The 576716-nt window shown below is 39.8% G+C and overlaps 1 protein-coding gene and 2 long non-coding RNA genes across 15 annotated transcripts; 2 read left to right on the forward strand and 1 right to left on the reverse strand.

The window, feature by feature from the left end:
* Positions 1-55635: 55635 nt before the first annotated feature.
* On the reverse strand, positions 55636-429612 carry FHOD3 (formin homology 2 domain containing 3). 13 transcript variants are annotated; one of them, XM_061449096.1, is made up of 30 exons: positions 429096-429612; positions 395161-395267; positions 383511-383575; positions 258554-258621; positions 242386-242491; positions 208350-208444; positions 180480-180591; positions 173086-173180; positions 166281-166424; positions 163707-163945; positions 162399-162482; positions 150710-150811; positions 148032-148409; positions 144551-144676; positions 134272-134406; positions 130853-130903; positions 125977-126206; positions 119062-119355; positions 114770-115659; positions 108709-108867; positions 101784-101966; positions 95071-95190; positions 94430-94591; positions 83590-83780; positions 81368-81560; positions 76388-76411; positions 73602-73773; positions 71178-71339; positions 70341-70378; positions 55636-57079 (listed from the first exon to the last, which is right to left on the reverse strand). In XM_061449096.1, exons 1-29 carry the CDS (start codon positions 429258-429260, stop codon positions 70362-70364), a joined length of 4869 nt encoding a protein of 1622 aa, XP_061305080.1. In that variant the 5' UTR covers positions 429261-429612; the 3' UTR covers positions 55636-57079; positions 70341-70361. The 13 variants fall into 13 exon arrangements, with proteins under 13 accessions (XP_061305080.1, XP_061305077.1, XP_061305076.1 ...); XM_061449093.1 differs by lacking the exon at positions 70341-70378 and adding an exon at positions 70646-70722; XM_061449092.1 differs by lacking the exon at positions 70341-70378.
* A 60036-nt stretch (positions 429613-489648) lies between these two features.
* LOC133266395 (uncharacterized) lies at positions 489649-535545 on the forward strand. Its single transcript, XR_009742365.1, has 3 exons — positions 489649-489863; positions 515629-515693; positions 534988-535545. It is a non-coding gene; the product is annotated as an uncharacterized LOC133266395 (long non-coding RNA).
* A 16037-nt stretch (positions 535546-551582) lies between these two features.
* Positions 551583-564215, forward strand: LOC133266396 (uncharacterized). Its single transcript, XR_009742366.1, has 4 exons — positions 551583-551711; positions 560044-560144; positions 560637-560681; positions 563033-564215. It is a non-coding gene; the product is annotated as an uncharacterized LOC133266396 (long non-coding RNA).
* The last annotated feature ends 12501 nt before the right edge of the window (positions 564216-576716 follow it).

Consider the following 576716-nt stretch of genomic DNA (forward strand, 5'->3'; position numbering starts at 1 on the left):
TAGATGACCCAGTCCTAACTGAGATTGAAAGAGAAGTCCCACAGTCTTTTCTAGGACGCTTCCTGAGTGTCCCAGGTAAAGTCCTTTCTGAGAGAAAACCAAATGAAAGGATATAGTTCACATTATAATGACCTCTTTTTCTTCTTTATGGGAATAAACTGCAGAAAGTAGCTTCAGCACTGTGGGAGACATGCAGTGCATAGCAAGGATGCCAAATGATCATCTGTATCCTTCCATGGTCATGTTTCAGGACCTTCACATCTTTCTAAGATGTTTTAGAGAGCACTCTTAGATGCCTGAACAACCTAAGAAAAGGTGACAGTAGCTAGCGAGGTACTTTATAATATTATCAGCCCTCATTCACCTAACCAAACAGGCTCAGAGATACCTGAAAAAGAAACAAACAACTTCAGATAGATTTGCTATCCAATCCCCTCAGCAGCCCCAGGGTTTTGAAATTTGTTATTGCCTTTTATGCACCATCTTTTCCAAGACCAGCAGATGCTGATAACAGGAAATATGATGTTGTCCTAAACATGCAACAGCTTCCAGAAACCCCGATCTGTCTTAACTTTTGTCATGTGAAACCTGCAGAATGTGTTTCTAGCTAATATGTAGTACACACCATTGTAGGAACTGTTTTTATCTTGCTATATTCCTAACCTTCAACTTGTCCTTGCTGGGTCTTTGTGAATCCTAACACCCCAGACACCTGGGAGTACAGCCAGCATAGAACATATTTGGGAATTTGCCACCTGTCCAACTGAGAAAGGCTCATTAAGTGTTTGGAAATTAAGAAGGCAGATGAAAAGATAATGTAATGTTATTAAAAAAAAATATTTTAAACCAATATGATAGGGTTTTTATATGATCTGTGGGAAAAAGAGGTCTAAACTGTTAATTTGGAGCTGACAAAGCAGGAGACAGCACTTTCTATTCTAAACAAAACCAACACTAAAGCAAAGCAAGACTGTTAAGTAGGAAGGAACTACAGATTGAAGTTTGAAAACTCTGCTTTAATTCCAGCTCTTGTATTTGTGCATTAAAATAAAACTATGCATTATGTATTTTAAATTGAAATCGATTGAAACCAAATAGTAAGACTCACAGTTCCCTGCAACCTGTAATTGTTTATAGAATCTCTCAGACAGCAGCTCTGAGTCCTCTGGGCAACAGCTGCACTTAGCTGTGAGGAAAAGCTCTTCAGTCTGAAAAAGTGACATTTTTGAGAAATCTCTGCATTTCCTGTCCTGGGGCCTGCTGAAGAAGGTGTTAGGTCAGGACAGTCTGCTGGAAGAGAAACATTCATATGCTTTCCTTGGAGGAGGAGATGGGAGGAAGCTTTCTGAAATATCCTTGAGAAATTGAGGAGTGGGGAGGGAAGAAGGTGTTGAGTGTGTGGAAATGTTTATGAAACGCCGTATTGATTTCACTCTCTCAGTTGGAATTTCTTTCACAGTCTTCATTGCACAGAGCAGCAGTAGAAGAAAAGTTATTCTAAGCTCAGTAGATGTCAATCAGCTCATCACCTATGATCCTTCTGTAGTCAACAGAGTAAGGTGAAAAGTCTTCCAGAGCATGGCACTGGAGGAGCTCATTTTACACACTCTGGGTGTTTCCTCATTGACTGCAAACACCTTGGGACTTCCTAGGCTACTAATTTTGGCATCTAAGTTGATTATCTAAGTTGATTACCTCAATCACTGTATGAAGTATGGAGGCATGATTGTCAACACAGAAAAATGTCTTTCCTGGAGGCTCGGAAAGGTTAATGGGTCTGGGTCTTTCTGTGGTGCTCCATGTGGCCTCTTCCTTGCTGTGTTTCCAAGAATTGCTATTTGTCCTCTGGAAGACAGTGTTACTTTTTTCACTTATTTGAATTGATTGGTTGACATAGTCTGGATGGGTGCCAGAAGATGAGCCCTACTGTCTGGAACTGGCTCAAAAGACGTCTCTCCTCATTTCCCTCATACACTGGAGACTATGGAGGATCTTTACCCCACTGAACTCAGCTCTCATCCTAATTCTTACCTACAAACTGTGAAGCATCAAGAAAGCAGGAACTTGAGGTGTTTCATAGTTTCTGATTACAGCTGGAATTTGCTAATCACTTTTCATCTCATTCTTATTTTGCCTTACCAAGGGCTTCTGGTGACTTTGGACTTTTCCCATGTCCATGCAGGCTTTGTAGAGGAGTCTTTTAAGTTTGGAAAGTCGCCCCTGTATAACTTTGTGTCTTCCAATTTATTGCAGTAAAGGAGAAATGCTGGGAAAGGCTCAGCAGAACATTTTCAGCCTTTTTGTTGTTTCCTTAAAAAGTCTTGCAGCAACCTGACAGAGACATTGAGGAATAGAGTGCTCTCTTTCTCTGCTAGTATCTCCTGACCAAATGCCTAAACTCACTGCGCAAGAATTTTCCATACTGCAGTCCCTCTCTGGAAAACTCTCAGGTCCTTTTAGCAGGTTGAACATTAGCATGTGTTCTGTGTTGATTACCTTCCGCATACAGAGGCACCATAACAAAGCCAGTCAGCTGTCAATCTTTAGGGTTTTTAACTATTAGAACCAACAACACCCTGCTTTTTATAGAATTCAACCATAGGAAGCTGCAAAGGAACAGGCACATGTACAAAAAAATTCCATGTATTCAGTATTTTCATGTCATTCATGTTGTTGAGGGCTTGTACTGATACACACTGCAGGCTTTGCTATCCTGGCAAACAAGTCAATATGGAGATTATGGTAAATCATTCCTGATTTTTATGCCTGTCCCCTTCTTAGTTTGAAATCTTGTTTCATGAGAGTATTTTTCTCCAGATAAAAGCCTCATCTGAGATTCAGACATATTTGGGTTTGAATTCCAGACACGGACTTGGAAAATCTTGCATTGCACATGGAAAAAGTGATACCTGATTCTAATGGTTTGCTGTAGCTTTAGCATGCTCTCATCTAGTGGCAATGCTTTCTTAGCATACTGTGCTAAACAAAGCCCTCTTTAATGAGGGCCTGCAAATGATTTGCAAGCCTTGTGAGAAGAAGTCAGAGGTTTGCTTTAAGCAGTTGCTATCAGAGCTGAATGCTAATATGCTACAGTATGAAAAACTACTTTTGTACTTATGTACAGGGGTGTGTATGTGTGAGTATAAAGAAATCAATTCCTATATTCTGTGGATATTCCAAGCAAGACTGTTTTTCAGCCAGACTGCTAAATACATGTATAAATGTAAGCTATCTACCTTCCCACCTCTGTGATTTTTAACACTCACCTACCTATCTCCTGCCTGCTTGCCTGTTGATTTTCCAGCCTGGTTTCAATCAGGCTTGCAGCCAGTCAGCCATCCTCTGCGTGGGCAAAAGAGTTCAGAAAGTGATGCATTTGCAGAAAATCACTTAGCAAACTTAATGGCCCCTTAGTGTCATTGCCCTGTGTGCTTTCTGGTTTTCCATATCCTAACCAGCTAAATGAATAAGATTTTAAAATGTTCTTAGAAATGACTTAAAAATATAAGGAATGGAGGTCATTTAAAGTGACATTTGGAGGAAAGGAGAAATCATTAAATGAATGCAAGCCTAAATTTTTATTTATTGAGGCCACTTCTGCAGTGCAATTTTTGGCAAACCAAATTTCTACTTAAAAATGTAAACAAGATCTATCAGGACTTCACTCTTTGGATGATATTTTTCAGGAGCAAAATGGGTTCTGCCAATATCTCTCTTGCATTGTTAGGGAGGTTTGAAACAACATGCTCAGTTTGGAGTAGGGTGTTTTTTCTTTCCAATGACTATTCCAATAGATCAAAGGAAAAATCTGCCACAGCACTTGGTTTGGTCCCATTTAAAAGGAAAAATCTGCAAACTTTATTTGCAATTTGTCATTTTGATCAGTGTCTTCCTGACAGAAAAGAATAGCTGTTGGCTCAGGTGTCTAATGCTGAGGCCAAATGAGATTAGGCAAGGTATTATTAGCTTGCATATCCCAGAACAGTTCATGGTTCATGATAACCGTTGAATAACCAGGGTCAAATCAGTGTTATGATACTACTAATTTACTGCAGAGCTCCCACAAAAAAACAGTTGGGGCAAGCCTATGATAAGCCATGTGTCTCAGCATTGCTGCTGAGAGAAACTAGGTAAACCTGTCTGTGCCTAAGTTTATACGTCAATTGAATGGAAAAAATGATGCTCATTTATTCATTGTACAAGTCTTTTGCACGTTTAAGAGGTGAATATCTCTAAATGATTGAATAACAAGACCTGTAGAATCTTTCCGTTATTGTGATGCACATTTAATCGTTTTCTTGGCTTTACTGGTGACTTTTCTTCCTGTAACCAATCATTTTGCTACAGGTATTCTGAACAGTTACATGTAGTAAATCCATCTATATGTACCTTTAGCATCTCTTTGAGTTTCATGTTGTTTGATTATGGAACCAAGTGTCACTTTAAATTGAACAAACACATACATTTGTTTTCACTTTGGAGAGGACAGTTTCTATTTTGCTGTCCTGTCTACAGAATCTCGGACAATAGCTGAGGCTCAACTGTCTACAGCGAAGTTCTGTCAAGGCTGTATTGCCTATTTCTGGCTCTGCTTGATCTCTTCAGTATGGCTGGGAGATTTCTTTGAACTTCAATGTTTTCTTAAATTTCACTTCTAAGCTGATGGTACTGAGTCATTGATTGCTTTTCATGGATTTGAACAATGTTCCAGTTCAAGATATGATTGGAATTGCTTTCTCACACCTACTAAATATTGCTCACTTACGGATCAACAACTTCTAGCCTTGAGTTATGAATCTAGGCATGCAAATCCTTTAAATGTGGCTATTATTCTTCTTTTCACCATCCATATGTAGGTTTTTATCTGATGATCGCAGGCAGCCAAAAATGTCTGCAGCACATTTAGAAAACCTTTCCAAAACTACACTGTGATCCTTCCTCCCATTGCTATTCAAGTGTATGCTCCATTCACTTTGCTCTTTCAATGGCTTCATAGTCATTCCTTCTTAATTTTTCCCCTCTACCATTTGATAAAATGCCTACTAAAATACAGGGGCTCTGTATTCAATAGAATTATATTCCTTCTTCATTTTTCAGATTTATCCAGCAAGGTGATGAACTGCTAAAAGCCCTTGTGTTCTGTATGAAAACTGTGCAGACAGAACACCTGAGGATCATCCATTACATCTTACAGTTTTGATGTCCTTTCGGTCAGCCATTTTTGGATCCTGTATTTAAGTCAAGACCCAAAAAGTCAAGATTTAAGTCTGGAAGGGAAAATAATGGCTCAGTTAATGTCAATGCAAATGTTTACTTGAATGATTTCACCAGTGGCACCTAAGCTTACATATGCTTTTGCTTTTGCTTTTGCTTTTTTTGTTATTGTGCGAAAGCATCCAAGAGGCAAGATGGGACTTATGGAGAGACTAAGCACTGGTATATTTATACAACAAGCTATAGTTGGGGAATAATTTGTAACAAATGTATCTGATCAAAAAATCCTTTTTTTTTTTTTTTTTGCTGCAGCAGAGTAGTGATCTGTTCAGATCAGTATCTGTCAGCTCAGCCCCTCTTCCCATCAGAAATGTAGTTAGTGCTTTAAAAAAATAATGAAGTGAAAGAACTCTCTGAGGTACGAAGATGATCCCATAAATCTATTTGTGGTTATCAAATACAGGCAAGGTTGCTAGTTGTATTTTCTAAGATAGCAAGGTTCTTAAAGATTCAGGAAGACACTGCAGAATTTTTGGATGCACATGGACACTTAGCTCCACAAGATGCAGGTGGGTATAGAGATTCAAGTCTATTAAAAGAACATGGGTGCTATAGCATCTGCTACAAGAATACCCTCAAGCAGAACCTGTAGTTCAAGCTGGGACTTTCCACTCATTGCACAGAGTTGGGAGCTTAAGATCAAGAAGATAATAAAACTTAACAATAACAAGGCATTCAGGCAGCAGCAAGCCTTAAGTCCTTCCTTTGATGAGCTGATCTTTTCTACTTTGGATTCATTACACTGCAGTCTCTTTAAGACTGGTGTGTGGGATCATATTTCAGAAGAACAGAGGACAGTCCCTCTTTTCTTCCAGAAAACAGTTATTAATTACACAGGTGGCTTTCTGGGTACCTGTGAAGCTTTCCTATCGGAAACATGAACACTGACAGACTTTTAACGTCTAAACACCTACTGAGGATTTTGAGAATCTATGCTTTAGACTTGAGTGCCTAAACCAATCTTTACATATCTCAGTCCTTTCAGGGCCTAAACCTAAGTGGTATTTTTAAATTTTTGTTAAAGCTTTGGAGTTCTCATTGTAGTGCTTATGTATACTTTGAGGTAACAAAAGACTTTCAATGCTGGGTATGATTAGATTGCGCAAATATTGAGTTGAAGCAGGGATGTGAACCAAAGGCCCTTCTGATCTGAGTAGTTACATATGCAGTCTAGTTTTCATGAACACTAATATGTTAGTATATATGACCTGAAAGATTTGTTCCCACAAACATAAGTGCTGCTAAAACTCCATCACTTTTATGTTTCCAGAGAAGTGAATGTAAAAGGAGTGTGAGTTTGACCCATGCACCATTTAAAACTTTATATAGTTATTTACATTAAAAATGTTCAGTATTTGTCCAACTGTAACTGTAAGTGTAGCTTTTAAAGTATCTGAGACCCTGGACTAGTTATTTATTGTTCTAGGAAATGACTTTTATGAGAGCAGCACAGAAACTAAAGACTTTTGATTCTAAGTCTAGACTAAAGCTCAGCAAATAGTCCAGAGACAGTGACTTTCTGACTTAGTGCCCAATGTGGAGAAACAGCTTCAGTGACAAAATGGCTTACCTCAGATGAGAAAGTTGGCCGGCACCTCTATGGGATCTATTCTCAGAGGAAATACATGTACTGTAATGTCAAGCAAATTTCTCTGAGGGGGCTGCTGGCAGATTTCCTGATTTGGTGGCCACTATGTGCAGTATCATTTGAGAGCTCCTTACCAGAAATGTTGCTTTTATCCTGCTTTTTAGGCTTTTAGTACTATGAAATTGCCAGAATCAAAGAGATGATCCACGAACAGACAACAAGAAAGAATTAAAGAAATAGAGCAAGACATGATGTTATGAAAAGCAGCAAAGCAAACCAAAATGAACATAGAAGACAGAGCATACAACTGGTGGTACAGCTTGTGCAAGAGGTCTACCGTAAGACTGCCTGTCTGTGAAGGCAGGTAACATAAGCCCATCTCTATCACAGCAGACCAGAAATTTGTCTTTTCCAGTACCCCATCCCTAACAGTGGCCTCCAGTGGATGCATAGAGAAAGAAGCACAAGAGCAGGACAAACGCAGTGCTACTACCTGCTACACCTTCTCCACCTCCTCTGGTTTACAGCTGGCTGCCCCTTTCTTTGGACTTCATAGCTTTCCGTGAATCTTTTAAACATATTTCTTCAGTTATGTTTTTGAACTCATGCAGCCTTTGGCAGCCAGGATTTTGATTTTGAAAGTCAAAATCAACAAAAAAGCAAGTCATGGCTCTCTCAAATTTTGTGCCTGTTGTGGAGCAGGAACATGCTATCTACTTAGAGCAGTACCCTTCAGTCCTATTTGATTTGCAGGTCCTCACACATTTTCCAGTGGAGTTGCATTTTGCTGTATAGAAAATATAATCCTACTGATAATAGGCTTTTTGTTCTTAGTTACAGCTTGTGGCTTAATTACCAGTAGTCTGTGGACCCTCAGAAGTCTATTAACCCCTGTTTTTACTTTCTAACATCCCTAGGACCTCTCTTAAAAAAAAAAAAAGCCTGTTCATCTACCTTACAATTTTTTCAGAGATTTATTATCATTGCATCACTGGACCTTTATGTTGGAACAATTCGTGTTTTCAAAAGACATTCTGGTCAAGCAATAATGTCTTCATTATCATTAGCATCATGTAAGAAAGTTATTCTTAAAAAAATAGTCCATTTTAAAGTGAGTTTCTTAAAAAAAATGTGACTTTTCAAAGCAAAATTAATTAAGAATGTACATGAATTTTCCAAGTCAATCTTCAAGCAGGAAGAATTGAGAAAGTTATTAGATTAATTTAAGAAACCTGTATTTTATTTATGATCTATAACAGCAAAAGAATTGAGTTGTTCCTTCAAGTTTTACTTTCTATATCCATAAATTTCAGTTGGAAAGTATTTGGATATATTAATAAAAAGTCTTATATGAAGACTGAATGCTGTTCTGCTACTTAGTTGGCAAAGGCATGTTCTATAAGCGTATCAAAATAGAGACATATAACACTTTCTGTGGCAGGCTGAATCATAGCATAAAACTTATTTCTTAAGAAGGTCCCTACCAAATACTTTAGACAGAAATAAATTTCAAATGCAGAAGGCAGAAAAGCCTGCTCAGTGCTCCACAGCCATTTTGTGAAGTACCAAGTATTTTTGTTCCAGTAATGTCTGGCTATAATACTGAAACAGTTCTTCTTGAAGTGTCAGTAATATGACAGTGACTTCCAAAAGTTAATTAGGCATTGTGAAGATACAGGTTTTGTTGAGGGTAAATGTGTTGCCTTCCCATTCATTGCCTTTCTTCATGTTCTCATAATGTTCTCCAGCAGGAAGCTGAAGGCATCCAGTGTACAAAAAGCATTCATTATTTTCTAAACAGTCTGTAAAAGTTATCTACTGGAGCTCTTTTACCTTCATACTTGTTTGCAGAGAGAAGCCAAAACCAATATCCTGAATAGCAATAATATGTTTGGTTCTCTTCTGTAACTGAAACCTTGTTGTGCGGTTACAATCTAAGTTCTGTGTAAGTTGCCCAGGCAGTGGCTGGGACAAAGGGACTTAAACTTCACATTGTTTACGGGAAAGCTCTAGAAGCTTCACCAGAAAGGGTCACTTTTGATACTAAATAATCTGTATACTGTCTTGGTACTAGCAATTGTTTAATGCTTGATTATCCAAGACCTGGAAAGGGGAAAGATACAATCTTTGAGTAGGCCAGTGAGGTGGTGACTGTGCCCTGGGAAGCAAAGGACAAACAATAAAAATTGAATAAAAGAAAAAATGTACTAAACAAATGACTCAAAATCACATCACTTGTTGGAAAGCCCTCTTCATTTCAACAGGCACATACACAGGCCAGCTAAAACCTTCAGCAGAGGTAAATCAGCGCATCCTTCCATTAACATGAGTTACCTAATGATGACTTAATTTATCTGAGTATCTGGTCCTAAGCATTCAGCTGCAGATTAGATTTGGTTTTGTCAGTTTTGCAGCCTAATTTTCCTGCCTGGATAGTTGGAACAAATTTCCTCTAAGCACATAGCGTCTGTGTCATCATCTCAAACCAGCCAGCAAGTTCTGTATGGCACCAAAACTAGTACTGGAATGAGGCGCAAGCCAGAGATTCCAACTCAGACAAGCAAATGCTTCTACAATCACGAGCTCATTGTCCAGAGTTTGTGCTAAAGAACAAGCCTAGAACATCTGCCAAAAATCACAAGACACTTGTAGCAAGAAAAAGAGAAAAAAAAAAAAAAAACCCAACCTAGACCAAAATGAAACCCCAAATCTTAAAACTGTGCTGAAAACATAGTTCTAAAAATGACACCAGCTTCAGGAAAAGAATCATGATTATTTCTTTTTTTCCCCTCTAAAACAGCTATTTTAAACACACCAGCCCTCTACAGTATTGTCTTCCATTATGATCTCTCTCATTTTGGGGCCAAGAAGCTTGAAGAAAAGCATCAAATCAGACAAATGCAGATGATTTTTGGGCTGCTTCCAAAATGAATGCTCAAGGGTATTTCATGACTGTCCATTCTTTTGCTTTTAAACAAAGACCTGGTGAGAACTTACATGACAGCAAAACTGTTTTCATCTTGGACTGTCTCGTCTCACCTCAGGTATTGTCATTTCAAGCTTATTTAGTTTAGAGCAGCTAGACAGCTGCTGTAAAAGTGCTTGCTTGGGCAAGCAGCAGATACTGAGGCATCAAGTTGAAAGTGCTGGTAGGAGAAGGCTGGGAGTAGTGCCCCAGGTTGCATCCTCACTCTGCATGCAGCATGAGTGTGTTGCACAAGAACAGCCTGGATAAAATATGCATACACATTATGTAGGTATGGTGACTATCCAACCCTCAATGCTTTGTGGTCCTGCAAAACGAGGAGGGTTTTGGGTAGAATATGACAGTTAACAGGCACTTGGCCTTTGGTGGTGCAACATTATCTTCAGATTCCTGTTGGGCATTATGTAGAGGGTTATAATCAATCAGCCTTTGACTAGGAGGCACTTTAGTATGATACTAAATAGGAAAGCCAGCCTTACTCTGCAGAGGATCCTAGGCACTGTGCCACTACAAATTGCAACATCTAATCTGGGTTTCTCAGGTATTTAAATCTGTTATTCCCTTTTGACTAACCTCTTTCAGTGCAGTCCCTCAAACAGTGTAATTGCTGTGTGGTAGGGAGAGGAAAGAAGATGCGATTATCACCTGTAGGTGTGGACATTCTTCCAGGTGGGAGATCTGAGCAGCAAATAATTAAAGACAATTTGTAGCTCCCTGTTCCTAAGAAACATCATGTGTAGGAAATGAAAAATGTTTTTAGGCACTAGATGTCAAAAACATCTGGAAAACCAAGAGAACAGCCACCCTAAGGTAAATGGTTGAGGCCACTCTTGTGAAATTAACAAATAGTGAAAAAGGAATTTATTTATGAAGGTAGAGACAAAAGATGCAACATCTCAAAGAGCCATCAGAAACCTATCAGTGACTTGCATCCATTGGTGTATTGATAGGTCAATGAACAAAACACATCTAAAGGCTAATGATGAATGGAGAAGATGGGTCTGGAATTCATCAAGTAGCACAGGAAAAGCATGAAATTACACAAAACAGTACATTCAAACAAAATCAACAATTCAGAGCAAGAGAAAAACTGAGACTTGTAAGTTTTTTTAAAGAAAAGGTGGTATTGATAAATGTCTTGCTTTTAGGTCATGTAACTATGGCAACAGAAGTTGTGTCAAAGCTCACCAAAAGAGAAAAATTCAGGATGCTGTGGGTTTTACTTGTAACTGACGGGAGTGAAGTGCAAAGTAGCACATCAAATGGTTTTTAAAACAAACCAGGACCAGAGGCAAAGAAAGATGAGAAGACAAAAATGAGAACACTATGTCTGGCAGAAACCAGTGCTAAGGTATAAAACTTGCCCCAGAGTGCAGCAGGCATGTCCAGACTAGAAAAATACAATTTTGCAAGATAGTGTTTACAAAAGAAAAATGTGATTGTAATCATTCAAGAAGAAGAAATGATATAAGGAAGAGAAGATAGGAAGCTGCTAAGAAAGCAAAGTTCAGAAGTCACTGCTAATTGCTGAAAACACCTTCACTACAGACTACTGGTATGGTAATGCCACAGCTTAGGAGCAGTGAGGAGCTGAAAGAGGAATTAGTTTACGAAGGCAGAGAGAAAAGATGTGACATCTCAAAGAGCCATCAGAAGCCCATCAGGTTTTGTCCAATTAGCTTTGTGGCATGAAAATATGGTGACATGAAAGGAAAATAAGATTTTCATGTGATAAAATCGATACGTAATACAACATTCATAGCAAAGGTCAACATAGGCAAGTTTCTGCACAGTGGTTGTCAGGAATATTAGAGCAAACTACACAAAGTAGACTTATAAAAGCTCAAGTCCATCATACTGGCATAACAGCCAGACAGCAGGAGAGAAGCCTTGCTGACTGCCTAAGGATACTGAACTCAAGAGAAAACGACTGTCCAACATAGCATCATGTATATAAGCACCTGCGTAATCATACCTAGATCACTGGGAAGAAGAACTAATCACAGAAATACCTTGTAAGCCAGCTCAGGGAAAGGAGATTCTCACCAAAGCCAGATGCACTACCGACTCTCCAAATGTGATCAAAGCTGATCAGGGTTGTTATGTGGGGCAATGCAGGCCAACAGGCAGCAGAGAAAATCCAGACCAACACATCAGAGCACCCTGCCTCCCTCTCCCCAGAATACGCAGCATTCATAGCTGGCTTTGAAGGAAAAGTGGGAAATCCTCACTATAATGCACATATTTAAGCTATGGGGAATCAGTCAAGTTGTCAGACATTCCTGCAGCTATCACTAAATAAAATATTAAAGCTTTTCAGCTGCTAAAATAGACCATAAAGTAGGACCCAAAGAAATGTAATTCCAGTGAATTTCTACAGCTTACCTGTGAATGGCAAATCAATTGCATCACATCATCAACATGCACAGATGGTCAGAAGGCCAAGGTGAGCAGACTGTTATGATTGCTCCTATTCTGTTAATGAGTGCTGAAGAAAAAAGTAGCTGCAGCACCTCCAGCATGGAGGAACATTCCCTCCCAAGGCATTAACAGCAGTATGATACAGCGCATCATGTGAAGACATACATATAGCTTGATGCATGTACACCAACAAAAGTACACAGCTACAACAGAAGCCATGCAATTAAAAAAGTAGTAACAGAACCTCCCACAACCAGCAAATGAAAGACTTCAGATACTACTAATGGGGCAGGGGTAGTCTGAGTTGTGTTATTTTCACAGATCAAGCCATGCAATTGCATGGCAAATAGCTACAGAATTAGCTGATTATCATTATTATAACATGACTGATATATGTATTTCCCTGGAAATTCTGTCCTGAAAATACAAGATTAAAAGCACAAACAGGAAGAATGGTGAGCCGTATGCTCCATCAAGCCTGGACAGTGAGGTCTGGAAGGAATACAGCATTGGTAGATTCATGAAAGAGTGCAGCAGGAAAACAGGGAGAAAAAACAAAACCCAACCTATAAAAATCTGTGGTCAGTATAAGGAGATTCCAGTATACTCTTTGGAAGGTATACATGATATTTTGCATGACAATGCAGTGTGTACCTTCCAAAACTCTCCAGCAAATGAAGAATTAGTTAGTAAATTTCATTTTCAACTTCAATACGTCCAGTCAATAGCTATATAGGGTGTAGATTTAAAAATCTACATTTATGGGTCGGCATATTAAATATATCATATGTGGCCACCATAACCCACTCTCTCAGGCATTACTGCAAAGAAAATGTGCCACACACAGATTTCCAACAGGGACTCTTGCCTGTGACCGCAGGGGGGACTTAGGAACTGGTGGGTGAGAGGGACGTGGGTGAAAGGGTTGTGTTTATGGAAGCACAGGGACTGGGGGACTGCTATAGAATTTTGAACTCAGGGTTGGTGCCAGATGAGTTGTGTTCACCTTGCTTTGGGCTCATCTCCTCCATAGGGGCTGTGTATAAGGGGAAGGACTGAGAATTGGGGAAAAAGTATGAAAAGGAGCAGATGGGTGGAGGAAGAAGCAGCATATGTAGAAACAGGGTGACAGAAGGAAACAGCCTACTGATCAGAGCTTTTGTAGTAAGGTATAGAATACCAGTTTGGTCAGGGCTGGAAGGTTAATATGATGCAGAGCATAGCGAATGGTGTTTACTGATCATAATGTGGGCAGATGGCATATAATCATATCCTCTTGCTCATGTGAAACACAAATAGGGGTGCCTACACACTTTTTATCTATCTCCACAACCTTGGAATATCCGCTGTGGCACTGTGTGCCAAGTCTGTGTTTCCACATGCCACCATGCCTCCAGGTTGCCATAAGCCTGCTGCCTATTTGTCCTAACTGAGCACCCCTGACTATTTGTACAATTACCATTAAGTGAATCCAGGCTTGAAAACAGGCTGTGCTGAACTGAGTGGAAAAGTCTTGAGCTGTGTAATGAGAACTACAGAACATCAGGCATTTTGAAAAGTTATGAGAAAATGAAAGTAGCGTCTACTCCATTTATTTTCGGCTAGTTAAAATCTGACTGTGGAAAAGTTCAGAGAATCTAGTCCTGACCCAGAAAAGGGTAAATAGAGGAAATAGCTGGTTTGGACCAAGAGTGGAGCTTCCTGTGGAATAGGACTTTACAGCCTGGTTTTGCTCTGTAGAAATAAAAAGTCTGATTCTCTCAGTAACCTTTCTTGTTAGTTATTTAAAAGTTAGATACCTTCATAACAAGTAACCATGTTTGTATATGGGCCAGTGCTATCCTGTCTTTGAAGAAGGTCTCATGTATATTAGCTCCTTTGCTGGGTTGTCTAAAATGGCTCATGGGGGACAAGCCAGGGTGTTTGATCAGAAAATATTGTGTGGGTTTTTTTTCTATTGCTCTATGTCCTATCCTTGGTTTCTGGTGAAGTGTTATCCTCTGTCCTGCTTGTTCTGCAGATGCTGTTCATTACCTAAGCTCTGGCATGCCTGGCAAGCTTTGCCTGCTAAAATATGTTTTTTGCTCACCACACAGATTTTCCCAGGCTCTCTTTGCTCTAGTGAAAATATTTGCAGAAAAGCTGACTAGACGTCACTTCTGGCTCCCTTTTACCTTACATGACCTAAATTAGTACCGAGTTATATAATTCTTAGTGGTATAATGTGGTGAAGGCAATTCATGTGCCATTTTCTAGAAGGCCTGGTTTCCATTAAAGAAACTAAGAGATACTAAAAGACCTCCAAGTGGAGACATGTAATTTTATCAGGGAAAAGACCAAGAATCCTTTAAATTACATATATATATGTAAGCTGTTGCATATGGATGCATTTAAGCTTTTAGAGGACTAGTTATTTCTTTACAATTCATGTGTTTCTATGGCAACAGCAGTACTCATTCTGGTTCCTTTTGACATTCTTGCTTTGATAGCCAAAATCATATTGAGTGAGTAGTTGGTTTTTTAGTTCCATACATCAGTTTGCTTTGCTGATAGCATTGAAAATTAAGAACTGAGTCCGGTTCTGTTCAGGTTTAGAGAGGTGCAAACTTGTTCTCCACTGAAGGATTGCATAATGTCATCAGTAGCAAAACTTGGCCTGTCTAAACTGTGTTGGCAAAATTATCCAGTGAAGACAAGTCCTTACCTTGCAAGCTTTCTTAAATGAGCAGCACCAGAGAGCTAAAAACAAAAAGCTTTTCAGCTTTTCCAGAAAACACATTTCTCTCAGTAAAGCAAAGCTAACACATTTCTCTCAGTAAAGCAAAGCTCAGCCCCACTCTGTTCTTTGCAGAATGGAAAATAGTTTATGAATACTTGATTGAAAATCCTGTTTGGTATCACAATTAGATGTTATCATGTTCACCACTTTGTGGATGAGAACTTATGAATGTTCAGAGATCTAACTAAACAGTTTGGGAAACAGCCAGGTAATACTTGGCAGCACTTGGTGATTAACCCAGAGAATAACTATTTGCCCCGAAATGATGTTGATGAAAACAATTTGGCTATAGTGACTATAATAAGCTGCCTTTCCATACTGAGAAGGCTTAGCATTCACCTAGAACAAATAATAAGTTATACAGAAATGCTGTAACTTCTACCTGTGCACATTTTCACTGTTTGTGACAGATTTATGCAGCAATACTACCCTTATATTTTACCAAATAGTAATAATAAAAAATCTCTAATAACAGCATAGAAAAAGGCATCTATAAACATATCAAAACAATACCGGTGCATGTTTCTGTGTAATGTAATTTATAGGCCTTTTATTGACAACACAGTAACTCTTCATGTTTCTGGCAGAGCCTTAAGAATGCATAACGCAGTATAGGAAACAGGTGGGACAGTAATTTAATATTCCTAGTGGCATACTTTAATATCAGAAGAGGCCACTGAGAGTCTTGAAGGAAGTCTCTGAACAAGAACCATTCGCTGTATCTACTGTATTTTGCATCAAAGGATGTTTATAGAAGACCACTATAAAAGATGAAAACCCACCATTTTTATTGAGAAATCTATCTGTACAAGAGAAAAAATCCACCATCATTGCATTATCTAGGTAGCAGTGAGGAAGCATTTCAAGATCTGGGGTAAGTTTACAGAATAGTAGGTAAAACATTTAGCCACATAGTTCACATTAACACTGATGTCTGACAAGTGGTGCAGCTACTTACCAACTTACTGGAAAGTGATCTCTAATTCTATAATTGTATTGAAAATCTTAAGACAAAAAAATGGTGAATTATTAAACTAATGGATGAGGAGCTGGGTACCAAATTCCTGTTTAAAAATGGTAGGAGCTGTATGTGTGATTCCCTGCTGTAGTAGCAGTGCCATTGTAATAACGATGACTGAAGAATCTAAGTGATCCACAGGGCAAAATAATATATTTGTAGGCTATGGGCCATCACTAGGAAAAACATAAAAGCTTTCAGCCTTTCATGTGTGCCTGTGTGGGACATAAATTCTAATGCTGCCCTTCAAGGCAATATATCTCCTTTCACTCAGGAAAGGTTTACTTCAGCCTCAGTTTATACCCCTCTATTTGTTCCTCTGCTAAGGAGGACAGGGTAAGGCCTCATTAGGGATCAGGGCTTTCGTGAAAGAAATACACAGGTATCAGATACCCAGCTGAAAGGTGTGGGGGAATTCCTTTTGTGTTGCCCTTCATTTCATTTTTAGTCAAATATTTTCCATTTGCTTAATCAAAGCTGTAACCAACCCTCTAACCATCAACCAGGAAATACAGCTCCCAGTCAACTGCCCCCATTTAAAGATGAAATAGGTCTGTCACAAATCCAGTAGTAGGGTAACTGTTTCTGTGTTCTGTGCCAGTTACTGTCCTTTTTCCTTGATAAACAAGCATTTCTCTTGGTTTTGTCACAGACCCTTGCCTCATGCTGAGAGGAAAAACAGCCTGACAGTTACCATCAAGATGGTTTGTACAGAGCTGCAGAAGCCCAGTGATAAATGTGACATTAAAGCATTGCTACTTCTCATCAACTATAAAAATTCTGTGAGCAGTGGCTAACCATCAATTGCCATTACTTCTGCTGCTGATAGGAAAATTGCTCAGCATCCCAAAACTGTGTTGCTCTTTTGCCAGATTAACAGGCCCATCCACTATAACTTAAGAATTTGAAAAAATGTAGCTGCTTCTGTGAATACATAAAGTAATAAATTATGGGTGAGAATAATACTATTTTATTCTTTAGGTTTCCTCTTTGGGTTTGAGCACAGCTTTAAAAGACAATCAGCAGCTGAACGTTATCTCTGTTAAAAGCTTAATATACACAAAGTTAGGGCACAGCTCACCAATTTTATTTAAGCTCTATGGCTCCATGTCCAACTAGTTACAATGGATCTGCAGACTGTAGCACCAGAGTATTATAGCAATCTCTCGAGCCTTCTGTTATTAAACTTTAGTATATACTTTTGTTCCAGAAAAGCTTAAAAGAGTTTAAAGGCAATGCTACAATTCAGATTCAACATTTTGAGGCAGAAAAGGGCTTCCTACTCTTACTCTATATGAAGTTGGTAGAATTCACTTCTGACTTTTAGCAACTTCCCCTAGAAAGGCACATTTGCCAGTGCTGCATGATACCAACCACTATGGTACTTCAGAAATGCCTGTTTCCTACTGGATGTATAATGGCATCTTGCTGCATCTCAGCTATGTCTGCATGGTACCTGCTAGCCAGTGCCAAGCAGATCCACAGTTAGTGCACGTCAAGGCTGTGCTGTTCATACTAGCTCAGTACCTGCCCTATTTGTCATATTTTTGACATTCACAATACAATAATGGTTTCCTTGTCAGGGCATGGCTGTGGGAAGCTGGAGACCAGCTTTGCTGTGGCATCACTGGGGAAGGGACTGATGGCTCTGGGACCTGAGATAGGGTCCTGGACACTTGTCAGGATGGGGTAGCCCTAGGGAACAGAGACAGTAGGGTTGGCAGTGCCCTCTGGGCACAGATTCTGGTCCATGTGAAGAAGCAGAGATCTCTGAATCCAGCCTGACACACACAGTTCAGCAGCATATTCGAGAGCTTCAGATTTAGACTGACTATAAAGAGAAAATCAAAAAAACCTGAGGCAAAGGTTCATTTTCAACATGATAGCCTCTCTTGCCAGACAGGATATTCTAATGATGTTCTTGCAGTGAACAATAGGAAACATCAAACAAGTTGCTTTACAATAACATGGATGGATCTAACCATCTCCATATGCACATTTTTAAAGCATCATTGTTCAATTAATGCTTCATATGGTTAAAAAAAAAAGTAACAAAAATATTTCATCTGGGAGTATGATCAAAGATCCATGTCTTGCTGCTGAATATTGTGAATGTATAATACAGGACATAAGTCAACTTCTTTTTCCAAATGTCTTTTGGTTTAATACTTTGAAAGTCTTAACGGCTTTTATTGCAAAGGCTGCATCAAATGCCGGGGAGAGGGAAATATATAGATGTACATCTCAAATCATCCTGAAATGCTGCAAAGAGGGAGGGAAAAAATAGAAAAATCATATTGCAGGATTGTTCTCAGCTTTAGGAATGAAATGAGCATGATGTCATATTGAATAGTTTATAGGGTTACTGTAGTAAAAAAAAAGTGATTTTAAAGGACAAACTCCTGGATTTCTTGACTTTCAGCTGTTAAATTATACCTTCTAGTAAAAAAGTGGGAATATCCTATGATCACAGCAATAATAATCGTGTATACTGGAAACATGAAAGTGCATTGTTAACATGAATTTTCAGCTATTTGTACATCAGTGAAGCAACATCGATGAAAATTATGGCAGAAAAACAACTCTCCATATAGTGTTTCTTATACTATGTCACATTTCACATATACTTAGAGTAATACCCAACTATGCTAGTGAATGATAAGGTTATGGCTATCTATAACTTCCAATGATGATACTGCAGCAGAGACAGTATTGGCTCTGTGTTCTTCTGCCAAGTGAAACAAAGACCTTGCGGGTTAAAGGCTGCCCTGGGATTCCAGATTCCTGCATTCAATGCTTGGCTCTGTCATCTATGTGATGTGTTACACGGAGCCAATATATTCCACACTTTTTAACCGTAAGTTGAAAAATACGATAAATATTTCTCTGTGTCACTGTGGTGAGATATAAAAGAAATAAGATATCATGCACTGGGAAAATGAAGAGCAGAGAAACAGACTGACAAAACATAACTGAACTTTAGCGCATCCAAAGGTTATGCTCACCTTTAGATGGCTGTAAACACAGAGAACCTGCTGCCTTCCTTACAGCTGCTGAAGCATGCATCACTACCGAGGTAAACACACTTTTTCACCTCTCCCCACAGTTTACCCATAGAGCTATCGGCTATGCAACTGACAGGCAGCAATAGCTTGTGCCTCTTACACCTGCCTTTGCTGTATGAGGGTTCTCTGCTATGCCAATATAGGACAAGAGTTGTAGGAACTGGAAAGTCAGAGTAGCACATTAGACCTGCTCCTACCATCACCCCTCCAACTCATCCTTTTCAAGTAGGGAGAAGAATTGCTACAGACATTTCTACTCTGGATTCAGTAAATGCAGGCATCTCCTTCAACTTGAATTAGTTCCTTCCAGAGAGGGACAGAACCATGGTTGAAATAAAGAAAAGACCATAGCTTGACAGTGCCACTTTTTTCCCCCTGGAAGTCCACACATTGGGAAGAAATATGGTGGGCTCAACAACTCTGAAATCAACAGAGCAAAATAAGAATGATTTATCCAAAATTGTATCATATGATTCTATGATGAATAGTCTCACTATGGTGAAAATGAGAAAACATCTTTTAATATACATATGCAGGGAGTATATCACTACTTCCTGTCCCACTTGGTGTCTGTCCCTACCAAAGATTCATGTTTCTCAAAGCTTTTGTTTTCTTCTTTGTGGTTTTATAATTTTTAGTTTTGTACTTTTGGGGGTTTCATGTAATTCTTATTTGTTTTGCCTAAGTCACAACTGAATTTCTTATAACAAGAAGAGTTTTTTTGATATGTTATCAAAAATGTAATGGGAAAAGTTTTATGTTCTAACCACAAGCAAGATGCCAGATTTTAGTCTGCTGTGGACAAAAGGTATGGGTCTAAATAGACCTGAAGAAACATTTATTTTCTTCTCCTAGAAAGAGTAGGAATTCAGCTGCATATCATTTAAAGCAGTAGATTTGAGGTACCTTGGAATATAGCCATTTCGTGACAGATGCCATGTTTAGTACAGAGGCTATGATGTGCAATTTAAATGTCCTTTTACTGTGCTCATTCTAGACATATCCAACACTGAAACAAGGTCAAGGTGTCTATAAACTGTGTGTATTCAGGATTTTTTTATGTTTCACCTTAAAAAGACTCCTGGAATACAAGAGCAATGCTCTTTTATTTCTCACCTTAGAGTAAGGTGAAGCTGAGAAAAAAAAAAAAAAATAGCTGAATAGTAAGAGTATATTTATATGCCAAACATTTTCTAATTCAACTTTCTCTTGAAAATTTCACTATAAACTGAAAATTTATTTTACCCCTCCCAACCTTCTTGGGGTGAGCAATTTACAGTATGTGAGATATGCACTCTTCAACACATTTCAAATTGAAGATTATCTATCTCTACTCTTGCACCAAGCTTTCTGGCACACAAATCTGTATTGCACCTATGTAGACACTTTCCTGCTGCCCATATCTGTCTGCATCTCTATTGCAGTAAAGCTGGTAGTGTAAATCATGAATGAATGTCATGCATTTGATCTGCTTTTCAGCTGTGCATCCTCAACTACATAATGAACAGAAAGGCTATCAGGAGGAGACTGCAGCAAACTAGGGAAGAAGGAAGGTCTATACCACTGCAACAGGCAATCTACTGTTGGCATCAGATTAAAGAAGCTCTTCTAAATGTACCCAGCTGAGTGAGACAGGTGAGTGAAAATGAAAAACCTATAATCAGCATCATGCCAGCCTTTCTTCTCCTTCAGTAGAGTCAGGGTTTACACACTGAACTTTAAAAGTTTGAAAGCTTTAACTATTAAAACATCCTTAACTCAGCTAAGTATGGAACGTTGTTCTTTAATTCATGCTCATCGTTTCATTTCAAAGAAGGAGCAGGTAATACAAGTGTAATTTAAATTTTGCTATTTTAAAGACTGAATACTGGGTTTTGCATCACCATTGAAAAAAATATCTCCCTCAAGGGAGAAGTTGAAGAGAGTGGCATCTGGTGTGACTCATGGTGATTAATGACTTTAGTTAATGATTAATGATCTCTCTAATGGTAAGGCATGCTTGAGCTTCTTATACACCCTGAATGAATGTAAGCACACAGGGATTATCTGGCAGGTTTTGATGGTGGCTGCTGCTGGTTTTCACCCCTTTTTCACACGTATGGCTTCAGATGAAGAAGACTATAGAAATCCCTTACAATACACTATACAATAATCACAGAAGAAGCCACAGTTTTCAAAGCAAGTATGATCTTAAAGAAAATATGTTGTTTTGATAAAAACTGTCACCCTTGTAAGAATAACAGTTTCAACAAAACAGAAGTAGAATTTTTCCTATAATGGCAAGTCTTAAAATAACAGTGTGCAGTGGAGTGGCAGGGAGCATCTGAGCCACTTGTCCAAGGCCACTTGAGGGATGTGAGTGTTTATTGACATTAATTTAACTGCTTCCTAGAATCAACCAATACTCTTTTTCTCCTTATGTCATTTTCTCCTCATGTTATTCTTGTCACTTTAAATCAGGAGTTTCAGATAGATTTTTTTTTAGCACTTAAAAAATGAGACTCCCTACATGCTGGCAGAGTAGAATGACCCTTGATGACCCCTACCAAATGTAACGAAGTGGAGCAGCCCTATGGCCCAAAATTTGGTCAAAGCAGCTCTGAAATAAGCTGTTTTCTGGATGAACACTTCTTGCAAATACTTCCTTCATTATGTTGCTGTACAACTTAATTTCCAGATGGGGCTTGTCAAAGCAACAAAAATACGTGGCTGTGAACTCCAAATGCTGTCATTCTAGCTCTGCTGTTAGTGAGAAGCAGAAAAGATGGTACATACAAATGTACATACAAATGGTTGAGCCCTGAAGCAATCTACCGTGTTTAAAATATTTCCCTTCAGCAGAATGAAAATATTGCTCTGCTGGGCAAACTTAACTAATACTAATCTAAATACGATTCTCCAAGGCCAAGCTGGAAGGCAGCAAGACCTTTATTGTTTTTGGTCTAGTAGTGTCATAGTTTAAACCCACAGCACTCTACCAGGTACTAGAAAGAAAATTAACTCTGCCCCAGCCAAAACCAAGACAAGTAGCCTACTAAGGTGGTTTCCAGTGCTCATCTACATCCTGTTTACTTTAGACAAAAGTATGATAATTATTATAAAATAAAAATAAAGATGTAATCCATCTCAGAGAGTATTTTTTGATGCTGCATTTTTATGATGTTGCATGTGTTGCATACTGTAACTTTGAGTTACAGTAAAGGGCTAACATTTTGAAAAGATTAATTTTCCTGCACAGTATCTCATATTGTTTATTTTCAAATCTCTTCAGCTATAGCCTGTACTACAGAAGTGAAGACTTACTTATCTGTATCACTCGCAAGCACTGGCATGCCTTAATTCTCAAGAATCCCTCACCAGAGAGGTAAAAAGGAAAAAATCCAGATTATTTGCTGTGTAACTATGGAGTCTCACTCCTAGCAGAAGGAAGGAAAATTGGAGGTGAGACTTTAAATCAGTTCTTTAGCCCTAAGTATATAAAAAGAAATGTCACTTCTGTGGAAGTGATTCATTCATCCACATGCAGTTTGTCCATTTGGATGAATGTGCTCACAATATCCACCTGATTGAAGCACTATCTAGAAGTTAATCAAATTGAACTGTGATTTTTGTATATGCATTTTGTTCTCTTTCTATTACTTGATTGTTTCTTCTGATGTCTAATTGCCTTAATTTCTCAAGGCAGCATTTGTAAGAGAAAAGTTTTAAAACAACTGAATCTGAGGTTCTTTTAGACCTACCAACACATTGTGCCATATTCTCGTGTTGAGTCTTCACATGTGTAGCAGAGTCAACAAAGCATTTACAGCATTTCCCTACCTTTGGAAATTTGAGACATATATGGAGCCATATGTACTACTTCTTCCTTTTTTTATTGTATAAGATAAAGTCTTCCTGTTTTCTTAACATATCCTAGCAAAAATTACTGTAGACTTACAGGCCATCTGTATACTACAATATGAGCTTGTTTAAAGAGATGTTTACATGCAAAACGAGTACATACCAGATTGTATGTGAGACGGACTTCAAATGAGCTTTCACCTTGTCCAGTTCAGCATATGGCTGATTTACAGCACAAAATAACAGGTCCCATTGTTTGAAGTGTAGCTTCCCAGAACTTCCACCAACTCTTTCACTTAAGTGCTTTTCCTTGATGGCAGGGGTAATAAGAAAAAAATTGGTGTTTCTTAGTCCAAGGAGAGTGGTCTTTAGATACTGAAGGGAATGCACCATCTTCATCTCAACAGTAAATAAAGGTATAATAATGTAAGTTAGTCATTGGCATAATTCTCCAACTGAGAATAAGAGCCTGGAAAGACTTGTGTGGGAGGCTGTGACATCTCTTGAAACATGAGAACAGACTACATACATTCCTGCCATGGATGACTGAGGAAAGATTGGTCCTTCTGTGGGGCAGAGGATTAGTTAGGATGGATCTGAATGTTTTTTCCTGTTTTCTAGGAGTTCATCTCATGGTTCTAGAAACTAAATCAGTTTTCTGTATGGGCATATAAAGGTATCTGAGATACTTTGTCTGCATCCTGATTTACTTCATACCACCAGCCTACAACAGGGTACACACAAATATTGAAATGAAACTTCATAAACTTGTTTTGCTAATCAACTGCTCATCTGGTGTTTCACTTCTACAAAACAGTGCTTCAGGTGCACCTTAAACTACACTTCCATCTCTTTTCTCCCCAGTTCAACTATAAGTTCCATGCAACTACTGCTGCTGTCAGATCTGTGATGAAAGTACCAAGAAGATGAGAGCTTACCAAGTGCTTGCATCTCCTATCCCAAAGTTTTCTAAGAAAGAAAACTTGTCTGTCTACAAATTCAGGAGGAAGCACACAGGAGGTTTAAATGGGAAAGAGGTATTTTGAGAGTTTTTCAGATTTTCATTTATTGTAAAGAAATTGAGCAAATGATAAGAGAGTACAAGTGTGCTGAAGTATGCCTGAGCATCCCCCACCCCAATGTTTTTCCTCAGAGCTTTGAAGATACAATATGAAAGTGCTAAGCAAGGTTCCAGAAACTGCTGGCAGCATGCTGCAGTGCATTTATTTCCTTTGCATGGGCTTATTACCAATTTTGCACATAACTTGTGACCCGCTGTTTCCCTTCATGGCAACCAACCAAAGGGAATGTAGGTCCTTAATGAGAAACAATCCATTTTGCAAATGGACTTCAAAGCAGCTTTTACAGGGAGCAGGATCACAAGTGTTAATGCTGTGAAGATACCCAGGAAACATGCCCCACTACATATTTTTGGGTGTTAAGTACTTAAAAAAAAAAACCAAAACAAAAAGAGACATTTTGGCTATCATTAGGTATGAGCCATAATAAGGTTGTTTCTGCCATTTGTTGCTAGACAGCACCCTAAAGCTATTCAGTGAGATTATCTGAAGAACTTTGTCTTTAGAAAGCAGCTGTTCACCAGATGTTGTGCAGCCCATACAGCAAACTTACAGGTAGTTATATTCCTTTCTTTTCAGACAGAAAGACAGAGTACTGACAGGTTTGAAATCTGGCTTCAACTATCCTTTTAATATTGCCTTCTATAGTAAAATACAGCATAGTATTCATAAATGGTCACATACAAACATATGTAATGCCTGCCCATGGCAGTGGGGTTGGAACTAGATGATCTTAAGGTCCTTTCCAACCCTAACTATCCTATGACTCTATGATATGTATACTAATTACTTTTAAATATGTCATGAAGATGCCTTTCATGATGTACAAGCTACTGTGAATATGGAACTGATTAATCTATGAAAACTCTCTTATGATTCCAGAAATATCTGCCTACGACATCAGGATTCATTCTCTCAATTCTGTAAAAAAACCCTCACCTTTGATGTGTACATTTTTATTATGCACTGCAGCATAATTTATTACCAAATTCTAACCAAAAAAAAATGTTGAAGACATGCAAGTGACCTGAACACTTTTATATGGGTTTGTTTTAAAGTAAATTAATGATTTATAAACAATCATAAAAACTGTGATTGCTAATTAGAGCAGTGGTGCGGCATATAAAATTAAGAAGGGTTTTGTAGAAGACAAAAGCCTGGCAGAAGTGGTCGAAGAGATGATATTTTAGAAACAGAAGCTACACACCATACCAAGCCAAGAATATTTTACCCAGTGCAATATATAAGGGAAGACATATTTGTTTGCTACAACTCAATTTTTCCCCTTATTTTATCTTTCTTAAGATTACTGCTGTAAGTCTGAAACTTCAAAGTACATCTCCAACAACAAGAAAGATCTGTAGCCTCTGAAAAGAGGCATAAAAAGTTGAGCAGTTCCTAGAAAATGAAACTGAGAAATGTGGAAAGGATAATTAAGCCAAACAGACAGAGATATATCAATGAATGAAGCTGGCAGGAGGCTGAACCAGGTACAGGTAAGAGAAAGATCCAAAGGATGGTGATGAACTCAGATTGCTCATGGACTCACTAGGGACATTTCTGGAAGAATATCTTGAAACTGTTCAGAGAAAAATATTATCCTTATGGTGGGATGACAGATGACAAAGTGCTCTCCTTAGTAAGTCTTACAACAAGTTTCTACCATACCAGTCTCCTCTTTCTCTCCGTGTTTTAGAAGTCAGGGCAGAGGGACTGACACTAGCAGGCAAATCAGGCTGGCTGGAAATTTCTTGTTCAGAAATTTGCAAGGCAACCATGAAAACTACATATCTGGTGGAATACATGTTTGTTAACAAGAGTCCTGCAGGTGAAGCTAGCAGGAAATATACATTGCATAGGAAATCAAAGAACTACTAGAAAATCTTTGGTCTATGTAGGACTTTAAAGTGTTGAGAATGGAAAAAACTTTTGCTCCAAGGAAGTCTTGGCTACCCACCTTACAGAACCTTATGTAGCTTGAACAGGGTGACTACAAGGACTACTTCTCTATATTGCACAGGTGTAGCTGGGAATCCTTGTGTAACTGTGTGTGTGTATATTAATTTTTCCTAGAGGTCTGCAATACCCAGGCATAACATGTGACCATCTACTTACTGCGAAAAAAAGGAAAACACCATAACTTAAAGTGATTGAAGTATAAAATATAAGGGGAAGTTGTGGACCTTATTCATGTAGACCTCAAGATCAAGAAAACAGGTGTATTTCCATATTTGCATCCTAGCTTTTACAGAGGTCTGATTTGCCAGTAGTCATGGAGTAAGGATTTGCCCTTCTGTTGCTGAAGTTATGCCCCAGCCTCAAAAGAGCCACTAACTTTACATGAGGCATTAATTTCCTCCCACAGGTAGCATTAAGTTGGATCATATAGTGGAAGCTGTCTCTACCCATAGTAGGGGGGTTGGAACTAGATGATCTTTAAGGTCCCTTCAACCCAAACCATTCAATGATCCTATGATGTGTGGATACATTTACCATAGCCCCAGCTACCCTCTCCTTTGATGGCTTGGCCCAAGTGTACTTTCTTGCAGAACCTGTGCCTGCAGTCAGTTTCAGTAATATCAACAGAAATAAGCATTTGTTTGTGATATATTAACACAGCAAAAACCAGTTCGTATGTTTGTCTACCATCCAGAGAGTTAATTTAACACTGTCCATTGGCACTATGGACAACCCTAGTTAAATGAGCAAGTCTAGTATAGGCTAATTCAGTTTCACAAAAGCCAGAGAATAGCAGAATAACTAAGGACATGTTTACTTGCTGAAAAGACTGCACTGAGATCATCCATCTGTTCTCTGAGGAAATTTCAAGGGCATCTTTCAGGCAGTTGAACAAATGGAAAGCTAAATCCACTTTTACATTCATTATCTACTGTTACTGTCAAAATAGCAGAAAAAGAACATTGCAATATAACTGCACATTTGAAAGACTATATACATGCTCTGAATTTCAGTATTCCTTTCCTGGTGTTTTTCCTTCTTTGAGTGAGAGTTTTAATAAAAGTATTAGAAGGATGTAATAGAGTTTGCTGAAGATTAACGAGCTCCGGTCAGAGTGTATCACAACATAACTGTAATTAAACAGGATTCCTGAAAAGCTCCCAGATATCTACTAGTCCCCAGACTTCAGGCACTCATGGTTCTCTATATCCGTAACATAAACCCAGAAGACAGTTGTAGGCTTGCACTTGTTTTCTGCTCTGAACAGTAACTAATAAAATGACATTTTGTGAAGCTCCTGCTTCCTTTCACAGTGATTGCTGTTGCAGACATGCTTGGTATTTTTCTCTTGTCGTGGTTTAAACCCAGTCAGGTAACTTGTTCACTCACTCCCAGTGAGTGGTGCCAAGCTGACAACAATCAAGGTCCGTGTTCGTCTCCCCCCCCCTCCCTGCACCGGGGCTCTCCCTTTCCCCGCTCCCGGAGGAACGGGGAGGAGGATCGAGAGAGTGCAACTCCTACGGGTTGAGACAAGAACAGTCCAGCAACAAATCACCACCGTTACTATCAGCTAAAACAATGATAAGGGGAAAATAACAAGGGAAGAGAATACGATACCACCGGCCAAGAAAACGAGTTCCACCCGGAAGCTCCTGTCCTTCCGGGTCACTCCCAGTTACCCCCCACCCCGGGCATGACGTGCTGTGGTATGGAATACCTCCCCGGCTAGCCCGGGTCAGGCGCCCCGTCTCTGCTTCCTCACAGCTTCCCCTCCTCCCTGGCAGAGCATGAGCCTCACAGAGTCCTTGGTCAGGGTAAACATCACTTAGCAACAACCGAAAACATCGGCTTCACCAACGCTGTTCTCAAAACTAGAAGTCAAAACACAGCACTGCACCAGCTAACACAAAGGAAAAAACATGACTGCTACTGCTGAACCCAGGACATTATCCACCCCTTATTCCATACCATTCACGTCGTGCTCAGATCCCACATTTTCAATACACCATCGCTCTCCCACATATATACATCCATATACATACAGACCAAGAGGAAAAAAAATCATTTTCTTAGTGCATGGACCAATCCCTATAATGCTGCCGAGTCCATTCGGTCCAAGTTCATTCTCTGTTGGGATGATGCCTGGAGGGAAGTCAGGGCCAGTCGCTGGTGACCTGGAGACATCTAGTTGATGGGCTATAAAAGCATTACACAGCAGGCAACAGCATACAATTGAGTTCACTGGCTGTTTTCCCCTAAAATCAAATCCCCTTGAGGTATACATCGGACTTCCCCATCTTCCCGCATTACCCACCAAGTATATCCAGGTCCCTGAGCAAAAGCAATCCCACGAGTGGGTTTGCTTTTACCTGAAGCAGGAATAACCCAGACTGTCTTCCCCAGCAAATTCTTCATATGCACCACGGGAACTTTGTCCCCCTCTACAATATGTAAAAGTTCTGACTGGGCTGGGCCAGCCCTGTTGGCAGATCCTCTGGTGTTGACCAACCAGGTGGCCTTTGGTAAATGTGTATCCCAATGCTTGAAAGTTCCCCCACCCATCGCTCTCAGTGTAGTTTTTAACAGCCCATTGTACCGTTCGATTTTCCCAGAGGCTGGTGCATGGTAGGGGATGTGATATACCCACTCAATGCCATGCTCTTTGGCCCAAATATCTATAAGGTTATTCTGGAAATGAGTCCCATTGTCTGACTCAATTCTCTCTGGGGTGCCGTGTCGCCACAAAATCTGTTTCTCAAGGCCCAGGATGGTGTTCCGGGCAGTGGCATGGGGCACAGCGTATGTTTCCAGCCACCCGGTGGTTGCTTCCACCATGGTAAGCACATGGCGCTTGCCTTGGCGGGTTGGTGGCAGTGTGATATAGTCAATCTGCCAGGCCTCCCCATATTTATACTTCAACCATCGTCCTCCATACCAAAGAGGCTTTAACCGCTTGGCTTGTTTAATTGCAGCACATGTTTCACACTCATGAATAACCTGGGCAATAGTGTCCATTGTTAAGTCCACCCCTCGGTCACGGGCCCATCTATATGTTGCATCTCTGCCCTGATGGCCTGAAGTGTCATGGGCCCACCGGGCCAAAAATAATTCACCTTTATGTTGCCAATCTAAGTCCATCTGAGCCACTTCAATCTTAGCCGCTTTATCCACTTGTTGGTTGTTCTGGTGTTCCTCAGTGGCCCGACTCTTGGGTACATGGGCATCTACATGACGTACCTTCACCACCAGGTTCTGCACCCGGGCAGCAATATCTTTCCACAGTGCAGCAGCCCAGATGGGTTTACCTCTGCGTTGCCAGTTGTTCTGCTTCCATTGCTTCAACCACCCCCACAGGGCATTTGCCACCATCCATGAGTCAGTATAGAGATAAAGTACTGGCCACTTTTCTCGTTCAGCAATGTCCAGGGCCAGCTGGATGGCTTTCACCTCGGCAAATTGACTCGATTCACCCTCTCCTTCAGCAGTTTCTGCAACTTGTCGTCCAGGACTCCATACAGCTGCCTTCCATCTCCGATGCTTTCCCACAATACGGCAAGAGCCATCAGTAAACAAGGCATACTGCTTTTCACTTTCTGACAGTTTATTATATGGTGGGGCCTCTTCAGCACGCACCACCTCCTCCTCTGGTGACATTCCGAAATCTTTGCCCTCTGGCCAGTCCATGATGACTTCTAGAATGCCTGGACGACTGGGATTTCCTATTCGAGTTCGTTGTGTAATTAGTGCAGCCCATTTACTCCATGTAGCATCAGTTGCATGATGTGTAGAGGAGACCCTGCCTTTGAACATCCAGCCCAGCACGGGCAGCCGGGGTGCCAGGAGGAGCTGTGCTTCAGTGCCAATCACTTCCGAAGCAGCTCGAACCCCTTCATAGGCTGCCAGTATCTCTTTCTCAGTTGGGGTATAGCTGGCCTCAGATCCTTTGTATCCCCGACTCCAAAAGCCGAGGGGTCGACCTCGAGTCTCCCCTGGAGCTTTCTGCCAGAGGCTCCAGGTAGGACCGTTCTCCCCAGCTGCAGTGTACAGCACATTTTTTACATCTGGTCCGGTTCGGACTGGTCCAAGGGCTACTGCATGAACTATCTCGCGTTTAATTTGCTCAAAGGCTTGTTGCTGCTCAGGGCCCCATTTAAAATCATTCTTCTTCCGGGTCACATGATAGAGAGGGCTTACAATCGAACTGTAATTTGGGATGTGCATTCTCCAGAACCCCACTGCACCCAAGAAAGCTTGCGTTTCTTTCTTATTAGTTGGTGGAGACATTGCTGTTATCTTGTTGATCACATCTGTGGGGATCTGTCTACGTCCATCTTGCCATTTTATTCCCAAAAATTGAATCTCCTGTGCAGGTCCCTTGACCTTACTCCGTTTTATGGCAAAACCGGCTTTCAGCAGGATTTGGATTATTTTCCTCCCTTTCTCAAAGACTTCTTCCGCTGTATCGCCCCACACAATAATGTCATCAATGTATTGCAGGTGTTCTGGAGCTTGCCCCTGTTCCAGTGCAGTCTGGATCAGTCCATGGCAAATGGTAGGGCTGTGTTTCCACCCCTGGGGCAGTCGGTTCCAAGTGAACTGGACACCCCTCCAAGTAAAAGCAAACTGTGGCCTGCACTCTGCTGCCAAAGGAATGGAGAAAAATGCATTGGCAATATCAATCGTGGCATACCACTTGGCTGCTTTTGACTCTAGTTCATACTGAAGTTCTAGCATGTCCGGTACGGCAGCACTCAATGGTGGTGTGACTTCATTCAGGCCACGATAGTCTACTGTTAGTCTCCATTCTCCATTAGACTTTCGCACTGGCCATATGGGGCTATTGAAGGGTGAGCGGGTCCTGCTGATCACCCCCTGACTCTCCAGTCTACGGATCAGCTGATGGATGGGAATCAGGGAGTCTCGGTTGGTGCGATATTGCCGCCGGTGCACTGTTGTGGTCGCAATTGGCACTTGTTGTTCTTCAACTTTCAGCAACCCCACAGCAGAGGGATCTTCTGAGAGACCAGGCAAGGTGGACAGCTGCTCAATTTCCTCAGTCTCCAAAGCAGCAATACCAAAAGCCCACCGGTACCCTTTTGGGTCTTTGAAGTACCCTCTCTTGAGGTAGTCTATGCCGAGGATGCATGGAGCCTCTGGACCAGTCACAATAGGGTGCTTTTGCCACTCCCTCCCAGTCAGGCTGATTTCAGCCTCCAGCACAGTCAACTCTTGGGATCCTCCTGTTACTCCAGAAATATAGATGGGTTCCACCCCTTGACAGCTTGATGGCATCAGGGTACACTGTGCACCGGTATCTACTAGAGCCTTATACTTCTGTGGGACTGATGTGCCAGGCCATCTGATCCACACAGTCCAGTAAATCCGATTGTCCCCTACCTCCACCTGGCTGGAGGCAGGGCCCCTCTAATGGTCGTCACAGCATTGGACACTTAAGTCGTGTTGAAAGGGATTATTCTTCGTTATCACAGGAGCTGGAGTAAAATCAGCTCTTCCACTCCATCTGGGAAACTGCTCACCAGAAACTGAAGCCGTAGCTCTCATGGGACGATCAGTCTTGGCCCTTGCTCCCCTCTTCAGTTCACTCACCCGTTCCTCCAAAGCTGAAGTAGGTTTTCCATCCCACTTTGTCATGTCTTCTCCATGATCCAGCAGGTAAAACCATAGGGTACCCCGTGGCGTATACCTTCTGTATCTCCTCTCTTGAACAATAGGACGTCTTTTGTTAATAGCTGAGACGCGTGTTGGTACACGTGAGGAGCTGGATAAATCAGATACATCGTCCCTCAATTTGTCGAGGTCCTGGGACAGTTTTTTCACAGCTGAGATGATGGAAGGAGTGAGATTGTCTTCGAACTCTCGGAGTTTATGAACCATTTCATCCACTGTTAGTGGTACTATGTCATTCCAGGTCACTGTTGCCAATGAATGGGCATATGATGACGGTGCATTCCGTGTAAGTTTTCGCCACATGGGTCGTGTACATTCAACTTCATCTGGATCTATAGGTGTATCCCCGTTATTCGGCTTGATGTGATAGATCATCTCTACGATGGCCGATTCCCTCAGAGACTGGATGCCTTTGTCTATAGTAGTCCACTTGGCCGAACGACTCGTAACATCGTCCTTGTACGGAAACCTTTCTTTCACAGCTGCCAAGAGCCTCCTCCAAAGGCTGAGGGACTTTTTCTCTCTTGCAATTGCTTTGTCAATTCCCCCTTCTCTAGCAAGTGATCCCAGCTGCTTGGCTTCTGTACCTTCTAGTTCGTGACCATCGGCCCCATTGTCCCAGCATCGGAGTAACCAGGTGATGATGTGCTCCCCTGGTTGACGGGTAAAATCTTTTCGCATATTCCGCAGCTCGGTTGAGGTTCGAGGTCGAGAAGTTACCTCTTCTTCTTCTTCTTCGTCATGTGAGGATGACTCCTGATCAGATTCTGGACCGGGTGGTGAATTCATTGGTTCTTCATCTCGCTTCACCCTTTTTGCCTCCTTTTTGCTTGTTCTCTTGCGTACAGGGGCAACTGATATTGGTACGAATTGGTCCTCTGGTTTGGCTGCAGTGATTATCACTGTGGTTTGAGTAGCGACTGTACTTGTTGCTGGGGGTGGTGTAGCTACCGTGCTTGGAGCTGGGGTAACCGCGCTGTCTGTTGCAGTTGAAGTTTGAGCAGCTGCTGTACTTGCCACTGGGGTAGCTGCGCAGTTCATTGCAGCCAAAGTTTGAGTAGCGACTGTCACTTTGCCCTCAAATCCGCCAACATTCTTTTCCTTTTGAAGGTGCTGGATAGTGTTGAACAAGGCCCTGTAAGCATAGGCCAAGCCCCAGCACGTTGCCGTGATTTGTCCATCTCTGGTATGGCCAGAATGACCACACACCTCATTTAAGTGTTTTACTAATTCTTCTGGATTTTGCAGTTGTTCGGTAGTGAAATTCCAAAATACTGGGGGGGCCCACTGACCTAGATACTTGCCCATACTATCCCACACACCCTGCCACTCATGGCTGTCCAGCCTCTGGGAAAATCTCTCGGTCCTCCTACATCGTCGTTTGACCCCAGACAAGACCCAAACCTGAATCTGCTTAACTCTTGAAATCAGTAATGGGCAAAACACACTCTGTATGCGTGTTAGCATGGTGATTCCCATCACCATCAGCAAACAAGTCTCAAGAGCATTAAAAGGCCATTTAAAAAATTCGAAACTCTCAAATGTAAATGGTCTGGGGGGACGACTAGGAGGGTAAAAGGATGTCTCCTTCACAGGTTGAGCACCTGAGAAGGAGAAAAAAGATGTGTAATTGCTAAGCACCTCCATCATATACCTCCCAAAGTATAAAGGTGGTGACCACACTGGGAACATAAGCCAGATCAGTTTCATGATCAATGATTCTATTGTATTACAAGTCATTACCATAAAGTACAATGGGATAAAAACCTTAGCCCAAGCCCCACACTTGAAAAACACTAATACAGCCAATACCGGATGGACGTAAGATATGGTATACTGAAACTGTGAGATCAAGAGGAAAAACCTTGAGAGCCAATAAATCAGCATTGTGACGAGTGACTATCAATCCAGTCAGATCTGTTCTTATCTCAACCCCTCGTGCCCCACGTTGGGCGCCAAAAGGAACTGTCGTGGTTTAAACCCAGTCAGGTAACTTGTTCACTCACTCCCAGTGAGTGGTGCCAAGCTGACAACAATCAAGGTCCGTGTTCGTCTCCCCCCCCCTCCCTGCACCGGGGCTCTCCCTTTCCCCGCTCCCGGAGGAACGGGGAGGAGGATCGAGAGAGTGCAACTCCTACGGGTTGAGACAAGAACAGTCCAGCAACAAATCACCACCGTTACTATCAGCTAAAACAATGATAAGGGGAAAATAACAAGGGAAGAGAATACGATACCACCGGCCAAGAAAACGAGTTCCACCCGGAAGCTCCTGTCCTTCCGGGTCACTCCCAGTTACCCCCCACCCCGGGCATGACGTGCTGTGGTATGGAATACCTCCCCGGCTAGCCCGGGTCAGGCGCCCCGTCTCTGCTTCCTCACAGCTTCCCCTCCTCCCTGGCAGAGCATGAGCCTCACAGAGTCCTTGGTCAGGGTAAACATCACTTAGCAACAACCGAAAACATCGGCTTCACCAACGCTGTTCTCAAAACTAGAAGTCAAAACACAGCACTGCACCAGCTAACACAAAGGAAAAAAACATGACTGCTACTGCTGAACCCAGGACATCTCTCCAGCTGGGTTCTGAGGTGCAGACTTAGTTTTTTCTGTCTTCTATATTGCTATGACAGGAATGGGTGTGCTGGATTGCAGGGGAGGTTGCAGATGTGAAAACTGAGATGAGTCAAGGACATGTTTGTGGTGTAGACCAGGGACCAGTCACTGCCCTTTCTCCTAGCAATTGGGCAAAAGAAGAAACTCCAGATTTTGAGCCTGATTCTTGTCAAAGAAGAATATGCAGGCTGTAGCTCTACCTTCAGGACCCCTTTAGACATCCTCATAAACATGAGAATGCTTCCCACAGCTTCTAACGAGGTAAACAACACACAGATGCATACATCTGTAGTAAGGGAGGTTATCAGGTGTCAAGCTTTAATGCAAGGAGTACATATGATCAAAATGTCATTATGCCATGTATAACTAACAGTAAAAATATAACTAAATACTTGTGTTACCTGGATAACTTCTGGTGGTCAGTATAGCAACCTGAAAAGAGGAATTACCATACAAAAAGAGGAACCATTTAAATTATTTCAACTTCCAAATTTTTACCTTATGTATAGAAATAGATTGTCTTTTATGTGAAGTTTAGCAGGAGGTTGAGATGACAGCTTCCAGGCTACACAGTAGAGCTTTTCAAAACTCAGACTTCTTATGCCACTAAATACTGACGCAAACATACAGAAGGGACAACCACAGTTCAAAAACGTATGGTCTTTAGGGGTTAAGTTCCCTAATGCTTAAGAAATATGAGTCTACAGGTGGTGTATATAGACCATTTTAAGTTTGTACATCCAAGCAACCATAAAAGAGGGGAAAACACCTCCTCTGTGGCAGGTGAGAAGTGGATTGGGCCACTAATGTGCTGCAAATCAGCATATGGGAGTCACATCACGGCATTGCTGTTCCACAAACTCCTTCAATTTGCTGGTGTCATGCAGATAATAGAATCATAGAATCATAGATTAGTTAGGCTTGGAAAGGACCTTAAGATCATCTAGTTCCAGCCTCCCCCACCATGAGCAGGGACACCTCACACTAAACCATCTCACCCAAGGCCTTGTCCAACCTGGCCTTGAACACCGCCAGGGATGGAGCATTCACAACCTCCCTGGGCAACCCATTCCAGTGCCTCACCACCCTTACAGGAAAGAATTTGCTCCTTATATCCAATCTAAACTTCCCCTGTTTAAGTTTTAACCCGTTACCCCTTGTCCTGTTGCTACAGTCCCTAATGAAGAGTCCCTCCCCAGCATCCCTATAGCCCCCCTTCAGATACTGGAAGGCTGCTATGAGGTCTCCATGCAGCCTTCTCTTCTCCAGGCTGAACAGCCCCAACTTTCTCAGCCTATCTTCATATGGGAGGTGCTCCAGTCCCCTGATCATCCTCGTGGCCCTCCTGTGGACTTATTCCAACAGTTCCATGTCCTTTTTATGTTGAGGACACCAGAGCTGCACACAATACTCCAATTGAGGTCTCATGACAGAAGAGCAGAGGGGCAGGATCACCTCCTTCGACCTGCTGGTCACGCTCCTTTTGATGCAGCCCAGGATACGGTTGGCTTTCTGGGCTGCGAGTGCACACTGAAGCCAGCTCATGTTCATTTTCTCATAGATCAACACCCCCACATCCTTCTCCTGAGGGCTGCTCTCAATCTCTTCTCTGCCCAGCCTGTAGCTGTGCCTGGGATTGCTCTGACCCAGGTGTAGAGCCTTGTACTTGACATGGTTAAACTTCATGAGGTTGGTATCAGTCCACCTCACAAGCATGTCAAGGTCCCTCTGGATGGCATTCCTTCCTTCCAGCATATCAACCGAACCACACAGCTTGGTGTCATCGGCAAACTTGCTGAGGGCGCACTCAGTCCCACTGTCCATGTGAACAAGACCGGTCCCAACACCGATCCCTGAGGGACACCACTCGTTACTGGTCTCCAGCAGGACATTGAGCCACTGACCACAAGTCTTTGTGTGCAGCCATCCAGCACACAATCCAATCCCAGAGGCTTCATTAGAAACAAGATTTACTACAGGAAGGGATAGAAAATAGAATAAACCAAAAGGATCTGCTTATAGGTTACAGCAAATAAGAGACCTGTATAATGCTCCCTTAGCTATGACATAATGAAAACAACCCCCAAAAAGTGTTTTAAAACTAGCAAAAAAGTGCATGAACATTTATTTTAAACACAGTTCATACTATATTTATGCTCATCTTACCATCTGTTTGTAACAGGCCTCATTTCTACATATGGGGCCTTGCAAGTCTTGAGATCAGTATGATTTCCCTCTCCAATAACCAGTTCTGCTCTGGAAAGAGGGACTCCTTTTGTTTTTGTCAGCTCTTGGGCTGTTGCCCTTCTAGACAAAATCAGTCCAATAGTCTCAGCAGGAAATCACGCCAGTGCTCTTGGAGCCAGTTGGTCTCATATTATTCTATTCCTGTGGAATGGCTTATCTTGAGTCATTGTTTCCTTACAGCCTCTTTTTAGATTTAATCAATGTACTCATACAGTGTCTACCCTATAATAAGGTCAGCAGTGTATTTATACATTATTATGACCCACTCAACATCCATCACAATAACTAACTTGTCTGATTTCTGTCATTGTAGAGATGGGCCTTAGGCCCATAACTTCTTGGCTGAACTAGAAAATATCTTTTAGAAAGATACCCAAAGCTTAAATATTTTTTGGAAAATATGATCAAACACGTCATGAAAACAAATGTCTAATGAGGCAAAGAAATACAACTAGGAGAAAAAAGACTGGGCAGCCTTTTTTCTTCAAGAGATAGGAACGTGAGATTTGAGACAATATATAATATTAGAAAACAATTTCAACAATAAAGTAATAAAAAGGATCACGAGCAATACCCTGGAGATCATTTTGGTAGTATCTGGTTTCAGCATCAATTCATGAGTGCACTGTTACTACTCACTCTTGTCCTAAAGATGCCCCCTCCAAATAAGATGCCGTTCTGTGTAACCCAGTAATCCACCACATACCCTCTCTGCTGATTAAATAGCTTAAAGACGTGTATTTAGCCTCTCTAGCTTTCAAGATGAAAAGGTTTTTTGCTCAAATACTCAAGACTTGTAGATAGAGAAGGTTCAATCTTTGCTCCGTCTGTTAGCCTGGAATATCCTTGGCCAAGCACACCCTCAGGGTTCAAGCTTTGTTCTGTATGTTAGCCTGGAACATCCTTGGCCAAGCACATCCTCAGAATACAATCATCAGTGCAATGGGAAGTGCTAAAATGAGAAGGGACAGGATGAGGCTGCTTACAGTAACAGATCTTCAATTCAGGTCACAGTGTTTTGCTCTTGCAATACTGGCCTCCAAGATAATGAACAAAAAAAAAAAAGAGGGTGAGGAAGGCAAAAGACAGCAACCTTCTACTTGGTTTGCCAGCTTCATCCAGTGTAAATGAATATACAGTGGGAGATGCCACCCTTGGCTAAGGTTAATGTACTAAGTGGCAGAGCTGGTTAGTATTTCCGTAAAATGAAGGTAATATTCATCCAAGAGCCAAAGAAGATCTCAGAGGCTGTCACATATAGGAAATGTCCTTTATTATGCATGTGTATTTCTCCAACCTTGTGCTTTCTGGAGTACCTGACTCCAGAGGCATAAGGCTGCCATTAAGGCAAAAAGATAGCCTTCAGTCTGCTCTGGCAACCAAGGAAACACAGTGAGAACCAGCACCCTCCTCCCTCAGGGATGTTCTTTGGGTCATATGGTGGAGGTGGACACCACCTCTGAGAGCCACAAGCTGAAAAGCCCAATCCTATGGATGGGATGGATCCAAAGTCAGCAGGTTGTTACCAACTTCACAGTATCACAGTATCACAGTATGTTAGAGATTGGAAGGGACCTCGAAAGATCATCTAGTCCAATCCCCCTGCCGGAGCAGGAACACCTAGATAATGTTACACAGGAATGCGTCCAGGCGGGTTTTGAATGTCTCCAGGGAAGGAGACTCCACAACCTCCCTGGGCAGCCTGTTCCAGTGTTCCGTCACCCTCACTGAGAAGAAGTTTCTTCTCAAGTTTAAGTGGAACCTCTTGTGTTCCAGTTTGTACCCATTACCCCTTGTCCTATCATTGTTTGCCACTGAGTAGAGCCTGGCTCCGTCCTCGTGACACTCCCCCTTTATATATTTATAGACACTGATAAGGTCACCCCTCAGTCTCCTCTTCTCCAAACTATAGAGACCCAGCTCCCTCAGTCTTTCCTCATAAGGGAGATGTTCCACTCCCTTAATCATCTTTGTTGCCCTGCGCTGGACTCTCTCCAGCAGCTCCCTGTCCTTCTTGAACTGAGGGGCCCAGAACTGGACACAATACTCCAGATGGGGTCTCACCAGGGCAGAGTAGAGGGGAAGGAGGACCTCTCTCGACCTACTAACCACCGCCCTTCTAATACACCCCAGGATGCCATTGGCCTTCTTAGCCACAAGGGCACAGTGTTGGCTCATGGTCATCCTGTTGTCCACTAGTACCCCCAGGTCCCTCTCCCCTACACTGCTCTCTAACAGGTCATTCCCCAACCTATACTGGAACCTGGGGTTGTTCCTGCCCAGATGCAGGACTCTACACTTTCCCTTGTTATATTTCATCAAGTTACTCCCTGCCCAACTCTCCAGCCTATCCAGGTCTCGCTGGATGGCAGCACAGCCTTCTGGCGTGTCAGCCACTCCTCCCAGCTTAGTGTCATCAGCAAACTTGCTGATAGTACACTCAATTCCCTCATCTAAATCATTGATGAATATATTAAATAATACCGGTCCCAGTACTGACCCTTGAGGCACTCCACTAGTTACAGGCCTCCAACTAGACTCAGCCCCATAGACTACAACTCTCTGGCTTCTCTCCTTCAGCCAGTTCGCAGTCCACCTCACTACCTGATCATCCAGTCCACACTTCCTCATTTTAGCCGCGAGGATGCTGTGGGAGACTGTGTCAAATGCTTTGCTGAGGTCAAGGTAGACCACATCCACCGCTCTGCCATCATCCATCCACCGTGTTATTTCCTCATAAAAGGCTAAGAGATTGGTCAAACATGATTTCCCCTTGGTGAAGCCATGTTGACTGCCCCTCATAACCTTCTTATCCTTGATATGCCTTAAGATGGTACCAAGGATAAGGTGTTCCATCACTTTCCCAGGGATGGAGGTGAGGCTGACCGGTCTGTAGTTACCCGGGTCCTCCTTCTTGCCCTTTTTGAAGACTGGAGTGACATTTGCTTTCCTCCAGTCCTCAGGCACCTCTTCCCGTTTCCCAAGACTTGGTAAAGATGATGGAGAGTGGTCTAGCAATGACTTCCGCCAGTTCCCTCAGCACCAGTAAGAAGTATGTTTTGGGCAGTCAGTGTGACCGAAGGTAGGTGAGACAGAGTAAGTATTCCCAGTCTGGTGGTCAGAGGTGTTCATTTTCTGTTTGGATGACTTTGAGTGAGTGTGCAGACAGAATGAAAGGTACAAAAGCAATCAGCTTATGAGCCAATTTATTAAATTGGCAGAGTTGCCTAGCTTGCCCAGAAGCCAAGGAATCCACTTGCCCTCAAGTGTTTCAAACTGCTGAAGTGTTCACTCAAAAAATTCAGAAAAGAAAAGGCTTTTCAAAGCAAGTGATAGAGTCAAGAGGGGGCTTGCAGCCTGGCAAGAAGCAGGAGTATTTGTCATGTTCATCCCTCCCCAGAGAGGTGTGTATATGAGCTGGCTGGCACTCCATGCGTGCTTCCCGCTAATGTTCCCACAAGAAGATGCTATTTCTCTTCCAGTTGAAGGCAAGATGTTCCAATTAACTCTAACAACACCCAAAAGCTAGGAACGAGTAAGAGAAGGGAAAGATGAAGGAAGCAGTAAAAACCAGGGTATGACAGAAGGAGGGGCAGGAGCAGGAGCAGGGAGCCTGGGTTTGTTTAGACAACAAGTGATGGGGCTTGGGAGCATGCAGTGGTCTGAAAGCACCTTAACTGCTGGTAGATGAGCTCCCTGCCCTCCTTGACTGTAGTTCAGCTGAGCAATGCAGGTTTAATTCATATTTCCTGTCTGGGGGCTCTGAAGCAAGGAGTCTACACCTGACCTGAGTCTTCCTCAGTGGAAAACCAAATAAGACAAGAGGCAGCCACAGCTGCCTACAGCAACTGTGGGTCACTGGCTGGAGCAGGATTCTCAGCCACCATTTTATGGACTTTTAAGGTTATATTATATTTTGTTAGGGTTTCTGTTTTCTTTGCGTGGCTAGAAAAGTAGGATGCACATAGACATTTCCACATTAATGGGAAAACGAGTTCTAGGGTTCTAAATTTCTAGGAGAAGGAGTCTTAGACTAATCTAACCTACCCCAAATTGTTAAATCTGTAAGTCATGAGAAGAAAACTTCCTAAAGGTTCTTCCCTTTTATAGGTAATTTACAAATACATGGATTATCAATAGAATAAGAATTCTAATGAGAAGTGAAGTAGTGCTATGAACAAATGATAAAAATAAAACAGTTTGGATTAAATATGAAGTATTCTAAGTTAGACTCTAGGATTTGATTTGGGTAGGTATAGAGCTCAAACATGAAGATAATATTATCTGGAGTTCCCTGGTCTGGGGAATGAGTTGAGTGGCCTTCCCTAGTACACATGAATTTCTGCATAGGCAAACCTAGTCTATACCCAACAGGCCGGGTCCAAAAGGGTGTTCTCTCCTTCACTGGGCAGAAGCAAGAGCTTTACCTTGGTGATAAGCTCTGCAGTGACATTTTTCAAGCTAAGGCAAGAGTGTTAAGCTTTAACTGGCTGCATCAGCTCTAACTTATACAGGACTGCTACACAGAAACAGAAACTTGCTTTTAGTATGCTTTTAACCATGCCATCTTCTATTAGCAAGTAAAGACCATTAGAAACAATTATACTGTTCTTTGAGGGCACACTAGTACTCCATGAATCTGCTAAGCTTTTACTTCTGTAATTACCTTCTCCTCAAGTCAGTAGTCACAGAATGCACGGATCTAACTGGCAGGCTTGCAAATTGACTGGATGGAAAAAATGTGTAGTTACAGTGCTCATGATAGACAGTATGCATGTGGAGCCATAGTCAGAAAAAGTGCACTGTGATTACTGACGTTTTTATAATTTCACATTTTACCCAATAAATCTCATAGTAGATAAGTATGGGAATTTGTTCAAGAACCTTGCCATGTCTGTTATTTATGACCATGATTTTTTGGGGATTTTCACTGTAACTGCATTCCTCTTTGCCCCTATAACTCTCTAACACTTTCTAACTTTTGAATATTTTAATGACAGATAAAAATATATTAAATCACTGTGATCATAACCGGCTTCTGCATACAGAGATAATAGCTCTGTGTAATATTATTTTTGGTATTTAAGTCTGAAAGATTTTAAAGAGGGAAAAAAATTACATGGAAAATTTAGGGAGAAAACTGTGAATGAAAACTTGAGTTCTGTGAGAGCTGTTCATTAGATAATCAGGTTTTCTGATTTTCCAGTGAGGAAAGAAGATAAGTTTGGCTAAAAGCGCATCATTTTTCTAATTGTAATGTGAAATCTGTAAGGTGATAAATGTCAAATAAAAAAAAAAGGATGGTAGAAACAGAAATGATGACTAGCAGAGCTATAAATGTTAAGAAATTTGCATAGACTAGATATTAATCCTTCCAAAAGTGCAACTTATTAGCTGTTAATGTAGGAATGTTGATGGAGAAAAGGCAGAAGCATGCCATTAGTATTTCTGTTCTGCATTTGTAAAGAAGGAGAATGAGCTATTCATTTTCTAAGAGAAAAGTAAGTTTTTAACCACTCTGGTAAGTGGTATTCAGTAAGAGAAAGGAGAAATAATCAGGTCCAAAAATGTAAATCCTGAAAGTTTTTGCTGAGGAACTTCAGTTCAGGAGGATGAACTTTTAATAATACTTTGAATACCAGCAGGGCTCCAGAATACAAACATTGTGCAGGAGTCAGGGGTGGTGAGGGGTAAACCTCGTGCACTTAGGAAAATAAGTTTATTTAAACAAACTACAGATCATTGCTTGATGAGAAAACCGAGATTTGATTATAAGAGTAACGAATCAGATATAATCTATACTAGGCATTCTGGAAGGCATTTAACTCTTTAAAATGCATTCTATTTCAATACCAGTGGATACTATAAAATACCAACATAGCACTTGAAACACATCAAGAGCTGTTTTTCTTACGTACCATATTCCAACAGACTAGGATATCAATGCAGCAGTGATTGCCACACTAGTAACAAAACGAACATATGGATCTACACATGACAGCAAAGCATTAGAATAGCACAGCTGTATCTGTAAACAGTGGTATCTAAAGCCACTGTCCTACCCGCTTTGAATGTGGACCCTGTGATACTCTTTACTACATCAGGTTAAGGTGTTGTTGCAACATGCAAGTGAATTGAACCATCCCCTCAGTGCTCCACATCCTGTAACTGTTTTCCTAGGCTTTTCTGGCACAATGAGGGCAGCTGTGGTTACATGATTTCTATGATTCTGTGATTTTGGTCGATTATGTAAAGGAACTGAGTTATCAATTTTTTTTTAACGTATCAACGCAAGAGCCATTTTTGCCTTACTTACCTATACAGTGCCAAGCCCCAAGTGCTGTTGATGCCTATTTACAAAGGTGGCTTTATGCATAACTAGTATCTGCTGGCACATGTTAGAGGTTGAGTAGGTGCAAAAGGACAATATGAATCATAGAATCATAGAATGGTTTGGGTTGAAGAGGAGCTTAAGATCATCTAGTTCCAAACCCCCTGCCAAGGCAGGGACACCTCACACTAAACTATGTCTCCCAAGATTCTGTCCAACCTTGCCTTTAACAGTGCCAGGGATGGAGCAGTTACCACTTCTTTGAGCAACCCCTTCCAGTGTCTCACCACCCTCACAGTAAAGAACTTCTTCCTTATCTATGGTAAGTGATGATTACCTGTTCTGAGTTGGACTTCGAAAGGCACTAGTTTTGCCTTTCCTTCAGACACACATTCTGTGCTCTTCTCAGGTCTTTGGGAGCTACTCATGTAGACCTACAGCAAAATTTGGTCATCTGCTTGTTCCTGGCCAAAGTGTGATCTGCAGCATAAACAGAGGGAGTGCCACTCACTTTGTGCCAGCTGCCTTTCAGCTTCATAAAGCCTTGCCGAAGTGCTCCAGCTTGTCTCTATGAGGTGCTCCTCCAAGTGATGTCTGGACAACTTGACATGTCCTGCCACCAGTGTGAGATGCGGCATCAGCTCTGCTTTTCAGAAGCCTCCTTGATGAGTAGTTAATCAAACATGCAGTATACTACAGTGTGAAATCAACCACAGTCCCTAGGAGAGCTTTCAAGACCTTCTAGAATCATTTGGTTTGGTTGGGCTGGGTTTGTTTGTTTCTTCATTTCAGCTGCACTGTATGAACATCTGGGCAAACAGGTGCTCAAATAGTCATTGGCATATTGTATTGAGATGCAACTGGCCTACAATTAAATACTAAACCCCTTGTTTACACACACAGTGAAACTGTAGCAGTTGCAACTGATGCAGCACACAGGTCAGCAGTGACCAGACCATTATAACCTAAAAGACACATATTTTAGATGGCAGGGATATTTTGTAGCCTCATATACAAACTTTAAAGCTTTGGAGGGGACAGCTGGAGAATACAATCATTAAGACATTAAAAAGGTCTCCAAAGCCTCATGGTCTACTTCAACTCGAGTTACCCTCTGGGTAACTATATTCATGAGGTTTATCACAGCCAGAAACTTCAGCCAAAAGTTCTTTCCAAAGCTGTGGATAACGTTATTTCTGCCAAGTATAAGTAAAAACTTTGAAAACACATGCCACAGGGCAGTTATCCTGCAACCACTGTCCTCTCAGTTAAGAGACCTGAATTGGTTGGTTGCAACATGTGAAATGTTGACAGGGCTGCTCTTCAGGATCATGTATTTTTTAAGAGGTCAGTTTCTATGATGTGGTACAAAGTAGAAACATCTCAGAAAAGGATCTATGGTGGAAAATCCACTTAAGGATAATGTAGGCTTTAACGAGAGCCTGAAATTTTCTGACATCAATGCGCTCAAGATTGCATTCACATTTTATAATGGAAACAAAGATTTCTTCTTCCCCTTGTTGCTGTATCAAAGTGCCATTTTATACTGTAGTTATACTGAGCTCAAGCACCGGACTGATTCAACATCGGGCTCTCTATCAGTAACCATGACTAAGGGTTGTATAAACAATTTTGTATCTAATGGTGCTACAGTCTACTGTGACCTGCATTTACGGCTCCACATTGCAAAGATGTGGTTCAGAGGAAGAAATTCTCTTCTCCATTGGCTTGTGCTGAGAGGTCAAATATCAGCTTAAACCTGTAGCTCATAAAAGTGCAAGAAAATCTTGCTTGATATCAGAACAAATGAGCAGTAATTGAAACTCAAATTCTGTTTTCTGCTTATCTGCCAAGTCATCAGAGCTGAGTACATATAAATCCTACAAAATTTAATCCATCAACTCTTCAAAAATTATGCATCCATATACATAGTCCAAAACCACTGTGTCAGAGCAGAATGTTTTAAACTCCCTTTCTCTGAGAGAGTTCCTGAACTCTTACGATGAGTATGGGTATTAGCACTGGCATCTGATACTCTTTGAAACAGTAGTGTTACTTATAATTTTCTGTACTGTCTCTGTTTAATGGAAGAGATGATTTACGTTGAATTAAGATGAAGCTTTTGCCTCACTTGATTTTGATACTGGATTTCAACATCTGCAGTCTAACAAACATAGACTTCTAATTTTGACCTTCTTTTCTTCCAACTTGAGTTTTTCTAAGTCTCAAATTCCCAGTGACATGTCAATAAGATGTAGATAATAAGTAATTATTAATTTACATGAGCAATTAATATTCCATTGTGTCCTTATATCAATATTGACTTGGCTTTCCAATTTATCACCTCCATAACTTGACAGAAAATGAATTTTCATTAACACTTTTGAGGTATTATGGACGGTCTCAGGGTCTTAATTGGTACAAAGAAAGTAAAAAGCTTCCAATCTTTTGAAAACGAAAATCTTGATTGTTCTCCAGATTCTTGACGCTTTCTTCCATATTGATCAGAATTTCAATACTAATCATAGAATCATAGAATAGAATCATAGAATTGTTAGGGTTGGAAAGGACCTCAAGATCATCTAGTTCCAACCCCCTGCCATGGGCAGGGACACCTTACACTAAATCATATCACCCAAGGCCTCGTCCAACCTGGTCTTGAACACTGCCAGGGATGGAGCATTCACAACCTCCCCTATTCCAGTGCCTCACTACCCTAACAGGAAAGAATTTCCTCCTTATATCCAATCTAAACTTCCCCTGTTTAAGTTTGAACCCATTACCCCTTGTCCTGTCACTGCAGTCCCTAATGAAGAGTCCCTCCCCAGGATTCCATAATGTGTGTTGCTTCCCTTTTTTATCTTCTGCCCCTTAACATTTCTGATGACTTTTACATTCAAGTTCTCCTTTTCAAAGTCTCTACATTTCCCTGTGGCAGTAACCACAGAACCCAGCCAGAAAATTTTCTGCATGAAATAGAAAAGAACATCAGCTTATCTACCTTTCTTACTTGATAGCAATAGTTTCTGTATTGGGTATTAAGCTGACATTAGAAAATGAACATTTCAACCCAGTGGGCCTGTATGTGATTACTTATTTCTGGATCCCAGGAAGGAAGCATAAAAAGGGATTATAGCAATATTACTTGGGACATTGCGTGTTGTCAGGGGTCTGCTCTGAGGAGTCTGTTCTTACTCCTGGGTCAGCATACTAGCATCAGAGACCACACAAGGAAATGTATAGATCATGTGCAACAAATTCCTGGAACCTATTGCCAAAAAAACTCCCCAAAACCAGAAACATAAGACAATGAATAACTGCAACTTTTACACTGATCAAAGAGAAAGCCACCAACTACCTACCTGGAGTTAGAAATGTTTTTCAAGGACTTCTTTTATTCTCTTCATACTCAGACTGCAAGAAAACTATCCCTGAATACTGTAAAGATGGCAATGTTGTCAGGAACAATATAACTTCTGTAAAGTTTTTTAGAGTTTCCTGCAAACTGTGGTCCATATATGCAGAAAACATATACATTTTCTGCATTGCAGTAAGCCAGCTTTCTCTCCACAATTACACCCTTTTCACTGCCAAGGAGAAAGTTAAGCTGCTAACAGTCCGACTGGGGAGACCACAGAACTCTTTGACTCCCATCTTCCTATTTCCTCTGATCAGTTTTGGCAGCTGGAGATGAATTGTGCTAATCTCTGCCTGGTCTCTGCTGACCCAAAACGGTTTATTAGGTGAGATAACTTCATCAGGGGGGACAAAGAGTGACTGATAAAGGAGAAAGAAATCCCAAGTTTAACCAAAGGTTCTGTAAGTGGTATTTGTGAGGTTCCTGGCTACAAAGGGGAGCAACCAACTGCACGGTTTCATTGAGCATTCAGAACCACCTCTGATTTCCACTTGCACATTTGCCAAATACTCCCAGCTGATGACTGAAATATCTCTTACCAAGGTCTTGCGCAATTCAGCCATCTCCACAATATTCAATTCCCTTGAAATGAAAGGCCTCTCTGTGCTCTCTTGGCGAGGTTAAAAGACTCTTTGGCATTTTGTCTGCAGCCTCCAGCTTGTTCTCTTCCTTGACCTCATCAGTTCTGGTAGCACTTATAAATATTTTAGCCATCCTAAAGGTACAAAATGTACTTGAAGGTGCCCCAAGGCTACTTGATGTAAGAAAACGAAAGAGTATCCTTTACCAAGGAAAATAGCTGGCCATTTCTGTGCCCATTGCTGCTTAATAATAGATGTTGCAAGTAGGAGAGTCACAGGCATAAAGCTGACAATGATCACCCGAGGAAGAGTCCTGTACACTGATACCAGAGGTTGAGGAATCCAAGCTTCTTTTGCCAAATACAGAGGTGCAACACCAGCTGAACCACAACTTACCCCATGTACCCCAGTCAGGATTTTACTATAGTCCAACAAGAGGTGATATCCTCATTGGCAAGCATTGAAGTAATTTGTAATTGGCTGAAGGTAGAAAGGTCCAGAATGGCTCCTTTCTGTGACTGTTGCCTCATGTCACATTTATATTCTTGGTGCTTACTGCAAAAAAGGTATCTGTGAAATTATCAAACTCTTTTAAAACAGATTTTGGATAGCCTCCTTAAGGCAAATTAAGAAATATATGATGTCCCCTTTCTTATGCTCTCTTTTCATGCACAGTGCCCTTGCCTCCTTAGAGTCACACAGGTCATAATCTATCCCCTTCTTGTTTTCATGTAGTTTAATTGATACACAACTTCTCTAAAAGTTAGCCTTGGTATAAGATAACATTGTATGGAGGATGCAGGTTTGGAGAAGGAAGTATGGCATTAAAGAAAATTGCATGGCAAGAAACTTCTTGTACCAGCTGTTCTTAAGACCAGCCTTGAAGTCACTAGTTTCTAGTAACCTATCTACCAGTTCTTGTCTCCGAAGACATGCTAAAGAATTCTGTGACAACGATAGAGTTTCTACTAAAATATTATTTCCCTATGAGGAATTTTAATGGCTGTCATGTCTCACAGTGAAAAAAATGAAATACTGCAATTGACTGCTTCAGGTTGTTTTGTTTTCAGACTTTGCAATTCTTTGGCTTCCAAAAAGACATAGAATTTCCACACTATATAATTTTGGATGATAGCTGTGTTTCATCCCACATGCTTGTAATCTGAACACATTTGAGATAATTTCTCTGGAAACAAGGATTCACTCTTGTTTTTCAAGGCTATAGCATGCTATCTGTACTTGAAAGAGAATTCCCCAGTGAAACTGGTGAGATTGAAATGATTTAGGGCCTTTTTGTCAGAGAAAAAATTCAATTTTCCATCAAGTTTAACACTCTAATAGTTATCTTTGGGGGCTTGATTCAATCTCACTGAAGTCCATCAGGCTGTTTCCACTGCTCACAGAGCCAATAGCATCAAATTTTCATTTGGCTTCAGTCACTACTGATTGATATTCAATATACTTTCTTTATCATTATACATATACATATACAGCTAGCTTTATATAGATCATCACTGCTGACACTATGATTATATAGATTTTTGTTTATTAATCTCCACAGCTATTGTTCCCTATAGTTAACACAGCATTCTTGGGAGGTGTTCCAGACAAACCTATGTTAAAGCAGTCTAGTTCATGTTCAAATAGGTATCTTGGCATTTTGCAAGAAGTTTCTTTCTTTCTTGACTTTGCTATGAGGTCAATAATTTTCCATAAGTTTATGTGGGGAAAAAGTTTGTTGAAACGATATCCAGGGCCTCTTTTTAACAATCATTTTCCTTTGCTGTATCTGGCCAAGATTATTTAAGCCTCCCAATGCATATTTATAGGAAGCTTGGACAAGGATGGAAGGAGGATTCATTTTATTTTTGAGCTCTCGTTCAAGAGTCTGAGTATTTCATTGCTTTATTAAAAAGGAGAATTTCCACCCTCCCATACCTTTTGGATACCCACAAATGTGTTTTCACAGGTTGTTTCAAGGTTTTTAGTACAAACATTTATATTCATTCATGCCAGTCATGGCACATGCCTTTGAGGTGATGGATATGCTCCAGAGCCTTTGCCACCTGTCGGCCCTTCAGCTGAGCTCTGCCTGGTTCTGGAAGGGCTTTTGTGCTCCCTACACCAGGGAGAAGATTTTAAACCACCGCTGTTAAGCAAATGTGGGGCTCTTCCCAAGACAAGCTTAGCTAACGCTGCCTTGAGAAAGATCCAGTACAATATTTACTGGAAGCTATGACATGGTTTTGACCTCACCTTTGCCTTCAAGTTTGTCCAGTTTCAAGTGCCGTTAGATTTCACTGATGTTTTCGTCTTCTTTGTTACTTGTTAAACGCCTCTCTTCTTGTATTACCTTAAGTATGGATCAAACAAAGGAAAATCTACACAGAAGTTGAGACTAGTCACTTTGTCTGCTGTCTAGGCAGAGAGATCTGAACACTCACCAAGAGAGGGCTATAAACTTATTTTCGAGATTTTAATGTAAGCTTAAAGCATTTCTGGTCACTATTGCAGAAATAAAAGTGCAGGTTGTACCCCATGATCCCGTGAGTCCTACTTGGGACACTGAAAGGGTCTCACCCTCCCCAGTGCTGGTACACATCTTCTGTACACTGCTCCATGGTGTTTTCAAGATGGAATAGTAATAAAAAATAAATGGAGGGCTCTTGCCTCAGCTCAAACGAGAGACCAGCTTGGTGGAGCAGTGAAAGAGGGATGAGTGCTGGGAAGAAGAAAAGCACCCTTTGATTCCTGGGAACTGAAAAGCAGTATCATACACCAGAATACCTCTGCAGATGGGTAAGTGCTTCTCCTGCTCAAAAAATCACTGAGGAAGGGCTGGGAAGAGAGGCCCTCATTGGCATGACACCTCACGTAGACTGTGTTCTGTCAGGATTTCCAGCAGAGGTCCATCTCATCAGACAGTGGACTAATGGAATACAGCCATCATTCCTCATTTCTCATGAAGAAACTTGCAAGAGGTAAAGCTTCAAGAACAGCCCTCTCCCTTTTCCAAGCTGCGTTCCCATCAGAAAACTTGGAGAAGTTATAATAGGAAAAAAAAAAAAGTATTTTTTTCTTCAGTTGTGTGTTCTCAAACTGCTCTGAAGGGTCTATAAACCAGGGCATGCAGCTGTGCAATGGATAATCTGCATACTTACTCGTTCCCTGACTACAGGCCAGAGGCTTCTCTGTGACAACATATGAGTTCTGACTGGGCACCAGCTCTGAAAAATATGTGTACGTATTGTCATTGCACATCTGGAATTTAGAATTGCTAATGGATATGCTGTGATAGAAAAGAAAAGTGTCTGGCCAATAAACTTGGTTTATATATTTATTTTAGAAAGCATTACCACATTTCTGGCTAGTAGCCGTTCATCCTCTAGACTTTACACCCGTGCATCTGGAATGCTAAGCAGTTCTTTCAGGGATGCAGCCATATTGCAAAAGGTACCTTTTTTTATCTGAAACAACTTTAGAAGCTAATTAAAAAGAAGGAAGGTGGTATTTTCCCCTATTGGAGGCTTACATACCTAGCATTTTATATCAGCTCTCACAATCTCATAAATCACAGATAAAAATCTCTCTCAGACTCTCAGTCAACCTACTTTATCTTCCAGGATGCTGCTATAAACACATGTAGCTGTCTTCTAATAATGTATTTGACCTCATGTGCAATTCTAAAGAACAATTCTTTTCGAGTAGCTTGTTGCAGGACTTGCACTGAAAATCTGATCATTTTGAGTTTTGACATGTCACTTTGACAACCTCTCCTCATCGTAGTTACTGAACCTGTGGGCAGAGCAGATGCAAGAGTCCCTGTGCTATCGCTCACCCTCCACAGGACCAGGCCTGTCCTGTATCTCAGCTCGGCCTCCCTCAAGTGCTGGGAAATGGTAAGAAAAGGAAGAATCAGACATCAGGAAACAGAGAAAAGTGGAAGACCCCTGCCTGTCCAGGTGCACTCTTAGGTGCCACCAGAAAATTACACACCACAGTGATGCAAGAAATGTATTTCAGCCAAGATAAAGGCATGTTTCATTTACTGGTCACCTTTACATTTATGAAGCCCTAGCAGGCATGGCGAGTGTTTCACGTCTTGATGCAGAGGCAGTCCAAAACGCTCCCCTGCACACAGGTAGTCCTTTCATTTTATTTGTATTTACTTCTATAAATCTCATACATTTCTGCAATGTGCTCTGTGCACGGAGTATTTTTAAGGCAGGAACCAACCCCGAGCCAGTGGCAGCAAGCAGTAACCCTCTATGTTTAGTGAGGATTTGTAGTCTTGGATTACTGAAATCCTAGGGAACCAGAGACACATTTTCATTTTCTTCACTCAAGATGAGGAATTGTGCTCAAACTGTGAAACCAGGGGTAAAAGAACAGTTTTTTATGATCAGACCACCCAGATGGTTTAATGGCAGCTGTTTCATTGTCCACATAGTGGCTTTGCAGGTACTTAGAACATATGAAAAAGCACAGCTCATGACCCCTTTTCCCACCCATTTCCCACCATGATTGGCTTTATCAACAAAACCAGAATCAGCCCAGTCAGTGCTTTATAAAGCTTTATTGCAAGATGTGTTTACATAATGCTGTAGAGGTGAGCTTTTTAACTACTTATATCAAGAAATTTTGGACACAGGTCTGTGGTCAGTTTTCCATATTGACCCTGCATGGCACAGGAAAAAAAAAAAAAGGAAAAAAAATAAAAGAAAGGAAAAAAGAAGTGTGATTGCATCTTTCCAGACAGTAACGTGGGGAGAGTGGGGGTAGAAGAGGCAGGTGAGGGGTGCATTAAAAAGAAACACACACCACCACCACCTCCCGTTTACACTAAGTGTGACGAAGCCTCTGAAGGACAGATACAAACAGTAGGTGAGCTCTGTGTGTAATAAAACCTTAAAGAGTAATTCAAGTTCTTTATGAAATAAAAATGAGAAACAAAAAAATGCAGTTTCATGGACAATTAAATTTAACATAAAACAAATTCACCTAAAATGAGAAAACAACAAACAAAACCAAAAGCTCAACCAAAAGGACCTTTAGGTAATATCTCTGACCATGCATGGCTTGTTTTTTAAATTACAATTCACAGAATAACACTGCTGGAAAGCCTATTTTACACTATGCTACACAGAACATGAAAAAAAACCCATGAGTAGTGACATTTACACAATTTTACAGTATTTCTCCTTCGTCTAAGAAACACGTCCTTTTCTACTTTACATTTTTTTACAGTAATTCCCAGCTCATGAGAAAGGACACTATACGCGCAAAGACAGTCTTTAAAAAGGAGAAATGCTCCCAATGCTACAAATAAACCTTTTCTTTCACAGAAGCCTCTGTGTTAGATAGTGATTAAACAAAATATATCTCTATCTGCCACTCAACGTGAAACGGACTAATTAGAAATAATTTTAATAGGTTTATTTTTTGCGTAAACATAAAACTACACAACATTTCTGAAACTCCTCGCAGCACTTGCTATGTAACTATCAAACCGCTTGCCAAAAACTGCTTGGGATTGCATCTGCAATGCCAATTGAGCCAGTTGCTGCCCCAGTTGAAAAGAAGAAAGGTAGGCCTTACACCTTGGTCACATGTTTGCAAATGATTTTCAACAGTTCCCTATAACCAAACATTTTTCTCTTTCAAAAACACTTCAGTTTATTTTCTTTCAGAGTCTGTAAGTACCTGGCAGTTTTCCCTGCAGAGGAACACCAACAGTCATAGTCCTTGCAGCTTAGGCAAGTGTTTCTTGCATCCCAATAGTGGAAATACAAAGCCATCCTCCAAACACAGCAGAGGGTCAGGCTTTGCCTATGCATGCACACACAACCCGCCATGAAGATAATGAGAGCAGTGGAACATGTGTAGTGAGCATAGATGAGTGAAAAAGAGAGAAGAATATGCTTGTGCTTCTTTCTGACACCATCTGCCTGTACATCCTTCAGAAAAAGGCAGGCAGCATGTATGCCTACTTATGAGAGGTAACAGGAGGATAAAGGATGTGAAACTGGTAGGTTAGCACCTTGTCCCCATCTCCTCTTAGTGAAATCAAAGCATTGTAAAAACAATACCTACACAGTATTGTGTGGTACACTTAGAGCATAGCACACTGGGGATTTAAGGTGTCATCCTGCCACACTGTCTAGTACCTTGAGGGAGAATGGAGCACTCTTATCTAGATATCCATGTGACTTTCTATTAAGCTAAAGCCAATGTCTTGTCTGCCTATAAAACTGATGCCTTATTTTGCTGACAGTCAATGACTGCAAAGATTCACAATAAAAGGGTGTCAAAAGAGAAAAAGAAATGTATTTTGAAAACTGCTTTTGACGCTGTTTCCGGTATTTATTGGAGCAAGAAACACCCTCATTTAAAACAACACTTTTTGTTGATTTTGGATTATGGACAGGTAACTATCAAACAGAAGGGTCACATGTAGCAGCCAAGGGGGTATGAAACATCTGGAATCCATAAGCCTGGTGCCTGGACTTACTGAAAGGTGCAGAGTGATGAATGCAACTTTCGTGAGGGATCTTTCACTCTCAATTGGGGCACACAGCATTCCCTGGGGGTGTTTCTTCACCGCAGCCACATAACTGCTACTGAAAGTTATCCCTCAGCTGGGAATGAGGGAATACAAAGTATTTGTATGCAGTCTGCTTTTAAAAACCAAGGGAGATGAAAAGAAATTAGGATAGCTTCCCTTTGGCAGTCATTTCATATGCTAAAGTTTACCTCAGCATCCGATCAGGAAGGCGTTATGGTGGCAGATGGACAGACAAGTTATTGGCAGCAGACGGGTCTTGAAATGAACACCAGCAGCAACTCTGAGAGCTTGGTGGAGGTACAAAACTCCGGGCACTAAATTTGCAACTGACTGGTGCTATGACAAAGAGAAGGGAGGTAGTTATTATGGCCACAAGTGTTTAAAACCAGCCTTCATGGAACTATAAATGGGAAATGGGAACGTTGGCTCTTTTGATGATGGAAGGGCAGGCAGCAACTAAAAATTTGAAGGTTACAACCTGATTAGACAGAGTCATGCAAATGTAACCAATTCCTCCATTTCATCTGGAATCCACTAGTTAAGTGAAGGGGAACAAATATTATTCCCACAGGTAGGACACGCTGGCAAACTCTGGAGGAAATCCTGCCACCTTACAGATTAGCGTACCAGGCCACTGGCCACTTTTATCAGGAACCCAAATAGAAATCTCTTCTGTAGTTATTGCAAGTTACTGTGTTTGATGATCTGGTTGCAATAAACGTTGAGGATGTGGAATTAATCTGAGCTGTACACTACTGCAGAAACAAGACCAAGTTACTCTTCAGAAAAATGGGTATCAGTTTCACAGATAGAGAGAAGCAAGAGAAAACCAAACATAATGGAAAAATTGACAAGGGAGAATATGCTTCAGATGTGAGATACTTGCATCCAGAGAATATCAAAGAAACTGGCTGTTATTTTTTCCCCTGAACTTATTCTAACACCATTCCCCAAATTGCATGTTCTCCTCCATAAGGAGCATAAAAAGTTCTGCAAAATTTTTGCACAATTCCTGGAAAATACATATGCCCACTGTTAGTAATTCATCAGCTATGTTATATGTCATATTTCAAACACTGATACTGTACTAATGAAACACAAATTTATTTCCTGTTAGCAAGTGGTCACCAAGAGCCACCCACTTTGCACATTCAGCATATTTTAAAATATTCAGTTTTAAAAGTGTGTTTGATTTTCTCCCTCCAATCAAATACAGGACCTCTGTCAGCATAGATGTGTTTTGTTGCCTTTTTGCTTCTTTTATCATGCAGCAAGTATCGCAGTTTAACATAATCATTACATTCAGGGTGTCTACCTGTCATTTCAGACTTCAAAGACCTCCACAAACCCCCATAACCTTCATTTCTTTGTCCTAAGCATCCTCTCTCTTAAGAGAGATTTTAAAAGTCCATAATGGTGAGCAGCACATAAAGATCCACTTTAAAATCCAGATGCTCTTCAGTCTTGCTTATTTTACAGTGAAATTTATTATATGCCACTTTCTTCTGTATCTTAACCAGCCTCCTCCTTTCCATAGCTTTCAAATACACATTTTATTAATAACTACTGCCTTCTGCCTACCTGTAAAATCGACATTTTTAACAAGTTGAGAGGAAAACCACATCAAACTCATTGCTGTCCTTAAGAATCTTTACTCATCAGTGACTTTTTATCCCATGGACTTTGACATGTGAAGATCCGAGGCATCAGCAGATAAAGAATGAAATGTTATGATCAAAAAAATGGACAGCACAGATAGGATGTTCAACCACAAATCTCACTGCAGTGTTTTCAGCTACCTGGTTCTCTCACAACTTGGATGTTATGATCAATGTGATGTGATGAATGACCGAGGTTTCAAAGGTTTATAGTGTTTGGTTTAACTACCCTGAACAAACTTCACTGATTTTCCTCTCTTTAATGAGAGCTGAATAACTTGATATACCTGACCTAGCTTGGGTGCCAGAAGTAACACAGCTATGGCATAGGCTAGTAAACAACCCTACTTTTCAAGTGTGTTTTGCAGCCCAAATCAAACCCTGTTACCATGACTAAACTGCCGCAGTTCCCTAGTTAAATAGCTTGGAGGAAGCCTCAGCTGTTACTGCTGTGCAGACATACCCTTAATCTTGGAGGCTAAGGCAATGGAAAGAGAATCCTTGAGGATCAATTTGCCATATACAGACTTTGGCTTTAAAAGTTCCCTTTTATATTGTTGTTTGCAGTTCTCTTCAAAATGCTTCAACACTGGCTAGGGTGACTGCGTTCAATTCAATTTCACTGCTGTATATGCCCCTTCACTTAAAGGCAGATGAGTTGACTAAAAGTTCTTCAAACACACATGCTGAGGACAGTTATAAAAGTCAGTTACAAAAGAGCGAGATAAGGGCAAACATATTGGAGTGTTCACTGTGGTACCCTCTCCACTTGCATCAAAAATAGTCACAGAAATAAAGAACAGCATAAACACAGCAGGCTTTTAGCAGGGCCATTTCATATTCAGATCCATTAATTTGAAATAAAATCACCACCACATTATCTTGCAGCAGAGAAAAGCAGCATGAAGGGCACAGGCAAGTGAACAAAACTTCTTGATCTTAGCATCTGAATGCATTTATCAAGTATGTAAAATTGTTGGCATAGGTCTCTTTGAAACTGCACAAATGCACAGTACAACCACAGCTCAACAGGAGGGAGGCATACCATGTCCTCTCCTTTGTGTGCATGCTGCTACGTACAGTATAAGTGTGTAGTAATACATATGAATTCAGGATCCTAAACTTTGCCATCTCCTGCCCCACAGGGTGAATCCCACTGAATAACACTGAGTTCCTATGTAAAGACATTCTTTTCCTTCTGTCAAAGTGGAACGGTAAGGCCCCAGAGTGAAAATCATAGTCCAGCTAGCTTCAGCAAGAGCATGATTTCACACCATGACTGTATGCGTATAGATACTTGCACATATACGTCTACACATTCATTTTGTACATATACAAGGGTACACATACATTTTTACATTCTTTGGTGGCAAAATAATAAAAACCCCAACAAACCACAGGGTTGCACAGACTGTGCATCTTTGCTTAATGAATCTGATTTAGGGAAATCAGGGTTGCTGTAACAGGACTTATTTTGCCTCTTTAAGGACTATTTTTTGCATTGACAAGATGCCATACATTTACAATAACTAAAACGGTGCAAGGTAAGCCAACGTAAACACAGCTCACACAATGACAGATAACTCGGAGGGAGCCCCCTCCTACCCACACCAACACATCATGAGAAGAAGCCGCCATATACTTTCACCTACTTTCACCTTTCACTCAAACGTTTCCTTGGTTACTGTCCAGATGTTGTGCTGAGCTGCGGCACACCCTTCTTCTGCCCTAGCTGTGGAGTTTCACTTCTCATTGCTTATTAAAATTAAACAGACAGAGGATGGGATGTTGGGAGCAGCAGAGGAGGCTGGCAGGTCAATGCCACACTGAAGAGCTGTCAGCCTGTGTGCTTCAGATGAACGGCTTTTCCAGTCACCACCTCCGGGATGTCAAACCTGCATCTCAGAGGTGCTGATGAGGCCCAGTGCTTTGGCTTCTTCTGGTGTCAGTCCGCTCTTTAGTGTCCTTCTCACTGGATAGTCATAAGTTCCAAAAGCAGGCAAAAAGAACAAAACCAAAAAACACAGAAAATGCAAACAATTAGAAATGATTTTTATGCAAGACTTTCAGATGAAAAAAAAAACAACCCCATTAACATGCAAGCTGAGTCAAATCAAAAGTTGCTATGTACTCAGGGCTTTGAGTTCAGAAACACTGAGTAATGCCCTACGCCAAATCCATGGGAGCAACAAGTACCCAGCAACTCCAGTCAGGAGAAAAGACATTTGTCATTTGACATTTAATCAACCACAACATTAAAGAAAATATACCACAGCATTTTAAGATTTTTTTTTTTCCTCTGAAGTTGTATCAGTTGGTTTTCAGTCCATAGGAGGTATCATTTGCTGTATTATTTTACAGTTTTGTATAGATCTTTAAAGAGCTTTTGAATCTTTATAGGGCTCAACTGAATTTATCACTATTAAGCTCTATGTGACCCTTTAAAGGTGTAAAAAACCCCAACTCTAAAAGTTAAAAGATTAAAAATGTGACCAATTTTATAGTCAATTCAAATCATTAACACTACTGTCTTCATACACACTCCCCTTTCTTCTGTAAGGTTGCCCTGTCCTACTCCCATGTACCTCATCTGTGTCATTAGTAGTCTGCAGCATTTTACTTGAATTCAGATGATAGATCTAGTCTATAATCTTGTTTCTTAATTTTCTATCTGAAGTGTTCTGAACACCAGCCCTGACATAAAACTTTAAATTTGCAATTGCTCTTTCTATTCAGAAACAAGTGACTATGTGACTGCACACAATAAGCATTAGTGTCTTCCTCATTTTACTAGTGCCATGATTTTCAGGTGGATGGGCTTTAGTTCAAGACACAAATGGGGTGCTCACTCCACACACTGATGTTTCTCAAGTGCAAAACGCACATTCAGAAGTTTAAGCTGCATGCAAAGCATAAACAATAAATTTATGTTGAACAAAATATATTTGGAGCCTCCAAATAATCACAGAATCATAGAACAGTTTGGGTTGGAAAGGACCTTAAGATCATCTAGTTCCAACCCCCCTGCCATGGGCAAGGACACCACACACTAAACCATGTCATCCAAGGCTCTGACCAACCTGGCCTTGAACACCGCCAGGGATGGAGCATTTACAACTTCCTTGGGCAACCCATTCCAGTGCCTCACCACCACAGAATCATAGGATAGTTAGGGTTGGAAAGGACCTTAAGGTCATCTAGTTCCAACCCCCCTAATAATGAAGTTTAGAGGAAACTCTTTGAGAAATCATCTGCAAACAGTGGTTAACAAGTTCTTGCACTGCTATCATGCAGCACAATTAAGACCTCCAACTTATTGAGATATTCAAGTGCATGTAACGGAAACTGTGTGGTCACACTCAAGGGTCCAGCAGGAGGGAGAGGAGAGAATAGATCAGTTTAGAAAACAAGAGGATAAGAGAAAAGGAAAACATGGTGCAGCTGAACATTTGAAACCGTGCAGGTAGGACAAACGTGATCTATGTTCAACAGTCAAACCACTTTCACCAGTTACTGAGGTTAATCAAATGAGCTGGGAGTGACACAAGTATAATTGTTCATTATCAAAACCTTACTTTTTCTTCAAGGCTCACTCCTCCCTCCTATTGTATTTGCATACTTATTAAACACCACTCGGAGTCTGAATGGCAGCCTTTTATGACATCCCTTTTTCCTACAATACTGATCAACAATATCTTCCAAGTTTAACAATGCTTAGCTTAAAGCAGTACAAGGTTAAATGCAACTGATAAACTAAGATTAAGAAAGACTGACAAAGTACTACCAGAAGGCAATACCCTTCAAAAAATGCTCTGGTATCCATCGTGCAGAATACCCAACAGGTACTTCTGAGTCAGACCTCATTGCTGACACCCTTTTATGTTTCTCAAATTTGATATTCAAATGTCCACAGTAATAAAAGTTAATTTCTAGACATAAGCTATGAAATACCTTAGGGTCTTAAGGTTTCAGTGAATCACCCATTGCTTATTTCTGTATCAAAATGAATTATATCAGGAATGAAAGAACAAATCCAAGAAAGTTGAAATAGAAATATTTCTGTCTTACTAACAGCAATGACTTTCCTGTGCAGTGCACACACTTAGCTGCCTGCACTGCCTCTCCCCTGAACATGTTTTTTCTGTACCCTCTATCACATGCAACCAAACATAGCTAGTTTGGCCACCAGACAGTAAAATCATGTTAAAAAAATACCCATACAGGAGACCAAATTTTCATAGGATGACTGCCTGGATGACCTTACATCTTCCCACTGAAGGAAAAAGTGAACTGGAAAAATGAATGTAGGATAAATTCCTACATTTTAGACACTTCTGCAGAACTATCAAACCAAATGTATTCATGACTACTTTTAGACATATCCCAAACTCTCTCAGACCACAATCACTCACATTCACAAAGTAAGGACAATAACACGGCAAAACAAAGCTATTTTTCTTAGATAGTAAGTCAGGAAGAGTGAGGGAAGAAGCAATTGTTATTCCTGCCTGTAAACACTTAATAGGAACTGGGGTGCTCTTCTAACACTGGTCATGTACTGCAATAAGCAAAATTATAGTCTTATATATGACAATGTAAATCTGAAATAACTTTCTTTAGGTCAGTACAATTACTACTGAACAAACAACTGGGCTGATACTCCAACAACTGAAATGTGTGCCTCTGTCACTTCCACCAGGCAGAATACAGTTGTTAAAATTCCTCCATCAGCCTCACTGACAGGATTATTAGTTTACTAGGAAAAGCCAAATGGATTTACAATAACATATAGGTCTATTTGAAGAAAATTACAGGAGTTTATATTCAGAAGTCATAATCAGCAGTTAAGATACCACGGTAGAAACCATCGTCATGGAAAAACAAGGAGGAAAACAAAGGAGTCTTTACATAAGCAAGATTTCTTTCTGAATCTCCAGATGCCTACCTATCACACATACTAAAGTCTTAATCTGAGGACCTTGTATATTAACCCTTGGATGACTGAAGAACTGTTATGGGTCTGCTGTCTGACTCACGCAGTAGAGGCCAGCTGTGGGTTTGTACTTTTTGTGCCACTGCAAAATAAGTAGGAATGAAATTTTCAGTGAATTGCTGAGACAAATGCAGCTGTAATGAAACAAAACAACCTCTCTGCAAGCCTCTGTTGATTATTCTGACTTATCTCAGCCCTCCTATAACACAGAGAAAGATAACTTGGATTTAAGATACTCCAGTCACCCAAGTTTTTAAGGCCAGCAGTTAGGAGAAAAGAACTTCAAACAATGTGGGACTTTGGTAGTCATAGTAAGATTGTCAAGAAAATAGTTAATAAAAAGCAAAGATGCAAAGAGTCTTTTCAGTGTTGGAATGGCTCACATAAACACTGATGCCAGCTGACTTGTATAAACTAAGCATGTGGGGCCAAATACTGCAAAGTACTGTGACTACTGGAAAGATTAAAATGGTCCACTATCAACATGCAACCGGAAGGGTAACAGCTGACGGAATCACGGTCCAGACTCAAATGAGTAACTTCTTGCCCCTACAATGCAACAGGCTAGTCTGACACAGATTAATCCACTTCTAGTTCAATGTATTTTGTACTTATGGAGATGAATGTGGCCTGATAAATGATCTCTATATAAAATTTATATCTAATATATGTGAATTACTCACAGTAGATTTCCTCATCAGAAGATACAGTGGATGGATGCAGTATCAGTAGTAACACAAGAACAAGTTCCAACCCCACTATTCTCTGTAGTGGCTTATGGACTACAGAGGCTTGTGGGTGGTGAAGCCAGGAGAAAGTTATTTACAGGAGCAGGGACTACTCTGGGAGGCTAGTGAACCTTGTCTTGGCACGCTGTTAAACAGATGTCCTCAGACATTTGTCTATTTCCTCATAAAGAGCTTGGTAGGGGTCCTCTACATTAGGAAAGGTCATGAACATGTTCAGTCATCAAAATTGAATGCAGAGAGATATTTTCCTTCCATGTTTTATAGGCATTGCAAAATTACATTTCTTAAACTAGATCTTCACTCTCGCCTCCTCACTGAACTTTGTCGTGTCTCTAACTGGACTAGACATAATATCTTGGCTTGTAAAAATCTTGGCTTTCTGCAGATCACATTAAACTGAGTTATGGAATGTAATCTGGAGGCAGTGACAGTAAAAATAGGCCTTTCAAATGACCTTTTAGGTTCTTTAAGCAATTTTTAAAACATTTGGTAAAAAAAAAGTAACATAGAGAGAAAATAACTCCTACTCTTGTCACAAGCAAAGCCTGCTGAGATCCCATAACCAAGAAATTAAATGTTGTTTTTCTCGGTCAGAGGGTATGATATTCTTTGTTAATCGGGATATCTAGAATTTTATTTGCTATATTGTTAGAATACAGTGTGCTTATGATGAACTCGACTAATTTGACTTTGCCTGCTGGGTCAAAATCTATGCAGATACATAGCACTCACAGTACACTGGGAGTGTTTTTAAAGACAGCAATTCCCTAAGTGTAGCTTTGTCAGAGAATATAATGACCTGGGGTTGTTTTTTAAAGAGATTTCTACTACCCCACCTTTTGTTTTGAAAGGCTTCAATAAACAGCAAAGATCAGTCTGGCTGGCACCATTTATTTTAGCATTTGCAATGGCTTTTGGCATGTGTGCTTACACTTGCATGGATGAGTCACTTGAAATGCAGAATAGCTATGGCCATTCTCCTGCTCCAGAAGTCACAGAATTAGTGTCATTCCTATTACAAAGATGTGGCACCCACAGAACTTTTTGTTCTAGCTGCAAAGGTAGTGCAGCTGCTAGTTGCTGATTTGGAATGAAGAGAAGTCCAGGTAGCTGTAGACTACACAGTGAGGACAGCTGAAGGGCAGATTGTAAAACGCCATGCAGGACAGCTCCATCATCTCATTTCTTTTCATGTATCTCAGTTTTATTTTACCTATCCACACCCAGCTTGCACACTCAGTCTCTTTTTGATGTATTTACTTTACCATATTTTCTTGGACTTTACTCCAATGAGTCCAGCAACGGCAATTTTCAACTCAAAAGTTTAATTCAGAGAGTCTTGGTCATATTCTCTTATTTTAATCCTTTTCTGCATTTGTGTTTTTATGTCACTATCTATATACATTATACTTATGTTTAATTATACATATATCATTGCTTAATATGAGTAGGCCTAAATGCTTGATAAAAATACTAAACCATTATGTGTAGAGATTTTCTTATGGGAATTTGTAGGTGAAAATTTGGATTTCATCACACACTTCTTTTAAGAAGCAGAGCCAACTAATATGTGGTCTTTGGGTCAGCCTCACAGAAAGCTCCACGTATTATTATTGCCATGCAGATTTGCTTCGAGTTCTGTTAACACTTCATAGATGGCAAAATTCTCTTAACAAGAAATTCTGTAGCTCACAGCCATCTCCAGGTGTAACTTACGGGGCTGTGACATAGACAGGAATTGAGCAGTGGAAAAGGACAAAGTGGCATTCTATAAGGAAATCTTGTGTTTCATCTCCAGATGGCTTACGTTATAGGGAATAAAAGTAACATTGCTTTCATGCAGCCCAGAGAAGCTGGGCTGAGTGAAGAACATACGGGTTTTAAAGTAATAGTTAACATGCAATTGAAATTGTTAAAGTTTCCAATTTTATGTATTCCACAGATCATCATTTACGTAGTCCCAATAATAAAGCAGAAAAGTAGATTTAACTCCTTCCTTGAAAACCTCCTATGACATAAACCCTTCAATTTTCAGGACTTCAGTGAGTTCCACTGTAAAAAGTTACTACTAAAAGCAACCCTGCTGCCATCATTTCTTACACTTAATTTCATTAGTCAGAAGTGATTCCACTATTAATAAGTAAAGCATCAAGAGCATAGAGCTGACCAGCAACTGAGCCTGCATGTAAGCATTGTTTTCAAGACCAGACTATACATTAACAATGAAAGTAAGCCGTCTTACACAAGTGTTTTGGACGTGCAGCCTTTACATTCTACCTGAAATTTTAAAATGTCCCACTTAAGGAGGTAGCTCAGGCTTATGAACACACAGAGCTGTCTGTTGGAGAGTGACTCGGAGGGGAGTGTGACCACGCTTGACTGCCTGGGCTCTGTGGAATACAAATTAATTTTCCCCATTAGGAATCTGTGCTGGAAAATAAAGGCATCACTCTACGAGCCCAACGGATTAAACATAACTGTGATCAAACCAATCTTGTAATTATGCTAATCAAGTGGTGCTATTCTGCCTAGAGAAAGCCATACATATACATACACATATTGTTTTTTTGACATAGTGCTGGGGTAAGATAAATTCAGAACAGCTCCGTGTCAAACATTTATGTTCATCTTCTAAGAGAGCCTTCCCTCCAAACACATTTGAAACTCGCAGCTAGGCGCAGTCGAATTCCTGCTTTCACAGAACCTTGCGCTAAACTCCTTCGTGGCAGCAGAGGGCTCTCTTTGGCAGCTGTGACATCGAGATGCTCCTCTGGAAAGCCCCAGAAGAGACCACTTTTGATATTGCACTTCTTTTAAGGCAACTAGAAAAGCAACCCTGTAACTTCCCTGTCTTTTCTTGCTCTCAAATGAAGCGCTTTCCATCGCAGCTCTGTGATGTTGTCAGCCAGCAACTCACTGCTGCTGATTTCTTACTGAGATGCTGAATATAATCATCTTTCACAGGAACGAAGGACGATGTAAATAAGAAATAAATTACTAACAGGAGATAAGCCCAAAAACCCACATTAATACAGAAAGAAACCAAACAAAATACATATCTTACCAGTATAGGGCTAGCAGTGTATAACTCAACCACATGTATATTCTTAAAACTTACATATCCCACTTTTTGGAATGAATCCGGTGACACGCATTCAAAGCTTTGAAACATACCTTTAAAATATGGCAACTACAATGAAAACAGAGGCCAGTGTAAATGGATTCACTGACACAGTGAATGACAAACTGGCAGAATTGAAATCAAAAACAACTATTTGTATCTCTTGTAAGCTGCAAACAAATTAAGTAAAATTAGTTTTTTCTACAGAACTACAGTTGAAAAAGTATCACAAGTATATACCATACTAACATTATTTATACAGAAAATGTCAATACCAATACCAACACCCTGCGACCTGGGAATATGAGCAGCTTTGTTTCCTACTTATACTGACATCACTCGCTCTTTATCAGCTGCTCATCTCCTGCCAGTTTCTCTCACATTACCTTCAGCTTGTTCTTTCCTGCAATAAAATACCATTTGGCCCAGAAGAGATGGCCAGAGAAATTCCAGCACTCGTAAATCCTTGCTAGAATGGGAGCCCATGGGAGACTGCAAAGCACTCCCTTTTTGGTTCTCCCAGTGCCAGAGACACAGCACAAGGACGTGCCAATGGTCTGTAGGATCCTGCTGGGACAAAGGAATCACCTCCTACAAGGATGCAGTCTTTGCTGAGTGCATCTGAGCAGTGACAGTTCTGAGCAGTGGACACTTCTTCCTCCACAGAGCAGCACATCTGGGTGGGCATTTAATCCCATGAGGTCACAGCCACTATAAACGGACAAGCCATTACAGCAACAGTTTTCTCCTTGTTCCTACACCATGTCACCTGGGCTTGGATAATTCTAACATACATGTGCATGTGAATGTCTGTGTAGTGTTCAACATCTCTGTCCTCCCTCTGTGAACTGAAATAAACAGGGATTAAAAAAAAAATACGGATTTTCTATAAGCACCACATACTTAGTTCTGACTTCTCAGACCAATGCAGTGATTTCCCACTTTTTTCAGCTGCTGTATTAAAACAATGCTACTTAATTTTGAGTAAACACTAAATTGCACAATATATCTAAATACTGGTACTAGAATCCAATGCAAAGTTAAGGAACTTAACTTAATGATGCAGACTGGGTTAATTTTATATCTGACTTCCCTTACATAGAAAAGATAAAGCTGTTTCAAGCAGAGAGTTTGAGGATAGGAGCCCCAAAACAAATAATTTGTATCAGAATAAAACTCATTACAGAAATGACTCATTGATTCCTCTAAAAGAGTAACTGGAAAATGAATTTAAGCCTTTTTTATGAGCATTTTTTTTTACTGGATTTTTAAACAGGCTTTCAAAATATCTTTTGCTTTGAAGGCTACATGTTGTAAAGCTGTACAGAATGATGGCAATTTCACTTTCACAGCTCTAGGACCAGGCAAACATTCTTGAAACAAAACTTGAGATATGAAAGCTACAGTTTGAAACTCATGGAAACTGCCAACAAAACACACAGGTACTACACATTTGAACAGTTAACAAGAATGCCTGCCCCTGTCTGTCAAGATCAGTTACCTTAAAAGAAAGCTATAAAATACAACATTGCAACATGTAACAATGTAACGCAACATTGTAAAGCAGAAACTGAACACTTAAACACATACCTACTTAGAAATGGTATTAATATCAATAACCACAACTATATGTCGCCAATTACAATTGACAAAACTGAAAACATGGAACTATCTATTTAGCCTTCTGCTTCAAACAGATGCACTGAATTACAGCTATTAAAATGCAAGATGAGACCTATAGTCTACTCAACTTATCCCGCCTCTTCTGTGATTCTTCTACAGCCGCTGATGCTGGCATATGGCACAGATGAGATATGGGACTTCCCAGGCATCACCCTGATCAGGTACCTCAATTTCTACAGATCACTGTGATCAACTGTATGTATTATTCTTTCATTATTATGATTATTTTTTATTTATGGTTTTATTTTATGTAATGGAGATCATGGTTTCATCCTTTTATTGCAAAGATCTTGCCATCCTAAGGATGAAAGAATGTATTACTTGAAAGACATCCAAAAGACATTAGCTATCTTGGCATCTAATGGAGATAACCTTCCAGCTGCCAGAGTTTTAAGTGCTTTATCTCACACTCTGTTTTCATTCAATAATCAGATTTTTATTAACTGACTATTCAGTACTCAGCCTTCTGAGGGCTCAGTACTTCATGTGAGGACAAGCAGACTTTGATAGTGAATCTCACTTGTGATATATTTACTTTTTCTAAATGAAAAGAATTGTTGCTAAATGTGCATCACTAACTAGATTGCTCCCTCCTCTAACTTCTGATAGGAGCTACTCAAATTCTAAGTGAAGTTGCTTGCCTTTAAAGCATTTTATGTAGACTTTCTGTATGTAAGGTTTTTATTTTTTTAAAAGCATAATTTCCATTAACTCCTGCTTCTAGTCAGGCTATAAATACCAGAGGAACAGTCTCCCTCCTGGTATTTTGGCACTTCTGCATCTTTTCATAGCCAGAAAAAGTAAGTGGAGAGACATGAAAATAAAAAAGAATGAAAAAAACAAAGGACAGAAGAAGAAAAAGTTAACCAAAGCACCCTATGAATGCCAAATAAAAATTACACACCTTTGGATTCAAATAGTCTCCCGTGCCGCATTTTGTTTACTTACAAACGTGTTTATTCCAAAACAGCACCGCACACGTTACTAAAACTTGTCTCCAAACTTGTCTAAAGCTTGTCTCCATTCCTGGTCCTTTGGCAGAGCTCTTTCCCGTGTTTTGGCACCTGATGACAGTGTGCTAACTCTTATTTCACTTTGACTGAAGGTGCAATTTCATATGAAATACCCAGCCTGGGATGTTCTGCTGTTAAGTTTAAGCCACCGGCCCTGAGTGTATTTGTCTAGGATTCAGGTAATCTGAACTCAGTTCCTATCTCCTCCACAGTGCACTCGTATGAACCTGACAGACTTCTTGGGTGGTGCCTCCCATCCATTTCTGCTTAATGACTATACAAAGTTTTTAATCTCTGCAAGTCATCATGCAAATGCATCAATAAATCCTTATGAGATGTTTCCATATCTCAAGGGTCAGTCAGAAGGTATATTATTAAGCTTACATGTGATTCCAAAGCCTAATAGAAGAACAAGGCATAATCATGTCTCTCTCTTTTTTAAACATCACAATAATTCTCATCAAGTCATCTCACTTGAATATTGGATTAAATTCTTATTCAATTATTACCTGCTCCAAACACATTTCATACAGTCACAGAATAGCTAAGACTGGAAAGGACCTTAAGATCATCTAGTTTCAGCCCCCCTACGATGGGCAGGGACTCATCCCGCATTTCTCTAACTGACATCTAAAGCAGATTTTCAATGTTAATAAAATATAAGATAAATTAAGAGTGCACACAGAGAAACATTCTGAAATAAAACAAGCCTCTTAACTCTGAAGCATCCACATGGAGCATCTCTAGCAAAATCCAATACAGCCACCACTGTGCTACTCACCAACAAATACTAGTCATGCCTGGGCCCTACCAGATGCAAACAGTGCTGTATAGTCAAGCCATCTTTAAAGAGCTATTTCCTTGGTGCAGTTATCTGAAATATTTAAATTCAGCTCTCTGTATTAAATAGCCTCCTTTCTTGGCTGTTTTTTTGAAATCTCAGTGGTATCTCATGCAGAGAGTTTAATATTTATTTTCCCACTGGTGCAACGCCTGTAAAACTGTTCTGTAAACTGCTAAAATTAACTTGAGCAATTTTATTAATTAGAATTTGGACTATCAAATAAAGTGATTCTTAAAACTTCCATATCCAGATTTTCCTTTGCACTCATTGTTTATTATGGCATCATTTGTGAAGGTCACACTAATCCTATGGGAGAACCAGACAATCCTAATTATATTATTCTTTATTTCTTTTCTAAGTTGATGCTATAAAATACTGTTATAAAAAACTTTCTCACAGAAAGCTGCCCTTAGTCTTGAAGAGCAGAAACAGCCTATTTTCAACCTAATTTGTATTTTATGATTTTAAAATATGCTGAACTGACATCTCCGGAGGCTGGGGTTTGTTGTATACACACAGAATAAGGACATTAGAGCGAAACAAAACAGCAGAAGCTTCCCATGGCAACATGCCTTGAAACTGTCTTTGAACCACCACCTCGAGGGGTGACAGCATTTCAGTTTCTGTGGCTAATTCAATCCTGTGTCTTTCTGATGAGGCTTCTAATGAACGAATACAACTGTGAGACTGTTTTCTCCTATATAACACCACTCCAGTATTTCTGGTAGGCAGGGCACTGACCCCCCATCATGAGGTAATGACTTCCAGTTGGTTACTGTACTTCTAAATGTCAAATTTTATCCTTAAAAACCTCCACTGTGTAAAGGTCTAGCACAGAATTAAGTTCTCTCCCTGCAGATCATCACAGGAAGTCAGTTGCTATGGATTTACCATCTACCTTAGTTTTCTGTAGTCCATTTCAGCCCCCACTGAGCAAATTCCTCCCTACTAGGTCTCAACTGACTTCAGTCATATCTGGATATATCCGTGACCCTTCATATCTTCAACAAACAGACACGGATGTTTCCATCTGCCCTCTGTTGGATGACTCACTGCCTTATTCCTCTTACCCAATTTATAGTTCTGCTGATTACTCTGAGAGTTCAAACTCTTCTATGTCATTAAGATGTAACTAAGCTCTCTGCATACCGGATACAGTCATGCTGCTCAACAGTTACAAAAGGTAAAATGGTTCAAATGATCATGTCAAAATGTCTAATTTTCCCAACTATTTCTTGAACTTAACCTTTTCCATATTCCTGTTTCTCTTTTCCCCTAGTTATAAATGCCTCGAGCATCCTTTTTATTTCACTTCTGTCTTTTTCTTATTATGGCAAAAAAAATCCTTTGCCCATGAGAACCTTTTACTTGAACCACAGAAAACGTTTACAGTGCAACTGCATATGAATCTTGTGGGTTTCTGAACACGTACCTCAGGTCAGGTTCACTAATATCTTTGCTAAATGCTAAGTAAGCCTGACAAGATTTCCAGTTCTGCACTGAAAGCAACGAGACATATGCAATATAACACATAGTGAAAACCACCCCTTTCAACTGAGTTGTGCTTTGATGTCCCTGAATAGATTGACTACCAAGGTCAAGGCAAAAGCCAAAGGATGAGCATGGGAGCCTGAAGATTGCAGGTGGTGAATCAAACCCATCAGATAATAGGCTTTCTTTGCTCTGCAGATAATAAATAACTGCTAACCCATATCATTGAATTATGCCTAAAAAATTACTTTCTAACAGGTTTATGGAGGACCTGTGTTATATTTTTACCGGGAAGATCTGCTTGTTTAATTTGCATCATGCATTGACAAGGGCCAGCCTCTGTTCATTTCTTGGAGATGCCACATTATCAGTCCATTTGAGTGTATTTTAGAGCTAAACTACTTAATTTATTCATTATCGAGGTATACTGACTACCAGAGCGAAACAGTTCAGATAAGATACTCTCTTTTCACACTGTCTTTCACCACATGTCAGCTGAAAGGGACACTAAACTACTGAATTTTATGTTTGTTTTGAAACTGCCTTTTAGTCCAGTTGAAAGTCTCATCCAGATCTTGAAGAACAAACAAGCAAAAGAACTGGTTTCTGTCACAGAATCATAGAATAGTTAGGTCATGATTAATTACAATGGAAATCAGTCCCAGCCTAAACATTTACTGAATGCTTAATCCCCATTAATGTTTTTACTGAATGCAAAAGCCATCTCCATGGAAAAATATATCATATTCATGGAAAAATATATAATATTTTTATTATCAGTATCCTGAGAATATTTTTTTCTGGTTGGTTTGGTTTGGGTTTTTTTTTCTGCAGCAAGTGGTTCCTTGGGAAAAAGGTACCTGGTAAAAAGCAGAAATAAGACTTTTTGGTGTGCATGCATGAACGTAGCGCTGCTAACAGAGGAAATATTTTAGCATGGGATAAACCATGATAATAGGCAAACATACAGGAGGTTTATTTGATATGCACAAGCCAACTAGGGTAGTCAGCCCATGCAGAATGCCAGAACTCTCTGGGGAAGTGGGTAGCAGTAGAAGGTGATGCCACAAAGAGGTACGGAACAGTGTGTGACAGAAAGACAGACAATCCAGTGTCAGCTCATTTTCCTTGCTTGGAGTCTGGCTTATCTAACCAAAGTGCCCACTTTGCTTTTGCTCTTGTCACATGCAAGTTTCTTTCTTAGAATGCTGGGCAAAGTAAATATGCTGTCAGCACATACTAGTTTATAGCAATCACTTCTTACACCAAATGCTTTTGATCACCCACTATGTTAGAAAAAATCCACAAAAAAGGAAAATCTGTGTGATTTTTCACTCACTGTTGTTGTCTCCTCTTTGTCCTAACTTCCCAGAAATGCTAAAAAGACGGATGGAAAGGCAGTCAAAAAGCCACATATAGTGAATAACATTAAACACTAAAATCTTATGCTCTTTGGATGCTTATCCTTCTCACAGTAATGGCAGTAGTCTCTAAACATAAGGAATAAAAAACAATCAGAAAGACCATCACTTCTTAAACACTGTATTTACCAAAGTGTGAAATTAAATTGCTCAAACTTGTGTACCGCAGCTCAGCCCTGTCGCCACTCTACACTGCTGAAAGACCACCTTATAAACATGCTACCTTTTCTTCCCTGTGATGGTTAACCTCCTTTATAACTACTTTGCATCCAAGCAGCAGTGGATGTTTTGTTTCCAGAGCTGTGGAAGGATAGTACACAGCATGAGAGAGAAAGATTTTAAAAGGTGAAATATCTCAAAGTACTTTTTGCTTTATGAATAAATTCTATTAGAGATACAACTAATCATCTTTATGTCAGTTTACAGTACCTTAAAGTATTTTAAGCAGTCTCCATTTGATGTCCTGATCTGACTTCTCTAGGTACAAATAAGTACTGTCATCAGCTACAAAGCACCATAAACTATTCTTCTTCTTTTACTGGTATGGACATTTCAAATTCTGTAGAAGACAGAGTTACCCACTGCATACAACATAATTTAAGCAATAGTAAGAGGAATACACACCAATCGTAAGTATACACTCAAGCTACTATGAACTACTATGAACTGCCTACGAAAGGCCTAGTCCTTACATGAATACACATAAATATTTGCACATTTGCTTATTTTGTGAAATTTAATAGCTGTATACTCACATGACTTCCTATTTGCTCGTGACCGCTTCCTCTCTCTAGGCACCGCTCGCTGGCTTGGCACTTGGGTGGCAGACTTCACAATGCGATCCATGATCTCATCTGCTGCATCATCTGTTGCATTAGGTGAATCGTCGTTGCCAGCATTCCATGAACCAATACGGCCTGGAAAATCCAGCAAATTAATTGAGGGAAAAGAAGACACAGTCTCTTGCGTCACTTTGGTTTTGCAATTGGGTTTTGGGGGAATTACAGCAGGAAGCTCAGTCATCACTACTTCAAATTTGCCAAAGGAGAAGACTCTGCCTAACGAAGAACATTACAAAATAATACCCTAGAATCTCTGCTGTATCAGCAGAGAACAGAGAGCTCAAATGCAATTATAATTTTCTATTCCCTTCAGCCTCAGAGTCTTATTCTTGACCAGACTGGCAAAGGTCTGCTAGAGACTGACTATAAACCAAGTTTCCTTCCACTCCTATTACAGAGACACTAACACACATGGCACATATTAGAGATTGATGCAAATCAGCAAGACAAGTCCTATGCACCAAAAGAGAGAAAGAATCAGTTTCTGAGCATCTGTATCACGCAGCCTATGGCAAACACAACATGAAAAGGGCAAAAAGCATGTTTTGACATGTCTCATTGTCCTTTCCACAATGAAGAATTCACCTTCTCATCGCAAAGCTGTATGTGTCCTGGCACAACTGTGTGTACTCTGTTATGAACAGAAGAGCAAGAGTTGTTGGCAAGCTGAAAAGCTAAATAAGCAATTTTGGTTAAAACCACAAACAAACAAGTGAGCCATGTCTCTGAACTGAAGGCTCTGTCATTCCTCACTCCAAAGACACATCTTTGGGTTCCTCCACTACAGGCTACTGCTGCATGTGCTTTTTGGTTTTTTTTTAACGTGAAGGCTAGTATGCAGTGTGAACACTGACAGTGAGCTTTGCGAAAGAGTGGCTGTGGCAGAATTGCAAGCAGCTAAAAATTCATTTCCAAGGCCAGTCTACATCGGGAACCTGATACCAATAAACAACAGCCTTGATTAGCACTCTGCTCTCCTGCTTGTGTCCTGACTCTCATCAAGAGCAGTTCTGTTATGACAGTGCTCATGAGAAGCTTCTGTCTGGCTCACCCGTCCTCTGCCTCTGCTGTTCTTCAGGTGAACACAAGCTGACTCTTATTATCAGGACACACTGCCTGTTAGCATTCAGTGGATTACTTCAGCTATTCTGAATGTTGCAGTGCAGTCTGAATTATTTCATCTTTGTACTTTAAGTAGTTGACTTGCTTCTTAAACTGAGGCTGTGAAACCTCTAAATTAGACAGGATTGAGCCTTAATAAATTACACACACACAGACTCAGTGGTGGATGGTCTGCTTGTGCTATCAGTGGTACCAGAAAAGAATCAAGAAAGTGTAAGGTTTCCAAATGTGAGGGAAAAGAACTATCAGAAGAGAAAACTTAAGACTTGGTTTTTTGTGCATCACCTTTACTTCAAAACCATCTTTCTGGTATCATATGTATGGGAGGAGGTGAGGGGAAAATGAAGGAAAATAAACTGGTGAACCCACGGTCTGTAAAATGATTTAGCATAAAGAAAGCGGTTTAGTGGCTGCTTGAATGAAGAGGTACCAGCAAAATTATGTCTTGGTCAAAAACCAAGTCTATCTCATTGCCAAGAATGGTTGTACCAGTGAGCTCACGTGAGAGCATCAGGTGTTGGAACTGGTGGATTGCTTCAGGTTTTCATTTCTTCCCTGTCATGCTGTGCCATGCTGACACTTGGAAACAGCAGAGCACTGTGGACCACAGAGAAAGACGCATCAGCCAGGACAGCAAGGAGATGCAGGGCTATCCACCTCAGCTTTTTATGTTCCTAGTCTCCACTTAATCCACTATCTCTACAGTTTGGCAGGGAGGTGATTAAAAGATTTATCACCTCTTCCTTACACATTTTCCTCTCCCCACTCATTCCTAAATTGCAGCAAAGCCCTTTCACTTCAGTTTAAATTGGTACTTTCTACTTGCTTCTATTGAAAATAAAAAGAAAACCACATCACAGGTTCTCGGATGCCTCATTTTGCTTTCTTCATGAGAACAGGAATAATATTGGGGTGTTAGCTGGAAGCCAGGTTCACAGTGGGGCGAGAGGTGGGAATTTCTGCAGTCTTGGGCTCCCAGTGTCCCCAGGCACCACCTGGGCTGTGAGACACATGTTAAAACTTCAGGCAAATCCTTCTACATCTCTGTGCCCCATATCACAACTTCCAGCATGGAAACACCACTGGTGTGTTTTTCCTTCCCCATAGACCCTTTCTGCTGCAAGTGCTATGCAAGACAGCCACGACCCACATTTGGGCCACTGTGTGGCTACCATGCCACAAGAAATGTAGCCAAAGGAAACTCCTGGCACTTACCTCGGCTGGCCCGGCTTCGAGTGCGGACCCCAAGTGTTGTGGTGCTTTCCCCACCGATGGAGGAGGTCTTCAGTACAGCCTTCATGTTCTCATGCTCTGCAGCATCTTCGGCATACTGCAGGCCCTGGGGCTGGCTCTGGCAGGGGGGTGAGCTGCTGGAGAACTTGCCGGACTGAGGGAGAAAACAGGTTTATTGTTTTAACAGAAAACAGCATGGAGAATAGGCCAGAGATGTAATCGTGAATTGCAAGGAGAAAAGTGTCCCCCTGGGCTTGGAGTGCAGCTATTCCCCAAACAGTTGCTCCTCTCCCAGGGCACAAACCCTGAGCAGAGATAAACTGGAAACAAGGCGACAGCAGGGAGCAGATACAATCAGAGGGAAAACAGATGTATTGGCTTAGGCTTTAGAATTTTGACCTTCTGACAGTGTAAGGTACAAAGCAAGGACTTGCTTTGAAACCTTTCACCCAAGCTGGAGCCAGTCCGGGGTCAGGTATGACACTGAGGGGAACAGCATGAGACCTGACACGAATAAGGAATTACTTTTTTTCTGTTCAATCACCTTTCAGTAACAAGGCAAAATGTGGAGACTGGTCTAGGAAGAGACACCTTCTCCTCTTGTCTCTCTGCACTGCTGCACAGAAAATTCCCAAACTGGTCTAAAACACAAATATCCACAAGTAACCTTAAAATACATTACTAGTAACGCTGAAAAAATCCCCTGTCGCAAATCACCCAGCCAAATTATTTCATGGCCAACACACAAAAATTGCAGTCAGCAGTTAGAGGAACAAACAAAACCTTACAAGAGATTTAGGAATCTGCCCTCTGCTTCCCCAGCCGCCCTGTGATTTCACTGTCACCACGACTACATGAACAACAGCAGCTACATTATCTGGGCACACATAGTGCCTGGATGCAGCAGCTCCACTGCTTACTGACAGCAGCCATCTAGAAACTGATGAAAACAGCAGAAACAGATACTTTCTAAGGAGAAGAGCTTGCACTGCTGGGCTGCTCTCCCTTCCCGGCCTCAGCCTATAAAGGGATGTGATGTTTGTAGCTGCTTCACTGCTCTTAGCTACAAGAAAGGCTGAAGCATGTTTAAAATACAGTCCTGGCTGCAGAAAATACCATCTCTGTCAACAGGAAACAGGCATCAACAGATGATAATTCTCAGTCAATCAGTCCAGCATCAGAAACTGAAATATGTTTTCTTTTTGGTTTTAATCTTTCTCACTCTGGCCAATTCAGCAGAGACGAAAGGTGTGCTGCATTCTGTTCTTTCTTTGCATAATAAACAACATTAATTATTCTCTTGATGGTACCGAGCCAGGCAGGTGACGGGATGCAAACTTGCAGAGCCTTTCTGTCTAAGAACAGTAAAGTGGAAGAAAAGACTGGGCCCTATATTCCTAGCTTTGATCAAAAACTTGGGGCTGTCAAGGCTACAGATTAAAACTACTTAATCTGGAAAACAATGACAGGGTGATTCTATTTTAACATTATGACTTTTCCGGGTAGGATAGCAAGTTAACTGAGTAGCAAAACAATAATCCCTACAAGGCACTAAGATGAATATACCAGTGTGAGATTTATTTGTTGATAGTGAGAAGTTTGTTTTCTTCTTAAAATATTATCTTGCAACATTCTGATGTGGAAAGCAGGCAAGTGCTAGAACTTCATATGTGAAATTAAAAGACAGAAAAACATGAGAGAGAAATTTCTATGAGAGTGCATGCCATTTTTGCATTAAGAATACTCTTACGCACAATGCAAGCTAATCAATACCATCTCAGGAAAAAAACCCTAAAGGATAAAGCCTTCACGTAACTGTTATGTACTATTCACACAGGTTAGTTAAATATTGGCATAAACAGGTTAATTCATGTAATTTTCCTCCTGCACCCCAAGCTGTACGGCTAAAATCATCCCTGAGGCAGAAGCTCTATAGCTAGCCCTTTTATTTCACTTCCTTGATTTTCAGATGTTGCTGTAGATTAATGCCCAAACCCCAGACTCTTGAGCAAATGACTGCCATTATGACACAGTGAGCATTAACCCACATTGTTTACGTTTGGCGAACTGGAGAAAGCTGTAATGCTCAACAAAAAATGCATTGCACAATAGATGCTTCTCAAACCAGTACATTGTTTTATTATGAATACAGCTACCGCATTATGGTTCTTCAGTTATTTATTCACTCCTTTATTAATTTTCAATATCACCTGCAGGAACTATTAGTGACAAAGACATGAACTACTCCATGGCTCATCTCTATGGCGATTGAAGCATCTTATTTGCAATTCATACAATAAGGATAACCATTACAGTTTGCTTTGCATCCCTATATCCTGAGGCTTTGGAAAACTTTATAAAATAACACAATTTTGACTTCCACAGCTTAATGATGAGTATGAAAATACCATGGTATTCCATGGCCTGAGGTAACTAATGATCCCCATAACATTCAGACCACTGTTTCGGGTAGCAGGGATACTTTTCAGTTTTGTAAACAGACATTAAGGAAAAGAAATGAGGAAACTTAAAATTATTAAGGCCTCAGATCAGGATATCCTTATTCAAGAGAATAGGTATGCTTATGGTTAAAGGTGACTGTAAAAATGCATTCTTATGATTGAGCCGAAAAGGTATGAGAAAAATGTCATGGTTCCTAGTTGCAGTAGAGCAGATGGAGTTGATCAGTCCATATTATCTGTGTTAGAAATTAAGTGTCACAGAACACGGGGGACATGGAAATGACATGCTCTTTCAGAGAACCATACCTCAGCATCCTCTTCTTCATCAGTCTGCCACTGGAAACAAAGGACAGGGTAGAGAAGGACAAATAGGAAGATTAAGGAAAGACAGTATGGTCAAACCACGACAGAGTAAGAGGTAACCATGGTGCTGTTTATGCAATTGTAAGAGACATAAAAATACAAATTGTATAAGGAATTAATTCCTGACTCAATCAGCTTGCTTGTTTTTTTAGTGAACTGCATGTAGAACAGCCTGTGACTGTCAGTAGTGTACATAAAAAATGCTGATTTTTCTTAGAGAAGTTATGAACTGAAATTTCCCCTAACCCATCCTATAGAGAAATGATGAACTGAAACTATCCCAACCCATCCTATTTCTTTCCCTTGAGTCATGAGGTTGCTTGCCCACTTTCTGCCCTGTGGGAATCAAGAGCACTAGGAAGGAATCAGTCTCCTTTTTCCAGCTCTGTTCAGCACAGGGAGGTCTTGGCTGCTCTTCCTCCCAGTGCAGAGGTCAGCTTCTTGGCAATTCCTTTTCTCTACACTTAAGTACATCTAATTCCATTTTAAGACATGGCTTTTCAACTTCCAGTTTAACAGAGCACTCAAATCAAATGCTGAGTTGTCTCTGAATAGATGCTTACAGTTCTTCAGTAGCTGCTTAGTATCAGATCCTGGAAATTAGAGAGGTGCAGTTATCATTTATCATTCGAGGGCTTTCACCCTCTGTGACAGCAGGAATGTAAAAGTATCTTGACAGTTACACTACATAATGCAATGGACATATCAAAATATTGTGGCATATGGAGTGCTCTTACATTTGGGGATTTACAGGGAGTTAGGAAGGCCTTTAAAACTCTGTTCCCAAATGCCTGGGGAACTCTTCACTGGGTTATAAGATGCCCCACATGGAAGGTTCCCAAAGTAGAACAGTTTCCCAAGTATCTGGGCTTCTTGTTTCCATAATTTTCAGTTTCATTGCTTGTGAAGTACAAACATAGGCCAGAAATTTGATGCATTTTATATTTGTGGCTTTTGTTTGTTTTTTTAGAAGAAACATTCCATCAATTCTATTCTCCTCCCAAGTGTTACTAATACATTTTTTTGACCTTATCTCCATCTCAACTATGATTTCTGTCTGGGCTTGATACATTCTGTTCTAGAAACATTCATCATGAAAAATGAAAGCCTGATTTACTTTGGCCCTCAGCTTAGTTTCAGCACAATCTCCATAAGAAGATTAGCTGCGAGAGTGCTGAATAGTATATTAACATTACTTTTTAAGGGTATGTTTTATTCAAAGAGTGAGATGCTTATTTTTCTTTGGACACAGTGGCACTGACAGAAACATGGGCAGATGTTTTGCAGAGGGACCTTGGCAGGTATGTTCCCTTTACATTAAAAAGATCCATTTGTTTCTTTCCCAGGTGGCAGGAAGTCACACCATAAAAAAATTTGTCTGAAGAAGGCCACTGTTCGCTTTTTGGCATGAACAAGAAACAGAAGGGAGAATAATAGGCAGCAAGAACATACTTGTACTCTAATCCATGTGTACATCAATATATTAAATAAAAGGAGGAGAGCAAATTATGCTAAACAATATGCAAAAGGCACTCAAGAAAAGGTGAAACAGCAGAGTATACACATTACAAAGACTGTACTCCAAAAAAAGTGTATGATATTAATACTTTACATCAAGCTAGATTTGTACAGAGCAAGTCCTTATCTGCTGGCCTTCCTGCCCATTTAACTGAGCTAAAAGTGCTTTGCTGTGGACTTAAGTTTAGGGCAATGTGCTCCTCTGTTTGTAATATTACCAAAATTACTGAAAGAATATTGCGATAGTGAATGCTCGCAGGCACAAGATGTTAATTCTAAGAAAAAAAGACTGCTTGATTCTTCTGTCATCCAGTATTGGCTATTGCAGGACAATCTGAGAACTCCCTCCTTTGGTCTTATTTTTTCCTTTAGGCTAACATTTCTATGCAGTGGATTTGCTGTTTCAAAATATTATTTATATTACATAGCAATTTTGGAAGTGAGCAGAGCTTCATAAATCTGGGATACAGATGCTTATATTACCCACTATTATTAAAATTCATTACAAAGCTCAGACTTATATCTATAATTCCATTTTTTCTTATTTTGCTTGCTTGTCATTTTTAGTGTGCCTGAAGTGAGTGCTATCATTGGCCAAAGCCAGATATGAGGTTGCAGAGGCAGACAATTTTCCCTGTGAAACTGTGGCAACTCACTGTTCTCTTTTTTTTTTCCCTAATTCCTCCATCTTTCTCTCTTTTGCAGACAACATTCACCAAGATTTAAACTGACAGTGCTCCATCCATTTCAGCTATTAAAGAACATACAAACATAAAGATCTCTGTCGTCAAAGGCTGAAAGACTAGAAATATTCTCATTGTCTTTCTCAGCCCTACTCCATGTGAGCAGTTGCTAAAGCTGATGCAAGTTCTCCACGTATGGAGCCAGCAGAGTCTCTCTACACAAAAAGCCAGCACCCCTCTGCCATCCAAGTCTGCAGGGGGGACCATGGTTTAGGAGATACGTGCCTTCTTGTTAAGAACTGGCATGGTTCTGCCTTAATCCTTTCCCATTTTTGCTAAAATCCCTCTTCTTCTGCCTAAAGGCCACGTACTATAAGGTGATAAAAATGAGATCCTGAGGAAACTTTCTAAAGGACAGGGAGGTAAATATCAAATAACCATGCAATCCTTCTAAGTTACCAAAAGCAGAAATAAAAATTCCACAGGACTACTTCTTGTCTTATTAGAACTACTTTCTACTAAGTTTCTTTCCAATCTCAAGATCGGAAGTTTCTTCTACCAGTGTACTACAACTAGTTGAATACACTGTCAGTGCATTACTGATATCTCTTTCCTTTCCAATGCCTTCAAATATAAAACGCTATGAAAATCAAGACCAGGTACAAACCACAGCCAACACAAAACTACAATAAAACTCCCCTGTATCATCATTCTTCACACATAAATATCTTCCATCCTGCTGAGTTGGAAACTTGTTTTGAGGTAGATCTAACTTTGAAGTTCACAAAGGAAGCTGTGACAAATAGTCTGATGCAATTTTAATCCTGTTTTACCATGCATTGCAATCAAATGAACTGTAAATGCGACCGTATTGCTGGGCTACAGTTAAAGAGATTTAGGAAGTCCTGAAATAACCATATAGCCACCTGAATAATTCCCTTAAAGAACATCTCCATGAAGGGAATTTTAAAGAATGTGTAGCAAAAAATGTGGAGCTGTCTTTCTGGGGACCTGCAAGACATTTTTAGGTGGAACACTACCTTTCAGATGGCAACTAATTATTTTCAAATCTCAACACTAGCTTAAGACTGAACAAGACAACTTATTCCAACACTATTTTTTCCTGGGAAAGGCCTAGCTGTCTCCTTCCTTACATTTTCAGAATACAGCCACTTTCCCTGGCTCTGCTCCTCACTGACTAGCTGTCAAGCCCGAGCCTTCTGGCCTGAAAGGGTCCCTTCTCTCTGCTTCCTGAACTCAAATGCCAGTGATCAGATTTCCTTTTGCCTCCACATTTCCTGCAGCGACAGGACATAGAGAAGCTGTCTGTCCTGCCATAACCAGTTCTTCTGTACGGGTGATGCAGAAACACTACATGATACGGTAGGAAAACTGTAACTCCTTCTCAGTATTGTTTTAACTAATACTTATTGTTTAACCTAGTAAGTACTGAAGCTGAGGAAATGAATATTTTAATTTACCAATCTCTTTGGTTTAATGCTATCTTTTAGTTCCTCTAGAATATGTCAGGAAAACCAAGAAATAATTGAAGTGATCTCAGTTCCCCACTGGTAGTTTTGAAAACTTGTATGACTATATTAGACGCTTCACATAAAATAAGTGCCTCTTCCTTAACCTGAGGCTAGACCAAAAGGAAAATCTTCGGAGATAATAATACAGGTTTAATATTTTTTCTAGATGGGGCAGATTTCCAAATTTAAAGAGGATATTGCCAGGAAAAATGATCGTGAGTCAATGACTTAAATACAATCTCAATTTATATCAGTTTCAACACATATATATTTTTTTGACCCACACAGCCTGAGCCATAAACCTGTAATCAGCGTAGAGCTTTCCATGCCAAAGGCAGGGGTAGCTTCATGTGCAACGAACCACTCACATCTAATTGAGACTCCAGATTTGGATTTTGAGACAGCTGGAAACTTTTATTAAATACTGGCACTTCTTAAAACTTTATTTGGATTGAGCCAAACTACATCAACTTAAAAAAAAAAAAAAAAAGATTAAAAAAATCAAGGGGATTTTAAAGTTTACTATGCTGAGAAAACTAATCTTAGTTTAATTTATTCTATCAGCATGCGATCATACTTGCAATCAAAAAGTCTGCAAGGTAACAACTACTGTGAACATAAATTTGTCCGTTCTTTCAGAACCCCGAAGTAGTCTGTTCCCATAAAATTGGCTGCTCTGTCCTTTAAAGTTAAGAAGAAAATTGCTATGTGTGTGCATGCACATATATATATATACACACACACTAAAAACAGATAAAACACTGAGATTAAGGATTATATTACAATATTAAAAAATGGAGAAAAAATCCATTTCAATTCGGCTGTAACCATGTAAATGGCTACAATGCTATAATCTAAATGCTTTTTATTTTTCTTTTTCATATTCTTAGCTGATCAGGTATACATACAGCTCCTGGTGTTTTTTAGATATTTTGGCCACTGTCTGTGCAACACGCAGAGATGCACTTTTTGCATGCTTAATTTCAGTTTGCTCTCATTCTACTAATTGGTAAGGAAGCAAAAAACATACAGTCAAGGACCTGAAAGTTTTGTCTTCTAAGAGAGCAGAGTTCATTATTTACGGTAGCAGAACCTTTCAAGAATAAAAGAGTAACAGCACTTCATATATGACATTCACTGAAAGAAAGCTTTAAAACCCTGCACTGTGGGAGACATATTTTGCCACTTACATCTGTTATCATTTTCCCTCTGGTCTTGTTTCTTTCCCTGTGGTTTGCTCGTTTCTGTTTTTGCTGCAGAACTCGTTCCCTGGTGGTGCGGTATTCCAGAGCAAATTCACTGATGATTTTGCAGAATTTATTGATGTTCACTTCACGTATTGCATAAGGAGGATGGCCCATAAATAACAAAAATGAGTGAAACCTGGAAAACAGTGAGTTCATAAATGCAAAGGAAAAAAATCTTTATTGATGGTTTCTGGAAAATAAATAAATAATTAGTGAATCATTTATTACTTTATTAGCTCCCATCATTTCTTCTGTGCTACAGAATTTTCATGGATGCTTTGCATAACACTGGTATGTTTTATAATTAAAACCATGAAAGTCTAGTCTATGATAACTTCATCCCAGTCCACTTTCCCAGGCTGATGCAGGAGATTAAGATGTTTATGGAACTCCATCTACTTTACATGACTAATTTGGCATGTGAATGACCAATTTCATGTCAGTTATAGAAAAAATATTTATTAAGTTTCAATTCTATTTATTTGTATTAAGCGACTTCAAAGAGGCTGTTACGATGTTGGGGAAAGTCTAGACAAGAAGAATGCAGATTTACAGGCTAGCAAACACAAGAAGAAAAGAATTTCTGGTTCACAAAACTGACCATAAAATTATATTATCTATTAAGGACTTTAGTTTGGGATACTCTCAATTCACAGTTTTACTGCTTCTGTGGAATTCAGAGCTTTTGCACTATTTGCCACTTTTACTATTGCTTCTATACTGTATGATTTACAATAGTGCACTGAATGTTTAAAAATGTATGGGAATTCCTTTTAACTGCATCTGTGTCCCTGATAAGAATATGTCTTCCCAGTCCTAGAAAGATGCAAGTACATGGACACATTTTTTGAGAACTATAGTAGTAGCTTTAGGACATAATAGGAAAGTAAATTTTTTTCTTGTTTTTACAATGCATATGGTAAACACAACCAAAAACTGGTGAATTCACTTCCCTTTCACTGCAGTTAGGATTTCTGCTTACTTATGACAGGAAAACTAAATCATGAAAACAAGAGGAAGAGCTGAATGAACTTCTCAAGCATATATCCACAAATATGTCCAACTGTGTCTAGTTCTGGGCTTCTGAGTTCAAAAGAGACAAGGAACTACTGGACAGGGTCCAGTGGAATGCTATGAGGAGGATTAGGAGACTGAAGCATCTCTCTTATGAGGAAAAGCTGAGAGAGCTGGGCCTGGAGAAGAGATGACTGAGAGGAGATATTAACAATGCACACAAATATGTTAAGGGTGGGTGTCAGGAGGATGGGCCCAGACTCTTTCCAGTCGTGCCCAGCAACAGGATAAGAGGCAATGGACACAAACTGAAACACAGAAGTTTCATCTGAATTTGAGGAAGAATTTCTTTACTGTGAGGGTGTTGGAGCACTGAACAGGCTGCCCAAGGAGTCTGTGGAGTCTCCCTTTCTGGAGACATTCCAAACCTGCCTGGACACATTCCTGTGTAACATGCTTCCGGTGAACCTGCATTAGCAGGGCTGTTGGACTAGATGATCTCCAGAGGTTCCTTCCAGGCCTAATGGTTCTGCGATTCTGTGAAATCTGGGATCATTTGGTATCCAGATCCTAATTTTGACCACACAATTTAGAAATTATTCAGAAGTTGGACAATCTCTCAACATTTCACTAATAAGCAGGTACATAGATAAATTACTCAGTTGACTTAAGCTATATTTATGAATCTGAAAATAAAAAGCTCAGGTGTATTGCGTAAGTATCATGAGTATCCACATTTAAAGGCGCTACAATTACTGTTAACTCCACTGGATGAAACTAAACCCAAGAGCAAGTTCTAAGGAGAGGAATCTTCTGCTGTGTAGGAGTAAAACACATAGTTGTAGATCTTACAAATAGGTAGGAGTGGTGCTGCATATAGAAAAATTCATTATACAAGACTCATTTCAACCTCTGCATATGACAAATTTGTCATTAGAACTTAATGTTTTGGGTTTTTTTGCTACAGGCTGATTTTGTTTATCAGACAGAAACGGTAGCAGTCATAAAGCTGGTAGCTTTTGGAGTTAAAAGACCTGGTAACATTGCTTGCTGAAAACACTTATACAAAAGCATATTTATGCTGTCATAATTTATAATTTTAGAAAGTCATTTAGTATCAAGATATTGCTGTCACCAATCTAATTCTGTACCTGTTAATTATTCTTCTATGAACAATCTTCAGGATTATAATTCTTTCTGCACAGTCTTTAAGGAACTCAGACATTTTTTGCTTCAGAGTTGGCTTCATTTCATGCTTTGCTATAGCCTTCAGGTGATCCCACGATGCTTTGCACCGCCTTTCCATCTGACACAAGTTTTCCTGGAGTTGCTCAAAGTCAACCTGAAAAATAAAGAAAAGGAAAGAAAATGTAACACTTTAAGCAAAAACACTGTGGTAGCATCCTTGGATGTCTGTACAGTGCAATATATGTGTAAGAAAGTGTCAGCACACAACATTAATTCACATTATTAATTACTATTACCAAATAATTAAGAAATAGCTTCCTCGATTGCACTTGTCTAGACATGAAATATCACTTAAGAAAAACTGAAAACAAATAAATACCCATATACATCTAAATTTTGTTTCAGTCTTGGAGGCCTAGCACTAAAGGAAGAGACAATAAAATATTGTGATAGGTTTTTTCCTTGGCTAATAACTTCATGCCTGCACCAAGCAACTGCATGACTCAGTTATTTCTGAGGTAATACAAATACTTTCTTTTTTGTTAGTCCTTTTCTCTACTACTCATAGCTTTTTATACCCTGTTTACTGCTCACTGTTGTTCCCAGCCAACACTTCTCCAATTTAGGAAGCACTTGGATCTCTTCCATAGCCATGCACTGACTTTTTAATAGATGATCTACTTCTAATCACAAAATTCACAGGCCAGAATTTTTTAAAGCTCTACTGAAAGTAAGTGTTGTTTAGTGATCTCAGCACTAACTTTCATCCCTTGATATACAGTACAAATTTGCTGGCTTATAGCAAGATCATATAATGCCTTTGAAAGTCTCTCAACACAGTTAAACGAATGACTGCATCCAACAGTAACATTCATCAGTACAGAAGCCAATGCATTCCCCAGAAGGTGAGAGAGAGCTTCTCCTTTATTCATCAACCAAAAAAGGTGTTCAAGTAGCAACGGTCTACAGAAGACATTCAGGATGTGCTGCTAACGACTGGACAGAGTGCATTAATGACCCAGCCACAGCACACAACAGATGACATAGTAAAACTATTCAACATGTTCTTGAATTCTGAGGGAAGGAAAAATTTATTTTACAATACCACTTCACAGTTCAGATGAACTCAAGCTATAAAATACAGATTTAGCTCACAGACTCTAAACACGTCAGTGTTTGGGATGTTAGTCTGGTACTCCAGCTAATTCCTTAATGCTAAATGAAAACCAGTGTCAGAAACAGGTTTTATTTCACTCTTTTTAGCTGTGTGCAGTATCCACTGCTGAGACCTATACTGAGGATAGCCATAAGAAATGCATTATTATTATTAAAAAGCTCCTGGTATTGATTTGATTTGTTTTTGCTGTGATTTATAAAGTGATGAATTTTTCCTCTTCACAAGGAAATAAAAACATCCTTTGATCCATTCTGCTATTCAGAAGAGCCCTGCAGGCGGAGCAGCTGTGGGGTTTTTGTTTTCCTTACATCCATATCAATGCATATGGTGTTTTCCAGGTCAGTATTTTCACTGTTGATGATAAACACATTGCTGCTTTACAGATGGCTTATGTATATATACACATATAAAACACACATGGGGAAAAATACTAGCATTCCTATTAAGAAAAAAAAGCCAAGAGGAGGTATTTCTAGGTCTTAACTAATAAGAATTATTCAACCCAGTTGGGGAAGTCTCTCAGCCCCTACAGCAGATAAATTTAATTTTCTGATATTTTTTCTGACAGCTTTCACTGAAAAAAAAATGGATTTTAATCTATTAAAAAAACTGTTAAGTTCAAGAGATATTGCTGAAAAACAACGTATCTGCAGGTAAAAGATATGGCAAATTCCCTACCCCTTGAAATCTTCTAGCAGCCAGAGCATTCCCAAGAATGGGCAGTTCCAGCAAGGACTGGGGATGGCAGGTCGGCCTAAGGGTTGCACAGGAATGCTTTGAGCACAGAAATTCAGATCTCTGGGGAAGTCCTAAGAAGACTGTAGCAAGGAGGATGCCAACTGAGTTCCCCTGGAACTGAGCATTCCTCTGTGAAATGCAGGTGGCTGTGCTTGTTAACTCCTGAAAGGATTAAAGTAGGAAATCCAATACAGGATAACGTACCTGCACATTCCCCACATGTGAAGAATTAAAAATCAATTTTTTTCAGAGACAACCAGATACCCCACCTGTATTTCATGAAATGCTATTTCATCAGTGCAAATTTTGCAGGTAGACACAGAATCTACTGCATTTCAGTCTGCTCTAGGTCTTACATGCAAGGAATTAAGTGAAGCTTCTTCACACAGGATATACCATACAACATCCCTGCCCGTTACCCAATGTGTAGAAACTGCCCCCCCAACAGAGCACCACACAACAAAGCTAAGTCTTCAAATCTTTCTAAAAAAACCCAAAGCAACCAAACAAAAAGACCAGCATTTATCAGCCTGCTGACAAGATTTTTCCTACTAAATCGTGCAGAAGTGAGATTTTCCAGTGTTTAGGCTCGGCTAGCTCAAAAGGAAAATTCTCAAGTTAAAAATATCTGGACTCTCTCCTAGCAAACATCTCAAAACATTTGATAGCTTGCAGCTTGAGTACTACCTGCACGACATTTCAAACCACAGAAAGCAAGCTTCTGCCCCTTCTTCTTACAACAGCAATAGCACTAATGTGATGCTCTCCAGTGGGAAACAGTGTTATGTGACAAGCACAGTCACCCTCACTGTATCTCCTCTCTCTGTAATTTACATACCTTGCCCTTATGTTTCCTTTTTTAGTTCAGTGTTGATGCTCAGATAAGAAATTAGCCATAAAGCTCTTAGCACATTAAAGCCAAAGATCCACTGAGTGACCACTGATCTAACTGCACTCTCCTGCAATTGCAGACACTTGTACACAGGATCCAGGCGTAAAAGCAGTCACATTGTTCTGCAATATCCTAATTTCTTTTTTAGCAATTTTTGATGTTATTGTTGTTCTGTTTAGAATGTCTTCTAACACTTGAAGTGTTATATACAAATATAACAGTAATGATGATAAATGATCCCTCAACTAAGTGTTCCTATGATCAGAAGAAGAACTTGTGTGAAGCAATAATGACAATTATTATATCTAACATATACAGAGGGAACAAGAAAATAATACCATACTAACATAGATACATAATACCATACTAACTCCCTGCCAGTCCATAGAGCATTCCCAAGGGAGCATGGATTGTACCTTTCTATTTACGGGCTTATTTCCAACAGTTTCTTAAAAGAATGCTGCAAAAGAGTAGCAAGACATGATTCCTTTTTATTTTCATTCTTTCTTGAAAGGAAAAATGCACCAATTCTTGCCTGCAGCTGTAAGGTCACACTGGGACTAACATGGAATTCAGATGAATCGCGGCTCCAGGAGACTTCAGCATAAGAGGTGCTCGGATGAGAACTGCTGTGGTGTTATTCTGTTTTGTAACAATGCTAAACTGAGTAAAAGGAAGTGCTGGATAGCAATGTACAGATATTATGTCTGCTCCCAGGATTCGGAGGAAGGTGGAAGTACATATTCTTCTTTTTCCTCTTCAGTACATATGTGTACAAAATGCATGCAGCTTGCTTGGTCCTGCTTACCGTTACCCTCTGCTACAACTTTAAAACCAAATCTCTTCTTTTTCCTCAGGCAAAAGAATAAGCACTCTTAGACTGGTAAGCAAAATAAAAATCTCTTTTCTTTCAGACACTATGTAATGTTTATTTTCATTTGTAAACCGATTTAGAAAAAGAAACTTTTTAAGTGCTCCTGGGATATATTTGATATGTTCCTCCTTTCTCCTGCCAGGTTCCTCTCCATTCACAGCCACACCAGCTGTAAAATATTCAGAACTCTTTGTTATTTATCTGTGAGATCTTTTTCTAGGCCCACTCGTCAGTTTTCTGAGAGGTGCCTTTGTAGACACTGTTGCATTGGAGTGGACTGGCCAAAGACAGTCTATCCAAGTAGGATTTAAAGTCTAGTTTACAAGACACAAGCCCTGCAGGGTCAGCCTCATTCAGGACACCACTGCCATAAGTCACTAATGGGCAGCTTTAAAAATCAAAATAAAAATCTGTTTTTCAATTTAATGCAGCAACATATTTTGCACAAATAACACTCAGACCAAGAACAAACCTTCCAACCACATGCCAGCAATGCCAGCACTCATTTTAATCCTTTTGTATCATTATTTATTGCTTGCTACCATAGTAACAAATGACTCTGCCATAAACAACAACACTTAACTGGGCTGAGAATTCAATATTGCGCTATAAACCCACTGCCCCAAATGAATTCTGCATGGCTAGTTTTCATCTGACTCAAAAACTACCACCACCATCAAATAGCTCAACGTTTCTTCCCTGCCCATTCAGGTGCCATGAACACTGCTCCTTTAAAAGGTCTGTTTGTTTCAAGTTCAACTCCATGCTGTACATCCAGTATCACAGCTGGGTATTCAAGTTAAAAAATTTCAAACTCATGAAATACTAGACCATGCCCCTGTCATTCAGGCAGGACATATATCAGAGAGCCTTTCTGGTTATACTAAGGTATAACACAAACCGCTATTGCTACCACCAATAATAATAATGATAAGGGAAATAACAAGGGAAGAGAATATGATACCACCCGCCGAAATGAGCCAGACCGAGCAGAGTGCCCTTCTGGGTAACTCTCAGTTACCTCCACGGGCACGACATGCTGTGGTATGGAATACCTCTTTGGTCAGTTTGCGTCAGGTGTCCTGTCTCTGCTTCCTCCCAGCTTTTCCTCCTCCCTGGCAGAGCATGAGGCTCACAAAGTCCTTGGTCAGACTAAACATCTGAGCAGTAACTAAAAACAACGGTGTTATCAGCACTGTTCCCAGGCTGGAAGTCAAAACCACAGCTCTGCACCAGCTACTTAGAAGGAGAAAAAAATGACCGCTACTGCTGAACCCAGGACAATTCCCTGGGGCGGCATGTACAGTTCCAGGTATGCATGGCTATACACATCAAACAAACAAGCGGCTGTGAGATAACAGGTCATTTAAGGTCATTCATCATGCCCTTATCTGGAATGCGCTTTACACATTAGATCTCCTCTAGTCTCTGGGCTAAGCTCTACTGCTACTCAGAGTACAAAACTGTCCTAAAGTCAAAGATGCTGCACCTGATCATGCTCACATTTCCTGCCTCCTGTATTTACATTCAGCCCTTGAACAGTTTAAAAAGTGTTGCAATTGGATGGAAGTAAAAAAAAACCCAAACCAAATAAATGAAACTGGTGAAGCTGAGGTTTCTGCTTAAAAAGCACTTCTTTTCAAAATCACTGTAAATTATCCAAAGTTTTGTTCTGAAGGCAAATGAATAACTTGTAGGTGCAGCCTCAGTATCTCCGTATGAGTTTTCCATTGCCTGATACTATATTCATTTTTACTGCTACAGCTTGTTTCTTTTAGGGGTGAACATATCAAATCCAGATATTTTCTAAGACCTGGATGTTTGCATTTTTATCCTGCCCACAAGGTGCGTTAAACAGATGGCTGATGCTTTTATAATGGCAAAAGTTGCCTTAACTTCACAATAAAATGACAACTATTTTATCACACATCATAGAAAGATATACTTAATCACAGACAAAATCTTTCTCTCTTCAAAGTTCAAGATAGTTTCTGCAGCAGACCACAGCCGAGTCTGAACTGTTTACAATGTAGGGTCAGACCATTCATTCTCACATTATTACAGGGATGTGTTCTGGCACGGAACACAAAATCTTCCTCTTTTCCTGAGTTGGTTCAAAGCCAAAGGAAATTCTGAGAATCGCTCCTTGCAAACACACTGTCATCTGAGTACAGCGACCTTCTGTGGCGTATGTTCAAAACGCTGTCTCCTCCAGCATTTCCACACTGCCTTAAGTCTTGTGACACTCAGTGAAGCATCCCAAGACCAGTGTTAGTCCTACTTTCACTCTGTTGGTCATACGTTTAAGTGAAATAGATGCCAGCTCTCAAAAGCAAGCAAAATATAAAGGAGGCTCTGTCCAGACATTCCTAATCCTAGGGTAAGAGGTGGCATCCTGCCAAAATAATTTTGGAAATAAGAACACCTGCATCAATACACTAATTAAAAACTAAAGGACATAAGTGCTTACTGAGGTGTGACCAGCTGAGCCTACCCTCAGCATTTCTCTCTGAACATGGAAATGCAGTTTAAGGCCTCAAATCAGTATTTTACATTCCCACTTCATTTCAGTTCTTAAGCTATCTACAATAAACATACCAATATGGGATCTTTCTGCAGATGCTGTATGTGCTCCCACACTCTGGGATGAAGAGGAACCATACCAGTTAAGTCATGATATAGGTCCCTTCAGATGGTGTTACAGCACCTGCAACACTATTTGCAGTTAGAACATTACTGAAACATCACAGTGCGGTCAGGCACACGTACTAAATTTCATTTGCCCTCTTTCAGATAAAGCCTTGAAGTCCCATTTGCCACTGAAGATCCTTCCCCTCAGCCCAGTCTGCCCTGCAACTAGCAGGATCTGCCTTACCCTGCTCTGTCTTCATCTCTGCACCCGCTAGCTGATGCCAGGAACTGGAACAGCTGTAGCAGTCCTTGCAGCTGGCACCACAAAGAATGATACAACTGTAAGAAACTTGCATCCCCCAACCCTTTTTTTTTCCCCGTGGAAAATAATTAGACTTTTGGCATTTATTTGTTTGAATTAGGGAAACATAGGGAAAGCATACTTGAATGAAAATTGCACACAAATACTTCCTGTGAAGTAAGACGAGAAATCCTACTGAATCAGCACAGGAGGCAGCATGATCTTCTCTCCTTTCTCTGATTTCCAGTGTAGCAAGCAGAAGCTACAGCATGCCAGATACTTGTTTCAGACACTTCCTTGCTACCCCCAGCTCCTTGCCAAGCACCTCGGAGGGCAGCTGCAGGCTTCCTTCTCCCTTGTGTATGTCTTAGTCTCGTCAGGACTTCTTTTCTACCCACAATCCTTGCCCCTTCCCCCGTGCTGTTAACATTTCCTACTGCTTACTTTCAAAAGCTTCCTGCTTCTCTCCTGCCTAGTATGTGCCGATAACCAAAGCGTTCTGCTGCAGGGGTTAAAAAACAGCCAGAAGTTTGGTATCTTGTAAGTAAATGAAAATTAGGTTAAGAAAAGGACAATTACTAGTTTAGTCTATGGAGCAGGTCAGCTTTCATATGCATGGGGAAGATACTTTTGGGGTAGAGAGAGAAGATGAACTTTTTTAATAAGAACGTATTTTTATTAACTAACAGGGAAGAGACTAGTGCTGATGCAACCCCTCCTTGACGTACTGATAAGGAAATTTCTAGGAACAATACTGAGTTTAACTGCAGAAACCTGGGGGTCTGCTTCAGTATTAGGTATATCAGTCCTGGTACAGGTCCAGTGAATAAACAACTTGCAGTATGTTGGGGGGGAGGGAGGGAGAGGAAAAGAAAAGAAAGGGAAGTACTTTAAATCATGGCATGCTAAACAATCAGTACCCTGCACAATCTTATATACTCTTATACAACTATGAATACTTTTTCTTTATCTAGAATTCTTTTTTTTGTAATTTTTCCACTTGTGTCTGCTTCTCTTTTGCCATTTATGACTTCAGTCCTTCAACAAAACCCACAAGTTTTGCAATAGCTGTACCATTTTGTTTCTGGTCTAACTCCTTTCTGGTGAGGCAGCCTATTTTTTTTATGTTTTTTCATTTCATGACCTAAGACTCAGGAAATTTTCATATGATGCGCATCTCAGGGGAAGGGGCATCTCTATTTATCTACAGGATGGAAACTGCTCAGTCTTTGTGGTTTCTGAAAGATGTTTGTAGACAAAACGGAGCTCAAAATACAGCCTAATCCACAGTGAAATATTACTTCTCCTTTCCTGTCAGCTTTCCTAAACCAAGATTTCGCCTCGTCTATGAACATTCCCTTAAAGAAGGGCAGCTTGGATGGCTTCCATGTCCTAACTCTTTGATTTGTGGCAGTTAAGATCGAGTGGGAATAGAGTTTGTTACAGTAATCCATCAGTGGTATAACACATGGAGGAACATCCCAAGGAGGGAGACCTTGGGCATCAAGGGGAAGGTTAAGGCTATAATTTCTCTTAATGTGATTTTGTCTGGCCTTTTCAGAGTTTCATCCGCTTTGGGCAGGGCCACTAGATCAGCAAACCACAGACTGAAAGACTGTGCTCAATCTTGCATGCTCTTAGACCTAAAAATTGTTTATAAGTGACAGCATTAGGTTAAGCTTTCTTACACTTTCTAAGAGTGAAAAATACAAGATTCACTTGAGAGTACACCATACACAGTGGTGTGGATTTTGGAAAACAAAGGTTCTTCCTTTTTTTATGGTAATTTGAATTTTAGTGATTAATTTGGTCCCAATCTAAAACTAAAGTGAAATAACTTCTTAACAAAAAGAAGAAGCAGGAAAGTAGAAACCAATATAGTGAAATGTTAAGAGAATAAGAATCAAAGGGAAAAAAAAAAAGACAAAACCAAACCCTTCCAAACATGAGAGAAACCAACCACAGTGAATGCAATAAAACAGAGCCTAAACATAGGCTGTGCAAGAGGAAAATTAGGCGAAGAGAGATGGAATCCAAAGAGCAAATATCTATGGATATAAAACAAAAGCCACAAATTCCTTTATGGAATCCAAAAAAAAAAAAAGAAAATATGTAGGGGGTGCTGCATCACTGGGGATGAAAAAACTGAAGACAAAAGACAGGCAAGGAAGGATGTTGGGGAGAAAACTATTCTGGTAGCTGATTTTTCTGTATTTTATTTTTTGATAAAAGTGAATTAATAGCAAGGTTTGAAGACTTGATAAAAACAAACGTGTTGGAGGAGGGTATCTTACAAAGCACTAAACTAGCAGAAGACAAGAATTCTGACATCAAATAACATAAGGAAATTGAACCACTGGCTGAATGGGCATGCTTTCACTACACTTAGTAACTTTAAGAGTCAGAGAATAGCAAAGTTTCGTCTATCTTTACAAGAGCAGCAAGTTTGATTCAGGAGACTGCAGAGCTCCAAGCTTTATCACTGTACCTGGTAACCTGGATGAATAACAGGAATTTAAATACATCAGTCACTACATTCTGAGTATGTTTATAAAATAGTGGACAGGTAAGAGCAAGTAAAGAAAATCAGACTTCTAAAATTTTACAAGACCCTCATGGAAGGCCACCTATGAAGTGTGAGGTTAAGAGAGCAAAAGAAAAGGAATACATATTGATTCTCATCTGATGACAGGGTGAACAGCAGGTGTCTCATCATTTGTACTTTATAATTCAAAATTATCTGGAAAACAAGGAAGCAGATTGAGAGAGTAAAATGTACAGATGGCAGGAAATTATGTAGATTAGTCCTTATTTAAGATTATTAGGGAATTGAGAGATAAGCAGTAAATCTGTTTCAGCAGATCATGTTCATTACCGTAGATCACAATGAAGAGCACACTGCAGGCAGTACCAAACTCCTTTCCGCACTGGGCTGAGTTCTGAATTGCCTGATCAGCTCAGAAGGCTGCCTGAATGTCCTTGTGAACTGCCCAAAGACAACTGGTGTCAAAAGGATACCAACAGTCAAAAACCACAAAGAAAACCTCAGGACAGCTAACAAAATATAGCACAAAAAGAACAGGACAATATAGTAAGCATACAACATTTGTAAGAAGAGGATGGAATACTGTGTTTGCTATTGTTTAACCCATTGTAAAGAGTAAGATGGAGAAGTGTGGAAATGATCTCAAAAAGGAAAAAAAAATAAATGGATTATTTGAGATTCAGACACAGTTCTGAGCGCCTGGTTTTATTTCATCTTGCACTGAACAGGATGATGGAACAGATGACTTTCAGAGGTCCTTTCCAACCTAAGTTATTCTATGAAATAGAGTGATAAAAACCAAAGTTTTGACTGTTCAATATATTCACACAGTAAATCCTGGAACTGGAAAATTCAACAGCAGCCAAAACTAGATTATGACTTCACTGTCATAAGAACTGTGCAAGGAACCAAAATAAGATTGAAGTTTTGCATTTAAAAAAAAATTGTATTATTCAGGATCATGTTGTCCTTTTCCCCCGACAGCCAACAAGGTGCTAGCAACAGTAATAAATCATCTGCTTACCAAGCTGAGCCATTGACCGGACCTATGCATTAGCCAAGGGAATGCCACTTCTTAAAAACAGGTGCTGCTACAAGTTTCCTTTACTTCCAGTTATCTTCCCTAACTCCTAATCACAGAAATTATTGTTCGGAGGAGGACAGAAAATGAGTAAAAATATTTCAAGGACACTTTAATTCTGGAAATAATTTTATTACCAAAAAAGACCATTCCTTCCACTTAAAATACAATTAGTATCTGCCTTAAAAAAAAAAAAAAAGATTCCCCAAACCACAGAATAAAGAAATTTGAAGATATTGGACAGATAAAGTTTTAACCTGAAAATAGGTTCTAATAGTTGCATACATTATTAATAATGTATATAATATTAAAAGGGTTGTGATAACGAGGCTGCCTGTTAGTGTATTGTTAAGGAAACTACCTGACAATCAGAGATGAAGCTCAGAAGAGAGTGCTGGCATCTTTGAAATTCAGTGCGAACAACACAATGAATCCACATTCATAAAAAGTGCTGTGACCAAAAAGCAAAGATTCAAATAAAATCTTAAATATTTCACTTTAAAGAGTTTTTCTTAAAAAAAACACACACACACATATATATATATATTTACCCACTAGACATACCTTGGCTGACCTAGTAATGGCCCCGATCTCTGAATAAAGATCAGTACTGTCTGGGAACTTTTCGACCACCATAGTGCAGACATGGTGCAGGAGGGACTGCTTGTGCACTGTGTCCTTGACTTCTGGAACCTTCTCGAGGTAGCTCAACTCAAAAGCTTTGGCCTGTAAGGGGGAAAAAAGGAAGAAGTGAAAAAGAAAAATATTTACTCCTTCCCATGCAGATTACTAGACAAAAATGATTACCGAGTAGGGGCAGAGGGGAAGAAAGAAGAGGAAGAGTCTTACAGGAGAAGGAATTTACTGCTTTTACTTATTTTTAAGTTGTTGAAGAATAGGCCTAAAAATCAGTCCATCTGCAGTGAAATGACTCATGACACACTTCTCACAATTAGAATGGGAAGCATCAATATTGAACTCAAGGGAGTTATACCAGAAGGGTGCCTAGAGCCACATTTCCTTCAGGTTATACTAAAAGAGGAAAAGAACAACCTGACACACAATAAAAAGACAAAACAGATTCTTTTTTTCAGATTATTTTTCTGGTTAAAAATAAATACTGGGTTGCAACTGTCGTAACAGTTTTGACTTCTGTGTTTCTGAGGGAAAAAGGTGCAGGTGAAATGCTGGGGTATCAGACTTACGTTGGTTCCATTCAAAAAGTTGCCAATGGCTAGCAGAGTAGAAAGGATAAATCCCAAAGTTTTATTGTGCTCTAGTTGGTCCATTCCTTCCTTCAGGTCTAGAAGTGGCTCTGCAACTTCCTGCCATGAGAAGAAAACCAAGAAAGTGATGGCTGCAGTTGGCTATAGCTGCTTTAAGTTTTTAATTCTATGGTTTAGATTAATTACTGAAAAAAGCTCTGAGCTGGCATCTTGCAGAGTGCAAACTGGCCATGTGTGCTGGCTTTCTTCCATGTTTCAGCTAATAAATCACATGCAAGGAGAGAAAAAAAACCAAAACAACCCAAAACATAAAATAGTTTCCTAATGTTGTTTTTTATGTATGCAATTGCCTCACTTGTCCTGGGGATTATTCTCTGATTCTAAACGGGAAAGAAAATCAGAAGGGGCTGCTGCATTGGAGTTTCATGCATGAACATCCCCCTGCCCCAAATGATAAAAAAGCTTCTAATAAATAAAGTTCCTAATCATTGAAAAACTAATAAAAAAAGGTTAAACTTGGCATTTGTAGCCTGACCCTAGAACTTTCTTCCAATGATGGCCACCTCTGAGTTTTAGATGTGTTTTGTGCTTGTGTGACTTTAAAACTGAAAAAAAAAACCCAACTCGCTACTGTAAACATCAAGCTTTAGAAGCGTTCTCATTTTAATCTTTGAACTCAATGCATCTTCCATTCACACATGTTGTCTGAGTACAGGTATGTAAACTGATAAGGCTTGAAAACATAAATTCTGTTCCATTACCTCGAGAAGTGAACTACACACGGGAGAGTTTCAAAGGAAGAGAATGAGGGTAATTGAGTTGACAGAGTTTATTTCCATGTCTTTGTGTGAGGCCCACGGCTATTTATTTTGTATGCACAGTAACAGTTCACATTGTTTCTATCTCCAAATACCATCCTAAGCATCTGTGAGCAGCATTCTTTTCCCAAATTGCTACACTCTTTACGAGCCAAGAAGCCAAAATTAAGCTGTTATTTCAGACCAAGGGGCAAACCAGCCGAGAACTTCACCTTCTTAGAGAAATACAGTAGGTCATTCAACAACTGTAGTGCTATTTTACCATAACTAAGAGCACAAAGATAAAAGAAACAGACATTTCTAGTCACTAAAGAACAATGCATCCCTTGAAAAGAGAAAGAAATATAGCAAATTCAAGACAAATTAAGAGATGGCATAGTGAGCAACGTAATTTTTATATCAGAGGAGAGGTACTAAATAATCCAAGACTTTATTAAATTGAAACTAAAATCGATAAACTGTTGCACGTATTTCTTTGAATTGATTTAAAGTCAGGGCTGATTTAGTTGTTTTGTTCAACTGAATCAAACTGTTCTGCATCTGTACTTTGAACACAGGCTTTTGAACTATTTTACTTGTATCAATTTGCAACCTGTTAAAAAAAATCATTCCTAAAAGGTTAAGTTAAAATATTCTGAAGGTGAATAAAAAGATAACATTGAAGGCTTCCAAAGCAGGCCATGCTGTAGCCCTTCATTTAGCTATTTACATGTAAGTTATGCAAGCTGAGACTATGTTGCATAGAGTACACACTTATAAATAATCTTTATTTTTTATTTTATTGTAGCACTAAAACCCAACACAAACCAGTGTATAATCAGATGAAATACCTATTCTTGCTTCCTATAAAACTCACCTTCCATATAAAGAGAGTAGATGCATACTGCAGAGCTACTGCATATCCTTAGATACCTTGTATCCTTATTTATCACATATTTATTTTTCACCTAAAAATTATACTTGAATGAAATTTGAGGATTGGTCCAGAATTTCTGGCTGCAAGATATCTGATAATACCTGATGAATGCTTGATGCACATGCACAAATGAGCTCAACCATATGCATGCAATGAATCCACTGGTCCTGGGACAGGAAGGATGTAGCACACATGTTCTGCACAGCTGATCTGACACATGCACTGTTAGCAACCTGCTACACTAGCATTAAGCTCAGCTAACTAAACCTCTACAACTTCATGTCATGCTTTTCTGGGAAGGGTAAAATCTTGGCTGGGATGAGAACTTTGAGATGACCAAAATGTAACTTGCCATGCTTGCATTTAATTAAGTCTGGCCTGCATAAATTATCATACCCTTTTTAAACAACAGAAAGTATCAGGATGACACTGTAAAACTTAAAAAGCTCTGATGCAGTTTACAAATTTTCAGACAGTTCAAGCATCACCCAGAAGTACAATCTTTTTGAACACTTATTTCAGACCAAGAGGCAAAATAGCCAAGAACTTCACTTGCTTAGAGAAATACAGTGGGTCATTCAACAACTGTAGTGCTATTTTACTATATATAAGAGCACAAAGATCACACAGCACACTGTCCCTAGGGAGACTGAAATCAGGAATAATCTTTCTCCTCAGAAGAGAAACTGAAACAAGTCTTTTTCTTTACAATTTCTACTTTCTGAGCTCTACACCTGCTTATATTAATTTATGATCCTTTAAAGTTGTCAGCAATAAGGATATATTTGCCCACAGTGACCTTAAGAAAAAAAAATATTATTTAGGACAACTAAAGATTCTATTTCTTTTTCTAAGACCCTTAAATTCCCTTTGGGATAATGAAAATTGACGTCATCCACATCATAATAGTTTAGTACAAAGAACTGGTAGTAATAAAGTGTAAATTCTCATAGCAATCAAAAGTCTGAAAATGAAGATTTAAAATTGAAGCTCTTTTTTGTCTATGACTATAGCGAGAATAACTATTGTGCCACTGATAACCTTCAGTAGGCATACAGCACCTTAGGTACATATTAAAGTTTTAAAACAGTATACACGTTATAAAACAGATGATTGGAAAAGAGCTTTCTTTTTTATTTTCTGAAAAGACCAAAGAATGACCATCCATTCAGTTCAACCCTTCACAGTCTGAGGCTGCAAATGTACACTGACTTGCTTTAGTTAATTAAATTCAATCCAAGAAAGATTACTCCATTATGCACAGAAAGTTTTTCTGCAGACATGAACAATACCTCACTTAACCCTTCTTTTGAGCAATTTCATGCTGGTTTTCTTTCAGGTTGATAGAGGTGGAGCTAAGACCTGCTCAGGCAAAACTCTGTTTACCATGCCAAGTGCAAGGTCCTACACCTGGGTCAGAGCAATCCCAGGCACAGCTACAGGTTGGGCAGAGAAGAGATTCAGAGCAGCCCTGTGGAGAAGGACTTGGGGCTGTTGGTTGATGAGAAAATGAACATGAGCCGGCTTCAGTGTGCGCCTACAGCCCAGAAAGCCAACCGTATCCTGGGCTGCATCAAAAGGAGCGTGACCAGCAGGTCGAAGGAGGTGATCCTGCCCCTCTACTCTGCTCTTGTGTGACCTCACCTGGAGTATTGTGTGCAGTTCTGGTGTCCTTGTAATGAGTAAATTCCTGTTTGTTAATCAAATCTTGCTTGCTTAGGAGTTACTTGCTTAGAGTTACTTGCTTGCTTAATAGTTACTGGAAAATTATGGTGCTTTGACATGTTGCATATAGACCGCGGGTATCCGTTAAAGTAAATGATGCACGGGGAAGGCAATAAGGAGCCTTCCTCCCCACACCCACCGGGAGACAGAATGAGACCCCTTATCTACAGATCACACAGACGCAGAGGACGCCAGGAGGTGACACGTATATCGGATGAAGAAGAGTATAAAATCAGTGACTTTGGGGAAGTGGGGTGCGTGCTGTTGGCGGAGCAGAGACTCCCCGGCTGCCCAGCGCTGTTTTGCTTGCTGTCGCTTGCTCAATAAACCAATTTGAATCATTGGTCTGGCTCTCGTCAATTTATTTGAGCCACATTTATAACATCCTCAACATAAAAAGGACATGGAACTGCTGGAACAAGTCCACAGGAGGGCCACGAGGATGATCAGGGGACTGGAGCACCTCCCATATGAAGACAGGCTGAGGAAGTTGGGGCTGCTCAGCCTGGAGAAGAGAAGGCTGTGTGGAGACCTCATAGCAGCCTTCCAGTATCTGAAGGGGCCCTATAGGGATGCTGGGGAGGGACTCTTCATTAGGGACTGTAGTGATAGGACAAGGGGTAACGGGTTAAAGCTTCAACAGGGGAAGTTTAGATTGGATATAAGGAGGAAGTTCTTTCCTGTTAGGGTGGTGAGGCACTGGAATGGGTTGCCCAGGGAGGTTGTGAATGCTCCATCCCTGGCAGTGCTCAAGACCAGGTTGGACGAGGCCTTGGGTGAGATGGTTTAGGGTGTGGTGTCCCTGCCCATGGCAGAGGGGTTGGAACTAGATGATCTTAAGGTCCTTTCCAACCCTAACTATTCTATGAGTCTCATGAATGAGAACCCCAGCCTGACATCAACAACTCAGGTATTTCATGGTGTGTCCATCTAAAATTTCCAGCTCACAGTAATAATAGTAAGTTTCATTAAATTCTTACATAAAATATATGTGTGACTAAATAAATAATATAAATACATTTGAACTGTTTTGAATTTTCCTAATTTTAAAATAAATTTAAAAAAATCAAGCATATGGTGGATGAAAAAATTACAAAAACTGTGAAGCTGAGTGATTTGGCACCTAAGGGTTTGCCCATTTGCAGATGGATCTTCTGCAGAAACGTAGATTCAAGAACAGAAAAAGTTAGCAGATCATGGGACCCCTTTATTATGATAATCACTAATGCAGACTACTTCATTTTTTAATTGAATATGCTCATGGTACCTTATCTCAGTCTAAATAATGTTTATATTTATTGGTTACCAGAATTTAAACTCTGACTTTCAATTTTTGTTACTGGAGACACCCAGCTGCACTCTCTCTCTTACCTCTGATGTCTGGCCACATATCTTCCTCTTCAGTGAACTAAAACCAAAGTTGTCTGTCCTGTCTATGTTTGTCTGGTGGGCTTCTTATCACATGCTCCTCTTATTGTATCACAGTTATCATATGTTATTTCTTGCACCATTTTATGGTAAGTCCTGTACTTTAGCTTATCTACCTTTCAACAGGGATAAAAATATTGGTGAGGCACTGGAATGGGTTGCCAAGGAGGTTGTGAATGCTCCATCCCTGGTGGTGTTCAAGGCCAGGTTGGACAGAGCCTTGGGTGACATGGTTTATCGTGAGGTGCCCCTGCCCATGGCCAGGGGGTTGGAACTAGATGATCTTAAGGTCCTTTCCAACCCTAACTATTCTATGATCCTATGATTTTATCTTCACTCCAGCTATCTCTTCTCTGAGTAATTTACGTATTTGAAACATTTTATGCTAGCATTCATTCTACATGGATTTTAACTGGCAATTCATTAACTCTGTGGCATAAACATTATAGGATAAGCAACTCAAAAATTTCTTTACTTAAAATTTCTTTAACTTTTAGCAGTGCTTCAAATGTTATTTTCAACTGGGAGGAAGATAGATATCCTAGGTATATACACAGATTAACAACTACAGCTAACTCGGCTTATATGGAAGGAACACATTAGCCTTGTGGTAATTTCAAAGCAGAACAAACAGCTGTAGCAGAGTAAAAAACCCAACCATCCCCTCCCAAGCCCCTAAACCAGCCAACTGACAAAAAAATACCTTAATGAGAAAAAAAAGCATTCAGGTTAGATACAAATATTTTAAGTTTTACAAATCAGAAATATAAATGTCTTAGACGAAAATGTCACAATTGAAAAATCCTGAGTGACTGCATTTCCTAAAATCTAAGAAAATTAAGCAGAGGTTGAGTAATCTTGACACTATTGTCTGTGAGTCAATTCACTGTTGTATACCTTATTAAATAACCATGGCTAGGTAAACATTAGGCATTTTCAGAAGCGAGTTCCACCTCTCAGAATCCGTATCACATATAGTTATACTGATTTTTTAATATAAACATATGTGCACAGACACACAAACATTATTACTATATACAGGAAGGAATTGCTTGAAGAGAATGCATGGGCTATGCACCAGAAGTGCAGCCAGATGAGGTTCCTGTGCTAGACTGCTGAAAGAGCTTGTGAAAGTCAGCAAGCGGCTGAAATGGCCTAGAGTTTCATTCTCTTTCACCTATGCATCAAAGTTATACATTGCCATTTTGAAATGTTTATCTGGGATTCATCATTCATGACAGACAATGCAATTACATTGTTATCTGAATAAATGCCATCTGTGAAGAAGGTGACAAAAACTGTCTGTGACTTAACAGAAGACTCCTGAAGGTTGTCTTGGCTTTTGTTTATAACTTTGAATGCGGGTTATAAACAGAAGAAACTTTAATGGATAGTGTTTTCCTTAGTTCAAATGGATGTAAGATCAATACTCCCATTGTATGATATAAGGCTGAATACTGTAGTCCTCATTCAGTCTTTATCCAAAGAAAAATTCTTACTGCTCTGAAGTAAGAATTTCCTGAATAACAATATCTGGAGAAGATGTGGTAAGGATTTAGCCCTCTTCTTTGTTTTGATGTCATTGCTGACAAAGTAAAGGAAAGAAGACACAATCTCTAATTTTCTTTTATAAGAGGAACAGGTTATGAAGGATCATTTTAGCTGTTTCCTGGCTGGCCACTGAAACAGAAGTGACCCATTTACCATTTCCTCAAAATAGGCACTCATATAACAACAAGGTCAGGGAAAGATTAAAGCAAAGCCTCCAAAGAGTCTCCACCCCTGCCTCCCTGCTTTTTTCTCACCTTTTCCACTATCTCATAGTCCATCTTGAAAGCCCAGAGCTGGAGCCTGGCAGAGAGTTCACTGATGGAGGAGAGGGTGAGAAGGAATTGCTCGGCACTGCCCAGGGGGACATCGGGATTTGCCAGCTGTGCCTCCTGGATCTTTTGCTTCTCCTCCTCAGTTGGGATCATGGTCAGGATTTTCTGTGAAGGAAGACAAAAGGCAGGTGTCAGTGGAAGGGCCAAGAAGTCCACAAGGGCTGGACATTGGGTGACTTCATAGCAACAGCATTAGAAGTCCTCAAGTCCCTGGCTGGTAAATTAGGACAGCGCTGTAGTAATCAAGAACTAACCCACTGCACAAGAAAGCAGAACAAGGCTTGATATATCAATCACCTGCAGTTTGCAGAAAAAAACATCTGCATTAAAAAGCTTTTTAAAAACATTTGTGCTCCGTAGCATAATCATGGGATAAAACACAGAAGACATAGGGAGACTGGTTGGGACTGCTCCCCTCAGCTTTCATATGTTTAAGTCAAAACTGGCCACATTTCTGCAAAGTATATATGGATGTGAAGGTAGGAGGAGTGCAACTTTGTGCCTTGTGATTTACAGTAGGTCAGACTAGGCATTAAGGTCCATTTTAGCCTCAATATCTATGACTTTCACTGCACTTGTAGGTATACAGAAATAAAGACTCCTGTCCCTTGCTGCTATCAACATCTATTACTTTTTGTTCAATCTATTTTGGGTTTTATGAAGCGTGACAACTATTGCAGCTTATTAGGTACCTCCCAAAAATTTCAGCTGAACTGAGGATAACTGCCCAAAGAACACACACTGAATTTCAAGTTGAGTTATGCGTTGCATAACATATGGCCTCTTTTGATCTGAGAAGTCTAAAATATTGATGAAAAAGGATCTCATTATTTTCAGTTTCTGCTGTTGGTATGGCTGAAAACGTTCAAATTTTCCCTTTCACTCTTGGATTTTGCATGCTGGTTTACATGTAGCAGCTTTTCTCCTCAAAGTATTGCTCTCTAAGGTATTGCTTCTTAACTAGTTTTTAACGTAATAAATGCATTTAAAATCAAAAAGAAAAGCAAAGCATTATAAAGGCATCAAATAAGCTGAGGTCTTTACCCTGCTGATCAATACTTCATGAAAACAAAGCAGTAGATTTTCAACACAACTTATGTTTATTCATCTGAGGAGTGAGAAGTTATTGCTGTAGCCTTGCATAACGATAGCAGCTGTTTTGGAGGGGAGGAGAGAATAATAAAAATATAGCCAAAGACCTGCCAGTCCAAACTGAAGCCTTGTTCCAGAACTGAACATAGTCAATTGATCAAAGTAGCACAACTACTCCCTTCCCCTACTGCTAATCATCTGGCTGCTTGTGCAGCGCTACAGCTAAGCATGGAGAGCAAGGGACTTTTCCTGATCAATCAGGCAAAGAACAAAGAGTTAAGCTAGCAAATAATATTCAATTTGTTGATCTGAGACTTATTTAATTTCAGCCACAGCATTTGTATTGCTGTCCATCTTCTTACACTGACTCCCATAACATAAATAAGCCTTTCTTTCTGTTAATGTTGCCTCCGCCTTTCAGTAAAAAACAAAATTTAAAAGCGCCTCCTTGTTTGGATACTGCAAGCTTCTACCTTAATCAAGTAACATTCTAAGGGAAAAAAAAGAAGAGGAAGAAAATCCTTCAATATACTCTGGTGCTTTTCCTTCCCCTCTCAATGACTGATAGTACTTGATAGATTTTAGTATGTGCTATCCATCCGTCCATCCATCCATCCATCCATCCATCCATCCATCCATCCATCCATCCACCCACCCACACGTGGTGATATCTATATATTAGGAGACATCTAACATTAAACGAGATTTGTAAGCAGCTGCTTTAGGGCATTTCTCAGTGCTTGACCAATGCTCATCTAAAAAGTTTATACAAAAGAGAGACTGAGTCTGAAACTCATAAGAAACGTGGTTTTGCAGAGTGTCCTTTGAAGAAGTCAGGCCTCCTACTGCCTACTCCTAGCTTCAGCAACAAGAAGCCAACACCCTTTCAGCTGAGCCTATGCAAATAGGCTCATATGAACATCCATACATGGGAAGTTTAGCAGTAACCATGTGATGAATGTAAAAATGCTTCTGATGCATTTTTGAAGGCTAACACTTCAGCAGTAATTCTCAATTGCCTCCTACAAATAACCAGGACTTTTGGCAGCTACCCAGGGATCCCACAAGTATTTTGTGGTGGTGAAGGGCCTTCCCTCTAGAGATGTTGCACTGCTTTCGGGCATTTTAAAGAGAGCAGTGAAACAGCAAGCTTTATTTCCAAAGGGACTCTCCTCCTCCCTGAGCTTTATGTAAACACCATAAGCCAGATGGCAAAACGCATTCAAGTCCAATTGCTGCAAGGCTGCTGTGCTGCATACTGTAGTACGTGAAACAGAAAACGCCAAGCGAAAGAGCCTGTACTTGTGCCAGCTGCCAAGGATCACCCCTGCTGCTGAAAGCCATGCTTCAGTGGGACCAGCGCTGCTGGCAGGTCTCACACCATCCAGGGTGCAAACTGACCCCATTACAATGACCTACTCACCAGCATTTCTAATTGGCTCAGGCAAATAATTCTGATCCTGCTGGTCATCATCTTTGGTGTACAAGTGGCAAAATACTCCTATTCTTGATTTCCAACCTGTGACTAATTTAAGCCATTTGTTCAGTGCTGGAAACTGATGAGTACACTGACTGCCAGTTTATTATTATTTTTATTGTTTTTTAAACATCACCAACAGTAAAGTAGCATAAAAACACAGCAGGGCAGAAGGTTACTGGCACTCAGTGTGACCATTAAATCACAAATGGCCTTGAGTCTAATCATTAGTTCATAATGCTCTCCCAGGTATAGCATTCTTAATGCCAATTAAGGAAGAACTGGTTATCAACAAACTCTATGCTCATATCCTCTAATATGTCAGATATACGTATTTCACCTCTATTCATTCACACACAATCATTTGGGCCAGAGATTAATATTCTGAGGAAAACGAAAGCATAAATCTTTTCATGTAGAAAAAGAAGCAATTTTTGGAGATCCTGTTTACATGAGATAATGGATCCTAATGCTCCTGGACCGCTGGACCCAGCCACTTGCTTGATATTTCAACAAAGGGATCAAACTGCTTATTTCCTGGACTCTTATGTATGATCTCCAAAAATTTCTAAGAGGAAAGCCTTACAACTGTCACCGGGCAAAATTTATAAACCCCATATGCCTGAGGGTTACAAGCCCCAGTGTGGGGTGCAAAGAAGCACCTAACCAGAGACTGCAAATAGGCTGCAGCCTCTGCTGAAATTACGTGCTCAAGTTATCTCTTTCACAAGACAACGGTGCTTCTCAGTGACGATGAGGCTGCAGGGGTGCCTTGGTTTTCATATTTGGTTTCAGCTGACCTTACCAGGTGAATAGGAGCCTGAAAAAAAATTAGTAAACTAAATATCTGACTGTTGCTGGGTTCAAAGCTTTCTGCAGCTTGAGGGCCATAACCAAATAAATACACCTTAGTGGGTATTTTTCTGGATATTTGACAGGCTTTGGCAGATGATTTCGCTCCAAAAAGGCTCTCACATTTCAGCTCTCCAGGCAGCTACTGAGAGACGAGTGTCTGCAGAAACTCTAACAAAATATAAAAGTATATAAAGGTCACGACTCATGTCAAGTGAGGCTACCTGCACTAATTTTATTTCAATTCTCACAAATTCCCAGAAGGAATTTAATCTAAAATGCCTGTTAGCCATCCCTGTAAATGGGGAACTGGCAGCCATTGCCTTGGTCAAACTATTCCACTTCCTCAGCTCTCTACTGAAATACATGAACACACCATTGCTGATCACAGAAACTGTAGCAGATGTTTTGGTTTGCTGCAAGGAGTGCAAGTGTAGCTTTTTTCTTTCAATAAGGTCTGAAACTCGTTAGGGTAGGGATACGCTGATCATGGATGTACAGCCAGCAAGGCACCATTGAGTCCCCATCACACTTTATAAAGCTTCAGCTAAACAAACTGGAAACTGCAGATGCCAGCATACCACAGTGACTATCAGAACAAAACCTTAAATAAGCATAACAGTTTCCAAAAACCAAATCTTGTTTTTTGTTTATACATGTCACCATCTGCCTTTTTTACCACCAGGCTCTCATTTCTTACTTTTTTTTACATCTGAGGGCTACCTAGTCACTCCAGACACCTGGGCCTCAAATTACTTAACATGGAGGACCTAGCATACTTGTCAAGGCTTTAATTTCAAGTAGTGTTACTAAAAGCTATACCTAGCTGTGCATCAATACTGTGTAGGATCTCAAAGCTGTTAAGAACAAAGCAATTCACTTTAATTTCCTCACGGCATTACCCCAATTTTACTCTGCTAAATTAATAGTACCCTTTGGTATAATTAATTTGGATCCACATTCCCTTACTAAACAACACTTTACAGAGGGACTCTCCCATTTCCTTTACTAAAGACAAGTGCCAAAGACTGGTTTGGTAGACCCTATTCTTGCTGTTGCCCATGATACACTTCACAACAATTAGATACCAGGATTTTAAGCTCGCCTCTTTTGCTTAGCTCACAGAACGCCCTCATCCATGCTAAGCAGGCAGTCCTTTCTCCTGCAGCAAGCTCCAAGTTGTTTAAACACAATGAATGCCAAGCTTTCAAAGAAAGGAAAACACAACCACTTTGGCAAACATAAGGTGGCAAAAATTTTTTGGTTGAGTTGATGCATGCTTGCAGACACACATTGTGTATTCCTTTGAAAATAGGTTTCTAACAAGGCCTGCTCTGCATACTAAATGGACTACGTCTGCCCCTCTAGCACCATGCCCCCATTTACCGCCCTTTTTCAAAGCTACGGAGTACCTAACCACTTCAAACACATGGCCTAAAATTACACAACATACTTAGGTATAGAGGGCTTTAAAATACCTGGAGATTTCTTTTTCCTCCTAGTTATATATTTGAAGTTAGAAAGCAAGTATAGATTAATCATCAGAGTTAAATGTCTAATCACTAAGGTCAGTCTTAAGATAGCATTTAATCTGAACTTACCCACCAAGGTGCAGACCTAAAGCCATGCACACACTAACACAACAGTGGCAATGCTCCTTGGAAAGAGACATAGCACAGAGCTCACAGCTGAGGCAAAGGACGGCTCAGGTAACTTGCTACCCTGCTAGCGTCCTGCTCCATGTTAGACCTGCTAAAAAGCTTCACCCCTCAGGATGCAGAGTACATGGGTTCTGCTCCACTTACCCTTTCTCTAGATTTTAAATATCTGAATGATCACATCAGGATTACTCACATCCCTAGCTTCAAGCTGTGGACTCAAAACTCAGAAACCCATTTTCTTTAGCACTGGGCAAGTATATCAACAGCGTATCATTTCCTGGTTTCTGAATTCTTCCATTTGAAAGCTACCTGCACATCTATTTTAAATGAAATTACAGGTTTCTGGCAGCTAATGGGAAGGCCACCCAAAGCAGGGTGTGGTGGTACAAGGCACTCACAACTGTGGACACCACAGGCGGTTGTCAGATGGACAGCCCAGCTGCAGATGTTGGTACTAGAAAGGGTGAGCTGGGCAAAGCAGCTGAACTTCTGTTAAGCGTGAGAGAGAAGGACACAAATCGAAAGAGATAATGCATGGAAGATGTATTATCTATTTCATGTTGGACTTCGTTTGGCAACACCACCTGCAGTATTGAGATCTAACTGGTGGTCTGTGAGTTGGGCTTGGCTGGAGGGGTACTTTTCTCCAACACTTTAGAGCTTGGTACTGCAAACTGCACAGGTAGGCATATGGGCTGAGTCATGAAAACCTTTTTTAGCCTGATGTGTCACCTTCATAATATGAGTAAAGTATATATATATATAGCCAATAAATAATATAGCTCTGGGAAGAAACTACATTCTAGTAGGGATAAATCAGGCCTTGCCTTCTAGCTAGAATGATCTTTTTGCCTTAAGTACTTAATTTGCATGTCAACTGTTGGCAACTCTATTTCCATTCTAGCCAGCTTTTCTCATTTTCTTCTGTAGTCAGCGCAGTGAAGGTGGAAAGGGAGAAATCATGGAGCACAGCGCCAAACCACTGAAAGGTGACTGAATCAGTATACAACCTCTGCACCTCAGCTACTTGCTGAGATCTGTAGTTGTGTAGATTACTCTTACTAGATGATATAGGCTTATTAAAAAAAAAAAGATTTGACATGAATGCAACTACAATGGAAAAATAACAGGGGAGTAGCAGGCTTCTTTTACACTTCATAGAAGAAAAATGTTTTGATAAAAAAATAATAAACAGAGCTCATCTTGGATCTTGTTAAGAATATCTGCAAAGTCAAAATGTAATGGTAAAAATTACATCATCTGTAATCTTTATACCAACTGTTTTTCTTCAAACAACAGTAACAGAAAAATGCTATTTTGAGCAGAACTACTCACTGTATTTGTTTTCCATTAGATATACAATCTAGAATGACTCCAACAGCTAGCTGGGCATGAACTTTATTAAACCCTGTACCAGTTGCATCAGCCCTAGTAACTCCCTGCCTATTCTTGCTGCTCACAGTATTTCAGTCAAGCTTCAGAGGAACAGATAATACTCTGAAAATCCTGAGAGGAATTAACACCATTGTTACTCAGACACAAACAGAGCAGAGAATCTGTGTTTACTAAGCATGCCCAATCTCAGGTGAATACTACATGCTTCTGAGCATACTGCATTGATCTGACCAGTTTCAACACTCAGTCCCCTTTTCCCTCTTGCAAGAAAAGTCTGGCCTGCATCATGTATAACATCAAAAAGAAAAAATTAAAAAGTAAAGGAAACATTGAAAATACAGACTTGAAGACATTGACTATTCTTCCTTACCTCTATTCCTTCCTTGTTTAAGGCATATTCGTCAAAGTTCAATATAGCAGTCTTGATAGTGCGGGGAGGGGGCAACACAGTCAAGCCAATATTAATAGCATTGCTTCGTTTTGAGTCCAGTACAATGATCTCCTGTCGCTTCCCATCTGCAGCAGTTTTCTTGGTAAAGAAGAGAGCAAGAATATTATTCCTCCTGCCCATTTTATGAAGAAAAAGTCACTCCTTTCACTAATGACTTCCCCTACTCAAGGGTGATGATACTGGATGTAAAACTAGTTCATTTATAACCATCCAAAAAGCTGAATTCTTCTACCACATCCTTACCGTTATCAGCATGAGCTGCCTGTATTTAACCAGAGTGCTGAATGCAGTCTTGGATGCTGTGCAAAGCAGAGCTAGCCTGAGACACAGGATTGCCTGCAAAGGCTGGGAACACTGAAGTTTGGGGTAGGAGTCTGTCCGAAAAAAGCCTGAAGCTGCCTCTGAGGGGCAGCAGCTCTGCCACAGGGTCAGTACAGTAGCAGCTGGGCAGCTGATGGGCTCTGGGGCTCAATATCCCCTTGGATGAGTCAACCCAGAGTGGCCACTGACCCTCTCTTGCCTGTGTGGCTGGATGGGAAACAGACAGGGTGGCTTCTACCTCCCTGCCAGTCCTCTCCTGCGTTATAAATCCAATTTGGGCACTGACAAAGGAGCTGTAGAGGCCTTTCTGGAGACAGTGGCATGGTTATCTGACCTCTGGCTGCCAGAGGAAGGGTATTCTACATTACTGCTTGCGATATGTCTGTCAAAACCTTCTCAGGTGCAGAACAGGTTCAACCCTTCTGCTTTTTTCAAAGTTCTATTTGAGACTAGACATAATCTTTGGATCTTACCTCCAGTATAAACAACAATGAAAGCACAAATTCTCCACCTGTGCTAAGGATTGCCTTTTAGACCACAAAACTTTTTTTCTCCACGTCTAGTGGTCTGCACAACAGTCACCAAGTCAAAACATACCCTACTTTCAGGTCTATATGCTGTTTCTGCGTTGGGAGAACCAAGGTAGCAAATATGATTCAACCAAAATACCTCCAGCTGTGGGTCAGCTCTTTATGCGAATGATGTTCTCTCATTAAAAAGATGCCTTTTTCTGGCATAGCTCAGTTCCTTGCCTTCACAGGAAGAGGTTTGCCCACTGGTCATAGCACCCTGCCCAGCATGGTGCGTGGCACCACAGCACTTTTATCATACCTACATGATTAATGTGGTACGATGCAAGTTCTGTGTGCAGACGAGACTGAAAGCAAGTGCACTTCACAGGAGCTGGGGACTACCACATGGGTATGACCTCTGAAAGTAATAAGAGGGTTGGGTTTTTTAAAATAAAACACTTCTGCAGTAAAATGGGTAAGTTTTAGGAGAGCAAAGATAAAATTTGTTTTTAATTTTTATATTTCTGTTCTGTCAGAACTGCTCTCTTAATCCCTTAAAAGCATTCCTGAAGCCTTCTTGAACTTTCCTTTCTTTGAGTAAAAGAGCCCTCTTTTTCTCAGGAGCTACCTGAAGGATCTGAGATGCAACTTCTCCTTTAAAGCAGTCATGTCTACTTTCAGGGCCATTAATCACATTTTCAGGACCACAGTTAGAGGTCAAGGCCATACAAAAACAAGTGGGGTTTACCAGAGACTGCTTCCTCTTGAGTCTGTATTATGCTAAGCCTTTTTTAAACTACCACTTTTACCTTGTCCTTCTCAGCACAGAATTACACAGCTCCAAAGAATTTATGCAGAAGGGAAAAGGCTGGGGGAAAGGAGTTAAATTTAGGCTTCCCACATGCGGTATGGGTAAGTAAGCCTCAAAATCTGCAGCTCTGTTTTTAGGTTTGCAAGTCTGACAAGAGGGACATTCATTTGGGGGACATATGATGCTAACCACTGGGATCACTAAGATTGCAACAGCGCACTTGCTATTTAGCAGTGAGTTATGAAAGACAGATGAGCTGTACAGGGGATGTATGCATGTAGGTATTTTCCAGAGCTATAACTGCATATGGAATATAAGATTTTGGGGTAAGTGACTGTTCAGGAACAGGGGCAGAAGAGATTTTACATCCCTTCTGGGGACAACAGCTAAGTTACAAAAAAATACTTTTGAAATAAATAAAAAAAAAGAAGAAACGAGAAAGATTTTACTACTATGAACTTTATCACCCCACCACTAGGCAAAGAACTGCTTTTTGTCTGCAATTAAATTGCACACATGCAAGAGTCTGTTAAAATAAGCTACACCTATTAATTTCTATTGCAATATTAGGTGACTTCAGACCGGGCTTTATAAGTTCATTAACAGAGAATGACTTCAAGTGCTTGAGGGAACATTGCACTAGTGCCCTTGATTTTATATTTTATTGTGTCAGTATGTAACGTAATCCCTGAACTTCTGAATATTATATTGTTAACTGTAAATGTAAAATGAATTACAAATATATCAAGTGGTATAATTTGTGGGAAACAAATGTTCCTGCAATGCGCTAACAATTACAATGAATTTCAATCTTTACAAGACCTAACTGGCCAGATTCTGTTCTGCTTTCTGGATAGCCCAAACAGGTTACTTACAAACTGCCATCATCCCACAGAAGGTGATTTGCAGTCTTATGAGCACATGGTCTAAACTAGGCCTCTTTGCTTTAACTAAAATAGGAAAATTTAAAATGCTTTTCCAGTGATCACATAAATAAGTAATTATATATAAGCATTAAGTCAGAAATATCTTTCATTTCCATTTGCAGAACAACCTGCATCTCAGTAGTACAGAAAAAAATGGGCAATCCCTTAATAGCCAGATGGCATTTTTTCCTTCATTTCTATCTCAATTAACAAGGATTTAGCACTATGAGTTTAAAATGGAATCATTCACTCAGCTGCCACTGATTTTGTCCAGGATACATATATATAATCTTTTTCAGAAATTCTCATCAACATTTATGACTTGCCTTGGCATTTATTCGAATTACAACAAATGTTTTCAAAAGGAATATGTATCTAGGCATGTATATACACAAGCATAAGAAAACATGTGCCTTAATTTTTTCCTTCTACTAGTTTCTATGTCTGTGGGCATATGATGGATCGCTATATCCCACAGGGTATAGATGAATCGGCAAAACAAAGCTTTCATGCACAACCAAGGGCTGAACAACCACGGTTGATTCAGTAGTGTCTGTGTGTTTTCATTTCTCCTCACAGAAAAACAAACACTTTGAAGTGCTTTGTTTGGTGGAGTGAGAAAGAAAGAAATGCTAGACTGGCTTGGAGGGGATACCTGACCACTCTTTATATTCACAAGCATAATGTCGTGGTCCTGTATTTAGAAAGTAAGTGTTCTGCAACTAAAGGTGCTCCACTAACTATAATCATTGTGCAAGTTGTCCAGTGTGGCATAAGTTTTCCTAAAATCAAGAATCTCCCCTCCCAGCCCTCCTTCTCCCCAACTCCCATTTTACATCCTACAACTTAAAACACACTTTATTTTAGTGCAGTCTATTGTGTTTAATGAAAAACTTCTCATGAGCCAGGAAGTAGCTGTTTATAGCTGTGTGTTGTGGAAATCACAGTGAAGGATTAGAAACTGGAGTAAAATTGGTTACAGCTGTATGAAAGAGCATATGCGTAACACAGAGCCACCCCCCCGCCAACACATACCCCCTGACTTTGCTTTTCCTCTCATCCTTCTGGACTGTTACTTTTCTGTGCTCCTGGTTCCATCTATTGATATGAAAACTGGAGATTTGACTTTTGATTTGTTGCTCTCTGCTCTTTTCTTCAGCTGAACTGAGCTGTGAGTCAGACTTTACGATATTATAGAATAAACCTGTTTTGGATTGCAGCCATTGGACAGGAGAAACTAGACACAATGGGGAATGTACTCCCTGGAAATAAACCAAGCAGTCTGGAAAAAGAGAGAGCTACCCTAATTTGAGTGCAATATTCGTACCAAACCTCAAGTCTTTTATAGATCCACTGGTCTGCTTAATTATTCCCACTCTCACCTGACCTAAGGATCATCTCCTACTCTGGAAGATTTGCTTGTATTCTCCAAAACCAGGCAGGAGTCTAAGAAGTCAGAGTAAACTTCCATTATGGTATTCCTTGGTCACTACTGTCTTCCCTCCAGAGACAATGAGACTTCAATGTCTGTGTAATGGGACAGGGTGGAAAGAGAGCCAAAAGTATAACATCTCATGCAGAGAGCAGTTATTAGTCTCCAAGAGAAAAGCAGTCACCTAAATCATTCCTCAGACTTGCACTAATTTCAAAGAAACCTGCTCACTCATCTTCCTGCCAGAAGCCAAAAGCTGTGCCAAAGCATCAGGCAGGTTTGCGAAGCAAGTGTGAGGGAGGGAAAATGGCCAAAAGTAGTTTGGGAATGTGCAGAGTTAATGACTGTAAAGGTAAATATGTCAGAATTCCAACAATTTAACGTTTTATCAAAATCTTGGGTGAGAATAAAAGATTACGAGTCAGCCAGAGAGATCCATTACAATACTGGCATTTAGCACAAAGCTAAACCTTGGAAATGGCAAATATGTCATCATTCCACATTCAATTCAAGGAATTAAACGTTTTATGGATCTAAGAAAATGCTCTCATTCCTTCCATCTATGAACCATCTGTGGTAGATTTGTATTTACAGGGAGAGAGATGAGGAGTAACACACCACGATGTCACCAGCATTCCTTCCTCAGCAGAAAAGGAATTAGAGAAAGAAATTAATCTCAGCCAAATGAACTATATGTGTTTTTAGAGCTGCTATGCCATATGTTTCAGACCTACATGCATCTATGTCAGGTAAGAACAACGGCCGCAGGATCTATACAAGCCATCTATGTATGTACCTGCTGTTTGTCAGCTACTTAATGAGGGGCTTGATTGTTCAAATTGTAATGTTTCCACTTGGCCAAGAAGTTCAAGAAGGACTATTAGAAAATTTTGAGTTAATAACTCACACAAGTGACATGGAGCACTTTTACTGTGGGACATCCAGTCTCCCTAGATGACAGCAAACAATAATATGCACGATAGATAGCACAGATAACAACTTTGCCAGCCAAAGAGAAGTAAAATATTCAAGGTGCTGATGGGTTTTTGTGTCACTATAAAACATAGAGGCATACAGAAAAAACATGTAAGTGATTTATTTAAGTAAGAGAGATTGACATCTTTTACTAGCATTTTAATTGGAAAAAAAAATTGCTTCCTTGATACTGATTATTCTGCTTAGAATTTTATGTAGCCATGAAAAGCAACTTTAATAACTTTTTAAATGCCACTTCAAATTCCTACTAAGTGTAACTATAAAAGGCTCCCTTTTGTTGTTGAGTCTAATGTTAAACAGCCATGTCACCCAGCCTTTGTGAATTTATTTTATAACAATATTAAGGAAGAGGGAACCCTAGCTACAGAGGTATTTCCTGTGCCAGCTTCTATCCTAAAATTTGGAGAGCCACATTGTACAAATTAAGGATCTAAAATAGGCCTGTCTGCCAGTATAAAACAAAAATCCAACACCCCTGCAGAGTTCAGCTGTAAACTTGGTCCAGCTGATAAATCTATCCCTCAGAACAAAGCACATGTGTAGCCTCTTTGCAGCAGAGCCAGTTTGGTATTCTAACCTTTCCACATAATGATTAGGAAAATATTACCAAGTGAAGAACGGTCAAATTCACAGATATGAATCATCATGCCATGACCTTTATCTGACTGTAACAGAAAATATTTCAGATTTCAATACCTAGTTTGGCACTCAGCCACAAGCAAGCTAACGTAGAATGTGTTGGTATTCCCCACCTGAATTAATGTCCCAATACCGACAGACCTGAGACAGGAGGGCAGCTTGGCATCTACACCACCCTAAACTCATCTCCTAGTTTAAGGCCATGGAATATCACCCATCATAGGCCAAGTGAGAACCAGAATTTTCCACCGTTTTCATACAAACAACATAAATCACGTAGATCTAACTCAGAACAAATACCAATACAAAAGCAAAATAATAACAAGCTGAATACGAGCTGTACCTTTGTGACAGGCAGTTCCTTGGATTTAGACTCAAAGAGATGCTCCAGTTTGGAAGTGTCCACCTTAATGGGTTCCAGTTTCGACCACAGGAATTCTCTGCAGCGTTTGTTGTTTTTACACTGCCACTCAAATGGCCGTACCTCATTCCAAAACAGACGAATGGTTTTCTTCTTCTTTATAAATGCTGGCTGACCCCTAGAAACCTGGGGTGACCCTAAACCCTGAGGAGTGCTGAACAGCGGAGGAGGAGCCAATAAATTAGCAGAGGGTGGAGGTGGAGGCGGACATCCAAACAGTGGGGGAGGTGGTGGAGGAGGCAAACCCAGAAAGGAAGGTGGAGGTGGAGGAGGGGGAACAAGGGAGTCCCCAGGACCCATATCCATGTCCAACACATCTACATCATCCTCCTCCCCCAAGTCTGTAAAATCCATGTCTTTGATTTTAAGTTCTCTAGGATTAGCCATGAGCTGATCCCAGATGTAGTCAGATTCCTTCTTCGGCTGTGCTGGAGTTTTCTCAGGGACCTGCTCAGTGATTTCATCTTCAGGCACATCTGTCCCCTTGGCCAGCTCACCACTGTTGAATTTTTCTGCAAAGGCTTTCACGCTGCCTTGGTTGTCCAGATTTCCAATCTCCATCTTTTTGACGCTTTCGTCTTTGGCCTGCTTTGTGGCCTGAAGGATAGAGATCCTACTGGCTAGGCTAGTGAGTGACTCCTCACTTTCCTCCGTCTCCTTCTTTTCCTCCTTCGCCTCCAGCTCCTTCTCCTCTTCATCCTTGGGTTTTTTGTTATGCGCATACAACATGTCCAGCATAAACCGCTTGTTGTTGAGAATGTTGCTGCACTGTTCATTCACACCAGCATCCTGAATGGTCTGTGACCATGGACCTGCAATCACACACACACAGACAGAAAGAGTCAAGGGGAGGGAGCCAAAGCACCAAGAACACTCTTTAACGCACCAGAAAAAATGGGGGGACACATAGACAATTATTCGGAAACTGGGCAAGCAGTAGCTTTAAAAAATTTGAAGTAAATGAGAGTGCTGATACATGGCCCAATCTTGATGGGCTGGGAGTAATTCTCAACAAAGGAATGGAAGCTGAAAATAACCAGTATAGCTTGGGAGGTATTTGAACCCCAGAGCAGGCTGCATACTCATGGTATAGCTCTCAGGGCAACTTAATAAGTGTAAGTGTAAGCAAGATTTTAAAAGTTACTTCTAGGAACATGAGCACCTTCACAAAAGAGCTTTGAAAATGATGCCCATCATCAACCACTGTTACCCTCTCTATAATATATGACGGCATTGAAAGCTTAATGGCCTTCTTCCCACATCACAATCATTTAACATCACTGTAATGAAGCTTCATCTTTCTGACTACTATTTTTCTCAACAATAATCTGCAAAATACCATCTTTGAGACAGCACCATAAATAACAAACTATAGTGGTCAAATTGTAAAAATAAATGATGTAAGTGTCTCTGTGACTAAATTTCCTTTAATATAATGCTGCTAACCAATGTGGATAGGGTGTCTAAAAAGTATGGTGATTCTTTTTCCAGTGGGCATCCTACGAAATGATTAAACACGAACAAAGATAATTCTTCACACTTACTGTATTTCCTGTATGGGATTCCTTCTGTTCCCCATAGTCTTTGCACATTTTTTTAATGCATTTTTTTATAAACTCTATTTCTTAAACACATTTCATTTTGGTTGCTAGCCTATATTCTTTTTGGCCCCTTGTGGTTAAACATTTTCTTTTATACCTATCAGTTGCCCTTTCTCTTAAACTTCCATTTTACCTGTGTTTCTCCTTTTTTCCCCTTCTTCACCTGTTTTAATACTTTAGAGTTTTAAACATCTTTTATGGTTACCTTCAATGGAGCTGTTTTTTTACTATCTATTTCTGTGCTCTGAGAAGTGTCCCCTTGGCGAGATCCACATCCAGGGCCCCACAGCTCTCCCTTACCCCTTACACCACGTTAAGATGTAGGATGGGTCTCACAGCACAAAGTATGTGGAATGCAATGACTCTCACCTAAACCACATTTTAAGATGAGTCCAGCGATTTAATCCCAAACAAAAGAAAGAGTCCTTTTTCAGCAATGGATACAACCTCCAGAACTGTTTCTTTCAACTTTCCTGAAGAAGGGTTGACTGCTTCCATTACCTGCTTATTTTTCTTCACACCTTACCTATGGGATCGCTTTCTCACCAAGACTTGTCACCTGAGGTAGTTTCTTAGATTTCTCTTTGATGTGTGACAACTCCTTCCCCACACCACAAATTTTACCTGCTAAGCCTCTCCAAGGACTTCCCCCTACTCCCAGCTTTTCCTTCAAATATTTGTTCTTTGGATCCCTCCTGTAAATCCCTGATGACCTACCCGCTCTCAGTTTCAGCAGCTGGGATCTTCCATGATTTAACCCCTTTGCAAAACTGCTCATCAAAATTCCCCCAGACAAAATCTCCAACTTTGGCTCTCCAAGACTACTCCACGTGCCCTAGCTGTTCGAAGATCAGTGAAGAGTCTTGCTACCTTGGTGGCCTCTTCTGCACTCATCTCCACAGGTAAAGCTTTGAAATATCACTGGAGAAACATGGCTTGTTGGAAGCCAAATTCAGCAGGGTAGCTAATGAAGGAACAGCCAGGACTGAAGGCTTTACTCCTTTGTCCTTAATGCATCTGGGCAGAACAAATGGGCCACCTCAGAAATGGCAAACTGCTTGTTGGAAATGTGAGAACTGCTGAAGAAAGTGTTCGTTTGCTTTCCGAATCTCCTCAGTTACTAGACAGCAAACAAATCACTACATGAGGCCTCCTACATAGCACAACCTAGCAAATCTTTGGTCTACTGGTAACATAGATCAATTTTAAGATGTTGATTTTTCAATAACAGTGTACATTTCTTAGTTTTTAACAAAAAGCATGTAAGCACTTAAGAGTAGTAACAGCTTGGTACCTGACAAGATGAGGGCAAAACCCTTTAACCTGTTCTCCCTTATTTGCACTTGGACTATCTTGGAACATGCCACAGTGTAACAACATCCTTCACAGTGTAACAACGTCCTTCATCTGCCCTACCTCCCTTCCCTTTCCTACATACATATCCACCTACATTCTTTTAGACTACAATAGCATTCTAGGTAACTCAATCTCAGTGCTGGTTGAAAAAAAAAATAGCTCTTAAATTTAGAATAAATTGACGTTATTAATTGTCTGTGCCATAAAATTTTTCCCAGGAAAAAAACCCCACATCACCACCAACAAAAACCCCAAGAAGTGGTGGGGTTTAAACACAAACAATACAATCTGACAGTTTATCTCTGTGAGGTAATCCTTGTGATTCAGAGTTATCCCTCTTCTTTCAGGAAAGATCAAAACTATTTCAAACTGTGAATTTTTGTAATTCTTGTTTTCTTATCTAGAATTTAAAAAACTTAGAACAATGCACTCAACTGTTCAGCCTTAAGAAAACTTGAAACCAAATGCCCTAACAATATTAGATTCCTTCACCTCCCTAGAAAAAGGGGAAAAGAATAAATAATCAAAGGTTCAAAATCTGCCTTTCACTCCCTCCCTGCCTGGGCTGGATGACAAGCTCTAGTTGTCATTATCTCTCCAGGCAGAAAGCTGGCTCTTAAGGCGACTTCTAGGCTGGGCCTTTACAGGCGCCTGGTGGCACACCTGAATAGAACAACTGTTCACTGCAGAAATGGTCTTTTCCAGTCGAGGTCTACTTCATGTGCCTCCTCCACACCAGCTAAAGATGGCCACATATCTTAGTGGCTCAATGTATCCCTCTCTGCTTTCTGAAACCTAACCAAGATGGGAGAACTGGAGGGAAGGAACAAACACTCCAGCCCTCATTGCTCTTTCTCTTCCACTAAAAGGATGAGAAAAGATATCTGGAATCTCATGACAACTTATTTCAGCACAACCCCTTGTCTTACTGTTTTATGTGTAGAGGATTCTCTGGGAGCCAGAGTTTCAAGTTGCTGCAACATTATGATTCCACACTTAATATATTACCTTATGAGAAGAAAATTGTCTCAAATCAAAGGAAACCTCATTTCATCAAGGTGTTACAGTCCCTCAAACATAGAAACCCCATTCCATCTGTGATTTCCAAGGAGAGAGCAGACCAAACTTGGCCAGGGTGAAGAAAGTCTTACATAGGTGCAAAGGGTTTGCTAGCCAATTTACACAACAACAGAGATGCTAATTAAACATTTTTTTTTATACCAGAAACCCTTCATTATTGAAAAAACTTCACTTTACCAGTTTCATTGTCACTGGTTAACTTGTCCTCTCTCTCTTCCCTCTCTAAAGTGCTGCTTGCTGAGGATATACTGGATGCAGAGCAGTTGTCTTTTTCATTCACTTCCTCATTCTGCCTCTCTTTTTCACTGAGTATTGCACTTTCTTCTGGCTCTCTTTCTGGTCCTTGCTCCACCTCACTCTCTGGTCCCACCTCTGTAGTCTCTATTTCCTTGGGTGTCTCCGTTCCCTGCTTGGCCTCAGCCTCCTGTTCTGGTTCTGTCTCTGTCTCTGGTTCAGGTTCACTGGCACTCACTGGTGAAGAGAACAATGGGAGAAAGATATTCACTTAACAACGGAGTTATCTCAGGCTCACCCCTCTAAATGAGAGATGTGAAAGTTGTACAACTGCTTCACAGAAAGAAAATAAAAAGCAAGTCCATGGCATGCTGAACATTGAGAGCAACAGACTGATGAATGTTGTGCGACGACAGCATTGCACATGAGAGTGGCCTGGCAAACCCCCTTGCTTGCTGTCTGGAGCCAGCCTGCTATTTCTGTACATACTTCCACAGCTGGAGTGTTGGACACACATAAGGATTTGAAGCAACCAGCAGAAAATGGGCATTCCACTTGAGCGTGACTGACAACTCAGTGCCTAGACAGAGCCAGGAAGGAAGAGATCTTTTAAAAAGCAAAAAGGAGGGAGAGTGTGGCTTTTGGTTGAATTTTCTTTGGGTTCTGGAAGAATTCTTTTCTCACCTGATGAGGAACACTTCAACGAGAAAGTACAAATATTAGTTTTATTAACACAGTTGAATGGCACAGTCTGGAAATGGCACTGTCACACTTCTGGCTGACAAAACCCATATGTTTTTTCATGCACATTTACTTCAGAATAGCCACATCAAAAGTGAACAAAGTTTCCAACTGCTTGGCATACAGCAGAAATTCAGTTTCCAATTGGTTGGCATACGGCATACTTAGCTTTTTATCAGTTGGCACAAAGCAAACACTGTTGATAGTAAACTTGGTTTCTTCTTCCCTGCTTTATCACTGACAGTGAAATTCATTCACCTTTAGGCCTTTGAGCTTTAACAGCAGATTTCCACATGCAAATATTCTCTGCATGCTGCAAAGAAACTGAAAAGCATCTACAGATATTCACATCAAGCAGCTCACAATTTTCTGAAAACTGAAATGGCCATGCAAGAGTGATGAAAATGGGCATGCACGTTAGTTCTGCATACCTCCCAAATTCCCTCTGTGTTGGGTGGCTAAACTACAATGACCAAGTCATACTTGTTTTTTCCATCTATTAACGGTTTCATGTTGTGTGCCTAGACTCCTTTCTGAGACATCCCCACAAAAAATAATGATTTCTAGCAATGTTTGTGCCTATCTTTACAATAACACCTCTGTCTTTAAGCTAGTTTTCAGTAATGCATCTTCAGTACCCTATTATTCCACTTCATTTCATAAAATTTAAGTATACAAAATTGCAAAAGCTTTTTTTGCCACCAGTTTCACTGGAGCTAAGCCTCTACACTTTCACAATTGATTTTAAATGTTTAATGTTTAAATATTTAGATAAATAACCAGACATGCATACCTATAATACATTTATATATGAGAAATGTACATGTTTAATATACAGTTCATTCTCACTCAAATCCCTCTAAGATGTTTTGAAACACTCCCAATTTGAAGCCTATCTTTCCTATACATAAAGAGCATCTAAAAGTCTAATTTTAGAAATGCAAGCAGCTCTGCACATGCTTTGTCTCTCTAAATGTACCTTACCTATGGCTATACACTGGACACTGCCTATGAGAAAATCAAAATTATAGAGCTGGCAAGAAGCTGGCGGACACTGAATCCCAGTGGTGTTCTTCTGACAACAGCTGTCAGTGTGTAGGTATAGCACAAAACCAGTTTAAAGTCAAGCCAAGATTTGAATATAACTGAGATGGAAGCTTAGGAATCCTTCAGGAGTTCATGGAATTAACATAGTACTGTAGCATGAAATGCTGAGCTTGCCATGCTGTGATGGTCCATATGTACAACTGCCATCAAGTCATCCTAGAATAATAATGGTTTCATATGAATTTTATATGTTTCTCCCTAGAAACAGTGTCATGCAATAACCAAAAAAGTTAGCTGTAACAGCTCAGGTGGAAAAAGAAACTTACTAAAACATGGTCAGGACTGTTAATGTTTGTGGCACCTTTATTGTCAAGAAGCTGCACTGAAGATTCAATAGGATAAAGTAGGGGAGATGTAAGGAATGTTTGAGAAAAAGAGAATATTCAAAAGAATTCTGGATACTCTTCAAACAAGGAATATTCCACATATACCAGAAAGATACAGTATCTTAGCAGAATCTAATACGTGAGAAAGAGTAAAGAGCAATACACTGACACAGGCTGCTCTTTTGAGTTCAAGGAGTATCAAAATCTAAGCACTTCTATAACTAAACAAGGATGTGTTGACACTAATTTTCATAAAATCATAGAATCAACTAGGTTGGAAAATACTTCAAGATCATAGAGTCCAACCATGTCACTGAGGGCCTCATCTACATGTGTTTTGAACACTTCCAGGGGCAGTGATTCCACCACTTCCCTAGGCAGCCTGTTCCAGTGCCTGATCACCCTCTCTGTGAAGAAATTGTTCCTAATATCCAATCTAAACCTTCTCTGGCACAGCCTGAAGCTGTTACTTCTTGTCCTATCGCTTCTTACTTGGGAAAAGAGACCAGCTACTTCCTCTCTCCATTTAGCCAGTCTCTCTCTCTTTAGGGATAATATCAAGTAATTCACCTATAACCCAAATGACTTATAAATAGTGAGCTGAGTCCATTAGCATTTCCCTTAAAAGGCAGTTGAAAAATCAAATCTGTCAGCAAACACTAGCTAGAAGAACCAAGCCAGCAAGCGAGACCTGTATCCATTACTTGCAGTTCCATTGTGTAATCCGTTGTGATGCTATTGATAAGGACTTCTGAAGATGTTAAAATATACAGTTCTCAGTGAATGCCTGGTGGTGGCCTACTGAAAATGAGCTGGGACTTTTAGTCTCTTATCTATGGGATCCATCTTCACACCAGACAAAAGGAGTTCAACAGTAGAGGCAATCTTTCTTTACCTGCAAATGCCATTTTTCACACTTCTCTCAAGGCTTAGTTTCTCTCCCCCCCCCCCACTTAAACCAAATGAGAAGAAGTTTCATTTGCAATTGGATTAATCAGGAGGAGGAAAACTGAATGTATATTTAAGGACTAATTTTTGAGTTATATGCTCTCTTCTTTTTTAGCCAGAACTTAATCTCTAAAAATGTATAATTGGAAAAAAAATGCAAAGACTTCTCAGAAGACTGAAATCTCTCAAGAACCTAACCTACTCACTAAAAGAGACAGTGTAAGAGAATGTGTAACGACTTTGTTGTTTTGAGACATGGTGCAAACTGCATCTTTGGCCATTTTCAAGACTCGGTCATAAAAAAGCTCTAGCAACCTGATCGGTTATGATCTGAACAGATGTTGGTGACAGCCCTCTTTTGAGGGAGAGGTTAGAATGGGCAGCAAGCTGCTCTCTTCCGAAAAATTTGACTATGGGTTTACAGCATTATACAGGGACATGGAAAGTAGTGACTTTTCTTTTGATACTCAACTATAAATAAACTTTGAAGCAGACACAAGATGTTGCATCCCTAGTGCCTGCAGGTAAGACCTCAACCCCATAGTCCTAAAAGCCCCTTAGAGAGAACAAACATTCCTCTGTGTCTACATCTAATCCCCTGTAAGGGTAATAGATTAGGCAACCATCTGCTTTATTTATTTTCTCAGCTGTCTACTTGGAGCTGGGAGGTACATAGGCTAAGTTTCTCCTGAAGATACATACACTAAGTCTGAAGATGGCTATACCTACCTGAAGCTCCCTTGATTCAATTGTTTTGGCATTGCTTAAAGTCTTGATTGTAATCTCCCTTCAGTTCCTCCAACACAGGAATCCTCTTGCTATGAATTCATCATGGACTCTCTTTTATCATCCACCCCCATCCTTATCTTTTCTTCCCATTCCTTGTGATGACAAAAGCTAGCACAGAGTGATTACCAGTAGGAAACTGGCTCTTTTTTCATTAAGTCAGAAATTATCTTCCTTTCTCCCCCACCCAAGTTCCTTCTCTGACTTCCTGTACTCTAGTTCCTTTGGCTCTACAACTAGGGCTGCAATGGCCTCACTGCACCCTCAGACCCTGGTGCTTCTCCATTTACCAAAATGCTTTCACCAGTCATAATGTAGGCAGTGTTTGAGCTTTGCTCAGCAACTAATATGTTCAGAAGACTTCCTACTGTCCACAATGTGCACTTGGGTTGGCCTGCTTACTTCCTCAAGTGCTAAAAAATCTGCTTTTCTAAGAGAAGGGTTCATCTCCAATTCCTTTGTTGACTGACTTCAGAGATGTCTTGGTTATTGTGCTTCTTTGCACATGTGCTCTTCATAAAATATTCTCCAATGAAATTACAAAAGAGGAAGTAGATCTCTCAAAAAAAACATGTTAAGTTCCACTTTGCAGTTATGGGATTGCCTTCATTTCCTCTGAATGCCATACCCCAAGTTTTACAAGAGTAAGTCTTACAAGGCTTGATAACTTTAGTGGAACCAATTGTTTTATACAAGAAAACACTTCAGCTCAGTAATTTCAGATTTTTATATTGGGTAATGATATGGAGACGTTTCACAGCATGGGACAAAGTTCCACAGCCAAAATCCATTTCCTTCTTAAGTCCAGTAGATACTGGATGGCATAAAATAAATTTGACTTTCAAATTTTGCTAGTAGAGAACACACTTTCCGTTTGACTTCAGGTTCTGAAATCTGCAGATGAATATCACATACCCATTAACACCGTTCTTGCAGAGTCTTTGGAGGGTCCTATGCCCAGAACCAAGGAAGTGTTTTTTGCTTCTGAAGTTTCATCCTTGCTTGGGAAAATGGTGATTCCCCTGTTCAAAGCAACTGCTTTGGGTACATGTAATCTAGATTCTGTCCATGGCTGTATTTCAGCTTTCCTACAACTTCCTTAAGCAAGTTAATGCCTCAGTTTCTCTATCTATTAAGTGGGATTCATAACATTTCCTAAAGATAGTAAAAGTCGAGATTTTAAATCATTATGGAGCATAAGGAGCTTGGATAATAGTCTAGAGGCTATGGCACAAAATCTAAAAATAAGCCTGCCAGCTGTTGGCTGATAATCAATAATCTGGTCACCTCCAGATGAGTGAGCCTGCTCTGCCTACACGCTCATTACTTCATACATTCCCAAGGGTTTTGGTAGGCCTGAAACAGCATCCTTCCTCATGCACAGCTCCTGCTGAAGTATGCAGATTTCATGACCCTGTTCTGGTGCCAACCTGGCTATCTGCCTGTAGCTGCCCTTCGCTCGAGGCTTACTCTGCCCTGTCCATACATTCTCTCTTTGCTGTCAGCTTGCAAGGTGCTGCCCTCTGATGCAGCTGATATTGCCAGGAGTTTTAGTAGTGATGTCCTGCCTACCCACGTGTTGAATGGTTTGCCATATTCTGGCTGCCTGAAGTTGCCCTGTACACCTGCTCTAAATGCATTCTCCAAATGGATTGTGCTGCTCCATTTCATGCTGCATTTTTATTTTAATGTTTCCAGGAGAAATATGTTTAAATAATCATCATAAAGGAGATATTTGCTCCCTACCCAGCTCTGAAACCCTAATGGTGGAAAAATCTAGCTTATTTGCTTTAAAAGCAATATTGTACAAAAGAAAAAAGAGCATCTGGATGTTTCTTAATATCAGTATTACAGAAAAATACCCATGGTTTTTAAGTTCAAATGATTCCACTGAGACTTTTAAGGTGCCAGACAAGAAAACTGGGAATATAATTGTGAAAATATATAAACCTAAATTAAATAAACTTCACCTACTTAGTACAGTGAGGATAAATGTATGCAACATTCGGTATTTGTAACTTTTTTCTTAAATTGCCTTGCTTTATAGCATGCTACCAGCCATAACACTCAATAAAACCAAGCAGTGCAAGTTACAAATGCATTAATCACCTATAGCATGTAGCAGGAAATCAAATCAAATAAAAAAGAATGATGGTGATAATTCACCCTCAACATGCATTCTAGCTCCCAATGTTAATGCAACATCATGTGGCGCAAATATAAATCTGTATGGTGGGTGTTTCTTGAGGACTGAAGGAGGGGTACATGATGCAAGTAGCAGAATGACGTGCACACACAAAAAGTATTGCTCTGCACACCAATAAATTATATGACAGCAAACCAACCATGCAAACACTAATTATACATTCCTTTTTACTAATTGTCTGTGGTCTCTTTTAAGTCCTTTACTACTTGTGCTACAATTTTAAGAGTTTTTGTTGGTATTAAAAATAACCAACACACCCTCCCTGCCTTCAATTCAAGACCTTTTCAGTTTGTCCCATTCAGCCTTTGCTTGCTGGAAGGTTATTATAATCTTGGCATTCATCTGTTGCATTTCTTTCAGAGAATCCACATAAGCAAAATCTGCTGGCAGGAATATTATTGGTCTAGTATTCAGTAACTTCGAATATACAAGGAACATAATGCTAAAATTAAGACCCTCTGTATGCTCTATTTTCCAATTATTCCATTCTAATAGCAACAGACAATGGTAATATAAATCATAGCCCCAGTTAGCAGTGTGTTCGTTGCTTGAATAGACTAGAAGATATCCAAATCTATGCAAAAAACAGAGGAAATGTAAAAAGACAGCATGAAACAATACAAGATGACCCTTTACTTTGGCATCTCAGAGGTTATATTGGACTCATGCATCTAAAAGCACTGCTAGCCCAAAAGAAACTGTGATAAAATCACTGCTCTTTCCCCTGCCCTCCTTTTCACTTACCTTCTGAAGGCTGAGGGGTCCCACAGGGGGTGGAAGGGGTCTTCAGCTCTTCCTGGGACTCTATGGATGCTGGGCTGATGCACTTGGGTACAGGTGACGATGGGGCAGGTGAGGATGGGGCTGAAGGAGATCTCAGGTTCAAGGACAGCTCACTTCTGCCTCGGCTTATGCTCCGACTCTTCAGTTCCTTCTCATACTCCTCTGCTGCCAACCTCTCCAAGTATTTGTATCTGAAAGTTAAATTCCAGAGGGTTTCCGTAAAGAAAAAGAAGTCTGTGGCTGATGCTTGTTTATGGATGAAACACCTGCAGAGAATGAGCTGACTTCCTGAGACAAGGGGTACAGCACTAAACTGCCTGCCTGCTCTATCTGCGAAGGAATGCACACCAAAGCAGAGACTATTTCCCTGAAAAATGTTAAATTGCTCATGACAAAACAAAAGCAAAACCCAGCAGAGTTAAAGAGCCTTTAGAGATAGTATTGTGTCTGCACAGTCCTTCTCCTTTTGGAAGCATTTGCCAGTCCTCCTTTTCACCCTCCTCCTTCACCCTCCTCCTCCTCCTCCTCCTCCCAGCCCTCCCTTTCCCAAAACAAAACGGGAAGGAATAAAATCCAAAAGAAGGAAGAAAAAAAAAAAACCCAAAAACCAAAAAAGGGCAAAAGAAAAAAAAACCTCCAAAGCCAGAGCCCCTTAATACTGATGCAAACAGACAAAGTCTGAGACTTGCTGCAAGGAGAGGGAAACAGTTCAGTGCAGCAGACAAAAACAGATCTCCCTGAAAATAATACCAATAATAAATGTTTGGATTGACTATCTGAAGTCTCTGAACCTGCTTCTATTTGCTCTGAGAGCAATGCACTGGAATTCACTTTGTTCTCTCCAGAGTCTACAATGGAAAGTTTTCTTTTTTTTTTTTTTTTATTCTAAAAAATTTCTCTGCCCCACTCAGACATCCAATAGCTTGTACCTGACGTCACATGTAGTTTATTCATCAAAGTCACTTTAAAAGAACAAAGATACATCTGTTTTGCATTTTAGGCAGGCAGAACTCACTAACTGTTTATTAAGACCAGCTACCAATCATATTCTTCATAGTGTGCTTTATACATTTCGACCAAAATAACTTCGAAATATGTGCCTCTTCCAGATGTCTGCTAATTTTATCCACCATTATTTGCTAAAGAATAAATTCATGACTACAGCTGGATCGGGCTTTAGACTGTTTGTGTTACCCACAAGTGAACTGTTAAACAGGTTAATCAAGGCTACTGCTTATGTCCCCAAAACACTGTGGTCATCCTCCTATAACCCACCATTGTAAACACTTTGTAACAGGGAACACCACTCCTCCCCCCTTCTGCCTCATTGACAGCCCAGATTAGTGTACGAGGGTGCATTAAAAGCAGGCAGGGAGAAGTCAGCCACATGTGGTAACAAACATGCTTAGTGCATATGGCAGCCACACACACATGCATGCTTGCAAACATCCATATAGAGCGTAGAAACGTGTCTTTGAAGAGCACTCCTTGTGTTTTCAGAGGCAATTTGCTTTATTGCAAACAGCAATAATGAAGAACAAACTCATTTTCTTTTATTCCTCCAGAGGTATGCACAGGCTTTGAACAAATTCGGCAAGAAAAAGAACCCCTACAGACTCTGGATGAAAATATAACAAGCCACATACTTGTATGGTTATAAAATAGGAACTGTTTACAGTTCTAACATGAAGCCAATTCTCCAGAATGATTTCTTGCCTTTTCAGTAGAGGAGAACGCCTTTCACTGGCATCAGCTTAGTGTTACAGTTCATGAAGCCAGTCTTTCTTTTAACATTGGTCACTTAAGTATTGTGCCTTCCCCCCCGCCCCAGGTAGAGCAGATGGGACTTCAGACTCATAAAGAGACATTCAAATCAATCACTTGGCTCCAACAGGTACAGACCAGCTGGCTGCCGCTGAGGAAGGTTTTCCAGTTTGCCAACAGAGTACAACAGAAATCTGGACGGATCCTTCCATAAGAGGGGGAGCTACAATGTTTTATAGTCCTCAGCTCTTTTTAATCTGCTGTAACATTTTAGCTTCTGTAGCTGTATGCTGCACAGCCAACCAGTAAAGCAGAAGTCTATCATCAAGATGTGCCTTCTCAAAATATATCTGTTCATTATAGTGAACGAAAAAAGGGAACCAGAACAGCAACTCTCATAGCAGCACATCAGCAACACTAGTTATCAAATGGACAGACTAATAAGCAAACATAGCAGTGTAGCCAAGAAATAAAAACAATTGAAGAATCATTTATTAACATTTCACACTTGATAAATGACATTTATTTAGGTTACTTTTTGTTTCTGCCTGATTTCTCTAACAATGAATGAATGCCAGCATCAAATACACAAGGTCTCATGAAGAGCAAAACCTGAAGGAGTTGAAAGGATGAGCTACCATCCCACTGCTGTACTGTGGATGTAGTTCCTCCACTACAGGATTGACACATTGCCTGTGTATATACTGCCATGATCCTTTAAATCTTAGAAATCTGTCAACATCATCACAGCTATGCTGATTCTTCTCTAGAAAAGCTGGAAGTCTGTGGGCTATCCATCTGGTATACCTCATGAACACAGCATTCCACTTATCATCTTCAAGTAGAAGAAGATACCATTGTGAGATCACCAGGTCTCTGAGGAATACCCTGAAGGTGATTCATAGTGTTGATTTACTGACAAAGTCACGGGGCCTAGAGCATCTGAGCTGCGAATCACACTATGGAGAGCTTGGGAGCTCACCTTTCTTGAGCTTATTTTTAAATTACCAAAGGAAAACACCCAACCAAGCAAAGTAAAAATGGCCTCAAATCCTTGAATGTCAAGAACATGTGGAAAGAATGCTGCTGAATTACACTCAGACCCTTTGAAACTGCAAGAATCTTTCTCCCTCATATCACGACCACTCCAGAGCCACCAGGAAAGTGGATTCCTCTATTCTGGAGCTCCAGAGTGATGCAATAGCACACAGAATGCTCCTATATGCTCAATAGTATCTCCTTCCACTTTTACAAACTGATTCACAGGAAATGTGCAATCCAGATTTTAACTAGGTTTTTAGGACTTTGGCTATAGTGTTTTTTTTATAGTCCATACATTCTCTTAAGTCAACATGCAACTTGCTATAAGAAATGAAATTTCACTTGTGCAAAAGTGTGTGTTAAAAAGATAGTTGCAGAAGGCCAATGTAATGGACGACACGTGCAAGACTTCTGCAACTTGAAGAAGGTTTCTCCAATATATATGTGCTGTCAAAGCAAACGTGTCTTTCCGTTTTCTGAGGAAGAACTGATAATTTCAGTTCAAAAGAACCCTAAGGATAAAGACACGTTCCTACTGACCAGTGAAATTGCTTCGGATTGCACAGCAATGATGTCTTGCTGGTGAACACTTCCTCAAAAGTACTCCAGTTTACTTGGCATGTTCCCTTGTAACTGGAAAGTGCTGGAGAGCTTGCTTCTCATTTGTTTCAAATCTTGCTGACAAGCATGTTTGCTGTAAAAGCTTTTACTCCGCTATGATCTGTGTATGATGCTTACATGCTCGGACGCGTTTCATTTCAGAAAATGTTCTAAACTGTTTGTAATTGTTTTGGCTGGAAGGACAAAGGAAAGCCCATCCACTTATTGTCAAGAGATTTCAAAGTCATTTTCTAATATTAGCTACTTCAGCCACAACATATCAGACTTCAGTGGACAGAAACCAACTGCCTCCTGTATGAGGATTTTTTAGGAAAAAAAAAAAAAGGGAAGAAAAAAATCCCAAACAAAAAAAACCCAAAACAAATAAACCACCAACAAACCAACAACCAAAAAGCCTCCCCAAAAAACACAAACTGAAAAATCACCCAAACCCAAAACGTAGCAACACAATGATTTCTGAGATGGCTGCTCTCATACTTTGATAATGCAATTCCAGTTCTTTGTAATCCAAAAGTATCTCCAGAGAAAAATCTCTAGAGAACCATAAAAGCAGAACTGAAGCAATCTGGACGATTTTCATCTACTGTTTATTCAGTAACGCGCATACTTTCCAGGTAAAAACAAGAGCTCCCTCCAGGGTGCAATTACTAATGGAGGTAGAGATGAAGCTACTGAAAGGCAAAGGTCTTTTGTCAAGTATTCCTTGAAAAATGTGCTTTCATAAGCACATAGCTTCCAGTCTAGTCCAGAGTTTTTAAACCATTTAATAAAATTTAATAAAAGGAAAAGAATACCCCAAACCCTCAGTCCCTTTAAATACGTTATTTAAATAAAACTAAAACAATACCCCAATGATAAACACTGCTAAGCTTTGCAATTGACTCAGTGATGTTTAGAGAGTTTGGCAAAGAAAAATTGGCCCTGAAAGATAAAAATATGCTGGGAGAGGGTCAAAACCATTTCTATCAGCCTGTGACTGCAGTTTTGCAATGCTTGTGACCCTAATTTCCTTTATCCTCAGCTGCCTTTTCTGACCCTCCAGAAAGCTTGGGATCCACTGGGTGAGAAAGACATGCTTATTCAATTTATAACTATACTAAATTTTGGCCAATTTCTGAGGCAAATGGAGTAAGCTTTTTTTTCCCACACAAATAGATAAAAGATAGATCGTCAATCATTCTTATGCACTCCAGTCCCACTGCTCTTCATTTATTGCTGTGCTTACAGCTGGACTTAATTTTTCTCTTTAATGAAGAACTTTAATGAAACAACTACTTTCTTACAGAAGTCTTTTGGAATAAAAGCATTCTGTGCATGCAGAGTTAAAAATGTAAATACATGATAGCTCCACAGTAAAGAATACAGAAAGTGCAAACAATCAAAGGGAAGGATGGATGCATTATATACAAACCTCTCTTCTCTTGCTTGTCTTAGTTCTTCTCTTTTGTCTAAATAATCGCGGCTAGAAATAGAATTGCAGTAAATTGCAGAGGAAACCAGCAGAATAAGCTAACAGAAGTATAAGTACAGTAGGAGAAACAGATCAATACAAAGAAGCCGGTCAGAAACAATGAAGACTATTGCTGATAAAAATGATTAGCTTGTTTTTGTAAAATAGGCTGAAAAGTGTGTGCATATACTTATCCATGCATAATTCACAGGTATGTGTACACCAAATATGTAGTTCAGAAGATCTTTACACATCATTATAAATAAAACAAAACACCAAAAGTGAAGAACTTGAAGTACATTTTGAACCCTAGTAACTTTCAGTTACTATTACTCCATAATAAAATTAATTAAATACATGATGAGCAGGCATTAGTGGCTATTAAACCAGTCCTCATCTGCTCTATCTAGAATGCCCCAAAAGAGTGACCGCAGCACTTGGCAAGCCAGACCAAGGCAGGGAGCATACTGTATCAGCCTCTTTTTAATGTACCTTTCCTCAGTGTGTTTTAGTCGCCATAGCTGGAAATGGGACAGTGGACTGGCATTACAGAGTAGGACAATTCTTTGCTCTTACAAGGTGTATGCAGGATCACTGGACAGGTAACAACCTGTCACGTCTTTATTTTTCACCCTGAGTTTCAGATACAAGCATCCCTGCATCTCTGGGAGGAGCTGCCCTTCTCTCAGCTCCTCAAGCAATTCATATATTTGACTTTTGCCAGGTCAACTTTTCGGAAGCCTGAGCCCTGTGATCTCAGGCAGGCCTGTCAAATCCACAAATGTGGATGCAAATTTAACTCAGAGCAGAGCAGAATCCCGTGAACATTCAGCCTCCCTCAATATCACAGCAAGATAGTTCTTTACAATGTATTTTTAATATTTTGTTGAATCTGATAGACAAAACTGATGAGATTTTCACCTTATTTGTTAGATTCTTCCAGACTGTAACCTAAGAGTACCAGAAAGATTTTCAGAAGTATTCCATTTATGAATAAAACACTGTTTTTTCTTTTTAGATTCTGTCATCAAAGGAATTACTTTTCATCTACCATACCAATAGATATCAAACATCTGCTTGCAAGCGCTCTTCAAAAGTCCGACAATAAGGAACATATATTACTGTTTCAGGCTACCTCCACATTCTTTAAATCCCTGACCTGGTTATACTTCTATCATATTTTCAGAGTATTCTTTGGAATTACAATAGCTATGGGAATAACTCCAAGGAAAAAAAAAAATCTAGGAATTTTTCAGCAGGCATATTTTAACATTACTCTTTCCCCTTTGACAGCTTTCACCCTTCCCTACAGCTGAAGAAGAATGCCTGTATTTTAGGGCATACTGCTCTATACATGCAGCAGGTAAAATGGTCCTTTTACTGAGAAGAATGCTCATTATGTAAAGCATTCCTTTTGCTAGTAATAGCTTATAAAGCTTTTTGATACCTCTCCTGAACCCAAGCTCTTTCACAACTGGTGATGCTCTCCTTTAAATTATCTTCAGTTTGTCCATAATGGTGCCAGAAACTAGAGCAATGTTCTTGAGGCAGAGTTGGAAAGAATGAGATAACAAATGAGTCATGAGGGTAAATCCAGTACTGCTCACGAGTTTTAAGGCTGTGAATTGCAAGTGCTATTTTTAATCAAAAAATACATCTTCAGAGACTGGGTTTCTAGCCAGACTTATGATACAGTACTGTAATCCCAAGAACTCTTGCAAAACTGCCCATGACTGCTGTGGCTTTTCCTCCTCCTGCCAGACTGTTTAATCAACTGTGGGATGCTGTCTGTCTGTGAAGTTTAGTGACTTTAGAGACCTTCTACTCAAATGCAAGTTATAAGTTTGGGTGACCATGGAACTCAAATGTAGAAGATGAAAACACTGAGCATTGAAAAACTGTCATCTTAAATATGCAACACAGTAATGAAATTTAGTTAACCGTTTTCTGACTCGGGAGTAATGGTATGAAGCTGTATATTTAAAATTTTTTTTTTCCTGACTTTAAGGGATCTCTTTTAGTGACACAACAACTACTGTACCCAATCTCCAGTGAAATGTGCAGATCTGTTATTCAAACAGGTCAAGCTGCCAAATGTCCTGGTGGCTTTTTTGGTCTGGAAGTTTCCTTTCTGAAAGATCATCTTGGCTGTCCATGGCACACTGCTGCAGCCTGATGATACCACTTAGAGGGAGATTTTTTGGAAGAGCCTTTAAGACTGAGACCTGATTGTTTGTTTCAGGAGAACATGGGCAGCTGTTGGCTGCCAAAGATCCTATTATGGTGCTCTCCCACCTTCCCTCTGCCTCTCATTTTCTTCTAAACTAGCTATCTTCTGGAGCCAGGAGAGTATCTCCTTCAAGCAGCCAACCAACCAACCACTAGTAAGTTATTCCTTTTTCCAAATTCACTATGACACAGACCATTTCTTACCAAAGAGATGATTACAGTGAAAATAATCCTGCATACTAATAAGGAAGCTCAAATGAAACCCAGTGCCATGTTTTCCATAAATACCAACTCTGAGGCTACAAAACATTTATCCTACCATTCTTTAGATTACTACATTATCTGTTCTATGTTTACTTTTCACCCTGTTTATAAGGAAACAAACTGTTTTCTTAGTGTACACTCTTCAGGCAGTAGGCAGACTACTTCAGGTACAGGCTCCTTATTTATCCTAAGTCCACAGTAGTCTTTGTTAACGGCTGTGAAGGGATTTTCAGGCACGGATTTATCAGGAGGAGCGGGCTTGTCTCTTACTATCCTCAGGCAGCATACCCTGGGATTCCACAGCACACAACGTATTCTCAGATGTGAAAATGGAGAATCCTATATTCAGCTGGGGCCTTTGTCTGGCCACAACTTGAGCACTGATTTTGATAACTGCCTTCCATCAGTTGCTGTTTCCAGGAAGAAAAGATGCATGTTCAGAAAAGTGAGAAAAAGTAGTTTAAAAGCACTACCATACATCCCAAGACAGCAAAACAGTTTTACTTTGCAGAACCCAAAAAGTTGGCTCAGTGTTGTCCCTTCCTCCCTTTTAAATATCTTTCTCCCACTCTTTTGTCTTCAAACCCTGTGCCTCACTGAGATTTACTCTGAGGAGTACCCTAGCTAATAAAACCTGGCGTCTGCAGATACCCACATAGTATAACTGGCAAACACAAAGCTGTCCTCAAAGAAATTGCTGGTTTACTAAATGCTGGTTTATCATAATGTGTTCAGTGTATCGGTTCTTAAGATACTTAGATCAAGAAAAGTATCTAAAGAGACACACAAACTATTCATCAATTCAATAATTTTCCGATTGGATGTCTCAATGATTTAAAATCCATCACACATTAAAGCAACAGACTGACAGCAAATTTGGTTCCTACTTGAACTTGTTTCTTTCTTCACGTTCTATCCTTTGCAACCTTTCTTCTCTCTCCTTCCGTCGTCTTTCTCTTTCTGCTGCCAAGGACTCCTGGTGCAGCCGAAAAGATGATGTAAGAAGACCACCCAAAGCTGGCCTGTAGAGAAGGAAGATCGGATTTCTCAGTGTCACTTTTATTGATTATACTGCCAAAAAATTAGTAGCAATTATTCAGCATGTAACATAATCCCAACCAACAGAATGACATAGCAATATTTATGTCTGGATGCTTCAAAGCACTGGCTAAGTGTCTTCTTTTGAACTGATTTGAGATACTGTGGTGAGCTTAAGAATGACAGATAGGGTAGGTTTATTAAATTGCTAAATTTCTGACAAACAAATAAAGTACATGTAAGAATTCTTCAGCCTATTTCAACTGCAATATTGTCTCATTATTTTTTCTTACTGTGTAGTGTAATGCCATTAACTGAAAAGCTAAAAGAAAGACTAATCTGCTGTCTAGCCTATATTTCTGTGGGCTTTTTTTGCCATTTAGACCCACTCAATTCTGTCCACACCGAACAGAAAGTTTACTGCCACCTGTGTTACAGCTGAGCAAGAATTAGTCTGAAAAGGTAGTTTCTGTGCAGTCCTCCGACCATAACTATAAACTGGATGCTCCCTGGTAGAAAACTATAATGAAAAAGGCTCAGTGTTCCTATCAGCAATGTATAACAGACTTCCAGCTGCTGTTCAGGAGGCTGTTAAGATGCATGAGAGAAGATGAGTAAATGCCCAGTCAAAAAAAAGTGGAACTTTATTTTGGTCAGAAATGGTAGCCTTTATAGTAAAGGCTTCTCAAATATGTAGATTATTTTTTTCTTTGAGATTAAATAGGTTCAAGTAGCAAATACACTTTTAAAAAGCTACATTTTTATTCACTTACAGTTTGGTCTTGACTTTTTACTGCAAGCACTTCTTTGGCTAGGAGAGTGGCTTCTCTCTTTCCCCAAACACGGTGTTATTGTACCACCAAGCTCTCACATGGCAACTAAGTGACCTCAGAGTAAACATGTCTTTCTTTCTGTCTCTTAGACAGGAAAAAACTGCATTGTACAGGGTAGCTTTATACAGATGTAAATGTATCCACACTGATTGAATTAGATTGATAAAATCAATCTCATGCAGAGCGGTTTCTGTGCATTGCTGTAACATGAGTTTTGCAATGAAAGGATTAATAAGAGAAATATTGCCTTTTCTGAAAATAAACTAAATCCAGTCTAAAGGAAGGTTCCCAAACCAGCAACACAAACCTGAATAATTTTTTGTTATTTTTAAGAACTCAGACCCTTTCCCTTATTTATTTACATGCCTATGACTGCACAATGTAGTCACTTAGTGTAATGGCACCAGTTCACCAGTGAAAATAAGTGCTGGAGAAGACAAAAACATTAATGCAAACCTGTCTTTCCCGAGTGTCTATGTCTGTGCAAGCAGGAATGCCACAGAACATAGCTATTTCAGCCCCACTGGCAGTAAGGCAGTATGAATATAATTTCAATAATTTCAATAAACTGAATTTCAATATGTCATATCCCACCCGCATAAACATTACATAAGATGGTATAAAACTTGATATTCTGTAAGCCTCCCTTCTGGCACTCCTCCAGAGCTACAGTATCAATGCTGGATCACACTCAAACCCATAAAAATCCATAAGTCTCAGCACTAAGAAAAGCAAGAAAAAAAAATCCTGAAGCCCGACAGTCAAGTACGTGTGGTGAATATTCCCTTGAACATATTTTACATTTATTTTAACTTTTGACCTTTTAGTGCATGTTGCAAGAGAAAGCTCTTGGCAGAAACAGTAGCACTGCTGTACTTAAGAGTCAAAAGCTAGAGCTCCATCCCTGTGGTAGCATGAAAATCCGCATCCATAAGGTTGAATATATCATCAGAAATTGCTCTTGGAAGGGGAAAACTAGATAGTGCCTTCACATGAAGACTCTTGAGAATAAACTAGAAGATATGGCAGAAAGAAGGCCCCTCATACCTGTTCTGTTTATTTAACTTCCTATCCATCCTGACCCATCCTATCCAGCTTACCTGAAGTCTGCAAGCTCCATTTGGAGTCAAAGGAAGTTATGACATAATAAAACCTGAAGGAAAATTAAGGGGAAGGATGGGGTGATGCTGAGAGACCAAATGAGTGACTTCAATTCTGCACAGCATCTAGCAGGTTGGAAACCTTCAGCTCTGGCTAAGCTTTCTGGAGTTCCACAGTAAATACACATTCTTATCCAAGGGATTACAGGGGAACCACATGGAGATGTGCAGGTCAATCCTGCAGACAGGATTCTAACCTGACCAGTAGTATAATGTCTCCACGTGCCAAACCACCTTGTTTGGAGGTGTGATCTAGCCGTTTGGCTAACATTGCTCACTTGGCTAAAATTTGCAGATGTATGAACAGCAGCCTCACTATCTAAATGAAATTTCCACAGCCACATAGCCAGAAAACAAGCCAATGTCTAAGAAACTGAAATAAATATCCATGCACCGTATTAGTTTGCCACCTCTTGGGAACTAATCAAACCAATAATAATTAGGTAAAACTTGGTATTTCCCACTGGTTACTTTATGAAACCATATTTCAGCTGAGTTACAAGCTATAGTGCAGCGGGCACACACATACCTGATCCAACTACTTTGCCCACAGTTCTGGACTGCCAAATTGTATACAACAGTTTATTGCATGAAATGGTCAGAACTAACATTCAAAGCTGCAAGAAAGTTCTGTTAAAACCAGTCATAATTGAACAGACAGAACTGAATCCTTGTGTGGCACTGACTTCTTAGAACACCAATAGTCAGTCAGGTTTTCAGTCACATTTAGAAAAGGACAGGCACAGAAACAGAACTTCTATTGCTGAGTTAGTGCTTGCTTAGTGGTTAGACCCTGCCCATGCGACCGGACACATCTACCCTTGGTGAAGACCTCACCTCACACCAACTGCTGAGACTGCTTTGCGAAACCTCATAAACTCACAGCTTCACTGTTACTATCAGACTCTAACTCAACTGGTATTTGGGTGCATCAATACTCTTTTTAATGTGAACTGCATATGTAAATGAGCAGATTTCAGTATCTAGCAAATTCTATCCTTAATTTTCTACTTGTGTATAAACTAAATCTGGAGGAAACGGTGTCACTTTCAAACCTGTAAAACAGCCAAAATGAAAAGCAAGTGGTAAGAGGTGTTCTTTCAATACTCTAAACAATTTGAAAAGGGATTTGTCTATGTTTGGTTTGCCTTCAAAATCTGATTTTTTGTCTTTTTATTCCCCTGGCAATAATGCTTAAACATTCCTTTTTGCTGAACTCATACTTGAATTGCAAATGGCCAAATCAGCTGGTGGGAAGGCCTGACCTGAGCCTTCAGGTAATTTTGGTGTTTTGATGCTGTTAAAAGTGACAGTACCTTCAGACCTCAGGAATATTTAAGTCTTATTGCCACAGGCTGCATTTTACAATGGGTAAGCAATGAAAAGGCTAAAAAAAAAAATCTGGCATTGAATCAAAGCTGGTAAGAAATTTTAACAGAAAAGAGTATGCTCAATGAAAACATAATAGAGTTATCATTCACAAGACTGCATTACAGCTAATACATGCCAGCATTTTAATGCTGGTGTCATATGTTACCAGCTGGTAATATCAGCCATTTGTTCAATTCCACAAATACAATCCAGAAGGATGATTACTCTGACTACTATTTTTAGTCTTGCAGAGAACATAAAGCTATTAACAATGGACTGCTAATATAAAAATATTAAAAAAAGCTTTCTTCTGCCTGCTGTTAAAACCAGAAAATGCCAAACAAGCTATGTTATTACACTCATTCCAGAAAGAAAACACATGAGAAGAACATGTCTAATTCTGGAGATTTGTGAATATAGTTCCACACCATGGCATTAGGACCTGGGGGGAAGCCAAAACATTGATTGTAGGCCAAAACATTTCTCAATCAAAATTCAGCTAGCCTCATCTAATGCATTTAACACAGCAGTGAATTAGTAATCATTATTAAAAGCACAAGATCAGGGAGACACAAAATATGTTGCACTTTTTTTGCAAGTGTTTGTAGCTTTCTGGCAATACACCCGTCACAGACTATATAATGTGATGGGGAATGTGTGACCTGAATTACTCTGATCTTGTAGAAATTGAAGAAAATATTTCATCTTACTCAAAGCCACTTTGTTCAGCAAAATTGTAATCATCAAATTCAAACGTTCTTCATTCATGTTAACTCTGAAATACTCTTCTTTTGTTGCTGTGCTTTCCTCGAATTTTTAAAGTTTGCAGGTTGGGCAGAGAAGAGATTCAGAGCAGCCCTCTGGAGAAGGACTTGGGGGTGTTGGTTGATGAGAAAATGAACATGAGCCGGCAGTGTGCGCTCGCAGCTCAGAAAGCCAACCGTATCCTGGGCTGCATCAAAAGGAGCGTGACCAGCAGGTCGAAAGAGGTGATCCTGCCCCTCTACTCTGCTCTTGTGAGACCTCACCTGGAGTATTGTGTGCAGTTCTGGTGTGCTCAACATAAAAAGGACATGGAATTGTTGGAACAAGTCCAGAGGCTGGCCACGAGGATGATCAGGGGACTGGAGCACCTCCTGTATGAAGACAGGCTGAGGAAGTTGGGGCTGTTCAGCCTGGAGAAGAGAAGGCAGCGTGGAAACTTAAACAGGGGAAGTTTAGATTGCATAGAAGGAGGAAATTCTTTCCTGTTAGAGCGGTGAGGCACTGGAATAGGTTGCCAAGGGAGGCTGTGAATGCTCTGTCCCTGGCAGTGTTCAAGACCAGGTTGGACGAAGCCTTGGGTGAGATGGTTTAGTGTGAGGTGTCCCTGCCCATGGCAGGGGGGTTGGAACTAGATGATCTTAAGGTCCCTTCCAACCCTAACTATTCTATGATTCTATGAAATGGATATCTATAGCAAGAATACAAAATACAAATGAATATTTTTAGGAGCTATAAAAAAATTAGCATGACTTATGAGAGGAAATCCCTTTAGGTCATAATGTTAATATTCAGGATTTTCTTTAATATTGCAAGGGTCAGAACCATTAATAACCTTAATTGCCCATTTTCCAAAGTGCTCCTGCCCCTTCAGTCATAGGAATGTTACAGAGAAGGAACAACAGTCAGCAGTTCCTACTCAGGCCTTAAGTAACTCTAAATGCCTCTTGGCTTTAACAAAATAAATCCACTTTCAAACTTAGAAAGAGACAAAAGAGGAGGCAAAGTTGCCAAGAGCCATATTGCTTTTCACAGTTAAAGAAACTCTGTGTGTTATGTCTCCCTATGTGACACGGCAAATTCAAAAGTGTGTTGATATAAGATTTTGCAAACAGACTAAACATTACTTGAGGAATCTTTACAAAACTTCTCTCAAAAATAAACACAAAACTGAGAGATAAAACTACTGACTAATGCTTCCTTTGAGAAAGAAACTTGAGAATGACCAAGAGAAGATTGATTAATGTTAGACTTTTAACTGGCCTGAGGGGCTACACAAAATAAAGCTTATAGTGGGGCAGAGCTGTGCAGAGCCAGGGCAATGCCTGAGGACTTCCCACATACACACTCCTCTCACAGCATTATGTGTACAGGTTTCGCGCTGTGTTCCTGTCTTTCTCCAACCCACAGCTTCTCATGCTCATATGAATCACAGTTCACCTGGAAGTGGCTTGCAGAGCCTGCCCATGGAACCAAGGCTAAGGTGTCCCCTGAGCATCAGCACTGCACACTGCATGTTCAGCCAGCAACATGTTGCAATCAGAAACCATAATAAGGTTAAGCTTTCTGTTGAAATATATGCAATCAAGAATACTGTTTGCACAGTAGTTCAATAAGCAGCTAAGCCAGTGTAAGCCAGCACTGCTTCCCAAAAAGTAAATCATCGAGCAATTCCTGAGGTCGCTTCTCCTCTAAAAATCTCAGCAGTAAAGTTGAGGCTTTTGCCCTGGGCCACCATTATCAACTACTAAGCTATTCTTCCTCATTATGTCATTCAGAGTAAAAGGTGTGCTTGGCATTCACTACAACTAAAAATGGCCACTGTCTCTGGTATGAGAGCCCAGAGGGACCAGCCAGTGCTGGACACTAAATTCACAGTGACTGGCCATAAGGACCCAGAAGTGGATCTTTACAGGCCGAACTTTCTGGTGTTTGATTTAATGGCTAGAGTAAGAGAATGGTGACCATGAAATCCTGCTTCCTTGGCACACAGTGCCCTGAGAAGATAGCTTTTCTACCAAGGCTAAGTGCACTACTGTTTGACTATTATGCCCACTGGGAACTGTCTCCTGGCAAATGCATTTGAAGAAATATAACTTGGCAAACACCAGCAGGATTTTTTTTTCTGTCAACAGAATGAATTAAAGCTGGTGCTGAATTCATGAGCTCTTACCTTAGAAGTTAGACCCCTTCAGGGTCTCCTCTAACTATGGCCATGACCACCAATGCATACCCTTCATCACCAAAAACACACTATGAGGGGGTGTGAAGCTTTGCAAGTAATGAGATTGCTGTCCAGCTACAGACAGCCCCAGGCTGCAGCTTTCAATTTGAGTGACCATCTTATATTCAGAGTCTGAGAAGACAATCTTCAGCTAAACAGAAATAGTCTATGTGTGAGCACAAGCCATGGAAATATGGAAGAGTCTTAAAATACCTTCTTCCCCTAGGCAAGGAAAGAACTTGTAGGTACAGAAAAATTCTTCCTCCCTGGTGTGCTGTAGCCATGTCTTGCTCTTCCCCTTTGTTGCCAAAATTTATGAGGCTAAGAAACTGAGATAGATTTTTTATTTCTTCTTTAGGAACTGGGAGAGAGTTAATTAGTGATTTAAGTCATAAAGAGTGTGAGCAGTGTGTTTATGCAGTAAAGCAGTCTTTAGCAGTTGAAAACAGGAGGACTGGGTTATCCTTCTTATGCATTAGGAACAACTTCCACAAGCAGAGACATATGAGAAAACCAATACCCCTTTTTTTTCTCTCCCAATGAAGAGCTGAACAGAAAGTGCCCTGCAATTTGCCCTACTTCAGCAGGATTCCTAAGGCTGCAATATGCACTTCAGAAACATGCCTCTCCACAGGGGACCCAGACAAATGAGAGAACACAACAGTATTGCAAGAAGTTGGCAAAAGGCTGAAGCTGAATTTAGAAACCAAGGAACAGTCAAGTAAGCCTTTTCTTCTGCTGTACAATCAGAAATATATACATTATGTGGATTTCAAAGAATAAAGTCTAGTTACTTTGCACTCAATTATACTGCTTTTGGATTCCCTACTGATCTGAGCCAAAGAAGGTTTTAAAAGTATGAACATCAAAATGTCAACCATGCTGCTTCTTTCCACCTAAGTTCTACCTCTTGTTTACATAAGCAAAATGCAGCCAAGAGGTTTGAAAGGCCTGTCAGGGTAACTGAGTGGAGCATGAATCATTTTGCTGGGCATTGCTCTAAATGATGCTTCTTCCTTCCTCTTCATTCTCGAAGGTCAGATAAACAGTACCAGGAACTGCATCTGAAGCCGTTCCCTGCATGATAAAAGACAGGAATCTTTCTGCAGAGGCTTGGATAACTGTAATCGTTTACTGAAACCAGAAAACACACCTTGGAGCTAACCATGTATATGCATCTGCTTCTTATCAAGTGTCTTCCTCCCCACTTTTAACTATTTTTTGTGTTTGAATCCATGTAAATTTTTACCATGAGGAGGTAGGAAATAATGTTTACATAATCTAAGGGAAACACCGTTAAAAAAAGACTGTGAAAACTTCCACAATACTTTCCACTTACTAATTAGTGCCAAGCATTGCATCATGCACTACACAGCCTACTCCAATGAGCAAAAACTATCTGCTGATCTATGCGTAGCATTTCTGCAATGCATGTCTTTCAGGACGATGAAATAAAAGCAGTCTTCTGCCCTTCAAAGCAGTCACTCCATTAGAGCCTGCTGAACTATACAACAGCAATGGCGGCGTACTCAGAAAGAACAAGACCAAGACTTGATGCAAAAGGGCATCTGAACCTGTAAAATGGATTAACTTTCAAGAACTGCATCTATTCTGCAGGCAACATGCCTGTGGCATACACACATATTTCATCTCAGAGACTAATGTACAAAAAGCATTGGGCTGTAACATCCCCCAAATACAAATATTCAGAAATCCTGGTAAGTTAAACTACCATGAACAGCAAGCTGCACATTTAAACAAGAGTGCAGATTTCTAATCATGTGAGGTGGAAAGTGGCAAACGTGACCTGAAGGAAGGAAAAAGATTCAACTCTGAGCACAGCTTTCAGACACTTGAAACGTATGAGAGGTCTCATAGTTAAAGGTAGAGCTCTTTCCAGTCTCACAGAGTAAAGCAGGAGTAGGTGTAATGGCTTGAAGGTGCTGCTAGACAAACTGGCCTCAAAATACGAAATCTTTTTCTAGCAGTGGTGTTGAACACAGGAATGTTTTCCTGGAGAATCCATGAACTGCCACTTGAAAATACAAGAAGGTACGGGGTCTTTCATTTAGCTTCTGTGAGACCCACAACAGCTGATTACAGAGCTCCCTTGTGGCCTGACTTTCCACGAACCTGTGAATGTTACAGCTCAGCTTCATCCTGTGAGGCCAAGCATTCTGGCTCCAAAGCAGCAACACACTTACGCACATGCTGCAATGAAAGCTTGCTTCCTTTACTGGAGCAGGGCTAGAAAGATCAATCTCTTGCAGGACAGGCCCAATGATCTTTAGCAAACATTTGATCAATGTTTGACCACTTTGGGGTTTCTTTGCTGCAGCAGCAATCAGAAGCCTAAGATAGCAGGGGCTTGGAAACCTAAAACTTCAAAAGCAGCAGGATACTTTAAAGCCTTGCTTATCTTGCATCTAATTTGATGAGGTAAAAGAGGTTGAAATGAGTTTTTTATTATGGTTTCACTATGCAATAATGTAACTCAGATAAGGAGAGACAAACCGAGGCAAGTTATTCTAAGAAGATGAGCAAATGAAAAACAATGCCTTTATCCAAAGATAAACTTAATGTAATTACCCACTTGAAAAAAAGGGATTAAATCAATACCTCATGGCTACAAATACAAGCATGCTGGAATAGTCTACAATGAGTAGTAGACTGGAAAGAATGTGAGGCATTAGGTAGGCTCAAACATATACATACACACACAAGCACATATAGACGTATGTTCTGTAAACATGTAGAAATAATAATAATAATAAAGAATAAAAATTAACTGTAATATAGAGAAAGGATCCTGCAAAAGCCTTCAGTTGTAAAAAAAAGGGTGGGAGACGGCATTTTTATGAATTAGAGGCCAAGTCAGGAACAAACAATCCAAAGCCCATCTGGTCTAACTGGAAATTATTTAATTAAGTTATTATATTAAATTATTTAACTAAAAAATTTTACCTTTCCTCCTTAAACTCAGCATGACATCCTTTGAAGCCATCATCTACTTTCAAGTTGTAACACTGAGTTCATTTCTGATGGTCCAAATCTCTTGTCAAGAATTTCTTTCATGTATCCGTAACATTTTCCTATCGTCTATCACTAGCACCTTACATGATTCAAAAGAGTATTCTGATCCTTCTAAATACTACTTTTTTGCTGTTGATGTGGTGTGTGTCCCTCCCCCTGCCCCCCCACTTTTTGTATGTTTTTGTGTGTGTTGCTGTTTATTTTGTTTTGGTTTTCCCTAAAACCAGTTATCACTGAGCTGATAGCTGCTGGATTACTGTGAGTTTGCCTTATTTACAGCAAGAAACGTTTTGCCCTTGACAAAATGCAATTAGATGCGTCATGTATTTTCAAGGAAGGACAAAATTATGGCCTAGGAAATTCTGAGCTAAGCACATTTCTAAGATTTTGTAGCTGATTTAAGATGATAGAAGTGAAAATTGATCTGTCTGAATTTATTTATTTTTTAATGGAAAGAAATAAAATGTGCTTTAAGTCACCTTTTAATACTTAGAACAGCGTACATGTGAAGCAACTCTGTTTTACTGATTGAAGTGAAAGAAGCAGAAGTGGGGCAGAAAAACATCCAGCCTTTAACATCAAGTCAGAGAAAGGCTTGAGTGGGACCATGAACACATCTAGATTTTTGTCCATTTTCTTTCCAATGTTAGAAAAGATCTGGCTAGAAGATATTTCCAATAAACATTCAGAACACTTCTCTCCTGTATATAAAGAAACATATGAAAACACTGACTAATTTACAAACCTGTCAGTTTTGGTCTCTTGAGGCGGTGAAAGAGTTGTCCCATAACGAGAAGTGGGTGTTGCAGGGGCACTCACACCAGAGTAAGGTCGTGGAGAAGAGTAAGAGCTGCTGCCATAGCTATTGTATCTGAAAAAATGGGAAGGAAGGTAGGAGAAAGGGAGAGACAGAAAGAATCCATCAGCAAGCAGATATGCAACAGTAAATCCTCTTGTTAGGGGATGGCAGTGATTCCATACCCCAGAATTTCTTACACCTCCACCTTCTGAAAATATTGCTTTAATCCCAGCTTCAGAATATGCAACCTATCATCTCACTTTAGTATCTACTATGTCACAGACATACCTAATTCACATAGTGAGCTATTGGTATGGAAAATAATGAGAGATTATAATGGTCGTCTCAATTGACAACTCAGAACAGGAATAATTAAATCACTCCTCTGTTACTCAAAATTATTAGCTGCTTTGGGAGCCAATACCCAGCTATTAGAAAAGGGATCAAACCAGTCCAAGTCAGCAGCATTCACAGGTAGTGAAATTAAGGAAAACAGCAGTATTCCCTAGACATGATCTGAACATGGACGCCCATTGTATGACAATGTTTGCATTATAAAGGGAAAGCATCCACATTCTTTTTAATTAAAGCAGTCAATATTTTCTTTCCCCTCCCCCAGTATTTCGTATCTTATGCGCCATTTCTTACAATATCTGTAAAAAATTACCACCATGGTTAAAAAGGCATACTTCTGGAAGCCATTCCCTCCATTAAAAAAAAAACACCCTAGTCTTCTTGACTTTAAGCTTGCTTATCAAAGAGAAATTGTTTCCACAGCTCCTGGAATGACCACCTCTCTGGAGTCCCTTGTATCAGTGTTTTCACCCTGGCTACTGTACTGAATAGAAATGGCAGTCATGTTGCTTTGCTGTGACTTTTAACCATCGTACTTAAATAGCAAGTCAAGAGAGATTCCTGATTTGGTAAAATGTTAACTTTTCTATTCACACGATATTCAGATGATACTGTTTTACACATGGACAGCATATGATGCTCTGTAGGTGAGTACTCTGCAAGGCCAACTTACCCAAACATCAAAATTCACTTCAGGAAAAGGAGCAACATAATTTTTCTGATTATAACTCACAAGACATAATATACCTTCCTTCACTGTATCTTTTCTCAGCTGCTTCTTTTCTCATACACATCAGCACTCAGTAACTTCAGCCAGCAAATTTCTTTGAAAAGGCTGGTTAGTTTCCTTCAGCTCCATTTAGCACACTCATCTAGCCATGCAAAAATTCATTCAAAGTTTCAAGCTTCATTCCTTAGGGTACAACAGCATTGCTGCCTGCCAAGGCCCGTGTTAAAATCAAAGCAGATTTCAGTTAGGGGGTTTTATAATGGAAGCAATCAGCCTTTAGAGAACACGTTGCCTTCAGCAGCAATTCCTGGTTCAGGTTTTAGAAAACACCTTACCACCACCATCTGTTTTTGAGACACCATGTTGGCTGCCCAGGAACAGAAGAACAATTTTGGAAAAAAAACAAACACTAATATGCACATTTCTGAGCTACAAAAGGAATTTTGCAGGAAATAATTGCCCTCCTGGCATTCCTGCCCTCCAAGCCCCACTGTCTAGTGGCCTTGTGGAAGGCTGCGTAGATGGACAGCATGGGGTTCCTCTAGTAGCACAGACCTGGCACGGGTCTTCTGTATTCTGGCTATGCCAGTACTGAGTGAGCGATGAGAAAACTCTGCTGTCCTGACAACAACTCTGAGTTCATTTGGTATGTTCCTGACACTAACAGAAACCTCGATTTCCATTTCAATCAAATGAAAGGAAACCTTATCAACCATTACATTTGCCTTTCTTCTCCTCTTCCCCATGAAAAAGCTGAAACAGCCTTTTCAGAAGAAAGAGTCCTTTTTCAGACTGATTTCAATTAGTCCAAAGATAACTTTCATTCAAATGGAGAGAACATAACTTCTATGGACTCAGACTACAAGTATTAACAAAATCAAACTCAGAGGGACTAGCCTGGACATTCCATCACTAAATATCAAATTTAGAGGGAGAGAAATGCTGGAAGAGTAGCAAGGCAAAATAAGCACACCAGGTAAGTCAGTATCCTGTACACAATGTTTATCTTTCTAACCTTCCTCTGGTAAGGGTTGTCGCTTCCACTTTCCCTTCTTGTCTCACAAACCGATGCAGATGCAATGGCCTTGTCCCAGGACACTTCACTCTGAGGAAACCCCAGGCATTTGCCTCTTTTATGAACACATTACTGCCTAAATTGTGCAAGCTTTGCTCTCCTGTTTCTCCAGATAACCCCAGCACAATCCTCCCCCACACCATGCCCTCGATCCTGTGTGGTAACTGGAAGCACAAGGATGGGCAGAGTTGAAAAAACATCACTGCAGAAATACTAAATATTGCAGGAACAGGAGCTATTGCAGGAACACGAGACATTTAGAAATCTACTCTAAAAAATATAAAGAGCAATGAGAGCAATAAATGACTGTGGAGGCCTAAGGGAAAATTGCACTAATGTAGGAAAATGTAAATTTAGAGGAAACCCAGCATTCAAGCTGCAGGTAAGGCAAGATGTGTGAACTAAGTTCCTTGCCAACATCTACTTGGATTTACAGGCTTTCCAGCAAAAAGAAAAAAAGGCACAAAACACACACCTATTAGAAGAGAAAGATCAAAAATTAAAAGGATCAGAGGAATAAAAATGTTTGTTCACATGCAGAAATTCAGAAGGACTGCTGGAGAGAGGAAGAAATAAATACACTCATAATATACGTGTACCTTTTCAGCACGTAATTCAAAAAGCTCTGACCATTGGGAAAGACAGCTAAAAATCATCAACCTCTTTTTAAGGTTATTCTTTAGCATCATAGAACTGAGCATATGTTGTGGAGTGAAAACTGTCTATTCTGAGTGCTGTATTCTCTTTATAGGGTTTAATCTACTTCTTTTATTACAAGCATGAGTTGAAATTGCACATGACAGGGATATGCACTCTAATCTAACAACAAATTCGGGATCTGGCAGTTCAGTCTTTGAAGCCAGGATTTCACCCCTGAATTCCAACTGCTGATCTGATCTCTTTTGGTTTTATAGCAGAAAAGCCCCATTAATTTTCATGAAATAATGCCTGCAAATTACATTGCTGTAAATGAGAGCAAAATGGCGGTCGTTTCTGTGATCTTCCAAATCACAGGTTATTTATCTACTGCTGTATAAAGGAAGCCAGAATACATATTAACTGTAGACCTTTAAGAGGAGTAAAATGAAATGAAGGCAACAAAGGCAAGGGGAGAATATCGATCATGTTAAAATACAGGCTTACAGGACTAAAACTAATACAGTATGTTCTGGAAATAATACAACACAGAGTGCATTATTACCACTATAAAACTCTTGAAAGGTGTTATTCATTTATCTAAAAATTAATGTCAGCTGTATGAAATCTACCTGTTTTCCCTCATCACTTCTGCTTCCTTTTCCTTCACAGATGCTGGAGTCTCTTCAAAGTCATACGAGAAGAGGTGAAAAGGAGTATGTGGTACATAAGGTAATTTCTCCACCGTTGGAGATGCCTTTGGAGTAATGGATGCTGATGAATTTTGGGAAGAACTTAGCAATGCTGCTGCAGGTGAAGGTGGTGATGAAAGGACAGAATTATGATGAGAGACAGATGAGTCAGGCACAGAAGAGGAGCTGCTAGGAGAGCTCTTTGCTCTAGAGCAGGAGGGAGGCCTCTCAGCTGGAGAAATGGCACTGGAGATGGCTGAAGAATCAGAACACCGTGAGAGGTTTTCATTCACAGCCTCCCACGCACCTGGGACCCCACTGCAGGAGGAAAACATTGTGAGAAAGGGAAGGGAGGGAGACAAAAATGGGGAAAAGAGAGATCAATAGACAGTACCACTTGGAGGAAAAACCCTAAAGTCAAGGAGAGTCAGAGAAACAAAAGCTTCCAAAATTTAGACAATCATCTCTTTTTAAGTAAAGAAAACTCACATCTTTGTATGCCAGTGGGATTCTTCTTGGAGATGGAAATACTGAGGAATGGAAGCAATTCAGCTTAAAGAGAAAGAAGGGATTTAACCCACGGGCTTCAGAACTAATTTTCATGGACCTTTTCACAACCACTTTCTGAATGCTTTTCAAGTATTTCAAGTTAGGTTGTAAGCATTGCCAGAGCAGTTCAAAGCAGTTTCAACACGCTGGAGAACATGGTCCACAGAGTATAGATGCTTCAAGATACAATCTGCATGTCTGCCTCTTGAAGGCCAGATATCTGATTATCATCCTCCCTGTGAGCTGATATTTTTACTAAAAACGCTCATCCACCAAAGATGAAAATAAAAAAATACTCAATCAGCATTGTTCTGGCAAAATTAAGGTTTAGGATTATTTCAAAAGCAATGCCTTACCAGATCATTTGTCTAGGTATGAACACACTAATTTCTCTGAGTGTCAGCATCGTTACTGACTTGAAGAGCAGCATCAAGTGCAACAGAAAACACATCTGCTTTGCTCTAGTGAAGGCAGGTACTGGTGAGTGACAGAAGCAGCAAGGCACGTGAAAAGCCATGGGATCTGAACTCTGAGATATCTATTTTCACTAGCATCTCCAGCATAAATGCTGTGAATGGGCTCTGGGCTGGATCACTCACAGGTGGCTGATTTCATTCTCACCTCTGCAATCCATCTACAGGCATGCAAAGCATGGCCCTTATCTGAGGACTGTGGGTTTGGCACAGCGTACGCAACAAAAACATAATACATGTTATACACATGAGGATATTATGAATTTATTCATCAGGTATATACCAGGTAATCATTCTCAGAACAGAAACACCATGGGCAATCTGGAAACCTTCCTATATTGCACCAGCTGTGGTGTACAGGAGTCACTGAAGCCAGGTTAGTCCTACCAATCCTGACAGCATCTAACACAAACAACCAGGGTGCAGATCATTTCTGTTATTCTATAGTGATAATGAAAGGAGTATTTAGAAAAGCGATGGGAATATCACCCACTTATCTCGAAGTGACTATTGTTTTAAAAGATCAATAAGCTAAAAGCACATCACACCCTTTATACAACTCTTCCTTGTTGTTTTTTTTTTTTAAACAGTATTTTAGTATGTTCATGTGATCTAATAATAAGGTCTGCCTTAGCTTTGACTGTTAAGAATCGGTTTTGAGGAAATTATCACTTAATTTCAAAATTTCAGGCAGCCATTGGCAAGATTTGCAGACTGGAAGACACTAATAACAACAGTACAGTATTTTCTTTGGAATTTGCACATTAAACAGTTTCCTTTCTCCCCTCCATGCTGTACAGCGTCTGCATGAATGCGGTTTATTTAAAAGAAAAAAATCCAGTTTCATTTGCCGAGTTGCAAAGCCAAACAATTTAACCTAAATCAAGCGGCTGTCTGGAAGAAAGAAAATATGTTCTTTCTTCCAATTTATTAGGATAAAGTTGCCAGATGCCAAATCCATATATACCTCAGAAATAAGTGGAAAATTTTACATTAGAATACTTTTTTGAGAGGTGGTTTGTTTATATCCTTATATACACAAATAGGCAGGTATGTATAAAATGATATATATGTATCTATCAGCTTTCCCTAAAAGTAATTTTTTCCTATTAAAACATGAACAAAATTGATAAAAATCATAGGCAGCATTCAAAAAAATGTCACTTTTCTTCATAGTGACAGCTATTGTTAATAAGGTGGTATCAAGAATCTAGGGACACAAACCTAAGAAACCAAATAACTACCTCAGCAAAGAGGTTCCAGTTTCACCATTGCCTTAACTGAAAAGACAAACTTAATTCATGCTTAGAAGTCCTGCTTTCAACTAAATCTTTTACGATTTGTAAGCATTACTCATTTTGTACAAAGGAAGTGACTGGAGATGATTCTTACTGCATGGAACCTATATAATTAAACATTTTTCCATGAACAAACACACCAACAAAGCTTGAAATTGCAGAAATATATCCTTGTGGGGTGGGCCTTAACAGGTGACATAGGAACGTGAGTGAAAGGCAGATGCTGCTGCACACGGTGCTGGTGAGTTCATGCCAGAGCCCAAGGGAAAGGTGGAGGGACAATGCTGAACCCCGGTACCTGGCTTTGACCTGCCTAGAGGCCTCTTCCTCCCCCTCATCCTCAGTATTGGGTTCTGTGACTGGCTGTTCTTCTTCCTCCTCTTCATACTCTTCCTCCTCTCTGAGGTCAGACCAAGTAAAGAAGCATGCAGTGGGATGGAAAGAGAGAAGGTGGAAGAGAAAACAACATGAGTCCCCAGAAAAGGAAATGCAATGGAGTTAGAAATGGAAGGAAAGCATGTCAGGGAGGGGGCAGTTATGGCCGCCCTATGTTAGACAAAAAGCTACCTAAAACCTCCTGCTAATTATTTGTTGGTGCGAGGGTAGCTACCAATACAAAATTTTTATCCTTTCCCCTATTTACATTTTTTGTTATGAGTTTTTAAGACCCCAAGGATGCTATTGTTTTTTTCTTGAGCTTGACTTTCCAATTGCTGCTGCTCTACCTGCAGAGACATTAATGGAAATATTCATGACAGTACCACTTTGTTAGCCATTAAGCTATGCCTGTTTGGCTTAAAGGACAGTACATGTTGCGCTGGCATGGGAGAGCTGGCACTGACCATCACACTTTCTAAATAAACACAAATAAAACATTCCTGTTAAGCAACCGATAGCTCAAATGGAAAACAAAACAGGGTGAACCATTAAGTTAGAAGCAACAGGGACACAAAATCAGTTCAGGACTATTTGCAAATAGTAATATTTAAACTACTGATGCCAGTAAATGAATTATTTCAGTAAAGAATAGTTAGTATGGTCAAAACAGGCTTTGGTTCAGCAGTAATTCTGGCAGAGAGGAATTTCAAGACATGCATAAAGCCTCCATAACCTACAAACCACACAAGTAAAAAAGAAAACTGTATTAAAACAAAAAAGGCTACACTGTCTGCCTCTTCTCATTTATGTTTTTTTCCTCCTCAAACAAACAGACTCATGGAAGATTTAGAGAATATTCTCCTTTGGACTTATTTTGCATTTGCAGTTGATCCAGTTCTCCACTTGATACAACAATGTATACCACTAAGTTATGCTCCAGGCAAAAAATGCTACGTACAAACATTATTAAAGTTTGTAAGACACCCATATTCCTTGCATTTTCCTGAAAGCTGGTTTTCTTTTCCCTAATTCTGAAGGTATTCTCTGTGCATTTTTCTTCCCATTTAGAATTAGTTTCTGTGTCATAAGAATAACGAATAGTGATCAATGAGATCATGAACTCATGATGTAAAGGGTCAACCAAAAATTTGTTGCATTTGTATGGAGTTAGTTATGAACTAATCAGGAAAATGGCAGCACCTGGAACTTTTCCAACACTCTGGCGAACATCTACAAGGGTTTTCATCCACAATTCTTTCAACCATTCCTAAGGCATCACAGTGGCACATCTGTCTCAGCATCTCTCCATCTCCCTGTCCTCTCCACAAATATATACCTCCTTTACAGAGACACTTCCCAACTTCCACACATATTTTTCATATATATATATATATATATATGAAAAATGGAGCTGACCAGGGAATATTCACATCATCCCTTCTCCTTACAAGTGAGCAGCTCAAGACTATCTTTGTTATTCTTTCATGTAAAGGGCAAACATCTGCATCTGCCAGTCTTACAGCAATTACACTGACTGAATAACTCACGAAGCTCTGTGAGATCATGGTTCTCTGATAAAACCACAATGCATCTTATAATGCTGACAGCACGCCTATTACTTACAGGAACAAGAATGGCCCTGTTATTACTGTGTTTTAAGCTCCAACCAGGTTTCCAAATTGATGATGTCAAATTCCTCACTGACCTCAACTGTCTCAAAATGCTTAAAATTGTGAAATACTCATCTGATATGGTGGATCTCATAAATTTGGAAGGGTTCTTTGAGATTTTATTTGTTCACACAAGTGCATGGTAGTAAGGTCAGGAGTTTATACAATACTGGTTGAATTGGGAGCCACCAAGTTATAACTGCGCTGAACAGAAAGAGAAGCTGAAAAAAAAACAAACATCCAGAACCAAAAGGGTTAGGCCCACATTTAAGGACCACTTCATAACACAGTATCATCAGGTCCCTGAACTAACAGTTGCCAGGTTAGCAACCCATCCTGGCTATTTTCCTTGAGGTTTTGCCATCCTATTTTTACATCTTGTGTTTATAACCCTGAACCCACAGTCTCAAGTCTTGATATCAAGTCTTTCATATACCAGCAGTGAAAGCTGTTCCCTTCCCCATCTTTCAGAGTTTTCATAATCACTGTTTATCAGATTAGGGTCTTTAATTGGAGCCTGAAGGCCTGAATCTACTTTTTCTATACAGTCTATTTCCCTGGAGCCAGCTGAAGCTTGGAACTAAACGGGGAGTTACTATTCTAATTTTAGGCATCTATTTTTTAAAATGCTGAGCTTCTGTGTAGAAAGAGTACAGCTGTCAAGTGAACTACATATCAAATGCTACAGGTGTGCAGTAATCAGTTACAATACAGCCTTCTAGGGTTTCTTATTGCTGTGCAAAGTATTGCTCTAATCCATCACTGGGAAAGAGATTCCCATACAATTACCTTAATTATCAATATGAGCGCACTCTAAATTAAATCTACATAAAATGGCCTTCATAAAATTGGGAAATATTACCAGTGTCTCACAAAAAAAATTACTGTACCTTACCCTGGAAGAGCTAGTTGTCTGCAAAAAGTCTTGAAAAACAAGCAGGTTTTAGAAGTACAACAAAAACATCCATATAAGCCCAGGTTAAGAGTTTAAAAACAAACCAGGAAATGTAACTGTGATATATCAACTTCCAGAGCTATCAATGACATATTTTCCATAAGCACTAGCATTCCCTTAAAGCATATGCATATGCTTGCGCTAGCGTATGTATAAAGGACCTTACCTTTTTACATACACATTTCTTTCTGGTAAGCTGTGCAGTACATTCATGTGCTGATATTTTAATCTTTAAGTCAGTTACTGGACTGAAACTCTTTATCACCTGAAGACCAGTTTGGGACCTGTAATGTTTTGGTTTCAGTCTATAGGTAGAGACACTCTCTGCCTATGAGAAACAGAACTTGGACCAGGAGGTGATTTGACCTACATAGAGCTGAATGGAATGTTTACCCCTTGTCCTCCTTCATGATGGGTCGTGAACTATTAATAATGTCACATGAAGGAAATACTTTTGTCTGCTGTGATGTTTATCTGCAATTTTATCTCAGGAAGCAAAAAGTGAAGAGCCTGCTTCTCAGATGTTATGACTTGCTGGCCTCTAAAGGAGCAGATCAAGACTAACAGCCCCTTAATTTGTATATTTTTTTGAGAATATTATATTTCAAAAGAACTATACATGTGCAGAAACCCTGTGTGGCAGACTTGTTTCAACAGTTTATAATCAGACATTGACACGACCAGAATGGGCACTGTTTCCAAGCTGAGTATTTTGTTGGAAGTTAATCTCTTACTGGTTTTTGCACATATATCTGAACTGTGGATAATAACAAATAAAACTGAATTAACCGAGTGGGCCCTACGAACTGAGCATATGCAAATCACGCAACCCTCTACTGCTAGGAGCTCATGGGAGTACACCAAGCATTAGAGTAACGCAGCTGTTAGAGTGACTGGCTTGGTGGACTGGCACTTCCAAGGCTGCTGACAGTAGACAGCAGTGCCTGCTTGGCAAGAGCCAGCTGCTGAGATTTGAGACGGAAAAGATAATTAAATTTAGTTTATTTACTCCTGACCCCAAAAAAGGACCTCTCTAATCACCTGATAGCTTTTCTTCTGAAAGGCTGGAAATTAACTGGTACTTTTGTACCCTTAGGAACAGTGAAGTGGCTCTGTGCATCCATTGCCTTACCTTAACTGGTGGATTAATTTCAGAGATTCCAGCAAAATTATTTTTCTGTCAGGCCAAGGACTCTTTCCTCAAATCATCTTGAATTCTAGATCAGAAACTTAATTGAAGCTTTGATTGAAAAGCTCTCTTCCTCTGCTAATATTAATTCTAGCAGGACAGCAGGCAATTGGTTGGAAAAGGCAGGAGTGGGCTCCACATGTGCTGACTCCAGAGGTGACTGGTGCTGCGCACAGAGGAAGCACACTCCCCAGCATAGGGGAACCAATTTGATCAAGGGAAACTTCCACAGTGGAAAAAAGTGTGTGCTTGGAAGAGATGCTCAATGCTTGGAAAGTCCTCTTTCAGCAGCTAAACTCACAGTTTCAGACACCTGGCCTCTCCCCAGAAAGTGGATCAGATGCAGATCAGAGGAGAGGGGGGAGCTTACAAGCAGGAATCAAGTGTACTACTCTTAAATTGAAGAGACACAACCACAGATTGACAAAAGGAAATGATAATCAAGGGACTTATCCACAGGTTTAGCTGAAGGCAGGGGCAAAATCCATAAACCATATAATGATGGCATTAAGCACGCTGAAGACAGTGACTCACTCTCACAAGTACCCAGAACACCAAGAAATGGTCTCCATCTTACTAGTCCCTAGAGTTGAACAATGTTGTGCAGTCTCTGTCCTCTCCAGGCTCTCCCTAACCTCTACCCTTTGCAAAGTTTTGATGAAGACAGCTTGAAAAAACTCTGGCTTGCTTTCTTCTATTTTGTAGCCCAGAAACACAAATTTCTCACTTCCGCCCCTCCTCTCACCCCATCCCCAAAAAATCCCCAAAATCCAAACCAAACAAACCCACAATAAAAATCCCCAAAGATACAGTGAATAGAAAAATCAAAGGCTGTGCTGAAGCAACCAAACCCCCGAAAGCCAGAAAACAAGCCTGAGCGGAGAAACCCGTTCTGCTCTGGTTGGTATCAAAGGAAATTAAGATATGCTTTAAATCATTTTAATTCAGGAAGAATTTGACCACTAATGTTTGAATATGGAACAATAAAAAAAGTGATGGTCTAAGCCATAATTAGGCTATCAATGTTTTCGTCTGCACATACAAAGCACATAAAAGTTAATTCATGAGATAAGAGCACATTAAAGTGTCTCCCTTTTGGTATGATGCCAATTTGTGTAGGGCTCATTTAAACATTACTAAAGTCTTACTAAATATTTCCTTTTTAATTTTGCAGGTTATTAGACAAGGCCCTAAGTGTACTTCTGAGCCTTTTGTGACCATCCAAAGAATTATAAAGAAATTGCCAAGAAACATGAACACATGACTTCAGTGAAAAAAGGGTCCTAGGAGTTATGCAGTGACTCAAAAACTAAAGGACTGGGGAACTGTAAAAGTATTGGCCATTATTTCCACACTCTGAAAATCACCTTATGCACTGTTAATTGCTGATGAGGAATTTTCTCTCTCCCTTTCTTTTGTAATTCAGTCAAGTGCTTTTCAGTTTAGCTTCTTTAAATTACTTTCAGTCACCCTTTCACTGCCTTTCACTGGAGCAGCTCCCGACTGCGAGGCCTACAGGCCACATTTGGTGAAGTAAGACCACCATTAGCCGTTCCACAATATTATTCTACATGAAATACTACTGTTTATCTCACAATTTTTTCTTTCAAGGTTTCGTGTCCCCCCCCCCCCCCCAAACCTGTGTTACCTCTTGCACAACACTTTGAAAGCTGCTTCCCTGAACCCCTCACAGGTGAACAAACAGAAAATGAAAAATGTTCCATCAAAGAGAGATCTTTACAAGTCACAGTAGGTGTAATTTTTTTTTTTTTTAATTGCTTGCCATTGTCCTTAATTTATGAGTGAATTTCTACTTTCACAGGTTAGACAGCACAATTCATAGCCGAATTCCTAAGTCCTTGTAAAGCAAACAAATGCTTTGGTACACTTCTGCTGCTTCACCTTTTCTTCTATCCTGGCTGCCAAAACAGATTCCACTAGTCTTTTATGTGAAAGCCAAAAGTGGTTAAAATTTAAATTTATCGTTTATTATTCTGTATAAAGATAGAGCAATATACTTTCCTCCCCTATTAAAAACAAAACTAAAGAAACCACCTACCAACTCCCCTGCTCATTTCCATTCCACTGCTACATATGATAGACCACTGTATTTGGTGCAATTATGTGAAGATGAAAATACATTAAATCATATGAATAATAACTTGCTTGCAAAGCCTCAAAACTGGGCCTTCTGAACCGAAGGGAAAATAATATGCGTCATTACAGAGGTCAAAAAGCAAATTATCCTGGTGATTCTGCCCTAAATAAAGAAAAACGTTAAGAAAATATGTTGAGGAAATGACAATGCGAAGTATGTGTACTGACTATGCCTTTCTATTATGCGGTTCTTGAGGTTGTTGTTATTTTCTTATCCTTTAAATATGATCATAACAACATTTCATGCCTAAATAATATCTAGGTAACTCCTCCACACTTGTTTCATTGCTGCAGTTGGTTTATATAGGACACATCAAAGCAGAGTAAGAGAGCAGAGTCTTGCTTTGGCAAGGCTTTGCAAAGACCTCAAGAATCTCAACTCTCTGATCATTGAACAGCATCGCTGTTTTTACATTTGTATGAGCAGAAAGGTAAAGAAACAGAGTCATGATGTAGAGAGACTTTAGGAGCAATAAATACCAAAACATATACAGAAAGAGAGAAGAAACAGTGTTTTCAGAGCTTGGAGCTGCACATTGGTTGACACTTGAAGGTCACTGTGATTGCCCCTTACTTCAAAGGGAAGGATCAGGAAATGGCATCCTGCCAAATTGCTCTCATTTTTTCCTTCTCATCGCAGGGGATATGTAAAAAAACCACTTTCCTGACCTCAGAGGGTCATGTTTACAAATACTGGGAACATACTGTGGAGGTAAATTTTCTATGGCATGTATAATCCAGTGCATAAGACATTAACACGGACCTCCAGAGAAATGCGCTCACATCCTGGTTTGACATCGTATTTGCTCAGGTAGTTCACCAAAGCTACAAACACAGGGGAAAAAAAAGTAAAAAACCATTAGGCTAAGTCATGCTGTGCTTTGATTTGCCATGCAGCTATAACCTCATCTAAGTTTCAGTGCTTTCTTCATTCCTCTTAAAATTCAAACTGGGAAAATCTACCATTGGCTTTACACCAATATACAGTGCTGTCAATTGGATTCTGCCCATATACCAAGAGTAAAACATTTCCTTCCAGCAAGACCCACTGCCAGCAAAAAGTACCCCTACTACAAAACCTTACATTTCTACAGAGATATTTTAATTCAGATTAAAAGTGTTTATATCAACCTGAGACAGGACTAGGACTTGTAACTCCAAGTAATATGGAAAGTACTAAAATGAGATAAAATAAAATAAAAAAAAAATAAACCTCCATCCACCACGGTAACCAGCACTTTGATTTATAGCTAAAGTATTTACATAATAAAAACATTTCACACAGTGTAGTGGAAAACCATCAGAACTTGAAAAGGCATGACAAAACCCAGAATTTTGGCCACAGTAAATGCTAGAAAAAAATCAAAGATCAGTTACAGTTTGGGATGCTTGAAAATAAGGAAAATCATAACAATAACAAAAAAGTCTTAGCTGTATTTTGGACAAACCACCCCTGCAGGCCTGGCTCTACATGAAGCAATTTGAATAATCAGTTAATGGGGCATAATAGCCAGACTAAGGTCTCTGCTGTTGGTTGTTAGAAACTTGTCAGGAATCTGAAGTTAAACAGAAAAAATGCTTAGCATCAGAGGCTCAGCTGTGTTCATTGTTTTCTGGTAAAACCAAAATAACGTCACAATCTCTTCCTGCATCTTGACAATCCTCAAGCATCAGAAACATGCATTTCCTAACAAACAGATCCTTACGACTTCTCAGCACAGCTTTCCTTTATATAGACAATAATTTTCCAATCCACACTGTAAAGGGTGTGAAAGCCCCTGAGCCCAGTGTCCAGCAATGTTCAATGGCACTGTGTCCAGCCAGCTGTGAAATTTGTGGGAAACTTTGGAATTCCCTGCGCTACTCTTTGCTCAGAGGAAGAGTCGTAACAGCCTTCCAGACAGGACTCTTAACAAAAGCACAGTTCATAGGTACATAAATCCCTGCTGTGATTTTGCTCTTCTGCTGCTGGTTTCCTTATCACCGCAGTTCTGAAGGTCAAGTTTCTTCACACTGAAAAAAGTGGAAGCCCCAGGTGAACCTGGACAGTTGGTCTTCCTCATACCTTTTTAGCCCCATGGCCTAAAAAAAAAAGATAGCTTTTGAAATCCAGATTTGGTCACTGATTCAAATACATGCCCTTGCTCTGATGTGTTCTTAAGAAGAAAGTCAGTTCTTCCACTTGTTAGGTTTCAGACACAGGAATGCTGACAAGTCGTAACCAAGGCCTTATTATCTCTAGATGAACATGTATAGTGTTACATGATCAATCTTAGAAATTCTTTTTGTGATTTTTGATGATATAAAGCAAATCAAAGCTATGAAAAAGCAGAAGAAAATAGAGCCTAGTAAAGTGAGGTAGATATCTAAACCTAGCTATTCAAAACTTTATAAACCTCAGTCTTCAATTGTAACTAATTCCACAAAGCTTTAACAGAGGTATTCATTCAAATGTTGGTATGAGGCATCAGTTTAAATCTCACAGACGGGGATGGTTGCTGTGCAGTACTGAAGAAAGGGAAATGCACAGCAAAATGTGAAATATGCTAATTCAAAAAACTCAGAGGAGTACTTGCTTCTGGTCTGCAAGTATAGGGCTCCTGCAAAGTACCTGCTCAGTGTCAAGACAGCACTGAGAACTTCTGAATTACCTGCCTTCTACTCCCTTGAAGCCAGACATGACAAGACTGAAAGACAGACAGCCAATTTGTTTTTTAATGCTTATATAGCCAGAAATCACTGCATACAATAACACTATTGATCTAGTGCAAGTTCCATGCCACTCCTTACATTTTTCCCTGACTCTATCCATTGCGTGGTTGGAAAAAAATAGCTTTACTTTAAAAAGAAAAAAACCCACCAAACAACCAAAAACATGGAAGAATTTGTTTAAAAGTCTACCACTTAAGAAACAGCATGCTAGACCACAGACTGAAAGCACTCAGTTTGGACCAGGGCAGAAAACCTTAGGAGATGCCATCAGTGAAACATTTAAAACATATTTTAACAGGACTGACACCTCCACCAGGCTTTTTGGTGCTTTATGCCATCATGGTAAAAGAAAGACATTTTGAGCAAAGCAAACCTGTTGGTGGTCAGGACTGGCAGTTTAAAGTACCCTGCAGCAGCTACATGACCTTAAACCAACCTTCAGCCTTTCTTAGTCAGGAGTCGTTATCAACTTATTTATTTAGTAATGGACATATAAGACTGCGTTTCAATCTCCATGAAAACTATTTTAACACAAAGCAGATTTGGGTCCTTATTTGTTTTGAACCGCAGGCAAAAAAGCAATACATATAGTTTGAAAGGAAGTTGCCAAATGGATGAAAAAGGCCTGCAAGTCTTCCTTTTGGTTGCCCTTAGCATTTACGGTCAACTTTTCCCATCTCAAAACCCAAAGTCTGCTCTCAATTAGCTTGGCATAGATCAGAGCAGCTCCACTGACTTCAGACAGCTTTTCTGGATATAGAGCATTGTGAGACAGAACAGAATTTGGCCAATATTGTCCTTTTTTGTTTTACCGGCACCATGGATTTTAGTCTTTTTTGGAAGACATATCAGTTGACACAAAGCAGATGACTGTGGACAACCTGTTTGATGTGGTAAACAAAAGCAAAGTAACTGCCAAACCAGCTGACAGAGTTAGAAAGAAAAGAAACATGAACATTGTGGGAAGGAGAATGTTGAGGAAGAACTCGAACCTTCCTTCTACTGATTTTGGTAGTGAAGTCCAAAAATAACCAAGAATATTGCCCTAAATAAAATTTAGTACAGTATAAGAGTGTGACTTTAATCTCTAAGCATGTCCATCAGAAGCAATTCCACCGAACTTGATGGTGCTGATCCACTGTAAAACCAGACACAGACATCTACAACCACATACAAAGTTTAGATACCAGGAGGAGAAGCACAATAAGATTATCATATTAATATAGTTAAATGTTTCTTATTGGTAAATAAAATGTAGTGAAGGAATAAAGAGACTGAAACCCATTTAACAGACTATTTTTTAGAAAATACAGCACTGCAAAAACTTATTGCAAGCTTTTCTCCTTCCTCGAGAGGGACTAGGATTATGAACTAAAAGAAGGTCTTTAGGAGAAGAAAAATCTTTCCTGGGTAAAAAAAAATTACTTTCAGCTCAGAGAGGTAATAAGTAATTTTTATCCATTTGTAGATTCCTCTCTACAACATTAACAATGGAAGACGATGGGACAAAACATGCATTTCTTTAGACAAAAACAGGTGATGACTGCATCATGTTTCAACACCTGATTTTAAAATTTCATTAGAAATTGCACTAATTCCTAAACTTATGATGTTCTATTAAAATCCTTTAAACCAATCAATATGTTGCATCAGAGACCACGTGCTTTGATTTGAAAATTTAATTCCAGTAGGAATTCTGCAGAGAAAAAAAAATCTTTCCACTTAAGAGTAACTGAAACTTTATAAATATGTAAAAACCTCATGCGGATCACTCAATTTCACTATTTCTCTGTTTAAATGTTAATGAATGGAAGCCACAAAGTTTTTACTTTATTTTTTTTTTTGTCCCAGTTTAGCTATCGGGTGCAGAGATACTGTTGCATTCATCTGGACTATTTCACTGAAAGTTGAGAGACTCGCTGGGATATGATAAAGCAGGAATGCTGGTTTTCTTCTTCCTATGACAACTACAGATTTTGGCAGATGATGAGACTAAAAATGTGAAGGATGGAATCTGCTTTTCTGAAACGTTTGTTTACCAGAAAGCCAGTGGGATTTATAGAAGAGCCAACATTTAATTAGCATAGAACTTGCATCTTTGGGTACCAAAATATATTGTGTGGTCTGTAATGTCTGATAGGAAAAAAGCTGATTTGTTACATACAAGTAATACTCCCTTGTCTTTACCTGCTGAAGAATGAGGGGGTACGACATGCACAAGATTTTTATTTAACTAATATGGGAAGTAAAGATCAGCATTGCATACATTAATAATTGAATGCCTCATTCCTTACAGACACAGGTGAGCAAGTTAGAGATTTCAAATGGAGTTGAAGAGAATTTAATTATTTTCCTAGAGAAGATTCCAAGGAAAACTGCAACATGAAATTAAATTTGCTTAAATGTAGACTTCTTTCCTGGACTTAAACTTAAATTATTCTTTAACTTATGTCGCTGTGAAAGAGGGTGTGAAGCAGAACTGGATAATTTTATTTTGTTTCCCCCCAAAAACGTAGGCTAATTATTGAAATTACACTATGCTGCTCAAAAAAAAAAAAGAAGTCTTACAATACAAAAGAACTTAAAAAACTAATCTGATGTGGTTCTACCCCTCTGATACTAAAAATCAGCTCAAACACAAACTCATTAGGAGTTACTGAAGACTGCAAAATAAAGCTAATAAGCAAGCATTAACAGTGAGAAAGCATACTGGCATAAGCTGTTTGTCCTGCATGACTTGTATTTATTTAATTACAGTAAGAGAATTGACAATTTCTGTTGAGGTGAAGCATTTCCTCACTTCAGTGATATCTGCTCCACATCCATGGATACAGATCCCCATTCACATTAGTAAGTCATGAAGCAATGCCCAAGATCATGCACAATGTATCCCAGCACAGCAGCTGAAGCCCCCAGCTGTACTCACACTGAAGATGCTTTAAACTCGGCCTCAAATGCACTGTCATCCATGTCATCCTGTGAGACTACAGGGCTCTCAATCGCCAGCCCACTAAAGACCCGGCAAATAGGTGGTGATGGAAAACAAACATGAATGCATTGCCCAAATGCATGAAGAAAAAAAAACAAAGAAACCCAAACAAAGAAGCTATTATGCAGTATACAATACGCAAGTGCTGTTTAAATTATCTGGAGTCTTATATTTCCATATTGCCTGAAGCCATTAAATTTTTAGTCAACTCAGTTTGCTTTGCAAGAAGGGCTATTTCACATGTAACGCAGGATCTGAAGACTCACATCCAGTGCTAACCAACACAAACCTTCAAAGAACTTCCAAAATGTTATGATAAACACAAGATATGCTCTTCATGGAGCATGTTTTGGTTTTGCAAAATGCACCTTCAGCCATGGGATAAAAATGTCCAGATTTAGTTATCTGCAGCTTGTGCATCTCCACCTGAGCTAGTCAGCCAGATTCCCTTTACAGTCAACAGAGAGAAAGAGCTAGTTTCAGAGCATGACTCATCTTGGTTGAAATTTCAGGCACGTAGGATACGTTAGATAACTGAAGGCCTACCAGCACTTGCTGCACTCCATGGACATCAAAGGGAGGTGAGCTGATCAGACTTCTAGCTTAGGTAAAATTAATTCCAGCCCTCTTGTGCAGTAGTCAGACTTGCTGAGTATCTGCAGCTGCCTTTTTCTTAAGCATGCATGGCCCAAACCAACTGTTATGGGACTGGCAAAGACACCAGCTTTGACTGACTCCAGTGTTACAGACTGCTGCTTTACCAGTCTCTTTCAGTAGTTATAAAGAATTAGATATATTCACTATAGGAAATATATACAGTGTAGCCTCAAAGGAAAATATGCTGGAATGCTGACTGCAAAGGGAAAAAAAGCCTGAAAAAATTAACTGTAACATATATAGAACAAACAGCTCTGCATGAATGTGACTATGCCCTTGTTACAATCTCTTATAATGTGTGTATATTGATTATAAAATCTGCCAATAGATGAAATTATGCTTCGTTAGCTCCCATATTAAATGCTCTACATCATGTGGTTTGGATCCATTTACTTAGGGTATATGGTGCCAAAGAACTTAGCTACATAGATAAGTCACCGACAAAGCATTTTTTTATTGTTTGTTTGTTTTAACCTTAACGGAGGGAAATAAAGAAAAGCATGTCAGATTAATAAACTACATAACAACAAACACAATGGAAAGTAATAGAGGAAAAGGAAGGAGTATTTCTCCAGCTTATGCACTTACCTCTCACTGAGATCTTCAACGTGCTGTCCATGGCCTAGCATGAAGCTAGTGTTTGCCTGACTGCATGGGCTCGCAGGGGCTGATAAAGTGCTTTTGACATTCTGTACTGAGTGCCTGCGGCTACGTCTGCGTTCTAGCCCCCTTCGCTCATTTGTACCAACACTGGCCCTTCTTCGGTCCTTGCGCCCACTGGGAGGGAGGTCAGCACTCTCATCTCCATCCTCATGTCTTAGTGTCATCTGAGAAAGAAAGGAAGAAAGGTGAGGCTTCTGACACAGTTCCTTTAGGTACCACAGGTCTTCAAGTCTAGGCTTTAAAAGTTAATGGATCTCAACAGGACTGACTTCTATTAGCATCATAATTTCTGCAGGTAACCCTGTAAGTTGCTGTCTATCCATTAGTACAGTGTAGCAGCTCTAATAATGGAATTATATACTGATGCCTTGTACAGAACACTACAGGACCTGTAACAACACATGCATATATCTCCTAATTGTTTTTTTTTTAACACAGGACTTAATTTTCAAGGAAGCTGAGCTGTGTTGGACACTTAGCTCTATTTCCTTCCAAAATACTTAGCTGAAGTCTTGGCTGTAGTGAAATCAACAGAAAAAACTCTCACGCACTAAATAATTGAACATCACCCCATTTTCAGACATGACACTTGTTATGTTTGAGTGGAAGTTGCCGTCTGCTACTTTAGAAAGTGCTTTAGAACAGTGCCATCATTTCTTCCCAGCAAAGGAAGAGATCGGCAGATGTGTATGTAACTACATTCCTCTAAAAATTTTCATTCTGACAGAAATCCCTGCAAAGAAAACAAAGGAAAAAAACCCTAACAAACAAAACTATTTCTGTGGACTGGTACACAATGGATTAAAAGAAAAAAATGCAGACCACACGTCTCCTCTAAGCCTCCCAAGTTTTAGACGAGTGTAACTACTTTCACGTATGTCTTTCAGTGGAAAAATCAGTATTTCCTGCCAGTTCAGAAGTACTGTCAATACAAAGGAACATATGTATAATATCAGAAAAGAATGATGTTGACAATAGCGTGGCCACGGTGACATTTGGCATTAACTTCTGACACAGGGTCATCAGTTGGAAATAGTAGAGGAGTAAAATACAGGTGACACACCCAATATCTTGAACCACAGCACACTGCTGACATGCCAATGTGACATACCTCTAGCAGAAACAAAGCAAGTGCCTACCTCAGGATATATGAGGAGAGATATCACTGGCAAACACAACAGAGTTACTAGTGGTTCTCATGTTAAATGCAGCATAACATTTAAGTAACCTTTATATGAGAAAGTCCCAAATAGACAGAGTTATGGAAAAGGGCAATGTGGGTGATTAGAAGAATGTGTATCTCCTCGTTTCTATTAGTCTTGTTACTTGGATAATTCTTGCCAGAAATGACTTTAACAAAACAAAGGCAGGGGAAGTGTGATATCTCTCCTTAGGGCATAAAATGTATTTCGGTGGGGAAGAAACATTTTTCAGATGAAAAACATTGGCAGAAAAAAAAAAAAAAGACCGCGAATAGGCATGTCTAAATTCAGTCTGGTCATCAAGAAAAAGCTGGTACCCAACTAAGCCTACTGCTAATTTTGCAACCAAACCTTTCACTAGACACAGCATGAGCAAAAAACCCCCTGCTTTTAAGATTAATGACCATCTTTTAAAAAGGATTTTATGAGCTGATGCCTCTGACAATAAAAAAAGAACATGGAGCTCTCTCATTCTTATGTTTCAATTTTGGCCTGACTCTTCCTGCAAACTGCTATATACAAAACTTAACTGCTAAAGTTAGTGAAATGACATCGGTATAGAGTTGATGGAGAAAATGGAGAATCAAATCTACCAAATCCTTTGCTGAACTTAGACAGAGATACAATAATTTCATTTCATCACATCAGAACATGGATTCACATTTATATTACATTAACTTCAGCTTACACCTCCCTGCTCCGACACTTACTGAAGTCCGAAAAGAGGCTAATTATTAAGAAACTGGATATCCTACCCTTACATATAAATACTTCAGAAGCAGTTACTTTATACCTAGGTGGTGAATGTAGTCTCACTCATTACTCCACTGCTGCAAACTGTATAAGATCTGGTCCAGTGTAAACTCTTAAACAAGGACTTGCTGGGTATTCAGCTGCAGAATAAGTAGTATTTGTGAAGCTGAGCTCAGCCGAACCTTTTTCATGAGCTGAATACTTCTGCACATGGAAAGAACTTCTACTTACTTCAGGATGTGTAACGAGCAGTCTGAGAAAGTTTTAATTGCAGGCAGAACTGCCTCTAAGGAGGCTAGTAAATGTGCTTCTTTGGCTTGGAGTATGCCCCAGCTTTAGTACGAAATGCATTTGCATTAAACCCAACTATGTACCATAGCAGGTCATGTACATGAATGTGTATACTACTTCTAGCAACCAGATGTTTTCCTTTTAAAATAAAAGAGATAACAAAATTTCACCTAGGTTACATTCCTCCCCCCGCCTCTTGGCTTTGAAGTTTGCACAGGCTGTAAGATGCATAAAACAGGGCATGTTATGTTACCTCATAAATGTTAAATTGCTCAACTAAGTCCAAGTCTGTTCCTTTCTTGTTCAAGTGTCTCTGTGAAATAGCTTCAATGCCTAGCTCCTCCAGACAGTCCACCACGTCATAGAAAGAGTCTTGATCTGGCAACCCCGACAGCGTCTAAAAATCAAAGGAAAACCAGTTAAATCTGTTTGTTTTGAAAAGAACTAAACAAAGGTTTTAAAAGCAGGTGGCAAGTGGTGCTATGTATGATTTCAATAAAGTTAAACCCATGATGTAGGATTAGAGACACCGCTAGAAAATAAAAACAAGTGGCACAGCTTTTAACAAACAAATCTGTGCATGGTGCAGAAAAATGAATAATTGGCAAAACAAATCAATGTTGTTATTTCATACAAAAAAGTATGGAAAATGTGGGTCTTTAAAATACACAGTTGGATTCTTCCTGGCTTCATTCAAGTACATATTTAAAGAACAGAGAATGTTAAAGCATCGAACACAGGGATAAAAGCAAAGAGAGAGAGAGAGAAAAATGGTTCAGCTAAAACCAGTTAAGCTGATTTCCTACTGATTTCTCTAAATTTTGGCCTTAAGAAGAAAAATGCACAGCTGTGTGATGTCAGGACAGCAGGAAATATCCTGCACCATGTGCCTACTGTCCTCCACACCTGCAGCAGAAGTCATCCCCCCGGTGCACAAATCGTTGCATATTACAGGGATCTGACTCTCCTCCTCCCTCTCTCCAACTTGAAAAGTCTTACTAAAGGTGCACTACTTCCTTAACTCCTAGAAAATGTTAAGAGAGTTACTAATTCCTGGTTGTGGGGCAAGTTGTTAACAGTGACACGGGAGAAGAGCTTTTGTACGCTACAAAATAAAGAATGACAATAGTAACAGCTACTGAAAATGAACTGTTTGACTTTCAGAGCTTTCTATGGTAACTGCTCTATGTTCAAAAGAAAGCACTTTTCTTACCATAGTCATTTCCCTTTTCTTTTTTTTTTGTGAATCGAGAAAACTGAGAAAAGGAAGATGGTCTTCTGCAGCATACCATTCGTACCATAGTATGCCACTGCAGTGTATGCAGCAAAAGAGACTAAATCAAACCACTCACAGCTTTACTGCAGGGTGATGTGTGCACTGCACAACTTTTTTCAGAGCACAAGTGAACTTCATCCACCAGAGTCCGGCAGACACTCACAAGGACAACAGAAAACACTGCTATTCTGGCTTGCCACTGATTTCTGCTCATCTTGTGCTGATTTTTTACTGCTCCTTATGGATGACTCAGAAAAATTAATGTAATCCTGCGCATGTTGAGCAGAAACTACTGAACATACTGTGCAACCTACTTGCAGAGGGACATACACCTCATTGCAAGAACCAATTCAATTTGCAGAAACAGCAGTTTCTGCAAAATACACGACAGTGCAAACTGTAAGCAAATTATTCTTGATTGTATCACCAGATACGCTTACTCTGAAGTAGCTTCCTCTCTCCTATTTAATTAGCAAAGTAACTTGTCTTTGCTCCCAGTAGAGGAGAGAAAGAGCAAGAGACAGAGACAGCACATAAAAAAAGCAGGGCTCCTCAAAAAGTGTTTCATCTTCTCATGTCCAGGATGAGATGAACTGCACTCTGAAACTCCTGCTTTTCTGAAGCCTGGCTTTTCCAAAGAGGCTCTGAGCAGCAGAGTGCAGGAGGGAGCAGCTCCGCTAACTAACTCTAGGATGCTTCCCACATCAGGAACCTTTACATTCAGAAGAAGTGGTCTGAATTACGTGACCAACAAGAGAGAGGAACAGACAGCTGGCATACGGGTTAAAACTTAAACAGGGGAAGTTTAGATTAGATATAAGGAAGAAATTCTTTCCTGTTAGGGTGGTGAGGCACTGGAATGGGTTGCTCAGGGAAGCTGTGAATGCTCCATCCCTGGCAGTGTTCAAGGCCAGGTTGGACAGAGCCTTGGGTGATATGGTTTAGTGTGAGGTGTCCCTGTCCATGGCAGGGGGGTTGGAATTAGATGATCTTAAGGTCCTTTCCAACCCTAACTATTCTATGATTCTATACCCTGCCCTGTTAAAGTGTCTGATGTCTGGTGAGGTCCACCACAACAGAAATACAAACACCACTAAAGTGTTAGGATTATACGTTCAGGGTTATATGTTCAGGCTCTAATTAAGGATTTGTCTTGTCCAGGACAGTACTTAAGCCCCTGTATAAAGCCTACTGAAGACCATGAGACTAAATTTTCCTGAACAGTATTGAAAATAGATACCATGTATATTTTGTTCCTTCCATCAAGCACTGAATAAGCATTTGAAGGTTCAGCAAATGAAGCTATCACACTGTAAATTCAATGGAACTTTAACACCGGTATGGAAATACTATAACACAAAATGATATTCACCTATCTGTCTTTCTCTTGCTTTAGAAAGAAGTAGACAGCAACTACGCTGACCTGAGTATCTTCACGCACAGGAAGATTTGATGTCTTACATGCAAAAGGGTGGACAAAGAGTCAGATCTGTACAGATCTTCTTAAAATAACAGGAAACGGTCTTAATGTTGAGATGCAGATCACTCATTTTCAGATACAGCTTTTTAAAAATCTGAGCTAAGCCAGGGCATAGACAGGGAAAACAGAGGCATAAGGTAGTATTTACTGGCAAACCCTACTTTTTGTCAGCAGCCTTTTATTGGTTAATATAATTTTAAATCATGAAGTAGTGGAAATCCCAATTTTCACTGCATACTACTGGCCAGAACTGGGCAACTGAACTCCCAAGTACAGAAATCAAATAGTTTTCCTTTGCATAGTTTGTCATTAAATTCACAGACCCATTTTCAGAGCCTAGTGCATATCAAATTCAATTTCTAACACTAGAAAATTGGATGTAAAAGGGCACCACTGGTGTCACAACAAGGTCAGTTCAGTCTAGCACACAAGAAAGATTTTTGCAGTAACTAAACACAAGGGACATAAAGTGCTTGCATAAATGACTAACAAATTCTGGCTTGCGATATCAGAAAACAAGAGTGGGTTCCTATTTTCTTGGTGGCTTTATAAAGGAAAGAAAACTCACAAACAGTAGAGTGGAGGTCATAAATTGGGCAGGTCTTTCCAAGGTCCTTGCGCCTTCTTGAGTACCTGGTTAAGTTACAAACGATACTCCAATACAAAATACACATACAAGTCCCACATAGTTCCTCCTGCTCTGAAGGCTGAACCTTACAAAAGGAAAACCCATCTAGAGAATTAAAATTGTGTGTTTAAACCATACTGTGTGGTTTGCTTGCTGAACTATTTTATAGTCTTACTCGCTTAGACCAAAACTGGGATTTCAAATCTGAAACCATCAGAACTCAGGCATGCAAAGGAAGCATGAATACGAATGTTAAGACTCACTCATATGCCTCTCCAATTTTGGACTGAGTAAACATCCCTGAATTAAGATTTTTATTTGTTTGTTTTGTGATTTCTTTCTTGTGGGAAAGCCTGTGCAACTCTGAGCTCTTCCCTCTCAAGCTGCTCTTTCAGAACGGTGAACTAAACTAAAACCAAAACCCCACTCCAAGAGTTTTGAGCCTCCTATCTTTGCTTACCAACATTTTTACCAAAGCCTACACAATATGTTTCACCTACCACTAACTGTAACAGACCCAACAGAAAGAAACGCAAGAAAACTAATGAAGTTGTACTGGGGATAATAAAAATTAAATTAGAGTTTAATAAGAGTGTAACAGCGAAATGCTTTCCTAGATGATAAAACCTATCAGACAACATGCTCAACTGGCAATAGCAAAATATTCTTATAAATACATATCCTCAGTTATGTTTATGAACAAAACCTGGCATAGATTAGTGCTACGCTATGTGGGTCTTCAGACTGAAAGTCTCTGCAGTTTTTTAAATGCATGGCCCTGGATGATACTAGCTGGCAAAACTAAAAATTCGGTCTCATTTACAGAAAAATCACAGTATAAAGCAGTGGTGCTAAGAGGATACAGACAACAGAAAGTCCAACTGGTGTGCAATGCCTTATATGCAAATCGTAGACTTGTACTGCTTTGGTTACTAAACACCCAACAGACTGGGCTTCACTGGGGGCCCATGCACTAGACAGACATTAACTAAATCTTACATGCTATGGCAAAAAAACACTACACAGTTAACAAACATGCTTAAGAGCATTGGACAGGTTTTCAATTGCTTTGGGATAGGAAGAAGCCTGTCTCATGTATTTGTTTTATGGGGAACCACAACTTCTAAAACATCTGGTGCAGTCAATGTCAGACATGGGATATAAGATAATAATTTTTCCACTGTGGCATTTGTGATTTTCTTAAGGCAGGTCATCCAAAACTAATGTGCCAGCTTTAACATTAACACCACAGTGCCCTGAAACAGCACTTTTCCAACTACAGCTGATGGATGGACGGCTGCTGGCTGGTACTCTAAGCTCCCATTAGTAACCACTGGCCTGGAAGCTAGTGCTTGAATTCTAGTCTTACGCAGGACCTGATAAAAGCCCTTCAGTTCTTAATCCAACTATAGTAAAACATTAATTTTTACATAATTCATAATAATTTCTATCTATTTTTTAATGTATTTATGATATGAGAGAACATGCAATATTAAACAGAGGTAAAAAGAAAATCCACAGTAATCTTACACCTTCAAAGGTTCCAGTGTAATCTCAATAATGAAGAGGTTTTATAGTAGTTAAATAGAAAGGGAATTGAACGCAACACAGAATATTGTTCTGAATTTGACACATAGGTTGTGTTTTGTTTTTTTTTATAAAAAGGAAACACAAAGGCTTTAATCTGTCTGGACTTCAGTAATGAAATGAAGAAAGTAGAGATTAGAATAAGAAATAACAGATCACAGGAACTAACTGAAGGAAGATAACAAAGGTTATATTGGAACTTTACATAACCAGAAGCATTTGCATTGGGATTAATGCCATTTAAAACATTCATTAATGCCTAAATCCTATGAAATTAAGAGAGGGTTAATGAAATGTTAGTAAATTGGTTAAGCAACAAAAAAAGACATGGAAAGGATAAAAGGATTGGAGCAATTCTTATATCTGGGTAGCTGTGTTCTCTGCTCTTGAGCAGGAAGGAAAACAGTCTGTATATGTATACACGGAGAAAGAAAAAGAAGTAGAGGTATGCTTCCTTAAGAGAAATCTGTCGTGAGGACTCTGCCTGCATTGAAAACTTTGACATTTCCTCGCCTAAACAAGCTGAAACCATCTGATCCTTCTTTGTATTCTCTGGGGGGGAAAAAATTACAACTGTGACATGCTGCTTGCTGTTTTCTCTGTAATTATGAAAAAAATCCCATTAAAAACATCATAAAGCTGTCCATAAGCCAGATCATAATTATAAGTGTGGCATTGTGGGATTCCTCTCTTCCTTGATCTTCATAACTGCCTTGCTCCTTTGACTGCAAGATGCTTTTTCGTTTTGCGTGTATTTGAAGAACTACCTCCTCCTAAAAATAGCTTTAAATGCATCAAAAACCTCAGACTAAAGGAATCAACTATAGGATAATAAAAAAGTCAACAGAACAAAATTTCTGAAGAATTCAAACACCAAGCAGATTACAAGTGCAGAAACGATGAAGAGAATTACTTCACAAAGAGGAAGCAGTATGTGAAACAACAAGGTATAAAACTGAGACTTTAAAACTAATCGCCTCAGCTTTAATAGCAGCTACAGACAGAAGCATATAAAGCTGGTGGTGCTTTTCAGAAAGAGTACATTAGTGAGATAAGGTGGATTTTTAAAGTCAAGAAGATCTTTACTATCATGTAAGCAGAAGCAAGGGCAACATGGTACTGTACTTAAGTACAGTAACACCAGTGATGGCACCAGGAGAGGTTAGTCCCTCTTGGGCATCTTTCCTGGACAATATCTACCATAAGGAAACCATTTCATCAAAAAAAAACGACCCCAAAGCAACCCAAGGCCCCAATCATGTAGCCATAAGCGTAATAAGCTGGCAGCTTTATTTATAACCTCCACCAACAAACTCAGGATCTTTAAATGAACATAATGAATAATAATAATAATAATAATAAATTCTATAATACTCTGGCTTATTATGTACAACCATAAACACAAGCTTATTTTGATTTGCTAGTAGTATATTGATCTTCTGTGTGCTTTAAAAAAAAGCTACTTTAAATTTTAGTCATCCTAAGATTTGTTTAGGACTAGACATTAATTTTAAAGGATTTTATACTAAGAAATTTCTACAGCACAAGAGAATACTTTGGAAAACATTTGATTTTACTGCAAAATTATTACTACTAGAAAATATAAAGAAAAGAAAAAAAAAGTAACCTCATTTTTTTAAGCAGAAACACTCGTACTAGCACTCAGACCTGTGAAATTCATCATATTTGGTTTGCAGTAAAAAAAATTAAATGATCTGAACCAGAAAATTATGCACAATGCAAACTTATGTGAGCATGTGATCTTTTCACCAGTGCTTGCCTTCTTTTTCCCCTTGGATAAAGTATAGAGTTAGTTTGTTAAGTTTTGTTTTGTACTGGGTTGTCAGTGTTGGGAGAGCAGCCATATCGCAACCCATTTCTGCACAGCATTTAGCAAAATAGCAATTCTGCTCCCAGTTGCTGCCTCTGGATGACTGCAACAGAAGTAACAAGAATATGCCGATTGCTTGTCCTGCAGCTTCTCTGGGACAAGTCTCCTTTGTCATATATTCTCAACAGGGAAGACCATTATACAATGGAAAATACTAACATTATTTCCACCAGTTATGCTAATAAAGTAAACAAACCTTGTTAACCAAGGTCATGGCATAAACCAGTAGCTCAGTATCAACCCCGTCCTTCTCCTCCAGGATCTCCATGATGTTGGACCACGGCTTGGCACCTAGAAGAAAAGCAGAAACCATTGGTGATGGTGATAGAAATGGAAAGCTATAGCATCAACATTTATCCAAGACATAGCACAAATTGGAATGTTCCCAGGCAGAAGATCAAGTGGAAAGATCCAGCTTCCTCTACAGTCTCCCAGGCTTCACAGAGAGCAAAGTTAATGTAGACAGTGAAAGCTACAGTACATCCTAATGCAGGGATCTAAAATATGCCAGGTGGTACTTAGATGTACCAATTTCTCTCCCTTGATGATGAAGGAAGCTTTGTTAGACCAGTTAGATTAACCCTGAACTTCTAAAAATCAGGTTGGAGCAATTTTACCCTACCTGTCATAGGTTTACATAGGCTTAGATGAACCTTAAACAAAAACCTATAAGTTATGCTTTCAGTGTGCTTGCTGCTCACATGCCTACTGCTATTACTGAGTTACACTGCATTAGGATCCATCCTTTTAACAAAACAATGCAGCAGAGAATGACAGTTTTCACAAATCACAGCTTGTGTGTCTTGATTAAAATAAATGAGCAATGAGGAGGAAAGATTTTTGCTGCGGTTCCTACTCAAATTGTTTCAATAAATATTCCCTCCACAGAACTTTCTCTAATTTCTCCACTAAGGTCAAAATTTGTGCTTCTTGTTATGACGTATTTGCTTCTTTCTGCATGTTGATTTGCATTTGCATGGCCATCTGATGCCTAAACCAAGTGGTTTAGTGAGTTATTGTGCTGAAAACATTAGAGAGGCAACACCAGCCAGACTCAAGATAACCTCTTGCGTGGAAGGTGCCTTGTAAAACTGTCCTATTTTCTTTGACTAAAAGGCAGATAGCTGCATTTACTGAAGAAAAAAAAACAAACAACAACCAACCCACAAAAAAACACAAACAAAACCAACAGAAAATTCTTTTATCCAGGAAACTGAAGTAAATAATGGACTATAATTCAGGGTTTTTTTGGCGCAAAGCTAAAGGTGAGGAAAATGAAGCAGAGGGCTAACCCTAACTTAGAGATACCCAGCTCAACTACACAAGCATCCCTATGAGAGTCCTTGAATTTCAGAGGGAAACATGGAGAATATTACAATAGCCCACATCCCATAAACACTACAGGGATGACCATAGTTTGAGTATAATCAGGCAGTAAAATGCAAATGATTCCTCACAGCCACCTGCTGCTGGCTATAAGTGACCCTGAGGTTAGAAATCTACTACTCTTACAGTGGCAATGGCCACTGTTTATTCATGCTGATGTTTTATTAATACATATATAAGTGTGCTACACAAACATCAAATCTCTGCCTGCCCAAGGATCTTCATTTCCAGCGCAACTGCAATACACTGTGTGGAAAAACCTGTCTATTACTGAATGCACAGACAGCTATATTTCTTCTGTTTTCTCTTCCCCTCTTTTTGAGACAGTCTCTGATCTTTACTTCTGAATAATAAATCAGAGCTTCCTTATCTTGTGCAAAATCAAAGAAAGGGGGTGTTCACTCTCAGCTCTGCAGAGGTATTTATATGCATTACTAATTAAATACTAATTCAAATACATGGCTGTAATGAATATACACTCGACACTTCTTTACCAGATTCTTTATATTACCAGACATTTTGTGCGGTACATGTTCAAAGGACATGTGGAACAAATTCACTCGGCTCACAAATGATATATGATCAGCAGGAATGATATCCTCACTACAAAAATGTCTTCCTGTGGTTTCCAGTAAAAATGAAAATGGAAGAAAATAAGAAAGAGAAATTAAATGGGGAAACTGTGCCAGTCCGACTTATAATGATGCCATTTGGAAACAAATGAGTTGACAACAACATAAAAAAACATTTAATCCACTGCATTATTCAGTGAAAGTCCTTCTACTCAAATGTGCCTTTATTTTGCAGGCAGATTTTATGCTTATTGAATCAATTCTGTTTTGTTTTTAAAAGACAGCATCTTAGTGTTTGATTTTTCTTTTTCCTGAATATCTCGATACTTCTCCATTATCATAAAAGAGTATTTTCAGGATCACTTTGCAGTTTTCCTGTAAGGATGACATATCATTTTATTCTATTCATGCTCCTTCTCCATTTCAGAATACATTTTTTAAAACCCCTGTAATAGCTCATCCATCTTTCAAAGGCTTTAATTAAGGTGCTGCTGCTAAACAGAGGCAATTTCCAAAATCTGCCCTTGAATTTTAAATTCTTCATCTATCCCTAACCAAAATCAAGAGGAAGCAGTACTATCAAGTGACTTTGACAGAGCTACTCCAATTTGTACCAGATTAAACCTTTCTTTTCAAATCCTGTTTTTCCTAATTATGATCTCAGGCTGAACAGCGAAGAAGTGAACACAGAAATAACCGTAAGGCCATCTACCCATGTAGAGACAAGGCAGCTCTGGTGCAGAAGCCACACCATGAACTTACTGCATTACTATACTTGGGTTAACATTCCTTGCCAATATATAATGAGAGCCTGTAGTTTCCAACCTATGATCCAGACAGCATGGAATATGGGCAGATGTAGAGCAGGTGTCGGCTCTCATCTACTCTCATGCCTTGATTTACAAATATGTTGCTCCTGGAGAGTCACCATTTAAAGATGAGACCACAGGCTGATGTGATGAGTGATGAGGCTGGAGTCTACATGAAAAAAGATATTTTTCAAGGCAATATTTTTTGTAATGATAGGAAAACAGTGGAAAACTCCCTCTCCTTTCAAGCTGCATAGAAAACTTTGTGAAAGATACATTGGAAAACCATACAGTAAAAGAACTTGTTGACTTTCCTAAACACATTGGCTGCTGTAGTAAAACAATGATGGTCATAACAGAGATATGAAAAATATGATGCTCAATTTCCCTTTTCCTTTAAAAGGCTAATTGTATGGTGGAGAAATACCAAAAGCTCTCCAGCTTTTAATGGGGAGGAGCCTTAGAGGAACCTATTATGCAGAGCTAATTCTATAGCTTCCATTTTCAGTGTATTGGTCAGACTATTACAAATCCTGAAGTAATCTAAACTCAAATCTAAGTTTGGCAAAGTCTGTGTTAAAAACATAAATCCATTTAACATTTGTATATTACATTTTAAAGTAGTAAGTATAATCATTTACACTTCCTAATTCTCAAAAAGGTTTACTTTCCTGCCTGTCTCCTTCACCTCATTGTGATGTAGAAGAATGACGATGTAAAGGAATGGTGAGGTAGAATCCCAGTGATTCTTCTGGGAGCACATGGGGATGTTCCCATAAAGTTATGATTCCCGTGCAGAACTCTGGGCAAAATTGATGGGAGTGATAAAACAGGCTCACTGAAGTAAACCAGCAGAGGTCGAGTTTTGCATGTGCTCTCCTGCCTTCTAATGGGTAAAATGAGAACTGCCCGACTGCCTTTCACAGGCTTCTCACTGGTAACAGCTCATTATCGTGGCTACTCCCACAGGAAGGCAGGAACCTCAACCCTGATGCTACTTGCAGCACTCTGAGTAGTCATGCATGGTGCACAAACACAAGAGAACTATGGGGTTGCAACAATTAATCCTATATTAAATTAATATACTCTAAATAATAATGCTGTCCACTGTTCAAAGTCCCAGCCTTTTTTCACTTTCCCCTTTAAATGTTTTTATGTATTTAATTTAATGCTGTCATTTGTGTCTTACACAAAGTCTTGCTATCACAACTACTCAGTATGTGCACAGTATGCATAAAGCATGAAAAACTTTGCATCAGGCCAGACTCATACATAAGAACCACCACCATGTTGGACTGCCTGCCTCTAGTAGCCATAGGATGCAGAGGCAGTAATACTTTTGGAAAGACCTCAACATTTTGAGCTCCAGGCCATTTAAATATGAGTGAACATACACATCATAGCTACAAGCATGAGCATTCATTTAGTGGATATTAACCATGTGTGAAATGGTAGGAAAAATGAAGAATTGATGATGCAGCCCATTTACAAATAATATAACAAGTCAGGTAGCAGAAACTCAATTCGCTAACAGTATGAGATAGTGTCCAGGTCTGTCACAGGGCTTTAATCTGTCCTAAAAAATGCCTGTGATAAAGGAGACCCAGAGAACAGAGTGCAATGCTATCTCTACTTTCCAGAGCCTGCACAGTCCCAGTATGCTTAAAGTGAAATGAGATCAAATTCTCCTGGGACTCTGAAATAAGAAAGGGTGAAGGGAAGGGGAAGCTAGATGGAAATATTAGTAGCAGCTACTTCCTGTATGATGAGGGCCATGAAGTTATTCATTTACAGTCTGCTTGTATCTGAGAGTAAACCTGGTACATCCGTGGATCTCTCTTTGCAGATGGATGTATTCTCACGTAGAAACCACAGATGGGATTGCTTTGAAACCAGGCTGAATTAATATTGGGTTCTTTATGTTAATCATGTGTGGTACACATGTTGAGAATTATGTCATATCTCATCACCTTGTATGTACATGAAACGTTGGACCTTTTTCAAAGCAGTGCTAAACTTAATTATATACCTGCAAGATTTATGAGAACATTTCAAGAAAAGGCACATTGATTTTTCTTCCTCTGTATTTCTGTTCCATTAAATCAGTCATTAAAGGCAGGTACTCCTCAGTTACAAGCCACTAATTTCAAAATATAGCACAATAGAGCATTCTCCTGCAGAAACTGGCTGCTCATAGCTTGGATGGGTGTAGCCTTCACTGGGTGAAAAACTGTTTGGATGGCCAGACCCAAAGAGCTGTGGTGAATGGAGTTAAATCCAGTTGGCGGCCTGTCTTAAGTGGTGCTTCACAGGGCTCAGTACTGGGGCCAGTTCTGTTCAGTATCTTTATCAGTGATCTACGTTAGAGGATGGAGTGCACTCTTAGGAAGTTTGCAGATGACATCAAGTTGTCCATAAGCATTGATGTATTGAAGGTAGGGAGATCTGTAGAGGGACCTGGACACACTGGATTGATGGGCCAAGGCCAATGGTATGAGGTTCAACAAGTGGAAGTGCTGGGTCCTGCACTTGGGCCACAACAACCCCATGCAATGCTACAGGCTTGGGGAAGAGTGGCTGGAAAGCTGATCAGTGGAGAAGGACCTGGGGGTGCTTAATGATGGAGCTGAACATAAGCCAGCTTGTGCCCAGGCAGCCAAGAAGGCCAACAGCATCCTGGCCTGTATCAGCAATAGTATGGCCAGCAGGGCCAGGGCAGTGATCATCCATGCCCCTGTACTCAGAACTGGTGAGGCTGTACCTTGAATCCTGTGTTCAGTTCTGGGCCCCTTACTACAGGAGAGACATTGAGGTGCTGGAGTGGGTCCAGAGAAGGGCAACAAAGATGGTGAAGGGTCTCCAGCACAAGTCTGATGAGAAACAGCTGAGGGAACTGGGTTTGTTCCGCCTGAAGAAAAGGAGGCTGTGGGGAGACCTTACCGCTCTCTACAACTGCCTGACAGGAGGTTGCAGTGAGGTGGGTGTTGGTCTCTTCTCTCAAACAACAAGCAACAGGACAAGAAGAAATGGCCTCAAGATTCACTAGGGGAGGCTTAGATTGGATATTAAGAAAAATTTCATCACATAAAGCATTCTCAAGCATTGGAACTGGCTGCCCAGTGAAGTACTCATCATCCTTGGAGGTATTTGAAAGGTGTAGACGTGGCACTTAAGGGATGTGGTTTAGCGGTGGCCTTGACAGTGCTAGGTTAATGGTTGCACTCAATGATATTAAAGGTCTTTTCAGCCCTAAACAATTCTATGATTCCATTACATTATGACCTAAAAAAGGAACAAATACAAAACAAGACAAAAATAATCTTGTTCGTAGCTAAGTGCAACTGCTTTAAAAATAAAAATAACAATAACAAAGGAAAACTGGATATTTGGGGCTAAGTTATTTGCAAGAGTTCATGGAACAATGTGCCAACCCACAGGTATGAGAATCACATAAATCCTCTCCTCATGCTCCTAACATGTATCCATTTAACTACATGCATCACTTTTGTCACATTTTCAGTTGCTACTTAAGTTGTTTTATTTCTTTGGGGCATGTAAATGTTTGCCTAAGGCTATTATACAGATACAGAAGGGAACACACAGCACATGGTAGTGTGTTTAGGGTCATCTTTTCTTTCTGTTTTTTCTCAATGAGGTTTACTAGCATGTGAACAGATGGCAATCTGAACATGTTCAGAATACCACTGAGTTCAGGGAGCTGAGGAAATACTAAGAATGACTGTAAAAATAAATCATAGTGCTCACAATTACATTAATATTGCGATTACATTTATACTTATGGCATTGTAAGGTTTATTGGTTTTAATTCACAACAGAAAACCAACATGAAGACTTCACTCCTTGAAGTGCTATGCTGTTTTTTAATTGCCCCTGCCTGCTCCCCTGCCAGAACAGACAATTTAGAGTTTCTCTTTTCAATGTACTCATTCTGATAGCTGAAAGCAAAATCTGGCTACTTTCTCCAATTTCTGGCACCACCTTTCTCCCCATTCTCCAGCATTTTTTGTTTCACTTTTACCGTATCAAGTCACTCAAACAAGTTCAGCATGGAGGCAGTTGCTCCGCAGAGGGGATCTTGCTTTCAACCTCCATGTGTTTGAGACCACAACAATGGCTCTCCCAACCTCAAAAACTCTCCTTGAGGGAAAGGAATGTTTCTCATCAAGAGAGAATGCCCCAGGAGCTTAGCAATGGCTTTGTGGGAAGAACAAGAAAGAACCATTTTTGTTCTATTTATTTGTAAAAAATACAGTACACATATTCAAGTATTTTTCATAAGCCTGAAGGGTAACAGATTTCATAGTATAATATCTGCTCAAGGGCTTTATTTTAATGTAACAACAGATGGTTTTGCTTTTACTATAAAGCCTGTACTATTACTGACCTCATCTTTCTCTTCAAAGGGATTACACTGATTAGATATCATTTTCTCTTCTAAATCAGACTGCTGCTTCTCAGAAGGACGTGGAAAGGCGGCCTGGCCTGAATGAGCCTCTGAGGTTGGAAGATGCAATGAGGCTTATTTCATGTGTAGGTGCAGGGAACGGGCAATGAATGCAGTGCCCAGAAAGGCAGTCAAGTTTCTCAGCTTTTTGCTCCTCATTCCCACTGTAACTCATTCCTCAAAGCAATCTTAAATTGGATGAATACTTAAAACAGGCTTTTAATAAAGAAAATGAAGGGTATGTCACACAAAGCAGGCACCATGACAGCAAGTCTAGAACCACTGAAATCAGTGATGAAATGCCACCCTGACCTTGGTGGTGCTGGGATTTTGTACCCCCTCAAGTAAGGCTACTTACCTCTCTTTTCATCAACAGTAGATACTGCCTGGATTAAAAGTGGTGCGTTGGATTCGGTATACTCCACAAACACCACCAGCAGCTTCAGTGCTGTCTTCACCACCAGGCGGAACTGGAAGAAAAAAGTGAGACTTGTCATTCAGCAAGCCACAACATTTCCAGATGTGCTAAATTACACTGGGCAAGACGCAAGCGCAGTGCTCCAGATCTGGTAATAACGTGAAAGGAAGAGATTAAACTGTGCCAGGACCGAAAAAAAGGGAAGGTAGCCAGTTGGCTGAAAATTTTGTTCACGGGATAGTGCTCTCCTAGGGAAGTCTCAGTAGCCCATGAATCCAAATGAAAGCTTAACACCGCCACATACAATAAAAGGTTGAATATCCCACCTATGCATACCCCCAACATTGCTGTCCAAAGCTTGATGTACACAGGGCCTACTGAGCTAAGAACACATGTATTTTTTTATTTCTCAACACATATATTTCCCCCTTTCACTGTGAGCTTTTAATCCTGTCAAACTGCTGTATGATGGAATTATGTTTGCCTCATGCTTTCTTCTTTTTGCATATTACTATTTAATGCTTAAATTATTAAATAGATCTATCTTTACTATTTAACACAACTTGGGAGAAAGTGTGTTTAATCTCTGACTATCCCACCCTGTCACAAAATGTGTGATATCGTGGAAAAGAGCATTCTGCCTCCAAGTTTTCAAACTCAGTTTTTTGTACATCCCTAGGAGTGCGAGTTCAGCAAAAACTCAACATTGGTAAAATGCACCTACGGGAAATCAATAGCCAACCTATTACTCCCATCACACATCTCCCATTTCAAGAAAAGACCATCTATTAGATAATTTTCCAAGTGCTGAGTAAGAATTTTTAGGGAATTGCTTAGCATAGGTATGTAAAAATCCAGCTCTTTACAAGGGAATATTTGGAGTTTTTAATAAAAGGAAATGTGAAAGAGAAGGACTTTTAAATAGGCATACACTCTACATACACAGCTTAGAGGACTTTTACTGAGAGAACTTATTCTCGGTCAGATCAGCTATATCCTCAACGTAAATAATGGATTTAAAGAAAAATAAGAGGCGATACACCACTGATCCCAGATCAGTGGTGATACACCACTGATTCCAACCTACTGCTATTGAATCAAGCTCCAGAAAAGCAGGTATTTGTAAGCTTACTGTATTTTCTGTTACCTTGTTCTGCACCATATCTATCCAACAACGTGTAAGATTTTACTGCTACAGTAATGAGGTCATTGCTCCTCTGCCATTGACAGATTTTTAAATTCACTTTAGGATGCGGTCATGTAGACATAAGCCAAGCTCCTGGCTCCTGAAAATCCCTGTCTGTGCCTCATTACATTAAGCTGGTAGGCACTCTGAAATGTAACCACCTATAGGGAAGGGGAAAAAAAAATAAATCGGTACAGTATATTGATAAATTGTTTCAGGGATATATATAGTTTCTGTCAGTATTCACTCATTCCCATGCCCTCATTTTTTCAAGTCCTCTCAACACAACTCTCCTAAGAGACAAAGAATCGCTATTAATCATTTCATAGATGCACACAAAGACAGTGACTGTGTCTGTATTCTAAAGAAAGATTGCAAGTGTAACAGGCATAGACTCAAGGTATTGCATTCACAGAGATGTTCTAGAGCTCACTTCAAGGTAACGAGCTAAAATGCAATGTGCAGCTATAAACACAGAGTTTAGTATGAAGAGTGACCTAGGTATTTCCCTAGCTTCTTGGGGTTTACTTGCTCATGCTGATTTGAGCGTGATGCACTGCAATGATACTACCAGCAATGCAAAATACTCTGTGGTTGAACCCAGACTCTCAGACTTGATGTATCATCAAATCAGCTACTTCTAGGGCTGATGGCCAGGAAATCCCAGTGACAAACCTGACCAGATCCCTTAAGACACTTGTTTAGCCTTGGTTAAAGCTAAACTCCCTTAACCAAGATTTGACTACTTTGCAGTTGTATTGCTGCAGTGGTGCTTCACAGAAACATGAGGCAGTCAAATTAAAGGAAAATGAAATCTGATAACACACCTACAAATTACTTCTCCATGATTGCACTGGACATTTGTGTATTTGCCTGTCAGGCCAATACCGCACAGTTTCTGCTCTGCAATGACATTTCCCTTACCAACCAAATTCAACTGCTTAATAGAACATACTGAAAGAATTTCCAGCAAGTCTCCACTTGCTTTGTAAAGTAACTTTGTAAAATTGGAGTTACCAGATTGCTGTAAACAAGTCTAGCATTGACTTACTTCCCTGCTAACCACTTGTGTACTACCTACTAATCTGGTCAGGATCCTTTCCCTAGAAAGGAAATTTGGATATTACTTTTGATGATTCTTAAAACCTCAAGGCTTAATCACATGGTGACAAGGGGATGCGTTTACACATATGTACTCCATGGCAAAGTTCCCATACATTTCCACTTGATAGCAAGCAGTGTGGGACACATCAGGCTTATGTCTATTTATGCAAATCTCTTTCTATTCCAGAAAGAGGGACCTTTTGCAATACCTCTGCTCTCACTTTTGCCTGCTGACCATGGCAGCTGCTGTAATCAGGCACTAGTCCCCACACATGTTATATCTGCTGTGCTGCAAATCCTGTGAAGCCTCAGGACAAACCACTGCAATCGCACCAGACTGTGAATTGTTCGGGTGCCATGTGCAGGTGTGAACTTCCTGTGCTTACAAGCTAACAGATGACAGCATAAGGAATAAATACCACCCAGAAGCAGTCCTGAAGAAAACAAATTATTAGAAAAGCTGTTTTGCTTGCCATTTAGCTAGCAGAAGACACTTTAGGTTCAGGTCCTCAAACTGTAAATTTTCAGGGCTTCTCCAACTCCTCAAAATAGTCAATCAGCACTGGAAGTGGAGGTGTCTGTAGGTAAAATGGATGTATCTGTAGGTGAAAGTACATACCATGACAGCTTTCTGCTTATAGTCCTCACAGCTACTAGCTTTGAGACAAACTACATTTAAAACATGCTGTTTCCTGCTCAATAGAAATAGGATCTGAGACTGTTGCGGGCACTTTTAATCTTGCATGGTGCTTTGGACACCTTGCACAAGTACAAAACCAAAATACTGCAGCCCTAGACTAAGCACCACAACGCTTACACTGGGGACTTATTAGCTACCTGTGTCCCATACAACTTGTGCACACATTCTACAATAGGGCTTTTTAATACTGCTTTAATAGTGCTGCTTCACAGAAGCAATCACCAAGCAGCTGCACTGCCCCTTGGAAGCTAAGTCTTCAGCCAGCCAAAGCCTCTCTAAGACATCTGGTAACCTATCAGATAGTCAAACAGAAGGGCAGTCCAGAGCCGGACATGCTCACTAAAATCAACTTTGGTAATCCATCATGGCACAAAGAAGCCTCTGAAAAGTCTGCTCTAGGGATACTTGCTGGCAAGACCTATGTGAAACACGCTGTATTTTTATGTGGCCTCTAATATGATGCCCTACCCATTAAATGATCTCTTCATGACTGCTGCCTGTAACATCTCATACGTGCTTAAATGTTAAGTGTTGGGTATCACAACAGGAAGAGTTTTAACCAAACCAAGCCTGTTTCACAATGTTCAAAACACCAGAGCTATTTAGAAAGTTTCCATTTGTGATTAACTATGATGACTGTCAAAGTGGGAGATCCTTGTATCTTCATGAGTGAACTATAAAATGTGTTTGCAGGGCATGCCTTTTCAATTATTTATATAGTATACAACTACATTGCAAATAAAATAGTTGAAAATCTCAAAACTGGGAGATTGCTTAACAGGAAAAAAGAACAGCAATTCATCAACTTTTTTGCCTCCTTTTCTGAAGGGAAGCAAGAAACCAGTCACTGGTATCATTTCATTTCACATGATGTACCCAGATGGCACAGCAATGGGAGCAATAGAAACAAGTTTCATATTTCATTCATGAGTAGGCGAATTTACTATTCATTTGAATCACTGCTAAAAACTTCAGGAAGGTTTTTATGGCTGTTTCTGGGATTTATCGGGCTCTTATTTAGCATTGAAGAAGTGCACAACTGCTTGCTGAGTCAGCTTCAACAGCATCACAGTTCTTAAAATCCACAGCAAAATGACACTATTCAAACAGGACTAGATATCATAAGAGCAATAAAAGAGGTAGACATATACTGTGCTAGCTCAAAAAAAGTCCCGGTATCATCACTTTGCAAGCACTGGTGATTGCAATTAATTCCAAATTTCTATCCTAAGTATTACCACTTAGTTAAAAAAAGAAGGCTCAGTGAGGAATATATGCACCCACTGGCTTGGTAAAGGGATGTTTGTATAGTTCTGAGATTAAATCAGGATTCTTGAATGTCACAACATTTAAGAAATGTCAAAATTTTTCTTAAGCTAGAAAAGAAAGTCATTGTGTTTTCGTATCACATGTGAACCAATTTACTGAGAGGAAATTATGTTAGCATCTTCTAGCTAAAGATAAGACACAGCCAGCAGTGTAAAAGGAGGAAGAAAAATTATAAACCTTTTCCCTCTGACTTGCTTTATGTTATACAGTAGAGTTTGGCAGTCCCTTTCCTTTTTATCCCTTTCTATTTAGACAATCGGAAATGTGTTACAGACCCAGTTAAAGATACCACACAACTGGCTACAAAACCCATTTCTCATAGAAGGGCTTGCCCGAGTTAATCACTTGGCAGGAAAGGCTTTAGTCTTTACAAGGAACATTGTCAGGAAGTTCCTTGATTTAGAGACAAAGAAATATTTGAGAAGTTCTGATTTAAAAAATTAGGATTTTTAATTTTTTTTTTTATTTCTTTTTAAGGAAGAATGCAAAAGCCCAATTGAGTAAAAACTTCATATTTCACTGAGGGTGATGTAGTTGCTTTGGATTTATGCTATTCAAATTTAAAGGAGAAATGGCCCGGATTTTCAACTAAAGATTTACCATGGCCAAAACCTCCAAGGTCTAATCCAAGTGCAGACACGGCCTTGTAGGCCATGTACTTATCCTGTTGATACGACACAGCCAGGCAGAGCTGCAGCTAAAGAAACATGTAGTTTACCCAGTGTAGAACCCACTGGTGAGAGGTGCACAGAGAGCTCAAACCTGTCTTTCTTGTGTGATGAAAAGATGCCCCCAACTTTAGATCTAGGGCTGCAGGAAGAGCCCGCTGGCATCCCACTAACACCAGCAATGCAGCTCAGTTTTCTATTTCACAAGCAGATAAAAGCACCTTCTGTTCACAAAAGGAGGAAAGATCTTCCTGGAATGGAAGATTTTTTTAATATATATTTTAATATATATATATAAAATCATTTAAATAAACCATACAACATATATTTAAACACAACATTTACAATAAAAATATAAAAAGAAATATTTCAGATAATATACAATAATAGTATATTATTATGTATAATGATATATTTTAACATAATAATGTATTATTTTCCTCTGTAGAAAGGAAGGAAAAGAAAACATAAATATTGAGCTTGAAAGAATCTTCGAATAATTTAGGTTGGAATGGACTTAACGGCACTTTTCATCTTAGGTGAACAAACCCACTTCCCTCTTCCTCATATATGATGTGTTCTCACCTCATGAGGGGGCAAGGTTAAAATTGAAACTAAAACCATAACTTTTCTAAGTTATAATTTCTGATTCAACCACAGTTTTGCATCCAGCTGTTTGGTTTCCTCTCATATTTGTTGTTGCTAATAGCTCAAAAAGGTCCTTCAGCACCTGATAAAACTACAAATATATGCACACACACACTTCCACAGAGACAAAGAGACTAGTACATATGTTAAAAGAATATAGGTACTATACTACAAGAAAACCTTGTTTTCTCTATATACTTGTTTGCTACCAGCTTACTATTTTACTGTTGGTTTACATAGCTCTAGAAGCAACAGATTGTACTTCAGATTCAGCACTACTGGATATGAACAGTAAGAGCTGTCTGCTTGGTATGAAAGAAGGTTTGCCTCCAACAACCGCACAACACATTCATATCTTACTAATGCTCCAGCATAAGGTAGTCTGTATTTTGTAGCAGTTCCCAGAACCGTGTCTGTTTCTTTGTTTGCTTTCTTTTCCTGGAAGATAAAAAATGCACCTGGAACATGTCTGCCCTTGTTCTCAGAGAAACATCTAATCTGGAAATCAGACTGAAATCAGAAATCTAATATTGAAACCAGATGACGATGAGGAAGGACAATTTATAATCTTATGTTTGCATTCCCTTGCAGAGCACAGCTTCAGTAAAAATTAAGGAATTTACAGGCCGTAAGACAGGATGTGTACAAAGTGAAAGGAGGCTCTCAACCAGGTAGTCAGTGTCAGCTATGTGCATGCATGACATATAAAAGCCCTTCGCTGATAATGCATACATGTAGCCAGCCTTTTAGAAACAACCTGACACATACAACATCCCAGTATTTTCTGATATACATAGGATAAAAAGGTAACATCGACAGCTAGAACAAAGAGCTTTGTAAATGTGTTGTACAGAGCATTTATGTAACCTGCACAAAAATATACCAGAATGCGGGTGTCAAACAAATAAGGGGAGAGATATTAGGAGGTAAAACATTTGTAAACCTCTACTACTAGATTTGCAAATGCCTTACAGAACATAGAAGAAAACCAAGTTCTTCCTGTTCCGCAACCTTCTCCAAAACTGACATTTGAGGTCAATTGCTTCATTCCAAAAAAGGGTGATGACTCTATTTAGTAATCCAGTTCCTTTCTATTCATAGCTCCTGAATGCAAGAATGATCAGAAAAATGAGATCCTTCTGCATCACCTCAGCCAAGTCCTTCTAGTCAGCTTAATTTTCCATTCAAACTGTCAGCCTCTTTTAAGGAGAACGATGAAAAATGCGTAAGTCTAAATAACCTACCACAAAACTCCTAAAATGAGTTTAATCACCCTTTTCCAGAAGGGAGACAGAGTTCATATGTGCTGGGGCCTTATAGGCTGTTTTCTAGGCTTCAATAAAGACATATATTAAAATCATGCTAGACTCCATTTTACTATTCAGCCATTTTCACTCACATCTTCAAAGAGGGATGTTTAAATAAGGCAAATTAACTGCTGCTAAATGCTTTGCAGGCTCAGGACTGAAGGCACAACATGGAAGAAAGGACAGTTAGACAGAGGTTTAAAAGCCTATATGCTTAGATACAAGATGCTAAAAAATTATCAGTTAAACAACTGTCTTTTAATCTGAATGTTTCTTTAAGATTTTCTTTCTGCAGAGTGTATAATGCTAGGCATGGCAGAGAAATGCACGCATTTACTGCTTTAAACGTGAAGTTTCTCAGAACTTTGTAAATGTACTGCATAAAGATTATAAGGTCTGAGCACTGTTACATATGTGGTGTGCTTCTAACATTTATCTGTGGTGAGATTTCTGACATGAAGAGAAAGAAGGCTATTAAAAAGAAATTCGTCTGGCTTACCAACAAAACACAGGGATGAGCAAGTAGTGATTAGTGACTGGTCAACAGGAAAAGAAAAGGCTCATGCCTGGAAATGATTATTTACATCAGCAATCATGGGCCAGAAGCAGAAGGGGTAAAATGAAAAGAATCTGTACACAGAAGCAGGCAATTCATACAACAAATCAAAGCATATTATAGACCAAAGTAGCTCCCAAATGGATACATGCAATTGTGATGGGAGCTTTAAAAGAATATGTTGGGGGTAGAAATCAGCTCTGTGTTAAGCCATTTGTAACAGCTAATGATGCAGCTACATTTCTGATGCAGAAATCACTACGTCATACATAGATTTACAGAAATCACTATGTCATACAGACAAGTGCTGTAGAGCCCGGAATGAGACAGGAGATGCTAGAGGGGATTTTGGGCATTCCCCTCTCTCTCTTTTGGAATATCAATGGAATATCACAATCTTCCTGTGAGGTGCGAAGTGATTTTCTTATCCCATTAAATAGCCTAAAATGGCATTTTTCTTTGTTTTGCAACAGGATCAATGGAAGATGAAACACAAAGTGAGAGAATTATCTTGTTTTCCTCCCCTGCAATCAGACAAATCCCCTTGGTTTCTCCCATGAGAACTGTTTGTTGTGTGAAAATTACATATAATTATTCAGCCGGAATGGATGTCAGGGGAGGGCCTGGAGTTTATAGGACATAAAAGGATCAAACTTCTTTAGTCTCAGGTGACTCTTGAGGTGGTGTCACCTCACATTTGTGAAAGGCCCCAACCACAGATTTATCAGCTATTTCCCTGGTTTTGTCTTTCTCTTTTGCTTGTTCAGAAATTGCTGAAACAGAAGGTTTGGTTTCAATTAAATTTTTAGCTTTTCCCATTGCAAAACACAAAACAAAAATATTTCACTGGAAATTTGCCACCAGCTCATGTCCACAATAGGAATTATGCTTCAATTGTAAAGATTCACGCTTCTCACCTCAAATTGTTTTGTTTCATTGCATTCAACATGTTGATGTTTTTATTAACCCTTCCCAAATGCTGGTATCTTCTGGGACTCCATCCAAATGAACGCCACCAGGAAATGCAGACCTGCCTTCTATGTCTGGATAAAGATTGTCATTATATTATCTTAGATAATATGTAAAATACTTAGCTTGAGAGAAACCACAGTAACATGAGAAGCAACTTCTGCTAAAACTCATGCTAGCATGTAATGTGCTATCAAACAGCTTTTGATAAGGAACAGATCTTATTTCTTCTCTCTCTTCTTCTAGAAACATACACCTGAAATTGTTAATATAGAGCAAAGGTCCCTAGCATTTTCATGCTACGGATCACAGAGTAAGACTATCCAGTAAAGTCTGTTCATTTCATTAGACAACGTAACCTTGTCTGGGTACATACTAAACTAGCCTCATGCAAAAATAAAAGAAAACCACTGTGACGTGTATAATGTCATTCTAATGCAACTTAGCATCTGGAAACATACTGTCTGACTAGGTGTTTTTTCAGTAGTTACTGTAAATTCATGACCCTAAAGTCAAGATGTCCCATTTAAAGTAGTTTAAGAGTTCAACCCACTGTTAAAACAAGAGGGGTTTTTAGGATTGAGTCATATGTCTATTAAATAAAATGTGCATTCCTGATGGGCAGAATTAATGAAAAATAACCTTGTCTCTCTTGAACACTACCCTAATGATCAATTCAGCAACAGAAATAACAGTGATCTTTCATGTTTTGGGAATAGGAACATAAGTAGATAATAAGCAACAAGATATGAAACCACAGGGAATTAGAATTCCAGAAAATAGATGGATCTGCAGACTAAAATCAATCAGAAGAACGGCGTGTGTGTGCCTGCATAGGAGAAATTATTAAGGCCTTTTGGCACCATTTTCTTTTTCTTCTTATAATGATAAAGAGCTGCATGCCGAGCCTTCCCACCAGCCCTCTACATTGATGTATGATATCAGCCTTGAACTACTCTGTCCTCAACAGATGGTTATTGGGCTGAACCTCTGGCAACAGGAAAGGTTTGGGAATGGCAGTTTCAGCAGCTTCTTTTCCTTGGGCAGGGCCAAGCTGATGTTTCCTTAGCTGTGTTCCAAAACACTGGAAGACGAAAAGAGTTTTTATGAACTTAATTGCAGACAGGACTTTATTTTCACTCCCCTCTCTGAAATCCCCTTCATACCACACTATTTCAGCTTTTGTTATGTAGCTGCTAAGTGACATCTTGGTTTTTAAGGCATCTAATCATGTTGCTGTACTTAGTATACTCATGTCACTGTACTGAAGACAAAAGGAAACCAGTTTTAAAAGACATGGTATTAGATAACCTGTTACTAAGGCGAGTTACATGACGTGTTACCTCATGCAAAGCATTTTACAAGGAGTCGTGGAAATAAGGGGTACTGGGCACAAGTTACTCCTGATGAGATCCTGACTGGACACAAAAGCAAGATTTGTCACAATGAGAAAAAATAAGCCCTTGGAATAATCTCCTGAAGGAAGTGATGGATTCCCCAGTGTTGGATACTTTAAAAATTGGGAAGGACACGTACTGGGGAAGGATAGGGACATGTAGCGTAGGAAGGATAAGGTGCTGGGACATGTACTCTACCTCCTGCTCGCCTAGAAAGGTTGGACCAAATGATCCTTGAGGTCCCTTCCAGCCTGGTATTCATAGAATCATAGAACAGTTTGGTGTTGGAAGGGACCTTCAAAGGTCATGCAGTTCCAACCTCCCTGCAATGAGCAGGGACATCTTGAACTAGATCAGGTTGCCCAGAACCACATCCAGCCTGGCCTTGAGTGTTTCCAGGGATGGTGCCTCCACCACCTCTCTGGGCAGCCTGTGCCAGGATTTTACTACTCTCATTGTAAAGAAATTTTCTTCACATCCAGCCTGAATCTCCCCGTTAGTTTAAAACCATCACCCCTTGTCCTGTTGCAGCAGGCCCTGCTAAGAAGTCACTCCCCATCTTTCTAATAGGCCCCTTTCAAGTACCGAAAGGCAGCAATAAGGTCTCCCCAGAGTCTTCTATTGTATGATTCTATGAAGGATCCAAAAGCCAACTACAAATAATCAAGTCATACAACAATTCTATGAAGCATGCTGTGATTTATCACATTTTACATATGGAAAAGTTGAAGTACTGTGAACCTGACAGGCAAACAGAAGATGTAACATTGCATCATATTTTATTATTTTAAGCCTCCAAGTAAATATTTTACTAATGTGTTTTCTGAAATATTTTACATTGCAAATGCAGGCTTTAGATTTAAGATTAAATCACTACTGTATCATTTTCGTGAGTGATTAGAAACAATGTGGAAGAAAGTCTACCTGCCCCACATCAAATTTCCACACCAAACCAGTTCTTGTTCTGAGACCCACCTCCTATTATAGCTAGACCTATGATTTGCACTGGCTGGTCTGTAAGTGATGTAAAATAGAGTTTCCTCATAACAATGGTAGAGAGTGCCTCACAAGCCACAGATCTGCAGTACGTTTGATACAGGAATGCTATACAGAGCAGCATCTCATAGCTTCAGCATCTTCATGAAGTTAGTTTTCCTCCTGGCCAATTCACAGAATGGCCCAGGTGGAGCTGTTAGGTGACCCTGTCCTTGCTTGTGAAAGTCCTCACCAATAAAATGTGTGTCTGGCTTGGCTGAATTACAATCAAAGACAGGAAAACTGAGAAATAAGGAAATTACCAGAGACATTCTCTTAGAGTCTCCTTATAAGATTAAACCCATTCAAATACACGATAGTCATGAGGAGCACTCTATTTTCAGCCTTCTTTCCTTAGACAGCTGTGCTGTCTCTCCCATTGTCCTCTTGTAGACTAACTCTTCTGTGTAACTATGCCACCTGCCCACTGAATTTGGTCACATTTAACCGCAATTAAGCTATGCTCCTACCCAAATTGAAAACTGCATTACAAAAGAACCTAAGTCAGCATTCTCATAAAAGAAAAAACAGTTTCCAGGCATTTTTCAAGGAAGCCAGCCAGAAAATTAGTCCTCATGTAGCATTCCACCAGCCACACTGAAGGCTGTCAGCTGTACCATAGACAGGCATGGGACACATGGCAGAACTGATGGTTCTGAGAGCTTGTGGGATGGGAAGTTAAAAGCAAGGAAGGAGAAGAACAAAGATAACAAATTGCTTCATTAGTCTTATTGCTCATGAAACAATTTGCTAGAGTCAGTAGCCTTGGCGATGTCCTGTTTAAATAATATCAAGGTTGAGTTCAAGGGCCCTAGGGGAAAAAGCTATTTGAATCTGCAAGTACAGTGGAAAACTACTCTGTTATTATTCTGTGGTTTTATGCACGTGAAATTTGTTCTTTCAACAGTTCCATTAAAAAGTACTTATATTAAATACCAAAACTATGGCTGAGTTTATATAACTTCACCTGAAAACCCCTGTAAGTTTAATGATATGGTTGGCAGTGCTTTCCTTACACTGTACAATCCCATAGACAACATTTCAACAGCAAAACTCAAAATCAAGACAAGCTTGTATAAAATGTGTGGAAATGGTTGAAGACAATGTGTTAACAAAGAGTCCAAACTATGATATATTATCTATTGCGACATCTTTCTTAAGCAAATAGTTGTTAACAGGTTATCCTTTTTAGATACTCTAAAATGTAACATAGTAGTGGTTTCAACTACTGAAATAATAAAACTGTTGAAAGAGCAAATATCATACATAAAATCATGGAACAAACCCACCGCAAACTCCTCTTGAAAAAATAACCAAAGTAAAACTAGAGAAAGGAGATATATGTGTCTATATATCACTTATTACTGTAAGAGTACTAGTAGTTCACTGTGTGTATAGACTGTGTTCTCAAACTTCTGAGTATTGTCAGGCACAAAAAGGAACTCAGAAGAAGTGGTTTGACTGAAAAACCAGACCCATTTATGTACCTTTGGACAATCTGCAAAATAAAATTAATGAATAAAGCTGCTTTCTGAAGAGCATCTAAACACAAGGGAAAGAGTCATATTTCTACAGCAACCATCTATTTATCGCAGCATTCCCAAGTCTGGAAAAGGTGACTATTCCCACATCGAATTCACATCATCAGTATAGTCTAGATGCTGATTTTCCAAATTCACAGGACTCCATGATGAAAACAGAAATGTAACTAAGCTCAGACACATGTTGTGGGTTTCTGAGCTAAGTGGCAGAATCTTCCAAAGAGCTAGCATTTAGAAGCTGTATTTATGAGGGCACAAGTTACTGTGTAGTAGGTAAGGCACTGCTTAATTATACAGCCCTTCCAATTTCACATTATTCTAGCTCTCTCTTTCACTGGAAAAGGACACAAATTGAGATATTTTATATTTTGGTTTTCATAAATGCTAGTGGGTATGCAACTTCCGCATACAGCTGGAGAAGGGAAGGTTACATAATGTTATGGTAGGCAATAGTACTGTCATATCACAGTAATAACTATTTTGTAAGAGAAACACGTTTCAGTATTCAAGGAGATAATGTAATTCCTCTATCTCAAGCTACCTCCTTCCTATGACTTGTATGAACCAAACTCATCACATCCACCCTCGCTTTTACAACAATCAAACAAACATAGATGTATGCTTGGGTTGGAATCAAAGAAAAGAGGTTCCAAAGAGACCCTTCAGACTCCTGCTTCAATAATAAAAGTTGAAGTGTTTCTACATAGCTTGGGAAAATGAATTAAACCTAATATTCAGGTACTTCACCATGTCCAGATCCCACCTGCAGTTTTGACTAAAAGCAAATTTCTTTGTTAAAATGCATAAAAAAGATCTGGCTTTTACAGTTTTCTTCAAAGTATAAGACATATGTATGTGGGTACCACTCCAGCAGAAAAAGGAGAAGGAACTTTGAGTAATTCTCAGAAGGCTTGACATTGGAAGGGGCCTCTCTGGAGGTTATCTTGTCCAACTGCCTGCAAAGCCACCCACAGCTAGTTGTCCAGGACCATGTTTAAATGGTTAAATGTGATGATGATATGACAAGAACATGAGTAAAAAAAATGAGAGCCCAGGATTTTTGTTTTAAAGCACGCCTTATTTTTCAAAGCTTGGCACCTGTAACTTATTTCCTGTCTCACATGCCCATACCACCCCACAAACACACATATACTGAAGGGACATGAGGGTGCAGAAAGATCCATAACATCTGTTATTTTCATTAGATCACAGCGTTTACCTAATTTCCATGTAACGGAGGAGTCCCACCTGCATTAAGATTCAGATGCCCATACATATATCCAAAATGTATTTTCCAGTTCACAAATCACCTGTGACTTTTATGCAATGATATTTTGGGAGTTGTCTGTACACCAGAGTGTGGTCTGGGATTATAGTAAACATCTGTGATATTGTAGAGTAAGTGACTTAAGAAGCACTTAAGAGAATACTGTGTGGCTTGCTAATGAACCTCCTATGTCTCTCAGAATTTGTGCTTCAGTTCTCCAGCAGTACCACGGTGATAGCAATCCTGAATTTCAGCCTAGTTCAAGAGCACACCAAAAGGATTAGAAACATGTTTTCTACACAGCAGACTCAGAACATGGCTATGACAAGTATTCAAGACTTGGAAACTCACTTCCCAAACTGACAGGAGCAGTAGGGCTTCTGATCTCACACACATCTGCCTACTTTCCTGGAAATCTGGATGTACAGCTCAAAGATGAGCCTGAAATAGGCTCCTTATCTCCCAAGTGAGATAGCAGAGTCCCAGAAGTACCACAGGGCAACCTCCAAACTCAGCTGAAACACGACCATTCTTGCCACAGGTATAAATTATCAAACAGCAATGAACAATAACTGAAACCAAATATATGTTTGTATATTCCCAGAAGGCTGCAGCTATCAAGGTTTGCAGAAGTGGCAACCAGAAGGGAGCAGACAGCAGAGCCCAGATTCCTCTTCATTTACCTTCCTCTGCCCTACTCTGAACCTGAGGACCAAACACATTTGGTCGAGCCACTGCAGAGTCAGACACGCCTTTACTGTGGCACTATTTAATGCACAGTTCGGTTTCATTATTGTCAGAATGAAACATATTTGAGATGTAGCATTTCAGAATTATTCAGCATCTGGGACTTGTATAGTTTTTAGCCAAGTAAGTGCTACGGTCATTCAAAGAGCTGAACCCACAGAAGCATGAGATCATAATCAGCAGTGATTTGACTTGCATCATAGATCAGGTTTAGACTGTTGTTTTAGCTCTTTGGGAGCAGTACATATGGAAAGAGAGAGAGAGAGAGAAGAATTAAAAAAAACCCAAGCCTTTCTTTTCCCTGAAGTAACCACAACAGATTACTTCCGCTTTTTTTCTGAAGTCAAGAGTAACTGCAAGCAAAATCAGTAAATACAGTGATGCCCTAACGAGGGGCAGCAGTCCACAAAAGCAGTAAAATAAACTGCTGCAGAACATGATCCTCTGTATCCCAGAAAGATCAACTGAAATGCACTGCGGTAGCTGTGTAATGTCTGACGGCAATAGTTCCTATGGATTTAGCCAAAAGCAAATGTAACTGAGATTTGACCCTTTCAACTCAGTAGAGTTGAATTTTTGAAGAGGTGACTTTATTAAGAGCACTAAAATCACACTGAACTATTACTTTTGGTGTTATTTTACCTGCTTTTAGAAAATATTTTATTGTAGGCTCTCACTGCACTTGAAAAAGAACGTTTACTTAAGCATCTACAGAATTCCATAAAGAGATGAGAAGTAACATGGAGCAACTGTGTGAAGGTCATGATCACACTGATCACGGAAATACCAGAAAAAAAAAGTTTGTGGGTTTGTTTTTTTTTTGTTTGTTTTTGGGGTTTTTTTGTTTGTTTTTGTTTTTTGTTTGTTTTTTTTTAATTTTCCAAAGTCCTGAATCGGCACATTTCCTTTCATTAAAGGAATATCTGAAAGAATGTTTTAGGTGTCCACATACAGATGTTTTAGGTGTCCACATACAGATGTAGTTGTATAGTTCTTGTCTCTGAATAATAACTATGATTATGATGATTAGTAGCATTATCATTACTATTATTACATGCTACAGAGAAAATTCAGAATCTTGATAGCCAGTTGCCTGCTTTGACCAGGAAAATAAGATCTCTCAGCCTGGAAGAAACCAGATTTCAGTCTTTCTGCCAGAGATCTCTCTACTTCCTCTGAGTAGTAAAGCAGATGTGCCTACACGCATAATGCCAAATTAAAAACCTTTGCAAGCTGAATATCCTACTACTCTTTCCTACTACTGAGCCACAGTTTTTGTAACCCATATATCCACAGTACAATTCATAGGAGGATCAATGCTGCTCTAGTTCAGCATAACTGACTACAGCATGTGCTCTGAAATCACTTCTTGAATTGCAGTCCTTTGAGCTCCTAGATATCCTCTTCCAAGTGGGAATTGCTAGAGCCTTTCATATCCACCTGTTTAGGACAGCAGGGTGAAGGTTAAAAGGCAGTTTAAGGCACAGAGATGAACAAGATTAATCAAGTAAGAAAGTAAAGGCAAGAGGCTGCTGCAGTTTCACAAATGAATACTTTGCAGCCCAAAAGCAAGTTCATATTCGGTTCCCCCTAGAAAAGCAAACACATCAATCAACTAATTTTAAAAATGGAGACAGCCAGCAGTTGTAGCTTAACTGTTTTCTAATATGTTTTCCCCAGCCATGGAAGCAGGACAGTGCTCAACGCCTGGGCTCTGGCAGTATTCCTGAACAGGCTGCTGGGTGATCGGACAAATGCAAAGAACATAATTGGCAAGAAAATCAATGCTATCACTCTGCTTAAGCTAGGTATGTTAAAAAATACATGGGGCCAAAGTCAAAAACCCCCAAACATACTGAAGATGTATTTAATCAGCTATCCAGAGAGACTAATTAGCTGCATCAGGCTACAAATACCAGATAGTAAAGGGTAACGGCTCCATGAAGGAAGGACAGCACAACTCGGCTTGAATCAATGACCTGCACTACGTATTAGTTGGAACAGCTGTTTTAAAGCTCACAATCCTGCTCAACATTGTATTCTCCAGTAGCACTCTGTTCCACTCTTTTCCTCAGTCAGCTTATTCCAACCCGTCTGTGTCTGCTAGGTGGTGCTGTGGGATGGCTTTTCTAAGGCTGAAAGCTTGCTTTTTTTGTTCCCAGCACTGATATTTTTTTCCTTCTACATAAGAACAGCTGCAGTGTTTTCTGCATCTTGGTTGTACAAAATGTGTCCTGTCTAGTCTCCTTTGTTTGTCACTTGCTGCAGGCATGCGGTGGTCACCACTGATGATTCTGCTTCTCCCAAGCAGTCAGAGAAAATGTGTGTCAGTGTTCATCGGCATGAGTCCATACCGATGCAGGAAAGCAAGAACCCTGGATATAGGCAGGAGGTATTAATATCTACTATAAATGTTTCCAAATTTTCATTTTCCTTTGGTTCTAAAAATACAGGACATTTAAGCAAATGATTTTTTATTGACAAAGCCAGATTTAAAATTAAATCAGTCATGCACATTAGTAGCATGGTTTCAAGTGAAAGGGTAAGTCTAAAACCTCCTGAAGCTTTGAGTGAAGTATCTCCCTTTATTCCTTCAAAACACAACTCACTTCCATGAGGAAGGACAACCTACTGCAAAAACTTTAGAAAGCAGCCCTCTGAAAGGGGAGGTAATGGGAAGGATGCTTTTTTAGGCTTCATATTTGTACTGGAACTAGAGAATAACTGAAACGGCAGGATGCTATCAGTGCTTTAACATCCATAATGTTGTAACTGGTTCAGACTGACACTGAACTATTCAAACCTGTCAAAACATGCTGTGCTAATGACCTGTAGGTAAAGGCAGTCTGGTGATGTCCATCTGTTCCACATAACTCTGTGTTGGTTTAGCCAAAAATGACGACTAATCCTAACCCACCCTTCTGAGCAAAAGGGAAGAAAAACAAAACAATCCCCTAGATGAGTAATTGCAGTAATACTACATCAGGTGATGACATCAGGAAAATCTTGTGCTCAGTTTTGAGATTCTGTAGCCCAACGCCTTGAGACACCCTCTGAGCATTTGTCTTTCCTATATAAAACCCGCCCTAGTAAATGGCAAGGTTATCCTCTGACATATTCTACTTAGTGAACTGACATTTTCTGTCTGATGCTCTGCTCTGAATGTAGATGTTCCACTGTCAGAAGCTGAACTTGGACATTCACATTGCATTCCCACATAGAAGGGGATAAGAAGGGAGGAGAAGGGACATTGTGCAGGCCAGTAACAAAAGCTGAAGTATATCATGGTCGTAAGCAAGTTTGGCACAAATCTCACTATCAGATCCACAGCTGACCAAATCAAAAGGCAGTGCAGATCTAGAAGCAAACATATCTTCAGGTGGGCTATCACATCTTTCCCCAACAGTCACAGAGAAACCTTACTACAGGGGGGTTCTACAGTTCCACTATGCATGGAAGAGCCGCCCAACAGACACCAAACAGGAGAAGAGCATGTATATGGGGAAGCTAGACTGCAATGAGAAAGACAAAAAGGAGCGACCCGAGCGTAAAACACAGCAAACCGCAGAGAGTGAAGGTGACAGAGAGGAGAAAAAAATATGAAGCAGAATTCTATTCTCTCTATTTAAAGTAAAACAGGGTGAACAGAACCACATGAATTAACAATTCTGAGATAATTCCATATGTTAATACTGCAGGGGTTTCTTGTCCCATTTCACTGTTTCAACTTATATTCTGCAGGAAAGGCTGTTATACATAAAGCTCAACTGGGGAAGCATTCAAACTGCAAGTTAGCAAAGTGTTGCATTTCCTTCCAAAAATCACAACAATAAGATCCTTAGACAACCACACCGTGAAATCTAAAGCGCAGTGGAGAAAAAATGGCTTCTGAGAGGATGCTTTAATTACTAAACTAAAGAAGAAAGGAGCCACATGCTGCTGGAATCAAAAAAGACAAAGCATACATTTGCTATAGTTCTGTTTTTTAGTAAGAAACTCAAAAATCCTTCATGCTGGCTGAGGTATTAACAGCATTTTTTTATACTGAATACCATATTTTTTATTTTTTTATTTCATTAATATGGTCTTCAAAAAGAAAAACGGGAGGAGTGAGGAGCAGGGTGTAAAACCAGGAAGCATCTGAACTCCTTGTTCAATTGCTGTGATCAAAGAGGATCAGAATATGGAAAGAAAGTACACAGCACATCCAGACAAGACTCATTTCAGTGAATCCTGGGAGCCAGCTACAGAACTTGCTGGTGTCCTGGAAATTATCCTGAAATCTTCATATGTATAAACAGCCACTAGAGGACTGTAGGGGGGAAGAATAAACATATCAAAGAACCTTTCTATTGATCTTGATCTTACGAAAAGTAATTGAAGTCCACACAGACATCTTCCTTCCTAAGGACTAGTTCTGTAATTGAGAACAACATGAAATCTGTTAGGTAACCATGATAAGCCTTAGGGCAATAAGCCAGGGAGGAACATGACCCTTTTGAAACTCAAAGGTTTCTTGGGGTCCACTACCTGCTGCACGTGAAGCCATCATATATGTTTTGGTGGGTTCCATTTTTGATACAGCATATTTTTTACTGTTATCCAAGTACCTTTAGCTAGTAGCTGTTGCTTTAAAGAACAACTATGTCTAAATAAAGGAATGACAAGCATTTTTGAGTGATGCCAGAGGGACAGATATGGTAACAATTAGTATTAGGTTCAACTTTCACCTATGTATGTCTTCAACACATATAATCTGTCCTTCCACTCCCTCATGTTCTTCCCTCAGGGCTCTAAAATCTAAATACCAATTTTCCAGATGAAGGACCAGGGCACAAAGGGATTTGGAAACTCGTTCAAGAATGTGCCTGGAAGCTGGATTCAGGCTGGATCTCCCAATGTATGGACTCCGTCCCTAGCTGGGCCATTCTTCCAGGCTAAGCTACAAGCAAAACACTGGTATATTAACTGCTGTGTTGGCTGAACTGTCTCGGATCTGGTTTACATGACTCTGCAAAAAATGTTGGATAGCACTTTCTTTCCTGTAGGTAGGATTCCACTACTGCATTATATACACGGGAAACCAGCACAGAGACTGACTTAAGAAGAAAATTAAAGTGAACTTAAGAAGGCAATGCAGTATTCATTAATTCAGTTTCTATCTCAAGGAGCTTAAAAAGATAGGGTATTAAAACCAAACTGGAGAGATATCAAGCAGCACAGCTCTGCAGAAAAAGATGGACCCTATATGCCTCACATCAGCAGAAACAAAGTACACAGTGGATTCAATTCATACTTTTAGAGGAGCATGAGATCCTTGCACAACCAAAAGTTTGAACAGACTGTGTGGAACTTCTGTTGTTTCCTCATAGACTGCACTTGCGTTTCTGCAAAATCCTGTAAAAAGGATCCACACCAACAATGCAGGAAAGGCTACCTACAAGATAAGGAAAGGAAACCTACATTCCTCAAATCTGTCAGAGTAAGTAAAAATTAACCATAATTACCTTTTTAACAGTTATAACCCCCAAAGTATTAATATACACTGAAGAATGCAAACGGTTGACCACCACCTCTCTTCCTACAGAAGTGGAACTGCAGCGCACACAAGTATACATCCCTTTGCTTTCTGCTAGCAGAACGACCAAAAGCTCTGTCTAAAATCAGGACATGTAACTAAGCCTCAGGAGATCCGGATGCCAGGTTTGTTTCTTATACTGGTCTCACTACGCAGAAGGAAGAGGAACAATATAACAACTAGGTGACGTACCAGTACTTGGCACTTTCTGGAAACTTACCCATTCACTATGCTGCATTTTCTTAGTTTTCATAATGATCTATCTCATGTACTGCACATGGCATATACATGGGCCCTGCTCCCCATCATTCAAGGCCTTATTGCACAAAAGTACCTCTGCTGATCGTACCTGGAAGGACTTGCCCAGTGGGAATGGGAATACGAGGACAGAGGACAAATTATATTTGTTACTGACATGAGCCTATGACTTTGTTCTTTGACACCCATTTACTGATTAATATAAATATATAACACACAGTCAGTCATCCAACAGACTGACACAAACACTAGTTTAACATACAGCCGTACCTGATAATGCATACTATCACATCAGATTGAAAATGAATTCCTTACTCTTCTTACAATGCCAGAAGCTGTTGAGTTTGGCAGTACTGGTCTTGGAGAACAGGACTTAGGGGAGCAAGAAAGGATTGTCAACTGGCTTCCCACCAGGATGCCTCCACTTCAGGCCACATGGAGCTGCCTGCATGAAGAGGCAGTTACTTGTGCAGTTCTGCAGCAGTGCTAAAATCACCATGTAACTGGACATCAACACTACCTGGACTTTTCACATGCACTTATTTTAACTATTAAATAGATTAAACAAAGTACATCACTTGACCTCACTAAGCAAACAAATTTGAGTTTGGTGGCATTTCAACAACTGACTATGCACCACAAGAGCTTTCCCCGTTCTTCATCAAAACTTTCTAATAGCCCACATGCCCTCCACCAATCACCACGGCCACGGCCAGAAAAGATATATCCCTGTGTCACCTAAGAGAAACAGAGCCCAGAAAACAGGCAACCCTGCAAACTGAAGCATTATACATCTGAGTTTATGAAATAGTGCTTCCAGAAAATATTTAGACATAACTGCTTATTTTAATTTTAAATCACTTCTCAAAATGCAGCTCACTTAACTCCTGACTTAGGACTAATGGTATTTCTACTCTGCAAAATGATAACTCAGCTATCCCAAAAGGTTTGGCAAAATGACCATAATGTGTTTTACACTGGCCAAGCTGATTTCTGTGTTTAGAATATGCATAAAAATCTCAGTTGTGTACTGTAAGCTTGGATTATAACCAGCTGCTTTTTTAGCCTTGGAGAGACTACTTCATATATCTTCACTCTTTTCCATCTGACAACTTGAGATTGAAAATTTTGTATTTTTCTTCTTCAGGCAATTGATTTTCTAGTCAAAAAAGTTTTCACACTGGTGGCTTCAAGCACACTGGAAAAAGTAGGCTTCATTTTCTTCAGTCTCATCTCTCAATAGAGACAAACTTTCCAACTGTGCCCTCTCACAGGAATGCTGGACATAATGCCTGTTAGAAAACATTAGTAGCTAATACAAAATACTATCTTCTATTAGCTACTAGCTAGGGCCCAGTAGAACACAGTAATTTACTCACAACTGTTATCATTCACATTGGTAAGCACGTATCTGTGACACTGAACTACTGCAATGAGAGAGACAAAGGTAATTCTAAAAGCTAGTACTGACTTTAGGCTGGTTTATATGTTCTCCCCCCTCTTCTCCCCAATACTAGTACAACACTTGCTTTTTTCCTTCTTCAGGCCTTTCCTTCACAAGAAATCTGTATGTCTGTATAGATTACAGTATTTTCTGGAAATGTGTGGACATATTTCACTCATCGCTATCACAACATTTACTCATACAAATTTGAACACATGAGACTGAGTGAAAAGGTGGGCCTATACATTTGCCATTCTGTTGGCAGTTAATCATTACATTTTCCCATTCTCTACTTCAAATGAGTTGAAATCAGATCTCTGATACGATATGGGGGAACTATGTGTTTTCTAGTATCACCTTAATCTATGAGAGCTCATTTATCCCTTCAAAATACTCAGAAGTGAATGCAACAGATGGAGCTATGGGAATAGTTATTTCTGCAGGACTGGACTGCTGCAAACTCATGTTTGATGGACTGACTTTGAAACTCACCCACAAATAAGGTTGGTGAAGAACAGCAGCACTCATAACAGTCTGTCTGCTGATTTGGACAGACAAAAGGGAGTGCTTAACGTAGTCTGCACTGGCTGGCGTATCATATTCCAAGTTTATTGCAACATCCTGATCTTTATCTTCAAAGTGCTAATTAAATACAATTCAAAATAAACTCCCTTCGTGCAACAGCGGCATTACAGCTTCTGAGTGAAAGAGGACGGAAGCTCTCAGGCAGCCTGGGTGAGCATTGGCTCAAGCCCTTGAGAGGCAGGAAGTAGGAAAGTTACTGTAAATCTCGGATTTTGTTTCTTCCTCACACAACCATTTTCATAACAACAGTTCTGTGGCCAAATGCACAGAAGATTAAACTTAAGAATCATGACATGAATGTTCAGAGTTTCACTGAACTCAAAGAAATTGTACCTCTTCCCCACAGCTCAGGGCCTCAAGCGCAGGACAGCCCATGGGTGGGACCCCACTGACTTTAGGGCTCAAGGAGAGACCTCAGCTTTAAACAGAACCCTTGAAGGAAGCAAAGGAGCCTGAAAGCCTGTAAAACTGACATCTAACTGACATTTCTACCTGGCAAGACCTGAAAACAGAGCAAAACCAAAGGCTTACGAGAGTTGTGGCTTGAGGTAAGAGAGACAATACGATCTGAATAGCTTGTATGCTAGCTGTAGGTAGGGTCTTATTTGTCAGAGGATGCAAGAGTTTTAACTATCAAGGCAGCAGATTGAGAAGGCGACAACCTGTGGAATTAATCACAGTAGGTGCCCAAGTTGTGTAATTTTTCCTGGGTGCTTAATTCTTCTAACTGGCCACTTTTTCTAGATCACTTCCAAACCTCCCAGGAATAAAGTGCAGAAAAATTCTACAACACAACCACCTGCTCACAAAGATCGGACTGCATATTCATTCTCATCATCGAGCAATGTTAACTCAGACTAGGTCATCCATACACACAATATAATACCAGAAAAGTTAATGAGATGCAAATACATTGTATTTCCAGGATTCTCAACAAGAGAGTACACTGTATAGTTTTGGAAGTGATTTAATCCAACATGCTTTGGGCTTTAGCATTATTACTGCTACTATTTTAGCCCTATTCATTTCTGTTGAGCCTTTTACATTTGTAACTTTCCCCATGACTACAAACCATTATTTGGTATGTATTTGTAGACCCACTTTAAAATCCACTTGCATAAGATTTGGTGAGAAATTTCCTGAGGAAGAGCACAAATTCAAGTTATATGGTATTCTCTGCTCCACTTATGACTTCAATTGAACACATGCATAAATGATTTGTGAAATGGAGACAGATATAATCAAGTTCTTAAATTAAGTATTTATCCCTGCATACCTTAAATGATTCACTTGTAAAAACAACTTCAGGGCTTTTTGTGATGAAGAATATTATTTCTTTCAAAATTCTCTCAAAATGACTTACCAGCCATAGGTGTGTTTTAACATGTCACTGGCACTGTGTAGGAAAAGCAGCTCTCCTGGACTTCTCTTTTGAAACCAACAAATTCTCCCACTATAACCATGTTCTGTTTCAATGTTGAGGACTTTTTCCTTTTGCTTTGAAATATTTTTTGTTGAGGTTGAGTTTTGTTGTTTTTTTTTGATTGAATTACAATTTAAAACATTCAAAGAGTCATTACTTCAATAGTGAAGGAAGCAAAAGAGTCACACAAGGCTAAAGGAACAACTTGCTGGTTAAAGTTTATATTTAACCTCGCAATCTAGGATTCAGACAGAAGCAAAGTAGGAGAAAACAAAAATTAAAACAATATGTGAGATAGGAATCTTTAATCAACCCCTCTGCATCAGCCTGGGCCCAGCATTCCACCCTGTCTTCTGAGGTTACCGAGCACCACTTTGAAAATGGATTACTTTCCACTGAATACAATGCCAAAAAGGGGCTTTAGCTCCCCTGGGGGAAATTAGAACAGCCTGGATCATCAAATGGGAAAAAATAATCATTATCAGTAGCATTCAGAAATGGAGGGAAAGGTGAAACCACACTCAAGTTTTGGACTACTTAATGCCTTAGATGTGCCATTGAAGATTGAAGCAGAATGGCAAAAGCCTGTAGGTTTGTGATGCAAATGAACATTTGCTTCTCTAGTAGATGATAAAAATACCTGGGATTTTTCCAAGATCTTTGGTTCAGAAATGCACTTTTTGTAAACACTCGGTAGTTATTCCTGGAGAGGATACGGCACTGATACAGTGCTGTATGCTTTCTATTACCAGGGCAGAGGGAATACCAACACATCTGAAAGTATATATATATATAACCTCACAGATGCTAACAGATGAAAAATACATTATAAGGACTTAATATGGCTTAGTGCATGTATGTCTTTAACCTGCCGTCCCTTGCTTTGATTAAGATAAATTTTCCAACAGCCCTTGCCATTATTATCAAACCAAGACTCTAGCTGCAAGTGATCCACCATAGACCTCCACAGGGTTATGGGGTGCCAGCTGCCAGCGCAAACAAATGCCTCAGGTCCCTTTACAACCAGGTTAAATATAACTTGCAATACAACACAAAAACTTAATTCCAGCTTCAGCAGCAGCAACACACAGCTTGCAGAAACACCAAGAAAGTGGTGAAATATCATTTCCCAGATGTTGTGAGGTTGAAACATGTCAGTTAAGGCAACATCCTGGACAGGTTAGATTACTCACTTCAGATAGAAAAAAAGCAAAAATTAAGAGCAATTCTGAAAGCACTGTTAACTAACATTCATTGACTCCTAGATTTATCTTTTAGAAAGCAAACTATCTTGCATGAATGCCCCATGCTCCCAATGAATGCTAAAAGAAAAATCAGTTGATGCAAATATTTCCTATTCACGTAACTTGTAGCTTATATAAGATTGTCAGAGTCTTGGCCCTGCTGTAGCCCTCTTCTGCACTCCTACAGCAGTACACTGCTGAGCTCAATTATGTATTAAAGTTCACTGGAAGCCAACAGCATGAAACCATACACCCATAATTAAGTACATTCTTGAATGTTTTGTAAAACAAGGAAAGACTGATGAATTACTGCCTAAATAACTATTGATGAAATAGCAGTGATGCACATTTAAATTGGGATTATGCTGTAAATGTTTTATTCCAGGGATGTATTAACCATTGATGATTGAAAAGCAGTCCACAGACAGACTATGTAAGGTCAGTGGCAAACACTGGTGCGGTCACACATGGTTGGATGTGTCTTGCATGGAACCGGCAGTGGCTCAGAGATTCTGGGATGTGTGGATAATGCTCTTCTCTGTAAATAACATGGCAGAAGAAGAGTACCGTTATTTTCAAATTTCTAATCTAGTGCCTATACGATACCAGAGAAGGCTCCTTCTGCCCACTAACAAACAAGTCATTTAAGATCAAGATTACAAAAGTTTTACCAGACACATGCAAAGTGATCTTTGAACTGAGTACCAAATTATAGCATATTAAGACTTGTCAGAGCTTTTGAGAAGGGGAGAAAACATGTGTCACAGTCATGGCAGCAAAATTATCGTATTCCTCCTGCATCTTATCCCAGAACTTAACTGGCAATTTCACTATTCATTTTTTGTTCAGCAGTGTTAACATGATGTTCCACCACTTTTGCTGTGGAGAAAGCATCAGCATAGCAGGGCTGCACATTAGACTGTAGAAGCATTGCAAATTCCAGGGGCTCATTTTTCACAGAAAGTCAAAACCACCTTTAAGTGCATAAAGCAGCTGTCCCACCACACTCTGACAGTAAACCTGCCATACATTTGGTTAACTTCTGGGGGGACTTAGATCTCTTCCAAGACAGTCGAAGAATAACGAAAAAGCAACTTTGATGCTACCTGAAACCAAACTATTCAAAGCACATTGCCTGCATTCCTCAGCTGCAGGCACTGAGTCAGGACATGGAGATAATCATTCTGACTGGTGGTGGGGGAGGGAGAAAGGAGCTTAAGGACCCAAGAGCTGAAGTACTCTGGTCAAGAAAATCTAGAGAGAATTTAATCTACAAGGTAGCAAAGCAGTTGTGGTTCTCTCCCATCCCATTCCCACTAGGTGCATTAGAGAATTAAAATAATCATGGACATGGCAACACTTTTTTTTTTTTTCCTGTTTTGCTTGTTACATAACTGTAATTACCTTACTTTTATGTTTCTACCAATATAGGTGAACATAAATCAAGATAAATCAGTTCTTTCAATATCGCAGCATCTGTTCTCTGACTTGATAATCTGATGCAGCAGTGAAGTTTGCATATTGTAGAAAAAAATCTTTAGTGGTTAAGAAAGGCCCCTGGGACACCAAGCTCTTTTTTCTCCTTGTGTTATAAAAACTATCAGGGGAAAGGGGGAGAGCAGCAGCACATCTATGTCACTACACTATCCAACAGCAACTTTCTGCTACTCAGCCACTTGAGGAAACATTTCTGGAAATTTCTTAGCAATTTTTGAGCTGCTACTAATAGCTAACATACCACGTTCTGTCTATTGGTTCCCACAGATCTATCCCAAGCAGGTCTACGTGACAAGAGCAGCGGCAGTCCCTGAAGGCCTTAAACTTTCTAAAGCTGCAGAGCCAACAGACTGGAGAATGGTGTATTTGTGGTTTTACCTGCCCTATGGCCCTCCAAGATGGTGCAGCAGCAGATTTTGTATTCTGCTTTCTTTTTGACTTCGAGCAAAGACGACCTTCAAAGTGGGTTGTGCACTATATAAATCACTGCAGCACTAGAGAAGACAAACTCAAGTGGCATATATTCTGATCTTCAGCTTTTGCCTCCTTGTAGGCAGGGACCAACAAATATTCTCCTGTAGACAGGTACCAGACTTTGTCTTCTAGAAGACATTAAGAAGCATTTCTTTACTGAGAGGGTGGTCAAACACTGCAGCAGGCTTCCTAGACACGTGGACGATGCCTCAAGCCTCTCAGTGTTTAAAAGGCATTTGGACAATGCTCTTGATTAACATGCTTTGACTTTTGGTCAGCCCCGAACTGGTCAGGCAGTTGGACTACATCATAGGTGTGGATCCCTTCCAACTGAATTCTTCTATCTAATTCTGTTCTGGTCTAAGAAGGAAGCCTATCCTTCTCTGTTCTGTTCCAAAGAGGAAGTCACTCTGAATTGTCCTCCCTCAGTGCTCAACAAAGTTGACCAGTATAGAATGGTGAAACTGTAGAAAAGAATTGCATTCATAAAATAGAAAGGTGAAAAAAAAAAACAGCCCAAAAAAATGGTTCCAAAGAATGTCTTGGGAATGACAACTGCAAGACTAAAAAAATCTGTTCCATGGTCAACTCTAATGGCAGCACAGACAGTAATGAGGGCATGTTAGGTATATTTGCTTCTAAAAGTAGAGTATGTGCCAAAAGCACAAAAGAGTATAAAAGGGGTCAAAAAGAAGTAACAGCTCAGTGTGCTCTGGTTTCTATGAAGAGTGTTATGTACTCATTTAGAATCTCAAGGCAGTCTGTTTCTACCCTAAATGCATATGTAATACAAATAAAATGCATTTAAAAAACAGCAAAATCATATAAAAGAGAATTTTGGAGAGTGTCTTACCTTCGACCCAATAAGTGTGTACAGCCACTGGATGGTTTCATTATGATTTATTACTCCATTCATGCCATCGACATAGAGCATGATCTGCCCCAAAGCTATTGTAAAGAAAAGAGATAAAATGCAAATCAGACCTGGCAAATAGTTTTTAAAATCCTAAACATTGCTGGCAATTTTCTGTAAGCCAGGTTTTCCAGAGACGTGGGGAGCTCAACTAAAGAAACATATATTGGGCAAGATTGTGCTGGATGAAATCCTGGGCAACTGCAGTAACTTTACTGACTTCATCTGGATGATATAAGTGTGAATTTCATCCAGGGACAAGCACAGGCATGTGTTCTTTCCTAGAAGATACCACATTTTATTGCCCCAAAATCTGCAAACAGTATTCTACACGCTGCTTATTGCTGCAGAAGTTCCATCAGCTACAATACTCTACACCTTGTGAGCCAAGAGTTTTTAATTATTTATTTCAGGACCATATAATATTTGGAATTAATATATTTGGATTGACTGTTTCAGTGAATTCCCATAACATGAAATGAAAGCAGGGCAATTAACACCAATAAGGACAGCAAATATTCACCACTGCACAGTGCTTTCTTCCGAGTTTTGCATTTTAGGAAGAAAATTCAACAAACAAAGCCTGGTTAACAAAGAAGCACCACTATTCATCTATTCTAAAGCATATGAATTTCAAATCATGCTAGTAAAATATTTCCTAGCAGTAATTCCACAGTTTGCTATTCTGATAATATGAGACTTTCTAGAGACAACAGCTATTAAATCTTTCCTGACTGATAAGGACAGACATTTTTCGTACGGATTATGAAAAGTGGATTAGCGAAATGCATCTGTCATCTTCAAAAGTTTCCACTGTTAGATCTTCTGCTTTATAGCATGAGATCAAAGCACAGTGGGATGAAAAAGAAACCACTGATGTAACACCTTTCAGCACAGCCTGTTGGCATAACAACTCAATTATCTAATGCACAACCTGATGAGTCCCTAGTGCACTGCTTTATTGGGGGGGGGGGGGGGGAAGAGAAGGAAAAAGTCCACAGGGTGAGGAAAATTATGATGTTATTAATCTTCCAAACACATTCCAAATGTTTGCTAACTTTTGCACAGGTTGTGCACAGTGCAGCATCACTTTACTTGATGGCAGACTTTTCAAAGACATAATTGTTAGGCAAACCCTTAAGTACCCACTATGGCTAAGCAGCTAACTCATTTTTTCACTGTCTTCTCCTTTTACCTTTGCTTTAGTTGGTTGACTTACAGTTTAAAAAAAAAAAAGAACAGGTACTAATTTTAGGTACTTATATTCCTTATCTAATCTGTTACACCAGGCTAGAAACAAATTCACCCTACATAGTCAATGGAGATGGAGAAAAAGTAAGAAGAGGGCTATGGCAAGGAGATAACTCTTATCTTAGGCAGGCCTCATTGCCGCTCTACAGGAAGCAATGATTTACTACCCTCCAAAGACGTGTGTCTCAGGTGAATAAAATCAGGTGGCAGGGACACAGGCCCAAGTGTTTAAGTAAATTAAAAGATGCAAGCTAGCCAGTAAAAAGAGATAAGAGTTACACTACCTGAATTAATGGCTGCTTTGAAGCATTTCCTGGCAGGTAGAGAAAAGAGAAGAATACTGCTATCCCAGTGGTAATCAGAGAAAGTTTTAATTCTTGTTTTTACTTCCTTGCAATGCTAAAAAGAGTTGGCTGTTGATTAGAATGAGATCCAGTCATGACAAGGTCACTAACTTCCCCCTTTTTTTTTTCTCTTGCAAATTTTTGGTTGGGGGTGAAGGGATTTAATTTGAATTTGAAACAAATATGAAACAAATTTTACTATTTGTGCACGCTTTCCAAATTAATATAGAAATCAAAGACAGCAACAAGTCTGCTTTTAAAGGGAAAACATACACACAATATAAAATTACTCCATTGCTCATACTTAAGACCAGTTAGACTGAATGCATAAGTGAGATCTGGGATGCATTAGTCTTCAGCCTCTTAATGTGCCCCCCATCCCCCCGAGTTTTAAGGATTCCTGACAATTTTCATTTGCTACCACTAATCTTGCCCCATCCTTCACCCTCCCCTCCCCTTGTTATTATGATAAAAAATATACGGCAGTATCTCTGCCTTTCCACAGAATGGGTCTTCTGGATGAAGGTGACAAATTAGTAACACATAAAAAAAACTCCACTACTGCTGCCTTTTGAACAATTGACCAATAAGATTTACAACATAAAGAATTATAAAAGATGCCATGAAATGACCAGATGGAGATAGGTTTGCTGTGGAGCCATGCTGACCACATCCAAGTGATGATGATCCCAGTCATGACTCCAGTAATTATCTGTCACACATCGACTTATCAGCTGCTGAGAGACCTTAAGGTGGAACTTACCGCTATTTCCTGCCTTTGGGGTCATAAAAATGAAAGTAAGACATGATGAGCAGGGTTGAGAAGTCAACTTTCATTATAAGGAAGAGTAAATTAGGGAGGCTTTGCATATAGTTTGCAAAAGCCAATGACTTAAAAATTCTTAGTAAAAGAAATGCAAGAGAAGACTCAAAAGCAGGAAGATGCTGGTTTTCATACCATGTCAAGTGTCTGTGCTGACGGGGAAAAGGTAACACCTAGTAATCAGAAAACAGCGGCAAAATGGAAAAGGCCATCAAAGATGCTTGCGTAGGAGCTGGTGGACTGGAAGCTCTCAGGCTCTCCCAGGGCTCGGGTCTGGCTGAGTAGGACACATCAGTTTTACACCAAATGTAAACAGACTTGCCACAGGACACTGCTTTATATTCTTTCAGCTGGTCTACCCAACTGATAGCCTACCTCCCAGACCATGGTCATAGTCTGCTGAAATGGCTGTGGCTACAGTGCAAATTCCACATACTCACAGCCCTGCACGTGCAAGTTGGCATGCATGCATGCCCAACAGGCAGAACCTTGCCAAGACAGGGCACGTTACTTTGTAAGGCGATCTGAGGTCGTTTGGAAGGCTAATCTAGTCCAAAATCATTTAAGTTTGCATTTGTACGTGCCCGTTCAACTAAACTTTTTTTCTTCTCTTTTCACTGAAAAATGAGGAGGCTATTTAATCCACTTAATCCCATCTCTCAGTTAACTGGAATTCTTTTTGGAAGTATATCAACAACCTACTTGCATTAAAGCTTGCTATTGTGTAACAGGGGGCTGGGAAGGGGGGGTTAAATATGGAGCAGACTAAATTTGGAATTTCTTTGTTCCCCACTACCCTTGTCAAACCCTTAATCTTATACGAAAGTAGTGTGTGATTTTACCAATAGCTATTTTCAAGTGGAAAATTGCTGGATTTCTTAAGAAAGGCTTAGGCTACAAAGGGATGGACCAGCCAGAAATTTCACAGATTTCTGGGAAATAAGAGGTCTACAAAAGCCTCTCAAACTTGCCAGCATTGGCACTGATACTCTCCTGGGATCTTTCCTATATAATATTAACAGCACCAAAGGGGAAAAACTCTTGCACATCATCACAATGAATATCACTTTAGGTAAAAGTCTATTTTTCCCACTCAGAATGTCAAAAGTTTCAAAGCTGTTCCTTGCCCACATACCTGCTTCCCCAACCTGCTCTATCTACTTTGTATATTACCACAAGACTAACTTAGAGAAAACAGCAGCACTGAATAAGAATAAACACTTTTCTTAGTTTCCTATGTAGAGGGTGAAGCAGGACAAAACCAGACTGTTGCCACAGGTTTCAGCTCCTGAGGAGGCTTCCCGCCCAAGTTCATCAGGCACTTCATAACCAGCACCCATGGTGCACATAACACACGGTATAGGGCAACGGGTGCATGTGAATGGCAGACAGAACTGTGATGCAACTAATGAGGAAGAGTCAACTGCTGAAAGTCAGCTTTCTCATTGCTAGTTAAAATCTGATCATCATCAAGGAGAAATTAAACGTCTGTGTGGTTGCTTTCATTCCATCTGAAAGCAGACTACCAACTTACTTATGCTATCCTGGGCACTGAAAAGGTGTAAGTCCATCAATGTAAATGTCCCGCTGAAGAATAAAATTTCAGTAACCGTCTAGTGAGAGATCCCAGGAGAGACAAACAGTTGTTTAGCATTCTGTTACAAAGCACTAGGTGATATTTCTGAAGAAAAGAAAAACCTACCTCAAACTTCTTTCTCTGTGTTTCCTCACTAGATAGAGGCAAGAGCTCAGGTACCAAGCAGGACTGCCAAGAACACAAAACCACCAGCTCAGCTGAGCCCTTATACACTCAGTGTTGGAAGCTTCTACTTTTGCATGTAGCACATTCCTACAGATAGTGCTTGCATGTGCACCCTCAGGGAAGAGATTACCATCTCTGTAACGTCCAAAGATATTGAACAGTGTTTTCTCTGATGAGATATCATTATTAAATGCCACTTCTGTACCATCCAGCTATTGAAAATTAACAAAATTGCAGCAGAGTTCCTTCTTTCTAAGAGGTGACAGATAAAATCGATAACCTGGCCTCTCCACTGCTTCTGAAAGTGGATCTTGCAGAGCATCACAGTGCCAGACCTTATGAGTCAGTCATTCCACAGGGCTAGAACCAGCTAAAATTTTTAGGTTTGGGGTTTTCTTTGTTTCCTCTGTTACTATACACAAGGGTTGGTTTTAGCTTCAGTGAAAAAATTGCTGTTTATACACCTATTCCCATTTCTTTACTCCTGTTGAAGTTATCTGTAACATCATCTAGGAAGATATAAACAATCATATTCCTGGCCACAAATGCATGAATATTTTCTTAACAAAGCTTCTTTAAATCCCAGCTCTTTTCTTGATCTTGCCTTTTTGCCCTCTGTCCATTTGTTCTTTCCATTATCGCACACATCATGGTTGAAACATGCTAAGAAATTTATTTTCAGAACTCCCATATTAACCCCGTTCTGAACTTGTTATGAACTGTATTAACAAAGAACTGAACTTTCTCACAGAAAACCACATCACAGAACTAATGTTATGAACTAAAACTGCAAAGACATTTCTTACATTGCTAATGTAAATCGGAAGTTCTTATGTTAGCTGACACCATTTAAAGTCTAGCTTTTAATCCTACACAGTACTTTAATAGCTCTTAAGTACTTGGAAACTTCTGTATGCTACTTCTAGAGCTAATGTATTATTCAAGGTTGAGATCTCTTGCAGAGACAGAGTGTTTCTAGATTGAGCTTAATCTTGATTTTCTCCCCACCTACTTCAATGGCAAAACATACAAAGGCACAATAAAACTCAGCTGTTTTTTAATGCTGAAAATAAGTGACAGTAGTGACAACCAGATTTTTACCCTGGTTTACAGGCTCAAGAGAAGCTGCCATCCAGAGGTCACCCCTGGGCAAAGCCAAACAAACCAGGACGTCTGGACATGCCGCTCTCCCAGGCAGTCAATACAGATTTCTGCAGCACACTCAAGCATTACAATGTACATTGCTGGTTGTGCTTATAACTGAGTGGGTGCAATAGCAGCATGCTGTAACTTGCCCTTAAAAGAACATCTTATTTAAAAATCAAGGTCAAGCTCACCAAGGAACAAAAATCTTTTCTTTACTTGGCAGCTAAAAAATGCCTTTGCTGCTATTTTAATTCTACAGAGACAGCACATGTGTATCTGGACACTTATTAGTTTAATCAGTCCATTAAAACTCCATATTTAACACTGGGTTCTTAAATGGCACAGCATAGCAATAGTTTCCACTGTCCACAAAAGCAGTCAGGAAATACTGGAGGAGATTTATAACTCTGACATTCCTGGCACAATGGAGAGACCTTTAGATCTGTGTTATTATTATTACTCCGTACTACCTAATTATTTGCCTTTAACAATAAGCTTAGTTTTGGTGAACCCCAAGGGCTGCTAGTAGAGAAACGCTCTTTCATTGCTGATTACTACATGAAAACGAAGGGAAACAGGCTGCCAGCTCTGGACCCCAAGCAGAGTTTCAATCGAGCAGGAGTCTGGGAAAACACAAGTTTTGAAGCCTCGATGACATTTACAGTCATTGTGCTGCAGGTACTCAGAAGTCATCCACAAAGAACATAGGTAAACATTTTTGGTCCTCAGAAGTTGATTGTTAATAACACCTTGGCAGAAAAGCTGGTGTAGAGACCGCAGAACGTTTACAAGCCTAATTATTCACTTTGAAAGCAGGTTGTCACTGTGGTTTGGGGGGTGGGGGAAGGAAGGTAGTTATCTCTTCCCGTTCTCTTTTTCAGGGAAAGATACCTCCGTTGTCAGTGCTGTCATGGTTCCCTATTCTGAGGCTGCTTAACTAGAAGGGCCCTAGTTACCATTTCAACCTCTCACACGCATCCCCCTTTTCTCCCTAAAGCTTACCTCCCAACGGTTCTTAGTGTGCCCATTGTTCAAGCAGGAAGAAATGTAGCCCTTCCTCAAGGAATGGGCAACACACAGCACAGCAATGACCACAGAAAACTCTTACAGTAGAATTTTCTCTTCTTTATGTTTCTCTGCTACCCTTTCCCTCCAGTGTTTCTCCCTCTAAAAAACAGCACACAGCAAAGTCAAAGGGCCTAAGACAGCTTTAATCAGCTCAACAGCTCCAGCAAAAGCTGGTCCCTCATATGTACCATGCAACACCTCTGACATGGCACAAGCTCCCCAGAGGCAAAAGAGCACATCAGAATTGCTCCTCCTCCAGTATTTCTTTTGTGATATTTCTTACAATTTACTTGCGTGTAAAGGAAGAATAGACTTACACTTGACTCTGTCAGCAGTTAACCTGCTGACTGCCTTTTCATATGAACTGAAATCTGGCTTACATAGATGCATTATAAGAGCTTTGCACAATAACTCATAATCGTTTCAATCATTATTTTATGTTTTAGTCCTCAAATTTTAAATGCACTATATTACAGCATACTTTTTACAAGATTAATAACACTTACCAATGTACAATAAGCTGGGAAAAGCTTATATAGGAAAAGGTAAAAACATTTCCTCATTGAAAACAAACAGATAATTAAAATGCCTTATTAATAAATGAGCAAGTCTACTCCAGTTTTAGACCACTATATTGCAAGCTGACTAGAAGCATTAAAGAACAAAAAATAAGAAATGAAAGTTTAAGGAAGAAAGCAAGACAGGAGAAGGGAAAAAGCCAAAAGAAAAAAAAGAAAATAAAAGGTAAACTAAACGATTTAAAAAAAATCACCATTCACCCTTGGTGCTTCATGAAGAAAAATTCCTGTGGAAAAAGAAAATGTGGTAGCCCCGAATTAAGATGATATACTATAACGTGCGCAGGTAGAGCTGAATTAAGGCAGCTGGTTCTTAACAGAATCAATGCAGGCTGTAACACTGAATAATGTTATTCCAGCATGTGTATGAAGTTATGTAATTTTCTTAAGAACTTCTGAATTTCTTAAGAACGTCCACATTTCTCAAGAAGCCTTTGCACCTGTAGCAGAGAAAACCGGTGGAATACATGAAACAAACTTTTTTTTTTCTATTACATGCCAATAGGATCTTCACCGACTGCAGTCAGGACCTTTTTTGGTGATTATGAATAAAAGCACACTGTCTTGGGTCCCTGCCCTATGTGGAAATTGAAAAGAATCAAGGGGCAACACAGCTTGGGCTGTTTAACAAATGAACTAACACTAGAACAGAAAAAGAACGTACAATAGGATAAAAATGTTCACATACTGAGCATTTTTAGTCATCAACAGTATTTCTTGTTAGTGCAACAGTAAATCTTTTGGGATGAAACTGTCAGTTTTGAAATGAACAAATGACAGGTTCTCAATGACTGTTTTTTTTTCTTTTCTGTTTTTCTTGAAAAAAGCACCACACTTCCTAATATTTACATTTTTCCTAAACAAAAAGGAAGATTCTTGGGAAGCAAAAAAAAAAAAAAAGAAACATAGGAATTCCCAGCATTATTGTATAATAGGAGGAAGGGGGGGGGGGGAATTATTGTGCAAGTTGAAACCTCAAACATTAGTCTACCCCACAGAATACAGCACTTTGTAAAGCATAAACGTTGATCAATGATCTTCTGTTTTCATGTAGTAATGTGTTACTGCTGTCATAAAGTACAAATATTTCCCAAGATTGCAGTTCCTCGTTTTTAAGCTCAACTTCATTCTCCAAGGTGCTACACTGGGCAGGTAAACGTGGGTCCAGTTTCCCATTCTGAAATAACAGCATTGCAATTGGTAAGGTAGCAACACAAACTTGACTTTGGCAGGGAGAGTCAAAACAATTTCTGTAGGCATGTAAAGTTAATTCTGTTACTCAAAAGCCAAATGCCAATCTCCAAAAGTCGTGTTATGCACAATAAGCATCACTTCTAAAAATGATACACACTATATTCCTGAAGAACAAAAAAAGAAAGCAAAACAAGATGAATGACAGTCACTAAAACCAGTCTTTCAGTTCACTTCCCCTGGTAGTTTTTTCAGGAAACAAAGTATGCTGCCAGAAGTGACACTTAAGTAGCCATCCAATTTTTAGTAAAGTTCAAACGCTGTTTATTCTAGCTACTAGCATAACGTGAGCTTAGGGAATAGCATGGAAGAGCTACACCGAGAGCAAAAAATACAAGTAAATGTCTCCAGCTATATCATTTTTATATTAAGCTGGTCTTTAATCCTCACATACTTTCTTCACCTGGCTATGTATTCCAAATGCTGTTCCCCCTTCTCTCAAAATAAGGGGACAAGCGTGAAGAAGTTTCACAATAGAAGAAACATGCCACAAGGATGATCAGGGGGCTGGAGCACCTCCTGTATGAAGACAGGCTGAGAAAGCTGGGGCTGTTCAGCCTGGAGAAGAGAAGGCTGCGTGGAGACCTTATAGCAGTCTTCCAGTATCTGAAGGGGGCTTATGAGGATGCTGGGGGGGGACTCTTCATTAGGGACTGTAGTGATAGGACAAGGGGTAATGGGTTAAAACTTAAACAGGGGAAGTTTAGATTGGATATAAGGTCTTTACCGTTAGGGTGGTGAGGCACTGGAATGGGTTGCCCAGGGAAGTTGTGAGCGCTCCATCTGTGGCAGTGTTTAAGGCCAGACTGGACAGAGCCTTGGGTGAGATGGTTTAGTGTGAAGTGTCCCTGCTCATGGCAGGGGGGTTGGAACTTGATAATCTTAAGGTCTTTTCCAACCCTAACTACTCTTGGATTACTTTAAGAAGCAGTACAAAACACTTCAAGTAGGTATCACTTCAAATATTTCTCAATACTTGCTGCTAAAGTGACGATGCTACAAGATTTCAGAGAAGTCTGAAAGTTCCTATGAAGAGATGCACTGACTTTCTTCACCTCAACAGGAATGCAACAAGTGAACAGACAGCACATTAAGGTGCTTATTAAGTATTAAGGTAATTGTGGGACAGTTTAGTAGTATTTGCAATGTTAGTGGCTTTTTAAAATTATGCTTTTCAATATAAACAGTATCTATTCAATGCTTTTGTCACCTTGAAACCAAACGATTTAAGGAGCTTTGTAGAGGAGCACAGAAAGTAAATTTTTCCTAACTATATTCTAAACCATCTAAAATTGTGGATGAATAGCACAATAAAAGCTTCCACCACTGCTCAGGAATGACTGACCCAAGAGCAGAAATCAGCAGGATAACTAAGAATTCACTATGGTTTAAGTTCAGCAACTAAATTAAAATGGGTAAGTGAAGAGGGAGAAGGAAGTGTGTCTGTTTAAAGCAAAGACAAGAGTGGAAGTAAGGCTTCCAGTCCTTCCTCCTTACCATAGACTGCTGGCTACAAAAGACTCGAACTACACATCCTGAAAATAAAAGCTGGTTGACTGAAGCAAGATCTTTGTGTCTTTGTGCATTGAGAGCTGAATCCCAACATCAAATGATTTTATTAAAAAAAAAAAGCATCTACCACGTTTATTCACTGAGCCACCTTAAAAAACAACAGCAAGTATATACTCCTAATTTTCTTCACCATGATTACACAGTGATGGATGCTGAACCTGAATTCCTGATAGACTTTTCAGATATTTATTGCTCTTCAGCATGCCTAGCTTGTCTCGAACGTTTCATATAGACTCCACCCTGCAGTAATGTGCATGCCATTAAAGAATTCACTTTCATCTCCTGAATTTATGCTTGTTAGGGCAAATTAATGAAAGACTCCATTCTTTAAGTACTGGCTAAACAAAGCCAAAGTCAGCACTAGAAAGCAAACCGATACAACACTTCACTAAATGTGCTTTTTATTCTTTTTGTTTCAAGTATGTCTGCTGCTATGTGAAATTTAGGGTTATATAGTCTGCTTTCAAATCTCACAGTAAAGAACGTGCTCAAATCACAAGTTCATATCTCCCATTTGAAGTGGACTTTCTGTGAGAAAAAGGTGCAGGGAAGATAAATAATTACAAATCCCTAGAAGTACAGAGCTCACTCTTCCAAAATATTGATTGAAAATGCTGTTGTGTGTCTCTGTTCATTCATCTCAGATAATAAGCAAAGATTCCTACCAAACTAACTGTAATTCTCTCCTAATCCCTTTATTCTTTTTTTTTTTTTTGTTCCTTTAGCACGGTGACAGCAAGAACTCCTTTAAATACCGAATCCCACCTTATAGCAATACTGACAGAGAAACTGCAAAATCATCTTCATCAGTGTCATGCTCAAACTTTTCTCCTCTGACTGAATTTATATAGGTGAATAGCTAAGCAGAATGCATACCAATCCTATTTCCCCCCTTCTCAAAATTCTCAGGCAAAGATACAAAAATGTATTAAAACCTAATTTCTGATTGACAGAAAGACACTTTCCAGAATCACTGCTTTTCACTTTATTTCCTTATCAGCGAAATAGTGACAAATTTTTTTCAGAAGAAAAACATTTGAGGGCATAACCTTCATTTGACCTAAAAATGTAAGATCTGTCACTGGTGAGTAGCTGTCACCTGTGCGGTAGCAGGGAAAGGCAATCATGTATTCTCTGAACATGAAAGTGAAGGTGGTAGACTTATTCTAGTTTGATGGTCTACGTTACTTATTTTCCAGTAACTATGTAAGTGAAAAGCACAGCTGAGCAATCATATTATATTTCCAAAAGCATCTGGGGGTGATTTTGTTCTATTTTTTTTGTATTTATACAATTCAGTGACCACACAATTATTTATAATCCTCAGTATGAATGCAAACATGTTTCTCTGACTGTGTTATTGGTCTGTTACATAGGAGTGGGATCTTGGGATAACACTAACATTGAAGAAGATGGTGCAGAGGCAAACTGGAGACAGGGAAGTTTAAGAGCTCCTCATGTTAGGCAGTTCAGAGTAAGGTTGCTGAGGTTTGCTCTCTGAGCAGTAACCTTGGGCTCTGCATGGAAGCAGCTAAATTATTTCCAGACCCAAACCAGTCCTGTAAGTATCACAGACACTTCTGCGCAACTCTCTGTTGGTGTGTGATGTGGACTGAACCCAAACCATCTGTGCATAACTGGTGTAGAAGACTACGCATCTATGGCATAGTTAGTCCATGATGAAGACAAATCCACCATGGGTAATTAACAGTTTCTGGGTACTTAGAATTAAAAGAACATTAAGCATACAAAATTCAAGCTCTTGAAATTTAAGAAATGACATAATTAAGATTCCTGTAGAAAACTTCATTCAGCCTACTTTGCGCAAAAGCTTAACTATATGAATATTAATTTCAAGAAACATTATTCCTGAGCTTTGGAGTACTACCTCATTCAAAGAAATGTTGCCTAAAAAGCACTTTCTCAGTGTGTGGTACTAGGAAGTTTTTAGTGCAAACCTCCTGTGAAGACGGAATACTTCATTTCCTGCAGGGTTTTCTATGATGTTCATCAATATAGTGAACGCTTCACAGATCTGAATACATTTTTTGCATAGCACACTGATGAGGTAAAGAAATGACTCTGTTTTGTACAGAAGTCAGAGCTTCCATCAGCTCTGGATGTTACACCTGAGATGCGATAACCTGATTTTTCAGAATACCTTTTGATATAGTAGTAATTCAAATGTCCGCACAAGACTGGCAACCAAATTAAGGTTCAGCTCTGTGCAGTGTGGTCTCAAACTAGCCCCCCAGAAAACAATGAACACATGTGAATGGGGAACATGGTGCTTTCTTATAAGTCAAGTTGAAATTAGTTGCCTAGAAGGTAGATTTGCATACTAGTACGGGTTTCCCCCATGTCAGGAAACTTAATAACACAAGCATCCTTTTCTCTCCCTTAATTTTGAGGACTGGCAGACTTATTTCCAGTATCTGTAAAAACAGGTTTTCTCAAGTGGCATGAAGTTACTAATTCATCACTTCTTTTTTTTTTTTGCCATTTAACTTAACTCAATACATACTTCTATTAACGATTTACACACCCTAAAGCAAAAAAACAAGCAAACCTACAAACCACCTCTGGTTTATAATAAAAACCACATTGTCAGAAACTGGCTCACCAGACATGAAAGTTTAAGCCATCATTGAAACAACAGGTGGAGTGTGAAAAAGCAAGAGGTATTTTAGATGGACAATAATTCAGGTTGATACATCTAGAGGTACTTTGCAGATCAAAGAGTTTTGATATCCCTGAGCTACTTCCTACTTCCTACAAAACAACAGCCACCATCCATCATGCACAGCTTGGTCATCCTCCAATCTATTCTGGCATTGGGACAACTCCTCTCTTTATCCCTGTTTCCTGAATAGCAGCACTGATAAAACATCACTGAACTCCAGAACTTTTGCATCACCCCACTGAACTCTTAGAGAATGATGAGCACTCTGCTGCTTTTCACACCAAACTTTGGCAAGTGAGGATTATGAGATGCAGAGAGACAACAGACCTCTGATCTGCTCCGAGCCATGGTTCCTCCAGGCTACTATTTCAAAAGCCTCCTCTGCAGGCAGCAGAATTGATAACACTGCCACCTAGAACAACTTCTGCTTGCAAAATGAAAGGGCATTATTTATTTGTGTTCACATTAAAGTAAACTGTGAAAAGGTTATATGCTGTCTTCAGCTGAAAGTGTTCTTGCTCTTCCCAAAATGATCACAACTATGTGGGCTGTTATATAAGGCTGTTAATTTTGTTTCATAGTTGTAATTGCGAATTAGTTTTCACTAATCTCATCCCTTCTAATTGCTCAAGGCAGAAGGGTAGTTTTTCATTTTTTGTGCAGTAGAAATAATGACAAGTTAAAAATTAAATACCCGAGTTCCTTTACTGATGAAGAAAATAAAGTGGAACTAAAATATACTCATTTTGATTCACTGCTCGAACCAAAGAAATTTGTTAGCAGAAAGTGCAAAAGCAACAGAATAGCTTGAAAGCAACAGAATAGCTTGAAAGTCAGTAATTCATATTTTGTGGTCATATATAAACAAAAAATATAAACAGTAGTTATCAGTTAAATAAGGACAGCTGCTTGCTACTGTGTAAAATAATCTCTACGAGCTTTACAAAATCAACACTGCAGCACCATAGCTGATTTAAACCTGTAAAAAATTATTTCACAACCATTGCATACTAAATGTTAATCTGTCTTACATTTTCCCAAGAAATTATTCAGATTCCAAAATACTGCTCTGTGTGAACCTCCAAGAGGTCTTTTTTTGTAAGAGACCTTCTAACTTGGTTAAATCCGTTGCCTATAATACATCTCAATTCAAGGGACCTTACAAAATAAAATAAAATATGAAGTGGCGAAAGAATCAACATTGCTCATACAAGCATTAAAAAAATAGTCTATTCTTTCCCACCTTCCTTAGTCTCATTTCAATTGTAACATGTAGAAAGGCTCAGAGCCAAAAGACTTATCCAAACTACATAAATCTCTAGACAATCTCTAGAGACTATACAGCCCTGTCCCCATAAAACCTTCTGATTCTTCTTATTGCTGCTTTTCAGCAGGACAGGTTAGTAGGGAGCACATCTTCCCTTAGCAGATAGAATCTCCTTCCTTCCAGTGTGTTTATTAAATGAAACAGGAATGGAAACCAGCCCCTAAACCCACAATGAACCCTACAGGAACAATGTGCCCCACACCGCTGATGCAGCCGACTGTGAGAAAGACAACTGACCCAATTAATTCCCTTATTCCCTTCCTGAATTCCTGAGCAGGGTCAGAGGAAGGGAACACCATTTACCACCATGCAACCTATTTCAGGCAGCTGGTCCAGTTTATAATGTAAACATGGTAACACCTTAGGAAGGTCACTCAGAGGAATGGTAGCATTAGCAAAGCAATTAATTTGAGGTTGATCACATGCATTCTGCCTTTTCACTTTACTTTCTTCCTTTCCTTCGGTCACCTTGTAGAAGGAAACACAAGGAAGAGTTTTCAATCGTTCTTTGAACAGGAAGTTTCACGAGCTGGGAGATGGGATTTTCATGAACACTGAGTATGTCTTCGTTTTTTGGGATGATTTCCAGCGTGATACTGTATTAATCTGTTGCCAAAGGAAACACTTTATAGTTTTCTCATTAGTGAAAGGGCTTTAGAAACATGTTTGAAGGAAATGATCCAACTAACAAAACAAGCAAAACCTCTCCATGCACTTCACATGTTCCATGAAAAGTGCCTGCTTCATGAAAACAACACCTGTAGAGCTAACGGTTAAACCTGTTCAACAATCTCCTTAAAAATCCTTCTTCATAAATGCACATCCTCCATGCCTTTCTATCTTCTGACTGCTAAAAAATTAAATTCAAGGAAATGAGAAAAAAAAGATATGTTTAAACTCATTTGCTTAGAAAATCACCTTTCACTTCTTTGAGTGTTTAATTATACAATTCATAAAGCTGGAGAGTAATATGTAAAACAGACATAGTGAGGTACCAGAGTCCCAGGTGGATTTCCAAGGTCACACTGAGCTTGTCTGCCCTCAGAGGGCTCAGCAACTATAACGCTGAAATCAGATATTGCTGCATTTACCTCCATCTTCTTTCATTCTTTTTTTCTTAATCTAAACTGCCAACTTTAACAAGCCTCTGTATAAAGCATACACCTTACACATTCCTCATCTAATTTACTTGAAGAATATAGAGTTTACAGAATGAAGAACTCAAAAGCCAGCTACACTTTATTTTCTGTTTGATAGGCTGTCATGGTGCTTTCCTCTTGCAACTTTTCTATTGCGTGTTTCCTTTCATAACCAGTCAGAAACACTCTAGCAAGGTCAGTCGAGGCCTATGCAAAGAATTGTGCTTTCTAAATAGGATACTTTCCTCTTAATTTTCCAAACCCACCTACATTAGCACTTACAATTATAATTAAGCAAATAAATTTCAGAGAGCTAGAAGATTAGGAAATTACTAATTGCAGATTAGATGCACTATTGCAGTATAAATTACTCCTTCCATGTCTTTTCTACAGTCCAGCAATGTTTTGGTTTGTTTTTTTTTCCTATGTGTATCTTGCAGTAACACGTATTTGGGTTTGGTATGTTTGTGGACATTTTTTTGATTATAAATATACATTATGTATAAGATGTGTATCTGCAGATAAGGATATTTAACTATATGTATCTACATTTACACAGTCCTCTCTCAAAATTCAAGTCCCACAGTATCATAAAAACTCAAGGCCATTTCATGATAAATGCTTTCATGTTTGCATAAGCTCAATAAAGGATTCCTGTTTATTTGTACAAGACCTTTCAAATCATGTTTTCAAAGTCCAGACCTTCACAGTGGTTTCAGGATTCTATATGACAAAATGCATGCTACAAACAACTGATGATATTGCATTGTTTAGGGTCCAAGATAACAATGTGTGTTGAGAGAAAAGTTTATGTTTCATACCACTTCCATCACTGACGTCTACTAGAATATTATTTCAGTAATAGGGCTTCATAAATTACACAGAAGAGTTAAATAGCTAATAAAGAGGGAGATCCCAGAAAGCTCCAGAAAACTTGATTTCAAAACCTAGCCTTTCCCCAGCAATCTAGAAGTATTTTCCTCTTTTTTAATTCCCACTTCAATGAAGTTCAAAGTTAAATTTTATATCACTGTTTATGGCAACCTAATAATACTTAGTGAAGGCACAATTGTTCTGATGCTTTCATTTTCAGCAATTCAGTACAAGGCATCTTTATAGCCTGAATTTTGAAGAGCAAAAAGTCAACCAAATCAAAGTCACAACAAATGTTTCACTGTTAAAAAAGTAAACATAAGAGGAACTGCCACAAGAAGTGTCTGAAGCCAAACAAAAGAATATAAAAACATGTGAGCAACACCTGTGGCTTCCTACTTTAAAGAGGCCTAAATAATGAATTTTACCACACAACTGTCTTCTGTAAGCAGGAAGAACACAGTTTGCAATGATCTCCTAAAAAGCAGAAGGTATGTTATGCATAACTGAAGAGCAGGAAAGAACAATAAAGATACTGGAAATCTTAGTACTGCTGCTAGTAATAGGCACAGAGAGACTTTATAGAGGATTATATCAATTTAGGACCATGTTTGCTTCTACTGGCTAAAGCAAGCATCTGATTAATGGATTAATCATTAGAGAAATAAAGGTGAGCAGAAAACTGAAGTAATGCAGATCATCTCTCTGTTCCTGACTTTTTCTGAATGACTTACACAATAGCTATAAAAAAAACATAAAGGCAATGTCAAAAGTGTAAACAGCATGAGCCTACTGCTTCCTAATAAATTGAAGTATCTTTTCATTAAGTTTTGTTTTCAGGAGAGAGAATTATAGTAGCAGAGCTATAGAGACAACCCAATTTACCTAAATTATGGCAGTCTGTTACTACAGCAGAAAACAGATTTCCTGCTGAAGAAGGACAGGCCTTTCCTTTGGACAATTTCCAGCAGTCATTAGCTTATGGCCACTTCACACACACCCCCCCCCCCCCCCCCCCCATCCCTTGCACATATCAAGGAAGCAGGTTCTTCCATTGGAGGTCACAGCCATGGTCCTAAATTACCTCTTCCCATCCATGAGACAGAAGCTTCATTGATTAAGGACACAAATCAACTAGAACACCAGAAGAGGCTGACATTATAAGAAACCACATCAAAGTACATGCAAATAAATCTCACTGACAGCGCTGACAAAAGAGAGGCACTGTCACACCTTCACAGGCCTGGTAAGGGTGCCCCAGTGTTTTGAGGCCAAGCCCATGATGAAAAATCTCAATCTACATTAATTTGCAAAGACCAGCCCTCTTCTACTTGTTGTTTTTACTAATGAAAGGGACAATCCAGTTAATTAAGGCCAACTTTCACTTAAGTACTCCAGATGCCACATGAATCTGCTGTTAATCTCGCAACATGAGATATCAAGTGACGGTTGCTCACTGCAGTCTACGTGACTTATTAGCACTCAGTGCTGGAAAGCTGGAGTCCTGTCTCATTGGAAGTAGGCAGCCTGGCAGGATAGAGGGTAACAAGAATAGAGCACTAATAAACACAATTTTAATTTCAGGGTAATTCAGTCTGGTTCTTTTATTTGAAGGGCAATACGAAAGAAAAGTCTGAAGTTTTTCAGCTGCCATTTTTATAATTCACTTTCTGTTTAAGGGGTAAAAAGGATTATTAAAGTAAGAGCCTTATTTTGAGACCTAAAAACCAGGAACTGTAACTCAAAGAACACCAGTCATACACATAACCTTGGAGAAATATTGCACAACTCTGCGCCAGTACAGTACAGGGCTAGTTGCACTAAGCTCCAAAACAAAACCACAGGATTTTGTTTCAAATAAAAGGCAGGAACCAATGGACCCTCCACTGAATTAGGAATTCCCAGGAGATAACAAAACCTCTGTTTCTTAGGAGGCAAAGAGAGCACAGGTGGAACCTCTCTGAAGGGACAGGATTGGTTAAGCATGGCAATCAGGATGGTGGGAAGGGAATTTTGCCTTTTTTCCCAGCCAACATCTGTAATGCATTAGAGAGCTTCTCTCTATATTTTAAATCTCAACCACCTGAGTAAAACTGGATTCAAAGAAAGGGTGTCAACTTTCCTTTATCTTCACCAATAAAACTCCATTCAAATACCACTGATTCTGAATAAATTACACAGAAGAATTAAATGGCAAATGACTGAGACATTGTAATCTGTGTCTCATAACACACGTTAATAAGTTTTGAACTATTCCAGTTTAGTCTGATGCAGAAAAGCATTCCCGTAAAAATTTTAATCCTGCTTCATAGATGAGTTCTTAAGAAAAGGTAAATGAATTCCTGTGGGTATCCACCTCTTCCTCTCTCTCTGACACACTCTAATACAAATACTATGCCTATTTTGCATTGTGCCATAATTTTGAAAGCATTTACAGGTTTTCTGGCATGCTCTAGAGGAATTCCACGCTTTGTTTCCAGCACTTGTCTCTTTAAGTATCAGCTGGCTTTAGGCACAACAGTACCTAGTCTCCTAAAGTAGATGAATATAAACCTGGACTTTGCAGGGCTCTCTTGAGAAGTCTCGGTCTATCAGTCATGCAATGCCCCTAGGGAAGTTAGCTTCTTCATTTAGCTAAACTAGGTGTGCAATGTTGAATAGCATGAATATTTCATCTCTACCTTTTTCTCCAAATAAAAGGAAAAAAAAAAACACATTAACTTAGACATTCTCCTATCTTCCCTTTTTCTACCCAGTGTCTAATAAAACCAGTGGCATCTTCTGAAACATAGTGAAAGCACACAACCATTCTACAAGCACTTTCCTAAAACAATAGAGTTTGACTTAGAGGAGTTAAACAGCCATAGCTTGTTGCTTCCCTGTGCTAAAACAACCCCAATTGGTTTGGACTGTTGCAACAAAATGAAGAGGCAAGGCTGAAAGGGTGGTAGCTATTACTGGCGGATGTGATTAGCAGTAGCAACCATCGGCTGCTCTCCGTCATCTCTTCTGGAGCAACAGCAAACAGGGCTCTCCAGGTCACTTCCCAGCTCTCTCCAACTCAGCCCTGAAGTCTTCTCCATGCATGTTCGAGAAAACATTGTGAAGATACAATTTTGACCACAAACTTAGACTCCAACATATTTAAATATAATAATGCAAGATCTGACCCGTGGTCAAACTGAAACAGCTGGAGTCAAAACCATCTTGGTTAAGATCAACTAACAGGCCAGTAAAAGTGAGAAGAAAACAAAAGTTGTTTCAGTCCAGTCACTGGAGCAAAAAATTCACTCACACTTTGAAAAAGACACCACCACCACTGCAAGGTAATGGCTCTCTCCTGGCTCAAGTGAGCTGCTTACCCTTGTGCTCTTGCAGCTGTTTATACATGCCCATGAATAACTGGATCAAGAACTGAAAGTCCAACTGACGTACCAAAAATAAGCAACCGTCAGATTTTAACCCAGACCAACTCCACGTTCCAGACCAAAGATGTGAATGCTGTGGGATATGTGAACAAACAGCAATAGCGCACAAGGGCAGGGAGGGTCTGGCGTTTTGTTCTGGGGTTTGTTTTGGAACAGGAAAGCAATGCTTTTCTTAACTTCTTCTAGCTAGAGCAGAGGCAACAGAAACATCTTTTAACTGACAGACATATATAATAGCTTAGAATAGCTTTGGCAAAGTTATGCCAAAGGAATGCTTAACACCTGTTACGGTCAGAATATTCCTCTGTAAAAGCAAAGCTGTCTTAGAATTCTGATTTGCTGGATCTTATCTGCTGGCAGTAATGGTGACGTAAAGATGATGTGAATCAAGGAGAAGAAATTAAAAATTGAAAATTTATTTTCTCCAACTGAGAGCATTTTGAATTTCATTCGACTGGGAAAAGAACACAAGAAAAAAAAATTCCAAAAATAAATGCAATTTTCTTCTTTAGCAGCAAGAACATAGATTTAAAATTCTTTTAAGTTATTAGAGCATATAAAAAAGCCTTCAAACACAATGTATTTTTTGTTGGGAACATACCCATATGGGGAAAAGTAGAAATGTCCCCCCATATCACTGTATGTAGAGAAATCATAGTCCATGTATCTTATAGGAAGCATATAGCAAGACATCTACTGGCATTTCATGATGTACAGTAATGTGTTTGTGATTCTCACAGGATAATCCAGCAATCAGCTGTTTTAATCTTAAGACTTTTTAAACTTATAAATAAACGTGAAAGAACATTGTTGAAAAATGAGTTCTTCAACTAAAGCAGCACTGCATTACCATGAATATTTTTAATGAACTTTTCCAAAGCTCTCATGTTTCAAGAGAATGAAAATAGTGCATTGGAATTAAAAAAGGCCAGTAAATGTCCATACAAGCATGCAGGAAAAAAATAAAGATTACATTTTCAATATTAGCATAATTTTCATGATTACTGTGGTTTTGTTTGCTTGAACATTACAAGTGACAGCAAATAACCATGAAAGAGACTTCCATTTCTTATTATTTAAGAGCTCTGGACCCAATTTGTCTGTTTCACACCTATGTCAAGAGTTAACTCCTATTTGTGTCAGCACAGTAAACAAAAGTGCAGCCAAGCCCATCAGGTCTTAACTTAGTTTGAAATAAAATTTCACAAATTCCTGCTGGTAAGAACCATCCTGGTTTACAACATTTAAAGAGAGAGCTGCGCCTGTTCAGTCATGATGCACACACATCATGGCTCTATTCAGCAACAGCAGCAGCTGTTTCAAGGGACATTCGCATTCAGAAAGAACCTTCTCACACCATCCCCTGCTAAAAAGCAGTTCCTGTACTCCACAGAAATCTGTTCCTGTTTTAACTACAACTTCAGGTCTGGAGTGATGTCATTAGCTGAGAATCTTCTCCAAGTTTCCTGGTCTTTTGACTGCCGAGTAAAACTGAAAACTATTATACCTCTGATGTGCAGAAATGAGTCTGCAAGTGCAAATAAAGCAGTATGTTTTATTTCTAATAACACAAAGTTATTCAAGCTTGTTTTACAACTTCAGAGCATCAGTGTTCATCATGGTCTCCCCCTCAGTCTTGCAGGTAGAAAACCTGCTGCTGAGAACACATGCTGAATCAATGCACTCCTGAACACCTGGGCAATGCACCAATATATAGACAAAAATGTTCAAAAAATAACTTTATTTCTAGAATTCAAATGGTAAATTCAATGATTCCAGTAAATGCAAAATTACATGACATAGGAGCAAAGGGAAAACCTAGCTATGAATAAGTTTCCCAGGAACTTACTTTCACCCTAATTCATACATATGTTTATTTCAAAGGCCAACATCAGAATTGTCATGCCCATCCAATAAGCCTGGGGAGAAATAACTTTTTCTGGCAGTGTACCAGAAGCTGTGCACTGATTACAGTGCTGAAGCTGTGCTCAAGTATGGATCATTTCCCCTGGATCCACCATGACTTAGTGCATGGCTCTTTACTACATCATGCACAAAGAACGGAGAAGCCATAACACTTCTTTTATCCCCTGACAGTACAAGTGGGGAATAGGGGAAGAACACATAAATCAAGGCCAGAACATGTGCTGCCTTATTCACACTGTCCACATACCAAGAAATTAAATATCCTTGAGAGTAACCTTGAAGTTCTTTAAGCACCTTCAGCATTGGTATCAGTACACTTCCATATCCTTATAGTGCAATAGGAATAAGAAGCTTCAGCCTCTCAAGTTAATACTATTTTCCTGACCCAAATGCATCATATTTTTCTTTTTTTTTTGTACTTAGTCTTGTCTGAAGAAAGCAGATGATATCAACTGCTGTTAGTGAAATACTTTAGGATAGCCCCCCCCCCCAAGCAAATAAACAAACCAACCAAAAAAAAAACAGCAAAACAAACCCACAAACCCCCAATCTTTTTTTTTTTTTAATCACAACCTTTGCAAGTGCATGCTTCTAAGAACTTTCTTATCTATGGGTAACCTCAGCCAAACAGCGACCTGCATACTCTGGCTATAACTAAGTAATACATTCTGTTACACATCTGGAAGAAGCATGCCAATGTTTCAGCTACAAGTCAGCTCACATGAAGTTCTATTACCACTTGGGGACAAGGCTGCTTAAGATCACAGCATCACTCTGGTCAAATGAAGTATCATATGAAGTGCAGACCATGACTTCCTGAAACTCATTCAACACAGAAAGGTATTCAAATGGGTTTTCTCAGCACAAAGTGGGAAACATTCTTGGAGAAGACTCCATGAACACCTGAAGCACTTTCTCAAAGTTTCGGGCTGGAGTAGTTTTCTTTATCCGTCAGAATTTTAAGGGCCTTGAATAGCCCTGGACCAATTGCATGCAATGACTGAATATGGAATGCCTGTGAGAAGAAGCTTAAGAGGGTTTATCTATTTTACATGTTATTAATAATAACTGATTTGGCACTAACTGGGCAGCCTTACAAGACCTTCAACAATGCTGCCCTGTACAGGTCGTCACAGAGCTGCCCCTGTCCATGGTACTTGGCCAACCATGGGCCACAACATCAATGACTTTGGCTCTAGGTGGCAAATCCGACCGCACAGCTGTTACGTCAGATTTGGACAGACATGCTCTACAGTTCTGTTGGCCAAAAGCTGGCTTTGTTGGCATGGATTAGTGAACAGGATTCAGGTTTTCTTTCCCAAAAGACCTACTAAGGTCTTAGCTCAGCCAAGGTGTTCCAGAGATCGAGGATTCTAGGTGAGAGAAAATGAGAGACAGAGAGAGAACTCACAACTAGTTTATTAAAATAGGAAAATATAGAGATAGTAAAGGATACAGTAAAGGATACTTCTGATGTTTGGTTATCTTACCAACCCCAAGGACCATGTAATGATGATCAAAAAACCAGCTCCAAGAATCGTCATCACAGTGCGAGGTGGCAGGCTCAACCTTAGTGGGCGTCCCAGTGGAGGCATTGCTGACTTGGGTGGTATGAGATTCTGCCTCCACCACATTGCATGAGGCTTGGGCTTTTATACTGACAAAAATGCACACTCATTCCCACGCAGGGGGCCAGCCTACATCCGAAGAAGCGGCCAGCAATACCTAGAAATGTCTCCAACCATGGACCATGGGGTGGCATGTGTTAGCAACAATAGATAATGGTCTATGGTGAAACACACAAAGATAGAAAAGTACTGTTTGTCCGCTTTGGCTCCTCTCTGGAAAGTCCTGCTTTGACTGCTCCCCGGAAAGTCCAGCTTTGGTTCCTGCCAAGAAAGTTCCATTTTAAAATGCTCCAGAAAAGTCTCCAACTCTTGGAGACCTTTCTAGATATTGCTGGCCACTTCTTCTGATGTAGGCTGGCCCCCTGCGTGGGAATGAGTGTGCATTTTTGTCAGTATAAAAGCCCAAGCCTCATGCGATGTGGTGGAGGCAGAACCTCATACCACCCAGGTCAATGCTGCCTCCGTGGGGACACCCGCTAAGGCTGAGCCTGCTACCTCACTCCGTGATGATTCTCGGAGCTGGTTTCCTGATCATCTTCACAGGGTCCTTGGGGTTGGTAAGATATACACTCTTTAGAAATATTCTTTACTGTATCTGTTAGATTCTCTATGTTTTCCTATACTAATAAACTAGCTGAAAGTTCTCTATTTGTCTCTCGTTTTCTCTCACCTGGAATCCTCGAACTCTGGAACATAAGGCAATAAAGCTAAAACCCCTTGAAATGACAATTCTGTTATCTATGAATGGCAGTAATGAATGGCAACTAAAGCCAGCCTTTGAAAACAAAGGGCTCTTAGGTGTCATTCAGCTCCAGTGGAATCAAACACATAGCATGAGTCTTTTCTGACTGAGTCCAATGTGGCAGGCAAAATCCTGTCCTGAGTAGCCTGACAGTCCTAAGCATATCAGGACAGTTGCATGCCAGTTCTCTGTGATCCAAATGTCCTTCCCAGCTTGCTTTTTTAGAATCAGCATGGCTAAAAGGTATGTGCATAGGGATGGTTGTTTCTATAAATCACTAGAAAACTGTCTCCTAATCTTACGTTCTTTCATGCATTCTATTTCCTACTTGTCTATAGAGATCTAGGGAAATGTGACATTTACAGTACATAACATGGACTTCAAATACAGGAGCTTAGTCTTCCTGAGATGTCTCTAAATTCAAAGAGAAAGTTTTGCTCTTCTACTACATGATTCAGCGGACCATTACACCCACTACACACATGAAGGTGCCATGGCTTTTTATAATAAGCATTAACTATGCTTATTAGTTGCAGCAATAAGCATGTCACATCACTAGGATTCCCAAGAACTGAAAATGGTAGTCTGAGATGTTTATATTCTCTGGGTTCAGGAGCAGGTTGACAGGGGTTTGGGTGATACGGTTTAGTGTGAGGTGTCCCTGCCCATGGCAGGAGGGTTGGAACTAGATGATCTTAAGGTCCTTTCCAACCCCAACTGTTCTATGATTCTGTGATTCTTCCTAATTTCATTCCATCCCTCTCCCCGCTCCACCCTTCCAATTGCAGTGAAAACCACTGAAGGACAAATAATTTTAATCAAGCTAACTATAAAACAGCTTATTCAACCTCTTCAAGAAGAAAGAGACTAGATTCATTGTTTGATCGAAACGACCATGTGTATTCATACCAAAACATTCACCTAGGCAGGTGATAACATATAGAAGGAGGGAGATTAAGCAGGAGGAAACAGGATATTGCCCAGTATTGGCTGAAGTCTTTAAGACCTCACCTGTCATTTAAGTAAACCCACTCAAGACATACTATAGATATACTAAATCCTGAGTATCACTTAAGTGACTCAAGTCCATCTGTAACAGCAAAGGCATCTGATGGCACTCCTGCAGTAAACAGCAGTATTTTTAAAGACACACCATTTCAGGGAACTGTGAAATGTCAAAAGAAAAAATACTAAACTGCAAAAGAAAGTCTGTCCATCCCACACTTTCATTAAAGGCAACCTTTAGGATCTGCTCTTAAGCAGTAATCTGTCCTGTGGAATGTTAACACTCCTTGGCTTCCCAGCAGCAGGGAGATCTTTATGGTGATATCTCAGTAGCTGATATACCATTTTCCTTCCTTAATGTATCCTTGTAGGCCTGATACAATGTGAAGTCACTCAGTTGCAAATCTTAAACTCCTCTCTATATTGTCTTTCATCCAGAGATTTTTTGATTAATGCAAGTTCAGCATTAATACACTGCACCACTCCTATAGCTTACTAATTGCTTTCTGGAAACACCAACCTGAGGGACTGAAACATTCCAGCCTTAGTCTTAAGTCCACAGGCCTGTGGTCTTCCCTGTCCCATATACCCTGAACACACCCTCTATTTTTTTTAATCACTTTCATCATCTCCAGAAGAGTGTATGGGGGAACCAAAGTACTTACAAGGGTAGAAGACGGAAAAATATTTGCTCTCTCTTTCTGTCAACAAATTAAAAGAGGTAAAGGGGAAAAAATGATTTCATTTGCATGGTACCTACATCAGTAAAATCTATTCACAAAAATCTCTGGTAAGAATCTTCAAACAAAGTGATGATTACTGAAACCCCCACCCTAAACAACAGAGGTACTGTATTTTTGGCAACTAGTGCAACCCTGCAGTCCCATCTTGCAAGGGATCTGCAGCTGGACACAGCTTCACGGCACAGGCTTTAGCATCAGGAATTTAAATGGAAAAAGTTGGAAATGCCTCACACACTGAAAAAAGGAAAAAAATCCTTCTTGCCTGGAAATATAGTGAGAAAGAAATCATGTTACAGATAATAAATTCACAGTTTATTAGTCCCCACTTTTTGAGAAAAATTGGATAAAACCCCACTAAGCAGGCAGAGAGTCCCAGACACATATTTTCTCCCTCCGGCTTGCAGAGGAAAGACAAAATAACCTGTCTGCTTTTCCATGGCACCTCTGCTCAACCCCTGTCCGCGCATCTGCTGACAACCTTCATGTTCACTAGAGGAGTAGGAGGATGCCTGACCACATTTCCCTCTCTTCACTCCAACACCACCGTCAGTGGGACCAGCCCTGCATACGGGAAGTGGTGGAGGAAGAGAGAAGGAAGGAAGTAAGTTGCACTGCCAGTCAGTAAACTGGTCCTTCTACTTCTTTATAAAGCAGCAAAAAGGAGTTCCAACTTTTGTCATTCAACCTGTGTACACATGCAGCGATTAGCTACTTCTTTCCGAAGAGGCATGTGCTCCTCAGGGCTATGCAGAGGAGCAGACAAACAGGAACCCTCCACAGCAGCAAACAGAAACTTTAATATTCCTGTATGCTCACTAAGATTATCCCTCCCTGTCATCAGCCTACGAATATTGTTGTTCTTAGACACATATGTACGAACACAGCATTTATGATAGGTATAATAATGGATGCTGTAGTAATACGTACAAGTCTTAATGGCTCAGCTTTTAAATTCGTGGATTGTCTGTTTTTTTAACATTCTGCTGCAGTAGCAATCAGAGGCTTAAAGTAAATCACTGCCTCATGATAAGGAACTATTTTAAGAGTTTACAGTCCACTGCTCCCATTTTCTATTGCATCTATAAGAACATGATTGACAGAAATGCATATGCATGCACATTTGTAAAAGATACAGACAGAGCTAAGATGTAACTTAAAATAATCCATACATATCTGGGTATTGAAATTAACCCTGAGGACATTTGAAGAATCTCATTTTTGACATGTCCTTATGCCACACAATAGTCATCTTCATGAAGTAACCAGCAGCACTTTCAAATTATCCTACACATTTGCCCCTACCTCCCCCTCTCCTCTTTTAAAATCCTTAATTTTCCCTGCTTCTGTATCAGCATAAAGCACTCTGTGTAGCACCATCACAAATAACTGTGGAAGCAACTACTCTTGAAATGAGAATAATCAAGCTATTTTCCAACCATATTTTACAGTATTTTATGTGCATATATTCAAACCAAGTAATTCATAATGAAATCAGCAGCAGCCGCATACTTTGTGCAAGTGTTCATGTCTGTGCCGGCTTATGACTATCTTTATTTTATGCACATTTTCACCCTCTAATGGATCAGTTTTTGAATGCTTTCAGGCTACAAGATTACTACAAAAAGGCAGAAAAACTCTGTAAAATGTTTCTACCAGTTGGAGTCGGTACATTGTTTTCAAGACTACTTCATGAAGTTTGAGTAGTTAAATCATATAACATCCACAATGGCTTTAAAGGCCCCTGGGACTACTTCCCAAGTACTTATTCTTTGCTTAGTAGCTAAGGATGTACATTTTTCATGGTTCAGGTCCTCATTTTACACAGGGTCTGCACAGATTGAGGTGTCACATTTCATGGGAATTTCACGAAGCATAAAAAAACCTGAAGATTCATTTTCATGAAGACAGAAAACAACCCAAAGCCTCCCAGCCTCTGTCAGCTTCAAAAACAAGGGAAATCCATAATTTTATGGTGGTGTTATTCCTGAATTCCATGTAGACCATGAGAACCCTATATCCTCCTCATGAGCAGTCCCAACATGAAAGGCCATTTCTTATAACGCACAGAGCAAGGAAAAGCTCAGTTTATTTGTAGATGTGTAAATTACTATGGGGTAGTTAAACTTTTGAACTCAAATTTCTTTCAGTGCCAATTCCCATCCCAGACTGGGAGGACTTGCACTGAACGCTGTGTGTGAGGACCATCTGGCTCTGCTTCCAGATGGATCATGGATCAGAATCACAACCAGGGAAAAGGGAGGAAGGAGGAGGAAAAAGAGGAGGAAGGGGAGGGCAGTGCTTGCTCCATAAACTAAGGGAATGCTTAAGGTTATGGTTGGTAGGAAGCTCAGTGTAATTCATATACAGATCAAGTCTAATAAATATGACTTTTTAAATATGCAGATGAAAAATGGAGAAAGGAAACACTAAAAGCATAGAGAGGATATTTCCTCTCTTTTTAAACTGCATGGTTTCCCAGGTCAAACTCTCCCAGCTACCCTTGTACAAGTAAATAAATGTGTTTAGTCTTAAAGAGATACTTGCAGAAGTAAAAGAGGATTCAGCTACTGAGCAAAGGAGGTTTAGTGTTGATATTATTAATCATAATATAATGAGCCCCTTTTTCTGGTACAATGGAGGGCATTGTAATCTCATTATTTCTAATCTAAAGAGTTCATGAATCAGGATGCTAAATCCATTTGTATTTTATCATTCCATCACTTTTCAAGACACAAAAAGAGGCACATCTTGAGGTTTCTGCAGAGGTATATTTTGTGGGGCTTTTGATTATTTTTAATACCTACTACAACAAATAGCACCTACAAAGCTCACTGATGAAAAGCTGGCAGCATAGCCCATTTCACAAAGGGACCTGGCATGGCTGCATCACAGTGATGCTGAGCAGTGCTGCTCATGAACAGGTCTTATTAACACAGGGACACTAATTTGCTACTAATCTGCAAACACAGCTGTAGCTTGTTTGGTTTGGTGGGGTTTGTGTTGGGATTTTTTTGGTAGTGGTGGTGAAGGACCTAGGTTGTATCCCCATGTGGAGCTTCCCCATACTATGTGGGTATAACAACTTCCAGGTGGAATTCTGTTGGTATGCTTTCATGGGAACTGCACTCGGATGTTCAGCATAAAATATGTGATATGGATGCTCAAATCCCCACAGGACAGGTGGGGTTGAGGGAACTGGGGGTGTTTGCCGGGAGAAGAGTCAGGGAGGACCTTATCACTCTCTACAAATACCTGAAAGGAGGCTGTAATGAGGTGGGGTCGGTCTTGATTTTCACCACATAGGATCCACAGGTTTGATTTTCAGCACATAGGGACCACTAGCTCCTCCTTCAAGTATTTAATTCCTGAAGAGTGTCCAGCCTTCCTGGACCCATTTGTCCTTCAGTAAGGTTTCCCAAGGAAGTCTGCCAACCAGCGTCCTAAACAGGCCAAACTCAGCCCTCCAGAAGTCTAAGGTGGAGGTTTTGCTGACTTTCTTCCTGACTACTCCAAGGATAGAAAATTCAATCATTTTGTGATCACTTTACCCAAGATGGCTTCTAGCCATAACATCGCCCACCAGTCCTTCTCTGTTTGTGAACAGCAAATCTAGCCAGGCACCTCCCCTAGTTGGCTCACTAACCAGCTGGGTTAGAAAGTTATCTTCCACACCCTCCAAAAACCTCCTGGATTGTCCCTTCTCTGCTGTGTTGTACTTCCAGCAGACATCTGATAGGTTGAAGTCCCCCACGAGAACAAGGGCAAGCGATCATGAAACTTCTCCCAGTTGTTTGCGGAACACTTTTGTAGTTTTATCCTGGCTAGGTGGTCTGTAACAGACCCCTACCAGGGTATCTGCTTGGTTGGCCTTCCCCTTAATCTTCACCCACAAACATTCAGCCTTCTCACTCACAACACTGATTTCAAGGCAGTCAATTCACTCCCTGACACACAACATAACTCCAGCATTTACTGCAGAAAAGTGTGCTTCCCCATGCTAAAGGCTTTGTAATACCTAACCTTGAATGCACAAGGCCAAAGCCACATAACCTATCAGAGAGAGGGAGGAAAGTTCAAGAGCACTGGAAGCATTTGTGTCCTTGTAGTAACGAGGGCTCTTTTTGATTAAAACAGCCAGCAGATTCCTGGAAATGGATCATCCCCCTGTTAAAGACAGTACACTTGCAAACCCCAAGCATTCCTAGTAGCAGTTGGCTCAATGCAGAAATGCCACTGGCTCGCTGATAACTTCATGTCTGGCTTTCAGAACAAAAGGGTTATCAGCAGCAGCTTCCACTGCCTGCTTGCAAAACCTCACCCTCACCTTCAACTTCCTCTAGCTCCTTGACATCTTTGGGCACACAGTGTCCTGGTGACAGACAGTAACCAGATGGTCTACTACCATCCTGCATTGGGTCGCTTCAGGAATTTAATCTGATTTCCCAGAATATGCAGCACAGCCCTTCGTTCTAAAGTTGGCGTGCAGGTGGGAGCACATGCCTCTGGCTTTATAAATAGGCCTAACCACTGGTGGCTTTGGTACATGTCTGTGATTGAGCTGTTCGCCTGTCACTTTAGAAAACCTGACCCCTGCCTGGGCATTCATCAGTGGTTCTGACCAAGTGGTGGCTCCTGTGCACATTTGACCATCCTGTCAAATACCTTGGCACCTCCTAATTCCAATGGCAAAACTGTTTTCTGCTTTAAAACCAGTAACTTTTACAGTGATTTATTTCCACTTTTTATTGTTGTCAGCCAAATTATAATTATTAATTTAAAAAGCTGTTTTTTTTTCTCAATTCCCAACAGCACTGGCTAAATAAACAGAAAACAGGAAGACTGCCATAATTCTACCAATTATTTAATTAGTTGGTGCTCAGACATGGCATGTCATGTATTGCTTTCTCATTCTGTGCAAGAAATAGAAGAGCTCAAAATTATATCCAAAGCATCTTCAAAATTACAGTGAGATTTATATTAATCCTCATCAGTTGTAGACATTTTCATCTATCTTTCACCCATATCTGTTTCTTTTTGAATTTTTAAGCAACATCCACCATACTGCAATATTACAACTGGGAAAGGAACTTTTAACTTCGGTGCTATGAGTAAAGCTCACCAAAAGTTAAAAAAAAAGGAAACAGGAGGAAGGAAAGCAAGCATGTCTCCACGGGAAAAAAAAAACCAAAAACCTCAAAACACAGTTTCTTTAGATATCCATAATAATTAAAAGGAGTGTAGAAGAATAAATTTGGGCTGAAGAACTAATAAGTAAGGAGGAACAAAAGCTGTTTTCTAAGCTAATCTTTCAACAGCATAATTCTCAAGAGAAGCCCTGGCTACTGTTGGTTTAGGACCGATAGGCTGTACATTGACAAAAGGGAAGGTTCTGGGAAAGGTACTATCAAACAACCCTAGTTCAGGGAACCCCAGCAGAAATATACAGTGACTCCTTAGCACTCAACAATAAACCATCTGGATTTCTCAGTATTGCACGCAAAAGCTACACTTATCTTCTCTTCACTTACCCATTAAAGTAACTAAAATTTTCATGACTCATATTTAGTCATTTTTTTTTGGCAGCTCGGTCTGCCTTGAACCAAGTTAAATCCACTAAGCAGAAATTCACAACCAGGAAACATTAGTGAAACAACGCAGACCTGTGGAAAAAGCAAAGCACTGTACTCAAGAAACAACTTGTAGCTCGAAACTCATTGAGCCACCTACAACCCTTACACATATACATATATTTCCAACCTATTTTCCCTCCTAAGTCCAAAGCTATTACTTGAGGAGTGTAAGCAAACAAGTTCACAGGAAACACTCAGAAATCACTCAGGCTGACAGGCAGCCCCATATGGGTGAGACATGGAGCCAGAGGAGGCAATGCTGTGCCTAAGGCTGCCATTTACTGTCACAAGTCCTGAAAACCAGGTTAGGATCACAAGAGGAAAAGAGCAAATTACACCAAAGGTGCTGGAGAAATGCAGCCAGAACATGGAAGCAAGGAGAAATCCTATCCCTTTATGATTCAGGTTAAATGCAGTGAAAACAAGGAATATATATTCCACTCCAAAAGGATCTGTCAAACAAGGATACAACAGCAGCAAGGCACAAAAAAAGTCTAGACAAAGATGTTTGGTTTTTTTGTTTGATTTTTTTGTTTGTTTGTTTGTTTGTTTTTTAAATCTCTGTAACTTTGAGTTTAAAGCTTATGGGACTACCTCAGTCCTAACTATGATGTATCTTGAGTAAAGTTGATTTTCACCTATTCACCAGTACTCCAAGCTTAGTAAAATGCAACGCTGCAATAATACACACAACACTCACAAAAAAAAAATCCAACCAATCACTATAGCCTTCCAAAAATAATATACCAGAAACACTCTTACATGACGTATTTAATGTTTCTTTTCAGCACCCTCCTCAATGTATTTGGATAAGATTGTCTGGCTACACTGTACTTCCAAACCTATCTTTATCTCATTGCACACGCAGACCTATTCAGAAAGTACACACTGGCTCCTGGAGCTGCAAACCAGCTGACATAATCTTGGAGTTGTAACAAGCTTTGAACTTCCTGAACAACAATCAAGACAAAATTTCTGAAATAAACCCCACATCACCCAGAAAAAAACATGCTATTGTAAGAGATGCCAGGATACACTACCCAAAGAGAAACTTCAGCTTCATGCACCAGCAAAACAGGGGAGAAAATACCAATACCTAAAAGGTTTTTAGCTTTACGACATATTTCTACATGGTTACTTTTTGTTGTTTTATTTGTTTTATATTTATTTTCAACAAGCTGTCATCACTTGTTAATAACAATGCAACAAGATGAGGTTGCAGTTTATTTAGTATAATGCCGTGGATATTGTCACTAAGGCTCTGTTTTATCACTCACTGTGAATCCAGTGGAAAAATCTGTAACTTCAAACCATGGACACTGAATTCTTGAGAGCCAAGAAATACAACAAGAAACAGACCACCGTCATCTCCCTGAATTCTGGATGCATTAGGGTGCATCCTTAGTCATGTAGATAAAGTTTCATTCCTGTTTGTTTGTTTGTTTGGCTTTTTTAAGAAAAGAAAAACTAAAAAAAACAATCAAAGGGAGTTTTAATTCTTCTCAAACCATACTTGGGTGATGTCACTGAGATCTCAGTAAGAAGATACATGTGACACTGTGGTGAGATCACTCAGATGTGACTGATTTCCCTGGTTATCAGTAGATCATTGGGTCACCGGTGAGGCTTAGTGCCCTGGACCTTATCCGTCACTGGAGCACAAGAGCTGCGGGGCTATCCAGATAATAAGGCCGCTTAGACTTTACACTGCTCAAGTAGTATAAACCCCTATCAGGCTTCCTTGTTTTTTGCCTGAAAACCAGTTGAAGGGCAAAGACATCATCCAGCCACAGTAGGTCAATACCAAGATGATAAAGGAACAAGCCACTAGACTGAAGGCCAGACTGTCCTATACAGCACTTTTACTTTGCTCAGAATTTTCTGAGAGTATCCATGGCCATTTTTCTCCACGAAACTTTTTCTTTCAGCTGTAAAGAAAGTCTTTTTTCTTTCACATGTTCCTGTGTCGTGGTCTAGTTTCAGTGTGGTCAATATTCTTTTAGTTTTGGTAGAAGCTACTATGTAAGTGCACTCATACCACTTCACAATTACTGACTTAGAACATAATTTCTGTGGTACTGGTTTGGTTTCTTTCATACCCCCAAAAGCTGGTATTTCTGCAGCCTAATCTTGAAGTTCTTTGCATGAAGCCATGCTTACTATTTGCATCCTCACTTTCTATAAATTGCATTTCTGGTTCTTACAAGATCCTTCTCCTTATGTTTGCATTTGTCTGACTCCACAATTTGCAGTTTGAGTTTTGGCAGCTAAATACATCAAAGTGACATTTTTAAAGGCAGCTATATATGTTAGTCTAAGAATATTCAAATGAGCAGTCTAACACAACTATGCATCCATTAGCACTCTCTATTTACTACAAGACCATCCAGCAGCAAAGATCCCTTGGTGTAACTGTTCTCCCCTCGCTCATAACCCCTTGAAATACTGTAGGAACTCTTGAGTTTGCAGCCTGGGTTTCCTGGTTAGATAAAAACTATATATATTCATTTGGGCCACATTACAGTAAATCAGCACTCTGTTCCAATGACACACCTTTTCAATATCACTCTCCAAACCCTACCTTTGCCAAGTTATCTTTTAAATGCAGAGAACAGAGTGTAAGCATCTGACTAACTGTTTAACTTCAAAATATGGAGTCAAAACTTGTCTTCAGCCAACTGACCTTAAGATATGACTGTCTCACTGTTTATACCATAGCTACTAATCACACTCGGGGAAGTTATTTCACTTTGTGCCCTTCAACATTTACAATTATCTGTTGAAAGTTTTAGAACACCTTTGCCTTCTTGGAATTACAGATTTGCAACATAATCCACAAGAAAAGCTGGGTAACACAGAGTCTTTCAATATGGACTTGAATTTTTCCTGCTCAGTGGTATTGATATTCCCCCCCCGCCCCCCCCCGATTTTCCTACATAACATGCAAGAATTGGGACCAAACTGAGAAAGATATTCCAAGACATTTAACACGGATGTTGCAGCTGACCTCTGAGAACTTCACAGCAATAAAACAACTTTTGGGTGCACTTCCTTTACCTCTCAGGATGTAGTTCTGATAATTCTGGTCAGCTTCTGCTCCCACTTTGATTAAGCAAGTCAGACCTTCAGCGACAACAAACTCATGAACCAAGTCCTTGTCATCCTGTACAGGAGAAAGGAAAAACCGCGTTAGAATTTTGAAAGATAAAGACACAGGATATATCATAATGTAGAATGAAATGCATGCCTGCAGAACTGACTTTAAGGTTCAGTTGATGCAAGTAAGTTGATATGAAGGTCTATTAAAAATTAAAAGCAGAATTCTGAATTTTAAAATCAGAATACAAAATGCAAAGCAAGAAAAAACAAGCTTTTACCTTTAAGTCAACTACAGAAGATTAAAAAAGTAAAACACGACTTCTGACTTTTTCATTAAAGACTTGCAGACATTCTCATTGATACTATAAATCTCATCATATCGTATAAATAGATATCCCTAAAGTACTGGGATCAATAAGAGAAGGCCATCTCTATGCCTCATCATAATTCCAGTTTCAGTAATTTCAGCGCATAAAGCAAAACTTTAAAACTGGTGTTTATCACAATGTGATATTATATTCATTATCTTGATATTAATTCATTATATTTAGACTGGGAAAATATAGTGTTGAATATAACACCACTAGTAGATAATATTCCCACACTATAATGGAAGACACAGCAAATGTAAGAGAAAACACTTCTTGGCATTTCATGGGAGTTTATCTTGGTTAAATTGACTCGGGGGTTTTTTTAACCATCAGTCCTATGCTCAGTGAAGCAGAATGACCCCATATCACAGGTATATGTGATACCAGGGAGAGGGAGGCTTTGCTGGACATTAGATGCATACTACTATGACAAGGGACTACAGAGCACCATATGTAAAGCTTGCCTCCTCCTCTTGCAGAAGGTACATGCAGCCAAAGAAGAGGCTACTACAACCTTGATTAAAGAGCACTTAATGAATTAGCCATGTAAATTAGCACAAAACCGATTTAAAATATTAATGGAAAAGAACAAATCTGTGGACAGTCACAGTTGACGAGTTCCTTCCTTCAAGTATTTCTAATAAATGCTTTCATACACAGCAGCTTTCCAATAACGCAGCCCTGAGAAGCCAAGATCCAGACAGACAGTTTTGTTGAGAGTGATTTCTGAATTCACTGCAAACGCTTAGAAAACAGCCAAGGGAAAGAAAAATAATGAAGCCCCTTTCAGTGTGACAGTTCACGGACTACAGATTGCTTTCAGCCTGACAGTTTATTTCTAATGAATTTCCTCCCTTCACCAGAGCTAATGCATGTAATTCTTAAAGGCTAACCAAATGGGATATTTAAAACTGCAAGATGAGCTAGCAATTTGTGAGAAATTTAGAAATCTTGAGGAAAACATCTGTTTAGGGTTTCAGAAGGTCAAATTTATTAAAACCATTTCCAAGTACATTATACAGTCATGTATAGATATGCAAATTTATCACATTATCCTTTAAGAACTACATAGAGGAGACATAAAATTATTCACTACATCTTTGCAGAAGCATATCATAAATGCGTAAGATAAAATTCATCACTGTGCACACTTGAGATAAAAATTTTACTTTCTTGTTACCCTAAATATTTTATCTTTTGAGAGTGTTATTTGTTCTGTAGACAGATTAAAACCTTGGTAATATTTCTGAAGAGGTAATAACTTTACAAACTCCAGAATTACACTAGGGCATTCCAGATACAAGCACGCAATTTTATGAAGATGACCAATTTTCTCTACCTGTTTTCCATACTCACAAGCTAGTGGGACTGTTAGTAAAGCAGAGGAACGGTACACTGACATTCTACCTGTTAATACAGATGGTGCTAATAACATCCTAATTTCCTCTGTTTCACGTAACAGTGTTTTAAAGGTACATGCACAGACACCCTCTCCACTGCAGCTCACCAGGGAATTACCTTTGCTGTTCCAGAAGAGAACTGAAGAATTAAGATGGTTGTTTACACTGAGCAGCTAAGGACATCTTTACAACAGGGGACCTTTGGCTGGCATTGAGGTTTGGCCAAGCTGTCAACCTAAATAGCATGTCCTCATGCATGGGGCAGGGGCCTAGGAAGAGGCAGCCAGAGGATGTGGATCTCTGCCTGTCCATCCTGAGCAGTGGCTTCTGGCAAAGCCCTTCCCAAATGCCACCAGTCAGAGGAGTGAACTTTTATTTCTGAAGCCACTTATCTCAAGTTAATTTGTGCAGAAAGTGATGACAAAATTCGCATGCTGAACTTCCAGAACAGTATTTTACCACAAGTGGAGTCTATGAAAAATAAGAAAAGGACCTAAGATAAAATGCTTTCTGACGATCAAAGCCATATTTCAGGTTAATTCCCCCCACACTTGGGGTACTTGATTTATAATCAAGCAACTAAAAATACATGCATAAATAAATATGTATGCATGCAACACACAAATCCAAATCACCGGACAGCAAGCAACATTAAAGCTCATTTTTGTATGATGAAGAGCTACTTCCAACAGAGCAGTAAGGCAGAACCATACCCAGGGGCCCCACAGGAGCCCTCCCTGGTGCACCAGGCAACTGCTCCCTCCCACATATCCCTTTGTGTATGGTGTTTTTTAACTCAAAGAAACTTGAGTAACCTCTTGTTCTTCAAGAATTTTGAATATTTTTTTCCCTAAAACTCAACAGAGAGGAACATATCCCTGGAATTTGTCAGCTAGGCCTAAAACGAAGTATATGCAGGGTTCAGGTAAACTAAGACTACATGCCATAGCAATTCACAAGGACACTGTATGCCTAGAAAGTGTTACTCTGCATGTTAAGGTAAATGGTTAAAAACTCCCTCCTACTGGAGAACAAAAGTGACAGATTTCCTCGATGCAGAGTGGGCAGCGGTGAGAGCAAGGACATGGAACAGAAAGGACAGGAGCATGCAGAATTTAGAAAACCTAATAGAAATTGGTAGCACAATGTAGAATCAAGAAAGCTGTGGGGAAAACATCCTCCAAAAGAGTTTTTATACATATCTGATGACAAATAGATACATCTTCTATTGGACAAGACTGCTGTCTAATTTAAGAGAAATTAGATATACAACAAGATAAACTATTGAATGAAATAACCATAATTCTTTTTTTTTCAGATGGCAATGGCGTCCTAGCTCAGAGCACATTTGCTTGTCTTTAAATACCCTTTTATTGATATTTGACACTGATTTTGCATCAAGTGTGTTTGCATCATCCTTGAGTTGAAAAAAAGAAATTAAAAAAAAATCTATCCTGGACTGACTCAGAGTGAAATGAGCAAGACTGGAAAAAAAAAACAGGAAAAAGGAGGAATAACTGTGGTCAGTGGATTTAGATGTTTTTTAACAGACCTAACGTGCTTGTTTGGGAAAAATAAAAGACTTCCGGATGATACTAAAAGCCCTGTCCTGTGGTAGTGAAGTTAACAGTAGCTCAGTTTGAGAGACCCTCAGATTGAACCAAAAACTGAAATAAAACTCAACAGCAGATAGCTGTTGACATTCAAAGAGAGGTAAAAACTGAAATAGCCGTTGTAGCTTTAGGATGTTCCCCATAATCTTGAATAGTGAATGCACATTAGGGTATTACCTGGGGAAAAGTTAGCATTTCATTCTCCAAATACCTCATGCTAAAGATCTGGTTTATGTTGGTGAATTTCTATTTATTTGTTTATTTAAATTTTTAACAAGGCCTATGCCAAAGCAAGTTGTGAGACCTGCCTTCTGGAACTCTTTCAAAGCAGCTGAAGGAGTAAACCACTAGAGCACAGAATCACCCTCGACTGAAAGGAGATATATTGCAGGAGAACAGCAGAGGAAATGAAGGGCATGAGGGACTCTAACCAGACTGCTTTTGGAAAGCACTGAATAAACAAATCAAATCTGAATTAAAAAAAAGGCCTTTAAGGTACTTCTCCTTTCCCAAATAAAAGGGAAAAAGAAGGTGTAATGAAGTGGAGTACAAACACACCACGCTCTAGACATAAATCTGAACTCAGTGCATTATCTATCCCATCATGTATATATGCTGAGAGGAAAGAAGCAAACATCTGGAATGTGCAGCGAAAGATGAAAGGCATCCAAGCTCATACATTCTACATTGAAAGGAGAATGTTTACATCAATTTTGGTCTAGGATAATCTTTTCAGACCCATTAACTCACTGACTTGCCAAGTTAGGTGACCTCAAGAGTAAAGGCTACTCTCTAGCAGTGGTAAGAGGTTCAGGTTTCCAGGAAGAGAGCATTCGTTGTATGGAATATACGGTGTGTGTGTGTGACTATGATACGTGTAAGTAGCTGCCGCATGTGTGTGATAACAGTTAAAAGGAGGCAGGGGAAGGTTGTCATTTGCTATGGAAATGGACTCCTGTACTAATATTGCAAAGATTTATGACCCCTTAATCAGCAGGCATGAAGGCACTGATGAGAAAAGCAGCAAAACACAGGCAAAGCTCTCTAAGCTTCCTGCTAAGCTCCTGCAACCATAAAAATTGTGCAGTGACACAAAGGCTGGCTACTTAAAGTCTTCAGGAAAAGTTACTGTTGGTCTTCTCAGCTATTTATATTTTATGCGTTCATTCACAGACTTGGATAGATCATGTCTCCTCCTTTCTTTAGGCATCTCAGAGGAAATTAAAAAAAAAGCTAAGGTATGTCACAACAGAGCTCTATTTTTGTTCAATGTATAATGAAAAAGACATTAAATATATTCAAACTGGTGAGTTTAAAGCTTGCATGCATGGTTGAAGAAACACACAAATCATACTTTTGTTTCCATAGCTCAGCCTGGCTGTTAAAAAGACCCCACGAACCTTATTATCAAGCAGTCTATAAAGTACACCAATTTGCCACTAGCAGAGTAGAAAGTTTAGGTAGGATTCCATCCGTCTTACTTGTTCTCGAGTCTCTGTACCTTTTGATATATGCTCTAATGTAGTTTTGTGAGGTTTTATCTGAAGGTGGAAACTGAAGCCTTTTTTTCAATGAACGGTACTTGCAACAATGCATCTTATCTGATGTGCAGCTTCCATGTGCAAATATAAACTGTTTGCAAACTGCTAAAGATAATAAATCTTTCTGAAACCTGTTATTTCTGTGGGCCATATGTTTGAAAACTTTTACCCAAGCATGATCATTTTCATGCCACAAGAAAGTTGCTTTGCTTCCTAATAGGAAATTAAGGTTTTCAAACACAGCTTCTCAAGGGGATTTTTCTTGCTATTTATTTAAGCCAACTAGTATTGCTCAAAGTTCTACTCCAACCATTTGAGGAGACTGGGTTAGCAACTGAATATTCACATTTGGATATGCACATACATATTTCTCTCTTACGTGGCTAACAGCTGTGGAGAGTACTGTCTTTCCAAGGAATCATAACAAGATGCTTGTCTAGGAGATTTCCACCAGGGAGAACTTCATTTTTATATATATTTTTTTTTTCCCTTTCATAAGATATCCTATTGTTTCTGGTTGCTTGAGCATTCCCATATTTAATCCTATGCTGTACAATTCTCTCCTGTTTCTGTTACAAAAGTTAAACACAGCACATTTTATGACAGTCATTTCTTTAAATAAGGAACCATGGGGTTCTCCAGCCCATGCTCACCACATGACATGTTACTGAGTGAGCCAGCAATCACATTCTGTATCGACTAGGCTTTCCAAAATGCAAAAGTTGCTATAATCCAGCTTTGAAGTGAGAGAAGCAGCCACAGCCACGAGAATCTTCTTTCTGAGCTTTGTCGACAAGCTTACAGGAGGGGACTCCACTCAAACTGAGCTTCAGCAGTTGACCCACTTCATCCTCTGTCTCAGTAAGAACTTCCTGCTCTGCTCTGTCACTCTATGACATTCCTGTTAAAACATTTAAACTCCAACTCTCAGACCAGCTCTGATTTTGTCTGTAGACCAAAATCAGCAATTTCACAAAGATATACTGCATTCACATTTTAACATCGTAATAACTCACCTAGGCAAAAGATAAGATGCATACAGACAACTGACTGTGCAATGCAGTGTAAGAAGAGAAATGCAATCACTGCCAGATTCTAAGAGAAGGAGCATCCTTGTGCACTGACTGAAATCTTGTGGGACAAGATGCTGGCAGCACAACAATACAGTGTCCTATGGGCAGAAAAGGCTCATTCAGACACTGCCCAGCTCCTAAAGTAAAAATTACTGTTTTTTTAAGAGGGGGAGCTAGGGAATCTTCACTCATTGCTATGTTCATCTATGAAATTGGGAAAGTCTGCCATCACCACTCCACGTTAATACATCAGAGCAAGGTCCCCTCAGAAACGCTGTTCCTCAGATTCCCCTGCCAGGAATATACACTGCACACAGCAAGGAGGCAGAACTGAAACAGAAATCCCAGATGATTATGTTCAATGTGAAAACAAACAAACCAAAAAAAAACGAAGGAAAAATACATGGATCACTTCAATGCCAGTGTACTCACAGAAAGCACTTCTCCCCCCCAAAATAAATGATGGAATTATGGCCACTCTCTTTAGAAGCAAAGACATTTTTTCACCCTTTTTTTTTTTTCTCTTTAAATCTCTTGCAAAGTCAAGATAGGATCACAAAGTTCAGCTGGTTTTAGGAGGATTAAGGTTTAGGGATTAAGCTTCATTCATTTGGGGATGTAAATTAGCAGCAGAGGGACAGCAGCTGACTGTAGAGGAAAGGGAGGAAGGAGGAGGCAGGTCAAAGAGCAAACCATGAGCGACTGCAGGCTTTCGCTGGCATAAATCTCAAATGACAATGCATCTGGCGCTCCACCACAAGAAAGTAAAATGCAGGACTATTGCCCAATATACTTGAAAAGCCGCCTCTGTTGCTAAGCAAAAAAGGCAGAAGGATAAAATCTGGATTTCTGTTAGCAATAGCATCAATGATGGGTAAGTCCTCATTCGACCCTTTCTTCTCTTACTAGTGCAAGGAAAATAGAAATCTACTGATCTTCTTTCCTAAGTATTCCTTTAACTATGACAAACCCTCATGTATACAAAAACTGCTGAAACAACCCTATAGTGTGTTCCTAATGAGACTGCCCTGGGCAGCAGTAGCAATGTGGCTGCCCAGGGCTATAACCAGAATGCACTTCCACTACCTGAGAGACTTCATGTCCACAGGTTCCCTATAGAATTTCAAATGCTCTGCTCCAGTAGCAACTGAAAAGTAACAGAAAATTCCTCCTCAAAGTCTGCATTAGAAATATACCACAATAAAGTCTCCACAAGGATATTTTTAAGTATCGCTACCCACCTTCAGTATGCATTGCATCTGCTTAAGTTACAAGCAAAATTATTATTCCCACTGACAAGACTACAATGATGCAGTAATGTGTTATGCTGTGCTGCATTAGCAACAGAAATCCCAGACCATTCCTGGAGTCGAGCTTTTTTACTGGCTAAGCAACAGGTTGCATTTTATAGATCAAGATTGGCTTGCAATGTTTGCAGTTAGAAAAGCTCGTGTTGGCTTGGAAACTGAGTACTAACATAGTCAGGAAGTGATTGAAGGAGCATGGACTGCCAAGATATAATTTATTGTTACTTTCCCACACTTTAAAGTTCTGTTCTTTGGACTCCAAAATTATTGATATAATTAAAACACTAGATTGCCAATCCAGAAGTGCCTGATACTTTCTAATTCAAATGTTACTGTTTATTTCAGTTCATTTTAAAAGCCTAGTCATCTATTGAAATGAAATCTGGAAAGAAATTATTCCAACAACATATACACAGGCCCATATATATATTTACAGATACATACATAAACTTCAGTGCTATGAGTCCCTTGAGAATGTATGGCCATTTCAACCTAAATTATTTAAGCAGATACAAAACAACTCCAGTATGGACCAGATGAGCCAGTAGTAAAGCAGGCAAGTCTTGTAATAAGCTATGAAACCTCTGCTGTACTTAGAGCTGGGACACTACTTTTAGAAGAGAAACCAAACTCAGCTCTCAGGGGTAGCAGGAGGAAAGTCTTCTCTGTCAAAGAGTCCACCTCTGTAAGACGGCAACCCAGAAACTACCCCAAGATAAGCATGCTAGGCAAGGCTGGTTGCTGTATTCCTTCCACCAGCACACGTAGAACAACTCCTTGAGAACAAGGGGTCCCTGGCACAGGATATCCCAAAACTTCAGTCAGCTGCTAGAGATAACTGAGGCAGCGGCAGAAGCATTTTAGTGGTGAAGGGTTTGAAGGGGACCAAGAAGCCAGTTTGTCCCTCAGAGGAAGCTCCATCCCCTTGCTATCTCTGTTGATTGTAACTGCACTTCAGCTGCATCACTGTCCTCAGTGGGTGTGCCAGGGCTTCCACTCCTTTGCCCTCTGAGTTTTTCCCTACACTCCTCTGTACCTACGCTGCACTCCTTTGCTTCTCTCCCCCAGCCTTTACACTTACCCAACTCTTAACACGTAGAAGCATGACCAGAATGTGATATAAAACATTTTTACATTACATTTATAATAATCGGTATTTTGACATTATTCCCCTTTTTTTTTTCCTATTATTGCATCTATTTACATGAAGCAACAGTTCACAACAGCATGCATGGAAATGAACATACCTTTTTACTTTCAGCGGGGTAATACATTATAAGCAACCTGCAATGCAAAGTCTGCCTTCTAGTTATGATTGCAATGAAAATTTGCCCTCAAGTATCAATTCCATTGCATATCTTTACCGTAAGTCAGTTGCCTAAGTAGAAATCATCAAACATCAATAAACTTTTTGCCAGCCCTTTAAGCACATCTGTGCCAGCTAATTATAACACTAACATTAAATTATAAAAAAAACAGATTTTTTTTCTTTCCAAGATGAAACATTTCAAATACAGACCAAATTATTGCTTATTATGGCTTTCCACCTTGGCACCAATAAAGAGATACAGAAAGTATAGTGTTTGATTTACAGCCATTAATCTCCCGTAGCCTCCCTTCTGAAACACCCTCAGGCTAGAAAATAAATAGTCCGTTGTTCCTGAAGGACATGTTTTGTATTCCACTAAAAGTACCAGCAAAACAAATACCGCATTTGCTGGTGTTTCCCATTATCAAAGCAGAGAAGCTGCAACACTTAATATTTCACACCTCCTTTACACAGGAATGTGTATGTGTAAACTGTATGGATTTCTGCAGTTTCTTTTGGATATTTAAAAGAATACATGGGGTCAAAATAAACATTTTAATAGTTAACATTATTTTACAAATTAAAACTCATGAAAACCTCCAGTACTTAATATCTTGAAACAATAATGCAGTTCTCTTCTGGACAGAATTTCTGCAAACTTGAGGATACTGGGAAGTAACTCCAATTCAAAAGAGGTTCAGACATCTTTGGATTTTTTTTAGATGTGTATGAATTTTTAAAAATACACAAAACCTGAAGCAAGACATTGGTATGAATTTCCAGTAATGCAAAGACTTCTCAAAGTCTTTCTCAAATTCCTCAAACGACAGACAGGCAGATACCTCAGATATCCTGCACAAGCCATGTAGTTATCCTAAGTAGCTGTCCTGTAGCGTATGAAAAAATATCGGGGGGGGGGGGGGGGGGAAGTAATGGATAAGAATCAAAAGCTGCTTTACTGGATTTGCTGAGATTCCTCGGAGTCAAGTCAGTGTTTATTAGACACGGTTAACGTATAATTGGAGCATCAAGTTCCAGACAACCAAAACAGAAGAAAAAGCATGGCAGCAGGTAGACAACAAATATTGCCTACATTTATGGAAAGATTTAAATGTTTCAAAATTTCTTAGGAACTCTGGCTTTTTTCATTAAAAATAATAAATCTTGTCTGATTAAATTAACTTGTTAGAATACTTGCTCTTTAATGGGCATCCATGAAAAAAAGTATAAATTTAAAACCTGAAAACTTTCAGGTCATATTTGTATTTTATCAAGATCTATTCATTACTTTTTCATCCTTGGTGAGATGTGTCACATTTGTATATGAATGAAGAACTGAATCTTTTAGATTTTGGGTTTCCCTTCATAAAGAGTTTTTTTCCTTCTTGGGTACACACAACAAATTCTTTGAAGATCAAGGAGAACAAACAGCCTGCAGTATTTAATGTTTAAACTTTTCTGATAGAGAATCTGTCTCTAAAGCATACATTTGGGCACTTACATGTAGGGAAGGAAACAGAAGCTTTCACTGCTAAGATGAAAACAAAGATATCTTCAGTGGATGTAACTGAGATCTCCAAAGAACCACTCATAACTTAACGTGATTAAAGACAAAATTTAGAGAGGGAACAGTGCTTAGCCTGTACAGCAAAGTTGTTCCCATTACACACTTCTGTTCTTCCTTTAAGCCTGCTTTCTTCAGTTCCCAAGATCAAATAATTGTGACCCTACCTGGTGTTCACCACCATCTTGTCCAAGAAAGTTCTGGTTTTCCTATACTCTGAATATGGTGTTTTGCTTCTTCAGTGACCCAGTCACTGACTTCACTATTTTCATGTACCCTGCCCAATTCCTGTATCAGATGAGGAGGCTGCAGGTAGAAAGCCATCTTACTGTAACACTATAATACCTGCTTCTAGTGCTCTCACTGCACATAACCTCACAGTTGCATGACGCTACATTCACTTGAGAAAGATCCCAGAATTACCATCAAAATCTACCACTGAAGAATTCCACAGAGCAATAAGATGATGTATTCTGTCTTTCAGGAGAAGGAACTCAACTGTACTACAATTCTTCAAACTAGTTGAAAGAATAAAAGCAGAAAAGAAATTATTTCTGCAAGTTGAACCATTTTAAAGTAACTTTCTGCTTTCAATGTTTTATTATTTCAGTTAATGAAGGTGCACATAATTAGAGGATCTTTTTTCCTCAGAGAACTCTTTTCTTTTTTCTCCCTGTCAGTGCAAGAGGCAAGTAAGCAAAAATAAGTCACACTTGAGTATCAGATTAATTTATACAATTATTGACCAGAAAAGATTTGGTTGCCTCCCCCTATAAAGACAAAGCATTTATCAGGAAATGAACACAAAAAGTCCCGCTGTGACTGTCCCTCTTTGCTACATACAGTCCATCTAGCTGTACACACTCAATCACCAGGCAAAACTAACATTGAAACTAAAGACATTCTCTGCCATTGACTTGATGGGGACAGAATTTCATCCTTTGCACCTTGAGTAGACAGCAGATGCATCAATACACTGTGGCTTTTTTTCCTCCCAGTTAATAGCAGAATTGAAAAGTACTAGAGAAGTCACCTAGACCAGACCCTACCAAGATATTCTTCATGGCAACTAAGCAACAGATCAAACAATGTTCATGCATTTTATTGCATACCTGAGCAAGTTAAAGTAAGTAGGCCCCAAAGAAAACAAAGTTTTCTGATTTAGTTCAAAGATTCACACAGATTAGAGAATGAATAATGGCAGCTTCCCAAGTTTTTAGGCTATCCTAAAGGTGGAAGAAGTTCACATTTTATAGTCTCATTAAGAACTGTTTACATCTCAGGCCATAACAATGTCTAGGCATGAAGACAACACTATTTGCCACTGAAACTGAGAAACTGATTTTGATATTTAATGTGTCATATCTCTATATGTTGTTTTTTTTTAAATCTCTAAACAGTAATGAAACATATCCTTTGTAAAATGGGATTAAAAAGATATGTAAACTGCCATGTGGAACTATGGTCTATTCAATTTAGGAAGGAAATAAAGGTTTCTCTTTTTTCATGACTCAATCAAGAAGCCTTCCAAGAGGCCTCTTAAAGAGGAGAGGCTCCCTGTCTCACAAGTGATGACAGCAGCCCCTAAATCAAGTGTCACACAGCTTCAAACCCTATGGAGTCATCATTCATGCTTGCAAGAGGGGAAGGAGAAGCCTCCTTCCTTGACATCAATGAGGCAAACACAGAATACTCCTTCTGCTCTCCTAAGGATGATTGATGACTCCTCAGCAGCTGAAGTGTGTGACATTTGATTTCACTCACTGATAAGATTGTGTCTATCCAAACACCTTCTATTTAATGTTTCCAGGGTCCCTACAAAGCTGTTCGTTGTGAGGTTTTACACAAAGCTCAATTGTTCAATGATTAATGAATTTTTCAGCAATAGAAGAAAATTTTGTAACAGAACTTTGTAACTGTGCCCCTTGATATCCTAACCACAACACAATATCAGCATCAAGGTTCTTAAAAAAAAAAAAGTTGAAGATCTTCCCTCATTTGTCAAATGATACTTAGGGGGGAAAACAGTCAAGGAAAAAAAGCCAGTTTTATTCTACAACACCTTAAAATATACACCATAGGTTTGCCTTCCAGAAAACCTAATGGATTGCTTGATTAAAAATATTTTCCAAAACTTTAAAAAGCAGATTTGAACAATTATAGATTTCAACAGACTTGAAACATGCTTCATAGTGTTCTTATTTTTCTTACAACACCAAGTTATTTCTTATTTTGAAACGATGCAGTCAGCATGATTTGAAACTATGCTTTATAAATACAAAGCCCACTTTTGGCTATAGGTTCTAAAACCTACCTTATGTTGCAACTAGTCATAGCAGAGGTCTTGTTAAATAAAATTCTTTAATATCACGTAAATTACACAGCACTATTTACACCTATTACAGAGCTCATGCTCATTTGTTCTGCTATTAGGATTGATATTGAATTAACTATTCTAAGAAGCTGTATTTTTTTATCTCCCTTATGATATCACAATCAGGAAATGCAAGAATGTTTTGAGACCCTGATTTGGTGAGTGCCATGTTCAGCTGGATTCTTCCATGCATGTCCTTGGGAGCTTTAGCACTTTACACAAAATTCGTGAATCTCTGATAAACACAAGAATTGGGCAACTCAGAAGGCTATCATAAAATAGTCAAAGGGAACTAAACTGTACTCCAACAGCTCGTCATTTATATCTGTATGTCCTTTTTTCAGTTTTTTTTAAGGTCAAGTGCTTCATATATTTCTAGTGTGAACATTACTTTCTTACTCTGTAAGTTTGGTAGTCAAAAAGTATACTGGTAAATCAGAATACTGCAGTACAGCCAGAAAAAGATAATGAATGTGGCTATCCTAAGCCTTCAGAATGGCATTACTGTCAAAGAAAAATGCTCCACATAACCTTTATCATTTTTCCAAAACCAGCCCACCAGAAAAAAACAAACAGAAATTCCAAGGTTGGACTTGCCAAATGTATCTTTCATTTAAATTTTGAAACAAAGGCATTGCTTTTGCCAAACATCACTGAGCTTTGCTGAGGCCTCGCGTGAAAAAACAAGGGCTCTGACTATTTGGAATTCATATTTGATGTAAAACTTGGGATGGTTCCCACTTCATGCAAATAAGAGACTGCACGTTACCTTGAAGCTTTTTAAATTAAAAATGATACTGACACAGAGCTGTGCCAAATTAACTCAGAGATGATGAAATGATTATAAAAACATGGGTGTTACAAACTGTCTTGGCACTTAAAGACATGATGAAGTTTCTGCTAAAACAAAAATAAAGACTCGTTTTGAAGTCAACATTGTATTTTTGAAATATTACACTCTTAAGGAATTTAAAAATAATTAGGTACAAAATCAACAGATATTCATGTTGAAAAATATACTTATAAAAAACCTTTTAACATAATGATAGATTTCTAATGCTGACAAACTTTAATTTCACAGACAAAAAAACACCAACCCTTAGGTATGAACTTTTGGACAATAGTGATTGGTCTATAATATAACCTTATAATATTAACTTGTATTTTTCTTTACTAAGAAAAAATAAATAGCTTTTCTTCCTAAAACAGATATAAGAACCAACTTATGCTCTCTCTCATTGCTCATTATGAAATACATTAAAATCATGCTCAAAAGATGCCCATACTCAAAATTACGCCAGTAAATGTTGTTAAGGACATCAAAGTTGACAGGTGAACAGGAGCTTACAACATATAAGGTCTCATTTTCCAATTTGATGTGTACTGCCTCAAATACTTGAACATATGATATGAATACTCTCCAGCTTGAGGGAGACTTTTCCTCAATTTTCCAGTAATGATAACATGTACTTTGGGATAATGTGAAGATTTTTTTGAAGACTACGTTTGTTCCACAAACAGCCACAGTTCTACCGAAAGTAGCTAATTAAAGTGGTAACAGGTAATTCCCAAATTCCTTTCAGTATCACATACATTAGGCAACAGGGAAGTTGAATTCTTCTAGGAAAATTACGTTCTGAAACTGTCAGACAGTCTTTACTTAAAAACTGGATTCATACATAGGTATGGGTTTGTGTGCATCGCTTTTCCCTTCCTGCTCATTACTCTTCAATGGAGTCAACTCCAATTGGATTTATTAGGATAAATATTTAAACAACATTTCCATAAAAACAGCTGATCATCTGGAAGATGGAGAACTTACTGGTGTGCACACTGAAAACACTGAGCACTATGCGCTCAGAAGTAGATGAAACTTCAAATAACCTACAGGGAAGAAAACATTTATGAATACCCAAACTGGGAGAAGTCATGATGGGAGGTATGGGAGGCACAGGATGGGTGGGAAGAAAGGCTTAGTATTCATTGCTAAATATGCATGTGTGCGCCTAGACATCTGTGGAATACAAATACAGAGAAATACAAATAGTTGCCAGAAACAGTTGAAATGAACAAAAAGAGAAGAAACCAGAGAAGACTCTTGGAAACCTGCCAGATTTCCTCTAAGCATACAGTCCACCTACTTGGCAAGTTCACAGGGAAACCCAGCTTGCATCACTGTGACTCTCAAACAGTCCTTCCCGGGGAATGCCTTGAAGAGACAATGTTTTTTCCAATCTGTGGCCATAAGATGACCAGACTATTTTGCAGCTGGAACTCCTTCTTTGTCCAAAAAATTCAAGGACTTTTCTCTTACCCAGAAGGCACCTTTAGCTATGAAAATGTTCCATTAAATGGTTCACCCTTCACCATCTGCTACTGTTCAGAAAAACTTCATTTTAGCATTTTCTAAATTCTGAATGCTTAACTTTGAAACCCTGAAAAAGCATTTTGTGTTTTGGAAATTCACAGTTCTGCAGTCTTGCAGATTTGTTAAATGTTGGTATTCTTCTTAAAATAAATGTCTATTTAAAACAAACCAAAAAGTGCTAAACTAACAGCTTGAAAGCCTTGCACCTACCTGTTGTTTCTGAAAAATATAGGTTGTCATCCTCCATTTGGATCCATTACTAAAGGAGAGACATGCTTTTTTATTGATTTCATTTATATTTACTGATAGAAATGGAATGCATCACCCTGAATTTCATTTTAAGATCACACTGGCAGTATACTACTGTTCTCACTGATATTTTCTTGTTACTTTTCCTGACCTGTTCTCTCCAACAAGCCTCCTTCTACTCCTCCAATTTTCCTGAGTCCTCAGCTTATCCAGTAAAACCAATCTGAAATCCAAGCTTTTCATTCAATTCACTTCATTATCATCCACACCACTTGTCTATCACATTGGCTACTTCACCACAGGAGCCCAAATCCTGCTGATTTCAGGTCTCCTACATAACAGTCACATTCAAATCCATTCCTTTCCTTAAAAGTGATCAGACACTACCATACCCTCCTCAGCTCTGCAAAGCAACTTTTCAGCTATCAATAAAACATTTCCATTGACCTTCACAGTTCTCTCTCTACATCTTGGTTCCCATCAGATCTGTCCAATGTCTCTCACATCCTTTATCAGTTGCTGATGTGGCTTAAACCCAGTCTATTTGTCAATTATCAGGGTAATGTGAGGTCATGACCCCAACCCAGTTCCAACTCCTCTTTGCACATCTTTTCCAGTCTTTTCAATACAGAACTAGGCCACTGCTACTGTTTAATGAGCAGCCTAAGTTTCCATCTAAGAGCCACAATTTACCTCTCTCCTTTCCTGGCAGGCTCCAATCACCCACTCTGCTATTACTCCATATCTGGTCCTGACTTCTGAGGGGACAAGGGAAGGCCTGCAGACCATACAGAGAAAAGATCCTAAGAAACAATTGGCTAACTGCACATTACAAGTGAAGACTTAAACTTCCGTTGTGCAAGAAACCATAAGTTATTCCCTACATCAAAAAAAAAACAAAAACAACAAACTCAATTCACGTTCAAACCAGAGAATGGACAGTCACCACTTGCTCACCTGAAATATTTGTTTCAAGGAGAAAAGTGCCCGTCTCAGCTCCCGTCCATTGGAATTGTAAAGTTTTTCTGGGGGTAAAAAAAAAGACAACAGAAAGAAGTTAAGCATAAACAAAACTGTCAACATGGCAAAAAAGTAGGACAGATTTCAAAGAGTTGAAGAGTCATAGTGCCCACTTCACATCAGACTGCTGTTACAGAAAGCAGCTTTATTTTATTATATATATATAGGACTTATTCATCAAAAAAGTGCACATAAAACCAGGGTTCAGTTGTCCATAACTTCAGATGGCATCTCTCAGGTAAACTCACAATAGCTTTAACAAGGTCAGTAAGAAACAATATTCTAAGGATTTTCTGTAAATGCCTACTCTTTCTACATTAAGATAAATTTAGGGCTTATTGAAAGTACCAGATAAGTCTCAAAAGACTCAACTGAGAGCACTCTTTGCTTTTGTTATCAAAGCTAGAGCCACTGAATCCATCCTTGACTGCCTTCCCTCTAGACATTCTTTTCTCATGCTCTCATCTTTCTATTGTTAAATCCTTTCTGCAATGGCAATGAACATTAATACCAGAAATAGTCGGACAGTCTGTTCTAAGCATAATTCAAAACAGTGTTTTATTCTCATGAAAACTGATCTTGATCTTTTTCTAAGTAGAGCAGAAGCCTTCTTTTCATCATCCAATACTGATACAGATTACTTCATTTATTCCCTTACTAATACATACTCACAGAAATAATTTAAAGTAGATGAAAGCATCTCCTCTGCTTTCTGAACCCTGCCACAACATTTGTGCCTTTGCAAGAAGTCTTGGACTGTATATTTCAAGTTTATTATATTTGGAAGTGATTTGCAACTATGCATGGATGGAGCAGAAGGTATGCTTTAAGTCCTCCTGCTCTATTATGTTTTGCATATCTGATAAAGAGAGACTATACACAACACTTCTACAGTCCTAAATTCAATTTTATTACACTAATGTACTCTGAGGACAATTACAAAGAAAAATCAAATCTTTATGGTCATCATGACATACTTTGCCTCACACACAGATCATCATGAAAGGACCATCTCTCCAGTGACCAGTAGGTCATGCAATAAAAGCTGGAGTGCCCAGAGAGTGGGAATATTCTTATGAGAAAATGAAATACCAACCCCAAAGTTTGATTTCTTACTTTCCCTTGTTTATTTCTCTTTTAATTGCTACCTTACACTACAAAATCAAATTAAATTTCATTTTATTTTATTTCCCTCTCTCAGAAAGTAACAAAAAAGGCCCGGCATTTCAGGATTCAATGCATTTGTAAGTTTTTTATTTCAATAAAAGAAAGTAGATTTTAATTTTAGAAAATCATTTCTTATTCGCAAAAGTCACCTTCAACCAAAGGAAAAACGTGAGGTAAAACTCACACTTTTTTTTTTTTTTTTAATTTTGAAAGGAGTTTTGTTCATCCTTAATTACCTCTGATTTCAAAGGCAGAACATGTAGGAATGGCAAAACTATTGCTGTTATAAGTTGTCTCCTTCCTTGCACTGTTTATAGATTCCTGACAAAACATTGGAAGAATGGATTTCACTTCAAGCCATAAACTTAGAGGCATACTTTAATTACTCTTGCTTAAAAACTCACTGGCATGCGAAACCACATTTCTTGGCAGGATAAAGAGTAATTTTGTCAGGAAAGCTTAAAGAATAATAAAGGTCTTTTAAGACCCGGTCTGTCAACTTTACATGCCATATTACATGGAATATTCCTCTTTGAAAGATACCTCCATCTGGCATTTGTTATTACTGATTTTCCTCTATTCATAATTCACCAGCATCGTTATGAGCAGAATGTCTCGAAACAAGGCAGTACATTATCATCTTAATTAAGAGAGGCACCACTTCTTAAAGTGCTGGCAACTTTGTACATAAATATCAATGTCTTAACAAATGCCGTCTGTTGGTTTTGGTCTTAAACAGGAACAATCATCATCCCAGCCCTGGGTAAACTCCTAACGAACCATTGTTATGATACCATAACAATGGTTGCTTTCATTGGTGCATGAAGATTTTTGGTATGTCTCAGAGGAAAAATGCTGAACATTTTTCTTCTTGACCATTTCACAGAGCATAACATCATCCTTGGCAATCAGCACAAGCAATGCTCTCCTGCTCACATGTAGCAAAGAGGACACAAGTTATCATTAGAGCTGAAGAATCAATAACTACTGGAAGCATCAAGTTTGATAATAGCCGTGGCAACAAGACAGAACATGTAGCAAACGTTGGTCTCACACGTCTTTTGAGGAGGAATAGTCATGGAATCATAGAATAGCTTGGGTCAGAAGGGACATTTAAAGGTCATCTAGTCCAAACCCCCTGCAATGAACAGAGACATCTTCAAATAAATCAGGTTGCTCAGAGCCCTGTCCAACCTGACTTTGAGAAGTCTTCTCACTTCTGACATCTACTACCAGGGTGCAGCAATCTACACAGAAACAATATACATTTGCACACCCAAGTTTAAGCCAATGTACTGCACGGGTCGCCATATGCCAGATTATACTTTTACTGCATTTCTGTGTTGTTTTTTTTAGAAAACAATAAACACATACACACTATTAGACATGCACAAGATTTTTTCTAACAAAGTCTTTTAAACACACTGAGAAATGGCCTTTCATGCTAAAGCACAGAAGTGACTGTAACTCACATGGTGCATCTCTGGCAGAATTGTCTTTGACTGATGCCTATAGCTTTGAAACAGGAGTCCAGCCTGCTGCCATCGCTACAAAAATCTCCTAGGTGCTCCTAGGAAAGCTCGAAAGACCTACCTTCTCAATGCTGTGTTATAACATGTTGTAGATATGCTTGAATACATACACCAGGACTGTCTTATGCCAGAAACGGAACTTATGACCTTCAAGCAAGAAGATTCACTGTTATACTTCTTGCTGAAACTTCACAAGTCTCAAGTCTCTGGCCCTTTGGTAAAACACATTCCCAGGTCAGGTACAGGTTGGAGACATACTACACTCACACACTTCGAGATTAGAGAAGATAAAACAGTTCAGGAAGTTTGAGATATCTGACTGTATTTAGCTATTAATGGCTGAATTTCTCACAGTCATGTCCTGGTAAGCTATGCTATTTCAGTTCTTTTTTACTATGCTTCCTCAAGAAATTAAGAGCTGCATCTGTGGCTGTGAAATAGGTTTAATTCCAGGTACCTAATGATAGAAAAATCTCCTAGTGGTTCCCTTTGATGTTAAGTAACACTAGAGGGCACTGCTTATTTCTTTATTTTATGAGAGAAAAGTCACTGCGCATCCCTGGGCTTCCCACTGATCGAGCAATACTGTTTGGGATGCCAAGTGGGTAATTCACTAGCCTTGAAACCCTGCTTTTTAATCAGTAGACTGTAGGACATCCTGAGAAATCAAAAAGCATCAGCACTCCCAATCTCACACCTTCAAAATCAGTCAAGTCTTTCAAAACTATCCAACAGAAAACCAGCTACTGGTATGGGTTTGAGTTGTATCTACTGCTATGGGTTAGAGTTGTATCTTTGTGTAAGAAGCAAGAGTCACATTTGTTAAATTACCCTTCGCAGCATAATGGGTAGCTGTATATCTCTGAAAGACAAAGAAGTTCCCTTAGTTCACCAATCCCTTCTACAGGCAGAGCATCAAAGATAACCGGGCTTGAGATACAGACACACGTGAGAGGTACCAACCCACAAGTGCCTGTTCTTTTGCAATGGCAAGACTTTGGTTGAGAGAACGCTTCACACTCTAAAAGAAAGCTTTTATTTATTACTCCAGGCTATTCTTTGTTTTTAGTTTTGCAAAAAATCAGCTCTCCTACAGAGGAAAAGAGAACAACTCATGCTAGCTGTAAAGGGATTTCTCTAGGTGAATTTGGTACAAACATGGCAGTGGAGAGAAGGCAATTGGGCGTACAATAGGCACCTTCTCAGAAAGCAAAATAAACCTTTAAATATCTTCATTTAGCTGGACCACTGGTGGCTTTCAAAGAGGATCCTGTATTTTCAAAGTCAGAGGCTCAGATTTCATTGGGTATTCAACTCTTTTGACTGCATGGGAAAAGGGACTTAAAGAAAATAATTATTGGTCTTTATATCCTTATTGAAAGTATCATCTTTTCATTTGCTTTCTATGGCAAAATAAGAGTTTTCAATCTGCAATAATAAAAGAAAAATAGAACTGGCTGGATATTCCTTAGTTCAGTCCCATGTGTTACACCTGACCTCTGACCAACAGGGTACCATCCTCCTCCCTTCCTCTTCCATCACACCCATTGAATTAGTCCCTGGGATATAGTAATTTATGTAGCATCAGCCTTTTGAGCTATTGGCAAAGGCCCATGAACATCTGGCTGAGCACAAATGGGAGTTGCTCTGCTTCACTTGCTGCTGCCTGAATGACCTCCACGTCTCCCATCCATGCCTCTTTTCTTAAAACTATAATTTCAAGATGAAGCGCCTTTCCTTACAAAAACATAAAAGGGAGATTAAATCCACATTTGATTACATTAGCAGTGTACCTCGTGCAGATCTAATTAAATGACATTTTAAACATTTCCTGCCATTCACTTCTGAAGTCTTTGCATGGGTCAGAAGTAGCAATATTCTCTGGCTTCCACTAGCCACTTGCAAATGTGCTAGTACTTAGAAACTAAAAACTTAACTCTTGTCTCTGCAACAATGAATAAAACATTATTTTAAGTGCTCTCGAGGAAGAAGTATTAGTGATAGAAATAATAGTAATTGTCTTTTAGAATTTAAATTAACTACCTAGGCTTCCACCAGCACAGAGGAGAGAGGGAGGGGAAAATAAAGAACAAAGAAAAATGTTTATAACTATAAAACCCCCCTCTTTCTGCAAATGCCAAGTACCACACTTCCAGATTTATCACTGCACCATTCCAATTTTAAATGGGTATTATTCTATCTGAATGAACTTACAGAAACGTAAAACTCGGTAAAAATTCGAGCAGCACAGCAAGAAGTCAGGCATGCAGGTCCAGTCCTGTGAATGGGCTTCCGGAAGCAGCCTGTGGTAGACCTCACTGGGTTACTTAAGCAGGCCCATGGCTACATATAGTCCTGCAGATCCATGAAACAACTGTATATAAAACTAATTAGTGCAGTGTGCCAGCCTTTCACTGTATGTCAAACAAATTAAAGCAGTCCTCTAAGAAAAGCCCTGGTCCTGTGCCAAGAACAGGCTCTCCTTTTAATTTTGCTTTTGTCCACGAAAGCTAGTCATAAATGTGTTGGCCAGACAAGGCACTCTCCTTTTCCTCCCAGACCCCCTAGGAAATACACGGAGAAGGGATTCATTCACAGGCACATTGCCCACTATTGCATTAACACAATTGCTTCTGCTGAGATTACTTTGTTTTGCATATTGCAAACCTTCATTTTTTTACTGAATCTGATCTTATTATCTTTTTATAAACAGTTTGTGATGCATTAATTAATGCAACACGTCACACGTGAATTCAAGCTATATATTCTCCCCCTGATCCAGGGATAAACGATTAGCACTTAGCACAGAAAAAGGAGTTTTCCCATAAAAAAAAAAAGAGCCCGAGGCCAAGCAAGCGGTCCACACAAAATCAAACAGAAATCTGTATGAAATGGCAGAGATTTTGGGAAGCCTGGCATGGCAACACCAAGCCCATGTCACCATCAGCACTGACTGCTTTGGAGGAATGTGCAGGCTGCCTCCAAGGAATGCCGCCCCAGCTCCCCATCAGAGCAAAACCTCCCTCCCCTCCTTTTTCATTCAGACACACAGCAGCTGCTTAGCTAATTATCTGGGACAGTGGGTCCACTCAGTAAGCAGGGTCCTTTGCCCCCACTGGGAGAGGGGAATCCTTTGTGGGGAGAGTATCCTATTACGCCTGCATATGAGAAGAGCTGCCCTTCAAGCCCACATCCTTATTCCCTTTCTCTGTAAAGGACCCGCAGGTGGGGAGTGGGAGGAGGGAAAACCACAAAAACAGCCTTGGAGATCCTTTCCTATCACAAACCCTAAAGCCACGCTAGTAGAGGCTTGAAACAGAGGTGCAAAGAGCCACCTGCAAACCCCAGGAAGCTCATGGGTTTAGACAGGCAAGCAGGGAGAAATCTATGTCGGAATCTCCACTGGAAGTGAAAAATACCCGCTACGGCAAGCACTTCAGAGCAGTTCTGTACACTCACTCTTAAGGAGTTTTCTGCCTCATCAAGAGAAGGCATATGCTTTCCTGTTGCTGCAAGACAGCAGAAATAGTCCCCTGGATTTCCACAGGGAGAGAACACACTGCAGAAATTCCACTTTGGGAAGAAAGATTGGAACTAACTTTTATTCACCATTTCTCTGAAGCACCAAACATCCCAATTTCTATCACAAGGGAAGGAACATAAAAGTGTCAGCACAAGAATGACTGTACATTTAAATTCAGTGACAAATGTAACCCCCTCCTCCCGGTGGAAGTGTCCTCCCCATGAAGCATACCCTGATTCTTGCTCCTGTATTTCCAAGAGATGTGAAATGAGATTCAATCATTTGCAGGAAAAGAAGTAACAATAAGAAAACCACAGAGAAGAATGATGATCCTGAGTATGAGGAACCAGAGACAACAACCACAAACAACAGAGAAACAACACAAAGAGAAGTACAGAAAAGGGGATTCAATAAGAAGCAGAACAGACAGCAGGAGAGGTGCAGGTCTGGAGTGTCACTAACATGAAAACAATAATGCTTTAAGAAAAAGCAGTAATGCTTACTATCACCTACAGAGAATTAAAAATAAGGAAGCATGGGAAGACTGGGTGAGAAAATGAATAATTAATGTTTAACAGAGAGAGAGAAATCACCCTTTCAGGGCAGGTTTTTTTTCTGAACACATCATTCCTGAACATCCTGAAGACTCCCCCACTCTTGCTTCCAGGTTTTAGTCAGCACTTGAGATTAATTACCAACATTGCTGATAACCTACAGCAACATCTAAGTAATTAGATAAGACTTAAAAGGAAATATTTTTCCTTTTACTACCAATCATATAGTTAGTAGAAGGGACACTTTACAGCCTTCATCATACTACACTCTGGGAGCCTAACAGTTATTGACTGTTTCTACCAAACCTCTCTTTATTCTGCTTGGCTTCAAGCCCTGTGTCATGGATAAACCATTAGCCACAGTTTCCCCCTCTCAAAGCTCTAAATTACTATCCCTTTACTCCTGTGGAGCCATCCACTGCATGTGGAAGTAGGAAGGACATTTGTCACACTATCTGTACAAATTATGGCAAACAAATTTCAATGATTTACCCTAAAAGGAGATGCTAAAATGCAGCAAGTGTTTACAGAGTTAAGTGCAAAAGGAAAATTAGCTTCCATCTACTGGGTTTTGGAGATTACAGCCATGGAAGCTGGTACTCTGTATGTTGTATTGCATTATGCCAAGATTGAGATCTTAAAAACTGATGGTGTCTAAACTTCCTTTCACTATTGCCATTTCTAACTTACCTAGTGTATTAAGTGTCCCTGCTTACTCAAAGGCAAGCAAACGGACCCGTAAGCTGATGTTGGCTGAGAGAAGGATGATGCTGGCTGTCACAAACAGCTAGTACTTTTTCCCTTAGTTTTATACTTCTGTGCTCGCTCCTGTTTTTCCACCTGTACTGCAGAAACCTGTCTCAGCTGTCTTCTGCTGCTGTGGAAAAAAAGAATGTAAGCAATAAAAAAGTCCAACAGCAGGAGAACACAACAGCAGGTTTTACTTCAATTATGAAATAAAGTTAGAATGGGACATTAAAACCCAGAGTCAACAAGGAATCACTTAACTGCACAGAAAGCAGGAGCAGTCTGATACCTACTGATAACTTTGGACACATGGGGAAAGCCTGCTATGGGAAACAATGGCAGCGAAGCAAGTACACTGTGTAGGTCTGTGGACATAATACAGTTCTAGAATAAACTGCTGAAACAGCTCAGTCTCCATTCCTTGAAATAAAATGCAACACTAGAAAGGCACAATCAAAAGTTAAAGCTTTGCCAACATACTAACAAAATAAAGACCCTGTGCCTCTTCAGCCTGTTCATTCCAGCTAGGTAACAGCCACCATAGTGTACTTCCCTGCAATGATTTATTTATAAAGGTCTTCTCCACTTGAATGCAAAAGGCAGTAACATGCTCTTTAGTTCTGAAGTGCAGGAAACGGTACTTCATGTTGATAACTTCAAAGGAGCGCACTTCTTCATGTCTAAAAAATGCTGTGACTGTTCTTCTGTAAAAGTCAAAGGGTTGCAGAAGGGAAAAGGCTGTAAAACAAGGTCATTATTACAGCACTGTATTACAGCAAGTGGTGATGGAAAAGACTTAAGAGGTCATCTTGTTCATCCTCCTACTAATGCAAAATTGTTCCTTGGAGAGTAATACAGTAGGAAAGTAGTTGTTATACTAAAATATAGGTTACATAATTCAACAGAATGGGGCCAGGGAAAATTGCTAGAAAAGAAAATAATATAGAAGAACTTATTGCTTTGTTTAGAGATTAATGAAAGCAATCTGAGGCTAAAAAATAATCATAAAAAAGCATATGTTGAGGCCAATCTTTAATGTTTGTTTCAGGTTACAACTAGGTTTCCAAATTGCTGACCTGGATGTTTGTGCTTGAACAAGCACATCAGTGCCTCCTGGATTGCAAGTACTTAATAACAACATGCTAGTCCTGATTTGAGTTTTCTGGTTTTATTCCATTTTAAATGCAATGCCAACATGCTGCCCCGCAGCAATACAATTGGTATTAGTAAACAAAGAGCAATAAGCAAATTGTAGGAACCTATCACCAAAAAGAAAGGACAAAGTATTTAGGCATACGCCCTCTACCCCAAGAGTTATGGATGCCTTATCTGTGCTGACAGCTTGGTAAAAGGCAAAACATCCAAGCACGAAGGCATCGCAGGTTTGTGCCAAAAACATGAATGGGCTCCTGAGCTTCAAGTTCAGACCAAGATTTACTGTTGCGTAAGAAATGAACAAAATACGTCAGAGGCTATCTACGAGACCAGGTTGTTTCAGGGATCCCAGTCCATCCTCAGGAAGCACATCAGGATTTAACTAACCTTTGGATTTCATGGGAGGCAGCCTCCCAATTAACTGCATGCATTCAACCCCGTGAGATGCCATTCAGAAATTTAGACAGCAAGTATGGATCACTCATTTGCTAGCAAGGCAACAGGCAAAAGGTCATCAGCAACAGCTGATGCTGAAAATCTCATAAAGCTGCTTTTCTTAAGACTGCTGCTAGCAATTACAAGTGTGCGCATCTTTAAATTCCTGGGCCTGCATTGTCTATGTTCATGTGAGACTTTTCAGTCTCACAGCTACACTGCTGGGGGTAACAGCTTCCAACACAATGCTGGGTTTCTTTGACCATTTGGAATAGCCAAGGCCATGCATCCACTACAAAATCCCCTCATACAAAAAATAATAGATTTGCCTCTACTGACACACAGAATACAGATTAAGGATTAATATTTGTACTTGAGCACTGCACAGAAGCATCAGTCACACAGTCATGAAGATCCTCCTGGAACCCTTCTCTAGAGGAGGCACCTGAATCCAGTGGAGGTTCATCTACAGGATTTTTTCACCAAAATTAATTAAAACACAGTACAAGCAAAGAATTCCAACTGAAATGCCACAGCATCTCAGAGATATTTATTTCAATATTTCCGTACATTTAATGGCAATAATATTGATTCCTAAAACTTTATTTTCTATTTCAAATTTAATTTTCAGACCTTTCCAGTCTGCAAACTCTTGCAGTGTCGCTATATAACACCCTCTTCCTTATATTAAACAACTTCACTTGCTGTTCATCTTTCCTAATCCTCTGACAGTTCTCCTTGTGTGCATCCTCTAATGAATTCACATCTCTAAATATCCAAACCCAGCCACAGCAACTCAACTGCTCAAACCCAGACACTGCAATTCAACTGAGGCATTACTAATTTTGAGTAAAGAGGAGAAAGCACTTCAACAGACAGACTTGTTTTTTTCTTTAGTATTAGAGGCACACAGCAAAGAACAATCTCTTAAGTAATTGTGCCATAGTTCCTAGCAAACGTGATCTCAGTCAGAAACATTAGGCTAGTCAACCAGCTTTGTTCAAACAACTTCATCTGTCTTTTTCCATATGCCTTGATGTGTTTTAAGGCTCTTGAAGGATGCTTATTTAGGATACTTGAAAAATATATTTAAATTAACACACATTAAGTTAACAGAGGCTGATTTGCAACAGAGAGCGAATGAAGAAATACCAGAAGTACAGAAGGACAGAGTGCAACCTAAATAGTTTTAGCAGATATCAAAGTAATTCAGGGTCAGCAAGTTTCTCAGCATTCTGAAATTGTTGGGACACATCAAAAATGCACCATTTTGGCAACTGAAAGGAGAAAAAAACCCAAGGAGTAAACTGGAACTACTAAGATCTCAAGCTAAATCCATGCCAATGCATGAATCTCATCTGATGTGGGTACCAAGTCAAGCATGTGGCTCGTGCTCATGCAGTAGCCTGGGGAGGATCCACTGTCTGCTGGACAACTTACCTCCCAGCATTTCTACCAGCTGCTGCACCATATGCCTTGCCATCTCCTGGGTCACACTGGCATGTGTTGGGCACAAGTGGCTGGTACATCACAGTCTTACAGCAAAAGGGACATGAACAGGCATCCCAAGAATGTGGCACAGGCAGTGTGATAAGCTTAACACACTAGGAGGGGAGGTAACACCACAGAAGAACCAACAGTCTCAAGCTTCACACGCCTCACCCAACAGCCCCGCAAGAGTGCACTGCAGTTTCTATCCTTTACTCCTGCTCATTTGTCCATCAATTGCTACTTTTTGCTGCTACTCAGGTTGGTGTGAATGTATAGGCTTCTCCAGCAGTAGAGACACATGTTTATACTCTTTTAAGGTCCTGTCCATCAGACTGCAAAGATTTAACACTTAGGTACTTCACATCCTTATGAAAATGAAGTAAAAGCAGGTACCGCAACTAGGATGAGGGGATGTGCCCAAAGCCACACATATTTAAATCGGGAAATTACTGATAAAAGACTGTGTTCATCAAGCGGGAAGAACGTTTTTGGAAATTCTCCCCCATTATCACAGGTATCAGAGATATTCCAGGAACCAGACGTATGATGCTGGTTGGCTCCACAGCTGTAGAGTTGGATGTAAGAGCGAAAGAGAATACAAAGCAAGTACCTGAGCAATCATTTTGCCCCCATTAACAAATATAGCAAATAAAAACCTCTTTGCTAAATGCTTCTCTCAGTTGCATCTGGAAATCAGTGAGTTTGCTTAAGAGCATTAGCCACGCATAGCAGCATGAGAGAAGCTTACACACCAAACCACTCACTGCTCTGGCAACAGATTTACCCTTCTGAAACAAAAGCTGACTGACGTCACCTCAAGCAATGGTGTGCTGCCCATTGGTGCACCAGCTCTCCATCTCTCTCACTGTCTGCAGTGATGGTGGCCAGCCAGGCCCTGAAGCCTGCCTAGCCTCACTTACACTGATTTCCTGCTTAAGCTTTCCCTCCAACCTCATCCACAGCTTTTCTTATAGTTCAAATGAAAAGTGACTCAAGCTATTGGGTTCCTTTCCATAGCGTTCAGTCCTGTGCTTCAAGGACAAGTTCAAGGCAGTTTCCAGGCAAGTTTGCAGGGGGTACCAAACACCATGCTTGCAGCTTAACAGCTGAACAACCCAAACAATTCTTTTTAGTGACAGCAAACCTCTACATTCTTATTGTTAAAAACAGTAACAACAATAAAAAGTTTTTTCTGAAGCACCTAAGAGGAAAGGCTAGCCCCCCAACAGGAAAAACTATCCTCACAGCACTCTCCACATACCACCTACCATCCATTTATATTTTCAAACATTCCTCAAGTGTAATTTCTGTTTACCATACCACGCAGCACTTGGCCTGAACTTGTTTAACACAAGTCATCCATCACAGTTGTAAAACATCTGACAGATGATGGAGGTTTTCCAGTACGTATCAGGCCTCTTGCTTAATTTAACTGCTGATTATTTCCACCTCTAAGTAATTCAACCGAAGCCACACAAAAGGGCTCAGCTATACTAAACCTTTCTCCATTTGTTAGTAACTCAGTCACTAGCTGTAAAAAATTCTAGCTCTACTTACCTAATTAATCAGAAGAATATCAACTTTATATTCACATACACTATATATACACACACATAACATATATTCATATTAGTTACATATTATATTACATATGTTCATATATACATGCATTCTATGTATTAGTTATACATATTCTACACATATAAATGCAATAGTTTCTTTTTAGGAGGACACATGATAGGAAAAGCTCAACTGCCACATGCATTTGAAATTGTCATTTGTAACATAAATACAGCCAGATGCTGTGCAAAGTGTTTCTCTGTGCAAAATGTATGGTCCTTCTACATTGGTGCCTCCCTTTCCCTCATGTTTATGGAGAACCAGAAGACCATAGTGAACCTTGAAAGCCACAGCTCTGATCCTTCTGCTCTGCTAACCTAATCTAGGGTACTCTCTATCCCTCTTCTATTTGCCAATACTGGTAAATAATTTTTCTTCCAAGGCAACCCCATATAATCAGCAATTTACTGTGAAGCAAAAGTCAGTCTTGCAGTGCAGAACATTTGTAGTCCCTCTATTAACACATGAATAACTTCCAATTTTCTGCTGTTGGCTAAAAGCTTACTGCTATGGGCATCAATGCATTATCGTTTACAAGGTCCCATTTGTAACAGGTCTTGTTGCAAGGGGTTATATCACAAAAGTTACCCATATTGTTAGCCGGACAAATACTCAGATTTCCTTATTTGCAACCCTAAGCAACCAGCCAACATCCCTCAAGCACACAAAGATGTGGAAGTTTTTACCCTGGCTGTTCCCACTGGTCAGGCCCTCCAAATACTGTCCCACCTTACAGAACAGGCACTCCTGCCTTAGCTATGAAACTAAATAGTTCTATGCTAAATCTTAAGGCCATGAAACTATAGGTCCTATTTCAGCTGCAACGTTACACAAACTTAGCAACTCCTCACAATTGGATATGAATGCAATCATTCCTGAATAACAAAGCTGACTTGGCAAAATACACAAGGAGTACTTGGCACCATGAACACCAGACAACTTCTCAGGGTTCAGCCTTCACAAGCGCTCGTGGATTTGCATAGCCCTCACAACTTCACCAACGAAATACCATGAGAAATTCTATGTAACTTTCATGCAAACAAATTTATGACAACGGGGTGCATAAAGGTATCATTTCTTTTCCTGTTTCCTATCAGCTCAGCTAAACCAAACATCAGGATAAGGACATTTTATAAGAGCATGCAGTGATAGGACAAGGGTTAATAACCTCAAACTGAAAGAGGGTAGATTAGATATTAGGAAGAAGCTCTTCACTATGAGAGTGGTGAGACACTGGAACAGGTTGTCCCAAGGCCATGTTTGGCAGGGCTTTCAGCAACCTGGTCTAGTGGAAGGTGTACCTGCCACAGCAGGGGGTTGAAAGCGGATGAGCTTTAAGGTCCCATCCAACCCAAACCATTCTATGATTCTATGATGTATACTTTATATAAATTAAAACAATCAACTAGTTCTAGAGTCTTTATCCTTAGAGGTATTCAATACCTGACTGGACAGTCTTGAGCAACCTGCTCTGGCTGACCCTGCTTGGAACAGGGGAGTTGGACAAGACCATCTCCAGTGGTGCCGTCTGACATCAAGGATTTTGTGAATAGTCTTTAAACAGTTGTGCAGTTTCTCATCCGGTTGACAAAGCTGATACATGCACAAACTACAGCACACATCTACACACATTCAGCTACATAATGCAAAACTTTTTAATTCCAAGCCATAGGGAAACAATGTAACATAAAATCCATAAATTCACAAATTGACTTAGTATAAACATCATGTGTACAAAGTCTACTAAGTCTAGCAAACTACTAATGTAGTTTAGAATCAGACCCTGCAACTGGAGAGTAAAAACTGTTCTGCTTTCTGTGATTACTGAGCACAAGCACTGTATTGCCTTTTTACGTCTTGCCTCTTGCAGGAAAAGAAAAAATCTTTTATTATTCCTTTTTTCTTTTCCACCCATACTTTGCATTGCTCATTAATCATACTGACACAAGTCTATAACCATGAAACTAGAAGCAAGCAACCAGCAAGGATCTGCAACATTAAAAGGGCCAGTTCCTCCCTTCAGTGCTCCTAATAAGCTTCCCAGATGAAAAAAAAGTATCTCATGGGTTACTTCTTTTTTTCCCCTTGAAGAATTGTATAGAAAACCCCATTATGAAATACATCGTCACATTTTCCTTTGACAGTGCAGGTTGGTTAGTGGGTTACTGTAGACCTCAGGGTGAATAAATAATTCCCTATCCTTTCCCACTTCAGGAATCCTATGCAAACATAGTTGTTGTCAAACTGTATCTGAAAGGAATGCTGGATTACTTCTGTTTTGTTTTTTTTTAAAGCAAGTAATAAGTTTTGTACCGTTATAAATTTACGCTGTGTTGACTTTAGCTGGTGACTGAGAAATACAGAGAGCAAATTATACACGATATAAGGGACTCCTACAACGACAGAAGTGTCCTGTGAGAGCAAGGCCCAAGGAAAAGCCAGACAGTAAACTGAGAATGAAAAGTCTCTGCTTCTCTTAAGTCAATGGGATCTTTGCCACTTCCTTTGAAAGTCTTTATGATCCAAAGGCTAGTATGGATCTGACCCTTTTGCCTCCCTCCACCCCGTACCCAGTCATTATTTCTAAAGTCTATACACAGCCACTGGAAAATAAGGATGATGACAGGGAACGAACACAGAAGGCAGCTCCAGCAAGAAAACAATAGGGTTTATACATCTGATTATATTCTATTATATTCAGAAAACAGGAAAATGGGGTTTCTTAGAAGAAACACAGGAGATATTATTACTGCTGTCTCCAGAAGTAAAAACATTAAGAAATAACCAGTTGCTCAAGTTGCCTTAGCGGTACTCCTTGACTGCAACCAGTACTAATCCTCTATGCAGAAAGCAGACAGTGAAGCTGAAATGACAAAATGCCATAAAGAAAAAAAAAAATCATTTTTATTTGACTAAAGAACTAGTTCTTGCTATATGGTTCTTTTCTGTTATTCTTAACTAGGCTTTTTATGCAAATCAGTGCTCTACAGCCTACCACCATATGCTGTATATAAAAGAACCTCTCAAGTGTGTACAGAAAACTTCAGCTGGTGCAGGACTTAGTAGCTTGCTTGTTAAGCAACATTTTAATTCATAAGCATATTAAATCTGTGATGCATAATCTGCCTGGGCAGCCTGCTAGTTTTAAGATATTAGTCTAGACCTATAAAGCCCTAAGTGCCTTGGGACCTACTTATCCAGCAATCAACATTTTTGGAGGTTTTCTGATACAACAAAAGGTATAACGAGACAGTGGCAGTCCCTAAGTTGGAAAAGCTGCATTCAAAATCTCTTTTAGCCAACAGGTTTTCTTTAGATTCAAGACAGAATCCCAAAGAGGTTTGCCTAGATCCATTACAGCTGAACACCCAGGAAGGATGTGGTCTTCAGCCCTAACATGGTGTGGTGGGAAGCTGTGGGGCTAACACCATGGTGAGGCAAATCAGTTGGGAGCAAACTGCAGGTCCCAAGAGACTGAGAGCTCTTGAAGCCCAAGCTGTGCTGCAGACATCTCAGAGAGCCTAACCTGGAGCCCAAGTGCACCCAAAATGAGAAACCTTCATTTCAGCCACAGATTTAAGAAAAGAAAGACAGAAAATTAATTTGTACTCAAAGTACCTTTATTTCATTATCATTTTTTTTCTGCAGAGGTATTAGGATGGTATTTCCTGTGCAGTTTCCAAGCCATGTCACAGAATATTGGGTGTGTTTGTGAAAGCTGTGTCACTCCTTGCTCTCTGCAACTTCAGGGCTTTGCATGTCTGGAACAATCTTATTTTTTTCCGGTGTTTCATTAGCAGCCCCTTTCTGAGAAAGGCCAGGTGGCACCGTGCCCAGAATCGCTTGCCAGCTAATCTCAGAGGATTGGGCATTACGCCATTCGAATTAAAAGAGCTCAGCTCAAACTCACTGATAACATTTAGGAATCAAACCAATGAAATGGGGAAACAAAATGAATACAAATACTCTCTAAATGCATGCAGATTTACTGAAAATGAGGTAGCAGTGGTCTTTTCACCAAAATTTAAACAGCGTTCAAGTGAAAATAATCTGCAATTGGTTTCTGAGAATGGCAGAAAGTAAAAAGGAATTTGCACATTTAGCTACAAAAGTAACATCACAGGGTTCCCTGCAACAGGGAGTTCAAACTTCAGGCAAGCTGTGCTATGCCACTCAACCCGCAAAGTGCAGAGAAGAGGGGAAAAAAGGATTTGCATCTGAAGGGAACAATGACGGTTTCCCCTCAGTCCCTTCATTCTGGCATTCTGACATGTCGTTCCCAAAATAAAGATGATGTTTAATTTATGAAGATCAATAAAATCATAGTCAGTTTAAAAGTCTGTATAATGCTCTCCAACATTGTCTGCGTCAACAGTAAAACACAGGATACTCTAGCATTTGCACGTAAACCAGCAGGCAAGAACAGAGACTAACAATTCTTTAAGTTATACACTGTTTTTCTATCACAAGTTTTTAGGTTTTATAGCCTAGAAATTCCCACGTACAACACAGACCATAGGAGTGTATGGGAAGGAAAAACACAAGGCTAATAAGGATGTGACCATTAGGAAATAAAACAATTCAAAACCATTTCCTATAACACAATTAAAGAAAAATATGGGAGGTAACTTTGGCTTACTCTGACTGCTGTCTTTATAAAGCATATCTGCATTATTTACATCTTCTCCTGTTCTTTTGGAGACCATGAGTCAGTAGGAGACAGTTATGTTTCCTGCCACTTCCTCATGTGTGCCTTGGAAGGTCAGCTAGCCTCCCTCTTAAGAGTGTTTCAGAGTTTAATTAACAGAGACAACAGCTAATCAAATTAAATAAAGAATACAGAGAAAACTGTCCTTTTCCTGTGACATAACAACATCCAGACATTTTTTATAGGAGAAATAACCACCAAGAGGGGAGTTACCAGGTCTTTCTTCATCTTACAAGTAAGCATAAAGCAGTTTTAACTTTGGTCAGAACAAACACCCACAGTTCAGGTAGTTGGAGGTCCACACAAGTCACTTGCTTTTTCAGCCCTGCTCACGAAGCATGGGCATTAGCCATATTAGGCATATTAGACCCTTCAAACAGCTATGGAGATTTCAGAGAGTGTGCAACCTTGTGTGAGATGCCAGCTCTCTCCCCACCTTCACCCCTCTGCCTGCAAAGCCCCTCTGCCTGTGGGGACCTGTGGGGATCTGCTTCCCTGGCGCTCCCAAAGCCAGGAGGGGCAGCCAAGAGTCTACTGAAGTTGGTGCGTCAAAACAAAGGTTACATGCCCACAGTTCTTCCCCTACCGAGCACAACGCTTTCCATGTCAGCCCTCAGTTAACCCTTGCTGCGCAACAGCAGAGAAGAGGACAGTGCTCCTCCAGGCTCCCCATGGCTCTGCTGGACTGCCAGAGGGGGCAGGACCCGCCCCAAAGTAACAGCATTGCCACGTAAACATGCTGCCCTCACTGCAGAGAGGCCTGCTGGTGCCTAAGGGACATCCATTCCCATTTGGGAATGGCTGCTCTCCTCATGGTTTTCCATGTGCTGCCCTCACTAGTGATTCCCAGTTCACTCTCAGCTGACACTGTGTTTTCCAGACTAACTTGTTTTCCCACATGGTACTATTTCAAGCCACCCAGCAACACCAGGTACCCCTGCGACACTCAGCTGGGAACAATCCAGAGCAAAAGACCTGGTGGCTGGGATGCAGGGGTCTTGCACCTGGGTACTGCAAACACCACTCTGCAAGCCTTGCCTCAAGGTGCTAACACCTGCCTTGAGGGAGAGGAGACCTAAAGCAAGGCTTGTTGTAAAAACCAATTGCTGATCCCTGTGATCCACATTTTCTCCTGCAGGCGTGTGCTGATGGAGCAGGGGAGAAGCGCAGAAGCAACCCCTGCAGCACTCATTCCTTCACCCTTTCTGCTGGCATGGCTTGCAGCAACAACCATATTAAAAACAAGAAAAAAAGCAGAACACTACTGACGCACGGAATTTTATATGCATTATTTTAATTCCAAAACACACATTAATTTCAGTGAGAATCATATCTGACTTGCTATTGACCCTTTCAGAGGAAAAGGGACTAGCTTCTGAGGTACTACCTAAAAAATTATTTACTACCTAATTCTTTAGCTGCTAATCATTCATACTTTAATTTCTGGGATGCTTCTTCAACCCTCAGCAAAGCTAGCTCATGACAAGGCAGGCAACACAGCAAAAACAGAACTAAATCTTACTCCAGTGAAAGCTGAGCAGAGCAAACCTAGAAATTAATGAAGGACAGGAGACATAATTACAGATGACAGTTGTACAAGGTCACTTCCCATAGACCAGCAGTATGTTTTTATATTGATGTTTTAGCTGCTATAGGACTGGATTAGTTACAGTGCTTACACTGCCAGAGATAGATTTTTAAATACTTCCATTCATACTGTCCCTTTCAAGGATTTAACACACCTTACAGAAGTCCTCAGGACATCAAATGCTATGGATAGGCAGGAGCTACTCAGATTTGAGCTCTGTGTCAAGTCCGCTGTCAACACTAAACAATTAAATAAGATGAAGTTCCAAGAAATATTTGGGGAATGCTTAACAAGCTCACACATACAAATGCATGCAACTAATCAAAGTATATTGTGCCATTCGCATCTTCTGGTGTCTTCATTTTAGTCACACTTCCAATCAAGATACACCATTGTTTTCTTCTCCCAGTAATAGGGCTGGTAATTTATCAAGGACTTGAATACCACAAGAGGCATTTCAATGAAAAAATTACATGCCCTGAAAGATGTAAAGCAATACCCACTGCAACTGCTTTTACTTTGACATGCTGGCCCTCCTCCCAGCATGAACGGATGTGACAACAGGGAGATTAGAGTTTACAGATTGCAAGTAAAATACTCTGGCTAAACAAGTTGGCTGGCTATACTCAATCAGAAAGTAAGCTCACTTCAAACTCTCTGAAGGTAGAAAACAGTAATGGGAAAAAATGAAATAAAGTAAATAAAATCAAAGTTCCTGTGAGAAGCAACCCAGGACATGAGCCTCAGATTCAACTACCCCTTGAGCCCTGGAATCATAGATGAGCCTGAACATGGTAAACGTGCTCTTTCTACAAACTATCGAAACAAATGGGACTTTATTATGCAGTTAAAATGAAGCACTTCTGTCATTACTTCAGAATTTGACTAAAGAAATCAGCGTTCCTGAAGCTGGAGCACTCTAGCCATGCTACATGTGCTGTCGGAGGCAGGTTAAATCAGTCAGGAATCCTAGCTGCCTTTATCTGGCTTCAATTTTCTCTGGTGTTAAACTACATTAAATCAGTACACTGAAAGGAATATTTCCTTTCCTTTTTGAGATGCTGTCCTATGAAAATCTTAAGAGTAGAAGAAACCTTTTGCAGGTAGATGGAACTTGTTTCCCAGGCTACAGCCTGCAGAGCATCACTGCACTACCTACCCACCAAAAACTTTAGCCACTTAGATAAATGTTTGTTCACTGCTTTGTCACATTTTTGTCTTCTCTCAGACTGCTTTCCTGAGGGCAAAGTAAAAGATTGCAAATAGATTTGTGTAAGTGCTTTGGCATGGGAATGACTTCACCCAGCAGCATTTCCATACCACTCAGATGCAGTAGCACGGCGCTGGTCCAGCAGTACAAACCAATACTGTCAGTTCATGCTGTCTGGAGGCAAGCTGCTCTCCCTTCTCCTATACACCAGCCCTGCAGAATCCACAGACAAAGTTCTTTCCAAATCTGAAGAGATTAAGTGAGGGGAAAAAAATAACTTTTTTCCATCCCCCACCTACAGAACAAACACATAACCCACTAAAAAGCTAATGTGAGTTTAGTAAAGCTAAGGTATACACACACACTGTTTGCGCTATCCCTTCTTTATCTAAACTTCTAAGTCAAAAGTAGCTTTCATGACAAGTCCTTGGCTGAAATCCTTGAATCTTCCACTCATTTGGTTCACTTAGATGAAAGCCCAGAACATAAAACCTTTTTTTTTCACACCATCCCCAGCAAGTGGAACCAAAGCAGACTTGATGGCTATTTTACGTTTGAAATATTGGCTTCAAAGCAATGGGGACAGCACAGTGTGGGTGGGCCTGACACTACAGCTGTCTTAAAACAAAGAGCCTATATATCAAAAAACATTCACAAGAGGCAGGATTTACCCGGAAAGAATTACAGCCAACAGAAATGAAGATGAGGAAAAGGATATGCATGTATGCTGTGTCCAGGGAGAGCCAGGGTGAGAAGAGTGATGATGCAGTTAAAAACAAAACGAAAACATATTTAAGAATGTTGTATCTGATTCAGCTGTGTCCATTTACATGGAATGTATTTTTTACAAGCTTTCTGACTGCATTACGCTATCTGCACAATACCATACAAAATGGGAACAGGTACTTGAGCTACTAATGGGGCAAAACACTCAAAAAGGGAGTCACTTTCGTTACATGTCTGTAATCAAATAAGACATCCCATGCATCTACAAATTGATTTGGAATAACAAGGACCACACCATTAGTGAATAAAATTGCTGATGAGGTGGCTAAAGTTTAGCTCATGCTTTTAATCTGTTTACTCCACGGCAATGAGAAACAACAAATATACTAAAATCACACCCACACAATTCTTGACCGCATGTATTACCAATGAAACAAACAGCCTAATTTTAAAACCAGAAGTAAAACAGGTGATGATCATGGGGGCAAATCATTGCCACAATTCTCAGGGCCTGTGCCTAAGCTTGCAAACGGAGCTTACGAACAAGTGGATATTTTGATTGCAGCATTAGTTTAAGACATACGACAGGTTTTCTGGTAGTGGGAGCTGTAATTTCCCAGAGCCTAGCTTCTCTCTTCTTACTGTTCTATCTGCCACAGCCAGCAACCATGTTCACGCACAGCAGCAATATCTTCCTATGCCTGCCCCAGCAGAAAAACCATCAGGAAGTCAATTAGCTCATTTCTGTCCCTCCCTCCTGGGATTGCACAGGACAACACAAACAGCTGGATGGAGCCACCTCACCTCTGAAGAATTCACTGTGCAAATGAAAGATGATGAAAATTTCACCCACGTTTTGGAAAGGCCGTGAAGGTGCCACAGTCCACATACTGTGTTTGAAAATGGTGTTCCATCAGCATCTGAGGTGAGTTGGTTCACCTGTTGGACACCGGCACTGCAGATTTGAGAAGACTATAAAGGCATACAGCCAAGTGACACTGCAGTCAATACCCCAACGCTCCCACTTGGAAAAGATGGTACTCTGGATTGTGCTGCAATGTGCCAGACAATACAAGGAACCTGTCCCTTGCAGCTGAGAGCTTGATGAGCCCCACACCACACTTACCTACCACTAAACAGCTTAGCTGAGCTGTGGTTTCTGGGTCAGAGGACCCATGCAGCCAGCAGCAAGTAATATCATCAGCATGGAAAGGAGCACCATTTTAAAGCAAATCAGGATACCTCTGTATTGTGTCTAACGCATGCACAAAAAACTTGCTGTTCAGCAGCAATTCATTAGTGATTTGTGTGTAAAGCTGGGAACTCTCAAGTAAGAATAACCATTTGGTGGGGGTAGAACTACTCAATACCTATAGAGAGAAGACATTCATGGCTCTGTTTGCTTCCAACACGTCATTTCACTGCACGGGCCCCCATGTAGATGGAACCTCAAAGTCTCTCTTGCAAACCTCCCTTTGTTTTGTTTTTTTTCCTTTGCCAACTGTGATGATTCTAGAGTCACTGATAACAAAAGCAGATGTTTACAGCCACATGGGAGGCTCTTCTGTATACAGTGGCTACTGCATTACATCACATTAGTCACTCCGTGACATCTACCATATGCATCACATTGATTAGCAGGCATTTTAAATCCTATTGACAGTGGTGGGATCAGATGCGCACAAATATTAAAACGTAGACTCCTTCCCCATATGGTGATCATAAAAACAGTTCTCTAAACCACTGCTTTCCTTCAGGATCCTCTTTCCCTCAACTGAAAACTGCAGCTGGTTGCATATCTTGTTGAGAAAAAAAAATGAGGATTTCCTAGTGCTTAAGGTGATTGCAGGATCTATGATAAAACCTTCACACTCTCTATGATGTAGTCTAGAAAGCAGAACTTGTCTTCTATTTTTGTATATTTTTGGAGACAGTGCAAACAGCTCTGTCATTCAACACAGCTGATAACCTACGTAGTTTCCTGTTTTATAAAATGCAGATAAAGGGCTCCTAGAAGAAGAAACAAACTTCTTCAAAATTACTCACTGATATATCCTGCCACGGCTGGGGAAACTCAATCTGCAGACTTGCTTTCTACCATACACCTTTATTTTTCTCCCTCCAGTTCAGGATGGATTAGCATATTAGTCTGATTCAACACCTGCCTTTCATCTGACACCAAGCCACTCCATTCTGACCATGAGCTTTGCTTTCATCTGTGCTGAACCCAGAGCTGGGGCACCCCAGTCTTCTATTAGCTCCATAAGCATTATTTTAACTAAGGCCTATTAACTCTTGTAAAATTGCTGGGCCACTTGGAAAATTTATGGGAACAATTACGGTTAAGCATTTCCCTGAACTGCAAGTACAGCTTTAAATTAGTAACTCACGCAAACATCAGTGCATTAAATGGAACAGAGCTGCTCATCAGCTGGGACCAAGACATCCACAAGTAATTTGATTTAGATATCAGTGCACGGCAGAATCTGAATATCCTATGCTGATGAAAGCACAGATTTCAACTATCAGATGAGGATGCATACAACATGCAGAACTTTCCTGGCCAAGTAGTTTATAGATGACTTTGTATGCTGCCTAGGATTTGGCATTGTTACAATAAAATTTTCAGGCAGTAGCTTTGAAGAAAATATATTTTATAAACATTTCCTATTATTGCACCACAGATGCCAGCAACTTGAGGGCAGAAGAAGGCATAGCAGGGATCAAACATGCTCTGGGGTCCTGTCCTCCAATCACAAACCCATTTCCTATGTAGGCAGAAATGTGAAATTTCTCCTTATTATATGGATATAACATTCAGGGATGCTGAAATTCAGCTATTGTAAGTAGTGAAACCCATTTTTAGTGTTCATTTACTGTCACAATGAGAACAAGGTGTTTTCTTTACAAGGCTGATTTCATGCTCAGCATGGTCTACTGCCATACATTCAAGTAGGAACGATAAAAGCAGATAAAATACCAGATAAAATCCCTAACCAATCCTACAACTAACCGAGATGATACAAAGTCAGATAAAAAGCATATGGGTCTTTTTTTTTTCATTAAACACTATGTAACAAACTAGACACCCTAAGACAGCTTGTCCATTTGATGCACTGCAGCATGCATAGCCTGCTAGGTCTCCTTCCAATCTGCCTCTGGGTCCAACCTCTTACGTGAGTGACAAACAGGGCAGCTCCTGCTCAGGCACCACCATGGCTTAGGGCTTTTGGGACCCACATGGTGGCAGGGCTCCAAGAGGCTCTGCTGCACACTGGTGACCTGGGGAGACCAAAACGCCATCTCCCTGGTAAAGGTAGCAGCAGCTATGCCGTTTGTGTGCAGGGGTAACATACAAGGCAGTCTAGAAATCTTCTTTCCCTGCCCTCCCCAGCCCAAATGTGGGGGAGAAGATGAGAGGAAGAAGACAAAAAAAGCCAACTTTGTAAATAAATATGTATAGTGATAGCTTTTTCTTAGCTTTTCTTAAAGATATTTGTGAATGGTCTTAAGAGTCCTCTCAAGCTTCTAGTAGGCTGACTTCACTGTTGCTGACTGCCCTTAAACTGATAGGCAGCCTCAAAGGTTTATCTCTTCCAGTATCCCTTTCTCCTAACTTCTTGCAAAGCAACTGTTGGCACTACAGACTTGATCTTGAGTTCCACCTGATAATCTCTTTTTTTTTTTTTGCCTGTGTCATATGAAGTAGTAAATCTCATGTTACTGGTATTAAATTTAACCACAACTCTCTTAGACAGTGCTCTTTGTGCAGTAAAAGATGGGAGAATAGAGGATTTACAGTCAGGAACATTTCCTCTATTCTGGGGCAACTTGTGCTTCGCACGACAAAACAGCACTGCACAAAAGACAGCAACTGCAGCTGAGACAACGCATGAGTATGCCAATACATTCTGGATAAGTTCTGATTTCACACTGAATTGCTTGTGAAGTCTAATGGGGACCTTCCCATTAAGTACCAGATCTGATAGCTTCCGCCAGCTGCAAGCTAATCCTGTCAAGGTAAGCACTTGCTTAAGCTTTCATGTGAGAGAGGTAGGAGATACATCTGGCTGCATGCACACATTTCTTATACATATCAACCGCTGCCTCCCTGTTTATACCATAAGTATCTTCACAATCATTTCTCCCAGACCCAAAATAACAACAAAGTGATCTTGGAGCTGAAGAGCAGGTTTCCACTCAGATAACCCCAACACAATCCTAATCCTGGAAGGAGGCTATGCCTTGACCTAATAAATTCCTCAGCCTTTGTTAATTGCGAATAAAGCCCTCAAGTCAAAAATACCATTGGCGTGCAAAGATTAAGTATTAGTCCAGCAGAATCTTTGCTCAGCTGTTTTTTGCTTCATTTCTCATAATTCAAAATAGGTAGAATAGTATTTTCATACTTAATAGAAATTTGGAACAGTCTACTGGAAGGTTTGTTTTTTTATGATAGATTTATAAGCACAAGTCAAACATAAATAGACTTTCTTAATGGACATGAGACAGCACCAAACATTTGTTACATTCAGAACAGATTAGTTTTAATTTAAAGGGCACAGAAACAAATCTGACACATCCTACAGGATTATGCAAAATGTCAGTCTCCAGCCCGAGAGGTATGTGATTTGCTGCTATGAACCTCTTACACCTGGGTTTTCAAACAGCTGGTTAGTGAAGCCAAATGACTTCACAAATTTTGTTCCACTTGGAACTTGACTTAGCTGCATGGCCAGCAATTTTCTGGCTATTCAGACACAGATCAGAGACCTGAATGGCATCTTGCTTTATTACTCAGCGCATTTCAGACTTGAAAATAATTTTAGAGTAGCAAGCGGGATTGTGCAGGGGGAGTTGTCAAGATGCTTTAGCTCCAACAGCCTGTGAGCTAGGGTTTCAATCTACTTTTGAAAGCATGAGAAGTTAAGTTCTGTTGTTTCGTGACACTGCTCCTTCCCTGGAAGCAGACACTTGGAAACTGCAGAAGGTACAAAACCCAACTGACTCTGAGTTCTCCTAAACATTAGAAAAACATGAATCTGAAGCTTGCAGCTGCATTTTATCAGATATATCCATATAAATAGACCAAACCCAAAGTGGATCCAGACCTGAACTTTTCACCTTGTGTCCCTCTGTGACGAAAATGTATCTCATTTTGTTGCTCAGACCAGAAATTCTTTAAAAGACTTGTATTACATTTCTAGCAAAGGAATGACGATCTCACCAAAACCCTACTGTGCTATGGTGCCTAAAACAGTTAGCTCGCTAATACTGTCCAGGTTTGGAGGTTACATTGTGAACAACATGTTTTGACTGAGCAAGGTGTTTTTTTTTTTTTAAGAATCTTTTCAGCTTTCCCCCATCATTTATCTTCTTGGAGCTTAAGTCACCCTGAGCCTGGACTGGTTACAAATACCAATGAAGAGAACACTACTCTCTTGTGGGCACTACCAAAACACCATTAAGTAAGGAAGTGCTGCTCAGGAGGATATCATGAGTCTTTTGTCTGGTCTTCAGCATATCGTATACCTCGGAATGTCTCTTATAACTCTTGGACAAATGTCTCCCATAACACATACAAAAATTACTGATGACTGATCAACTATCCTGCTTCATCAAACTCATCAAAACCAGACATTTTCACAGCCCTGAAGTGATTCTTTCCCCAAACTTAAACCCAAGACATCCGCCACCCCCCCCTTCAAAACTAGCTTGCAAAATTTAGGACATCATTAATAAATAAATAAATAAATATATGTACAAACCACATGGAAGTCATATTCACTAAATACAAACATTATTAGTAATAAAGGTGGTTTGTTTTTTTTTTCAGGGGGAGGTTAGACCTCAGAAGTTGGGATTTGGGGGTTAAGTAGCATATTTTGCTGGAGTCAGCTTTCCTCTATTTGTCCTGGTGTGGAATGAGGAAGATACTGATTTTCTTGTTAAAGAACAAATGCGGATTATGTTACTGCTTTCTGAACTTCATCTCAGGGAGTCAAGCTCAGACAGCTTTATGCCACACTCATTACTGCATTCAGTGTCAAGTTAATAAGACAAGACAGCAATAACTGATGCTTGAGCTACTGCACCCCACTTGACTAAAGCCAGGCCATACAGAGATGGTCTAGGGATCACTGAGCTGGTAACGCAATCTGGTTAGTTTGCTTACAATAACAAAACTAAGCTGATTTTACCTAGTTTTCTCAATAAATATTTATAAGCAGATGTCAGGTTTTCAAAGGTGTTCAGATGCCTAAATTAGTTTAAAGCATCTCCAGGCAACTTCAAAATGCTGAGGGACCTACTTCCCTGACGAAAGAAGGTAGGTAGCTCAGTACAAAGGTACTGCAAACAAAAAGCAGCACCAGAGCCTATCATTGCTACTACTGTCTTCTTTGCTGCATTTAAATGGAGGATGGGCCATCATGCTCAATCACTCTAAGTGGGACAAATTTCTTTTAATATCAGTGGAAGTTGCAAGTGGATGGCAGGATTCATGATCTCTTCTTCTCTCCCCCTCCGCCTCCCCATGTCTGTTTAAAAACCCATCTGATTCAAAGCTTAATTTTCATTATTTAGTTCTGTGGAAACAGATGACCAGGTTTCCCAAAAAACATCAGTTGCGACTCTTTAGAAGTGGTTGAAACAGACTGGTTTTCACACAGGCCTCAAATGTACAATGCATAAACAAGTGGTGCAGAAATCTGCTGTGCAAAACAGCATTCTCAGTATATCAATAGGGCATTCCTGATCCCTGATCCAACCCTGTTGCAAGCTAAATTAAGAGTGACACTGGTTACACTGCTGTGCAGCATGCTCGCAAGTCCTAGCTGGGTGAACCTACTCTCATGTTAGCCCATGAATACGCACCATGAAGATAATGGGATTAAAATGTCTCCACCATAAGTCTGGGTTTGTATAAGCCACAAGACAATTTTAAACTGGCTAACTGCACTGAGAATCAAGAAACCAGAGCTCAGTCCTTCACAGAGGTTTTCTCTCTTGTGGTCACTTCTGTGCTGCTGCAGATAAAATAGCAGCATATCTTTGCTGAGGGGTAAAGGAAAACAAGGAAGCACCAGTTTATGCCATGCCAAGAAAAGTGGACTGTCTCAACAACACATCGACTGTGTCAACCAGGAGCTCCTCTAATCATCATCTTTGTGTCATCTGCCCCTGGAACAAATCTTGAATCACTTTAATTATGAAGTGCCATGGTTTCAGTTTGTCATACCTCTATGAGCAATCAAGGTGCAAACATGCTTCTATACCCAACTTAACAAAAAAGTTATAGAATCAAAAATAATTCAGATTGGAAGTCAAGGACATCTGGCCTGAGCTGCCACTCAAAGCAGGGCTCTAAAAAACTATATGCGAGCTAGCTGCTGCACTGTGTGCAATAAAACCACAAAATGCCAAGACATCCAATTCCAGCATTGCCTTTAGGGGGACCACAGTTGGCTATATCTAATTGTGAAGTCCCCATTGCCCTGAAGAAAGCTATCAGATCCTTCTTCTTCCACTGAATGGCTCTCAAATGCAAGGGACAAATTCAAGGGCTTTTTTTTTCTAGCCAAAGACATCCATTACACTGAAGAATCTGCAGCTGTTAAAATTGCTTGGACTCCTACACTGAAATAGCTCTGCCTGGCTACTAAACATGCTGCTTAGGCGCAAAGGGTGAGAAACTACAGACAGCAGTGAAAAGGGAGATCAAATTTACACAGAAGGGGGAAAAAAATACATACACTAAGAATCATGTCATGTGAGCTGGAAATGAAAACTGACCAGAAAGCAATTATAAATAGATTTTTGGAAGTGAGAGAATAGATGTAGGAAGTGGTTAAATTACAGCTGGGAGAAAAGAAGTGGAAGATAAAGAACGAGAAAGCATTCTGCTTTCTCTGAAAGCAATGGACAGCTTCACATTTGCTCCAAAAGGTTGTAAACAGCCATGAACCTATTTTGCTTTACCGGTCTGCCTACCCTATTTGCTTTAAGCACTTTATTGCTTTGAAGTTTTCCTGTTCTCTGTCCTATCAGAATATTTGAGTTCTGCCTGAACCCTGGTAGTTATTTCATTACTGTATTGCCATTTGCTCTGTTAACTGTAGATCTCTTTGCATCTCAAAATAGATTTACCGAAATAATCTATACTCCTTGCTTATTACACCAACCAATACTGTGTTTCCCACTGCAGATGCTTTCCTAAGGTATGCCTCAAATAAACCATATAATTACAGTAACTCTATGGCTCCTTCTACCACAGCCCAGACTTCCTGATGCCTCTCTCACCATTCAAGTGTCTGTTCTAATGAGGGCAACAGATATTCAACCAAGAGCTGCTATGCCACAGGGACTATATCCTGGCATGAAGGACTTGGGGGTGGCTTCCAAGCAGGTGGTGACACAGACTGTAACTGAAACAAAAAGCCCATGTCCACCTGTTGTTCTGCTTATGGACCTTGTGGTCTCCAATCACTGGGATGGGAAATTTCACACACAAAACCAAAATTCCAATTGTATAATTCCTTACAGAAAATGAGCCTGTGGGCACTCGGATTTAGCCCCATCAAACAGCTGCCAGTGCAGCAAAAATAGATCAACACTCCTACAGAGCATGAAACAGTGGATGTTATCACACAGTGCTGGATCCTGATCACCACCAGACAAAGTGAAACCAGAAATGCTGCAGTAACACCTTTGGTGAAAGAGTATATTCAGCCATAATAAAACATCAAAACAGAATGCTGCTACTTAGCTATTGTTTAAAATGTCACATATTTAAAACACCCACTTTTGAAAGGTCTCCTCGGGGCATGATAAAAGGAGATCGAGTATCTTGCAATGAGGTTGCAGTTAGGATGGACAAAAGAAGAAACACATGACTATTGGCACTTGGCTATTTATACATAACCATCAGTCCCATCATGCAGCCGATATCTCCCCTTTTCAGTAAGCAAGGATGTTGTTTAACAGAGTAACCTATGAAGAAGATTTCTGGTTTACCTGACAAACCATCTGGGTAGGCAGATCTGGATCCATGTTAACAGTAAAAAAAAGAGCCACGCTTAAGTAAAACATTTGTGTTTAGAACCTTGCAAATATCATGACCTGTTACATTTATGACATCTTTTCAATTTAAGCAGTTAAGATTTAATGTCATAAAATAAACAGCTCACATCAGAACTTATTCACAACCAAGTTCTTACAAACTCATATATACCTGTTACTTACCAATCTCAGATCAAACCTCTCTTCAAATTCCATTGATGAAAATTCATCTATGAAATTCTCATGTGGCATGAGAATCTGAAATCCTTCAAAGGACAATTCTTTTATTTGGCTATATATATAAAAATATTCCAGTAAGTGCATAACCCAGATTAACCTGCAATGGCTTACTGTGGCAATTTGATTCCAGCTCTTAAAGTCTTAAAGCTATAATTGGCATCTTAAAGGCAACACAACTTTCCTAACTCTGAAATAGACTCACCAGTTGAAGCTGCTGCTTCATTTTCTAATCCTGCAACTACAGAATTTCCCATAGTATCATCCTGTAAGTTCCATACTTTACAGCAATGAGTCACTAACAGTTAATACAGAGAATCCAGAAGCTATTTTGGAAAATGTTTTCAAATACCTTGGCACTTAAAGCAATAATGCAGATTGAAAGGTGAAGCTCTCCCAAACCAAAAGGAAGTTTTTATAAATGTTTAAAACTTCCTCTCTGGCACACCACTTCTCTTGAAAACAAGAGACCCTGCAGCAGCATGGGCATCCTGCAGTCGGGGAGCTGAACTGAGCATCCTAAGCAAGCTATGAGTATCACCCAGAAACTTCGGGTGATTCGGCACCTGAAAACAATGGTGAGACACACATTGCATCAGCCCTTGCATTTCTGCTGATACCCAACTGTGTTTTATGTGAACAACACTGCAGTTTTTACGCCTGAAGTTGTGCTAACACTGATCCGCAGTCAGTATACATCCCTAATGACATATTTTTAGTACTGTTGAGAGCCTTACCAGCCCTGCTCTCCTTGACTAGCCATAGCATGGTACCACAGATAGCCTGGCAGTTGGCAGTGCTTTTTATGTCTCAGGAAAAGTTACTTCTGATCACAAACCACGGCTTTCTATACATACTAGTCTGTCTAAACAGGCAAAACAGTATGGGTTTAATGCTATCTTTCTGGTCAAATACCCCAGATATAATTCAACTTTTTGTTGTTGGTGGTTTTCATAATTTGATCTGGAATTGGAGCCTGAAGCATCAATACAGAATTGCACCAGATATTTTGGTGTCACTTTTTAATCTTGGTTTATACTGTGTTCTTTAGACAAATCCCACAACAGGGCTAAGCATGTCATTTGTTCTCATCGCCCTTTAGGTTCCAAGAGTTATTTGCATCACCAGATCAAATTTTTAGTTTCAGTCTTCTCCAAAATCACTGCGTATCTGTAACCAGCCTTAGGGCTGAAATATGGCCTGAAACCCCCCTCAGATGCAAAAGACTGACAGGAAAATACTGCGAAACTACCCATGCACAAAACATTACTGGAAAGTAATCAATCTTCTCCTTATTCCTGACCCATTTCTTTCAGGCCTCAGTTACACTCAACCTTTTGTCTTCCCCACCACCCGCAGCAGAACAAAGCCCGTGCACAGTTCAGCAGCCTTTCCTAGAAGAGGGCCTGGGGAAAGCTGCTCCTACAATTGGCTCGCTGTTCAGAGAAACCTGTCTTGTAGCCATCATTGAAACATATAATCTGAAATAGGCCAAAACCCATCAGCCTGAAAAATTCACTGAAAGACGTCTACCAGTAAAGTGGCAAAGTATCCCAAGATGTGGATGTTGATTATATTCCTGTGCTCTCCAGGTATGGAAATAAAACCCAGACATCTATTTAGTAAAATACAAGAATACATTGAGGAAAGTTTTACCTCAGGGCTATAAATTATGAAAAGAGATTTTGCACAGCCTGGGAAAACACTTCAAACTGGCAATGCTTTCTCCAGCACTACGAAAACGTGAAATAAGAAGACAGCCAAAGGGGAGGCTGTGGGTGGGGGGATTTACAAAAACACAAGTATTTGTGACTCCACTTTCCCACGTCTCTTCCAGCTCTGATATATTGTGTGAAACTTACTAGAAAAGAACAACGAGTTGTGTTATCCAGAAGGCCATAGGGTAAAGAACTATCTGGGCCAACTCCAGTACAGACTGGTAGGAAGAACAGGCTTTTTCACAGGCCAACCACCTACCACCACAATGATCACTACAATTGACAAGAAGTAACTAGTTAGTTAGTGCTCTCAGAATATAGGTCAAGGAAGAAGTACCACCCACGGAGCATGAGATGCCTACACCAAGGGCCAAGAGTCACCTCTTGAGCTGAAAGCTAGCTGCCAAATCACACTGCCAGGATTATAGAATCACAGAAGAGATTGGGTAGGAAGTGACATTCACAGGTCATCTAAGTCCAATACCTCTGCAATGAGTAGGGACATCTTCAACTAGATCAGGTGGCCCAGAACCACATCCAGCCTGGCCTTGGCCTGGAGAATCCTGGTGCTTTTGCAGTATTCAATATCCTAGGGACAAGCACTTCATTCCCCAGAGGCGACAAGTCCAGGAATATTACAAGCTACTCAAATATTCAAACAGATCTTCATTTATAAACTACTTTTTCCTATGCGCCTCCACTGACCAAATTTAGTCAACAAACATCTAAAAAGCTCAAATGGGTATAAATATTTTAACCTTGTACTTATCAAACTCCTACTTGTTTCTATTACCTATTAAAAGCAAAACTGACAAACTGACAGTTTATCTGCAATTTCCCGGATTTACCAAAGGCCAGTAATAAAACCTGGCTGCAGGCTTCAGGACAACTTTGAAAAGCAGTGAAGTGACTTCACAGCCATAGTCACATTTTGAAAACGTGACGGATACGGATCATTAGTGCTTAAACAGCGGTACCAAAAACATCATTTTTCTTTTCCAAGGTAGTGACAGAGCATGCTGATAGGGGCTCAGTGGAAGCTGAGTCAGCTCCTGGGGCTGACACCTTTCTCCAGGTGCTACGCTCCCTGGCTCCCGGGGCAGCACTCGATCTGCTGAGCCACACAACATCTACCCACATACTTCTGCTCATGCCCAGCCTGTTGATCCCAACTTTGGGCATGTCTGCAGTGAGAAGTGGAGACTCCTGCATTCATGCAACTCTGCTGCTTTCAGACAGGAGTATCATCACAAATTCATTGATGCTTTAATTGATGATTCAAAGGTGAGAGAAAGGCACCCACATTCAATATCTGCCTTGCTCAAAATAGACATCTTTAGGTCTGGACCCAGTCGCTGTGATAAACTTCCATACTCTCTGCTGGATGTGGGACTTCCAGTGCAGTCATGCTGCACATTTTATTAAGCCTGGTCATTCAAGTGTACACTTTACAAACTCATGCTCTTGCTCACTTCTAGTTTAGAAACTGCTTCTTCAGTGACACCAGACAGTTGAAACAAACAAGTTTTTCAAGATTCCAGCCTTTTAGTATTGACAAGGGGACTATGAGAAAGAACAGACTTTTTAGTAGGACCTGTTGCGACAGGATGAGGGGTGACAGTTTAAAAGAGAGGAGAGATTCAGGCTGGACGTGAGGAAGAGATTTTATATGAAGAGGGTGGTAAAATACTGGCACAGGTTGCCCAGAGAGGTGGTAGAGGCACCATCCCTGGGGACACTCAAAGCTAGGCTGGATGTGGTTCTTGGCAATCTGATCTAGCTGAAGATGTCCATGCTCATTGCAGGGGGCTTGGACTGACCTTTGACGGTCCCTTCCAAACCAAACTATTCTGTGATTCTACATACCACAAAAGATTACACAGCACAGGTGGAGATGAAACAGTAAACAATGTTCTTCACCTCAGATTAGTAACGAAGGGGACATGGTCCCCACAACCCTCCCCAGAAACTACACAGGTCCACATGGAGACTCAGGGTAAAGTCAGTCGCACTGCAATCGAGGAGGAGGGAGAAAAGAAGATACCCTGCAGAAAACAAATGCAGTTAATACAGATTACCATTACCAATGAGTGAAAATGACACATGAAAAGCCTCCCAAAATCTAACAGACAATAATTTGGTGGGTTGTTAGTAATTATAATTACAATTATCATAAATGTTTCACAGTTATAATTTGCATTTATGACCCGGTTTCACTAAAACTGTGTGAACATATGGCCTCAAAGACTGCAAAGTAATAATACAGATATTCTTGAATAATGAGATTTACAGGTATTTATTTGTCTCTAGAAAATTAAGTCAAGGTAGTTTTTAAACAAACATTGAAGAAAAGCAAGGAATCTTTCTGAAACTCCTGCACTTCAAAATTCAAGAAAAGCCGTTATTCTAAGATCAAAAAATGCAGACAGACCCTTAAAAACGGATGCTGCATTTCAAGTCATCTGTTCCACCATCACTTACACACAGAAACACACCTCGGGTTGCCTGAGCAGCAGTCCTTCAGCTAAGAGCCAGAACTTCTCAGACCATAGCTTCATGTAGAGAAATGGGCTGCTCAGTTCCCACCACAAACACCAACTTGAGTAGATTACACACGTAGATAATTCCTGTTAGGAAATTATTTTCTAACTCCACAAAAACTTAAACAGAGCTCTTGCTTTGAAAAATCAGACAAGGCTGCAATGCAGGTAAATACAAGAATGGCTGCAATGCAAGTAAATACAAGAACCTGATGATTTTGAGGTTGAGAATAAAAAAAGAAGATAAACTGCAAGACAGACAGTATTTTGCCAAACAAATGACAACAATAACAAAACAACCCACCAAAGAGTATGGGACATATCTGTATTTTCTGCCTCTGAGTTTTGCAAAGCACCCATTTTCAAGACTCCTTCTAAAGTCTCAGCTCACTGACTTGCAGCTAATATTTAAAACAAAAATAAAATAATAAATTAATCCTTTTATTTTCATGTCAAGCAAGTTGAGCACAGATATCCTGCAAAAAGACCATAAAAGGAAGAAAGGAGGTGAAGATCATGGCTATTTTCTAATTGAATTTTAGCTATTGTTAAACTAATTTTCTGGCACTTAAATGTTTGAGGAAGAACAATGCTCATAGAAAAGCATGAAGAGCTGAACTTATTCAGGGAATGCTGCCCAGTTTACAAATCAGATTTTCCCTCATGCTGCTAGAAGACACACTGACTTGCAAACAGATCAGCAAGGGTGACATCTGTTGAACCCAACTCGGACAACTCAGCTCTTCACAGATGCGGAAATTCTTACTTGCAAAGGAAGTTAAGCCTAGATAGATAGTCTTATTTTGACATATTGTCCAACTTTCAGGGTTTTTTTTGTTTGTTTGTTTGGTTTGTTTTTTTTCCCCACAGTATCCAATAAAATCTTTTAACAAAATAAAATCAGGGAGTTTATTTCCTTTCCTTCTTTACTCATTGATACTTCTTGTTAACAGAAAGAGCATTATTTAACAATACTTCTTGAGTTATAGACAAAACATGGTAAAAATCTCTTTCCACTTTTGCCTGGTGTCGCCATATTTGCTTTGAGGCAAATCACAGACTGCATCAGTGGGAGAAAAACATAATGATAATGTTACTTTTATGTTTCAACAGCTGTTTAAATGCCTAGGATGAAAGTTACATGAAATTCTAATCAAGAGTAAGCTGACTTACAGCAGTAGAGGCTTATGATGGTAATGTGGCAGGCACTTAAGAACTGCATAGGCCAAGCTGCTGTACCCTCTATCTGCTGAAATCCATGTCAGCCTCCAAAAGGAGACAGAGGGCATGAAACTCCTTTGTATGCCACACTCTGTATTGCATACCCATGTCTTGGTTGCTCACATTAAGATGAAGGATAGCCCTGCTGATGTCAGCATTTTTTCAGATACATGTCTATCCTGAAAATCGGGTGGATACTTACCATATTTAAGGTGATACTACACAGGAAAAGGAAAAAAAAAACTTTGCATGGCCCACAGCTGTAAAGGTTGTAATCAACATTTTGAGCTGTAACAGGAAGCATCTGATAAACTCAGTAGTGTTTGGAGCAATGGTAGAAACCAATTCAAGAGAATCATGGAATACATTTAGAATAAATAGGCTCCATTAGCCAGGCTCTTTTCAGTGGTACCAGTGACAGAATAAGAGGCGATGTGCATAAATGGAAACACAGAAGGTTCCATCTAAACATCAGGAACCTCTAGGAATGATCAAGCACAGACTACCCAGGGAGTTTGTGGAGTCTCTATCCCCGAGATGATCAAACGCCAACTGTAGTCCTGGAAAACCAGCTCTTAAGCAGGGTGGGACTAGATAACCTCTAGAGGTCCATTCCAATCTCAAACACGCTGTGATTCTGTGACTTGCATTCTCCTGTGTAAATTCTATGTATACTCTTCTGGACATGGCGAGGATGATTGTGGTTCATGCAAAAATTAAGGGAATAGTAAATGAAGACTAAGCACCAGAAATGCAGTTACTAAGTATCATCAGACCTAAGACCCGGGCTGCAAATACATGGAAAAACCCAGAAGCAAGCACTGATAGTTGGGTATGAGGCGTCATTTCTCAAGCTTGGACCAGGGCCCAGGCCAAAGAGCAAGAGTTAATATAATTCCCTTTCAATGTAAAAATTAACGTAATAGACCACTGTTCTCATGTGAAAGAGGATATAAGGCAGACTCTGTGAATCAGAAAAAAAGCCTTAAAAGTGTATAAAAATTACCATTGTGATCTAGACTAAGAGAACTCCAGCTAAGAACTGGCTGACGTGAGACTGATAGACAAAACAGTGAGTGGGGGGTGAAATACGGGCAGAACAATGAAAAACTCTGAAAATTTGAATGCACAAGGCTTACTAAAAGCACCCCTCCAGACTTGCATAAATGTACATTTACTGCAAGAACCTTATGCACAAACTGTCCTCTTGTGTTGCAAATGTCAGCTGCTTGTTGGCAATACTACGTCAAAGAAATACAGGACAGGAAATATTTAGCCAAAGCCCAGCTTGTTGAAGCAATTACACAGTGCTGCAGGGCTCTGCAGCCAAACAGCCATGGTCCATTAAGGAAGAGTTTCAAGATTCATTCCCTAAAGTGGCTAAAGCCTGACATAAAAACAATGCCCCAACAGGCCATGACAGCAGTTATCTTAGGCACTTTGAGGATAATGCCCTCTCTATTACCAACTCTATTATACATGCTGCATTAGGCAAGCTTTTCCAAAAGGCTGTATACAGCAATGCAGCAATGGCTGCAGAGCAGCAAGGCTCCCACCTAGGACACCGATCACAACCACAATTGGAGGAAAGAAACCTTCTGCCCTGTCCTTTAACACCCGAGAGGGATCAAAAGCAACCCAGGACCAAAAGGTTCCTTGCAAGCCCTCCTGGTAGGAATGGAATGATTTTTGCCATGCCTATGCAATTCTGTGAAAACGAACAATTGGCAAGTCACTACCAAAGAAAGAATTCATGTATAGCCTTACTGTAAGGCTATTTTGAGGGCGAAGGGAAGGAAAAAGGAAAGCAAAACCCTCACAGAAACAAAGACTGCCATCACCCAAGGGTTATTATTTCCAAAAAAAGATTCAAGACTATATTTGTAATGGCAATAAACACTTCAGTTATATGCTTACTGTATTTCAGATTAGCAGATATTTTAGCAGTCTGGCATACAATAGCTTCAAGGGCCAAATAGTTTGCTCAATTCATGTATCTATTCTGAGATCCACAGGAGAATAAGTTAAACAATTTCAGCCAAGTATTTGTGTAAAATACTTAAGTTTGCCAGCACCCTAAAGAAAATGAGCAGAAAAATCTCAAGTTGCAACTTCAACAAGAACAACTCCTACTGTTTCCTTGCGGTCTATAAATCGAATTTTACTGCCCATACATCAGACTTAGCCATGCCTTCTGCAACTTCTAAGGTGTCCTCTTTTCTACAACGTCTTAGCCTATATTAGATTTTCTTCAAGTGTATTTGAGGTGCAAAACAAGCCTTTCTTTTCTGCAATTATGTCTTTGAAAGACCTTTCGATCACTTTGACTTTCTCCTTCTCCTAATGCAATACATTAAAATAAATCAGAGGAATGGTGTGGCAGCTGTCTTCCAGTGACTCTGATGATCAGCAAATTAATCACAAAGCCAAAACCAGAGAAGTTCACAGTGAGAGCAATTTCAGAGTCAAAAAGACTCTTCCATCCCTTCCGAAAGCTCTTCAATTCTGCCAGTATCAAATTACCAAGAGATGAAAATTGGTTTTGATGTTCAAATCCTCCTTGATTTTGATTTTTTTCCAGCAGTATTAGCCTTTTAAAGCCAGTTTTAGCTAAAATAGATAGGTCTCTCCAGCTGCTGGACTGCCACTTCATAGAAGAGTTTCCATAGAAAACTGTTTGAAAAGTCCCTCCTAAGGAATATAGGTAATGTTTTTTTTTAAAGTATTAAATTATCTGTCTAGTATATCAATATTCTATATTTGTCTTTATGAATTTATACATCTAATGCCATTATTTAAGTTCTAATCATAGAATCATAGAATAGTTAGGTTTGGAAAGGACCTTAAGATCATCTAGTTCCAACCCCCCTCTATATTTTAAATATTTGGGAAAATAACACCAAACTCTAGCAATAAAATCCCCAGACTACTTAGACTACTAGCATCATTCTTAGAGAAATAAATTAATAATGAAAAAATAGCCTATAAATTATGAAAACAGCATCAATATGACCACATATTGCATCTTTAGCTGTATCTTAACTCTATAATCAGACAGTAATAAAATTCTTTTTTCCCTTATTTCCAGGCAATGTTTTCCTGTGGTCAACAAAGAGTACAGAAGGAAGGATTAGAAAGCTATATCCCACAGAAAGAAGCATGAGTGCTTATTAACCTCAAAAGACTGACTCAGAGGAAACTAAATTCCAAGACTTGACACATCCTACTTCTTGTATCCCAACCAGCCCTGTGGTTTCCACCACGATTTCTCCATTCTCCAGCAAAAACATCAAATTATTTGGAACCAGATGCAGTTCAGACAGTAATGGAGATCCCGAAACACAGCTTTTCTGAGCCGTGGACAGACATCATTGTCCAAGACTGGGCTTACACAGAGAGGCATGGTTAAATACAGATGTTATTTTACTGGAGATGCAATGGCTTTGAAGTTTTCCAACTCATCTTAAGAAAATTACTGCACAGTAGGAATGCTATCATATGCAACAGTGACACAGCTGCCCACAAAACATCCATAACCCCCTCTTCAAGTCTGCATGCCTGCACTAAGTCAGCAGGATGGAAGGAGAGCATCCATTTTTCCGGATTTCCAAGAAATTGAATAATAAGAGCAAATTTGGTTGTTTTTTTTTTCTAGGACAATACAGTCCAAACTCCAGAGCTAGTAATAAATTTTGAAGGCTTCCTGCTTACTTCATCTAAAGCATTAAAACCAATATGGTTTATCTTAAAACATAAGTCATATCAACAGAAGACTTATAAGAAACCCATTAGTGAATCCTCTTAATAAACATCAGCATGAGGAAAGTTGTCAGACTGGAAGTCAGTCTAAAAACCCTTCAAATAAAAGTACTTAAAAACTGTTAAACAACAAACCCCACAGAAGATATCTGTATCTTGAAATATACTGTTTAATAGTGTACCGTCTGTCCAGCAGCTGCTTACGAAAAATGTCGCAAATCCTTCTGATGATAAAAATAATTTCATATTTCCATGGAATAGCTAGAGAATATATCCTAAAATAAACAGATTCAGCTTCCATTATTTCTCTAGTAGGAGCAGGAAATTCTCAACAATGAAGCTACAGACAGTTTATCATGGCACACACATACAAAATTCACCATGTTTATAGAATGCACCTTCATCTTTTCCTTGAAAAATACATGCTACACAGTAAAAACTAACAAAGGAAGGCCACGTTATGGAGGTCAAATCATGAAAAATTAAAAGAATTTCATGATGTTAGAAGATTTCCATCTACTTCAAAAATGGAAAATTATCCTTATCCATTTTAGACCTGATTTAAAAGTAAATCATCCAAGTACTCTTGGGATTGGAAGTTCGGTATTTAGAAAGTTAAAAAATTCATGTTCATACTAGCAATGACTGCCTTCTTTACAGTAAACATGTACCACAACCTCCCATGGCATCTAAGCCATGCTGTTAACCACAGACATATGTTGCATATTATTATTGTGGTAACAATCTGTTTGCATTCATAGTCTCTTATTCTGGATTATCAGTGGACCTCTGTCACACAACGCTTATTAGCAACAGCGGTTTTGATTTATTTAAGTCTTCTCTTTGTTAACTTGTTTGCTCCAATTTTCTACAGTTTACAAATACAAAAACAAGCCTCAAACATTCAAAGTTATGAAGTAATTAATTCAATATGTAGAAGAAAAACTATGCTTTGTGAAATTTCACATAACCATCACCTAACACGCCTGGTCCCACTTTAATGCTCTCAGGTCCCTGGATATTCCAGAACATAGTTTAGAACAGGTTTTGCATTTCTACCTGCATAACCTACCACTTCTCTTTTTTTTTTTTCCATAAACATAATAATTGTAAATAGTTGCTTGCTTTTTGGTTTGTGGGTCTTTTTGTTTGGTTGTTTTGTTTTTGTTTTGTTTTTTTTTTTGTTTTTTATTAAGGAAAGAAGAGAGAACTATTTCTACACCAGTTAAAAACAAGCATCACTCCAGTCCATCCCTTTTCATCCTTCTAATGAATTGACAATTCACTGATGCAAACAGTTCTCTTTTCTCTCCATCCTCTTTTCTGCTTTCACAATGAATTCTGGCAGAATCTGACTGCTGCTTTGCCACGGTCACCCAGACTTGATTTTCCTGACAGCAAAATACATGTTAACTGAATTAAGGATTTCTGACTGAAAGCTAGCCAGATGATTAAAGCTGCTCCCATTAAAACAATGAGAAATACTTATCTGCCCTATATCAGTACCCATAACAGCAGCTAAGGAGTCCATCAACATTTCAGCCAAAGAGATGAGATGCAGCACCATCTACTTAAATGTGAGCAAGTAGCTGTCGGTGGATGGGATTGGGGCAGGGAGCAGATTTGAAAAAGGGAGATGAGGATGTAGGTGGAACAGGAGTCTGCCCTCAATTCTGTTACTGTGTTCTCACCAAAAGCTTTGACCTGGAGAGGGGACAAAGTCAGAAGTCATTCAGACTATTGGCAACTGTTCACCCTGCTGCTTCTTTGAGCATAAATGACAAGCACTTTTACCACCACGTGCGCTGAAATTAAAATGAGTGATCCTTCTTGTGATACGCTCTTAATTTTGAGTTTAATCACGTTCTGCACATTCACAATGTCCTTTTCCATTTTACAGAGATTGCTTCCCTCGGCTCTTCTAACAGCATTGCTTTTGGAAGCAGCACAAGGTAACCTGGATGCTGTCCTGTTTGGCCTGCTGTGCTCTTGCAGTAATTTTGAGAAAAAACACTGCGTCAGCACAATTCTAGAACTTGGGCTCCTTTGCAAATCACGGGTAGCAAACAATTCTGCAAGTTGGCAAGGCATTAGAAGGACATGCACCATAGTCAGGAGTTCAGCAGTTACAAATCACACAGAAAATGTGGAGGAGAGCGAGGGCTGTGTTTCCAAGGGCACAGATATTATCACCAGAACCACAGAGCGGGCAGGCTTAGTGCAGCTTTCTAAATGAGGGTCAATGGGATTTTTACATCCTGTCACTCAACATTAAAGAGCTAGCAAACATTTTTAATTGATCTATTTGGTTGTTCCCATCCTTCAAATAACCTCCATTGACCTATCACTCCAGGCTGTATACCACAAACTTCGTGCCTCTGCTGAGCTCTACATTAAAACACTGCTAGTTTCTTCCACAAATTAAACAAAATCCTTCCACCTTGATTTTAGGCAATACAGCAGTAATAGGTGAGGTATTTTGCCTTTCACAACACATACTTTTTTCCTCTCCCAGAAAGTGTTCCTTAAATCTGAAATACTATACCTTGTCTTTAAATCCTGGAAAGCATTCACCTTCCCTTTGCCACCACAGTTCATTTATCTTGTGAAAAGTTTCCAAGGGCTTGCTACAGAAAGAGATGAAAAAAAAGGCAGAGAGAGAGAAAATCCATGGTGGCTGATGTTAACCTCTGGACCCGACTGCACACAGACTGCACTATGAAAGCTTGCACTCAGGCCGTTACTGGAGCCACCATTTCAGTGCAGAGCATTTTGCCCCTACTTTCACACCTGTCATGCAGGCACAAACAAAGGCACCACAAAATTATACACTTATTTTTGATCAGGATTTAACAAATCTTTCTCCATCGAATGGTTTTATGTTTTCCCACCCCAACACACAGAAACTTTCAAGAAAGCACCTAGACACAAAAGACCTTCTAAGCTGAGGTTATATAAAATACAACGAGCACATCCGGACTACTATAGTTTTATTTGGTTGGTTGGCTGGGGTTTTTTATCTTCCTCTCATATTCACCTTAGACTCATTTTTGAGAATAGAAGCCCTTGAAAATTAGCCATTTTCAATAAGTACCAGATATGCATATATTATTTCTGTTCAATCTTTACCAAGTTTGTGCCTTAATTGAATTCAACTTTGAAAACAGTATTTAAATTTGAAAACCATTATCATTTACTTCTATGTCCATAAAAGAGAGTCAGAAACATGTCATTTGCTACAGCAAAATATGTGCTGGTTAGGTATGCATTACACTGCAATGTTTCTATAATAACTAGTGTTTATTCTATTACAAGAGAGGGGGAAAAAAACCAGGAAGTGAACATACCTATAAATTATTTCTCTTCTCCAGAATACTCTTAAAACAGCACCAGCCTACCAGCTCTACCAGACCAAATTACTCAACTGCTTCCAGTGAGCCACATCATTTTTTCATTCATTTCCTGTTCTGTTGAGTGAGTTGCTCTTTTCTAACTGTTTCTGGCCAAACAGATATTTACACAGGTCTTGTTCTGCAGCATGACAATACAAGAAAGCCTTTACACATGAAAGATATTTGGTCACTGATTATCTGGAAAAAGGTTTTTTTAATCTACTTTTTTTTCTTCACTTAGCAGCAACTTCATTTTGCACCAGCAAGCAAAACCCCACCACCCTGTGAATCATAATTCACTCATCACCAAAGAGAGGCAAATCTAATCCTTATCTCCTTAGTCAGTACTGGTTCCCCAGCCTCATTTATTACTTGTTCTGTCTGAAATATTTAGACACTGGTTAGAATGAGGAATTAGTATGGGGAATTTTCACAGATGCACATAAACATTTAATAAGACCAAGTGACGTGAAGACCATGGACTGGATCCAGTTAATTAGGGCCAATGTGTCGGTGTCTGCAAACTCTCAGCATGAGTTTTTGCTGGTTGAAGGGGGTCTCTAATGCCTATAAAACACATTCATTTTCAGGGACATTTCAAACTGCTACAGCCAAAATCTTTTTTGCAGCCTGATATCTGAAGGGAGCTGAGTGTTTTTTGTCCATCCTAGTTCTAGACAGCCTTTCTTGTAAGCATCATCTTTCCATCTAAGACAAAGCCAAATGAGAACAGATGGATGCAACAACATGTCCTATTGGGAAGCAGGGGAACTTGGCATGTCCAGTGACTCAGCTTCTGATCCCACACTGGCATCAGTCTGATGGATCACCTCACTGTGGGGCAGACTGGAAACAAACCCGAGACAGTGAGCTTGGCTTCATATGCAATCCTATCCTATTTCCCTCCCAGCAATGAACACCATACAGATCATAGAATGGATCCTCAATGAGTTTATAACATGAATGTGGATAGCTAACAAAGTAAGAGCAACAGTACTAGTGCCCATTTCTAAAATCAGCAAAGAAACCGAGGTGCAGTTGGCAGCAGTGGACCATCTGCTTGGACAAAGCTTTCCCCATGCTTGCATGGTGGTGTCCCCAGGCTGTATTCCATGCCGGTGGTTGGAGGTGGCAACAGGTAGGAAGATATTTCCCTTGCTGCACAGGGAAGGGGTGCAGGCAACTGAGATGGGAACACCCCAGAGCCCATCAGGATTATTTCTGTCTTCCTAACTTTTGGTTTTAGATCAATGAGGGGATTATATTTGTTTTTTTATTTAATTTTTTTCAGTAAAGAGACGGACTTGACCAATTTGGCTGGCCTCTGGAGCATGCTACCTTCCAAAGGCCTTGGAAGATGACAGATACATATTGGCAATGTGTATAAGTGATTCAGAAGGCATATAATTTAGGAGATTGATTTTTATCAGAAGGTTTTGGCAAGAGCAAAACCCACCTTGAATGAAACAACTTCAAAATTACAGCAACAACCACCCTCAGGGGGAATTACTATTTTTAGAGGGAAGCATAGGGAAATTAAAGAAAAAAACTCATGCAACGTAACATGGGAATAAAAATGTTTTAGGAGGGATAAGCTGCATTTAGAATTTGCAAAAAAAACCATTTTTATGAATTTGGACATGGGGTGAAATCTCTTCCTTCCCATTCATATAAGCCACAGTTGCACAAGATTTTATCTCATAATGACAGAAAATTAACGTACTGAGAGTTTACCTTTCAATAGATAAATTTAATGATAACAGTAACCTGAAAAAAAGCTTTCATAAAAACATGTCACAAGATTTAGTTGCTTTAGTTGCACCTTAAATGTGATCTCCAGTTAGAGTATGCATCTAAATCACCAAACTAAAACATAATAACCCAGCTAGGATTATTTAGGAATGATAATTTCATTGAAGATCATACACCTGAACGATGTTGTGAAATCATCTGATTAATTCAACCTGCTTTCTCCTGATCTTAATCGTTACAAGGGTGACTGTGCCATTGACTATTCAATAGTATTAGGCTCTGGCAATGGAAAGAGCTACACTATGCTATAGCATAGTGTCATATATTAAACTGTACACTATGATATAGTATCATGTTGAAACTCCTATCCTCTTAAAAGACATCTCTTCCCAAAGTTTTGGTTTAAGTCAGAAGAGTCAAAACTTCTATTAAAATATATAAGAATCATTTGTGAGAAAAAGGTTCTTAGTTCTACAGCAAGAAAATGACTATACAGAACCCCCACAAAACCCAAAGAATCAAAGATTGTTTAAGGTTCAGCACCCTGTTCAGCCTCACACAACTCTCACTGAAGCAGGCAGGGATTGTGCATCAGCAGCTGAACGATGAGACTGCGTCCAGGAAAAGCCACTGTGCGCAAGTGGGGAGGAAAAATAAAAAGAGCAAAGAAAGAAGATTAATCGCTTCTCAAAAAAAAACCCAGAACACAAAGTAAGCTACAGAACAGAATGTCAGTTCCGGAAAAGATAAGAAGCCATTCCTTTTTGGTTACAACCAAAGCTTAGTCTAAGATTTTCATCCAGCATATAGTTGCAAAAGAGCCATATAAGGCAAGAGAGTAGAATATGAACAAAATGCTCCACTAAATAAATTTCTAAAGGTTTCATGATCTAAGAGTTATTTAAGAAAAATGGAGTACTCCACAGTACAAGAGGCTTTTACATCAAGATGCCACATGTAAATGAGATAAGATTAGATTTTGAAAACTAGATTTAACCTTCTAGTTCGTATCATGGAGTTTCACACACTGACATGGTGCCCTGGCACAGAATGCACACAGGCTGCATCCCCCTGGGCCTCTCCAGCTTTTTCTTCTCCAGATAATTAAGTACTTATTTCTTAATTCAGCTGTTATTGCCTTAATTGCTTTTGTTTTGTCAAGGAGTACAAATTCTGACTTGCTAAAAATAGTAATAATTGTTACCAAGGAAGGAAAGCAGCACATATTAAAACACTTCTCAGGGGAAGACATTGTCCCTGTACAATCTGAAATGAGACCCAGCAAGGGAAACATTTAATGAATGTTAATCCAGGTCCACTGAGTCCCAGTCCAGTACCCATGGGTTTGCATACATACATCAGTTCCACTAAATTACACTTCTGTGCCCATCTATCTTAGGTAACAGCAAAGATTTTCTCTTCATCATTTTACTCCTTTGGTGAAAGTCACATTAATTTATGCAGAGATATTCTGTATTCAAATTCCTTCCATTATTTGTCTAATAAAATTTAAATAAAAATTACCCTGTAGAACATACATGCAAAATAAAACAAGAGCAACCTAGCATAACTTCCACACAAGGCTTGACAAACTGTGCTGGGAACACAAAAACCAGAGACAGCAGTAGGAGACTTTCATTTTCATTCCCTTTAAAGGTGAACCAAAGTGGTTTTATTCTTACAAACAAAAACCTGAGGACATTTACTTTAACTCGATTTTCATACACTCTTCAAAAGACAACACGCAAATCTGCTTAATAAACATGATTTCAGGGACCTTATTTTTTAATACCTGCTGCAACTTGAATCTGGGGTATGTATTTATCCCGAAGCAGTAAGGGAGAGCGTGCTAATGCCCCATGCAATGTAAGGAATGCTGCTGTCTGCATAGTTTATGTATGAATGGAGGGACAGCAGCTCCTACCTGGAAAGCAAAGACTGCAGAGCCCATGCCTTGGCACTTGGCGCATATATACACATAAACATTTCATAGAATCATAGAATTGTTAGGGTTGGAAAGGACCTTAAGATCATCTAGTTCCAACCCCCCTGCCATGGGCAGGGACACCTTACACTAAATCATATCACCCAAGGCCTCGTCCAACCTGGCCTTGAACACTACCAGGGTTGGAGCATTCACAACCTCCCTGGGCAACCTATTCCAGTGCCCCACCACCCTGACAGGAAAGAATTTCTTCCTTATATCCAACCTAAACTTCCCCTGTTTAAGTTTTAACCCGTTACCCCTTGTCCTGTCACTACAGTCTCTAATGAAGAGTCCCTCTCCAGCATCCCTATAGGCCCCCTTCATATACTGGAAGGCTGCTATGAGGTCTCCACGCAGCCTTCTCTTCTCCAGGCTGAACAGCCCCAACTTTCTCAGCCTGTCTTCATATGGGAGGTGCTCCAGTCCCCTGATCATCCTCATGGCCCTTCTCTGGACTTGTTCCAACAGTTCCATGTCCTTTTTATGTTGAGGACACCAGAAGTGCACACAATACTCCAGGTGAGGTCTCACAAGAGCAGAGTAGAGGGGCAGGATCACCTCCTTCGACCTGCTGGTCACACTCCTTTTGATGCAGCCCAGGATACGGTTGGCTTTCTGGGCTGCAGGCGCACACTGCTGGCTCATGTTCATCTTCTCATCAACCAACACCCCCAAGTCCTTCTCCACAGGGCTGCTCTGAATCTCTTCTCTGCCCAACCTGCAGCTGTGCCTGGGATTGCTCCGACCCAGGTGTAGGACCTTGCACTTGCCATGGTTAAACCACATGAGGTTGGCATCAGCCCACCTCACAAGCATGTCGAGGTCCCTCTGGATGGCATTCCTTCCCTCCAGCGTATCAACCGAACCACACAGCTTGGTGTCATCGGCAAACTTGTTGAGGGCGCACTCAATCCCACTGTCCATGTCACCAACAAAGATGTTGAACCCTGAGACATGCTGAAACCTCATCAAGTACTAGCGCGGTCAATGACGGCTGTGTTTTCAAGTGCTCAGAAACCAATGGGCCACTGACACACAGCCAGCTTAGCTCCTTTGAGAAGGGGTTCATTTAGTCCAGGCTTTGAGCAGTACTGGAAGAATGAACTCCAAGAGCCAGTGCTGCAAGGAGTCACTTGTCAACCATGACAACTGAACTGTTATCCTGAAAAACTCTGATCAGCAGGCATTTTATCGTATCTTTTAGTGGTTGTCCTTTATTTTCAAAATACACTCCATACCTATCCAAAGCATTTAATAAAAAAATAAAAACACTATAATACTCAATTATTGACTATAGATTCCCCAAAATCACAACAAAAAAGCTTGCCAGAGGATTTCTTGCCAGCTCTGTAACAGCCCATCGAACTCCGGGTCCAACTTTGCTACAGATGTTACTCAGTGACATTTTACTTCTGAAAACCCAAGTTCATTTAAATCTTTAACCATCAATGCAAATTCATCATGTTAGACATGGCAGGGCACAGTCTTTTCTTTCAGCACATGAATTTCCCCATCATGTATGCCAGGGTCATTGAGTAAAAATTATATCAAAATAAACATATTTGCAGTTTTTATTGTAATGTTTCTTTACCTTCCAGGTAGTAAAAACCTTCAGAGTTCAGCTGATCCTACAAATGCAGGTTAATCTTGTCTCAGTGCTCACTCTCAGACATTTCAGATTGACACTGTCCCTTCAACACATCTGTGATAAAGACAGATTTTTCAGGCTGGCAGGTACGTGAAGGATTTGGGTCATGTGTATGAGACCACTCTGCTGAGATGCCTTCAGAGGACACAAGAGATCCCTCACACACAGAAGATGCCAGGATCTTACCTTAACCCTAAACAAAGCACCATGATCTACTCGCGTGGTGAGCTTCATGAACATGCGCAATCCCCTTTGGTGTTTAAAATTAAGCACCTGCATATATCTGTTTCAGATTTAGACCTAAAGTATTTGTTGTACAAAAAGAGAAAATAATTTAAATTACCTGAAGTTTGCAGAAGCACAATACAGCACCACAGAAAAACTAACAGGCTTTTTTTTTAATAATATCTATCTTCTCACTTAGACATAGACTGATAGAAAAATCCATTTCATATTGTTTCCAGTAACATCTGCTGTTCTACTTAGACATCCTAGAAGTGTGCTTTACTTTCAAGAACACATTTTCTGAAGTCTAAGACTTGGAAGAATCAATTATCCACTATCCTCTGCAACATGGTAGAAATGCTGAAAGAAATGACTGAGCAGTAATGGCTTCAGTTTGTCAAAATCCTTCAGTGTGATCAACAATTATCTTCAGCATGGTATCAAGAATACCACATATGCTATGAAGTTTAAGATTAAACAACGACACTCTAGGACACAAGCATATAAACAAACCCACAGTTTTATGACACTAAGCCAGAAGGTCACCGTTTCTAGGCATGGGAGTGGGGCTCTCCTGCAGACAAGGCAGTCTGCAGCATGCCAGCTGGTGTGTGTAAAACAGCAAGCAGCAAGCTTCTTGCATCGGAGCCCTCAATGGTTGAGGAGCAGGTTCATCATGAGGAAATTCAGACTTTGCCACTGGGAAACCCACTGATCCAGGCACCGACCTCCAACTAATCATCTCCTAATCACAACACCTTGTCCCTTCAACACTCGCAAAACAAGTTGCATTTTTACTTGCATGCTATTACAGTATACGAGTGAAAGCATGACTTACTCCTATCAATGCATGTATATCAATGAATTTCATGATCAAGCCCCAAAAATTTCTTCTGGAGGAAAACAGAAATGGAAAAAGGGGATGTTGATTCAGTAACTGGAACAGATGAGATTGTTTTGTTCCAGAAAAGCCTGATGGATCTCACTTGTTCAGCCTTATATTCTTTTCATATCCTTACTCATTTTATTTAAATGAGGCATTATAATACTGGAACAAAAAATCAAAATAAGACAAAATTGCAAGCTAGTATGCACTTGCCACAGTCTGGTGAAAACCATGCTGAGATCAAATTTATAATCGAAGTAAGATTTTAGGATTTTTACTCTTAATTCTTGAATACAGAGCAGACTTCTTTCTCATCCCTATGTCACTGTGCTCTTTTGTTTGCTGAAGAAAAAGTTACATTCTCAGGAATGTTCTGTCAACACCTGGAGAAATACTCCACTGCTCATCATTCTAGAAGACCTGTGGCTGATAAGAGTCTGAAATGGAGTATACTTCCTTGAAGGGGAAATGTGGACTTCTCAGGGGAAGCCTCACATAGCACTAAGACTGCAATCCAAAGTATTCTTTGACAGACGCAAGTGTAACACAGAAAAATACATTTTGAAAAATAGTATTTAGGTATCAGTCTGTTGTATTTAAAATGTTCTTCCATGGGAAAAATAAAACTTTTCCAACTATTACCTTGCAACACAATGGGTATTTCAGATCCTCAAAGTATCATATTGATGGCTTGGCTTCGTGAGTGAAGATTTGGGAAGGGCTTTAACTACACTTACTACAAGCGTGATGACCAAGGGCATGTGAGATATTCAAATCTGGTTGGGAAAAAAAAAGGGTGCTTAGGAAGCATCCGACCAGGACTGTCATCTCCTGAGCGATCAAAGTATCGTATTATCTTACTCTTAAACAACCCACTCCACCCAGCCTGTAATGTTAAATATGGGAGTAATTTACAGACCAGACTTTGGGTCTGGTTCTACAAAAGCAGCCCCTTAGCAGGTAGAGAAGGGAAAGAGCTAGAAAGAGAAAGGTAAAGAATTATTTGCCTCAGTATTCGTAAATGTTTGTCCTCATTTCACCTACATAAAACTTTCTCCTGTCTCCTGGTCGTATGCAACACTCAGTGGGGAAAGAAAAAAAACCACCTGTTACATACTTTGCATGTTTTCAATCTCCAGGAGGATTTGAATGGAAAGCACAGGCACCAGAACAGTTCTCATTCCAATTTACATAGCCAGGCCCTTCTCCTCATCTTGTCACCCTTCCTAACAGCCACTGACAGAGATAAACGACACACAAAACACAGCAGGCCCCCAAATGCAAAAAATGCAGGTAGCTGGAGACAGGTGGGAGATTCCTTCCTTTCTTTCAACAGTCAGAAGGGCCACAAAGGACCTTGGAGACCATGCTCAGTGGTGTCAGTCACCTCCAGCCAGCTCTCAAGCCCTCCCACTCTGCTATCACATCCTCTTCTACTGATGTAGCTGAACATGGATTTTCTGGGTTAGTATTCAATTGATTTGGGTCCCTGTTGCAGCTCACCATGTGGCTGGACAAACACTGCTTGCTGAGAGGAGAAGGAAGGCAGAAACAGACACTGTTTCCCCTCAGATTAAAGCAATTCTGGATCCAATGATGTGTTACCAGGATTCAGCTGTGCATGCAGTCCAAGCGCAGCCAGGCACAGAGAGTTTTAACTTCTTTCAGTGAACCAAGGCCATGCCCAGCTTCGACATGTTAGAAATCTGATTTGGGTTACCAAATACAGTTGCAGGCAAACACACAAAACAAAAAAGCAGATATTTTAATTGTAAGTGATAGTTAAAGAAAAAAATTAATATTGTTCAGCTGTTACGGCAATTAAGAAACAGATGGGAAGAGAGGATGGAGAAGACAAGGGCTGCCCACAGCGGGAACACAATGTGTTGTCTTGGGAGTTCCTCTGAGAAACCCACACTGAAATGATAAACCTCCAACACGGTGAGGATTGCTAGTCAGATCTCTGCTAACTTACAGAGCCGAAGGGCCAAATTAATTCCTTCTGTAACTCCAGTGACTTCAAAGGAGTTAGCCCTGAGATGAATTTGGCTTAAGGAATTTTGAAATGGACCCTGACCAATTCCCCCTAAGTAGGACTCAGGTCTGTGGCTTCTTGTGTTACAAAACTGCCTTGGCTCTGTAATGTTATTATGTCCTTTATCAGCATTTTTATTCATACAGAATGACTAACGAACTCCAAACCAGTAGCACCACCTGATTAATATCAGCCACTCTTCAAAGCATTTGTCTTAACACCAGTGGTGGTTGTTTTTTCAAGCTGGTGGGTCTCAGAAGTGAGGACTTCATTGTGTGGTCTGTCTGGTCAAATTTGCTGCTGAAATCCAGCCTTTCACAGCTGAAGGGCAATATTTTAACTTAGTCATGAGCGGGGTTTGAATGCTAAACTTGACCTCTCCACCTTTTCCAGTGTGTGTATTTCTGTGCTTCCTCTGCAGCCTCTGGATGCCCATGTGCACTTTTCTTCTTCTGGCTGCTGGAGAGACAAGATTAATGTTGCCTTGTCGCATATCGATAGCCAGCAGTGAAACATAAACAGCCAAAAAGCTGTTATGAGTTCTACTTACTATCTTTGTATAAAATGGGATTTATGGTGACTGATCACATTTCCAGCAGCCAAAAGATGTGTAAAAAGTTGTTATACAGTCTAGTCTGACTGCTTCTCTCTGCTTCAGCCGTAATTACGCTTTTGGGTGGCTTGGATTAAAGTACACCATTTTTACAAGTCTATCCCCTAAATGTTCAGAAAGCATCGTTTCTGCCAAAACCCACCTCTGCAGCCAAAAATATGACTTTAATACTCATAAATGCATTGAAAAGTGCTGCATTGTTTCAGTAGCCCAAGCAACTCAAGTGGGGAAGAGAGGTGCTACTCAGCATAGCACTGCTGTTGGGCCCACAACCATCTACACAGCCCTCATAATATGACCAATATCTTTTTCTCCAAAGGTCTAAACAAAATCTCATTAATTCCAAAACCTTGGTCTTTCCCTCCTGAAGCTTTGCTGTGACAGTGTGGGTGGCTGAAAGAATTGTCTGAATCTGCTTTTTCTTCCACATCGCTTCTTTCATTGCAATTTTTCTGTGTCTCTTACAGGATATTCTGTTTTTCATCAAACACAGACAGACTTTCAGACTGGATTGCTAAAGCCCGAGCCAGACACGTTTAAGAAGAAAATACAGATTTAAAAAATGGTATGAAGGTAATACCCTTGTTAACAACATCTGTTCCTGGCTTAAGTTCAACTTTTATCATGCACCTTTTACCACTCTCCTCATATAAACTTATTCAAAGTCATAGCAGTGACTACAAGCAAAACAAATCATTTAACACAGAGCAGAAGGCATACAAAATACTTGGTTTCTTCCATGCTCTAAGTGTATGCAAGTAGGTAGTGAATGGTATGGAATAAGGGGTGGATAATGTCCTGGGTTCAGCAGCAGCAGTCATTTTTCTCGTTCTTGGTAGCTGGTGCAGTGCTGTGTTTTGACTTTCAGCTTGGGAACAGAGCTGATAACAATGATGTTTTGGTTTGGACAAGGACTTTGTGAGCCTCATGCTCTGCCAGGGAGGAGGGGAAGCCGGGAGGAAGCAGAGACAGGACACCCGACCCAAGCTAGCCAAAGAGGTATTCCATACCACAGCACGTCATGCCCAGGATGTAGCTGGGGGACTGCGGGGTTGGAGGAGGTGTCGGTCGGTGCTTGGTTGGGCTGGGGGGCGCGTTATCGGCCGGCTGGTGGCAAGATGTTGTATTCTCTTCCCTTGTTATTCATTTATCATTGTTATTATTGGTGGTAGCAGTAGTGATTTGTGTTATACCTTAGTTACTAAACTGTTCTTACCTCAACCCGTGGGAGTTGCATTCTTTTCGATTCTCCTCTGTCCCTCTGGGAGTAGGGGGAGGGAAAGAAGGGGGGGGAGTGAGTGAACGAGCTGCCTGACTGGGTTTAAACCATGACAGTAGTTTGTGTGGCAAAAGATCAATTTTCTATCTTTGTTAATAAATTCATTACCTCTGGCTCATTGCTTTCATTACGGAAGTACATCTGGCTGCACTAAAGAAAGCATAATGAGCATTTTATACATGACTTTGCTCATCATTTCAGAATTAAATAAAAAACAGTTCATGATGGAAGGCAAAACTGAAACTGAGGAAGACTGAAATGGCCATATTAAATCAGAGTGAAGGCACTATCCCTTGACAGCTGCACAGCCCAGCTGCTCAAAAAGCCGGGGCTTCAAGACCTCCATCACAGACAGATGTGGGATAATCAGCCAGCATCCTGAGGCACATCTTGATCTCTGACAGATAAGAGATTGGATTAAGGCAAATAATGGTTTACTATATCTTCATGAACAGTAACCAGACACAGATTTACTGGGGAATGAGGAGGATTTACGGAGCGGGGAGAGCTTTAATCCTGTTCCTTGGGTATTTCCATGTGTCCAAAAAGCAAGGAGACAGGCATTTCCTCCCCTCTCCCCTCCATTTCAGGTTTGGAAGAAGCATAAGGGAGAGCATTCTATAAATATGAGGATGTCTGGGAACTCACTATAAATTGAGTATATATACTCATATCTTACTCAAGGACATCTCTGAGACCTGTAGACCTGAAATACTGGGGGAAAATGAAGAGTATCTTTAGCAGTGAGCTGGAAAAAAAAACAACATTCTTCTCTTCCTGTCTCACTAAAGCCATTATCTGAAATCACTGTCTAAATTACAGGCCCGCATAAATAAAAATTAACTGTAATTCTCACATACCTCACTAGGAAAACATACATGTGCCTCATTTCATGACTTAAGCTAACCATTTATCAGTTGCTGTACTTCTGTTATCTACTATCTAAATGACATGAAGAATTACCACTATCAGTGTCCTAATGCTGATATATTACCCCAAACAGGAGTAATTATTTGGTTTCACATGTAGCATTTCAGTCAGTATCTGGGGTCTATGCCAACAGGCACTCAACATCAAATAAAAGGGCAGTCATGATATAAGCAGACCTTTACAATTCTTAATGATAACTACCAGTAAATCTCTTAAGATTTGTGACTTTTCTCTAGGACTTTTAGCAAAACATTCTTTAGAAAATAAAGCAAAGCGGGGGGAGGGGGGGGGGGAGGAAGTCTTTCCAATGCTTATAAATTCCTGAAGAAAACCGAGGCTTCTCTTTTAAACTAGATATCTAATCATTCATGGTCTCACCAAACAAAACTTTGTGTGATTCATTTCAAAACACTGAAGTACCTTAGTCATTCCTAGTGTCCAAAATGAACAAATATGCTAGCAAAGTTTATCATAAGACTATGAAATAACTAAGAATTTCTCATGTGACATGCAAACTGGAATGCCTCTGAATTCTTCAATTCAATTAGCTTGACCTTCTGAGATTCCTAAATTAGAGCTATCAATAAAATCTGTTTTCCTGCAAATTCAATCTTTCACTACTACCTACTTTAAGAACTCATAAGGGACAAAGTCAAATCTGGTTTAACCAAATCAGATTTGACAGCTGTAACTCTGCCTTCCAAAGTCACAGGAAATTCACAGAGGTCTAAATCACACAAGTTTTTTGGGGGTCTGGATATTCTGATTGGTTGTTGGCTTGGGGGTTTTTACAGACAAATGAGTAAAATTTTAACGCTAACCCCCTCCTCACAAATAAAGGTAACTAAGATGTCTCTCAGGTCAGCTAAGGGAATAGGACTTTGGCTAAATTGACTAAAGAAATCTGAATAAAGCAGATATAATGATGTGTCTGTGGGAAAGCTGCCTCTCCAGTGACTTAGGAGCAATGCCAGCCTGAATTTTATCTTTTCAGCCAAATTTGCTTTGGGAATTGTAAGGTAGGGATGAGCCAAACCCTGCCCCCTGGTTCTCCCAGTCTAGGACCAAATACTAGATCAGAAATTCCTTTTCACAAACAGAACTATTTTATTTGAGCTAATAAAAAAAATGGAGGAAACAATTGTAGAAAACAAGTGAATTCTGGTACTCAAACCAATGAAACAGCCTACTGCAAAATGAAGCTTTTCTTTTTCTCTACTTGAAAGGATTTCTAGGTATCCTCAGCTATTGTGAACACAAAAATAAAGTGAAACATGCCCACAACCGCCCCTGTTGCCAGACTTCAGAAAACCAATCAAGCTGAAGGACAAAACGCAAGTCTCAAGAGCATGATACTTGTCTCTTATGTATTTGGCCCTCCAGGAAACAAGCACTGTGTAATTATTTCCCCAACTCTGAATTGCTATGCTATCTCTGAGTTACACAAAGCAATCCAAAGAGAGAAAAATAAATCCCTTGATAAGCATGAAGTTGTGAATGCTCCATCCCTGGAGGTGTTCAAGGCCAGGCTGGACACTGGGTGGCATGGTTTAGTGCAAGGTGTCCCTGCCCATGGCAGGGGGTTGGAGCTAGATGATCTTAAGGTCCTTTCCAACCTTAACTATTCTATGATTATCATCCTAGATATTTGGAATACATTAGGTTCTAGAGACTATTTAGTGTATCTTAATCCTTATCAATCCTCTCGTGGCAGTTTATATCACAAGATGGCAACAGAAGTACTTATGGTTCTGAGAGCTGCATTCATACCAAGATCTTCACCATAGCACCATCTAAGCCAGGGTCCCAGTTCTGCATGTGTATTCTGCAGTGCTATGAGTTAACATTTCAGCTCATAGCATTTACACTTTGCTACTCTCTGCTAGAAGTCTTCTGTCACCTCCTCAAGAGGGTCAGCACTCAAGTATAGCTCCCTTTATGAACTCTCACTGCACACAAGTAAGATTAAAGTAAATATTTGACACGCAAGTTTCATTAGTTACTTCCATGGAATCCTCACCAGAATCACTGAGAGCACTGTATCCATAAAATTAAAAGTTAAGAATTTAGTAACACAGAAATAGGGGGGGCCCAGAGGAAAGAGATTGGTTGGGAGAAGACAGAAAAATAAAGTATAGCTCACATCCCATATGATTTACACATTTTACTTCCAGCAAAATGATCCTCCACTCTGGAAAGCTTTATTAATACCAACTTTCCAGAGATGCATTAGATTTTTTCATTGCAAAATAAACAACAGTGCTCTAAAATCCGCAAATACTAATGTTCCTAGTCATTAGTAAATAGAGTACATATTTTACCAAGCTTGGAGAACTCCACAAGGTTAAGGTTCAGAGGGACATACTTTAAACAGTGTTAAGGAAAACCTTTTACTGAGGAATCATGTCTCTGCAAGTTCAATCTTTCAAGTAACTTATGTCAAGCGACCACAAAGGCAGGGGTGTACACTTGTAAGTAATGATGGTATCACTTAAAAGTGATACATTCTTCAGTGATACCTAACCAGCAGTTCCCGAAGTCTGACAAAAACAGAATGGCTGTTCCTGAAATATAATTTATATATAGGCTTTACTTGAGTGCACGTTTCATGATTGATGCGTGTGCATATGTATATATAATTATGTCACGTGTGCTTTATGTATGTATATATGCACATGAGCACACATTTTGTTAGAAATAAATCATATACCTTTTAGAGTAAAACAAAGTTGGGGGAGGGGGATTTGGGTTTTTTAAGGGAGTTGGTTGATTGCTTCTGATTTTTAAAAGAGATGGCAGCATACTGCACATAGTCATGACTGGAACATCCAGGAATGAAATACCTCATACAGAATAAACCACATAAAACACTATTCCAGTTAATGCTTTCCTAATACAAAAAGCAGTCTCCAAAACCCCTGAATAATATACGCTGAACAAAAACACGCACACAAAATGAAATTCCCCAATGTGATGTAAACTCTCCCTTCTTTTCAGCTGAAGTAATTTAATGGAAATATTGTTTCTATTGCAATTTGCCAGCTACTCATTAATTTACTACTCTCTTTTCTTAATTGTAAGCAAGATCTAGGATTGCTTAAGCAGCAGAATAGCAATGCTCTGGTTCTATTAACACCTACATAAATTTGGGAAGAGGAAGGATGAAGATCATCTTTTATAACAAAAGAGAAAATAAATCTCAAATTTTGAGGAGCTGTATCACCTGTATCATTTCATGTCAAACATGAAATGAGAGATGAAAACATAGCAGAATACTTCAAACAAGAGTGTTTAAGGAAGTCCTTATTTTGCAGGTCTTGTAACATGTGCCACTTTGGTACCATTTTCAGTATTCTCTCTCTCTGAGAAATTCTTTTTGTTCAGTAAAACTACTGCTGCCCCAAAGACACAAGTGATGCTACTTGATTTGTTCACTCCAACCTGTACATATATATAGATTCAGAGCATACTTTGATGGTGTCTTACTAAGGAAAACAGTACACACAATTTCTGATATTTCAGCAAAAGAAATCTTTGTTATGTAGTCACTGGCCTGTGTCTAAGCTGCACTTACTCTCTAGCCCTTTATTCACAAAACCTTGCCCCCCTCCTTACTTTTAGTATATAACTTGCATCTGTTATTCCCATTTCTGTATGAAGTCTCCCCTAATATGACTTCTCTCCATGGCTCGTCTTGATGCTTCTCTTTGTTTCCCTGCCACTGCACTCAGTTTACTTGCTTCTCTCTGCATTGAGTGTATTCCATAGCGCATGGGCGACTGAGGACACTTCTCAGTCTCCTTTCTGATTTAACTGCTCCAGCTGGAAGTCAAGGGAAGTCAAGGTGAAGGAAAGAGAGGTCAAGGAACTGCCCTTCACTGTCAAGGAAAGAAGCTGAATTGGCTGCATCTACCACTCAAGGTACTATCAAATACAGATTCCAAATTAATCATCCTTAGAGTTGCTTTTGCGACTGAATTCATAACTAAAAAGCTTGATCAAAACATTAAACAGATCTCCTAACTCCTTGATCATCATCATTGCTTCCATGAGTGGGTCCTCCTAGTTGACAGGACACAACTTTTTTCATCTGAATTTCCTATTTGCGTGGTACTTGAGGCTTAATCTATACAGTGAAATGTATTACATAGAGAAATAACATACACGATTTTTAAGCGTGTAGGGAAAGGGAGAAGAATGGTCAAACATGGGGAGACTCTGTAACAACAAAAATGAAACTACATGAATCCTTAGGCTGCAAGTCCAAAATCCCTTACACAAAAATTAAAAGAGAAAACAACTAAAACTAAGTGAACCAACACCATCAGGCTTCCCGTGACAGATGTAATAAGCCACTCAATTTTCTGATCTAACTACTGCACTATATATAGAAAAAGAATGGTGTTTGTTTGAAATTTTATGAGGTAGATAGCACTATAAGTCAGAAAGTAACCATACAGCAAACATATCACGTATGGGTACTTCAGACAGACGTGTGCAAATATTGTCTACTGGAACCTAAAAAGTTGCATGCTCCACTTCAGAAGGACTCAAATGGACATGAGAATTCATAGGTTGTTTTTTCATTGCTGAACAATTCTCAAATTAGGTTTTGTGTGGTAATGTAATTATTTACAGAATAGCAGCAAAATCAAATACATCTGTTAATCAAATGAAAGTCAAATAAAATAGTAAAAGCTCTCATATAGTATCAGGTCATTCACCCTGACTACTCCTAAAATGCTTATTCATCTGCTACTGGACACTTATGTCAGCATACATTAAAAATCAAGGAGAAGTAAGAACAGTTTGGCTTCACTCAAGAACCAAGTGGGATGGCAGCCGAGTTCTCTCAAAAGGAGCTGAAGTGGAAAGCAGTAATGATTAACAAAATGAATGAAACCTACACCACTTTCTGTATGCATACTGATGATTTAAAACACATGCATTGATATAAAGCACAAAAAAGGTGAACATAAGGAACAAAAAGAATTCATTTCACATTCATCATTTGGCAACACTGACATTCCTTTATTAAGGAACAAGAGATTATGTCCCAACTCCATTGCAATTCCAGCAGTAAGGATTTGCCTGTATTTCTAGTAGACGTATATATATTCTTCAATTAAATTTGCTGTCTTTTTTTGCTTGTGTTTCAGAGTCCTCACAACACAAAATGCATTCAAGCAGCAGAATTGCTGGTTTGCGGTTAGAACACTAGCGCACATTTTGATTGTTACTTTGGAAATTTTGTCTCCTTTTTCATTTCTTAATGCCGTAATACTACAACCATGAAAACTGAATTTATTATTACTTTTAGTCACTTTACCTAACAGGGGCTTAAACAGACTAACAGCAAGTTATTTTAAAAAGGGATTTGTTTTGCACATATCTGGATAAAGTCATTGTCCAAAACAAATTTGTTAACTTGACAGAGAATCTTTGCAAGGAATAAAATAATTATAGTCTAAAGATAAAAATCAGTGGAAAGTATTAACACAAGTTGCTCAGAAAAACGACCCAACACAGGTGTGCCGCCATAATCAGCACGTGTTATTGCAATGCTGGTATGTGGTTGGTTGCAGTTGGGTGAAAACTGAGGAATGTGGATTAAAGCAACTGCAGATCAGAATTCCACTTTGCATTAAGTAAACTTTTGTTAACACCACTGGACAAATATGCCTGTCACCTCAGCCCCCCACGTGATCAGGAAAAAATTCCTCCAGCTCCTGTGTTTGAGACAGCAGCTGTAAAAGACCCTTGGCCTGAAAAAAATCAATGATCAAGATCGATTTTCTTGGATTTCAGCAACATTTGTGACTCCTAGGTGACCGGCTAGCCCAATAGCACTCTCCTACCCTGCAAGCTCAACAGGCATGGGGAATTAAGAAAGGTTTTGGATGATGGAATACCACTAACAGAAATTTGGTCTCAATTTGACACTTGGTGATGTTTTGACTGACTTGGTGAAGTTTTCACTTCGGTTAACAAAGACAAATGCTAAATAGTGATGCACAGGATGAAGGGCATCTTCCCCAGCCCCCATGGCTGCAGCTGACAAGTTGGAGGTCCAGAGCTTCCTGCCCAGCCCGACGTATGTATTTGGCTTTATTTTTGCTCTTCTAGGTACACAGTAACATTTAGGAGATTTGCAGTGTTAATTTTTCAAGACTAGACCAGAAAAGGTTAATGAAATAACTGAAAGATATATATGCATAAATGGAAACAGCAGCTATGAGCCACGTTTCTGTACAGGTCTTTATCTACACGTGTGACACTCAATCAGAAACTTGGGTTCAGTCCTGGTCTGATTTGAGGAAAAAATACAATTAAAAAATATCTGAGACACCTCTAAAGTTTCCTCAGACTCACAGACCTCCAGTATTTCCTTCAGTCTCCTGTCACTCTCCTGGCCCTTTCCAAAATGCCTGAAGGCCTTTGGCACATGGTCAACAACCTCAGACTCTGCAGGCCTCCTGGACTGCTCACCTGGTCTTCCTGTGCACTTCTCAAAGACTGGGCTTTAATTTAAAAGCTCTTTTTTCCTTCCATTTTCAGCCAGCTACTTCTCCCTCTGTGCCTCAAAGGAACTTGATTTTTTCACCCCTCTGACTCAGAAGTGGAGTTTCATGAATTTCTAAGGGGAACTGGCAGTTACTCATACCTTCATCGGACCCTCATAATTCAGTAATTTTACACAGCTTTCCTGGTTCAGTTTGGTTTGATTTCTTAACTGCATTTTCCTTTATATGCAGTTGGATTGCAAAAACAGTCGGCTTTTGCAAGCCAAGTGGCAACATCAGTCCCACCGCTGCTTCACTTGCTCTTGCCTCAGGAGACTTGGTAGAAGCATTAAGCATCCCACACCAATAAACAGAAAATGCTCCCAATGTGGGGACACATTTTCAATACTAGCAGCTATGGGATTTTTGATACTTTCTGGCATAACTGTGAGCCTTTGATATGGTTGCCTTTGTTGTTTTGTAAGACCACATTAAATCCCAATATGCAGCAAGTCCAAGAAAAAATATGCATCATTGAACTGTATTTCTCCCACTTCAGCAATTCAAGTATACTAGTTTCAGAAGACAGTATCTGGACACAAATGAAACTGAACTATTAAACAGGTTTCAAGGAAAACTCAAAGATAAATTTTAGTTTCATTGCAGTCAAAATTCAATAAGATCCTGCTGAATGGCAGGAATGAAGAAGAAATTGTCTTTGATTTTCAGTCATGAAAAAAAACAAGGCAACTCTGAAAAGTGGTTAGAAGGAAACAGTAGGCATTGGTTCAACCCCTGGGAGTTGAATCAGATCTTCTTGTGCTTTGAAATATAAGAAAAGAGTAGATTCACTTTATGTTGGTCCTAGATTTCAGCAACAGAAAATATGCTCGTCCAAAAGCATCTGACAAAGTCATAACATATATCTGAGCATGACAAAGAACACTCCTCTCTTCTTTTCCATCATTGTCTTCATAAGCATTAAATGCAGAGCAATGCCAACAGCTGGAGCAGTGACTGATTAACTTCAGCAGAAGAGTAATGCTGCTCCAGCCCTACACTGTATAGTTTACAGCTTTTTGCCTGTCTAGACTCAAGGGAGTATAAGATTTATCATAGATTAATAAAGCTGCTGCTAAATCTGGCATTGCTGCAGCTCAGCCACACAACACCAAGTTGTCAGAAGAATGTTCCCACATTTACAGCCCCCGTTTTCTCTCTGAATGCATGTTAACTCTGAGATCAGCCATGGGCTGTGGCCTCTCACCCTTGTTTTGGATACAAATACATGACAGTGAAGGTATTCAACATCTTTGAAGTTTGCCATTACTCAGTGCTGTCAAACTCAGCTGCTAAAAAATCTTGTGAACTATTAAAAAAAAATCAAAGCAACTTTAAATTAGTTGATTAGAGATTATTTTACTTTTCAAGTCTTAGGAGACATTTGGAAACATTTTCACATGAGCCTCTAAGACCCTGACAGTTACAAATTTCCTTCGAATAAAACTTTACCCCAAATTTTCACCCTCATTTCTGAGACCAGCTTTATTAACAGAAACAAGCTTTATTAAAGGACTTGTTAATATCACCAACAATAAGTATTAATCAACTATTTGTGGATCTTCTAGGAAAAAGGGAATTAGGATGACAGGCAGAAACAGAACATACCTGTTCTCACATACCCTCACACATAGGCTGGGGTCAGCAGCAGCTCCAGGAGGGGGAGGTGCAAGATCTGTGGCACTTGTGCAACACCCAGGGTCCCATCCCACCACCTTTTCCTCTCAGCTTGAATGAACAACAGGTTGCTTTAGGGTCTCAAGTACAGAGTTTAGTAACTTTATCGATAATTAAAAGTATCTCCCCTAGTGAAAGGGCAACAAGTCTATAGGAAATCATAGCCTACTGTGAAAGAACTTATAATGTGAAGGAATGAACCTTCCCGAGACTTTACAACTAATCAAGCAGTTTAGCACCGAATTTTGTACCACATCTCAATATTGTAGCGCCATTTTTCTTTCTTAGAAGCAAGCTTCTCCCACAGAGCACAGCCTCAGGGGAGAAAATAATAAAAGAAAAAGAATACAAAAGAGCAGAAGAGCAAAAAGTGCCAAACATGTGTTGGCTTCTTCTGAAAAATATATTATTTTCTGTGTATTATGCTAAGTACTGTTCACCACATTTTTGAGCTGCTAAGCTATGGAGAAATTGTTTGTAGCAGAAAGTACTTTCCATCCATGTTACGTGGTCTATAATTCTATAAATCTACTTGTATTCAAAGGAGTGAATGGTAATGCCTACTTGGCTTGGAGGTGGTGCATGTACCACCACAGCTTTTGCCCCAGAACAAAAAACTTCTACCACCCATCTCCGAAATGCCACAGCTGAACAGAAGCAATCACAGCTACACACAGAAGCCCCTGGGCCAGGGGGAAGGACTGTACTCTGACTCGCTTCCCATCAATAGCACTTCAATCCAGGAACAGTTCCTAATAGCAAGTCAGATATCGATGATGTGAGTCTGCAGAGTTTAAATCAATAAACTCTGAAGTTACTTTTTCTGTTTACTTCAATTTCCAGAAGAGTCAGAAATTAGAAAAAGATGAGATAGGTTCAGATTTCACTCACACCCGTGGAAGTCTGGCGTGATTAAAGTCAGTGCAAATTCTCAATAATTTCTCAAATAGAAATGGTAGCAAATCTTGCTTTAGGCATCCTGACCACTTAGCCAAGCACACAAGAGATTTCTGAATGGAAAACTCAGTCAAACTATAGTAGCAAAATAGCCATCTTCAGCTGTTGGTCAAGAGGCAGAGGCCCATCCACTACAGTGACCAGTGAAAGTGAGAACATGGTACCCCCCAGCCAAAAGAAAAGCTTCACACATTACAAAACAAAACAGTATGTGAAGAACATGCATGTGGAACACAAACAAAAAACATAAAACCAAGCCTCAAACCCAGGACTGAAACCACAATGTGTTGAAGCACAGCAGCTGCAAAATTGCTATACGTAAGGAAAAACCTCCCTGAGTGTATTAACAGCCTGACTGACAGCTGCCATCAGGTTTCTGGCTCTACCAGCTATTGCTCAGAAGTGGTATTTCGGCTCTCCTTCAATCATCTTTTCATACAACAAGAAAACAACATCCACACTCAAATGAAACAGAAGTATAACAAGGAGGCTGTCAGACAGCAGCCATGGAAGTTGAAGGACAGGGAGGATGCTTACAATTAAATGGGGAAGAATATGGAAATTAACACTGACCTACATGACATGGAGCTCATAAATACTATAAAAGTAATAAGCCCATAAATATCATAAGAGCTGCTTGCAAATAAATATACAGGAAAGCACAAAGAGGTAAGCTCTATCAAAAAACAAAAAGATAAAACAATGCACTACAAATGCCAGTGGTTTTATTTTTAAGAAAAAGGTATTCCAAATTTACATGACTTAAGTGAAAAAGCAATTTTTGACAGGCCTCTATATACTGCATTCTTTTTGCCTCTTTTGTTCTCATCCTGTCTTACGAACTTACGTGCCATACTGGGCAACTAACACAAATGTTGAGCACTGATCTATCTGCTTTGGCTAAGATGTCAATGTACTCCACTAAAACTTAACCTGACACAGATGCAGTTATTGCTGTATGATCTACACAGCTTTGATCAATTTTAGTTCTACCAAAAAAAAAAGAGTCAAGAAATGCCTGTTTTATACTGATTTAAAGGACAAGCCAAGTCTGCTTGGAAATCAAGTTTTCATACATTTTCATAGCTTCACATATATGTGTATACAAATAAAACCAAAAAAACCCAACAAAACCACACACACACACACAAAACCCCACCACAATAACAATAAACAACACCAAAGCCCCACCAAAACCCTGAGAATGTTCATTAAATGGCATTCTGACACATATAATTGACTCATTCCAGGCAGAGAAAAAGCTTTTGCAAGGAAATATCAAGTAAAATATTTATTAGCCTTCTCCAATTTGTAAGTTTCCCAACCTCCCACATTTTGTAATGTTAGGAAATTGCTACTATAAACAGCCTAAATCTGCCAAAAAATAAGCATAATTGAGGCCAACTAAAGGAAGGCCAAGCTTCTTCTCCATCGCTCCCCGCCCCTTGGGAAGTTCCTGTCATGAGGACAACTTGCCACAGGGACAGGCTGACTACAGGCACTACCTTGGTACAAATGGGGCAGCCAGGAGCCTGTTGTGTATCTGGAAAGTCACAGAGTTGCCCAATCTACCCATACATGAGTTTTGATTCTTAAACATCAGGTGCAACATGACTTTGACTATCTTAAAGACAAGAATTAAAAAGATTCTGGCTTTAAATTATTTTGATTTTGTAGCTAACTTCATCTCTAGCTCTAGGTAGAGGCAAGAAGAACTCCAACCATTTCACAGTGGCTTCTTTAAAGCTTCAAAGCATATAAGCTCAGTGGCTTTATTTACTCAATAGTTCAAAGTTTCATTTCATATCAACATTGCCCCAGACAATTCCTTTCATTATTTTATGAAAAGCTAAAAATAGAAACTTTTCATATAGCCTTAGATTACTGGGGCAAAGAATGGCATTTCCAGCACCCTGCTAACACAGGCGCGTTGTTAAAACATGGCTAGGAAAAGGGAACGCAACAGAGTTCTCATTGACTCCTCGCTGGAGCTATTTGGGCTGGCAGCGATGTTCGACTGACTGGGCAGAGGCTTCTCCAAACACAAGACACTTGTAATGCACCATTTGTAATGTTCCCATTTTTTCTTTCTCAAGGATCCTAAGTCAGGCCAACATCTATGCTTACCACAGATGATCAGAGACTATTCTTTTCTTTTAGAGGCAATTACCCTAAAACATGTTCTCCAAAAGGAATCTGCTGTAAGGCAACTGGAAGGGTCCCAGGAAGCTGGCTATGCTGCCACTCACAAGGGACAGCCAAAGCTGATACCGAAGATCAGAACAGACACTGGGACTCAACACAGCATCTATGCCGTAATACATATTTTTCTAAGTGCTCAGGTATCAGTCATGGAAACTGAAAAGATCCTCAAACCAGAAATTTTATAAAGCTTTCCCTCAAACAGAAATCCTGGGGAGAGAGAGAGGAGTCAAACTTCTTTCAGGGCCTCACCTTGCAAATACAGTAATATTTATTTCCGCTCCATGGAACAAATCATCTATAATACATAATCATTTATTTGGATAGCTTAGTCTAGATATCTTGCTACTTCTGTTTTCAGAACTTACGCTGGATACCTTATCCTTCCTTGAGTAGCAGACTGGGGAGTCCTGAACCACCTGTACGTTGCAAGTTGGCACCAAATCCCAGATGGTGCTCTCTTGTCTCAAAGGAGTTTATGACTCCCCACACACTACGCAAAAAGTAGTTCTGGATACTACAGCACCTTAAAAATTATCCTATTGCTACAATTCCATAAGCAATTCAGAAAGTCTGCCACTGTGTGACAGCCTAGATTTGATCTCCTTTAAAATACCTTTTATTTTCAGTCTTAACCTTGCAATTTAATTGCCACAGGTGATACAGAACTTGAACTCATCACATATTTCTTGTTGATCTCTTATTGGGAAAGGGTACTCATACAAGCACATTATTTTAATGGAGTATGACTGAAAAAAAAAAAAGATCAGGTAAAACAGTCTTTGAGTGAAATAATATTAAAACCTCTTCTCATAAATAGGCCAGAGATGCTGGTTTATACAAACATAAGCAACAACTTGGTTAAAGTCTCATTTGCTCCTGCCTCAAGCTTTGCCTAGAACAACCACATCAATACATCTTAGGAAATCCATTTTTCATCTTCAAATGCCTTTACAAGCAAAATAGAAAGCCAACATCAACAAGCACAAATTCACAGCAACTCAGAAACATCAACACAATGCACTGCTTTAGGATTTAATGATTTTTCTTTCCCTAATACTGATTTCCTCTCCCTGGGCTTTGTTTCTCACTCTTTCCTGGATGTGCAGCCTGCTACTGTTAGCATCCCCTGGGCAGCACAGGAAGTGCCTGGGAGGCAGGTAGATGGCAGGGCCACACACAAGGTCTGCACCTTACCAGCAAGCAGAAGCTCGGCTTCCACTCACAGGCAGCCCCATCTCCACGTGGCCACTCTTACGGCAAATTGTTTCGCGTTTCAATTCATCCTCTTCTACATCATCTTGCTATCTTCGGTGCTCTCCCACCACTCCTTTCCTCTTGCACTCCGATTTAAAGTTTCCTCAAGTCCCTAAAACCAGCACCCATTCATGTCAGTGATTTAGAGGCTCAGCTGTGCTTCTATAATTTGCAAGCTTTATGAATGACTCTGAAAGCACTGTGTACTGATTCACACTGCACCTTTCACAGCTTTTTATAACTAAATCTGCATTTTTCTATTCTCTATCCTAATTCTGTAGAGACTGCTATGAGAAAGCCCTATAAGTAACAGAAGCAGACCACAATGTTCTATGTTGTATTAGACAGCAGCCAACATAGCTGCAAAACCTTCATTCACAATGGAACTGGCTGCAGGGAGCTATATAGAAAGTGGAAAGTAAGAGCAAAGGAAGATGCAGGAGAAAGTCAACAATGGGCAAGAGCAACACAAAAACAGGTAGCTGGACAAAGTACACAGCTGCGTGCAAGACAGGATAGTTTTATGAAATTTCTCCAGGAAACTGGAACTCTGCAAAATTCATCAGTTTACTAGAATACACAATGGAAAATAAAATGAAAAAAAAAGAGATTTTATTCCCATGGAGAAAAAGCAATAAAGACTTTGACCGTAACACCCCAAAAAGAACAAAGAGTTTTTTTTTAAATCAGAAGTACCTACCAAGTTATAAGATTTCTAAAAAGAAGGGAATTAAAAAAAACAACTTTTAAAATAAGAAAAGGCGGCAATTTGTTTTGAAACATGAATCCAGCTGGCTTAGCATCCCATTGAAAGAAAATTATAGATCACAGTAAACATCATGGGTAAAAATAAAGAGTAATCAGAGCTGCTCTAAAAGGAAAAAAAAAAACTCAAACCAAACAGGCTATCCATAAAACCAATAATTCTGAGCCACTTGCATGCCAGCTGTAATTGCCACATTGCAAAATACATTTCTCAAAAATACTCAACTTCTTTGTGAAGTTTGCCAAATAACTATTGGAAAGCAGAAAGAGCAGAATAGGATCATCAAGAAAGTAAGTTAAAAGTATCATTGTAAAAAGTTGTTTTATCTTGTGGAATTCAAAATATATACCACACCAATGCTAAATGTTACAGCAAAAAATGATACAGGGACGTACTGGCCTTTTCAATGCTGAAAACATGTAAAAATGCCCACAGTCAAATTTCAAGCTTACACCAAAACCTAATGACAATATTCAAACCTGAACATGCTCCATGTGCTTTTAGCACACACAGGTCTTCAGAGAGCACCATGTGCAGTCACCTGGGGGGGGGGGGGGAGAACTGAACCCATATGTTACCAACTAACTTCAAGTTTCCTCTCCTCTTAGTTTCAATCAGGCATCCTAAATTACAACAGAATCATGTAAACAAATATAAAAATGAAGTTTTCTTTCTTTCTGAACGTTATGGTGCAGAACCAGGCTGAAAGGACAAACTCTGCAGTGTGTATTTTAGCTGTGTAGCATGAGAATCATACAGCATCAAGTTAAATTGTTTGAAACAAGACAGAATGTAAATTAGACAGGAGTCGGCAGCCAGCACTTCTTGATATGTATATAGTCTACAGCTTAATTTCATATGACCAATGGCTGATTTTCATATGCTATCATCAGATACCATAAAGCTATGCATTAGCATGTGACCTGCAGAAGAGTGTTCAAAAAACATCACTGGTCCTTAGCAAAGGAGCCAGTTCCCTGCTCCTGGCATACAGCATGTGGTAGTAACCCATGCAAGTATCAACAATTACAATTCAGAGAAAGAATTTCATGCTCTGAGTAACATACATACTCCACACAAGTTTCTAGAATACAAATTATGAAAAAAAAAATATCAAAACAAACAAAACAAAGCAAAGCACATAAATAGATATACCCTATCAGGTTCAAGCTGGAGCTGATACGCATTATATTATGTAAACATTTGCTGGACATTTAATCCTCTTTCCCCTGCCCCTAATCTGTCCCCTTCTTCCCTGCCCTGACCTTCCCATCGTATCAAGTTTACAAACCAATTTTAGAGCACTCTTCGGAGCCCATTCCCCTTCTGTGTAAGGACATGTAAAATATATGAGGTTTGCCTAGAAAAATGCCCTTCACATGAGAGCTTTTTTAAAAATCTGTTCTACTGCCAAGATTTTGCTCCTTCTCCACAAACTGCTTATGGTTTCTTCTAGGAAGGAAAAGGATGGGATAGGATAAAATTAAAAGGGGCAGAAGGGAAGAACAGTGCTGGTGCAAAACTTCCCAATCAGATCTTTCATTCAACTCTTGCATCAAGAGTGTGATAACAGTCACTTATTCTGCACCCATCACCATTCTCAGTCCTCCAGTGGCATATCACTTCCTTTTTCCAAAACCTGCAGCCAACAGTTGAGTGTCCTAATAGCTTAAACATGCACATTAGGTACACAAAACACAGATCAGGTAACACACAGCAGACCAAGTCTCAAGATCTAGATTTACCATCTCTTATGTCTGAGGTGCTCAACCCCTCGGTTTAGAAAAGTCTAGTGAAGTGAAACAGCTTCACATCTCAGAACTCGGCTCAGGTTCTGGTGGTGGTGAACGTCTCCAGCACTTCAGCTGGGACCTGTCTTCAGCTGCAAATGAAACAGCTGGAATTAATCAGTGTCTCTTCATATACAAGCCTTCATCCCCATGGAGGAGAAAAAAAAAAAACAAAAAAACAACAACCATTCAGGAAATCCAGCTTTTGTGTTTGTTCACAAGGCAGATAAAATGGGCTGTCATCCTTTCTCACAGCAGGAAAGAGTAAGGACAGCTCAGATGAAAGAGCTGACAGGCCTGGCAGTGGGAGCTGGGTGATGCAACTCTGAAAGCACTGTGTGTTTGCAGACCACCAGAATAAAATATTGTTTAACATCAGGTACATTTACAATGATTAAATACAACCAGTTTACCCAGCACTGTTCAGCTCCAGAGAATGAGTTTATTCTTTTCTTTTATAGGCTATCACAAAAGAACAACTATGAAAACAAGAAAATAAAAAGCTTTGTGTGTTACTGATGTGCTCTCTCATTCTTTACATTATCTCATGTTTTAGGGACCAGGAATGAGTTACAGGCTGAATTGCCCTTCTGAGCCACCACCAAGAAGTACCCATGTTGCACTACTTGTGTGCAGGGCAGTCTCGCTCTGCAGTGCCAGTACAGTATAAAACATAACCAAACATGGATTCAAAACAAGCAGAAAAATGCCAGAGCATTAGCTCACACACAAGTCAGTATTTTCTGAGCTAGTCAGACTTTACATGGACATTTTACTCAGTCATCTGAAGAAGTTTAGTTTCTGTTGCTAGAAAGCTTTGAGGAGAATATTCATCACTGATGGTTTGGGCCTGAAAAGTCTGAAAGAGAAAACTGTCTTTTATTTCATGACATTAAATGAGAAGCAGTGACTTAGGTTCCAGAAAGCATCAAAGAGTACTTCATAACTATAGAGAAAAAAAATCAAACATCAGCACCTATGCCTGCATATAAAGAATAAAAACCAAATATAAATGAACAAAACCAGTAAACATGCATATTAAAAGAAAACATTGCATTAAAACTCAAGCTAAAATTTCACAGATGATTAAAAATTACTAGCTGTTTTCAATCTATTTTTTCAATCCACACTGTGGATTATTGTAGTTCCTTTCTGAGGTTTTTGCTTAGTTTAGGCAGATCAAAACATGAAGTTGATCATTAAAAAAAGCAAATATATGAAAAAAAAAACAATATATGAATTTACACTCCCACTCAAAGCTGAGATCTCCAGTAAGAACCTGTGATTCCATGAATTGAGGTTTTAGGAACTTCAGTTCCTCAGCATTTCTGACTGAATGACCATAAAAACGAGGAGGGGAGGTTTTGAAGTTGAAAAAAAAATAAATCAAATCAAACCAAAAAAGCTTGAAGGAAAATTGCAACCAAAATTGTCAAGAAATGAGAGGAACTTAACTTTGAAAATGCAAGTGCCTGATTGACCTGGGTCACAAATTACTGTCCCTAAATAGTCTTTCCTCTTCAAACTAAACAATGCCTTCACAAAGAAAAGATGACCACTAATTTCAACTGGCTTAAAAGGGAAGTTAAACCACAATGAACCTTTCTGCTTGTTGGGTGGGGTTTTTTTTGGTGGTGGGTTTGTTTGGGTTTTTCTTTTTTTTTTTTTTTTAGCAAAGAAAAGGAAAACCAACAGAAATATACAACTTTTGCACTCCTTTGCAATCCAGACTCAATTCACTTCTCCTGTAAGAAGCACGGACCTTTTACAAAGAGATACTGATAGCTGAGGATAACAGAAGTTCCCCACGCAAGACCTCTTTCCCATAATTTTTAATACACTAAGAAAAAAATTTGCTGCAATGCTGAGATGCCATTATGTCTGCTACCTCCCTGACATAGAATCATAGAATAGTTAGGGTTGGAAAGGACCTTAAGATCATCTATCTAGTTCCAACCCCCCTGCCATGGGCAGGGACACCTCAACACCATGCCACCCAAGGCTCTGTCCAACCTGGCCTTGAACACGACCAGGGATGGAGCACTCACAACCTCCCTGGGCACCCATTCCAGTGCCTCACCAGCCTATCAGGAAAGAAATTCCTCCTTATATCCAATCTAAACTTCCCCTGTTTAAGTTTTAACCCGTTACCCCTTGTCCTATCACTACAATCCCTAAAGAAGAGTCCCTCTCCAGCATCCTTGTAGGCCTCTTCAGATACTGGAAGGCTGCTATGAGGTCTCCACGCAGCCTTCTCTTCTCCAGGCTGAACAGCCCCAACTTTCTCAGCCTGTCTTCATATGGGAGGTGATCCAGGCTTCTGATCATCCTCACGGCCCTTCTCTGGATTTGTTCCAACAGTTCCATGTCCTTTTTATGTTGAGGACACCAGAAGTGCACACAATACTCCAGGTGAGGTCTCACAAGAGCAGAGTAGAAGGGCAGGATCACCTCCTTTGACCTGCTGGTCACACTCCTTTGGATGCAGCCCAGGATACAGTTGGCTTTTGGGGCTGTGAGCACACACAGAAGATGGCTTATGTTCATTTTCTCATTGACCTGCACCTCCAAGTCCTTCTCTGCAGGCCTGCTCTGAATCTCTTCTCTGCCCAACCTGTAGCTGTGCCTGGGATTGCTCCGACCCAAGTGCAGGACCTTGCACTTGCCATGGTTAAACTTCATAAGGTTGGCATCTGCCCACCTCACAAGCATGTCAAGGTCCCTCTGGATGGCATTCCTTCCCTCCAGCGTATCAACTGAACACAGCTTGGTGTCATTGACAAACTTGCTGAGGGCGCACTCAATCCCACTGTCTATGTCAGCGACAAAGATGTTAAACAAGACCTGCCCCAACACTGAGGGTCACCACTCATTACTGGTCTCCACCTGGACATTGAGCCATTGACCACAACTCTTTGAGTGCAGTCATCCAGCCAGTTCTTTATCCACTGAGTGGTCCATCCACCAAATTGATGTCTCTCCAATTTAGAGACAAGGATGTCGTGTGGGACAGTGTCAAACACTTTACACAAGTCTAGGTAGATGACATCAACTGCTCTACCCCTGTCCATCAGTTCTGTAGCTCCATCATAGAAGGCCACCAAATTGGTCAGGCAGGATTTCCCCTTAATGAAGCCGTGCTGGCTGTCACCAAGCACCTTTTTGATTTTCATGTGCCTTAGCATGCCTTTCAGGAGAATCTGCTCCAAGATTTTGCCAGGGACAGAGGTGAGACTGACTGGTCTGTAATTCCCTGGGTCATCCATTTTCCCCTTCTTGAAAATGGGGGTTATATTTCCCTTTTTCCAGTCATCGGGAACTTCACCTTACTGCCATGATTTCTCAAATATGACGGCCAGAGGCTTAGCAACTTCATTTGCCAGCTCCTTCAGGACCCGCGGATGGATTTCATCAGGTCCCATGGACTTGGGTATGTTCAGGTCCTTAAGATGGTCTCGAACCAGATTCTCTCCTACAGCGGGCCCAAGGTGTTCATTCTCACAGTCCCTGCATCTGCCTTCCAAGACTTGGGTGGTGTGGTGAGAGCCTTTGCCTGCAAATGAATCATCAGGTAAAGATGACCCGTCTCCTTCCTGTCCTTCAACACTGAGGTGCAGCAATGTTCACCAAAACTCCAGGCACAACAGGTACTGAAGCTGTTCAGACCGCATTTCTTTCTGCTTCGCTGCATGGCTCCTTTACTGAGGTGCCACCAAGAGCAGCAGTAGCACTCAGTTGTAAGCTGTATATCTTGTATGTACTACTTAAAGGTAAAACTTGTCAAATCTGTATCATGTGTCAACATGCAAGACTATAAGCCAGTTTTGAGCCAAAATGTGTATTCCCCCAACTGTATAAAAAAACCTTATAAGACTACAACCAATAAAGTATAATTAATAAAGTGTAAATACACATTACTGCAAATGGTTTACATTATTACAAATCATAGATTGAAAGACACTGATTCTCACAAGAGCTTTTCCAATGACACACAACCACATCTTTCCTTGACAGTATCTACAGAAGACAACTATGCAAGGACCAAGCTTTCTGAAGAAACACAGAAAGCACTCACTTCGAAGTTTATTCTGTGGAACCCGCTACAAAAAGCCAGTATTTGCAATCTTGAGCTTCATCCATGAATATTTAGAATATAAACACTTTTTTAGTGGATGCTTCATTGGAACTGCTGGTGTACAAACTTGGCAGGCAGTCTCTCTTGAGTAAGCTTAGCATCATGGCAGAGTCCTCCCTCCTCCTTAACACCTGGACAATAGGAGTAAAAAGCAAACAGAGATAAAAAATGGTTTTAAAACCCATCTAAAAGTCCTGCCCTTTCCTCCCTAGGCTGGGGGGTGTGGGCAAAGGCAGCTTCTGCCACCTCTCAGCCAGACGTTTCACAGAGCTGGGGCTGCTGCCAGCCAAGGCACACAACACCCATCACCCCAATACTGCTCCACTCCTCCCAACTCTCTCGCTACCCAACACAGAACAGTACCAGGTGAGACACTAGGACAACTGCTCTGCTTCAATACCACCTATCTCATCATCTTTCAATCCTGTAGGACAGCATTTGCAGCACAGAGAGCTCCAGATCTAAGAGCAAAAGTGGTTTTCAAAGTGGAGATCAAACACAGACTGCTACTTGGCTTCTGCGCTGGCTTTCAGCATCTTATCCTGACAGCGTGAACACTGATTAAATCAGTAAGTTGAAAGGATGTGGTAAAGCTATGAAAGCCAACAATTTGACCTTTAAGTTAGATGAAGGGAACTTAAAACTTTCACCTAATTTTTTAAATCTTCTCAGTAAGATGACCTAATATCTGCTTACAGAATTTCTAGTGTATATTTATTTTGTCCCTGTAGGAAACTTCCACCCGCAATGCCCGAGATCAGGATTCTGACTCCTTTCATAAGAAACCTACCTCCCTGTCTTCTTTACCCCTTTTCAGAATTTTCTGCCTTCTGATCCTAATAAATCATAATTTAATTAACAGTTCACCTTTGAGAGGACGATAAAACATTCTGCATGCTGCACCTAGAACTGCAACATATTCTCACCCCTCAAACCAGCTAAGGAGAGGACTGACTGTAGCAAATGAGATGTTCATACGCTTCAGGTGCTTATTGCAGGGTATAATTTGAAACCTACCCCTAGTTATGTATTTTTTTTAATCTCCATCTGTTTATTTTTTTTTTTTTAGGTTTGATGTGCAACGGTTGACACTACTTTCAGAAGTAGCAGACTGCACAAGTTTGTCTTGCTTTTTCTTTTCCTAGAGTTTATGTACAAATTCCCAACTGCATTAGGGATAAAAAGGAGCGAATAATCCACCAAAACTATTTCCAATGCTTATTTGGTTTTAATGTTTTCTTTTGAGGTTTCTCTAGCTGGCTGACCTGAGACCTGTTTCCCTCTAGAGCTTGTGTTGTGGTGCCAGCCCTTTTATTGCAGCAGGTTCACATCTAGCAGTAAGAGCGAAGGAGGAGGAACTGCAAGCTCCCTGCTGCTGCATTTGGTTAGCAACCTCCTTCACCTCCCACTCTTCAGCAGATGTTTCTGCTGTCTTACCACAACAGGATCTTTTTATACCCTCGATTCCTTAAAGCAAACATCGGCCAAAATCTGAGAACCTATCTCCAGAGAGCTACAACAAAAGCAGTGACCCACACAACCACCACAATACAACGGGAATAAAATCCTTGGCCCCTGGGAGAAGACGAGGTTGTACACAACGTCACAGGGCTGGTGACTAATCTTTGGCAGCTCATGTGAGAAAGTCTTGAAGTAGCTGTAGTGACAGAGAACAGCATGAAAACAAATGGATGATTCAGACGTGAATAATATTCTTTAGAAGTGATATTATCAGAATCTCACATAAAACATTATCCAATCTTTTTACCATTCGGAAAAGCCAATGGCATTCACAGCCGTTTTCCAGATGTTGTGGGCTTTCAGCTACGTGTGTGTCTGCGTGCATGTGCACGAAGTCAGTGGGTTCAAAACAGGTGGGATTTCTATCATCTCCATTTTTAAACAAATTCCTTGACACCACTAAATGTACATCCCATAGTGTAGGACAAATCAGGTCTCAGGCATTTCACTCTGTGAGGCTCTTGCAGCTGATGCTGAGTCTACACTAGCAGTTTTCTCACAGCAACTGAATCAGATTCAGTGAGTCTTGGTCTCTTTAAGTCTGGCTGGCAGGGGAGTAAGGAGGCTCATTCAGATTTAAGTATAGCCATGTATGCCAACTAGTTAAGTTAGACTGACTTTAAATTGCAGATATAGCTATATAAGGCTCTGTATCAGGATGCTATGAGGGGTACTTGTTAGTTTATCCCTGTTCTCTGCCCTCTCTCCCCAGAAGTCATCTAAATTAAGCCTTACTTCTAGTAGTAACATTTAGTCCTATTTGTCTTCTTAATTTGTTGGATGCAAGTGAGTTGTGCCACTGCTGTGGTAAATGTAGCAAATGCTACGTATCACCGCCATGCATTTACTGTTTGAAAGCATCTGCACCATCCAGTTCAGATAATAAGCAAAGCTGCGGTTGTGACTGAGCTAAGATCTTCGCTTGTGCTGTACTGCTACTATTGCCTGCTTTGAAGAAGCATGTGAAATACTATGAGGTGATGTGAACATTAACCAGACCTTCCATCTGGTTTCAAACACTCCTATGAGTGAATGCATGCACATGTGTGCTCATACACAGATGTTCAAAGAAACTGCAAAGCTCTGGTCACGGGTCTGCTTCGTTGCATATTCTGCTGCCGTGATTTCAGCTTAACACACAGATGGCAAAGATGCTATGCGCAGGAGCTTCAGCTGGAGCTCTGCGCTTTCACTCCCTCCAAACGCAAAGCCCTCTTGCTCTTAGCCAAACACCTACATTTCCTTAGATACCCAGTTTTTCCTTATTTGTCCTTAAGTACCTGCTTCACTGGTGCCCTGGCTTTCATCTATCACAATAGCAAGGAATCATGTTTGGGGAGGAAAAGGAACAGCTCAAGATGCTCTTAGCAGAAAGCATGTAGATGCCAACAGCCTCTACAATGGAGAACAACTGCAGATCAAAAGCACTAGTTTCCTTCTGCTCTTCAACCTGTAGATGATTTAAGGGAAAATAAATTAATCTTTTGCTTGTTCTAGCGACATCCTGGAAATCCTGTGTAACCAAAGCTATCTTTGGTGAAATCTTGCTGAGCCTGAAGTTGAGAATAACAGTGGTGATGCCACTGACAGGGCAATGGAAAGGATGATTTTCACAGCTTCTGCTGAACTGCTCCATGGATGCCGCACTGGAAACTCTTTGCCACATTTCAACCATCTTCCAAAGTCTGACAATTTTATTTCATCAATTAAAAGTACCTGAAAAGTTTTTCAGATGAGCTGTTGTCTACATGACTAAACCCAGAATCAACAATTTTTGAAAGATAAAAGCTTTTAAAATAATACTGAAAACATTTATGCTTAGTTGTAGTATAACATCATGACCAATTATGGGAGAGAAGGCTTATTCAAACAGGCTCAAAACCACCAACCTTATACCAGTTGTGTCTGCTAGTGAACATTTTGATGGTTATTTTGTGAAAAAAAAACAGCATGGTAAGTATTATTTTGAGAACTTCTGCAGAGGAGAATTTTGAGAGCAAATACAAATATTTACACTGTAAATGCACTTTAATCCACTGACTTTTCCTTTGGGGAACAGATCAGAGTACCACCTAATCCATGGGCTTTATTAGAAGTCAACAACACAGCATGGGATTTGATATACTGCTCTTTGCAATGGCAGACAACCTGGAGAACAAGCTATGCAGACCCTGCTTGCAGTAAATAACTGAAGAGTAATGTAAGTAAGAGAATTGCAGATTGCTTGCCGTGACAACTATTTTTTACTGCATAAATTCTTTCCAGAAGATTTCTTAGTGTACTAATAGAGCAGGAGCAGAAAAGTATGTCCACCACCAATAAATATAAAAAATGAGAAAACTCAAAAATTATTTGAGGACTCATTAGCACACAGAAAAGTGAACTGCTAGATGACAATGAAAACAGTAATTTGTATTCAAGCTATAACTTATCAAGCGGGAATTCTTCAGACTTCTTTGGAAAACTTGGTTAATCAGGAAACAAAACCTCAACCTTTATTCAGAGATTAGAATAAGAATGGAAACCTTTTGTCCAAAATTCAAGTTCTTGAGTCCAGTGTATCCCTTAAGATTTTATTTTTGAATGGGTGGTGTTTCTAGATTACTGAATTGGGTTTTTCTTGTTTGGTTGGTCTGGGGTCTTTTGGTTGGTTGGTTGGTGGTTTTGTTTTAGTCTGTTTTCCAAGATCAGGTAAAGGCTCTTTTGGCACAGTCCTCACCACAGATACAGTTACATTAGTGTCACGGAGACTGAGATTGGTCTGGTTCATTCCTTCTTAGTAAGAAATAACACCTTTTACGGACTGACAGTATTTCAATAAAACTGTGGCTACATTTGACAAGGTTTTACCACACTTGGGCAGTTTGTGCACTGGGGATCTTTAAATTCCTGACAGAAAAGAGGAGACTGCTGTTAGAGAAGGACTCAACTATTTGTCTTTATGTATGTACCCTACACATGTATATTGGGCAAGACTGGTACCTCCAGAAGGTAGTCGAGACCTTTACTTCAGACGCCTGAAATTAGATTGGTGGCCATTTTGCTCAAAAGATTTGTTTCAGTATAATTTATATTTTAAACTTGTTTCAACTGTCTTAGACTTGACAAAGTTGGAAAACTAAGTGAGATTTTAGGAACCTGAGTTATAGGGACATACCTCGCTGGAATCAGGCTCTCAAAAGCAAAATGGTTAAACTTTCTGAAAATGAAACTTTATGATTTCTCAAGTCTTTTTAAAAAAAAAAAAAAAAAATCACAATTATTAGTGATTTTGCTGTTATTTTTTTCTTTAAATAAAGTTTACTGTTCCAAACAGTGCTTGTAGAGAATGACAGCACAGCAATGGACTCAATTAGGAGACGCAAGGAAATGTAGAGGCAATTCAAGTGCTTCTTCAGGCCTAAAATAGAAGTAGCAAACTTCCAAGATAAACAGCTAGAGAATAACTGCTTCAAGTTTAATTTGATAAACAGCATTACAAAATGACTTTATAATGCTCAGAGTCTGATGGCATTGGAGATATCTGGAAACATGGAAAATCTGAGCCTCTCATGAGAGACCTGCCTGCTTTTTAATGCTGTAAATGATTAAGGAAAAACAAGGCAAGAGCCCCTGATACTACACTTTACATTCCACCTTAGATACAATACACCACTTCAGCAGTGATTAGCAAGCTGTGGGTAGCAGAATATGTGGTAATAATTTTAGGGAGATACCAAATTGCATTAAAACCAGTATACTTTAATAAAACTCTCTGCATTTGCTGTAAACAGGGAATTTTTGAGACTTGTAAATCCACTGCTGCATACTCACAAAGTCAACCTTCCCTTTCTCCATACTAAGTTACAGCAGCATGCAGCCTATGTTTCAGCTCTAGCATAATGGTATTAATGCTGCCTAACCACTCAGTGCTTTAAAGACCTACTCAAAGTTCCTCCAAATACATATTTTGTTTCCTATACTTATATCCCTACTTTTTTTAGTCACACTGTGCTACAGCGTATTTTTCTCAATACAGCAAAACACCATTAATCGCAAGTCAGTTTTGTAGATAATGTTAAACATTAAAGTATCACCAATTAAAAACCAAAATCTGTATTTCTTCCAGACCTGAATCAGCCAAAAATTTGACACATGCACAGCTCCTCAACAAGTTAAAACATCATAAGGGAAACAACTCAGTTGTGGTACAGCTCAAACTTAATTTGACAATTCTCTCATTACAGGAGATGTAGGAAAGTCCCTTGCCCATTCAAGATTGATTCTGGCACCACTGACAGCACCAACACTAACTAAACATTACACTTAGGACTACGTTTCTCAAAATATCATTGGTTCCTGAGTTTTTTGTCTATCTAAAACCATCTCAAGTTATCTTACAATTGAGAGGTATTAATCATCAGCTTTTTGACAACCTCAGCCAGAAAGAGACCTCAGACTCTTTGGCAGAAGACAGTACAGTTTCATTATTTAATAGGATGAGCAGTAATGGTTTTAAACTAAAAGAGGAGAGATTCAGGCTGGATGTGAGGAAAATTTCCTTACAATGTGGGTGGTAAAATGCTGGCACAGGTTTCCCAGACAGGTGATGGATGCACAATGCCTGGAGACATTCAGGGTTGTATGTGGTTCTGGGCAACCCGATCTAGTTGAAGACGTCCCTGTTCACTGCAGTGGGGTTGAACTAGCTGAGCTTTGAAGGTCCCTTCTAAACCAAACAATTCTGGGATTCTATTCTATGATTATATATGGACAAGCTTATCTTTAATTATGAACATAACCACAGCTCAGCCTAAAGAGGCTGGCACAAAGCTGCAGTAGATTTGGATACTGTCTAGGTGTGCAGAAGTATGGGCACTCTCACAGTGTCTCTACTGCTCCTAAATGCTACCACATAAGCACACCCTGGCTGGCTCTTTGAGGGCACATTCAACACTGACACATCTGCTATTGTGTTGTTTTAGACTATATTTCTTTAAAACAAACATACCAGTTCAAAAAAGCTGCTAAATGAAAAACTAATGAAAGCATATTTTCCCAAATAAGAACCAAAAGGTTTTGTATTATCATCTGGATAATGCAAAAAAAGATACATGATATTTTAAAGAAAGTACAAATATCTGAATGATGACATTTCTTCAGTTGTGATGAGGTTGTGCATCTTTCTTTGTTGCCTGGATCTCAGAAGACAGAGCAAGTTGAAAGTACAAAGAATAAATAGAAGTAGAAAATGCACTGTCACAAAGAATTAAGGCACAGCCAGTGCCCTATTCTGTATGATGACTGATGCAAGTAACATGTGAAATGCACAAGAAGAAAATTAATACTGACAATCGCAAGCCTGCATTTTTTGAGCCATTCAGCTACTTAAGACGTTAACCGGTTTCTTTAGTACTTCTCCACTGTTCATTATTTTAGCTTATTCTTTTCTATGCGTACCTACTATTCACTGAACAGCAAACAAATACAATAGCACACAGGAAACAGTAAAACAAAAGTCCTTTTAACACTCGCTCACACCATTTGCAGCACATGCCAGGGCTGAACAGTGTACTGGTTGACAACCCGAACCAGCTTCCTAAAAAACATAGCAGAACAGTGTCTCATTTTGAAATTCAAGAAAGTTTATGTCAATGTTCTGAACCTTCAACTTTCACAAATAGCTTCACAAGAGGCATTTAACAAACATTCGCTCTCTATTCTGTTCCCTGCTGTTCCTCTGCTACTACTGACATTTCTTGCTATTTAATCATTTTTGCAGATGAAGAGCTATTACAGATTGCCTGTTTGCTTTCCAGGCTGAGCTCAGGCAAAACTCAGAATCCAGCCACACAATACACTCCTCCTTCTTTCTATGCCAAAGAAATTAACTGGTAAGTGCATTCGGCAGTCACAGAGCTGTTTAGATGTTCATTTTGCAACTATTTTCAGAAATATGGCTTAATAACTTCCTAAAAAATAAATAAATAAATAAATAAAACCCTTCTGGAAATATTAGAAAAACTTAAAGGTGGCAAAAAGCTTAGGATTTATTTTTTCAGTTTCTGTCAAAGTGGCAGCATGGTCCATCAATACTGCACACACTCCCAATGGAAAAAAATCTCAAAGACTTCATAAGAACATTTTATAAAAGGCCAAATTTCAGCAACTATGATTTGAGAGTATTCATCGGTTTGAAGCTAACCCATCATAAAAATCCCTCTTGCTGTCTATACCCAAAAGCAACAATACCGAAAGGCAGTAGTTAATAGAGCACGCACTCAATTTAGGTTGCCAGCCTGCACCAAATGCTTTACCCCGGCCCAGTTCTAGCTACAAAAGCTGTCCTGCCACTTGCAGGAGAAAATGTCAGAGTCAGGGTCACAAACTGTTACAGTTTTGCTGAGTGAAGTTACAAAGAGAAAGTCATTTGTGCACTATTTCTTTAAGAAAAGTTTTAACAGATTTGGGAAAGGGGGAGGGAGGAGAAATGGAAGAAAACAATTCTTTTTTTTTTTAATTTCTCTTACAGATCAACATGCTTTTTCTTTTTACTGTTGATTTAAATTAACACCATCAAGACAACAAAACGAGTGGCTTGAGATTTGGTTTCGACTTTTTCTCCCTCTCTGTTCCGCAGTCATTCTGCAGGCAATAGCTAAACACCAGCACTGGAGGTCATAGAATAGTTAGGGCTGGAAAGGACCTTAAGATCATCTAGTTCAAAGTCTCATCCTTACTTTGGAGGGAGCTAAATTCCTTGGTAAAATCATGGTGGGTTTTGACAAAGAAGAAATTTAAGAAAACTCAAATGGTGATATAGCTCAGTACCCATCAAATCAAGGCAGAGCAAAGAGGAATTCAGCATTTAACACAGGACATGTTAAAAGCAAGGTCTGCCCAGGAAAGCTAGTCACTCAGTAAATGGTCCCACCACATTCCCAGTTGTGGGGCAAGACGCTATTGCAGCCAAGTAGCTCTGAACATATTCCATGATGTGCCATCAACAGGATTAAAGAGGTTTGGGTTTTTGTTGTTTTGTGAGTTTGGGTTTTTTTTTTCTTCCCTAATTTTGTAGCTTAGTTTTGTCATTTTAAGGCACTTAAAAAATAATCAAATCCACCAGTGAAGTGGACAAGCCTATTAAACTATGATATAAAAAAAAACATTTCACAAACAGTTAGATAAAACATTAACACATTCTTTTGTTTTGGCAGAAATGCTGTCTCACATTTAACCCATAATATCCTGACACTTGGGTGAGGGAGAAATCAGGCAGAAGTAAAACATGTCTCCAGGGGCAAAACCAACCAAACAAACAAGCAGATAAACAAAAATCATAGCAACAGTAAACCACAAACCATCTTGTGAAAGCAAATTCAGGCTCAGTAAGACTACCTTCATTCAAGCAAGTATCAGGGGAGGGGAGGAGACATTTAGGAGAAATGTTTGTCTAATCCTAAGAACATAAACAGTTCTGAGCCAAGGCATATAACCCACCTTCAGGTTCTACAGCTCTGTTCACAGCAGACACTCAGCCAATAAACCTCCCCCAAAACCTGGTTATTTCTCAAGGTTATCTAAAGAAGGAAGCAAAAATATATTCCACCTGCTGTCTTTATGCCAGACTTCCTCCCTATCAATCACACCCCAACCTCACCTCCCTTCCCTTTCCTGGTTTTATACAGATCAAAAAGTCATGTTGCAAAACAGCACATTTATGTTAGAGTAAGAGGCATGGAGAGTACTACTGCAAAGCCTTTAACTGAATTATGGTCATGTGTTTCAAATAACAAGGAACTAGAGTGAAATACATGGTTAGGCCCCCAGCCTCTTTCCATAAACATGATCAGAGCATGAAGTGTGGCATGTATGTCTCTCGAAGACTATACACGAACACCTAGGATGTAAGGTATGGAGAAGCAGTTCAGCTGGGCCATGTAGACCTGGCACCATCCCGGGCTGGAACCACTGGAAACCTCCTGGTAGACCTGCTTTGTCACTCAGAAAGCAGTGCAAGGACCGGGCTAAGGGTTCTTTGACTGACTTCACACAGACTCACAGAAAAACAGCAGCAGCATTTGCCCTCCTACCAAAAGGAAGACATATGGAAAATAAAGGGATGTGTAGCAGATGGCAATGACATTTCTCCAGACCACTGGAAAGCCAGCTATACTGAGAGCACCTTGAATTCACAGAATGTCGAAGCAAAGTTGGCTGATATGCAACAGTAAAGCCTTTTTCAAGAAACACAGAAATGATCCTGGAAAAGAAATTCTGTAGAGAACGAACCTCACAAAATTCACATGCTTCCCAGGGCAGCTTCAAATATATACATATATATTTGAGAAAAGTGAGCTTGTCCAAAGGCAAAGTCTTCAGTGCATTATGACTTGCTGAATAAATTATTCTTTTCACCTCAAATTAGTTTAGAACCAATGTCAGCCTCTCAAAACACTTTTTGTGGCAGCAAGTCAGCCTGTGCAGAAAGCCCAGACATAAGCCGTGCCAACCCACCTAAACACTTCCACATCAGCACATGAGTAAAGGGAAGGGTGAAAGCTCCTTCCTTCTCCTTGTTATGCAAATATACACAGTAAGAGAAATGATAGAAGTATGAAATACTATCGTATTTCATAAGTATATTGTAACAGATGCTAAATAGCGTCAAGAATCATAGAATCATAGAATAGTTAGGGTTGGAAAGGACCGTTCTTTCTCTCTCATACATACACACAAGTTACTATGCTAAAAACCTGCGGATAAGATACAGCTTGTATTTTGAACTCTACTCTCTAGAAATATGTTACAGCACTGATATTTAGTAGAGCTGCAGTTTGAAAATTTTCTTTCAGGAGTGCTTCATACATCATATATTGTAAATCTCAACTATGTGTCAAGCTTTTCAGTGGACAAGTTTTTTTCTGATCACTTCCCCATAAGCAGTGTCAGAAACAAGATAAGCAGGGCTTTTCAATATACCTTTCTTTCTAATGAAAAAGAGGTGCAAGCATTCATCAGCCTGCTCGACATGCAGCCACGAACAGGGGAAAGGACATCCCCACAATGTTGCTGAATACCTTTCCCAAACTCCCTCTCTTCTCTCTGCCTTCACAGTATTTCTCATCAGCTACATGGCAGGCTACATGGCAGGTTCATCACATTGCCCAGTTTTATTCCTCTCCTTCTTGCCAGGGAGGGAGAGCAATAGAGAGAGTTATGATGTGTCAAAGCTTGGCACATAATAATTCATTTTTAAGAACTGCTTGAAACTGTAAAACACCCCTATGGTTCCCATTATTTATCTTACTTGGGATTTGCATCTTTCTTTCTGCATGACAAGCAGACACTGAAGTTTTAAAAAGCCCAGTTGGATAAGCAACTCTTAGCACTGTTCCCTTTCCCACATCAACTTACTGTAGGCAGGAAGATGCCATGATCAACTAACAAAGTGGGTATTTTCACTTCCTGGCACCACAGTAATAAATGGAGCAAAGACTTTCAAGCTTTTTTAACTAAGTCACTGCATGTGAATAAACTGACTTGAGATTTTATTATCAAAACATAACCCCTTTCTCTTTTCAAAATGCATTTGCAAAATGTTATAAGCCAAGCGGGAAAAAACACAGCCAAATCGAGGTTCACTACAATCACTACAGGATCATTAGTGACTAGTATTTGCTTCTAAACACCTAGGAGGTCAAGCCTAACAAAGTACCTCCTGATAAATGGGAGTCAGTAAAAAAAGGGTGCAACACAAATAAAGAGGATAAAACTGAACAATTGAGAACAGAAGATTTTAATTTTTTCCCCTCAGGAATTTGAAGTTTCGGTACTTGCCACTATTTCTAGCAGCCAACACCACTTTCAAAAGAAATTACATATTAGTCAAGTTTATTTCTTCAACTAAAGTAAGAGAACTACTGAAGAGACATGGACTTGACACTTGTGGTCAATATGCTGCAGCAAAGGGATGCTATTCAGAGGGATCTTGACAGGCTTGAGAGGTGGGCCAGTGCAACCTGCAAGAAGTTCAACAAGGCAAAGTGCAAGGTCCTGCAGCTGGAGCAGAGCAATCCCAAGCACACATACAGGTTTGGTGGAGAATGGATTAAGAGCATCCCCAAGGATGGGGGTGTTGGCTGAGGAGAAACTTAACGTGACCCAGCAGTGTCTGCTCACAGCCCAGAAAGCCAACCGTATCCTGGGCTGCATCAAAAGGAGCGTGACCAGCAGGTTGAAGGAGGTGATCCTGCCCCTCTACTCTGCTCTTGTGAGACCCCAGTTGGAGTACTGTGTGCAGCTCTAGGGCACCCAACACAAGAGGGACATGGACCTGTTGGAGAGAGTCCACAGGAAGGCCATGGAGATGATCAGAGAGCTGAAGCACCTTACATATGAAGACAGGCTGAGAGTTGGGCTTTTTCAGCCTGGAGAAGACTCAGGGAAGACCTGATAGGAGCTTTCCAGTATTTAAAGGGAGCCTACAAGAAATCTGGAGGGGGACTTTTCAGAAGTTCACCTAGTGACAGGATAAGGGGTAATGGCTTTAAATAAAAAGAGTATAGATTTCAATATTAAAAAGAAATTCTTCATTGATGAGACACTGGCACAGGTTGCCCAGAGAAGCTGTGGATGCCCCATCCCTGGCAGTGTTCAAGGCCAGGCTGGATGGGGATTTGAGCAACCTGGTCTAGTAGAAGGTGTCGCTGTCTGTGGCAGTGATATTTATATATATATGATATATAATGATAATATAATGATATTTAAGGCCCCTTCCAATGCAAATTATTCTATGATTCTATGAACTAAAAAGTCATCTGAAGCAACAACGCCTAATTATCTTCCCACAAAGAAAATAAATATTCCTGGTATTCACAGTAAAAAGGAACTCTGAAAACAAACAAGCTAACAAGATTCTACCAAAATACTTTGCACAAGTGAGTCTAAGCACCACATTTCAGAAGTCTTTTAAGCAGCCCTTTGCTGTCTGTAAACAGACTAAGAAAAGAAATGGCTACTTAAATGTTCCTTGTCCTTGCTAGTAAATAAACCTGCACTCTAAAAGGTTACACAGCCCATTCAAAGGACTGACAATCACTTCTCAAACGTTTTGTTTATTCTACAGATGGTGTAATTACATACATGCACCTTGCAAACACACCCTGCCAGCTTGCAGGACATGTAAGAGTTACAAGAGCAGCCTTGCATTAATTGCAATTAACATAATTGGAAGGGCATCTAACTCTGAGAGAGACAAAAATACTTATCCAGATTGTCACACTCTCTTCCTGGAGATTCAAAACAGTTATCACAATTTCTGCTTCTTCATGCAAGTATTTGAGAGGCATTTAAAGAATAATGCAATCATACAGCACAGTCACCATGGGTTCACAAAGAGAAAGTCCTGTTTAATTTGATATCCTTCTGTGATAAAGTCACATGGCTAGTGAAGGAAGGGAAGGTGGTGGATGTGTCTTTTCTGGACTTCAGTAAGGCTTTTGATACTGTCCCTGACAGCATCCTTCTGGACCTGTTGTCCGATTGTGGGATGAGCAGGGTCACAGTTTGCTGAGTAAACATCAGGGTTCAAAGGGTTGTAGTGAATGCAGATATGTTTGAGTGGTGACCAGCCACCAGTGGTGCTCCTCAGGGTTCAACTCCAGGGCCAGTTCTGTTCCATATATTTACCAATTTGTTGAATGCACCATTAGCAAGTTTGCTGTTGACACCAAACTGGAAGGTGCTGCTGATTCTCTTGAGGGGAAAGCTGCCTTGCAGAGGGATCTAGATAGACTGGAGAATTGGGCAATGACTACTGGGATGAAATTTGCTGAGTTGAAATGCTGGATTCTGCCCCTAGGATGGAGTAACATAGGGCACAAGTATAAATTGCAGAGGAGCGGCTGAAGAACAACCCTGCAGAAAGGAATCTGAGGGTGCTGGTCCTCAGTAGGCTGAACAGGAGTAGGCAGTGTGCCCTGTCGGCCCAGAGGGGAAACCACATCTGGGGGTGCATCAAAGGCAGCATGACCAGCTGGTCAAAAGAGGTGATTAGCTCACTATATTCAGCACTGGTGTGGCCTCACCTCAACTTGGATGTGCAGTTCTGGGCCTCACAATTCAAGAATGTGAAAGTCCTTGAATGCGCCCAGTGTCTTAATGAGTGCAGTACCCCTCCGAGGACAATTAATCTTCAAGAAAGGCTGTTTGGAATCACTTCAGTTGTCATTTCACAAGAATACGAATACATGATGCTGACCAAAAAGCCAAACTTGCACTTCATAACAGGCTCAAATCTGTGCAAAGCAGGACTAAATGAAATGACACATCCACAAGCTACTTACAGACAAACCTGAAATGCAGGCCCCATGGCTGTCACTGCAGACAAGAATGGAAAAGCCACTTTACTGTTAACACAAGCGCTACTGTAAACATTACTGAAGGAAGTCAACAACAAAACCCCATTCTTGTGTACCTGGGCATGAGTGATACACCTACGACCAATGATTACTGCTCATTAGCACAAGGGAACTTCCCATGGTTTGTTTTCTTTTCCTGTTATGCTTGGATTATTTTAAGCAAATATGGGGCAAAAATGAGATGAGGAAGATAAAAAGACCTATGTGAAAATATCATGAAAGCTACACATACAGGACCAGAGGATGGTGTGATACACATGGTACTTGAGAGATGACTCTGCAACGTGCGGTCTGTAATCTGTGAAAACTGATGCTTTCTCCATGAAGCATCCATATGATCCATATGTTTCAGAACCTCTTTGCATAAAACCACTTTCAATGCCAAAAGCTCTGAAGGCACTGGCTTGATCCTGTATTTACGAAAGGGAGAATATAACACAAACCAAATTATATCAACAGGCCTAAAATTATCTTACTTCATTATCTCCCCCTTCCCTATGAAAACAAACTACATCTTACACTTCATTGCTGACCTTGTGTCTTCACTGTAACCTTCCCTCACAAGTGCACTCTGAAATAAAATCACATAAATAGCATCTGCATTTCTCTAAGAAGAATTTGTGACATGGAAACTTTGGTTTGTGATATATCCAAAATCTTAATTACAGAGAGGCCAATCCAATCAAAAGTGTGACCATTCCCACAGGAACAAGAAGAAATCCTTCCTATTAAAATAAGAGCAGGAAAATAAAATGGAATTCATTCTTGTTTCTGGCAAGAAAGGCAATTTCAAATCCCACTTGGTGTTGTATTTCTAACAATAGCTTCTTCTTTCAACACTACACTGAAGCACATTTATTATCTTTCCAAGACTCTAGCTTCTTCATTGTCTTTAATATATTTATACATGTATTTAACAGAAGCACATCCATACATACAAACATCCCTCCCCTACTTTTTGATTTTACTTAAGTTATTCAAATAAAGAAATGGAACTAAATATCAGAATAAGTTGAGAATTCAAACAGCCTTTAAACTGTGAAACAAAACCTGCTGTTACTTCATCAAATAATGATCGTGACCTAACATTTCAATCCCCACCCTTATCTGACTGATGCTAATTTTACACTGGCATCTAAAAAGGTCATGATTCAGTTAGAAATCACCTAATGAGATTCTCTTGATTCTGGGAATTGAAAACACTTGACTCCTGACTAATACAAATACCCAAAAACTATCCTGCCTTTTGTACCACCATGACTTGAGCTCCACAGTCAACTCAACTGACCATTATCAGGCAGCACTCAAAAAGCATTCAGTATAAATACAATTATTCATCATTCAGGGCAAATGGGAAGATTTTTGTAAAGTGAGGCTCAGCAGAGAATTAGAAATACAAAGCAGTGCATAATATTCCAGGGCAGACACCTGCAAGCTCTTGCGATTTTATTTACTTTTTTAAATTACGGATTAATATGCTAGAAATAGAGTAAAAAGGAATGTATGACTTAGTTTTGTTTCATTTTGTTCTCTACTACAGCTTTACAATACTTATCAATGAGATGACTACTCAGAGAACACATAGGACGTTTTTATCTATGGCTGCCTTCAACTGCTTACAACATTAGCCTACAGAACAATTTCCAGCACATATGTTTTTGTCATGTCAACGGTTTCCAAAGATAATAAATGCTCTTCAATATCATGCCTGGCATAACTAAGCCTGTGAGCAGGCTGCTAAAATTACATGGAGAATGTACAAGCAAGCTCTTCAAGCAGTTCTCTAATGACTTCAACCCAAGAGCAGCACTCCAGTGAAACGCAGGGATTTGGGCAGGAATGCAGACTATACAATAGTTAGCCAGAAATAGAAACCAAACTTCGTCACAGCAAGCATCTGAAGCGTGTCTCTGCATTATGCTGCACGACACAGGCTATACCTCACCCAGCTGTAGCCAGCACTTGCAAGCGCAAGCACAGCTATGCTACACTCTGCTGCATTGACATCCTACTGCAAGAACACTATAGTAAAGACTCCAATATTTTTATATTATTCTGGTGATCTCCAAGCTTAGGTCCACAAACTATTTCAAAGGGATGTGCAAACAACAGCTATGAAAAGCAAGGCTACTGCCAAGCTAAAATTCACTGTGCAGATTACTGCTCTGGGCTCTGTAGCATCTTCAGACTGTGAAGACTGCACACAGTTATGGCACAGCTTATTCCTCACCTGCAATCAGGTAACATGTTTTGCAGATGATCCTACAAAGTTTAACTTACACATATACTAATTATGAAAGAACATAAACCTATCAATTTAGCATAAAAAAAACCACATAGGCATAAAATGAGTATGTTGGTAACTCAGGTTTACTGCAAACACACTTGGAATCATGAACAAGAATTACATACAAACAACTGTACCCTTGGACAAGATTAAAATGCAGCTAAAACTGATAACACAATATTGCTATACATTGAATCATAGTATTGCACTCTTGAGAGAATATTCTTTCCTGAAGATCCATCTCTTATAACCCAGAGATTGCAATAATTTTGGCTTTCACCTTTACAAACCAAATTTTAGGTTAATGGTGCAAAAACCCAAACACCTCAGTCACTGAAACCCTGAGACTGAAGATGTTTTATATACTTCTTATAAGGTGTGAACTAATACCAACCACTCAGCCACTGTGGAAAATGCTCAAGCAGGCCTATGTACATGTTATACACAACTTACTCTGAAGCCTTGAACTGTGTGTCCAAGGGGCACTCTGGTCCCATGAGAGGTCTCATTCTCAGGGCTGAATTTGAGCCACTGCTGACAAAGAGTTCAGAAAGGGCTTTCTCCTCTGACAGCATGGTCTCCTTGACAGTTTTTTAAGAGAACCCAGAAATGTGACTTCTTGTACTCAAAGCTGTCTCAGACTTAAGCCTTTCTGAAAGCTGACTTTGGAGGGCCTGATCATATGCTTAGGGAAGCAAGTGGAAAGACTCCAACTAACTTCAGGAGCCTTTGGACAGGGTTTTGCTGTTGCAAGAGCTATTCCTCATTAGGTGTTATGTTAAATACAACATATGTCATAAGTAAGCATGTATAAACTTACCGATCAAAATGACAATCTAAAAAGATATTAAGACAAAACTGCTACCAGTTGCCTCCTTCCCCTGACATTTAAAGCATACAAAAAATATAAAATATGTTCTTTTTTCCTGTTTTACCTGCTATTCCTTGGTAAGCAACTCCACTCACCACTGCTTCTTAAAAATAAAAGTTAAAAGGAAAAATAGAAATATCAAAATGATCTTAAGAATAATGCAGAAGCAGCCCATACTTTACATTGCAAAATTCAAATTAATTGAAGTCAGTGTGAAGTCTTAAAACATAGAGGGTAATATTTGAAACCACTGACAAAGTTAAGTTTTTCCACCTTTTCCAGAGAATTACCAGCTATGCTCTTAAGTATCAAATGATCAAAAGCCATCCGTCAGAAATACATTATTACATATTGGCAGCAGTGCCAAAAACTCATTTAAGTTGCTACAGCCACTGAAATACTCCTCTTCAGAGCTTTTCCACCTGCAAACTAAGGAAAATACTCTCTTTAAAAACGAACAGGAGAACTGGCCTTTGCCTCCATCCAAGCATACTCAGGGAAGCAGCATTTAGATCTCATCCCACCACACAGATCTGTATATATGACACCACGAATATCATTCCTTCATGTAAAAATTTTATACAAAAATAACCAAACAGAGCACCACCAGGAACCGTAGTACCATGAAGCAGTTTCTCAGTGCATCTTTCATCAGACAGAGCTGTGAGTACTTGTTCTTTACTCATTAATCCTCAGCGCTAACCCAAAAGCACCAAACAAGGAAATTGCACCAGATGATACACATCTGACCCCCAACATAGGCAATACTGTATTACTAAATGAACATAAACAGATGAGCTTTTAAAATGGTTGACTAGAAAATTAAGTTTAAAACGAGACACCACAGCAGCAGTAAATACAGGTAAATAATTTGAACTCTACAGTTACTCAGAGGACACAAGCTCAAGAACTGAAAGCATCTCTTCAATTCTGTTTTAGAAAAAGGCATCTCCCAACATCTTACTTGTTCAGATTCAATGGAGATGCATCAGCATGTCAAATGGTCAAATGCAAAGTTTATAGGATTAGACTCCTATAAACTGTGAGCATCCAGTGAGATAAACTGTCTAAAACTAGTCTTAGGAAATAACAACTTGCTTTTCTCCTTATAGGCTGGCACTTCATGGAAAAACTTGGAATACGTTGCATTAATCTCACATCAGAATTCAAGTAAGAAAGGTGGAAAGAAATGCTCTTCGAGCTTTCATAAGCAAAACTAAACTACTGAAAGAAGATTCTTCATAAAGAACATCCCTAAAACACCTGAATCACTTTTGCCTTGAATCCAGAAACATTTTAATGGTAACTTAACATACTCCTCATTGAACAGGTTTTGATAGCTAAAAATCTCCCAAAGCTTTCTGAGAGCTAATCGAAACTTTAGAAAAATTGTTTCTATTATGCAAGGCAGAATGCCTGCCTTAAGGACTATATTTTGCACAGGAACAGCTCCTGCTGCAGACTACAGCCAAGCCACACTTCTTCAGTCTAACCAATAACTGCAGATGAGTACAGGAGAGATGCTGGAACTATTTTCTGGTAGACTTAAGCAGCTGTCCAGACACATAAACTTACCTAGATCACAGTTCTGCTATGAAATTTGAGTAATACAGTACATTCTACAATGATACTAGGATTTTTACATGTTTTCAAAGTCTGAAAAGCAAAGTTTCCCTGATTTTAAGTCTTATGAAATGATGTAACTGCCTGTTACTGTCTCAGTTTCAAAATAATTGAAATATTAGTGGCCCAGGCTCTGCAACATTTACAAGCAGGACTACAAACGAACAATAGCCCATTTCGAAACAGAACTTGTTTTTAAAACCACCATTAATAAAGCATATGAACTTGATGGATACATTTATAACTACCTACTTTCAATGAATTTTATATTCATTTGTTTTCAGTGATAGTATAACTTCAGCATGGGGAAAATCAGCCCACATGCTGATCTAAGTGCAGTATTTCTCAGGTTGCTACCTTTTTTTCCCTAGTACGGTTAGGTGGCTGCCAACGGGGCTCAGGCTTTAACAAAGCCAGCAACACAAAGCCCCAACTGCTCTCACTGCTTTCCCACAACCCTCTGTGCCAGGGGTGGCAAAGGCCTTTCACGGGGTGCTCCAGGACTCCCAGCTGCCATTTGACATGCAAATGGACTTAAAGGTCTTTCAATCCCACCTCAAGGAGGGATAAAGGCAGCAGCTCCCAGAGCAGCATCCCTACAACTCTTCAGGATAGTGGTACTGCTGTACAGGAAGAAATCATCCTGGAGGTTATGTGAAAGGCATAAAGAAAACAAGTGAGCAATTGAGGGGAATTAAGAGAAAGTGACTCCAGGCTACAGCAATTCTTCTCAAACATAACTGAGTATCTTGAAAGCTTCACTTTTGTCTGCTTCCCAAATGCCTGAAAACAGGAAAAAAATATAAAAAGTACAACGGAATGAAGGTAAATTAAGGAGACAGAAACAGATGGTAACAAACGGGCTCATACTGACTCTGCATGAAGAGTCAAGCAATTTTGCTGGAAATCAAATGAACCATAATAATTCTGATGCACCAAATGTGTTTTTCCAAAGACCCTCAAAAGCACAGCTTTAAAGGAAAACCTTTACAGTAACTTGTGGATGGATTTTTAACGAAGAATGGCCACATTCCCAAGTCAGCATGCCTACATGGAGCTCGACATGAACCAAGGATGAAGAAGGTCGTGGATAAAGAAGCAAAAGTAGCAGTGCAAGCAAGATAAGAAGAAACTGGACTGTGCTAAGATACAAAATAGTGGACTGTTAGCAAATTTTAAAAGTTAAGTTCTCAAGCTTATTGTTACTAGTTGCTGTGTGCTGCAGGAATATGTATCAAAGCATAGTATACTGAGCTATTGCATATGTATTCAATCATCATACAACAAGCTATTGGACATGTATCTAATTATACTACAGCGAGCTATTGATGATGTATCCAAATATTATACAGCGAGCTATTGTAACTGTAGTTGCGGTGTATTACAAGAAAATGTATCTGATTATAATACAGCAAGCTACTGTAAGCCGAGGCAGAGAAACAGTATAAAAAGGATTGATACTCTATAATAAATGACTTTGGTCTGATCATATTGATCTCTGACTGAGTCCATATTTTTTCTGCGGCAGTAACTTCTCAATTAATACACCAAAGCCCATTTTTCACATGCACACAAGCATGAATATTTGATGTTTTGCAGATGGTTTTGAAGGTCTAAAATTTAATGGCAAAAGGGAAAATTTAAATTTAAACCACAATAGTGAACTAGTCACAGTAGTCTACTGCAGGCATTGATACTGTGAAGAGTGAGAAGCACTGATAACTAAAGATGAAAATTTCGAGCACCTCCATGCTCAACATATGCTTGCTTACTTTCAAGTGATTTTAAAATTGTTCTTAGCATATTAAATGACTCTTTCCCTTCTGATACAAGCAACTAGCCTACAGACAAGCAAAATCCCTCAAGTAGAAATAGCAGCTCTGAAGCTGATTATAATTTTCACACTGACTTGACTGGGATAAGCATTTCACTCTACAGAATCTCCTGAACTGCTGAGTGTATAGAATCCCATCTATCAAACACCTGTAGCATAACTTTCCTCCAAAAGGCATGGTGCTGAGAGTGCAAACGCCTGTGGTTCAAAGACTAAAACCTACCAGAACTGTTAATTTCACATTCAAAAGACACACAGAAGACTTCACATCTTTCTCACAAAAAATTAGTGTTTTGCACGTACACATCCAAAACAATATCGTCAAGCCACTCCACATTCACAAGAACCGGCAAGCACTCTCAAGTGTCTCTCACTATGCAGGCCAAATTGTCACCTTTCCGGGGCAACACTCTTCATCTCCACTCCAGCAAGTAAACGAGCTACCCCATTTTTGCATTTGAAAGGCAGTACTTAGAATCATAGAATCATGGAATAGTTAAGGTTGGAAAGGACCTTAAGATCATCTAGTTCCAACCCCTCTGCCATGGGCAGGGACACCTCACACCATGCCACCCAAGGCCTCGTCCAACCTGGCCTTGAACACGGCCAGGGATGGAGCATTCACAACTTCCCGGGGCAACCCATTCCAGTGCCTCACCACCATTACAGTAAAGAACTTCTCCTGTTTAAGTTTTAACAATCTAAACTTCCCCTGTTCAAGTTTTAACCCGTTACCCCTTGTCCTATCACTACAATCCCTAAAGAAGAGTCCCTCCCTAGCATCCTTGTAGGCCCCCTTCATATACTGGAAGGCTGCTAGGTGGTCTCCACGCAGCCTTCTCTTCTCCAGGCTGAACAGCCCCAACTTTCTCAGCCTGTCTTCATACAGGAGGTGCTCCAGTCCCCTGATCATCCTCGTGGCCCTTCTCTGTACTTGTTCCAACAGTTCCATGTCCTTTTTATGTTGAGGACACCAGAAGTGCACACAATACTCCAGGTGAGGTCTCACAAGAGCAGAGTAGAGGGGCAGGATCACCTCCTTTGACCTGCTGGTCACACTCCTTTTGATGCAGCCCAGGATACGGTTGGCTTTCGGGGCTGCGAGCACACACTGAAGCTGGCTCATGTTCATTTTCTCATCAACCAGCACCCCCAAGTCCTTCTCCTCAGGGCTGCTCTGAATCTCTTCTCTGCCCAACCTGCAGCTGTGCCTGGGATTGCTCCGAACCAGCTGTAGGACCTTGCACTTGTCATGGTTAAACTTCATAAGGTTGGCATCAGCCCAACTCACAAGCATGTCAAGGTCCCTCTGGATGGCATTCCTTCCATCCAGCGTACCAACAGAACCACACAGCTTGGTGTCATCGGCAAACTTGCTGAGGGCGCACTCAATCCCACTGTACATGTCAGTGACGAAGATGTTGAACAAATTACTTACAAAATTGCTAATAAAATAAACTCTGTTAATCAAGGGAGGGAGTCAAACGCAGGACAGCTGACACACATCCTATGGACACATGTCTAAACTAAACTGAACCAAAATCCAAGTCTTCCCAACAGTTAAAAAAAATGGAAAAAGCTCATTATAGGTTTCCTAACAAGTAGGATGTCCCCACAAAGCACTTCTGAATACAAAAGAAATAAGAAAATAGTAAGTAGAAGTTAAAAACAAAGAATAAAAAAATTCCAAGAATTTGCAGAAGTCTTCTTGTTTCTCCTAAATAGTTCCATCACGATATGTGTAACTCCTCATGTATACATATAATTACAGCTTTCCGGCACCATGCAAATGGATATACAATAGCATAAACAACTTTTAGAATTTGCTACAAAATGTGAGATTCATAATTGCCAAATGCTCACTCAGTAGCATTTTAATTATGCTAAATAAATTGTAAACATAGCTTTATTATGCACAGAATTTTGGCATCGTATATTTTGAATGTTAATGAGTAAGGACTGCTTGTCTAAAATTTGAAGACAGCAGAGAATCCACAGTCTTAGGGAGTCTCACATGAGCACTGCAACTCAGAGTAAGCATAACTATGTGAGATCACACACAAAGTAAGCACACAAGCACCTAGGCCCTTCTGAATCACATGCGTATCTTGAGTTAGCTGACCCACAGCAGACTGAAACAGGCGTCTTCCACATTAAAAAGCAAAAGGGGAATACTTTTAATTAAAAAAAAACAACAAAAACCAAAACACAGGCACCAGACATGCAAAGCTTTCTGATGTTAACTGTGACAGCCTGTGCAAATGGGGAACAGAGACAAATCAGCATAGTATGTGAACATCTTACAATGGCTGGCTTGTCTAGCTCTGCTCTTTAATCATGAATTATTTATTAATGGTAAACATGAAAGCTGGTATTTTAAAACAGTTTAGTTCATTGACAAAAAATGAGAGGCCTTGCATGTGTCAGAATAGCAGCATTAACATATTTACAAACATGAAATTCTGAAACAAGTGGAACAAAACCATTGAATTAAGCCATTAACAGAGTCCCTACTCCCACAGCTGAGTTACAATAAGTTGTATTCAGATGGGTTGTCCAGCTTTTTATTTAATTAGTGAAAAAAAAAAAAAAAGCCCAAAACAAAACAGGTTTTGCTTGAAAAACCTGAAGGATTTGAAAAAATAAAAAAGGTGGTTGAAGTACTGCAAGTATCCTGTGTAGAGGGAAAAAAAAAAAAAATAACACTTCTTTCCATCTATGGTACCAAACTTCTTTCTATCTCCAGTCTTAGAATGAGCTCAGTTATGGAACCAGTATATGAGTTAACATAGTCAAGATTAAAGTAAAATAGCACCAAATTACCAAGAAAAAGTAATCGATTGTCAAATAATATCAAAGGGACAAAAAGTTTCCATGTTTCTGAAGATAATGAAAATATAGTTTTAGTAAAATACAAGTTATTTAAATGCAGTAAAACAATATAGGAAAATTATTGAGAAGACGTAGAAAAACACCAGGAAGAAACTAAGGGCTAAGTGTATCATGTGGTAGTGCATTACTATCACAAGAAGAGAGGTAGAATCTGTGCCACTGAGTATTTATAGGTCTGGAAATTTAACAAAAAGGGAAGTGTTAAAACTAGCCTACACAGGAAGAGGAAAGGACCAGATTATTTAAGAGGTCTGTTCTTTCCCAGTGTTTTCCGACAGCCTACAGTGCGTGACTAGGCACCAATAGGAAAAGTGAAACAAGTGAGAATGCTATATTTAACTTATATTAGTACTTTCTATCTCCGATTAATTCTGCACACATAGTTACACAGGATCACATAAGAAGGGGAACCCTCTATATTTTCAAAGTAAAAATGCTACCTTCATCTCAGAGTGGTACTAGTAAGAATGAAGATATGTTGAGGGCTAAGGAGAATATGAACACATTAAACACATATACAGGGCCAGATATGAAGTAACGTATAAAACCTCACCACAGACTTGATCCAATGGCTTCTGATCTCCTTGAAAAAAACCACATCAGCTAAAGAAGCAGCTGGTATTTTTACAACTCTCATGAAAAGGGCTAACAGGCAGCTTCCTTGGAGTCCTCCTTACCAGCTATTCTTGCCTTGTTACAAACCACACTTGGTGTCTGCATTTCTTAAGATTTATTTCAACAAGAAGAAAAGATCTGTAGCTGGTGAATTATATGGTATCTTCCCAATGTAATTTTGGTAATGCAGTTGGCAGTTTCAGGGATTAACCGAAGGCATTAATGCAAGGAGAATGCAGAAAGGATTCATGCCTTGAATTCAAAAGTCAGTCACAAACTTAATTTTTTACTCATCCTGAATTTTGGCATGGTCATGGACTATGTACACAGTATCCTCAGCCGTGACTTTGCAAATACCATTATGGAGCTTGTTATATCCTGTATTTAGCTCGGATAAAGCAAATGGAGATTGGCTACGAGTCTTCTGCTTGCCTTTTTTTCCAGTCATTTGCAAAACATTTTTTTTGCATTTCATTTTGTATTTCAGCCTCTGGCTTTCCAGAAGCTCCAAGGTTGCTGAACTTGGAGATCGTATTAGCACTATCAATACAATGCATAAAAATAACACTTTAGACCTACAAAGAAGTTATTAAAGATGAGACATTCAAAGACCTTGCCATTCTGCTTAGGCATTACAGTCGGTATATGTGTATATCCCTGAAAGAGAACAAATCTATGCAAGTCTGAATTCACTGTAGATTTACAGTCACCCAAAAAATGACCAAACAAAACACCACACACACACCAAAAGAATAAAAAATTAGGGGCAAAGTCCTTTTATTCACAACTTCTGCTTCTTTTTAATACAATTTACAGTTGGACATTTATACACAATGCAAATTGCACAGGCTAAAAATTCAGACACTTGACAGAGATGCAATAGTGCTTTTATTCAAAATAAAAAGACACAGTTGTAACATATCTGATATATGTTTTTTTTTCCTAGGACAGACTCACACTCCACATTATACACATTCATTTGAAATTACAGGAGGGCTTTATGTAATAAAGAGCCAAACCAACAAACTTCCGTCTTCTGGCATAAAACTGAAAACAAATACCTCTTTTTCCAATTTTTTAATCTTTGATTAATGAAGTTGAGGTGAAAAAAAAAACAAACAAACCACAAAATAAATTGTGTGCTATTTTGAGAGACTTTTGTTGCAACTCGTATGTTAATACAGAAAAATATATGGAAAATAAACATACATATTTAAGAGATGTGTTCTGCTGGATACATATAGATTCAACACAAACATGAAAAAAAACCCGACCCACAAACATGGAAGTTAACACTGCTTTCAAGCATCTGCTCTAGCACAGCCAAAATCAGAGAACAAACTGATCACTTCTACTGAAGACATTTACAAACGTTAAACTGCTACGGTATTATGAAAATAAACTAGTTTAAAATCCTCTTTTCAATTGCTACTTGAAATTAGAAGTATCAGAACACTTACTGCTATCATAAACCACCATTCATAACTCACTAGCCAAGCGGAATACAATTGATCTCAGGTTTGTTCAATTCCCTAGCGCCTGCTGGTTGATGTTAACATGTTTGTAGAAGAGGATGAGTGCTGATACACACCCAGGTAGCTTTTACATAGCACATTAAGCATGTGGGAAACAGCAGTTCTACAGTAACACTCCAGCTCATGCGCTTGCGTTTCCCATTGTGTTGCCTAACCAGCAAACACAACCCACTGCCACAGATCCCTAGAAATAACAGCCTGTCACTAAAAGTTACAGGATCTGTTTGGCCTAGAACCTGACAACAGCCGTAGCAGAAATGCAAATAAGCAGCACTTCTCTATTTCACTCAGTCTATGGCACCACCTTTAAGACAGAAATTACAAATTTTCTGGCTGATGGCAAATCATTACCATACCCCCAGAAGGAGAAGCACTGATGGCAGTACTTTGTTGTACTCCATTTATTTTTAATTTGCTACATAAGCAAAGCTGCTAGACACAACAGGCTAGATGGAAGACTACACTTCCACCAGCTGAATTTCTGGAACCTTTCATGACAGCTAAATTAACCTCTGACAGCAGCTGCGGTTATTTCCTTGGGGGCAGGAGGGGTGGAACAGGTTCCCTCACTCATTCCCACTAACGATTCATTAGTTTGGTTTATGGAGCAGTTTTGGTGCACACTAACATATTCTCCTTTTAGAGATAAATTAAACTAGAAGCCTTGCTCCAGCAACATACCAAATATGTTCCAACTCCTAAGGACAATATAAAAGTCCAAATCAATGACCAGTCTTCTATACATCTGAGAGTGACACACATGCTAGGGTGAGACAGCCCAAGGAATAGACTAAATACAATTTGAAGACTCCAAGCTGCATATAGTGTAGAATTAGAGGTGTCAACACCAACCACTTCAGTGTCCAGACTTGACTACTGCAACATTAATTTACACATAACTAGCATCTAGATTCTAAAGACCAGTATGTGCTCAAGCAGAAGTCAGGACTAAATAACTCCTGCCTTTTAAATACAATATCTTAAGGTATGTCATATATATGTACGATCAGAAAACCCTCCTGCTCGGATATTCTCCAAAACTTATTGATAGATCTCAAAACACAATAGGCCAAGGTCTGCTGAAGTTTGCCCCAAAGTTTACAGGATCGCAACCTTACATTTTAAATAAACCATATAAACTGATCAGAATCAATCGAGGAATCTATCCTGTTATTAGTTACGTGACCAGTCAAAACTAATTCTACAGTGGTATGCAGAAAAAATAATCTAATGTACAAACTTTGCTATCACTTTATGAATATGACAGCTTCTGGTATCATAAAATAGCAACTGATAAAACAATCATTAGCACAGTGATCAAGGACAATATATTGTGCTTGATATTACAGAAACACTTGCATTTAAACATTAGCTCATTAATCTAAACAACAAAAGATCACAAAATTGCACTGCAAAAACTTTCAATTTTTTTTTATTTTTTTTTTTTTTCTCACCTAAAATCTTGCTGGCACTGAGAAGAAACATGGCATGGACTATAGATTTCCCCATGCTTCAGAACACTACACCAATTCTCATTTTCAGCAGTGCAACCAAGCCAACCGAGGTCAAAGTTTCTGTAACACAGAGGACACATCTGTCCTACGTACTACTGAGAGCAGTAAAGCCAGTATCACCTCTCTGACAAGACTCTACAGTCTTGTAGACTGTACAAGAAACTTGTAACTTAAATCCTAAATTCCTGCTTACTCAGGTCAGTACTAATGATCTTGCAGTACTGACCACAGGAACAAGGAATGAGGGTCACGCTCAGAGTATTCCCTCTTCCCACGTTATTGCGCAGGAAAACATGCATCTGTTTTAATTTCATAGAAGTGGCAGCTTTCATGGAATTTGTCCAATCAACCCCTGTACATTTACAGCAAATTCTACAGTTGCTGCACTTTCCATGTCCTATTTTTGGAACTGCTTGGGGAAAAATCATAACTGTGTATCCCAAGTGTAAAAAGGTATGCCCAGATACCCCCAATTTCTTAAACCTAAAGAAGAAAAGAAGCAAGCCCTGAACCTGTTTCCTGAGAAAAACTGTGTAGGAAACACTATAAACTCTTGGCCAAGTCTCCTGTTCACAACTCTATAGCTGGACTCACGCTACCACAAAGTCCTTTGGAACCCTCATAGCAGTATGTGAGGACTGTAACTATGCCGAAACATGCGCCATGACAGACTGCAACTGTCCCCTCATTCCTCCCCATCGGTAGGTCTTTCAGAGCAGAAAACATTCACATTTAAAAGTGAAAATGTTAAATGTGAAAATTTTGTAAACTAAGGATAGCTTCCGGCTAAGTTTTTTTGGGAAAAGCCTAGATACTACCACCACAGTTGTTGTTTTTTTTATGCAACCTACCATCTATTTTCCAGAGGAGATACAGATTTAATTTTATTTATTTAAAAAAGGTACTCAAAGCATCTGAAACCCCTTCAAAACTGAAGTTTGGGTGGGGATTTGTAGCACTGGGACAACACAGGGCTGTCCTGACTTCAGCTCGGGTGTTGTTATTGATTTTTAAAACCTTGTTCTACCCTTTACCTTGGTTCTTCAGATATGATTGCTGAGTACAAGCTCTCTTATCACTTCTGTCTCCTTTTGAGCTTTGAGAGCAGTTGTACCTGTCAGGTTTCAGTGACTGTTAATACCAAGGAAGAAAACAACTCCCTTTTGTATGCAGACCACCTGCACAACCTGTTAACCCTTACAGAAGTTCTTCAACATACAAGCTTGTGAATGGTCACAAAGAACAAACCTATTATAAACGACAGACACAGGACAACATCAGGGCAGCATCCTATTTTAACTATAATTACACTTTCTTCCATCTTAAACTGCTTCTACTTATACAAGAGGGGAGATTTCATTTCCTTTTACAGACAGATCAGGCCATTAGGACCCAGCTAAATGCTTCAGCAAGGAACCAAATCTGCTTACCTACATTCGCTATCCAAATCCTAGAAAAGAAAAAAGGGTTCAAAGGAGAAAATGTTGTATTAATTTGGCTGCCTCTTTCCGCTTACTCTAATCCAGGATGTATTTCACTAGTCTTGCTGAAAAACTAGTAAGGGAGGAAGCAATTTAGCTGTAACAGGACTCTCTTGAACTTCAGCGATATAGTAATTAGGATGCCTGATATGTGGCAGTGACAAAAAATAATTCCACAATGCTTTAGAAACTCTACCTGTTGAATTTTTACAGAGCTGTAAAAAAACCACCCCGAAAACAAACCAGCGATGCCACTTCTTCACTATTTTTTCTAGAGGAATCTCCCAAGCAACCTTTGCTTGCTTAGCAAAAGAGAATCAGCTTAGGGGCCCCCAATGACCATTCCATCTTCAAATACTAAGATTTAATTGACATCCTGCCTTGTTGATTTCTTTCATGACTGCCCTCTTCTGGAAACAGGAGTATAATACTTCCCAAAAGGCTCAACCACCTCCCAGTGCTGATGAGCATGGCTGTACAGACAACTATGTATGCTATGTGCATACACAGACCCATGTGAACAGGTGATCCTTTTTTAAATGTCACAACTCTTCCTTTAGGTGGATAAAGGAAAATGCTTCTTCAATGACTTTGTATTTCCTATATGTTTCCCATAACAGGATCCACAACTCCACTACATCCTACAGCCAAAGGAACTGAAATTATAATACCGTAATTAAAGAGTGCATAGCATAACAGTTTCACTATAGTTGTCTCAGTGTAATGTGAAGTTGTGCAAGCAGCCTTTATAAATAGAGCTTGGGGATCCCCTTTCTTGTGGAGTCTTTTATTTGTTTTTCTTTAAGTTGTTAAGACAGAAACAACACGGGCAAGAAAGAACACTACTTCGAGGCAACTACAGAAGCTTGTGTGCCAGCCAGACTGACTGTACATGTCCCTGTGCTGTCAAGGTGGTCCAAGATGACAATAACATGATGCAACAATCTGCCGCTGAGGTATGTACTCATCTAAAGAGTAAGCGGTAGCTCAGCACACAGAAGCTAACGCACTACATGCCACACACTTAGAAATACCATTCAGCAACCTTCAACAGGTTGCCAGTCTGGTCACAGTAATGCTTCAAAGCTTCAGTCCAGTTCTAAAATCTTTACTTACCCAAGCTCCTGGAGGACATTTGCTCTTTCAAATCACTTTCAATAGAAGAGCAGCCTATGGCAGAAGCAAGGAACCAGCCCAAAGGGGGTTGCAGAATGCAGGAATGGCAGGACAGCCATAACAAATTGGTCTTAACAGTGAAAATCGTGCTTTGGAGAAGTAAATAGGCCTCATAATGCCTGTAACCATTGTATTGCAATGCCTGGTTTTGCACTTCTCCCAGCCTCTTTTTAAGACTTCTACTTAAACCAGCTCTTTGAAGGCTCCATAAGTAAATCAAAGTAGAAGTAAAAAGGGAATGGATGAACACACTACTGTGTTCATCTCCTGAAAAAAAAGGGCGGAAATGCTAAAGAGATACTTTTTTCTGAAGAATCAGATACCTAAACATTTACTGAGCTACAAATACATAATGTCATCATTCAGGGGGAAAAGGGGGAGAAGAAAAAGGAAACCAAAGTAATAAAACTAGGTCAAATTTAGGTTGCAAAATCTGTAGCAATATCATGTATTAACATTTAACTTTCGGATCACATACACAATTTCACTCAATTCATTGCAAGTAACAATAAAGACTCTCACCTTCCAAATGTTTTAGCCATCTCTAGAAAAGGGCACGAAGAAACAAACATATGATATTTTAAATATACCAGATCTCTAGTCCTGGCTTATTTGCTATATGGAAAATAATATTAATTATTTTTTTATTTTTTTTAATTAAACTGTAGAATATTTTGACTGCCTTTGTTGTGTATCAATAATAAGAAGAAATAGACTCGTATACCTCTTTAGACTGTGGTTTTATCAGTGGGGAAGGGCAGGGAAATGGAAGAAGAAAAGAATTAAACAAGATTAACCTGAATGGACCTCTGAGATAGCATGCGACATATACAATAGCCATGTAGAGTAGCAATTGGGAACACCATAGTCCACAATCCAGTGTTTGGCAACTGAGAGACCATTGTTTTAACATGGCACTTTTCCTGCAATAAACTCCCTGCTGGAGGTACTGGCAGTCACATGTGGTGTATCTCCACAAGACGTCCGTGGCAACATATTCAAACAGCTGAATGGGGTCTTGAAAGTAGACTTAGAAAAATAGTTCAAATGCTTATGCTATTGCTAAAGCTTTTCTTGTGCAGCCTTTCTACCCAAAGATGTAAATTATCCCACTGAGTAACTACTTTCCTAAAAGTTAAAAGGGGGGTGGTGATACAACAGTACACTGCACCAACAAACTTTATTTCAGTAACAGAAATGTAAGAAAGTTAAAATTGCATCTGCTTAATTGTTAGTTAACGAGAACCTTCTCCCTAGATATACACACTGATTTAAGAAGCAGCTGTTTTATCAGGCATCCTTAGCAACCTCTGAGTGACATTTCTGGCCCAGAAAAACTACAAGTCAGTCTGATAGCTTTGCCCCTTGCTAATGTCATCTAACACTTGTTATTGTAAGACCCTACTCTTTCCCGTTTATTTTCTTTAGCCAAACTTTAGCCATCTGGTCTGTTGCCTCTCTCCTCTTCTCTCCCTCCTGGGAGGTAAAAAGGGAGTAGAGAAAAGATAAGAAGAGAAAAAATGGTTCATTCATGGAACAGAGAAACATTGCTTTGTCCTTTCCCCCCCCACACCAGTAGCTAGAAAATCTAGCTACTGATACAGAAAAACTAGTTTCTAAAACAAATTCCCTTCTGCACCTGAAGTTAAATCCAGGCTTATCAATGTCAACATACTTTTGATGTTAGCAAATAATGGGGAAAACCACTAGCAAAACATGAGCTCCTGCAGAGGATCTCAACCTTCCCCTACCATCTGTTAGGGCAGGCCCAGCAGTGCCAAGAAGCCCACAACAGACACTCCTCTAAAACTCCCCAGAAGCACTTTACCCAGCCTTGGATGCCACACTGCAGAATTCATCAGAGTCCTTTTCACCAAGCTTTGCAAGCTGAAGACAAACTTCCCTAATGCTTCTATGTCATATTTAATTAAGGAACATATAATGCCACATCTGGGAATTGCACTGTCCACTATCACTCTACAGGCTGTGATTACATCTTTCAATACTTCATTGCCACCCTTCAATTGCCTGCAGGATGGTGATAACTGTGCCATGACCCACACAGCATGCACTTTACAGGTCCTTCTCACCCAGCATCTAATGCACATGGGGGCCTGAAGTAGGAGAAGCTAAACTCCATAAGCAGGTATCCCCCCAGTCAGCCTTTTCTTCTTCTACACTATGCACAACCAAGAGAAGAGAAATGCAAATAAAAGTCTTGAAATATACCAGAATAAAAGCTTTGAAGTCTACCATAATTCCACTGTTGGCTAACTTTTGAGGGTTTAACTCTTAACCTTGACTGTTTCAGATATTTCCTGGATGTGTAATTAGGCATTTAAATTACATATACTTTCCTTATTTAGTTTCCCTTGTTCCCCTTCCACTAACCTTTGTCTACATTTCTGTAGTCAAAACCCAAATGCTTTGAAGAAGGGATTATCCTTTTCAAGTATCTGGAAAGTACCTTACATGTAAATGTATAAAAGAAATCATAACAGAAATAGTGCTTTGTTTCCACTTTTATACTCCTTCCTTTTGGTGTTACAGCCAAAGACCTCCAGGAAGGTAACTTGATTCTAGCCCTAGTCATGTATGTAATGTCATGCAATGCGTTTGTCTCCTGCCCTAATTACCTTACTCTATTTCAGTCTCTTTCCCAGGCAACTCTTTGTCTGCTACAGCAGTATTTTACTTCTGCTCAACTGACCTGTCTTCTAGGAGTGAGCCTGTATTAACTCAGCTTCATTTGAGCACAGGTATCTGTTTACAACAGCACCCAGGGCTTCTCAACGAGCCCTGTTACATCTTCCCCCAGTGACACCATCATTTTTTCTTAACAAGTGAGGAAATCCAAGTGTCCATTCTGGGTATGATGGGGACCAAGACAACTGTAATGTATACATACATCCACTTACACATCCCTCTTCAGAAGCAGGCATTCCCTTAGGGATTAGGATAGGGGGAAGTGAAGGGTTGGCTGTTAGCTTGTTGGGGCTTTTCTTTTGCCTTGAGTTAGCTTAGTAATCTTGAGAGTACTTCTGGATCCTCATATTTCATTGTCGGTGCCAAATATCCTACTGTAATACCAGTGAAGGTCTTCACCAAATTTAACCGCCTTCACAGCTGCTCCTTTGGAAACCTGCATAGTATGCCACACAGCAGCATGCAACAGCAATCCCTGACACAATTTGCTCAAGATAAATTGCACAGATGCAAAAATTCAAGGCTCAGCTACCAAGTTAGAGTCTCTCCCTTCCCACCACTTTAGAAGTTTGTCTACACATTTCTAAACTGTCAATATTCAATGAACAAATGGCACATACAGTGCTCTGTTGTTTAAAATCAATGCAATGATAATGGATTCAGCATAAAACAAGATCTGCTGAATCCCTTAAGGAGAACTGCTGCTGAACAAAAATGTCCAATCTGAAATTTGAGCATGACTCTTCAACTGTTGATATATAATCTAAGCATGTTTATATTGATTTTATTCCACCCTGAGATTCCACCTTGGAAGCTCCTTGCTGCTTTGAACCAAGAATCTATAGAGGAAGAGCAAAGCTCAGCGTAAGTGTTGTACATCTATACGTGACTGAAGTGACATACAGCCTGTACCAGCTTCTCAGCTGACTTACAGGAGAATTAGTTTGCATGGACTGAAGGTCTGATTCAGCACACACAGCTGTTCCCAAACTTGGATGCCAAGTGAGGTCAGCAGTAGTTAAATCCCAGGCTGCATGACCGGCAAAAATCCAATTTTATCCATGACCTACAGATCGAAATTAGCAATTCATAAACGTGACTGAAGGCAAAAAAAAAAGTGGCTATTGCTATGTTCACATGTATTAGGTAGCAGCTTTACAGAGAAGATTATGTAATGAGGGCTGGGAAAAGACTGCTTTCGGTGGATGTCCTTTCCAGTCTCAAATCCCTGAATAGCATATCAGAAAATAAATACTTGCCTAAAATAATTTTACTAGATGTGATGTAGTAAACTAACTTTAATACAGAACAGTGCAAAATATCCCTGATTTCCCAGAGCACATTCTTTATAGCACACAGTTTTGAAAACGTGCACAAGTTTTCAAATTAACATCCATAAACACCCTCATGCATAAAAACTAAAGCTGCAGAGGATTTTTTTCTTGTGGATAGCAAAGCTTATACCTCTTGAGTAGCTTTATATTTCTGATATATGTAGCAGATTTGCAGAGGCTTTTTGTGGGTTTCCATGGTAAACTGATCTCTGCATACAGGGTGTATCAGCTTCCCTCCCTCCCCACTTACCAGTAATTGCCCTCAACACCCTCATACATTCCTGTGGCACTGTGGGACAGATTTACATATGAAAACAGACTGTGCAGCTTTAGGGTTTTCAACCAACTTCAAATGGAAATTCACAATTACTGAACAACTAAGTAATAAAACTAAAGTTATCAGCACATTGCTTGCTGGTGAACAAGCACCAGTGACTGAAGTGTAGCTCTAGAAAACTGCAAAGTAGAAAGGCAAAAGCAGCTAATCCCCAAAACCATGAATATTTGGCAAATCAAGAGACTGATTTTCAGACAGGCTAAACACAAGGAGCTTCAACAGAAATTAATGCAACTGTTTCTGTCTGGAAACTTGGGAAAAAATTGTTCAAAGCGTTCAAGTAACAGGAGAACAGAGAGACCAGGAGATTTTAAATGTGTTGGATAAAGCAGGACAGGAAAAAAAAAAAAAAAAAAAATCAACAGAACATTTTTACTGGTTTGAATTACACACTCAGTTTGTACAGGTGATGCAGATTGCTTTTTCTTAATCTTCGTAATTTCAGCATCTACTTGAAAAACACTATCCTCTTCTAAAACAGGAAGCTCATCTTTTGTAGCTGAAATTGAGGAGTGTATAAAATGTCTTTTAGCACTATCAGAACTTCACTATAAAAATAGTTCTGCGGCTTAGAAAAGGAAAGGAGATTTTCTGTGGTTTTCTACTGTTCATTTCAGGACTCCTTATGAACAGCTTATTCATTCTGCATGACACTGGTAGTTAAGACACCACCCTGACCCTTCTTAAAATCCTCACTATTAAACGTCACCAAACAAGCACACAGAATTGCTGGCCCTTTCCACACACATAAAACTCCTGAGCAAATGCCTACAGAAAATTGTTGCATTCAGGCTGTACAAATCTACCACCATGTGAAAAAGAAGAAATCACTCCTGCAAGGCCTGTGTCTGCAGCAGTTCAAGAAAAGAAAGGGAAGAGTGTAACAGAGGAGTGGTGTTATTTCTGATAAGGTAATAAGCTCATACAGCAAAGACCCGTTTTATGTCAAATTATAGTCATTATTCTTACTAGGTAATATAAATTAAAACTTACTGGTCATGTTCAAATAATTTTACTGAGAGGGAGAAAAATTATCTCAAATTTCAGCTAAATATACCAAACTTTTTTCTTTAGTCTGTTATAGATCCTTGAAAAACCCGTGACTATGAAACAAGCAGAAAGAGGTATTAGTTACATTTTGATTAGAATGAAAACCAGATGTGTGGCGATTAATCACATTCAAGTTAAGACAAGCCCTCCCTGGTACAATGAACATAAGGGTTAGATCTGCTCCTTCAATACACCTGAATATGTGTCAGGTTACACCTTTGTTTTCACACCAGAATAGATATATTAGAGCAAACTCTGTGCTTCATTAACCCCTCATAAAGTCCAGAGATAAAATAATATCTAATTTATATTTAGAAAAATTCAATTCAGAGTCTAGCTAACTGAACTGGTGCTAATCATGACAATCATAAAGAATGTGAACAAAAACAGTATACAGAAAGAGAGCAAAGTTCGTTCATTCTCAGCTGCTCAAAGCAGTTAAGAGGAGTTCCAACACCAAAGAAATGCTAAAGAAGCATCCAGTACTGACTGAATGATAAAAATGACAGATAGAGTTCAGTGCAGAGAAGCATTCCATGTTTGGCTTAGTTTCTTCCACAAAATTATAGCCTTGAATTGAATTTTACCACTCAGAAGGTGCTCAGGTAATAACAGTTCTGTAGCAACTCTGCTTTTTAACTGCTTCAGAGCAAAAGGATCCTGGTAATTATCGTAAAAGGAATACAAAACAAAGCAGAAAGCATCTTACAATAATGTTTAAAAGAATTATGTATCTGCGTTTTCAGTAGTGGGTACATCTGAGAATCCCAGTCTCAAACACAATACATAGCAGAACTGGAAAAGATAGAGAGAACAAGGCTGATAAACAGCAAATAACTGCTGCAATGTTTTAAGTAAGCTTCACAAAGTGAAGACAGTCCACCTTCCATTGGAGGAATGGCCACCTAGGTCATTCCTAAGCTCTTTACAGGGATTTCTATCATGTAGAAAGATGACCTGGAGAGAAGGTGAGGAAGGAACTGAGACAGAAAGGATTGAGCTTTTAGCATAAGGTGAACCAGGAATTCCTTGTCCAATACAGCTACAGGGAATAAAATTGAAGTTTCAAGTCCAAAGCAACCAAAAACAGCCACTCCCTCACCCAGATGCAGTTGAACTGTTGGAAATCACACCTATGACATTTCCTATACATTGGAAGTTTGAAGAGTGTCAGAAAAGCAACTGGGCAGGTTCCTGGAAGGAGAATCCAGAGGGTGACCATCTGTGAGGGCATAACCTCACAGTCCCTGAGGCACAAAACTGCCAGAGGCTAGAAAACACTCTGGCCAAATACTTGCACTCTTCTTTATATCTTCACTTCAGCAGCTGTTATCAGCTGTTGAAGAAAGAAGCAGGAAGGATCGGGGAGCTGTCCTAGATGGACCTTTGATCTGATCCAGTAAGGCTATTTCATTATACGGCCCATTTGTGATTCACTTCATGCTTGTCCGTGTTTTTTAAGGGGGAAGATGAAAATCTTTCAGAAGCTATCAATTGGGAATAACCTAAACTTCTGTGAACTAATCCTCTACAAATTAAAGCAATCACCTTCACAGTTTATTTTGACCATTCAAGGTAACATAAAATAGCACTGCACTTAACTTGCACTCTACCTGTTCACTGTATGTGCTTACAACTTTGTATTTCATTAAAGCACCATAGCAAGACAATGTGTACATACCTTCCCTACAAATAGACGCTTCCTGAGGATGCTCAATTATTTCCCACTGAATTATTACCTCTTTATTTTTTTCCAAATCTGCAAACCCATGATGCAGGGGTTGGATAGAATATTACTGTTTCTACCTAGTTGCTAGGGATTAGGATGTAGTTTCATTTACTTTCCTTTTAGAAAACAGAGTAAGTTTGTATGTTTTTATCTCGCTATCAAGGAATGCTCCCACACATCCTGCCCATAGACTCCCTGCTTTCTACCTGCATGCTAGTCACCAGGCAAGAAACGCTAACATAAAGGGTGGGAAGCCAGGATTTCAAGCTCTTCATCCTAACTGCGCTACTGTTTTTCTTCCTAGAGAAAACAAGCTATGCCTGATAGGAAGCGATAAGACTGTAATACACTTCAATACTATCAAAGAGGCAAGAAAAAGGGAAAATTAAAAACACTGTCGTTGCCCACGTGCAAGCACTCAAAGAACAATGGTAAAATCCCTGTAGTATCACACAATCAAGGCAGAACTGATAGGTGAAAGTCACAATTTCACTATCTACCAAGCATCCAGCATGAAAGGGGTTCATTCAGACATGTGCCACAGCCACCTCTAGTAAGGTATTGCATTTAAATACCCAAGCTGTGCAGCTGCCCTGAAAACAGATCCCTTACTTTCTTGGCAAAGGGAGAAGGCAGGTACGGTGACAACCCACAAAGTGACTCTCTCCTCCTTTTCCTTGCTATTCATAGGAAACACAGAAAAGATCTTTCCAGCTGGGAGTTTAATGCCAAAATACAGCTGAGCTGACCCTCAAAGGGAGGGATGGGCAAGAGCCTGTGTGCATGGTGGGCTGCCCACTGGCCCATCCATCAACAGGCAGCAGCTGCCTCTGTAAACTGCTGGCTGCATGGCCTCAGGCTCAGATCAGGCAATATGAAAAAGTACAGCAGCAACAGGAGACACAAAAAGAGAAAACAAATCCTCCTCCTCAGTGTTCACAGCTTGGCAATGTAATACAGCAGGCTCTGCAATACAGGAAGCAGCTCCCTTGCTCTGAGGGAGGTCTTGTCAAAAACACCATGCTGGGAACTAGAGTAAAACTGTAACTTTCCTTTCTCCTGAAAAGGGCTGTGCCTGCACATCAGAACTCCAGGAAACAGACTGGTACAATACATCAAAAAGCACCATCTCGTTCAAGTGTTAAGACGGGTGCTCCATCAGGGTAGAATGAACTAATTCTCACACCAACCATCTTATAGGACATGAGGATTTGCCCAGAAAGATTCTTGTGCTCTAACATCTGGAATTTCTGCCTCATCCTAGCAAAGATCTTGGCCAAAACCACAGAGCCTTAGAGCCAATGGAAGTAGCTCATAGCCTGAATCCCTGACTCTTACTTGATCTTACCAAAATTCATTCCAGCACAGAATCATAGAATGGTTGAGGTTGGAAGAGACCTTAAAGATCACCTAGTTCCAAATCCCCTGCCATGGGCAGGGACACCTTCCACTAGACCAGGTTGCTCACCAATGGGAGAATGCCATCTAGAACAAGGATGAATCCATTAATTTAATTCAACAGAGATGAAAATTACTGGCAACAAATAATCCTTCAGGATGTTATATGAAGTTTATAGGATGGAAGCACTATGAATAACTTCACAGGAGTTATTCCGATAAGTAAATTTACATATACAAACCACATAATAGATCCTGATAGGAACTAGGAAAAAAGAAATCAGTGCAACTATTTTCAGAGCTTGGCAAAGAACCAAATTTCACTAAAAGCTGCCATCAAACAAGAATGTCTATCAGGACTCTGAAGATAGAAAACAGAAAGGGACAATGGAAAGTACATGTACCTCTCAGGCAGGCAGCCCCTCTCCCTAATCCGTTTCTTTTATGGTCAACAAAACAAGAGCAATTCAGGGCAGGAACATACTGAGATGCTCTCAAGTGCTCTCCAGACAGACCCTGCTCACCGATGACAGAAGGAGCCTAGCAGCTAACACAGCCAAGCAGCATGCCTGGCGTGACTGGGAGGCTGACGAGAGGCAGTGATACAGTGGTAAAGCTTCATCTAGAGACAAAGTTATTTTCCTCCATGTCCCACCATTAAGAGCAGCTTGAGAAATATGAAGATCAACAACTACAGCTAGCGCCTTGAAGCAAAATCTGCTAGTTAAATTAGCCTTGTAATGCCCCTACTTCTTTTCTGCAACAAAGACGAAAGCAGAAAAAAGAAAGAGAAAGAATACAGGTTCTCAGACTTCATAAAAGAGATGCAATTACAAAACTCCTGTGTAGAATGTGCTTTTCTGATTTTTTTTTTCCTATAGAGAAATTGAGGAATTGTTTGGGCATATTTGGATTGCTCACACTTCCTTTCCTCCACAGCAAGCATCCGTAGGTGCCAGCTGAAAAGTGCAGCTGGCACCTCAAGATAACAGGCCCTTAGTCAAACAGGCACTGCCAGCTCACAAACGGTCCTCTAGGTCCTGTCAGCTGCCACCAACTTTACATGTATTTTACTGGTGTGAATACAAGAAGATTCAATCTCATAGCTGTTGGGCTAGGAAAACTCCTAAAGTCCTAGTAGATATTTAAACGACTGAATGTTGACTAAGGAGCCTGAAATATGCAGCATACAAAACAAAATACCACACAACACCACCTGAAGTACAGATACACAACACAAAACAGCAAGACCATGGTGACAATGTGAGGACCACTAACCTCAGACTGAAAATCCAGGAGAGTGGGGGCACTCACATTTGAGTGCCCCACAGTGTCATTTAGGGTAGCCATGGATGCTTGGGTACTCACCACTTGTACTAACCTCTGGACAAAAGCAGAGTGTATGCTCACACCCACGGAGCTGTTCAGAGCACCCCTGTGGCTCCCCTTTCCCAGGGTACACCACCCCTGAGAATATAAAGGTACCCAGCTATTCCAGGAAATATATAGGGAGGATTTTATTTGCTCAACCACTTTTTTTTGGATCTCGATATTTTTCATATACTGGGAAATATACTATATTAGGATTAATAAAAATTATTAATTTACTGTTGCTGAAATGAACAACAGTTCTGAAGGCAGAACTTCTTCATGAGGCTTTTACGGGCTTTAACACAGTATGTGATTCTGTACCTTTCATGCAAACATACCCACGTTTTCTATAGCAAGTTCTTTTTTTTCCCCGTGCAACACTAAGCATTTCAGCATGCCAGACAGAATTAAAAAAAAGCAAGTAGGGAAGCCTCCTGATGTGTTTCTGAGGCAGTTATAGGGAACTACTCATGCATGTGCCTCTAAGCAGCAAGAAGCAGAAAAGCAATGACAGCTGGCTGTCATATTGCCGGCATCATCCTCTCCCCCGTGCTCGGAAAAGCTCATCCAGCCCCCACACCCTGCAGAATAAGCTCTGATGCTTATAGGGCTGAGGAAAACCCCATCCCTCATGCATGGGTGAGATCAATCCCAGGCCTCCTCCTGTGCCCAACCTGCTGAGAAACTTTCCACACTCTCAAGCTGTCCCTGTTTCACACAAAGTAAAGCGATAAGCAAATCTCTCCAGTGGCATTTGATGCTGAACAGGCTCTTAAATGGATGGCAAACCTAAATTTAGGGTTATGGAAGTAGTAAGGAACACATCCAACATTTGTATTTTCCCCCACAGCACAGCAACAAGTTAACTGAATACACCAGTTTTAGGCATTCTGAAGTTATAACTGGCCTTCAAAGCTGAAGCGTAATCCTTGTCAAAAGCCACAGGGAGAAATAAACCTGCAGAAACAGGTATTAATAGTTGTTTTATTTTAAAGCACACAGTTTACTAACACACTCCTCTTCATGTTCTAATAGTAAGACCAGAGCTAAATATTTAATGTCTGAAAGGTTAAAAGAAACCTGATACATAACTTCATGCATACCAGACTCTTCTCAAACTGCTAAATATGAATTGACAGAGCTTATGACATCCTACCACTTACAATAGCACGTAGCGCAGCCACAGTAGCTTCTGCTGGCATTTTAAATTAAAAGGTTGTAATTTTATCTCTTTGGAGCCTAACTTTTTAGGTGACTTGTTGAGTCTTAAGCAGCAAGAGAGAGACTTAAAGGAGCTGTTATTGCTATTAAAATATAGATGCTCCACATAAAAAAAAAAAACAGCCCCCAAACCCAGGAAAAACTCATAAAACGGCAGCTTTTGATTAAAAGTAACACTTGAAGACATGAAGAACTGTGAAATAAAGGAAGTCTGCTGCATTACATGATGTTTAATAACATTTCTGATACTGAAAATTAAATACTAAAAAAAAAAAAAAAATCCCATCTGTCTTTCCTTTTTCCAGACAGAGATACCATGATCTCCTTAATTTCATCAAGCTCATACAAGTCCAAAACTGTAATGCTGTAATGACAAGGAGTGGTGGGATTCCTCCACCACTGATGACCACATCTGACCATGGCACGATCTGAGCCCAAGCTGAGCATTTTATTTAAATTCTTAAGGCACCATCACAGTATTTTGTATTACAGCTCACATTTTCTTCTCGGCACTCAGCAGATTTCGTGGATACCTCCCTTAAAAGTCTTCCAGGAAATTACATGAGGGAACTATGCTACCTATTTAAATAGGGCTCCTAAGTCTTTGGAGTATTTCTTTTGAGAAAGATAAATTGAGAGGTGCCCAATTTGCAAATTAAATCATCCTAATTTCTACAGAAATAAAAGGAGCTGCACATGAAAAAGATTAAAAGGATATAAATGAGAGAGGAATAGGATAGCTGAAGGCAAGGCAAGAACAGTACACATTACTTGAATGCCACAATGAAAACGTGATACAGAGCAACTATTTCTTGGCTGTTGAATTACGAGATAGTGCATTTCACATTACATATAGTGAAAAAAGTTAATAAACCAGATTAAAAAAAATATCAGTCCAACAGTGTTACAAAACCACATGTATTTTATATCACCTTTCACTATGGTCTTGAGATGGTAACAAAACTCAACCCTCCATTTGGTAGGTATAAGTACTGAAACCATAGCCCTGGTCTGAAAAGATGATACCTGCATACTTGGCTTCATAGTGAGCTCACAAAAAGTTAGCAAGTGGCATCCGTTTGAAGCATGACTGACCGTAAGTTTGCTCATTTTGCTTACAATTTTTGAAGATAAGGAGACTGAAGCAGACTGTTAATGTTCAAACATGCACTTTCCGACCTTGTGTTCCTATGGCATTCTCCTTTTTTTAAGCTCATATCATAAGGCATATGGGACTATGCATCCATCTGTGGCACATGGTAGTCAAGTAACAGATCAAAACTGCCCATTAAAGAGCAGAAATCAGACATTAAATGAATGAGAACAACCTACCATACCACAGAGAATACAGTGAGGAAATGTTTCCCTATTTGTTCCACAGCAGTGCCCACAGTAATGGACAAGGGAAGGTGGGGGGGGAGGAGTGGGAGGAGAAGAGGGAGGAGAATCAGCCCAGACACTCTCTAGACATGTAGAGGTTTTGTTAAATATTTTGTTAGCCCTAAACAGGGTATGCAAATTTTGCCTTATGCCAAAACATCTTCCAGGCTTCCACTCAAAAGCATTACACGTAATGGATTCATTTTGAAGAGAAACCTCCTTTCCATAGTAGCGTAAGTCCTTCCTTTATGAACCAACATCATTTCTGCTCTTTTATTACACTAGAAGTAAATTATAGAAAAATAAACAGCACTAATCCAGTACTTTCTTTACCCAAAAATTCTGGAAAGTGAGAGCCACAGCTTGCATTGCAGCTGCTTCCAGGATCATTATGTAGCTCCTTAAATTTCAGCAATCCATTATTAAACATAAAAGCTAGAAGATAAAAATTATATATCTCATTTTAACGCAGTCTATAGTATACGCACTTAGTGACTGCCAGTAAATCAATGCAAATTCTGTCCACAAATCTTACAACATCTCAGGGAGGTAGGAACCATACTTACCCTAACTTCACTTGAGCAAAATCGGCATCCCTCTGCCTTCCTTACAAATCAGTGGCAGGGCTGAGAACGACACCTCAGAGAAATTGCAACATTTCCTATTCCAAACCCACAGCTTTTAAGTAGCAGCTCCTAATTTCTCTTCCATAATTTAGTTGCTAAATATTGTTTTGTTCTAAAAGACTTTGCAGAATAAAGTTTAAAACAGGTCTGAGTACTGCATGGTTTCAACAGAACTAATCTGAACAGAATTATTTGTTTGGTTTGTATCTTCTGGACAGAAGAGGTTTAGATGGAAGCAGGAAACCAATCATTCTGTTCTCTTCAAAGTGTAAAGTTAATTTATTTGAAGATATTTGATATTACAGTATCACAGTATGCCAGAGATTGGAAGGGACCTCAAAAGATCATCTAGTCCAATCCCCCTGCCGGAGCAGGAACACCTAGATAATGTTACACAGGAATGCGTCCAGGCGGGTTTTGAATGTCTCCAGGGAAGGAGACTCCACAACCTCCCTGGGCAGCCTGTTCCAGTGTTCCGTCACCCTCACTGAGAAGAAGTTTCTTCTCAAGTTTAAGTGGAACCTCTTGTGTTGCAGTTTGTACCCATTACCCCTTGTCCTATCATTTTTTGCTACTGAGTAGAGCCTGGCTCCATCCTCGTGACACTCCCCCTTTATATATTTATATACATGAAGTTAACTTTTCCCCCCTAGTTATGGGCTTGAACATGCTGTGTTTCAGCCTACAGCAAAATGAGTTCAACAGTCTGAACACTGACGTTAAAAGTAAGAACCGCTTTGTCTGTCAATACAAATATCTATAAAATAAGCGGGAAGTGCAAATAGCTAAAAAGGGGAACTACATGGAAACTAACAACAGCTACTGATGTGAGAGCTTGCATGAAATTTATTTTATTTTCCTTTTATGAAAAATATACAAACCCCTACACTTCATGAAATTTAGGATATCCCTTTGAAAACCTGGGGACTGTTTAAAAAAAAAAAAACAGTCAAGCAAGTTTATCACATTCATACCTAGGTATAGAGCAGTAATAACAGTTTCTATAGATTTCTACCTTCCCAAGATGGCTACAGCCACCCCTCAGCAAGCCACACAAGCCCCAGCCAAGGGTCATGAGCTGTGATTTAGGAGAGACTAATGCCCAGACAACTCCCAAAGTGAAAGAATGGCTGCATTAAGTACAAGTGATGCTGAAGGGGAGATCTGCACCTCAACATATACCTGCAAAATCCCAAGTTGCACAGCACCATCAACAGCAAAACAAACTGACGATGCTGCCTTGATCATTAGGTGAAAACAGAACAATAATGAAGATTAGCAGCTCTGAAATGGATGTGATTCTTCTCCAAGTTCTCTCTACCTGCTGCATACACACAGAGTTCTTTAAGCATTCAACCACAAAGAGCTCCAACAGGTGACAGAGGACCAACCTTGGCAACATCTCTAAAATTACAACTAGAGACAATTGCTAGGCTGCACTCATTTATTGAGCAAGTACTTGTCAAAATCTAACTGAAGAACATGGAAGTTGTTCAAAAATGCCTAAATCACAGAAAGGTTTGCGTTGGAAGGGATCTTAAAGATCATTTAGCTCCAACTCCCATGCTGTGGGCAGGGACTCCTTCCACTAGACTAGGCTGCTCAGAGCCCTGTCCAACCTGGCTTTGAACACTGCCAGGGATGAGGCATGATCCGTTATTTGCTTACTTTTCTTCAGAACAAAAGAACACCACACATCAAAATCCCTCAATCAAATCCACAGAGACCTTCTCATAGTAGATACTACTGTTGTTATCAGTTACTTCCAGAGGAGTCCATTTTAGGGATCCATTAAGAGCAGTTATAAACAATTTAAAAATATTTTTTCTCATTCATCTCAGATGTTAAATTAATAACTTTTCTTTCTGTTTAGATTACAAAAGAGGTTGCAAATATAGTCCTAACAACAGGAACATGACCCTTTTTGACAAAGAAGCTTTTAGAAACTGCAACTGCAGAATACTGCGGTAATTTCAAGTTAATTTGCTAATTTACTTAGGACTTCCTTTTTTATGATATTTTAGCCATCAGCAGACATACAGTACTTTCAAAGCACTGGTAGATGCAAAGAATGCAAGCATGTTACCTTTTATATTTCCTTTTATTAGAATTTTTTAGTATTCAAAAAGACATGTGTTTAACCTAAAACAAATATAAACAGCCTTGTGTTGGGATCTGGGAAGCAAAGTGTCATACTCCCTATTTTTACTTCTGGCTTTTACAAGGAGATTGTTTTCTTTAAGGTACCACTGAAGATGATTCAGGATTTTTGTTTGCTTTTTTAGAAACAAGATTTGTTTCAAATCTCACTATGTTTTAAGAGTCAAAAACAGATTCCTTCTCCCTTGCAAATTTTTACAATCTGCAAGAAAAGGGAATTATGGAAATCTAAGTTGTCAGAATTTCTGCAGAACTTCTTGGTGCAAGTGCAGTCAGATAAGATTTCACATTTTAACACAAAGCTTCCCACAGACAAAAAGCATCCCACTAGCACACTCCTTTCATTAGCAGTCCTTTCAAATCTGGAACAAGCCCCTTTAAGGCAACAATCCACCACTTTAAAGCAACAACCCACTGCTAATGGAGCCTTTATCTGCTCTACAGCTTCTTGGTCCTTCTTGCTACAAAGCCTATTTTAAGGATTATAATTTAAATGAAATATGCAGAGACAAATCTTGGAAATTTCTCTACAGGATGGGACCAGAAGTTACATGATGAGATCACAGAAGGCAAATTGCGGGTTATGAGGACATACCACAAAGGAGGCTGACTAAAAGTATGCAGGAGGAGTACAACAAAAAGTCTAACATTTCAGTTTAAGGAGGTGTACATTTTTAAAGCAAACCCACAAGCTATTTATACAGATAGATTTTTCACAAAGTAATCAATCTGATCTGGGAACCAGGGAATTTTTTACTTAGAGCATCTGTGTTCCCCATTCTCAGGAAAGAACATTTAAATAATCTTAAAAACCTGAAAAAGGTATTTTTACCATGGCCCTCACAGCTATTTCATGTTTCACTCAAATTGAAAGAGAGCTGAGCCAGGTACTGCCAATCACATCTGGAAGCAGGCCTCAGTACTGTGTGTACCTCCCTAGCGAGAACTCGAATTATTCTGTTAGAAAAAGGCTAACCCTTAAACCCCCCCCCCCCAGCTCTGTCATTCCTTTTCACACTTTTTCAGTTTGCGTGATGTCAGTTTACATCTAATAAACATGTTGTTTATTATCTTCATTTAAGCCAGAATTTTAACCAAGTTACAGCAAGAGTCATAGGAAGCGTATCGTGATTACAAATCCATAATGCATGCAGGGTCTCTGTGCAGCACTATTAAATCCATTAATCACTGTCTTTTCTGTCCCAGTTATGCTAAGAAGGTATTCGATAAAGCAATTTCAACTCACCTCTCTCTCCTGTTACCATCAGCGCAAAGAAGGCAAAACCACAGCGCTTCCGACAAATTCTCAAGGCACCTCTTTTGTTCCCTTTAAATTAAATCCGAATTGGTTGCACGTTTTGCTGAACTGCTAATGCTCTCCACATGTTCTCTCTCTCAAACTGAAAATGTTTTTTATTAGCAATGTCTAACACTGAACAGAAAATTGTAAAATGCCCTTAAAACAACCCAAAGTACTTCTCTTCCTTGATACTTTAATTTGAACATATCAGTCACTACTTGCCCAAAAGTGCCCATAGTGCCACTATTAATCTTCCTTTAGGAAAGTCTTCCAATTAGATGTTTTCTCTTAGTGCATTCAGCAACTCCCTTACCAAAAGAAAGCTATTTATATTAAATTCAACAAGGTATTTACTTAAATCAGAAAGTTTTAAAGTATGAACTACAGGAGCTTCACAGTGCTTTCTCTCCATGGCTATGAGAACTCTACTCCAGCACTCAACACACTGCAAACACATATATATGCCAGACAGATGCAATACAATAATGATATTTGCAGGGAGAAGCATCTCAAGTGATGCAATAACACGGATTGTAGGCACAAGCTTCACTCTGACCTCAGAGAATGCAACACGACACTCACATTTCCTTAACAAGAATTGCACTGGCTTTTCTACACTTAATACTATTCTCGTAAGAGGACAAACCACATTTTTTCCCCAGTTCAGTCCATGAGTCTTAACTTCTCCGCAACAAAATGCCAGATACAGTTACAGACTCAAGACACAACTTTGTCTTCGTGAAAGCAATGTGGGAAGGATCTTGCATCTCAAGCACCTGGAAGGACAGGTCCTTCCAGCATGTTCAATAGATGCATAAATATTTGGAGAACTTAATCATATCTGCTGTAATACATGCAACAAGTCTCCATAATGGATAACAGAAGGGAAAACTAGATGGAAAAGAGAACTAGCTGCATACTTCCTACATTACAGAACAAATCAAAACAGCTGGCTTCTAACTAGCTCCTAGTTACAACTAGCTTACAGCTTCACTCAGGTACCCCACAACAAAAGGGGCTCAGAAAAGTATTTATGGCTACATTTCACAGAAGATATCTTAAGAATGAGAGGATGTCAAAAAAGACAATCCAAAATGCTATGTGGAAAGGCTGGGCTATTGCTACTAACACTGTGGGTTAAAGCAGATGCCTTAACAACAGGGGCTAGAAAAAGCCACCATGCAGCATGGCAGCTATTGTGTCACATACTTGGGAATAATCCACTGCAGATCACCCACAGAAGGATGGGAAAGGGTGGGCACACTGTCGATCACTTAAGCACAGTGCTCTGGTAGATCTACAACTGCCCATGTGAAAATGCCAGTGGAACAAGATTGTAAAGTAGTTATAAAGACTAATAATGAAGCTATGTTCTATGTTCAGCAACACGTGGAATAATATACTTGCACACTCTTTAGGGTTCTCACTGGATCAAGCTATGAAATGTAATACACACAAATATCTATGCAAATTATTTTTAATATATAGACAGATAAAAGAAAGATATTGCATAAATACAGGAGGGAGCTATAACCATACAACAATGTAATTTTCTAATGGAAAACATTTTAAATAATCAATTGAGGGGTTTGTTTTGGGTTTGTTTGATTTTTGAATAATAAACTGGCACAATGGAGAAGTAACATTTAAAATACACCTTGCAACATTTGCTGACCTTCCAAGCTACAGTACTCTGAGCAATCCCAGGCCAATACATGCATTCAGAATTACATCAACCTTTGTTATTTGCATTCTTCTTGTATTACATTGTATTAACACATGAAGTTAATGTTGAACTTATTTTGGCAGATTCATTTTAAGTCACTGTCATGGGTCCCTGTCCAAAACTCATCCTCACTATTGAAAGCAACACTCCCAATTCCCCATCACGCAGGACATGTGGTTTAAAGGAGAACATGGAACTCTGTTGGGCTAGGTAGTGCATCCAGATCCATAAGAGTAAATGGTGCCATTTCTCTCTGAGACCACATCAGATTTGGAGGGAAAACTACCAAGAAGCAACAAATGGACAAATGAGGGAGCAGCCACAGACACAGCTGTCCAAGCAAGGGCATCATGAATAAACCAAGTCACTGTCCGGGAAGAGTGGAGCTTTTAAAAAGCTTTAAAACTTCACTATAACCAAGTTGCTCTGAAACCTTCCATTTAGTTTCAGGGCTAAAGTTTCTGGCACTGTTAGTGTTCACCCTGTAAAGCTACATGCTCATTTGCACAGGCCCTTATCAAGGCTTTAGCTATGCCCCGTAATTGTTCAATGCATTCAAATTAAAATTATGTTAAGACCTAACTAAATACAAACAAGGAAAGTCATAAGGTTGCCAAAAATACCAGACTTTTCCCACAAGGTGTCAACTCACAATAAATCTAATTTGAATAAAAGGTCAAATTTCACAGCCTGAGATTATAAAAAAAACCAACACAACAATTTAGTGTCAATGTATGTGATTTAAGGATTGATCTTGCCCCACTAAGGCCTTTTAACATCAATAAGTTCAAAAGTACATCAGTAATTTACAATTAGTTATGTCTCTGAACGAAACTGGTATCAGCAATAGTCTTTTGCTACTAAAAAACTGCAGATATTGCAGTCTGCAGTCAAAACACATTTTATTTTTTTAAATTACCTCTTAATTAATCCTGACAATTTAATCAGGATCAAGCCACAATGGGGAAAGTATTTAGGAGATATTTATATATATATAAATAGACATATATACATATTTTTAGGAGATGATATTTAGGAGAAAATTTGTTCATCCGTGCTGAAAATCCTTAATGTGAACATAAGACAAGAACTCAGACAGAGGGGGAAAAAAAGAAAGTAGTAATGCATTAAATTGAGATGCTTAAGAGTGACTAGCATCAATAGGGCAGAAAACAATGCTCTAACTTCCACACTCAAGTTATTAAGCTGTATTCCTTCCTTGCCTTGCTTAAAACAAAACACAAAAAAACCCACACCATCCCACTTGGCATGGGACTTGTTAGAGCTTCCCAAGTCTCAAAATATTGGCCTGTAGTCATTCTCTGACACTAAAGCCCAATGGGTTCCCCAGAGATCTGAAGTCAGTAAAGATGGAAAACTTTATCTGGACATCTGAACATAAACACTTGTGTATTTTCCACAATTTAAAAGTACAACGTGAGGAAGAAATAAAAATATATAAATAAATTGGTCCACCTTCCAAACGGGAGAGTCTATTTTATGACAGGAAAGCTATTTCTTGACGCCTTTCAGCTGTTCAGAGCAAAGTAGAACCTTGAATGAAAGGATGACAGAAAGCTCTGTGGCAAGGGTACTTCAGAACAAACCACATCTTCTCAGAAAGCAGTCCTAAGCTACCTACTGGAGACTTTGCAAACTCAGTAATATTGCTAATCACAGTGCTCTCCATGGATATTGTGGAGACTGAGAAAAAACAGTCAAAGCAACATGGTTTCATTCGATGTGACACGCTCTCAAGATTGCTCTAACTCCTGACTTCTATTCCAAATGTGCAGCACATATTTTAACCTCTAAACCTAATGTTTTTATTGCCAAAAAGACGTTAACAGGCAGCCGATGTGAAAGTACACACAAAAGGAAGAAAAGTACCCACTGTGCCAGTGGGTAACAGCCCTCTTACCCCATGACAAGTCAAACTGTCAGGCACAGGTCATCAAGCAAGGCCAGTATTGACAGCCACAGAGTGTTCCTGACCCTTTCAAACTACCCCATACCAAATGTGTATTTGATATGTAAAAATGAAAAAGAAGAGAGAAGAAACCACATTATATCAAGCTATGGGCTGAAACAAAAGCTTACCCTAAAAAACTAAATGTCAGCAGGGGGGTTGGAAATCAGAACCAGATTTTGCATTTGGCTTTTCTGCCTACAACGAACAAAGCCAAAAGCCCATATCCAAACACACCTCAGCTTGAGGAGTCTGAAATCTGGACTTGCAGCCTCGCTTCCTCTATACTCACTGCTGAATGCATCACTGCTGCCAGAGTATAACAGCACCTGACAAAGGATGACACTTCCAAACAGGAACAATTAAAATACATGCACAGCAATACGCCTAATTGCCCACAGTGAGCTTGAATGCAAACAGGTAACAACAAAGCAAGCACACATGAAAGCTCAGAACCTGGTGTGTTCCAATTCCTCGATGGCTGCACTCTGGAAAAAAATATTTACATGAGAATTGTTTTTATAAAACCTCAGTCCAGGAAATGTGAAAACTTGCCTCGCTCCACTGGCCTATTTTGCCAAGTATATTCCCAGACTGAACAAGAACAAGCTTCTTCAAAGTGCTGCCAATTTCATTAGACTTCGAAGTATCTCTGTTTCTACTCTAATACTTAACACAAAGGCTTGTTCTACTGTTCTTCCTCAAGTTAATGGTAGTAGAGGAGAATCTATTCCTGCACGAGGCAGCCTAGAGATCGCTCTCAATGGGAGGTATTTGAGGAATTCTGTAGGTTGCTTATGCTCAGTTCAGATTCCCAAGAAAGGCCATTTCATAACATGTCCTGGGGGCAGAGGATAGAAGTTTAGTTGTATTTAAAGCCTGAATCTTCCAACAGCAGTAGCACTGTAGAAATAATACAAAACTCTGACTTTCTCCCCCTCCTTTTAAGGAAAATATCTATATTTCAATGCTTCAGCTACGAACTCTTGAAGCAGCAACAAGCTAAACATATTAGGGTGTGAAATCTATTACGGAGAAGTTGAAAACAAAACCGGCAAGTGTGGCACATACATATAGGATTTTCTTCTAATTTTTTTAAACCAGCCACTCATAACATCTATCACAATATTACCAGAACTTGAGCATTACCTTTGCCACTAACAGTCAGCGAAACGTTCTACTCTGCAAAATGCTGGAAAACATATTAACATCATCACAGCACATCAGCCTCCGTTTACGCAACCTTAAAGCTCTTGTGACACGCACATTATGACTTTCATTAGACTTCTCCTCGTGACAGCATTGTTTTAAGCAGAGGTTTTAAGACACTGACACTGTGATAATGACAAATATGTGGCCAAGATCTGCAAGATGTGAAGCAATGAACATTACATGCACAAGTTAGCTGTCAGCCAACAATTTTTCAGAACCGCTTCCCAATTCAGAACAGTCTTTAGGCACACACAAAGGCTCTGACAAGACAGATAATCCAAGATTCTCCAAAGCACATCCAGCCATCTCACCCCACTGTCAAATGCTATGCTTCCCTCGGCTGTTTAACATACTTTATGAAGGGTAATGTAACTAATACCACCTAATTTTAACACGCAACAAACAGAACAAATAAATCAATTTATTGGCCGTTATCCTCAACTTGGAACACAGCAAGTCTGATTCATACTCCTCAGATTTACTTCCCAGAGATTGATTCTGTTTATTTGCTCTCGTTCAGGCATGTGGAACTTCACTTACCAATGCAGGCATGAACTCTCACCGACAGCTGGGTCCTCAGAATTATACTGTGCTTCTTGCCCCTCCTAAAAAGAGAAGAGGGGAAAAAAAAATACATAAAGATGTAGGGAGGAGGTAGAAGACTTGGGACAGAAGGAATGAATTTGAACCTAAGAAAAAAGGTTAGGGACTGAGAGAAGGTATTACGAGTTGTACTTGCTTCTCATCATCCAACTCTATTTTAATTGGCAATACATTAATTTTCTGCAGTTAAAGCCTGTGTTGCCTTTGACAGTAACTGATGAGTGAGCTCCCCATCTTTATCTCAGCCAATGACTTTTTTCATCATATTTTCCCTCCTTTTTGTTGAGGAGAGGAAGCAAGAGCAGTTTGGATGGGCAGTTGGCCAAGGTCAACCCACCACAATGACTCACTCTAGAAATCCATGTTAGAGAAGTACCAAATGATGACTGCACATTTAAATTTTCACAGAAATATTTTAAATGTAGGTATAAGTTAAGCATAAAAGACAATGCAAGATTAAGCAAGACATTGCTTACTCTTTCATACATTTGCTCATTTACCTTGATCAGTCTTTAACTCACAAAGACTGATGTATTTTTCATGTAAAGAGGCAAAACTTTTTCATGTAAACATTTTTCATGTAAAGAGGAAAAAAAAAAAGAGTCGTCGTCCTTCATTCTGGCTCTCAGTTCCATCACAGTCTTAAATGGAATGACTCCATCTTAGTTAGCTGCTACATTTCTTATTAGTTTTTCAAATTGAAGAAATGCAGTTAATACTTATCTGGACAAGAGCACTATTCTTGATTTCTATTGTGCTATACCTGCAAACTGACATTAGGACATGGCTAGTGACTTGCCCCTGCATCCAAGCCTGCTCATCTGGTGGAAAGTAGGAGGGTAAGAAAAGCCCTCATGTATTTTCTATTTATAGAGAAGCATATTCTTCCTCTTTTCCCTGAAACTAAATATGCAATTGCTGGGCAAGCAGCTCCAGGGGGGCATGCTTGAGAAGGGAGTGTGGACCCGATAACCTCCTGTGGTCCCTTCCAACCTCAGCCGTTCTGTGACTGTGAATTTATTGTGGGAAAACATACAAGAAGCAAAAGTGGTTTCAGAACACAGGTGCAGCTTAGCATGTACCAGGCAAACCCTAGATCCACTTGTATATACAACTTACAGGCAAATTTAATACCAGCACAACCTCTCAGTTATACACTTTACAGCTCTGCTAAGAGATTTCAGGGCAAAACCCTTCACAAAGACACTCAGAAGAATTTTCCACTGGCTGTAATTTGACTAGACCAAACCCACTAAATTCCAGATAACAACAAAAGTTCCTCTCCACCTGATTGTTTTCCTGCCCACAGTTGTTTAGAGGAACACAAACATTTCTCATTATTTACTACAAAAGAACATGTTTTATATCATCTCCCTGAAAAATTTGCAGGGGAAGGCAGGTCAGTGAAGTAGTGACAGATACTTTCACAAAAATATTGTTCTTAAAAAAAACACAGGAAAAGCACATTAAGAAACTGAAAAAAAGTAGTTAACATGGAACTATGTACCTGCTTGTAGAGGCCCCAGTTCCAATTTCAGGATGGCAACCTTTCTCTAGAGATTAAATAATTAAAAAAAAAACAACAAACAAAAAACTATAAAACTCCAGTTTTAAATCAAATTGCTCTTTAATGGGTCTGCTTGAACATCAGTAGTGCAAAGGAGGGAAAGGGCAAACCTTCTCACTTCTGTCTGAAGTGCAGAGCAGCAACATACTATTCTGACCAACAAGAGCTGCCTGCAGCCTAGATTTTAAAGATTCCTGGAGCAGTTCTAGGTTTAGGACTGACTCCCTGCCCACCTAAACTCCTCCTGCCACTCTGGTTGGACACAGTCTTTTCCTGTGCTCGCTCCTGCAGATTTTTAACAGCTGCCCCTTCCCACTGGAGCACAAGGACTCCTCTGGAATATTTAATTTGCAATTGTTGCACAGGGTACCAAATTGAAAATACCAATTGTAGCTTTGCTTACTGATATATAGCCTCACACAAGAGTCATTACCGTCTTACTATGGTACACTGTAATTCTTTGAAAGACAATAAAAGATCTCTAAACCTCTCCTCCTCTATTAGTAGCTGAGACAAAAGGAAGAAATCTCTTTTATGGAAACAAAAGAGGAAGAACTCAGGGTTTAGGGTCTCCATCTGGAACAAAAAAGGAACCATTTTCAATTTCCTTCTTGCCACAGCTCCCCTGCCCAGCTGTGATCAAGTAAAGCCAAGCCACCAAGGTGTCAATCTGCCACATCAAAAGCCAGGACTCAGCTACTCTGAGGGTGTGAGCTTAGTTTCTCCTACCCCTTCACATGGAAGATTTATCTAAAACAGGACACTGGCATAGTAGCCTGCTACTTTGGAACAGCGACCACTGAATTCCCTCAGTGCAAAGCTGCACTTCCTAGTATCTGCCATTTCCAATTGAAAACAATTTTCATACAGAGATGTTCTTGACATGCTTTTTTTCATTTAATAACAGTAGTAATACTTACACTGAGCAAGCATAAAGGATAAGAGTTTTGGATCTTCCAGTCAGAAGTAAAACTGTTTGTGTTCCCTTTCCCCCACCCTTGCCTAGGTAAGAAGTATGAAGAAAGAGTGGCTGATGTTTCTGGTTTTCCTCTCCCAAGATTTATCTTAGAAAACCAGTTAAGCCAGTAACATAAAGCTCATCTCTTCCAGTTTCACAGATTATTGATTAGGAGCAGGCAGACTAATTTCCAATTCCTAGTACCACAGAGCAAGCATTAAGGATAGAGTTAGCCCTGGCATGTATTCAGGAAAGCAGAAAAACAGATGGAATAAGTAAAAAGCTGATGTCCCTGTAGAGTGATGGGGAAGGAAAAAGCCCAGTGTTCTGCAACCTGTAAATCCATAGATGGATCCCCAAAAGCCAGATATTATATCCAATACTTGACTTTCAAGGTACTGGTGTGAGATATATAGAAGAGAACCTTATTCCAAACCTTTAGCACACGCAAAGGTATGCTTTAAAGCCTCCCTGAGATGTGGCCATTATGCTGAAACTCAACTCTATGAACCACTGGCCATCCTTGCCCCTGACTACCCATAATTCTTATCTGTAATCTATCACAAACCCATCTTATCTCCAAATTCAATACTCAGCTTTAATTTGTCAATGACTTAAATTCCAGAGTTATCAATAGGTACTTCAAACTTAAAAAAATAATAATTCTATATATACATATATATACACACACACAGTAGTTTATCACTTCTGGTTTAATTTCAGTTTGAAAATATCTATAGTCAGAATCACATAGGGTATTCCATTATTGCAATGACTGGAAACTAAGAACAGTATTGACAACATTTTGATAGATACTTCCAGTTAATAATAAGCTCTTGACAACTTACCCTATAACAATTCTGCATCTATGTCTGCCTGATGTAACAGCCTAACCATTATGAAAACTTAACACAGATGCTGTTCTTCATGGAAAGCTTTCAAAGCACACATTTAACACATGCTGCACATTTTGTTACAGCCTCTCACAGCACTCAGATTTCTTGGTGGACTGTCAGACTTCTCCAATAATCACGTGTTTTTTTCCAAAAGGAGTAGCTCAATGAGCATCCAACAGCAATCCCTAAGTGCAAGGAGTCACTGACTCCCACAAGAGAAGCCCGGACATCGGATGCCACCAGAAGCAAGCGTGTGGCAACAGACACACTCTGTAGAGCATTATTTTTGCAACTGGCTCTCACATTCTCATTTCAGCACCCATGCATTTCCATCTTCACTTGCACGCACCCTTCATGGAAAATGCTGCTACAATGGCATATTGCCTCACAGTCAGTTGCTTCATAGTTTAAGGTGCTCCACATCAGCAGCGAAAAACAAACTATTCCTTGTTGAATGCACAGAGATGGAATTTTTGCCAGAGTTCAAGCACTTGAGTCTATCAGGTTTTCCCTGAAAGAGATCTGCAAGCCAGCATACACACAATAAGGAAAGTGTTTCTTAACCTGCTCTTAATCAGACAGCAAAAATCCAAGGCTTTGATTTCAAACCTGTTAAGATACAGTTTGACTGCAGTTTCAATATGATATGTTTCTCTATTCAACTACAGATTCAGGAGATGCAAAAAAAAAAAAAAAAAAAAATCTGACACTTAAAATATGTTGTATGAAAGCCAAGTCTTGAAAGAGAGAGAGAGAGCACACATGTGCATGGAGAGAGACATTAAAAGTCACTCTGAAAGTCCTCTGAAAATCTTACCCGAACAAATAACCTTTTTGAAGCTCTTCACAGACCATCATCCAACAATCCAACTGTCATGTTCAAGCTCATGTTATCCTCATTGAAGAATGGAAACAAAAGAGCTCAGGAAATAAAATAAATATTTTAAAAGTGTTTTAAGATTCATCTCCAGTACACTTCAACGGATGACAGCACTCAGTAACCTATTCTGGTACATGACAGGCAGTTGGAGGCAAACACATGCACTCATCTTTAAATGAAGTCAGTGAAATACCCTTCCTTACCTCAGTTTTTCCATCTAAAAACTTGTGTGTGAAGTCAGAATGTGTCTGCATTCTGTTCTTGCAACACATCTGCAATTCACCTAATTATTTAACACAGTGATTTTACTCTGAGCATTCCTGGACAGTAACACATTTACTAAAGTAACAATCACTTGACAGTAGCGGTTAAAAATAAATAAACAGACACTATTCAGATGCCTGTTCACTCTTCATTAAAAAATAAAAATAATTAAAGCTTGACTAATCCAGGTAGCAATAATCCTAATAGCATATTCCCTAACCAAAAACTGGGCAGGCAAAATATTGCAGGTTATTGGTATAAGCAAGAGCACGCTGAGACTTGTATGTGTTTTTTCCCCTGTGGATTATTTCTATATTATGCTTTGTGTTTATCAGCATGAATTTAACAACTAACAGGTTGATGGGGCTTTGAGCAACCTGGTCCAGTGAGAGGTATCTCTGTCCATGGCAGGTGGTTGGAACAAGATGATCTTTAAAGTCCCTTCCAACCCAAACCATTCTATGATGCCCTACCAGCTACCTATATGCCACACAAAAAAATTCCCTGCCAGCTACCTATATGTCACATGTGAATGCCAACAAGAGGAAAAGCACCCTGGCCCATGTAACTGTGCAAATAAGGACTATATACAGACTGGCACTGGGGTGCTGGGTTTTTACATCCACTTGCTTTACGCAAACACAACATTTACTAGGCAAGGTTTTCATCCTCTCTTCCTTTTTTAAATTAGAAAAAAAAAAAAATAGGATGGAAGAAGAAGGAAGAAAAAATGAGAAACTCAAAGGGGTTAAGTGAAACATTCAAGGGATTCAGCAAGTACGCATTATAAACCACAGTAGTAATGCCCAATTACTTATTGCTAATGTATTCTGGGTACATGTTGGTAAAGGTCTGGGTGGAGTCTTCTGTGCACCTCACCACAAGGCAATAACTTTTGCCAAAAGACAATGAATCACTTTCACACACTGTGAAATGCAGCACGTTAAATGGTGGAACATTTGGTCCATTTGTCCTTTTTAGTAGTTTGTATGCAAGCAAACCTCAGACGCTGGAAAATGAGCATCCCTTTTCCCCACTCTCTTCCCTATTTTCTGACTCACAGAAACATAGAATCATAGAAGAGTCAGGGCTGGAAAGGACCTTAGGATCATCTAGTTCCACCCCCCTGCCATGAGCAGGGACACCTCACACTAAACCATCATGCTGGTTATTTCTCTGTTGTTAATTGTTCAATTTCTACACATTAAAACAATAACCTTCTAACAGCTCCTAAAATATTTGAGCTGACTTCAGCCTTCACAGTCAGCAAGTGACCATTTTTTAACAGCAGGCAGTGTTCAAGCCCCAGCTGGATGGGGCCTTGAGCAACCTGGCCTAGCATGAGGCATCCCTGCCCATGGCAGGGGGGTGGAACTGGATCATCTTAAGGTCCTTTCCAACCAAAACCATTCTATGGTTCATTAGCAGAGCTGTGTCCCTTTCCACCCCAAAAGCTCAACCCACATAAAATTGTTTTCAGCAGTAAGTTCATGTTGTTGTTTTGTGAAGCACCAATAGCATGATCAGTTAAGTCTCCATCTTACATTTTTGCATTAAAAAAAATAAGACTGTATGAGCTGGCAAAGGGTGAAGATATTTGCATTAGAAGTGCTCTATTAACAATAATACTGCTTCTGGGTAAAACACAAAACCAGAAGAATCATTTCCTCGCTTCTTCTGAACCTCACATCACATACTTCAGAGATGACACATCAGTCGACCAATGCTTTCCAGTTCTTAGGTTATATATTTCCCACTGCTGTTAGTAGCTCTCAGACTTGGGCTGTACATTCCTTCCAGGAACCTTTACAGTGGGTAATTTCTGGTCATGTGGTTTTGCTATCACCTGCACACTGAAAACCCTCTTTGCACTTGGAAAAACAGATGCCTTGAAATACCAGGATTTCAGATGGATCACTTGATGCTTCTTCCTCTTCAGGAAAAGTGTCTCTCTGGTGCTCTCAACAACATCATGGGACCCACAGTTTCAGCTCCAGGAAAACAAAGTACCAGACCAACTTTGTTAGAAGTTCCATAGTTGCAGAGCAGAAGGAAACTGCACCTGCATAATCATTTTCATTCTCACAAAGGCCCCTGATAACTAACCTGTGACTTATAGTACCAAAAGAGAGCTCTAATTTTTTTCATAACTGAAGAAAAAAACAAAACAAAAAAAAACTATGAAAAAAATGGGTTTATGATTTTCATTGATGATACGGAAAAAAAAAAAAAAAAGGTAACCTGAAGAAGAGATTACCCAAAGCGACATTGAACACATTTCAAAGCTTAACTGGCCAATTATGCTCTTTCTCATGGTGTGATCAGTTTAGCCAGATTCAGAAAGCACTATTTTAAAACTGCCCTACTTTGCAGTAGAACATGCATGCACATACATAAGTACATAAAAACAAATTCTGCTTTGTACTGATCAACATACTTCTTTGGGTCCCTTTCTGCTTTCTGGAAGTTTTCCATTAGCATATTTCGCAAGGGGTCCTTCCTTCATAACTTCTGTATCAAACTCTTAACTGTCCTCAGGCCAGTTATTTCTCCATATTAATTCCATTTAGGAAGTGGGCTTTGTATTTAGTGCTGGGCCATCAATGCTTTTGCTACCAAGCACAGTTACTGAGCAGTAAATATGAAATAAATCACTGTTTTGCTGTACTGTCATGGTCTTAACCCTGGCAAAGTCGCTAGTTTCCACTGCTTCAGTACCAGAGATGCCAAGCTAGTCAGAGATTTGCAGTGGTTTAAGCTGTTAGTTCACAACTGAAGGTTAAATTAGAGACACTTATTTTTATCAGAAGCAGATTATTAGTTTAGTCAGTAGTAATACAAACACACACACCCCACACACAGACAGATGAACTGCCATGGGATAAACAGAGTATGAGCTTGATTATACAAAACTCCCTTGCATTAACCATGGGGAAGGAGCACAACCGTGACTAGTTGCTGTGGAATAGGAAGTGTAGCAAGTTCACAGCTTTTACTAATTACACAGCACAAACTCACTTGCCTGCCCACATGCTCCAGGCAATTACTCTGCAATACTACACTGGTTTTCAAACTGCACTGACAGATGGTGGGTGTATGCAGTGCTGCTGTTGTTCAAGGTTTGGATTCTCAAATCAATGGGTTTACTCACAACAAGAATTGAGTTCAGAGCAGTCCTCCAGTGCTTTCTGGCCACCCTATCTGAAGCCCTACAGATGATCTGTTTACGGAGAGGGGATGGGAAAAGCACTCTTACTGCATTCATTTGCCTGCAGTAATCACTATAATGCAAAAATAGCAAATCTTCAAATGTTTCCACAGATATGCTGGTACAGATGTAGATTTTTCCCTTGACAACAGCTAGCTGTGAGTAAATTCTGGGGCAAAGTGGGGGAGAGACTCAGCTGTTTTGGTATTGACAACCACAAGCTATAAAATCATGACTCAAGCTCTCAAACAAAGAAGAATATTAAAGATCCCCGTCAGACTCCATTGATGTCTATTCTGTCTGAGCTCAGAACAAACAGCAGCACCAAGAGGGAAAAGGTCTGGCATCCAACTTAAGCTGGACTCACACAGTCAAAATGGCTTGGGACAGGGTGTCTAGAAGGAATGCAAAGACATCAGAGATGAAGTGATTTGTCAGAAGTACTTTAAAACAACCTTTCTGCTGAACAGAAGCCTTGAGAACATATTTCCCAAAGAAATCTCCATTGCTGGCAACATGCCATCTGAGGAAACTTTTGTGTTCTGAGGTTTAGGACTGCATTACCTTGTGGGCCTTTTTAAGACATGCCTATAAATACAATTTGGGCAATTCTATGGTAACTTAAATACATAAACCTCTTGATAATTCTTGCTGCTCCATTAAATGACAAGTAAAAAAAAAGGAAAAGAGCATTAACTGTCACAGGCACCTTAACAAAACAGCCAGGCCACCTAAACTACCTCCACTTTACCTCCTTACACAATTAAGCATCAGAGTAACTTGTGTTGGGAGCAAGGAAAAAAAATAATAATAAACAAACAAAAAAAACAAGGAAAAGAGCAATGAATACATGCTAGATTTGAAAAGAATGGCAGTTTTCCTACATGCTCTTATGACCCATTTCCAGCCTCATTGCTTGGCCAGCTGTCCCTCCTGACTGTCAGCAACCCCCCCCCCCCAAAAAAAAAACATATAAAGATGATCCTATTCTCCTGAATCCCACAGCTATTCCCAAAGGTGCAAGCAGCAGCAGCAAGACTTGTAGACACAGGAGAACACTCCCATGTTTTGCTCAGCTAGCCCTAGAGGTTGAGCTGGCATGTATGTTGGGTTTTCCCCTTCCCTAAATGGAAGTTTAGATACTGCTGTAGTAGACAGAAACTACCAAAAGCCTCTTTTCACTATATTCAGTAACAGAAGAGGATTCATGTAAATTACATATGACTGCATGTGTTTCTTACACCTGTTATTTACAGATAAACATCATAAACCTCCAGCCATCATCCTCCTCTTTCCTCTTCAAGAAAAATCCTTCTAATTTTTCACTATGCTCATCCAAACCTTCCAAGAGAAAACAGATACCTGCAGCCTCTCACATAAAATTGTGTTTCATGCATGATTTATTTATAAGTCTCCTTTCAGCAATGTGATTAAAAAACAACCAACCAAACTTCACCCATCATTTTGTCTGGGCAAACAGGAACATTTGGCAAAAAGATGCTGAAAGCAGCCAGACTGCAGGACATTCTGGTCACTCTTAATAGGAGTTTCCAAAACTCAGGATCAGAAGTTTCACGAATATCCAGCCACTAAATCCTTCATTCAGAGTTCAGCAAACTTCAGTGACCCCGATGAGCACAGCAGCCTCAGCATAGCAAAAAGGCAGGTCTTGAGGTAGCCTAATCTTAGAAAATTAAAAGCTTTGAAGATTAAGAGCAGGACCTTGAAATGACCCAGAGAGAAAAAAAGCAAAAGACTAAGTGGTTTCTGTGGCCAGTCTCTCCCAGATAGCGGGCTGCTGCTAAGCCCCAGTGTTTGCAGCCAGCAACTCCATCTTAGGAGCACAGGAGTACTCCAGCTCAGCACCTTGGTCTCTCCCAGGGAAAGAATCAGAGCTGCAGGGCCCAAAAATGGAGTATGCTAGAAACCTGGGATGGAGACATTACTGGCTGCATTTGCTATCCTACGTCTAGAATATTCTGTTTTTCTGAATAACATCACGAGTTGTATTTACCCCAAAGTGACGTTACCAAGTCATATGGGAAAGCTACCGCACAGATTTTTAAAGTTCTGATTACTCTCTATCATCTTACTGTTCTCTTGCAACAAATTTCACAGTTAAGAGGATGCCTGCACACACATGCAAAGTACAGAGAAACATAACCTGATTTTTCAGCTCAAAATAACACAGGAGAGAGACAACTCCAAGCAGTAAGGTTAGTTCTACATGCTTTGTTTGTTTATTTTTTTTCACCTAGGATAGCCACCACAGAGAAAACTAGAATCACATTTCAGGAACAATTCATGTAATTGATTTGATGTGCCCAAAGGAGGCAGAAAATAAAACAAGGTAGAAGGTAGCTTGCTATTTTCAAGTGCAGAGGTTGTCAGGAAAAGCAACAACTGATCTCTCTCTTGCCAAATTGCTTAGCGATGCCAGTGTGGGGGATCAGAAGCAATGAAGTTAAAACTACTAGAATTAGCAAGGAGATATTGGCACATGCTACTAGTACCAAAAAAAAAAAAAAAAAAAAAATCAAAAGAAAGTCTTTCCTCCATGCTACTGCTTTCAACTAGTTATAAAAGCTGGAAATAAGAACCTGCTGTTCTTTGCAACAATTTTTATCACCTCTACATAAAACTGAAGACTAGATCAACTTCTTTATTCAATGCTTCTATGGTACAGGAAGGATCAGTTCAGTTGTATTGGCTACTATGTCTATTCAAGAACTCTCTTCTAAATAATTTTATTTCTAACAGAACTGTTTCTTTATCTGCCAATACTTACAAAACATGCTCAAAACTGGTATGTATGAGGACGTACACAAATGCACACATAGGTATCTCTAGCGTTTTATTTAAAATTCTCCTCTACAGAAAATAATCTTCAGAGGCACAGTTTAAATTTGTAAAAAGTATTCATCAAACAAAAGCAAGACAGCTATCACAAAAAGCAAAGAAATCAGTATAAGCAAAAGGGCTGCATCACTTAGGGTTAACAAACCCTGACCAATTCACAATACAGTTAATTTCCTTCTGGCACAGCTGCATTACTCACGTGCATGAAGTCCATGCCAAAACGCACCCATAAAATTAACTATAGCTATCCAGTCCAATATAGCAACCAGGAAGGAAAAGTTGTTTTAGACTGTTCATTTTATTTCTCAAACAAGACAATCACCAAAAAGGCCCAACACAAAAAAATTAAAAAAAAAAAAAAAAACCCACAAAAACACAACAACAAAACAAAACCTATTCTAAAAAACAAATTTTACGCATGCATTCACACAGATACACATTGATGCTAACTGTTGTTTTCACTTTCACTTCTCAGAGGTACACTCTGGCTGGCTAAATCAATTCCAGGAGTACAAAAGAAATTGATACAGGTCTTTTCTTCAAGAATGTAAGAGGAAGACTTAAATCCCGAGGCACAAAGAAACTGAACTTATAACTTCAGGAGCAATACTCCAATATCATCTTCTACATCAACAATTACATCAGAAAGATCTCAGAGTTCTCAGAACCAACCACCTTCATTTATCAAGTTCCAAAGAACTATAGAACTGTTAGACTAGTCAAGACAGTCATCTGGACAGACTTCTTAAAGTATGCTGTCTTCTTTTAGAAAAACCATAAGAGTGAATGTAGATAGAAGTCATAAAACTTTTAATCACAAAAAGGAGGAGATGTATGTGCACACAGAGGAAAGAACTTTATCTTTTCTTTTTCTGTGATGACTTGAACATACCAGGTTAACCACGCACTGAAACCTCAACCCTTATTTATTTAAATTTAGTAAACATTTACTTACCCAGCATCCTCCTGGAAGCCTTCCAATTCATCTCTTTGTTCTGCTAGGGTGGATTCTAGATCCAGATAGGTACCATTGTGGGACAACTGCAGGGTACAGTCATCAAGCTGTAGAACAAGATTCAGATCGTTAGATTACAGCAGTCCTTCTCTCTATTACACCTCTAACATAGCCTTCCCATTTTCCAGGTCCCCAGACAAGATGTTGCAAAACCAAACTATACATTGGGAGTCCCTATTCACTAGACCTTGTTTGGTCACGACAATATCAACACAAACAACAGACACAGGGAAATTTATTTATTTCAACATATAGGAGAAGATTGGAGGGGCTCATCACAGCGCCTTTAGAATCCTGCGAGCAAAGTTAAGTTCACTTAAACATGGTATTTAGGATATGAATTACTGTTCTCTGTTCTTACAGTATATTTAGGTAGAGTTTCTGGACCTCTGGATGGAGGTGGAAGGAAGAAGCTGCTGTTTCATGTGTTACTAAACGTCCTTAACAAGGAAGGATACAGCCAAGGGATAGTACAAGGTGTGCCAGCCAAGAGATAGGGCGCTGCAGTGATGAGGAATGCAGTCAACCAAAACCCAGATTTTCTTATTTTCAAGCAATGCACTACCAGCCTCAGAGGTTGCAGGGAATACCTTCTGAGCACTAGGGGAAGGACTGGAGACCCCTACCAACTTCCTACAAAGGTACTGAGTAACCAGAGACCAGACCTGAAAGCAGGAACCTGCCTGCAGTGACACTGAAGCGGGGGAGAGCAATTAATAAGCCCTCTTTATTTCCATCCTGTCCTCCCTTATCTTTGAGTGCTCCATTAATTGTTCCAGCTGTTCTTAAAAAAAAGCCAGGTACAATCAAAGATAGAAATTTTTAATGGGCAGCTAGTGACAGGAGAAGGCCTAGGAAGATCCACTCTAAAACTCATTGCACAGGAATCCAGAATAATTACTGGATCAAGAGGGGTAACTGAAGAAGCCTGAGGGAAGAGCTAAAAAGTAACATGAGCTCCTCTCTCGCCATCAGATAACCCTGTGTCAAATCTCAAGGTATGAGGAAGAAAAGCCTTCCCAGGGCAGGGAAACAAGAATACATTCACCAAAGGGCAGGTGAAAGTCCTACCTCGCCACTACTGAGGTAAGTGACCATCTGCTTATTGAAACCACCTCGGAAGCAAAGAAACTGCCATCACTGAGCCCACTGAACAGGCTGCTCTCAACCTTTGTGTATCAACACAGCATTAGGCACCCTTTTGTAACTGGTTCCATGTTCACAAATATTGTAAGCCCCAGATGTGTTGTGCTACTACATTCAAAATCCAGTACTGTAGCTAAGCAGTTCTCAGACTGACTTGCCAAACAGAAGATGTTTCATTCTTCTGGATTTGGCAAAACAAACTGACGGGTCCTTTGCATGCCTCCATCTACCAGAAGGCCACTGCGGTATAAATGGCACATTCCTGCTGCAAAGACCACTTTGAGAATAGGGCGTTTAACAGTATACTTCATACCGATCTTCTGCCACAGCTGGTAGTCAGCAACTCTCTGAAGTAAGGGCCTGGAACAGCCAGTGACTCAAGGAAAGGAAATGACGAACCTTTCATCATATCCATGGATTTTTCTTTCTGCTCTTTTTAACACTAGGAAAGAAAATCAATTGAGAATCCATCTTTGATGAATTACCTCTTTTAACTTCACCTCAAATTTATGGTTTCCAGTACCTGTTCAGGAAAGCAGCCACACTTGTTATCTGGCAGTCAATACCAAAAACTTAGTCACCCAGTTTCCTGTCACTGATTTATATATGCAAGAAAAGAACACAAATAGCCTTTGATTATTCTGGATTAGGTACACTGGAATTACTACAGTAGAGCCCATTTGTAATTAGCAAGTGATAGAGGGTGATTTTTGGATTGGTCCACACCACTTTGTTTTGCATTGCTTGCAATCTGAAAGACCTTGACACACTTGTGAGGTGGGCTGATGCCAACCTCATGAAGTTTAACCATGCCAAGTGCAAGGTCCTACACCTGGATCGGAGCAATCCCAGGCACAGCTACAGGTTGGGCAGAGAAGAGATTCAGAGCAGCCCTCCGGAAAAGGACTTGGGGCTGTTGGTTGATGAGAAAATGAACATGAGCCGGCTTCAGTGTGTGCATGCAGCCCAAAAAGCCAGCCGTATCCTGGGCTGCATCAAAAGGAGCGTGACCAGCAGGTCGAAGGAGGTGATCCTGCCCCTCTACTCTGCTCTTGTGAGACCTCACCTGGAGTATTGTGTGCAGTTCTGGTGTCCTCAACATAAAAAGGACATGGAACTGTTGGAACAAGTCCACAGGAGGGCCACGAGGATGATCAGGGGACTGGAGCACCTCCCGTATGAAGACAGGCTGAGGAAGTTGGGGCTGTTCAGCCTGGAGAAGAGAAGGCTGCGTGGAGACCTCATAGCAGCCTTCCAGTATCTGAAGGGGCCCTATAGGGATGCTGGGGAGGGACTCTTCATTAGAGATTGTAGTGATAGGACAAGAGGTAATGGGTTAAAACTTAAACAGGGGAAGTTTGGATTGGATATAAGGAAGAAATTCTTTCCTGTTAGGGTGGTGAGGCACTGGAATAGGTTGCTCAGGGAGGTTGTGAATGCTCCATCCCTGGCAGTGTTCAAGACCAGGCTGGACGAGGCCTTGGGTGATATGATTTAGTGTAAGGTGTCCCTGCCCACGGTAGGGGGGTTGGAACTAGATGATCTTAAGGTCCTTTCCAACTCTAATTATTCTATGATTCTAAGTTTATCCTCTGGAGAAAGGGTAGAGGGTGAAAGTAAAGCTGTATTTCAATTGTGTTCTATTCTTTCTTCCCCCCATGGGGAAAGAGTAAGTCATCAAATAAGGCAACATAAGTTTTTACTCTGACTCCTGGGAATTAAAGCAAAGAGCCCCCAAGTACAGGCCTCTGTCACTAAGAATAACAACAGTATTACTACTCTATCTTTCTAGTTACAAAGGATATTATTAACCTATGCTAATTCAAAATACATTCTTTAGACAAGAAAGACTAAATACTACTCTGGGAAACTTTTTTCCCAGTAGCCCAGGGTATCTAATAAATGCTAATTTATTCAAAGTAATGCCAAAAGGCAAACTCCAATTAGATAAATGTTCTGCTGTCACTATGGAGATTAGGAAATTTGCCCACAATTTCCAATTATACTGAATAATTAGGGAAAAGGCACTGTGCTTTACTAATATCTTATGACTTTAGTATATAAAAAGCACAAGAACAGGAAGAACTTCATGTACAAAATAAAGACTAGCACATTCTACCTATGTTCATCTCATCTCCATAGTTTCAGCTGCGCATAGTATTCATTCAGGTTTCAAAGTGCTGCACATTTTACGCTGTATCCATTAATAGGAGTTTAGGGTAATGGGAGAAACACAGTATCTTTTATTTCCATTACTTAACACTGTGTCTTGCCAGAATTATTCTGATTCTCATGTATGTGTACACACAGAGATGGAAGGGATCAAAACAACACTTTTTAAAGGAGCAGAGGTTTTAAGGCAACAGAACTCAAATCCTCCTCATATAGGATCACTTTGCTACTTTGCCTCTAAGCTTCATTTGCACACGTTTTACAGGCAGAATACAACATGAGAAGCCATCCTATGAATTATTTTTAATTAGTAAATTGCCGGCCTTTTTCAACACAAAGGATGGCTGATGTTCACTCATTAGAGCTTATTAGTAACAATTCAAGATGCTGGTCTCTCCCCTCTGAGAAACATTAATGCCTTGTATATCTACTATGAATCACTTCTCCCATCTCTGGAGACCCTCAAAAATGGCCTCATGTAGTTCATTCATGACACTTTTCCCGGTGATCAGAATTCATGTTAAAATCCTCACTAACACCATCTTCTTTTAGGACAATTGAAAGGCAGAATCCATAAAGACAGCCTTTCAAAGAAGAGTCAACCAAGTTGTTTCCCATAGTCACAAAGAAGACTGCTATTCAATTTTTTATAAATTAATTCTATTTATTTCACTTTGCTCTTCACAATTCTGTTTAACTCTTCAGTATTCCAGTTGTTGAGGCAGGCCCTCAGAAGAGGAGGAACAGCTTTGCCTAAGAAGTCAGAGCCAAACAAGTGTAGCTATACGGCAGAACTTCAGGACAGCATTATCTACTGTCTGTAATCACATGTACTTCTCTCCTGCAGATTCCTGCTTCATTCACTTCCCGAACATCTTCAGGAAGCAAGACAAGTCCCACAACATCGTGCAGGAGGTGTTCAGAGTAGAACCACCCTATGCTTTCAAGGTATGTGATCATATCACTACTGACTAAATCATGCTGTATATGTCCACATCAGGGAAAGGGGGTGTCATAGAATCACAGAATACCAGATTGGAAGGCACCTAGCAGGACCTAAACTAGATGGCACAACACCCTGCCCAGGCAGATCTTAAGTGCCCAGCTCTGGGGAACCCACCATTTCCCTGGGGAGATTATTCCAATAGCTAATTGTTCTCATTATGAAAAATTTTCTTGTACCAATCTGAATCTCCCCTGATTCAAGGTTACATTCACAATTTTTATTTTGTGTACAGTAAACACTCATCTTAGGTGTTGCATTCATCTCTATGTAAATACTTAAGAAAAGGGATTTTTTAAAGTGAAACAATGATAATTTCAACAGAAGAAATTTTATTAATGTCCTTGTGCGTCATCATCACAAAAACTCCTTAAATAACCATGAAATCAAGTTTTCCCACAGAAAAATGGAAATGTAAGGAAACATAGGGGAAACGTAAGAAAAATTAACAGGAAGTACAAAAAAGGCCAAGTGATATTTATACTCTTGTAAATTTATACTTACACTGTTATAAATTTCACTGAGAAGTTGAGCACAATTAAACTTAACTGTTGAGCACAGTTAAAATATCAGAACATTTAAAAGCAGAGCTTCCTACTGCCTCATCCTTTGCTATTTAACCTGTTACAGAGTGAAATCATACCACACAAGAGGAGAAGGGTGTCCTGGTTTCAATTATAACCAGAAACGGGCAGAGCAAGGTCAGAGGTGCAGAGCTCGATCTTTGCCCCACCTCAGGGGTCATCCCCACCTCACTAGCACCCGCAGAGCCCTCAGCGTCAACACGGCTGTCTGTCACATGAACACACAGGCTGGGAAAAGTTAAGCAACCAATTCATGCAAGTTTTCCTTACAGGCTGCCAGGTACTCAAGAACATAGGGCAGGAGCTTGGCTTGTCATCTTCTTTTGCATGTAACCAAATCCAGCCAGTAGTGGCTAGTCCCTGAACCTTTAGGGTCAAAATAATTTGTACTACAAGGCCATCAAGCTTAAGAGGACTCAAATAGTTCGATAACAGTATACCAGTGATGATTTTTTTCTCATTGCAAGCACTGACCCACAGAAAGGGGTCACACACATTTCTCTTCATAAAGAAGCCCTTGTTGCTGTGCAACAGGAAAGCTCATCATTTCTCAGTTTCAGAGTTAAACCATATCACCAAAAGGAGCAAGGAACAGCAGGGGAGAAGAAGAACAGAAGCGGGAAAAGGTGACTATCAGCCAGTTATCCAATGCCAATAAATGACCACTGCCACTTTCAGAAACTAGATAAATGAATAGAAAGAAAAAGGAAAAAAAAAAACACCTGAATTCAGTTACTGTTTTAATCTACTGCATTTAGCATCCTGTAATACACAAGAAATGCCTAAAACCAGAGGGCGGCAGGTGTGAGGAGAAAAGTACAAAACATGATTCCAAACACATGAAACCCACACGTCCACCTACAGACTGAGTACAACCACCTGCTCCTCCTTGCACATACTTGTGAGCACCTCACATAAACACTAGCCTTCTCTCTTCAGCAGCCCAGTGGGTAGCAATTCAATACGGAGGCAACATACACCTTACCATGCCTACACAAACTATTGAAAGTCTGTCTTCTCTTCCTTTAAAAGGCTTTGCTAGATTAACATGCATCCAGAGCAAACTTTACTTTGGCTTGGTTTAACTTCTCTAACCCAAGGCAGCAGAAAGCTGGCCGAAGTTAAGGGAGAAAAATGGCAGAGGCACCCTCCTTCCTTTTCAAAAAGCACAGCAGAACCACAAGCCATTAGGAAACGTCATCCTCTTCCCTATTTGCTCAAAGACCACATAGTTGTATTTTTCAACAATCACGGAAAAACGCTCCTTCCTCACTCCCAACCCCCAGCCCTGAGAGACCACCCAGAAGAACCAATTTTGGATAATGTCCTGGGTTCAGCAGTAGCAGTCATGTTTTTTCCTTTGTGGTAGCTGGTGCAGTGCTGCGTTTTAACTTCCAGCCTGGGAACAGTGCTGGTGAAGCCGATGTTTTTGGTTGTTGCTAAGTGATGTTTACCCTGACCAAGGACTTTGTGAGGCTCATGCTCTGCCAGGGAGGAGGGGAAGCCAGGAGGAAGCAGAGACGGGGTACCTGACCCAGGCTAGCCAAGGAGGTATTCCATACCACAGCACATCATGCCCGGGGTGGGGGGTAACTGGGAGTTACCCGGAAGGACACGGGCTTCCGGGTGGGACTAATTTCTTGGCCGGTGGTATTGTATTCTCTTCCCCTGTTATTTTCTCTTATCATTGTTGTAGTTGGTGGTAGCGGTGGTGATTTGTGTTGTACATTGGTTGCTGGACTGTTCTTGTCTCAACCCGTAGGAGTTGCACTTTTTCGATCCTCCTCCCTGTTCCTCCGGGGGCGGGGAAGGGGAGAGCCCCGGGGCAGGGGGGGTTGGCCTCAATTGCTCTCAGCCCGGCACCACTCACTGGGAGTGAGTGCACAAGCTGTCTGGCTAGGGTTTAAACTACGACAGACAACTCTCTCATAAATGTCCAGAAGGTGCTATCAAGTCAGCAGCAAGTGTGTACAAAGATAAAGCCTGCTATACTCATAATATTCTCTTCTATTTAACTACATTAACACCATTCAAAATACTCAGTTCGGTTAGCGATCAAGGATCACATCCATAGGATGCAGGGCCCTACATTACAAGATAGGAGGATACACTTGTTTACTGGTATAAACCACCAGAACCACTCAACTTTGCAGCCACTAGCTGGAAGCACAACCAGCTCTCACCAGATTTCCAGTAAATTAAGCTATTGCTACTAAAGATTATTTTGCTCACCTGTTGTTTCTACAGGTACAGGGAAACGGAATGAGAGGGAGAGATGAAAGTAATCCAGTATCGAGATGCAGACATAAAAATCCCTCTTCAATTCTAGCTTCTGGCACAGACTTGGAAAATCCTTATCTTACTCAAGTGTCTTAGCTCATCTTTCATTTTAACATTGTTGGGTAGCAGTTTTTCTCATTAGTGGTGGCATACTCCTTATTCACCTACAGCATGCTTTGCACAGGAGGGTTGATAAGGAGTAAAGTTCCTTTATACTCATTTTTTCCTTTCTAAATACTAAGCCTTGCTTTGCTTTATGCATCACAAGTCTGACACATTTGCTCACTCCAACTACACAGATCTTAAACATGCTCCCCTCTAGTTTAGCTGTTTTGAGCACTATATCCCACCCTGGTATCAAATCCAACAAATACCAGTTTATTTTCTGCATTGCCCTCTTCTCCCTTCCTTACCAAAACAGATTTCTCCTCAGGAAAAAGGAATAAAAACAGCTCTGCCTGCTCACCAGCCTAAATATATTTCATATTTCTAAACAAACTGCACAAACTGATTAGTGCAAATGAATATTTAACACTGTTACATCTAAGGGCAAGCTTCATACTGAGAATGACTACGCTATTTTCAGAATGCATCATATTTTAATGCTTTTGAAGTTTTATTACAGATCAGCAGATGCAGGTTTTCTGCACTAGCACATGGCTGGCCCTCTAAAATATAACAGGATTGCTGTCACTCTTAGTTCTCTGAGTAATGGAAAACGGCGATGGTCTAATTGCACCCCATGGATCACAGCCTACCCACCAGAATAACTATCTGGCTTCAGAGCCACCACCAACTGCCCTCTTGAAAACAGCCTCAGTCTCTCCGTTTTCATGTGAGTAGGTACTACCCAGTCCGTGACATGGTTATGTATGTTCCAGTCATCATTATTTTGAGCAACATCACAAAGAAAGACCAAAGCATGTAGCCCAGGAGTTATGCCACATGACCCATCTCAGGTAAAAGCTTGACATTAACAAGATAAAAGGAAACTAAGTAATCTGTATGTATTAGTGCACAAAGTTAACAGTGTACACTAAAAGCTGTTCTCATTTTCAACTATGACAGCAACCCAACATGACATATAGTCACTCTGTCTTGACCTAAAAGTCCCATGCTCCAAGAAGCTCCACTGCAACTGCTTGTACTCCTCCCCCCACACACCTTTCTTCTTTTAAATATAGTTTCATAATTCAAAGTATTTTCTTGAAAAATTATTTTAAAACTACAATAAATCAAATACATTTATGAGGTCAGAGTTTTAAAAGTAAGGTCAGAATTTTAAAAGTAAAGTCAGGCACAGGCTCTATATAGAAGGCAACTTATTGTTACACTCACAGAAGTCAGCAGTTTTCTAAACTCTAGCATACTCACTCTTACATACTAATTTAGAGGCTGGAGGAAAAAAATTTCTGGATCTGTAACTTTATATTAGAAGTACTAATTCTGCATGTACTACAGTATACCCCAAATTTTGAGGCACTTCAGGAGTGATGAGCACAGCCTGTAGGAGTAGTTATTAATGCTAATGCACCTCTGCTTTATTTTTAACTCAGTGATTGCTATTGACAAACTACTTCACAAGCTTTTCACAATTTGCAGAGCTTATATTCAGTTGCATTGATGGAGCCGTGCCTACGCACACGTACAGCCTGCACAATTGGGCATAGAGGCTGTTGGAACACAATTACTTTAAAAGGAACTGCTACTCTGATAGGAAAATGCTGGTATTTTGAATGTAGCCTGCACTCCTAGGCTGCAACAGCAGCTTTTATCTCTGGCCTGGTAGACACCACAAAATACTCCTGGGGTCAGGTAATGCAGTGCCTGAAGTGAAACATAAATGCCACATTAGCTCCTCAGGAGCCACTGCAAAAATACACTGCCAATAAAAATATTCTGCTGAAATAACAAAGACACTGAGAACAAACACAGAAGTCTGTTGTATTAATATTATGGGTTTGACTTAAGAATAACAGAAGGAAGTACAGAGTTCAAAATTCTGAAACTGCTATTTCAGGGGTCTCTGAAATCTAGGCAACACACCATTGTGAAAACGTAACGTGTAGATGCCTACCTGTTGCTATTCTTGGCCAATTATGTCACCAACCTTCAGACCTTTTGCTTGGCAATTCTCTTTAACAGAGTGTTCCGCAGGGAGCAATTCAGAGTTTACTAGCGTATCTGTGTCCAAATATGACACCATGTCTTCCAACAGCAGCCACACAGGCATTGTTAGAAAGCATGAGTGCTCAAAATGTTGACAACCGTGGAACAAGAAGCCAAATAAATTCATCTAGAGATGGGGGTTACTGCAATTCTTAGAACTAAAAAAAGCTACCTGAAATCATTAAAGTAATTGAATTTCTGCAAAAAAAACTGTGCAGAATAGCAGGCTGCACAGGGAGCTAGCACACATGCTCTCTCCCCTCCTCCCATCTAATCAAATCATCTCAAGTTAAATTAGTTAAATTTGAGATGACATGCAAACAACCAACAGAACTTAGTGAAGTCAAATTTAGACAAAAAAGAATCCAGCTCTTTAATTCAAGAAACCTACTGTATTTTCTAGTTTTCTTATAGTAAACATAATGAACTTGTATTTCCTAGTTTTCTCATAGTAAATATAATGAACCTGCAGGACGAGAATAACCTAACCTCTGTATTCCCTCATTAACTTTCTGGCACCTAGATTCTTCTATTCCTTTTCTCCATTCGTGTTCAGCTCTTCCTAACTAAGATGAAGAAGAGCTAGCTCTTCTGACTTTTGTGGTTAAAATACATCTTCAGTTGAAAAGAGAGTGACCCTAGGAACAAAATCCTTTATTTGGAAGTATACACAGCTTTTTGCCTGATACACAGAGGATGCCTCAGATGACACACTCTCATCATCATTTGGTCGGCATTACTGTGAAGGTACCCAAGGAAATAAAAATAATCTTTAAGAAGGAGATACAACAAGAAAAGTGAGAAGAGGAGAGGAAGGAGTTAGCATTGATGGAGTTTATCCTCTAAGAAAGCTTCTGTTCAGAGTGTGCGTATTTGTGTGTACAAAAAAAAACCCAGAGTTAAAACCTCCGAAATCATTCTTTTAAAGGTAAGCAGTAGTCCAGGAAAGCAAAAATTAAAAACTTTGCGACAATATTCTCTGGTTTCATTTGTACTTCTGCTGTTAAACTGAAAACTGAGAAGTACTTCATATTTGAGAAAAGTTTTTTTGAAGTGATGTAGCAGAATGAACCAATGACCTGAAGCCTATTATTCTTAAATCATGTCCCTGAGAACAAGCTTTCTATTAGTATCCTCCACCTTGCTGGAGCAGTTAAGACACGTGGCATGTTCTAAGGATTGCATCACCACTACTCTAACTGCATTTGGGACACTGCAGGTTGCTCATTACCCTATCGCAGAAGTAGAATACCGGACTAGTGCAGAACCACCCACACTGTTTATAAAGGGGAGATTTAGAATTGATAAGAGTCAAAGATATAGTCACTAAAAAAAAAACCCACTAAGCCCAGGGTAAATTGTCTTATAATCAAAACTGGACTCAGAGGCTCCTGCTTAGTTAAAACTAAAAAATAATAAACCAAAACACTAGCATAAACACATGTCTTAAGATACAGGAAAATACACATTCACACCAAGGGTTTATGTGAAATACAAAAGAAAATAAAGCACAGCAGGATTACCAAAGAGTACATCATACACTTGTCAACAACATCATTTTTCAGACACAGCCTGAATCTTGTAGGTATAAATGAAAGATTTCACCTACTAACATTATTCTAATGACTACACTCATCAACTCTTCCTAATACTTAGACTGCTTCTTAAAGGTTTTGTGGTTTCAAAACCAAACATCAATTGGGAAGTCATTAAAAGAGCATGATTTAAAATTTTAAGTGAATGAAACTCAATACAAGAACACTGAAAAAATGGTGAAAAATATATGGAACCCTGAAGACTCTCTTCTTAACTACTACTAGATTTTTTTATGAAAGCACAAGGAATTTTCTACCCTTGAGCAGCATTTATTTGGCACTTATGCTTCTTTTTTTTTCTTTTCTTAATATCTCATTCATTTCTTCCTCTGATTAGCTGCCAAGCGGTTTCAACCCCCAGATTTAAAATAGTTGCCTGGATGAGAATAGACAAACAAAAGAGAACCTCTGCATTCATTAAGATCACTCCTGAATAATACTGAAAAAGAAAACCACACTCTCCAACTCAGTTACAAATAAAATACCAGTTTGTAAGGAAAGAAACAATGCAGCATTACCAGCCACATCACCACAATGTTCATTACTTGCTTACACTCCGATCGCCCTGTTTCAAAGAGCATAGAGAGAAAATAACTAGAAACAAATGACTTTAGTAATAAATTTCTGGTCTATTTTCCTTGGCAGCAGACAGGCTCTAAATGGTAACAGCAAGGACCAGGTGATGCCATGAGAGGAAAAAAAAAATGAGACAGTTTGGGAAAGAGCAAGAGAGGATTGTGTCACTCAAAAGCAAAAGCAAAAAAAAATGCTCTTAACCATTTTCAGAACAAAGAAATAAGTAAATGAAAGGAATACAAAACTGGTTAAAAGTGAGCCTTAAATACAGTACATAATGGGCCAACAAAGCACCTTAATTACGAGTTCAAAGCATAGAGATCAAATGCAATTAAATACTTCTAGGAATAAGAAACCTAATTTCTTGTAAATTAGGTTCTAAATAAACCATGTATGTGTCAAGCATCAGTCATCCAATATCTATTATTTATATTGGTCCATTAGGGTGCTACTCAGGTATCATACAATGTTTTGGGTTGGAAGGGACTTTAAAGGTCATGCCTTCCCTCCAGTGTTTCAACAGCACCATACAGCTTGGTGTTGTTGCTCCTGGCCCCTTACATGCCTTGTCAGCCACTCTCATGCAGCTGCCAGCTCCTGGCAGGTCTTGGTGCTTCCCTGGGGTGTCCCCCATCTCAGGAACTGCCCCCCTTCCTGGTATGCCATTATCCCATGTTCCACTGTGGAAAGGGCCTGCACCCTAGCTGATTGCCTCAGCAATCACTCTAAACCACCTGGTATTAGCTACCGTAGCTCGCTGCTGTAGTTATCAGTTCCTTCTATGCACAAAAGGACCACAATGTACCTATACATTGCTATAAGCATTACAGTTTATGCAAACCAATCCACTTGGGGCCCTTGTTTTCAGTGCTTGCTCCCAACATTTTTTAAAAACATTTGAATGGCTACAATAAAACACAAATAGCAGTTTTGATAGGCAACATGGGTCAAACTCACTGAGACTGAACATGTTTTCTGCAGTACTTGAATAATTCAACTTACAGGTGTCTAGCTTGTCAATTCCAAATGGATTTGCCTGCAGAAAAGATGCCAAGAGCATTCACAGACACCTGCAAGACCAAACATACATGGCACCTTTATGTACCTAAATGTTATGCCAACTTTAAGCAAATAGCTTTGTGTACATATTCTAGTCCCCTGTCCAGCAGTTGCAACAACTTCCTTGTGGTTACAGATCACTTTGACAATCCACCTTACAACAAATGGTTGTGTTTCCTTGCAATGCAACTGGGCACTGAGATGTCAAAAAAGGAGGAGCTGGTCAGAAGTGTCTGATGCAGACTTGTCACCAAAGCCAAAGCATTATGGAAGAACTAACCTTTAGATATTTGAAGAATAGTGAGGAAGGAAAAGACTTTGTGGACATCTTTTGAAGACTAAGCCGATAAAATCATTTTAGAAATGGTTATGGTTATTGGTTATGGCTCTTAGGAGCTGGCCTATTCCCAAATTAATTGGTGTAACATTTTGTACCATCGATAAGCCTTGATAACCATTTGGCTAAGCACAAGTGCTCCTCACAACCGTCTGTAGCAGTGTAATTTGGAATACCCCGTCACACACACATACGCCCTGAAGCTGTATGGTCTAGCTGGTCAGGTATTTTCCAGAAGATGCAGGAACACCATACTTTCACCTCACAAAAGTAGGGACTTGCTGACACTGTGATGGAGGACTTCTTTGGGAAAACAAACAAAAAAGCTGCAATAAACACATTGATTTATGGTTTTGAGTTGAATGAGAAGGTGGATGTGGTTTATTAAGGGAACGCAACTGCATGTAAGGAGACACTTTTATTACTAAAAGTTGAAAGAGTTTGAAGGTTTTCACATGGAGAAACATGCCCAATACTTGCATTTTGGAACAAAGCTAGGAGTAAATTTAAAACAGTGGGAAGAATCACACTTCCCACAGCAGAATCAACCTTAAGGTGGTTAACCCGCAGACACACAGCAAGCTTTTGGCACATTCAGAAACAGTGAATGTTTGCCAAAGCCTCAGATCAGCATTTGTCACAAGCTCATCCCTCCTCTCCAAACATAGCCTTTTGGTACTTGCTGCATTCTCAAAAATCTAGAAACAAAAGTATATGCTTTCTTTTGACACAAGAATTAACTGTAGACCACCTTATGCTAGAAAAAAACGTGTTAACCAATAACAATTAATAAAAAAGGTTTCCCTTCCACCAAGTCCCTTTAATCTCATTAAAAAGCATCTAGTTCAAGTAAAATGTAAAACTCTCCTGTCTGATAAAAACAACATGTATTTTGAGCAACTGTTAGGAAGGGGAGAGACAGGTATGATTCTCATTTTCTTCATTTCCTCTATCATCATGATACTTTCTCTTCACTGACTTAAACAAAACTGTAGCACAGCCCTAAAACACAGAAGCAAGTAACAACACATTCAAGAAAAAGAATAGCCAATAATCTTTCTAGTATCAACTTGACTATGAATTACAGCAAGAACAAATTTATTTTCAGTATGAGCTCAACCACTTTTATACCACAATAATATAATTGAGCTTTACCTCAGAACTGTAGCTGTTCATCCTTCCAGTTTCGTTCATTACAGGCAAACATCTCACATAGCTCACAGACTGCAGCGAGAGCTAGCTACAATTAAAAACTGAAATACGAAGCACAAAGCTTTGTTTTATTCATGATACTTTTGTTTGCTAATTAATTTGAAAGCAATTCTGACAGTAGGATGAGTAGCCTGGCTTGGTTAAGCTGCGATCTTATACTACATAGTAAAAAGGTAGAGGCAATACATATTATAACAAGAAAAAAAACGGGCACAAAGCCAATTGCAGTTTGCAAAGCATCAAGGTCTTCAGTGCCATTCTAACCTCACATGTATACACCAGTATAACTTTATCAGCTCCATAGGGATGGTGTCATCTTCTCCAACAGCATTTCAGTGAAATAAGAAACAGGTCCTTTCAATGTGCAAGAAGACCCAAACTTCTTCTTTCTTTTTTACAGAGCCATAGAATTGTTAAGGTTGGAAAAGACCTTTAATAGAGTGCGACCATTAACCTAGCACTGCCAAGTCTAGCACTGAACCATGTCTCAAAAGTGCCATAACTTTTAAATACCTCCAGGGATAGGGACTTAATCACTGCCCTGGGTGGCTTGTTCCAATGCCTCACAAGCTTTTTGGCAGAGAAATTGTTCCTAATAGCCAGCCTAAAGCTCCCCTGGCACAACTCATCCTATTGGTTGTTACGTGGGAGAAGAGATTGGTGCCCACATAGCTATAGAGGGCAATAGGTCTCCACTGAGCCTCCTTTCCTCCAGACTAAAACAATCCCAGTTCCCTCAGCCTTTCCTCACAAGGCTTGTTCTCCAGACCCTTCGCCAGCCTTGTTGCCCTTCTTTGGACCTGTTCCAGCACCTCAGTGCCTCTCTTGTAGTGAAGAGCCCAGAACTGAACACAGGATTCGAGGTGCAGCCTCATCACTGCCGAGTACAGGGGGATGATCACTGCTCTGATCCTGCTGGCTATGCTACTTCTCATACAGGCCAGGATGCTGTTGGCCTTCTTGGCTGACTGGGCACAAGCTGGATCATGTTCAGCTCTGTCAACCAGCACCTCCAGGTCCCTTTACCCCCAGGCAGCTTTACAGCCACTCTTCCCCAAACCTGTATCATTGCATGGGGTTGTTGTGGCCCAAGTGCAAGATCCAGCACTTCCCCTTGTTGAATCTCATACACTGGCTTCAGCCCATCAATCCAGCCTGCCCAGATCCCTCTGTAGAGCTCTCCTATTGTCTAACTTGGTGTTGTCTGCAAACTTATAGATACCCTCATCCAGATCCTTCTTAAAGTTATTAAACAGAACTGGCCCCAACACTGAGCCCTGAGGAACACCGCTCATAATCAGCTACCAATTGAATTTAACTCCACTCACCATCACTCTTTCAGCTCAGCCATCAGCCAGTCTTTTCACAGTTGTTTTTTTTTCAGTGCTCAAACCATCCCCTGTTGATAAACTAGTCCTGCTCTATTTAAAAAGGCAGAGGAGGAAGGATTAAGTACTGGGGATGCATTCAAAAGGCAGTCCATGAAAGGAGTTTTGAAATGCTCCACAGGCACTTAGCTGTTGTAGTTGGTTAGTGCATGGCCATGGCAACCCTGGGCACGCAGGGCCATCCCTGTGTCTGTGAAGACCCACACTTCTCCTGTCTCTAGTCTCCCCAGACGACCTTTCACTTCCCAGAGCAAAAAATAAACTTCAGAAAAAGGCAAGAGGCAACATTCAAGCCCATCTTGGCAGTAGTCCAAAGCAAAAAAAAAAAAAAAAAACACAAACAAAACACAAGCCAACAACAAAGACCCACAGATTGGAAAATTGCTGACAACCTAAGTAGTAGGAAGTTTCTGATGATCCAAAAGCCATTGTGAAGCCCAATTGAAAACAGCAGCTATGATTGTTCGGCCAGGCAAGGAATAGCTGACTCAATCATCCTAAAACAGGAGAGGAATGTACCTCTTTGTCATGCATGAAGAAGGTTCAAAGTAAGAAACTAAAAATACACTTTTCTGCTAAAACAGATACCAGAAAGCATTTTCTCTGTAAAGAGCAACTACACATTCAAGAAGACATTCTTATTCTTTCTTCCTTTTTTGAAAATGATACTTTAATTTCTACAGCAGTGATATTTCAGGTTGAGGTTTTGGTGTCTTTTTTTTCCCCAAGGCATTTCATTGCTCTTTGGTGGTTGAGCAATCATCCTGCTAGCTTTTATGTTTCGATACATGCTTCAAGCATTTTTCAGGTTATTTGGTTTGAGACACAGAAATAAGCCCCAGATGTTTCACTGAGGTTTTCCACCAGGAAATTCAGGGCCCTTCCAGATGTCTCATATCTAATAGTCCAAACTTACTTTTTATACATGACAGCTATGAATATTTTCTTTCCAACAAGTTGCTTACGGGATTATTATAAATGCATCCATAAAATGTAGGCGCACGCTGCACCAGGTGGATTTAGGATAATTTAAAATCTAGCAGCAATTAAGTCTTCCTAGTTCTTGCACCTTTGAAGTATTTTACAGATCCTCTATCCTTGCTTGGCACACTACAGCAAATTTGAAAGAATGAATATAATTTAAGAAAATGAGCAATCTGTATTTGTAATTACATGAAGTAGGTTTCCATTTCTATGAGCCTTGTAAATTACTATTTTGAGTGCACAGTCTTGCTGCAGCTTTAATGATGTGAAGACCTATAAAATATCTTTTACCTAGTAAGATGCAGAACCTTTGATAGTTAGGATTTTTCAGCATCCAGCGTGTCACATCTCTCCTTGCTTTCCTTAATCAATAGGTAACTTTCCAATGTCTTGTAGGCAATAACTGCTTCCTCTCCCTCCCAGCAGCACAAGGACTAACTACCTTTGCTAGCATTGTCTCTGTACCACGATTATCAGCCATCTTCCCTTTTAAACTGTGTACTATGTTAACACGATCCAAGTAAGATATCAGCAAGTGTTCCTGACATTCAGGCCTTAGAGCTCCTACTTCTATTTCAGATGAGAGGATAGGCTCACATACCCATCTAAGAAAAGAACATTACCTCTCTTTGCAGCTTTGTCTTTGTTTCCTCAGAGAGAGGCACAAGAATTCTAAACAAGCAATGCTGGAAAGAAAAATTAATATCCCATGATTTTTCTTACGTAAAATGTCAGTTGCCATCTTGGGCATCACTGTACAAGACTGGGTTTGCACCTGGGATTATTTAACATAATCTTGCCTGATTATTCTGGCAGCAATACCTCCTCTCCTCATAGACAGACAGGCATAATTCTCAAAGAAGATCCCGGGATTCCACATGGCCATCTGTAGGGACACAGATTCTGTGCACACAGATTTCTCAGACTGCCAAAAAAATACATCATGAAATAACAAGCAGGAAAAGATGAAGGTCCTGATTTGTAGGGAGCAAACAAAATAGTTAAGTGTACTCCCTCACTGGTATGAGAGTCAGATCTCATCATAATCATGGTTATACACTGACTTCTCATGCTCACCATGAGCCCAGCTCTTCCACAATTCTGCAGGCACAGTCACCTTCAATACCTCCTGTGTCTCAGAGAGAAGTAGGAAACTGGCATCTTGGCTTACAAGGATTTACTTAAAGCACATAATTCTGTTTAGCTCTGAAGGCAGTTTACTCTCAATCAGCCATTTTCCCTGAACAAATTCAGAGACGATAATCTTTAACAGAACTACATCTTCAAAAAAAAAAAAAAAAGAAAAAAAAGCCAACAAAACAAAACTTGACTAATTGTAAGAAGTCATATCTTTGGCTACATTAGCAAAAAAAAAAAAAAAATATTTCAAACCCCCTTGATTTTATGTTTACTGGGCCACAAAACACTTAGTACAAGAATAAAATCTATTTTTCTTTTGTTCTCTTCCAGTTAGACATAATGTTTATGATATGAAACTGCACTATGTTTATAGAAAGAAATTGCAGTGACAAGTAACTGCAAACCCTATGCACCAACGGAATAGTTAATACATTCAATTTGGTTGTCCTGACTGCCCTTCCAGAACCGTAGGAAAATATTGACTACTAGTGAATAAACACAGTCCTTCTTTAGAAGCAATTTATTAAATAATGAGGGTGGGGGTAACGAACAGCCTATAGTATAGATCTGCAGTCAATTTCTACTATACTTTGCAATTGTTATATATGTGGCAACTTTGTCCTTACACTGGAGGGAGTGCCTAACACGAAGTTGAGTACGGCACATTAAAACCAGCAATGCTGTGAGTACATGACAAACAGAAACCCTGAGAGTGAAGCATTCCTATTTAAGCTTATGTAGGATCTCTCTAGCTCAGCATTAGCCTCCCCCCATTAGCTTTGACAATGCTGGCCTTCCTGTCTGTAGTAGACCAGGGGAGCAAAAACCTTCCTACAGCGTGTCTGCAATCCTGGCCACTGCAGGCACTGGGCTCTAAGTTTCAGGATCTTGCTTGGTCTCTGCCTGCCCGACTCCCTCCTCCTAACCCTGCTATACTCAATCTATAAACAGACCTGACAGCAAAGTGAAGGAGACAGCCCACAAGAGCAGGGTGTAAGGCTGCATCAAGCTAAATAACACTGACCTGTTTGGGTGGTTTTTTTTCATTTCAGCAAACTTTCTCCATTGCCTTGAGATTTTGTTTAAGCATCTGATGTGGTCTCCAGTGACCTCCTGTCAGTTCTCGCAGAAGAGAAAGGCCAGGCTGTGCCACAACCAGCAAAACCTCTGGCTCCTACAGCATCAGTGGATTCAAAATTTCAACCTTTGAGCATATGTAGTAATGCTTTTTCATCCCGAAAGTATTGAGATGGTCTCCATTTTAAAGACACTTGTGCACCTTAACGGCCCTGGGAGCTGTGGCGGGGAGCAGGGCTCCCTGCTAAGCAAAGACAGCTATACAAGCAAGCATGACAGAAAGAGCTCTTGGTCACTCAGTTCGATAAGATACTAAACCAGAAGAAAGCTGGCATAGCTTTAGGACACAGAGGATCACATTGCAGAAAGGCATATAAGAGAACCTCAGCATATAAATAAAAACATAGACATCAAGGGCATCCCTGCTTTCCTCCTGCTACAGCCTTGGTTGGAATTCAGCATCAGGTGACACAAGTCACACTTGAGAACAGTGGCACATTTAGCACAAAACATTCAAGAGATTCTTTTCCCCAGTCATATAGCTTTTTGGTGTACTAAGATCATCTTCCAACAAGCAGAATTAAGTAATTCAATAATTTCTATTCCTAAAGGGTCAGCCCTGATTGCTAAACAACAGTGTCATGATGCTAAGAGAAGCGGTCAGGAAAAGTGTCAGGATGCTAAGAGATTGGAATTCATTACTGTTGTTACTATATTCATTACTGTCTGTAGTTAAACTTTTTGCTGAAAGTTTCTCAGAGGCTGGTTCAAAGGATAACACTTACTTCAGGGAAGCTGGAAAGCCTTCATATATCTTATTGCAAGCAACAGACATAATTCTTTAACCTTATTTTCCCTTATAGAAGCTTGAAGAATCTTAAGGCAGCAAAATAATTCTCCTGCCCCCAAATGATAAAATAAGAGAGTAAGTACAAACCTTTCTTCTCCTGGACAAGAACAAAACAAGGTGCCAATAAAAACTTGCTCATCAGCTTAGCACTTTGTTTTGTATGGCTTTAGGAGACCACGCTAAGGGCACAATACAACACTCAAAGGAAAGCTGCATAAACAGAATGTTAACTCCAAGGTCTGCCAGCAGCAATACCAGCTTTTAAACTTCATGCCAGTTTTGCCACAAGGATACATTCAGATGAAGAGCTTCCCCTGGAATCCCAGGCACCGCTCTCTGCCCACCCACCTGCTCCTGCTCCCAGAGAGCTAAGGGTCCATGCTCCAAAACCTCTCGTGTTTCTGGGAAAAAGGAATGGCTATTGTCCAAGAGCTAAGATGAGAAAGACAATATTTACTGCACATTTCCCATCCTGCCACAAATGTACATGAGCGTCCAAGGGCAAGGTAAGCTTTGTTTGCATTACAAGGGATTGGTTTGGCTTTTCCTTTCGCACTACTGCGGTAGCCTTATCCTTCTGCATATAGAGGGACTTCAGAGTCTTCACCCAAACAAAGGCTCTTCACTCAATGACCTCAAAAAATTACAGGTCAGCTTTGTCTTACCCAGTGCAAGCATCTCTGCAACTAACAGTACATATTTCCCAATTGTAACTAATGGATATGGGCAGAAGCACACAAGGCTTTCAATATTGGATTGTAATATACAGCTTAAATGTAATTTCATTAGTAGCTTATCTTTTTGTTAGCACTGCAGGTTACAGCTACACCCTTTTTGTAGATGGCCCTCCAGAAATTGCTTCTGAGAATCACAAAATCACAATATTACTATTTCCAAGTTTTAAATAAATGCTTTTCTTGGAAAAATGTGGCCTTTCTCTAGGCTATTTTTCTTACACTGTTACCTGCAGTGGAAGAAATGAGTAGGCCCCGGTTACATGAGACAGTTGCCCCATGCATAAAATACAACCATCACCATGGTTTCATCCATCAAGAGTAACAAAGTGATTATCACCAATGGCCAAAATCTGCCTCCTTGAGGAGGCTCACAGCAACCTGCAACCCACCATCACTGTAAACTGATCTTATACCTCCTGCTACAGTGCAGTCTTCAACGCTAAAAAGAGCAAGAGAAAGGGTAGGAAGGAGAGATGCAACAAACATTCTTTGCTACACAGGCCTTTGTAGTTGCCTAAACACCTCGACATGATTGTATAAACATTCTGTGGCCAGGGATTTGCACTCCTCTCTCCTTTCTCCACAACAAAAGCAAACTAAACACTGTAGTTAGCTTCAATAATATCTGATTAAGTAAACAGGTTTTTTCCCTTTCCATTAAGGCAGCTCATAAAGGCTGGCACTAATATGAGTACCATTCAGGTCATTGCTCGGTGGTGACAGCTTTACAGTCAAGCCAAAACAGGTTCCAACATAACAGCAAATATGAGAGTCAAATTCCCTGGTAGGACAGTCACAAGATTGTAACAACTATGCTATTACAGGCGATGGTAAGAACAAGTCATGCCAAATCACTCATATACTTCTCCAAGCAGCTAATTACAATTTCTAACAATGAATCCTATCAGTATTTAACAGAGATACCCAAAAATAAACAAGGGTTTCAGTTTGCTGGAACAGATCCCCGTGCAAAATATCTGTTCACAGAGTTACAACTGACAAAATGCAGTCTACAGGAGATACCAAATTTGGCTAACAACCTGCTCATGATTGTGTCCTTGTCTGTGGTCCAGGAAAACTTTACAGACCTTCCCTCTTTTTTTCTCCTCACATACAACCACCCCAACTCCATAAGCCTTTGGTTCTCTCAGAAATCTGCCTTTGGGAATAACTCAAACCATAGGAATTTTTAGTAGCCACACGGAAACGCAGCATGAGATCAGTCACTTTTAAATTGTCAAACTGCCAATTGTTAAAAAGTAACATGCAGGCATGACTCCAATATTGACCTCCTGTGACTCACTCACAGAGCACAATTCAGTCTTACAACTGAAGGCTTATTTAGAAGCCTTCTTGTCCAAGCCTTACTTGGACAAGTACCCAACATGAGAAAACAAAAGGTAGGTATAAAAAAAAACAAACAAACAAACAACTTGTTTTGAAAACACTATTTTGATTGCATCTACATATACACGCAGTGGTCCAAGTAATTGTTTGTAGTTTATTTTCCCCTTCCCTGATTTTGACATCTAAGAGATGTTAACGTTTTAACAGAGACAGAGCACCTGGCAGCCTGCATCGCACGCTGATTCCTTCAGAAGAATTCACTAAGGAAGAAGTTGGGTTTTTTCATTTTAATATTTCTTCAAACCATATTTTATGAGTTGGTGCTTAATTATGTCAGACATTTAGATTACTGTTTTTATTCCAGGAAATCTAATTTGGTGGATGAAGAACATGAGCGCATAATTTTAATCAATCTCCTTGAGACTTCTTAAAATAACACTAGCTGATGACTACTAGCAAGATAACAAGCTATTCTCCCCTTGTCAGCTGCATATATCTTTCTGAAATATTTGCTGGAATATCAGTGACAAACCGTAACAACATGAAGGAAGTAAATATAGCTGAACTTGCACTTCACTGAAAAATACCTCTAATCTGCTTTTTGTCACTCAAATCACACCTAGCCGTAATGATTTCCAAATGCTGCGGTCTATTACCAATGGCTTTCCCACAGAAGCAACATCAATCTAAAGAATGGGTTTAAGGCAAGGGCGTTCTTTCAGCAGCCTACCAGAACTATCGAAGAAAAATATAGTGAGCCACTTATTTGAGGTATATATACTAGCCAACTTCATCAAGTTCAGAAAATACCTTATACAAGCATAAAATCCTAGAAATCACTGGCCAGCATTCTGCATATTGCCTTTGTCAAATATTAATTAAGACATATTACCGACAAACTGCCAAAGCAGAGCACAACTGATAGCATACAGTATGTCTGAATAAACCCTATTTTTAGCCTGCAACTCAATCAGCACTCTTACAATGGCTAGGATTAAAGCCCAAGACAGCCACATTGCTGTATATAGGCCAATGCAATTACATGTTGAAACATGCTGAGAGAACATGACGGTAAACTTGGGTCAACACTGGGAGGAGCAGCACTGGACAGTTGTTCTGTGCTACATGACGTCTTTACAGGCAGAATGTACACTCATATCTCACCTGTCTTGACTGTCCACAAAGGAAAACATTAAAAACCAAATAAAATAAAGTTTTATTCCAATTCCTACTGATATGATTTAGTGCTTATGAAAGACAGACAACGTTTCCGCAACCTTGAAAATCAATATCCTTTTACGTTCATGGGCAGCTGTCTAGATGACTTAGCTTTTTCAACACTAAAGCAGCCCACTTCAATCCTGCCTTGAAAATGCTGCCTGTGAGGAGACAACTTAGTCCTTACTCTATGTGCTCCTGAACTTCTGTCCTGAGGTAAGTTACAAGACCTGTTTTGAAACAGCACTTGCAAGGATGTTTTTAAATACCTGTACTTCATAACACACAAAATAAATAAATAGATAAATAAAATTTCTTCAAGCCATGAAGTTTCTATACATTCAAGGGTAAACACTTTACTTACAAATGTAAGCTCTAGCTATCTTCTTAATCTTCAGGAGTCATACTTTCCCCTGCAACCAAGGACCTATAGGGCCTAATGTTTTAATACCATCTAAACAAAAGAAAGTGGCATCACAATGGGATGGCTCATCCTCTAGGATATATCTGAATGAGATATCAAACAGCAATGACTTTCATAAATTAAAACTGAAGCTGAATCCTAATCAATGATGTGAGGAAGAGTAATGCTGTGCTTCATTACCAGGTTCCCAGCACCATTAATATTTTTATATACAGCTTCTGAAATCTAGCCTAAACAGTATTCTCTTCCTCTTCATCTTTGTACATGCAAACATTAGGCAACGCCTCCTTCAGTGATCCCTTGACAAGAGATAAAGACTACAAGGAGCATGTACATGTTCTGAAGACTTTCATGGTCAACACATGTATCAATTAAGGCACATCTAATGAGCAAGGAAAGAATATCTGCATCTTGAGATAATTCCCTCCATCATCACAAGCTTCCAGATTTCAAGCTGGTGGTCATTTCTCCGAAGAGACTTTCTTGAGTGCTGATCACTTCTCTTCAGCAAGTGAAATAAAAGCACAAGAAAAACTGAACTCTGAAAACCTGAATAGTAAGTTCAGAAACTCAAAGATATGTACATACCCTAGGCTTAACATAAATTCACATTCATAACTGGTGGCTTTTTTTATCCACATTTCAAAACCAAGCAAAAAGAGTCCATCAGAAAGACAAAAAGCCTAAAAGCATAATTCAGTGACATCTGAACTGACAGAAGAAGCCTAAGTCTCAGAAACTATACTCCTTTATCTTTTAAAAGATCAGGATTTTTTCTACAACTTCTCCCACAGCATTCAGCTTCATCAGTAAAAGGGCTCTTTTTCCTTCCTAAGCCAGGATTCAGTCTAGAAAGTTTCTTAACTACAGTAACTTCCACATAAGGCAGAAGCCCAGTAAACCCAAACATACAGCAGCTGAAACAAAACTGCAGACAAGTTAACACTGTAATTAGGCTTAAAAAAAAACCAAAAAAAAACCAAAAAAAACAACAGCTGAACTCAGCATCTAAACAAGGCCATGTTACCATCTACAAGGAAGTAGGATAACTCTAAACACACTACTTTCAATAATTCAAGCTCACTTCCCAAAAATATGCAAAGGGGACATAAACAAGCAAACATAACAAGTACTGCAATATAAAATGAAGACTGCATAAGACAGGTAGGGAATGCTTGAGTCGCTGGCAAACAAAAAAATGGATACTAAATTCAGAAGAGCTGCATTTCTTTCTGCCTTGTACAGCCACAAGACAAAAACATCCCATCTATTATAATCCAACCAGAACAAAAAAATTCACAGTAAAATCAGAGTCCTTCAGCTGTGACTGCAATGATCATTGCAATGCATTAATCATTTAGAATATTAACACAGGCTAAACCAGTCATGTCTGTCTGAAATAAAATGCCATGTTCAACTTATACCCAGCTTTTCCACTTGTGAATAAAGCCTGCCAACCTTACTTGTGACCACTGGAGAGTTACAGGCCTCCTGCAATTGTAATTGAAGCTTGAATCAACTAGTAGTACAATACAGAGCACTTGCAAGAAAGATGAAAACAAGCAAGAATCACATCTACAGATTGAAACGCACAAACAGTGTAAATTGCCCTAGCAGTAGCTTTTCTTTGTCAGGCACATAGTTTTTCAAATCACATTAGTTTCTTGTAATGATACCTAAAGGAAGAATTTCAGTGAAGTGTCCCTCATGAGGGAAAATATCTGAAATATAAAAGGCGCTAATCTTAGGACCCACACACTTCCATAACCAGACACGTAAGTCACCAGCTTACCTCCCTTCCTTGGCACCTGCCACTCACCACTATCAGACTTCTCAGCCCTGGCACCCTTTCGAAAGTGACCAGAAAAAAAAAAAAAACAAACACCAAAACATACAGAAAATCCCACAAATTAACATACATTTGATAGGCATCAGCCACAGAGATCCTCACTAACTGTAAGACAGGGCAGCACAAATTTCAGGAAACTTCCTTTCCAAAGGCCACAAGAAATAACACCATTTTCTTTCTCCTCCTTATTGGTCTCCAGGTGCTCATCACCTTTAATTGTCAGGCTCTGCAGACTGCTGCACCTATCAGGTGCAAACAGGTATCCTTAATTCCCTGCCTGGCAAACCTGGGTGGGTCTCCCCCACCAGAGACAGGAAGACCTCCCACAAAGAGGACTCCAGATTTCTACAAGCCAACTCCCTCACAATGCTAAAGATGAAAAAAAAAAAAAAATCCCTCCTTCATGGAGCCAAAGGTCACGCTCCAGGAACAGCTGCTGCAGTATGGTAATAAACAGAGAATAGATATGCGCTTCTTTCAATTTCTCCACTTCCCCAAAAATGCCAAGTGTTTCCGAGTACTAGGAGTCTGTTTATGTCTACCCCACAGCTAGAATCGGGTCGTCACTGGTGCTTTGGACAAAATTCAGAACTTCTGTTCTGTTCCACTCTGACAAGAAACAGGCGCAAGTCCCCATTTGGCATTTCACTAGCACAGATGATATTACTGTTGAACTGCTGATCGCATGCCCTGTGATTACACTCTTTCCTTGCAAACCTTGCTGTGAATTGTCCTTGTAATAATGAAGTAAGGAAACAGGATGTGTTTTTTCAGCTAGCCTTACCTTGCGTATGAGGCTTGGATGAACAGCCTAGCTACCACAGGTACTCCCTTTCCCAACCCCAAATCAAGCCAGGCGGGTCACAACAAACATGCTGAGCAGCCCCACCAAAGTGGGGCCAGGAACTTAAGCTTCTCCTTGCTAGTCGATACATAACTTAATACAAAACACCGGCACATCAAGAAAGTATTGAGTACTTATGACCTGTCACCATTAAAAACCCGTGTTAGAACACCGACGTATACTTAAACTAGAAAAATTAAAAAGCACCATTAACTTGACCTAATACATTGCAGTATTGCTTCTCCTTGTGGGTAACACAGCCATCAGAAACAGCTGGACACAATCCCCCCAGGCAGCTCACCAGCAGCTCAGGCAATCACTTTACCACTGAAACCGTTACATGTGGCTGCAATGGTGTATTTAAAATTATAAACAAAATACTTATTTTCTCAATTTAACAAAGGTTGATGGGTGCATTATTAGATGTAGGCATATTGCTTCAAATAACAGCACTGCGATGTCTCGCATTTTTATTTTTTAACTGTTATCAATGTTACCTACCTTTTTAACTGGCATAGTCTGTAGTTTCTAAAAGCAGAAGAAAGATGAGGGCATGACTTTCTTTGCTAAATAGGGAAATACAAGCTATCTGCAAGCACATTTTATGCCAATATAATCATCCATGCTATGTACAAGAGGAAAACTGTGTTGCTTTATCTGTATCAATAAATACAAACAAGCAATACAACTGGTTTGCCTACACAAAGCACACAAGATGCAGCTTAGTATTTTTGTGACTGATGGCCATAACGTTTCAAACTACACACACGCCCACACTACTGCATATAATCACACACCTGACTTGACTTTGTACAACTTGTTTATTTATGGAGCTTTTTCTCATCTTCCTAATATCAAGAGTTTAACTGTCAGTAAACACAAGGCAAAACTGTCCAAGTCTCCTGTTCCTGTTTAAGGCAAGTATACACACTTTGCCTTAAAAACTGCTCTAGAACTATGACTAATACAAAATGAAGCTGCTTTTCTAGAAAAAAACAACCAACTGCTTTAGAACTATGACTATAAGGAGATGAAGCTGATTTTCCTGTCACCCCACTCTTTCCTGTTCAGCCTCTTGAGCACTACCACATAAAATGATGACCAATATGACCAAAAAATTAATAATATCATGTTGCCCTTCTTTAGCAAATAGTCACTTGGCATCCAGGATCAAAATCAGCAATTTTCCAGACCTCTGTAATTCAAATAAATATCCTACTCACAAAATGGATAGAGGATCAACTTAGAAGTATGACTACAGGAGTCAAGGAGTCATAGTGAAAGTAAAAGGTCTACCTTTTTCTTTAAGCATTCTTAAAATGCTGGGAATGACAGAATGACTTTTTTTTTTTTTTTAATGTATATGTGTTAAGCTGCTGACGTGTGGAAAGTGAACTTTCAAGCCTCACTCACCTTTACTTCAATAGTTTCATATGCCAGATGTTTGCAGGTGTTTCTAGGTAGCTGGGCCTACTAGAAAGCTCACTGCTACTTTTGTCCCAACTTGTTCCTCTGCTAAAAATATGTAACAACATTCCTTGCTGTCTTATTAATAACTGTAATACAATATAAAGTTAATATTAATGTAATGCAATCCAGGTGGTGTGGAAAGTGATGACAGAGGTATAGTAGCTGGCACTCTTTCCTGTGAGCCGGTAATAAAGTAGTATCTTAGCACAGGGGCACAGCCTACTGAAACACCGCTTACCAAAGAACGTGTATAGCCCCAGCCCAGACCACTCAGGGTCACTGAAAAATACATGATACTTTCAGACTAGAGGTACCAACCTGTCCTGGCAGAATTATGGCCTACAAAGAGGACTGAAAAGCAAAGTAGCACCACAGGTGCTATGATGGATGAGTGACTTACAGCCCTACTGCCTTGCATACAGTTGCACAAAAGATGTAGTATTCTTCCTCAAAACCCACTGAGTGAGATCAAACAGAAAGAAAAGGAACTCTTACTTAAACCCTAATGACTGGTAAGATAAGATGGCTGGGCAAGCACTGGAAACAGAAAACTCTTCTTGAAAGTTTTTAGAACTTCTGTTCTCATTTTGGACAACACACGAACAAAAGGAAATTGCAACATGCCAGTTTCCCCGTCTTTTTCTGACGATTCCTCCACCAACGTACAGAATGAAACAGTTTTCATCTCTTGCTAACTGAAACCATTAGCAACCTTCATACAACAATTTTGAAAGGATTGAAAGAAAGGAGGTATCTACAACTGGTTTTGAAAGAAAACATCCAAATTTTTAACTGTAAGCACAAGACCTGGGGTACAATAACAGGAAGGTCTAACTTCTTCCTGTTCATCTCCTTTGTTTGATACAAAACCTCCAGTAAACACATGGCGATGCAAGTTTTCAGAGGCTCCATCTGACCAATCTGTGATTTCAATTCAGCAGCACCTAGAGAATTACCAGCACACTCACTCCCACAGTTCTTTACACAGAGCTCCATGAAGACTCTTGAGCTATGAGCAGCCAAATTGAGAGACCTGTGAGTGACAAGTGTCAAATTCAGGAATTAGTTCTCTGGGATAGGTCTGCCCCCCTGCTTTTACAGTACAGCTTTTAAGCCTGCATCAAGCAACCGAACTGAACTATAACCTGTCCAAACTATAACTTGCCCAAACTACAGCTTGTCAGAAGAGCCTTGTGAGAACTTCAAAGACCTCTGACATTAAACTGCCAGAGATAAAGCCCAGCATTTGACAGTTACTTTGTATCTGGTGTACAGGTATCTCTGCTCCTTTGATGGCCCACACCACAGAAGACAATAAGCTGCTGGAGATTGGAACACTTTTCACAGCTGTGCTTTTGGGCAGGTGTTTATACTCCCCCAGGAGAGTGTGTTTCACACAAGACTCCTATGTAGTTTGTGCTTTCCAGTCAGAAGACAGAGCTGGGTCCTACTCCCCTGCCCTTCCCTAGAAAGTTCAAGCACACAAGGCCACTACAGCACAAATCTCTTGAAGCCTGGGCTTTTGTCGGCCGCAGAAATACAAGATCCAGAACACTTCAGAAACCTGCTGGAAATAACCATTGTGTTAAATCTCCTCTTCTCTTGAAGGATAAAAAATGGCCAATGTCCACCTGCCTCAGGGAGAATTTGAAAGCCCTAGGCATCTTAATAGCCTTCAACTGAAATATTCCCCAGTCCTCAGCAACAACACTTTCAGAAGACATAAGCCAATTTCCCCTATCTGTGGCTTCATTTTCCCTGGGACAGTGAAGGTATTCCAGTTTCCATTTTCTGTTCTTCAGCTCCCATGAAGAGCATAATGACTAAAAGATGCTCTCTTCAGAAAACAGCTGCTCTGTTTACCACTACCTCCAGAAGGATCAGGAAATAAACCATCCTCTCTTCTGCGTAGCTTCTGTGCACCAAGGCATTTAGTAATGCCACTGTGCTTCAAGGAAACTCAGGGAAAAGGAGCCAGTTGGTACATTTGCTGTTCTCAGAAAACCTGAGGTTGATGCCAGTATATAGCCTGGCACTGAGTTCAATGCCAGAACTGAGCTCCATGCGAGGACATGACCCCATGGCACAGCCTCTGGTACCAGTTTTCATCACACCATGCCCAGAGTCAGCCCTGGCTTTAATCTAGGGCTAAATCACAGCAGCTGAACATGGAAATCTGTATGGTTTCTCTATGAATGAAACTCCCAGATCCCTCTAGTTCTCATTGCATTTATTTGCTTGTATCACTGTTTCTTGAATGACACTTTTCCTAATTACAAATTCTTGGAAGAGATTTAAGCACGGAAGTTGTCTTCAGTTTTTTCAGAGGGAACAGGAGGTCAAAACAACTATTCTTATCGCACTGTATCTTCCCTTTCCATCATGACCACCAGTATACCGTATACACTGTGAGATTTTTTTGTTGTTTTCCATTATTACACAAAGTATTTCAATTACATTTTCTCAATAAATTAGACAGTGTGATTTCCCATATTATTGCAAATGTGTATGTCTTACAGAACTGCCCCAACACTGAACAGTACTGTAGGATGTGAAAACATAGTATGACAACATACTCAGCATGCTGTAATTAGATGAATAAGTTACAATAAAGATGATCTCTAAAAAAAGCATACCACTTGACATTGACCATATATATATATATATATATATCTCCACTCTCCTGAATGACCCTGTGTCAGCAAGTCATAAGTATCAAGTAACTCAAAGCAATTCAAAACCAACAAACCCAATGTACCAAATTAGATTCAAATCACATTATTGGCACTGGGCCTGAGCCACAAATTTAGATCCAGTTCTGAATTTTCCCAAGGTTCACAGAAATAGGCAAAAGGGACATCTGAATTCAGAGTCCAGACTAGATCCAGTTTTTGTTCATACAACAAACAGTAAGAGAGCCCTAAAATCCTCAGAAACAAAGCAGTAAAGACTAAATCCAAAATGGTACATTGGGCAGTCAGATCAATAAAAGCAACTAGCAGAAGTTCTACAATGTGGATGAGTTACTCAGCAAGAATTTGTAGATGTGGCTAAAAATCTCATAACAGAATTTATGGTACTTCATTGCATCAACAACTAAGATGGCATTGCACCATCTAGCACCGAGGAACCTGAACCCATGGGGGATATCCAAGGTAAACATTTCCCACAGCAGTGCCACGGGGAAATGGGGCTCAGTTCAGCCTGCGGGCATGCCACACACACAAAACAGAAGTGAGTGCAACCCAGGATACAGCAAGCTGCTCCATCCAGATACAGAGGTAACAAAAGATGTGTGCACAGAGAGAAGTCGGGGGGGGGGGGGGGGGGGGGGGGGCAAGATGAGGAGGAGGAAGTTGCAATTAGTCAACTAATTCCAAATGAAAAGAGGATTGAAGACACCTTTCTTGTCAGTTTTCTCTGTCAACTGGTTTAGGTGCTCCACCTCATCCAAATGCTTGCTGCACTCAGGGCAGTAAAGCCAAGCCCATCCTGGCCAGTGTTCATGGAACTTGATCACCTAACAAACCCAACATATGAAATCAACAGTTGTACTTCAAGAGAACTGGGCTAAATGAATGGTGCCCTTTGCAGTCAAGCTATAACATTTGTTGGTTACAAAATAAACTATCAACAACATACAGCAACAGGTCAGGATGTCAAAGCATTTTTCTTTTGAGTTTTAAATGTTTTCCTTAATAATTGTTTATAATATTTAACTTACAATGACTTGCAATGCACAAGTTATTTTAACTACAAAAATACCATTATCACTACAAATTTCAACTGGGTAATGGTGAAATCTGACACCCACTGAAGTGAGCTGGTACTAACTTCACTCTCTCAAGTACATCCCACAGCAGTACATTGTCTATGAGATGTACAAACCAGTGATTTGAAAGCAGCAAGTTGGCAGCACTGTTCAGAGAATAAGTGAGTGTTCATCCCAGTCAAAAGATGATAACTTAAAAACTGATGAAAGAAAACTAGCACTGATCATTTGAACTCACTGGCAGAAAGGCCACAAGATTTCAGGAATGATTCAGACATCAGCATTACTATGTATTTGAGCTATAAACTCTTAAACCTACTCCAAGATATTTTGCTTTAGACACCATCAAGATACTAAATGAAACATCAATCCATTAGCTCACTAATTTTCAAAGTAATTAAACAATGAAGACCCAAATGTGTCAACATGAACTGACACCTGAATTTCAACCTATGCTCTGCTTTGACGGCCGCATTCCTCTGAGATCACAAAGTTTGTCCTGATCTCTGGGAGAAATGGAGCAAAATCTTCTATAGACCAGGTGAATACAGTCTTGAGGAAAAGCTACAGAAAGAATATCCCCACCTCCAAAAAAGAAAATGGAAAAAGCCTGTGCTTAAAAAGCAACACAATTAATTAGCTCTACAAAATCACATACACAAAGATGTAATGCCAAACACAGAAAGCAACTGCAAGTGCACACAAAGAACTAAGCTTTCAATGTAACTAGTAAAGGTAAACAAGTCTAATCAAGCTTTTCTTTTTTTTTTTTTTCCTCTCCTTTTTAGAAGGCCAAGAGGCCAACCAAGGCACTCTGGAAGAGGTCCTGGTTCTGCAAACACAAAGGTAACTGTAACCATATAAGCAGATTCCAATGAGCCTGTCCACATCATTACAACTGCAGAAACAAAACGCTTGCAGGAATCAGAACCTCAGATTAAGTCACTGGGCCAGGACTCTTGCCTTTAGCAGAGTAGCTATCTTTCAAGAGCCAGGTTTACAGCACCTCTAGATAATCAGGCCATCTTTCAACCAAAGTCTGCAAGCCCAGTTTCCAAACAATCAAACTTGATAAACACACTGCACACTGAAACACAGGGCAGGAGTTAAACACATAGAAGTGGCCATGGATTGTAGGTGGTTCCTAAGACACTAAAGGGGGAAAGGAAGGGGATAAGGGTAGTAGGGGGTGGTTCGGTATTAAAAGCAAAGTAAACACAAAGCACAGTGTAATACCCTTGAAAATCAGGCTGAATTAACTGTAAATCCAGATTTTAAACTATCTCTTTATTTACATCATTAGGTGTCGGAATCCTTCCTGCCCTTCTTTTAATTAGCTCTGACTCCAAAAAAAAATAGCCTCCCTTGAAAACAATGGGACCAGTCTCTGAATTGGGGACAACTGAGCACATGAAAACAGAATTGACCCAGCACACCAAGAGCTTCCAAAGGTTTTGCGCGCCAGGCAGAGCTCTGTTCGCTGGATGCTGTATCCTTGGCAACTATTATGCAAGAAACCCTTCTACAAATGCAAAACTTCTGTCTGCTCCAAGAGCTTTTCTCTGAAATACTTTTATGGGGGTTTGGATATCCTTAAATCTAAGGGCACACACAGCTCTTTGTCATCTTCCCGCAAGCTCCCAAGAGCAAGATAGAATACAACAAATGATGTCAAGAGAGTATTTTCTTCCCACTTCATCAGACAGCAAATAAAAGTTTTACAACTTTAACTTTGTTTTCTTCTGGGAAGAAAAAATAAGTGGACATTTTCCCTTTTTTCTTTGGTGCACTCTGCAGAACTAATGTGCAGATGCAAGATAATAATGAAAGGACACTATTATTATGTCAATCAATGGCACTGCTTTCAAAACTGAAAATTCAAGGATCATGCCCGGGTGCCTGACTTCAAGGGCAGAACTGCAGATGCCAGCACATGTATTAGAAGAAGTATGCAAGAAGAGATAGTCAAGATTCGTCAAAGGCCATGGCAGTAACATGCTGCAGTTCTTGGCAGGAGGCACTAGTAGCACCAATTGTTTCAAGGGCAGCAGACACGCTGCTGTTTTTACCAAAGCCCTAGCTGTAGCTGCGGAGCTCATTAAACCTCACCACAGCAGAGATCGGATCCTGCCTGCGCACCCGTGCTCCTCACATCTCGGCTGTCCTCAAACAACACGTTATTCCTGAGTATCCCCAGATATTCAGACATCGCTACCGAGGGACACTCATGTAGCATTCAATACCCAAGGAGGGCTTTGGTTTGGTGAGCCTTCTTTTCTCCTGAGGAAAACCGTACAGCAGCTACAGCTAACCAGAGGTGGTAGCTGCCCCTGAAGGAGTTTGGGAACGCAGGAGCACAGCGGTGGGAGCCCGCCCGGCGACCCCCCGGGACTTAGGAGAATACTTATACTGCCGGACCGCGCGATAGCGCCGGTGGGGCAGAAGCCAGTGGGACACGGGGACCGGCAGGGCAGCCCCTCTGCCGGGAGCCCTTCCCGCGCAGCCCCGTCGGGCTGCGAGCCCCGGCTGCCTCCGCGCAAGGTCCGAGGCCGTTCTCACCGCCACCGGGCTCCGGCGACTAAGCCGCTGCCCTTCGCTCGATGCCCCCCCCACACACCCCCTTCTCTCCCCTCCCGCGGTACCTTCTGCGGGGCGCGGAGGAGGCGGTGCACCCCGGCCAGCTGTGTGGCGAGCGGGATGTCCTCCCGGAACGTGTACAGCGGAGGCCGGGTGGGCTCGGGGAAGTTGGTGCTATTGAAGGGGTCTGTGTCATCCAGCAGCTGCACCCGGCACACCAGCGTGGCCATGGCGCATCCATCCACCGCCGCGGCGGCGGCGCGGACGGCGGGACCGGCACCCCCAAGTCACCGACACCGAGGTGCTGCCCACCGCCGGCTGCAAGCGGCACTCGTTCCCTTCCAGCCGCAGCAGCAGCAGCAGCCTGGCTGGCCCGCCGGCCGGCAGCCTATCGGCTCCCGAGCGAGCGCCAGCCGCCTCACAGCCGCCGAACCTCGGGGAGGCGGCCCATAGCCCCCTTCCCCGCTGGGATCCAAGAGTGCGGGCACGCTTCAGGCCGAAGAAGGAGCAGGCGGTGCCGGAGCCGCTGGGCGCGGGCAGAACAGCGGCGACAGCAGCAGCAGCAGCAGCAACTCCTCCATGCCCAGCCGCTGCGCGCCGAGCGGGCAGCGGGACTGCCGCGGCAGGCACACGCACACCGGCAGCACCGGGCGGAGGCCGCCAGTGCCCCCTCCCGGCCACAGGCGGCGGCGCCGCCCCCAGGGGCGCCCAGGCGGCTCCCGTCTCCTCCCGGCCTGAGGAGACCTCCCATCACCGGACAGGAAGGATGATCCTCCCGGAATGCTCAGCAGGCCGGACCGTTAACCTCTCCTGCAGCGGCAGGGGAGTGGGAGGGAAGGAGCGTCCCCGCGCAGCGCCTCTCCCTTTCCCTCGGAGGGCTGAGATGTTCGCTTTAGGGCTGAATAACGGCTGCTGGGGGGAGAGGGGCTGCGGGGATCAGCGCACAGAGGGGATGCGCAGGGTCACGCCCCTCCTTTAGAAGTATGCTTGTACCTTGCTGTCACAGACACCTCAAGTGTCCTAAATCTTTAGTGTAATATTTACACAGTTTCAAAAAGCAGCTTAAAAAAAAAAATGTTGAGAAGCTGACGTGAAACCTGGGCATTCCATCAGGATTATTAGGTGGGTTGCTCTGTATTTGTACAAAACTCTCTTTGCCATTATGGTTGTATGAACCCAGAGTCCTTTTGGCTTCCCAGCACTTTGGGCCTAGATGGAATCTCTGCGCTGGGCAGGACACAACAGAAGCTGCCAGGTCTCACGCTCTGCTGTCCTTTTGCCTTAGGCCTGCTCTCTCCTCACAGGGGAAGATGTGGATGAAGGCACAGGGCAGGCACAGACCTCAGCATTGCACTGTCCGAGTTGAATATGCACTGTGCTGCCAGGTCTGCAACCCCACCCATGGGAATCAGGGGTGCACGTGCCCTAGGGCACCCTTAGAGGAGTGGGGTGTAGAAGAGGGACCATGAAATAAGTTACAGGTGAAATACAGAGAATGAAGGGTCTCACTGTTCTGGGGGAATGGCTGCATTTCCACACGCTGAGCATCTACCTACCTAGGAGCATGTGCCATACTTTACAGGGTTTATGATTGCCTATCCTTTGATCCTTCACAGAGAGGGCTGTGGGACAGGAGCACTGTGAGAAACAGGGGATTTATCACAGATATGTGTCTTAAGCAAGAAAGCATGACCTCTAGATCATAGTGTTGGCATGAAGCAACTGTTTCCTCCCAAAATGATTACTGGTTTGGGAGTATTGGTCAGCGCTGGGAGAAAAAGGGGATTTCTGTCCACACGTGATCTGTCCTTCTGTTTCTGTTATTCTGGGGACTAATTTGTCATTATTCAGTTTGGCCAGCAGTTAGGCATATTTTCAGAAAAGAGCATCTATCATAAAGACAGCTTCAGAGTTTCAAAATCCATCTTGACTTTAGCAGTCTTGCCATTTCAGACATTTCACTGCCAATGTATTATCCACTTCTTTCTTCTTTTACCTCAGCTCCGACAAAAAAAAAAAGGGCCTATGGGTTGTGTCACCCCATTTCTCAGCAGCACTCCCTCTCCCTTTCCTTCTCCTCTCCTTTCCCTTTCCCTCTTATTTTTCTTTTCTTTCTCCGCTCTCCTTCTCCCTCTCCATTTCCCTCTTCTCACCTTTCTCTTACAAAATTACATTTATTCAGTGCAGCAGCTAAAACAAGGCAATCGGGCAACTTGCCTCCTTGCTGTCCCCCTGCAGCCTTTTAAGTGAACATTGATGGCTTTCTAAAGACCTTAACGCACAGTAAAATTCAAGCAAACAGCAAGATACTGCCTGTCAGAGGTACGTGGCATGAGGCACTATGGGCATTGCATCTGGAAAGACAATCAGATACATGACAAGAACAGTATGTGTGGTTGTCCTACCCCATTCCTCCTCACAGGTGGTGAGGCCTTCTCCGAGTGAGAGAGAGCATTTTCCTCAGTCACACAGAACAAAATCAGCATTCAGGAGCTCTGGGAATCCAGGCTGTTGTCCTTCTGCCTTCAGTTGTATCATGGAGTAGTGAGTCCCCCTCCTGGAGTAGGCAACTGAGATGGGCTGTGTTACTTACTGACCTTGGGATCCTTAAGTCCATCCCACAAGCGCTTTCCAAAATTCAAAGCCTGTACATGATCAAGTAAAGTTCACAGTTTTAAGCTCCTAAGTTCATTCTACAAAAAAAAAAAAAAGGGGGGGGGAAATCCTTCACATGCACACATTTTTCAGGAATGAAACATAACTTAGGAGTTTTCAATTAGGGTTGATTTATTCTTCTTAACTCATCCCAATATTGGCATTACTTAAAAATACATTGTTGAAGGAGTTCAGATGCTGTGTCAAGCTTAAATTTGAATTTCATTATTGTTGAAACCTGAATGTTGAAATAACATAGTTTTTTGTCTTTAATTTCCCCTTTTTTATTAAAAATAAAAATTTATTTTTGATGGAAAGTTATTGAAAGCATATTCTCTAACCCAAGGACCACCCAGACACAATGTAAATATGTATTTAAGCAGTTTTAAAAAATGATACTATGTACTGGAGCAATTGGAATAGCTCCACAGGATTATTAGTTTTTTCCTGTATAACATCATGTCAATACAAATCTAGATGCATGATCATAAGATTACAGTGTAAGCATGTGAAGTGGCCCATCCTTTATCTTCTTTATCCCTCTCTGTCAGACAACTTGAAGTGCTTTCCAAATTTCATTCTTTCAACTTCAAGCCAATTTTAGTTATGGGAGAACAAAAGCAATTTTACCTTCCATGATTTATTTATTTAACATTAATAAAGCTGGAAAATAGCAGTCTGTTGGTAACAGTAATCAAAATGGGCTTGCAAACCACTGGAATTAAAGCATGGTAAGGAAAGTGCTGACAGATCCTTTACTGTAGTGATGGGAACAGTATTTCTGCCTTATCCACACTATAACCTGTAAATAACGCTTCATTCTCATAGTGAAGTGTGGAGCGTGATTTATCTTCATTGTTAGCGTGGACAGGCAAATAACCTAACACACTTCTCAAAATAATGGTGTGCAAGTGAAATCCAGTCTGTCATGAGACCAAGAATAACAATGTGGATTTCAGCCTCTTTCATCCAAGGATCTCAAAGCTCTTTGCTGACATTAAATATTGCCTGCTTATTCCTGCCCCACAGATGGGGAAACTGAGGAACTGGCAGATCAAGAATACAACTCTAATATGATACTTTTGTTTATAAAAATGGTTTTCTACTGTATGCAGTAGGAACTGAACTGTATATCATACGACTGGATCGCAGAAAATGTCCACACAAGAGCCTAACTTAACAGGAAACTTTTACTTTGGGAGCTAAGGACTCGTGATGGCCCCCAAGATTGTCAGTGGTCTGAATCAAAACTTAATTGGGTGATCACACATTCATTTTGTTTCTTATTGAAAATTGTTCTCTTTGGTGGCTGGTAAATACTGTATATGAAGTAATGTAGTATGCTGCTAAGACTGGCTAATACTGTAGTTTGGTAGTGAAGGTGAGTTTGAGGGGCACAATACCCAGATCAGTCAATGTGCAAAGATCCTGCACAGATCTGTGAAAATCAAGCCTTGGATCTATAGTCATACCACCGCAGGAATGTTAGATACTCTGACAGTTGTCCTACAGAGTTTACCTTCTTCTGTGCGATGTCTTCCCCTGAGGCAGCCAGGTCTCAAAGATGTAACCACTGGTGAAACGGTGGAAAAGTGAGGTTTCTATGAGGTGCACCCAGCACAGTGCCATTTAAACAGTCTTCGGTTTCACAAGCACACTTGCAGTCTCTTAGAGAACTCCTGCCTCCTTCAGCACAAAGGCAAGGGGACTTAATTCATGCACACAGTTATTTTATTTCACCTTCACCGTTTAATGCTCAAGGCCTCCTGCCATATCCATTGCATGCTACTTAAACCCTGTCCTGATGACAGAACTAATTTCCTCAGGAGATTTCCACCAGTGCTCAGTACTGTAACAGATGAATGCTTCACAACAATTTATTAATTTATTGTCACAATGCTCCTCTGCAGGGAGGAAGTCATTTTACCCCTGTTTTATGGATGTAGTGTTACCAGACATGAGATGAAGTCAAAACTAACCACCGCTGTTGGCTGTGCAAGTCCAAGCTTCCTACAGCCAGATATTGAAACCTCTAAGAACACTAAGTGTTAAGAGCACAGCTGACAGTCACCTCAGCTTAGCTTGGATGGATGCTCTGTAGCTAACACCAGGCTGTGCAGAGGAGGAGGAAAAATGCACAGTGAGACTCTGCAGGGGGTGACTTTAACGTTGCAATGGAATTTTACTGAGGCAGCCTTTACAGGGCTAAATCATGAGATCTCTCGCGCAAGCCCTTGAGCCACTGGATTCATTCACTTTTAAGTGCCTCAGCGAGTAAGAGGTGAGCCTGTATAAACCAGTCTTCTCTCATTCTAAAGGGAATGCTTCCTGCTGTTTACTCTTAATAACCCTAAACATCAAACTTCCAACCAAGGACCACCCGTGCTTTATCAAATTCCAGCTAACTGTAAGTGCTCAAGCTCTCTAGCCTATGGTGTCAGTAGGGTCACAAACATGCCTAAGGTGTCTGAGGACATAGGTGTCCTTGGGTTTGCTGAGGACACAAGGCATCACAGAATAGCTATTTCTGCTTGCAGGATCTTTTACCATTTGTAATGTTATCGGACTGTAACCATACGTGATTTTTGAAACCATGACTGATTCTCCAGAGCTGGCCATTAAAATCAGACAGAAAACTGAGCTTCAAATCAAAGTCCTCCTTTCATTACTGTGATGTGTCTTTTATAGATTTTCTGTCCATTTTTCATTATTCTCCTTTTAAAAAGCAAAAAGCTGGGTGGATTCCTGCAGGGGACGTGAATGCTGTTCCTTTCCTGGAAGTGGCTGCTTAGGATGAGAGGGAGTAGTTTGCACAGCTTGAAAAGTATGGCAAGGCAGAGAGTGAGGTGCACAGGAGAGACCTCAGATCCTGCAGATCACACTCGGAGGGAGTGGGTTCTGCATTAGGCCACAGAAGCCTAGAAAGAAAACCTGCTAAGGAACAGAGGGCCGGCTGCAGAGTTTTCTGCAACTCAGAAAGTTACTGAACGGACTGCAAATAATACTGGAAGCAAGGTCTGACTCCACACTGCAGGAACATGGCAGAAGGAGTTGGCTACAAGTTTTTTTTGTTTCTGTTCTGGATTCCTCATTTTGAGTTTACTGAAAATATACTAGGCTATATTCTAACACAGTCTGACTTTGGAGTTGAAAAGACATTTGATCCATTTTGACAAGATCATTTTAGGGAAGAGTGTAGACAGAGCTCACCTCTCTTCATTTTCCTTCTCATTCTGTGGTGCATGCTGCATACTAATGCATAACAGCACAGCGGTTACTGGGGTTCCTGAACTTTGTCTTCAGAGAGGATATGAGGCAAAGACTAGTTCCAGAAGCAAGATGAGACTATGATGGACCAGTTGTCTGTCCTGGTATGGCAAATTCTGTAAAGACCCCTCTATAATTTAAGTCATTCGCTGCCCAAGCATTGTTCAAACTGGTTGGGTTTTTGACTTGGCAATGGAAGTTGATAAATTCATTTCAGACGGATAAAGAACAAAGCACAATCCTTCTTCACCATTATAAAAGAGAGCATGAACTGAAAAAAAAAAAAATCAAACCCCCACAAACAGCAGATAAGCAGAAATTTCTGCTTATAATTTGACATCTGAATTTTGATATAAATTGACACTGATTTTATCAAAGATAATGATATCTTGTTAGTTTGATATCTCACCATAAAATTCAGCTAATCAGCCTTTCTTGGGAAATGCAAAGACACTGCCATGGATTACATCCAGCAGTGTATGCAGTGATCTAAGGACTAACAAGGCCTATATTATTTAGCAAGCAAATTCTATTTTCAGATAGAATTTTATGTCACTACTGTTTCATTAATTTTCTTCTCAGCCAAAAAAGCTCCTGTTTCACACCCATTTGTACAGAAAGCTTCTATTGTTAAACTGTTAAAAAGACTAACAAGAAGAAGGAAATGGTGATAATGCAACCTGCTCACAGACATGCTGTAGCTGTGATGACCTTTATTGCTTTTACAGTTGAATAGAAGAATGTGGTAGCCATTTGTTGGCACGTGACCATAACTGAGGAGTTCTGAAAAACTATCAAGGCACAGTTCATTTTCTAAAGTATTTTCTAATGTAAGTAAGAACATCCTTTCCTTGAGGGAAGCAGCACACTTTAGTTTGAAATCTGAGGACCTGAAATTTGCTTTAATTTGTATCTTACCATCAACATTAACCCACTAATTAACTAATTCTTATCACCTCACTTTATATCTCCTAAGGCAGTACTGAATTTTGCCTTTTTTGGTTTGTATAAAATAAATTTTGAAGGAGAAAAGCCAGTTTGCCATTTTGCATTTTGGGTATCCACTTTGTATTGGAGATGCTCATTTGATGCAAGTAGATCTAGAAATTTGGAAGGTTAAAATAAACGTGTTTCAAGGGTAAAGTGTTTATGGGAGAAGACCACAAATGCTTCAAGGTGTGCTTGACAGTTTATCAACAAAGTGAGCTTCTATGGCATTTAAAACTCATCTCATTTAAAACTCATCTTTTCAGTTCAGTTTTTACACCTTAGATTAATTAGCTGCTAAGTAAAATGCTAATTAAAATTTGCTTCCCCCACTCAGTGTGTACACATCCAACAAGTGTATTCCAAGCTTGGACCAAGAATAAATATATTTGTGGTTTGAAAAAAACTCCTTGAAAAAAAAATTCCTATCAACTTCTATAAACATGTGAAGTGACTGTAAATAATGCAGCATCATTTATGTTGACATAAGGGGTCCTATGCAGATATAAACATACTCAGTGCAAAATTACATGTTACTAATTTTGTAAACACAAGGTAATAAACAGCTTTCTGTGGACAATTAAATCAGAAGAATATTAGGCCTAATTACCAATATCACCTTACTCCAGGGTGAAGAGCAAGAGAATTCACCATAAGAAAAGGCAAGATAATTTGTACATATTATTTTAATGATACAAACAATTTAGCAAATGATTTTGTGTTTTCCACAACAGCTTTAGTTTTAAATGCTCTTCTTCAATACAGTTTTCTAAGTCCATATGTTCTTATATGAGTGTAATCACTCCTTCCTTTCTTGAATACCGGGATATATGTGACCTCCCTGTGGTCTTACAGCAATGAATACCACAAGATAAATATAATTTTGGGACTCACCTATTTTATTTTTTTTTTAAATCTTGCATTATAAGACAACTACATATACAGTAATATTTTTCCTTCTTTTTTTTTACAGCATTCATTGTTTTTAATAGTTTTATCCTCTTCATGTTTATTCACTTCCTTTGTAAAATAAACAAAACTAATATTTTATTCCTCTCTTCAGGTAGAAGCTTTACATTCTTATGCTATTATTTTAGTCTATCTCTGAACATGCTGTAGGTTTGGCTTATATTTTGGGGAGTGGAAAATGAAAATTGGACACAGAACTGTAAGAGTAAAAAGAAACCGTCTCCATAAAGCCATTGTAATATTTTCTGCATTACTTTCCATCCCATTGTTTATGCATACAAATGTTTTTATTTATTAATTTTTTGCTTTTTCAGCCCCTGGTTTACACAGAGCAGGAGTTTCATCTAACTCTTCAGGGTCAAATCACGATATGTTCCTGGAATGGGCACAGTTACTATAGAACATAATAGAACCTCTTCCAATGTATAGCAGATACACATTGCATATTTTAGGTTTTCTGGATAATTTGTTTGAAAGACTGGTCTTACCTCATCTCTCTTGTGTACACCAATGTGCACATAAATGTGATCATAAATATTTGTATGCATAGACAAACAGAGAACTCGTGCATATCCCATGCTTACGGGAGCAATTTAATGTGTTGCTCGGGCTGCAGGTGGCCATTTTGAACATTGGCTTTTTGGAGACCTGTAAAATAATTTCTCACTAGGATTCTTAGTTAAAATTTCCTGCTTGAGGGATGAATGGGACAAGAATGCTGTTGCCTTCAGGCCAGCCAGCTGTTTTCTGTTTTGTGAATTTAAAATGTCTTCTACCTAGGTTTTAGCCCGAGGTGGCTTGCAACTCAGAAAATGTCCGTTTCTCTTTCCTTGAAGAAACAGGAAGGCATCCCTGTATACTTCGGATGGATAGAAACCTGTTCTACTGGTTAAAGCTTGCAGGCCTGATACTCAGACCTGTGCCACTTGAGACCAGTCAGCTATGGAGTTTGCCTTTGGATTTTACTTTTCAACTCAGACCTTTGGACTTCTTCTAAGTGGCAAAGAAAACAAACCAGCAAGCCAGCATAGAGGCTGCCTGTGTGTCTCCTTGAATTGTGTTAAGAAAGAAAACGCTCTTCTCCAACAGTTCACTTAGAGGCATTGGCAGTGCCAGATGGTCACAAGCAACAGTTTCTTCGCCAACAGGCTCTTCGCTGCTGCCCTTGCCTAGGGCAGAAGGTGGCACATCTGCCTTCTTGACATGAGCCGGAACTCAATATTAGAAAGCTTCTGGTATGCTCTGGGCCCAAAACTTGGGAATACTCTATTCATGCGACAAGTCTTTTATCCTGGTGGACTACACAGGCTTTGAGCTGAAGGTGGGGGCAATGTTTGTAGGATCAGCAATGCTAAAATTTAACTCCTAACAAGGAAGAGTGATAGCAAAATCTAACTCATCTGAGCACTTCACAAACAGATCATCTCACTTTGAAATTAGTGTCTGCTTTTATCAAATAGTCACAGCACTTCTAATCAAGAGAAAGGTAGCCCCTAAAGGAGCTGGTTGTTTAGTTCATGCTATTCCTAAAACTCCCCTGGGTACTAGCAAATCCAGCTTACCACTTGAACTGTTCAGCCAGAAGGCATTAAAACCTATGGTTTAATGTGACACTGCTTCCCCCTTTTTACCCTTCTGAAAGCACCCCAAAACAAACCTGCAATGTGTAATGCTGCTTGGCTGGTCCTCAGCCAGTAAGTGCAATCTGCTGGCATTTGAGGCAAGGGGTACAAATGGACACACCTAATTTAGAAGGACATTTTATTTTCATGAAACATTATTTTTAAATAATATTTTATTATTAATATTGAAAATGTCCTCTGGTTGGAAACGCATTTGCATCAGCATACTGCCCTCTGCTTGTTAATCCTTCACTGTAGAAAGGTATTTCTCAATCTTATCTCTACGAAAAGCTTTTAGGTTTAATTTCTTAACTTTTGATTTTCCCTCCCTTGGCTGCTGAACAGTGCAAATAACCTGTGGATCTCTGCTGAGATAAGGGAGTTTTTGCTCAAGGCCACTGTGTTCAAATAGACTTGTGCAGCTCCTGCTAAACCATGTAATCAAGATTGAGAAAATGACCTTGCCCTACCTCTCCTTTTGAGCCCCCCAAGTAAACGCATGTGAGGCTGTGAGCATTGGAAGTTAATGAGGCTGCAGCCAGAGTAAGTCTGTGAGATCACGGATGAAGCACATATGGCTGAGGAGGATCACAGACAGCTTTCCTGTTAAAGGAAAAGCCAGCAATGAAGTTCAGCTAAGACATAGATAAAGACAGGGATAGTCCTGATTCCCAGCAGGATACATGACTTAGGCTGATGAACTCAGCATATCGGTCAGCATGAAACTGCTCATTTTCAGCACTGCAATAGCCGTAAATACTGCCCCAACATCTGCACCCTCAGTGCCGTATGCTGCTGCAGTCAGGCCATCTCTGGATATTCCCAGATGAAGTATGATACTTGCACAGTATACAGATTTTATATGACAGAATGCTACACAAGGGGAAAGTATTGGGTTGGTGACTGATACCTGCAACAATGAACCAGTGTTTTGTTCTGTGGCATTCAAGTCAATAGACAGTCCATCATTCGGATTTTATTAGTCAAAACCAGTTTGGAATACTGGAATACCCACATTGACATGGCCATATTTCTTCCACACACACCCCTGACCCACCCCCCCCCCCCCAAAAAAAAAAAAAGCTTTTTTAGCATTCGATAGGTGATAATTTTGCGTTCCTTTCTTAGGGCAGAATCTCAGCTCCATGTTGGAAGGATATCTGCAGTCATGATTCCATGCAGATTCCATGACCGCAGAGTTCAGCCCCAAAAGGAAAAAATACGAGCTTGTGCAAACCTGCTGAGAATTACCTTGTTACAAAGCTGAAGCAAAGAAAAGAAAAAAAAGCCTGAATATTCGTGTAAAAGTGATGCAAATCAAGAGTAATAGCAGAGTATGGATACGATTGTTCTAGGACGGATATATTCTTATGCTTGCTCTACCTGCTGTCTCTGAAAGTAAAGCAAGGTTAAAGGCAGCTAATAACCATGAAGCTAAAGAGCCAATCTGTCAACTGAATGTAAAAGTATGAGAAAGCAGAGGCATTGTATTAAAACAATTAGAAAATCCATGGCGCTTAATCATAAAGAATATCCTTGTATCTGAGCCCATGATCAGCAAGTATCGTTGTGGGATCTTTGCAATCACATAGCAAGCAATACATCCTAATGGGCTTTGTAGCTAATGAGGAATGACACAAAATGCAAATCTCTTATTAATCTGGATTAATCAGAGAAAACAAACTTGGTTTAAAGCTAGCCTTGCAAACAGAAGGTCTAATCCAGAGCTTGCTTATATAGGGGTGTTAAACTAAATACAGTAGGAATGGGGTGTTTGTTCAGTGGAGAACAAAGCAGGAGGCAGCCCATTCCCAGGGAGGCAGCCCTACACACTGCCAGCAAGGGGGTTGCTCCTTGCAGTGAAATGTGGGTCGTGGGATCACACACACACACAATTAATAAGCCAAAACCAACACTGGCGGGGAACATTAGGCTCATTTATTTAATTATTCACTACAGCCAAAGTCTGTTGTTCATTTGATTTCAGAATCTGGGCAGCACTGATTTGCACTGGATTGGTCCCCATTCAGATCTGCCTCTAGACCAAACAAGGGAGTTTCTGATCCAAGCAATGGCCACATCTAAGAAATTTGGATAAAGTAGTATTTAGCTTTTGTCTAGGAGTTATGAACAGTCTGCAAGGTATAATGGCCTAAACTGACACATGCCAAAAAATCACTAAGCTTTCAACAGCTGTATTATGTATCAAAAAGCATTTTTATGTGTAACATTCATGAGGAAAACAATAACAGACTAAAATCAGATTCATTCAAACACTCAGGAATTCAGCAAGAAGCTTGATTGTTGTTTTTTTGAAGAATGTTGATGTCATTAAAATATGCCATTTCAGCTACATGGAAATATCTCATGCAGATGTGTCAGTGCTAACAGCAGTTTAAATGGAGTAGTTTGTCACATTTCATATGAAAATTATGTAAAGATAAAGAATACTTTGATCATCAGAATTTGTGTGGCTGGACAGACTCTCATTCCATGACATTCTTCCAAAGAGTTGTGTTCAGCACACTGTGAGCAGAAATAGATGCCCAGACTTCAAAACTTGTAGGGGGGTGAGCAGTAACCCATCAGCCATCCCAACAGGGGTCAGAAATTATTTTGCACAAAGTAAAACTAAGGTATCTTATCTTTTGACCAGGAAACACAGACTGAGTAGAAATCAACTCTGGATTTTATTATTTGATTATTTTCTAAAGGAGAGGTGAAAACAGCTGGTCCCCCCAGAGTGTTAACAGTGGGAACTGGCCACCAAACTGACTCATGAGTCTGTGCTTTCATGAGGAACATAGAACTGATGGAGGATATCATGCATCAGCTTTTCTGCAACAATAAAGAAAATAACGACCATGTAGATAAAACTACTTCTAAGCCTAAATACACAGTAGGCAGAATATGAAGAAAAGACTCTGTACTATGTTCCTGTAATCAGACTCAGGCACTTAATGCAAGTCTGGACATTGAGGGGTCCTGACCCCTCTCAGCTGGTCTGTGGATTTCAGTATCTAAGTAGCTGAGCAGGAGCTTGCAGGCTCAGCACTTTCGTACATCAGGCCACCTGTTGAAGTATCTAAATATAGTTTCCCGGAGCTTAACCTCAGGCTTGACAACCTCAGCCACTACCAACTGCTGTTGCACCTCCAGCAGTTATTCAGAAAACAGCTTGAGGATCCTGTGGGTCATGAAATTAGAAAGACAACCCCAGCACTCCCTGTGCAGAGAGAAAGTCAAAGCTGAATGCATTAGCAAAACAATGCAATGAGATCTGGCAAATAACTGAAGCATAAGGAACCACCACATTATCGCTTAGCACTACAGCTGGTGCCTAGCTGAAGCTTGCTGCTGAAGAGCTAATGAAAACTGAGCTGTACATATTTCTTCTAGTGGCTGTATCAAGTTCAGGCTACCAAAGGATAAAAAAACTAACTGCGATACGTAGCTTGAACGTGGAAACTTGCATAGGTTTTCCAATACTAGATGCATAACTTTACCTCTCCTTGTAAACATTGATTTGTTTTTGTCAAAGTGATTGGAGAACAGATTTTAGTCCTAAAAATAAATCAGGTAGTCTCTAAACTCAAAAGATGTAGTTATTGCGCACAGGGATACTTGCGTGCAAACTTTTGCTTTTCAAATAAGATCATTGCAGCAGCATAAGTAGATAGGTCTGCGTATGCAGCTGTAGTATTACTGAGGAGACTCACACCAGTGTAGTTATTCCATTTCTGCTGAAATGACTGCTTCAATCTTCAGTCTTTCACATTGTTAGAGCTGCAGAGACCTTACATTCGTGTATATTTCTGTGTATAGTACGTAAACAGCACTGTTACCATTTCTGTGAACACAGCCCTTGGATTAGTGATTCCCACAAGATGATCAGGCAGCATCTTGTCACTGGGATTAGCTCACCTCAGAGTATAAGAGCGAAAGCAAAGATCTGGGTTCTCAGCACGCTTGGTAGGCATAAACAAAAATACTGCTGAAGTACAATCCCTTCTCAATTGAAAAGGTTTTCTGAACACCAGAGGACCCACTGAAGAGCACACGACAGAATGAATGCCAGGAAACAATGTGGTATTACAGAAGGAAAAGCCAGCGCAGTTGCAGTAATTGATGTGCCTCTCTGCTGGAGGGAACTGGTCAGAGACCATGAGTTCTGGAGATCGCTTTCACTGGTCTTGATTAAACAAACACTGACAGCCCAAGTACCGAGAGCTATTTCCAGGGAGATCTTTGAACCTTGTTTACGGCTAGCTGGCCCCCAACAGCAACCACCTGACAATTGGTGATACCCCCCAGCTACTGCTGAGCCCTTCAGCCCTTCATACCTCTCAGCTGGGGAAGCAGAACCTCCAGCCAGGATGCCAAACACCACCATCAGCATCAACCGCTAGCTCCCATACAGTGCATTCACAAACAGCTATGAGCCCCACATGCATCCACCATGTTATTTCTTCAGACCAGTTGCATACAATAACGTTGGTTTTACACCCTGGAGATCATTATAGCTGGAGAAAGTTACTCCTCAAGGCAGTCTGTGCTCACAGACAGATGCTGGACTGTTATAAAATAACTTCTCTGCTACTGACTTACAAATGCTAATATTTTTCAGTGAACCTTATGCTTTAAATAGAAAAGATGAGGGTCATGTCAAGTCAGGCTGCAGGACTTTTTCTGTTGACTAATGGATTGCAATATGCCTGGAGTGAAGGGTTTGGTCCTATTTTACCTCCAGTTAATTGATTACCAATTAACTTGAGTTAACTGAATTCAATACTAAGTGCTGGTCTAGACATGCCACAGATGTTTGTTCCAGGACATTCTGAAGAAAAACCACAAGTATTTGAGTGCTGGAAGAAAAAAAAAGTGTGGAATATCCAGCACATTTGCAATTGTGCTATTAGGTCAAGTTAGTGTTGCAATTAATTACCATGGAGTTAAGGGTACTAAAAATGCTGGCACTGACACTACTTAATGAATTTGGTGTTCCAGATTGCCACTGGCAGAAATTAATTCTTTCATGTCACTTGGAGTTGATATGTGAGAATTCACTGGTCTCAGAATGTAAGGCTATAATAAATACGTAAATGTTTTGGGTAAAATAAACTTAGCTACACAAATAGCAGCAATTTTCTTGTTTGCAATTTCTACTTAAAATACTAACAATGTATTTACATTACATCTTTGCTTAGGTATGTTAATTAACTGAAGCTTAACAGTCATAAACCACCAGGAATGTAACGAAGAAAACTAGTATTTGCTTTACTACCTTTTTCCATACTTTAAAATATTGATGTAAGCTCAGTTTTTACATTCTTATGCTTTCCCCCATCTCTTAAATCACCCCCCTTTGTCTTCTTAAATCTTTGTTCTTCATGGGTGGGAACAAGCAGCTCCACATCTCAACCTGTTCCAATTAAAGTAATACAAAAATCAACATTGTAATATTTTCTTTGACTGACATCTTCCAGAAATAAGTGTTATAATCAAATGATAAGCCCGTTCCTGCCCCATGCACAGCACATTTATGTTCTTAGTTGCAGCCTCCCACAGCAACACTGCCAGCCAAGTGGGATATCTTATGGTATTTGCAGTTTGTACCTAAAATTTTATGCCCTGCCTTTCCACCGGCAAATTTCTCAGCTTCCTTGTGTTAAGTGAAAAAGCAGTAAGCAGATGTTTGGCCTTTGGCTCTACCACAGACATGTAAAACATGGAAGTCACATGCAGGAAAAGAAGGAGGAAGAACTGGCATAATGCTGCTGTCTGGGGAACGGGCCTTTCAGAGAGTCCCCTTGGAGTACAGGGCATGAAGAATCCCAACAGCAGGCACAGCACAGGGGTGCAGTACTACCCTTCTACCACCCCACACAGTACTTGTGGGGTGGGAGCCAATCATGTAAGCCACACATACACAGTACATGAACCTATGGGTTTGGGAGGGGGAAGCTACCAGAGAACATGCCTTGCATCCATAGTGACCTACAATAGATTAACTCACGCATAAAGATACCACCTCTAGTAGCAGTTTCTAAAGCTTGTTTCAGTCTCTGGCCTATACATAGGACAAACACTTAAGTCAGATGTGTGTAAGATATGGATGACAGCATATACAAAGACAACAGAATTCATCAGCCGCTGGTAAGAGCAAGCTAGGAACTGAGGATGAGCATAAAACAGATACAAGTCTTACCAATAGGGAATAACTCTTAAACAGGGAAGAAGCAGAGGATAGGATAGCCACAGGCTTCTCCTACATCTTAATGAGCAGTAGGAAGTGAAATTAAAGATCACATCCAAGACCAATTCAAGAAAATCAGCACCAATTTAGAAAGCCACAAAGCAACACTAAGAACAAGTAAGCCAGCTCAAAAGAAGTCAAGCAGCCCCTGAACTTAAATAGACACCCCCAGGGACTGGGGGCAGGTGAGCATGGTTAGGGCCATCAAAGCCATTTAGTGCCCTCTGGGCCCTAACTACAGGCTCCCTTCCCATGTGGGGGTAGGTCCCTCCTTATAAAAGTGTGGGCTTTAAGGATACTGGTTGATTTTGTAACCTTACTAGCTGCTGATGATAGCAGAGTTTCTGTTGAAGTAATTTAGAGCAGAAAAATATGTTGTTGATAATTTTCTTGTTTCTGTCTAAGGTTTTGGGGTTGTGTGTGAGCCAGATTAATGATAGACAAGGTCTGAGTGATAAGATTTCAGGGTGGAAGTATAGAAGACTTAAGTGAGTTTGCAGAGACTGTTCGTGTTTGAAGCAGTTGGTTTCTGGCTTGATATGGTAAATGGTGGAAAGGACTCCAAGTGATATTGGTTGGTTGAATATTCAAGGATGTGTTTTATTTTTTAGAAAGCTAAACCTGTCTGCCTTTGGTAGCAACTGGCTGGGAGTATGTGCCTGCCTGTCTGTCACAAATACTTCTGTCTTTATTTATGAAGAGAGCATAAGCCTTGTGTAATTGGGTAAGGAGGCTATAGAAATGTGGGGAAGAGCTGAGTTACTTTAGTGGTGGGAAGTGAAATTGGTAAAGGATGGAGTTTGTGGTATGGGTGCCTGGATGTTTTTGCTGCATCCAAAATTCTGCCTGTTGGGGGAGGTAAACTCAGCCATCCCAGAGAAAATTGGTGTGATGCTAGAGGTCTTGTTACAGGATTTCATTCGCTCTTTCTGTGAATGAAACAGAAATAAAGTAGAAAGCAGTCTCTCTGCCAGTTGGTTTCATAAAGTGGTTGAGGTTGCAAAGGACTTTTGGGGGTCATCTTGACAAGCCCCTTTGCTTAAGCCAGTCCACCTAGACCTAGTTGCCTAGGCTTATGTCCAGATGGCTTTTTAGTATTTCCAAGGAACATAGTTTGGGGTTGGTGCAATGAGGACAACTGGGTTTACACTTCTAGGCGACCTATAAATTCTTTCAAAAACCCTGGCTTTAGTCTCTTCAGCATCTGGTGCTTATTAGAGCATCCAGGGACCTGGCAAGGTTCTGGATTTCCCCAGAGTAAACTGATGGTTATGGAGGAAAGATAAATGTGCTGCTGGCTCTTCTTTTTTTTCCTGAAAGTCAATTGAAAACTCTCACCTGATGCTATTTAGAGCTGTCATGTTTAAACTGTATTTGTAATCTGGGTGATCCTTCACCTGCTTCTACCTTAGAGCTATGTTTCTGTAACTTCAGGGAGATGATCTCCCTTGTATTTTCTTAGTACTAGTTTCTCATTCAAATGTGAAATTTAAGCATGTTAGCCGCTTTGTCTTAATATTATGCTTTCCATTTTGTACATATTATAAGGCTGGAATAAAGGGGGTGTTCTCAAAAATTTACTCACAAGGTCCACAAACATGGATAAGCTTTGACAGCTATAACATTATATAGGTTAAATTGCTGCTTTCTTCTTAGAACTTAAGGTTGGTCTGCAAAAACGCCAAATGCTTCATTTAAAATAGGGAGGGTGAGTTTGTCATGTGTCCACAGGTTACCTGTTGATAACCTTTTCATCTTGCCAAGTTAATAGCTGCAGCAGCCTTCACATCTCTTCCCTTAAACACATTTGCTGCTGTGTGTTAATGGTATAGCTACTTTTCATTGGAATGCGTCCTTTTCAGAAAAACAAAAAGGACTTCATACCTTTGTGTGTAGCTTATAAACTTCGTTCCCACCCAAGGTTCTTATTCAGTGGCTGAGTTTCTCATCTGATAGCTGTGATTCCTGGAGGTGTTGTAGCCATATACATATGCTTTCCGCTTATTTTCTTTGTGAATTTTTTTTTTTTTAAGACCCTGAATAACATGTTACCAGAGTGTATTCTCACACTTTTATGTGGATTTTTATTTCCTCAGATTTTCTTTTATGTATAGAATGGTTTTCAGATGGACTCATTATGAATGTTATTTTGGGGGGGGAATGGCAAAAAAAGAAAAGTTATGGAAACATCTTATTTTCCCAATGATGTTGTTATTTATAAACTTGTCATGATTAGCTTCACAATAATGCCTAGAATAGATAGTGAACAGGGTCCCACTGGTGTAAAGCTTTTTCCAAATACTTATGAGGGTATTTCCACTGAAGTGATGACAATATAACAGCTGAAGTAGGCACAAAATAGAAAAATAAAATATAAGGAGGCAGATGCTCTTTCTGGACTCAGCAGACATAGGAAGTTGGCATACAAAGTGGGTTCTGGGGAGCTGTTATATGCCCAGGTAAGTACTGTATGCTGCAGTACTCTGCCTACCCATGAGACCTGCCAAGTAGTTTCCTTATTTAAACTGCAGGTGCTCTGCCCTCTAACCATATGGAGCAATATTTTTAAAACATGGATGTTTATGTGAAGGTTTAGGTGCTCCCAAATCCTCAACTCCAATTTCAGAGGCTACAGCTTTCTTAACCTAATGAGTACAGCTAGTATAACCTAGTGAGTAATACCGAGGGTAGTATTTCAATGCATGTTACTTCAAATGAGTGAAGCTTATATAGTAGCACTGGACGTGAGAAGTCTGTAATAAATTCTTCTTTCTTAGCTAAGCATCCTTATTTGCTATTTAATGAATTAAATGCAGGCTTTATGCAGCTACTATGCTGGGAACGAAACCGGTGAGGCCTGACTGTACAGAAGGTGATGGATTTCTTTACTAGGTGTAGGGTGCCACCTGCAGTATCAAGTGTGCAGCTGAGAATGAGGGACAATAAAACCAGAGCAGTAACTGAATGTAATTTTACTATTTTAATAGCATAACAGACACATGTACAGAACTGAAATTGGAGAACATTTTAAAACATCGAGGTGTCTCTTATTTGCTTTTGAAATGTCACTGAGAAGTTAATGGATGATTAGAATGAGTAAATGATAAAGCCAGTGCATTGTTTAGTAAGAAAATATTTTGTGAATTTTCAGGTGGATTATATCCAGAAACACGTGGAAAGGCATCATGAATATCAAATATAAACTTAATTGCAATACATTTTAAGAAGTCTTTAAGAGTCCTTTAAGAATTCTTAAGACTTTGAAACTTTGATTATTATTAATTTAAAAAGTGTATTTGCAAATATATCATCAGTATTCATCACTGAAATGGATGGAAGTGCCTTAATTCCTAGGTAGTTGGATGGCATCTGAACTTTTCAATAGTTTTCATAGTTGCTTGTCTCTTTATGTGGACAAACTGCCATTACATATTCCAATCTGAGGAAACTGCAGCCTATTACAGACACAGAAACTTTAGAATAATTTAAAATTAACTTTGGAATTATCACAAACAGATTTTACACTTTAACAGAGTCAATTAAAATCATCTGCAGATGGAAGCTGATCTTTCAAGAACTCAGAGAACAATTAATCTGTAACTGAAAAGGAAAAGGCAGATGGCGGTAGCAGCTCTGGCACCTTTAAAGTAGCGCCTTGCAACCACCGTATCTCTGGCTTTGGATGCAAAGCTGGGATGTGCCTTAGAAAAGCAAGGAATAGCACTAATGTACTCTATGCACACTGGGCTGCAGCTGTGGCTCCCAGATGTTGACAGGGTATTGCTAAGGATCTGCATAAGAGGATACAAGGAAACTAGCATGCTAACGTAGCAAAACCCTGGTGGCTTGGGAATTGCTCTAAGCGATTTTGTTTTACTTACTACCAACCTGAGTGGGGGATAATGTCTAAAGGCTAGAGGTTGTTTTATTACCCAGATTCAAGGACAAAATTGAGTGTATTTTAGGACTGACTGGAATCAATATTTAAAGCAAAACATCTGCTGTACTAAAATAAAACAATATCTGAAAGCAGGATATGCTAAAAAAGCACTCGGAAGTACTCAATTTCAGAGGCAAGTTGCAGCTTTGAGGTTCAAAGATGTTTGTAGAAATATTTATTGTAATCTACTAGCTTGACTAATACTTCACAAAAGTTTCTAATTTTTCTGAAGTACCTTTTTCAGTTTTTTTTAAAGACAATAAAGCTTAAAAAGACAATATTCCTGCTAGATTCTGGGCTAATAAAAAATATCTAAGTTGAGGAAAACAGTCACCAAGGTCACTTTCAGAGCTAGGTGTTGTGAATAACTTGGACACTGGGACTTGGGTATTCTTTTTTTTTAAGATTTTTTTTTTCATATTGAGCAAAACAAATGGAAAACTAATGGAAAATTAAAATGGAAGTATAATTAATGTCTGATATGGATTGTTCCTAAAAAGTGTCCTCTTTATTAACTTTATTAGGTGCAGCCAATTTACTCAAAATAAGCCAGTCACAGTTAACATGGCTATCAAGAATAGAAATGCTAAGTCCAGTTAGTGAAAGGACAGAATGAAGACTAGTATTACAGAGGTGTGATGTCATATTGGTCAAAGGAAAGAAAAGTGGGAAAAGAACTTTCTCTGGTTCATTTGTTCTGAAAAGAAAAAAAAAGCTTTGAAATAGGAGTGGATTTCCAGCTAATACAAAGCAGTGTAGTAACTTGCATTTCTGACCCCTTAACAATGGTTTTCAATTGTAAAAATTCCTGGTGTGCAGTAAAGGTAGATATTTGCAGTGGAAAGTTGTTAGCACTTACTGGTTTTTCTTTTTCCCCTTCCTGTGGTTTCAGTATTAGTGTAATGCTTATATATATATATATATGTATATATATATTCTTGCATTATGTTGGGTAATATTCAAGGAACCCAAAACTGCAGTGTTTAAGGTCTAAGATGAAATATTCAACTCTAAATAGCTCATAGTAGTGTTATAGCTCAATGTCTTACACCGGTGGTAGAAAGGGGTGGGAAGAGGACAACAAACGCAAGTTGGCAGTCTGTGATTGGAAATATCAACAGAAAAATACTTGAAGAGACTGGAAGGAAGCACCTTTTTGAAGATGGATTCTGAGCAGCTGCTGCTGCTACCTCTGGTAGCAGAAACCCAGCCCTGGGTCTGGTTGCTGGGTCTCGCCTCATCCAGGGCAAGTGACAGGCAAGCTGGAAGGAACTGCCATCTCTGTGTGTCCTTGCTGTGGTCTTGGCCCCTGTGCTGGGGTGCTGGTACCAATGCAGGTGAGCCTGCACTGTGAAGTCAGTAGCAACTAGATACAGCTCGTGGACTCTCAGGTGTTCTGTCTGAAGTGGGACTTGTGAAATGCATCCTTAAGCTCCTGAGGGATAGTTATGAAGGGGATTTTATGACTTAATGTGCCCTGAAACACCAGAAATCCCTTTTTAACTCCATGGGGCCTTACAGAGAAAAACCTGAGCTTGTCATAAGGATATTTCAGTCATATCTGACTATGGTATGATTTGACCTCTTGACTTCAATTCCAGTTTTCTCTGCGGAAAGGCAGTGACTCTGAGGGCTAGCAACACAGCAGGCTCTCCTGTTTCTCTTTCAGAAGATGCACAGTTTAAGGACTGTCCAGGCAGGCTTCGGTAGCTTAAGCTGCTTGAGTCCCTGCACTTCAAATGAGGAATAATTGGCCTTTGTGCCACTTGGCCTTTCCAAACCCACAACCAGTCAGCAGTGGTGGCCCCGTCTCTTCTCTTTTGCATTACCTGAAGCAGAAGGTGTTTGCAAATGTGTGTGAGATGGAGCCAGGAGGAATTGCTGCTGCAAGGAAGTTTCTTGTCTGGGTTTCCAGGGTAAAAGAAGCATCCCTCGGAAGATTTTGGGTTAAGCCTTAAAGGAAGAAAAAACAATATCAGAATCTCCACAAGAGGGCACATAAAAATATTAAAATATCATTATTTTCCAGGGACTTCTGGGGCTGGTGACAATATGATTCATCTGAGTCAATGTATTTTTATTCAGTTTTTCATAGGGCTACCTGAGTTCTGAGGTGAAAACTCCTTAGTGTGAGACAAAGGCAATGACAGGCAGCAAATATCAACCCGCTGTTATCTGTAGAACAGGATATGCACATGTGCTATTGCCAGACCCCTATCATCCTGGTGGGATGAAAAAAAGATTATGAAATGAGATCCTGCAGGGCAGTGCACCACAAAAATTAACTCCTGCCCAGTAAACAACGTGAGACTCTGCTTAATATTAGTTAGCCTGTTAGAATTTAATGATTTACATGGGTATAGAAGTATATACTTGTATGGCTCATTGGACTTGCACTCAATAGGAGAGCAGCAGGGGAGTTTGATCTCATGTGGCAGGAAAAGCCAGAAAAATAAAGGTAAATGGAAATAATAATTAGGAGAAATAGATTGTGAGGGGTTGGAGGGGATTGTAGGAAATCCTGAGCAACTAAAGTAATAGGGGACAATAAAATCACTGAAAAGCAGTTAAGAGAGAAGTACAGTAAGAATAGGTATCCTTCTTATTCTAGTTATCGCCGCATACAGGGCAGTGACCTGGCTTGTGCTGTGCTTGCACCAAGCGGTGTTCAGTGATGGGCATGGGCCCTGGCACAGGGAGCAAGGTCATCATGGGTCTTGTCAGCTTCCTGACATTTCACAGCCCTGTGCCCTTCCATCCCACAGGCTCCTGTTTATTTGCTAGGGCTGTGCATTTGATTGTTACTCCTGGTAGCTCAGCCATGTCAAAGGGCAAGAATATGGGAATTAAGGGAGAAGAAACTAATGGAAATGATTATAATAAAGAAAAAACTCTCCCTGAGGGGCTCATGTTTATAGACCCTTTACAATTCAACCATATGGTGACTTCTACTGGCATCAGATGTTTTTTCCATGTGATAAAGGTTGCTTAAAATCACAAAACTTCAGCCTGAGATCTGTCACAAAGTTTTCTAAATGCAATATCTTTTCGTACTGATGTTATGCTGAAAGAGCAAAGATGTGGAGCCAAATGACTTTCCCCTAAAAATAAACATATACAACACAGGGCTGCTCTCTGCATGCAGCTTGTTGATCTGGTGATTTCTTATTTGGAGTACAGTTAAAGCCACTAATAGGCTCTCAGAACCTGAAGAAAATAATCCCCAGATCCCGTGTCACAATATTACATCCTGTTGTGTGGCAACAGCTGCCTACCTGACTTTGCTATTGAGTCTTTGTTAAAATACTTCCTTTTTCATATTATTTTTATTGCTCCCTCTCCCACCTGATTTGTTTGTTCATTTATTCTGTTAACTTGTAGGATTTAACAGCTTATGGTGAGTACATAGGACTGACTTGACTTGCAGTAATTATTTTTCAAATGAGTTTTCATGCTTGAATGATCCCTACTCACCAAGAGCTTCCTTTGCTGCTTAACTTTTTGTTACTTAAAACACTGTCCTGGGTTCAGCAGTAGCAGTCATTTTTCTCCTTCTTGGTAGCTGGCGCAGTGCAGTATTTTGACTTTTGGCCTGGGAACAGAGCTGATAACAATGATGTTTTGGTTTGGCCAAGGACTTTGTGAGCCTCATGCTCTGCCAGGGAGGAGGGGAAGCCGGGAGGAAGCAGAGACAAGACACCTGACCCAAACTGACCAAAGAGGTATTCCATACCACAGCACGTCATGCCCAGGATGTAACTGGGAGCTAGCCGGAAGGGCTGGGACTGCAGGATTGGAGGAGGTATCGGTCGGTGCTTGGTTGGGCTGGGGGGGTGAGTTATCGGTTGGCTGGTGGTGAGGTGATGTATTCTCTTCCCTTGTTATTTCCTTTATCATTATTATTATTGGTGGTAGCAGTAGTGATTTGTGTTATACCTTAGTAACTAAACTGTTCTTATCTTAACCCGTGGGAGTTGCATTCTTTTTGGGAGTAGGGGGAGGGACAGAAGAGGGGGAGTGAGTGAACAAGCTGGCTGGCTGGGTTTAAACCACAACAGATCTTTTTGGCGCCCAGTTTGGGGCACGAGGGTTTGAGATAACAGCAGATCTGACTGGATTAATAGTCACTTGTCACAATGCTGGTTTATTGGCTCTCAGAGTTGTTCTTGTTGATCTCACAGCTTCAGAATGTTGTAACTTACTTAGAGCCGGTATTTGCTGTGATAGTGTTTATCAAGTGTGGGGCCTGGGCTAAGGTTCTTGTCTCACTGTGCTTTATGGCAATGGCTTGTAATACGGGCGGGCTCCAGCAGCAGGGCGGGACGGACGTGGCCGTGGACTTGTACCTGGCCGTCCGGCTGCTCTTCACCGGCCTGGCCCTCGCCTTCGCCTCCATCTTTGTGAGGCCGCGGGGAGCCGAGGGGGAGCGGCCCCGGGAGCCGGCGGCTGCTGAAAGGGCCAGGGAGAGCGGCCCCGGGGCCCGAACGGCGGCGGGAGCGGGGCCGGAGGCCGCGAGGGGACGGCTGCCGGTGGAGGAGGTCGGGGCGGTCGAGGAGCAGAAGGAAGCGGCTGTCGAGCAGCGGGAGAAGGCGGCGGAGGAGCCGAGCCCCGCGGAAGAGCTGAGCCCCGCGGCGGAGCCGAGCCCCGCGACGGCTGAGAGCATTCCCCGGCAGCCGCCCGCCGAGCCCCAGGAGGATGCAGGAGACCAGGCAGCATTTCCCAGCAAGGCAGAGGAGGAAGAGCTGGACTCAGGAAAAGAGAAGCTGGCGGTGGGAGAGCCGGCAAGCACAGCAGCTACACCAGCCCCAGTGACAAGTACAGCAGCATCAACTGAGAGTTCTGAAGGTTTTGAATGGCCTTTGGGTATCCTTGGGACCTGCCTGCTGATTGTGATGGGGATCAGCATGTTGGCACACACACAGACTGTATTTTACCCACGATCATTTTGTCTGATCTCAAAAGTTAAGCAAAGTCGGGTTTGGGTCTTGTCTCTGGTTAGACAAGGATATAGGAGGACCAGGAGATTTTCCCCAAGGCTGGACAGTCATGAGTGGCAGGGTGTGTGTGACAGTATGGGCAAGTATCTAGTCCACTGGGCCCCTCCAGTGCTTTGGAAGCGTCGGAGATGGAAGGCAGCTGTGTGGAGTCCCCAGCAACAAGCTGCAGAAACTGCTGAAGGGGAAGGTGAATTATTTTGAGCCTGGTGGGCCCATGACATTCAGGCCATCAGAGCAGAGATGCAACATAGAGATGGACTCATGATCGAGGGGTGGACTTAGCAATGGACGCTATTGCCCAGATTATTCACGAGTGTGAACACTGCACACAGTCTCTCCTGCTCTGGAAGACTGTTACAAGAGATGGAGCCTGACATTATGGACCGGATGGACGCAGCAGCTTTATAGGGACTGGTCCATGCACTTAGACAAGAGTGATGGTAGTATGTTGAAAATGTGGGATCTGAGCATGAATGACTGTCCTGGGTTCAGCAGTAGCAGTCATGTTTCTCCTTCTTGGTAGCTGGTGCAGTACAGTGTTTTGACTTTCGCCCTGGGAACAGAGCTGATAACGATGTTTTGGTTTGGCCAAGGACTTTGTGAGCCTCATGCTCTGCCAGGGAGGAGGGGAAGCGGGGAGGAAGCAGAGACAGGACACTTGACCCAAGATAGCCAAAGAAGTATTCTATACAACAGCATGTCATGCCCAGGATGTAACTGAGAGTCACCCAGAAGGGCTGGGATTGCAGGGTTGGAGGAGGTATCGGTCAGTGCTTGGTTGGGCTGGGGGGGGGGGGGGTGTTATCAGTCGGGTGGTGGTGAGGTGTTATATTCTCTTCCTTGTTATTTCCTTTATCATTATTATTACTGGTGATAGCAGCAGTGATTTGTGTTATACCTTAGTTACTAAACTGTTCATATCTCAACCCATGGGACTTGCATTCTTCTGATTCTCCTCTCCGTCCCTCCAGGAGTAAGGGGAGGGAAAGAAAGGGGGGAGTGAGTGAATGAGCTGCCTGACTGGTTTTAAACCACGACAAACACATTGGAAAAATCTTTCAAGAAATGATTGCACCTTTCAAATCTGCTGTTGTAATAATACTTCTAAAAATCTTGCTATGGAGTGAAATTGTTTGTATACTTCTGAAAAAATTAAGTGTCCAAACCAAGCAGGCGTTCTCTTTAATGGAAGGGAAAGGATAACACCAAAGACCCTTGTGTTTGCCTAATGATCTCTAGGGTGTGCATTCTGTAGCCACAGCTCCTGTTCTGATTGTTACAGAGAGGAGTGAATGGACAAACAGGGCTTGGAGGGGAGATACCTTCAGCATCTTCAAGGAAAAAATAGGGCCAGATCCATCCAGAGGAGAAACCACCCCCTTGGTTTTAAGCAGTCAGGCAAAAAAAAAATCATTTTTAAAATAACATTTATTCTTAAAGTGTAATAGAAGGCAAAAGTTTCCTCATGTAGATGAGCTCTCACCACAGCAGGTTGGAGAAGGATACCAGGAACCCATTGGGCTGTCCCAAAGAAGGGATTATGGCCTTGCTCTTGCTGCTCTCCTCCCGAGGGGTACTTGGAAGTTGTAATCAACTCTAGGACTGCTTAGAAAGTAAATGTATTCTGCCTTCTTTTGCTAGTCTTGCACAATTTTTGGTGTCAACCGTAGTTAGTGCCTTGTTCTCCAGAGAACATCTACATTTTCTACACAATTTCTGAAAAGAAACAAGTAAGGCTTCCTATTTTTCCTTTCCGAATATGGACTTTCCATTCAGTCTTTGATATCAAGTGCTGAAATTATTCATTCTTGTATTAAATATTTTTCTACACATAAAATGTTGCAAAGGTAACAATAATTTTGTAAGGTTTCTAATGTCAGAGCAAGGAACATCTTAACTGTGGCAGCAATCATGCCAAACTGGCCTTTGTGGGAGTTCTCACATTTGTATGTAAACTTATTCTGTGCCTTTTCTGACCATCTCTAAGCACCACTGTTTGTGCAGTAACCTGGGCACTGAAAGTAACTGAAGAAAGCAAGAAGTGGTTCCAGAAGTTACCTTAAGCACCTGATCCTTCACTGGTTTTCTTCTATTCAGTGCTTACACATAGCAGGAACAATACACTGACTGTAACTTGGAACTACTCATATATAAATTTTAGTTAAGGCACACAGCAGAAATACGCTATGCTTACACATAGCAGGAACAATACATTGACTGTAACTTGGAACTACTCATATATAAATTTTAGTTAAGGCACACAGCAGAAATAAGCCTTTGGCAATTACATCAGTCATTCACTTGTTACTATACTAGTAGCCTTCAGTGACATACATGTTATTTCCTATTATATCTAAGATGCTCAAAGGTCCTACCTTTTGTTTTCATCATAATACAGATATATGAACACATACACATGTATTTAATGTCACACCATGACTAGTCTCCACCACTGAATCTTTTTTCCAGGGTGGTAAAAGATAGAGTCACCAAAGTGCAAAGGCATTCATATAATCAGTGTGATCTGCTTGGAAGCATAGTGGCAGGTGGTGATGGCAGGCTCCCTCGCAGTAGCCCAGCACTGACAAGGAAACAGCCATGAGGGTCATCAGACAACCCCGAGTCTGTGCCTTCAGAGATCTTTATTCCTGCTTTCATATCACCTACCTGCTAGATGATTATGGAGGGTTCTTACTTGGGCTTTTGCAGAAGGATGCCTCAGTAGGTGCAGACCTAAAGGTCTGCCTTAGGACTTAGGTGCTGGCCATGTGAGCCACCTTGTCAACTTTGCTAATGAAATCACTCTCTGAGTAGCAATGATGCATAGTTTTACTTAAGGGGATTATACATGGACCCATGTGGTGTTACTAGGTATTTTTCTAGGCCTTTCCTAGTATTTATGGTCTGAGCATAGAGAATAGAGAAATTAGTAAAAACATTGAGTTTGATTGTAAGAGGAAACAGTTATTTGTTCACCAATACAAGCTAGAAATTGGAAAGGACAAGAGTAAATTGCAGAACATGAGCTAACACGAGCTTGCACTGAGGTAAATCGGTTTTCTCCATTGCAGCTTTAGAGTCCAGTAATAAAATTCTGAGTTGTATTTGGCAGATTTATCTTCAGCGAAAGGTGAGAGTTGTAGTTAATTCAAACAGTTTGGGATTGAGGGAGAAAGGAAGGTTTTAGTTTTAACAGATGTTTGATGGGCTGTAAAATGAGGCTCAATTAGAAAGTGAGCAAACCATAGCAGTGACAATAGGTGGCAGTGCTGCCTTAGAAAAATCCATTTCTTATTTTTGTGCTTTTGCCTAGGATTTCCTTTTTTAAGGGGATGGGAAGGAATAATAACCCTCTCACTGTGGAGAGCATCAGGAGTCAAAAGTCAAGACTATTACTAGCTTTCATCTGAGGTTAATTTTCTTCTCAGCTTCTCTTTCTGCCATCATCTTGAGGATTTGTGTGAAGATTTCCTACTTGGACTTGACCTTGAATCCTACAAATACAAATGCAGACCAAAAGGTACCTTTTTAATACTTGGTCTGTATGCTGGGACTTGAAAGCCTAAGGGGTCTAATCATCTAGAAAGCAATTCAATTGATTAAGGGATGGGTTTGAAGTGGTTTAGGATGCTCTGCCTGCTTGTCAGCTATTCCGGTGATTCCTTATGGTTTTATATTTCCTGGCTTTTCAAACAGCAACCTTTTCTCCCTTGCTGGAGTGCGAGACCCTCTCAAGCAGCAGAAGTGGCAAACATTGCTAGGCAGCTGAACAAAACTGCTTACAAAGTTGATAAAACCTGAGAACCCCCCTTCCAGGCTTACAGAGGTAAAGCTTTCCCTGGCATTCTAGTTACAAGGATATAGCAAAGTGATGGTCTGCAGTTCTGAATGGGGCTCGGGGTGTCTCAGCTCCTTATGGTATTGCAGATGTTTTCTTGTGTGACCTCTGGCAACTTGCCTAATTCCCCCCTCTGCTGCTTAGTCTGTACAATGCAGGTAGCAGCTTAATTTGCCAGTCTTGAGGGTAAAGTTTGTGTCTCGCTCTGCTGTCCTCTGCAAGAGTTCTGGTGTTGAATCAGACTTGATAGTTGTGTAATACAAATAAAATTAGCCGTATTTGCTTAAGAGTTTCCAGGTTTAAGGGGAGCAACAGAAGCAGAGTACAAGTAGCACATGGGTGAAGTGGAGCAGGACCAGGATGACCTGCTCCTGCACTGAAAACCAGCAGTTAGAGCACTGACCTAGAATATGGCATGATCTATATTGAATTTTCTCTCCTGCCAGACAGCATTTGAAGTCTCCAACTAACAGGAAAGGGCATTCATTTCCAGGAAATGGGATGATTATGGGAAAACAGGACTTGTAATCTGCTAATACTCATTTTGTGCACAAGACAGTGAAATATTTATTTCCATGCTCAGGGTGCACAAATGAGTAATAAGAATTGCAGCACAGGTCTTACCTGCTCAGGCTAACGTTAAGGAGAGCTGCTCATGGCCAGGGTACATGGGGTTGAAAATCCCCTTTGTCATCTCTTATGAGGCAAAGAACTCTGCCTTGGTTGCCTTCCCCTGACAGTTCACTACACAAGGCTACACTGGGTAAGTTCCCCCCTGCCTTTTTTTTTTGTCCCCGAAGAATTGGAGCACTAAATTCTGTGCATATATATATGTTAATCATTTTTGCTCAATATTACCATTGGAACAAGCTGTATGTTTTTTCTAGGTACCTACTGGGTTGGGGCAACGGTTAAGGTGCAGTCTCCAGCATTGCCTCTCAGGTATACAAGAGCCTCTGCTTGCTACCTCTTCTGTACTGCACTCTTGGCACTGGACCCACAGATGGTATAGAAAGCCCACGTACTGATGCTGCTATGATGGTGCTTGGCCACTAGCAAACACCGAAGGTGTTTGGATTCTGAATCTGAGGGGGGTCTTGCTTCACTGGCTGACCTGGAAGCTGTAAAATGCCATCCTGCTCCTGCTGTGAAGAACTATTGATCTGCATGGAGGCTTCTTTTATGTTCCCCCACAGGGTCCTGAAGCTGCTCAGTGTGCAATGGGAATTAAATCTCACTGCTGACATGTTTGTTTTGAAATATCACCCTGCGGAAACTCATTTGCTATGTGATTAGATAAACTCTGGGCAATAATTGAGGTTTTCTGTCTGCAAGTGTGCACATTTGTTACTTTTGTGTTCTTACAACTGATCTGGGAAATGCTTGTGTGGGGAATTAGCATACCTTGGCGGAGCAAGCTGACACTCCTGTGTCACCCTCAGGTTCCACTCTCTGGATCATGCATCATCAGTGTGCTCTTCTCTGCAGGAAAGGAGTACAAATGTATGAGAAGTACAAGTGTACAAATGTAAATGCCTTTGTAATTTGTAAATGCCTTTATAGTTGTTGCAGAAGTAGCTCATTGGTAGTTCACTGAGGCATGCAAGGGAGAGAATTCCTGTCTGCCAGAAACCTGGCACACAACCTAGGACAACAAACCCATAACAAACATGAAGAACAGAGTTACATAGCTACTACAAACAGCAGTGAAATGTGGGCTGCTGTTAGAAGAAAAGAATCACTTCTTAGCTTATGAATTTTGGACAGCTAGTTATATACTATTTTAGATATAGTATGATCATCATCCAGACTAAACAAATATTTCTCTATGCCTGATGCTTATGGAAACTAGCTCCTATAGACAGGCCTCTGGAGTATTTGCTTCTTTTTTATCTGCCTTCCCTGAAGTCTGCAGAGATTCATTGGGTGGTGACCATTGTCAAGAGTCCCTGAAATATGGAAATGCCTAAATCCAAGCCACTGAATTTAATAGGAATTAAGTACCTAAACATATGCTGGATACCTAGGTTCTCAGAAGAGTATTTTTTTTGTTAAAAATCACAGGTATAAATCTTCAGATTAGAATTAATATGGAATTAATATGAAATCTATGTTTGATATGGATTAAGCTATGGATTATGTGATATATAGTTATAAATACATACTAATATATTAATGTCTTCATTATAATTACATATGACTGACTGTGGTATGAATGAATAAGAAATCTACAGCTAAATCTGCACCAAGCTCCACTAAGTCGGTAGCTATAGAAGAGATGTATTTGCCCTATTCTAAGCAGAAAAATGGTAGCAGAAGATAAACTGTGAAAAGGCATATTCTCTGGGTCACATTTCCTCATCTGCTGCTGTTCAGTTTGTGCCATTATGTTTTCCACTGTGGAGTTGCTGCTTGCAGAGGATGAGCTATTTTCCTGAACTGTGTTCTTGTAGAGCACTACCTGAAGGAAGTGCAGATGGGGAAGGCTCTCCCACACGGCTCTGTCTACATAAATGCTGTCAGCTATTGAGAGGAGTTAGATGCTCAAGCTGGCTGCAGCAGCTTGTTTGTCTATGACATATTCCTGCTGCATAGCACTTCTGAACAATTCTGTGGGTTTTATTGGACTAGAAAAAAGGGGGTAAGACAGCACAAGGGTGAATTGCTAATGAAAACCAAACCCACCTCATACCTTTAAAAATAGCACTACAAGTAATTAAAATGATGGTCTGGCACTAGGCAAATGAATTATCCCTTCAGTGTTCAGTTCAGTCCTTTCTGGCCTATTCTTTTGCATTATTTTTTAAGAACATACTTTTCTACTTTTTTTTTTTTTGTGAAAATTGTTTACCATACCTGTCAGAGTTGGCCTGGAGCACTTCTATCCCTATTTAAAATCTTTATAAAAAGGGAATGTAACTTTATTACACTTTCCTCACTGAGGCAAATGCCATTTCAGGTTTTCTCTCCCTTTTCTTATTAAGCTGGGGAGTGGGGGGACAGGGGAGGGAGAGAGGAGAACCAAACTCTTAATAGCAGGTTACATTGCAATGTGTATTAAAGCAATATAATTCATGTTTTACTACCTATTCTATTACTAAAAACACATCTTTCAAGAGCTAAATAAAGGTATTCATAATACTTTCTTGGACTAATTCTTAGAAATGTTGGTAAATGATAGAAATGTTCCCTCATGTAGTTCATAGTGCTAGCTGGTAAAACTTGGAAATCTCCTACATCTTTAGCTACTTTCAAGAGAAGTATTATTGTACTTTAAGCAGTGAGCCTTTAACTGTAATCTTCCCTTATTTATTCCTTTCTGTGGCGACAGTTATACCATAATAACTCATTGTGTTTGGAAAGTGAAATAAATAAGGCCAGTATACTTCTGTCTATGTGCAGTTACTCTATTAATGCAATCAGGAAAAAAATAGATGGTAAACCTTTAAGTGATCTATGTGTAAAACCTATGTGGCAGATTTTGTAAAATTCATGTGTGGGTGCCTGTATTTCAAGAAATTAATGGACAAAGAAGTATCATTAAAAGCTAAATGAATTTTTCTAGACTTGACATGTAATATTTTATGTTGTGTTTGAGCAAAAGCGTAATTAATTATATGGTCCAAGCTAGCCTGTTTTGAGCCCAAACACTGATTCTTTCAGAAATCTACATGTCCCCTTGTTTCTGATCTACAAACTGCAGTTTTCCTGTCAAACTACTTTCTACTTTGCACTTGCTTAGCAATGCTTATTACTGTACCAGATTTATTTGTCAATCTGAAGTATTGATTCACTAAATTCTATAGAAATCTGTCTAAAAGGCCCTGCTGTAAGAATTAAGAGCAGGAGCCTGAGTGCTGGAATAGCCATTTCTACTCATTAATATTTCATTACCTTCTGAGAGTATGTTATAGCTGTATGAAGTAAATAGCTAAACCTGTAATTTCAAGCCTGAAATGCCACCAAATACAGTTCCAGGAGAAACTGCTATCAAACCTGAATTGCACGTACAAGTCAGGTTATGTTGCCTGTCTCTTGCAAATACAGACTTCTTCATTTCCATGCTGTTTTCAGTCCCTGTTTCTCTTGTTTGCTTATGAAATGATGCAAAGTGTAATTTCAATCTAGTAAGCTTTTCCTATAAAATAGTGTTCAGCATTTTGTAGAAACAGGTGATGACACTGGAGCTGAACTACCCTGCCTCTAAAAGATAAAATTTAAATAAAAGAGAAATACTGGCTTCTCGTAATTGCCAGCTCAGGCCAACACTACCAAGAAGTTGTTTCGTTAAATGCAGTATTTATATGTATGGATGGGGATATTTTTTTTTGTTTGTTTCTTTGGACAGCTTTAACCACCTCACTGTTTTCCTTCACCCCAGCCCCCTTCTGAATGCTTTTGAAGACATAGGAGAATGTTGCTTTTATGTTTCTTTTCCCCTCCATCCCCCCTCATCAGTGGAGAAAAAAAAATGGACTTCCTAATGGACTAAAGTGAGAAGAGGGAAATCTGATTCAGGAAACAATCTTGCTGTCTGTCAAGCTTAGTAAAATCATTTTAAATGGCCTTGTAGATGAATGCATGCAGGTACAAAATTACTATTTTGTTGAAAACTTGGGTTTTGGGCTACGAGGTTTTGAATGGTGTATTCTTTATCCTTGAAATGAGTCTCTAAGTTACATGCAGAACTTGTATAAGAAATGAAATGGGCTTCTTAATTATACTGTAGCACACATAAAGTTCCATGTGTGACAAAGAGGTGAGGTACTGATAATGAGCATTTTATTTTGCAGGATTATTTTAATTTCCTTATTGTAAATGCAGCTCTTGCTCCATCACGAAAGATGCTTGCAGTAGGGTTCTTCCATGTTTTCAAAGGCTGCTCTCTCCTGCTGTTTCCTAAACAACTATTCTTGGAGGTCTTTCTTGAGCACCTGTGCGAGAAAAAGGGAAAACTGATTTGAGATTTCGTTTCTGTTCAGTGGGGAATGGGAATAGCAGGATGGGAGGGAGTCCTTTTCTCTATGGCACTAATGAAAGTATGCTTCTCCATTGAAGAAATTTGTTCTGCTTTGAAGTCTGTAGAAGGGCTAATGACATGGAGTTGACTAGTGATGTGTAACACAATGCAAATGTGTGTATTTTCAGCTTTAAACTGAAAGTAATTAGTGTCTTCTGTCATTTCCAAGGAGGTATTATAATACCACCTGCTGTGGATATTGTTCCCAACGCATCCCAAGTACACACAACACTTCATGCTAACAAAACCCTTTGGTCTGAGTGTGGTCCCTGAAGGCCTAAATTCTAGTATGTGTGATTTTTCCTACAGAATAGAGTTTGGATGAGACTAACAATGTGCTGAGCAGGGAATATTTAGGAGAGCATTTTTGGAGTCTTTGGTGTGTAGCTTCTTTTTTGTGGAGATAGCCGATACCAGTCAGAGGGCTTCAAGCTGCTGGAAACACTAGAGCGGAAAAAAAACCCTCACTTCCATACCAGTTTTGAGAAAAATCATCTGAATTAATAGGCAAAAAGAGACACTGCAATGCAAAGTGTACTAGCTGTGCTTCTGGCACACTGTGGAGCTTTAACCAAATAGATGGATATGTGCTGATTGTCTCTTGTTTAGTGAGCACTCCCTCTGTTCCCTCCACTTCTTCCTTCCTCATTTGAATGACTAATTGCTCCCTGACTTTTTATATTTGCTTCTTGATAGAGGTGCCAGGAACCCTTCACTCTGAACCTCCCCTCTCCATACCCCACCCTCCTCACCCCCAGCAATTTTCCTACATATCTGTATGTTTCCCTTTTTGTTTTGGGATGAAGTGTTTTTAGATCGGTCACCTAGATGGTAGTTTTACCCATGCACAGATGTACAACTTGTGGTTTTCTTTAAGTGTGACCTTCTGAACATTCTCTGAAAGCATTGTTTCCTTTTCTCTTTAGTACAAATTCTAAATAATTCTTTATTGAATTTAAACTCTCAGCTGGGCCTAAGTTCAAGCAGGCTTATGTGACTGCCTTTCTCATATAAAAGGCTTTAGAAAGATTTTAAGGGGTTTAAACTTCCCCTACAGTGGGGAAAGAAGAATGAATTCAGAAAGTCTAATTGCCTTAGCTAGACTTGAGCAGCCAAAGAGTACTTTGGAGGTAAAGCAATCAAAGAAAGATGACCCTTCGTCTTAAAGAACTATATGCCCTATGCTGATGGGAACTATAAAAAGGTGGATGCAGTTTCATATGGGTTTTGCTGGATTTTTGCTTTCTAACTGACTTCAGCCATCTTTTTCATGCCTTTTCTGTAGTTGGAAAATGCTTCAACAGTTCTTGATAACTACTTTCTTAATGCTACTTTCTCATGCATTTTAATATATGTTTTAAAAAAGCACATTTGTAGTATTTCAGCTGCGAAGCTGTTTAATGACAGGTTTTGTGTGAAAAGGTTTTCTCCTCGCAGCCTCTGAAACATTCATTCTAACATATTAGTGTTTCCACTTGATATTTTATTGCAAGTAGTTTGCCAGTCTCTAGATAAGTCCAGGACACTTTCTAGAAAGATCTGTACCAGAGGAATTGCTGGTTTCTGGAAGTTTTGAGCACCCTTAAAGAAATAGGGAGCAGATTCTGAAGGTCTAAGGTCAGGAAAGCAAGGTAAGGAAGGAAAGAAGCCTGAAGGAAAGAAGCCTAAAGGAGATTTTAGTCTCTGATTGCTGCTGACCTGTGTTGAAGAAAGGTAGGATACTTATGGGAAGGGCATCTTGCAGCTGCTTGTCAGCTCATAGTTTCTGTCTGTAGTTCTCAGACCAGTGGAATAAATGTTTCATCTCTCTCAGTGTTCAAGGTCAAGTTGGATGGAGTCTTAGATGACATGGGCTAGTGTGAGGTGAGGTGTCCCTGCCCATGGCAGGGGAGTTGGAATTAGATGATCTTAAGGTGCTTTCCAACCCTAACTATTCTATGATTCTATGAATACAGAAACTGAGCTATTTTTCCCAGCACAATAGAGAAACACATGAATTGCTCTTGCACATGGCAGCTGGGGTGTTGCACTTGAGGATGACAGTCAGATTTGTACCCAGCAGCTGCTGTCTACCCGGGAAGCATGTTGGAGGTGCCTGTTTGCATAGTGAGTATGTTGCAGGCATTTTACCTGCATCTGGCAAAGGATACGAGCAAGTGACTAAAGCTCCTCCTACAACCCAGACACTGCATGGGCTGGGTGGCCATGCAGATGGGAGTTGGGTGTCTGCAGCCACAATGTACCATCTGTAGTTATTAGTCTTCAGCTCCTATGAGAATAATGACTTCTCACTAGCTGCCACCTGACAGATTGTTGCTGTGGCCTCTCCTCAAGATAGTACAAGCTATTGTAAGAACTTCTCCAGAAAGTTCCTAATTACGCTTAGGGGTGTAAATGAGCGTCCTGTTTTCCAGGAAGGTCACTAATCTGAGACCATAAATTGAAGTTCTTATATCTCTGAGCATTGATTTAATAACTCTTTTCCCCTCAGAGTAGCATCTATGGATACAAATTTCATACTGCTCCCTTGGAGGTGACTGTTTGCCACTTGTTTTGCAAACAAGACAGCAGAGAAATTGGTTTTGCCTTATGGAACTAGAGATAAAAATTCAAGCTGCTGCCAGAAGTATTCCCTCTTCACAGCAGTTCCCAGCTGAGTGGTGGGAAAATAGGTTAGTTGAACCGTCAAAACTTAAGTATATTTCCTACTGCTGGAACCCCTGTGCTCACAATGGCTTTTGAGGCAGAATCACCCCCATTCTCTGTAGTTCTGTTTCCAAATGTGTTGGACTGAACTCATTTGCTTTGCCATGAAATCAGCACTGGTTACAGACACATGTGATGCATGGAACATACTATAGCTAGGTTATATGCAGGAATGTAAACTCCAGCTGCTGTCCTCAGGTTTAATCTGTCCAGTTCCTCGGATTTAATGTTTAGCAATCCAGTTAAAACATATATTCATGCAGCTTGAAATTTCCAGATTACAAACCATGTCCACAGGTAGAGAAACCAATGTTTTAATGCACTGTCCCACCCACTCCTGTAAATGTTAAGTATCTGAAAATGTTCTTGTAGCTATTTCCATTTTTCACTCTGACTGTGCAAAAGTAAGTATTTTTTTTTTTTGTAAAGGTGAGGCTGAGTTCAGATCCTGCTTATGCCTGGTGTAAAGACAGGGCCAAAAAGAGGTGATCCCACAGATGCGTTGAGAATGGTGGATGCTGCTAGGAGCAGTGACTAATGTGGACATTCAAAAAGCAAACCACTTTGTCAATACTTGTTTTATATAGTGTATACTTACCTAGTATCACTAAAATAATCTTCAACAGAGCTGCCCATCAAAAATCTTATTCTTTTGCATCCTCCAAAAGATTACTTTTTTCCCACATAAATGTTTATCTTCACACAGCATGCATCTTCCCAGATGCTGGGTGTCACAACAGTCTTGTGTCTCTTCCAGTCTCAAAGCTGCCTTCTCCAAAACCTGTGCAAGTCAAGAGCAGTGCAGAGTGGGTAAAAGGAACTTGAGTCCCAGTTCTCTGACTATTATACCCTCTCTAGATCTCTTTGCAGAGTTATCGTCAGTCTAGACAGAGCATCTAGCAACCAGTGCAATGTGTTTACAATGCTGCTAATGGGCCTGTGCTGTAACCTCCTGGAACTGCTGCACAAGGTTTCTGACACAGCAGCATTGCAGACTTGCTGGCTGGGGGTACCTACTTGATGATTGCCTTCTTTCCCTCTGGGGGGAAAGTTTATAGCCTGCTGCTTGTTTGTAACATGACAGTTTGGAAATGCCAGAGACTGAAAATTGGACCAAATGTGCCATTCACAGAGTTACAAATGGGAATCGTTTAAAGCTCAAAACGTCTCCTGCTTTTCCTCCCCTCTGTCTTTTCTAAAGGTCAAGCTATTTGTGTAGAAACATTAAGCCAGCTGTAGAGAGGTTGCAAGACCATTCCAGCTACTCTGTAATGTGATTTTTATCTCCCAGCCTAACAGGCAATGTCAGTCATAATTAGTGTTATACATAAATTCCTCACTGGGATGCTGGCTTCACATGATTAAGAGCTAAACTATGTAGAGTGCTGCTCTTGTGACTCTGTAGTTTCAATTAACAGATTCGGGGATGAAAAAAACTCGGTAAGAGATGATGGCCGAGGTCAGAGAGGTTATCTTTTTCTTTTTTTTTGCACTTTTCATCTTAAAGGAGAAAACAAAAATGAAAGGGGGTTTCATTAACCTGACTAAGGGAAATGGCTGCCACAGATAGTGTGTCAGCTGGAAAAACATAGTCAGGACAAAATCCTTTCCATGGCCTTGATCACTGCTATAATCATCCTAAACCCCAAAGGGTATGGTAACGATGCACAGCACAAGCCCTCTATAGCCTAGCTCTGTTTCATCAGTGGAGCGTGTAAGCAGATTATTACTGGGTGATCAGTGCTCTTGCCAATCGAGAAACTTGTTATTTTAGAGCGAAGAGCAAGAAAGCCAGAAGATGAAATAAATACTATGCAGTGCTGGGCAGAGACAGAAATCCACCATTGTAGTCTATGAAAGTGACCCTGGATTTCTTCCTTTTCTTTCAAGGGGCCTTTAAGCTCTTGAATCCCATCCTGGGAAACTTTCAAGGGGTGCAGTATTCAAAAGAGGAGGAAAAAAAAAAAAAACATAAAATACATTTAAAGGACAGGGATTAGCATTGGCAAAGTAAGTCTGACTGAGGTAGGAGACTGTCAGCAGTAGCAAGAGACCTACAGGCCTGCTCCATAGTTGGTCTGTGCCTGAGCTCTAGGGGGCTGGGTGAGGTGACTGCCACAGAAAGATGTTGTTATGGAGCTGGCTCACCTTTGGAAGCAGTGGTTGCCATCTTACTCCTCAGGCCTTCAGTAGTACTGGAGTTCGCTGTTCCTCTGGCCTTGTTGTGCCTGTTTAGTGCCTGCTCCTGGCTGCTTGCCACTCTGCAGATCCTCAGTCTTAGGGGAAGACTGAGATGGTGAAGATACAGAGCAACAACTATCCTCTGTCTCTGAGCAGAGTTGAGCCAACCATAGGTTCATGGATTTTTCTTCTTCACAAACAGGTTTACATTCATCCTGCAAAACATTAACCCTATTGTAATTTTTATCAAAAGGAAAATGGAGGACTGGCTGGAATAGCCTTATCTGAAAATGCACAGGACATTATCCCTCTGGCAAATGTAACTTTCTGGCTCAGTGCCTGTTGCTAGGCAGACTCCACTGGAAACACAAGGGTTTGTTCAGGGAGAGAAGCCTGTTTCAGAGAACAAACAGCTTGAGAACCTGGATTTGGAGTCTCTTCCTGCACTGGAGGGAAAAAGCCTTGCAACCCAAATCATATATGTTAATTTGACTGTCTTGGTGTGCTTATTTAGCATTAGTATGAACTGTCACCAAGTAAAAAGTCTAAGACTAGAAGGATAATTTCAAGCTGCAGCCAAGAACATGTTATGGGAAATAAGGCTTAGTTGCCCCTGTGAAATATGTTAGAAGTGAGGAAGTTTCCTATGTGCAGAGTGCTCTTCAGAAACAGTGATATTACCCCTTATGGCCTGCATTCTTTTCCTCTTTTGGGCAAGAAGGTGCTGACTTGATCCTCCAGTCAAAATCTATCAAGAACAGCTTGGTCTTATGAGGGAACAAATGTATTCTACTTCTCAGCTGTTTGCGTAGCATGGGGGTCCTCTATGGGACAGGATCTTCTGCTTGCCGTTTCTGCTTCCATCTTTTTCCTTCGTCAGGCCAGGAGAGTGTGCTCACTGGGGGGAAGAGATATTCTGCCTTTACTATAGTTGCTTGATTTAGGTACATAAGTTACAAGGGTATGGCAAATAAGTCATGCATATGAATGTTGCCTGTGTACTATTTGAGAGGATCTTGGACCAGTAGGGAAGAATAGATAGTAGTTTCTTGTTCAACAGACTCCTTATTGCACACATAATAAGGATATGGATATCTCTGCCTTCAGAAATCACTTTTAAGTTGAATGTTAAATGGAGGGGGAGAAGCATAAGCAATTCCATCTTCCCCTCAACTCACTGATATACACTGATCTACAGTCAATGTCACCTAGTGCTGGCACAGAGTGACCTTCATGTATGCAGATAGAGCAGAACTTGAGCTGTTCACATCTTTAAGTATTAGAGCTCATCTGCATCTCAAAATGTTCACCCTGATGATTGCTCTCTGTCACATGCTTGGAGTGGTCTCTAGTTCCCAGTCTGCATAATCTGGCTCCTCTGGTTGATTTTCAGGGCTATTTCTGAGCAGAATGCCTATGAAATAAGGTTATAGAATGAAAGGTCCCTCTGCTTTTAACATTGATGTGCAACCTTTAAGCAAAAAACACAGATGAGTTTTAATTTTGTTTTTGGCTTTTAATGGCAACTAATAATTGCATAGGAAAAATAATAAAAAAATACTGTAATTGCTTGCAATTTAAGGGAAGATCCAGATTGTTCTCTTCCATCTTGTCTCTGAACACCCTTACTCCTTATTTGGTTCTCATTAACAGCTGTTCTTGAAAGGCTGTCAGTTCTCAGGCAGACCCCTAGCACTTGATTCCATTCAATCAGTGGGAATTAATCACGTCTGTAGGGATAACGAGAGCTAGACAGATTTTCTTCATAAATCTGGACTGCTTGTGTAGCAATGCAGGGAGAGTGATAAAACCAAATGACTTATCTGCAGCCTTCCTGACTATTAAGAAGGATCAACCACAATGCAGAACAGAATTGAAGTTACAGGTAGGGAGCTGCTTTCATTTGAAAGTAGCGTCATTAAAAAAAAAGAAGAAAAAATTAAATATTTGAAACACAGTTTTAGAAAGCTAGAAACAAGTGTGACTTTTCTAGTACAATTGCAAGGAATTATATCAAACAAACGCTTTCAAGCAGACAGCATAATAGCCTATTAGAGAAACACAATGTCACTTGTAGGTGGCTGCAAGAACAAAGAAGGAAGATGATAGTGTCACTAAAAGCTTTTTGTAAATTGCAAGCATGGGTGTTCACTGAAATATTTTCTGGCTGAGTAGAGATACAAGTGCAGATAGATGGGGACAAGAGGAGGCAAGAAGGGTGTTTTCCCATCAGTCCCTTAATGTTTATTCTAACTCCAGCATCCAAAATCTGTGGGCTTTCTACTGAGGATTTAACATCACTTAGCTATGAATAAATACCAAGTCAACATAGAGACAAGTATCCATGTTTGTTTCTCTCTTTCTCCTTTTAAAGGAGTGATCAGAATGCTATAATTTTGCTATCATTATAGGGCACACAAAACCTGCAGTTTCTCTTTTCTGGTGTGTACAGAGGAGTTTTTTAGTTATATTCTGGCTGGCACTACAGAAAATTAAGCATATCTATAAGATGTGCTGCAAAATGCAGCATAGCTTGACGATGTCTCTACTAATTTAAAGGACTCTACTTGAAAAATCAAGAGTTATATAGCTGTCACTGTACAGTATTCTGCACTGACTAATATTGCTCTGCTATTTAAGCAAAGTACTCTTTGAGAGTTAACTTGGTAAACGCATCACCTTAGCAACCAGAATATTAGCATACTACAGCAACCAAGTATAGCCATCTTATACTTTGCTTTCAGGCACAGGAGTTTGGGGTGATGTATGTGCTATAGTGCTATGCAGTTGGGCTAAAAAGCTGGGTAAAGCTGAAGAAGAATCACATGTAATATTCATTGTGTATCTAATGCCTATGTAGTTGTGGTGACTGGATTGATTTCAAAGTTAAAAAAAAAGTAAAAGTAATACATGAGCTAGAATATATGGGCAGATAACTCCTTATTCTCTTTCCACTTCTTTGCCTTACCTTCTTTAATTTTGCATTTTATTTCATCTTGAGCTAAACCTGTCACAAGCTTTTTAGTACCCCTTATTTTCTTTCCTGTCATTCATGCATTTCATCCAATATGCAAAACACTGCATAAATGGAAATTACTTTTGAAGCAGCAAATATGTTGCAAGTGGCAAATACCTGGATGACCATAATCTAAGAGAATAAGTAGAGCACTTAATCTGACTGACAGATATATAGATCTGAAGTAGTGAGAAAACCACTACCAAATGCAATGCTGCCAGTAAAGACAGCTCCGATTCACCTTGTTTTAATGCTTGCTGCAGCTGTAGGTGCACTTTTCATTACTTCCTGAATTTCACTGTGCCCAAGAAGTATTTTAAATGAGACACTGTGAGAAGTGAGAATGTACAACTATATTCCAATGCTGGGCAGACTGTTAGTTCCAATGCAGGTGACCTGTCATTACTATCTCCAGCTTTGGCCCAGAGATGTGAGTGTGACTGACTTCTGTTTGTAAAAGGTGCAGAAAGCTACTCTTATGTCAAACTGTTATCTCTGATTTTGAATCCAGATGCAAATCAAAATGAGTGTGAGCAAAATCTAAAGCACCTAAATGGCTGCTCTAAAGCCGTATAGAACAGATCCATAGAACTCCTCTGCTAATCAGTTTTGAGGCAGCTTTATGTTTCAGTTATGTTTTGTACAGATCTTCGGAGCTGTGTTCTAAGAAGCTCACTCTTGTATTATATTGTCAGAAAAAAGTCTTCATTTGCTTCTTATGAAACAGTTCTTTCTCTATACAGACTTCTGTACACTTCTGGAGGCTTGGAGCCTGCCTGTAGTTTCATTTAAAGAAAATGAAATGTGGGTTTGTTTTTTTCTTGGTGTTGTTGTTTTGTGTGGTTGATTTTTTGTGTGGTTTTTGTTGTTGTTGGGTGTTTTTGTTTTTTTTTTTTTTATATTATTGCTTGATCACTCCAGTCTCAGATACAAAAACCAAGTCTTGAATTATGATTGAAGTCTGTCGTAGTGTATGCAATAGGCACCCCAATCTCCAACCTAAACACTACCTTGTGTATCAACAGCCTCTTTAATATTGTGTTCTTATGATACCCACAGAACTTCAGGCAATTTGAAAAACCTCTATAAGATCATCAACAGGGTGCAGATTTTCACACACAGAAGCAGATGGGAAACCAGCTAGAATTCGGGGAGACAGGCGCCAGGAAATTACAGCAATGTCAGAAACTAAGCACTTGGTGCCAGTGGCCCAATTTCTTAAGTGAAGCAAATTTCTTGTATGTGATGGTCACTGTATTATGATAAAAAGGAGGAAAAGGACTAAATACTGTTACAGATGTGCTTATACAATAACTGGGTCAGTATGCTCTAAATATCCTACAAGATCTCTCTGAATGGTTAAAACATACAAAACAAACAAACAAACAAAAAATGACAACAAAAAAGCAACAACAAAAAACCCCAAACCAACAAAAATCCTACCCAAATATAGAGTTTGGAATTATTTTCTTTGGAAATTTGTGCCCTTCCATGTTCTTTAACTGTTTTATAAATGTGTCTAGCCACTTTGCAACTGTGGAAAGCACTGAATGTGAGACCCAGAGGGGCTGCCTGGGAGGCAGAAATTACAATGAGGAAGTCTGCAGGGTGTGTTAGAGAAGCAGTTCGATGGAGAAAGAAATTATTGTCCTACCAGTATAAAGTAGCCTGGAGATGAATGCAGGCGGGAGATAAGAATAAAGAGGTGCTTCATACAGGTTTTCCATCTCACCTAATAGTAAATCTTAAATAAAGCTTGTGTTGGAGCAAGCATTTCATTCTGAAAGTGACAGGCAGATCCTAAAGGAAGAAATTGCCCTTATTGCTCTCGTGAAGCCTCACTTGGAGTATTGTGTAGAGTTCTGGTGTCGTCAACATAAAAAGGACATGGAACTGTTGGAACAAGCCCAGAGGAGGGCCACGAGGATGATGAGGGGCCTGGAGCACCTCTGTATGAAGATAGGCTGAGAAAGCTGGGGCTGTTCAGCCTGGAGAAGAGAAGGCTGCGTGGAGACCTCATAGCAGCCTTCCAGTATCTGAAGGGGGGCCTATAGGGATCCTGGAGAGGGACTCTTCATTAGGGACTGTAGTGATAGAACAAGGGGTAATGGCTTAAAACGTAAACAGAGGAAGCTTAGATTGGATACGAGGAAGTTCTTTACTGTGAGGGTGGTGAGGCACTGGACTGGGTTGCCCAGGGAGGTTGTGAATGCTCCATCCCTTGCAGTGTTCAAGGCCAGGTTGGACGGAGCCATAGGTGACATGGTTTAGTGTGAGGTGTCCCTACCCGCGGCAGGCGGGTGGGAACTATATAGATGATCTGAAGGTCCTTTCCAACCCTAACTATTCTATGATTCTGTGATTCTATTGTTTTACTTTCTGTGGAGCTATTTTCAGGAAGGGGAGAGAACATCACTTTGAAGGTAAGGAAATTCCTTTATGCTCCTGCTTTAAATAGTCAGACCCCCAGTCCTGGCCATCTTTCGTTATTTTTCTCTGTCTTAAAAACATATTCTTTGTTTCATTCCTGCATCATCAGAAAGAAGGTCCCAGTACTGTCTCGATTCCTGCAAGTGCACATGGTTTACCTGTACTTTTTCCATGTAGGGCAAGTAGTATTTGGCACCTGTTGATGTGCAGTATCTGCTTGTGATGCAGTAGCTTCTGGAACCAGTAGCAGCCTTCAACTGTCGTGGATGCTTTCTCTAGTGTCAGTCAGACCACTGATCTGATGGAAATTCTCTGCATTATGCTAATCCTATGAAAATCTGGCTGAAACTAATTGAAACATTTATTTTGGGTTCAGGTGGAGGCAAATTCCCAGACATCGTGCACTTTTCATAAAGTTGAGCAATGGTGCATTGTTGTACAAACAGGATAGTTCCTGCAAGTGTGATGGTGTCATTTTTTTAACTTTTTTTTAGAATTTAATTTCATAAATGTTAAGAGCTTTTCCTTTTTTTTCTCCCTATTACACCGGAAGGCCACCAGAAAAAACATTTCATCATTTCTGGAAAATACAAACATTGTACTTCCAAGGTTCTAAAGAGTTCATCTGCCCGCAGCCTGGAAGCAGGGAACAGAGTACAAACCAGCAGAGCTGTGATTTTATTGATCTCATTTTTACAGAAACATTAAAATTAAATGCTTTGCCATGGATCCTTAGATCATCTACTTGACAAGAGTGATAGATTTGCTGAAATTACTGCCCATTTCTTTTTCATTTAATGAGTTTCATAACCTGATATATATTCCTACTGTGACACCTCTTCATTGTATGAATGTCTGGCTTGCAATGATCCCTGAAGATTTGGGTTCTGTATATGAACTCACATTCCAAAAACAATAGCTCTAACTGTAATATCTCACAAGCCAACAGCATGGCTAATTAGTGATAAAGAACTATTTATTCATGTGATAGTCACTTAAGCTGTTTTTGAAAGACTTATGATAGCTGTCAAACTCCTTTAGAGTAGCATCAGTCTATTAAATAATGCTGTTGGTTATTGAAATGGTTTTATTATTGGGAAGCCTGGGTATTTCCCTCCCACACCCATATCCGTCTCCTACTTTTCCATGCGGTTAATTTACTCTGCAAAGAAACTGCTTGAAGAAGCAGTAAAGGTGAAGTCCACCTTAAATTAGTATATTCTGTTAAATGTTATTCTGGCACCTCTTCATTGTGAAGCAAAATAAGTGTGATGGGTCTATATCAAATTAACTGCTGCTACTAACTATCTAGAAATACTGAAAAAAATGATGGGGAAAGCGAGATGGAAAGGTGAAGAAAACTCCATTTTATGGATGACTCCAGTATTTTCCTTCCCTAGCAAGAAGTAAATAACACAGTTTCTGCAGAATCGGGTGCTGCTTAATCAGAATCAAAACCTAGGAAGTACCTATAGTTGAAAAAATCTAGTGGACTACCTAAGTTTAATGGAAAATTGATTATGACTTAATCAGAGTTAACAGGACAGTTTGACCGTGTCCTCCTGTTTGTTCAGGAACACACTCCAGATCTGTAGGTGTATATGAAAAATCTTTGTTTAAAAAATCATACCCGAGTGAACTCCATAGCTCTAAGCCAAATCGTGGATTTCTAATTACCGCTGGCATGGATTTATGAATTCATTATCTACATTTAATCATACAGAAAGGAACCTTGATCTGTGTGATTCACAGCTTCAGTTTCTCATCATAAAAAAGACTTATACCAAGAGTGCAAAGCTAAAATTCTTGAAATAATAATCTTTGAGTCTTTGCCAATTGCCTCTGCTCAGATTATCAGCTTTGCCAAACATGCTGATGTGTCAGGTTAATATTTAGTAAAAGGATAATGCTTCTTTGCATGTTATTTTATTAGATAATGAGTTGCTTTGAAGCACGATCTTAGTTGATACCCTGTTCTTTCTAAAATATATCCCCCAATTTTATTAAAAAATTTAAAGATGCTTTATCTAGTCAGATGGCTATTTCTAGCTGTGCTTTTGGAAGTAGTTCTGTTCTCACATCTCTTTCTTCTTTTATCTTTAAATGTATGCACTTGCTGTTTAAAGTTCTATGCATGCTACATGGAAGGTGTTTAATTTCTTATAAGATCTAAGTCTGTATCTGAAAGATATGAGTCCAAGTAGGATACATCTGGGGCCTAGTAAGCTTCAGAATTTCCCTAGGAACAGCTGTGGTTTACATGCACATTTTATATTTACCATTGCTCTGATTGTCTCTTTTCTTCTCTTTTTCTCTCTATTTTATTGTAGTCTAACATTTTAGCTGAGGGGTTCTGTGCCTTTATAATGTCTCAGTGAATTTACCTGTAAACTTACCTTTTCTTTTTTTTTATTTGATGTAAAATATCACCACAATGGTGGTGAAATGGTAAATGCTATAGCTTAGCTACACATTGTGTGAAGAATCAGGCTTTTATGCTTTTTCTGAACTAGGCAACTGGTAACCTTATTTAAGGCCTACAGGAGCAGGGATCAACTGGTTCTTGTCTAGTTATTCCTATCACTATACACAGATTTTACAGATCTCCATCATGTCCTTCCACAGTTGTCTCTTTTACCAAAGACTGAAGTTCCTTCTCTGAACCCTCTCTGGAGGAAAAAGGGAGGCCAGTGTTGCATATAGTGTTCAGTCATGATCATGCACAATTTGAAAATGACAGCTTCCATTTTGCTATTTAATAGTTTCCTAATAATACCTAGTATTTGGTTTGCTTTTCTGACCACTACTGAACGTTGAATTCATAGTAACCCCAACATTCTGATGGCTGGAAACCTGTTGTTCTGTGTATTGTTATAGGACTGCTTTCCCCCTGTTGCTTTAACTGTAATAAAGCTATTTTATTTCTCAGCAATTTTCATGAGAAAACTGAGATATGCTTGTTTTTGTTTTAAGGACTGAAAGTCAACTGTAGAAGAAAATCAGAGAGGTATCCTTCAGGGTATGAGAACTGACTTTAAGCTGGTTTTATATTCTGTAATCTCCAAAGGGTGTCATAGTAGAAAGTCTATTTTCTTTTCTTTATTTTTCCTCTTCTTAAAACTCTGAACTTTTTGTTATGCATCCATGGCACTAAATAGTGCCTGTGGGTAAATGTCAATCTCTTGCTGCATGTTTGTGCATTAAATTTTATGTAGTTAGAGGTGAAGTGGTGTCATTAAGAGTAAGCAGTCTTCCTTTATAGTGTACTGGATACAAAACACAGAAAAACAAGGAAGCAAAATGAATATTTGAAAAAAAGACAAAGGATTTAGGCTGTGTTAGCAAAACCTCTGTTGGGCATTCAACTTTGTCCACCTCCACCTCTGCTATTTTAAATAAAGTCTAGACCTTCAGCAGTAAACTCCATGTAGCATTGAGCCTTGCTTTGTAGTACAGCTTGTGTAAAAGACAGATTTTTGTGCTTGTAACATCAACAAATCTGGAAAAAAATGCTATTTTGAGGAAGGCAGACCCACAATGTTGCCAGGTGTGTTACTGGGACTGTTCTCGCACTCCTAAAAGTTGGTTTGCTTTATCAAAGCGCCATCCATGTTGCAGATGTGTATTTTTAAAGTGTAGGGAAGAAGGAAAAAAGATAAGGGAAAACAAAATGTTTTATTGACTTCTGAAGGCAGACAGACTTTTATAAAATCTCAAATAGTTCTGTTCCCAGTGTATGGACTTACAGAAAGATTTTTTATTTCTTATTCTTGCTTACAGACATCTGTTCCCATTTCCTGTTGGGAATTCTGGGTTTTAAATAGCCATCTGCTTCCTACTATAGCAGCTCAACAAAAAAGGGAATTTTCTCAACTACCAAGTAAAAATCTTTGCCTAATATAAAGGCACTGTTAAGATCATATGTTACTTTTTCCTTTTCACCTTAGTCAATATATTTTTCAGTCCATTTAGATTACACCAATTTACCAAAACAAATTAAGTGTAGTGTTCAACATCTCATGCAGGGAGTTGAAACTCTAAGTAAAGCTTCGGGTGTGCTGCATATTGTGTGTTTGTGCATAAATTCTGCAACCTAATAGATGAAAAAACTCAGTGGGGTTGTACTACAAGCTTATTTGTTTGAACAAGATAGTGGTGGTGTGGGGGGAGGTGGTAGGGTGGGAGAGAAGGATGTGGCTTTTACAATGCAAAGCAAACCATGCCCAACCTGCCTAGGAAGCAGAAGGCATCTGGAAGCTGTATAACTATGTGTACTGTTCCACTTAAGCCTAACTGGTCAGCATGACATACGAGGCTAACAGGGCTAGACAGTTTCTGATGCCAGAGCTTGTCTCCACAATAGTCAGAGTAGATATCCTTTATGGTAGGTTTATGGACACTGTTGTGTATTAACTTCATATAACTGGTATTTACTAAATATAATGTTAAAAGGGTCAGTCTTCCCCATTCCCCTTCTTCTCTGAGGACATGCTGAGTATTATTGACAGTGCTTTGTATTATGTGAATAATCGTATCATGCTTCCAAGATATAATCCTTCCCTAGGCACTAAAGAAGATCTTCAAGGATTAATTCTGGGACTGATCTCCATTTAAAGGATGTAGCATATGCATTATATATATACTTAATGAACTGAAATGAAGTTGGAAGTTACGGTCAATACAGAAGAGATTAACAGAGAAGAGCTAAGATGACCTAGAAGAAAGAAAAATTGATAAAAATGGGGTATAGTACAAGGTCATGAGCAAGAGCTTCTGCCATGAGGTAGACATTTATTAAATAGAAATTACATACATATACATTAAAAGATTCTGATTCTTGGATTCAATTTTAAATTGTACCCAGACATGTATTTCTACTGGTCACATACAGGGCACCTGTGAGCCTTGGTTTTGTTACTGCACTTGGAAAAGATGTTCCAAACAAACTAGAGAAGAGAGAGAAGGCTAGTCAGAAGAGTGGAGCCTCTGACTTCCAGGCAAGATTTAAAATTAAGTTAGCACTGGCTAAAAGGACGTTAAGAAGAGGTGAGTGTGCTGTCCATAAATTCAGGAAGAAATAAGCAGCAGGAAGAGTAAACTGTGAAGTAGTCTGAAAGGTGATGTTGGCTCAAGCTAGCTATGAAAATAATTTATAAAGGATATTAGATTCTGGAATCACTTTTCAGTGGGAGTGGTATGAACAAAGAGCAACAAACTTCAGACAGACTTCAGATGTTTTATGGATGGGATTAAATAAAGTATTTCACATGACCTACAGTGGTTTCCTGTAAGAATCTGGGGGAGGTGTCCTCCTCTACTTTGCTTTGGAGAAGAACTGGGAAATTCTTTGTGGTGGATCTCTGTCATAGCTTCCTCCCCCCCCCCCCCCCCCCCTTTTTTTTTTAACCTTTTTGCAGGTTCTGTTTGTTGCTTATTCCTACATTTGCAGTTACATTTCTTCTCTCCAACAAACATTATGAGGTTTGTTTGGAGCATATGTCGTAAGAGATCTGTAGTACCTCTATATCTCTTCCACTTCTGAGCTACACACTTTCAAAGCTACCATATTAGCCACCTGGGGACTAGTTTAATGTCTAGCTAGGTAGCAATTATCTAGATTAATTCTTGGCTATAAAAGGCTTACAGAGGCCAGAAAAAAAATCAAAACCAAAACCAAACCCAAACCAGAACAAAAAAAAAAACAAAAACAAAAGCAAAGTACTCTCAAACTAAGAAACCAACCCAGAACCCCCATGTGACTATGCCTTTTATCATTTTGCTATGGATTAAGTATAGACTGCAGATTGTCTGTCCAGAATTCTTACATGGCTATCGATATTCTTAAGCCATATGTCCCGTTACCATGAGAGGCCAAGTTTCCTGGTGCTTCTCATTGCATGTCCGTAACAGATTTTTCTCTGGGTAATTCTGGCTAGGGAGTTTTGGGGACCAAGGTTTCTACCATATTGAATTTTATACTCATGTTTTGGGTAAGTTTCTGTGATACAGATCCATACTTCATCTTACATACACTTTGTGTTGGTCCAAAAAGAAAAACTGAAGCCCACCTTAGTATGCCAAGTGTTAAAAAGTATAAATTCATGTAATTATAAAGGCTAAAACCTCCACGATCCCCCATTTGATAGACTTGAGCTTGGCAAATATAATCCACTTCAGAATCTCAAAACGCAGTGATCTAAACTTTTCATGACAAATTCCAGGAAGTCTCTTACTACAGAATGCTAGTGAGGCACAAAGATTAAAGCATCGTGGTCAGCCTTATGTGAAAGGCCAATGGCAGCAAATTTTTTTGCTCTCAAATCCTCTATGGGCAGGTCATGCCTTAACTTTTTTGCTGCTTTTGCATTTCAAGGATACAAGGGAACTAGCCCCACTGGTATTAGAGGTAGAAGGTTAGGTACGTATATCTCTTGTCCAAGCTTTTTTGTGTTGGGCCTGGGGAGAGGAAATGGGAAAAGTGACCTTTTTACCACACATACAACAAACAAAAATATTTAGGAGGGAAATGATATGCATCTGTTCCAATAAGCAAAACAAGACAATTAAAAAGGGGAGAAAAAGGCCCAAAAGAATTAAAAGTTCCATTAGATGAAAGAAGTCCAAGATGCTGCTGGGATCCATGTACATGCACACAAACCCTAACACTGAATTCTGAGTGGTTACTAAAGATTAACTGTGATTTCAAAACCACTAAAGTTGTCCATGCAAATCCGCATTTAATATCCTACTGAGATGCATTTAAAACCCATTAGCAAGTTAATATTCATATGCCTCATAGAAAGGACATGAAAAGAGTAGATTTTTAAAGAGATGAATTCTCACCGATTTTGCTGGGAGCTTGCCTAAGGAAGGACGAAGAAAATCTCTAACAAGGGAGGTTTGACTCTCTCTTACTGGTTTGTTTTTGATGCACCAACTCAGCAGGAGGGTCTCTTACTCTTTAACCAGTTTATTTGCTATCACAGTAAGTCTTGCTTGTCTCCCTAAAGCCAAAGGCAACTTGCCCTCTACTTTGTGCATGTGTTTTTCGATATATCACTTGTTATACTCTGCTCCTAACTACAGCAGTCAATTTCCATGGGAAAAACATTTTTTTGTAACTGATTTCCCTATTCTGCTCTTTCATTCCTTTAGTGCTTGTAAGTGTGGTGCTATCTCAATGTTATGGTGTCATTTACTTTATATAACCAGCATCCTTGCCCCACCACAGTTTTAACACTTCTCCAATAGAGACCTGTTCTGATATCTTTCTTCCAGTTATTCTTGCCCATATGAGTGTCTGACATAGGAAACAACCTTCCTTCCCTCAACCAAACTAAAATGAACTTCAGGAGTGACCTGGACTTTAAATTTTCTAAAGTGCAAATAGAAAAATTAGTGTTATAATTGTTAGACTGCAAAACATACTTGGGCTGCTACAGAAACATAAACATACTCTTGACACTAGAGCTTCATGAAAAATTGCTAATGTGGTTGGTTGTCTGTTTGACCATTCAACTCAAACACAACAACAGAACCCTACAAAACAAAACTGAAATTTCATATTGTTTAGAAATGTACCATTCCAAGCCAGGGAGTTGAAAGAAAAAAAGGAAATCAGAGTTATCTTCTTGGAATATGGGGTGTGGAGAGGGCTCTCTCTAGTCTTTTTCCTGTAGTCCAGGACCATGGGAGTTGTGCAGGATCTGGGACGAGCACCATTGCTGTGGGCAAGATAGTCTTGACTTCAGGAGTTTTGCTTAATGCCAACAAAAGATTTTTACGTTACTGATTGAAAAGAAACAAGTTGAAAAAAACTGATTGAAAAAAATGATTGAAAAAAACAGTTAAAGACTTACATTAAAGAAATATCTTTCTTCTTCTTTCCTCAGGGTCTGTTTCAGTCCTCCTCCCTTTCTTATCTCCGTTCTTATTTTTTCATTGTGAGTTATGTTCAGTTCCCTCTCGATTCCTCCAGTGAGGCAACAGGTGGTGCTGGAGGCTGGGGGTCACTGTAAAATGGTTTCTTTCAGCTGCTTTTTGCTTCTTAAGCCTTTTCACCTCCACTGCTCCATGCATCTTACTTACAAAAAACAGTACCTGGAAGGTTGCAACAGCTTGGGTAAATTTCCGTTACAAACTCCACCCCTTATTTCTACACACTGGAATACATAATGCATAGTAGAATCCTTCCCTTCCTCCTTCCCTCCCTTTCCTTTCCCTCCTTTCCTTATCCTTTCCCTTCCTTCCCTCCTTTCTCCCTTTGTCTCTGTACCCACTCCAGCCCCTTTGGTGAGGGGACGGGTGGTAGCTTCCTCCTGCCATGTCCTGCTTCTTACTCAGCTTGTTTTTTTTTCTCTCCCCTAATGGGGCTTTGCTGCTCCTGCTGCCTGGCGTGGATCCTCCATGCACCATGGCCCCTCAGGGGTGCCCTGGCCCCAGCTCAGGGTGTCAGTTCTCTGCGTGTGCCTCCCCACACACCCCAGCCAGCTCTTCAGAAACCATGTGGAAGAGGCCCTCAGTGACATGGTTTAATGGTGGTTTTGGCAGTGCTGGGCTAATGGTTGGAGTTCATGATCTTAAAGGTCTTTTCCAACCTAGCTGATTCTATGATTCCGATAGGGGGAAGTTCTGAAGCTGAGTCAGTGGCAAGTGGCTGCAGTGGGTGCGAGGCTGCGCATGGCTTCCCTCAGTCCCTGTGTACCGGCCGTTGGTGCCGAGGGTCCCCAGGGAGTGCTCTGTGCTCCCTACAACTGGGTGCTTTGCCTTGGGGCTCTGGCTATGGGCACTGCACTGCCTGCAGGAAATGCTGGCATGCTCGTTACTGGAGGGGTGGTGAGCCAAACCACAGGTGTCCTTGGCCACTGGAGTTGGGGAGCCTTTTTCTCCATGAGCCAAGTGTGTTTGCATGATCTGAGAGGACCTGAGAGGGTTGACAAGTGTGGGAGCCCTCAGTCAGCAGCAGTGCAGGGTAAGGTACAGCAAGACCCTCACAGAAATGAATGGTATAGCACAAGATAGGAAACTGCATGCAGTGACTAATTTCAGAGTTGAAAAGGGAAAAGTTAGCCAGCAGTGAAAAGAGGGGGGAACATTAATTGTTTTCTTTTTTTTTTCTTTTCAAATGAAATAAATATGTATTTAGGAACAATTATACTGTGTTCCGCAGTTTTGTAAAATGATTTTTGTTACAGCTTTAAGATGGCAAGATATTTTCCTTACTAAACCTATGCCTTGTTGGTAGCTTTTAAGTGATTCCTAAGATGAGTGCTCCTTTCAGACTACAATACAGACTGCAGGGTAGTTCTGTGCAATTTTATCTCCTGTCTTGGCTCTTGGAAGGGCAATGACAAACTGTTTTCTCGACTTGGCTGGAAACAGAATGGGATCCTTACTTACCAAGAGTGATGTGAACTTTAAGGTTGCGCTCTTATTGATCCTATTAGCTTTCTTAGCAATTCATGAATATTTATGCCAGCATACAAGCCACACAGTTCACTTGGTTCCTTTAGAGAAAGTTTTATTAAATTGGACATAGTTCAGTGATTTGCAGGCATCAAATACTGTCCTCCAAGCTCAAGAGCACTGCATTCCAACAAAGAGGAAGGCAAGCAAAAATGCTGGGAGGTCTTTGCAGATGAATAAGTAGCATCCGGACAAACTCAGGCACAAAAAGGAACCCTACAGAAGATGGAAGCAAGGACAGGTAGCCTGGGAAGAATACAGAGAAATTGTCTAAGCAGCCAGACATCAGGCTAGGAAAGCTAAAGCCCTAACAGAATTAAATCTGACCAGGGACGTTAAGGGCAACAAGAAAAGCTCCTATAGGATAAAAGGAAGACCAGGGAAAATGTGGGACCCCTCCAGAAGAGGGAGACCCAGTTACCCAGGACATGGGGAAGGCAGAGGTACTCAATGACATTTTTGCCCTGCCCCAAGTGCTCCAGTAACGCTGCTCAAGTAGCAGAAGGCAAAGGCAGGGACTGAGAGTATTAAGAAACACCTGCCATGGGGTAGAAGATCATGTTAGAGAAGATCTAAGGAACCTGAAGTTCCTCCGTGGGACCTGACGAGATGCATCTGTGGAACTAGATGATCTTTAAGTTCCCTTCCCACCCAAACCATTCTATGGTTCTACGTTTTTAACTTTCATGTATGAGTCTTCAAGTAAATATACAAGTGGCATGCTTTATCGTCTTTTCAGTTGCGTAGGTTGCGTAGAAGTGAACTTGCTGTTGTCTGAACCTTAGTCAAAGTCTGATTTGCTTAATGAAAAACTCTATGCTGTCCCAAAGGGAGTCACCAAGGGTTGAAAATGGAATGAATTTTAGGTATGCAGCAGGTTTTCACTACTGTTGGAATAGATTACTTCTTTAATCCTGGTATCTTTTTTTTTGAGAAGGATTTCAGTTGTTTGAAGTCTCCAGGCAATAACCAAAGTGGGGGCTAGATCCTTAAACACCTGAGGAGATATCACACAGTTGACTGAGGGCAAGGGTAGTGAATGTAACTCAAAACCATTCCTGTATACTCCTGATCCTTGTGCGTCTTAGAGTTCAAATCATCAGGTCTAAACTGAACGGTTCCCCCTATATGCAGCACTAGGATTAATATGCCCTTCTAAGTTTCAGTAGGCTGCTTGATTTGCATGCAGCTTTAGAAAATAATGTAACTTCTCATACATGGGAGCTGTAGACTGAAGCTTGTAAAGTGTGTCAAACAGACTTCAAGCTATGTTACAGATGTCATTTTGAGTACTGAAGATACTGCTCCACATACATGCTGCAAAAATAGCAACAGCACTTACCGGCATCTGCACTCTAATGGCCTTTCTGCTGTTAGACATGCTCTCATGTCTACCTGAACACCTCTCCCATCAATAATTTTTGCTGGGGTGTGCTTTCACAGACATCTGCGGTTTCTGTCACAGATGGTGCTGAGGCATTGCCTTATGAGTTGTAGTTTGGAGGTTTTAATTTGGTGTAGGAATTTTCTGCTTAACTGCTGAGGCTGAGCTAAAGTGATTAAAACTACACAATTAAAAGGAAGGGATAACTGGGAATGCAGATTACAGAAACTAACCTGCTACTGCCGTGGTTTCACAGCTGACTGCGTAAGTGGATATCTGACATAGCAAATGTTGCTTGGAGCTATCCACTGAGCCATGGCAGTGATTCCATGGAGGCTTGCTTCTGGGTCTTTATTATTAGAGACTTCTGATGAGAAAAATTAAACAAGAGATTTTCTGACTACTCAGAATCTGCCTTTGCAGAACGAAAGAAGTAGTGAGGTGATGACTAAAAGGGAGGGGTAAAATACTGGGGATTACTAAAGTGATCCTTTCTCAGCAAGCTCTCAAACTCTGTAAGAGGCATGAAATCCTAAAATGCAGGGAATTTTGAGTGTGTTTGTCCAGTCTGTGTTTCGCGACTTAAAAGTGATCTTCAGGGGTGGAATGGTGAAATGGTTATCCAAAATGGGAGAGAAAGAAAAAGAAATAGACACTCACCTCTTTCCGGGCACCCAAACTTGTAAACTCTCAGATGGCTGAAAAGTGTGCCAAAGTCTGTCCATTGAAATTAAATTTTTCAAAATCCTTGTGTAGCTATACAGGAGGTTTAAGAGAGTCCAGGCTAATAGAAGGGAATTCAGCACAGAGGCTGGAGGAAGTGTTAGCCTGGGAAGATGAAGGAGTGAGAGGTGATGGTGTGCACTGGTCTTCTTAAAGAAGAATAAGGAAGATGCTGCAGATCAGTTCAAAAGATAACAGAAAAGCACGAAAGCTCAAAATATTTTACTTGTTCAATGTATTTTACTTACTTTTACCTAAGTCTTATTAGAAATAAATCTTAACCTCCCCGTTTCTGAGGTCACAGTGTATCATTAGCCTTGAGAATCCAGGTCCAGGCACGGAAATATTTTCTACTTGTCCTACCACAGATGTTATGGAATGGCTTTTTTGTGGACCGTTGCAAAGTGTAGTGGTGCCACTTAAAATAATTTCCTACTATATCACAACAGATGAAAAACACAGAAGACTTTCTGACCCTAATAGAGAGTAGATTACAAGAACTGTTGTCTGCAAAACTGTTTTGATATTAAGATGAAAAATAATGGGGCTGTCAACCTGAGAAAAGACTTCTTGTCAGCCTAGTGCAGAAAAGCACATTATAGGTGGGACAACAACAACTGTTATTTTACATGGGAAACAATCCAATGATGTTCTTACTTTGTTTGTAGTGAAGTAGATAATGGTAATACTTTTGCCCCGTTTTAAGTCATTACTGCCTTTGTGCTTATTCTTAATTATGTATTTTGAGCCTGTGAATCTGTCTGGCTAATACTGAAACTGTCACTTTCATTAGTGGCAGATGGAACTTATGACACTTTCACAGTGAGCCTACTTCAATATTAATTCAAAAAGGATTTTGAACTTTTATCAGGGGAGATGTGGAGACATTTGTCTGAAGGCAGGATTTTAGTAGCTGACGGGGGGGGTGTCAGATGGTAGCTTGCTCTTGACCTTTCACTGCTGTGAGTACCTGAAAGTGTAGTATAGAAGTTCTTTCTGTCACACACACAGATACTCACAAAAAGACACATGGGCAAAATGGTGTGAGGAAAAGCAGTAGAAAGCTATTTCAAAGTCATACCGTACACAGTCCATCAGTTGCTAGAGTTATTTAAGGAAGTGTTGACATAAATGCTGCATTTGGCCTCTGATCTTTTAATGCAACCTCCTTCCTTTCCTTTTCAATGTGTGTATTTATGTGTGTTTTGCTCTTCTTCTACAGTGGCTTGGAGAGTTTTTTTTTCTCCAAGGAATGGAAGTCACTACTTCATTACAAAAAGCCTAAAGGAAGATCCATTGCCATGAGTTTTTGGACCCAGATACATGGTGGGAGAAAATCAGGTTGTAGGAGGGGAGAGAGGACTCAGAAGTAATTAGCCTTCTTGAAAAAGTGTCTTCGAGGGATTCTTAAATTAGACGTACAAAGCGATCAATTTTATGAAAAATGAGGCTTCTGTGAATACTTATGGCTAGTTGGGCTCTCTGAGCAGTGCTGGTCACACTCTTTGATCTTAGAGATGGAGCAGTCAGGAAGCCTTGCCAGCTGGAACACCAGGCGAGTGAAGTCCTTTTCCCTGTACTGGGAAATGAACTGAGGCAGCAGAGAGGAGTGCTTTGGTTTAGACAAAGAGAGCCTTGGCACTGTGCTTAAGATAGCTTTTTTTCTTTTAATTTTCCTGGCAAAACTAAATACAGCACAGCAAAATAGTATTTTCTGACAGGTTTTGGGCTAAGTTCACAACTACAGCTCCAGTCTTATGGCAGTGTAACTTAACTGATGATTTCCAACAGTGCAGTAGTGGAAAAGTTGAAGCAGCTAAGTTATGTGCTAATGGCATACGATTATATAAGCTAAGGTTCCAAAAATGTAGCTTTCAAGTAGGTGGAGATTCTGGAGTGAGGGTTGCCTGAAAGTCTTGTCCTCTTACTGTAGACTGTATAATCTATAGCAAGTAATGGGTCCACCTTCTCCAGTTTGTTTATTATGGATTTTTTCCCCCAGACATTGCTGATTTTAATGCAGTCTCAAGAGCTACTGTTTTTGTTGTGTTGTGCTCCTTAGCTTACCTACTTTGAGCAGTCTGCTTGTGTATCCGTGATTTTACAATCTAGCTGTTTTTCGATGTAGATGCTTGAATTTTAATCTCCTTAAAGGTAGAGGGTATGGAGAGCACTGGGAAGGAGGAGAGCCCTGAGGAATTACATAATGGAAAACTGTCATGGTTTAAACCCCAGCTGGCAGCCAAGTACCACACAGCTGCTTGCTTGCTTGCTTGCTCCCAGCCTCTCACCCCCCAGCTCTATGGGATGGGGAGGAGAATCAGAAAAAGCTAAAACCTGTGGGTTGAGATAAGAACAGTTTAATAACTGAAATAGGTAAAATAGAACAACAATAATAATAACTGTAATTAAAAGGGAGATAATAAAGAGAGAAATAAAACACAAAAACAAGTGATGCACAATACAATTGCTCACCACCCACTGCTCTCCCCATTTTATATACTGAGCATGACATGCTGTGGTATGGAATACCCCTTTGGCTACTTTGGGTCAGGTGTCCTGTCTCTTCTTCTTCCTGGCTTCCCTTGCTCCTCCTCACTGGCAGAGCATGAGACTGAAAAGTCCTTAAACGGGGTAAGTGCTACTGAGCAACAGCTGAAAACATCGGTGTGTTATCAGTGTTGCTCTCAGAAAAAAAATCCAAAACACAGGACTGCAGCAGCTGCTAGGAAGAAAATTATTAACTCTATCCCATCTGAAACTAGGAAAAAAACAATACAGATTGGCACAAGCTCAGGGTGCCTTGGTGCACTACAAACCTTCATTGTGTGATGCTGCATAGAGCTGGAAGGATGTGATGTGGGTTCTGGACAGTGTTTCAAGTCTGTCCTATGTGATTCTGATTTTTTTGGAAGACACCAGAATGTCAGCTGATGTTCTCTATTTTGGAAGCATTGTTGTGAATATAGATGTCTGACATTTTTTCTTTCAGGTTTCTATTCTCTCCAATTTTCTGTCATCTTCCTACTGGTTATGCAGTTTGGGTAGGGTGACTGAAACAATCCAGAGATTTCAGTCTGAGGAAAACCCTTTAAAATGGCTAGCAATTCTGTGGAGCTTTAAGACCCATTTGCTTCTACCAGGAGGATTTAGCATCTCCTGTCAAATGGACTAGAAATCCTGTGATGCCATCCTTGATGACAGCAAGCTGGTTGATGTCCTTATTGCTTTAGGTATTCCTCAGAGCTTTCTCTTTGTGAGGAAACAGCCTGCTGGAAAACAATTAAGCAAAGTAGCTCATCCTAACATGCTATTTGTGGACAGGATCATAATCTAGTGGATATTTCAGTTTTGCTCTTGGGAAAAATTTTGGGGAGGTGTAAACCATTCTTTCCTAAGGAAGCTTATGCTTTCACCTGACTATTACCAGGGATAATTAAGCTAATGATGGATTGCATCTTAATGGAAGCTGTATATCTGTCATGAAGCACTCCCCTCAGATATCTCATATCTTTTGTAATCTCTTTATTTTTATCTCTTTTTAAAAACAATTTATTATACCACCTTATTATGGAGTCTAGTTATTATTGCATAATTTGAGATATCAATAGGGTTACACAATTAATGTTTAGTTTTCCATTCATTATATTATTAGTATAAACCCTGGAAAACATAGATTTTCTTTTAAGGCCAGCAGGTTGTTCTCCATGCCCACAGCCTAAGTTTTATAATGTTATAAAGTTTTTAACTACTTCAGATTCCACAGATGATGGTTACAACAGGGCTTGTTAGGTAGCTGGTGAAAAATCACCCTTCTTGTCACAACTCCCATTTCTTCCCTTCCTTCACTGCAACCTTTACAGTTTGTGCGTCTTTGTATCTGTCATCTGTGTCAAGGAAACAGGTTTTGAGTAAATACAAGCTGATGTATCAGTATTTTTAGAGAGCAATTATTAGCTAATACATGGAGCACTAGACTGAAATTCAGGAAATGCAAAGTCATTGACAATGAAGCTTTACAATGGAAGTGGTAAAATTGATTATGCATTACATATTTATTGTGTTTGATTTTAGACAAGGTCAGGCTGGTGCATTAATTTCCACATCATTGCCAACGTCAGAAATTTCCACTGGCAAGGTTACATAGTTATCCCATGTCTCCCACATATACAGCCCTGATTATGCAAATGAAAGCCTCATCTATGTGTTATTTGTGGCTTTATCCATGATGTTTATTTATTCTATGTACTATGCTTTTATGGTTTGAAGAACTAGCAGCCTATAGCCCTGGGCAAAGAACGACAGAGATCAAAGAGGAGGCACACTCTCTTCCTGAACTGTGACTTCTGATTCCTTAAGTGGCTGCTGTAGGTACTTAACAAGTTTAAATTACTGCTGAAAGGCTGACTTGAATGCAGTTGGGGTGTCATTAAAATGTACTAATGGCTTATGATTTTCATTGTGTGGCAACAAGGTGTATTGCTGGAAGGCCTGTGACCTGTGTCCTCTGCAGTCCAAAGACTATTACATAGACTATTTTATAGACTATATAGACCATTTTATTTTATTTTATTTTATTTTTTAAGCTAGAGTTTAGGGTAAGGTCTGAAAAATAGACCTAAGTTGTCTCTGTCTGTAAAAGGTGTCTAATGCAGAGCAGCTGTTGACTGTTTATACATGACAGGGCCTGGCAGGGTGGAATATCCTGTTTTGAAATTGGGCCCTGTTACACCTGTAACTATGACTGTGAGTCTGCACAGATGCACTTAATTGTCTTCAGTGGGACTGGGATTTATGGTTTGCCTCAGCAGGTGAAATTGAGGCAGTGTGGTGATGTGTCAGAATTTATATGTTCAAACAAATAAAACATGCTTTCTTTATGTGTAGCTATGCTTTTCAATGCATGCAGGAGTAGAAAGTACATCAAGAAGTCAAATCAGCAAGGATGACTCGGAATGTTCTTGGAGAGTAGGTATGCAGTGAGCGGATGCTATTTTTACGCAGTATAATTGTTTTGCATAGGAATGCAAGGTTAGCTTTGCTGAAGGCGAAGGTGTGGCTCAGTGTTCACATTGCTTCAGCATTTGTACCTACCTTGTGTTTGCAGCTGCAAGTATGGGAATGTGCAGCCTCCTGGTGCTTCAAGAGGGTGGGAGGTCTCATCTATTTAGCACTAAGCACTCTGGGTCCTGGGGTTTGCATGTATGGAGTTGCTTTACTTAAGAACACAAGAGTACACGTAGTGTGACTTGTGATTGCAAAAAGGGCAGCCAGTGTTTGTGTGTCATTTGTTAAAGGCTCTTTTGGGTGGAGATCTAAGGTGAGTTTAGAATGAAACCTGTCTGAAAGGATTGTCTTGGAGCTTATTTTGGAGAAGGTAGGAGGTTGATGTGTTCTGTTTTCATGAGGAAGACATTAATAAATGAAAGTTAAAAATGATTATTTGCTTTCTACTGCAAACTATCTCTTGCAATTACAAAGTCTTCAAAATTTAATATCTGAAAACATAAGAAAAATAATTAATTACTTGGTGTTTTTTTATGCTTGCTAATAAGGGAATTTCACCCAAGAAATTGCCTCTTTTTTTTTTTTTTTTAACCTTTTTCGGAAGCCTTGTCAGCTGGCTTGATGGAGAATCCATTTTACTGTAGCTCTCTGTATTGCTGCTTCTTGAAAGCTGTCATTGAAGCAGGAAAGCCTGGACTGCTCTCTGCTAGAGATGGGAGAACAGTTGATGGCTATAGCGATGAGATGATGTGGCCTGCTAACAGTAATTTCTGTAGTATAAGCAGAGTGGTGCAGTTTTGAGGGGAAAAAAAGACTAGGCACAGGCAGTTCTTTGCCTTTCATTAAGAATGATATTTCACATATATTCTATTGACTCAAAGCTACTCTGAAAACACTGTAGGTGGAATAATGATTCCTTTCTCTTCCCTTCCCCCTCTTTTCATTACAGTTAAGTAATGAACCCTAGACTGAGAAACTGTAGCTGCAGGGTCATGTGGCTTACCTGGTAGATCTCTTACCAGAAATGGTAGCCACTTTGTGACTAGGCCCACTACATGAAAGAAGCAATGGTAGGTGAAGCCTTTCTCTGTCAAAGTCCCTGTGCGTTTGGAGTGGAAGGCATTCCTCTTGCACTGACTGGCTAGTTGGAAATGGAAAAGGAACATACTGGCTTGGGATGCTTAGCCCTTCAAGACACTGATGGTGAGACTGACTTTGTAACAAAATACCTGGGCCATTTGCTTGTAAGAATAAAAATAAACGCCTAATGTTTGAGAGCTTGAGACATCCCCTTGTTTAAACAGCATAGGTCAGAGTCTGTAGAGCTGATTAACCCTTTCTGTTCTGATAATAAACCATACTCTTTCCTGTATTAAAGGAGACTAGATATTGCTTACTAATTCTACAGAATGTGCAGAGGAAAACAGACTTGCTGTGGTTAAGATTCAGACTTGCTTTTATTGAGTCAAGTGCCTGTAAACTAGTGTTACGTTTGTTTTAGACTGTTGCTCATAATTTCTGTGTATTTTCACTGAATTAGTGTGTAGCTGTCTCTTCCCAGTCTGTACTAAAGCTCACTTGTTCTCTTTTGCACTGAAACAGCAGAGAAGTGCTCAGGCAAGTACAGAGAGCAATTCACTGAGTATGTTGCCAAAGTACTGGTACAGTTTACAGCTCTTGATTCATCAAGGAAGAGCTTGGTCTTCCCTGGAAACCTAACACACCCTTGGTATTCTGTTTAAAGAAGGTTTTCAGATACTGTCCAAAGAGAACAAAGCCTCCAGAAAGGCTGTGAGGAATTGTCTGAAAATTAAGGTTGGAATTCCATGTTAAATGGACATTTTGTCTTGTAGAGTGAACATGCCTGACACTAGTTAATTTGAGGTCCTGCTGCATGTACATAGTCCTGAACTGGTGAATTCAGTGTAGATGAATGATGTATGAAGGTAAGCATGCTGAATTTACAGCTTAATTTAAACACAAGTACATGCATTACTGAAGGAAAAAAAAAAGCATGTGAGTTTCTATTCTGCAAAACTGTGATAGTTATTTTATGTGAACCCTCAGAACTTGGCCAATATTTAACTTAGATGGTGATCTTGCATTCTACAATCCCTCTAATTTTGCTGTACTAGGCCTGAGTTAAGTCTGAAGTGTCTTGGTTTGTTTGGGGTTTTTTGTTTGATTTATTTTTTTAGCTCTGATACTGCACACATGTGTGATAGCTTTAAATTAAGTAGTCTGCATATGGCTAACAATTTAACTAGGAGATTATAAAAGTACTTTGCATGTTTGAGCAAATAGTGGATAACTTGTGAAACTCTATAGAATTGGTGCTCCTGTGCTCTATGCCTAAGCTGATTTGTCAAATTGCACATTTAAGAATCTGGCTAAATGCCAGATGCCGCCTAAATGTAGTGAGGGGAGACCTCTTAATGTCTATAATCTAGCTGTTTGCAGCTTCTTAAACCAAGCAAGACTGAAGCAAGAAGCTCTTTTTTGCAAGTGCATCCTTAATTTTTATCCTGAATAATTCCTGGTCATTTGTTTAATGGATACTTTGTGAAAGTCATTATTTATTAGATATCTGTAGAAAGCAGAAACATTCCGGAAAAACTGCACTGAACAGACCTTATGTGCGAAGAGGTGTGATTGAGGTTAGACTGTACAGCTGTTGGCCATTATAAAGGCAAACTGCTTAAAGTACCTCATGCACAGAAGGCTGCAGAAATGAGGGAGTGCTTTGTCACTGGACCTGTGGCAACCTGGCAGAAGTACCTTTCTGAAAGCACTGTTTGGCTGCAAAGAGTGTTTTGCAGAGTGACTTTTCAAGGGATATAAAGATAGAGGGAAGTAAACCTGACACAATCAAATGTATATTGTAACTAGCATCTTATATCAATTAATGTTGAACAAATGATGTTATGCAAGTTGTGTAGATGAGACCAAACACATTAGACTTTTACTTTTTCCTGAAATCAAGAATTATAGAGCTGTATATAATTGCTTTGTTAGTGTTTTAACTGGTACATATTTGTACCTGAAACTGTCCTCTGGTAAAGGAAAAGTTTATGTATCCAAATCTTCTCTATTAAAGGAGATCTCTGTTAAATTGACACTTTTTGTGTGTTTCTAAGCTGGAAGGAAAGAAAAATTATCAGTGATGACATATATAAATCTCAAATCATTGGCAGTTTATTCTAGTGTCATGCACAGTTGAGAGGGAGTCAACACATGATAATTTAAAACTCTTAAATAAAATTGTAGCACTAATTTGTATACTGAAGCAGCACACCTTGCTTGGAGATATATAGAACAAAGTTTAAGAACTCAGCAGTACAAAGGATAGAAAACCTGTAATGTAGAATACAATTTCTAAAATGTCTCAAGAGATACTGATGAACAAAATAGTGCACATCGGCGGCTGTTAAAAAGTGGTATTGATGACATAGCCTCAGTGGCATGCACGCTCCACAATCAAAAGCTTCTGTTGAGACTTCTGTTCTCTCACTTTTTTTTTTTTCTCCTGTTAATATTTTTCAAGGGCATGATTGTCAAGTTTCTGAAGTCGTGGCCTGCAATGAGGGGACTTTGAATCCCATCTATCCAAGTCGTTCATTTTATTTAGTAAGTGAGCAAGATTATCACTTCTTGGACTTGATGGTTGTATGAACAACTGAAGAATGTTTATCCTGTTAATATATATTTTGTGTGATGATGTTTTGAAGATACTGAGACCTTACACATATTATGCTGTGGGACAGATGACCTGTATGGTTTAGCAGTTTAGGTACTGAAGGCAAACACAGTACTGTGGAGACTACAAATGAATGAAATTTGACTGGGACTACAGCTTTGTCTCTCAGACTCAATTTAAACATGGATTTTAACAGATGGACAATCCTAGCTGTTTAATAACTTGGACTTCTTCCCAAATAGTGTTGTCAAGGAATAAATGAATAAGGTTAATTTTTTTTTTTTTTTTTGGGGGGGGGGGGAAGAGAGTGAGCTAATTGGAAAATTTGTACTGAAAAAAGGGTTGCTTACCTAACCGTTGCTCTCCAAAATCTGGAACTTTCAAAAAATAGACATGTACCACCAAATATAGAAAGTGTCATGATAAAAGCAATGTAACATTTGACATTAAATAATTCCTTTCTCTGCAGCTGTTATGCACTCAACTTCCTCCCTTTGAAGTTTATATTGAAACTTTAAATGGTTTGTATGGAAGTACTAGAGGAGCACATCATCCTGAGCAGGACTGAGACTTATTCCCCCAAAACCTAATCCTTGCCCTATCAATTCTGTATAGTTTTGTTCTTCCAACTGAAATTAGACCAGTATTTATTTTCTTTAATCATTGCTTTTCTATGTATGTAGTAAGATTTCTTGTATAGCTATTTGTTGTTATGCAGAGTTTAAGTATTACATGTTTGATTAGGCCACTAGTTAATCTCTCCAGTTGTTTGAGATGAGGTTGTCTTTCTGGCCTTACAGTTTTTGTGTTGTCCACAGTTTGCAAAGCTTTCACTGAAGTAATTCCGCATTCTTCCAAGATGTGTCATAGTCAGTGTAGTCACACATATCAGAGACAAGATGTTAATTAATTTAGCAAGTAGCTGTTATTTTGAGATGTCAGTAAAATCGTGTACCTCTTAAGAAGGATTTTTTCTTGATTTACTCCTATCTCCTTCAAGCCATCCGGCTCTCTCCCTGCTTCCACTAAATGTTAGGAGCTAATATATACTCCTGGAGAGACACATTGACCAACTTTGCAACTGTAGACTGGAAAGGAACTGTCTAATATGGTGGAATTTACAAAGTAGAAATGTACAATTTTCCCTTATTTATGATTTCTCTAGGTGAGTATCTCCAAAAAGGATGCCTCCAGCACTGGAGCAAGGGGAAACACCGCATCTAGAAGCCTCAATTCTGAGTGGCAAGAGCCACCAAGGCATTCTTGGGTCCTTGACAGGCCTTGCCTAGGAGCCTGCAGCTCAGCCCTGAGTGGGTATAAAATGTCAGTGATAGGATGAGGGGTAATGGGTTTAAACTTAAACAGGGAAAGTATCAGGATAGATATAAGGAAGAAGTTCTTTACTGTGAGGGTAGTGAGGTACTGGATCAGGTTGCCCAAAGAAGTGATAAATGCTCCATCCCTGGCAGTGCTCAAGGTTAGGTTGGATGGAGTCTTGGGTGACATGGTGTAGTGTGAGGCATCCCTGCCCATGACAGAGGGCTGGAACTAGATGATCTTAAGGTCCTTTCCAATCCTGACTATTCTATCATTCTGTGACTCATTAGATATAAAGAATATAAGACATTGAAACCTTCTAGGGTGTTTGAAGGAAGGACACAATGTGTATCCCGCAATGAGGTCACGGTAGTTACAAGCTTAGCGAGGAGCTTGAGACAGTCAAAGACCCCCAGTATTGTAAAAAGCTTACTGTAAGTAAATGTTCAATTCCTACGAAACTGTTCTGGCATGTACTATTAATAGCTAATTTTGGCAATACTCTGCATGGGCAGAGAAATTTTACTATTTGTACATATTCCTAAAATGGGGAATCAAGAAGTGTGTATTTCTGACATAAGTTTTAAGTTTGGTTTAAGGTAATGATAGCAACAAAACAATTCTGGGAGTGACTTTTCTTTGTTTGTTTCCTATCCCATAAAAGTGTTCACAGATTGATAAGACGTTGTTTCTTAAGATGCTTTTTTATTTAAAAAGGTGTTCACTTAATTGTGCCAGTAACCAGCATTATAGCTATTCCCCTTGCTGCTTAATGACATTTTAGAGTGAGGCCACCTTGAATGAAGTTGCCTGTGCCAGATTTACAGAAGCTTGCAGAACAAAAGGAGCTGATGGACTGAGTTCTAAATAAGAATGTTCAGCTGGGGAACAAAAATAGGCAAAATATGACAAGGAATAATGAATGAGCTGGAAAGCAGTTACTGATATTTAGTGCTATAGAAATGTTTGAGTTTGTTTAGTAACTTAGATAAAGGGAACAAATGCTTTAAGAAACTGAGGGGAATTCTGGGTAAGACGAGTAATATCAACACCTCCTTTTAATGCAATACAGATTACTTCAATATGCCTGTGGTTAGCTCTTGGGTTTTGTTTTCTGTTTTGTTAAGTACTGTTGCTTTTTTTTAAGTGACCAGTGTATTCCTAAGGAGTTGCAAACCTTTCAGTCCTTCTCAGGAGATTTTTTTTTTTTTTTCCCTGTAGATTTTGGCACTTCTGTACCTGTATGGATGGGGGCTGAAAGGAGATAACAGATTATAAGGGTCTGTACCCTGAGCTGGAGATGACCCTGTTATACATACCTTGGCTTTTTCCTGGGGTTAGCCCATTGGTCTAGCAATAAATTGTCTACACTGCAGTTCCATTTGGGGGAATCCTGCAGGGAGCAGTCCTCCCAGCAGGAACAGTCAGGTTTGAGGAGTGATTATGGAAACTCTTGCCATACTACCATGTTAGTCCACAAAATGTTTTGCCAAAGGCATTTTTCACAGCTGACTTTGCACTCTGAAGCTGATGGATGACTGGAGTATCAGTTCATGGGGATTTTTTTAACCCCTTTTGTTGTCCTTGATGACTTTGTGGAATCAAGTTTTTGTTAAAGTGCTATCTTCAAAAATGTGGCAAAGCTAGCCACCGCCCTTCATCACCCTTCACTTATTCTAGCTTGTTGAAAAATCACATCTTTCCTTATTGATACAGCTCAAGCGTTACAATGCAGTAATTATCAGTGTCTGTTTTCTCCCTCACTCTGCAGCTTACACTTGATAAAATTGATCTTATTTTTGTTATATCAGAGTCTTCCACATGATTCATAAGAATTCAGATTTATGGTAGAAAGTTAGGTTAGACTGCTGGTAGCCAGCCTTTGTGGCAATGTGGCAATTTCCATTAGCTGAGATTAGTCTTAACTGCTTCAGAAAAGTCTGCTGAGTACTGCATGTCTTAGCTTTGTGTTGTTCTAGCTTTGCTAGAGTAGCTCCTGATATAATTTAGGTTGAGATTCTTAAGACAACTTGTTACTTTGGAACCATTTCAGGAAACAGCTCTGTGGAGCTGCCCAGATATTCTGCAGGTTGCAAAGCACTGCTTTTCCTAGAATTAACTCTCCCCAACCTTTGATGTGAGAAGGGTGGAAAATAGCCTGGTCTGTGTCTTTAGCAGTGCCCAGCCTCTGCTTTGGGTGTTTGTGGTACAGTCAGAAGCATACAGGTTACATCCTTTGCCTTCATCCATTTGGTATCCTACAACACTCTATACTGTTCGTGTTGTGGATGACTTGAAATGTTCCTGTGGTTGGTCAGTTTGTTTCTCATGGGATGTTTCAGAGTTGAATGAGTTCTGTTACCTACAGAATGCAGTATCCTGTGAGACACATGTTGTGCAGTGTCTGAATAATAAGTCCAGCTAAAAAGCCTACATATTAACTGCTGGTACTTTTTTGAGTTCATTAATGTCCTTTTTTAGGTTTTAGCTTTTCAAAGTTAATGTCTTTGACTGCAGTGATTAGCACTAACCTTGGTGCCTGTGGCAAAGTTAAAATGACATAAAATGCTTTGGAACGCAAACTTTATCATGGTCCTCATTATGTGAAATATTATTGTATAAGTCAGCCAAGGACACCTTGATTAGTCTGTAATGTCCTTCTATTAACAGTTTGTTTCCTCCCATTCTCCCCCAAAGATAGATATTTATTAATACAAGGTATATAAATGAAGATTTATTTCTTGTAGAAAGCTATAGACATGCTCATGTATTTCTGATTGTATAGCAATTTTTGAACCGCTGGCAAAAGACTAATGACCTGAGGAAAGACATGTGGAGATTCAAAACTTTGCCAACTCCGAATGTATATCGTGGTGCTTTTTATGTTGATTCTACATGAATGAATGTATAATCATGTATTTAATGTGAAGATCAAACATTACACTGGGTAATGAGCACATTATATTTTGGAAACGTTGCATAAGGAAATGCAATCAATGACATTTTATGTTCATTTCAGCTAATGTTTTATAGACACTTTTCTGTCTTTTTTATCCCTTATGAAAATTTAATAGTATTCTTTGTGTGTGTGTGAAGTACATCTAAAACCACATTTATTAACTTTGCATGCATCCAGACTAATTCTAAAATTTGAACTATAGGTGTGAAAATTAGGGCCTGAAATACTGGATTTTCTTGATGAAATTATAATTTCTAGGCATTGAAATGCCTTTACTGTGGATAATAACAGAGTAGAAAATACTGTATACTGATTTCCCTCCCCCCTCCATTTTTTTTTCTTGAATGATTTTTCTAATAGTTTTGTTCATACTTGGTATGCGCTATTCAGAGGAAGTGGACACATGGGCAGAACTCATACTTCTATATCCAGAGTTAACCAATACTTCACAAGGATCTTGCTCTAAGTAGCAGGAACTGAAATTAGGGTAATAGGCTGAGACAGCATTATACAAAAACTGCTCTGTACATGAATTTCTCCATCTTTTTTTCCTGTGTGAGAAAAAGACACAGTGTAACTTCTGGAGTCACTTTTACTTATTTGAAGTTTCATCTTTATGTGGTCTTCCTATGCATTTTTCTTCTGGTTCACTGTAAAGGCAGATCCTATCCACTTGGTTAATTATTAACATGGAATACCTTTTCTTCTGTTACCTTTATCTATACCTGCATACCATTTTTCTGTGCTTAGGCAATTACTGTTCTGCAATACAATTGTCAGGATCATACAGACAAAGCCTCTCCTCCTGTGGATCCACCACCCCCTGCATTGATCAAGTGTTCTGTGCTGGTGCTGAGCACAACCCAGAACTTCTAGGATAGGCTGTATCCATTTCTTCCATGCAGGTGATGTGTCTAATGCGAATTTCCAATGAGAGGTGTGTGTTGTGGTGGGGTGTTGTGTGTGAAAAAATTGTTGCTCTAGTTTTCTTGCCTATTGTGGAAGTAATTGGTTTGCCACTGCTGATTCTATTTTCTAGAAAATGCACTGCCACAATCTTCATAAAGACCTGCTGGGGAGAGGAAGGAGGGTGGGGAATGAGTTTTAGAGGATATAGTTCAACAGAAGCCTGAAAAGTTATTGCCATTCAAACAGTGATTATGTCAAGCTACTAGGAAGTTTTTCTACCTTCTTGTTACAAAGCCTACTTTTTCCAGTTTTTAAAAAGCTGTGTGTTTTTAAAAGCTCTAGCATAGTTTAATTTTAATTTTTATTTTCTGTTGCTGGGTGGAAGAAATTGTATCCATTCTTTTTCAAGACTCATTCTAACCTCATAATGGCTTAGTTCTATTAGGAAAGTTCAGCTCTACTCTCTTGTGGGGTAACTTTCAACAACATTTTTTACATTTGTATGCTTTCTTCTGTTTTCAGTTCCTGAAACCCACCTACTTAAAATTTAATTGTAATTCTGAGAGAGGCCTTTCCTAGCTTTGTTATGTTAAATATTCATAGCTAATAAAGGGAAATAGTGTAAGGAACAGACAAAGCTGGGATCAGCTATTGTTACCAAACGGTACCCTGGTAATGCAATGAATAAGTCAGATGTTTAATATGAAAGTGATTGATTTCATTTCTGCACCCTTAGAATATTTGTTTGATCATGTAATTTTTCAGTAGTTAGCATAAAATGACTGGTGACAATGTGTTTGTTATGAAAAGAATTTAATTTAGAGGTAAACATTAAAATACTGAATGCTGAGGAAGGAAATTAAATTCCTTTTTCCATCTGCTTCTGTGAATTCCCACAGCTATGTTGGGAGTGCAGAAGCGTGAACATAAATTATGAATAAAATGTGTTTATTATTTTAAGTAAAAGGTAGTGGTCAGCTTTTAAGGGAGAGTACCTGGTTTTGCTTTTCAATTTAAAATCAGTTTTTGAAAGCATGGAGACTTTGGATTTAAAAGTGAAATAAACCTAGGGCCCATTTCATCCTAACCTTGTAAACCCTAATTTTTATTCAGAATGAAGTACCATGGAAGTATAATATTGAGTCTTGCACTTGCTCTTTCTCCCATTCCTTTTCCTGTTCTATAGTAATTGAGTGTGTCTTTGAGTGGTTTGAGCTGAAGCAGCAGAATGAGTTCAGATCATCTTTCTTTTCTTAGGCTTCAGTCTGATGGTGCAGTTCTTGGAATGAAGTAATACAGAAATTACAATGACAGCAGAAGTGGTACCTTGTGAAGAAAATTATGTCTGGTTTTCTACAGCTTTTGGTTTAGTCAAATGGAGCTTCCCCAATAACAGAAAAAAAACATAAAAATTGGGCAAGAAACCATCTTGACACAGATATTTTGGGATCTGGTTTTAGTGAGTCCCACCTTCCATTGACTTTCTGTCTTGCCTGGTCAAATGGAAGGAGGTTCTGCCTCAAGGATCAATCTTCTGAAGTTTGTGTTGATTTCCATTCCCTGAAACTCTCTTCAGGAGTCAAGATTCAAGGCTGCTGCTTAGGAAGCTTTTTGATTAAGCTTTCTCTGAAGACCTAGTTAAGTATTACATACAAATAAACCTGAATTGAACAAGAAGTTTGGGTTTTGTGGGTAGCTATGTGCAATCTGTCAAGCTTTCTGTGACCATGGCTAGCTGCAAAGATAAAATTCTGCTGCCAACTAGATGCCAAATTTCTGCTTATAACACCTTCTTCCTGCTCTGACACAGTTTGAGTGTTGTTTTAATGGGGTGACTGTAAACACTGCCATAGTTCTTTACCTTATCCTTAGTGTATGAAAAGGCACCATATGATCTACACCTTAATAAGAAAAAAAAAAAATCACTGTATGTTTTTGAATTTTGGAGGGTTTTAATGTTTCAACATGTGTAAGTGCAGAGCATGAATAGTCTAGACCATCTTTTATGGAAATAATCTTACAGAGTGGCGAGAGTGTGTTTCTGGACTGTCACAGTTCATAAATGTTTTGTGGCTGATGAATTCCACAATACATAACCACCTCATACTTCATATTTCCTGCTTTGGATGAAGAAACCTCCTGAGCACTCTGAGGTACAGAGGGGTAAATAATTTATTGGCTCTTCTGAGTTTTGTGGGCAAAGGAGCAAAATACTACCTGCTGTATAAAACCAAACCTAGATTTTTTCCCTGAGTCTGTGTTATTCAAGCAATGCTGTTTATCACAGAGAAAAGAAAGAAATAAACAAAGATTTACTTTCAGTGCAGTTGGGGAAAATTGAAAGGCAGATTTTCATATATAAATGTAATTATAAAAAATATCTCTCCTATAGTGCAAATTAGCTTCTAATAGCAAGTCAGACTATGTGCTGTGACTTGGAAGTATCCTTGTCCTCCATGTCTTCACAAGGATCTTATCCTAAATCAAGTCATCGGAAACTATAGTTTTATTAACATCACAGTTCTGACCAGTACCATTGCATACATTTCTTCTTATCTACACCACAACAGATTAATTTGAAATCTCTACCTGTTTATATTTAAGAATTCTGCCAGGAAAAGGGAGTGCAAGCAACAGTGACTACAAATAGCTAAAAGCTATTAAATGGCTTGTTTGCAGTGCACTATTTTCAGTCCTACATCTTCTGAAAAACTTCAAATTTCGGCTTTGTTTCTACTCAGCTTGAAAGACATTAAAAGTAGAACTTTACCAGAGTATGCGGGGAAATGGGGAGGACTGTAAATTTGGGACACTTCAGAAAAACTCAGGAAAGAAGCTTTTCTCATTAGAAATGGATGTTATCTAAAGTTCCTAAAATCTTATCTTTTTCTTAATGAAAAATAAGCCTCCTCTGAGATTTAGATGCTTTTGAAAATAAAGTTATGCTCCTAAATTGCTTGACACTTGATGGAAATCAGTTTAATTGAACACAGATTATGCATGGCTCCAGATCTTCATCATGAAGTAGCAACATGGAGACCAGCATCCCTGCTACATAAAATCGTATGGAAGAGATGCCAAAGCTACGCCAGAACAACTAAATGTGTGCATAAAGTAATTATACTTAAATACTTGCATAAAGGCAGCACGTTCTATAGAGACTTTTTACAGACTATGAACTTGGACAAGAGCAGAAATGTTGTCTTCCTAAATATGCAGACTTGTATAACTTTTTGGCAGAATTCTGTAGTAGTTAATAACAGGCATTTTCTTTCCTTACTCTCCCCTCTCTCTATCATTTAGCATACATTTTGAAGTCATGAGGCCATGAAAGTCTGTCACCAAACTTAAAAAGAATGGTACATTTTGATGATGGTTTCATACTATAGTTTGTGTTGCAAAGGACCTCTAGTCCCAACCCCACTGCCATGGGCAGGGACAATTTCTACACCAGGTTGACCACTTTCAAGGATGGGACATCCACAGCTTTCCTTGGTAGCCTGTTCCAGTGCCTCACCACTCTCACACTGAAAAATTTCTTCCTAACATCCAATCTAAATCTACCCTCTGTCAGTATAAAACCATTCCCTTCTGTTCTGTCACTACATGCCCTTGTAAGAAGTCCTTCTCCAGCTTTCTTGTAGGCCTCCTTAAGTACTGGAAAGCTGCTGTAATGTCTCCCAAGAGCCTTCTTTTCTCCAGGCTGAGCAAGCCCAACTCTCTCACTCTTTGTTCATAGGACAGGTGCTCCAGCCCTCTAATCATCTTTGCGGCCCTCTGGACTCACTCCAGCAGGTCCACATCCTTCTTGTCTTGGGGGTTCCAGAGCTTAACACAGTACTGCAGGTGGGGTCTCACGAGAGCAGAGTAGATGGGGAGAATCACCTCCTTTGACCTGCTGGTCACGCTCGTTTTGATGCAGCTGAGGACATGGTTGGCTTTCTGGGCTGCAAATTCACATTGCTGGGTCATGCTGAGCTTCTCATCAATCAAGACCCCCAAGTCCTCTGGACTGCACTTGGGACGAGGTGTCTATCTCCTCAACTTCCCTGATGCTATGCATCCTCCTCACCACCTCCTGCAGCTCAGCCACCCTGCAGGAGGTCCTTCACCTGGGCACCCCTTCTGCAGGCAGGTGTGCTGCCTGTGCTGCCCAGGAGAAAAGGTCTGGGCACTTCCTGCATCCCAGGGTCTGTCCTACATCCTCTCCCTTAATGTGTAGCATTTTTCTCTTGCCTAACTAGCTTATATAGGAAGCTTCTTTTTGTATTTTGAATGGAAAAGAGGTAAGGCTAATATATTACAAAAGGCATACAACTAATACTCCTTTAACTTTGTTTTTTTTTTTATGACTAAAATGATGATGGTCATATTGCCTTTTTTTTTTTTTAATGTGGACAAAGTCTGCTCTTTATTTTGTGATTAGTTTGTCGACATGTTTTGTGTTTTCTGTGTGATTACACCTTGAAAGGTTATTGCAGAAGTAAAATGTTGTCTTGCAGAAACCTTAGGGAAGCCTGCAGGCAACAAATAACAGTTAAAAGCATATACTGGTGCTCTGCCATTAAAGCAAAAAATGTAGAGTGCTACTGAAAATGTTAACAAAATGAAAGAGTCTTTTCTGTTCCACCAAGCATTGAAGCTATCGTGTCTGTGCATATATTCTTAAAAATAAAATTAACTTTGAGAATAAAAGCCTCAGTAAATGCAGAACATCAGTCTCTAGGTAGAGTGCTCGAAAGACCAGGAGCCTCAGATGTTTTTACAAACTTGGGAGGATGAGGAAATAGTTTCTGGGCTTTTTCTTTTGCCAAGGGCAGTGACTTAGCCCTCCATAAGATTTAATCTTAAGTGCATCTCTGAAAGTACTTTTTCAATATGATTTTCTATGTCTCCATATAAAATCTACTCACTTTCCTTGCCTCACTGTGGTTGGTGCACTGTTAGCATGACGCCAGAAGGGAGGAGTATATGGTCAAATGCCTCCTTACAGTTAGATGTCATGTTTTTGAAAACAGAGGAAAGATGTGGAAACTTGCAGAGGAAAAGTTATGGCAGCATTGCCTGTGAACTCACATAATTCAATGCCCTCATCTATCTATTTATTTATTTAACTGTAGTTTGGGGTTTTTATTGGCAAATCCACAAATACTGTAAAAACCTCTTTTTATTGTTGGTTTCCCCATCCCCCACCCCCCAGTTTATTTAACAAAAAATACTGGACAGCTCACCTTACATTTATCATACACTTAAATGCATGTAGAAACTCTGATCCAGATGGAATCTGTTAAAAGGGTCCTATTCAGTCCAGTAAGGCCAAGACTTTTGGTGGTGTTACCTAACTCCAGAAAGCCTGTAAAGCAAGATCCACAAGAGATCTGCAATTTGAGGAGGGGATGCCAGTGTAATGAGACAGCCAACAGATGCAGTAGTTCATGAAGATGGGGGCAAAGTAAGGGACACTCAGTTTAAATAGTGCCACAGTAACAGTCTTAGATGTGATAACACACCACAGAGCGGTTTCTGCCCTGCTACAGTAGAGGCACTGACATAGACTGAGCTTTAGAAGGAGGATGCAGCTTTCGAAGTCACAGACTGGAGGGAGTGTTTGGGGCCTGCCTCTGATACCAGGAGAGTTACTGAAGTGGGTTGAAAACTAGCTGAATGGCCAGTCCCAGAGGGTGTCAATCCTTGGGGATAATTCAGAAACCATTTGGATATGGTCCTGGGCAGCTGGTGCAGGTGGCCCTGCTTGAGCAGGGCATTGGATGCTATTATCTCCAGAGATCCCTTCCAACCTCAACCACTCTGTGTTTTTGTAATATTTGTGCATATAAAAAATAGAAGTCATACTAGAGGCTTACTGAAAGGTCAAAAAAGATAAATGTGAATGAAGCAGAGAGTCTGAAAGAGCCACCAAACAATCAGGGTAACTCAAAATCTGAATTTATGGCAGGATTCCAGAAAGAAGACTATTTGTTCTGATCGCTAAGGCTTGTTCTTTTCTGTGTCCAACCGGGAGTCCTTCCTACTATTTGTTGTCTAGTGCAGAAGCTAAGCATGAAATCAGTCATTGTAAACTTCCTTTGCTCAGTTCTTAACCTTGACCTTCTGCTGCTTATTGGTTAGGCATAGTTTTACACAAAAATTGAAATTGGAAATCCACAAGCTCTGTAGAATACTTGAGAATCCTGTATGAGTGTGTTCAACACCCTCGCCCCCTCTCCCCACCCTACCAAACAAAAATCCTAAACCCCACATCCTAGCAATTACCTCTGCTCTTTACTGTAAATGGTCTATCATAGAGAAAATTGAGTTGGAAGCCAATGGCAATGCATTCTCTTCTTTCAGTAGTGTCACTCTTAACTGCAGGAAGAACTTGGGAATTTTATACTTTGAAATCATGTCACTTGAGTTAATCTTTGCAATATGCAGAATAGTTGAACCCCTTACAAGTTGCATTACGTAACATAATTGCTGACACTCACACACTGACACTTCAGTATTATATTGGAAATAAAGCAATGCTTTGACTGCACACAAATTGCTAGGTCTTCAATACACCCAGGAGAGCTATATAATCTCTAATTAAAAAGAGATTTTTGAGATAAAGACTTCCAGTGTCAAACTGTATATTTATCAGATGTATTGCATGTAGCAGGACAGAGTATTTTATGGTTTTGGCTGAAATTAATTGTGAGACATTTTCATATGGTACAATCTCAGGTGTTCCAGTCTGAGGACAAGTGTTCTGTGGAGCATTGCCAGCTGTTCTGCAGGGCTGCTCCTTTCCATGGGGAAAGCATCTGTCAAACTACAAATGCATCACTTTCTGCAACTAAAAGCTATATTTTGGACATGTGTGCATGCATGTACTTCTCTGTTCCTTATCCTTTTTTTATGACCACAAAAATAGAACACCAGTAAAGAAACTTGCAGGTTATTGGAATTCTAAATGAAACAGGAGTGTTGGAGTAGACTTTGTGGGAATGAGTTTTAAAGAAGTTTATGCAGTGAACGGAATGAGATAATGATGTCTTGGAAGTAGCTAAATTCTCTTTGTGGTGGGCACTTGCACCTGGTTAAAGGTATATGAACAGATGCACAGAAATGTGCTTTGGAATGGACTGATTGACTTTGTCTCTATTTTTGAATGGATATGAAAACAAACCAGTGCTTTTAACCTGCTTTAAGAAGACAATGAGGTGAAGTTAAATAGGTCAAAAGTAGAATACAAATATAGTAGTCCTTATAGGTTTTAACTATTGATGCATGTTGAAAACATAATTTCCTTAATCTTTACTGTTGTAATATGAGTTATGTAGAAGAATGTTTCCTTTTTTTTTTTATATATATTGCCTCAAGAGCATCTAATCCAAGGGTAGTTTTGAACCCCATTGCAATGACACAAATGATGAACCATGGGGCAACGTTTTCAGGCTTAGCAGAAACATGAGAGTGCTAGAGACCATAAGCATTGCAAGCAGCTGTGCTTGACTGGATGGCTGGGAATGACAGATTTATTACAGGTTAGTTCATAAAGGTCTCCATGGTTCTAACACCAGTGTGAATATATTGGTTGTAGGTGCTGTGTTTCAGAGACATAAAGAAGAAAGGCTGTGTTCTCAGAAGGGATGAGAGAACCATAATGTTATATGCACAAAGTGACTGTCATTTACAAGCAAGGCTACAGATATGTCTTACTAATGGGCTTATTCGGATATGAGCAAAACTGTGCTACAGAGATGTGAATCAGAGCTGATCAGTTTTGGTGATCATTAAAGCTGAAGGAAAACCAGCAACTGACAAGTGTGTGTTTGGAGAAGTGATGTGCCAGTTTAATTTTATTAATTTGTTATGAAGTGGACAGAAAATTTTTGGGAAAAACCTTTCTCAAGCATTTAGTTATTGAATTAATTGGGAAAGTAAACTGTGCTCTTAAAGCAATAGAGAATACTGCTTTTTAAACTGTGGACTTTAGTGCTGCTATTATTTTTTTTTAAATATTGATTTTTACTTTCTTGTATCTTTACTAACCAAGAGCTGATGCTGATGTCTAGAAATCCTATTCTTAGCCATTACAAAGATAATAGTTATTTGAGCTGGCCAATTTCAAGGGAATAAGATTTTTCCTTGTGAAGAGCCCTGGAAAATCTACGCCACAGGAACATATGAGCTAGGTCAAACCAGTGTCCAGTATTCTGCACACATAACACACTTAAGATACTTGAACATCTTCACTGATAGCTCTGACTTGGTTAATATGGAAGAGGAAGCAAGATAGTAGAGACAATGCAATACACGTTGCATATCAATCCTTCTGAAATTTGGGGCATGTCAGCCTGTGCAAATCAATGTGGTGTTTCTCATCATCAGGAATAGCTGTTTCTGGTAGTTCAGGGGTGGGTACTACTCCCTGCTTTTAGGAATACCCTCTTTTTTGACTAATCTTCCTTAATGGAGATAATTTATGTCACCAGCTGAAGGCAGATCTGCACTGCTTACTGAGAATGAATGGTGGGTCTGAACAGGTACCTTAATGGGACTCCTTGTGGTATTACCTAACCTGCATTTCTTCTTGTAAGAGTCCAGCAGGTGTGTGAAGGACTAACATGAATTCTTATTTTATATTTGTGAAGAAGTCAAAACAAATAACTTCCAGGTTTTTGTCACCCTCACTTCTGTCAAGCAAACAATGAGGTTTCTTCTGTTTGGATTTCCTTGCTTGCTGCAGAGAAAGCAGCATATTATACTACTGAAATCGTGGCTGAGGCTGTTCTTGTATGTATATACCAGTGCAAGGTGGTAGTAAATGTTCAAAGGACAGAGCCTAAATATAAGCTAATTAGGGAAGCATGCTTTTTCCTATTGTCTTGTTACAGTGGGAGTGCTCACCTTGATTTTTTTAGTAGTTTCTCTGGTTTAATGAAACAGATGGTATTTTACTGTGGCTGTAAAATGGGAATTTAAACTTGAAATGTCCTGGGATGAGGCTTGTTTTTTGTGGTGGGGTTTTTTGGGGGTTTTTTTTTGAGGTTTGTTTTTTTTTTTTGTTGATAGTGGGTTGGTTGTTTGGTGGGTTTTTTTGTTTGTTTGGTTTGTTGGTTGCTTTTTTTGAGAAATGGGTTATGATTATATCTGAAAATACACAAAGATGTAAATGTGTCTGAAGCTTTTATTTTTGCCAAAAGCTGACTGTTATTTCAAATTGGGATGAACTATTAAGTCTATAGTTATCAAAAAGCCTTTTTAAACACTCCTGTTTCATTCAACAAGAGCACTTGCAGGAGAGCGTTATTTTACAAAAAATGAATTTAAAACGTGCAGAAATATGCAGTAAAACTGTATACTTATGGAGGGTCTTTCAGATGTAAGGCATGAAGCTGCTTCTGAGCACAGTGCTTCAGCTGTATGTTTCCTGCATGATTACCTGTTTGGGTTGGGTTTTGTTGTTTTTCTGTGGGACTTTTTTTTTCTTTATTTTTTGTAGTTTGCTGCACACTATAAAATGATTCATGGAAATTTTTGTCTGACCTTTTTCCCAGCCAAAGAAGTTATGTTTTCTCAGAGTTACTAAGTTACAGTGTATGTTGAACATAATAAAAAGTGAAACAAGGTGTTGTCTTCAAATTGCTTTTCCTTAGTTTGAATTGGCTTATACAGGTGTCCTGGGTTCAGCAGTAGCAGTCATGTTTTTTCCTTTGTGTTAGCTGGTGCAGTGCTGTGTTTTGACTTCTAGTTTTGAGAACAGCGTTGGTGAAGCCGATGTTTTCGGTTGTTGCTAAGTGATGTTTACCCTGACCAAGGACTTTGTGAGGCTCATGCTCTGCCAGGGAGGAGGGGAAGCTGTGAGGAAGCAGAGACGGGGCGCCTGACCCGGGCTAGCCGGGGAGGTATTCCATACCACAGCACGTCATGCCCGGGGTGGGGGGTAACTGGGAGTTACCCGGAAGGACAGGAGCTTCCGGGTGGAACTCGTTTTCTTGGCCGGTGGTATCGTATTCTCTTCCCTTGTTATTTTCCCTTATCATTGTTTTAGCTGATAGTAGCGGTGGTGATTTGTTGCTGGACTGTTCTTGTCTCAACCCGTGGGAGTTGCACTCTCTCGATCCTCCTCCCCGTTCCTCCGGGAGCGGGGAAGGGGAGAGCCCCGGTGCAGGGAGGGGGGGGAGACGAACACGGACCTTGATTGTTGTCAGCTCGGCACCACTCACTGGGAGTGAGTGAACAAGTTACCTGACTGGGTTTAAACCACGACAGTTCTTTTTTTGGCGCCCAACGTGGGGCTCGAGGGGTTGAGATAAGAACAGATCTGACTGGATTGATAGTCACTCGTCACAATGCTGATTTATTGGCTCTCAAGGTTTTTCCTCTTGATCTCACAGTTTCAGTATACCATATCTTACGTCCATCCGGTATTGGCTGTATTAGTGTTTTTCAAGTGTGGGGCTTGGGCTAAGGTTTTTATCCCATTGTACTTTATGGTAATGACTTGTAATACAATAGAATCATTGATCATGAAACTGATCTGGTTTATGTTCCCAGTGTGGTCACCACCTTTATACTTTGGGAGGTATATGATGGAGGTGCTTAGCAATTACACATCTTTTTTCTCCTTCTCAGGTGCTCAACCTGTGAAGGAGACAACCTTTTACCCTCCTAGTCGTCCCCCCAGACCATTTACATTTGAGAGTTTTGAATTTTTTAAATGGCCTTTTAATGCTCTTGAGACTTGTTTGCTGATGGTGATGGGAATCACCATGCTAACACGCATACAGAGTGTGTTTTGCCCACTACTGATTTCAAGAGTTAAGCAGATTCAGGTTTGGGTCTTGTCTGGGGTCAAACGACGATGTAGGAGGACCGAGAGATTTTCCCAGAGGCTGGACAGCCATGAGTGGCAGGGTGTGTGGGATAGTATGGGCAAGTATCTAGGTCAGTGGGCCCCTCCAGTATTTTGGAATTTCACTACCGAACAACTGCAAAATCCAGAAGAATTAGTAAAACACTTAAATGAGGTGTGTGGTCATTCTGGCCATACCAGAGATGGACAAATCACGGCAACGTGCTGGGGCTTGGCCTATGCTTACAGGGCCTTGTACAACACTATTCAGCACCTTCAAAAGGAAAAGAATGTCGGCGGATTTGAGGGCAAAGTGACAGTCGCTACTCAAACTTTGGCTGCAATGAACTGCGCAGCTACCCCAGTGGCAAGTACAGCAGCTGCTCAAACTTCAACTGCAACAGACAGCGCGGTTACCCCAGCTCCAAGCACGGTAGCTACACCACCCCCAGCAACAAGTACAGTTGCTACTCAAACCACAGTGATAATCACTGCAGCCAAACCAGAGGACCAATTCGTACCAATATCAGTTGCCCCTGTACGCAAGAGAACAAGCAAAAAGGAGGCAAAAAGGGTGAAGCGAGATGAAGAACCAATGAATTCACCACCCGGTCCAGAATCTGATCAGGAGTCATCCTCACATGACGAAGAAGAAGAAGAAGTAACTTCTCGACCTCGGACCTCAACCGAGCTGCGGAATATGCGAAAAGATTTTACCCGTCAACCAGGGGAGCACATCATCACCTGGTTACTCCGATGCTGGGACAATGGGGCCGATGGTCACGAACTAGAAGGTACAGAAGCCAAGCAGCTGGGATCACTTGCTAGAGAAGGGGGAATTGACAAAGCAATTGCAAGAGAGAAAAAGTCCCTCAGCCTTTGGAGGAGGCTCTTGGCAGCTGTGAAAGAAAGGTTTCCGTACAAGGACGATGTTATGAGTCGTTCGGCCAAGTGGACTACTATAGACAAAGGCATCCAGTCTCTGAGGGAATCGGCCATCGTAGAGATGATCTATCACATCAAGCCGAATAACGGGGATACACCTATAGATCCAGATGAAGTTGAATGTACACGACCCATGTGGCGAAAACTTACACGGAATGCACCGTCATCATATGCCCATTCATTGGCAACAGTGACCTGGAATGACATAGTACCACTAACAGTGGATGAAATGGTTCATAAACTCCGAGAGTTCGAAGACAATCTCACTCCTTCCATCATCTCAGCTGTGAAAAAACTGTCCCAGGACCTCGACAAATTGAGGGACGATGTATCTGATTTATCCAGCTCCTCACGTGTACCAACACGCGTCTCAGCTATTAACAAAAGACGTCCTATTGTTCAAGAGAGGAGATACAGAAGGTATACGCCACGGGGTACCCTATGGTTTTACCTGCTGGATCACGGAGAAGACATGACAAAGTGGGATGGAAAACCTACTTCAGCTTTGGAGGAACGGGTGAGTGAACTGAAGAGGGGAGCAAGGGCCAAGACTGATCGTCCCATGAGAGCTACGGCTTCAGTCTCTGGTGAGCAGTTTCCCAGATGGAGTGGAAGAGCTGATTTTACTCCAGCTCCTGTCATAACGAAGAATAATCCCTTTCAACACGACTTAAGTGTCCAATGCTGTGACGACCATTAGAGGGGCCCTGCCTCCAGCCAGGTGGAGGTAGGGGACAATCGGATTTACTGGACTGTGTGGATCAGATGGCCTGGCACATCAGTCCCACAGAAGTATAAGGCTCTAGTAGATACCGGTGCACAGTGTACCCTGATGCCATCAAGCTGTCAAGGGGTGGAACCCATCTATATTTCTGGAGTAACAGGAGGATCCCAAGAGTTGACTGTGCTGGAGGCTGAAATCAGCCTGACTGGGAGGGAGTGGCAAAAGCACCCTATTGTGACTGGTCCAGAGGCTCCATGCATCCTCGGCATAGACTACCTCAAGAGAGGGTACTTCAAAGACCCAAAAGGGTACCGGTGGGCTTTTGGTATTGCTGCTTTGGAGACTGAGGAAATTGAGCAGCTGTCCACCTTGCCTGGTCTCTCAGAAGATCCCTCTGCTGTGGGGTTGCTGAAAGTTGAAGAACAACAAGTGCCAATTGCGACCACAACAGTGCACCGGCGGCAATATCGCACCAACCGAGACTCCCTGATTCCCATCCATCAGCTGATCCGTAGACTGGAGAGTCAGGGGGTGATCAGCAGGACCCGCTCACCCTTCAATAGCCCCATATGGCCAGTGCGAAAGTCTAATGGAGAATGGAGACTAACAGTAGACTATCGTGGCCTGAATGAAGTCACACCACCATTGAGTGCTGCCGTACCGGACATGCTAGAACTTCAGTATGAACTAGAGTCAAAAGCAGCCAAGTGGTATGCCACGATTGATATTGCCAATGCATTTTTCTCAATTCCTTTGGCAGCAGAGTGCAGGCCACAGTTTGCTTTTACTTGGAGGGGTGTCCAGTTCACTTGGAACCGACTGCCCCAGGGGTGGAAACACAGCCCTACCATTTGCCATGGACTGATCCAGACTGCACTGGAACAGGGGCAAGCTCCAGAACACCTGCAATACATTGATGACATTATTGTGTGGGGCGATACAGCGGAAGAAGTCTTTGAGAAAGGGAGGAAAATAATCCAAATCCTGCTGAAAGCCGGTTTTGCCATAAAACGGAGTAAGGTCAAGGGACCTGCACAGGAGATTCAATTTTTGGGAATAAAATGGCAAGATGGACGTAGACAGATCCCCACAGATGTGATCAACAAGATAACAGCAATGTCTCCACCAACTAATAAGAAAGAAACGCAAGCTTTCTTGGGTGCAGTGGGGTTCTGGAGAATGCACATCCCAAATTACAGTTCGATTGTAAGCCCTCTCTATCATGTGACCCGGAAGAAGAATGATTTTAAATGGGGCCCTGAGCAGCAACAAGCCTTTGAGCAAATTAAACGCGAGATAGTTCATGCAGTAGCCCTTGGACCAGTCCGAACCGGACCAGATGTAAAAAATGTGCTGTACACTGCAGCTGGGGAGAACGGTCCTACCTGGAGCCTCTGGCAGAAAGCTCCAGGGGAGACTCGAGGTCGACCCCTCGGCTTTTGGAGTCGGGGATACAAAGGATCTGAGGCCAGCTATACCCCAACTGAGAAAGAGATACTGGCAGCCTATGAAGGGGTTCGAGCTGCTTCGGAAGTGATTGGCACTGAAGCACAGCTCCTCCTGGCACCCCGGCTGCCCGTGCTGGGCTGGATGTTCAAAGGCAGGGTCTCCTCTACACATCATGCAACTGATGCTACATGGAGTAAATGGGCTGCACTAATTACACAACGAACTCGAATAGGAAATCCCAGTCGTCCAGGCATTCTAGAAGTCATCATGGACTGGCCAGAGGGCAAAGATTTCGGAATGTCACCAGAGGAGGAGGTGGTGCGTGCTGAAGAGGCCCCACCATATAATAAACTGTCAGCAAGTGAAAAGCAGTATGCCTTGTTTACTGATGGCTCTTGCCGTATTGTGGGAAAGCATCGGAGATGGAAGGCAGCTGTATGGAGTCCTGGACGACAAGTTGCAGAAACTGCTGAAGGAGAGGGTGAATCGAGTCAATTTGCCGAGGTGAAAGCCATCCAGCTGGCCCTGGACATTGCTGAACGAGAAAAGTGGCCAGTACTTTATCTCTATACTGACTCATGGATGGTGGCAAATGCCCTGTGGGGGTGGTTGAAGCAATGGAAGCAGAGCAACTGGCAACGCAGAGGTAAACCCATCTGGGCTGCTGCACTGTGGAAAGATATTGCTGCCCGGGTGCAGAACCTGGTGGTGAAGGTACGTCATGTAGATGCCCATGTACCCAAGAGTCGGGCCACTGAGGAACACCAGAACAACCAACAAGTGGATAAAGCGGCTAAGATTGAAGTGGCTCAGATGGACTTAGATTGGCAACATAAAGGTGAATTATTTTTGGCCCGGTGGGCCCATGACACTTCAGGCCATCAGGGCAGAGATGCAACATATAGATGGGCCCGTGACCGAGGGGTGGACTTAACAATGGACACTATTGCCCAGGTTATTCATGAGTGTGAAACATGTGCTGCAATTAAACAAGCCAAGCGGTTAAAGCCTCTTTGGTATGGAGGACGATGGTTGAAGTATAAATATGGGGAGGCCTGGCAGATTGACTATATCACACTGCCACCAACCCGCCAAGGCAAGCGCCATGTGCTTACCATGGTGGAAGCAACCACCGGGTGGCTGGAAACATACGCTGTGCCCCATGCCACTGCCCGGAACACCATCCTGGGCCTTGAGAAACAGATTTTGTGGCGACACGGCACCCCAGAGAGAATTGAGTCAGACAATGGGACTCATTTCCGGAATAACCTTATAGATATTTGGGCCAAAGAGCATGGCATTGAGTGGGTATATCACATCCCCTACCATGCACCAGCCTCTGGGAAAATCGAACGGTACAATGGGCTGTTAAAAACTACACTGAGAGCGATGGGTGGGGGAACTTTCAAGCATTGGGATACACATTTACCAAAGGCCACCTGGTTGGTCAACACCAGAGGATCTGCCAACAGGGCTGGCCCAGCCCAGTCAGAACTTTTACATATTGTAGAGGGGGACAAAGTTCCTGTGGTGCATATGAAGAATTTGCTGGGGAAGACAGTCTGGGTTATTCCTGCTTCAGGTAAAGGCAAACCCACTCGTGGGATTGCTTTTGCTCAGGGACCTGGATATACTTGGTGGGTAATGCGGGAAGATGGGGAAGTCCGATGTATACCTCAAGGGGATTTGATATTAGGGGAAAACAGCCAGTGAACTCAATTGTATGCTGTTGCCTGCTGTGTAATGCTTTTATAGCCCATCAACTAGATGTCTCCAGGTCACCAGCGACTGGCCCTGACTTCCCTCCAGCCATCATCCCAACAGAGAATGAACTTGGAACATCATGGACCGAATGGACTCGGCAGCATTATAGGGATTGGTCCATGCACTAAGAAAATGATTTTTTTTCCTCTTGGTCTGTATGTATATGGATGTATATATGTGGGAGAGCGATGGTGTATTGAAAATGTGGGATCTGAGCACGACGTGAATGGTATGGAATAAGGGGTGGATAATGTCCTGGGTTCAGCAGTAGCAGTCATGTTTTTTCCTTTGTGTTAGCTGGTGCAGTGCTGTGTTTTGACTTCTAGTTTTGAGAACAGCGTTGGTGAAGCCGATGTTTTCGGTTGTTGCTAAGTGATGTTTACCCTGACCAAGGACTTTGTGAGGCTCATGCTCTGCCAGGGAGGAGGGGAAGCTGTGAGGAAGCAGAGACGGGGCGCCTGACCCGGGCTAGCCGGGGAGGTATTCCATACCACAGCACGTCATGCCCGGGGTGGGGGGTAACTGGGAGTTACCCGGAAGGACAGGAGCTTCCGGGTGGAACTCGTTTTCTTGGCCGGTGGTATCGTATTCTCTTCCCTTGTTATTTTCCCTTATCATTGTTTTAGCTGATAGTAGCGGTGGTGATTTGTTGCTGGACTGTTCTTGTCTCAACCCGTGGGAGTTGCACTCTCTCGATCCTCCTCCCCGTTCCTCCGGGAGCGGGGAAGGGGAGAGCCCCGGTGCAGGGAGGGGGGGGAGACGAACACGGACCTTGATTGTTGTCAGCTCGGCACCACTCACTGGGAGTGAGTGAACAAGTTACCTGACTGGGTTTAAACCACGACAACAGGGCTTTTAGATTTCTGTGTACTTCCAGAGATTTGGTTTTACTGCTGTAAAGAATCGTGAAGAACCAAGTGAGCAGATGACCGATAGACTTCTGATCTGCAGTTGTCTGAAGAGCTTCACTTCCTAGCATTGTGTTGTGATGCTGGAGAGATGGTCGATTTTCTTTCTTTTCTTTCTTTTTCCATTCCTCTTCTTTCTTTTTCAGTTCCTTTTCTGTCAAAGTACAGTTTTATCTTAAAATAAAAAGGAATATTACAGTGAAGTCACACAGTGCCAAATCCAGAGAATAGGAAAATATTAACTCTTCTAACTTCAGCTCTGGTAATCACAGATACATAATCCAAATTTCTAAGATGGAAAATGATATCAGCATTAAAACGCCATCATCTGATACTACCCAATAACTGATTAGGTAGATTGTTCTGGGTTATAAAAAGTGAACAGCATTGCTTTATGTTGGGATAGTAAGTATAAACTGCAATGTGGATTTCAGAGCTTATTATTGCGGGCACACTGGACAATTGAAGCTCCTCACGTGACCACTCAGAGTTTGTTGTATTCTTAAACTGTGCAACACATTATTGTGCTATGAGTGTTGACCTAGAAAAATAATGCTGTTTTCTGTCAAGTCTGTTGCTACTCTTCTTCTCATATGAGAACCTTTCACTTTGTTTTCAAGATAATTCATGGGACTGCAGAAGCACAAGACCCAGGGTACCAGGAGGCACTGAAATCCTCATACAGGTATTCTTTGCTTTGCTCTGGGACAGTAACTGGTAAAATAAATTATTACTGTGCTTTCAGTTACTTCCTTTCAAAATGCTGTAGTTGACCTTGCTGCATAAGGTCAGTGGAAATCTATTGGAAATATTTCAGACTTTAGTAGACATAGAGAACCAGGGCTCTAAGCAACATAAACTACTTCAGCTGCTCAACAGAATTCCTCTGGTGGCCAAAGGCAATTATTGACATAATAAATGGGGGTGCTGCGGCGGAGCTGGGTTTCAGGAGCTCTCTATTCCCAGGGGTTTCTCTGGAGTAGGAGGTTGATCTGTTTCCTCAGGGGCTTTCTAGATCTTGGAGAAAACTGGCACATCAGGGCATAATTTGACCAGAAAGGAGACTTAGGGAATTAACTGAAAAGTAATGGGATGTAACTCATGTAACCTGATGTTTTTCATCTGTGAAGCTGGGATGTCTGACTATCTGTTTGAATGTGGTAGTATAACAGGGATAAGTGCAAGATGTACACTAGCACTGCACCTGTTTGCCCGACGAACATCTCTAAAATTTGTCTTTTCCAGCTGAACGACTTTTCTTAATTCCAAATCAAATGTAGGGGACTTAACTAGAATGCTTACAATAATTTTAACTACACTGAAGTAGTAACACAGGTTGAAGGTGTGTAGTATGACACTTTTTAATACTTGTTGACTTACAACTTGAGGAATACAGGATGATTGTGAAGGTCTGTGAAGGTCTGTGAAGGTCAACAGAAAAGTAATAAAGGTGGTAGGATGTCCAAGGGAGATGTGAGGGAGAACAAGACAAAGATACTTAAGCTGGAAAAAAAAATTCAGATCAGGTAAAAACACAGTAAAATGAATTACTTTATAGTTACATAACACTGCATGTGAAATATCACAAAGGAGAAGATAACCCTGCTAACCTGGAGGCAACAAATAGATTTCTTTAGAACAGATAAAAACCAAAATGTTCCATAGTCCTTGTAGAAATATTGGTCTATCTGAATGGCATTGCATTCTTTAATACTTGAAAGTGAACTAAATTCCCACGGCAGAAGTATGTTTCAATTCTCTAGTTCTGTCAAACTTTATTTTCCTTCTAATTCAAAACTGAAGTTAAGATATATTTTTGAACCTTAATATTTCAACTGTTAAAACCTCCTGTTATCTGTTTACGTAAAAACTTATTGTTTTGTGTTTCTATGCCTGAGGTTATATTATCTGCAGCATTTTACTATCATTTGCTATTGTTGCTGTAAAAAGGAGAAGGTTAAGATTGTTCTAAAAGTATTTGCACAGGGAAGAAAGCTTCAGTAACAAAAGAGTATTTCAGTAAGCTCTTGGAAGTATAGAAAGAGACAGTGTCTCAAAAGTGGGAAAAAAACCCAAAAAAACAACCAGGCAAAAAGCAAATAAACAACAAAAGAGTAAACTCTTGGAGAAAATGGGGCAAGTCATGAAAGTTTCAGGTCATCCTGATTTACTATTATTTCCTAAACAAACAAAAGCAAGGTTTTGGTTAGAATAAAGAAATATTTCAGGGGAATCTTTTCACCTAGTTGTGCAGGATATGTGTGTGTTTTCCTAGCTGGATAGGAGGAAATATCTCCTGGTGATGGTATTTGAGATTTGGAAAACTGATTGCATTCCTAGTCTTCACATGTGCAAAGTAGGGTGAGGGTGAGGAAAAGGAAAACCAAAGTCAATCTTTGTCATAGTTGACAGAGATCCTATTTTTTAACCTTTAGCTCACAGGTGAAAGACAGTAACTCAGGGTAGCTAAAGCCACCCTTTGGCTACTGCTTTATATTGCTGTATTTCTTCAGTGATGTTTGGTATCATTGCTAGGTTAAATGTGATCACCTCTGCCTGTAGGATGTTAGTAAATCATGTGGCTGGGATGAAATGTTAGATGTCTCTCCCTCCCTCTCCCTTCTTCTCTTCCTGCAAGAAGCACAAAAAACACTTCTTCCACAGTTCTGTTGGGCTGCTTTCTAGAGAAAGGCGTAGATACAAACAAAACACTTCAGAGGGTGTTTTTTATTTATTATGTTTGATCCATAATGAATAAATAATGGTGTCCTGAGTTCATCAGTAGCAGTCATTTTTCTCCTTCTTAGTAGCTGGTGCAGTGCTGTGGTTTTGACTTTCAGCCTGGGAGCAACACTGATAACACTGATGTTTTTAGTTGTTGCTAAGTCATGTTTACTCTGATCAAGGACTTTCTGAGTCTCATGCTCTGCCAGGGAGGAGGGGAAGCTGGGAGAAAGCGGAGACAGGACAGCTGACCCAAACTAGCCAAAGAGGTATTCCATAGCGCAGCATGTCATGCCCAGTATATAAACTGGGGGGAGTTACCTGGAAGGGCTAGATCACTGCTCAGGTCGGGCTGGGTATTGATCGGTGGGTGGTGAGCGGTTGTATTCTCTTCCCTTGTTATTTCCCTTATCATTATTATTATTATTGGTAGCAGCAGTGGTTTGTGTTATACCTTAGTTACTGGACTGTTCTTATCTCAACCCATGGGAGTTACATTCTTTTGATTCTCCTCCCCATCCCTCTGGGAGATGGGGTGGGGGGAGGAAGGGGACGGAGTGAGAGTGCGAGACCGCGTGGCTGGTTGAGTTTAAACCACAACAAATGGTTATATGCAACATGACTAAAATAATGCAACTGTATTGTCGTCACTGGAGCCTAAACAACACAAATTTAATGGCAATGCCTATCTTTAGATTGTAGAAATGCTTTGTGCTTGAAATACAAACTTTAATAAGACTTGGGGGCTGTTTTTTGGTTTTCTTTTTTCTTTCTACCATTGCTCCCCTATTTTTGCTTAATACATCATTTGGTAGGATGTGATTAACTCAAATCCATAGTAACTCTTATGTCTGTGGGAAGCAATGAGTATTTAAGATTTTCAGTTATGCAAAACTACTGCTAATGTTCATCCAAGTATAAGGGAATATTTATCTGGAAAAATACCATCTTATTTGCAGTACTAATACTCAGGTAGTTCAAGGCTGTGGCTTCCCCTTGAGCCCTCTTTTCTCTAGGCTGAACAAGATTAACTCTCTCACCTTGTCTTCATAGGAGAGGTGCTCCAGATGTTGGTTCATCTTTGGGGCCCTCCTCTGGACTTGCTTAAGTAGGTCCACATCCTTTTTATGTTGGGATTATCACTGACATCATCACTGTGGTGACCTTGTGAGGATGCTGGTGCGACAGCACAAGCCTATATTCTACAGGGACCAAGGCCATGGCTGGAAAGCCATAATCATTTGGATATGGCAATCCATTTAATAGTTCTGCATTAGGATCTGTCCTATTTGTGCTGTCCAGTATTTCACCAAATGGGCACAGAATTTAAGATTTTGTAGGTTAAAAAAAAAAAATCAACAGTGTAAAGTCAATCTGGAATTTAATATGAAACAGTTCAAGACTTTGTGGCATTATGGAGAGATTCAGCATAGAGCTATTATAAATCTTTGAAAGCAGTGAAAATTTCCACTACATCTTCAGACATATATTATAGTGCTCTCCTTGTTTTGGCAGTTGCTCTCTAGGGATGTGTAAATAATGCCACAGAAAAAAACATTTTTCTGTTAAATGCATAATGGAAAAGCACACTCTTAGTGGGTTGCTGACTGAGAGAGATGAGGACTGAAGCAGATCCTTCAGTAGCCACAAATGGGCTTATCTCTCAGTGAATGCTGTGGAAGTGACAAAACCTGTAGTAGCTCAGGAAAACTTTTACTTTTTTATCAAAATCTCTTTAGCTTTGAAGGAGACTTGGGGAGCCTTTCAGTGTGTGCACAGAAATGTTTACCTAGTGAACATCTAGTGCAGTTGTGCCAGGTAAAAAATCAGACCAAGCCAAAATTAATGACTAGAGCGGTGCTTTCATGGGCAGGTCTCTGTTTCAGGCATTCTTTTCTCAAGAGCAGTGGGCTGTGTCAGCTGCCTTCACCACTGAAGGAACAAGTGAACTCTGCTGAACTGAGCAGTATCTTGCTGCTGCTCTGAACCTTTTGACAGAAAGATCTATGTTTTGACTAAGCTTGACTGATTTTTTTACTCCTGTATAAAATTTACTTTCCTTATCTATCTTTTTGACAGTTGTCTCAGACTATTGATGTGGCTCTACCGGTTTTGGTTGGTATGGAGTTAATTTTCTTCGTAGTAGCTCATATAGTGCTATGTTTTGTATGTTTTGGTTATTGTTGGGCAGTGCTTACACAGTGTCAAGAACCTTTTGTTTCTCAGAATGTTCCACCAGTGAGTAGGCTGGGGAAGCACAAAAAGTTGGGAGGGAACACAGCTGGAGCAGCTGACCCAAGGGATATCCTAGACCATATGAAGTTGCACCCAGTGATAAAAGCTGGGGGAGTAGGAGGAGGGAGGAACATTAGGAGGAGAGGGTGACACTGGGAGTGATGGCATTTGTCTTCCCAAGTAACTGTTACACATCATGGAGCCCTGTTTTCCTGGATATGGCTGAAAACCTACCTGCCCATGGCAATGATGAATGAATTCCATGGCTTTTGCTTTACCTATTAAACTGTCTTTATCTCAAACTATGGGTTCTTGCACTTCTATCCTTCCAATTCTTGCCACCATCCCACAGTGGGGGAGTGAAAGAGCAGCTGGGTGGTGCTTAGCTGCCCACCAGGCTTAAACCAAGACAGCAGTTCAATCTTTCATACTGTGGATGCAGTATCCCTACTGAAGCAATGCATGAGAATGTAGCAAGACTTTTGGATCTGGACAGTGTCTATGCTAAAGCACACATGTAATAATGTGCCTGTTTTTTACTGTCCTGCCTATCAGTTTCACATTGTCTCCTGACATTTTTATGGGGAATTATGTTGGATGACTGTGGGAACTGTGTTACAGTATTGTATTACCTTCTAAAAGTGGTGTTATTATTTATGTCAGGGTAGCTCACTTTGTAGTCTGGACACATTCTTTAGTGGCTAGAGAGCTAATGATTTAAAGATCATCTTAGGTTTTAAAAGGGACTTGTGTTTATGCCATAGGGAAGGTAGTGGTGGTCTCTTTTTGTCGACTGGTCTCCTCTCAGGCCTACATTAAAAAGCCTGAAACACTAAATCACATTTATGCCAAAGGAACTGAGTACCTAACCTTATTTCTTGAGATCTTATGTGAAAATGATTCATTTTTAATGATCTGGAAAAGGAGGCATGTGAAACTGCAGTTAGAGGTTACTGGCCTGCTCTACTTGAATGCTAGTTGACTTTGTAACTAGCCAGTCATAAACAGCAGGCTAAACATGAAGTGTTCCAGCTACTGCAGTTTCTAGTTCTGGGACACAGTCTGTAGTCAGCCCAGAATTTATTATTAAAAAATTACTTGATCTTTGGTTTGCTGTTTTTTTTGTCTTCAGAGTAGCTGCACTAAAAGCATACAACACGTTGTATTAAGGCCAACTGATGCATTTGTTTTCTTGCATTTGTCCACATCTGTACTAACTCTTGCTTTCAGCCTTTAGGAGCATGAGAATATTTCACCTGTGTGTGGAAAAAATTCCCCAGAAAACCCCATCTTATAATCAGACTTCTAAATAAGTGTGTGAACACCTGCTGGTTAGGTTCATTACAAAGTGCAGAAATAGATTTTGATGTGTTTGGTAGTACCTGGGGAAGGAAGGAAGGACAGTGACACATCTCACCCCCTGTGAGTATGAACAAATAACATGTATGAATATGGTATACACATGTGCATCTTCAGGTTCATTGATGCCACTTGGAAAATTGTAAACCTGGTCATGACATTTGTTTGATGTGGATCTTGGATCTATAGGAAGATTGTGGTTATGTCTTTTGGAGCAAAAGACAGCACTGAGGTCTGGTTAGGAACAATACGAGCAAACAACACTGCTCCATCTCACAAAACACGTAGGTACGGCTGACTGAGATGGTGACATTGCTGTTCTCCATACCATTTGAAGCTGTTTGGCAGCATCATGGGAGTCCGGTTGACTGTAGAGTTGGGTAGAACCCAGGCGCATTATTTGGGTACTAGTTTGTCTAATCCTTATCAACTCTGTGACTGTCTTCTTTCAGTAAGTTTTCCTCTAGGCACTTTGAAAACTAAAATCCTATTCCTATAACTTTCTAACTTATGTAATAAAACTTTTGAAAGCTTAGCCTGGAAATGTCACTTTTCTGCTTGAGAGACCTTGTTTCTGGAATATCCAGCTCTGGAGTGTAGAAGAAGGATTTATGTTTGGTGACAGAAGTAGTTACTGAGGTGTGGCAAAGCACCTCTACGTAAAAATTCAGCGTTTTTTCCAGGCAAAGAAAAGAAATACTGCAAATAAATGAAGTAAGGAATGTTTATGAATTAGATGGGATATAAAGAAATGAATCTCTGACCCTGCAGCCTGAATTGCTGCAAATATTTCTATATTAGTACTGAATGTCATGGATGCCTTTGTCAATATTAAATCCTATCTATAAGCATTATGTCTTGCATAGACATTTAGAACATTGTGGATTCTTCAGAGTAATTGAACTAATCTGTACGCAAGCATGGTCTTTTAAAGATTACATGTGGTTGTGTAGGATGTTCTTAAAGGGAAGAGGAAAATAACAGGTGGCTTCTTGTAGAATTTTAGAGTGAACTAGTTATTTGTTGTTCATTTCCTTTCTGCTTCATGATTACTTATATTATCTTTGCTACATGTCTGTGACACATTAAACCCATTAGTCTTAGGCAAAAGTGCTTGTGCTCTTGGCCAGCCTCTTAGAGTGGAGAGCATTGGGAAGGTTATGAACTATGTTTGACTCTTAGTCTATCATCCATTTCTAACTCTTTTTGGATGCAGCATTATCATTTCTTTAGAGTTTATATAAACTTTGGGTATGATGTCATTACAACAGCAATGTCATTTACTATTTTTCAGGAGTTCTTAATCCTGTAACTGGAACGAATAACAGCAGTTGTTCTTCTGTATTCTTGAAAGAGATTTAGACAAATTGATTCACAAGAAATGCATTAATGGTGAAACTCATCTGGTCCTGTAATCAGTTTGACACTTAAAATTGCAACTGAGAGAAAAAGTAAAATTTCAATGGGAGAATTAAAATGAACACAACTTCTTTTGTGTTAGGTGAAGGCAAAAATCCTTTTACAACATAGTTCTATTTTGTGTTTAAATGTAAGAAAATGGGTACTTGATTAGCTTTTTTTTTTGTTTTTGTTTTTTTTCTTTCAGATATGTTTGGCAATAAAAATGTAATACCACTTAACGGGATGTTACATTTTTTTTCTCAACTTCTCTCCCTGCACTCCAAATTTCTAAGTTCTCCTTGCTCCCTCAATTCAGTGTTACTGCTCAGATAATTGGTGCTGTTGGATGGAATCAATAACTCATTATTCTTCTGTTCTTAGTGCACCTACATCTTTCTGAGAGATCAATTTTTCAAATATGAAATCCAAGTTGAAATGATGATTGGTGTGTTAAATGTGTCTGGTTGGTTGGGAAGATTTTCATAAGAAAAAAATCACATTAAAATATGAGGAGATGTTTGGGCAGAACCGTTCCTTACTGATGCAAGTATAATGTATGTCTGTCATATGATGGTCAAGCATGAGAAGTCCAGTGGTGTCCTATTCTTTTTGTTTTGTAGTCGATCATATTGAATGTTAATTGTTGGGGAAAATAAAACAACCAAACACACACAAAAAAAACCAGCCTCAAAACCAAAACCCTTTACATTCTTTTCAGGAGTTAAGATAACTTAATCTCAAATTCATCACTTCCTGATACAATATATTTGTGTTGTTTTACATTTAGGCTAATTTGATGTCAAGATGATATGTGAACACTTAACAAATGAAACTTAGAAAAATCTTTATTGAAAGAGTAGCTTCCAGGAAGGAAAGGTAAAACTACAAGCTATTCTAAGAGCATTTATTTTTAACTGCCATCTCTGTAACTAAGGTTTTATAATATCTGGAGCTGCAGTTTTCAGCTTGTGTTAATTTGTGGACCCTTATGTGCTTTTTTGGTTGTTGTTTTTTAATGAGGACCACGAAGGTGATGAGTCTGAAAGCTGTGTTTTTCCTATGTGTATGTTCCTCCTTAAATTCACCCTGAATGACTGAAAACTGGGAAATGGTTAAGGGGGATGGAGAGTTGTAAAAGCAATCAGCATAGTGCTCTTAGTTGCTGTGTATAGTCCTCCGTAAGTATGTGCCAAAAATCTTGTGAAATTAGAAAAATCGTATATGGATGAGCAGTTTTTAAGATAAAGCAAATTAACATGAAAATAAAAATCGTAATGTTAGTGTCACCTTAAAAATAATCGAATTGTGTTCCAATTTTGAGTTAAGAGGCAGCAATAGTGGTTTACCTGTTGTTCTAGTAGTGATCTTACTACACTTTTGGGAAGGATCAAGACTTAGCAATAAGCATTTGCAGATAAACAAGGCAGAGAATGCAAATAATTTGTAGATAATATTTGCTAATTCTACTTCTTCTCAGACTCAGTTGTATCTGTAAGCATAAATGTTGGAGATGTTTATTTTAATGAAAGACTTCCCTTTCTTTTTCCTGCATCCCTTTGTTTTACATGAAATATTTCTTTGACATTTCTAGAAAGAAAATGCAGAATATAAGTAAGGTGATTTTATGAAGAGCTTGGATATGTTTCTTGTCTTCTGAATATGGAAAGAGCTGAATAGAGTTTCAGTATCTTAATACTCAGCTCTACCATCCCCAAAGAACAAACCCTGTCTTCTTTCTTGCTAGGAAGAAGAATTTGTGTCTTAGGACTTTAACCAGTAGAAGATTTACTTGAAGGTTGTACAAAATTTGAGGGTTAATTAGAAGTATTGACTTGAATCAGTGGTCCTTTGAGCTGTACTTTCCATTAAATAGGCAGCATTTGAATTTAAAGGTTTGAGTTTGTTTGTGTGGCTTTTACTGCCTAGTTTGTACCTGCAGAAGTCAATTAAATACTACATTTTGTGTGTACTTGCAAGCTGTAGTTAGGGTGTGCTTTTTTTTAAATCTTATGTATAGTTTGGCTGAGAAGGCACTTTAAAGTGCCAGTTCTGTTACAACTGGTTACAGAATTTACCTCTTGTGTCTTGTGAAGGCAATTTGGGATGAATTCATTTCATATGGTGAATAACTGTATATCATAATTCATACAATCTTTCTAACAACTCAGGCTTGATTTCAGTATAGGATGTTATTTCTAGATAACTCGGACATAATCTGCGTGAGTCACTGTCAGTCTCCAGTTTGGTTAGTGTTTTCTTCTGATTCTCTCTGCTATTTTTGTTGTTGTCGTTTTGTCTCCCACAGAAAAGAGGAATGCTATACTATCCTACTACTGAGAGCAAATAAGCATTAATTCTAAAAATTCATAAGACTTTGGGGATTTGCAAGTGTCATTTGTACACAACTTTCTACTACAACACTCCTAAGTAACAACAAACAGTTCTGTGAATCACACAATAAAAATGCCAGATAATATGTTGTGGTTTGGGACTCTGTTCCAAGGTCCATAGCTTTGTTGGACAGCTCACTTTGAATCTTTTGACCAGTTATACTTTAGCTGTCTTCTGCAAGGATAAGATATTGAAAGACCCTCAGTTTCATCAGGGGCCTAGTTTAAATACCTTTATACAAATGCACATAGCACAGGGAATAAACAACAGGAGTTAGAGATGCACACAGCTGCAGGGCTGTGACCTTACTGGCATCAGAGACATGGTAGGTCACTTCCTAAGACTGGAGTGTTGGAATGAAAGGATGCTGGCTCTTCAGGAAGAAAAAACAGGGAAGATGAGGAGGAGGTGTCACCGTCTGTGTTAATGACCAGTTGGAGTGCATGAAGCTCTGCTGCTCCATGGATGGATGAGGAGCCAACTGACACCTTAAGAGTCAGGATTAAAGAGAAAGTGGGGACAAGGGGACATTACAGTGAGGGGTCTGCTACAGGCTATCCGACCAAGAAGACTGCTCCAGCTCGGAGGTTTGAGGCCTTATATGGACAGATAAGTGTGGCCTCATGTTCAGAAGCGCTGGTACTTATAGGGGGACTTCAACCAGCAGTATCTGCTGGAGGGACACACAACAGGGCGTAAGCAATCCAGGAGTTTCCAGGAATTCATTGATGATAACTTCCTTCTCCAAGTGATAGAGGAGCTAATAAGGAGAGGTGCTATGCTGGGCCTTCTTCTGGCCAAGTTGGGGCTGGTGGGGAGTGTGAAGCTCAAGGGCAACCTCAGCTGCAGGGACCACGAAGTGATGAAGTTCAAGACTGTTGAGGCAATGAGGAGGGTGCACAACAAGCTCACTACCCTGGACTTCAGGAGAGCAGACTTTGGCCTTTTGTGGGATCTGCTTGGTAAGATACCATAGTGTAAAGGCCCAGAAGGAAGAGGGCCCCAAGAAAACTAATTAATATTCAAAGACCACGTGCTCTAAGCTCAGGAGTGATGCATTCAAATGAAGAGGAAGTCAGGCAAAAACGCCAAGAGGACAGGTAGTCTGGTAGGAATACAAGGACTTTTTACAAGGGCCTCTAGTTATAGCAGAAGGGGTAATGACTTTAAACTGACAGAGGGTAGGTTTAGATTAGATATTAGAAGAAATCCTCCATGATGAGGGTGGTGAGACACTGGCACAGGTTGCCCAGAGAATCTGTGGCTGCCCCATCCCTGGCAGTGTTCAAGGCCAGGTTGGACAGGGCTTTGAGCAAAGTGGTCTAGTGGAAGGTGTCCCTGCTCATGGCAGGGGGGCTGGAACTAAATGAACTTTTAAGGTCCTTTCCAATCCAAACCATTCTATGATTATGTTATGACCTTATGGAAAGTGTCTGTTTACTTCCAACATCTATTTCTGCAGTACATCCAGGCAATGATTTTTCTGTTCACTGGTGCTTCTCTATTTCTTTGTATCCACAATTTTTTCTTTATTTTTTTTGTCTGTTTAGAGCAACAGCTGCTTGTATTGTACCAAAGCTGCCAAAAGTCTCAAACACTTTTGTGTAATAGAAAGCTTGTTCAGAAGTGTTGTAGCATATTTTATCTTACAACTTAAACATCTTTGTATCTTCCCACTAGTTCATCACTGAATAATGTGTGCTGAGGTGAGTAGCTCTGGAGAAGATGCTTTCAGCACCAGAGCTGTGGGGAAAACACAGCATCCAGGAATCTCTGAATGGCAAGAGCCTCGAAGGGATCCAAGGGGAAGGTGTTGTGGAGGCGCTTGCCAAAACATGATAGTAGATGCTTTTGCAAATAAGGTTTTTCCAAAGTAATCTGGCTAAACCTGGTCACGAAAGTATTAAAGTAAAAAAGCAGAACTTTTAATCAAGTATGTGTACCAATATAATGTGTGCCATAGAAGATGGTAGCTCTGGTTTTATATTGCTGTAATTCACTCATCAGTGAGTAGTACCTTTATGTAAAAGTGGTGTCGTAAGAGTATGCAAGAACTGATTGGAAAGGTGATCTGGTAAACCAAGAACTTCAGCTGTCTATTATTGACATTCTCCTTCCTCTCTCCAAAAGAAAACCATTTTTTTTTTTCTGTCATTCTCAAATGTCCATATATATTGTTAAGGGTAGCCAAATACCTTAGCTTCAAGATCCAGAGGTATTCCTCTTGTCTTTGCTAGCTGTTTCCCTGCGTGGCTGAGATGCACTTCCAGTTGGTATGCTCACATAATACAGACACGACTGGTTGTAGAGTTATTAAAGTAGGCAGGAGAAAAGCACTTCTAGGGACACCCATTGAAACACAAGCAGAATCCACATAACACCTGAACAAAAATGCTGATCTGGTCTGATCCTTCTTTCTAGCTAGTTGGGTTTAACATGTGTTTATGGAATACACAAATATTCCCACTTGGCTCATAAAGATGGTATTACTAATGGGATTATGTAGGTACTGCTGGTCTTGGGAGATCTACCTCAGATAACTCCCCCTTAGCCATGTGTCAAATCTGGCTGTCCGTTATGGTGCTTTCAGTAACATGTGTTAGCTGCTTGATGGTACCCATTTATATCCGGCAATTTCTTGTCACCTCCAGTAGTTTCCCACATGCTGTTCAGTTAACTAACTTTTGGGACATGGAGTAGTCATCTCCCTGCAAACTTAAAAAGACTGTTGTTTTTTTTTTTTTTTCTGGTTTTGTGCTCACTTTTAAGCATGATGCCAAAAGTTTTTGCTTAATTGTAGGCAGTTGTTGAGGAATATCTCCCATGTGAGGCTATCTGTTCTACACTACTATGTATCAGGTAAATCCCACCTGCAATACTCTCAAATTCTGGTTATATTAAATTGTTTAATTTTCAGAGTTGAGGTTTATGGGTTTTGTGCTGCCTGTCAGTCTTAAATGAAGCGTGTGACTGGATGTGGAAGAATGTTAGAATTACAAAGGTAATGGAGACTAACTGCAAACCATTGGATGCCTAGTTGTAACCAGGGGTAGTACCTGATTTGTTGACAAACTGCTGGCCTTAATGCCCTTCCCATTCCCAACTCCCTTTCTGTTTGTCAGTGCATCTGTAACAACAGCAGAAACAGAGTCTCTGAATTGCATTAGTATGGTGCCCATTATCAATATTTTGGCTTCAGTTTATGGGATCCGGTTTCTTGAGTGGGAATTATTTAATATATTGAAGTGATTTCTCAACCAAGTACTATATAGGCCTCAAGACTGTTCTGTTTCCTATATCACGAAGTTGGACTGGGCAGAACAAATTTAAGAAAAGAATATCAGAGCAAATCGTAGAATTCATTTACTTTTTATTTTTTTGGTTTTGTGAAGGGAAGGCTTAAGAGGGAGGATGGAGAGAAAACAATTGGAGTAAATAGTCAAAAATCAGTATTTTGTTTAAAAATAGTACATAATTATGTATTTATTCTAAAAATATGGAAAATCTACATGCCATTTGGTAAGTAAGCATATTTCTTTCAATAGATGTGAAGGATGCTCTTCATCTAAATTGTATAACATTGTATGATGTTGCTTGGCATTCTGTATCTTCCTGTAATTGAGATTTGTACTTCCTTGCTTGTTTAGAGAAACTTTGTAGCTTATTTGTAAAACTTACCATTTTCGTGTGATCTTTTTAATGACCTTATTTATCTTCATGTAAGCTTTATGTACCGGATGATAGAATCTGTTTCTGAACATCCACTTTTGCCTTGTTTGTTTGTTTTCTTTTGTTTTGTTTTTAATTCTGGATCTTGACTATAGAAAATTCCTGCTGATGTACTGTTGGATATATGCAGATTGCACAAAAAAGGCATGATGCGTAAATGCTAGTTAATGGAGAATACACTGGTTCCTCAGATTTTGAAAAGAACATTAATTTTTCAGTATGGCTATGCATTTCCATATGTACCTACCCAGGAGCAGGTGCTTCCTCGTTCTCTCTCTCTCCACTGTCATAAATTAAAGTGTCTGCAACTACCAGAAAGACAAAATAAAATAATACTGCTTTAAAACCAGCTTTGCAGCAACAAAATGAGTAGAGTCAAATCTTCCCTCAGTTTCTCTTACTACAGAGTTTCTAACTAGCTTAAGTGGGCTTTGGCTGCGGTTGGCGGTAGAGCAAGTCCGCAGTTGTCACCTGTGAATTTAGGCTAGATTTGACACAGTTTCCAGCAAAAAAATGCTGCTTCTCGGGGTATTTACCTTCAAATTATTAATTTAGAGAAAATTAACAGGTTTTTTTCACTTTTAATGAGGTACCATTTTCTCATTGGCTAAATTTGTTTGTCACACTTCAGTTTTCAACACTGTAATTACTTCAGTTCAAATATGTCAGTTCTTTTAAGGCTTTACTTCCACTTTGTGATCTTGAGAATGCTGGATACATGATGTAATAATGACAAATCTTTAAATATTACATAAATATTAAAACAACACTCATTTCATGTAGCTTTGAATCTCTGCTTCTAAGCAGTGAAATACAATCTCATACTACAAATTATTTTTCTATTCATAGACACCATCTCTGTTTGCTAATGTTACATGAGATTAGGGAAGATCCAGAAAAAGAGAACATATGTTTAAGAAAAACATGTCACTTTTCATAATATGAACGAGGCTTACTTTTGATAGGTTTGAGAGAATTTCTCCTGTGAGAGACAATAATTAATTTAAATGGTTCTGAGAATGTTTAGATACAAGGATTCAATATACAACCTCCATTCTCTGTCAAGTCAATGAGAACTGATCTCTAAAAAGTACTAGGTCCCTATTGGGCATGGGTGAAATACTACAATTTGATCCTGGTATTTCATTCAGCAGGAACATTTCAGTCTTTCTCATACCACAGGAAGCACTGTATTTCTTAGTGTTCAGGGATGTATAATACATGGCAATGTTCATTATTCAGGAAAAGAATGTTCATTATAATGAAATGAAGCCTTAGTTACACCACTGCATGGTTCAAGATAGATGTATTTTTGATGAGTCTTTTCAGGACATACATTTCTGAGAGAGCAACCGATTAAAATTACTTCTACAGTCAAGACAAATGTATTTGTAGAGGCACAGGCATTAATAAATAAACAAGATTTCCATTTGCACTTTTAAGTAGCTGTGGTGGGTCAACCCTGGCGGGATGCAGGTGCCTACCAAGCCACTATATCACTCCCCTCCTCAGCTGTACAGGGGACAGGAAATATAATGAAAAGCTCATGGGCTGAGAAAAGGACAGGATTTCAATAGAGCCTGAAGTCTCCTACATGCTCTTTGCGTAGGCTTATGTCAAAGAGATGATTCCTTTCTGGCAACTCAGTTATGATTGTAAAGATGTTAACCTCAGTGCTCTACTTATTCTTGTTTTTGACACTGTTTATGCCAATATTTTTTTTTTTGTCATCATGAAGACAATAAAAATTTAAAATATATCTACAGTAAATATCAACTCTGTACTCCTGAAATGCTAAGCAAAACTTTGAGAGGGGAAAGAGAACAAAGGCTGTTTACGGTAGGCTCACTGTTGAGATGTAAACACTTCTTTGATGCATGGTATAGAACAACAGTCAAAGTTGCTTGGGAAGATCATAGAGTAGAGGGTGGATTAGGTTTCACTTCTAGCCTTTTCTTCTGGACATCCAGAGCCCTTTTATATTTAGTGGTGTAAATCTAACTCTTAAATGTTTTTGGAATATTGCAAATTAGCAAAGACTGGTCTGACTTGTAATCCCTTTCCTGTGTTGTTATTTTGTGGCCTGATATTTTTCTTAACAATTATTCTAAAACAGGGAAAGTGAGTTTGGTCTTGATACAGCACTGATACATTCCAGGTTACTGTATAAGTGCAGCTAGGAAGGCTGCGGCAGACTTTTCTCTCTTACTTTCCATGTTTCCATGAGTATATCGAGAATCAAAACGTAGACTGGGTGAAGGAGAGAAAGGAAAAGGACTGTTGTTAATGCATCTACAGAAAGAATGATGGTGCATAGTTTGGGTGACTGGATGTACTGTCTTCCTTAGAAAATGAAACCAGTTCAACCTTTGTCTGGGGAGCCTACACAACTAGGTTTTCTGCATTCATAACTAGCCACCTCTGCATATTTTGTGGGTGCTAAATAATACATAAGTTTGTTGAGAGGTAAGATGAACACCAAAACCAATGAATGAATTCACATTCTTGATTTAGGATGGACTGGCTTACTCTCATAAATGTAAAAGTGTTGGAAAAAAGCCCAATAGAAAATGTAAACTTTCCATACTTTCTGTATTTGTGAAATAAATAACTGTGAATAATATACAGGCTTTAGGTAGAATTTAATGAGGAAAAATCTGACATACTTTCAAATAACGATTATGTATAAAAGATAGTGAAATATTTTCCTATGAATTTCTAGGTACTGCTTGATTTTTCCAAGAATGAAAAACCACTCTTATTAAAAACTTTGTGATATTTCTATGGGAACAACAGTTTGTGATCAAGGGCTTGGATTATGGATGAAATTTTCTTCCCTTCAGTAGCCAATACAAAGCTTAAATAAAACTTCAGTCATTACAGGTAAAGATCATTTAGAGCAATGTGCTGATTTCCCTATGGTAGAGGTGAAATAGTGTAAGATACCAGTATCAGGCCCTTGAAGGCAAGATGTCATCAGTAACCCATTTGGTTCTTTATGATGTGTCAGTCCCCTGCTACATGTGGCATTCAAATTTGACAGATACAGCTTCTTTGAAGTCTGCACATGAGGAGGTGATGAAGTACCATATGTACAGGTTAAGCTTTAAGAAGAAACATCAGCAGTTGACAGCCACTGGATCTGCCACCTAATAAAAGACAAAAATTTTACTTTCCCTTTTTGAGTATGTAGTCTTGTACTTTTTCATATCCTTATTTCTATCAGCCCTTTTCAACTCTGTCAGCCGACTGTTCTCTAGGGCAGCAAGAAAGCACCTTTCACTGAGGATTACTCCTAAAGCCAGGTGCTAGTTTGCAAAGTAGCAGATGCTGAATTAAGAGCAGGGGTTTTTAGAGGAGAAACATAAATCATAGAAATACTGTGTTGTTTTAACAGAATAAACTGGAATATTTCCTAAGAAATCTATTGGTGAAGCAAAATCTATTGGTCAAGCATTCACCTTATTTTCTAATATTTCATAAAATCATAGAATTATATAATAATAATTAGTTCAATTAAAGTGGAAATGCTGCAGTTAAATCTTTTATAGTTGTCTTTTAGTATTAGAATACTATATTCTAAGTATGGGAGTAATAAACAGCATTTCTTTGACCCAATTACCTATTAACTGGGCAATCAAAGTAGCTAAAGAGAGAAGGAGAATGTCTGTGGGGCCAGGGTCTTTTATGAAAAAAAAAAAAAGTACACAGTGAGAAGCACATGAAGAATGCGCTACCTGTATTGCAGTTAATACTGATGTTTTAATTGGTCTTATTAATAACTAAAATGTATGGCACTTATTCCAGGGTCTAATTTAATTTGCAGTTATGAATAGGAGAGTTCATGAAAGTGATTTTTAGCTGAAATCTTCAATGTAGACACCTTTATATGAGTTCATCAACAGGACAGCCACTGAGTCAAGTTTAGCATGAAGTCCCTTCTCTTCAGCTATATGAAATGAATTATTAAACTATAGTGTTTGACTGTTTTCTCTAAATGGAAATAAGTTTCCTGATATTTGAATGGTTTCAGCAAAATGATGAAAATAAATTGTGCATAGAGCTTGGGCCTTTTCAGAAATAAAATAAAACCCAAAGAAAACAATCAAAAAACAGAAGTGGAAATAATTCACTAACAGTTAATCTGCCTAAAGTTTTCAGAGGAGTTTCTAAGGCAAAATGCATTTAGGTTATTAACAGAATAATATTTTTTTTCTTATTGTATTGTTGTATTGCTATGTACAATGCCCTAAAACCCATTGGTATTAATAGTTGAGCACATTATTTCTTGATTGATGTATATAATGCCTGTCTTACTCTTGATGGGTAAATATATACTTAACTAGTTCTTATCTAGTAAATGAACTTAAAACTATTTTGGCATGATTATTCTCTATATGCTTAATCTTTCAAATAAGTGTTTGCATAGTTGTAAAAAGCTTTACTGATGTTTGCATATATGTGCGTGTGTGTGTGTATACAAAAATACCTGTTGTATGGTAAGCATAGCGTCCTTTGTTATAGCTCAAGAATTTCAGGCCTTCATATTTAAACAGCACAAGCCATGCTCATAAAAGATCCTCAGTTTTGAGATAAGGTATACCTTTGCTTTGAAGAGAAGCAGTTCAAAATCTTTTCCCAGGAAACACTTTAGGATCTAAAAAACAGCCTCTAGTGACTAAAATTCTCCTGTTTTCTACTCTGACATGATGTCTTTTTTATGATTTAAAAGAAAACTATACCTTGTCCTTTTAAACTCTTGTGATGATGAAAGTATAGGATTTCTATGAATAGATGATGACACTTGTAATTTAAAATCTTTAGCCTCATTTGCCTTTAGCTTTGAAATTCTCATCTGTTGTTGAAACTGTGTATGATCAGAAAAGCTGAGGTGAGTCCCTGTTCTCTAACTTATTCCTGCCTAAAATAAGCTAGTGGTATTAGTACTTGGTTTTTGCATTTTATTCTAATGTTGCAACTCTGGAAGACATGGAAGAGAAAGAAAATTTTGATACACAGGCTTTGATTTGGAGACATTAGATACAAAGCTCACCATTCTCTGTGTAATGCTTGGAAGAGATAAGTAATGAGAAGACATTTTTCAGATCATACTGATACTTGCATTGCCTGTGCATCTGAGTATTTGAAACTAAGAGGTTTTTGTTTTATATTAACTTGGATCTTTTAATCAGAAGTATTGAAAGAACTGTAAGCAGGTTGATTATGTATGTTGTTCCTCACCCAATGAACTGCATGTTTTGATCTTTCTGTGTGATTGTGAAAAAATTGATACAATTGTGAAAGAAGAGTAAAAATAAAAAATGTCCTTTAAAAACCAAAGGTTTGTTGTTTTGGTGGTATTTTTTTTTAAAGAAGTAAGTCCTGACATTAGAAATTTAAAATCAGTGCACAATTAGGGTTAAAAATTAAGACAGTGTAAAACTTGCAAGGTAGAGCCTGAAATGCATTTCAGTTTGTCCCCTGTTTCTCCACTAGTGTTTGTTTGGACTGAATGAATGTTGCTGAATTTACTCTGCAGTTATTACTCCTTGTAGTGGTGATAAGGGTTAATGTGCTGTCTGGGCCACATAGTCAGTTTAGTGTCTTGGTTTAAGCCGTAATAGAGGAGAATCACTTTAATCCCTACCAAGGGGGTCAGCAATATGCAAATGGACCCAAGGAAGTTATATTCATTTATTAAATTAGGATTTATGAATGTCTGTGTAGAGTAGATTCTGAAATTTGCAAGTTAGTCATTTAGAAATTAGTATCAGTTGTTGAAATGATTTTTTCATTGAGAATGTAGTGAAGTATTAAGTTAATTGAGTTCAAATTTCTTTGACTTTGTCCTGTAGTCTGCAAGGGGAGAGCAATGGAACAAGGTAAAACAGTGAGACACCAGTGGTATTATAAAGCATTTCAACAGCCATGGAGAATGCTCTTTGTGCCATGTGATATAAAATAAGTTATATTGTTTGCCCCTGGGAGATCGGATGATAAGGTTAAGAGAGTATCAATCTCTCATCTGTAATAAATCTATTTGCAGACCTCAGTCTCTGAATTGGCAAAATCTGTTATTGCCAAAGCATTTTTTTTGACTTCTTGGAATGCTCAATACTAACTTCCTTCTCCCATTTCAGTGTCTGAAAAGCATTTCAGCCAGCAGTACTTCTACAAAACAGCTGCGTGCCTATTTCATTGATGATCCTGAATCTGCGCAATGTTTAAGTTGCAAGCTGGTGGAGGGGTAGAAAATCTCTTGGTTTATTTTATTGCAGGCAGAGGGAGCTTATCTATACATTCATAAATGTTTTAAACAATTCTCATTACCACATTTTGATAGTATAGAATTTATTGTAGTATTCAAGACAGATGAAGGTCAGATTTGACATGATAGCTTTCAAGGCAAGGTGTCTTTCAAGGCTCTTATGTCTTCCTTTGGAAAGGGGTAGACTATTTGTCAGGAGGGCAGATGATGTGGTGTATAATGGGGGGAAATTGACATGCATGACTTCAACCATAAGGAGAGAGAGCATTTAGACTAAAGATACTGAATCTCAAATTTTAAAATTGAAACAACATTCAAAAGACTCACTAAGAGCAAATCTCAATGTTAAATCCAGAAATACTGTCTAGGGGATTTTTCTAGTTGTTTTCAGAAAATCTGTGAAGAGAAATAGGATGAAGTATCATGGGCTGGTGTGAAACTCTCTCAGGTTTGATGCAGGTTTGTAGAAGTGCACCAAAGTATGTATACACAGAACAGTAGTTTTTTTAAACTGACTAATAAGATGTAGAATGCTTAAAGAGTGTAGGGCTCTCAGTGGTTAGCATCAGTTATGCAAGAATGAAAGGCAGTTATTTTGGGGTCACTGAGTGTTTTAGCAGTGTCTGAACAGGCACATGACCTTGAGTTAGCAAGATAATGCAAGCGAATCCAGCCAGCCATTTCAGTGCTTCATAGGCATGTAATTGTCTTCCATACTGCTCTCCCTGAGAAGCAGCGTAAGTAGGGCTGACACATTAAAAAGTCTGACATGAGAGTAATATAATTAACATTAGGAGAAATAATTATTTGGGTTATATTTTTATTTTAGTTTGCTGTAATATGAAAACAAACCAACCAAATAAAACTGAAAGTAATAAAGATTCTATGATTCTGTGAGTGGCATTTATATACCCAAGTCCAGGATTTAAATCACTTTTCAAGAAACAGGGAAGACTTAGGATTTATAACAGACAGTTAATCAAGGGGAGTATAGAGAGAAACAAGCAGCGAGATAAGTCAGGCAGAGGGAAATGTTGCAGAAAGATGTCTGAACTACAGTTTTTCTCCAAGAGGAAAACTTGGTGCAGGTGGGCGCTGAAGTTGCCTATGCTGAGGCTTTCACAGCCCCAAACTAGCTTTGTGAGTATCTCAATCATGCCTTTGGAGATAGGCAGCAAATTTATTCCTGCCTTGTGAAACCTATTTGAAAGATGCAGAGGTGTGATGGCCCTGGCTCCCTTCCTCTCTCTAGTGTGTGAAGCACTGTTTCAAGGTGCAGGAGTCTAAGTTTTGTGGTTTTTTTCCCCTTCACCAGTCCAAAAAAATTAATTGGCAGCCTGTGATCTGCAGCCCTTTGACTTCAGAATGAATAAAATCTTAAAAACATAGCTATAAACTAGTTTGGGGAAGAATCTGTCTCTCTTGTTAAAGTTGTGCTGTTTTTCAGCCATGAAATCCAGGTTTATAGACCAAAGGTAAGATGGGAGGGAGCCTTACTTGTAGCCTGCTCATGGGGCTATCCAAGCACTACAATGAAAATATGGGTGCCAGCATGGTTTCTGTGTGTGTGGTTTTGTGTTTTGTTTTTTTTTTTTTTGTGTGTGTGTGTGGTTTTTTTTTTGTTTGTTTGTTTTTATGGTTAATGTTATGGATTTCTGAAATATAGCATCTCTTCTTACCTTCTTTCTCCCTCTGTCACCATTTCATCCTGGGCCTTAACCTGATAAAACACCCCACATATTGCCAGCCATTGAAAGAAGGAAGAAAATTGAATAATGCTGTGAAGCTAATACCAGTATGTTTTTTGATGCATTCCACCAGTTTACGTGATATCAGTAACATCAGATTTTCCTGTTCCTCATCTGTGTTTTTGTAGCTTTAGATACTGATGTATGAAATTGCTTAAATAGAGGATTATATCTGCCTTTTTATTGAGGCAGTACCATGTACATGCCTAGCTATAAGTTTAAACATAAAATTAAGAATGTTCTGGTGTGCTATCCTCACCAAGGGGTGCTTTCCTGAACAGATGTGTGTTTCTACTGATGACAAGTCATGCTGTTCTGATGTAGAAATCTTCTTAGTAATTGCAAATGAAAATGTGTTTTGACTTTTTTAACTTGGTTACCTTCTTGTTTACTATGATTCTAAATAATTCTAAACAACAATTCTACAAAATTGAAGCTACAGCTGTTCGGAAAAGTGTGGAATACTTGTGTCCATGTGGTGTCATAGTGCATAGTCTGCTCTTAAAGTGAAGTGCTACATTAAAATTCCAGATTAAAACCAATTCTACTGATGAATGAGCCTATCAAGCATCGTTTCACCCCTGCATATGGAAATGGCTTTTCTGCTGAGTTCACAGCTGTTTTCTTGTTCTGTAGTTTTCATTCATATTTTTTTAAATGAACCTGTGGCTACTCTAACAATGTTTAAAATGAAAGGTTCCCCACAAACTCTGAAATGTATAGTACTGGTTCATTCACTTTTCCCTCTCTCTTCTCTTCCATGCTTCCTTCTCCTTCCTCTTTCTCCCTTCTCACTCCCTGCCAGCCTTTAAATTGCAGATTGTTCCCAAAGTTAAATTTGAATTCTGTGTTTTGGTCACAGAATTCCTATTAGCACAACAGTGCCCAGCAGAGTGGCAACTTTCCTGGGAATGTAATTGTGTAATTTGTTTAAAATGAATGAAATTTAGTTTCAGCCATGCCTCGTAAGTAAAATGTATGCATCCAAGGAGATAAAGACCTCTAATTTAAAGCTTGCACATAAAAAGTTATAGTCAGTCTCTATGCTCCAGTTGAAGTCTACGAGCATAGTACAGCAGTACTGTTTAAACTGTAAGACATTATCTAATTCTCTATACACATTTGTATAGGTAGATGACATTAAATGAGCTCCATTTACCAAAGTGAAGAAGTAACAGAATAATCTTCTCTAATATGTAGAAACTCAGACTTAACTTCCAGTTGAATAAATTCACAGCAATATAATACTAAAGAGAATGATATTTTAGAATTAGGTAGCAGATTGGTCTGTTAAAAGAATATATTGTACTAAACCCAGTAAATGCAGAATGTCCATTAATGTAATTGAATATTAATATGTCTTAGTACTGCTGAAGGTAAAGGACGAAAAGGAATGTAGCAGCATATCAAGAATGAGACAAAAAGACAAGCTAGGAATGCCATAGCATGTATTGCTTTATTTATTGCAAATACTGGCCATCAAAGACATCCAGAAAACCGCACAAAGACATTTATCTATGAGATCTTTTAAGCTGTCTATAGAATCATCTCAACAAATGCCTGTTCAGCACATGGTAAATTAAACTTTTTTGTCACGTATGAGCATAGATGATTCTGTTAAGATTACCATCAGAAAATAAAAACATTTTATTCCTCCCTCAACTGCTTTATTTGAATCATTTACTAATGTAAGAGGATCTACAAATGGAAAGCTTCTGAGGTAATTTAGGCCAGTCAGGTGCTTTTTAGGTTTTGGTCCTCACATAGGTTGGAATGTAGGAAGGCAGCCAGGATGACTAAGGCCTCCTTAAAATTAAATCTGGTGAGAGGGGTCAAGGACAGCAGAAAGAGCTTTTTCAAATACATGGCAGATAAAACTAACACCAGAGGCAATGTAGGCCCACTGATGAACGGGATGGGTGCCCTGGTGACAGAAGATACAGAGATAGCAGAGTTACTGAATGCCTTCTTTGTCTCTGTCTACTCTGCTGCAGGCAGTCCTGAAGAGCCCTGTACCCCTGAGACCTTAGATGAAGTCAGGTCGACGGAGCGGTTCGCCTTAGTAGATGAGGAATGTGTTAGAGACCAGTTGAGCAATCTGGACATCCATAAATCCATGGGTCCAGATGGGATGCACCCGCGGGTGCTGAGGGAACTGGCGGAAGTCATTGCTAGACCACTCTCCATCATCTTTACCAAGTCTTGGGAAACGGGAGAGGTGCCCGAGGACTGGAGGAAAGCAAATGTCACTCCAGTCTTCAAAAAGGGCAAGAAGGAGGACCCGGGTAACTATAGACTGGTCTGCCCTGGTAAGACTGCATCTGGAATATTGTGTCCAGTTCTGGGCCCCTCAGTTCAAGAAGGACAGGGACCTGCTGGAGAGAGTCCAGCGCAGGGCAACAAAGATGATTAAGGGAGTGGAGCATCTCCCTTATGAGGAAAGACTGAGGGAGCTGGGTCTCTATAGTTTGGAGGAGAGGAGACTGAGGGGTGACCTTATTAGTGTCTATAAATATATAAAGGGGGAGTGTCACGAGGATGGAGCCAGGCTCTACTCAGTGGCAAACAATGATAGGACAAGGGGTAATGGGTACAAACTGGAACAGAAGAGGTTCCACTTAAACTTGAGAAGAAACTTCTTCTCAGTGAGGGTGACAGAACACTGGAACAGGCTGCCCAGGGAGGTTGTGGAGTCTCCTTCCCTGGAGACATTCAAAACCCACCTGGACACATTCCTGTGTAACCTTATCTAGGTGTTCCTGCTCCAGCAGGGGGATTGGACTAGATGATCTTTTGAGGTCCCTCCTAGTCTCTGGCATACTGTGATACTGTGAATATAAACCCATTGATATTCTGCATGTCCCTGTAGCAGGCTGCTTTGTGATGGATACCTAACCTGACATGTTCCTCTTAATAATCCGTATTTCCAAAGAGCTAGCTTCTGAGGTATATATCTGGGTTCTCAAAAGCCATGAGCACAGAATCTGACAATACATTACTTTTATTTCCCTCAGCTTACTTGAATCAATACAGTTGGAAGTTACAGAGAGGCCACAGCTAACTAAAGTTCTTTTCTAGTATCCTAATTTTGTAGTTTCACACCACACAACTGGTTGATTATTGGCTGTAGATATGGTAGACCTTTACTCTTGCATCTCAAACCAAGGTCATAGCACACTTTCAGCTATCATGAACGAAGTTAAGAACAGTCATGAGTTTGCAGTGAATTAGGAAGTACTGGAGGATACATCATTGCTGTGCTGGAAGCAGAGTAGCATCAGTTTGAATTTCTCCTATGGCAGCCAAGGGTATTGTGCTGACAATATGAGCAGAGACCACCCTGTAAGTGTGCTTTGGCTTCATGGTAGCATATTTCAGTGGCTGGAGGAGATTTAGTTTTCCAGCACTTCTTATTTGCGGGCAGGTGGAGAGATACCTTTCTGCAATGGAGTTGCTGCATGGGGCTTTGGAAAACAAAATATCTGTGGTACCTATGATGTTTGGCCCCATTTTAAGCTGTTCAATGCTTGCATCTCCTTTTGGAGAAAATGGGAAAATTTATTACGTTTTCACTGAAAAGGTTGTACTTCCTTTGTGTGCATGTTTGTATAAGAGTTTTAATTGAAGTGTGGGCAGAAATTAGAGTGAAATTGAAACTATTGGTTTCAGAATGGAATGTATCTTGCTGCATTGGGTGTAAGGTGATAAACCTTTGGTAGTGCTCGTGGTGGGGGTTCCAGGGGTGGCCTCTGTGGGAAGATATCAAGGGCTACTCTGTGCTGGATACAGCTGGCTCCAGCCACCTCTGCAACAGACCCACTGTAGGACACAGCTGAGCCCATCAGCTCTGAATGGGTGCCACTGGGAAAAGTTATGTTAGAAAAGGTCAAGAGAGAGCGTGAAATTTGAGGGAGCAGCTGAGATACAACTTGTATGCGGAGAATCATCTTAGCATGGGTGTCCTGTTTGGGAGGGCAGAGGACAAGGGTGTGAATACCTGTTTCCCAAGAGAATTTTAATTAAATCTATTTTATTTAAGACTAAGCACCACCTTGTACAGATTGTGAATAAAACTAATTAGGGGTTTGGTGTTTTTTTCATGCTTATTCTGCTAAGAGAGAGAATTAACTGTTTGAGTTATCACTCACCATGCAAAAATCATAGCATTAGATGAGGGGACTGATAAATGGATTCTGAATTTCAGTGTTTTCTATGATACAGTATTATTTTAAATAAATCTTCAAGCCCAACAAGCACTAACAAGGCAGCTTTTTATCAAGCTGTGGAAACAGCATGTAGATTAATTTTGTTATCCCCATTTTTGTCTATATCTAATTTAGATTGAGATTTTGACATTCGACATATAACTGGGCCTCTTCTCTTGTACGTATGTTGCCTCCCCTTAGCAGTCAACTGAAGAACTGAGACAAATGACTTTCAGTTTGCAAGGAGACTCTTCACTGAGTACAGAGAGAAAGGTGTACGGAGTTACTTATGGTCTGAGCATAAAGAATTTGAGGCCTTCTGGGACGGTGCTTGAATGAGAAATATTACTGTCTTCTTTATTCCCCTTGGAAGCTTATTTACTTCTTTAGTATCCTCTGGCATTATGCCTTGTCCCCATAGAATGCCCCTTTGAATTCAATGGACATCTGTATGGAGTCCCAGCTTCACAGGACCTCAGGCAGGACTAATGCCTGCCAGTATAATTTTTTAACTTCATATATTTCCTTGCATTTCCCCAGTTTGGTGAGGGAAAAGGCTAGAAATCATTGTTGACATCTATAAAGTTCTGAGACTTGTGCACAAATGATGTTATGCCAAACACAAAATATTGTTATTAAATATAATGCATAACTTAGCTGTTATGCATAATTTTCATAACATGTGAGGCATTATGTGTGAAATTATATAGATTTAATTTGCAAAGAGAAAGTGATAAATAATGAGGCATAGAAAGGACAAGTCAAAGTGAATAAGGAGGTGAATAGGAGGATGGGAATTTGAGATGAATATTTTATTGGAGATGTATAAATAGAGTATAATTACTTGAATTTGTAATCCTATTTTGCGTGTTTAGGTGTATACTAATGTTTTTGGCTTTCAGAATGAAACGATGTAGCAATGTTTATACATATAAGCAACTGAATCACACCAAACAATATTGAAAGCTTGACTGGGAGAAATAACTGAATAACAGACCAGTGGGAGTAAGCTTCATGCTGTTAAAATGTGAATTTTTACAATATGTTGCTGCTGGGCTTGCCTGGCACTCAGACAACTTTGCAGATGTCAATTTACCTGTGTAATCATATGATAATTTAGTACAATTAGCATGTGAAATACTTCAGCATCTCCATACAGTTAGCTCATAATTATGAAACAAATGTGTGCTTACCAAGACGTTTCCTTGAACTGTGGACACGTAGTGACTTTACCTACTGTGTCATGTGGAAAGTGTTGAAACTAGGACCACGTGGTGGATAAAGAACTGGATGGATGGCTGCATGCAAAGAGTTGTAGTCAATGGCTCAATGTCCAGCTGGAGACCAGTAACGAGTGGTGTCCCTCAGGGATCGGTGTTGGGACCGGTCTTGTTCAACATCTTTGTTGGTGACATGGACAGTGGGATTGAGTGCGCCCTCAGCAAGTTTGCCTATGACACCAAGCTGTGTGGTTCGGTTGATACGCTGGAGGGAAGGAATGCCATCCAGAGGGACCTTGACCCGCTTGTGAGGTGGGCTGATGCCAACCTCATGAAGTTTAACCATGCCAAGTGCAAGGTCCTACACCTGGGTCTGAGCAATCCCAGGCACAGCTACAGGTTGGGCAGAGAAGAGATTCAGAGCAGCCCTGGGGAGAAGGACTTGGGGCTGTTGGTTGATGAGAAAATGAACATGAGCCGGCTTCAGTGTGTGCTCGCAGCCCAGAAAGCCAACCATATCCTGGGCTGCATCAAAAGGACTGTGACCAGCAGGTCGAAGGAGGTGATCCTGTCCCTCTACTCTCCTCTTGTGAGACCTCACTTGGAGTACTGTGTGCATTTCTGGTGTCGTCAACATAAAAAGGACATGGAACTGTTGGAACAAGCCCAGGGGAGGGCCATGAGGATGACTGGGGGCTGGAGCACCTCCTGTATGAAGATAGGCTGAGAAAGCTGGGGCTGTTCAACCTGGAGAAGAGAAGGCTGTGTGGAGACCTTATAGCAGCTTTCCAGTACCTGAAGGGGGCCTACAAGGATGTTGGAGAGGGACTCTTCACTAGGGACTGTAATGATAGCATAAGGGGTAATGGTTTAAAACTTAAACAGAGGAAGTTTAGATTGGATATAAGGAAGAAATTCTTTCCTGTTAGGGTGGTGAGGCACTGGAATGGGTTGCCCCGGGGAGGTTGTGAATGCTCCACCCCTGGCAGTGTTCAAGGCCGGGTTGGATGAAGCCTTGGGTGTCATGGTTTAGTGTGAGGTGTCCCTGCCCATGGCAGGGGGGTTGGAACTAGATAGATGAAGTTCCTTTCCAACCCTAACTATTCTATCATTCTATGATGTTATGAAAGTAGAGGTGCCACAGAAGTGTGTCTCAAAATACTGATTAAGGCAAAATAATATCTTGTGGAAAGAGGAGGAAAAAAAAAAAAAAAGAAAAAAGTAGAAATGATCGATCCATATGTCTTCCTGTGCTATGGTAAATGAACAATGTCAGCTGATAGACCTGAACATCAATGTGAGCATTTTGCAAAGGATTTCTGCTAGTTGCTCACACATTGTCAAAAAAAGCGGAGTCCTGACTGGTCTGAGGAAGGAGATAGAATACAGCAATAAGCACAGTGGATAAGCCAGAAAAGAAAATAGTCTCAATTTCTAGAAGTATTATGAACACAGTTGCAGTGGGAATACTCTTTGTACTGGTACCTTTCCTGATGCTACAGATTGAGTTTTGGAGGAAGTGATGCAAATCATTTAAGTAGTAATCATCCTTTTTAAATGATGTGAATGAGAGTAGGCTCACCTGTTTTAGAAGGGAGATTCATGAAAGGGGATACATTAAGGTTGTGCAGGGCAGTGAAAAGGCAAATCCCATGCTGGAATAACATTCTGTTCTGGCTTGCTGATTAGAAGAGCTACTTGTCCAGCTGTAGCTAAAACAGCACAGTATGTGGAGAAACTGGGGGAGTCTCAGAATTTTCAGAGGAATTCAGGTAAGAAACCACCTGCAGATTTGAATATGGTTTAATTTCTACCCCTTCAAAGTAGAAAGAGGACCCATGCTATCAACTGAGATAGATAAAAGGAATGGTGCATAGGCAAGTTAATCACTCTGAAAGCCCCTTTGCACTCCCTGAGAACAGAAAGTGAGAGACTGACTCCAATAATAAACAAGAAAAAGATGCTTTGTTGATGCTTTTTTAGTGAAATATCAAAGGAAGATGATGTTTACAATGTTAAAAGGAAATACTTCTCATGCTGTAATGCTTTAGGTAAATTTGCACAATCAGATTTATTGATGTGGGCTGTTATTAAGGCCAAGAGTTAGAAGTTAGCAAGATTCAAATGAGGTCTTGAGAAATGTTTGTATAGATAGGAGGCCAAAAAAAGGGGGGGGGTGGGGAAGGGGGCAGAGATTGAAGAAGAAGGGGAATTTAGATATCAAAAGGCAGAAGATAAAGCAAAGCAATGAAGCACGATTCAAGACCACTTTTAGATTTAGCACAGCTTTTTGTCAATAGTTTTTAAGCTAAATTGCTGTATTCTGAACAATGCAATATAATGAAGTCTACCCTGGTATCAGAACCAGCACCATTTGCATTTGACCATGAGAGGCCTTGAGCTTAACAAAAGCAAATAACAAAGACGTTAGCTCTGACACTGTGCAGATAGGATTGTTTTGACCTCTTTGGAACTGCACAGGTGTTCACTAAACACTCATAAACATATGAGCCCATCATATGCTTCATATGCAAATTATGGATAAAACTGCAAAAGAACTTGTACATAAAAATGCAGGGTTCAGGTCAGAGGGAGAGCTCCTACCACCAATGATGCACTGGGTGAAGAGGACCAACAAGACATTGCTGGATGAATGGGTGGTGATATTTTTCTCTCTCCTCCTCTCCTCTCTTTTTCATTGAGTATCTAAGTAAAAATGCATGGCACAGGACTTACTTGTCCAGTTAAAAGAATAATTGTTATTATATCTAAACCACATGCCTTGTATTTTGTATTAATAAATCATAAAACTGTTTGGTTGGTGTCATTTCACCTTTATTCAGTACAAGGGTGTCACGAACTTGGTAGTTGGTCCCAAGGAGAGGAAGATTCATTCTAAATGTCTCCTTTTGGGTTGTGACCCCATGGAACAGTGCTCAGATCCCATCTGTGGAGAGAAAAGTTCACTTTCAAACCACTGCTGTGGCTCCTTATATCTTGTGTGAAAAACTAGAACTATTCATTTTGTTTTGACAGGTAGGAATGCTCACTTTCTTGATGCCCACCAGAGCACACTTAGGTACATGTATCTAGGAATTGTGTCCAGGATCAGTACATATCAGAATGTTCTCTTATGTTTTTAAATATTTCTAGTTTATACAGCAGTCACTCAGGCTAACTGATGGGCATCTCAGGCTAAGGTACAAGGCTTAGTATGGCTCGCAAAGCTAGCTCAAAGTAGCTAACTTGTCAAATGCATCTTCCACAAGTCTCCCAATATGTTGCTCATGTCTACATAATGTTTCTGTTTTGGAGTTAGCATTCTGATCGGAGTTTTCACTGATTTTAGCCATATAAGACTATAGATTTTGTGCTGCCTGGTAAAGTGTATGGATAAATAGACTATGCAAAGTAAAAATGGCTGATGCTGACTGCTTCCACCAGGGGTTTTGTATTCAAATAGTCTATGCAGTTGGGGTGTACCACTCAAATATGGATGTATCAAAATACAAATGAATGAAAACTAAATTGTTTTTCTTCCCGTGTAGTCAGTCACTGGCAGTTGCTTTAAGGGCATATCTGCTGCTCCTTCTAACATCTAAATCAAATCCTCTCTTATTGTAGTGGGCTGACGAAGCAGTTTCCAACCACCAGCTCTCAGACATGACTGCAGGGAAATCATTTTCTCTCTAAGGGAAAATGGTTGCACTGGTGTTTCAGTGTTAACACATTCAGTAACTGCATTAGCAGAAGCATAGTTAGGCAGAAAGCTCTGTTCGGATGAGGGATCTTTTAAATTATTGACAAGTCCATGAACAAAGGCCCCCAGATGATGTTTTGGCATTGTCTGATACCTATGGTTCTTCATTGTTCCTTATATGGTTCTTCTGTCTATAAAACAATAACTTTGGTGATTGCCAACGTGATGCATCTGGTCTTCACTCCAGATAAATTTGTTTTTCCCAGACCTGTTAGTCTGGGAAAATGTTTTGCCTATGCAGAATAGCTGCTTTGCATGAAAAGGTATTGGATGATTTCGGTATTTGTATTAGAAAGGAAGAGGGGTAAGGTAAGAAGGAGGCAGTTGTAACAGTTTGACCAGTGGAAGAACAGTGATACTGCTTCTAGTGAATCTAGCAGAGAGCATCTGGTAGACCCAGCTGGACTGCTATGTTGTACTCAGGTGGAGTAGTTTATATTTTGGCATGATCTTCAGTGTTTATTCAGTATGTCATGTAATGGTTTGCTACAATTCCATCACTTAGGTTGGTGTGCTGCACTTTTCATGCCATAGAGACATTACACACTCCTTTAGTGCTAAGTTGGTGATTTCATATCAATATGCAAATTGATCAGAAATTTGCAAAGGGTGGAGGAAAGTCGAGTCAACAGTATTCCAGAAAAAATCTTTGCATTTTTTGAGGACAGGTTCTACACACTTGAAAAGACAACTTGGTTTTTGTTTGTTTCCATGATAATCTTAGTTTCTGTAATAAGGCACAGCAGGTAGGAAGATTCTGTACAGATTTCAAAAGAAAATGTTCATCTGTACAATAAAGCTTATTTATAAGTAATGGTGCATTGTATAATAAGATTACCTTCATAAATAAAACTTCTAAATGCCTATTTTGGAAGTCATTCAACTCTGAAAGAAGTTGAACAGATATATTTGTTAATTAAAAGTACGTTTGCAGAAGACCATGTATAGCAAGAATGAATGCATGTGTAATTCCCCACAAGGTCTAAACAATAATATTTAAAGAAGCTTCTCAGACAAAATGAAAAATAGAGAAATCCCAATTTGGATCCAGAATTTATATGGTCTATTTGTTGACTCTTCAGTATATTGGAATGATTTTTCATACTTGCAGTAGGAAAGCTGTTTGATTATGATTTCAGTCATTTGCTGACTTGAAGGCTGTATATCATCTACAATTCTAGTTCACCTGGGCCTAAGTCTTCCAACTTGTTTTCAGAACACTGACTTTGTTGCTGCACTAAATTGGAAAGAGTTTGTATTTTAGCACATGACAGAAAAGACTGTGATTCCAGGGTATGCAAGGTGGTTTTTTTCTGTGCATCACTTAAATATCTTAATAGTTTCTTTTTATCTGTCAGCAAATTATGCACAAAGTAATTTAGGAAGCAATTTGCAATTAATTAGGAGGACCTGTACTGTATACTAAATATGAAAAAGAAGGAAAGATTGGAAAGAAGAAATTACCTTAATGTGCAACATTCTGCTTCTAGTTCTACAGCTCATATCCATCACTTGATAAAAGTCAAGACCAGCTTCTTCGAAGGTTTTATTTTGTAACTGACAGAGGTTTTGTCTTCAAATTGTTAATATATTTAATCTGCAATTTAAAAATTAAAAATGACTACAGCTCTAAGACCTACTTACATATGATTTATTTTCACTGTTGCCTGTTCTCCATTGCAATTTTGCAACCCTATCCCAGCTGTCTACTTTTCCTGCTCACTTATTGAATGCCTACTGTGCTTCTAGTTGGCTGTTGATTGCCTATCCCTCCTTTTGGTTTGTCCATACCATAAACTCATTACTGACTTTTTAGTTGCTGAGTGTTATTTTCTTTGGTCATTGGGTTGTGTTAGTATAAGAATTTTCACAGATTCTCTTACCACTTCAGTCCTATTTCCTTTTGTTACTTGTTGGTCCCCTAATGTACAGTCTTGAATTTTTGCTTTAGGTCATTCAAGCTGGTGGGGTCTTTTCTCAGTTTAGGCTATTTTTCTGTTGAATATGTTCGTCACTCTTCTAACTTGAGGTCTGGGGCACTCCTTTGACTCAAATTTTACTCACTCTGCACAGATTCCTGCAGGTTTCATTATGTCTTATACTTCTTGTCTTCCATTTCCACTGTTTATTCTTTTTGTGATATTTAGTCAGTAACAATGCTCAGGTGTTAAAATAGCTTGACACTGAAATTCCACAGGTGTATCCCTAGGATACCTCATTAATTAAGCGGCTTAAATAAATTAAACAAGTGCTATAGAAATGAGTTAGCTGAGAAGACATTTTCCCTTTTGGTCCCATGTCTTTTGTTCGAAAGTATATTTCCTTTGGGAAATGTGAGGAGAACCTATATTTTTCTCCTTCCTTTGCTGGTTGAGTAGCAGTATAGAATTGAAAAAGCCAGCATTGATTCTGGGTGTCATTGTTTTCAGCATGGTCAAGAGAAGTCTTTTCTATGCTCTCGTCACCTGCCACTGCAATTTGAAATTACACCTTTTAAATATTCATCTGTACAGCCCCAATCTGTGTTTAGTTAAAGGTTCCTTCTATTGGTTACACTTGTTTGGTGTTTGACTACATCCTTCCTTTTGTGTTTTCTGCATCTGTTCACTTCTCTGTCCTTTTTTAAGTCTGTAAGTTTGGAAACTCCCTATTCTAAAGCAGAAGATCTTAACAAAAGAAAGAGCATAATAACTAGGTGACCCTTTTGAATTTAACATCTGTGAATTATATATAAAATGTATTCAGGCAGGATGCCTTTCTTTTCACCTGGGTATTTTTCATATAGATGTGGAGTTCCTTTCTGAAATGGTGCATGAGAGCAGAGAAATGTTGGGAAGGTGAAGAAGTTCTGAACACAAATTCTAGCACCTTACAAATGGTGCTAAGGCCTAGCCAGTCTTGGCCACAGGCCCAGAGTTGTTTGTCTGCTCTACTGGTAGCATAATAAAAGGGTAAAATCATAAAATGTCATGCTATTTTTGTTAAATGCCATAAACCAAGGCAGCATCTAGCTGCCACATGTCCTTTTCCAGTAACTGCATTTCATTACCAAACCCATGAGCAGGGTTAATACCTTTGCTAACATCACTCATGATGAATACTGAGTTTCAGAACTCTAAAGCTGCAAAACCACTCAAGTCCATACAGTTGTCAGCTGCACAAGTAAATAGTGTCTTGCACCTGGAAGGTTATCCCATCATGAGCACAGCATCAGACAGCTAAAAAAATGGGGTTTGGGAGATGTTAGATCTGGTTTTAGGCAGCACAACTGTGAAACATGCACCAACTATGTCCAATAGTATAAAACACCAGTTTGGTTTTATTGTTTCTTTCCAACAGAGCTAGTGTTGTGTATTGTCCTGGGTTCAGCAGTAGCAGTCATGTTTCTCCTCCTTGGTAGCTGGTGCAGTGCAGTGTTTTGACTTTCGGCTCGGGAACAGAGCTGATAGAGATGTTTTGGTTTGGCCAAGGACTTTGTGAGCCTCATGCTCTGCCAGGGAGGAGGGGAATCCAGGAGGAAGCAGAGACAGGACACCTGACCCAAACTGACCAAAGAGGTATTCCATACCACAGCACGTCATGCCCAGGATGTAACTGGGAGTGAGCCGGAAGGGCTGGCAGACGGCAGGGTTGGAGGAGGTATTGGTCGGAGCTTGGTCGGGCTTGGGGGGCGAGTTATCGGTCAGCGGGTGGTGAGGTGTTGTATTCTGTTCCCTTGTTATTTCCTTTATCATTATTATCATTGGTGGTAGCAGTAGTGATTTGTGTTATACCTTAGTTACTAAACTGTTCTTATCTCAACCCGTGGGAGTTGCATTCTTTTGATTCTCCTCTCCGTCCCTCCGAGAGCAGGGGGAGGGCAAGAAAGGGGGGGAAGTGAGCGAACGAATTACCTGACTGGGTTTAAACCACGACATGTATCAAACTGTTTCTTAGCTCTTTGTTTAATCATCTTTATTAACAAAATGACTCAAGCAGTTTTGCTGCATGGGTAATAAGAATATAAATTAAATTAATACAAATGGATTTAATTTGAGGAAATACAAAGCTAGTATTTGATCAAACGGCAAAACTGTAATGTTAAGGTTTGCAGCATGTGAACTGAGCAGAAGCATTGACATGTTCCACTCTCTGCTGAGAAGATCTAGGCTCAATGTTTCAGGTAACACTACACCATTTAATTGTGACTCTTCAGACATATTGTATTCTAAAAGCTCAAAACCCAACTGCAGTATAGAAGAAAAATTAAGTGTCATTTGTGTTGTGTTTTTGAAGACATCTGAGGCTCTTGCTGGGCTGCAGTGGGATTCCATAGAGATACCCAAGGTATGTCCATCCCATCAGGTGTTCTAGTACACAAAGCCATGCCATCCCAGCTACAGCTCTGTAGTGTAACACCAAACCCAAGACAATAATGCTGGGGGTGTCATTAGCTGAAGTGCAGTGTGGTAGAGGCAGAGCTATACTGCTCCTGGGTCTGGAGTTACTGTGATTTTTCCCTCCTTTTTTTTTTTTTTTTTTCTGCCTTCAGCAATCAATAAACTTGTCGCCTTTCTTTCTTGATTAAAGGTAAAACTTTGGTTAGTTGGCCTGTCACGTTTCTCAGTGAGAGCTTTATATTCATACCTGAAGGTGGAGCTCCAAGCTCATCTTCTACTAAGACAGCTGCGCTAGTGTTACAGAGCAAGGAAAACCTTAAAAGACCACTTCTAAATACAATATCCAAATTGTAAAATTTTACAGAAGAAGATGTTTAAAGTTTTACAACAGAATGTTTTCAGTTTTCGAAATAATGAGAACTGATAGCAGTTTGATGGTTAAAAAAACATGTTCTTTGCTACCTTTGGTAGCTCAATCATCTCAGTGGAAGCAGTTTCTTCCCGTTCAGGTACCTTATTTTGCCTTATAAAATTTTAAGTCTTACTCAGGAAAAGGTAATAAGGTATATTTTTTTCTTCTTTTTAATGTCTGCTCTATTATGAATGTTTAGTGTATTAAACATGAAGCTGTAACTTGCTTCCTGATTAAAGGATATGTCTTGAGATACATTTTTGCCTATGAAACTGATCTGATTTTCTGCTGTGACATATTATAGATGCAGTAGACATCAAAGCCTGGATCACCTCTTTGCATTATATACATCCATCATTCAGCAGGAAGTAATTTCAGAATCACCACTGTCTCAGTGAGCAGTGTGAACTACCTCAGGCTTAATGGAGGGATATGAATTCTGTTATGAGAAGAACTAATGCAACCATTGAATGGATGTTGTTAGTAATTTTTATGATTAGTTTAATTATTTCTTTCTGTGAGGACTGAGAGAGCTGAATTTGGGTCATAATGTGGGAGTTTTCAGATGTTTTCACCTGTTGCAAGTGTTCACTGAATGTTTCCAATTGCCTTTATTTTTTATTATTGTTTAATCAGAAGAAATGAAAAGAAATACCTGTTCTTAATAGATGTTGCTGGAAGAACTTTGATTTTGCCTTGTTTTTTGTTTTTTGTTTTTTTTTTCTTTCTAGTGAGATTTTTTTCCATTCAAATATAAAGACACAAATACTGCAGTTGAAAGGAATCCTCTCTCTATACTGACTTCATCCATCCTTCTCCAGGAGAGTAATGGTGAAAAGCAGCTCTTGTTGTGCTTGGAAGAATGGAGGTGAGTAAATCACTGCTATTCATGAAGAACACCCTATGCATAGCCTTGGCAGTGTAGGTACTGGTCAGAAAGATGCATTATTGGCTCCTTCAATGTTCTTTCAGTCTATTTATGTGTTATACTATAAACCAAAACAATTTCTTCTGGGACAAGTGGATTTTTAAGAACAGACAGAGCATGCATTTTGAATCAATCACGTTTCATTTTGCAGTGCCTTTAATGTTGATATTGCCCACTGACTGAATTATGCTGTCAAAAAAAGTGCATTCTTTTCAGGGTCTGGTTTGTTTAATTAGTTACAGAAATGTCCTTGTACTAAATGGTACTACATTTAGCTGGTTTAAGGACCACTTTTGTGTCCAGAATAAACATCTGGAAGAAAATGAAGCTGTCCACTGGGCTTAGCTGTGTAGTAAGGAAGGACTAACTTTAAATAAGAGAAAAATAAATAAAGCATAGTCAAAGTGGTAACTGAGAGAGGTAGAATAAAGGCCTGAATAGTTGCAAATGAAGGGAGAAGTGGAAAAAGACTTAAAAATCCATTAGATCGAGGAAAAAATGTTTGTCATATTTTGCAGCAGCAAATTAGATTAGCAAATAAATAGATTTTGTTATGTGATGTGCATGTAATGTGACCATTAGGCATTTGGACAATAAACAGTAAGAATGCTGGGAGCCATTAGTACTGATAGTAGATTTTTTTTTTTTTCTCTTTATTTAAAGTACTAAGCATTCTGATGATAACTGTTAACTGCTGCCTATGAGCCATTTATATTTATTGAGACAATGAGACTGTTCAAAGTCAGTGAAATGGTTTTTGTCAATTAGGAAAGAGTAAAATGGCTGGGAAAAAAAAAACCCGACGTCACAGCTACATTCGTTCTGTCATGTGTCTTGTCTCTATATATGTGCTAAAGGTTTAAAGTTTAATCAAAACCCTCTGTGATAAGGTCCAACCCCTACTTGTGGATCAGGGGGTCTTTAGCAAACTTTCCCAAGTGTCTGCATCTGTTCTGAAGTCAAGCAAAAAACTACAGGGATTTTTCAGAAACTTAAGGTTGCCTGGACATAATGCAGAGATTACATATAACAAAATACGAGGGAAGGTAAAGAGCTTGAAATGGTAAGAGACTGGGAATTGAGGACTTTTCAAGCAGAGCAAAGGTGGGTAGGATGTTGTCAGAAGACACAAAAAAATCCCACTACCCTCTGGCATTAGTTTTATTTACAGTAGTTGTTCCAGTCTTTTGAACATGAGAAATAGAGCCTACCACACTGCTAGAAAGATAACAGAGCTCTTGCTGTTTAAAGTTTTGAAGGGCACTAAGATTTCCTGAATGTCAATATGCATAAATTGACAGTGTAGTGAAACAAACTTAGATTCTTAGAACACACACACAAAAAGTGCTTCTTCTGAAATTAGTGGCCAGTCTGGTTTTGAGAACAGGAGGGAAAATTTGGGATAGTAAGAGTATGAGGGAATGGCTTCTCCCAACTAATCAGTGACAGCTTGATCACATAGCTGGAATGTAATGGAAAGTTTGTTTTCACAGGTATGCAGACTTGTTACTGACATGTCTTTGACATTAAAGAAAAAAACAAATGGCACTCTAGTGCCACTATTTTTTTTAATTTTTTAAACTTTTTTTTAATATAGTTTGTATAGATAAAGTGCACAGAAATGTATATTTTACGTTGAATTGACATAGACAAAAACTTTCTATGTGTCCACCCAAGGCTGTAATTTTAGGGAAGATTTTGGCCAAACCAGTTTTAGTACTAGCATGGAGACTAGGAGTTAAATCTTGCCATCTCAACTCTGTTTTCTTTCTTTCTTATCCTGTTTTTTGTCTTTAAGGACTTCTCTTGTACCATGCTTCACTTCAGTAGGACATAAAAATCAAGGCTTCTTGTACTTCTAGGAAGAAGATCCGGTATTTTCCCTTTTGCCACCTCTGTACCACAGGTTAGCTGATTCCATCTTCACTTTCCTCTGATCTAAAGTTCAGGCTGCAGAGCCTCGTGATTGCTGTCAAAACCATGCTGTCCTCTAGACACAAGATTCACCTAGTCTGTCTACCCCACTAAATTGTTAATTTTGGTCTATAACTTACATCAAAGGTATGGATATTAGGGATTTGTGACCTGTGTTAAAATCCTAGAGACTGGTTAGGTCTGTTCTAATCTTTTCATGTTCTCTTATAGCTTTTCAAAAGGGCTAGGACAGGCAAATATATCATGCCAGTGTGTTTCATGCTGATAATGCCTGGAAGCAAATGTATGCTCTGGGTGCAAAGCCATGTCAAATCTGTCTTACGGGGCTGATGCTAGACTGTTAAAATGTCAATTTTACTCTTCCCCTGCAGAATAGATGTTTCTGAGGCACTTTTTGGAATGGATGTATTGATATATGGGTAGCTTCTGGGAAAGAGCAGAAACTCCAGAACTGCCATCAAATCAAAAGAGTTAAAAAAAAAAAGAAAAAAAGAAAGTGAGGAGATCCTGAAAGCTAAGCCTACAAATCAGATGGGGGAGGGTGGGGGTGGGGTGGGGAGAGGAAGGAGGAGGAGAGGAAGTGATTTGTTAAAAACATATTAAAGATTTTTTTTTTCCTCTCAAATAAATGTTCCCTTAGTTTCAGAGTGTGTGATATGGAGTATCTGAGTGGTTACAGGAATTTACATTCTGAATGTTTTTCCCCAAAAGAAGTGATAAACCCCAGGGTTACACAGTATAGCCAGTTTGTCTCTTTCAGTTACTTTTTTGACCAAATTCAAATACGTGACATGATGGTGGTATTCCACAGATTTACTGTATGTGCTAGCTTAAAGTGTGTGACTTCAACTGTATAGTATTGATCATGATGTAGAAACAGAAATTGAATGTTTTTTCTTCCATCTTGATCTGTAATTATTGAGTATTGTAGATTGTCTGTACTGCTTTTTGAGAAGATGGTGATTCTGTTACTGGCTTGATGTTTTTTGAATTGAGCACTTAACTGTGGTTGTTGTTTTTTTGTGTCCATTTGCATTGTGGTAAGTTCCCTGTATGCTTTTTTTTTTTTTTTTAGTGTGCTTGGCCTGCAGCAATGCCATGTGGAATAAAAGTCACTATGATAACAACAAAACAATTAAGGATCTATTCCAAAGTCTATAGAAGTCACCCAAATGGCTCCCATTTAGGACAGCTGGCATTGCATTATGCACCACCAAAATAAATACCTGTTGAAATAATTTCCCTTCAGAAGCCCTTATTCTATGATATGAAGTTATGATCATTAACAACATCCTAGAATATATGCAGGTCCTTTAGGTAAATTTATGAACTAGTCTTTAAAATTTGATAGCAAAGAGATAAGTTATGCATCATTCATCCCTGCAGTCTGCAAAATAGTCACTACTGGGACCCCTTTTGCAGGATCTGAACCCTATGAAATTCTGTGAAATTTTTTTATTTGTTTTATGCTTAATGAAAGACAACAGTAATTTTTGCTATCTTCCTGTTAAAGCTTTTAGCTGTAGACCATTGTTTTCTAATGACAAAAATAATTAACACTAAGACATGTTAATGGCTATGTTATCAGGTAATGGTGTCTTCATTAATGCATGGCTCTAATCTCTGCAATAACTTTGTCAGTAGCTGCTGGTAGAAGGAAAATTTAGGGAGGAGGGAATGGTTTGATATACCGATTGTCCAAATTCATTAACTGCATAAAACTCAATCGTGTCTACTTGACGGTGAGGCTACATCACAGATCTTTAAAGGCCAGGCCTGAATTCCCATGAATTTACAGTAGAAACTCTCAGTCACGTCTGTTCCAGTTTTCTATGTATATAAATTTTTTGAATTCAAATGTTATATAACTGATCAGTGAGGGTTTATTTGAATATCTAGGGGGTTATAGAGACTAATGTGCTAGAATAAATTCTGTGTTTGTATTCTGAATTGAATTTTGTGTCAGCACCTTGTCTCTGCAGTGGCCTGAATCAGACTGTTAGACACTGGGCCCTAGAGACGAGCAGAAAGAATTAAATCTAATCTGGTTGTGAATTCCAAATGTCAGAGGAATGACCTTTTTTTTTTTTTTTTTTTATAAAATGTGATTTTTCAGAATTGTCATGTTGCCATGGAGAGTGTGATGTAGAACTTAAAGGGATTTAGAGAAACTATTAACATTGTCAATGTGCTAGTGGCTTTTAGCAAGTTGATGTTGTATATGACCTTTTGAACTATATATATGTGTGAGTATGTATATAGTATATAGGTATGCATATAAGTATGTTTCTTCTAAAGAGAAGAAATGCTTTTGTGAAGCTACTGTGGCTGGGAAAGCAACAGTATCTTGTAAATCAAAGTACACGTAAGTCATACAAATCGTATGCTATTAATTCTGTAGTTGACAGAGAGAAGCAAACCAGGGAAATCCTCATGTAACTAGTTTTGCTATTCTTTGTTTAAATTTTTTGGTTGAGGGTCCTTATATATTTTTGCTCCTTTGCCTGTTTAACTTCCAGCTTTTGGCCATTCTCCTGCAAATTCTAGTTGTAATTTAAGCACTAAAATAAGAAGGAATTTTTGCTTGCCTATGTATTACGCCGATTAGGTATTTACTAAGCTGGAGCTGCATGACAGAATTTGTATAACTTTTCTTTAGCTGTAGGTATTTGTTTTCTAAATGAAATAGTCGCAGCTTGCTACTTATAAATAACATCATTTCTGTTTCTGATGCTTAAACTGCATAAGTTTCCATTGTAAATACCTTTTTGATTACAGTGTGAAGAATGTGTACTGGTGTCCAATAACTATACTTTTGAGCATTTAATCAGAGGTATAATATTCTAAAGCAGTGGCTTAAGGTGAAAGCAACAGGCTTTTTGGTTGGGGTTGGGTTTTTATGTCAATCTGCAGCCTCCCTGCCTTAAGTAAGGAATTAGGTACTGAAGTATTCTGTCCTTTCACCCAATTTGCCTAAATATTTTCCCCAAACTCTGAAGAAAACCCAACCTGAAAGCCTAGCATCCAAGACCAAAAAGTAGAAGCAGTTTGAAAGGAAACATATATAGGTGTGAAGGGTTTTATTGCATATTTTTTTTCTGGTAGTAACATCTGTCTTGGGTGGTTTCCTCTAGTTTTATAGAAAACCATAGTGATCTGTCATTGGTTTTGTTCGTGAAAGTGAGTGTTACCACTTACTCCTGTGATTCCTAGAGTGATGTTTTTCTCTCATGTTGTCAAGTGAAGTGTACATCACTTTAAGAACTACTGTAATCTTCAATGTAAATCTACTGCTGCTTTTAAAAGAAACTGTTGTATCAGCAGATAAATACTTGCCGCAAATGCTCTGGTGGACAACATGATGGGAAGACTACATGATGGCTTTCTCTGTGTGCAACTTCTGTGTTTACCAGGTTGCATTTATGTTTCACAATTGAACCACATGTAACACTTCAGTACTTTTGTTAGTCTACCATGTAGGGAGTCACTGGAGATTTATTTTTATTTGCACCCTGACATTTAAATATTTTTAGATGTCTTTTCAAGCCTTTTCCTGGTTTCCAAATGCTCAATACTGTTGATTTTAGTATGTATAAGCAACTATACAGTTGTATTTGCTGGTTTTGCTGACATTTTAGAAAACATTTTTTTTTTTCTTTACTGCTTTATACTAAAAGATTATTAATACTTCATTCATCAACTGTTCTGTGTGTGATTGCTCCTGAAGAGCTCTCAAAATCTGGCTTTTTGCTACTTATTTTCATTAGTGCTTAATTAACAGAGGAGATGAAAATTAAAATCTTCAGCCCACTCAAGGATGAGAAACTGCTTTTTAGAAGAGGGATTCAGAACGTGGTCTGTATTTTGCCAAGTGAGTTGCAAAATGCTGTAAATTTATACCAACATTTTCTGTATAGATTAGAAATACCACTGCTTCGTGTCAAGAAGAAAATGTGGGCCATCATTTTAATTTGTAATCTATAACTTTGCTGGATTCAGAAACGATAGTAAATGCCTGAGAAAACTGTTAGTAAGTTTGGAAGCAAGGATTGGCAAGTTAAAATTATCTTCCCTCTGTGCCCAGTCTTCTCAGCTAATATATTACTGCCTCTACTCAGTATAACATCATTTACCTAATTCAATGTTATAAATAGGGTGCAAGTACTTGTGGTGCAAAAGAAGCTTGGAAGCAAAGCAATTTCCTGAGCTTCTTGCTTTGTTAGTTTGTTGACAAGTAGCTTGAGAGAGCCAAGCTTTTGCAACAAAAGTACTAGGCTTACATAACTGACATCATATCATAGCTACCCTTATTTGTCTTACTTTAATTAATACCTCAGGGTTTGACACCTCCTCTGATTTCCTATAATAGAACTAAAGGAATTTAGGGAAAAAACAAGGACTTAAGATAAATGTCCTATAGGGGAATTGGCTGTCACACTTTTAACGATTTAGAAGGATCAGAATTTGGTAGCCTACTTCAGGATTGTTGATCATTTTAGTGCCAAATTGATCCAAATTTTGTGCCAAATTGATCTAAATTTAGTCAGTAATACTGAAGTTGTAAATCGTTGCTGTGCTTACCCAACTAAGTGACTAGACATCATGGTATTAGTTGCTTGCAAAAGAACATATAGCTTTAATGTTCCATGGAAACAACAAATGTTATGGATTGAGGTGAAATGAGACTCAGAATGATAATGAAAGGGTTGCCTATGATGGATTTGAGGTACAGACTCAGAACTATATTATGACGTGGGGGCCCTGATGGATGCCAAGTGGAACATGGGTCAGCAAAGTGTCCTTACCATGAAGGTTAATGATATCCTGGGCTGCCTTAGGAAAAACATTGCCAGCAAGTCCACAAAGGTTGTCCTTCTAATTTATTTATCAGTGATGTGGTCACATCTAGAGTGCTTGGTCCAGTTCTGTGCTCCCCAGTACAAGAGAGACATGGACATACTAGTGAGAGCCCAAAGAAGGTCCAAGAAGATGATTAAGGGACTGGAGCATTTCACAGGAAAGGCTGAGAGAGCTGGGACTGTTCAGCCTGCAGAAGAGAAGGCTCAGGGGAATCTTAGCAATGGATATAAATACTTGACAGGAGGGTGAAAAGAGGATGGAGTCAGGCTCTTTTCAGTGTCAGGATCAGAGGCAACTGGCACAAACTGCAACACAGGTGACTCACTCTGAACATCAAGAGATGCTTTTTGACTGTGAGGATGATCAAACACTGGCGCAGGTTGCTTGGGGGTATTGTGGAGTCTCCATCATTGGTGGTATTCCAAAGCCACCTGGACATAGTCTTGGGCAACCGTGTCTAGGTGGCTCTGCTTGAGCAGGAGTCTGGAGCATATGATTTCCAGAGGTGCCTTCCAGCCTCAACCCTGCTGTGATTTTGTGAAAATTCACATAGAATCCATTAGTCGTTCTTGAGACTGGCTGCCTCTTTACAAATTCCCCAATCAGGAACTCGTATGAACCCATAATGATGTTATGGATCAGATACTCTTTTTGACCTCCATGTGTGATTTTTCTTGTCTGAAGTTTATGTGATTTCAAGTTGCATAGCTGTTGGAAATAATTGACATGAAAGAAGCAACTATATGTCATGGTTGCAGAAGAAACCAGTGTGTTAAAGTCACTACAGGTCAGATAATGTAGCACACTTAGGGTAGCCCTTTCTTACTTTAAATGACTTGAACATATTTTTCTGTACTTAATTGATACTGAGGGGTTTTATGGGAAATTTAATCAGTCAGGCTTTGCCAGTTTTCAAAAACAATGCTGTGGAACAATATTTATGTGATATTAAACCACTAGGAGTTACCAGAAAAGCTAATTAAAGCAGAATTATTTGCTAGTTTAAAACTATATTACATTTTTATATTTCATTCATGTCTGAGTAGTTAAAATATGTGTAGAGGAACATCAAACCAGCGCACTATGTATATGTGTATATATTCTACATATTTAGCTTGTGTAGTGCATCATGAACCCGAATTAATTTGATGTGTAGATTTTTTTGTAAATAAAGAATGAAGTATGTGCAACAAACAGGATCACAGGTAATTAAATGCGTACTGCTTGGCTTGTTTATTGCCAGTGCAAGAAATTGTTCCATATCAGCTGATAAAGGCTTAGTATATGGCTCATTATGTATGTTTGTTTCAACTAAACTCTTTAAAATGCAAAATTAATTTTTATATAGCTTCATAATATTAACACCCTTATTACAGCATGGGAGTACATACTTTGCAAAAGATGACAAGGGGCTAATGTTATTTATGGCATTTAAAATATGACTCCCAATCTTCAGGAGTTTTTGGTTATTTTACAGATAGGGATGTTATTATTGACCTAGAGATGGAGCAATAGGAAGGCTGGTCTCTGCACTGGGGACAGAAGTGATAGATGGTCTGGAAGATGCATTTGGTTTTCCGGGGTAAATATATCTATAAATGCCAAATAATTCCTTTCCTCATGCTGTAGATATCTCATTCAGTAAATAATATATTTCTGTCAAGCATTTTCATTTTGCAGCAGACTAAGAGCTTAGTGTTTGATGAAGAAAATTGAGCTTATTCTTAAATGTCTTTCTTATAATTAGTAACAGAGTTATAAAAACAATACAAGTAAAAAGCAGCCTGTGATATGTTTTTGTGTGTCTTTTTAAAAAAAACAAAACAAAACAAAGCAACCCCCCCCCCCCCCCAAGCTCTATTGCTGCAAGAGATTGTTCAAATGATTGTTGGTATATGTATGCCTATAAATCCAAAAAGCTCCTGAAATTTTCACTGCCCAGAGGTATGCAGTTTCTGATGGAAAACCTGATTTTAAATAACAAATAATGTAAAGATGCTGAAGCCAGAAAGAAGTCATGGTGACTTACCTGACAATTGTGGGATCTGTCTTTTATTTTTTATTTTTTTTCCAGAACACATGCTGATATCCTGTTTTGATCCCTTTTCTTGGAAGCATTGTAAGTAAAGTAAGCACTGCATGTAATAGTCACCCTTTTATTGAAGTGAAGTCTGTATGAATAATATATGCTAAGTTGAAAATAATATTGATATTGATATACTCATCCTAATGCTAAGTATGGTTTTGATGTTTTAAGTATGACATAGCAAATGTTTCTCAGATATTCACATTTTAAGTGAGGAGATATACTGCAGCAAATATGGAAAATATTAATCACAGAGCCTCACATAGGTAGTCTTGAAATGGTTTCCTTATCTAGCTTGAGTTGTTTCAGTGACAGCATTGCATGTCATGAGTTCAGGTGAGAAGTCCTTTCCTGAAATTGGTTAGATACAACCTGGGATTTAAGCAGAAGGACCTCCAAAGATTTGAGCTGGTGTTATCCCCACTTATTCCAGGGTCTGATGCCTATTTACTGACTGTCACAGCAGTAGTTTGAGTTTTTACCATAGACAGCTGTGCAGATCAGGATCAGGTGTCTGCTGAAATAAACGTTTGCTTTTTTACCCTAAGCTTGTCCCAGTGTTTTACGGAGAAATGTACACCGACAAATACTGACTTATGAGCTGTTAGTGTCTGTTAAGCTGATATTTCCATGAAGTCTTGCAGGTTTGATCTCTGGAAAAAACAATTCTCTCAATTTGAAAATTGAGAAGGGGTGGATTGACCCTGGCCAGCAGTTAAAATCCCATGCAGTCACTTGCCCATAGCAGGATGGGCAAAAGCAAGAGGTAAAGGCTGAGATAAAGAGAATTTAATAAATGAAGGGAAAAAACCCCAAACCCCAGGTGTCACTTACCACCTCCTGCTGGCAGACCAGTGCCCAGCCAGTCTTTCAGCAAAGGCTACTTTGGTACAACTGGCCTCTGCCAGTTTTATGGCTCAGCATGATATTATATGGTATGGACCATTGATTTGATCAACTTGAGTCAGCTGTCCCGGCTGTGCCCCCTCACAACCTCTTGCCTAGCCCTAGCCTACTCCCTTGAGGTGGCAGAGTAGAAAACTGAGGTGGCTTTCGTGCTATGCAAGTGCTTTTAGACAGCTTCTAGAACACTGTTGTGTTATCAACATTTTTTTGGCTGTGAATGTAAAACACAGCTCCACATTGGGTACTGTTGAAGGAAATTAGCTTCAACCCAGCCAGACCAAATACAAAAAACAGTGCCGTTTATTGTGGAAATTAGAAAGACAGGTCACTTGGGAAACTCCTGAAATGTTATGAATTTGTCCAGTAGAAAGAAGCTTGAGAACCAAAAATTGCTACAGAAGCTGTCTTTCTTAAAAACAGCAGGACGCGTGAAAATATTCAGGAGCCAGAATTAGCAACTTTAGTTTTGGTAGGGTTTCATATTACTCTAAATAAGATTCTGGTTCTTGGAGTATGTACTCATGGAGTGACCAGATTGCTTGTGAATAGATACTTGAGACTTGTTAGGGATTAGTTCCATGTATTTGACAGTTGCTGTGGAACATACATACATAGATATAGTGAAAGGGCCCCAAGATCTTGCTATTAGATAATTAACTCTCCATAGAACTCACCATGTTTGTGTTGTAACTGAGATGAAGGAAGCAAAGTTGGATGTGAGATATGGGATTGGTCAAAGGTGTGTTTGAAGACCTCTGAGCTGGTCATTCATGAAGATATAGATGGAGAAATGGGAAGAAAATTGATCTTTTTCTTGCAAAGTCACACGTTTTGCCTTGCTACTGTGGTGGGAGGCACTCCTATACACGGCTTGAACTTTTGCCTAACCAAACTGCTTTTCTCTAAAAACAGTGGCTTTGCCAATTGCTCTGCTCCCTTCAAAAAACTAACACAGGTGAAAACATAGCTACAGTTACAGAAATATTTGCTTTATAAAATATAAATATGTGCTTTATAAAATAAACAATATGGAATAATTATGCCAAATATCTAGTCTCTACAGGTAATGATAAGAAGAGTGACCTCATATAAAAATGAGTAAAACCTAATGAAAAATGAAGAAAACCTAATAGGAATAATTGTCCCCCTGGAACAAATTGCCACTTTACACAAAACCTCAGTAATAAATCTCACAGTGGCAGGTTTGGCATTGTTTTTGGAACATAAGGAACAGCTGGCACCTCAGCCTAAAACATTGGCATTGTTTGGTTTTCTTTTTTTTTTCCTTTTTTTTTTTTTTTTTTTTTGTAATAAGAAGAAAGAGACAGATGTCCTGGAAAAGACTTCAATAGTGTGTTCATTCATAACAACTTGGTGTTTTTTGAATTTCAAAGTAGACACAACTGCTTTCTCCTATTGCTATGAGAGTACAAGCTATGGGTTATAATTGCTTTTTCACAAAATTTCCTCTGAAATAGGAATGCTGGTGATCATCTGAAGTAATGGCCTGCATGGTGGAGGGAATAGAGGCTACCTTGGCTTTAATACGAGGAAGGCAGAATGGGCACAGAGGCACAGAAGTTGGGAGAGACTCTTGGCTGACTCCAAACCAGCCTCCTGCTCTGAGGGGTGACTTTTTTGGTCACAATGACTTTTGTGGGGAAACTGTTGCATTGAGATTAAACAGCAAGTCCCTGGGGGGAGATAACTAGACCAATGAAATACCAGTAGCAGAAATTTAGAACAAATAGCGAAATGCAGTTCCCTTAATACATCAGTCATCGCATATGTAGCAGTACAATATAAAGTATTAGAGCGACCAATTCTGCTACTTGATTTCAAAAGGTGATGCAACTGCAATGGGCTGTTTTTGCTGTGAACTCACATACTTTTTAAAGGAAGCTCCACCAATACTATCAGTTATAGGCAGTTTTGTTAAGTCATTCTGTTACCATCTAATTCCAATTATTTCAAAGCCAGTGCAGTTTTATACTCCTAGGGAGGGTCCTGTTAGAGCCTTGTGTCTACCCACTTTTAAATGCATTCTTATTACAAAGACATATATAGTTCCCATTACACAACAGTGATATAAAGCATAAATATGTATATTTGTATAAAAATAGATAGATAATATAAACAAACATGCATGGGTATAATACTTCCTGAACTGCTTTTCATTACTTGCTGTCTAATGGTAGTGATGTTACGGGTATGGACATAGAATGTGATTTTTTTCAGAGAAAGAAGAGATTATAAGAAAATGAAATATACTAAAGAGTTGGCGCATGTTTTAATGACATTTTGTGAGTTCTGCTGGTATTTGTAAAAGTGTTTTTAATACTTTATTTTCCTATTTTCTTTTACTTTGAGAAAAGCTGCTAATGTTTTCTTGAGACAAAAAGCCATGGGAAAGTAGTAAAGGCTCTGGCAACAATCAAGACCTATTATTATACTTGCGTTTAATTCTGGTATGATTTATTTACCTATGTTTTTCTATTGGAAGAGTTTTGTTTCCACAAATAGTAGTTATTAATTTTTCTAACTGAAGACTGAAGTATTCAGTTTTCCTGTATTGCTATGATCACATTATTTTCCATGCTGGTTGTTGCCTGGCAATAACATGTTCTTTAGTGTTCTTAATAAAGGTGGCCATGCAAAATTCGTTTGTAGCGCTGTCGTGAATTAGAACAGTTTATTAAACTGTCAGCTCCTTCTGACTTCCTTTGCTAGTCATGTATCACTGCTTTGTATTTTTTAGGCATCAGTAAGTGTAAGCAACTGGTTGCTTCTTTGATTGAAGCTGCCAAAGAAACCCCTCAAAGCTGTACAATGAAACACCTGTATTATTGCCACCTGCTGCACTCTTCCACCAATGCCAGAACATATGGAGTCATTCAACTTCAGAGCTGCATTTTTTTTGGGTTTAGTCTAGGGTTTTCGCAGCTGGTGCTTATTTACAGGAGCAGCCATCTTTCCATCTACTTTCTGGAATATCTGGGTCTTAATCAGGCTAATAATAATTCTGGGGCCTTTGTTATTAATTTTTTTTTTGTGCAGGCTGAAGTGATGATTTGACTTCTATTTTTTTTAATGTGTCAGTATCCCTTGAGATTTTTTGACATTGGGCTTGTAAAGGTGACTTTTTTTCCATGTCATCAACACAACTTCTACCATACCAATGATCCTCTCATAAGCAAGTCAGTCTTCAGTCTTCAAATAACTCTGTCCTTTGTTCCACACATCGCCTATAGTCAGTTTAACATCTGAGGTGAGTGTTTTGCTCTCCCTATTTATTTATTATTTTTTTGGTTGTCAGTGATGTTTTGAGTGAGGATTGGTGGGATTTTGGACCTGAGTGGTAGATGAAGAAATAGTCCTTCAGTGGACATCCTCTTGGAATCTTTCTTTCAGTGTTTTGTTTCTCCTCTTGTGCAAAGGTTTGTGAGAATTGTTAATGTCTGTCTTGGCCTATCATCTGTGCATATGCAAAATAAAGTAGTTTTAGCATGTGTTCTCGGGAGTAACAGTAAGTGTGCCATCTGTCTTAAGAAATCTCTGCCCATCAGAAAGACAATATTACATGAATGTGCAAACTGGAGCATGCTGATTAGAGCATGTCACCCAAGTAGTGGTCCCTTAACTTAAGGAGGCTTTGACTTGAATGCTTTTTTTAACAGGAATATAATAGGAGTTCTGTGGTTTTAAGGAGAAAATTCTTTCAGGCTTTCTAAATCCTAGGTGTGACGTTTGTGTTCTATCTCAATATCTATTTGTAAATTAGAGGAGTCAGTGTTTAACTGGAATATATATAAACATTCGTATGTCCATGTTTTGTTGGAACTTCTCTGCTCTTCTGAAGATCAGTAGGAATGCTTAATAGGTGATGTACTGGAACACTTCATCCACTTGTACTGCATTTCGTACACTTTGCCCTTCATTGGGCCATGATGTGAATGGATAATCCTAAACATGATCTCTTTTGCGTTAATTTATTCTCCTAAGGAGTGTTTTGCTTTTATGTGAGATCTCTATTTCATTTCCATCAGATTACATCCGGTCACTTAAATCAAAAGTGACATGTCTTTAGTGAGATTTTAATAACATAGTCTGGCTCCAAACAGAACACATTCGAAGAAAATATTGCAAGCTGTGTTTTCCATGAGACTTGCACGCATCTCCTCATCCATATTCTCATACCACAGTTATAGCATCAGCTTAGGAAGTGATGAGCAGTAACTTGCATTTTGTGTATGTATTTCCACTACGGGAGTCTTGGTAGCTGAAAATAATTTTATTCCTGTTGGTAAGGAATCTGATGCATGGGTAGTTTTGTCCTATATTTCCTTTCCTTGATAAAGCTTAATTTTGAGCAGATGTTCTATGCCTTCAGAGTGACACTGTATAACTTTAATCGTGTGGTAGATGCTGTATGGGGTTTTTTGGGTATGATCAACACAGGTGTCGTAGGATATGTTGCTGTCAGTATCGGTTGGCAGTGTTTTACTGTTGGTGGTGTTTAGCCTGTCCCTGCAGAGTGAAACAGCAGGCTTGACAGGGTAAAAAGAGCTATTACCACTGCTGTTGCTGCCTCTGGCAGTTTTGTTAATCCAAGCTCTGGGTTCCTTTGACTTTTACTACAAGTGCCTGAAAATGAGTTTTCAGCTTTATTACAGCATTCTGGATTTTTTTTAAATTTTTTTTATTTTCCAAAATGTATAGTGTGTTTGGGGCACAGTTTTGTGTGAATCAAAATGGGTGTAAGCTATTTTGAGAAACAAGGGGAAACAATTTTTAAGATATGTATGTTGGTTTAGGAGGTGAACCAAAATCTAATTATTAATTTTTTTTTCCTCAATATATGTTGTCAAGATAGTAAGAAAAATATACTTTCTTCCTTTCTTCTCTGCAACCTATAATTTGAGATTTCTATACTTGTTTACTAAGACAAGAAGATTTTAATCGCAGAAGTGGTAACTTGTGAAGGAGGTACATTCTAAAAGTGAGAATTGACTTCCACAAAAAGGCCACAGGGCTCTGATTTGATATTTTTGGTAATAATGTAAGACTTATGACCTGAGGGTTATATTTTCCTCATGTTCAATTCTCTCTCTAAGTGTTTATTGCGTTTGACTTGAGTATAGGATGAGGGATTGGATAATATATTTTCCTTTCTCTATGACTCTGACTTCTAAAAACATTGTGGGAGGAATTCAACCTGCTGACATATCTATTGAAAAGTTGAAATGTTTTACAAAGAAAGTGTCAAAAAGGAAACATTTGGACTTTTCAGAGTGAAATGCCTTATTTTGAAAATGTTGTCTTAAAATGTGTCAGTATTGCCAAATTCTCTCTTTCATTAAGTGTAAGCTGCTTTGCCAAATTTGACTTGCATATGTGACTGTTTTTAATTCAAGAGAGAGCATCTGATTAATATACTATTCCCTGATGTGTTCTTTGAGCTTTAAAGACAAAGTCTGTCAGATTTTTCTTACTTTTTTTTCAATTGTATAGCATTCATCATTCCATTTGGTCTCCCTTATTTTCAGTATTAAGGAATATTAGCAATTATGACCATTATTTCTGCATATATAATTTTACTTTTTACTAATCGTATTATGACAGAAATTAAATAAAAACATTAACAAATAATGCTTAAAATTATCAGGGTAGGCATCCCTAGAAGGCCAGGCTTTCTAACTCTTGGAGCAAACCTGCTCCAGAGTGAGCTCCTCTCTCCATGGGCCACAGGTCCTGCCAGAAGCCTGCTCCAGCGTGGGCTTTCCACCCTTCTTTACAATGTTATTCCAACAGTGCTTCCATCAGTGCTGATGGGCTCGGCCTTGGACAGTGGCAGGTCCATCTTGGACCTTGCTAGCATTGGCTCTATCAGACACAGGGGAAGCTTCTGGAATCTTCTCACAGAAGCAACTCCTGTAGCCCCTCCACTACCTAAAGGTTTTCACACAAACCAATTACAGCTGGTTTTAAGATCAAACTTCTACCAGAAGCAATTGTTAATTAAGCTGCCACTTTGATGTAAAAAATAAATGGGAGTTTATGTCAGACAGCATTTTTCAATGAAGCTATTTTGAGGAAGCTTGTGAAGTAGTCACTCAGAGTATTGATGGTGCTTCTGGGAATGAGGATGGTAAGCGAATCAGTGCTATGCTACAGACACAGCCACTGTTAGCATTAGATATGCATCTACCTGCTTCCTTGCTAACTACTTCTCAGAGAAGTCTTATTGTCCTGTGACGTAAATAATGTCTACTGAAAACTTCACCTATACGAAAGAAGAGAGATTAATGGGTCATTAATGATATTTATCTCTGCTGAGCTGTATGGTACAGCAGAATCAGTTCATTTTGCCAAATCTTAGAAACTTCGATACAATCTGATAACTTGCAAAACAACATGTCTGGCTGCTTTAGCTTCCCTAGTAAGTTCTATACATGTGTGAATAAGCAGATGAACAACTTCAAAAGCATTTTATTAGAAAAGTGTGATAAATTTTGGTTATCCTTTTTTTTCCTTCACCTTAAAATTGATAATTTGTGAAGTTTACCATTCAATATTTCTTATTTTAGTTTTAAAATTTGCCATTTAGTACTGCTTGCTTTAATTGTAAGAGTATGAAACACTGTAGTCCCCTTATTACAGAAAAAAACCCACTTCTGAATTGAGTTGTTAATCCTTTTCACCATACTGTACATGGCAATACAAAAGATTGGTTGTCGGAACTGGAACGGCAAAACCTGTGTGCAAACACTGTGTGGTGTATGTGGTGGTTACTGCAAATGATGCAGTGCTAGAATACATGCTCTATGTACTTTACTTGAAGCAAAAAAACCCACCCTAATCTTACTTGTAAATGCAACAGATTCTAAGCATTTGGTAAGCTTGTCTCAGATCTCCTATATTTATATTTTATTTATGGTATAAACTCAAAGTAATTGCTAGTCAAGTTTTTATTATAATTACTGAAGTCATGCTTGTCCTTTCATGCCAAACATTTGCCTTTGAGGGAAATAAGTGTATAAAAAAGAAAGGGATTTGACATGACATGCATCTTTCACTGATTACTCTGAAAGAAAGATTGTTATTGTTCTATGGAATAAGTAATTTCACTTCTAAATAAAGTCTCAGTGTGTCTTTTAAGTATCATTTTTGTGGTTGTTCTTCATGTAGGGTGTAACCTCAGTCACACTTTTAGTGCAGTTTAACAAGGTTCATGATATAACTGACTGCAGAATTATCGACCTAATACAAAGCCAGTGGAAGAGATTTGAATTACAGTAACCTTGAATTGTGTTTTCAGAACACTAACTTGGCTAGGGCAGAAAACAAGATGTTTTCACATTGCTTGTGCAGTTCTGCAAAGGTCAGTGTGTGCAAAATGAATTGCTACAAGGTCAGAGACCATCATCATGAAGGCCACCTTCTTTGTGAGGAAAGATTTGTTTCTTTTACAGGATGATTTAAGATTCTTCCTCATTTTTTTTTATGGTAGCACTTCTTATTTCTAACCACAAACATTGCTGCCGATGTAAATATCTTTTCCATTGAAACCAGCTCAGACCTCTAAGGTAAGGCAAGCAAAACAAACACATCTAGTGTATATTAGAGCGTTTATATGAAATCATCATGCATGCTGCCATATTTTGTTCTTTTTCTTTGTGAAAAGAAGGTCAATGATATTCCTATATCAGATGCCATAGTGGTCAGAAAGGCATGCTGTTGAAAAGGAGAATTATTTGCTCTTTGACAAATGTCTCAGTTGATGACAGGAAAGTGTAAGAAATACCCTCCCAGCTCAGAGTGGCAGATGTCAGTCCTCATACTCCATCTCCAATGGGGTGACAGTGAGAGATGGGGGTTAGGGAGGGCTTGTGCTCTTATATGTGTCCTCTGGTCCTTTGTCCTTATACTTTTCCAGGACCTACAGCTATTCTGGACTTGTTAGAGGGTGAATCCTTTCCCAGTACTTTTAGTACCCACCATTCATGCAGCCTGAATTTATCTAGCCTGTCTTTAAATCTGGGAATATTATCTGCCTCCACAGCCCCCTGTGACAGGAAAGTCTACAAGTTCTCTGGTTGCGGTCTGAAGAAGCACTTTATCTGTTTTGCATGAACTCTCACTAGTTTCATCAAGTGGCCACTTCATATTTGTATTGCAAGATATGATGAATGGCAGTTCATCTATGTATCACTTTTGTGGCTTTGTAAACTGTGATCCTACCCTCCCTCAGGCTTCTCCTATCCAGACTTAGGAGTCCCAGTGGTTTGTTGTTTTTTTTTTTTACTCCCTGAGCTCTGCATGTATATCCAGCTTGGCTACCTGTGCTCTGTTTGTGAGCATAGCATGTATAGGTGGAATCCAGCCCTATGGTGTTGAACAGCCTTGTGGTAACAAGGCTGCTGTTACTGAGTTTCCACTATGATTTCTACCACATTATTAAAATCTGCCATCTCTAAAATAAGCAAAACAATGATAATATTTTCCACCTCTGCAGAAGTTTCCATATGAAAATCTGGAAATCTTTATATAAATATTAATGAGTTCTATTTTAAAGGAGCATTATGAGGGCTGCAGTAAGAAAGAAAAAAAAAGCATAATATGTTTCTAAGTGGAAAGTCCTAAAATATACTGTACATTGATATTCTGCGTTGCTTAATTCTTTTCACATAAACTATTAAAGCTGATTTTATTACATTATAGGTTAAAATTGCTTCAATCAAGACATTGCTTTGGGATTTGAGGTTTTTTTTAACTATGATCTTTTGATTATACCCATTAAATCTGCAGAGTAAAAGTGATTAGAAAGTTATGTTCTGCATATGCCCCCTAAGTATACAGAGTTTTTACTGCTTGTTCAAAGAGGAAAGTGAGGGCACTATTATGAGGTAGCCTGCATGTAACCTACTTAATATAAAGTGATACTGAGCAAATTGAATTTAAAAGTCAGACAGCACATGGATTCCTGTATTTTGGATATTTTTTTGATTTCTTAAAAATCCATAGTTTCCATTATGAATAGACTATTACCCATATTGTGCTTATTAAGGTACAATAACTCTAAAATTTCCAGCTGATCATCCAAATGTTTTAAGAATTTCTTCTTTAAGCTTTATTAAATGCTTGCCTAAAATTCAAGTTTTGTCAATACTTACGTGTAATCCTTAAATTTAATTGAAGTTGCTCTAAGGATGTTTTTACTTTTATATTTAAATCTAGTATCTATCCTAGGTTTATTCTTATTACCTAATGTCATAACAGTATAAAAGAAGTCATATGAAAACAGAACATAGTCTCCAAACATACTGTTACTATAAACTAACCTCCGAGTTTAGATTTTGGGAAAATAGGTTCTTCTCTGACTCCAGAAATGTTCACAGATACTGACAGGGAATGTTTAATTTATTTTTTTTTCTCTTTACATGCCAGAGCCAAGAGAATGGTGTGAAGAAGGAGGGACACAAAGACATCACAGTAGTACTGTAATTCTACATAAACCTGAAAAATTATTTGCTACTATTGAAAAACACTGCCCAAGCAGAGTGGACATCAAAACAGAGTGGACATCAAAAAGCTTAATAGTAATACAACAGTACATTGTAGCATTGAGATACTTATGTATTGTTTTGGAAGCCTTCAAGTGGCACCCTCACTTTCAAGTATGCACTTAAATTTCCGGTGACTGGCCCATTTTAAACTAGCTCCATGGATGTGTGGAACAGTGCATGTGTCTGCATGAAACTCTTTTCAATTTATTGAAAGCTTTTTCAAGAAGAAAAAGCTTCTTGTTTGGATGCATCTTTGGTTTAATGGTATTAAATGCCCATGGGTGCTGCAGGTTTCTCTATGTCACTTTGTTGTTTGATGACTGCTTGCACGCTGCAATTTCATTCATAAATCTTCTCTGAACATTGCTTTTTCTTGGTAGCCTTACCCACTTCAGGAGGAGTCCACATGCACATGTGATTTCAGACACTGGGCTGTGCACTAAATACAAATCACTTGCTTGTACTCTGGCTCATGAGAAAATACTTATTTGTCACAGATAATGCTAAAAGGAGAATTTGCTGCTTAAATGTAGCTAATGAAAAGCTGACCCTCACCATTTTACAGGGGAAACCATTTGGGCTTAAGGGATAAGAAGCATGGAGGAGGCCAGAAAAAAGTCAACTCAGTTTTAAGATATGTACTGCTTTTAAATTTCCCTGTTGGCACAGTGCATTAGTTGGCTTGTCACATCACATTTTCTGAGTTGCTTTGTATTGCGTCAGATAATGTGACAGAGATAACCCTTCTGACAAATCACACAAGCCAGTGTGTCAATGGGGAAATAGGAAACTGACAGTTTTCTGAACAGTCCCATAAAAGCACTCAATTGAATTCTGTAAAAAGAATTTTTTTTTAGAAATCTACACCTATGTTTTTCTTGCTGAAAGCCTGCTTTTCAACCAAACTTCAGATTATTAATTGGAAAAAAAAAAAAGAGAAAAAAAGGTGAAAAATCACTGACATAGTAGTGGCTCTGGCTAAGGCATGGGAAAAACTTAGATGGGGATAGTGGGTAGGGCGTCTAGCCCCAGCTTATTGCCCTGCCTCCACTGCACAGATGTCTGAGGTGCTTATCCTTCACTCCTGACCTGAAGTTTCACAGTCTTATAACACAGCACTGGAAATTATGCTAACACATGAGCAGCTCAGGAGCACCTTCTGTATGAAGAGAGCCAGGTAGCATTTTGCTAGCCATACTGAAACAAGTAGCTGTTACTTGCCCTCATACAGTTGAAATGAACTGAGAGATCCTTCCATCCCCAACCCACTTCCTGGCTTCTCACTAAATAGTAAGGGAAAGTTTAGGCTCTGTTTCCTCTTCTAAGATGCTGATGTTTGTGTATTCATACTCATTATTTGTATTTAGTCAGGTTTGCAGTTTCTGTTTCGAAGGCCCACCTTTTCCTGCCTTAGTTTTGTATTTACCAAGTGGCTCTGTAATGTGAGGAAAAAGGTGGTTTTGACAAAAAGTCTTTGGTTCTTGGGTGGCACAACCCTGCAGCAGTTATGAAAAGAGAAAGGTGTTGGAGGTGAACTTTGACATTTTGGAAAACCTTTGCTGTATATTGTACCTGGTTTCTATTTTGCCTTTTTTAATTGCTATTATTTTTAGTGTGTGGTGAATGTGTACAAACTAACCAAAGCAACACATATTTCTACTCAAGTTTCTTCAAATGAAGCAGCATTCTCACTGAAATTACATGGACAGTCACAAATTTAGAAGTTTTGGGGAAACCTTTGTCTAGAAATCAAAAAGTGGACTTATGGGTTACTGGAATTGGTGGCTATATATTTAATGGGCTCTAATTATGTTGTTAGTGGCTTTTTACAAATAACAATAGGAAAAAATCAACTTCAGTATAATCAGTGCTAAAGTTATGTACAAATATAGGACTTAGAACAAGCAACGTATCATTGCTTTTACTGGTTTCTTGTAGTTTTAAAATTTAGAGGAAGTTGAGTGATTGATAAAGCCCTCAGGCTGTTTAAAAAAATATGATCATGTTTCTCTCTGCTACAATTACTTCTGCCAGTTTGTGTTTTCCCTGTTCCTGGAGAGTTAAAGCAATAGCATTACTTAGCTTTATGAGCAATTTGACAAACTCAGCTGTGGGAAGCATATCCCCATTTATTTTACAATATTGTTTAAAATAAATAAAAGATATTATAGTAGCTGCATCTCTTGGGGCTGTGATTTATGTACCCTAAAGTAAAAATATTACAGTAGTTTGGGATGCTTCTACAACTGTGCATGCTACCCTAGTCTTCTCTTAGAAGTTATGTTCCCCAGGGTAATCAGCACTTCCATCAATCTTGTTAGGAAGCAATGACCTCTGGCAGAGGAATATAATGGACAGTCAGAAGGGGTATATTCTTAAACTGCTATTAGATACATATATGCACCAGGGTCTGTGCAGAGTTCAGTTTAACCAGGTTTGTATGGATAAGCAAAAGGTTTGTTGCTATTGTATTCTGTTTTACTGAGGCCTGAGTAGTCATAGGATGTTTGTTTTTTAGAACAAACAAATTTAAAAATGTTTTAGTTTAGAACTTCTGTATGTGGATAATGTTTATGTTCTTATTCTACACCAGGAGGAGGTAGAAAATGCAAGAGAGAAGTGGTGCAGGATTTTTCTGTAACTCTGTAAAGAAGAGCTGACAATAAATGGAGTAATCAGTTGTTTTAGTAAGATAGAGTAAAAAATGGAGCACAATAGCAAGTAAATCTTATGTCCATTCAGATGCTGGGAACTGCGGTTTCATGTAGCATCAGGCGGATCATGAATGGACTTTCCCACAGCATTCTGCACAGATCGTGGTAATGAAGAGGTTCTTCCTCCCTCACATACCCTTGTGCCTTTTATTTTGTTACAGCTACCAGAATCATGTTGCTTCTGAGAGGCTGGATGTTACCTCTTCGTAACATCTGTCAGTGTGCGGCACAGGCTGGCACGGGGCACTCTGACAGATTCCCTTACAGCAGCTACTCATGCTAACATACAGGTTTCTCAAGCTATGCAGGCTAATGTACAGGTTTCTCGCAAATTGTAAGCATGAATAGAGCACTTATGGTCTACTGAAGACATCAAAGTCATCTGCAAGGTTGTCATTACAATCCTTTAGTAGATGTTAACTACTATTTTTCAAAAGGATGTTTTTAACTAGGGCTATGTTGAAGTTACATGGCGAGGAGATGTTGGAATCCTAGAGAAAAGGAGGATATTGCATTTTTCCTGCATTCTTCATGAGTAGTCCCTTGTGAACTTGAAAAACCATAGTGATGTATTTTGCCATGTCTACTGCAGTGAATCTTGATGACTTGCAAAAAAAAAAAATCTCAAATGGAAACAGTTCAGGGATTATTCTTTGATCAGATAACTGCAAACATTATGAGTAAGAGATGTAGCTCTCTGTTCCCAAGTTTATTTTCTGTGATGATAGAATCAATTTAATTTACTCATGCTGATTTTGAAATAGCAAAATAATTTGTTGCATGACTTTTGCTGTTGACATCATATTTAAATGTTCCTAAGAATTTGTAAAATTAGCTTATTTTGCACTTGCAGGAAACTTTTCTACACTTACAAGAGATTGTATAGGAGGTCCTGTAGACTTTATTACTCACTTGTCTTCTTTAGAAAGAGAGTGTGATCTGTAATCCAAACCCCACAGAATTCTGCACCTATACAGAGGGGAAATTCAATAACATAGACAATAATCCAGTTCAATATGCTTTGGGGGCAGAAGGATAATTTTGTTTAATCTCTTGTAGATCACAGGTTGTTAAACTTCAGCTCTGTCTGTTTTGAGCCCAGCAAAACCATCCATCAGAATAGGACCCACTACTAACTTCCTTACTTCCATTACCAATCCTATATGCATCTTGTGTAAGAAGAAAAAGCAGTGTCTGAAAATCACAATTTTCCTGTGTTCCTGTGGTTTGGTGTCATTTATGTAAAATGGCTTTAGCAGTGTACCATCCTTCCTCCAAAACAGCTTAAAATTTGATTTTGTTTGTCAATATTTATAAACTGCTCTGTATAAAACTGCTTACTGTTGATTATCTGTGGTGCTTCCATTGGTTAAGAGAACTTGCTTTTTCCTTTGGTTTTGTTACCTGATATTTAAAAGCACCGTAAGCCATGATACAATTATGCAGCTGTTGCAGCATGCATGAAAAGAACACCTTTCTTCCTGGTATTCAGTGGGAAAGTTTTAGGAGTCACTTTTATCATACAAGTGCTTCTTGACCTCTTATGTTAGCCTTTTACAATCAAATGGTGTGCTATTCTATGAATTTTACCTTCAGCCAAATCCTTCATTCTTCCAAGCCAATTTCAGTCTGTGATAACACCCAGCATTTGGAATTAATGACAATTCTGTGCTCACTTTCAGCAGTGGTGTTATATTCCTTCACTGTTAACCATTGTGTTGCACAAACATAAACACTCTTCCATGACAGTTACTCAGCAGTTTTCAAACTTCAGTGCTGTGCTGTATCTTTGTACGGGTGGGATAGTTATGTAGTACTGTATAGTATTATGCAGTTGTGTCAAGTGTAGTATGTCCATACAGTTCTATGATAATATATATAAAATATATATATGTTCTATCATAATATATACTATATATATTATATAATATATATATTATAGATATTATCAGTTCTATGATATATTATATACATTATATTTATACTATATATATATAAAACTCTTTCTTGATCTCCTTTTCATGATTTTTTTATGTAGTCTTTAGAGTCTGGGATACAGTTAATTCCTCCCAAAAGTGAGGTTTTGCATGGTAATCCCTATTTGGTTTTACTACTCATTAAATACTCCTGCTTCATGACTGTTCTCAATTTTGTACTTCTTATGTGTATAGCCTTACCACAGCTATGCTCAATAGTAACATGATATTCTGAATATTGTGTTGAACCCTTATTCTTTTTATCCCTCTGGAATAGGGCATTTTCTCTGGTGGTAACGCAGTGACAGAAGATCGTTAACATATATCTTCTTCACTAAAATGAGATTATTTAGTGTACCTGTATAATCTGTTTTGCTGAACATGTATTATATAATTCCATGAAAGCTTTAGAATCGTGTGAAGGAAATTTGGCTGAGAAATTCATAGGAGCATAGTTTGAAGGTTCACTAAAACCTTAATTCAGTTTTGGGGGTTGAAAAATGGGAGGTAGTTGAAAAGCATCTTAGTAAAGGAAGTATATGTATGTTCACTGTTCAAAGCAGTTTTATCAGTTCTTAGCATCTCTGTAACTGTCAGGAAGTGCAAGTGTGAAAATTTAGTGTTTACATACTTAATATGTTAGCTCTGTACTGTGTGGTGCATACTCCTGATCTTCAAAATGCTCGAAACAAGGTGCTGTTAAGATCTCATGTATGTATGCATTTTGAAATACTAGTGTACTTCAAATAAGGTTGTGCTGTCACAATGAACTTTATTTAAGAAGTATCATGCTATTATTTCTTGCTTCCACTCCCTTGTTTTCATGAAACCTTGCTTGATATTCTTTCAAGGATACTTTTGATGGTTTTTACTTCATTAAGGTTATTAAACCCACAAGGTTTGCCT

Source organism: Pezoporus flaviventris, unplaced genomic scaffold (assembly GCF_033815535.1).
Source record: "Pezoporus flaviventris isolate CSIRO_AGI_PZ_B2104156 unplaced genomic scaffold, CSIRO_AGI_Pfla_v1 ptg000007l, whole genome shotgun sequence".
Taxonomy (NCBI): domain Eukaryota; kingdom Metazoa; phylum Chordata; class Aves; order Psittaciformes; family Psittacidae; genus Pezoporus; species Pezoporus flaviventris.

Bases quoted from the DNA above. Each gene is read 5' to 3' on its own strand.
- FHOD3 (XM_061449092.1), bottom strand. From the start codon at position 429,260: ATGGCCACGCTGGTGTGCCGGGTGCAGCTGCTGGATGACACAGACCCC. The intron at 115,660-119,061 runs GTAAAGTGAAGT...GTGTGATTGCAG, and splicing joins AACCAGTGACAATGAAACTG to GTCCATGGTCACAGACCATT. The intron at 76,412-81,367 runs GTAAGTGGCAAA...TTCCAGTGGCAG, and splicing joins GAGGGAAAATGATAACAGAT to ACTGATGAAGAAGAGGATGC.